General features: G+C 41.8%; 8 protein-coding genes, 1 long non-coding RNA gene, 1 other non-coding gene and 1 pseudogene across 15 annotated transcripts; 4 read left to right on the forward strand and 7 right to left on the reverse strand.

The window, feature by feature from the left end:
* Positions 1–26,650: 26,650 nt before the first annotated feature.
* On the reverse strand, positions 26,651–71,880 carry ANAPC4 (anaphase promoting complex subunit 4). The gene is made up of 29 exons (XM_068543138.1): positions 71,792–71,880; positions 71,533–71,671; positions 68,667–68,772; positions 66,836–66,968; positions 65,216–65,290; positions 65,072–65,098; positions 64,935–64,979; positions 64,200–64,284; positions 63,462–63,566; positions 62,077–62,160; positions 60,450–60,536; positions 59,966–60,030; positions 56,082–56,124; positions 55,897–55,973; positions 54,331–54,431; positions 54,195–54,246; positions 47,807–47,862; positions 45,440–45,486; positions 36,803–36,859; positions 36,413–36,469; positions 34,447–34,540; positions 31,043–31,140; positions 30,414–30,475; positions 30,293–30,331; positions 30,095–30,196; positions 29,209–29,283; positions 28,114–28,287; positions 27,351–27,474; positions 26,651–26,986 (listed from the first exon to the last, which is right to left on the reverse strand). The coding sequence occupies exons 2-29, from the start codon at positions 71,659–71,661 to the stop codon at positions 26,759–26,761; spliced, it is 2,427 nt and encodes an 808-aa protein (XP_068399239.1). The 5' UTR covers positions 71,662–71,671; positions 71,792–71,880; the 3' UTR covers positions 26,651–26,758.
* An 8,101-nt stretch (positions 71,881–79,981) lies between these two features.
* Positions 79,982–127,258, reverse strand: ZCCHC4 (zinc finger CCHC-type containing 4). 2 transcript variants are annotated; one of them, XM_068542265.1, is made up of 13 exons: positions 127,123–127,258; positions 126,222–126,340; positions 125,384–125,466; positions 109,153–109,428; positions 108,547–108,627; positions 100,493–100,565; positions 96,350–96,500; positions 94,685–94,785; positions 87,064–87,185; positions 86,744–86,819; positions 85,194–85,245; positions 84,537–84,681; positions 79,982–80,628 (listed from the first exon to the last, which is right to left on the reverse strand). In XM_068542265.1, exons 1-13 carry the CDS (start codon positions 127,247–127,249, stop codon positions 80,493–80,495), a joined length of 1,542 nt encoding a protein of 513 aa, XP_068398366.1. In that variant the 5' UTR covers positions 127,250–127,258; the 3' UTR covers positions 79,982–80,492. The 2 variants fall into 2 exon arrangements, with proteins under 2 accessions (XP_068398366.1, XP_068398367.1); XM_068542266.1 differs by lacking the exon at positions 108,547–108,627.
* Positions 127,259–145,358: 18,100 nt separating this feature from the next.
* On the reverse strand, positions 145,359–177,162 carry PI4K2B (phosphatidylinositol 4-kinase type 2 beta). Of its 2 annotated transcripts, XR_011073938.1 has the most exons (11): positions 176,712–177,162; positions 167,293–167,429; positions 165,537–165,737; positions 164,782–164,913; positions 162,811–162,964; positions 161,224–161,285; positions 159,056–159,155; positions 155,226–155,359; positions 154,590–154,649; positions 147,172–147,415; positions 145,359–145,933 (listed from the first exon to the last, which is right to left on the reverse strand). XR_011073938.1 is itself a non-coding variant. In XM_068543139.1 (10 exons), the coding sequence occupies exons 1-10, from the start codon at positions 177,022–177,024 to the stop codon at positions 147,242–147,244; spliced, it is 1,467 nt and encodes a 488-aa protein (XP_068399240.1). In that variant the 5' UTR covers positions 177,025–177,162; the 3' UTR covers positions 147,121–147,241. The 2 variants fall into 2 exon arrangements, 1 of the variants encoding a protein (XP_068399240.1); XM_068543139.1 differs by lacking the exon at positions 145,359–145,933 and having other exon boundaries at positions 147,121–147,415.
* Positions 177,163–177,828: 666 nt separating this feature from the next.
* LOC137764233 (uncharacterized) lies at positions 177,829–252,591 on the reverse strand. The gene is made up of 3 exons (XR_011073939.1): positions 252,507–252,591; positions 250,332–250,462; positions 177,829–178,064 (listed from the first exon to the last, which is right to left on the reverse strand). It is a non-coding gene; the product is annotated as an uncharacterized lncRNA (long non-coding RNA).
* On the forward strand, positions 241,864–242,200 carry LOC137763806 (tumor suppressor candidate 2 pseudogene; annotated as a pseudogene).
* SEPSECS (Sep (O-phosphoserine) tRNA:Sec (selenocysteine) tRNA synthase) lies at positions 252,185–289,931 on the forward strand. Of its 4 annotated transcripts, XM_068543142.1 has the most exons (12): positions 252,185–252,416; positions 253,244–253,398; positions 255,245–255,363; positions 255,701–255,859; positions 258,153–258,306; positions 262,159–262,261; positions 268,424–268,553; positions 268,686–268,777; positions 281,656–281,749; positions 283,197–283,287; positions 285,012–285,039; positions 285,935–289,931. In XM_068543142.1, exons 1-12 carry the CDS (start codon positions 252,303–252,305, stop codon positions 286,055–286,057), a joined length of 1,362 nt encoding a protein of 453 aa, XP_068399243.1. In that variant the 5' UTR covers positions 252,185–252,302; the 3' UTR covers positions 286,058–289,931. The 4 variants fall into 4 exon arrangements, with proteins under 4 accessions (XP_068399243.1, XP_068399241.1, XP_068399244.1 ...); XM_068543140.1 differs by having other exon boundaries at positions 285,012–289,931; XM_068543143.1 differs by lacking the exon at positions 252,185–252,416 and adding an exon at positions 252,725–252,752 and having other exon boundaries at positions 285,012–289,931.
* Positions 289,932–369,873: 79,942 nt separating this feature from the next.
* LGI2 (leucine rich repeat LGI family member 2) lies at positions 369,874–396,296 on the forward strand. The gene is made up of 8 exons (XM_068542267.1): positions 369,874–370,070; positions 371,993–372,064; positions 373,053–373,124; positions 375,081–375,152; positions 380,246–380,317; positions 381,008–381,177; positions 387,148–387,312; positions 395,158–396,296. Exons 1-8 carry the CDS (start codon positions 369,874–369,876, stop codon positions 395,973–395,975), a joined length of 1,638 nt encoding a protein of 545 aa, XP_068398368.1. The 3' UTR covers positions 395,976–396,296.
* A 62,318-nt stretch (positions 396,297–458,614) lies between these two features.
* LOC137763512 (testis-specific gene A8 protein-like) lies at positions 458,615–459,124 on the reverse strand. The gene has a single exon (XM_068541995.1). The coding sequence runs from the start codon at positions 459,122–459,124 to the stop codon at positions 458,615–458,617; it is 510 nt and encodes a 169-aa protein (XP_068398096.1).
* On the forward strand, positions 458,993–555,541 carry CCDC149 (coiled-coil domain containing 149). The gene is given in 13 exon segments (XM_068543145.1): positions 458,993–459,170; positions 492,339–492,500; positions 493,971–494,009; positions 509,586–509,693; positions 525,929–526,045; positions 526,864–527,036; positions 527,750–527,822; positions 529,233–529,317; positions 531,360–531,504; positions 540,740–540,816; positions 546,925–547,041; positions 554,905–555,293; positions 555,296–555,541. Coding segments are annotated over 13 exon segments (1,578 nt in total). The 5' UTR covers positions 458,993–459,122; the 3' UTR covers positions 555,341–555,541.
* TRNAQ-CUG (transfer RNA glutamine (anticodon CUG)) lies at positions 481,607–481,679 on the reverse strand. The gene has a single exon. It is a non-coding gene; the product is annotated as a tRNA-Gln (tRNA).
* Positions 555,542–563,972: 8,431 nt separating the features above from the next.
* SOD3 (superoxide dismutase 3) lies at positions 563,973–569,438 on the reverse strand. The gene is made up of 2 exons (XM_068543146.1): positions 569,331–569,438; positions 563,973–565,693 (listed from the first exon to the last, which is right to left on the reverse strand). The coding sequence occupies exon 2, from the start codon at positions 565,675–565,677 to the stop codon at positions 564,943–564,945; it is 735 nt and encodes a 244-aa protein (XP_068399247.1). The 5' UTR covers positions 565,678–565,693; positions 569,331–569,438; the 3' UTR covers positions 563,973–564,942.
* Positions 569,439–576,716: the final 7,278 nt, after the last annotated feature.

Below are 576,716 nucleotides of genomic sequence, written 5' to 3' on the forward strand. Positions count from 1 at the left end.
GACCGGGGCTCGAAGCCGTGTCCCCTGTATTGACAGGCGGATTCTGTGCCTTCCCTGTGCCACCATGGAAGTCCCAGGTCACATTTTGATGCCAAGTTAGTTATCAAAGTAAAAAAACAACTTTCGGTTTTCAGAGCCTTTAGGATTTCCACTAAAAGGACTGGGGGAGCAATGTTATAGCTTCTGAAAATGACAGCTCTGTGAAGACAGGAGGTGGAGAAGACAGCTGGAAAGGAGGTCACCCACGTTCCCATCTTGGCATGGCTCAGACTGCAGGAACTGTCACCAAAGTGGCCGAGCGCTCTGGATGCAAACTTCCTCCTTGGCAAAGGACCCAACAGCAGCTCAAGAGCAGCTGGCAATGTGCAGGAGAAAGCTGATGCACAAGTCCAGATCCAGGTGAAAATGGGTGACAGGAAAGCCCAGCTTTACCAATAAGGCACCAAAATGAAAGTTTTCTTTTCAGTTCTTCTTATTGTGCCCTTGCTAGACTGGCTTGGGTTTGAAAACCTAGCCAGAGGCAGAGAAGTTAAAGATGGGAGACACAGAAAAGCATCTTTCTTCAAATTTAAAAAAAAAATTGTTGCCTAAGTCTTGGTCCTCCTGCCCCTACCCCTACCAAGAAATGCAAACCAATTTTGGTCCCCCTCCCTGGGGTCCTCCCCGCCACCCTGCCTTAGAAGGGCCAGAACTGGAGTAAGGCTGAGGGCGCTGGCAGAGAAGCCAGGCTCGGAGAGGCCATTTCTTCCTTCTGCCCCTCAGCCCGGGGAAGAGGCCTTGGCCGTCATCCCCACCCAAAGTCAGGTTAAAACTCAGTCCACGTACGGCCTCCACTTCTGTCCTCATTAGCTTTAAGATTCACTGAGAAATGAATGGCAACAGAAGTAAGAAGGAAATGATACAATCCCAGGCTTTCCTTGGGAAATTGGGGAAATATACATTCATTCATTCAATTAGTCTACAAATGTTTATTGAGCACCTACTATATGCCAGGGGGTTGGGATACATCAGTGGACAAAACAGCAAAAGTCCTCGTCCTCGCAGGAGTGGGGAGTCAGACTTGGATCCAAAATATCGTGGTGGGCAAAGGTGATGGGTGTTTACGGGGGGAACATCACAGAATAGGGAGATCAGGGTTCCCGGACAAGGAATCAAAGTTTTAAATAGGGTGTCAGATTGAGCAAAGAGTCAAAGGAGAAGGAGGAAACCACCCCAATAGTCTGAGAGAGAGTGTTCCAGACAGAGGGCACAGCCAGGGCAAAGGCCTGGAGTGGGGAGTGTGCCTGTGAGTTCCAAGTACAGCAAGGAGGCTGGTGAGGCTAGAGGTGAGTGAGTAAATGGGAGGAGGAGGAGTAAGTGTCGGGAGGAGGGGGCGCAGACTCACTCAGGGGCCGACCCCTTAGGGTTTTTTCTTTTATTCTGGATGAGAAAAGGAGTCGTTGGAGAGTCTTGAGAAAAGCCCACCAGCGTGTTGGTTAGAAGAGTCACTCTGGCGTCTCCAGAGCCTGGGGATCATCATACTTGGGGAACCAAGTTGAGCTCTAAGCTTCCGAGTAAAGAGGTCCACTATGACCCCAGGATTTTAGGACTGTAAGTATGGCTTGGAGAAGAGCTGGGAGGGAGCCAGGAAGCCCCAGGAGGAGGCTGCTGGAGGTTCTGGGATGGGGAAGGCCCACTGTGGATGGGGAGCAGGGCATGAAACCCAGGAAATATTTCACAAGTACAGTTCAGACTGGATACAGTGGATCAGTAAAAGGAAAACAGAAGAGACGAGCCATAAGCATTCTGATCTGGGAATCTGGACCACAGTGCATTTTAATAAAATGCCCCAAATTAATAAATTGACACGCATACTCGTTAGATGACCCACCCTCCAACCGTGTGCAAAGTGTCAAGTCTACCTCTTACACAAACCACGGTGTGGACGAGTTCAGAACTGGGTTCATTCTGCCCGAGTTTGAATTCTGCTGTCTCACAGACAAAATGGTGTGGGGTTTTTGTTGTGTTTTTTCTTAAAATTTTGTTTTAAATTGCAATAACATATACGTAACATAAAATTTGCTATTTAGCCATATTCAAGCACACAATTCAGTGGCACTAATTACATTCACAAAGTTGTGCGTGTTGTGCTTCTTTTATAACTTCAACCAGCCTCAGTTTCCTCCTCTGTTAGGTGGGAATGATGATAAAACCTACCTTCCTTCGAGGGCAATGCAAGCATTACACAGAATAATCCAAGTGACACAGCACAGTGCCCAGCATATAATTGACACTCAATGAATATTAGCTATTTTATACCTTACTGCCTGTCTCTTACTTCTCTGCATCATCCACAGACACACTGGCCTTCATGGTACCCTCAACACCTCATGCTAATTACCAGGCCCCCCACTCCTCCCTCCATGGGGAGTTATCTTAACAGGCAAACCAGATCCAGGCCAGTTTCTGGTTCAGAACTCCACAGGACTCCTCATCCTCATCATCTCGAGCGAGCAGGCAGTGTCTCTCTCACTTGCCCCAGAAGAGAAATCAGATCATGTTCTTCCTCTGCTTAAAATCCTCCAGCAATGTCCCATCTCATTTAGGATGAAACCCACAGGCCTCGCCATGTCCCCCAAGGCCCTGTGATGCAGCCTCTCCCACTGCGGGCTGCCCTCCTCCCCTGTCCCCTGCACACACCTCAGGGCCCTGGCAGATCCTGTCCCCTCTGTCAGAATAAATCTATCCCAGATATTCTCTGGTGTCCTCTCTTACCTCCTTCAGATCGCTTCTGGAATGTTCCGCCTAACCTAAAATAGCAACTTCTTCCTTCTTCCTTCCTCTCTAACTCTTTAACCAGCTTCACATTTCTTTTTCTTTCTTTCTTTCTTTTTTTTTTTTTGGCTGCCCTGCACAGCTTGTGGGATCTTGGTTCCCTGATCAGGGATCGAACCCAGGGCCACAGAGTGAAAGCACCGAGTCCTGACCACTGGACTGCCAGGGAATTCTCTGCTTCACATTTCTTTATTAATGGTGCCATTCTCTGAAATTATCTTGCTCACTTATTTCTTTGCTTGATTATTGTCTACCCCTCCCCCACCATTGGAATGTGAGACCATAAGGGCGAGGATTAGGGTTGATGAATATGTATCATCAGCGTCCACAGTGATGAGAGCACGTTTGGTTGTTTTCGTGTTTTGATTTTTATAATTATTTCTCTATTTTTTTTCCGGTCTTATTGAGAAATAATTGGCATTCATCCTTGTGTGAGTTTAAGGTGTAGAGCATGATGGTTTGATTTACATATACCGGGAAATGATTACCACAATAGGCTCATCAGTCTTCTCATACAGGTACAAGAAAAAGAAAAGAGAATTAAATGAATGAGTGAAGAGGAAGAGCAGGAGGTGCAAGAAAACAAGGCACGTGTTGCTGTGGAAACCCTGCATCTCGGGAGCATGAGCTCAACAGTCATGGAAGAAAACAGAAATAAAGACCCAAGGCAGAAACTTGGGCCTGAATGATGAGCCACACAGACTCCGTGGGATACTCAGCTGAGGAGAGGTCACTGCCCATCTTTGTGAGCCTCTCAGGATAGTCCATGGTTGACCTCTGCTCCTCCTCGTAAGCCCTACGCTTGGCTTCCTGACACCCACTCTCAGGCTCACTCCTACCTCCCAGCTGTTCCTTCTTGGTCTCCTTTCCAGATTTGGCCCTTCTCCAGAGTTCCACATCCAGAAGGCCAGTGGCCAGGTTCTACCAAAATCCCATCGTCTTCTCACTCTCTGCTCTCTCCTTAGATGACCTCATCACACCCAGGCCAATGTATGAATTTATATTCCAATTTAGACCATTCTTCTGAATACCCCCAGATAGCCAACAACCACACTTGGATATATCAAGGGCATCTCCAATTCCATGTATCCAATATCAAGCTAAAGATAGTTCATGGAAATAAAAACTAAATGCACTAAATACACACACGCAATGTTCACATATATTTTCAGAGACATTACACAAGATATTGCAGATCTATAAGAAGGAGGAGGTGAAGGAAGAAAATAATAATAATCGAGGAAGAGGAAAGAGCTCTTGGAAATTAAAATATGCTAGAAGAAAATCAAAATTAATTAGAAGATTGGAAAACAAAGTTGAAGAAATCTTTCAGAAAATAAAGCAAAAGGCAATGAGATTTTAAAAAGTAATAAGAGAGAAAAGATAAAAAAATAAGAGAATCAGTCCACATGAATTCCAGAAAAAGAGAACTGAGAAAATGAAGAGAAGAAAAAAATTAAGAAATAATATTTTTTTTTAGAGTCCCCAAACTGGAGGACATTACGTTCCAGTGGTGAGCTGGAGCTGTCTCATTCTGGCTTGGGAGAGCCATTTTTTAAATGTTTGGGAATTTTTCAAGCTAATTGTTAAGCAAAGCCACTATTAAAAATTATATAAACTTAAAATTAAGTAAACTGTGTTAAAAGCAAATGTAATGAATACTCAAAACTTATTACGTGGGGAGGAGTTAAGATGGTGGTGTGGGAAGATGCAGAGTTAGCGTCTCCCCACAATTAGGGTGCCTGCCGGCGGCTTGTAGGCAACTCTGACCCCCAAGGAGACGGGAGGAACTCCAGAGTGAACTGATAGGATGTAGGGGGACCGAGGGGGGAGGAGAAGTGGAGGCCAGACAAGATCAGCGCCCCTGAGGCTGGGGAGATCAGGAGAGGCAGGCGAGAGGGACTCTCCGGGAAAAGCGGGAGAGGAGCGGAGGGCAAATGCCTGGCCCACTCGGGCCGGGGAGCCTGCTGAGCTCCCAAGCTAGTTCACCCCCTCCAAAGCCCCCTTCAGGCCACGTGGGCCCTGGGGGCATAGGAGGGAGGTGGGGGAGATCAGCAGTGGCAGGTGGGAGGGGCCCTCCAGCAGGAGAGGAGCAGAGGGCAACTGCCCCGCCCACTCGGACCAGCCATCCAGGAGGAGCAGGTGAGGAGTGGAGGGCAATTGCCCTGCTCACTGGGGCCCAGGGAGCCTGCTGAGCTCCCAGGCCGATCCCCTGCCCTCCAAGCCCCCTCCAGGCTGCATGGGTCCTTGTGGGCATAGGAGGGAGGCCGGGGAGATCAGGAGAGGCAGGCCGAAGGGGCCCTCCCAGACCCCAGACCAGAGGAGCAGGAGAGGAGAGGAGGGCATGTGCCCCGTCCACTTGAGCCCAGAAAGCCTGCTGGGCTTCCGGGTGAAGGACAAAATGGTGGAAATAACTGCTGAGGAGCAGAATAAAGAAAAAAGAATGAAAAGAATTGAAGGCAATCTCAGAGACCTCTGGGACAACACTAAACGCACCAACATTCGAATTATAGGGGTCTCAGAAGAAGAAGAGAAAAAGACAGGGTCTGAGAAAATATTTGAAGAGATTATAGTGGAAAACTTCCTAACATGGGAAAGGAAATAGTCACCCAAGTCCAGGAAGCACAGAGTGTCCCATACAGGATAAACCCTAGGAAAAACACACCAAAACACATATTCAACAAACTAACAAAAATTAAATTCAAAGAAAAAATATTAAAAGCAGCAAGGGAAAAACAAAAAATAACATACAAAGGAATCCCCATAAGGTTATCAGCTGATTTTTCAGTGGAAACTCTGCAGACCAGAAGTGAGTGGCAGGACATACTTAAAGTGATGAAAGAGAAAAACCTACAACCAAGATTACTCTACCCAGCAAGGATCTCATTCAGATTGGATGAAGAAGTCAAAAGCTTTTCAGACAAACAAAAGCTAAGAGAATTCAGCACCACCAAACAAGCTTTACAACAAATGCTAAAGAAACTTCTCTAAGCAGGAAACACAAGAGAAGAAGAAGACCCACAAAAAAAAAACACCCAAAACGATTAAGAAAATGGTAATAGGAACATACATATTGATAATAACCTTGAATGTAAATGGATTAAATGCCCCAACCAAAAGACACAGACTGGCTGAATGGATACAAAAACAAGACCCATATATATGCTGTCTACAAGAGGCCCACTTCAGACCTAGGGACACATACAGACTGAAAGGTAAGGGATGGAAAAAGATATTCCATGCAAATGGAAATCAAAAGAAAGCTGGAGTAGCAATACTCATATCAGATAAAATAGACTTTAAAATAGTGTTACAAGAGATAAGGAGGGACACTACATAATGATCAAAGGATCAATCCAAGAAGATATAACAATTATAAATGTTTATGCACCCAACATAGGAGCACCTCAATACATAAGGCAAATGCTAACAACCATGAAAGGAGAAATCGACAGTAACGCAATCGTAGTAGGGAACTTTAGCACCCCACTTACACCAATGGACAGATCATCAAAACAGAAAATAAATAAGGAAACACAAGCTTTAAATGACACAATAGACCAGATAGATCTAATTGATATTTATAGAACATTCTACCCAAAAGTGGCAGAATACACTTTCTTCTCAAGTGCACATGGAACATTCTCCAGGATAGATCACATCTTGGGTCACAAATCAAGCTTCGGAAAATTTAAGAAAATTGAAATCATATCAAACATCTTTTCTGACCACAATGCTATGAGATTGGAAATCAATTACAGGAAAAAAAACTGTAAAAAACACAAATACATGGAGGCTAAACAGTGCACTACTAAATAACCAAGAGATCACTGAAGAAATCAAAGAAGAAATTTTAAAAATACAGAGAAACAAATGACAACGAAAACACGATGACCCAAAACCTATGGGATGCAGCAAAAGCACTTCAAAGAGGGAAGTTTATAGCAATTCAATCTCACCTCAAGAAACAAGAAAAGTCTCAAATAAGCAATCTAACCCTACATTTAAAACAACTAGAGAAAGAAGAACAAAGAAAACCCAAAGTCAGTAGAAGGAAAGAAATCATAAAGATCAGAGCAGAAATAAATAGAAATGAAGAAAACAATAGCAAAGATCAATAAAACCAGAAGTTGGTTCTTGAGAAGATAAACAAAATTGATAAACCCTTGGCCAGACTCATCAAGAAAAAAAGGGAGAGGACACAAATCAATAAGATTAGAAATGAAAAAGAAGAAATCACAACTGACACTGCATAAATACAAAGGATTATAAGAGACTACTACAAACAACTATATGCCAATAAAATGTACAACCACGAAGAAATGGACAAATTCTTGGAAACGTACAATTTTCCAAGACTGAACCAGGAAGAATTAGAAAATATAAACAGACCTATCACAAGTAGTGAAATTGAAACCATAATTAAAATCTTCCAACCAACAAAAGTCCAGGACCAGATGGCTTCACAGGTGAATTCTATCAAACATTTAGCGAAGAGCTAACACCAATCCTTCTCAAACTCTTCCAAAAAATTGCAGAGGGAGAAACACTCCCAAATTCATTCTATGAAGCCACCATCACCCTGATACCAAAACCAGACAAAGATATCACAAAAAAAGAAAATTATAGACCAATATCACTGATGAACATAGATGCAAAAATCCTGAACAAAATACTAACAAACAGAATCCAACAGCACATTAAAAGGATCATACACCATGATCAAGTGCGATTTAGCCCACGGATGCAAGGATTCTTCAATATACACAAATCAATCAATGTGATACACCACATTAACAAATTAAGGAATAAAATCCATATGATCATCTCAATAGATGCAGAAAAAGCTTTTGACAAAATTCAACACCCATTTATGATAAAAGCTGTCCAGAAAATAGGCATAGAGGGAAACTACTTCAACATAATAAAGGCCATATATGACAAACCCACAGCAAGCATCATACTTAATGGTGAAAAACTGAAAGCATTTCCACTACGATCAGGAACAAGGCAAGGATGTCCACTCTCACCACTCTTATTCAGCATAGTTTTGGAAATCCTAGCCATGTCAATCAGAGGAGAAAAAGAAATAAAAGGAATACAAATTGGAAAAGAAGTAAAACTGTCACTATTTGCAGATGACATGATACTATACATAGAAAATCCTAAAGATGCCACCAGAAAACTACTAGAACTAATCAATGAATATGGTAAGGTTGCAGGATACAAAATTAATGTACAGAAATCTCTGGCATTCCTATACACCAACAACGAAAAATCAGAAAGAGAAATTAAGGAAACACTCCCATTTACCATTGCAACAAAAATAATAAAATACCTAGGAATAAACCTGCCTAAGGAGGCAAAGGACTTGTACTGAGAAAACTATAAAACACTGATGAAAGAAATTAAAGTTGAGGGACTTCCCTGGTGGCACAGTGGTTAAGAATCTGCCTGCCTATGCAGGGGACATGGGTTCGAACCCTGGTCTGGGAAGATCCCACATGCCACAGAGAAACTAAGCCCATGCACCACAACTACTGGGCCTGCGCTCTAGAGCCCATGCTCTAGAGCCCGCAAGCCACAACTACTGAGCCTGAGTGCCACAACTACTGAGCCCATGTGCCACAACTACTGAAGCCCGAGCACCTATAGCCTGTGCTCCACAACAAGAGAAGCCACCGCAATGAGAAGCCCACACACTGCAACGAAGAGTAGCCCCCGCTCGCCGCAACTAGAGAAAGCTCGTGTGCAGCAACAAAGACCCAACACAGTCAAGAATAAATAATAAATAAATAAATTTATTTTAAAAAAAAGAGAAATCAAGGATGACATAAACAGATGGAGAAATATACCACGTTCTTGGATTGGAAGAATCAATATTGTGAAAATGACTATACTACCCAAGCAATCTACAGATGCAACGCAATCCTTATCAAACTACCAATGGCATTCTTCACAGAATTAGAACAAAAAATCTTACAGTTCGCATGGAAACACAAAAGACCCCGAATAGCCAAAGCAATCTTGCGAAAGAAAAACGGAGTTGGAGGAATCAGGCTCCCTTACTTCAAACTATACCACAAAGCTACAGTAATCAAGGCAGTATGGTACTGGAACAAAACCAGAAATATAGATCAATGGTACAGGATAGAATGCCCAGAGATAAACCCACACACATATGGGCACCTAGTTTATGACAAAGGAGGCAAGAACATACAATGGAGAAAAGACAGCTTCTTCAATAAGTGGTGCTGGGAAAACTGGACAGCTACATGTAGAAGAATGAAATTAGAACACTATCTAACACCATACACAAAAATAAACTCTAAATGGATTAAGGACTTAAATGTAAGACCAGACACTATAAAACTTTTAGAGGAAAACACAGGAAAAACACTCTTTGACATAAACCACAGCAAGATCTTTTTTGACCCACCTCCTAGAGTGACAGTAATAAAAACAAAAATAAACAAATGGGACCTAATGAAACTTAAAAGATTTTGCACAGCAAAGGAAACCATAAATAAGATAAAAAGACAACCTTCAGAATGGGAGAAAATATTTGCAAATGAAAAAACAAAGGATTAATCTCCAAAATATACAAAGAGCTCATGGAGCTCAGTATCAAAGAAACAAATCCACTTAAAAAATGGGCGGAAGACCTAAATAGACATTTCCCCAAGGAAGACATACAGATGGCCAAGAGGCACATGAAAAGATGCTCAACACCATCAGTTATTAGAGAAATGCAAATCAAAACTACAATGAGGTATCACCTCACGCCGGTCAGATTGGCCATTATCAAAAAAGCTAGAAACAATAAATGTTGGAAAGGTTGTGGTGAAAAGGTCACCCTCCTACACTGTTGGTGGGAATGTAAAAATTGATACAACCACTATGGAAAACAGCATGGGGGTTCCTTAAAAAAGTAAAAATAGAACTACCATATGACCCAGCAATCCCACTACTGGGCATATACCCTGAGAAAACCATAATTCAAAAAGAGACATGCACCACAGTGTTCATTGCAGCACTATTGACAATAGCCAGGACATGGAACCAACCTAAATGCCCATTGATAAATGAATGGATAAAGAAGATGTAGCACATATATACAATGGAATATTACTCAGTCATAAAAGGAAACGAAACTGAGTTATTTGTAGTGAGGTGGATGGACCTAGAGTCTGTCATACAGAGTGAAGTAAGTCAGAAAGAGAAAAACAAGTACCGTATGCTAACGCATATATATGGCATCCAAAAAAAATTGGTACTGATGAACCTAGTTGCAGGGCAGGAATAAAGATGTAGACATAGAGAATGGACTTGAGGACATGGGGTGGGAGGGTGAAGCTGGGGCGAACTGAGAGTAACATCGCCATATACACACTACCGAATGTAAAATAGTTGGCTGGTGGGAAGCAGCAGCATAGCACAGGTAGATCGGCTCAGTGCTTTGCGATGACCTAGAGGGGTGGGATAGGGAGGATGGGAGGGGATACGGGGACATGTGTATGCATATGGCTGATCCACTTTTTTGTGCAACAGAAACTAACACGATATTGTGAAGCAATTATACTCCAATAAAGATCTATTAAAAAAAATACTTCCTAATTACTTTACAACATTTTACTACATTTTACAACACGTCACTATTATCCATCTTTTGAGGTTATTAATGCCTATTCTATCTGTGAGGTCCGACATCTCCGTTGCCTGACTTTTGTCTCACTCCTTAACATAAATGAAAATATCAACTAACATTTATACGGGACATACACTCATTCATCAATGCCACGAACACCTCCTCTACTGAACTGGATAGTAAACAGGTATTGATTCATCATTATTTATTCACTTATTCTGGTTTTGTCAAATCATGCCTGAATGGCAGCTAAAGGTATGTAGAGTTTAACAACAACAACAACAATAAAAGCATTCCGAGAATCAACCAGCCATATTCAATTTACAGCAGAGAGTAATGTATATTTTATTATTACTTGTAAATGATGGGCATGACTTTCCAGATGAAAGCCCATTAACAGCCCAGTAAGTGAATGAAAATCATCCCATGTGAAGACACATCATTGTAAAATCTCAGCATACTGGAGGAAAAAGGAGGGTCCTAAATGCACCCAGAGGAGAAAACAGAAACAAAACCCAAAACCAGGTCATTGCACATGACAGGCGGGTCACAGGCAACAAGGAGAGCTAAGGGATAAGGGAGGAATGCCTTCAAAATTCTGAGGGGAAATCATTTCTAACCTTGAAATTTGCACCCCACCAAACTACCAATGGATGTCAGAACAGAACAAAGACATTTTCAAAGATAAAACATCTTAGAAAGTTTACTCCTGTGTACCCATTCTCAGGAAGCTTCTGGAAAATGTGCTCCCCCCGATGGGGGTGTTGACTGAGAAAGAGGAAACAGGTGAAGAGAACACTGGGGATGGTGGTGAGGGGGTACAGAACTCCAGCTGTGACAGCTGCAGGCCGGCTGGAGCAGGTTAAAAGGCTCGTCTTGTTTTGTGTTTTCTATGCTCCTTGCTTCCCCCCTTTAATTATAAGAAGCCTGGTACTCGAATTTGAAAAACCCCTGGGACAAAGATCTTGGGTTTGGTTCAATCAAAAAACAGTGCATCTCAGTCTTGTTTTCTGGTCCATAATTCAGGTGTTCCTCAGGCCTCCCAGAGACTTTTGTGAAGACTGCCAAATACTGAAGGCCAGGTAGGTGGATCAAGGTCACCAAGAAACCAGGGCAGTGTGGCACGTGGCCAGGTAAGGCATTTAGTGAGCACTTACTGTGTGCCTCTGGCCACTCAGAACCAAAGTAAGCATCAGGCGTTGGCAAATGTATCATGATTGCATTGCCCCATGAGTCACCACGCAGGTACCAGCTAGATACAATAGTCTTCAAACCGAGAGTGTCAGGAGGCAGAGCCAGGAGGAGCCAGGAAGAGAGGGAGGCCGCAGTGGCCATGCCTGCTGGTTATGAGTCAGTGCCATTTGTTGTGTGCACGGCCAGTCCTCACCACTCTGCTTTAGACGTGTGACTGCAGAGCGATGGGACTCCTCCGAAAACAGCCCTTCAGGATCTGCATGAAACAAACCCGTCCCCTTGCAAATGGCCACCTGGGAGGCCACTCTTGTGCTTCAGCCCATGTACTGTTTTCCCAAAAGGTTAGGAAAGGCCTCCTTGGCAGCTGCCACCAGCCCTCGTGGCGCCTTCTTTTAAATGCCCTCAGTGGAGAAAAATCTTCATCCTTTGAGAGTTTGAGGCTGTTCAAAGACAGAGCTGATGTCTGACGTGACACGTATATGGGGAAATTTTCTTTTACCAGAAAGAAAAATGTAACCAGAGCAATAGGCAGTGGGTTCTGGAGCTACTTTCATAATACTGGATCATAAGCTCGGAAGCTTCCCCAGGGTGAAATCAGAAACTGGCCCCAACAAGGTAGGGGGGGCAAGGAGAGACAAGAAAGAGGCAGCTGCTCCAGATTGGTAGGTGGCAGGTTTAATAAGCAAAGGAACTTACAAATGAGGCTTGTCTGGGGTGGCCCCAGATCTCCACACTGGCCCGTCAGTCTTAAAAGTCTGTGTAGAAAGGTCATGAAGAACCTAGGGGCAAGACGGGAATAAAGACACAGACCTACTAGAGAATGGACTTGAGGATATGGGGAGGGGGAGGGGCAAGATGTGACAGGGTGAGAGAGTGGCGTGGACATATATACACTACCAAATGTAAAATTGATAGCTAGTGGAAAGCAGTCGCATAGCACAGGGACATCAGCTCGGTGCTTTGTGACCACCTAGGGGGGTGGGATAGGGAGGGTGGGAGGGAGGGAGACGCAAGAGGGAAGAGATATGGGAACATATGTATATGTATAACTGATTCACTTTGTTATAAAGCAGAAACTAACACACCATTGTAAAGCAATTATACTCCAATAAAGATGTTAAAAAAAAAAAAAAAAGTCTATGTAGAGGTCTTAAATGGGTTCAAATGGTCTCAACAACACATTATTTCAAGGTTGCAACATTGAAACAGCTCCTAGTGGGGGAACAATGGGCAGAACATAGGTTCTAGGGATGGGGAGGGGGTGAAGAGCCTCCGATTGCCCGGGTCCAGCTCAAGGGTCAATCGGCGGTCACGTCCTCTCAGTGACCTCCTCCAACACATGAACAGCAAAGAACGCATTGAAATTCGAGTTTATGCTTACAAAGGAACTCATTGGTTTTGTATAACACAGTGCTGATTATAATGGTTCTTGAAAATTTTGCTCTCGACAGATTAAATATTGCCCTCCTCCCTGCAAATTTTTTGCACAGTGCATTTGCTTAGCAAATCTTTTTTTCAAAAATAGACCAAAACTTCTCTATTTAAAATGAACAGGATCCAAATTAGTGAGCTTTGACCCAAGTTAGATGTTTGTTTCAGCCCAAGCCCACTGACTATCCACACTGTCCAGAAGACCCCGACCATAACAAGGGAGAAAAAACACAGCGGAGGATCTGCAGGCTTCACAAGGAAACAGACTCGCCAACAGGCCCCAATGACATTCCCCTGGGCGTTTGAACCTGGGTTCCACCAGGAGGCTTTCAGTACTTGGGGACAGCACAATCTCAAATTCTAAGTAAAAGTTTGAAAACTGCAGCTAGATCATGAAAGCTTCCTTGGTCGTGAGTCCAAAGAACACAGGAATGGCCACATCATTTACAGGACCCAGTGTGGGTCCCCTTGTCAAGAATTTCAAGATGGCGACAGTGGAATGAGAGACTGACTATACAAACGGTCGATGGCCAGACCATGTATAAAAATAGAACTCCAACCCACAGCCCGCAGCAACCTGCCCAGGAAACCATCTTCTCATCTGCAATAACTAGCCCAGGAAGCCACCTGCTTTACATAAGTCGTTCTTGCAGGAAGGGAGACTGCCATCTCGACAGTGGGAATCCAGGAAGCCTTGTAACAATCAGCCCCAATGGCCAGGACTCGATCCATAACTGACAGCTTCCCTAACTTCTGTCCCTGCTTCCAACTCAGGACCCACCAGAGAAAGCCAAAGAGCCACCCCCAAGCAATCACATAGGATGCCCCGCTTCTACTTAACCTCCTCCAGCTTCCCAGGGGCCCACAGCCTCCAGTCAGGGCACACGGGGAGCCATCCCTTTTCTCCACTATAAAGCGTCCCCAGCCCTTCTGCCTGCCTTCGAGTCTCTGCCAAAATGCAAGAGCGCCTCCTTTGCTCAGGGAAGCTCAAATAAGCAGCCTTTGCTTGCTCTCATTTGGTTGGTCTTTGTTTCCACAGAGCATTAAACCAAGCCTGGGCCCTTCAGAGCTCGAGGCCTGTGTCATACCCACGCGTCAGGAAGCCGACCCTGGCATGAACAGCACAAACAAGCACACTGCTGCCCTCTGCAGGGGTTTTCAGCCATCCTCCAACCCGCAAGCCAAGACGACCTCTGGAACCCCACGTCTCCTGATGGGGACCCTCTCACACATCTTCCTGTCTGGGATGTCCTTCCTGGGCCGCTGGGCCTGGCAGAGTACTGCCTGGCGACCCAGCGTCAGCCAGAAAGGCCATGAGGTACCCGAGCTTCCTGAATTGAGGCATTCCCACAGAGCAGCCTCAGAAACCTGCATGGGACGGCTGCGGGGAGCAGCCCTCTCCTACCTTGGGTGGCTCAGCTCTGCTGCCCTGGACCGAGGGCTGGGAACCTTCAGCACTGGCCGGCTTGGGGCTAAAGTTAGACTTCTCAGGCACCAGGGGGCGCTGTGGCTTCCCAAACAGGACTCAGGGGCCCAGACTCCACCAATTTTAAGGGTGGGGCTTCCTAAAGGGCACAGATATTTAGTGAGGATTTACCACCAGGCAGCAGGGCTGCCTGCCCTTGAGGAGTTCACATGCCAGAAGGGGAAGGTATGTTATTCACAAGTAAAGGGAGGAGGTGGTAGAGGCCAGGGATGTACAGTGTATGATGAAGAACTCGGGCCCGACCCCTCACTAGCTGTGTGACCTTGGGCAAATTACCTAGCCTCTCCGGGCCTCTCCTTCCTCCTCGGTACAAAGGGATTAACAATGCTTCCTTTCTCACGGGTGATGGGGTGGGGGCAGCTGGACAAGTTCATACCTGTAGTGCATTTATTAGTCTAGGTCCTCACCTGTGCTTAGTGCTCAGTAACCACAATGGTTATGACAAGAGCTTGAGGCAGAGATAACAGCCAGCCTGGGGCTGCGATGGTGGGGCCTGGAGTTGAGGTGGTGTGGCTTGGAGGAGTGAGGAGTGAACGGAAGCTTTGGAAAAGCATTTGAACTGGACTCTGGGACTGAGAGAGGGATAACAATTCACACCCTTCTCCCCCCAGAGCCACACCCCTCCTCTCTGTTCTGCTTCAACCCATAAAACATGCCTTCATTTCCTCTTCCAGGGATTTTGTGTACTGTCATTTTCTTAACCCCCTTTGGCAGCAAAGCATCATCCATCCCTCCGACTTCCGGAAATGGACCAGACCAGGTGTCACACGCCTAATGACCAGCCCAGAGCAAGGTGAGTTGTAAATTAGTCTTGCATTTAATTAAACATAAACAGGCCATTATACTAACTAATTTTGGAACTAAGGGGAGTGAAGAGTACTGGGTTAGAAATTTGAGAGGTCTAAGGCTCATATTTTCATTGAATTGCTGAGACAATTTGCAAATCTGTTCCTTCAACTTCCGTTTCTCAAAAGGAAACTACATTATTACATTTCCTGCTCCATCCCAAGACTGTCACTCCATCAAGTCCCTTTTATGTGTTAGATGAGTAAATAGGATAATTGGCATGTGATGCTCTGAGCTATTTTGTGGAAAAACACAAGACGGAACTTATTTTCTCGACACTGCATTATCATCGTCCCTAGTCCACAACGAACAGGCCAAGTGTGCTTCTAGTCTGTATTTCATGGAGTCACACAGTCCTTCTCACAGTGTTCACCACTGAACATTCCGTGTTTTGAATAGTTTCCCTGCTGCAAAATGCAAATACACCCCCTGCCTGGCCCATGTATTTATTCAGAAGATCATCTCTCTGCCTTTCACCTGCTTCCCATCTTCCGTGGGAGCCTTTACCCATGGGAAGTCTGTAGACCAACAAAATGCAAAATAATCTCGATGCATTGGGAGATGGGACAGAGAATATTCATGGCACAAATACAGTGGGCAGCTTCCCTGCTGTCACCTTTCTGGGGAGAGGACTGCTCTGTCTCTGTGAGCCCTGAACACACACACACACACACACACACACACACACACACACACACGAGAACCTGCTCAGGAGGCAAAGCAAGAGGGCACAGTAACTGGCGTGGGCTTTGCTGTCTTGGGGGAAACCACACTGATCTCAGGGGGCAGGATTTGGGCTTCTCGCACATATTTCCGTGTCTGCAGGAAAAGCAGCTCTGCTCCCTCTTCACAGCCTGTTTCCTCACAGAGCTGATGGTGATTATGAACGAAGGAGCTCTGGGAAGAATGAAGTCTTGGCATCGCTGCCAGTCATTCTACACAGACATCACGGTGGCCAAGCCACTGCAGGGAGACTGTGCCCGGGGAGCGCGGCCAGGGGCAAGGCAGCAGGGGCGAGGGAGGGAGGGCGGGGCTGCAGATCAACACAGACCCCGGAAAGGCAGCACCTGTAGAGGTTAAGAGCAAGGATGCAATATGGTCACCTTATCTTTGATAAAGGAGGCAAGAATATACAATGGAGAAAAGACAGCCTCTTCAATAAGTGGTGCTGGGAAAACTGGACAGCTACATGTAAAAGAATGAAATTAGAACACTCCCTAACACCATACACAAAAATAAACTCAAAATGGATTAAAGACCTAAATGTAAGGACAGACACTATCAAACTCTTAGAGGAAAACATAGGCAGAACACTCTAGGACATAAATCACAGCAAGATCCTTTTTGACCTACCTCCTAGAGAAATGGAAACAAAAATAAACAAATGGGACCTAATGAAACTTAAAAGCTTTTGTACAGCAAAGGAAACCATAAACAAGATGAAAAGACAACCCTCAGAATGGGAGAAAATATTTGCAAACAAAGCAACTGACAAAAGAGTAGTCTCCAAAATATACAAGCAGCTCATGCAGCTCAATATCAAAAAAACAAACAACCCAATCCAAAAATGGGCAGAAGACCTAAATAGACATTTCTCCAAAGAAGATATACAGATTGCCAACAAACACATGAAAGGATGTTCAACATCACTAATCATTAGAGAAATGCAAATCAAAGCTACAATGAGGTATCACCTCACACCAGTCAGAATGGCCATCATCAAAAACTCTACAAACAATAAATGCCGGAGAGGGTGTGGAGAAAAGGAAACCCTCCTACACTGTTGGTGGGAATGTAAATTGATACAGCCACTATGGAGAACAGTATGGAGGTTCCTTAAAAAACTAAAAATAAAACTACCATATGACCCAGCAATCCCACTACTGGGCATATACCATGAGAAAACCATAATTCAAAAAGAGTCATGTACCACAATGTTCATTGCAGCACTATTTACAATAGCCAGGACATGGAAGCAAACTAAGTGTCCATCGACAGATGAATGGATAAAGAAGATGTGGCACATATATACAATGGAATATTACTCAGCCATAAAAAGAAGTGAAATTGAGATATTTGTAGTGAGGCGGATGGACCTAGAGTCTGTCATATAGAGTGAAGTAAGTCAGAAAGAGAAAAACAAATACTGTATGCTAACACATACATATGGAATCTTAAAAAAAAAAATGGTTCTGATGACCCTAGGGGCAGGATAGGAATAAAGACACAGACGTAGAAAATGGACTTGAGGACACGGGGATGGGGAAGGGTAAGCTGGGACGAAGTGAGAGAGCGGCATTGACATATATACACTACCAAATGTAAAATAGATAGCTAATGGGAAGCAGCCTCATAGCACAGGGAGATCAGGTCGGTGCTCTGTGACCACCTAGAGGGGTGGGATAGGGAGGGTGGGAGGGAGACTCAAGAGGGAGGAGATATGGGGATATATGTATACGTATAGCTGATTCACTTTGTTATACAATAGAAACTAACACAACACTGTAAAGCAATTATACTCCAATAAAGAGATTAAAAAAAAAAAAAGCAAGGGTGCTGCACCAGACATCCCCACCTCACCCCTGCTGTCCGTGTAATTCCCATGAACAAAGTAAGAAAACTTAGCCTGTGCCTCAGTTTCTTCATCTGTGAAATGAGGATGATGCTAATAATAGCACTTACCTTGTAGGACTGGAGTGAGGCTTAAATGAATTATTCATGGGATGTGCTTGGAATGGTGCCCGGCTCTTATTAAGTACTCAGTTGTTGTAGCGATTATTACTAGCTGGGGTCAGATCATCTGTTTCGCATCCTGGCCCTGCCACCGACTAGTTGTGTGATTGGGACACATGGAACCTCTCTGAACGTTTTTCTTTTCTGTAAACTAAGGAGAGCAATGCCTTTGTTGCAGAGCTGTTCAGAGAACTATGTGGGATAATGGATACAAAGCACCGTGCAGGCTCTCCCCGCACAACTCCTCTTCCATGACAGACTTCTGCATAGGAGAACACTGAAAAGCCAAACGCAGACCAGGAGGAGGGGGATGGGTGGCGGCAGGTGCAGAGAGACACAACCTGCCTCACAACCAGCCTCTGATCACAACCAGCCTCAGGTCTGGCCTGGCCTGGCCCCAGAATGTCCACGGCCCCGAGCACGCGGGATTTTCGCGTGCAATTTGGCAGATGCCGAGGTTCCCAGGGCCAGCTGGGTCTAGGCCCTCCTGGGCCTGCTAAGCAGCCCGCTGAAGCTCAGTGCTACCTAGTAGGGTCCTGGGAACTACCTGGTTCCCCAAACAGCCAGAGCAGCTCCCCTCTGAGGGATGCTTCCGACCCAGGAGAGCGCCCAACCCCGGGGGAGGCCCTGAACCGCGCCCCACGCTGGGAGACAGACAGATGCTTCAGCTCCCGCCCCTCCTGGGCCCCGCCCCGGGCCTCCGAGCAGGCTCACTCCGGCCCGCTGTCCTGGGCCATCACACCAGGCCGCCTCCTGTCCACCCACAACTGTCTCCGAGAAAGGCCTTCACTCAAGACAGGATCAGGCAGGAGAGCAACCGTGAACAACCACGCCCCAGAGCCAGCAGGGGGAGCTGCTGAGTCCAGCTTTAAAAATCAGAACTCACCTCCACCTCCATGCCGGTCTTTAATCTTTTAATCTCCCAGATGGTGGAAGTGCCAATCTACGGCTGATACAGGACTGGAAAACACTGCAGTGCTCACAAGCCGGCGTTGTATTCTCATCCTGCACCGGGTCCTCTACAACCCTGGGTTCTGCTTCGAGCTCCTCTCGGGCAGTCGGCGTGGGGCTTAGGAGCCCGGCCCCGCCTCAGCCCGCGTGGGCTTGACTTCCTGCCTCACGACTTCCTCAGCGACCTTACGTAAGTCGCGGACCCGCCTCTGGGCCTCTCCAAGCCCGGGAGCCTTGGAAGCACAGGCAGCTTTTCCTTTCCCTCCCGTTCCACTCACAGCTGTCACCTCATCCTCCTCCTGCCCTGGTGACCTCAGCACCCAACGCACGGTAACCTTCTCCACCCGGATGCTGCCATCTCCTTTTCTCAGCTTGAACAGCCACATGGATGAGCCATCCAAAAACCCCGGACACTCAATTCTTGACCTACTGACCCCCAGTGATTTCCCCCTTCCCAATGGCAGGCACCATGGCCACAGTTCCCCTTGTCCTCATCAGCTCCACCACCTCTGTACCGCTCGCTGCAAACGGCCCCTCTGGCCGCCGCCTGTCTCCCCGGCCTTCTGGTTCCAAAACCCCATGACCCTCCACCTTCTGACCCACTGGCCCTGTCACAGCGTTACTACCTTCTCGAAGCCCCTCATCCCTCTCTGCCTTGTCGCAGCGGTCTGACAAAACCCCAACCCAGATTAAACCCAACGTGCCACCTAATCCACCCGACGCCTGAGCAGTGGGAGAAAATGATTCCATTAATTGGGCTCTTTTTGAATTTATGCCACAAATCTCCAGCAGACCCTCAATGCTAACACTTCCTCAGCAAAATTCACTTTCCCATTGGCGGTCAACGATTTCACACATCTCCTCTCCTCATCTCTGTCTGCTGAGACCTTACCTCTTGGGGGAAATTGTTGTACTACCCACAGTTCCACCACCCACCAGCAACTGTCCCCACACACTCCTGTGAGCGTGCGTGCAAGGAACACCGTGCTCCAACCCAAGACAGATACTTCTGCCGACCAATGGGCCTCAGCTCTTTGCCTTCTCGAGGGTTTCGCTCTCACATATTCCCCCCACCCCTTCTCTAGAATGGTCAGTTTCTCCCCCTTTCGTGGATTACTCCTATGGTTGTAGAAATATGCCTTCACAGCAGCCATATTTTTTAAAGAGCCCTGATGCCATGTCTCCCTCTGGCCACCACTCCATTCCTCTCCCCTCTTGCAGCAAAATTCTTCAAGACTTGCCTACTTCTGTGGTCTCCACTTGCTCACTTCACATCTATTTCACACCCACTCAAACAGGGCTTCTGCTGCCAGCACTCCTCTGAAACACTTCCTGTCAGGGTCACCACTTTTTTTTTAATACTAAAAATCATTTTTCTAAATACATCATCTCTATCCTAAATTCACAAGAATGAAAGCCTTAAAAATTATGTGAAGGCTGAAAACTGGGAATCCTGATTCGGAAATCAAGGCTGACATTTGGAGAGAGGTGAGCTTGCAGATCTATAATTGTTATTTTCAGTAGGTGCAGACTGGGACCAACAATGACAGTTTTTCTATAGAGAAATCTAATCTGAGTGTCAAACAATCGGTTTGTAAATTTTGTAATACAGCCCATTTGTGAAAAAATTCAATACACTGCAATGTTGTTAAGATTTCAGGATAATTTATCATATTTCAAACCAGTGTCCCTTTTGCTGTATATTTTGATAATTGAATCGAGTATATTTTGAGCACCTACTATGTGCCAGGCACTATACCAGATACTGAGTATAGACAGGCAAGCAAAATGGACATATACTCTGATGCTACAGGGTTTATAATTTAATTTAGACAATAAAATACTAAGCACCAAATTAATATATAACTACAAAATTGTGACAACTGATATGAAGGGAAGGGGTAAGAGAGACTCCTAAAAGCATAGTAGGCTCCTCTGAGGAAGAGACACTGAGCTAAGAAATTAAGAATAAGTGTGAATTAACTTTGTGACGGATTAGGAAACAACATCCCTAGCAAAGGGCATATCCCAAAGCTCTGGAGTAGGAAAGAATTTGGTTCATTCAAGAAAAGCAGAAAGAAAGCCCACGTGAGCTGGGGGAAGAGCCCCGAGATGACGGGAGAGTGCAGCGGCAGAGCCTGAAGAGCCTTGGAGAAGATGTTAAGGAGACTGAGGGTTATTTGAAAAGCAACCACCACCAACTTTCAGCTTTTCAGAGGTAACAGCCAATCCTCCACCACACCCTTTCTCCACTTCTTGGCAGCATTTCACACGGCTGACTGCTCTCCTGACTGGGCTTCCGTTAGCCAGTTACCTGGGTCTCCTCCTGCCACGTGGGTCACTCTTTCCAAGTCTCCCTTGATGGTTCCTCCTGCAGCAGGGAGAAAATGGCACCCAGAACAATAGCCCTGGCCCCTTGGCTATCCACATTCTGCCACCCGGCGGAGATCTTGACTTTGCACCCCAAGAGAGCAAACCAAATCTTTTAAAAAATCCTTCACATGCCTTCGTGCAAGAATTGGGCAGGACAAAATAAGTGGTGGAAAGGAAAATGGGAAGCTGTTATCAATGTTAGAAAGTTGTGCAGCGTCACTTAAAATGTTGACAATCACATCTAGCTGGGCTCCTAAATACCCAGTTTTATCGTCTGAACAGTGGGGAAATTTAAAATAAGAATGTTCCCTCTGCAACCGGAATCAGGAATCCAGTCTGGTTGAGGGAATATGACAACATCGGAAGTCAGAGGCAGGAGGCATGAACTACAGATTTATCTCCTTGCTTAAACGTTTAAAACATCTATCAAGCCGGTAAACACAGCGTCATTAAGTCATGTCATGGGACAGTTTTATCATCGGTACAGCGGTAACCACACAGCACGCTTCACGTCCAGAGGCACTGACTTCAGTCTGACTGTACACACCTCAGGAAAGGTGACATTTATGAACTGAAATGGACTATTACCAACTCACATGGCCCACAGAGACCCAACTCAGCATCTATTACTTGGCTGAACCAGACCTTCCTAGGGCTGAAATGTGGCCTTAAGGGATTCATTTATACATGCTGTAGTACGTAGAGAGTTGGGGTACAATTAGGTCCACCGCCATCTAAATAGACTTAATGGAAGTGTGAGCACCTTGCATGTGAAATTCATCACCAGTGAGGGTTATTTTTAGAGAAAAAAAATACATCAATTTTCAATGCATCGAAGGGAGCAGCTTTATTATTTATTTATTTATTTTAAACATCTTTATTGGAGTATAATTGCTTTACAATGGTGTGCTAGTTTCTGCTTTATAACAAAGTGAATCAGTTATACATATACATATGTTCCCATATCTCTTAGGGAGCAGCTTTTAACCTTACAACAACAACAACAAAATACTAAATACCTAATTACTAAAAAAAAAAAGCTTCTGTGGAGAATACTGGTTCTTACCCTCGGTGGGCATAAGATCAGGTGAGTTGGTTAAAAATGCAGACCTGGGCCCCACCTTCACATTCTGACTGAGCAGGCCTGTGGAAGCACCCATAAATTTGCATTTTAAATCACTGGCCCAGGTGATTTTTATGTGGTGGCCTGTGCTTCATGGGAAATCCTGTTCTAGTTCACTCAGAAAGTGAAAAACATTGATTATCTACCATATTAACAATTCACTTCTTAGCACTAACCCTTCAACAATTGAGAACCTCTGATCTGAATATTCCTCCTAAGAGTTCAAATACTATTTTCTGCTCTAATATTATCTAAATATTAATATCTTCCTCTCACATTATAAGGTTTTTGTGACCTTGACTTTGTGTAATCCTAGGTACCATCTCCCTCCGGCTCAGTGAGAACCAAAGATGACACGCACAGTCAAACATGGATTCTAATAAATGCAAACAGTCTATAGATAATTGTCACAACTTCAAGAGATGCCAAAGAAACTGATTTGCCCCTGGCGAAATCATGCAAACCATAATTTCAGGTATAGCATCCTCTAGAAGTTTTGAGCAGACGTCTGCTTGCTGGGCCTCCTCAAGAATGGAAACTTAGATTAATTCAGACATATACAGACTCCTCTAGTTATGGCATCATAAACTCAGGCTATACGCTAAGAGTTTTCTTCACATTTATATTCAAATGCTCTGAATAAAACATGTTCTAGCATCTTTTAGAGAGTAAAATTTTTATTTTGGAAAAAAGTCAACAATAAAACGAAAAAAAAAAGAAACCCAGAGACTTAAAAAGACTATTGTCACAGTCCAATAAGTCTGATGGAGAAAAAAAAAAAAGGCTATTTAAATTTCTAAAACACTAACACAATTTAACACAGAAAAGAGCAGCACAGAATACTATACTAAGAAGTGCTAATCTATCAGGTGTCTCCTACATGCCAACCACAATGCTCTACTGAGCCCTCATTAGTCCTCACACCTGGGACAGGTTCTCACTTATGCCCACTGTACAAAGGTCAGGGCCCAGAGTTCCGCACACAGCCAGTAACTGGTGGAGTCCCACGGGCCAGGGTGCTCACGTCCCCACACCTTACTTGTCATTCACTAAATTCAAAACTCAAATTCAGCATGTGCTGCTAAATATACTAGAAATAAAGTGATAATCTATAATGATCAGATTGCTTCTAAATATTAAAAGCAAAATTTCTAATGATGTGGAAATGACAGCACATATCTAAAAATACAATGATAGGGCTTCCCAGGTGGCGCAGTGGTTGAGAGTCTGCCTGCCAATGCAGGGGACACGGGTTCGAGCCCTGGTCTGGGAGGATCCCACATGCCTCGGAGCGACTGGGCCCGTGAGCCACAGTTACTGAGCCTGCGCGTCTGGAGCCTGTGCTCCGCAACAAGAGAGGCCACGACAGTGAGAGGCCCGCGCACCGCGATGAAGAGTGGCCCCCGCTTGCCACAACTAGAGAAAGCCCTCGCACAGAAACGAAGACCCAACACAGCCCAAAAAATAAATAAATAAATAAAAAAGAGAAATAACCTGAGGTCCATTTCAAAAAAAAAAAATACAATGATAAACAGAAAATTGTTTTATACTTATTAAAACATACAAAAGATACATGCAGGTATCAGTTTAAACTTTTTCACTTTGATATAATACAAACCCAGTTCTGAAATAGGTGATTTATCATACACATTAAAAGCATTAATGAAAAAACTATACTCCTATAATTAGGAATGATTCACATTTTTTTAAATTGAAGTATAATTGATTAACAATATTTTGTTACTGGTGTACAGCAAAGTGATTCAGTTATATATATATTTTTTCATATTCTTTTCCTTTATTACAAGATATTGAATATTACAAGATATTGAATATAGTTCCCTGTGCTATATAGTAAGTCTTTGTTTCACATTTTATATATAGTAGTATGTTATCTGTTAATCCCATACTCCTAATTTATCCCTCCCCTGCTTTCCCTTTGGTAACCATAAGTTTGTTTTCTGTGTCTGTGAGTCTGTTTTATAAATAAATTCATTTGTATTATTTTTTAGATTCCACATATAAGCGATATCATATAATGTTTGTCTTTCTCTGTCTTACTTCACTTACTATGATATTCTCTAGGTCCATCCATGTTGCTGTAAATGGCAATATTTCATTCTTTTTATGGCTGAGTAATATTCCACTGTGTGTGTGTGTGTGTGTATCATACATATTCTTTATTCATTCATCTGTTGGAAGCTTAGGTTGCTTCCATGTCTTGGCTATTGTACACACTCCTGCTATGAACACTGGGTGCATGTAGGAGTGATTCACATTATTAATTTAACTCAATGTTAAGGGACAGCTAGTACATCAATAGAACTATTTCTGATCCCTGGCTCAAGATAAGGGCAGAGTCTAGGAGTCCCAGTTTCAATCTATCCCTATGCTGGAACCATAGAAAGCAAATATTCACATATCAAAAAATCTTCATAAATTTAATGAAGTCACATGAGACAGATTAGTCTAACAAAGAACTGGCTGCTTATTTTGAGACTGTAATTCATTCTAAGAACAATCTGTAATTATTTGTCCCTAAAATCCATCAAAGTTATTTAAATGTTATGTGGTATATCTGTGCAACGCATTCACCCTAATTTGCTCCACATACCTACAACCTGTACTTTCTCTGTAATGTCATCTGACAGTTCACCTTTCTTGCTGACAGAAGTTAATTCAAGGCATTCTGCACTATGCCATCAACACTGACCAACCATTAACAAACATTTATGTAAACTGTATATTAATCGTATTTAAGGACTGTTAAGTGCAAGGCTGACGGCTAGCATGGTTGGTTTCCTGAAGAGAGTTCTTATCTCCAAGCTTATGCAAACAACAGTGGATTCTCTTCAGTTTTCCCTTCGAAGCCAACAAAGATCAGTCCAACTGAGGTACCTCGAGAATCTTAAGTGTGACATACCTAAAATCAAAGTACAACAGATCCCTATTAAAGAAACAGACAAATGACACAGCAATCTTGCAGTTACCCACTTACCTGGTTATAGTATATGTTGCTGCCTAAAGATATTTAAAGCTTTCAAAAGTGATTCTTTTACTTCCCAGTGAACTGATATTAGAATTCACATAGGACTTCCCTGGTGGCGCAGTGGTTAGGAATCCGCCTGCCAATGCGGACATGGGTTTGAGCCCTGGTCCAGGAAGAACCCACATGCCACGGAGCAACTAAGGCTGTGCGCCACAACTACTGAAGCCCGCACACCTAGAGCCCGTGCTCTGCAACAAGAGAAGCCACCACAATGAGAAGTCTGCACTCCGCAATGAAGAGTAGCCCCCGCTCGCCGCAACTAGAGAAAGCCCACACACAGCAACGAAGACCCAACACAGACAAAAAAAAAAAAAAAAGAATTCATATATGAAATGGAAACTTTGAAAGTCACATGACAGTACCATTCTACTTTAGGAATGAGCATTAGGAAATCAACAAGCGCTCATTTGCACTAATGCTAAATTATGTTTAGCTGATCCCTATTTCTCATGTTCCCAAGGAACCAACCACACAGCCAGCCACATATGTCCTTGACCAATTCTAAACAGAGGAAAAATACACTTCTAAACACTGGTGATTCAAAGAATTCAGAGCTCAAATAAAGTAACAGTGAGAAAAGATAATCATGCAGGTGTCAAGCAATGTTTTTGCTATTTAAATCATAAAGATAGTACCCATCTCTTGGCTTATTTAGGATTACAGTAAATCAGTATAAATACATAATTTTGAAAGCATTCTGGAGATCTAAAATGAACTAGAAGAGGAAGATGGAAAAACAGGAATAAATGTTGTCTGCGTTTTAAAAATACTAAATGCATCAAAACTTCCAGTGATGAATGACTAAACGTAATTTCTTCCTGACACAGGAATGATTCCTGATACCTACCTTTTGACAGAAAAGACTAAACTCTTTCCTCACATTCAATTTATATTTTCTTTAACACTAGTTCTGCACACAGTATTAAAAAGAAATCTTGGTGAAAAGAAAATCTATCACAGTGGCTACACCACTAAAAGAAGATGACGCAGAATAAAAAAAAATAAAATTTACTGTTTATTTCACAAAGAAAATTAAGTGGTCCAACACATCTTCGATCATCATCTGTGTCCTTTCTGACAAGAGAACATACAAAATAATGGCAAGCTAGATCATGAGTCTAGCTCAGGGTCAAGTTTTTCTACTTTAATGACCATCTCTGGAGCTAAAGCAGCAGTGCCAGCTTGCTGGTTCTCTGCTTCCGACTCAGACAATACTTCTTCCTTTATTTTTACAGGCTTATTACTGGCCTCCTCCTCTTCATCTGAAGACTCATCAAGCTCCCATTCATCGTCTATGTCCATTTCAAATACTCTCACATGACGGAGATTCGAGCTTAACTAAAGAAAAGGCCAAATAAAGAACTTTTAAAATGGCTTAACTAATACATTATGTATAAAAAAGTAGAAATCAGAAATCTGAAAAAAGTGGTTTTATAGGAAAGTTATTTTCCCATCAATTTACAACAAAATCCCTAAACTCAGCTTTCATTTTGTATAAAAGGATCTCCACATACAATTTCAAGATTACTAAAATCTAAAATTGTTATTAATTACTTAGTAAGCTTTCTCAGAACAAGAGAACCAAAGAGCTAAGGCCACTACATGCTCATAATCAATAAAAGCTTGACATCACTAAATGTCTGCACTGAGAGGACTGAGATCCTGTTGCTTCTGTTACTCTTTGCAACAATTTAATACTTACCACACAGGACACTTTGCGAAAACCATTCCCAGCAACATACTGTGCTTTCATACTTTCCAGTAATCTCCAGTGCTTCTCAAAGTGCATGGTACGGGTGGGAATAGCGCTACGCTGCTCATCTAGCCTAGAGAGGGAAGAAAACCAACCCAGGAGTGAAATGGGGCTGTTCCCCCTGGTTTACTAGGGGTGGTATCAGGGTTTGATTTCTACCAATATTCCCATTTCCAATATAATTCTACCAGCTACTGTATAAAAAAGCTGTGATACTATATTCTATGAAAAAACTGCATTTCCAAATAGGCAGAATACCTTTCTAAGGCAGAAACCTTAGTAAGGTTTTTGATTCACTTTCAAGGTAAGCAAATGGACTCATTTTAAAAATTAGAGATCTGCTTATTTAAATCTCAATCTAAAGCCATCTCTTGGAACTGACCTTGAACCTCTATGTGGCTACTGAGGTCCTAATTCTGAAAGGAAAATACTAAAGGCAAATCTAAAATAATTCTACTACAAACTGGGGTTCATGCTATCCTTGAAAACAGAAGTTCCATTCTCCACACCAAATAATTCCCCACCTTGTTCCAGCAAATAATTCTTGACAGAAGAGCTGTTGAAGCCAGTATTTTTTCAGTAAAAAAATAGGAGCATTTCTGCTCAGCTGACTTTATTTATCTATCATACCTAAAGAACCAGAATGTACAATATACATTAAAAAAACATTTAAATGTTCTATCAGAAAGACAATCTTACTAATGTAAGTTACCTTGTAGAGTAAGACCCAGTGAATTGATATTCTGCAGAATCTTCACTGTTATACACTAAAGACAACGGCAACTGGACCAAGAGTCTATCTCTTCCTTCACGTCCTACAGTGTCTTTAAGAACTACTGTGACAGTTTCATCATCATAAAACTGTGCATCTAAACAACTGTAGGTGCTAGAATTAAAATAAGTTTTGTTATATCAAAGATGTTATCATGACTGAGAAAATACTGTATATATAACATTATACTGGTACCAAGCAGAAAACTGACAATGAAAATATCAAGTGACATTCTATACAGTAACATTTAAAATATATCATTAGTTTACACTAAAGTCACAGTTACCTGCTGCACTGATTACTCACAAATATAACTAGGCCCTGAAAATAGATAATCATGAAAAAAAAAAAACCTGTGAACTTGGTTCACAGCTCCAGAAAACTCTTGACATCAATGGTCAGGCCTTAAGCCTGTGGAGATTCCATGAATGACACCATGTATATACATATGTGTGTGTGTGTGTGTATATATATACATATATACATATATATAATAAACAGAGTTAACTAGAATGAAAAGTAAAAATAAGATTTACATATGAAAAGACACAACTTCAAAGACATTATCATAAAGAACTTTGTTTATGTAAGGAAAAGAGTAAGAAAAAGGTTGGTTTAGGATTAGTGTCAGTTCTTTCTCTTGCAAAAGCCTCAGGATGACATCAAGTATTCTTACCCTTTGTGCCCTAAGAAAATCCCACCCCAGTGAGAAGGATACCACCTCACACCCCTGCTGGTCATAAGAAGACCTTCAGCCATCTGCCCCCTGGAACCACATTACTTTCTTAGTGGACAAAGAGCTCAGAAGTATTAATTGTAGGAAAGCACACTATAAAAATTCCTGCAGGCCAGTAAGGTTCCTTTCACTGTAAGTCAAATCATCCTCTAAGTACAAAATACATAACCAACCCAGCCCCCTAAGTTGCAAATGACGAAGGCCTTCTAAGAATATCATCACTGTAACTGAGTCTAACCATATTCCTATAATTGTATTTATTCTATATACATCTCACTCAAACAAGATTCAAGATTTACCTTCTTCTCACTTTTTCAGTTGTGGCATATGTGAAGCTCCCAAATTTAATAGCAATTAGTCCATTACTTACAGATCTTCAAGAAAGAAAGGGGGTGGGGAAGAGACTTTGTAGAACAACTTGGATAGGCAATAATCTATATATGCTTGAAAGAACATGATTGTTAGTACATTTACCTAATCACCAAACCCCAGACCAAAATACTATTACACTCACTCTAGAATACTGATAACTGATTTAAACCCCTGACAGATAAAACTAACATCAAAACTACAACTTAGTTTAAAATCTTATAGTCACCAAAGTAGCAAGATTCCTTATAAAATAAGGATGTTTGGGACAACCAAATTATTTCTCTCGGGCTACATCTTGGTTTCAAAAAATTTCCCTCAGGTTTAGATTTAAAATCATTTAAGATCCTAGTGACATTCTGAATATTATTTATTTTTCAAAACTTTTATTTGCATTCTCAAAAGAAGTCTCTATATGCAAGGCTTCTTGTTAATGAAAGGCATACTTAACCTGAGGTAAAAATCCTTTCTATAAGGATGCCAAAATATAATTTTGAACTTCCACAAGTTGATGAGATATAATCCTGACTATTCTGTTGTTATATTTTTCCTAACCCTAAAAATATCCTACACGTAACAGCTATATACCAATACAAAATTAAATAATCTAGAATTAAAAGGGATCATATAGCTTCCTAATTTGGCATTACCACCTTAAAAATGTGAAAACAAAGACCAGAACAGTTAAGTTAGCAAGCCTAAAGTCATAAGGCAGCTTAACTAAAACCTGAAATGTACGGAAGGGAAGCGGTATGTTTTATGATTAAAAATAATAAAATCTTATCTCCTTGGTTCAAACTTCAGATTAATACTTACTGGGAAATATCAGTATGTCTCCTTAAGATGCACATTTTATAAAGTGAATCTTCTAAAATAGTAAAAAGAAGATAATGCAGATTTGAGGTTTTATTATTCCACCTAAGGAAAAAAATTAATGTCAAAACATGATTATTTAGCTACCAATGCATAGAACAAAACTGTATTATTCACATGAGATAGGGGAGAGACACTTACAGAAAAGGGAATTTGAACAATCTACGTGTGGAGTCCTCACTAAAACAAAAGAAAAAAAAAAAGTAAGAAAAATTTTAATTGGCTGCTGAATTATACCACCCAAAAAGGTAAACAGAATTACCTTCTAGCATCTGTATATAATGGAATACATATTGCTTGATTCATTGATTTTCCAATCACATCCTAAATAAGATTTAAAAATATAATTAAAGCATGTACATACACAAAAATAAATACTCACAGAAAGTGACTGATCGTCACTGTTTAAGTCTAGTGCAAAATCATCTATATCACCAACCTTCATGCAAGAAACTTTAATGACAGTCATGACAGTAAGGAAGAGAGAAAGTTCTGAGCTGAAAAGGACCCTGGAGATAAGTGACGGCAGGTTAGAAACCACCTCTTCTAGTCTCATAGCATCAATCATCCATCATTCGGTAGTTAACAGACACATCAGCTCTGTAACTAAGACCTTTTATAATAAGTTTGTTCTGGGCACAAATAAAATACTAAAGGACATCAACACGTTCAATAACCATGTATTTATTTTTTAATTTATGTAAGGAAGCAACAATAAGAGGAAATATTAGAGTGAACCATATGAAACTGCCATTTTTGTTAGTCAAAAATAGTTGAATATCAGCATTTTGATATGGTTCATCTTAATAACTACGATCATTTACATAAGTGAGCCACATATTGTGGATATTCTTGCTCCTACACAAAAACAAGCGTTTCTTTCAAACTTACTGCTGGCTTTTGCAAGCACTGATCAATAACATTCTCCATCCGCCTTTTCACAAAATGCAATGATTTTCGAGGATAATAAGGAAACAGCAAAGGACTTTCTGGTTTGAAACAAAAACAAAAAATAAAAAGCTGTAACAAACTAGATAACTAGGAGAAACTAATCTACTGCTAGAGCCAGCCCACACAGCTTATCTGACGCTGGAATTCTCCCTGGCCACTTCATTACGCCTTGGCACGAGCTCACTAGAAACGACCGTGGCCTCCTGCCTTGCACCATCCCCTGCTGCCAGTCCACGGAAAGCCACCACACTCACTACAAGCTGAGTCCTTGAAGCTTGTTATTCTATATTTTATTTTTCCCACCAAAATCCAACAGTATGCTTCTGCTGGCTATAAGAAGAAAGGGGTGATTTGGGAACCATAAGACATACAATGAAATAAGTTCATTTTTCTCTCTTCTTCACCACCATGGTATAACAACAGCACTTGTTTTGGAAGAGTGTGATAGTGAAAACAAGAACAGGAGACAAGAAACTGGTGCTATGAAAATAAGCTCTTTACTTTAGAAAAGACTACTTTATCAGTAGAAAGTAATATATAATTTGTCATTTAGTGACACCAAGTATGCTAGGTTCTTTTTATACCTATTGTTTCTATTGTTTACAATAGCTGTATATATTAAGCATCATACTCTTTATTTTACTGATTAAAAAAAAAAATGAGGCTTAGGAGGTGTAGGCAATTGCCCAGTGTGAGAATGACTAGGAAGCTAGACCTCTCAATCAAGCCCAGGTCCAACTCCCAAGCCCACCCTCTTCCACTGTGCTCTGCAGGCCTCCCTCACAGCACCTCATGTCCCAGCTATGCTGGATAAAAGGAGCTTTAATCGTGTTAACATTTTAAGCTCCCAACAGGTGACAGATGCTGTGGTATCAGAGAGATATTTGGTCTTTGTCCCCAGTTCCTGGCCCAGAGCTCCTTAAAACTCTTGGAATTTCCTGAGTGATAAGGATGACAGGAGCATACTCTGTTTTAATGAGGCCCTGAGATAGCTTCAGGATGGGGGCTGGTCTCCATAAAGACCAAGCCTTGATTAGAAGCTTGGAACTTTCAGCCCCTTCCTCAACCTGCGGGTAGGGGAGAGAAGCTAGCGTGAGTCCCGTCACCAATGGCCCCTAACCCCTATATAATGAAAACTCCATAAAGCCCCTAAACGGCAGAGCAGAGGGCCTCTGGGTCGATGCATGCATTAAGGTGCTGGGAGGGCAGTGCGCCTGGAGAGGGAATGGAAGCTCCACGCGCCTCCCCATACCTTGCCCCGTGCATCTCTTCCACTTGGCTATTCCAGAGTGGTATCCTTTATAATAAACTGGTAGATGTAAGTTAAGTGTTTCTGAGTTTTGTGAGCCATTTTAGCAAATTATTAAAACTGAAGTATGGGAACCCCCAACTTTGTAGCCAAGTGGAACAGAAATGTGGGTAACCTGGGGACCCAGTACTTGTGACTGAACTCTGAAGTTGGGGCAGTCTTGTGGGACTAAGCCCTAACCCTGTGGGGTCTGGTGGTAACTCTGCAGAGTTAGTGTCAGAATCGAACTGTAGGACACCCAGTTGGTGTCAGAATTGGTCTCAGGAGGGAAAAAAGCCTCTCATTTTGGTGTCACAAGTGTCTTCAGTAAAAACAGCTCAGATGCATACTGCCTGCTTATATGCTACGTGCCAGGCACTATCCTAAGTGCTTCATCTAGATTAATTTGTTTAATCTTCCCAACAGCTTTCTGAGGGAGGCGCTCTGATCATCCTCACTTTACAGAAGAGAAAACTGGGGCACAAAGAGGTCAGGCAACGTGCCCTCAGCTACACACCAGGGAGTGGCAGAGCAGGACTTCAGCCCGGGCAGCCCAGCTTCCAGCACACCGACCTTTACCCACGTAACAACACCAACTCTCTCACATCCCCTGGGAAGCTACGTGTGCTAAGCATTTAGCACTTGATTTTTGCAAAGTGCTAGGAAGAAGTTTCATTAAAGGTTTCTTAATAGCTCCATAATGACAGTCGGTATTACTTCATACTAGACTAAGAAACTGGGAGATTAATGAGCTTGTCCAAAGTCACATACTAGCAAACTCTTAAGCGTTTAAGAGATGGAGTTAATCTGAAGTTAAACATGAGACCTGTAACTAAGATTATGCCTTTCTCTTCAGCCATAGAAGATGTGGGGAGAAAAAAGGGTAGAACCTGTTTTTAGCCCGAAGTCCCCAGGATGGATATTAGCCCAACAGTGAGAGGGTCCAGGTGCCACCCCTGCTGGTACACTGCCATCAGCCCTCCCCAGGCATCCTTCCTTACTCCTTGGACATCCTGATTAAATATGGTAAATGAGCTGAGTCAGCTGTACTTTTATTTCTCCTCCATTCAATAGCTAACTTACATCAATATATCTCCCTCAATTGATCTTAAGACTCTCAAGCAACGTAAAATACATCCTGCTCTGACAAAGAATTTGGGCTTGTAGGGTTAAATCAAGCAGTAAGCAAAGTTCTGGGCCTGAGATTTCTCTGCCTCCCCCCACTCACTCACTCATTCAGATACACAGCAACCACACAGAGCAGAGGTCACTACTGAGTCCAGTTAAAAACTCAGGCTCTCAAGTTAGCAGAATCCTAGCTCTATCGCTTACCACCTTGTATCATCTTGGGGCCTTCTCTAACCTTCAGTTTCCTCACTAGTAAAATGAAGATAACAAGTACCTACCTCATAGGTTCTTGTGAAGATTAAAGGAGGTAATACATGTATGTGGCTATTACCCCGAGGATCTAAGAAATAGCTAAACTGTGGTCAGATTATTCTTTGAGAAAGCAAAGAAACAGATGCTTTAAAAATCTTTTCATCTAAAATGGAGACGTTTCGACATATTTAATGGTTGCTATTTTGTGTTGCATTCCCAGTAATGTTGGCTAAATAAAGTTTTACCAAATCAACATCCTAGAGAATGAAAGGCATAACAAGTAAATTAAAAAAAAAAAAAAACAACCACAGAAGAATACAGTGATGCATCATTATAGGAGTTAAAAGCATTATATGCTCTTAAAAGCTACTGGCAAAATAGACTTCTCTAACTAATAGGCTCTACAGTTTTCTTCCCAATATCCTATTTTTTATACATATTTTTTATAACAGACAATACTTAAGCAATCTTACTACATCACAGTTAATATCAGAGTGTTTCTGAACATGGTAATGTCATACACTGTTATTATTTTACTGTTTCTCTAATCAAATAAAATGGACACAAAAGATAAATCTAAAGAACTTAGATTAAGAATTCAGCAAGTACACTTGCTGATGTACTGGTCTCAAATAAATATAAACGTGGCCAAAATCCATGTTGGTTCATGAAATACCTTTAAGGTGGCTGCTGTTTTGAAGAAAATCATACCACTGGTTCCCTTCTGTGTTAGGGGGTGACACAAGGTCATCATCTTCGTCTTTCAAGTACTAGAAGTACAGAATTAGAAATTTAAGTTTTGTAAACCAAAGCATTAGGCTCCGAAATTGTTTATATTTAACACTATTCTACTTATTTTGTTTTACTGCCAAGTCCTCTGAAAGTGCATTATTCTGTGAGATGACCAAAATTTGCTAAATGCCAAGCAACTGAACTGCAAACATTAGAATGCTATAGATTTAGAGACTATTGAGGTTAAATTTCATGTTCTATTTTCAGGAAGCACATTTTAAACTTATATATGTCAGTTTATAAATTAATTTGAAAAGTATCAACTGTCAGTCTAATCTATGGCAGTAGTTCTCAAAGCGTGATCCATGCAACTCTGAGAGTCTTCAAGATGCTTTCAGAGACGCATGAGGTCATTACTATTTTTATAATAGTATCAATATATTATTTGCCCTTTTCACTGTAATGACAGTGAAATGCCCTGTCAAAAATGCCAACGAGAGTCAAAAGCACAGGTGGAGAAAACTGCTGGCACTGTCACCAAGAATCAAAGTACTGGCCCCAAACCATACTAGCAGTCACTATATTCCTTTTTGCCACATACAGTTTCACTAATCTCTAATGAGGCTATTAAAATGATTAATTTCATTAAATCTCAACAAAATCTTTTTAATATTCTGACTGACTGAATTGGGAAGTATGAATAAAGCACTTTTGCTGCATACCAAAGTATGACAGCTATCATGAGGGAAAGCATTTATGAAAATGTAGTTGTGAGTCAGGCCAGGCACTTCTTTGTTATTAATGGAATTCCATTTTCACTCAAAAGAACGACTGGCAGACAAACTATGATTATTCATTCTTGGGTGTTTGGCAGATATGTTCTTGAAAATAAAGAAAGTGATCCTGTCACTTTAAGCAAAACAACTGACAGTATTTATTACCAATGATAAAATTTAAACATTCAAGCAAAACTTAAAATTTTGGAAAAACCTGTATCTGCCACTATGTGTTTGACAACCTCACAGTAGTTAAACATTGTCTGATGAGATTGGTAATGACATTAACAAAATCTGACTTTTGGATACTGTATGAAGAAAGGCGTCAGCGTATGGAAGATCGCTGTAATTCAGCGAATCAGTATTTTCCAAATGACCAACACATGATACGGCAAAATCACATGCACAGTGTAAAAGATCCATCCAAAGTGCAAGGTAGATGAATGAATTTTAATGAATCAGAATATGAAAAGTCCACTGATGCAATTTAGATTCCATACTGAAACTAACCTAAGATACTACCACTTGTCAGGATCTGGTGTAGTATCAAAGAATATTCACAGTTATCTAAAAAGCTATTAAAATACTTTACCCTTTCCAACTACACACCTGTGTGAAAGCAGGCTTTCTTAACCAAAACAACACATCACAATAGATCGAATGCAGAAGCAGATATGAGAATATAGCTGCCTTGTCTTAAGCCAGACATTAAGGAGATTTGCAAACATATAAAACAATGCCATTCTTTACTTAATTTTGTTTTGTGAAGTATAGCTACTTTTCGTTAAAAATATTTATATTAACATGTAATGGAAAGTGGGTTTGTTCTTTTTAAATGAATTAAGAGATAAATAATTCTTTATTCTGTTTAATTTCTAATACCCAATAATATCTACTATTGATAGATCCAGTGCACATAAAAGCTCTCTGGAGTCTTCAAAAATTTTAAGAATGTAAAAGGGTTCTGAGACGAAAAAGTTTAAAGCTACCCTTTGGTGATTTTACTAAAAGGAAAGGGTTACTATATAATTTGGCATTATAGTACTTTCAAAAAGTTTTGTATAATAAAGACTAACACTGCTAAAGTTTTAAAAATAAAAAAATTAGTAGCTAGATTCAATCCAGAGCCCATACCTGACCAACTTTTTCAACGTTAAAATATTTTCCTTTTCGATTATAAAGATCTGGAGCCTAGAAAGAATAAATATAGTTTAATTCTTAAGTCAACTCACTAAAGAAAAAAAAAATCTTATATATTTAAACCAAAAACTCTATTGTTTAAGAAAGCTGTTGGTGGCAGTTACTCTTTTATATATAGTAACACACACATACAAACAGAAGTTCAATTTATATGCTTTATATTTAATAAATAAGTACTGCCATTAATTAGCTCAATAGTTTAAAAAGCATACATAATTGCTTAGAACTTCAATTAAATTGGATTAAATTTGATTACTTCTTACCATTATCCCGGTTTATTGTGATTATTTTTTAAAAAGCACTATAGAAATACCAATTTCCCACCTCATTGAAATGTTCAGTAAGAAATTCAGCAACAAATGTGATGTCTTTTTGAGTCATCTATCAAAACCAAAAGGAACAAAAAGAAAACAAATTAAGATAAGAGAAAGCTTGCCAATTAAATTCTATGTAATAATAAATGTGACTTTTTTACTATCTACTAAAAGTTATGGGACAAATAAGCAAAGTTCCTTCAAAGAAAATGTCAACAGAAATTCAGGAGATTATGCAACTCTGAAAATATGAAATCCTAGGGCTCTGAGAAGCACGTAATTAAATATTTTAAACACATTTTCCAATCAGCGACGCCAATAGCTACAGAACTCTTTATGGCCTAAGGCTGTTTATTATTTTATGCCTTATGCTAAGACTACGTGTGTAGAGTCCCTCCTTTGGGAGTGGGGGGTTGTGAGTCCAGATAAATAACCTCAATGTGAGTTAAGGGCTGCAACCCAAGAGCGCTTCAGTGTTGGCCCTCTGCTTCTTTCAATGACCCTGCCTTCTCCCTAACCCGGTTCTTCAGCCCTCAAAAAATTACACATTGAGGGCTCTCCCAACAACTAACATATTATATTTCCCCAAAGAAAGCTAAGAGTGATGTCAGAGAAACAGCTAAGGTGAACGTCTCTGGTTTGCAAGGCCAGTCATCCACAGCACAAAAGATCTACTTCGTATAAAAGCTGTGATCTTTTACTCATCTGGGCCACCAAGGCTAATCTTAATGCTCTCTATTTTTTCAGACTCAAAATTTCCTAATCTATCTGAATCACACAGTTTGGGCAGGGGTGAGGATGAGCGAGCTACAGGAACCAAGCGGGAATTTTGCCTTATTCTGTAAGATTTTTCTAGAAGAAGGTTCCATTGCTACTTGTCACAATCCTTAGAGTCAGAAAGAAACTGGTGTTTGCCTGACCTCAACATAGGTACTAATACCTAAGTACTAGCTTTCCAAAGAAAATAAAAATGCATTTAGGGCGATTGGGATTGACATGTATACACTGATGTGTATAAAATTGATGCCTAATAAGAACCTGCAGTATAAAAAAAAAAAAACAAACAAAACAACTAATACTAAACTTTCATTGGGTTATTTGTATGGAAATATGTTAATATAAATGTTTCAGACATTACATGAAATTTCTAAAAATCTTATATTTGTATTTGTATGGAAATATGTATGGAAATATGTTAATATAAATGTTTCAGACATTACATGAAATTTCTAAAAATCTTATATGTTCTGGTATAATGTTATAAGTAATAATCCTAGTTATTACTTTAAAATGTATATCTCAGAAATAAAAAAAAAAAAAAAAATGCATTTAACATTTTAGGAAGTTAAAGTAAGGAATCCAAACACCCTATGTTATATAGATTACAAAATCTTATACAAACATGAAAACAATAAACTTAGCCATAATAAAGGTATTCTGTGAGATAAAAAAAATATCAAACACGCGAATTTTAAAAAAAAGGCTTACTAAGATCTGTCTTGTGTCTACAGCCTAACATCTTGTTAACTAATAACAGCATAAGACTACCAAGATGACCAGCAAAGCCGAGCTCAACCAGGGCAATATTAACATATTAGGAGGGGGGCGGAGTCAAGATGGCAGACTAGGAGGACGCAGAATTTCTGTCTCTGCACAAGTAGGGCACCTACCAGGCACAGTGGGGGACCATGGACACCTAAGGGGACGGGAGAAACCCCCAGCAACCAGGTAGGATGTGGGGTGGGGGGGGGGTGAGGGGCAGGAGAAGTGGAGGCGGGATGGCACTGGCGCCCCTGAGGGGCGGCTGGGGGAGGGGAAGGGATCCTATGCCCGAAGGGGGAAATTGTGGGACCATTGAGAGGACAGAGGATCAGAAGGGAGCGTGGCCAGTTTTCCCCTGCCCACTTGGGCACCCGGGAGCATGCTGAGATCCCAGGCCTGATCCTCTGCCCACCGAGGCCCCCTCCAGCCGCAGGTCCTGAGGGAGCAGGAGGGAGGGAAGGGGGAGCAAAAGTAAAGGCCAGACCTATGGGACCGGCACCCCTGAGGGGCGGCTGGGGGAGGGGAGGAGTTCCTACAGCCAGAGGGACCCACCCACGGTTAGGGGTCCAGTGGGGATGGGGGAGACCGTTGGTGGGGGGAGCATGGAGGAATGGAAGGGAATGTGGCCAGCGCTTTCCCTGTCCACTTAGACACCAGGGAGCCTGTTGGGCTCCCGGGCCTAATCCTCTGCCCTCGGAGCCTCCCTCCTGCAGCACAGAACACAAGCCCTGCCCCTACACCCCCACCCAGGGCCCCGCCTCCACACTCGGAGACCCTCTCTGAGACCCCCTCCAACTGCGCTGGGCCTAGACCCCACCCACACACCCCCACCCAGGGCCCCGCCTCCAAACTCTGGAGCTCCACAGTCGGAAGGCCCTCCTTTGCAGATGCTACCTCTCCCGGGCACAGATCCTAAGCAGAGGCCCCGCCCCACACTCAAACGCCACCCCCTACCCCACCTAGGCTCCACCCCACCTTAAACCCCACTCCTGCCTAAGTTCCACCCCTGCCTAAACTCTGCCCCCTCATAGCCAAAGCTTCTTTTTTTCTTCTTTTTTCCTCTTTTAGACTGGGGTTCTGTTTTACCTTGTAGATTCATTTATATTTTATTTTTTTCTAATAAATCTTTTACTTTTCTAATTTTATTTTATTCTTTATACTTTGTTATTGTTCTGCTCCTTTTGGCTTGTTCCCTCCCCCCCCTTTTTTTCTGTTGTGGTTTTATTTTACCTTGTTGCAGTTGTTTCAATTATACTTTTATTTTTCCTAATATATTTTTTAGCTTTCTAATTTTATTTTGATTTTTATTCCTTGTTATTATATTGCTCCTTGTTTTATTTTTGTTTTTTTTGTCACGCCACACGGCTTGCAGGATCTTGGTTCCCAGGCCAGAGGTCGGGCCCAAGCTCCTGTGGTGGGAGCTCCAAGTCCAAACCGCTGGACTAACAGAACCTCAGACCCCAGGGAATATGAATCGGAGTGAGGTCTCCCAGAAGTCCTCATCTCAGCACCAAGAGCTGGCTCTATCCAACTGCCTGCAAACTCTAGTACTGGAGGCCTCAGGCCAAACATCCAGTAAGACAGGAATACAGCCCCACCCATGAAAAAAAAAAAGAAACGACAAAAAAATATGTTACAGACGAAGGAGCAAGAGTTAAAACCTACAAGACCAAACAAATGAAGATGAAATAGGCAACCTACCTGAAAAAGAATTCAGAGCAATGATAGTAAAGATAATCCAAAATCTCAGAAACAGAATAGAAAAAATACAACATTCAACAAGGATCTAGAAGAACTAAACAGCAAACAAACAGTGATGAACAACACAATAACTGAAATTAAAAATAGCAGAATAACTGAGGCAGAAGAACAGACACATGAGCTGGAAGATAAAATGGTGGAAATAACTGCCAGGGAGCAGAATAAAGAAAAAAGAATGAAAAGAATTGAGGACAGTCTCAGAGACCTCTGGGACAACATTAAACACACCAACGTTTGAATTATAGGGGTCCCAGAAGAAGAAGAGAAAAGAAAGGGTCTGAGAAAATATTTGAAAAGATTATAGTCAAAAACTTCCCTAACATGGGAAAGGAAATAGTCAATCAAGTCCAGGAAGTGCAGAGAGTCCCATACAGGATAAACCCAAAGAGAAACATGCCGAGACACATGTTAATCAAACTATCAAAAATTAAATACAAAGAAAAAATATTAAAAGCAGCAAGGGAAAAGCAACAAATAACATACAAGGGAATCCCCACAAGGTTAACAGCTGAATTTTCCAGCAGAAACTCTGCAAGCCCGAAGGGAGTGGCAGGGCATATTTAAAGTGATGAAAAGGGAAAAACCTACAAACAAGATTACTCTACCCAGCAACGATCTCATTCAGATTCGATGGAGAAATCAAAAGCTTTACAAACAAGCAAAAACTACGAGAATTCATCACCACCAAACCAGCTTTACAACAAATGCTAAAGGAACTTCTCTAAGCGGGAAACACAAGAGAAAAAAAAACCAAAAAAATCCTCAAATCAATTAAGAAAATGGTAATAGGAACATACATATCAATAATCACCTTGAATCTAAATGGATTAAATGCTCCAACCAAAAGACACAGACGGACTGAATGGATACAAAGACAAGACTCTTATATATGCTGTCTACAAGAGACCCACTTCAGACCTAGGGACACATACAGACTGAAAGTGAGGGGATGGAAAATGTTATTCCATGCAAATGGAAATCATAAGAAAGGTGGAGCAGCAATACTCATATCAGATAAAATAGACTTTAAAATAAAGACTGTTACAAGAGATAAGGAATGACACTACATAATTATCAGGGGATCAATCCAAGAAGAAAACATAACAATTATAAATATTTCTGCACCCAACACAGAAGCACCTCAACACATAAGGCAAATGCTAACAGCCATAAAAGCAGAAATTGACAGTAACACAATAATAGTGGGGGACTTTAACACCCCACTTACACCAATGGACAGATCACCCAGACAGAAAATAAATAAGGAAACACAAGCTTTAAATGAAACAAGAGACCAGATAGACTTAATTGATATTTTTAGGACATTCCACCAGAAAGCAGAAGAATACACTTTCTTCTCAAGTGCACACAGAACGTTCTCCAGAATAGATCACATTTTGGGTCACCAATCAAACCCCGGAAAATTTAAGAAAACTGAAATCGTATCAAGCATCTTTTCCAACCACACGCTATGAGATTAGAAATCAATTACAGGAAAAAAACAGTAAAACACACAAATACTTGGAGGCTAAACAGTGTGCTGCTGAATAACCAAGAGATCACTGAAGAAACCAAAGAAGAAATCAAAAAATACCCAGAAACAAATGACAATGAAAACACAACGACCCAGAAACTAGGGGATGCAGCAAAAGCAGTTCTAAGAGGGAAGTTCATAGCTATTCAAGCACACCTCAAGAAACATCTCAAATAAACAATCTAACCTTACACCTAAAGCAACTAGAAAAAGAACAAAGAAAACCCAAAATTAGTAGAAGGAAAGAAATCATAAATCAGAGCAGATATAAATGAAATAGAAACAAGAAAAAACAATAGCAAAGATCAACAAAACTAAAAGAACAGTCTTTGAGAAGATAAACAAAATTGATAAACCTTTAGCCAGACTCATCAAGAAAAAAAGGGAGAGGACGCAAATCAATAAAATTAGAAATGAAAAAGGAGAGATTACAACTGACACGGCAGAAATACAAAAGATCGTAAGAGACTACTACAAGCAACTATATGCCAATAAAATAGACAACCTGAAAGAAATGGACAAATTCTTGGAAAAGTACAACCTTCCAACATTGAACCAGGAAGAATCAGAAGATATAAAGAGACCAATCACAGGTAATGAAATTGAAACTGTAACTGAAAATCTTCCAACCAACAAAAGTCCAGGACCAGATGGCTTCACAGGTGAATTCTATCAAACACTGAGAGGAGAGTTAACACCTATCCTTCTCAAACTCTTCCAAAAAATTGCGGAGGGAGGAACACTCCCAAACTCGTTCTATGAGGCCACCATCACGCTGATACCAAAACCACACAAGCACACAAGGATATCACAAAAAAAGAAAATTATAGACCAGTATCACTGATGAACATAGGTGCAAAAATCCTGAACAAAATACTAGCAAACAGAATCCAACAACATATTAAAAGGATCATACACCATGATCAAGTGGGATTTATCCCAGGGATGCAAGGATTCTTCAATATACACAAATCAATCAATGTGATACACCACATTAACAAATTAAAGAATAAAAACCATATGATCATCTCAATAGATGCAGGAAAAGCTTTTGACAAAATTCAACACCCATTTATGATAAAAACTGTCCAGAAAGTGGGCATAGAGGGAACCTACCTCAACATAATAAAGGCCATATATGACAACCCACAGCAAGCATCATACTCAATGGTGAAAAACTGAAAGCATTTCCACTAGGATCAGGAACAAGACAAGGATGTCCACTCTTGCCACTCTTATTCAACATAGTTTTGGAAGTCCTAGACACAGCAATCAGAGAAGAAAAAGAAATAAGAGGGGGACTTCCCTGGGTGGCGCAGTGGTTAAGAATCCGCTTGCCAATGCAGGGGACACGGGTTCAATCCCTGGTCTGGGAAGATCCCACATGCCGTGGAGCAGCTAAGCCTGTGTGCTGCAACTACTGAGCTTGCGCTCTGGAGCCTGTGAGCCACAATTACTGAGCCCACGTGCCACAACTACTGAAGCCCACACGCCTAGAGCCCGTGCTTGGCAGCAAGAGAAGCCGCCGCAATGAGAACCCCGCGCACCGCAACGAAGAGGAGCCCCCGCTCCCCGCAACTAAAGAAAGCCCGCATGCAGCAATGAAGACCCAACACGGCCAAAAATAAATAAATAAATAAATTTATAAAAAAAAAAAAAGAAAGAAAGAAATAAGAGGAATACAAATTGGAAAAGAAGTAAAACTGTCCTTATTTGCCAATGACATGATACTACTATACATAGAAAATCCTAAAGATGTCACCAGAAAACTACTAGAACTAATCAATGAATTTGGTAAGGTTGCAGGATACAAAATTAATGCACAGAAATCTCTGGCATTCCTATATACTAACAATGAAAAATCAGAAAGAGAAATTAAGGAAACACTCCCATTTACCATCGCAACACAAAGAATAAAATACCTAGGAATAAACCTACCTAAGAAGGCAAAAGACCTGTACTCAGAAAACTATAAAACACTGTTGAAAGAAATCAAAGATAACATAAACAGATGGAGAGATATACCATGCTCCTGGATTGGAAGAATCAATATTGTGAAAATGACTATACTACCCAAAGCAATCTACAGGTTCAGTGCAATCCCTATCAAATTACCAATGGCATTTTTCACAGAACTAGAACAAGAAATTTTACAATTTGTATGGAAACAAAAAAGACCCCGAATAGCCAAAGCAACCTTGAGAAAGAAAAACAGAGTTGGAGGAATCAGGCTCCCTGACTTCAGACTATACTACAAAGCTACAGTAAGCAAGACAGTATGGTACTGGCACGAAAACAGAAATACAGACGAACGGAACAAGATAGAAAGCCCAGAGATAAACCCATGCACATATGGTCACCTTATCTTTGATAAAGGAGGCAAGAATATACAATGGAGAAAAGACAGCCTCTTCAATAAGTGGTGCTGGGAAAAATGGACAGCTACATGTAAAAGAATGAAATTAGAACACTCCCTAACACCATACACAAAAATAAACTCAGAATGGATAAAGACCTAAATGTAAGGCCAGACACTATAGCCCTCTTAGAGGAAAACATAGGCAGAACACTCTAGGACATAAATCACAGCAAGATCCTTTTTGACCCAGCTCCTAGAGTAAGGGAAATAAAAACAAAAATAAACAAATGGGACCTAATGAACTTAAAAGCTTTTGCACAGCAAGGGAAACCATAAACAAGATGAAAAGACAACCCTCAAAATGGGAGAAAATATTTGCAAATGAAGCAACTGACAAAGGATTGATCTCCAAAATATACAAGCAGCTCATGCAGCTCGATATCAAAAAAACAAACAACCCAATCCAAAAATGGGCGGAAGACCTAAACAGACATTTCTCCAAAGAAGATATACAGATTGCCAACAAACACATGAAAGAATGCTCAACATCACCAATCATTAGAGAAATGCAAATCAAAACTACAATGAGGTATCACCTCACACCAGTCAGATGGCCATCATCAAAAACTCTACAAACAATAAATGACGGAGAGGGTGTGGAGAAAAGGGAACCCTCCTACACTGTTGGTGGGAATATATATTAACACAGCCACTATGGAGAACAGTATGGAGGTTCCTTAAAAAACTAAAAACAGAACTACCGTATGACCCAGCAATCCCACTACTGGGCATATACCCTGAGAAAAACCATAATTCAAAAAGAGTCATGTACCACAATGTTCATTGCAGCACTAGTTACAATAGCCAGGACATGGAAGCAACCTAAGTGTCCATCAACAGATGAATGGATAAAGAAGATATGGCACATATATACAATGGAATATTACTCAGCCATAGAAAGAAATAAAATTGAACTATTTCTAGTGAGGTGGATGGACCTAGAATCTGTCATACAGTGAAGTAAGTCAGAAAGAGAAAAACAAATACCGTATGCTAACACATACATATGGAATTTAAAAAAGCGGTACTGATGAACCCAGTGGCAGGACAGGAATAAAGACGCAGACATAGAGAACAGACTTGAGGTCATGGGGGGAAGGGGAAGCTGGGATGCAGTGAGAGAGTAGCACTGATGCATATACACTACCAAACGTAAAATAGATAGCTAGTGGGAAGCAGCCGCATAGCACAGGGAGATCAGCTCAGTGTTTTGTGACCACCTAGAGGGATGGGATAGGGAGGGTGGGAGGGAGGCTCAAGAGGGAGGGGATATGGGGATACATGTATACTAATAGCTGATTCACTTTGTTGTACAGTAGAAACTAACACAACAATTGTAAAGCATTTATACTCCAATAAATATGTGGAAAAAAAATACTACTATATACTACCTTATTCAGCTCAGGAAGTACGTGGTCTTCGGTCATTCTCAACATTGCTGGAAATATAAATTTTAAAACTATCTTTAAAGGAAAACTACAAACATAATTTTAATTATAGATGCATGTCAAAAACTAAATGTATTTCACTGGACTACATTTTCCATTTTCAACAGCTTCTTGTCACCAAGGAAAACTTATTTTTCTTCGAAGAACTAAAAGATGAAGAATTTAAATTTGATTTATATTTTCAGGTTCAAAGTGGTTGGTATAGCAATCCTAAACTATTATTTTTCATTTTCTCCTTCAATTCAACCCACTGCCACTCCAGACAAACAAACCTAACTGCTGCCTTGAGCTAAGACTACGTGTGCAGGTATCCCTCCTAACTCGGTGATGTTTCTTCTCTTAAAATGTGCAAGCAATTCTTTCCTCCAAAAGTATTAGAATACCAAAAAGATGTGTTTCTTTCCCTTGGGCTTTTTTGCTACATGAAGATATTTCCACTAAGACTTATGTGTGTAAACACACACTTACATGTGTGTATATATATATTTATATACTTTCTTTAATATTGTGGTTGGTTCTTTTTGTCTTTTCATAGGGGTACCTTTATCAATACCGTGTTTTCTATACATATTACATCCACCTAAGTCAAGAAGTATGCTGCATGTGCTTCTGCATAGTGTTTGAATATGCTTCTTATGTTTGGTTGGGAAAAAGCATGTTGGACATTATTCTGCAAATATGGATTATTTTAAGAAACTGTTTTTAATTAATTCAAACTTCTAAATTATCTGAAAACCCAGCCATAATCTAGGCTCCACTCATTCATTTATCCATCCAAAAATTAATTATTGAGTGTAATATAGGTACTAGGGATACAGCAGTACAAAAAAAGTCCCTGCCTTCATGGAGACTGCATTTTACACAAGAGCAAACCAAGGTTAGAGCGCTAACTAGTGGCAGCACCCAGTTACAGTTAGGTCTCCAGTTCTCCAATCCAGTGTGCTTTGCTCTAATGACAAGGACTGAGCAGTAATTCATTTATCTTCTAATGCAGCTTCTTATTACAGTTAGGACAGGCAATAAGAATATAAACTGCCTAATTACTCCAATAATTATCAGTAAAACCAAGCTACTACTTCTGTAAAAGAAAGTCACTTGTAAGGTTTCGTTTAATTTTAACATTGTAGTTTATTCTAATTAACTCTGATATTAAACAGGCTGGCCTGATAAACACTCTGGCTCCCCATTCTGGCTAGTGTTGGTATGGTTCTGAGAAAAATCTAAGAATTTTAAATGTCAACATCTACAGATCGCTTTCATTTTTTTATTGAAAGCAATTATACTAGGCTAACAAATATGAAAAGTCTGTTTTAAAAATATGAGAATTAAAGATCTGGGCATTTGTTTCAAGGATATTAGCACATTACAGGTAATTTACTTTCTATTTTACTCTTCAGAATTTTAACAAATATGGGATAAATTCTACTTACAACTGAATTTTGCATATGTTGGAGGGAAATGTATGCTAAATTATTTCAAAGATATTAGTAGAGGTCATAAAAATAGCAGTACAAATGGACCTAAATAAAATATGCATATCCTGTAGAGTGAGCATTAAAACATTTAATATCAAGTCAGTAACTATTTGTTAATTACCTACAAATGCAAAGATACTGTGGAGACAAAAAGAAAGGCCACAAGTGGTCTGCATTCTATTTAGCTAGGGCATCATTGTCCAATAGAAGAGATAATGGAAATGTTCTAGTTCTGTGCTGTCCAACATGGTAGCCACTAACCACATGGGCTCCTGAGCACTTAAAATGTGGCTAGCATGACTAAAGGACTGCGTTTATAATTCTACATAACTTCAACTAATTGAAACAGCCATATGTGACTAGTGGCTACCATAATGAATGGCACAGATCTAGAGACAGAAGACCAAAGTATAAAACAGGAGCTAAGCTATTCAAGGGCAGAGGTTTTGTCTTATTTTTTCTCCCCCTTTTCCCACAAATCTAACACCTAACAATACCTAATACAAAGCAGAGATTTAAAAAATGTTATTTTAACCTAAGGAGACATTACAAGGTAAGTAAGGGTCAATTCTCAGTGAGTGACAGAGACAATCAATGCTAGAAGGTGTATCTGCAGGGGTGGAGATGGGTGGGTGTATAGAAGAAATAAGACTGGCCATGTGTTGAAAACTGCTGAAACTGAGTGACGAGTAGAAGGCAGGTCACTTATACTATTCTCTCTACTTCAACAGGTATTTCAAATTTACTATAGTAACTGAAATATGCTAAATTGATACTCCCACAATTTTTTTAAAAAGTGTTAAAAATACAAGAATGCTTCATTCAATTCACTTACCCACATACAGCCACCGAAAAAATGCTTTGAAGTTTTTCATACTGCTGTCTATAACTCTAGAAGATAAAAATAAATCAGAAATGAAATTATTATATGGGGTTCATGTATCATTGTTCAATTATTGTAGAATATAATAATCCTTTTTGTTCTATTATATCCTATCTGGATGACATTTAAGCCTTTACAACAGATTTAACAAATAAAACACATACCCAAAAATAAAATTTCAAAAGAGCAAATCCTGATTCTTTTAAAAAATAAAGCAAATAACTCAGATTCTAACTGATTATAACAGCCTTTCCACAAACTGTGTAACAGTCTTTCCTTTCCGGGCACTCAGTAAAGTATGAAATCCTTTTCTAACTTTGGCAATAAAAGAAATCAGAAAAAATGTTTCCGGCACCATTCTCAGTTTAAAAAAAAATACTCACTGATCAGTAAGAAGAAAAAAACATCAGACACAACAGAAAATCATTATTATAAACTTGTAATATGTCACTACCACTACCTCTGATATCAACAGACATTACTTTTGGAAGTTGATTTTTTATCCTTACAGCAATGAATCTCAAAATTTGAATTTCCTTGGGCTTTACACAAATGTACCCCCAAGATTAAGGGTTATAAGTGGAAGTCATCTTCACTTTGATGAAACTGTCTCTGAATATAAAGATGGATATCATTTTTTTTAAATCTCTTTAAGCTCACATCTGTAAGATAATTACTCTAAGCAAATAATATGTGCACTTTTCACCCCTAAATCTCAAAGTCCCTTCCAAGCATTAAATGTCATAATACTACTGGAGAAGTAGGTCAGCATCATTAACCTTTCTGTACACAGTAAAACACCTGACATAAAAGACTGTAACATCTCTTGTGTTACCAAGCACTATGATCAAAATTCTCTTGCAGCAAAAATGAAAAACAGAAAAGACGTTCCTTTCTGTCCTTCCCAGTCAATACTCTCACCCCAACCCCAGGCAACCACTGATCTATTATAGGCTAATGTCAAAGTTCTCACTGCCTCAGTTTCTCCATTATAACCTAAAACAATGCTATATTCTACTTATCTCAAAGGAGGAAGAAGTTAAATCAAAAACTACCTTTCACTAAAAGGTGAAAGGTGATCACAGAAAGCTTAATATTTTATGTTTACTCTCTGCAAATACAGGGAACCAAAAAATTATTCAACATTCAGGGAAAGGAATATCATTTCTCCTCCTGCTTTGTTCTTTGAGCACACACATCTGTAATAAGCTCTACCTTCTAAAAGCCCATTAGGGGCTTCCCTGGTGGCACAGTGGTTAAGAATCCGCCTGCCAATGCAGGGGACATGGGTTTGATCCCTGGTCCGGGAAGATCCCACATGCCACGGAGCAACGAAGCCCATGTGCCACAACTACTGAGCCTGCGCTCTAGAGCCCGCGAGCCACAACTACTGAAGCCCGCGCACCTAGAGCCTGTGCTCCGCAACAAGAGAAGCCACCGCAATGAGAAGCCTGCGCACCGCAAGGAAGAGTAGCCCCCGCTCGCCACAACTAGAGAAAGCCCGTGCACAGCAACGAAGACCCAACGCAGCCAAAAATAAATTTAAAAAAATAAAAGCCCATTAAAATGATGGTGGATTGGTGGGGAGAGGTGGATGTGTTATAAACTCACACACAAAAAGAGGACAGTAGAAAAAAAATTTTTTTAAGTTTCAGAAATGTCAAAAGCCGACAGAAGACTGGTGACTGGTGAAGGTCACCAGAGGCGGCCACGTGTCGGGCACTGTGGAAAGAGAGCAGCAAGGAATCATCCGCCCGGCAGAACCCCAAGGATACTCAGTCCTTAGAAACATCAAGTTCAACAGAAGACATTAGGATGACGTCTGGGGCTGGACAAAAGAGGACACACTGAAACACAGAGTGGCCAATACACTCTTTCCCCCAAAATATGAATGCCTAGGCGTTTACTACCTTCCAGACAAAAACAGAGTTCTTCAAAGAAGCTGAATAAACTGGGAAGAGCCAAGGTGGTGCCGGCTAGGCATGGGCCGCCCACAGCACAGGTCCGCATGCTCTGGCACTCACGCTGGCTTTGGGCCGCCCTGCACCCAGCAATTCCAAGCAACTTTAAACTGCCTCGTGAATAAATATGAGTGAACAATCGGGCATCAGGTTTTTGAAGAAAGCTTGCAACAAGAGACCAAAATAAACAGCAAAGTGACACACAAAGAGGAGATAATTCAGGGAGCGGCAGAGATTTTTTAAAACTCTAATGTCCTCAGAGAGCTGTGAGGAGATGTCGCATCCACAAAGCAAGAGCACAGCTTTGAAAAATGATTAAACAAATAAGAAAACACTTAGAAATTAAAAGACAGGACTGCCATAATAAGACATTCAATAGCATGGTTCAGGTCAGTGATCTCGTCCTCCACCCCACCTGGGCTATTTATTCTAAAGTTCACACCCTAGACCTTCATTACCAACGTGAACCTTTTTTTAAAATTTATTTACTTATTTATTATTTTTGGCTGCATTGGGTCTTCGTTGCTGCACACGGGCTTTCTGTAGTTGTGGCGAGCGGGGGCTACTCTTTGTTGCGGTGCATGCGTGGGCTTCTCATTGTGGTGGCTTCTCTTGCTGTGGAGCATGGGCTCTAGGCACGTGGGCTTCAGTAGTGGCTTGTGGGCTCTCTAGAGCACAGGCTCAGCAGTTGTGGCGCACGAGCCTAGTTGATCCGTGGCATGTGGGATCTTCCCGGACCAGGGCTCGAACCTGTGTCCCCTGCATTGGCAGGCAGATTCTTAACCACGGCGCCACCAGGGAAGTCCACCAACGTGAACATTGTAAATCACAATTTAAAGCACCCTGCTCGCCAACAACCAGCAACTATCTTTCCAGTGACTTTTCTCCAGTAGCCCAACATTCATCCCACCAAGACTACCACCTACTAGTTCTACCATCTTTCACTGTCTCGCACCCCCTCTGTGTCCTCACTTCCCTCCTAAACCAGTACAGATTTGAGGTTTATCATTTTAGTCATGCTCCTGCTTCAATTTCTTGCCTCCCCTTTGCTTCCTTTTACTCACCAAGCCTAGTAAATCAAACTGCTCACCTATTCTGTGCTCCCACTCGAGCAGCTGACCCTGGCTGGGGAAAACCACACAGCCTCGCTGGCTGGTCTCATTTTAACGCTCCTGGGAATGCTAACCAAGCAGCCCTTAGCACTACTGACAATCCTCCTGCTTCATCAACCCATTCACGCTCCCACTGTACTAGACAAATGGCTCACACCTCTTCCTTTATTCTCAAAGTGCAGTACCACTTCCCCATCCTTACCTTCAGCTGATGACAGAACATCTCGTATTTCCACTAAGATAATAAAAACAATTAGCAGTGAACATCTCCAAGCCCTCATCTGCTCATATACCAGCATCTGTGACCCGTCTTGGCCTTCTTTCCTGTAACTATGGAGGAACTATTTTTCCAGCCCCTTCCCTGACACACTAAATCCCATCCGCTCTTGAATCCTCTTGCTCTAGCAATCTTCCCTCTCTTTGCCATCTCAACTGTTCCCCTTCAGAAGAACGTTCCCATCATATATAAATATGCTCTAATTTCTCCCATTGTAAAAAGAAAGAAAAACCCAACGACTATTTTTAAATGCTGGCCATTCCCTTTACAGCAAAACTCAAGAGACTACATTTGCTGTTTTCTTTGCATCTGTTCTCATTCTGCATCATACCTGCTCCCATGACTCCACAGAAGTGGCTCTCATCGAGGTCACCCATCATCTATTCTGATTATATTCTGATCTATTCCACTTCTGGTCCTCAACTTACTTGACTCAGCAGCATTAGACAACCAATCCCTCATTCCTTCTTGCAACGCGTCCTTCACTCAGCCTGCAGGACACCCACTCCTTGGTCTTTCTGCCTCTCCGGTTTCTTTCGCTAGCTCCACATCAACCCCATTTCTAACACTGGAAAGCCCATCACCCAGTCTTCAGATCTCTCCTCTAAGCGCACTCACTATCTCATCCAGGTTCGTGGCTTAAAATAATACCAATGTGCTGATGGCTCCCAAATTTACATTTCCAGCCTAGATCCCTCACTTGAACATAATCTCATACAATCAACAACATGCTGGACAGCTCCACCAGGGTATCTAACAGACATTTCAATTTAATATGTCTAATACATTGACCATGTGATCAAAATTAACATCAATAAGAAGAAGTAGACAGACACTGTTTGCCTCTGGATGTGACACCTTGAGAAGGACACTCCACCGATTATGTAATATTCTGGCCAGGGATGTATAACCTGAATCAAACCATGAAAAAATCAGATAAACCCAAACTGAGGAACATAAAATACATATATATTTCCTATATTCTCCCCCAAGTCTTCCCCATTTCAGTAAATGTTAGTCATACTCTACCAGGTGCTCAGGACCTAAACTCGTAATTATCCATGACTCCTTTATTTTTACCATCCATACAACCATTCAGCAATCTTGTTACTTCTACTTTCAAAATATATCCAGGTTCTGACCATTTCTGATTCTGACCACCATTTGTCTCATGGCTTCTGTCCTTGCCCTCATATAATCTATTCTCAATACCAAGTAAATAACAAGAGGGATCTCTTTAAACCTAAGTCATACCCTGTCGCTCCACTGCTAATAACTCCCTAAGAGCTTTTTATTATACCCAGAGTAAAAGCCACAGTCCTTACAACTGCCTACAGGCTCTACACAACCCGGCCCATCCTCTGTGACCTCTTTCAATTCATCCCCTACAGCTCACGTTGTTTTTCAAGTCACTTTAACTGTAGTGGCTCCTTGAGGTCCCTCAAATATGCCAGGCATGCTCCAAACTCAAGGCCTTTATACTTGCTGTCTCCTTTGCCCCCAAAATAACAGGGCTCACTCCCTCCTCTCTCCAACATCACCTTCTCAGTGAGGCCTTCCCTGACCAAAAAATTGCACCCCTACCCCCAGCATGCCCTAGGTCCTCCTTCCCTCATTAGCTTTTCCCACCACTACTTATCACTATCTGACTTGCTGTATGTTTTAATTATTCATTTCTTTATTCTCTGTCTCATCATGTAAGAATATAATATCTATGAAGGCAAGATTTTTTTTATCAGTTTTGTTCACTGCTATACCCTCAGCATCTAGAATAGTGTTTAAAACATAGTTAAATGCTCAATAATTGTCTATGATGAATGATAGCATTGGATAATTAAGTCAAAAAAATTTCACAGGAAACAGAAAAGATATAAAAAAAAGAGAGTAAAAATAAAAGACATAGAGGATCAATCCATGAAGTCTAATATCTGACCAACTAGATTTCTAGAACAAAAATCTAGTTAAAAAAAGGAGAGGGAGAAGAGGAAATTATCAAAATAATAATACAATATAGAATTCAGGTTAAAATGGCATTTTCTTATTATGAGTACAACAAATGAGAAGACCCACATTTAAAACTCTATTGTGAAATTTCAACATATCAAGGATAAATAAAGCTTTTTGAGATGAGAAAAAAAATAGCACACAAAGGAATGAGAATCAGAAGCACCAGACCTTCCATTGGCAACAAAAAGGCCAAAATACAATGGAGCAAAGCTTTGAAAGTTCTATGAGAAAATGAATCCCCCTTCATAATCTATACCCAGTCAGAACCATCAATTAAGTGTGGCAGAAGGAGAAAAGACACAAAAGGACACAGAAAGCTTACCCTCACACATCCGTTTTCTAAGTTACTGGGAGATATTTTCCACAAAGTGATTAAATGAACCAAGAAACAGAGGAGATCCTGGAAGTAAGGATCTAACCCATGAAAGCAAAGAAGAAACTGCCAGGGCAGTGGCTGCACAAGATGGAGCCCGCACGCAGGCTGGTGCAGGCAGGGGGAGGCTAATGGAGGAGGCAGCAGGGACAGAGGGAGTTCCAGGGGTGTGACACTGCCCCTGAGACGGCGGAGAGCCTGAGGATGTGAGCAAGGCAGACTGTGCAAGGAGAAAGCAAGCGGAGTCTAGGAAAGACAGACACACAGAGAAGAATAATTTCTCAAAACTGATAAGTAAAAGAAAGGCAGTACAGTCATATAATTTAGAAATATGGAAGTAACCTACAGACCTAAAACCAGAAATAGTTACAAGGATTCCTTCTGGAAAGAGGACCTGGGGTGAGGATGGGCGGGACAGGAAAATACCACTTTAATGTATGAACCTGCTGTGCTATTGGATTGTTTTAATCATGTAAAGGTATAATTTTGATAAAAACTTAAAAACTCATTTTTAGAAAATCACAACAATTTGCTAGGTTCTCATTTATAAGTAAAAAGTAAAACATTCTCAAGTCAATGATTCCAATATTCAAGTATCCCCAATACTTACTGAAGAAGTTCATTTGCCTTGAGTATGAAAGAACCCACTGCAGTAATAGCATCTAAAAGGAAGTAAATAAATAAATATCATTTGTCAAATAAGTAAAGTGGATTTAATGCATTCTATTGAGGAATTAAATTACCACCTTCAATTCCTGAAGCATCTAGTCCAAGAGGTTCATATTTTTGCTTCCATGAAGCCATTCCTTTCAGTTCACTCAAATGGTATAATAAAGACTCTGAGCCACTATCAAAAACAGAGCAGAAACACCATCATCAAGGTGGCAGGCAGCTACTATCTTGCTTGAATATTTCTAAGTTTTCAGAAATAAAAACTGAAAGTAACTTTTTCTTTCTATGAGAAATAATTATTTCTCAAAATTATTTTGAAAAGCTGTAGAAGAATCATTTGGTTGTCATGACTAGTGAGATGAATATATGACCACAAGATTAAACTTTGTAAGATCAAATTATGCTCCACAGTTAGTCCTGGCACTTTTAAGATAGTCATATGGTCATATTGTTCACCCAACAGCTATGTATTTAACATTCAACAAATATTTATTAAGCTCCAACTTTAGGTCCGGCACTATGCTAAATACTGGGGACTGAACGGTGAACAAAACGAAAGGGTCCTCATGACACTGACAGTCTAATGGGGGAGACAGTCATAACCATACAATCAGACAGTATATCATTCCAACTACCATAAATGCCTTAAAGGAAACACACCAGGTGCAGGTCTAACAGAAGAACCTGATCTAATCTGGGGATTAGAGAAGGCTTCTCTGAACAAGTGAGATTTGAGCTGAGAGCTAGAGAATGCAAGTGAAGAACAGGGTGGGAGTGTTCCAGAAAGCAAAAGGGCTGTACAAAAGCCCTGGGTAGGAGAAAAACTGTCAAGTTTGAGAAGGCCACCAGTGTAGGTGAAGCAGATAGGCAGCCATCCAAAGGTATTAGTCCTAAGAAATGGGAAGGCACTGGAAGTTTTTAAATAAGAGTAACATGATCAGATCCACTGTGGAGAATATATTTGAGGGGCATAGTGTGGACTGGAGGAGACCAGGCCAGAAGGTCCTAAAGTGATCAAAGCGGGAGGTGATATAGTAAGGGCCGGGGTCTCAGCACAAAGAAATTTACCAAAATTTAAGTCAAACACTGAACATCTACCTGCAAACTGCTTCACTGAGGTAGCTATAGCTAGAAACAGCATGAGACTTGAAGATCTGGGACAGTCTTGGCTCTGACACTTAATAACTTTCGGTCAGCCATATATAACCATTCTGAACTTCAGTTTCTTCTAAATGAGGATAATCATAACCAACACCTTGCCAAGGAGTTAAATGCAAAAATATATACATGCTTTTACATAACATATAAAATGATATACAAACTTACTTAATTTCACCACTCAAAAAAGGGTATATGCCCTATTCAAGACATACCTCATGGCTGTCTGGGTGAGATAAAAGCCCAGACAGGGCCTCGGGTGGTGAAAAGATGTTGGAAAGTTATTTCATAAAGCAGAATTACCATTATTGAGTCTTTAAATCTTGGGCACTCCAAGAGTCCCCTCAAATGCTAATGCAACAATTTTAGCCAGAAGAGGCTCAAACAGAGAATGCGAGATGATGAAAAGAAGGTTGCAGAAAGAAGACCAATGCCAAGTACGTGTAGATGCAATACCAAAAGATTCTACATCACCTTCATACCTCTGTAAGTGACTTATAACCAATTTTTGTATACTGGAATATGATGACTCTATAGATTGGCCAAGCTTTTTTAAGCCCTAATTAAGAGAAAAAAAAGTATTCAGCATACAAGTAAGATACTATATGCCAGTCTAAAAAAAATTAAGAATGTGTTCACAGCCATTAAAATACAAAGATAACCGCACCTTTACTGTTAACTGGTTCATTAAGAGAGTCTGAAGTTCAGCACTAGAATGAAAAAGAAAGTATTTTTAGTCTTCTCTGTTCAAAATCTGAATGCATCACTTAAAACGTTTAAATTTCAAAGAACAAACAAGATTTTTAAACAAACTAAATAAAAAGAAATAGCCCAACAAATATTAAGACTCTGTTGTACTCACAAAGAAATGGACAAAACAGGAAACAATAAAGTCTAGGAACAGACTGAAGTAGATATAAGGATGTACTATAAGCTAAAATGGTATTTCACATCAGTAAGAAGAAGATGTAATACTCAATGAATTATACTGGGCAATTACCTAAACACTGAAAAAAAAAAGAAGTTAGTCTTCCACAGCATATGACCAAATAAATCACATCTGGAACATGTAAATGGAATAAAAACATAAATCACAAAAAAAATCTCTGGAGGAAAATACAGATCTTTGAACACTTAATATGGGAAAGACCTTTTTAAAAATAATGTTAAGGCAAATACAATAAAGGAAAAGATTGATTTGGCTACATAGAATTTTAAAATTTTTATACATTTAAAAAGTACATATATAGTATATCTCTCCATCTGTTGGTATCATCTTTAATTTCTTTCATCAGTGTCTTATAGTTTTCTGCATACAGGTCTTTTGTCTCCCTAGGTAGGTTTATTCCTAGGTATTTTATTCTTTTTGTTGCAATGGTAAATGGGAGTGTTTCCATAATTTCTCTTTCAGATTTTTCATCATTAGTGTATAGGAATGCAAGAGATTTCTGGGCATTAATTTTGTATCCTGCAACTTTACCATATTTTTTTTTTTTTTCAGAAGTTTGTCCATGTTCTTGGATTGGAAGAATCAACATTGTGAAAATGACTATACTACCCAAAGCAATCTACAGATTCAATGCAATCCCTATCAAATTACCAATGGCATTTTTTACGGAACTAGAACAAATCATCTTAAAATTTGTATGGAGACACAAAAGACCCCGAATAGCCAAAGCAGTCTTGAGGGAAAAAAACGGAGCTGGAGGAATCAGACTCCCTGACTTCAGACTATACTACAAAGCTACAGTAATCAAGACAATATGGTACTGGCACAAAAACAGAAACATAGATCAATGGAACAAGATAGAAAGCCCAGAGATAAACCCACGCACCTATGGCCAACTAATCTATGACAAAGGAGGCAAAGATATACAATGGAGAAAAGACAGTCTCTTCAATAAGTGGTGCTGGGAAAACTGGACAGCTACATGTAAAAGAATGAAATTAGAATACTCCCTAACACCATACACAAAAATAAACTCAAAATGGATTCGAGACCTAAATGTAAGACTGGACACTATAAAACTCTTAGAGGGGGCTTCCCTGGTGGCGCAGTGGTTGGGGGTCCGCCTGCCAATGCAGGGGACGCAGGTTCGTGCCCTGGTCCGGGAAGATCCCGCGTGCCGCAGAGCAGCTAAGCCCGTGTGCCACAGCTGCTGAGCCTGCGCTCTGGAGCCCGCGAGCCACAACTACTGAAGCCCGCGTGCCTAGAGCCCGAGCTCCTCAGCAGGAGAGGCCACCGCAACGAGAAGCCCGTGCACCACAGCGAAGAGTAGCTCCCGCTCGATGCAACTAGAGAAAGCCACGCTCAGCAACGGAGACCCAATACAGCCAAGATAAATAATAAATAAATAAATTAAAAAAAAAAAAAAAAAAACTCTTAGAGGAAAACATAGGTAGAACACTCTTTGACATAAATCCAGCAAGATCTTTTTTGATCCACCTCCTAGAGTAATGGAAATAAAAACAAAAATAAACAAATGGGACCTAATGAAACTTCAAAGCTTTTGCACAGCAAAGGAAACCATAAACAAGACGAAAAGACAACCCTCAGAATGGGAGAAAATATTTGCCAACGAATCAACGGACAAAGGATTAATCTCCAAAATATATGAACAGCTCATTCAGCTCAATATTAAAGAAACAAACACCCCAATCCAAAAATGGGCAGAAGACCTAAATAGACATTTCTCCAAAGAAGACATACAGATGGCCACGAAGCACATGAAAAGATGCTCAACATCACTAATTATTAGAGAAATGCAAATCAAAACTACAATGAGGTATCACCTCACACCAGTTAGAATGGGCATCATCAGAAAATCTACAAACAACAAATGCTGGAGAGGGTGTGGAGAAAAGGGAAACCTCTTGCACTGTTGGTGGGAATGTAAATTGATACAGCCACTATGGAGAACAATATGGAGGTTCCTTAAAAAACTAAAAATAGAATTACCATATGACCCAGCAATCCCACTACTGGGCATATACCCAGAGAAAACCATAATTCAAAAAGACACATGCACCCGAATGTTCATTGCAGCACTATTTACAATAGCCAGGTCATGGAAGCAACCTAAATGCCCATCAACAGACGAATGGATAAAGAAGTTGTGGTACATAAATACAATGGAATATTACTCAGCCATAAAAAGGAACGAAATTGAGTCATGAGTGGATGGATCTAGAGACTGTCATACAGAGTGAAGTAAGTCAGAAAGAGAAAAACAAATATCGTATATTAATGCATGTATGTGGAACCTAGAAAAATGGTACAGATGAGCCGGTTTGCAGGGCAGAAGTTGAGACACAGATGTAGAGAACGGACATATGGACACCAAGGGGGGAAAACCGCGGTGGGGTGGGGATGGTGGTGTGCTGAATTGGGCGATTGGGATTGACATGTATACACTGATGTGTATAAAATTGATGCCTAATAAGAACCTGCTGTATAAAAAAACAAACAAACAAAACAACTAATACTAAACTTTCATTGGGTTATTTGTATGGAAATATGTTAATATAAATGTTTCAGACATTACATGAAATTTCTAAAAATCTTATATGTTCTGGTATAATGTTATAAGTCATAATCCTAGTTATTACCTTAAAATGTATATCTCAGAAATAACTAATTTTCTTGTCAACTGCATTGTTATGAACTTTCATCAAATCTTTAACTGTGGTCATTTTTAAGTCTTTTGTCATTTACAGACAGTTCTGGGTGTACTCTGATGCTTTTGCAAATATGTTCCTATAAAAGGGTTTCATCTTTAAGAAATTCATGGAAAAGACTCTGACAAGTACAGGTTTCTGGTAACTGAATGTACCGCTGAACTGAATGAATAAGCATTTTCAGAACTCTAATGAAAAACTGATGAACTCATAAAAGTGCTAACAAAAGATCAAGATGAAAAAAAAAATTAATTACATGGGACTGAGTGAACTGATGAGGATGAGTATAATTTTTGTGACTTTCTGTCTGAATTAAAAAAAAAAAATCCAACAAGGACTCAGAGGCAAAGAACATACAAATCAATTTTCACTGCAAAGTAAAGGAGCTGTTACAGTGGAGGATTACTGGACTGAATGTCAATATTATGACATAGTATGAGTGTGTTTCATGTTTGGTAATTGCAATCATCGTTGCTTTTGTTGTGGTCATCCATGTACAATGCTTGGTGTCAGTCTATTTATCTCTTGTAAAAATAAAATACAGTGTGTGTGTGTGAAAAAAAAAAAAACAAGAGAAAGTTTTTAAATTGAATTTGCAAATTGTAGTAAAATAAAGTATATATTATAATATCAAAAAAAAGTACATATATAATATATTTACATATATTATACATACACTCAGAATGATCACATTTACGTAAAAAATAAATACGTGAATAAAAAAAGCCTAGAAAAATATATACTACTTTTTTGGTCATTGTGCACCAGAATTTTCTATTTTTTTTTTTTTTTACAATGAATGTGAATTGCTTTTGAAATAAATTACTTTAAAAAGAGAAGGAAAAGCAAGAGTACCTAATATGAGCTCATTACCTTGCTTTCCCCCACAACAGCAAGTCCATGAATTCATCTTGCACTGATGTGGTTGTATTCTTTTCCTAGAGAAAGAGTAATAAAATCATAATAGGTATTTTTTAAATTATAAGCATATTTATTCAAAATTACAGGAACATGACTCCCTTTCTTACCCTTAACCTTCTCTCAAATTCATATTTAAATTGATTATCTGAATAGCAGTTACAGGAAAACAACCAGTCAGCTCTTCCAACTCCTGTCCTTAATCCCCAAGCCCTACCAGCTCCACTTCACAATCCTGTCCCCATCTAAGTGGTACCAAGGGGAAGAGCTGGTGTATCACTCTCTGAGATAATAGTATGAGGTTAGACCAAACCGTCTGAAAGAAATCATGATCTGAGCCTTTTACAAAACAGACTGATTTTTCTCATGTCCTTCATGAAGTAAATAAGGATAACGTGCATTCTTTAACACCTTCCATGGGAAACTCCAGGTATATTACCTGCACAAACTTGGTGAGACGAGAATCCATCTGCATCAGTATTTCTTCCCATGCTTCACACATACAGGTCAGTGACAAATTTATATACTATTAACAAGAAGATAAAAGTATTAAAGTAGCAAAAAATATTTAAGTCAACATGCTAACTAAATAATACATGTTTCTTACTGTCAACTGTCTCAAAGAAATCCAAAATTTACTATAAATCACTTTTAACTCAGTTAAGCCTGAGAAAGAAAAGACCATAGCTAACACTTGATAATCACTTAACTATCAAACTTTCTCAAATTCAATTTTTATCTGGTAAAACAGATATTTTCCAGCTTTTCACATATAAGATGCATTTTATGTACATAACTGTCAAAATGCTGACTGGTCAACTATTCAATTTTCAAACAGCATCCTTTTAAAAAGACACTAATCTCCAGAAATCTTCGACATGAAGTACATTAGTGACTGTGACAGACTGAAAAAAGAAGGCCACAGTTCTTTGTAGCTCCTCTATGCAGATGTAGACTCAATTTCTCCAGTCCTTCAATCCGGGCTGGCCTTGGGTCTTAGTGTGACCAAAGCAGAAGTCTAAGGCCCCAGAAGGTTTTGCATGCTTCCACTTGCACTCTTGACACCCCTGCCGTGGCCACCACTTCATGAACAAGCCTGGTCCAGCCGGCTGGGAGATGAGGAATGTGCAGTCCAGACAAAGCCATCACAGCTATGGGACACTTGGACCAGCCAGCTGACCACCAATGTACGACCAAGCCCAGCCCCGAATAGCTGAACCTGGCCCAGAACAACAGAACCTTCTAGCTGAGCCCAGCCCAAATCGTCGACTAAAACACCAATCACAAGCTAATTTGGGGTGCATTTATCATGTACAAAAGCTAACTGATATGATGTTTTCCATACTACTTTATTTGCAAAAAAACTTGTGAAATTCCAAAACATTGTTTTATTTATGAGAATGTTTAAAAAGGTTTAAACTACTTTTTTCTTTTCCTTTGTAGAAATAGAGATGGGTGAGAGTAGATTTCAATTAAATTTCTTTTTTTGCTTTAATGGACATTATAAACTTGTCTATCAGACTAGACACCTCTGCCACATAAAGTTGGCTTTAAGAAGTAAGATTTTCGGGCTTCCCTGGTGGCGCAGTGGTTGAGAATCTACCTGCCAATGCAGGGGACACGGGTTCGAGCCCTGGTCTGGGAAGATCCCACATGCTGCAGAGCAACTAGGCCCGTGAGCCACAACTACTGAGCCTGCGCTCTAGAGCCCGCGAGCCACAACTACTGAGCCTGCGTGACTGGAGCCTGTGCTCTGCAACAAGAGAGGCCACGATAGTGAGAGGCCCGTGCACCACGATGAAGAGTGGCCCCCGCTTGCCACAACTAGAGAAAGCCCTCGCACAGAAACGAAGACCCAACACAGCCAAAAAATAAATTAATTAATAAATAATAAAAGTGTTAAAAAAAAAAAAAGTCAAGCCAACATAATAGGAAGTAGAATGTTAGAGAATTGGAGTTAATTCCTTTATAAAAAAAAAAAAAAAGTAAGATTTTCAAGTTTTTTATTTACAGAACATTAGAAACTTACAGTAAACAGTCACATAAAACAAGCTATAAATAAATACCTGTAAAAGAGCTGAAATGTGAGTAAACTTTCTGGCCATTCGAGTTACTTCAGGTAAGAAAGAGTACAATAGATTGGTTTCAAGCTGTCAAATCAAAATAATAAAGTGAGTCACAAGCAGACATATTTACTTCTTTTAAAGAAGAGTCAAGCTCTAACTACATATCAGAAAGACTATGCCAGAATTCTGCTCCTTTTGAGCATAACGGTTTGGAGAGTAACAGAATATAATCTTAGGATTTTCTAATCTGCAGTGTCTAACTATGCACAGATTACCCTCTCGAGGTTAGCAACCCCTTCTACATAGTTAGAATAAATGTAATAATCTACTTTATAACACTCTTATGAGGAATTTAAAAAATGATCACAAATATCTGTAAAAATTTTTAAAGGAATTATAGTTATGGATAAATACAAGTGAAATATCTATTACAATGGTACATGAATTATCTCAATAAAGTTGTTTTAAAAATACCTATTACAAATTTCACATAAATAGTGAATCATTTTATTACAGCACCAAATGCAATCCTGGAAATCACATTTTCACAGAACCTCAAGATGAAGAGCAAATATGAACAATTGTTCCAGCAAACGTCAGGAAGTTAAGAGTTCTCTGATGTTCTGAATACAACGAATGTTGGAAGGCATCACATGCATCACATCTTGCATCTTTTCACCCTACTTTTGTTTGAGAGTTCATGCATACTTAGGCTAAGTGGCTGGGTTATCTGAGATGAAATTTTAGGGAAGATTTTCTTGAAGACAAGGCTACAATCTAAATACTCTACAGGAGCCCAGTTTCCACAATCCATGATACAAACAGCACACAATGAAAAAGGTTTTTCCCAACATTAAGTAGTCATCTTACACAAGAGGCAGTGTGTTAGTTAAGAGCACCAACTCTGGAGCCAGACTGTGCAGTATCACTTTCCAGTGCTCACCAAGCAAATTACAGTTTGTGTGCCCATTTACTCAACTATAAAATGGGGATAATAATAGTACCTACCTATAAGGTTACTGTGAGGATTCAAATGAACTATACTGAATCACTCAGTACTGGGCACATATTAAACAATTAATAAATATTAGCTTTTATTATTATTAGGGTCAGAATCCAAAGAAAACACTTGGTACAAAGATGGAACTGGTATAGCAATGAGTTAATATGGTCATTAATAGACCATATTAATTATGCTGTGTCATTGGAATAGTAAGGTATTCACCAGTAAGACTCTATATATAAGTCTTAGAAGCTCCAAGTCGATTTTTTTGCTTTGTTCTGTTTTAATGACCATTAGAAGCCAGTGAAATGGATAATAAAAAACTATAAAACCTTTACAAATATATATTTACCCTCTGCTGCTATTAGGTTCCAGTACTCACCTGAAAGTATGAAACTTCTGGGGCACCACTGGTGGAAACTTCTGTGACCACTGACAATGATTTCAAATCACTTGATAGACATAATGCAAGACAAGTACCAACAATCTGTAAAACAGTCAAGTCTCCATTATATTTAGTGTTATTGCTAGACTGCATCTGCTTACAATATAGGAGGCAAATATTCAGAGCTCTAAAAAGCAGAAACACATGCTTGGCTCCTGCCACACACGTGGCACATGAAGGCATGTGTCCTCTTAGTTGCAAGGACACACACACACACCCCCAACAAGGGGCCCAAACTAAGTGTTGGAGAACTAACATTCCCACAGAGCCTATACAATTTTCTACCCTTTTAGGGAACTGTAAGAATAAGAAGAAAAAGATACGGAGAAGACCGAGACCGAGCATAAGACTGCTTCTGATGACGTTTATCAAATTCCAATCACAAAGTGTAGCTCTTAAACACCACAAGGCTAGAAAAACATCAAATCATAATCCAGTGTATCATACCAATCTTTCTGTTAAGAAAAACAATTTTGACTAATTCCACTAAGAGCCCCTGATCTTCACAGACATCATATCACTATTCTTAGTAGGAAAATTATCCTTTTAACATTCAAGAACAAATAATTCCAATAACTGAAATTTTAAAAAAAAAGTAATGTTTTATTCTTTTTCCATAAATCAGTCAGCTGCTATATTCTAAGAGAAAAAGGAAGATTTTAAAGAAAAACTTACCCCAGTGACTCGAGCAATTTTGAACATTCCATAAGCATAAAGCTCAATAAATGCAGAGCTTCCTCCAAGGACAAGAATATTGAGCCTAATTAAAAATAATGCAACAAGCTGAGGACAACAGAGAGGAGCGAGTTCTTAAACCAAGACATGCTCCTGCCCTCACATAATCTGCATGTTCAAGCTTCCTTGTTGGGGAGCTGAATCCCCCAACAAATTCACCAAGACTCAATCACATTGGGCTTACTCCTTTCTTTCAAAGGAACAACATAAATTTCATCCAGCCTAAAAAACATCAGTTTCCAGTAAAATAAGAATATGTTATTTTAATGATGATTATATTTATATACTCTCAATAACAAAATCATCTCTTGTCCAGTTAATATAAAGCGCCAACAGTTTTATCATGGCTCTGATGCTAAATGCATTAAGTGAGCTTACAGAACTTGAACATTTAAATTTAAATTTTAGAAACTCTAGCACTTCCACCCTCCTTTACTTTTTAAAATAAAAGTACATCATAATATTAAACTTGACACAACCAAGTATCATAGAATACAAATGAGTAAATAATAGATATTGTCTGTTTATTGTTCAGAGGTATTTGTCAGCAATGAAATAACATGACAAATAAGGAAACTGTCCTTGGAACTTTAGTCTAAAAACTGCCTCAAATATCAAATATCAACTTTAAGAAAATAAGACTTGTTAAATATTTAAGATATCTGCAAGATTTACCTGACGTCTCCCAACAGCTTAATAATTTCATCAGAATTTTCTTCACTAAAATATAAAAATAAATTGGGTTATCTTTAACTGTATCTTTCAAATAATAAAGGATTATCTTACTTGAAAAGAAAAAAGGCATATCTTACCTAAATATTTTTGAGGTGTTGCTATAACTAGAAAAAAAACAGAAATGCATTTTTTAAAACACATGAGAAAATTGTCATAGTGTTAAAAGGAAAGGAAAGAAATCTGCAAGATTAATTCCAATGAAATTAAACTCTGATACTTACTTTTTTGGCAGTGTAGGAAGTTTAGGTAAGAGAAGATTTGATTCATCCTCAGAATTATAAAAAGACGTAAGAACACTAAAAAGGTGAAAACAAAACAAAAACAAGCATTATAAAAACAAAGACTCTACTTTTCTTTCCATTAAAAAATACTATTTTTTTAAATGCCCCATTTTATACAATTTTATACATAATTTTACACATTACCAAGTAAACAGATGCCACACACAGTTCACCACTGTAAAATAGTCACTATAACAATCACAAACAAGAAATAGAAAAGTTGGAATTTCTTCATTTACTTATAACTTTATTTCTGGGAAAAAAAATCAGCCTACCCACTTTACATTCAGAGGAACAAATATTTATAAACAATTTTCTCAGTATATGAAATGTATTCAAATGTATTCAGTATCAGCACCAGATACAGACTGACTTAACTCTCCTCTAAGAACCAACACTGAACATATGAGTTCCAAGAGTAACTGTAAAGAACACTGAAATTATTATATAATGTAATGATGGCTTCTATGGCTTACATCCATTTGAAGATGTAAAAACCCAGCAGGTACATAAGATGACACCACGTATTTTGAAACAGTCTTATTTATCCACTCCCCCCTTTTTTTCAATCCTACCTCTGAATATGGCTGGAAATAAATGAGTAAGAAGGTGAAAAAGCAGTGTCCTGAGAGACCCTGGAATCTCCACATAATATTTCTGAACTCTTAATAGAAAGTGTATTAGGAATACACTTAGTAGGTTACTGGACTGGGATAGAAATTACATGGTATATTCTGTTCCTCTAATCTTCTATGAATTCACATGACCATTTACAACCTTTGATTATTTGATGATGGATTAATCACTGTTTTATCTACAGTGAATTTCAAACCCCAGGCTAGACCTTGTTATCTAATGCTTTACAGTCCCTTCCTTAGGAAATATGTCAATTAATAACCAGGATTTACAAATTCATTTGATATTAACTTAAAACTTAATTAGAATGGAAAGAAAATTATTGTATTTCCTCAAAAAAGAAACTTTTATTTTCAGTATTCACTAAGCCCATTGGTCCTTTAAGCCATCTTTACTGCAAACCTGGCATAGTACTTGACTTCACAGACTAAGGCAAAATTATTTTCACAAAATAAGGAAACTATAGGGACCATGGACACAGAAAGAACCCATTCAGCATCAAAACAGAATGCTCAATTCAGCACTTTCTGTACTCTAAGAATATTTACTGAGACACAAAAACACAAAGCTCCAGGTGAAATATATGGTGAAAAGGAAAACAGAGCCTCAATTTGCTAATCAATAATTTTAATTAATATTCCTTGAATGTATAAGTCATCGATATAAACTGTTAAAAATAACAGAAAAGAAAATTCTTGGCCATTGAGGCATTACTGCTCCAATAAGAAAAGAGATTTTTTCAAGAGAAAAAAAACCCAACGGAGCATTAAAAAAATTGCATCTTGATAAGCTTAAAACAAAAAGTTAAATGCAATGTACACATACTCAACACCCAGATACTCCTAAGTTTCCACTTTTAAAAAATGAGAATTTCAAAAACATCCTACTGTGACTACTGGGGTTTTTCTTTTTTTATTACTCAACCTGCTCTCGACGGTCACTTCCATCCAATGCATACAAGAAACTGGAGCCTCCACAGAAAAAGAGTGCAAGCTTTCAGGTTTTTCTACATCACACAAAACGATTTTCTTGGTGTCAGCAAGAGCAAAGGCCAAAACTAAAGAAGATATAATCAGAATAAGTTACTGTAATATTTGAGAAAAATGGGTATTTCATTGCTTCCCCAATTTTACTATTTTAAATACATCATAATCATAGAAATGATTTAATCCCCAAATCCTTGCTTTAAATAATTAAAAAACCAAAAGATATCTTTGCATATAGTTATGCTGTTACACCTACGCTTATTTTCAAATGCTCAAACTTTCATGAGCAATCTACTACTTTCTCGTGCACTGTTCTTAACATCTTACATATCAGAGCCTCTAGACTGGAACCTTGATGCCAAGCAGAAAATACAGAACAGGCATCAACAAATAAACAATAATATCGTTATCACCAAGACATATTGGTCCCCACCTAAAAGCTGAAAAGTGATTCCATCTGCTTGGTTCTTGGAAGGTTTTTTATTCCTCTTTTTTATTTCTAACCCTTAATGAACAGGGCCATCAAATACTGATGGGTCTTCTTCCTTTCACTGTGGCTGAATTACCTAGTATAGTTTCTCTACATAAGTCATTAACATCTTCCTAACATATCAAATTGAAGAATTTCTAAATAGAGGGCTGTGAGTTTCACTGTATACCAATACATGCAGCTTTGCTAGATGTGAGGCAATCCAAGTCTCCTCTTCTTTAAAACGATGTAAAGCAATCTTGAAATAATCATTACCAAAAAAAACCCTAATTTACTGTCGAAAATCACAAGACAGTTTTTAACGATAAAAATATCATCTACTTAAATACATTTTCACACACACTGACTTTCCTGATTTTTGAGATCGTGGCATTTTTGGATGAATAGTGCAAGATCTCAAATTATTACTTACAAAAGTTCTGTAATTTTACACATACTTTGCTTTTACGTAAAAGATGAAACAAGAACGGAGCAAAATGAGTACAGACAAAAATAGTTGTTATCTGTAAAGTGATAGGCTTTCAGGGCATTTTTACATACTTATATTTATCTAGAAAAAAAGTAAGCAATGAGGAGTACATATCATTTTACAGAAACAATTCTTTTTTTTTTTTTTTAAGCACCAATGATACAGATGAACTTTAAGCTGTATGATTTGTAGCATTTTCCTGTGCTGACTGGACATGTACAACAGCTCAAACAATGACTGTCCTTGTAACAACACATGGAAGAGGAGAGTTCAGTCCTCAGAGCTGCAATGCAGCAAGCTACAACACACAGGGCACCAAGAGGAGTCAGATCACACAGAAGTTGAAGGAAGCGGGTCAGAACTGACAGTCCTTCAGGTGAGGCAAGCAAATGTGCAGAGAGAATATTTATGAGCCACACATTTAATGCTAAAACACATTCTGGGGAGAAAAGGGCCATGATGGCACTGAACTGACTAGTGAGTGACAAATGAAGCTTAGAGCAAACAATGCAGGACAACACAATAGCGGAAGAACAAAACCAAAGTACTTTGTATATTCCCATCAAATTTCTTTTCAGCCTTATCTTTGCCAAGAAGTCAGATTTCATTTTAGAGATATCTTTGCCAAGAAACAAGATGGTAGAAGTAATCTGAGTTCTATGAAAACACTTTAAAGCATTTGAAAAAACAAAGTTCCCGAATTTAGAATTCTAGTATATAATAAGAATAAATTCTTTCTGGAAATAAGTTCTCTTTACAGAATACTCCTTCTGAAAAACAAAAATGTATTTTTTACAATACTATCATTACGTTTGCCATCTGGTCTCCAAGCAAGACAGGTCACTTCCTTTCCTGTATTTTCATTTGGTGGAAAACTCCAAACTCGATGAAAACTTGCAAGTCGATGAAGTAAAACCTGAGAGAAAACAGGTATAATAGCAAATAATAAAAAATCCGTTTCCAAAAATAAAATATACCTAGATCCCCACTATAAAATTTTTTAAAAATCATATCAAGTATAATATTTAGCTATCAGAAGAAATTCGAAGACAAAAGTGTCTGAATGAACTTAAGGTATTTTCAAAGAAATGGGTGAAACAAGGTCTAATTGAACCCTGTACCCTATACATTTCCTAACTTTCATATCAATAAGAGACTTATCTTTTAGAAAGGAGTAAGGCTGTCCAAGAAGATAACAAAAAAAGCAATAAAGGACACAAACAGAACTAGAAAGGCAGCTGTATAAGATCAAGTAACACCAAACTTGGAATCAGACAATTTCAGCTGTGTCACTTACTGGCCAAGGATCTCAGACAAGTCACTTAGTCATTCTAAATTTCCATTTCCACCGGGTATATTCCCACCTTGGAGGATCAAGATGATCCCCTGGAGCTCCTTGTGCTTCAAAAGTAAAACTGTCCCTACTCTATCCTCTATACAACTGGTAGAAATGAAGAAAAGGCCTCGAACTGCATGTGCTCCTGAAGATTCCCCCCACACACACACCTTCTTAGTTCCCTGCACTCACAGCTTTACCACTCCCTGCCTTATCTCATAGCATCCTTCTTTCACTCTTGGTTACAGGGAAGCCAGGACTCCCAAGGAATCGTTCATCCCTGAGACCCAGTGCTCTTTTCTGAGCCCATCTCTGACTTTCCTTACTTCTGAAACCCTTCCTCTGTGCCCTCTGGAATTCATGGTCAGGTATCAAGATCCCCTGTATCTTCACTGTCTTCCCTGAAATGTACTTCTCACCTGAGGACACTGCTTCCCTACAGGATTCTCAGGTGGTGGCCGTTTTGCACACCATGTCCCCTGTACTACTACTGGGCTAGGAGATAAAGTAGATTTCCTCCTTGATGCCATTTCTGGATGGTTTTTCTTCTCCTCTCTAAAATCCTCTAACTTTGAATCATACGCAATCAGACCATACCGCCTGCTATCCCTCTTAACTGCAGTCACCTATAGACTCCTAGGCCATCCCCCCCACCCCTCCCATTCCTGGGAGATTTGGACTCCTGTCTGCCTCACTCATGCTTTCCAACACTACTCATCACCATTCTTGGTGATTTCAAGAGATACAATGTCCTGACTTTTTGGTGCTCAACTACCTCTTCTTCAATGATCACATCCTCTACCTCACCTCAGTCACTCCCAGGGTCATGCCTGTGACCTTGTCATTACCAACAACTACAAATGCTGCCATAATCTTCAGTTGCAAACCTCCCACTTTCCATCACCACCTGTATCTCTCCTGCTCATCCCAGATACCCAACTTCAATTCTTCAACCTCACCAAGACATACAAGCCATTGACTCTACCACTGACCAACTCCTTGTCCCTCACCCGACAGGTGACCTCACTTCCCTACTTAATCGGGTTATAATCCAAAGTTCATCATTACAATCATTCCTCTTACATATAACTTCAACCCCCTTGCATCTCTCTTGCTTTGTCACAGTTAGTCACAACAACTCTGGTTAAACCCAACCATGCCTGCACCCATACAACTGAACAGAAGAGACATACAACCATGCTCACTAGTTTCACTACAAAATCACTAACCTCATGTGGCTGTTAATACTGACGAACAATCCTACCAAGTTTCACCAGTCCACTTGTCAGCTTTTTCGTACCTCTCTTTTCTCCTCAAAATTCCAGTATTTTCTTCTCCATCCTCACTCCTAAAAAGCGCCCCTTCTTCTTCACTGAGAAAACGGAAGCAACAAATGCCCGCAATTGATTGCATCTATCCATCTGATCACAGTGATGCTCCTATTCTCTCCCTTCTCTCCTACTGTTGTGGCTGTACTACCTGCACTCCTCTCAGGGCCAGGACAGCGTTCCAAAACACCCTGGCAGTGGAGGGAGACTAGAAGATTTCATAGAGGGCCTTGAGAAAGCAGATATCAATACCCTGGCAACGAGGTCATGACAGTCAACACAGTTTTGCAGGCTGCTAAGTTTCCCTGACTGCTAAGTTCTCTTTACCACCTAGTTTCCAAGGTTGGCTGCACACCACACAACTCTCACCTGGCCAGGTAACTATCAGGAAACCTGCCAAAAGGCCAAAGGAGTAAAGAAGCCAAGGTGAAGGTTTCCTTACAAAATGGCTGCCAAGTAACTAAAAACTCTCAGCAGAAATTTACAACCCGGTTACACTTGATGAAGCCCAATACAATGTGAACTAGAAATGCTAACTGACAACACTCATGCACATTCCATCAGGAATCCAGTGATGGCTATCCAACCCATTCTGTAAAACTTGGACAACAGAATAAAGATTCTTAAACATCCTCCGTGGCAGCTATAGACACGCACATTCGCAACTCAAGTCTGACAATAACCCATCTTTCTTCTGCCTGAACTGCAAGTAAACTAACTGCAGAGTCTGTGGACCTACTACTATGTCTAGCTCATCAGTGACACATGAGCCTTTAAAAAGCCCACTTAACAAATGCCTGAAAGCCTTGGGGATGCAGGACTGTATGACTGCGTTAAGCTGCATGAAAACTGTTGTTCTGGCCATAAAATGCGGGAGGTGGGCGTATAAATGACCTTTCCCATATATGGCCCCTTAGATTCACTTAAAGTTTTCAGCAGGGCTGGAGGAAGGGGCGGGGTACACAGGTGGCCCGGGCTCGGTGTCCTCGGGGCTGCACTCCGGCTCACTCACCTCGCCCGCCGTATTGGCCAGAGCAATGAGATCCCGCTTGGGTGACCACACCAGGAAGATGATCTCCTGCGGTAGCTGCTTCTCTCCCACCACCCGGAAGGACGGGAAACAGGTCGGGAAACGCAACATTGGGGCGGCCCTGCAACAACACCCCTAATCGGAGGCCGGCAGGGGCCCCCCGGGGCCGCCCTGCCCGGGCCCGGCGCCGGCGCCGCCTCCGCCCCCGGCCCTTCGCACAGAGCCCGGATGGTGGCGGTACCTGCTAGATGCCCCACGGCAGCCAACGCGACCCAGACGGCCTCTGCCTCCTGTTCTCCCCCAGCGCGTTTGCAGCTGCCGCCGCGCGCGCGCCCGTGCGCGCGCGCTCCGGGCACTTCCGGTAGCCGGACTTCCTCGCGAGAGCACGGAGGCGCGGTCTCGAACCGCCGGAACCTCTTCGATAGTTTCTGAACCAGTGGGTCTCTGAACCAGTGGGTCTCAGCCCTGGGTGCTCAGTAGAGAGGTTTTTTTTGTTTGTTTGTTTTTAAACCCCCTGCCCAGGCAGCACCCCAGACCGATTAAAAGAGAATTAATACGGAATGGGACCAGTATTTATTAAAACGCTCTAGGTGCTGCCACTTTGCAGCCAAGGTAGGAGAGTCCTACTCTAAAACCTCTGACATAGGCAAATATCTTGATTCTTTATTCCATGCCTACAACTTAGTAGTAGTAGTAGCCCCCACCATAATAAATGAGGACTGTGGGCTCAGCCAGGATTTGTCCTGTAGCTATTGGAGCATCTACTATGTGAAGGAGCCTGAGCTACACAAATGCACGGGACAGAGGCTCTGCCCTGTAAGGTTCACAGGTCAGCCTGGCGGGTTATGTGAATCAGAACCCATCTGATGCTTCTTGTTGCACATTTAAATGTGTTAACTTGTTTAAAAGTTTCCACAAGTTATGAACCTGGTTAAGAGAATGTAACAGTATCATCCTGTGATTCTTGATCTTAAAGTCTGTGGTAGGAAGCCATCTACCTTTCACTTCTTTTACTTGTTCAAAGTAGAAAGGAGGCAGGATCTTCAACTTGCAACAAGCCCCGTCTTCCTGCCCTCTGTCTGGATCTAGCCCATGGGACGAAGGTGACAGAGGTAGACTAATTCATTCAGCAACAAATATTCGAGGCACTCTTTTGTGCCAGGCGATTTGTAACTCCTGATGTTTACCCTGCTTCCTGAGATGGGCTTTTTCCCTTGCTTTTTCTGCAAACAATTTAGCATGTCCCCCAAATTCACCCACAGGCAATATCCTAAGGTGAGAATGGACTTGCCTTTGTTATTCATGAAATGCGTTTTTGGGTATTATTTAATGTTCTGGGGTGGTGTGTGATTGTTAGCACAACTGATGCCACCTTGGGCACGTACAGTTCCTCCCGTCCTTCCACTGCCCTACCCAGGACTGTACTGTGCGGTAAATCACTTCTCTGTCAAGGGCATTGTCGTTAATAGATAATTGTTTAATAATCATTAGGACCAGGTGGTCTCTATGTTCTGTTAGTCCCCAAGCAATGATGGAGACCTTCCCTGACGTATTCCTGGCACCCACAAGACTAGTTACCCATTCATAAATCTTGACTTAACGAATGCACTTCCTGTTTCTCTAGGTGAACTATAAAATTGTCCCAGTGGTCCTTCGGCGATGCCGAGTGCAGCTGTGAATGCTTCCAGACCGTTGTCTGCTTGATCCCATCCTGTAAGTTACCGGATAAGCGGATCCATGGATTATATAATAGCTGCCTGCCTCATAGTCTGATCTCAAGATACCTTCTCCATCCTCCAACAGGTGGCAATAGATAATCTACATGGTGGGGGTCCAATATCTTTATCCGCTTAACAATCTTATGAAAACTGAATGCCCATTTTCCAGAAACTTATCCTGAATATGAACCCTTATACAACACATGGAAAGGACTGTTAATAGAACTATACACTCAGTGCTACAAGACAGGGGAGAGTAACTACCTGCATATTATGAAACCTTCACAGAAGAGTATGAATTACCCAGAAGGCATGTATAACAACACAGGAAACAGCATAGTGTGAAGTTCCAGATGTGGCCATAGCACCTCATGCGTGTCAGTGGGAGTGGGTGGCAGGGATTGTTACTGGAAATGATCCAAAGTAGCCATAGGACAAGAGCTATTAACACACGGTGTTTCCAGCCTTTTCTTTTTTCTCACTGCCCCATAAAGGAGACTTTGGCTTTACCCGCTCCATTTCTTTGCCTTCCCCATTCTCTAAGGAAAACACTGCTTTGTCCAATTGGTTTACTTGTGCTTATGTGGCACAGGATCAAAAGGAAAAGGGGGAAAGGCCCAGAGATCAGGCATTAGTGCTTTTTAAGAAGGCAAGGACAGGAGATACAAATGTGCAGAGTGGGAGGTGGGAAAGGGGTGAGGGAAATGAAGAGAAAATAGACTTTAATAATTCCCATGATGTATATATCTATATCTAATCTATCCTCTTCCTAGTGCTTGAAAAGAAAATGCAGTGGCTAGCTCTTTTGAAATAACTTTTTGGTAGCTGGGCTGTTTCTTTGATTACTACACCCCCTGGGCTAGCTCACACCGATGGCACCTTTCCACATGTTATAACGGTGTGGGGTTGGATTCTGAAAGGCAGGAAGTTGAGAACAGAGGTTGTTGGCGCAGGGGCGTGTTGTTGACGGCATCACACTGGTTCATCGGTCATGCAAGACCTTAATTCTTGTGCCAAGGCTGATGATGGGTTAGAAAGGAAGGAAGACTAGTTGGGCAGAGGCGGGGGAGGCGAGAGGCGGGATGCAGGAGGTGATTCCAGAGACATTTCTGAAGTAGGATAACAAGAACAGATTATTGATTAGATCGGGGAAATGAAAGCAAGGGAGTAGTCAAGACAGGTTGGGATATTTGGGTGCACAGACTCAGGGAGTAGAGAACTGGTTGTTGTTGGGTGGGGTGGGATATAAGGGAAGTATGAGGGGAAGGGAGGGAAAGTAGACCAGAGCAAAGGAGTTCAGTGAGGACTACGTTCGGGTGGAGGTGTGGTGTGAAAATCCATCTGTGATGGACAAAAGGCAGCTGAAAAGGCAGGTGTGAAGGGGAAAGGTCAGGGCCTGAGCAGAGATGTGGGACTCACAGTGTACAGGGATGGAAGATGGAGTTGTGTGGGATGTGACTGATCCAGGCCAGGTGGAAAGGCTGTTATTTTGAGAGGCCTATTTTGAAGTCATAAAATAAGTGAAACATACAAAATAAGCAAATTAACTAGATTTGCTGGAAAAAAATAAATGTTAGTGATAGAATCTCTCTGCCCTGCCATGGTTGCAGTGGCACAAGTAATAACTAGAAGGTGTCGGCTCATGTAAACTACAAGTCCAGTCATGGGGCCAACTTCAGGGCAGACTAGATCCAGCAACTTGGAGTCACCAGGGACCCAGCTGAAGGTGTGCACTACCATGAGGCTGGCTCCCCATGTGGTTGCTGGAAGACTGCCGACAGCACCTGGAGCTACAGGCTTCCTCATTCAGAAGGAAGAATGAGCATCTCTTCACCAGTCACAAGACTAAAGTACTGAGCTGGCGTTGTAATTAGACCAGCCCCTATCGTGAGCCTTGCTGAAATCACTCACAGGTAAAGGGGATGGAATTATGCCCAATAAAAAGTCCTCCCCAAAAGCTGGAGCGGATGTCAGTCAACCCTCCCCCAAATCCCACAGCAGGCACACAATGGAACGGGTGGGAATGATGGTGGCGAAGCGGCCCATCCATAGTGTTCAATATGACAATCAATCATTACTACTCAAAGGGTGGTTTTACGTTTGAAGTGCGTCTGGGAGATGTGGGTCTAGACTATCAGTTCGTGGTGCTTTGCTTGTCTCCCACGACCACTTCAGTTGCTGTTCGGAGACCAACTCATGTGACTCCCATCTGGAAAAAAAGTTCTAAGAGCTACAGAACCAGTATTCGTATGTATAGGAACTTACCTTAAGGATATAAGATTTGAGTATAAGTACGTTCACCATAGAGTTGTTTACACTAGTGAAAAATGCAAACAACTTAGATGTCCAACCATAAGAGACTGATTAAATACAGTACATGCATGCTGAAGAAGAAGAACTGTTGTTACAGGTATGAATTGATGTTCACAACATGTTTATGAGAAGGAGAGGATTACAAACAGTATATTTTAATAATTCCATTTTTGTGCGGGAAATTTTAGAGTGTCTATATAGCTTTTACACAAACTATCTTTGGAAGAACACACACATACGTGTGACAGTGGCTATGTCTGGGTGGTAGAATTAGAGTTACTTTTCATTTTATTTGACTCACCTGGCTCATGTATTAATTGTAAAGTTAGCAGGCAGCAACTTTTATTTCCTTTTGTCCTCTTTAAGCATGTGGAATGTTTAGGCTGTCTACCTCTAGTTTTCTCCCATTCCTCACCTCCACATTTTCAGATGAAGAAGCTGGCCCATCTAATCAGCCTTCGTTTCTTAGAGATCACCGGATGTCACACTGCTAGTCTGCAGGGGTACTAAGCAACACAGTAGTGTGAGAATCTTGTGACTGTCCAGCTAATGGGATAAAACTCACCCCTCAGATCTCTGAGATCTGCTTGCTTACTTTTGGTGCTTTTTTCCCCCAGTCTTGCTGAGTTAACATTTATACTAAGTCGCTTGAAATCAAATAGTAGAGTTCTTATCTTCACTTTTTTGCAGTGACCTTCTAGCTGACCCTCAAGTAATTTTACCCATGTCCTAATGTTCCAATTAAAACCGCATCAAGTAGGTCAAATTGGATTTTCCTTTGCATTTTTTTAAGCTTTTCTTCCTTGGGCAGCTCTAAGTGTATTAGCGTCTTACTGACAGGCGGCACAGTTGGGTTTGGGGGCGTAAGTGGCCATCTCCATTCACCCGGTCCATATTTAGAAGCAGCTTCTACTTGGAGGGTGGAGAATGGTGTTAGCCTGGGCGCCTGCTTCCCAGGCTTGTGGGAGGAGGAATGAGGCCATGCATACTGCAACTGGTTGTCTCTGATATCACCGTGTGCAAGACACAGCTCTGGGAGCCAGTGAACATTCACGATGATGTCCACAGGCCCCTACCATCAACGAGTTTCTAATCTACATGGGGGAAACAAGCACAAAGAGTTGTTCTAATGCAGGGCATGATTTAAGTACCTGAAAAGAAGTAGAAATGAAAAGACACACAAACACACACCTATTTTTATTTCACTGGTAAGAGACATACTGTTCCACTGGACACACCAACAAGGACATCACGAAGGAGGTGGTATCAGACAAGGAAGGACCTTTTATAGGCTGTGATTTTATATTTAAAAATTAAATATCTTGTTTTATTGTGCTTCGCAGATATTGTGGTTTGTTTTACAAATTGAAGGTTTGTGGCATCTCTGTGTTATGAGATGATGTTTAGCATTTTTTAGTAATAAAGTATTTTTAAATTCAGGTATGTGGATTTTTTTTTTAGACAATGCTACTGCACACTTAACAGACTACAGTGTGGTATAAATGTAACTTTTAGATGCACTGGGAAACCAAAAAATTCATGCAACTCCCTTCACTGAGATACTCAATTTATTGCGGTGGTCTGGAACCAAACCCACAATACTTCTCTGATGTCTGCCTATAGTCAAGCTTCTCCCAGATGCCTAGTATTTTACAAACTGCTTTAAAAAGGGCAGAAATCAACTTAAGTGTTTTTCTTAAAATAACCTTGAAAGCTGAATTATTCTAAGTTTAAAGACTTCCAGATAAGGCTGCCAATCTTGCTCACATAGCACATCCCAACATTTAAACCCTCAGTGTTGGGACCGTCCTCTTGTTGGCTCTGAATTCCTCCCAATATTGTTTAGGTCTGTTTTCCTTTTTTCAGTCCTTCTAAGAAAGAGAAAAAAGCAAGTCCTCTCCATATCTTAGGCATGCTTACTGTTAGGGAATGAATTGTGTCTCCCCAAATCTGCATGTTGAAGTCCTAACCCCCAGTACCTCAGAGAGCAACTGTATTTAGAGACAGGGCCTTTAAAAGGAGATGACAAGTAAAATGAGGCCATTAGGGTGGGCCCTAATCCAATCTGACTAGTATCCTTATACAAAGAGGAAATTTGGACACAGAGAGACACCAGGAATGCACACACATAGAAGAAAGACCATGTGAGGACACAGTGAGAAGGTGCCATCTGCAAGCCAGGCAGAGAGATCTCACCAGGAAATGAAGCAGCAGACACCTTGATCTTGGACTTCCAGGCTCCAGAACTGTGAGAAAGTTAATTATTGCTGTTTAAGCCACCCAGTCTGTGATTTTTTGTTATGGCAGCCCTAGCAAATGAATACACCTACCACCTGAAAACCTCTAGAAAATTCCATGTTTTCATCAACTTTTTACTGAGCACCTACAATACATAAGAAAGACATGAAAGTATAAGAAGTGGGTACTGACCTGAAGAAACTGAAACCTTTCGGGGAAACAGAATCTGTCAATATAATCACAGAATAATACATGAAAAGTGCCTCAAATGTGGCGCAGAATAGGAAGGGGTTTGGAGAGGAAGGTACTGGCTGCTATCAGGGACTCACGTGAGGCTTCCCAGGAGAGAGTGGGACTTGGGCCAGGGCCTAAAGGCTCCATAAGACTTTAACAGACGGCTGTATGGAGGGAAATATTCCAAACAGAAAGAAGAGAATAGGATGAAAAGATTGGGGCGTACTGTAGAAATAAATCAGTCTAAATATCAGACTAAATGTAGGATAAAAAACTGAAATCTGATCATCCAGGGCCTTTACAAAGTAACTCTGTATTTCATTACATTTTATAATATAAACAAGAAGTAGAATGAAATTTAGCTGTAGTTATTTAAGAAAAACGTCCTTTTAAAAAGCTTAGAAAGTTTTATCTGTCAAATTTCAGGAATTTTCTTCTATTGCTATTTTGAGTAAGTATCTTAATGTTCAGATAGGCAGATTTCTAATTAGAACAAATGACCTCATCTCCCATCACACTTTACCTCCCAGAGACATTTTTACATTCTATTAGTTTATCCTCTGAGAAAAGAAAGAGATTAAGTCCTTAAAATTAGTATTAACTGAACAAAAAAACAGAACCATCAAATTTCCTATTTTTAACTCTCTAAGGAGGTAACAAAGTTTTTAAGTACAAAATTCCTGATTATAAGTAATACCCTATTTGCTCAATACTAAGATGGACATTTTTTTCACATTTCAATATTTCTGAAAAAAGATACATCTAAAATTTAATATATACAATCAATGAGATAAAGGTGTTTTCTCCCTGAAAAGCTATGATTACATCGAAAATGCATTTTACAATCGACGGTATCTTAAAACTAAGAAAATATGGTGATGATAAAAACCATTGGCCATCAGGACCCAATTCTTCAGCAGTCATGGTCCCTCAGCTGTCTGAGTTTCTGGGGAGATTTCAATAGATTTTAACCACGGTATCGTGGACACCATGGAAGTCAGGCAATGTCCACATCTATGCCTGAATCAGAGAGGGGAACTCTCACAGTGATTGTACAAGGTTCATATCTCATCCAGTCACCTCAAAATCTGCCCCTCCTATCACCACAGGAACCCAGGTTAAAAAGGGGGCAAGAGAAGAGTTTTCTGATGCTTGTTAAGTCCAGGAGCTTAGCTCATCTTTTGATATAGCCTGATCTACCAGGACCACACTGATCAGGGCCACATGTGCGTATTCCACATCAGGCAACAAACCATCCTAACTTAAATACCAGGTGGAATTCAAATACCAGATGGAGTGCAGTTCTTCTACCTTTACTCTCAGGGCTAGCTAAGCCCAAGCAGAGATGCCTCCAAACCTGCTCTAAAGCAGTCATTTGGGAAAGAGAGAAAAGTCATTGTGCAAATGCAAGCCATTCTAAACTACTAAGTCTTAAGGAGATAATGAACTGTTTGTTCAAACTGCTCCCTTCCATGCTACAATACCAGACCACCCGGTGATTACCCTTAGTGCTCCGCAGCCATCTTCATTTGTTAACGTTTCTCACGGGTAACAGGAGAACTGAGAGCCAGGGGCATATGCCTCATTTAATTTCACCACAAACAAACCTGAGGTCTAACTATTATTGTCCCCATTATAATAATGAAGAAACAGTAGCTTCTAGAGAATGAATGACCTGGCTAAGGACATACAACCAGGAAGTGTTAGAATAGGAATGAGGATCACCAAAATATCCTGCCTTCTGCTACTACTTTTACAAAGAGAGAAACATACTGCCTAGGTTAAGAGACACGAAGATGACAGAGCAAGTCATAATTCTAAATACCTCACTCATTCAACAAACATTTAGGTGATTCTATACCATCAAAGGACAACTGCAAAAAGTATTTGAAAAATAAATATTTAATAATAATAATGTAACCATATCATAATCTTTAGACTGCCTTTGTCAAAATTCTTTCCATCATCTTCAGATTCTGTCTAAAAAAAAATTATATATTGTATTTCTCTTTACAAGTGGGGTTTAAGCCACTGTACAATACTTTAATATTTAAAATATCGAACTTATACTCTTATGTTCAATGTAAACAAAACCTCAGGTTTTCATTCTCATTTTCTTCTTTCTTCCTGCAAAAGGACGCTTTATGCCCATTTTTCAGATAAAAGAGGCTAAAATAATACGACTGGAAGAGATTTAAAGACAGAAAAAAGGCACTGAGAGCTAGCAAACCAGCTAAGGATGGAACAACTCCCCAGGTCTCCAGAGGGGCTGCTGGGGGTGAGGAGGTCTATAAACCAGCAAATACCACCTGCCTACTTTTAAGCTTAGAGAGGTGCATACCTTTGAAAGCGACAGAATTTAAGTCCAGTGAGGCACTTTCAGAAAATGGCATCAAAGGTTGGACTATAAATCTTTCTTATTCGCCAGCCACTGGACATTTAAGAGCAAAGATATTGATGAGCTCTTTCTCTTCTTTTCTTCTTCCTTGTAACAGATGTATGATTCATGGACTGTCCTTTAGTGGTCTCCATTTTCATCTTATTGCTCTTTCTTTGCTTCTGCTTTCTGACAGCTCTGAAAAACAAGGTGCTAAATTATTTTGTAGAATGAGCACAGTGAATTATGTAATTATGTTGAAGTTTAATTAACTAGCTAACCAAATAAGAAAACAGAGGGAAAGAATTTACTGTATTATAAGCATAAATCCTCAGAATCCTAACCATAATAACAAGGAGATAGAGTCCTGACCAAGCAAAATGTTTGAGAAAAGAAATTTCTTTGAAAGATGGTGACTACAGATTTAGAACAATCTATTCAGGACAAACACACCACAGAAGTAAATAGTCAGACCAATGAGTTGGGAGGGTTTTTGGTTGGTTTTTCTTTCTTTCTTTTTTTTTTTTTTTGGTACATCTGTACTGCTCAACTCAGCACTTCAATCTCCAAATCCCTGAATTACATTTTTCATTAAAAAGACCAATACACTGGCAGTTAGCAGTGGTAGAAAAATGAAATAGCACAATGGAAAAAACTGAAAAGGCTTAAAGAGGCCCATCTTATAGTCCTACAGCTAATTTTCCTTTCCTCAGTAGATCTAAAAGTCCTGACAAGTGCCATACAGGATGCCCACATTTTGTGGTCTCTTCTTGAAGACTAGCTTCAAAATGAACAAGTTGAAGCCGCTATGGAGAACAGTATGGAGGTTCCTTAAAAAACTAAAAATAGAACTACCATACGACCCAGCAATCCCACTACTGGGCATATACCCTGAGAAAACTATAATTCAAAAAGATACATGTACCACAATGTTCACTGCAACACTATTTACAATAGCCAGGACATGGAAGCAACCTAAATGTCCATCGACAGATGAATGGATAAAGAAGATGTGACACATATATACAATGGAATATTACTCAGCCATAAAAAGGAACGAAACTGAGTTATTTGTAATGAGAGGGATGGACCTAGAGTTTGTCAGAGTGAAGTAAGTCAGAAAGAGGAAAACAAATACCTTATGCTAACACACATATATAGAATCTAAAAAAAAACGGTACTAATGAAGCTAGTGGCAGGGCAGGAATAAAGATGCAGATGTAGAGAACGGACTTGAGGACACAGGGTGGGAAGGGGAAGCTGGGATGAAGTGAGAGAATAGCACTGACCTACATACACTACCAAACGTAAAATAGATAGCTAGTGGGAAGCAGCTGCATAACAGGGAGATCAGCTCGGTGCTTTGTGACCACCTGGAGGGGTGGGATGGGGCGGGTGGGAGGGAGGCTCAAGAGGGAGGGGATATGGGGATATATGTATATGTATAGCTGATTCACTTTGTTGTACAGCAGAAACTAACATAACATTGTAAAGCAATTATACTCTAATAAAGATATTTTTTAAAAAAATGAACAAGTTGAAACCCACTCTCTAAAAAACATTAAATCACACCTGAAAAAAAACAAAAACAAAAACCCAGATCCTTTGTTTCAGGTGCTCTCTGAACTACATTACAGGCAATCTATAGCTGAGGAAGATTACTGGTCTATCCATTCACTTTCTCCAAGCTAGCAGAATCATGCCATTTATCATATCATGAACAAAGGGATGGGCTGGGGCTGCCAGTAGTGGCAAACCTGGGCATTTCCATGGCTGCCCAGCAATATCAATTGTTAGATTCACTTCTCCTAAACCACCACAAGTCCTAGGGAAACGCTTCTTCTTGATCGTCCCAGGACCAAAACCTGGGAAAGGAGCTTCATAAACAGTATATAATCTCCTAGTGGACCAAACTCAGCCTCTCTTTTTGTTCATTCAGTATATATGTTAAGTGTTGGAAATACAAAAATGAATGGACACAGTCTTTGACTTCAAGGAGCTGAGAGACTGAGACAAGGCAGATGTCACCCTTCCCTTTCCTTCCCCCCAATTTTTTTTAGGGGAAGAAACAGAGGCTATGAAATCATCCATGAGGAAGTGGCAGAACTAGTTTGATTCAGGAAACTGTGTTCTGAATTACCTTGATACTACATACTCTACTATAAATTATTCAGGTATGTAAAATGCTAAGCATATAGTAATTAATAAATAAATATTAGCTATTATTAGTAGCTCCACATGACTACTACTCAGAATTTTGCTTGGCAATTTTATATTTTTCCATGTTTAGATTTTCCACCATGGACTGGGGTATCCTATAAGTTCAAAATAAAACGAATAAAACAGTCATCTTTATACCATTTTGTGCATGTTACATAAATCTCCTTTCCCTCCAGCCATTTTTTAAAAGTAGGATAATGTCCTGATAAGTCATGATTTAGCAAATTTAATGAAGTATAATCTCTTGATGGCAAAGTCAATGAAGCTATGCATGTCTGTATACAAAATTTAAACAAATTTTCTTTGGTTTGTCCACTCAGAAGAAGAACTAAACATGAACCAGATTTCACTAGAAGATACAGTAAACAAAAACAGAAAATATTCATTTGTAATATGAATAAATAAAACTTTCCAGAGATAAAGTCTCTCAACAGTGATAAACTGAGTATAATAAACTGATGGTTTTATTTTGCCTTAAAAATAAATTGACCTAGTATTTGTCCTCTAAATTATAGGTATTTATGTAACTGATAAAATGAGCTCTAACCACAAGAGGGAGCCAGCGCCATTCCAGATCACAACCAAAGGAAAATGAATACCAAGGAAAACCAAATTAACATGACAACTATAAAACATATAAGATGAAAAGATCTTTTATGCCATATATGCTAAAAAAGCTATTAAGATTATTTTTTACTATTATAAAGAAAAAATTTTGCACTGTCAATTTCATTGTAAAAGTTTTTTGAAAGCAATATCTGAAGATCACTGTTCACAGTTTAGGAGTCCTCTCTAAGAGAAGAAAGTGATACTATTTAAGAACTATCAGGTATAACACATCCTAAGGAATTTGGTCTTGAATTAAAATTGATAAAATCTAGTACTAAGAGATACTACATGATTTCCCTCAATGAAAACAACATATTACTATCAAATAGACTAGTCAGGGCTATTTAAGAACCAATAAAGAGCCTACATTGTATTACCAAAATGCAAATTCAGTTTCCACGTGTCATAAGATCACAGAATCAAAGGCTAAGCATGTTGTTTGCAAGCAGAATTACATTGTAATAGTGCAACAACCCCAGATCAATCCTTTATTAGGTTGTATTCTATTCTTATAAAAAAATATAATACTCTTCAATACACCTCTTTAATTAATTTTTAAAATTCCACTTCTACCCTAGATTACTTAGTGGAAATAATTATTTAAAGTAAATTTGATAAAAAGTAATGGAAAAGGTAGTTTAAATACTAGGCAGAGTTCAAATGGCTGGGCTTCAATGGAAAAAAATAATTTCTACTGACCAAAAAAAACAAATGGAAAAGAATTCTAATACAATCACAAGTAGCTACTAAACCATCAGATACTTCTAATAATAATAGATGTTTTTTTTCATCACAAGTCATATGATAGCTCAAAATTTTTATCCTGATCTCAACGGTCATGTAATGTTAAACTTGGTTATCTGGTTTTCACATCAGTAAAACAAGAGGACTCAATAGCTATAATCCCTTCAGTTTAAAAGGAGAAATGTGTAACATTCAAGTTAGCCCTGTTGAAATACCAATAGTTTTTCTAAATATACTATTGTCATTGGTATAACTTTGCTCTGAATTACACAGCTGTATTACACAAATATATAGGAAGTTAGTCACTTTCTACCTTATATTTTGGTTATTTTCATGCCTTACCTGTAAAATTTTAAGCTCTTTGACTCACCTTCATATCCTCCCTCTCCCCATCTATGCAAACAAGACCTAACAGTGAAAGCAACAATTAATTTAGCATTTCTGGATCCTCTGATTATTGTGTACTTCTGTGGATTGCTCCGTACAAATAAACAAGGAAAATTTTTTCTAGTAAATAAAAGAATTCAACTAACTTGTTAACTTTCTTAGACGTAGAGATGTTAGGACAAGTACTCCGTTTATGATCTAATTCACCACAAATAAAGCAGCCGTCTTTAGGGCCCGTGCAAGAATGATCTGGAAGAGCACAGTGATTGCAAATGTTACAGTGGATCCAGGCTGTAAAATAAAAATTAGGTATTAGAAGAGGTTCATTTAATATAATTTTTCATTTGATTAACCTTTATGATAAGGAAGCGTGAATAGTGTTTACTTCAAATATTGTGATTGCTTTGCATAGCTAATTATAATTGGGCTAAAGAGGCCAAGGTTAAGAGGTTGGAATCCCATGTAAACCAGCTAACTTCTTTCTGATACATGGCAACAAATTCAGCCCTTCTGCCATGAGTCATGAGCTTAGAGCCACTGACAAAACGGAGGCTGGCTGAGTGATACAAAACCCTGTTAAAACAAGCCAAAGCAAATGCAACACTGAAACAGGGTAAAGTCATGTCTCTCTTAGAAGGAGAGAAAGTACATTTTGGCAAGTGTAAAAATTAAAAAGCAAGTAAATTCATGCAAGTCTCTATATTATTTTTTTCTTTTGTAAATAGTGAAATAAAAATCCTATTTAGATGAAGAAAAAGTCAAATATTTTCAGAAGATCTCAAACACTAAGTCTAAATACTTACAAGGCTTTACACACTTTTTGCAGAGAAAGCAATGATTCCATTTCCTGCCATCCTACAAAAACAATTTTTAAATTATGTTTAACTTGTCACTAAAAATCAAATTTCCACAATTAAAAATTAAAATGTCTTATTAAAATCTGTGTAAATTATTCATTCCTTATTTCTCACTTTCCTGGGCTTTACAGTTAAATACTTTGATTTTAATTTATGCATTTCTCTACTCAACTCAAACGCCTCCTTGATGGGCCCCAATTTCCTTAACTCTAAAACTGGAGGATTTATCTAAATGATCTTGAAAGTCCACTCCAGATCGAGCAACCCAATCTGCATAAAGAAGGACTCAATGAAAATTTCAAGAGAATTAATGATTCATAGTTTTTAATGTGTCTAGCTGGTATAATCCTTAATAACATTCATATTTGAGAACTTAATGTAATTTAGAAGGACAGAGGTTACTATTTGGGTAATTTAAAAACTGTGAAATAAAACATACCTAAAAAAGTACATGAGATGCATATGTCCAGTTTAATGAGTATTATAAAGTGAACACTGATGAACCCAACAAGTCAAGAGACAATACCATCAGTACTCTAGACACTTCCCCACATGCCCCTTCCCAACCCAGCATTCCTCCTTCCCCACTGAGAAACACCTATCTTGGTTTTTGTGATGGTCACTTCCTTGTTTTTGTTTATTTTTTCCACTTACGTGTGCATCTCTAAATAATAAAATTCTGTTTTCCTCATTTTGTACTTTGTATGATCTGAGCATAATTTTTTTTAAAGAAGAATACAGATAATTTCTAAACTAATTGGAAATATATAATCAGATGTGTTACCATAGTTAAAAACCAGTATAACCAGTAATATAATTATAAAGTTATAAAAAATGTACTTTCCAATAGTTATAAAAATATAGCCTTTCCTCTGGAGAATAATATGTGCGTATCAGCCAACTAAACTTCACATGTTCTTTCTGACTGTATTTAGTTAAAATAACCGAGTAACCTAAAGGTGATCCCACCTTCCTACAAAAATAACTAGGAGGTATGTCCCCTGTAGTCCTTCCTCATCTGTAAGAAGCCCTGTCTACTAGTGCTGTGAGGAGTAAATACACAGCACATGTTATTAATTATTGCTTCATCAGAACAGTGATGGTATCTAATAGTTCAATTCCTTATTTGAAACACCTTAATTTTGCCCTCAACAAAATTTAGCCCTTATTTAGTGCCTTATTTGAAACACTAATAATTTTAGCAGTCATACAGTACCATATAAAAATAACTCAAATAGTTGTTAATGATGATGAAGGCAACTAAGTATTTTTAAAAGCCTGCTGTACTTTATAATTAGAGAAAAAATATTATATTAAAGTATAATTAATAACTGATAATACATTAATACAAATTATAATATTAAAATTAATAACTGATAATACATTAATACAACTTATTATATTAACAAAATAACATTAAACAAATGTAATGAAACTAGTGACCTAAAATAAAACTAATATGTTTGAGTAAAAACACATTCTAAAGAAAACTGTACCTTGGATGTGCAAGAATTACAGTGTTCACAGTGCTGGTTCTCTAGAGAAACATATCGCTGACACAGAGGGCAAAATCTAAGGAGAAAAGAAAGACTGGAAGAAATCAGCTGCATATACTTACTGAGATTCACAAGGTAGATAAAAGTTCACAAGGCATTTGTTACAAAAGTTCGGTGTAATTCAAATTAAATTCAATATAACATTATAGGCCAAATTTAAAAGTAATAAAAGAACTACATGAGTCAATATGAAAGGCATTTGGCGTTAGATATATGGAACTTTATTTTCAGTGACTTGTGTATTTCAAGGTCTCTCTTACCTGTACCCTTCTTCAGTAGGAAGGATTATTTTGTTGGGTGGGATATTGGTGAAAATACGCACAGGAGACTGTTTCCGTCCTGTCTTTCCATGTTTATAAAGTGCATGATTATCATAATCTACCTAGAAAGATTAAAGAGGAAAAATTTCTCAAATGAGTCAACATTCGTTAAGATTCTTTTACCAATACATGAACAAACTGATGCCAAGATACAAATTAAATCAGAGTATTTAATAAGTTCTCAAAAGCAAGAGTTTACTTATTCATCAACAGCCTCAGAGGGGCCTCTATGAGAGTAAAATTTCATTATAAAAAAGGTAAAATGTTATGACACATTCATGTTACCTAGGATTCAAAAAACAACTCTAATCTTCTTGCCAATGCAACAGAATTTGCAGGAAAGGCTTTTATATAATTAAGACTTTAGCTTTGGGCATTAAAACATTCCACCTTTGATGATCTGTGCCAGCTTGTAGAGGGCTTTTCATTTTTTGCCTGTGAAATTCACTGCGTGTCCGTTTTCAGTTCCCCAAGGCTCAGTGCAGCCTCAGTGTGGCCCTCCACCATCACTCTCTGACAGAGCCAGGTGTGGGGGCCAGGCAGTGGCTCTGCCACTCACTTTTATGTGACCTCAGGCAAGTTTGCATCATTTTCATCTGGAAAAGGAGGTTACTGATACTTACCTTGGAGTTGTTATGAAAGTTAAATGAGACAATGTATGTAAAACACTAAATTCAGGACCCGGCATATGGTAGAGACAGATAGAAGGATGGAGTGCAGAGGGACACCTGTAACTATAGTTTTCCCCACAATGACTATTTCGAACGTTTACCTCTCTCCTCAAGATCCCTAACTCAACCTTCCATTTCTGCAGATTATCTGGAAAGTACACTGAGGCCAACAAGCATGATTTCTATTAGCTTCTTGCTCCCGTCTCCTCCCCCAGCCTATCATCCGTGCACATTCTCCGTTTGGTTTTAAGCCTGCCGTGAATCCACCTGGCCACTAAGTGCATCCATCTTCAGGTCAGTCATTCTCAAGGCGTGGTGTCTGGGTCAGCAGCATCAGCGTCGCCTGGGCTCTCGTTAGAAATGCAAATTCTTGCCCACCTAGGACCTAATAACACAGAAACTCTGGAGGTGGGGCCCTGCAATCTGTTACTTTTAACAAGCCCTCCTGGCACACTAAAGTTTGAGAACCACTGCTTTACATGACCCACAAGAACACCATGAGATTTTTATAAGGTTAATACAGGTAGATCGCAACTTTCAAGTAAGTTGTAATAAATTCTTTAGATTCTAAATAAGGTTACACTTAAGAATTTACAACAGAACTGACTTGCAAAGTAGCTATTTAATGAGAGAATTACAAAAATGTAAGGAATCGATGACAATGGAAAGAGAGGCCTTTAGTGGGAGGGAGATTCCTAAGCTCTCTCCATGGCTATGCCAATGCCTGCTAGATTTACAGGTGAACAAATTTAGGAAGACTGATTAACAAGCTTCAGCAGTGGGAAAAAAATAAGTACAGGATGAGGAGACTCAGCTAAATGAGAGACAGTGGGGGGAAAAAAAAAAAAAAAAGCCCTAGGGCGTTCGGCATGTGAGCACGCACAGTCCAACGTGGGGAGTCCACAGTCTATCACGAAGGTGTAAGAGCTGGTGCAGGCTCACAGCCAGCTTACACAGAACTGTAATGTCGTAACAAGGAAAGGAGACGAAGTTAGATCACATTTGAAGCCCTCCATTCAGCTGCTACATTTTAAGAGAGACATTAATAAAGCCAGTTCATTTCTATTGAAAGAAATGGGAATAAATAGGGCTTATAGTTTAACAGATTGGGGGTGTTTATTCAGAAAAGAGATGACTGGGAGGATCTGATAGCTATGTTATAACTGAAGGTGTGTCATGTGGAATAGAAATTAGACTTATCCTTTATTGCTTCGGAAAACAGAAGTAGGACCAATGGTTAGAAGTTAATAGGGAGCATATTTTATCTCCATATGAGAAAATTTTCTAACGATTAGAGCTATTAAATAAATTGAGTTGCCTTGTAAGGCTGTAGGACTTTGCTCAGGGAAAGCATTCAAGTGAGACTAGATGACTGCTTGTCATGAATTTAGTGGAAAGGATTATTACATTGGGAAGTCAGCCTATGTTAAAGCTATGCATCTTTACAACTTTAAAATTCTATGAATATACGTTACCTACTAGAGGCTAAGATACAAAAGCAGATTTTACTTCAAAATCACCGTAAAATAGTACCGTAAGTAGTTTTCTTTTAAAATGATTTAAATTCATAATTTTTCCCTAATGCACCTTCTCTATGTATTCAGTAAATATATGGTACCATATTAAATTCAACAAAGATATTTTGAACATTTATGAGTGTTATAAGAAAAAAAATTCTTCCCAAGAGAATCTTATGAAGATTTTCAAATGCTGGAAAAGAGTATCTTAGAAAGATTTTTAGTAAATGGAATAGTCCATGCAATATAATAGATAGCAGATGGAAGAGAGGGGAAAAAAAAGAATTTCTTTATGGTTACCTAAGGAGTCAGAGAATGTGTGTGTCAGGGAGGTGGTTGATTACTTGATTTTGCATAACCTAATTGAGATTATTATTATTTTTAAATGTGGGTTTGTTGTGCTAATTAACTATAAACATATGGTATGTAAAATGCATGCTGCTAGGATAAATTAATGAACCTCTAACATACATCCATATTTCATAGCTTCATCCACACAAATAAACCTCCTATGGAAGTGCTGTAAAGCAAACACAATTTTGCAAATTGCGTATCACTAGTGGTAGAGCTGATACACCATTTCCCCATCATTATCCCTGACACTTCACTCACAATGATGATGAGAGGCATTTTCGAATAGAAAATTTCTCCCATGGAACTGATTAATGTGATGAAGTACTGTATAGAAATGAGGGAAAGCACAAAATCTCTGCAATTCCTAACTTTTAATTTTATCTATACACAAATTTCTTCTGCAACATGAGACTGAAACTAGTTATACAGAAAACAAGACATTCAAGTTGACAAACATTTATTAGTCTGCACCTACTATGCTCCAGGTATCATGCTAGGAAACAAAGCTTAAATAAAACAGAGTACATGTTTGTATTTTCATAAATCCCTAAAGTGTGTTCTGTTTAATTTCAATATATTCAAAAGATTCCAAGTGAACTCTTCAGCTCCATCAATCAACTTCTACCATAGCAATAAGGTTTTTTAGTCACACCATATTCCATGTAACCTCTTATTTTAAATATCGTATGTATAGATATATACACAGACATACACATACATATGTGTGTTATTCCTCATCACTTCAAATCCATTAAATGTTTTATGTTTATTGTATACTGAATTTTGAGAATTTCACGTGTCACCTTATAATTTACAATCATTTCTCAGAAATTCCTGTCAAAACCTCTTCATTTCTGAACATGAAACCAGACTCGAAAAACAAACAGTTTTCTAAACAGGATGATTTTTTAAAAGACAGCTTTAAAAAAAAGCAAAGATCTCTACTTTTAACAATCCAGACAAATGTCCCAGATTAAGCAGAAACAAGAGATCATAGCATGTTCAAGGTGGAAGGGAAGTGAGAAGATCTAGTTCAGATATGGTAAATACAGGACCTGAATGCCATCACTCCCTGACCCTGACCCTGTGGCAGACATCACTAATCAGTCACGCTACTCTCTGCCACTGAGCCTGGTATTCTCAACAAATTCTCCAGAAAGTCACTACCAATTTATCAGGCTTAAGTCTAAAAGTAAAACTTATCTGGCATCCCTTTTCTGGTTCAGTCATTTTATTTTATAGGTAAGGAAACAGAGACCTGGAAAGATAAAGTGACTTCCCTCAAGACTATATTTAATCTTCTGGAAGGCAGTGCTAAGACTCAAACTTCTTCTGACTCTAAATCAGAATTTTTCATTACCAAATCCTTCCTTTCTAATCTGCCCTTAATAAAGCTCTTGGTTTTCTAGGTCTTTGATAGCTATTTTATTCTGTACTCATCAAGTGCTTTATCACTGAAGAGTCTACATGATTTATATTTTATGAAGATTTGCAGCATTTCCGCCTTCCTCTTACCTAAAAAGTATTTCCAAAAAAAGAGATTTAGTGATTTTTTTTTTTTTTTACTGCATTGTGGTTTCGGGGCTTATAATCATCTCAGGCAAAGTCAGAAAGAAGGCCTAATCAAGGTCTATGGGAAAGACCTGTGAAGGAGGAGAGGAAACTTCCAAATTTTTCATTTGATGAAGGTGGCTAATATAAAGGGAAAAAAATTACCACAAAAAGAAGTTAAAGTAACAAAAGGAAAAAAAAAAGAATGCAAAAGGCTCAGAAAGGATAATAATAAGTCCAGAGAGAGTTTCAAAAGAAAAAAAAATAGTAGAAAAATCATCAAAGGGGAGGTACAACAAACAAAGTTTACATATACCCTAGGAGATCTGGCAAAATCAGTTTCTCCCACTGAGCATATAATGGGCAGTAGTGTTCTTATCTTTAGTAGGAATCATGAAAAATGAAGATTTTTTTTGTTGTATAGGTTTTATTCTAATTCTTCTTCTCAACGGTTGGCTTTCTCTTTATTGGAAAGACTGCTTTTCACCCTGATACACATGGCCTAATTAGAACCTTTTCCACCAATGCACTGAATCATATGATTATTTTCAGTAAGCTTGGACCTCGGAACTAGTCCTTAAAATTAAAACTACAGTATTTCCAAAAGTTCTTTCCTAGTAACACAGGCTGTCTAAACAAACAATAACTGGTTACTCCACATTAATAATCGCTGTCATCTGCTTTATTCTGGATCTGCCTTCTTTGCCTCCTCACCAATTGAAACTCTTGCCCACAGTGAAAACTCATCTCTAAATGTGGATGAAACAGTTTTCTGAGGAACGATGTGTTTTGCAGTTAAAATAATGTGTTTTGTGACATTAAAATTGAAGAAAAGTTTTACCCCCACTCTGGGGCCATCTGAGTGATGACTATAGTGATGGTTACGACAATGCTAATAGCAATAACCTTTTTTCTATATTTGCTGTGTGTCAGGGATGAGGCTAAATCTTTTAATGTATTATCTCAAATAATTCTTAAAACCTTATGAAGCAGATATATTATTACTATGCTCATTTAACAGGTAAGATGAGTTTCAGAGAGTTAGATAAAATGTGTAGGCCTAGCTAGTAGGTGGCAGAACCAGCATTATAACCCAGTTCCTTTTCAACTCCAGAGTTCGTGCTCTTTTTCATTCAAATATTCATTCAACATGTATAGGGCATCTACTACGTGCCAAACATTGTACTAGATGATTATTCACTGTCAAAGGCAGCAGGTGCTCCTGGAAACCAGAAATAGTTTACTTAGTTAACGTCTTCAGGATATGTCAGCTATCTCTGCATTGCAAATGTCCATATTAGAAGCATCCTTCAGATAAGAAACAGAAAACTGGATGCCCGAAAAAGGAAAGTAAACCAGCTTTGAGAAGATATATGGTATGGATTTGCCTAAAGCAGAGCTCAAGAAGTCAAGGTTACAATGACTGTGCTACACACTTTTGGAAAGGACACTGTTAATATGGTTCAAGAGCCATAAAAAAGTCCATTACATTTGATAACGTAACTTTTATAATTCTATTTTAGTTTTGGAAATTTATTTTAAGGGAGTTATGGAAAATATGGAAAAATTATATGAATAAAAGATGTTCATGGCAGTGTTATTTATAGTACCTTAAAGGTGGGAGCAACCTCTAAGTCCAAAAAGAAGAGAATGATAACATAGCCTATTAATGGAATAATTCACTTATTAAAAGCATAAGATTATGTAGCTACATTTTAAAATATACACTTATATAAGGCACCATGAAGAAAGCAGAATTCAAATTCATCTTCTATGATTACAAATATGTAAAAGTGTTTTTTAAAAAGACTGGATGTGAATACAGCTGACCCTTGAACAGCATGGTTTGAACTGTGCAGGTCCACTTATTCGTGGATTTTTTTCAATAGTAAATACTGAACCAAAGTTGGTTGGATCCACAGATGTGAAACTGCAGATATGGAGAAACCTCACATACAGAGGGCTGATTATAAGTTATACAACAATTTTCAACTGCACCCCTAATCCTCCTGTTGTTCAAGAGTCAACTGTACCTCAAAATTATAATATTTGCTATGTGAGGTAGAATCACAGGTAGCATCTGTCCCCTCATTTCTGGTAACACTGTTTCATTATTTCTAAATAATTTTCATAATAGTGTGTATCTTCAAGACTAGAAAGATTAGAACCAAGTGCTATAGGGAATTATACCCATTATCTTGTAATAACATATAATGGAATATAATCTGCAAAAATACTGAATCACTATGCTGTACACCTGAAACTAACACAATATTGTAAATCAACTATAAAAAAAAAAAAAGAAACAAGTGCTACCTTGGAACAACTAGTGAAGACGGTTACAGTTCTAGAGCTGAAAAGCCTTAATCAGAGGCTAGTCAACTGCTCAGAAAAATCAAATAGAAAAACGTCATTACAAAAGTGGAAGCAGTGCCCACTTGGTGACCACACATAGTGATGGCAACAACAGCGTTAACCTCAGAACCCAAGGAAACGAATCCAGGAGAGTGGACACTGAAACAGAAGGTGAAGGACAAGGATGCAAAGGAGGAGGTCCAGTCAGTCTGCCCTGAATCAGCACACCCACACCTCAGCATCTCTGCTTCTCTGACACACCACAACCTCGGGCACACCCCTCCTTAGAGCTCCTGGCATCCTCTGAGCAGCAAAGTGAAATGTACATGGCATTCCACCCACCAGAAAAAGCAATTTATCTCTCTACAGCCTCTGAATGGAGAAAACCCATGTTCATAATGATGATCCTGGGGTGCTGCACAATCTTCTGGTGATGATGAAAGATCAGATCATTTGGTCTAAAACCTGGCTACAGTTCAGAATCACCTGGGAAACTTGGTAAAATATTTTTTCTTAGGGCTTTACCCTCTGATTTTGATTTAGTAGGTTTATTTTGGTACCTAAGAATCTATATATATATATATATTTTTTTTTAATAGCTAACTTTTTTTTTTTTTTTAGTACATTTATTTTTATTTATTTATTTATTTTTTGACTGTGTTGGGTCTTCGTTTCTGTGCGAGGGCTTTCTCCAGTTGTGGCAAGCAGGGGCCACTCTTCATAGCGGTGCGCGGGCCTCTCACTATCGTGGCCTCTCTTGTTGCGGAGCACAGGCTCCAGACGCGCAGGCTCAGTAATTGTGGCTCACGGGCCTAGCTGCTCCGCAGCATGTGGGATCTTCCCAGACCAGGGCTCGAACCCGTGTTCCCTGCATTGGCAGGCAGATTCTCAACCACTGCGCCACCAGGGAAGCCCCTATATTTTTAATAAGCACCCTAGAGATTACAGACATTTAGGAACCACTGCACTAAGTTACATATGATATAGTTTTAGTGTTTCATACAGCTTATGGTGTTTGCATTTACTAAAATTGATGAATCATCTTATCAGAATATTTATTTAAGCAGAATATCCATTCCCCAACCATGTCAGAAAACAGAATATTTACTATACCTGGTAATCCAGCATGCAGAAGCTTGGGAAAAACTGACAAATTCGAGATTCAAAAAAATAGGGAAAAATCCAGAATATGGGTAGTTCTTTGTGACTGTTATCTAATGGATCACAAAAAAAGAGAAAAGAAAATAAGAAACTGATATTAAAGAAAAAAATAAAGTAGAAAGCTGTTACTGAAAAACATATGGTATCGGGAGAAATTGTAATCCTTCAATACATTTAAATCATACAAAAGAAAGGATGATTTACCAGAGTACCATTTACAACTTGACCTTTCCCAAAAGTCAATGGAAACATTCTTTTATATCTAAACACAGCTACACACGGTATGTAAAAGTTATCTTTACATGCATATCACTATAGTCTAGGTAAAGGCAAAGATATTACAAAAAAAGTGGGAGATAAAAAATGAGCATCACTTTGAAGCACAAAGGTGGTTGTGATATGGTAGAAGGAATCCTGGACCAAAACGCAGAAGGCCTTAGGTCTGAATCTTAGCTCTGCCATAACTCACTATGCCAGTTTGCAGGGTGAATCCATCTCTTCTGAATCATGGAAGATTCTTATGAACAATTTTATCCAAATTAATTTTTATGAGAGACAGGGGACATAGCTATTAATTACAGAGCACCTGATACAGGCTGAGTACAATGCTAGGAACTTTCTGTATGTTATCTCCTTAAATAACCCCTGGAGTTAGATGTTAATATAGTAATCTCATTTCACAGATGCGGAAACTGAAGCTGCAAAATTTAAGCAATTTGTTCAAATTCATGCAGCTAATAAGCAGCAGAATCAGTTCAAGCTCACAAAGCTTTTTATTGCTTTCCCAACAACAATGACTTTATCCACTCTGATAAGTAGACTTCACAACCAAAAATAAGTGGAATACTTAGCACTGTGAGTCATGTTTTAAATTTCATTTGCACCCCGTCCCCAAGGCACACTATTTATATAGCACAATTAATGGAGAAGCTTGATCACAAATTCCTGACACTCTTACATTTATCAACTTGCAGGTTAGAAACTGAAAAATGATTATACTGACTAATTAGATAATTACATAAAACACTTTGAAGTCCTAAGCCATTTTAAGCTGAATATCCCCCAGTCATTAACCCAGTTCTAGGGCTGGGTATCCATGTGACACTGATAACCACTGTTACGCTACTGGACAGCCAACCTTCCCACACAAATCTTGGCACAGTTTAGAGCTGTGGACCAGGGGCTGGGTGCTCTCCTAGAGTTCTGGGCAAGACTTTTGGAAGAGGAAATGTAAAGTCTATGAGGGCAGAGATAAGTGTCTGTCTTGTTCACCCTTCCATTCCCAGCACCTAAACAGTACCTGGAACATAGTGGCCATTCAGGAAATATTTACTGAAGAAATGCCAACAGTTCACTGCTATTCTTCATAATGTCCCCTTATGCCCACCAAAAACAAATACTTTACCTATGAGCCGTTTTTAAAACACATGATTAGAATAATACGAAGTGCATCATGACGATAAAGTTATTATCAAATAAGCCTATTTTTAAAAAAAGACGAGAATGCAAGACATGGGTATTTTATCAGTACTCTGATTCACTGAGCTCTGCTAATATGTGACAGGAAGTATATACCTAGATACATGTTTATTTTGCAGTAAGTAATAAATTACACACCTTGGCTTTGACCTTCTTTCCACATAGCAATTAACTTCTTGAATGTAACAGCCAGAGGTTCAACCAAGCCACCAAAAGGAGGATCTGTCACCATAATGACTCCTTCACCTTCATCTTTCTGTAAAAATGTTCTGCATACTTCAAGGGCAGCCTGGAACAAACAGAAATTCATTTCTAAATTAGGACTAAAGGGAGGTACTTCATCCTATTGGGAGGAGAATGCATTAGGCTCAGTCTCACTCTTCGTACTGAACTTCACCCATCCTGCCACCCCAGAGTCCCTCAGTGACATCCTGAAGCCTCTCTCATTCAGCCCCCGTAAGATTTTATCTTTGGGTTCCTTGATAAGTGGGTTTTTAAAATTGCAAATTCAAACACCATCACTATCAGAGGACTACACATTCAAATGGTTAAATTAAAAAACTAAATTTAGTAACCTAAAAGAGAGAAACTCATTACCCATGAGGACTATCTAAAATGCTAAATTCAATTCAGCAAACAGAAGCAAGGACTGTGCTAAACACTGGAGACACAAAGACGAATAAGACATATTTTTTCCTGTCTGGTTTGTCCACCACCATAAGTTCAGGTTAATGAGAGCCAAGTTACCAGTTAAACATGCACATGTTTTTGAGTGCCAGGTAAATGACAGGCATATTTGAACATGCAAAGTAAATAAATGAAAGCTCACAAATAAAGCTTATCCAGGCCATAAAACCATGCTATTAACACATTTTCCCAATAAGTTGACGTGTTTTTAGTGATTGCAAAGTTAACATTAAAAACTGTCTAGGATATTTATCACTTTTTTGCTTTGGGAGAAGTCAGTAAGAGACAGACCTATAATATTAGCTCTCATCTACTGACTTTGTAATTGCTTTCAAGTACTTACCTATAAAAGCAAATCAACACTTACAGTACACAAAATGGCAGAAGATTTGAAAGCTTAATGGCATTTAAACTTTAATAAACCTATATGTACTTTATAATAAAATATATATTGTTCTACTACTAAATCAACTTAGAAGACCCAACTGATGAAAGGAAAAAAATCACAACATCCTAATCCCTTTTCTCTAGTAAAGTCTTTATTAAACTTCCTCCTGAAAGTCCTACAGCAAAGGATGGTGTCAAGAAGGTTAATCATTTTTCAAGTGCTGCCTGGCACTTCCTTAACCTGCCTACACGAACAAGGACTAAAAGTACAGATGATGTGACTGAAAAACCTTCAAATTCCTTAGAGTAAATCAGTTATACTCCAATACAAATTTTAAAATAAATTAATTAAAACCCCTTAGAGTTAAAAGTAGAAAAAAGAAAATGAGTAAGTGAACGAGACCTGAACCCTTAACCAAATTAAAAAAGAAATTAAAGAATATCTTCCCAAGTAAGAATCAATGGTGGGATGTCCCATCCTAGGTTGCTGAGGGTCCTAATATTGACCACCTATGGGAAACAGACACTTGCTTATGCCACCAAGGTTGACAATAACTTAACTCTGTTCTTCATCTCAGTCATCACTAAAAAAGTGCTTGGCATTTTAAATAGCCACCCTCTGTACACACTTTAACCACCTTACCAATAAGGCATATGACATTTTTTTATTACCCAAAAGACTATATTATTTGCTATGAAAAAAATCCTGTGCAGAAAACTCCTACTTTTTAATCCCATGAACTGTGAAGAGCTTCTGTGCAGTGGCAGAGGCTTAGATCCTCAAAGGCACATGGTACCTCAAAGGCTTATATGCCTTCACAGACAGACACCTAGTAGACACTTAAATACTTTGGTGATTGATTAGTAGATGGTAATCTCTACTGAAAACCCTGACTCCGTAAGTAGGTAGAAAAAGGGGAGACAGTAAAATCATTAAACAATAGTTTTCTGTAGATCATTCTCTACAGTTGCAGTGCTATTTAGTGGCTGCTCCTAAAATATAGACAAAGGAGAGCCTGAGCTGGACAACTGTTTTCTTCTGTGAAACAGAACATGGAGCTCAGTCTTGGCAGCTTATTCCAACCGTTATTCTAGAAACTTGTAAGGTAATTCTATAAACTCTCAATAAAAGTTACATAGAATTTCCTAGAAAAGGCTACTTACCTGTTACTTTCTTAGGATATATGAAATTGCTAGCCAACTGTTTGGTATTTAAATGTAATTTTACTCTTGTCTTTATTGTTCAAATTAAAAAGCAAAATCATGGTCTGGTTGGTATTAAAAACAAATAAACAAATACCTGACCCACTACTGCAGCATCAAGCAGTAATATGAACTCAGTTCCTCCCTCAGCTGTGTCACCAGTGCTGACAACCCCCCTGAGCTCAAAGCCCCCCAGTTTCAAGAGACCACACTAGACACTTGCACGTCGATGTCGTGCCAGCCCCACAGACTCAACACTTCCAAACGTCACTTCCACACTTCCCTACTCTCTGTTTTGAAGAATGGAAGATGAATCCAGGTAACGGCCCCATGTCATCTTTGACTTCACTCCCGGTACACTTATCACCAAGTCTTCTTTTTTTTTTTTTTTTTTTTAAATTGAGGTATAATTGACTATAACATTATATTAGTTTCAGGTGTACACAGAGTAATTACACCCAGTCTTCTGGTTTCCATCTGTGAAATGCCTTCAGAATCCACTTCTTTCCTCTCTTTTCCCCACTGTCACTGTCCGAGGTGAGAAGCCCCTCTTCATCTACTGTCAAGCGATCTTTCAATTCCTCGTTCTCCTTCATGCTCATCTAATCAGTTCTCAAATTCTAGTGGTTATCAACCACACAAGCGCTTTGGGAAACAGTGAAGTCTAATTCTAACTGTTATTTACTTCAATACTTGGTTTTCATAGCTTTCGCAGCTGAAAAATATGTATCCCCATGCTAAATGGATTCTGATGGAAGGAGTACATCACTGGCTATACTTACTAAATCTCATTTTTCAATGAGTCTCATTTTTTCAATCCCAACCAACAATTTAGAATCTATTCTCATTTCCTGAATGCTTAGGTTTTTAGTCTTGCTTGGTTTTCATTCTATCATTAGCTAATATCTTAAAGCACAATATATACTTAAACATGGCTCACAATTCTTTAAAAATTGATATATACCCATCACATATATGTATGGATATGCTTCAAGTAGTCTTGATAATTTCAAACATTTTTGACCAACCTCCTGTCAGGTGTGATTACTTGGTTGGTCATAGATTTTATTTTGTAATGGGACTGACAAAGAGCTCAAATTAGGAGTAGAAATATCAGCTCTGCTATGTTGTTTATTCACAATGATGTTATTAACATCATATTGAAAGAAGATTTTTTTAAACCACTCTCCCTTTTCTATAAGGTTATTTTTTTTTAGAGTAGTTTTAGGTTTACACCAAAATTGAGAGGAAGCTACAGCGATATCCCACATACCCCCTGCCCCACACATGGATAACCACTCCCACTATCAACAGCACCCACCAGAGTGGGACATTTGTTAAAAGTGATGAACCTAAACTGACTCATTATCACCCAGAGTTCATAGATTGGAGTTAACTCTTGACACTGTCTATTTTTTAAGGATTAGTTTAATAAAACCATAAATCCCCTTAACTGGGACATGAAATTTATCAGGAAGGCAGACAGCAAACAACTAACCACAGAATTATTTAATTACAGGATCATAAATCTACAAAGGAGAACCTGACCTTGTCTGAGGGTCAGGGGAGGCTAAAGAAAGTGACTTGGAACAGGGTTCTGAAGGATGAGGTGATATTAACAAGGCAAAGAGAGAGTAGAAGGTGGAGGGAACAGCATGGGCAAAAGCCCCTGTGGTGGAAAGGCCAGTTTGAGATGAAGGTCATATGTCCTGAACACGAACAGCAAAGCAGGAACAGGGAGAGGACAGGCTGAAGAGTGGCAGGGGTCAAATCACAAAAAGCTACGTGAGTCTTGGTGAGAAAGTGGCTCTTCACTCAAGAAGCAGTGAAAAGTCATGAAAGATGAATAACATGATCACCTCTAGGTGCTCAATACACACTCAGTGAATGAACAAAAATAAATATCAATAAATGGTAGAAAAGCCACCATTTGCTCTTGAGGGACCCTAGAAAAATAATGAAGGAAATACAATAAAAGAAAGAGATAATGGTCATAATTCTTACCTTTCCATCAAAGAAGTGATGGTTAAACATGTTATAATGGCAAAAACTATCTTCCATATAAAACTGTGAATACCTGTAAGATAATTTGTTTATTACTGCAGTTACTTGTCTGGGCATAGTTATACATAAATAAATAAATAAATGTAAACTAAATTTTAAAACTATGAAATCACACCTTTAATAAAACCAATTTCATCATCCTTTAGTTTTTTGAAATAAAGAATACTTTCCCAAAATCTCAAGAAGTCAGCAACAGTGGATGAATAACAAACTTAAATTATGGCCCCAAGTTTAATAAGCCAGTGGCGAAACTACAGAACACACGTATATAAAAAACACATATAATCTTCTGGTTCCTATGGACCAGAAGATTCTACATAAATAGTCATGTTCCTGATAGATTATTATGCAACTTAAGCTTGAGATGGGCTGGCAATTAAAATACATCTCTCACAGTTAATAATTTTAAGGAAAATACTGAATCAACATTTCTTCTCAACAGCTGTTAATTATTTTCTTCCATGGTTAACAAAAAAAGGTATTTAATACAGAGTTTTTCTTGTCTATTGTGAATTAGCTTAATAAAATATGCTTCTCAATATGTAAGAGAAAAGAAGTATGTGCATTTCATATATACTGAATTAGTGCCAGGAAAGAGGATATTTATTTACTGATTGAGTCATTTTATTCTTCTAACATACTACTTTAAAATGCAGTCAGTAATGAATGAGAGTACCAGCTTTGGGTATTAACATTTTATAAATTTTCGCTAACTTACTAGGCAAAATTCATACCACATTATGGCTTAAATTTGCATTTATTTGACTTCTTACAAAACTGAGTTTTCTTTACTCCTTAATTTTATTTGTATTGCCTAGCTCTGTTTTTCCCATTTATGTCTATGGGCCTTAATGTCTTTCTTGCCGATTTCTGAGGTTTTTTTGTATAATATAGAAACCTCTTTTACCTCAATAGGATTTTGAACTTCCACAGTTTTGTCATAAACAATTCACATAAGAACCACACCATCCTTCTACAGAATTCATAACCTAGTGGAAAGACTGAGAAAAAATCAGGGACACATCCTTACTTACACAGCTTCTTTAACCAAGTCACGATAGCGGTGCTTCTTTGCTTCTACTTCTACTCGCAGTTACTCATGACCGTCTATAACTGATCACCAACCATGCTGAGTATTTAATACAATGGACAAGCCTAGTTTATCCTCTTCCTATTACACTGAGGCTAAGAGTACAGCTGTACAGTCGGGTGGTCTGGTTTCAAACTCTGGGTCTCTCACTTATTAGCTGTGTAATCTTAGTAAGTTATTTAACCTATCTGAGCCCCCGTTTCTTCATCTACAAAATAGGAAAATAGTTTCTATAATACCTCATAGAACTTGGTAAGAATAAATAAGATAATGTATGTAAAGTGCTGAATACAATGCCAGCTACAAAGCATATACTGAAATGTCAGGTACCATTATTTTAATAAATACCAACTATAAAGATGTATGTCTCAGTGACTCTAATGTTAGGAAATTATGTTTATGCCCAATCAAAATATCTCCTCCTATAATCTAAATCCGTTTCTTGTTATTCTGTGGAGATGGAAGAACAGCTGTTCGCCATTCTCAGTACAATATCCCTTAATATCACTTAAGATACTGTTAGTACATCTGCTGATTTCATAAAACAAATTTGCACTGAAGAAATAAACAGAAGGTTTGAATAACTGAAAAATATTTAAACTATATACTGTAACCCAAGGAACATTCCAAAACACTGTGGGACAATGTAAATTACCATTAATAAACAAATGTCTTCCTCTTTAACCAAATCCCAAGTAGCTGATAATACAGCTATATCAGTTACTTAATTTACACATATATATTAATACTAGTACAGCTGTGGATCAACCATCATTTGAGAGTGTTCCTCGCTCTTGCATTGCTTTGTGTGAGCAAGGGGAAATACAATCTCTTTTTAAATATATTTCTACCCTCCTCCATTTATTTTCATTGCTTCATGATGCAATAGTCATTTTCTAAAATTAAAAAAAAATTTTATTTACATAAAATTCAGCATGGCACACTCATCCAAAATGTTCTGGGCAGCAGTGGGCAGAGCCAGAGAGAGAAAAAACCAAGATTTCAGTTCTAAGTTTCCATCAAACACAAACAAGGAAGCATAATTATTCATATTTTAAATTATGAAAAATCACTCAACATCATCCTCTTAGAATGAAATTGGCCACAAAGAATTATTCTCTCCATTGAATAAGGCAAACAAAACCAATCAGAAACGCATGCACTTGAAAACTGCTCAAAAGGACATTCATTTAATTTGGCCATTCATTCTCTTTAAATCAGAGTCAGTTACCAAGTATGAAACATGTTCTACACAAAGGAAATGTAATCAAGAGCTGAATTAAACTAGTTCATGAAATGAGCCTAAGAAATACATTTTTTTGATACAACTTTATTTGGATGATAGCTTGCCAAACAGTTTCATATCTTTCATGCTAAAATTAGAGCATATAGAAATCCATCTTAGCAAATGTTAACTTCATATCTTAGACCCCAGAAAAGAACATTTACCGCACATCTACATACAGCCCTGGTGTTGAGGCAGTTCTCTGCGTCCTTGCACAGACCTTACGTAGGGCAACAACAAGCCAAAGTCAAAGTGCCAGAAGGAACTACTCAGTACCACTTTACACCACAAAGGAATGTTTCCCTGATTTAACTGTGGTCCTTGTGAGAAATCTGAACCAACCCCACACTCCATCATAGTGTAAATACAGGCAACAGGCTGAGTTCATTCTGGCTACTAACATATGTCAATAAACCAGCTCTATCTTAGCACCCAATGTTGACCTTTTACAGAACTGACTCAGAAACAGAGTAGCTATCAAAGAACCTATGCTAGGATACCATAGTACTATACCTTCAGCTTTTGTCTGCAACACACACACAGAGGTTTATAGACACAAAGAAAAAAAGCATCTGTGTATTCCATAGGTTATAAAACAACTTTATCCACATCCCCTACTCCCTATTCTGACCAGGGGATTTGAACTACAGGCTCAAGAAAGGTAAAACTACAAGGCATGGCATTTAAGGCAAAAGAGTTAAAGGGTCATATAAATCTTTCAAATTAAAAGTACATCAGGTAAGATGCAAAGAGTTCTGGAGAATGTGTACAACGATATGAATGTACTTCACTTACTTAACACTACTGAACTATACACTTAAAAAATGGTTAACATGGTAAATTTTATATTTACTATGTGTACTTTATTGCAATTTTTTTAAAAACAAGTAAACAGGGCAGTAGCAATGAACAATACATAATAAAATTTAAAAAAACAATTTATTTACAATAGCAACAAAAAGAATAAAGTGTTTAGGAACAAATTTAACAAAAGAAGTACAAGTCCTGCACACTGAAAACTACAAAATATTGTTTAAAGAACTTTAAGAATATCTAAATAAATGGAAAGACATCTCATATTCATGAACCAGAACACTTAATATTAAGATGAAAATACTCCTCAAATTGATCTATAAATTCCATGCAATCCCTATAAAAAGCCCAGTTGCCTTTTTTGTAGAAACTGACAAGGTAATTCTAAAATTCATATAGAAGTGCAAGGAACCCACAATAGCCAAAACAATTTTGAAAGAGAATTAAGTTGAAAGACTCACACTTCCCAATTTCAAAACTCACTACAAAGCAACAATAATCAAGATTGCGTGGGACTGGCATAAGACAGACATAGATCAATGGAATAGAATTTAAAGTCTACAAATAAATCCATATATTTATGGTCATTTGGTTTTCAATAAGGTTCCAAGACCATTCAATGGGAAAAGAATAATCATTTTAACAAATGGTGCCAAGGCAACTGGATATCCACATGCAAAGAATAAAGTTAGACCCCTACCTCACACCATATATAAAAATTACTCAAAAGAAATCAATGACCTAAATGTAAGAGCTAAAATTAAAAACTCTTAGAAGAAAACAAGTGTAAATATTCATGACTTTGGATTAGGCAATAGTTTCTTGGTATGACACCTAAAACACAAGCAACCAAAGAAAACAGAATGATTGGACTCCATCAAAAGTGAAAAAACACAAAGAATGGGAGAAAATATTTACGAATCATATATCTGATAGGGGTCTAGTATCCAGAATATATTAAGAACTCTTTCAATTCAACAATAAGACAAATAACCAATTTTAAAAATGGGCAAAGGACTGAATAGACATTTCTCCAAAAAGATAAACAATTGGCCATAAGCACATGAAAGGATGCTCAACAACATTAGCCACCAATAAAATGCAAAACAAACCACAATGAGACACTACTTCAAAAAGATAGACAATAACAAGTGTTGACAAAGATGTGGAGAAATTGGAACTCTCATACATTGCTGTTGGGAAAGTAAAACAGTGCAGTCACCTTGGAAAACAGTTTGGGAGTCCCTCAAGAAGTTAAACATAGAATTACCACATGACCAAGCAATTCTACTCCTAGGTATATACCTGTTATGGCCTTGGTTGTGTCCCCCAAACTAATTCATATTCTGAAGCACTGATCCCTCAGTCTCTCAAAAGGTAACTGTATTTGGGGAGAGGGCCCTTAAAGAGGTAATTAAATTAATTTTAAGCATTTATCCTTTTTAAATTTTTTTTAATTGAAATATGATTGATGTACAATGTTATGTTAGTTTCAGGTGTACTAAGATGTGACTAAGTTAAAAGGCGGTCATTAGGGTGGGCCCCAATGCGTATGACCAGTGTCTTTATAAGAAGAGGAAATCTGGACACATAAAGAGATACCAGGGATGTGCACACACACAGGAAAGACCATATGATGACACAGTTAGAAGGCAGCTATCCGCAAGCCAAGGAGAGAGATCTCAGAAGAAACCAACCTGGGACTTCCCTGGTGGTGCAGTGGTTAAGAATCCACCTGCCAATGCAGGGGACACAGGTTCGAGCCCTGGTCTGGGAAGATCCCACATGCCGCGGAGCAACTAATCCCATGCGCCACAACTACTGAGCCTGCGCTCTAGAGCTCGTGAGCCACAACTACTGAGGCCGTGTGCCACAACTACTGAAGCCCGCACGCCTAGAGCCCGTGCTCTGCAACAAGTGAAGCCACTGCAGTGAGAAGCCCGTGCACCACAACGAAGAGTAGCCCCTGCTCTCCACAACTAGAGAAAGCCCGCACACAGCAACGAAGACCCAACACAGCCAAAAATAAATAAATAAATAATAAAATAAATTAAGGGGAAAAAAAAGAAGAAACCAAACCTACTGACACCCTGATCTTCGACTTCTAGCCTCCAAAACTGTGGGAAAATAAATTTCTATTGTTTAACCCACCCAGGCTGTGGTATTTTGTTAGGGCAGCCCTAGCAAATTAATACAATACCCAAGAGAGATGAAAACGTATGTGCTGCTGACATATATTGTCTTGAATAATTCTGTTGTGGACATCTTTTTTTTTTTTTTTTTTTTTGTCTTTTTTTTGTCTTTCCAGCACCTCTACCTCCCCTCGTTTCAGTCAAACACCTATTTCCTATAGAGAACCCACTCCATAGCACCCTATCTGCCAGGCCACGGTGATGGTTCTGGAATGGCTATGTAACCCCAGGCAAGGTAGGCAGAGTACTCACTGCAGTTTTGCTGCTGGAGCTCTCGGGAAAGATTCTTTTTCTACTGGGCAGTTCAGCTGAGACTATGTAAGTTTAAAGCTGCTGCCCACCAAAGTCCTTGGCAGGATGAAGGAAGCTGTCTGCAGAATAAGGCCAGTACAGAGAGAAACACAGAATGAGAGGTAGAGAGAGAAAGACAGAGCTCTAAAAAATTATGTGAGGCCCAGGATCTCAATTGGACTGAAGCCTGTTATACCCTAGACTCCAGCAGTGTGAGCCAATACATTCACAGTGACATAAATGGATTTCTGGGACTCTAATGAAAGAAAGATTCCTGCCTAATATGAATGCCTGACTCTAAATACATGAATAACAGGGAGACCAGTTATTAACACATTTGAAAACTGTTGTGGAACAAAGCAGGGGGATAGGTGGAAAAAGGGAAAGCTAGAAGGATGACAAGGGAGAAATATAGGCTATATAAGAAAGGCTTATATACACTTCCAAAAGCAAAGTTATTTCCAGAGGATAATTTAATTTTGGGGGCCAGACTGACTGGGTTTGAATCCTGAGCTGGACATTTATAAACTGTGACTTTGGTCAAGTTATTTAATTTCTTTGTACCTCAGTTTTCTATTCTGAGGAAAAGTAGAATGTTAATAGTATCTACCCTATAGGGCTATTGTGAGGATCAAAGGATTTAGAATAGGGTTTGACACGTGACAAGTATTCACTAAATACTAGTTATTGTTAATATTGTTATTATAAGACCTCAAAAGTTAAATTTCTACCTTTAAAATAATACATTTATAATAATTTAACAATAATACTTTAGGAAAGAAACATGGTAGTTAAAGAAGAAATTGAGATGTTCATACAATGGGATATTATACAGCCATAAAAGGAAATACAGTTATATGCTATGACATGGAGGAATTTTGAAAACATTATGCTAAAGTGAAAGAGGCCAGACATAAAGGTCACACATTGTATGATTCCATTTACATAAAACATCCAGAATAGACAAATCCATGGAGACAGAAAGCAGATTAATGGTTATTAGGGGAAGTAAGGAGTTTCTTTCTAGTGTGATTAAAAGTGTTCTGGAATCATGGGTGATGGCTGCAAAACCTAGTGAATATACCAAAAACTGCTGAAATACACACTTTAAAATGGTGAATTTCAAGTGAATTATACCTCAATTTAAAAAAAGAATTTGAGTTTAAGAAGTCCATATTATCACTTACGGAATTCCATCTTCCCGAGGATTACTCACATCAAGCAGGTATTTGTAAAGTGTGTGCTAGTCCTGTTAATAAGGGATGAGTGTTACAGAAAGTGTGGGTTATTTCTGAGAAATATATGTGCTTATATTAGGTAACCTAAAGTTGACTTGGAAATCTAAAGAAAAATAAATAACGAAAGCTGTACTTTTTATTGTGACTTTCTACACTTTAAAAATCTGTCTGCCTGTTTTTAGGGAGAAAAAGCATATGTAATTTCATAGAGAACCTGAGTAATAATACTAGAGAGAATCCAGCAAATGCTGGAATATTGGCCAAATAGACTCTATCAGATTAAATAAAAAGAAACTCAAAGCCCGATTCCTTCAATACACTCAAGAACAAGTAAAATATACTAAGAACACAGTGTCTTACAGACTCACCATGAACTCCCGGAAATCAAACAATTACAGAAATTAGGAAGAGTACTTCAAGTTTACAGAATCAGAGAGTCTGAGGATGGACACATTTGCCATCCTGTGTTGTAAATCAAACGTCTGTATCTTCTCAATTACCACCAGAGGGGGGACTCAAGATGTGGTCCACTGTCTCACCTGTTTGTTCCAACACATCAGGTGCCATTTAATTCTGACCCTCTCCCACAAAGCTTATCTGTTTGTTTATCCTCTGCCTCGGGACTTTTCTATTTCCTAGTTAGCGCTCCCTTCACTTCAGGTCATGTCCAGTGAAAGACAGTATGCACATCATCCAGTAAAAATATTAAAATACATGTCTTATCACACTTAAAACTCATGATGAAACAAAATTCTGGAGGAAATTTGGAATTACCCTTGAAAAATAAGTATATTAGAAGAAGTTTCACTCAATCGAAATGTATCTCTAAATTATAAGCCTAAGACAACTAGACATATTCACAGAGAACATTTAGGAAGCACACTAGCAAAAGGAGAACTCTACCACCTCCCTGTTTGAAATATGGAAGATTACATGTTGAGTCTATATGACTAAAATGATACCTTATAACCAATCACTACTTCTAAATGTTAAGTAAAGGGTTGTAATAGGATTAATAAGACGAAAACATTAAAAAGAAACAGAACACAATGAAGGAGAATAAATATTATACTTTGTAAACCTACCGAAAATCAATATCCAATAAAAGGCTTTTAATGTTAGACTTCTTGTCACCTGATGCTTTCAACCTGATCAGCTCATGCAACCTAAAGCAATTAGTGAAAGCAAATTTAATAAGAAATTACAAATGCCATAGATAACAAGCAAACAAAAAAGCCATCAATGTTCTCCTGATATTTCTAATATTTCAGTGAAACACTGAAGAAAATTTGGCAAGTATAAGCAAGGTTTAAATTTCACAAATATTTTTAAAACACTGGATGGATCTCATCTGAAACAGAAAACTCTAAAATAATAAATAACTTAAGAATCAAATCAGAAAGAATCTCCTATCATGTATCAGAAATCTATAAAGATTTCTCTCAAATGGAATAAAGATTACAAACTCCTCAGAGAGGGACCATGCTTTACACTTCCTTTGTATACTTGAAGCTTCATGTCGTAACCTGCACATAGTATTGGGTTGGACGAAAAGTTCATTTGGGTTTTCCACATCTTACGGAAAAACCTGAACGAACTTTTTGGCCAACCCAATAAATAACTACTTAATAAATTTTCTTACAGTTTAAATAGTGGTGATGGGAGAATGTTTAAAATACCATATAACATACCTTGGTGTCCCAACACACAGTACTCTTCTGAACCCAAGGGTAGAGAGTAGGTCTACCAAGAACAGACAGCTCCTATCAGCAAACAAATACTGGGCATTTGTCTTCTTGTTTTCCAATGGATAAAGGAGTTGACTGGGCCTTTTTAACTGGGTGATAGAAATATCACCCACTATCTGATGCTTGCGATGCTTTTCCTCATCATCTGGCAACAGCAACTGCTGACATCTTTGACAAAACTTCCTCTGAGACAAGGGCAACTCAATAAACTTCAAGTACCTTCAAGACACAACAAAACACAAAGGAATACACTTTAAGTTTGTTGCTTTAAAGACAATTGATTTTCGCCAGGTTTAACATGCAAAAAGTATCATTACTTCCTAAAGAGTACTGCACGAAGAAGCAAAGGTACAAAACAATCTGTGGAACGTTGGCTAGGATTTATGTCTGGCTGCATACCTACAAAGTGGAAAAGAATCAGCGATTTCTTAAAAATTGAGATGCTCCAATTTAGTCACTGGGTGAAGATCAATATCCATTTAAAATGTGAATATAATATATTATTCAAACAACTTAGTAGTTAATGGAGACTACTGTCACCTTTAAATTTATTGACAAATCCATGTGTTCTAACTTGGAGGTGTTAAACAGTCTGGCTCAGTAAGACAGTCATTTTCAAATGAGAAATTAAGATCATTCTTCAATTTCTTATGGCATACTTAGCAAGAAAAATTACCTCCTAAAAGAAAAAATGTTCCCACAAAGTTCCTCTATTCTTAGCAGTACTGATGGAGGCAGTTCTGAGAAGCTCACCCCCAAAGCAGCAAAACAATAGTCAAAGCCTTAAAAAATACGATACCAGATAGCCTATTTGATCCCTTTCAAGTCATCTTTATATCTGATTTCAAAGTCACTGCTTTGGGGTTTTTTCCCCTCTCTTTTCATTTTATTACTGATGATTAAAGAGAGAAGACAATCACAGTACATTTTTAAAACTGCTGATTTTGTATATGCAATCCAGCTAAGAAATCACAGTAAGATGGGACTTCCCTGGTGGCGCAGGGGTTAAAAATCCGCCTGCCAATGCAGGGGACATGGGTTCGAGCCCTGGTCCAGGAAGATCCCACATGCCGCGGAGCAACTAAGCCCGTGAGCCACAACTACTGAGCCTGCGCTCTAGAGCCCACAAGCCACAACTACTGAGCCTGCGTGCCACAACTACTGAAGCCCATGTGCCTAGAGCCCGTGCTTCGCAACAAGAGAAGCTACCACAGTGAGAAGCCCACGTGCCACAATGAAGAGTAGCCCCCGCTCACCACAACTAGAGAAAGCCCACGCACAGCAATGAAGACCCAAAGCAGCCAAAAATAAATAAATAAATAAACTTTAAAAAATTTAAAAAAAGAAAGCAGAGTAAGAAAACAAAAGAAAAATAAGTAAGATTATCATGGCTCATAGAGGGTCAGAAATGTCTAGATCTAAGCATGTCAAATAGTGCACTAAAGGATTCTTAGAGTTTGAGAAGAGTCATATGATTTCAGTTGAACTAAACTCTGAACTGCATTGTAAAAACTGTGAACTTAGCATAGAATCAAAGTGGGTATTAAAACTTTCTGTATATAAGCACAGTTTCACTTCAAAGCACCCAAGGCAGTGAGAAATAGATATTCTGAATGGCTATAGCAAGAAATAAGCTCATCATGCTGGTAATTTAAATGTTTCTATTTCTATGATAACTGTTCTTTTGACAGCTTTATCTATGACTGGAAAGAAAAAGGAGCATGATATTAGAAGAAACTTTAATAGTAATTCAAAGTAAGAGTGTCAGTAGAGAAAAGGGCCCCTAAGACATGAGATGCAAGTGGAAGGAACCAGCACCCTCCCTGGCAACAGACACACTGAATTTACTACTATTACCATTCATTAGTAGCTGTTCATTGTTGAAGACTTCCACATTCAGCCACGAAAAAGCCACAGAGACCAGATTTACCATCCTGGCCCTCAAAAAATTGATAAAATATATGAAACCACAGTTTTAAGATATTGGACAAAAGAAAAAAGTAGGAAAAAAAAAGATATTGGACAACTGGCAGCCCAAACAGTGAATGACGAGAGAAGGGAAGAGGTGAGTGAGCAGTACAGCTGCTCAGCTTCCTGCCCGTGGAGAGCTGGCTGCACAGGATGGAGGCCCCAAACATAGCACAACAAGTGGATGAGGTAGAGCTGAGAAATCGTGGAGGCCGAGGCAGCTGGATCCACAAGGCAGAGCACTGGATGGTACGCATGGAGTACACGGAAGGCAGACAGCAGACACTGAGCTAGTGCTCCAAGGCCTGCTGAGATTCCCCTCCAGTCTATGCTGAGCACTGATTAGCAGGTGCGTGAAAAGACTACCTACCAAGAGAGAGAGGACTGCTGGAAATGAGCAGGTAGAACAATCACCCAGGGCCCAGAGTGAGAAACCTCTGAATCCACAAGCATCAGGTAGGGCGCTCAGGACCTACAGCCTCAGGAGTGGGAAGAAATCAGCCCTACCCCAAGGCTGCTCTGGTCCTCCAACAGGCTTAAAGATAAGCCTTCAAAAGCAAGGGATTATAAAGGAGCAGTCAGTAAATAGTCTGAGCTTGGCAGGCCATCCATTCTCTCTGTCACGACTATTCTATCGCTGCAGCACAAAAGCAACACAAACCCGAACAGAAATGAACAGGCATGGCCAGATTCGGCCTGCAGACTGTCGTTGGCCAACTCCTGCTCAAGAGTATCAAACATTAGCCAAGTAACTTAACTGTATCTTAGAACAAAGCTCAAAAATAGGTAAAGGAATAAAAAATATCCAGTATACAACAAGGTAAAAACCACACTGCCAGCACTGAATCAAATATAACCAGGTATGCAAAGAAACAAGAAAACATGACCCATGATTAGAGAAAATTTAAAAAAAATCAATCAATTCAAACCAACTCAAAAATGACAGAGATAATATAATCAGTAGGCAAAGACATTCAAGCCATTTTATTATAACTATATTCCATATGTTCAAGAAGGTAGAGGAAAGCATGAGCATAAGGAAAGCCATGGAAAATATAAAAAGACCCAAATCAAACCTATAAAGATTTTTTAATTGTCTGAAATGAAAAATACCCTTGATGTGACTAACAGCAGTTCAGACACTACAGAAAAAAAAAACAAAAAATTGGTGTACTCGAAGGCACAGCCTTAGAAACTATCCAAAATGAAACACCAAAGGGCCTAAATACATGAAAATGGACCCCCGAAAGGGGGGAGGGGGCAGAAAATTTTTTGAAAAAATAATGGTTAAAATTTTCTAAAATTACATTCAAAGATCAAAGAAGCTCAGTGAACCCCATGTACAAGAAATGAAGAAAACTATAAGATACATTATAATAAAATTATTTGAAGATCAGTTGATAAAGAGAAAAATCTTAAAAGAAACCAGAGGGAAAAAAGACATGGAAGAACAAAATAAGAATGATACCAGATTTCTCACTGGAAATTAGAAAACAGTGGAACGATACCAATTCTGTATAAATTCTTCCAAAAAACAGAAAGGAGGGTATAATTCCCTCTTCATTTCATTAGGCCAACATTACTCCAATACCAAAACCAGAAAAAAATTATAAGAAAACTAAACACCAATATACTTCATGAACACAAACTCAAAATTATTAACAAAACTTTAGTCAATCAAAAACACATATATAAAGACGGTAATACATCATGACCAGGTGTAGTTGACCCCAGATATGCAAGGTTGCTTTAATGTTTGAATTCAATCAGTGCAATGCACCATATTAAAAATCTAAAAAAAAAAAAAATGATCTCATTAGATGCAGAAAAAAGCCCTTGACAAAAATCAAACATCCATCTGTGATAAAGAATCTCAGAAAATGAGGAATAGAAGGGGCCTTCCATAACCTGATAAAGGGCATCTAAGAAAAACCTACAGCTAACACCACTGATGAAAGACTGAAAGCATTCCTCCTGAGACTGGAATAAAGCAAGGATGTCTACGCTTACCATTTCTACTCAGCACTGACCAGAGATTCTAGCCACTCTGATAAGACAAGAAATAAAAGGCACAGATTAGAAAGGAAACATTAAAACTTCTTTACTCACAGACATGATCATGTATATAGAAAGTCCTAAGAAAATCTTCAAAAAAGCTGTTAAATAAGTAAGCTTATCAAGTATAAAAGATAACATACAAAATCAACTCTATTGTTACAGACTAGCAATAAACAATCAGAAACTGAAATCTGAAATATAACAATTTAAAATAGCATTAAAAATATAAAATATTTAGGAATAAATCTGACAAGAGACATATAACCCCAGTACAGTACACTGAAAATTACAAAATGTCATAGAGAAAAATTAAAGATGACTTAGTAACTGGAGAGATATACCATGGCTATGGATTATAAAACTCAGTATTATTAAGATGTCAATTCTTTCCAATTTTATCTATAAATTCAATACAATTTCAATTAAAATTTCAGCAGGACTTTTTGCAGATACTGAAAAACTGATTTTAAAAGGTTCAAAAGCCTGACCCTATTCATATCATATTTAAAAACTAAGCAAGGACTTCCCTCCCCATCCAGTGGTTAAGACTCCATGCTTCCAATGCAGGGGGCATGGGTTCAATCCCTGGTCAGGGAACCAAGATTCCACATGCCACGCAACACAGCCAAAAAAAAAAAAAAGAAAAACTAAGCCAAAATGGATCATAGACCTAAATCTAAGAGCTAAAACTATAAAACTTCTAGGAGAAAACATAGGAGAAAATAATAATGATTGGATTTGGCAAAGATTTCTTAAATAGGACTTAAAAAGCACAAAGTATTAAAAAAAAACCCAATAAATTGGAAATCAAAATTTTAAACTTTTCTTCAAAAGACACCCTTATCGTAAGCAACAAAAGAAAAAATAAATTGGACTTAATCCAAATTAAAAACTTTTGTGTTGCAAGGGATACCACCAAGAAAGTGGAAAGACAACCCAAGAACGAGAAAATGTTTGCAAATCGTGTATCTGGTAAAGGAACTGCACCCACAATACATAAGAATACTTACAACTCAACAATAAAAAGAACTAGACCAACTAAAAAATGGCAAAGAAAGTGAATAGACATTTCTCCAAAGAAGATATACAAATAGCCAATAAGCACATGGAAAGATGTTCAACATCATTAGCAATCAAAGGAAATGCAAATCAAAACCACAATGTGATACTACATCACACTTAATATGATGACTATAATTTAAAAAGTAATAATAAGTGTTGTGTAGAATGGGGAGAAACTAGAACCTCATAAATTGCTAGTGGGAATGTAAAATGATGCCGCTACTTCGGAAAACAGTTTGGTAAGGTTAAACACATTTATCGTATGATCCAGCCATTCTACTCCTAGGTATTTACCTAAGAGAAATAAAAACATGATTCCATACAAACCCTTATACACAAATGTTTGTAGCAGCTTTATTTGTAGTAGGCAATAACTGGAGGCAACCTGAATGTCTACAAACAGGTGAAAATATATCCATACAACACAGTATTATTCAGGAATAAAAAGGAATAAACTAATGATACAAACACTTAAACATGGATGAACATCAAAAATATTTATGCTAAGTAAAAGAAACTAGACACACATCCCCTCAAAAAATACTATATACTGTATAATTCCTTTGTATAAAATTCTAGAAAATGCAAACTAATCTATAGTGACAGAAAGCAGATCAGTGGTTATCTGTGGCCTTTGGGGATGGAGGAATATAGGACAATGGTAGAGGAGGAAACTTTTGGGGGTACTGGATATGTTCATATTCTTAATTGTGGTGATGGTTTCATGAGTAGATGGTTTCACGTCAAAACTTATCAAACTGTAATTTTAAATACGTGCAACTTACTGTACATAAATTATTGTACTTCAGTAAAGCTGAAAAATTTGGGGAAAAAATGTTAATTTTCCCCTAACAACCCACATTCCTCCAGGGTGCCCATACATCCCTGTTTGCCCAGGACAGTCCCAGTTCACATCTGTTGTCCTGGAGTTCCATCTAGTTAGTGCCCCCTTTTACTCTCAGAAAGTATTCTGGTTTGGATTAAAATTATATGGGCACCCTACCTATAACTTCCATCATATTGTAAAAATTAAATCCAATTCAAAAAGTGCTATACCAAAAAGAATAATTTCAATTAACTAAAAAAAAAACTAAATTTTTAAAATACATGTTTTCACAGTGATATTAAAAATAAAAGAACAATGACCCTGATAAGTCAACTTTGTAAGTTGCTGGGGTACCAAATCATTATTCTGAAAACAGGCTGAAAACAAACAATAAGAGGGGAAGAATTAAACATTTATCTTGACTTCCCAGATGAACTGTAACACAGTTAAGTCAACAGTTGATGAAACAAAGTTCTTCTTTAAAGAATGGCAGCTAATAAATGCATGAGTGATGACAGGAATTTGTAAACCCTTATAACTCTAGGCAATGATCGTCAATTACTGCTGAAATCATTAAAAGAAACAGCGACATAGAACTTTATAATGGATGGTATAGGCTGGCCTATACCTATATGACCTGAACACACAACCAATCTTATAACACACTAAGTGAACAGCCAGACATTATCTGCCTTTTGATGTGGTATAAAAGGAAATAGACCACACAACTTACAGAAGAGTGTTGCTCCTAAAACTGAACTTGATTCTGGGGACGCCTCTACTTTCCAAGGAATACAGGGGATAGAATAAATGTTAGCTGACACTATAGGATGCAATCAACCAAATTCAGAATATGGAAATTTCTATCAGACAAACGACTCTGTTTCTTCAATGAATAAAAGATTAACGATATCAACCAATTGCCATGTGTAAAGCCTCTATGGATCCTGATTTGAACAAACCAATTATAAACTGGCATTTATGAGGTAACCAGAGAAACACTGAACACTAACTGCATGCTACGTAATATTAAAAAATTGTTTATGTTTTAGGTATTTTAATAGTATCATGATCATGTTTTTTTTAAAGGCCTTATCTCTTAAGACACATAGAGAAGTGTTTCCGGGTAGAACTATATAATGTCCAGATTGGAGGTCGGGGTAGAGGGTACAGGAGAAACAAAATTAGCCTCGTACTGATGACTGATGAAGCTGGGTGTGGGTGCAGGAGGTTCTTAGTATACTGTTCTCTCTGCTCTTGTATATGCTTGAAATTTTCCTAAATAAAAGGTATTAAGAAGTGCTTTAAAGTAAAGGGAAGAGTTAAACTCAAAGAAAACAAAGACAACTCCAGAAGATCACTAAGCAAGACCCGGGTTGTACTCAGTCCTAAAATCATGTGAGACTTGGTTTTTCATTCTTTGGCAATAGAGACATAATCTGGGAAATTTCTCAGAACCCAAGAACATGAGTTTCCAGTGTGAAAGGATTTACCTAACACCAAGCAAAATAAAATAAAACAGACTTACATCAGATAGATCATCATGACATGTCACATCCTTAGGAATAAAAAGATTCTAAAAAACTGACAGAGGGATCAAACAAGTCACAGGTCACACATAAGAGATCAAGAATGAACTTGCTGAACTTGAACTTCTCAACAGCTATAATGAAGACAGAAGAAGATGGAGCAGTGCCTTCCAAACCCTGAAGGAAAGATATTCCCAACCTAGAATTCTATCATCTGTATAGGTATCAATCAAGTAACAGCATAAAGGTATTTTCAGAAATGCAAGATCTCAAAATATTTACTTCCTTTTAAGCATTCAGGAAAAAGATCAAGTCAACTGCTGGGTGATCAAAATCAAACTGGCCCCAGACATCTACAGTACCTACTTAACTCTAGGACAGTGCTCCGCAAAGAGGGCCATGCACTGGAGCTGGCCGCCAAATGTTTCCAGTTCCTGATGAGACAAAGACAGACATCCAGAGTACGTGTTTAGAAACTTTTATACCAATTAGACAGAGTACTTTTAGGTCTGTTCAATCTCATAATAAAAAATGTGGGCTTATAATTTATATGTCTTCTCTTTTTTTCATTTTATTTTCTAGTTATTTATTTCTATTATATTTACAGAAGTATCTGATCCGAGTGGACTAGAAATAAAAATAAAAACATAAAACAAGCAAACAAGCAAAAGACTGACCCTTTAACACAGATCATTTCAGAAGCACTGCTCTGGAGGACATGAAGCAATCCTGCGAAGCCCCCAAGTAAAACATACACCCAAATAATTTTATACTTAAGTACCATGCCATTCAAGAATAAAGGAGCTACACAGACATAAAAAACAAACTTATGGTCACCACAGGGGAAAGATGGGTGGGGAGAGATAAATTAGGAGTTTGGGACTAGCAGATACACACTACTATATATAAAACAGAAACAACAAAGTCCTACTGTATAGCACAGGAAACTATATTCGATATCTTATAATAAACTATAATGGAGAAGAATCTGAAAAAGAATATATAACTGAACATATATATAGAGAGAGAGAGGGAGAGAGAGAGAGAGAACTGAATCACTTTGCTGTACACCAGAAACTAACACAACATTGTAAATTAAACAATACTTCAATTTAAAAAAATATATATGTAAAAGAAAAAATAAAGAGATCAAATTTCTAATTTTCAAAAAAAAAAATAATAAAGGAATTAAATATTTCTGGACTTGGAAGAACTCAGGTTATATAGTTATATCACCCGGATCCTTCATGAAGAACCTGCTGGACAGCTGGATGCCAAGGAGAAAGGGCAACCATTACAGATGGGAACATTTCTGAAAGCTCTAGGACAAATTTCTCCAAGAAGATGAAACCAATAGATTATGCTACATTTGAATGTTCTGAAAGGATTCAGACAACAGGCAGAGAGTTTGCAGTTGAATCATTGCTGAAGCACATAAATAATTAAGCAAATAGTCACTATAACAACAAACAAATTCAAAACTGTTATTAACTAGGAGGAAAATAAAAAGCTGTGTAGGAAAGAAGTTATTATGATTTACATATTTTATATAAATGGAATCATACAATAGCCACTCAGATATTTTGATTTAAATTTTTTTGATTAATAAAAGCCTTTTTTAAAAAAAGTAAAACTGCTAGAGGATGAATTTCAGCCAAATAGGAGATGAGTGAAGAAACTACAGCAAAGGGGCTATCAGTCAGCACTAAATCCATTTGACCACAGACTAAAAACAGAAAAAATTATGGGTATTACAGTTAGAGTACAAAATGTAAATAATATAAAACCAAAAAAAACTGGTATGGGAAGAGGAAGGGAAAGGGAAATCAAAAAGTATATTGATTTTCTCATGTTTTAGAGCCATCGGCCAAAAGATATAATTTAAAACAGAAAAACCAAGTAAAAGAGCTATAAGCAATATTCAAAGGCATAAAGGTTAACCCTAAAAAGAAATAATCAACTAAAATCAGATAGTAATTGAGCCCGAGTGCCACAACTACTGAAGCCCGCGCATCTAGAGCCTGTACTCTGCAACAAGAGAAGCCACCCAATGAGAAGCCCACAAACCGCAAGGAAGAGTAGCCCCCGCTCACCGCAACTAGAGAAAGCCCACGTGCAGCAACAAAGACCCAAGGCAGCCAAAAATAAAAATAAATAAATAAATTTTTAAAATATTATTAATTAAAAAATCAGAGAGTAATCATAGAGAAGGAAAGAGAGAGGAAGAAGAAACATATTAAGTAATCATTTCTCATTTTCAGATGGAGGAAGGCAATCTAAAAAAAAAATTAAATATGGTTTAAAAAGTTACAAAGGCAACCATTAGAACAAATATACAGAAGAAACACACATTAAAAAAAGAAAAACAAACAGACCATAGTGTGAAAGAGAATAAAAAGAAGCAATAAAAACAGGAAGTATAAAAATAATATAACAAAACTAAGACCAAGCATATCTGTCATATCCGCTATGAAAACGGGCTAAACCCACCCATTAAAAGAAAGCCTGGGGACTTCCCTGGTGGCACAGTGGTTAGGAATCCACCTGCCAATGCAGGGGACATGGGTTCGAGCCCTGGTCCGGGAAGACCCCACGTGCCGCGGAGCAACTAAGCCCATGAGCCACAACTACTGAGCCTGCGCTCTAGAGCCCGCAAGCCACAACTACTGAGCCCGTGTGCCACAACTACTGAAGCCCGCACACCTAGAGCCCACGCTCCACAACGAGAGGAGCCACCGCAATGAGAAGACTGCTCACCTCAACGAAGAGTAGCCCCTGCTCGCCGCAATTAGAGAAAAGCCCGCGTGCAGCAACAAAGACCCAACACAGCCAAAAATAAAACAAATAAATTAATTAATTAAAAAAAAAAGAGAAAAAAGAGAGCCTGTCAGATTGGATCACAAAGCAAAATCCAATCACTTCTAAGATGCAAACATTTTCACATTTTAGCATCTAGGATATTGAGACATGATTTATAACTGCCATCAGCCAGACCGTAGGTGGAGTGTCACTGCCATTATCCTATGACTCAGTCCCAAAACACAAAGTTATCGTACATACACTCAGAGACCAAAACAGAGAAACGGAGCAGAAGCACACTTTTGATATTAGAGAAGTAAACACGTGTCATTGAATGAATGATGAAAACAGTCAAGGGCTTTATAGGAAAAAGGAGAAAGGAAGCTCCCCAAACAGATGACGCTGTGCCAGCTTCTGCTACTTAAATATGGTCAAAAGGACAGCCTATCACACACCAAGTGAAGCCAACTGAAGGCAGCAGAAGCTGCAAAATCACCAGGAAGAGATGAGAGTTCAAAGCGAGGGGCTAGTGTGGCAATTCACTCACTACATGGGACTATCTTAAGGCACTAAGCTTAATTATTTTTAAATGAAGGAAAAAAAGAACAATGTTAAATGAACCTCCACTGATGTATTTTGTGCCTGGTCAAAACCGTCCTTCAGAAAGCTTTTATTGCTAGTTTATTAACCTTCTCTTGACAAAAGATCAACTGAGATCTTGTGCATATTTCTATTCAAAATTATATCATTATCATTCAACTGCATGGCTTTAAATGTAACATTCAGACACAAGGGGTTCTTTTTAAGTTTGGTAGGAAGAACTTGAGACTCCCAGGAACTCGGGATTACTCAGTGCTCCTTCCTCATTTGTACTTACTACACATACCCGGGGGGGAGAAGAAATTCATTCTGCTGCATGGCTCAGCATGACGCACAAATTGCAGGCTAGCATTTTGAAATGTCATTTTTATTGATCTCCATTTGATGTTCCATTTGACTTTCCGGGAGTAGACAAATTATGTTTATGGCATTTCCCTAATAGCAGACCTTGAAAATCTGAGTTTAAATGAGCTCTGAAAAAAACATAACCGAATGAAATATCAACTAAACAAAACTATCAGGATGCACATAAATTAATGCTGATTTTAGCATTAAAATATATCTTCCCTAAGACTTCAGCGGTCACGATAAAGATGTCAACATACTACATAATAGAATAACACATGTCAGGGCATAACAGGCAGCTAAAAACTATAAGGAAAGTCAAGTCTCAGGCACAAAATATAAATCTGTCAACTGAACACATATGGAATATAAAGCATGGTTGAAATTAGAAAAATGAATATCAAATCCTATTCTGTAGAACCTAGACGTCTGTGCAGCACTGCCAGTTCCATAATAAAAATCAAGTAAGAAAGGTCAATTTATCTCAATAGCTACCATTATTCCTTTCTAATAATTTCAAAACTAAATCAGTCAATGAAAAGCTATCGTTATGTCACAGTAACAGATAAAAAGTTTGCTTTATAGAATGGGTATAATGTTTTAATGAATTTTAACACTTTCAAATATAGTAGTTATTTAATAAGATAACATAAATGAGTTGTATAAAGTTAAATTAGAAAACAATTATAATCTCAAGTAACAGTACGTCATCCTTACGTCCATTTACACACAAGAATAATCTGCCAGTCTCAAGCTGAAGACACACTAAGAGAGTAAGTAATTAATAACATAGAATAGGTAATTTAGTAAGCCTTTGGTTTTAAAAAGGCAAAATTTTTAATTTTGAGAAATGACTGATTTCAAACCTTTCACTCTTGTCGAAAGCATGTAAGAAAGCATAAGAGCATCAATTATAAAGTGATCCAGTGAAATCAATGACATTACATTTCAAAAGCAAAAACTTTTACCCATCCTCCAAAACCTGTTCGCATACTATATCCTTAAACTGAATTGATCAGCTAAGGCACAAGTTAGCTGTAAAGTTTCTGATCTTCCAGAGTACTCAATCTTTTCTATGAATACTGTCAACACAAACCATTCTTCTTTTGCACTGTATTATGTTTAAATATATCTCAACTCCATTACTAGCATTTTAAGTTCTTTTTGAACCCTCAACAAAGAATGAATAAATGACTGGATGGATGGAATGGACGGAGGCTTGGACAACAAAATCTGAGGTTTTGGGTCACAGATGATTTAGGATGTTGAAAATGACTTTATTAAGACATGCTCTCAAGAATCAACACTAAATAACAGATGAAATTATGGCCCCCAAGAAATAACCTTTTGAAAATTCTTTAATATTCTATAGTCTAGCCAGTGTTTTTAAATTCTAATTAACATGAAATGTGAATTTCAAAAATTCTTCAGTATCAAAAACCATACTCTGGTAGTACAAAGACTTGCACAGTGGTTTAGCTCCAGACTAAAATCTTATTACACAAGGAAAGAAGATCATCTAAATTTTCTTATAGAGTGTAACTGTATCACCAATATCCTTATGTAATAATATGAAGTACATGCTTATCAGCTAAAAGTGATACGGCAGAGTACAAAACTATGTCCACATTATGACCACAATCTTGTACAACAAAACTTTGCATAGGAAAAAAGGCCAGAAGGAAGACTACAAAATGACCAAGGTGATGGGTTCAAAGGGAGAAACCATTAGTGATAATTTTTCTACTTTCTGCATCTTCGATATTCTATCTCATTATAATAATCTCATAATAATATATCTCTATATAACTCTTTGTTTTATATCCTTATATCTCCTTAAATTAAATCACTACACATCATATATTAATTACTATCTGCTTATATGCTTAAAAATACAGTTTTAGAATCTGGGAGACATAAGTTTGAGTCACTGCTCATTCATTCTAATAGTATGAAGGTGATGAAGTTACTTAGCTTCTCCAAGCCCTCAATTTTCTCATCTAAGTAAACCATCTTGGCAGGATTTAAACAATATATCATGGAAAACACCTCGCATAGTGCCTAGCTCAGTGGTGCTCAATTTACATTAATTCCTTTTTCAACATTTTTTGTTGTTGATTTAATTCCCATAAATTAAGTAGACTTAATCACTGATTAAGTACTGCAGTTAAAGGGCAATCAAGTTATCTCAAGAAAAGCCTCCCCTACCAAAGGACTTTAAAAGCTACTAAGAAGCTCAAGAAGACATTTTTAACAGATCCCAGTATTCCTTTACACTTAGCCTAGATATGACCTCAGAATCCTTCTAAACACAGCAGCCCAGGTAACCAGCAGGAGTTATCATGAGAGTGAAAAACCTATTTGTCGGGGCTTCCCCGGTGGTGCAGTGGTTGAGAATCTGCCTGCCAATGCAGGGGACACGGGTTCGAGCCCTGGTCTGGGAAGATCCCACATGCTGCGGAGCAACTAGGCCCGTGAGCCACAATTACTGAGCCTGCGCGTCTGGAGCCTGGTGCTCTGCAACAAGAGAGGCCGCGATAGTGAGAGGCCCGCGCACCGCGATGAAGAGTGGCCCCCGCTTGCCACAACTAGAGAAAGCCCTCGCACAGAAACGAAGACCCAACACAGCCATAAATTAATTAATTAATTAATTTAAAAAAAAAACAAACCTATTTGTCATCAGCAACCCAGACAGAGGCTTCTTAAGAAGTCTCTCCCAGGGCTTCTCTGGTGGCGCAGTGGTTAAGAATCCGCCTGCCAATGCAGGGGACACGGGTTCGAGCCCTGGTCCGGGAAGATCTTACATGCTGCAGAGCAACTAAGCCCATGCGCCACAACTACTGAGCCTGCGTTCTAGAGCCCGCGAGCCACAACTACTGAAGCCCGTGTGCCACAACTACTGAAGCCCGCGCGCCTAGAGCCTGTGCTCTGCAACGAGAAGCCACCGCAATGAGAAGCCTGCACCCCGCAACAAAGAGTAGTCCCCGCTCACTGCAACTAGAGAAAGCCCGCGTGCAGCAGCAAAGACCCAATGCAGCCAAAAATTAAATAAATGAATAAATAAATAAATTAAAAAAAAAAAAAAAAGAAGTCTCTCCCAGCACACAGAACACAACGCCTATAACAAAGGAGAGGGATGAATTCTTTTCACAAGTTTGCCAAAAAATTAAATCTATGACTCAATTCCAGTTCACCCAATAAAACATTTAAAAAATGCAGATTTTTAGGGACTTCCCTGGCAGTCCAGTGGTTAAGACTTTGCCTTCCAATGCAGGGGGTGCAGGTTCAATCCCTGGTCAGGGAGCTAAGATCCCACATGCCTCACAGCCAAAAAACCAAAACATAAAACAGAAGCAATATTGTAACAAATTCAATAAAGACTTTAAAAATGGTCCACATCAAAAAAAAAAAAATCTTTAAAAAAATAAAATTTTTAAAATTAAGATTTTTAAAAACAAATGTTTACAGCTTTTAAAAGTTTTTGTTTTTTTGTTTGGTTTAGTATTTCAAAAAGGAAGATTACAGTAAATCTTCATGAGATTGGATTTGGCAATGGATTCTTAGCTATGATACCAAAAGCACAAGCAACAACAACAAAAAAATTGAAAGCTGGACTTCATCAAAGTTAAAAACTCTTGTGTATCAAAGGACATCATTGAGAAAGTGAAAAGACAATCTACAGAATGAGAGAAAATATTTTCAAATCATCTGATAAGAGTGTAATATCTAGAACATATAAAGAACTCCTGCAGCTCAACTACAAAAAGACAAACGACCTTATTAAAAATGGACAAAGGACTTGAATAGACATTCCTCCAAGAAGATATACAAATGGCCAAAAAGCATATGAAAAGATGGTCAACATCATTAATAATGAGGGAAATGAAAATCAAAACTACAATGACATACCACTTCACAACTGCTAGGATGGTTATAATCAAAAAAACAGAAGATAATGTGTTGGCAAGGACATAGAAAAATTGGAACCCTCATACATTGCTGATGGGGATGTAAAATGGTGCAGACACTGAAGAAAGCAGGTTGGCAGTTCCTCCAAAAACGAAGCATAGTATTATCATATTATCCAGTAATTCCACTCCTAGGTATATATGCAAAAGAAATGAAAACAGGGGCTCAAACAGATATCTATACACCAACATGTGTTGAGTATTATTCACAATAGCCAAAAGGTGGAAACACCTGAGTGTCCACTGATGGATGAATGGATAAACAAGATGTGGTACAGGGACTTCCCTGGTGACACAGTAGTTAAGAAACCGCCTGCCAATGCAGGGGACAGAGGTTCGAGCCCTGGTCCGGGAAGATACCACATGCCGCAGAGCAACTAAGCCCATGTGCCACAACTACTGAGCCTGCACTCTAGAGCCCGCGAGCCACAACTACTGAGCCCCCATGCCTAGAGCCTGTGCGCCGCAACTAGAGAAAGCCCACGCACAGCAACGAAGACCCAATGCAGCCAAAAAATAAATGAATAAATAAATAAATTTATGAAAATAAAAAGATGTGGTACATGGATACAAAGGAATATCATTCAGCCATAAAAAGGATGAAGTTCTGATACATACTACAACATGGATGAGCCTTGAAAACACGACGCTAAGTGAAATAAGCCAGACACAAAAGGACAAATATTGATGATTCCGCTTATCTGAGGTACCCAGAATGGTCAAATCATAGAGACAAAAAGTAGATTAGAGGTTACCAGGGATGGGAGGAAGGTGGAATGGGGAGTTATTGCTTACTGGTGACAGAATTTCTGTTTTGGGTGATGAAAAAGTTTGGAAACATATAGTGGTGATAGCTGCACAACACTGTTAATGTAATTAATGCCACTGAATTGGCAAATGTTATCTTATATATATATTCTACCACAATAAAAAGAAATTAATTACTGAAAGTAAACTTAAAGGCACAGAGGGAAAAAACAACAATAGGATAATAAATTAAAATGACACGGCATCAGTACCTTTCCACACACTGCGAACGGGATAAAGGAGGCTGATATCTTCGGTTATGAGCTTCTCGGGCAGCAAGTCTGGCTCCTGACAACTGAAACAGAGTACAAAATAAACTTAATAAACCATCAACTTGCTACTATCCTAGAAAAACTGGTATCGCATTCTGCCATCAAGAGGCCAGAAATTCGAGGAACTCTAAGCTGTAAACAAGCATTCATTCCACGGGAAAACAAAACACATTAACCTGGGAAAATTCTAGAGCAGTTTGAAACAATAACCAACATATTAAAGCACTGAGGGATTAATTCACAGAGAGTGATCTTAACGAGTCTACAGAAGAGTGGCATACAGACTGTTTTCCAACAAACCTAACAAAGCTGAAAGTTTTCTAGTCAAAACTTTCAGAAACTTTAATTGGAGCTGAGTCCAAGAGAATTCCAAGCTCATAACTGTATCTCTAAGTGCTTTCATCAGTCATCCAGTAGCGCAATAAGGGATGGTCAATGCAAATGCTTCCCAAAAAGTGTTTTTCTAAAGCACTTCCTGGAATGATCATGACCTGCACTCTTTAGGGAGAAATCTATATTGGCAAGACCAATACTAACACCTCAGAAAGCCTTAAAGGGAACTCAGACTTTGAGACAGTAATTTAAGACATCAGTAATCAGAGTAAGTTCAGAGTAAATATAAACTCCAGTCTCTCAAACCAAAAAAACATGGTATCTTCATCTCTTAAGAGATTTATCTCATACATTCTCAATGAAATGTCACAGACATCAACAATTAAAAAAAAAAAAAAAAATATATATATATATATATATACACATATCCAAAAAGTTGATATACCTTTTCATCTTCCCATTGAAAAAAATTACAATCTTTTCTATCTCTACAAGCTGAGCAGGCATAAAACCTCCGTGTTTCTTCTTTCCCTTGGTTCGCCTTCACAAACAGAAGAGTGGGTCCTAGTTCCAGAATAGGAAAAAATAAGTCAAACAGTCATCTACCTCAAGTTCCTAGTTTTCATCCCCTTTAAATAAAATTTGTTTCAGTTTTATGCACAATTTGTCACAATTAAATGCACTACTCTGTTTAATAATTTTTTTTCCCCAAAGTCACAACATTCAGGCAAAGACTACTTAAGAAATAAATTTTGAAAACTGGTCTCTCCAGAAGGAAAATGCTATTGTCAGTACAGTTGCAGCCCACATGGTGAACGGCCTGGGTCCTGACACAACAACAAAGACGGAGTCCAAACAACTGAGCACTCTGCCACCTCCGCTCAGTTATCCTTTCAGTGAAAATCTGAGCTTTTAGAGTTCGACACACTCTCTCTCCCCAAGAAAAACTGGGTCTAGTTAAGCAAGAATTCATTCTATCGTGCTCCCTAACGTTTTTTAAATCTTAATGGAAAAGACAGTAAATCAACAAATGAAATCTTCAAGTACTTGGCAACGGGAATTACTCAATAACACATATCCTTTTTGCCTAGGCTCTGCCTCGTCCCTTCAAAAAACATGTAACAGCCGTAAAGCCAAAACCACAAAAGTGGGGACTTTCTATGACGGTTTCTTAAGTAAGTGGAAAACCACAACTTCCCGAGGAAGGAGCGTTTTCTAGATATCACACTCGGTGGGAGAGAGAGAGGCGGATCTGAATCCGGGAGCCCTAAAAGCCCATGGCACCTTCAGGCTCACCCACGCCCCTTGGCTCCCGACAGCCAGGCTGAGCCCAGACGCGGACCCACCGTGAGGGCACAGCGGGGCGGGCGTGGCGGGATCGGAGAAAACCACCACCTCGAATCCCGAGTTCCCCTGGCGACCCGAGCTCCCCTCTGCCTCTTCGGCTCCAAGCGGCTCCCTGGGGGCCGCCATCTTCCCGCCGCCGTCCCGAAAGCCTCAGTCCGAACCAAAGAGGCTGAGAAAGAGCGCCTCCATGACCCGTCGTGACTCAGAGCGCCCCCTCTCTCCTAGGAGGAGCTTCGGCCACTGGGGCAGAGGTCACGCCCCGAAACCCAACTTCTGCTGGAATGTCTGAGAAAGAAGCCATAAGAGTTCCATGTTGTCATCTCAGTGATTTCTCATGTATCTGAGGGGTTCAGCTCACTAATCTTACCTGAGCTAAGTCATGTGTCTAGTGACCGGCTGATCTAGGTTCACCTTGGCAAGAGTAACTCAGCTCTGCTCCATGTGTCTCTCATCCTCCTGCTGTAACCAGCCGGGCAGCCTGGGCACATTTCTTTCATGGGAGTGACTGAAGCACAACAGAGCTAGGAGAAACAGACAAGGTTCTTACGGCCTAGGCTCGGAGCTGCCACTGTCACTTCTACCTCATTCTTTTGGCTCAAGCAAGTCATGTGGTCAAACATTGCAAAGTTACATGGCAAAGGGCATAGGTCAGAAAGGGGTGAAGAACTGGAGCCAATGACACAGTCTATCACAAAAGCACTCTTCACTGGGGCAACCAAGTGTCTGGTGGTACTGTTTCCCACCACCTACAGAGCACCTGCCTTAGCAAGAAGACAATAAGGAGAAAGCAAAACTAGGAGGTAGGAATGTGTGACGATACCATGTGAGCGCCTAGATCAAACCATGCCTGAAGTTTCCAGTTACATGAGTCACAAACTCCTCTGTCTGCTTAAGACAGTTTGAGATGAGGTTGGTTCTATCTATCACAGCCAAGAATGTCAACTAATGCTCTGTGGTCACAGCACATATTGGGTGGATATATCTGTTCATGAATATGCCTGGATTCCCTTTTTCCAGTCAAGACCAACTAACCTTGCTCTCCGTTCTCCCTGCTACGATCCCTGTCAGTCTGCCTGCTCTGCTCCCCTCCATCCAATCTGGCCCTTCCGGCCCTTGTGGTGGAACCCAGTCTCCTCAGCTGCCTTTTGCCTTGCTGCCCAAAAATCAGCACACAGACCCACTTCTCTTTAAGGGGAAAACTGTCAGGGGAGACAAGAAAGGAATCCTACAAAAGACTTTACCATGTCAGTCTCTGCTCTCTTGTTCTGGATCCTGACTCCCCTGCTGACAGGGTCACTTCTATGGACTGAATTGTGTCCCCCCACAAAGTCCATATGTTGAAGCCCTGCCCCCCAATGTGATGGTGTTACAGGTGGGATCTTTGGAAGATAATTAGGTTTAAATGAAGGCGTGAAGGTAGGCCCCCAAAATGGGATTAGTGCCCTCATAAGAAGAGACACCAGAATGCGCATGCTCTCCTTCTCCCTCTCTCTCTCTCTCTCTCTCTCTCTCTGTGCCATGTGAGGGAGGACACAGTAAGAAGGGGGCCATCCACAAGCAAGGAACAGTACCCTCACCAGGAACTGAATCTTCTGGCACCTTGATCTTCGACTTCTCAGCCTCCAGCACTATGAGAAATAAATGTCTGTTATTTAAGACACCCAGTCTACGGAATCCTGTCATAGCAGCCTGCACTGACTAAGACACTCATTGTGCCCCTTGACTTCTGATCTCTGCTTTAAATTCTGAGAGCAGACCTCTCCCACCTCTGAAAAGCCTTAACTGTAACAACTTGGTTGGGGAAGGACTTGGACACAGAGGGACTTTGTGTAGCCTTCCGCACATCTTTGAAAAACAGCAACAACCCTGCTGAACCAAACACCCCGAAAGTAAGGACACCTTTCAATAAGCTACTGAGATTCACTGGTCATTTCTGATGTGCTGGGCTTGGCATGCATCCCAGGACACGACAGACAGCAGCCCTGATGGAGGAGGCCTTTTAGAAGCCAATGCAGGCCAGAGGACATGGACCCCAGCAGGCATACCGTCAGCGCGCTGAAGGGGCTGGCCCTCCACATTTCTTCCTGCCTGCATATGTCCCTCCAGTGAGAGAACCAGGAGCAAGGTGCAAAAAAGAGCATGAATTTATGTGCGTGAAACTGACTGTTCCTTGTCTACACATACAAATGAAACCTGGAGATAAATAAATCTTCTGAAAGTTAAAATCCTATGGGTAGTAGGCTGAATAGTGTCCCCCAGAGATCCATGTCCAGTCAGAACCTTGAATGTGACCTTATTTGGAATTAGGGTCTTTCCAGATGTAATTAGTTAATGATCAAGATGAGGTCATACTGGATTAGGGTGAGCCCTAAATCCAATGAGAATGTCCTTATGAGAAGGGGAGAGGACATAGAGAAGAAGGCCACGTGAGGACAGAGGTGGACAGAGATTGGGGTTATGCTGGCACAAGCCAAGGAACGCCTGGGGCCACTAGAATCTAGGAAGAGGCAAGAAAGGCTCCTTCTCCCCTAGAGACTTTGGAGGGAACATGGCCCTGCTGACCCCTTGATTTTGGACATCCAGCCTCCAGAGCTGTAGGAGAAGACATTTCTGTTGTTTGAAGTCACCTGGCTTGTGGCACTCTGTCACAGCAGCCCTAGGAAACTAATGCACCTTGTCTGAGGCTTTGTCTTGAGACCTTCTTGCTGAGAGCCCCACCGTTTACTTTCCAGGTGACACTGGAGAAGTCACTATCTAAGCTTCAGTTTCCTCGTCTGTAAAAATAACACTATTGGGCTTCCCTGGTGGCGCAGTGGTTAAGAATCCACCTGCCGGTGCAGGGGACACAGGTTTGAGCCCTGGTCCGGGAAGATCCCACATGCCGCAGAGTAACCAAGCCTGTGCGCCACAACTACTGAAGCCAGCGTGCCTAAAGCCTGTGCACCGCAATAAGAAGCCCGCGCACCACAACGAAGAGTAGCCCCCATTCACCACAACTAGAGAAAGCTGGCACGCAGCAACGAAGACCCAAAGCAGCCAAAAGTGAATTAAAAAAAAAAAAAATAGCACTATTTACCGTCAAGGAGAGGGAGTGTTCGAGTACATGAGGAAATGAACACAAGAGCTCTTTGTCAACAGCCAAATGATATATACATATTATTACATTCCTCTTTTACAGCTATGTTCCAACCTATAAAGGTGCTACTCTATGGAAGAGAATTCCATTTATTCTGAATTACTCAACACGGTAGAACCTGGGTGAAATTATAAGGAGGCAGATTTTGGCTGAAAAAGAACATACTGTGGGGTTTCTAGAAGCAGAGCCCGGGATGGAGATTCTTGTGAAAGTGATTTTTTGAAAGAGAAAGCTGTAAGGAAGTGAGAGAAGCAGGAGAAGGCAGGGGTAGAAGTGAGGCAGAGTCCAGCCTCAGCCTGATGCACAGGGAGCTATGGTGCATGACGGCACCGTGGTGTTTCCTGCTTTGGCGGGGGATGGGGGCTATTGTACCCTGCCATCTGTCAGTCCCAAGCCCAGACTAAGTAGGAGTCCTTCTTAAGGGAACCAACTCAACTGGGAGGTTTATCTCCTTATTCTTTCCCCCTACTCCTCCCTGCTGGTGGAATGCAGATACAATGATGGAAGCTCCAGCAGCCATTTTGGACCCTGAGGTCCAAGTAGGAGAAACTGGACTATCAAACTCAACTCCTTTTATGTGACAGTAAATTCTTGTCTGTTTAAGCCACTTGTTTTTTGTGCTTTCTCTGATATATACTTAAACTTAATTTTAAAATAGGGTTTTCTGTTGTTTGTAATGGCACTTCAGGTTTCAAAAATGTTATTTGTAACTAAAATCATGTACTGTATGCTCTCCAGACTATGATGCTCCTCCTTTGAAAATGGAAGGATTACAATCTGAATAGCTATTTAAAAAAGAATATTCTACCACCGTGTCTGGTGCTTAAATATATAAATGTTTCATTTATATAACAACTCGCGGGAGCTATACTATTATATACACTTTACAGATGAGGAAACAGGATCGGAGGTTGGGCTGTGTAGGGTAATCGTGAGGAAAGTTGGCTCTGGAGTCAGATGGTCTTGGTTCTAATCCCACTCCACCACTTGCTAGGTTAGGCAAGTTACTTAACCTTTCTGTGCCTCAGTTTCTCATTCTGTATACAGAGGGTCCTGTTGGGAGGATAAAAAGAGATGATTCATGTAGTGCACTTACCAAAGTGCCTGGAACATAGTGAGCAGTTATTCTAATGGCTCAGCGTTAGAGATGAGGCAGGATTTGAACCAAGATCCCTCCAACTCCAATGCTCAGGCCCCTTCAGCAACCTCTGCAGCAGATAGGCCACCCTAGTCCTTGCTTCCAGGAAAGTGCATGCTGCCTGCTCCTCATCTGTTCACCTCTTACTCCTGTTTGCTTGGTTAACACCTAGTCCGCTCTCATGATTGCTTAGACATCACCTCCTCTGGGAGAGCCTTCCCTGGGCCCCAAGATTAGGTTAGATGCTCCTCTTATGTCCTCCTGTAGCATAAGCTACTGAGATTGTGTACTGTGTGTACACTGAATGTACATCAGTGGTATTGATGATCACTTTACATTATAATTGCCTGATTGCTGGCTTGTGCTACCCTTTACCCTGGAAGCCCTTTGAGAGCAATGATCATATATTATCCTTATATCCACAGTGCTAGCACATAAGAGACATTTAATACATATTACTGATTAAATGACAACTAAAATCAGACTTTAAAAATCTGAGGATGTTTGAGTTGGAAGGAACCATTGTGTCATCTCATCTAGTGATTCCAACAAGGGCCATGCCACCTCCTAGGGGCACATTTTAGAAATGCCAGGAGGTGTTTTTGGTTGTGACAGTGATTGGGGGACACTACTGGAATGTGGAGGGCAGGGGCTGTGCGAAATGATCTGTAATGGTTAGGACAGTCCTGTGCAATGAAGAATTAACTACTCTCAATCCTGCACAACTTCTTCTAGAGTCTGGAAAGACACTTATGTAGGTGAGTAACCTGTTTATAGTTATTTGAATCTACACTCCAACTTTAATTTACACAAAGTAGTTTCTTACAGTTTTAATATATCTGAATATGCCAGGAATGCAACAGCTGTGTATATCAGGGGGCAATTATACTTTGCTTTGTCCAGAAAAAAAAAAATTCTTCACCACTGTGGAAAACTCACATGATCAACAACAACATGACTCATGTAATCCGAATTCCCAGTACACCCCATCTGTATCTGCCTTTAAAGCTGTTACCTTCATTGCTTATCTGTCAGCAATTTCTGTATAATAAGCTATTCTAAAACATAGTGGCTTAAAACAAGTCATTCTCTCGCATACATCTGTGGGCTAGCTGGGGGTTGGCTGATTTGGTTGGGCTCAGCGGGGTGGTCCTGCTTCACACTTGGTCAGCTGAGCCTGCTCCCGGCTTGGGTTGGCTCAGGTCTGCTCACTGTGTTTCATCGTGGGCCCAGGCTGGAGGGGCAGCAGACACCTGGGAGCCGTTCTTCTCATGATAATGGCAGAGGCACAAGAGGGCAAGTCCCACTGCACAGCACGTTTCACGCCTTATTTCAGTCTTGCCTGGCTCTCCCACTTGGCCAAAGCAGGCCACACTGGCAAGCCCAAAATCAAGGGGTGGAAAAGTAAAAGTACACTCCTCCCATGGAGGTGGAGGGCAAAGAGTGAATATTTTTGAGCAAAATCTAATACACCTCAGTGATTTTACACAAATGTCCTAATTTAGCTCTGATTTCAAAATGTCATATATAAAGAAAAATTCAGTTTTGTCTTACTTATCTTGAATCCAAGTGTATTCATTATAAGAAAGTACGTGCACCTGACAACTTCATTATAATGTAACAGTGTGGTCATGCTGAGCATTTACATGTGAAACGTATATTTTATTGTAAGTAACCATCCTTTTATTTTAAAATATTTTGTGGGCTTCCTTGGTGGCGCAGTGGTTAAGAATCCGCCTGCCAATGCAGGGGACATGGGTTCGAGCCCTGGTCCAGGAGGATTTCACATGCCGTGGAGTAGCTGGGCCCGTGTGTCACAACTGCTGAGCCTGCGCTCCAGAGCCCATGAGCCACAACTCCTGAAGCCTGTGTGCCTAGAGCCCATGCTCTGCAACAAGAGAAGCCACCGCAATGAGAAGCCCGTGCACCGCAACGAAGAGGAGCCCCGGCTCACCGCAACTAGAGGAAGCCTGCATGCAGCAACGAAGACCCAACACCACCAAAGATAAATAAATAAAATAAATAAATTTAAAATATTTTGTGTATTTTATTTGAAATTAGGTGTTTAGTTAGATTACATTATCTATGAATTTCATTTTAAGAGGGTCAAGAGGATCGGCAAAGTATTTTTTACGAGAAGAGGACAAGGGGAAAAGGTTGGGACCATAGAGGTGATCCAATACCGCTCAGCCTGATGCGGGGGGTAGCTGAGCCATACAGACCCCCACTTTGAATCCTGCTCCACCCTTCACAAATTAATTATGTCACTTCAGGCAAGTTGTCTAACATCTCTGAGCCTTTTTCAGGTGTACTATGTGTAATAATACACGTGGCTTCTGGGTTGCGGAAAGAATGAAATGAACACACATGTGTGACATTCAGGATCCTGGCAGGAAACAGATGGCACATTCACATGGGGTAATTGAAGGAAGCTTCATAAGGGGGCTGTTTACCAGGTTGTGGGCAGAGTTAAGTTAAACTGCCAGGGAAAGTGCATTCCCTTAGGGCTATTACTAGCAGGAAGTTATTTCCACCCCAGGTCTACAGGGCCAGGGAAGTTACTTGAAACCCAAAGAGAATAATTATATGGAAGGAACAGCCCTACAGAGCGATGGCCTTCAGCAGAGGGCCTCAGCTAACCATGACAGGCCCACAGGGAAGAAGCTGGGGGGATAAATATCCAGCCTCAGTCTCCTCCTTTGGCCCTCAGATCTTTCGTCTGTCAGTGTCTCCTACTGGAAAAAATAAAACAACAGCCAGAGATGAGATGTGGAGGTGACTTTTGATGGCGTCCATAAAGGTCAGCCTCCCAGAGCATAGAGCAGAAGGGGAAAGCGGGGAGCAGATCTGGAGGAGAAAAAAGAGGATGATTACACAGCATGAAAAACACAGAACATGGCAAAGTAAGAACTTTATAAGTGGTAGCACATTTAACTAAATAAGTAAACACACCCACACACATACATATACACATACATATACACATACATACAGGGGAAACTCAAATAACCTCCCCAAAGTATGAATGGAACCTCCACTAGAATCTAGTTGATCTTGTAGGGAAGGAAAAACAATCTCTTTCCTCTACCCATCTTGGGTTCTCTGGCTGAGGCCCTACAAATTAAACTAACAAAAAAACAGATTAATAAGAAAAAAAACAAGCAGACGTTTATAAACATGTGTGTCAAGCATACACATGGGAGCACTCAGAGGTGAGTATCTCAAAGAGGTGGTTAGAACCTAGGCTTACACAGCATCTTGACAAAAGAACAGTATATTTTTAGAGACATGACATGAGAAGGACTTTGAGCTCCTACAGGTGGCAAATTGTGGGAAGGCGAGGAGATGGGGAAACTAAAGGTAAATAAGGGTCTAGAATTGTCTATAGTGATTTATTTCTGTTCTTCTTGATCGAGAGGGGAGGTGGCGGGGAGGAGGGCATCTTTACAAATTATGTTCTGCATTTAGGCAAATAAGGGGAGGGCAGAGAGCTTTTCTTATATCTGCTGATTCTCAATTGCCTTCAGCTCCAAATCATCCTTAAACCAAAGTGGCATATTCTGCTACCTTTCCGTCCTTCATTCAGAGTCAAAGGCTTTTTCTACTGCATTCCTCTATAGATTATATCAAATTTCCACGTCAGCAATGACAACTTGCCCTCTCTGAACCACAGATTTTCGAAACTTTAAAATAAAGATAGTAATATTTGCCCTCAAAACATATTAAGGGGGATGTTGTCCCAGTAATTGAGCAGCATTTAAGCAAGAGATTGAGGGAATTAAGCATATCCAATTCCTCATCTACAGCACGGAGAGTAGGCGTAGCTGAATGTTACATTGCTTAGAAACTATGCCAGGGCAGTGGCGACCTTGGTCTAAACCGGTGCCTTGGTTGAAATACAGTTACCTGTAAGTGCTGCAGTTTAAAACAAACACTTGAAGGGTAGAATAGTTTTCTGGATTGTTCCCAAAGCCACACTGAGATTAAAGGCAGTCTTATTCACCCTGACAGACGTTTGGGCACAAGCATCGCTGAACCTGGTTAAACCAGTTCCGGCAGCCAGGGGATCAGCCCTAAATGTTTACACAACTTTCTGACTCCTGGGAAAGGCAAGGCTACCTGATTTTTCTACTGTTTCTGAAAGCTTCAATAGTTTCAGAAGCCTTAACAGTCAGGTGGGAATTGTGTAACCAGAGGTGAGGAGCAGCCAGGGTTCCTGGAGTCAAAGCAAAAATAAACACATCTCTTTGCATACAGAGATTAGCTGCTTCTTTTTGATATCACACGCTTTCCATTTTCAGGTCTTAAAAAACCCACAAGGCGACCTGCAGAGGTACCAGCCACCGGCTGCCAGATTAGCATTTCACCAGCTGGAACCAGATGTCAGGATTCTGAACAAATACCTTTTTGAAAAGTCACTTAGTTTCTCAGGGAGTCAGGTTCAGACAAATCTCTCACTATTACCCAGTGACCTCAGGTGCCTTTTCCTCTCAACCCCAGATCAACCCCGGGTGTCACACAACAGAAAACTTTAAAATAGGCTTTGATTCCAAATCTGTCACCATGCTCCAGGAAAGATGATATCCAATCTAAAAATTTATGCAATAATCCAAACCCATAAACACAGATGTATGCTTTATTTCATCATCTAAAACCAAAAATCCAAAAGTGCCACTAACACACACAGACAGCTGCTCCGATAAAAACTGAATCCATAACAGAATTTGTACCACACTTTTCACAAAATACGTGAAATGACATTATATGTCATCTTTGTTACAAAACTTTGAAGTTAGCATTAGCTCATGTATTTTACGTGTGGAGAGAAAGCTGGTCTGGGAGATTGTAAGATCTGCCCAGGGGCATAGAGCTAATGAGCAGAGCCAGGACTTAAATACAGGTCTATTCCAATCTCAGACTCAGCCAAAAGAGAATCGTGGCCTATCTTCTATTTATTGAAGATAAGCAATATTAGAACATAAGTAAGTTTGCAGTATTTCGAAAGGACAAAAGTTAAACCTATTGTATTATTTAGCTTTAGAATAAAAACTTCAAAGCTTAAGGATTTGTTTTCTCAGAGAACTCTTTACATGGAATCTGAAGCAGGTTAAAATTTACTGAATAAGATGATGCTGATTAATAATGCAATTTGTTAGATAAATGTATTTTCATTATATACTTTCACAGTTCAATCCATGGGCCCACTTAACATTTGGGGATCTTCAGATGAGAAACACTGAGTAAAAGCAAAATAGCTCACGGCAATGAATAAAAGCTCTCAGAAGTCATACATGACTTTGTTCCAAGTTATGTATTTTGTTCCTCAGATTTTATGCTTAATTACTACCATTCATGACAATATTTTTTTGATATTATGACAGATTAGTAGACTTGCTTGATGGAAACCAACTCATCATCATCATCATTATCATAAACAAAAAAGAGCTAAATAAGAAAAACTCATTGATAAAAAAAGATGGGACAAGAATTAAGTTTTCAAAGAAATGGGGGTAGGAGGAAATCTAACCACACTCCATAGACAAGAATATGTTTTGATTTGTTAAAAGAGTCCCTGCTGCCACAGCTCTCTGGCTTTTTTTGGGATTTCCTCTCCTAACATGATGAATTCGTTGATAAAAATTAAATCTCTCTTTTCTAACTCCTGATATAAATGCAATATGAAGTACACAGAATCATTTGTGAAATATTCTTGCCAAAAATGTTTAACCTGAACCTATTCAAGCTTTTAGATCTCATTTCCAATGTATAGGAACTACAGGGGATAGACAATCAAGTTGAACACTAAGAGGAAATAATGAGATAGATCCAGTGTGGGGAATATCCCAAAAGTTAACGTCATGGGGAAAGTGAAGGAACTGTTCTAGATTAAAAGCTAGAACAACAAATGCAATGTATAAAACTTGATTGGATCTCGATTCAAAGAAACCTATCTAGAAAACATATATTTGGTGAATAATTAAAGAAATATGAATACGATCTATATAACAGATAATAGGAATTTTTTAAAAATTAATTAATTTATTTATTTTAATTTATTTTTTGGCTGTGTTGGGTCTTCGTTTCTGTGCGAGGGCTTTCTCCATTTGCGGCGAGCGGGGGCCACTCTTCACCGCGGTGCGCGGGCCTCTCACCGTCGCAGCCTCTCCCGTTGCGGAGCACAGGCTCCAGACGCGCAGGCTCAGTAGTTGTGACTCACGGGCTTAGTCGCTCCGCGGCATGTGGGATCCTTCCCAAACCAGGGCTCGAACCCGTGTCTCCTGCATTGGTAGGCAGATTCTTAACCACTGCACCACCAGGGAAGCCCAATAGGAATTTTTTGTTAATTTAGGAAACATGATGTTATGGTAAGTAGAATGGCCTTATTCTCCTCTCTTTCATTGTAGTCTTTCTACATGACTAGCTTGGGCTTCCTCACAGCATGGTGGACTCTGGGTAGTTGGACTTTTTTCTTTTTTAATTGGCCGTGCCACATGGTGTGCGGGATCTTAGCTCCCTGACCAGGGATCAAACCCATGCCCCTTGCAGTGGAAGCATGGAGTCTTAACCACTGGACTGCCAAGGAAGTCCCATTTGACTTCTTACATGGCAGCTGATTTCCCAGGGTGAGTGGAGGCTGCCAGTCTTCTTAAAGACTAAGCCCAAACTGGCATAGTTGCACTTTTGTTACATTCTGATGATTAAAGCAAGTTGCAAGCCCAGCCCAGATAGAAATGGGGGAGAGGTAGACTCCGCTTCCTCATGGGTGGAAAAGTACATGCTTGCAAAGAGGGAAGGAAGTGATGACAGCCATCTTTGGAGACTATCTACTCCCTTACCTCCAAAGAATGGATTAAATATATTGAGATGTTGAATGAAAGCCACGCTCTCCACAATACAAACCTAGACATTGAAAATATGCTTTTATTAATAAATAAGAAAAATGTTGAGCGCTCAGGTCAAAGCCAGTGAAGCATTTTGTTTACAAAGCATTTCATTTCCCTCCCCTGTAGGCAAAGAATTCACAGTCTAAGAGGCAAAGGTAGAGATGTGCACACACGATCAAAGATTAAGACATTATTCCCTCGAAAATACTTCATTTTAGACCTATCACCATTTTCCGGTTTTCCTTCTGCCTTTGAGCAGTATCTGAAGAGTGACTCCAAGAGCTGAAACTGTATTTTACTGATTTCTGTCTTCCTACTGCCTTTTGGAGAATCTGGCATACAGTGAGTACCCATAAATAAATGTTTGTTGAATTCAGTGAGTGACTTTTTTGTTGTTGTTGTTATTGCTATCTTCTGATTTTATTTTTATTTATTTTATTTATTTATGTCTGTGTTGGGTTCCCGTTTCCGTGCGAGGGCTCTCCGCAGCCGCAGCAAGCGGGGGCCACTCTTCATCGCGGTGCGCGGGCCGCTCACCATCGCGGCCTCTCCCGCCGCGGAGCACAGGCTCCAGACGCGCAGGCTCAGCAATCGTGGCTCACGGGCCCAGTCGCTCCGCGGCACGCGGGATCTTCCCAGACCAGAGCTCGAACCCGTGTCCCCTGCATTGGCAGGCAGACTCCCAACCACTGTGCCACCAGGGAAGCCCTCGGTGAGTGACTTCTATCATACAAACTGTTGTCCATACAGGTGTTGGGATTTTAGCAAATGAGAAAAGGCTAAAGCAAATTCATGTATCTGCCATGATTGAGAAACGGAGCTGTTCTGGTTCACAACTATGCAGAACAGAACCAGGAGCGAGGCAGTAAGCAAGACATTTATCTCAGCTGTAAAAATAATTATTACGAATCCAGGTTGAAAAGTCCTACACATTGCTAAGAAGAAAGCCTCTCAGACTTCACTTCAGAAAATATTTACAGATGGGTGTTCTTATTATTTCAGTGTTCCACTGAGGATATGACTAAGAGGTGGCTGGGACTGCAGCAGTGGCCAAGGTCGAGGCTGAGCCTGGCCGCATTCAGAGAGCCTAATGCATGTGGAGGTGCCTAATAGGTTTTTAGTTTGGGTAGTGCTATGGACTGCATTGTGACCCCTCCCCCAAATTCATATGCTGAAGCTCTAGCCCCCATGTGACTATATTTGGAGATACAGCCTTTAAAGAGGTAATTACAGTTAAATGAGGCGGGCCCTCATTCAATAGAACCGTGTCCTCAGGATGTGAGTGCGATAAGAAAAGGCCATGTGAGGACACAATAAGGCAGCGATTTGTAAGCCAGGAGAAAGTCCTCACCAGAAAACAACCCTGCTGGCATCTTGATCTTGGACTCCCAGCCTTCAGAACTGTGAGGAAATATATTTCCATTGTTTAAAGCCACCCTGTGATATTTTTTCATGACAGCCATAGCAAATCAAGAAAGGTGGCAAACAAAGCATTCACATAAATGTGCTCCCATATAAAAGCTTATTTTTAAAAATGAAATAATTGAAGCATACGGAAAATAACAGAGAATAACATATAAAAACTCACCTACCACCCAGATTTTAACAAATGTGGCCATCTGGTCATATTTGCTTCAGATTTTTTTTAGAGATAAAATTTTATACTTAAAGTGTACTTGGTAACCTTTAGATCTGCTTCTATATCCTCCTAGCCCAGAGGTAACAACTATTCTGAAGCTGGAGAAGGACATTCCTGTCCACTTTTTAATATACTTACATGTATGCATATGTCAAAAAGCAACTATAAAAAAGTACCGTAGTACTGTTTTGTATTTACATAAATGAGATGTGTAAATACTTTTGCAACTTAGTGTTTTTTTCCTTCAACATCGTTTTCAAGTTTGTGTGTACATTTCAATACATGTGGCTATAGTTTATTTTTAGTGCTCTGTGGTCTTCTATTGTATGGGTATACCACAATTTATCCATTTCCTGTTAATATTCAGGTTGTTCTCAATTTTTCAGTATTATAAACACTACAGCATTGACCAATCTTGTATGTGTTTCCTTGAATGCATATACTACCAGGTACTTGCATCTTCAATTTTACTAGAGACTGCTCTCCAAAATGATTCTACCAACTATCAAGCTTTAACTTTTGCCCGAATCTGATAGGTTTGAAGTGGTAATTCATTGTTTATTGTTTCATGAGAATACTTTACATACAATGAGCTGTGCAATTTGATGATCTTTGATAAATGTACTCACCTGTGAAATCAGGACCACACTCAAGACACTAAGTATTTCCATCATCCCTTGAAATTTCCTCAGGCCCCCATGCAAACCATCCCCGCCGCCCCCACCCAGTAATCCACCTCAGTCCCCAAGCAATCACTGGACTGTTTTCTTTAACAATGGATTAGTTTTCATTTTAGCAAATTTTATATAAAAGGAAACATATGGTACGTTCTCTTTGTGTTTGGCTTCTTTCAGTTAGCATAATCATTTTGAGATTCATCCATGTTGTTGGGTTTATCAGTACATAGACTTTTCCTTTTCATTGTATGGATGTATTTTTTGCTTATCCATTCACCTGTTGGTGAACTTGGGTTGTGTCCAGATTAGGGTATTACAAAAAAGGTTGCTGTGAACATTTCTATGTAGCCGTTTGCTTTCATTTCTCTTGCTTGTGTGGGTAAAAGAAAAGGAATGGCTGGGTGTGCGATAGGTGTTAAGTTTAACTTTACTCATTGTGGGTTTTATTTGCATTTCCCTAGTGATAATGTTGAGCATCTTTTCATGTGCTTATTGGCCATGCATTTATCTTATTTTGTGAAGTGTCTGTGTAAAATATTTTGTTCATTTTTTTTAACATCTTTATTGGAGTATAATTGCTTTACAGTGTTGTGTTAGTTTCTGCTGTATAACAAAGTGAATCAGCTATACATATACGTACATCCCCATATCTCCTCCCTCTTGCGTCTCCCTCCCACCCTCCCTATCCCACCCCTCTAGGTGGACACAAAGCACCAAGCTGACCTCCCTGTGCTATGCGGCTGCTTCCCACTAGCTGTTTTACATTTGGTAGTGTATATATGTCCATGCCACCCTCTCACTTTGTCCCAGCTTACCCTTCCCCCTCCCCGTGTCTTCAAGTCCATTCTCTACGTATGCATCTTTATTCCTGTCCTGCCCCTATGTTCATTTCTTAAATGGGTTATTTTACTTCTTATTCCTGAGTTGTGCAATCTCTTTATATATTCTGGAATTCTTTATCAGATATATTTGTCAAATATTTTCTCCCAGTTTATGATTTGAAATTTTATTTTCTGAAGTGTCTTTTGAAGAGCAAACGTTTTTAGTTTTGATGAAGACCAATTTATCAATTTTTTCTTTAATGGTTTGTGCCATTTGTGCTCTAAGAAATCTCTGTAAAAACAAGGTCACTAAGATTTTCTCCTGTTTTCTTCTAGAAGTTTTAGCTCTCATACTTAGGTCTCTGTATGGGGTGAAAGTGAAAGTTCACTGTGTGTGTGTGTATTACGGTATCATTTGTTGAAAAGACTTCCCTTTCTATTGAAATGCCTTGGCACCTTTGTTGAAAATCAGTTTACCATGTATGTAGGGTTTATTTCTGGATTCTCTTTTCTGTGTCCTTGATCTTATGTCTATCTTTACCCCAATTATCACTGTTTTGATTGCTGTAGCTTTATAAGTTCTGAGACCAGGTAGCATATAAGTCCTCCAACTTTTGCTCTTGTCTCATAGGTTGGCCAGAACATTGCCATATACATTTTAGAATTAGCTTGTCAATTTTTAAAAAAATCCTGATGGGATTTGATTGTGTTGAAACTATAGACAAACTTGGGAGCATCAACATGCTAGTATTATTTATACATAAGCATGGTATTGCCCTCCATTTATTTAAATCTTGAATTTTTCTCAATACTCTTTTTATAGTTGGTGTAGAGAGCTTACACATCTTTGGTTGGACTTATCCCTAGAAATCTGATGTGTTTTGCTGCTGCTATAAATGGTATCTTTTAAAATTTTCTTTTTCTAACTAATGTTGCTGGTATACAAACATTGCAAAATTCACTTATCAATTCTAACAGTCATTGGTAGATTCTTTTTAATTTTCTACATGCATAATTATGTCATCTATAAATAATGACAATTTTCTTTCTTTCTTTCTGAACCTCATTCCTTTTACCTCTTCCCTGCCTTTACTGCACTGGTTATGCTCTCCAGTACAATACTGAATATGAATTGTGAAAGTAGGCACCCTTGTCACATTACTGATCTCAGAGAGAAAGTGCAGAAGGCAGAATACTGGCCCCCAAAGATGTTCATGTCCTAATCTCCAGAATTTTTGAATATATTACATGGCAAAGGGGAATTAAAGTTGAAGATGGAATTAAGGTTACATATAAGCAGGCCTTAACATAGGGAGATTATTCTAGATTACCTGGGTGGGCCCAGTGTAATAACAAGTGCCCTTAAAAGTGCAAGAGGGAGGCAGAAGGGTCAATGTCAGAATGATGTGATGAGAAAAATATTCAGCCCGCTGTTGCTGGCTTTGGAGATGGAGAGGGCTACAAGCCAAGGGATGTGTGAGGCTCCTCGATACTAGAAAGGACAAGGAAACAGATTCCCTCATAGAGCTTCCAGAAAGAAACACAGCCCTGCTGACACCCTGATTTTAGTCCAGTGACACCTGTATCAGGCTTCTAACCTGCAGAACTGTCAGACAATGAATCTGTGTTGTTTAAAACACTAACGTTTGTGGTAATTTATTACAGCAGCAACAGAAAACAAATGTAGAAAGCTTTAGATTTTCCAGCACTAAGTATGATGTTTGCTGTAGAGTGTCTGTGGATATGTTGTCTATTTGCTCTCGGGTTCCTTCTAGTTTATTTCTGAAACATACTGTTAACTCCAATATTTCCTCTGAGCTCTGTCAGCTCTCATTTTATTTCCTCCTGTTGCTTGTCCATCTAATTTTTGAGCTTTTCTGATTTTGATGTTATATTGTTCTTTCTTGGCTTCTATGATGTCTTGAATTTCTTCAGCATTTTAACAAATATTACTGTTTTCTTCTGCTTTGTAAAAGTTTCTAGGGTATCTTCATTTTCTGTGGGTATGTTATACACGCTGTTATCCTGTTTTCTTAAAGCATATTGTATGATGTGGTCATGTTTAAGTGAAATGGACTTTGTCATACTTTCCTCCTATATTTTCAGAAGATTCCTGGGTAGGTGGTGAGGTAGGCCTGGAGTTTCCTGGTTTTGTAGTTCTACGGTTCTCTCTTCTGTAGTTACTACAAAGTATTAGATAACATTTATTTTTAAGATAACTTTTATTTTTATTATTATTTTTGTAATAGCTGATATTTTATTCTTATTTATTTATTTATTTATTTACTTATTTATTTGACCGTGCCACTTGGCTTGCAGTATCTTAGTTCCCGGACCAGGGATGGAACCTGGGCCCAGCAGTGAAAGTGCTGAGTCCTAACCACTGGACCGCCAGGGAATTCCCAGATGACATAGTTTTTTATGAACCTTCTTAGTACTTTCTGAATTGTCTCATCTGGTCCCCTTTTCTATCTGTATCAGAACCTTGTCTCCTTTATCCCCAGGGTCCTTCCCTTGTCAATGTGTATTCTATATCCAGTAGCTTCTCTCAGGGCAGGCCTATGTGCTCTCACCAGCTACTTCTGGGAACCCTGAAGACCAGGTTGCCCTGGCACCCTCATACCTTCCTGCAGGCTCCCTTTACAGCTGCCAGTTGAATGCTGGACAGCCCTCTCCCAATTTTGATTGTGGTTTTGGATGCACCAGCTGAGACTGCCACGATGACTGGGGGCGCCTCCTTTTGGGGCTGACGACATGTCAGCAGATTCTGGGCTCTTTGTACCATCACAGGCCCCCCTCACTTTCCCTCCGTTCACTCCTCCAAAGCTGTTCTTCCCATGTGATCCTTTTGCTATTGATGGATTTAGCCCAAACTGCTCATTTCTGGGATCCATAGGGATATTCTATCATCTAATTTTAGTGAAGATGGTGTCACTGTGATTTTTCTTTTGCTATCCTAGTTGTTCTATGGGGATTTGAGATTAAATACTCATTGCTGCTGCCATTCAGCCTTCTATAATTGGTTTTTTATTTTTTTATTTTAAAATGATTTTTTTTCTATTTACACTGTTAACGCCCAGGATAGGACAGACTATGGTAAGTTTTAATAAATAAATGCAAAATTTTAGTGACTAAACACAAGCACTATTTCTTGCTCATGTCACAGTCCAATGCAGTCAGCACGCTCTCCTGGTAGGTTTCCAAGCAGTGACTCACATGCCCTGGCTGCTTCCACTTTGCAAATTCTTTGTTTATAGCCAAACGGGAAGACAAGAGAGTGGTCAACGGTGACCACTGGTTGTGACGCAGTGAGTTTTACTGCCAGGTCTGGAAGCCCCATATATCCCTCATCCGCACATCTTACTGACCAGAACTCGGGTTACATGGCTCCAAACTCACCATAAGAGAGGCCTGGAGACAAAGCCACACTGAGGATCTCTGCCACTACTCTGTACAGCTGCCCAGGCAACTTTGGGAAAGAAGGCAGACTATAAAACATAAGATGCTGCCTGTCTCTTCATATATCTGTAAAAGGATTTAAGATGTAATCTGATCAAAGAACTGGTCACCATTGTTTTTAATAAGGTTTTAATTCCATTAGTAAAAAAACTTTAAATTAAAAAAAAAATTTTGTGAATCAAATCGTTTTCAAGACTGCAAAAAACATGTTTCCGTAGTCTTCAACTGCTGACAAATTTGGGGGAGAGTAAGGCAGCTTATATTCAAATAAAAATGAAAATGTCTCTAATTATAAAGATTCCAGTTAATTATGTCTTTTGGAATGATAAAGTATTAAACTATACTACTAATATATGCAGTAAGAAAATGGCGGTTTGGCATCATTTATAAACATAAATGTATTTACAAACATTCTAAATATTCAATATACATACTTCAGGAGAAATCTAGTCTTAAGACAGTGATTTTTATTACCTTTCGTCTACCATGTTTGACACTATAAATATACTCACTGAAAATATTAACACAATATTTAAATAAAAATGAAGTTCATGAAAATTTATAAAATAAAACCAATGTACTGACTTGTAATCATATCTTAAATATTTCAACTCTACTTTTCTGGCCTGGTCAGACCATTTAAAAATATTTCCACACTATTTTAATTTTAGGGTATAAAACAGTAGCAACTTACTAAGTTTCCATTTTTAAAATTAATATAGAAATTCTCAAAATACTGAAAAACCTGTTTTATGAAAGCAGTACCCACATCATAACAACTTATTTCATTAAGAACACATCTTCAAAAGGCACATTTTAATTACTGGTATTTATCTAAAGATATTAGCTTGAGTTTTGAATTTCCAGTCAATTTTCCATTATCTCAACATTAAGATCATGGAGGGTCAGAGGAGGTAGGAGAACACAGGTTTCCAATGGACTTCCACTAGGACAGCAGTATCCTCACTCATCACATCCACGAAGACCAAGAGAAAGATGTGAAGGAAGGGAGAACGGCAGATCTGACTTCCATCCTAATTCAACCTTCAGGAAATACTTTTTACAAAAAAATAACTTAATTTAAAAAATTACAGGACAGAAAGCTTAACAACAAAAGGCCAAGACCACAAACTGCCCAGTTTAGTCTGAGTGGTGATGTTATTTGTTTGGAGCCTAAGAAGAGAATGAAGCTCCTGCTTCTTTGGGATCAAATCTTCATATCGGGCTCATCTCAATTTCAATCACTTGGTAAGTTAAAAGTACTACAAATTCCCAGGATGCCAGAAATACTGATATTCAAAATCAAATAAAAATGACTTAATGGTTATCTCTGTTACGTCCCCCTTTAATTGGGACTAGTATTCTAAAGTTGACTGTAATTATAATAACATCAGTAATTTCAAGTACCCTACACACTACTATTATTTTTAAGAGGTTATGTCCTAGGACCTGAAAATGCAACCCAGTATACAGTTTGAGTTATGGTTTACCTTTCAGTGAAGTTTAATACTAGTTGAAGTACTAAATTGAACGAGATCAGTACTCTGAGGTACTAACTGATTAAGTATTGATCCCATGCAAGAAACAGAAGGGAATTTTTAATGTTATTCTGGAATTTCAAAATACTGGGGATCTATCTTAATTTCATATTATTCCCCTCAAGTCTCAGTTGAGTGTTTCCATTTTTTTAAAGGGGGAGATAGCATTAGATTTTTTTTCCCCTCACTATAACAAAATAATTGGCCAAAAATATTCTGAAGTACACAAAAGAAAATAGTCATTGGTAACTTGAAATATAATTTCCTGGTCCCTAATAATGGTCACTTTAGGAGCATTTATTCAAGTTCTAAAATAGCAGCTTTTTAAATTAAGGCAACATTGCTTTATTCTTAACTATTTTCTATTAACTACTCTATTAAAGCTCATAAGAGCAGTTTCATCCTCAAAGGCCTTTTATAATGTAAGAAGAGTTAACATGACCATTCTTCTCAATATTAAAAAAGTATATAAAAAGTTATTGTATTCAAAGTCAACAAACACCTTATTTTTCTGTTTGGAATTCTAGAGTAATTATAGTCATTCCAGAATGTGTAAACTATGAAATTACCTCTGAAACTAACATCAACAACATAAAATACAATTTTTCTACAAAAATACGATATAGGAGATATATCACCTCTTCCCTGAAATAGAAATTTAATATTTGGACAAAAAACTGTAAACTTCAATTACATTCAAAAGAAAACCTTTTAGAAACTTATATTATTTGAGGTTTTGGCAACTGGAGCTCTTACCAGCAGGTTTACAGGGCGGTAATGTTGTAACAACACAATAATGCCAAACAGTTTCTTTCTCTCACATCTGCTACCAGGAGGAAAAAAAAGGCTTCCTGCAGTGGACAGTCTGGGTGAATGAATTGCTGAGGTGGACGATCCGACCCTGACCTCCACCTTGACTGCGCTCCACAATCACACAAGGCATCTGTACTAGCTGGACAGGACTCCTCCTGTCTCTCAATGCCTGAGTAAGATTTAAGATCTGTGGAAAGAAGAGAGGTTTTCATCAGTTCAAAAAAGATAAAAACCTTCCGTTCACTGACATTATTTTAACCATCTATTCATAACTACAATTTTTATTTCATCCATTTATGCCCAGCAGAGAATGTGATGAGGAGTAACTGCTCTCGATATGTATATGTGGACATAGGTATGCTTATACACACACAGACATATACACAGACAAATGCACAGGATTAAAATCAAATAATTTTTGCCAATTGGTAACTTTGAAATATTCTAGAATGCATCTATGTCCAGGAGCAATGGAGTCAGAGACTGAATGAAGTGAATGGTTCCACATACGTACCCCATTTGACACTGGACCTAAACAAATACTGGTCTAAATAGTCTGGTTTTTACTAAATACTTGCCTTACCCACTCATTCAACAAATAAATTTATTGCATGCTTATTACGTGCCAGGCCCTGTTCTAAGTGCTGGGGATGCAACAGTAAGAAAACAAACAAAATCTCTGCCTTCACAGAGCTCACATTTCAGCAGAGGAGGAGTCAAACATCACAAACAAGTAAATTATACTAAGTATTAGAAGGAAAAAGTGCTATGGGGAAGCATGACGCAGGGCAAGTGAGTTAAGAGAACTGGGGAAGGTAGCATTTAAAGTAAAGTTTTATTTAAGAGTCTATTCTTAAGTAGGAAAAGTAAAACTAGGAAAAGTAAACTATATTACATTCCATGTTTAAACATACTCTTGGAATTGCTACTTGAGCATATAAATAAGGTTATGAAACAATGCATAGCTTACAGCCTATTCTACTCTGTTCATATAAAAATTTAATAATTCATTTTCTTTTTTTCCCTGCATATCAGGTAAAAAATTCCCTTTGTTGTGTACTTTAGAAATAAGGATGTCTCCTTCAGGTATTTGAAAATATTTAATATACAGATGGTGTGCATTTTACTAGTTGTTGTAAAGACTGTTTAATAGTGAGATAAGCATAAAGGTTTCAACATAAAGCCATACTAATAAATAAACGTCATAATACTTGAACAGTATAAACTAGATGGTTTAGATCCTGGAAGATCTGAAGTATTTAATACATCAGAGAAATAAACCTTTACTAGTAATAGTAGTTACTCATTGTATTTATGGTTTAGGATTCCTTTTAAGCTCTTCCCTTAAAATCTTCTAGGCTGGTTATGTTTGGATAAAAAGACAAAAAGAATTTACAAAATTTATGTTTATAAGCATTGTCCTTACCATGAAAATAAATGTGGGTACCAGCATGGCTAAGGAATGAAATATTCAGTTAGTTTCCTCTTTTGATTTTAAAAATCCTATTCTAAACATGTTAATCTAAACACACTAATTTAAGTAACATCTAATATTTTCCTGACTCTAAAAACAATACATGATTGTTGTAGAGAATCTAGAAGCGGAATGGTACAAAGAAAATGAAAGTCATTCTACAAGACTAAAAAATTTCAAATATATAATAGCAAAAATTATTCAGTCTTAAAGCTATCCAAAATATTAGTATTTCTTTGGGAGTTGAGAAGACACTTGATGATCTTGCATTTATTTACTGAGCACGCACTGTGTTGGGGAGAAGACTAAATACGAGGGGAAAAACCCATCTGAGCCTTAAAGTGCACACATTCTAGAAACAAACAGCCGCACGAACAAATAACTGGAATGTAGTGTGACAAACACTTCAGCAACAGTGGATCTATGCCCTGACTTTACAATCTGATCCCCTCCTTTACATACCGCTCATTTTTTCATTTCCCAAAGAATAAACACATATATTACTGTATCTTTACATCAGAGAAGGTTATTTTTAGAAGTAGACTAAACATTGCAGGCAAGGAAAAACACTTTAGAATGCTCCATCTATGCCACATTTGATACCATGGTAGGGGTGTGATAGGTCAAGGGCAGATGGTGTGAACTCACAGACTTCTGCAATATAGACTTTGCTTTCCTTTGGATTAGTTCACTGGTCCTCAAATTTTAGTGGGCATGAGAATTACTGTACTATCTACATAAAACTACGTATATTCTACTTCCCGGTTGGTTTTAAGCTATTTTTCAACTGTACTATGCCCAATTTGCAGTCCTTTTTTTTCTTTTTTGGCCTGCACCGTACAGCTTGTGGGATCTGTTTCCCGACTAAGGATTGAACCCGGGCTGCAGCAGTGAAAGCCCGGAATCCTAACCACTAGGCCACCAGGAAACTCCCCCAATGTGCTGTCTTAACGTCCGATTTCTGAGTGAAATGTGACCCCAGTACTCCCATGGAGTGCTAGGGAAATCAGAACTCCTTGAGTGGCAGGAGGAGCCTAGGAGGACAGAGCTGGCGCTTTAAGGGAAAACTGTTCTCCAGAGGAAGAGGAAAAGGCACCCAAGGAGAGACGACAGCATGCAAAGGGCACCACTGGGAAATGTGAACTGGGACTGAAGAACAGTTCTGAGTGCCTAGGCTTAGGGGAAGCTGAAAATGACAAGAGATAAAGGCAGGTATGTTGGGCGGAGGCAGACTGCAAAGGTGCTCAAAGTCAGGGCTTAAGCCTATACTGACTGACAAATCAGGGGAGTTTTAAATCACAGAAGAGATGATCCCATCTGCTTTGAGAGAGATTGTTCTGGTCTAATGTGCAAGAAGGATGGGAAAAGAGGTAGGGACACCACTTAGAAGATCATTAAATCCAGAGAAGAGATGATAAGGACCCCAGGCAGAGGCAATGCCGAAATGTTGCAGATTTGCCAGACTTAGACTCCCTTATTAAACAGATGCAACATGTTAACCCCTTTGAGCCAAGTTACAAAATGCAGACAACTATGTAGAGCTGTTATGAGGAAAAATAATAACAAACATAAAAATATCTAGTAAAGAGTCAAGTACTCAGGAGGTACGAAAGCATCACTTTCATTTTCTTTAACATCAATTTTTACTGAATCTGCAAATGAGCTTCTGGTTTATGTATCACTGAATAGAATTTCACTCTGTATTAATAAAACTGTCTTATTAATCATTTCTGCCACTTTTTTCAGATCGTGTATAAAATATATTTCAAATAAATAAGTATTTCTGAGGTCCAGTGTTCCAAATAGGCACAGGTAGAATATAAAATGAATGCTCTTATTGAGCTTGATCATGACCCTACTGCTATTTAATGTAAAATTCAAAAATTTTAACTGAATAAACATTTCTAGTCAAATTTTAAAAGAAATGCCTTCATACTAGTTCCTAATTCCAGTCCACATCTTTATATGTAGAATGAGAATTGTCACTGATTATGTGTGCAAAACTAAAAACTTACTATAAACTAGGACAAAAGACTTGGTTGTATGAAGCACAAATCATGATGTTAATTGGTAAAATTAGAAGGGAGAGGGATTCAAGGGATAATTATAAATGACTGAAATAATGAAACGGAGCAGGACCCTATGTCCTCTGCCTGCCTTTTGTCTGTGGAAAAACCTTAGCCGGAGAATAAGTTTAATCAGAGAAATGAGAAAATGCGGAAACAAAGGAAAACAGCCAAAGGAGACCAAATAATAACAGGTTAGTCACTAAGCATAGTCAAAGACCTTTAGTTCCTCCTCAAGAGCTATAGATAATATTCTGGGCCATATCCTGTGAGCTGTCTTATAGATACTGAAACCCCCATCAAGTGGAAGAAGTTAACTACATGATGACCAGACTGTAGCCATGACCTAAGCTGCCACAATTCCAAGAATTGGCCTCAAGGAAATGGGAACAAACCGACCCTGGAACTGAAGATTAACTGTAATTACAACAACCAAGATGACGCTGGTCAGACCACCGCATGACCAATTTCAGGACGACTGTCAGAGCTGACTGTACTGTTTCTGCATGTAGCCCCCTCCCTCCATCTATAAAAGCTCTTGCCCACTGGTTGTAGGAGGGGGAGAGGGGAGTTGGCCATTGGACAGGCGTCCGACCTTCCCCCAACCCCAGTTGCCGGCATCTAAAATAAAGCAAACTTTCCTTTCCACCAACCTTGCCTCTTTTTGGTTTTTGAGCAGTGAGCAGCCGGATCCCACTTTCGGTTTCAATAACACAAGTATTTTGACTCAATTAAGGAACTGGCTGAATAATGAATTCTGTTGCTTGAAACACAGGTATTCGTTTTTGTTTGTTAAGCCTTGGTTTCAAAGCACTGATTTACTTTAGAATATAAAATAATACCTGATTTTTTTCAGACCAGCTTTTTTAAAAAAGGGTTAAAACCAGAGAGCTACACAATCATGTACATGGTCAGAGTACCTTACTCTTTTTGGCTATCAGAAAGGTCAAAACCAAATTAAAATAAAAAACCAAAACAAAATCAAATTAAATCATATAAGGTTTTATTTTATTTTTTCTTTCCCAGATCCTGATCCTGTCACTTTTATATTCTATTACACCCATTTGTATAATACTTTACTCCTTTGTAAACAAGACAGGATATGAATAAATAAACCTAAAACAGCAGATAGCCACTGGTATATCTTTGTAATAGACCTCAGAACTAGAATGTCCCCATATCTGTTCAGACAAGCATTTTAAAATTAAAATTAAAATTTCTCACGTACTAACTTTAATCTACAATTAAAGCTTACAAGATTATTTACAACTTTTATTTTAAAAAAACACACAAACATTTCTGAAATAAAGATACATCTTTAGGGATAAGAGAATTCCAGAAGATGGAGCATATTGTTAAGTCAAATAGATTTGTTTCAAGCAAAAATGCCAAATTAGGGCATAATTACCTATGCCTGAAAATTTAGTTCAAATATAGTTTAGGGTGGTAACACTCAGCAACATAATTACAATCATCAATCATCTAAGCCCATCATTCATACCTGAATTACTGAAAACACCTCCCCACAAGGCTCCCTGGCTCTAGACTCATCTGCTGAGTCAATCTGCACCCCACTGTCCAATCTGCAGGGGTTCTTTGTTGGGTTACGGACACCCTTTGCTGGGATATAAATTCTATCGCCCACTCCATGCCTAAGACGCACATATAAACAGAATTTAGCACATAATCTCAGGGAGTTGATAGGAGAAACCCCAGGGTAAGGTCTCCTCTCGGGAAATGTAAGTCTCATCACGACTCTCTCTTTTATTTATTTATTTATTTTTAAAATAAATTTATTTATTCATTTAATTTTTGGCTGCACTGGGTCTTCGCTGCTGCACGCGGGTTTTCTCTAGTTGATGAGAGCGGGGGCTACTCATTGTTGTGGTGCACGGGCTCCTCAGAGCGGTGGCTTCTTGTTGCAGAGCACGGGCTCTAGGCGCGCAGGCTTCAGTAGTTGTGGCGCATGGGCTTAGTTGCTCCACGGCATGTGGGATCTTCCCGGACCAGGGCTCGAACCCGTGTCCCCTGCATTAGCAGGCGGATTCCAAACCACTGCGCCACCAGGGAAGCCCATGACTCTCTCTTTTAAAAAAAATATTCTGATTCCTTTTTTATTATATACAATATATTAGCAGCTTATACATACCATTATGCACTACATTTTATAACATAATATATTGTGGAGATCTCTCCATACTAGTAAATAGACAACTTAGTCATTATCACAACCCTTTTTTAAAACTTGAAGTATAGTTGATTTACAATATATTGCATTAGTTTCAGGTGTATAGCTTAGTGATTCTTTTTTTTTTTTTTTGCAGATTATACTCCATTAAACGTTATTACAAGATACTGGGTATAATTCCCTGTGCCATACAGTAAATCCTTGTTGATTATCTATTTCAGGTACAGTAGTTTGTTAATCCCATACTCCTAATTTGTCTCTCCCCTCTCCCTCTCCCATTTGGTAATCATAAATTTGTTTTCTATGTCTGTGAATCTGTTCCTGTTTTGTATATAAATTCATTTGTATTATTTTTTAGATTTCACATATAAGTGATAATCATATAAGTTTTGTCTTTCGCTGACTTATTTCATTAAGTATAATGTTCTTTAGGTCTATCCATGTTGCTGCAAATGGCAATACTTCATTCTTTTTTGTGGCTGAGTAATATTCCACTGTATTCTAAGCCAATCATCTGTTGATGGGCACTTGGGTTATCACAACTGCTCCAACCCCTTCAATGTGGAATCTATACCTGGCACTTAAGGCCCTCCAAAAGCTGGCTCTAGCCTGCTTCTCCAGCCATTTCACTTACTATTTAAAACTTATGACTCCAGCAAAGCACTGTATAAGCGCAAGAGAACACAGAGAGATGTACATGCTAATAATCTGTCCCTTTTCCTGACCCCCAGCCTCATCAGAGCAAGAGCTCCATCACAGTAGGAACTTGGTTTTTACTCACTGCTGTATCTCAATCACTAGGACAGTTTCTGGCGCTGGTTCTGTTAATAAATATATGATGAATACATAGTTATCTAATTTAACTATATCTATTTGTTAATGTTATATAATAAATAGTGCAAAACCTAGACTTGTCTTCTTTGTCACAGGTATGCAGCAAATAGCTACCTTAAATGAAATGCATATTTTAGGAAGAAAAAGTTAATTAGTAAGTCACTAAAAGACAATGTTTACACTATAGTTTATTTTCATTTCAAGTCTTCCTTTTGGAATCTAAATACTATTAGTAGAGTAGAAGAACCAGACATCACCTGTAGGTCAGCCCAGCCTGCAGGTCCACACCAGCAGATGTAACTGATACCCTGTACTGCTAATTAAAGGAGGTGAAAAGGAGTGAGAGGACTGAGTTACAACTAGTATTTTTATGTCCCAATTAGTGCTCAACCATGGTGACATGGTTATTTACTGACTGCTCTAGCAAAGGCCAAACATATTTTATGAGGAAAATAATCAACAGGAAACAGAACGTGGTATTGAAACATTCAAGCAAGTGGATTTGAGGAGGAAAACGATACCAACACTCAGGAAAACAGTTATCAAAATGAGGACAAGAATTAGCAGTAGGAGGAGACTGGCTAACTAAACAATACACAACAAGGTAAAAAAATCTAATACAGAAGACAAAAGAGTATTGAAATCAACTTCATTTCTAATCATCTGAGCTATTTTGGTTCAGAATAAAGGACAGTGTTGAGAGCTGCATCTTTGGGTCACAATGGAAAAAAAAAAGTTGACTACTGTTTCAAAGAGAGAATTTTTCCTTAATGAACAAGATCTTAAAAAGGTGACCTACCTGACCCCTCATCACAGACATCTGCCTTTCAAAAGTGGCTTTGTCGAATCTTCTGTCAGTCTATCACAAAAAGGAAAGAAAACATTACTATAATTCCAAAAATCAGGATCTTTGAAAAAAAAAATTGAAAACAAATGAACTCTTCAACTCAGCACATAAGGTCATTAGAAAGCATTCCTAATAGAAAAAAATAGCATGAAAAGATTATTTTTACTTGATGCATTTTCGTATTCCTCCAGAATGACAATAAACAGTGTAGTTATACTCCAACTTGTTCCAGAAAGGATTTAAAATGACTTTCCAACCAATGGGTTTAGGCTTATTTAAAAAGAAAATTGAATCACAGCAGATCACCAAACATTTATTATAATTCATAGAGTAATTTTGTAAAAATTCAACTTTTGAAGAAAACAACTTCTCAAATTATAATGTAATTTCACTCCAAAGAATACTCATAGTGTAACTTCATAAATTTATGCTCCTATAAAGCAAAACTGCTAATTCCTTTCTGTTATGTCAGGTTCTACTGCAAGCAGTGATACCAGAAGCAGTAAACTGCAAATTAGCTCTATTAAGAAAATCTCTTTTAAGATTTATTTCATTTTCTGCAATAATTAAAACTAAAAACTTATTTACCTTAAAAAGTTCATAAAGATCTTCACATAAATCTTGCACAAAGTTCATGTCAGAAATATATGGTAGAACCAAGTTTCTTATTTCTTCAGAAAAAGCAACTTTTGCTTGAGGAAGCCAAGCCCAGTGAAATGGGTCTAAAAAAAAAAAAAAAAAGTATTCTTATCAGTGAGGGGAAATGGTTTATTTAGACCTAAATTTACCCTGTTTTTTCCCTACAGTTCTTAGGTTAAAAAAAAGACAGGAGACCTAGAGGGGTGGGATAGGGACGGTGGGAGGGAGACACAAGAGGGAGGAGATATAGGGATATATGTATATGTATAGCTGATTCACTTTGTTATAAAGCAGAAACTAACACACCACTGTAAAGCAATTATACTCCAATAAAGATGTTAAAAAAAAAAAAAAGGAGAACGGAGGTATCAGAGAGAACAATTAGTTTTTGCCATCTAAATTATTCATATTTCTAAGTTTGGATGGTTAATTCAGATGGTAAAGCACAGTAAGGTGTTACCTGAACTGGTTAGGTTTCTGAGCTTTAAATAGGAAACAGTAAGAGTTTTGATAATGAGTCTATCTCAAACAGCCCTATATCAAAAAATATATCTGAATCTCTGGTTCCTGTGTTTGGAAACTGAGGGGTATCTATAATTTGTTCACAGCCCCAGATACCATGGCCGAGGTCTCCCTGCGTTTTCAGCCACAAATTATCAGGAACTGACCACTCATATTTGTATATGTGTGTGTGTGTGTGTGTATGATGTTCCAAAATTTTAAATCATTAGTAGGTAAACAGGTAATTGGCTTTGAGGGATAAAAGATCCATGATTCTGGGCTAACTCTAGTTCTCTCCCAAGAAGACCATTAAATATACACAGTGCCAGGACTAGAAAGATCTGTAACGTAGTGAGATTGTCTAGATAGGGTACATATTCAGATTCTTGCAAGAAAATGTAAGGCTTATGAGAATATGATCACCCATAGAACTCCAGTGGGTACATCCAATGCGAACCTCCAGCTCCTACCACTTAGAAAGCCCTGAGGAAAAAACTCTGCCTTTAGAGTCATTCCTTTTGAATTCTCTTTTATCTATCTCTTTGAACACTGCGGGAAGTACAGTCCATTCCAAAGAAAGCCTTTCCTGTGGCCTACATCTCTGAAGCTATGTCCAATTTCCCTTTGACCTTTCCCTGACCAATTATATAAAAGAAAAGCCCTCATTCTTTGCCTGCCTCTACTTCCAATCCCTATCCCTCAACTTCTACTATCACCATTCAAACTCTCCCCCCCTAAGATCACCAGTCATCTCATAAGGGTTTCTCAAAAAGCCCATTTTCAGCCCTCATGCTACTTCATGTGTCTTTGCAGCAAGCAGGACTGTTCTCTATCATCTCCCTCTGTGAAATTCTCTTCTATGTGGTTTTGGAGATACCACTCTCTCAAACTTTACCTTCTGTCTTTTAAGCCATTCCTCTTGTTTGCTGGCTTTTCCTCTCATTTTCAATGTCACCATTCCCAGATTCTATACTTAGTCCTTCCTCTCCTTCATCTACTAAATATTCATGAAACATTTATTGAGTACCTATGTACCTCACACATTGTCCTAGTGATGACATTTGTTCACCATGATTTTCCCAGGTGATAGCAACACCACTACAGCTTCCACTTACCAAGGTGACAGTTTAAAAATGACATCCTCAATACCAATTAATCTTTCAAGTTCTAGACCCTTAATCCCCAGCTGTGTGTTTGGTAAAATTTTCCAGGTGTACTGTAGGCATCTTAAACTTGACACTTTTAAAATGCAATTTGCATATAGATTCCAAACCATCAGAGGAAAAAAAAAAAATAGAACAAAGACATCTCAAGTCAGTTCAACCAAAGATAGGAAAGGAAAAAAAGAAAAAATTGAAATTCATGGTAAATAGAAAAAAAAAAAAAGATGGCAGGAAAAGTTCAAACACATCAGTAGTTTATTGAGACAAACTACAGAGTTAAGTGTACCTATTAAAAGGATCTCAGATTGGGTAAAAAAAAAAAAAAATTCAGCTAAGAGCTGTTCATATGTCATATACTTAAAATAACGAAAGTTGAAAATAAAAGTATAGAATAATACAGGTAAATACTAATAAAAAGAAATGAGGTACAGCAATGTTACAACAGACTAAATAAGAAATGCCAAAAACACTGCGAGGGATATATTTTACACTAATGAAAAGAACAAGCCAACAGCAAGATAAAACGCTGGGCCTTTGTGTGTGAAATACAAAGCAAAAAATGTATAGAAATGCAAGAAGAAATTGACAAAATCACAATCACAGTGAACTTTGTCTCTCAAAAATTAACAGATCAAGTGGTCAAAAAATATATCAAGAATATGATTTGACTAACAAGCTTTCATTAGTAGACAGACACAGAACTTTGTGCCTAACCGCATTCTTCTCAAATACAGTCCTTCAAACTGGCCATAAAAGTTACAAAAGAATTACTAAAACATTTCAAAGAGCAGAATTCACACAGTTAACATTCACAGATCCCAAAGCAATAAAACTTGAAAATAACAATGGACAGTTTTTTTAAATCAACTGCCCTAGAAATTTAAAACCAAACAAAATACTTCTAAATTATTCCTGTCAAAATAAAATCGGGAAGTATGAATATGTAAAAGCAGAACAACAATGCAACACCTAGCCAATCTGTGCTTTAGCCAAATGATACCTAGAAAAAAAAAATATAGGAAAAAAAAATAGCATGAACACAATAGAAGAAAATAATAATGGAAAACATAAATTATGAAAAAGAAAAAGCAAATAAACAAACTGGAAACCTGATTAATAGAAGGCCAATTATCTGATAAAAGCAAAAAAATTATATATAAAATATATTTATATAATTATGTATATTTGTTTTGTATATTATATTTATATATAATCATATATATTATATATATATGGGCCAGTGCTTTATAACAGACAATCTTGGGCAAGTCTAGTGAAAAAAAATTCAATAAACAGTAGGAATTTAAAAGAGGCAGAGTCATAGATACAGAGATTATTTTTTAAATTTATTACATATATTTCAAACATACACAAAAATTTTAAAAACTAGTACAATGAATTCCCATATTCTGAATAACCTAATTCAATTATCACCAAATTTCTTATAAAATTTGTTTCATCTATCCCTGTTTTTCCTCCCCCTAAGTATTTTAAAGCAAATTCCATTTCATTTCACCCCTAAATATTTAATATGCACAGAGGGGGTTTCTTAAATCATAAGAGAATTCTACAAAACACTTATACGCATAAATTACAACTCAAGATAACATGGATAATTTTAAGCAAAATAACAACGTCTAAAACTGGCTCAAGAAGACGTAGAAAACCTGACCATTAACTGTAGAAGAGACTGGTAAGGCAGTTAAGCCACTACTCACTAGAAAAGGGGGAGGTAGGCCTAAATTGTTTTAGAAGTGAATACTACCCAAATATGAAAATAAAATTCTACCAAAATATTAAAATAGATAATTCCCATATTACATACATTTAAAAATTGGAAAGCTATCAAACTTATTTTACAAGGCTAATACAAGCCAAAAAATCAAAATCAGACACAGTCATCCAAAAATAAGCAAACAATACATGGCAAGACCCACAGAGTGTAGTACACATCTTTGCATCCCTAGTGCCTAGAACTGAGCCCTAATGAATGACTGTATTTCACCCAGTTTTTCCTCTGCTATTGTGATATCCATAAATTTCATCCCCTCTTATTCTGGAAAAGGGGTAACTACTTTTCCAGAATAGAATCTATGGAAAGTTCTAAATACTCACATGCTCTCCACTCATCAGGATGTTTGAAAGGAAATGCTAGACCATTATCAATTGCAGCTATTTTAATAAGCGTTTCTTTATCATCAGTCCATTTTGCTTCCTAAAGGGTAGAAAAATAGTCTGTTGATAAAAAAATTTATATGCATATTTCCAAAAGATAACAATTGTTGAGGTTTAAAGACATTTTATCTGAAGAGCTTATAAAAATAAAGTTGCCAGAAGGTACCAATTTACCCTTTAAGGGAAGAGACTGTCTTAAGAATCAGTAAAAACTTCATAATCACTATTTTTTTTTAAATTTGGTATTACAAATTCATGCATTAATAGTTTCATTTTTTTCCTCTTTGTGGAAGAGGGCTGGGAATTATCAAGACTTTAAAAAGTGTACTTCTGGATAATTTATTGTTAGATACATTGCTTAAATGTATGGTATTTGCAAAATATTGATATTTTTAAGATAACAACTTAAAGTTACCTTATTAAAATCAAGTCTTTCCTACAGTCTCATAGAAATAATTAGTTCAAACACAAAATGTTTCTAAATAAAACTCCCCAATGACCATAGCTAAATATAATAAGGTCCAATAGAAGGAACTTCAAGAAACTCTTGATTACAGAATGTAGGCCATTCCTAACTTCTCCATTCTTCTGTAATGGAAACGAAGACCTCAGGGACAAGAGACTTTTCATGTTAAACAGTACCTCCTATTATCAAAAAATAGACGGTTGCCATTATTAAGTGGCCTAGATAAAATAACAAGACGTGAAAAAGATAATTTTTAAATTGAAAGTATTAGAGTGAAGGTCCAAGTGATATATGCCAGGTTTGTTCCTGTTAGTTTATATCAAATATCTCGATGAAAATGCACAAAATACTTAAGAGGAGAAGAATAAGGTTTTCAGTAAAATCCAATTGCTTAAGATATACCAATAAAATATATTTAGGAACTGTTATAAATATGAATATATTTATATGTGTATTTTAAAACCCATTTCTGCTATAACTGCCATTTATTTTTATTTCTATCATTTTTTTCTATTTACAACTTTATTGAGGTATAATTTACACACAATAAACTTTACATATTAAAGTGTACAATCTGACAAGCACTGACAGATGTGAAACCACCCAGAAGTTTCCTTGTGTCTCTTAGCAGTCCCCTCCCTTCCTCTACCCCACCCCAGGCAACCATGGCCTGCTTTCTGTCCCTAGGGATTAGTTTGCACTTTCTAGATTTTTATATAAAAGGAATCAGACAGTATCTTCCCTTTTGTGTAGCTTCTTTCACTTGGCAGGATTTTGAGATTCATTCACATTATTGCATATATCAAGCTTATTCTTTTTTTATTGCTGAGTACTATGAATATGTAATTTTAAATTTCTTTGATGAACACGGAAAACTACAAACTTTTAAAGTGATGCAACAGCTTTAAGTGATGAGAATACACAGACTGTAAACATTGGAGAAATTTATTTTTAATCAGTTAAAACTCTCTTAAATGTTTAAACTGATTTAAACCAGTAAAATTATTCTGAAAATATCTCTAATGTAAATATCTAAAATTTGAACTTGGGTAGTCAAAGTTGATAGGAATGGATCTAAAATCTATCATCCTGATAGTGTTGAGGGTCTTCACAGTCTATTATGTACATGAAAACCAGCTTCTTATAAGCATTAGAAGTATATTTTTTTAAGTTCAATGGCTATAATTCACAGGTAAAGCACATAGGTTCCATTTTATTGGGTAATTCTGCATTATCTAATCCTGAGTCATAAGGCTCAGAAAGAAGTGAATTAGTAAAATATAAACATTTTGGCAAAAAATACTAGAAGCCTTTCTTTATTACATAAAAGCAAAATAAATATGGTGGTTATACAACAAATTTCCAAAGCCCTGAAAAAAGTACTGAGCTGATATCATTCTTCTATACTAATACAACATAAAAAATAAAACTGCACAGAGATTTTGAAAATAGAATAAAAAATACAATGTAAACAGGTGAAGGAAAGAAAAAAGAGGATAAAAACAGAAAAAGGAGATAAAAACCAAGGATCTAGGTGAAGGAGAGGATGTGATGAAGAATAACTTAATGTCAAGGAATTTTTTACAGAAATTGATAGTGTGTGTATGTGTATATACATATATATATATTAAAATTTCCTTACCGTAATTTCATCTTCTTGTTTCTGGTTTTCACATCTGATTAACCAATTATCATTTCCCCTATCTTTCAAAACAAACAAACAAAAAATCTGTTACTTCATTTTTTTATGGATATCATAGTTTAATCAAGGGGAAAAATTTAGTCGTCACTTTTTGAGACCTTCATTTGTTATCTGTAGCATATGGACATATTAAAGCCTCCAATTTAACACATACAGACTAAAAATACTCATAAATGTTAGCTAACATTCATTGAGATTTACTCTGTGCCAGACATTGTTGTAAGTGCTTAACATGTATTAGTTCACTGAATTCTTATAACCACTCTGTGGTAGGTACGATTACTGTCAACTCTTAAACCAAGGTTATTAAAAAGGATAATTTCTCTTCACCTTGGGAAGAAAAAGCATCCACCCCCATTTCCAGGCAAATTCCTGGATAGGCTCTTACCTAATGTCTCTATAGGAGTATTCTAGATTCTACACTAATTTTTAAAAAAACTGAACTATAGTCGATTGTGTTAGTTTGAGGGGTACAGCAGTGATTCAGTTATATATACATATTTTTTTCAGATTATTTCCCATTATAGGTTAGTACAAGATATTGAATATAATTCCCTATGCTATACAGTAAATCCTTGTTGCTTATCTGTTTTATGTGTGGTAGTTTGTACCTGTTAATCCCATACTCCTAATTTATCCCTCCTTCCTTCCCTCTCCCCTTGGGTAACCGTAAGTTTGTTTTCTATGTCTGTGAGTCTGTTTCTGTTTCGTATGTAGCTTCATTTGTGTTATTTTTTTGGATTCCACATATAAGTGATATCACATTATTTTTGTCTTTCTCTGTATGATTTACTTCACTAAGTATAATATTCTCTGGGTCCATCCATATTGCTGCAAATGGCAATATCTCATTCTTTTTCATGGCTGAGCAATATTCCATTGGACTCTACACTAATTTTAACATTAACTTAAGACCATATGATTTAATAAAGGTAAATCTAAAAAGGTACATAATGCTTTTCCAGAAACTAATATAAATGAGCAAAGATTTTGAACCAGTGGTTCTCAAGCTTCAGGGTGCATGAGAATTACCTGGAGGACTTATTAAACCACGAACTGCTGGCCTCACATTCAGCAGGTCTGGGCTGGGCTCCCAGAAGATGCATTTGTAACAAATGCCCACATAATACTGACCCTGACAGTCCAGGGAACCACATTTGGGAACCACTGTCGCAGATTATCTATTATGTTGGCCAAAAAGTTTGTTCGGGTTTTTCCATAAGATGTCACAACATTTCCAATTTCCAGCAGGCTTTGTCCTGTTGCCAAAAAACTCCCTGCTCCCGAGGGATAGGAACTGATCGCTATCACCTGGGCAGGAGCCTGCTCTGAGTCAGAATATCCAGTACGAGATTAATTCTGCCTGGGAGAGTTGGTACTACATCTCTGTTTTCTAAGGAACGTAAAGAAAAAGTGGCCTCAAGACTACTGCATCAAAATTTTACGTCTTTGATTTGGATAAACAAGAGTTGAATACAATTTGAAAGTTAACAAGATTTGAGTGAACAAATGAGAGAACTTCAGTACCTGTATTTCTGATGAGGTAATCCAAAATAACTAATCTTTCAAACTGTGACTGAAATTGTTTTCTAATATTCTCTGGCAAAGGGTCAGCTTCAAATTTCCTAAGCCAATATTCAGCCTCCTTGTAACCTTCAACAAATAACTGAAAGGAACCAATCTATAATTTTAAGAATTAAAGTTAGAAAAGAAAATATAAGAACAAAGAGACTACTTTTTAAAGTTCTCAGCAGTATTGTCATAAAATATTTTATATGAACACAATAAGAAAAATTGAAGTTAACACTAGTTTAGATAAGCCACCTTTATCAAGAAAACTATTTTTATACACTAATTTAAAATAATCACATAAAGAATACATAGCAAATTAAAAACGCTCAATCCTAGACTTTCAAGGAGCATAGCAGCTATTTTAGGATAACTAAAAAACAAAATACACACGTGCCTTTAAGGTGATATTCTCAACAAGAATGCTGTTTTCTAAAAATATTCATTAGCATGAAGTTAATTTTGAAGACCAAATTTTACACCTATCCTGGTTATTTATTTAATAATAGTATAATTTTATCTTACTGAAAAAATACTTCAGGATTCTTTTTACAACATAAGATACAGAAAATGACTTTATTTTTATAAAAGAATGAATTCTTTGACTATGTAGCTTAAAGATCCTGTCATAAATTTTAAAGAAGTAACCAATTAATCATAACCTCTATAGTGGTTTTTTAAAAAAGTCCTTTCCTTGAAGATATGTCTATTTTATAAAGTTTTCTATCGCTAAAATTACTAGTTGTTAATATTAAACAATTTTTTAAAGACGGAAATACAAATTTAAACAGCACAGGACACACAGGTAATGGGTAACCTAGCTGGCCTCATAAATATTTACAAACAAATCACTACAAAGAAAACCTATTTAGGACTCCACGCTTTCACTGCCGAGGGCCCAGTTTGGCTCCCTGGTCCAGGAACTAAGATCCCACATGCTGGGCGTTGCAGCCAAAAAAAAAAAAATCTATCACTTATCCTAACACTTTATGTTATGGTTGGCATGAAATTTTAATGATTTCCTAAATGTTTTCTCTAAAGCACTCATAATGAAGTCCTAGTAGTCATAAATACGGAAATAATATCCTTCTTTAGTCACACCTATTTCAGCATATGCAAGGAGTAACAGGCCTTGTAAATTTTTTCAAAACTTCCTGCTTAACTTGGAGTACAATATTAAAGACAAGTTAGGATAACCATGCATTTCTACTCCAATTCTTTTATATAGATAAATGCATAGCAACAACAAAACAACAAAATTGCAGGTTAAATAATAATTAAAAAAATAAATAAATAAAGCCTAGTGCTTTTTCTAGAATGTTTTTCCCATTAACCCTCCCTACCCTTGCTTAGCTAGTTGCTAATCATCCCTTAGGTTTATTTAAAAGTGATAAGAAAAAACAAAATCTAATATGTAGTGAGTAAACTCGGCTACTATCGCTTTACTATGTGCCAGGTACTGTACCAAGTACTTGACATATATTTTTTCATTTCATTCTCACAACCCTAAGAGGTAGTTTTTTATTATCCCCATTTTACAGAAACTGGGGCTTGGAGAGTAAGGGACTTGCCCAAGGTCTCAGAGCTAACTGGTGGAGAGGGCTGGAATAAAACCGAGGTCTAATTCTCAGCCTGCCCTTCCAGCCAGTACTTTATAAAGCCTTAGGTGCAGCCTCCTCTCGGAAATTCCCTAGCCCTCCAAAGTGGGTTAAATATCCCTCCTCTACCCTCTCTGGGCTCCCTGCACTTAACCATCCTCAACAGCTTTATCACATTGCGCTGAGACTGCTTGTTACTATAAGCTCTTGAAGATGAGAAAACCGTTTTTACTAACATATATCCGCAGTCCACAGCACAGTGCCTAGCGCACAGAGCTCAGGTAATATGTGATGAACTTCCCCCCAAATAAAGCTCATCGCAGTAACTTACCTTAGGAGGAAGTCCTATCCGATGAAATTTTCTACCTACTTTTGGCACTTTCTCTAAAGCATACTTTTTGCCTCTAGATTTTGCACGGTCAATTGCACTGTAGTTAAATGTCTCACTGACAAGCCAAACCACCTAGAAACGTACAGTTTAGAAAAATGGCTATTAGAATTTGCATTATAGTATTTCTGTTCACTTACACCATGGCACTCACTCTAATGCTGTAAATTAGCAAAGTTTAACACTATACTAAATGCTCCTGAAAATCTAAAATAGAAAGTCTAAGGGATTTGGCAAAGTTGGTTCAATGGCACACATGTATTTCTTTCTGAGAAAGGCAGCCTAAAATTGGCCAGTGGAAGAAAGAAGTAATAGTCTTGAAATGTAGAATTAGGAATGAACATTTCAAGTAGAACTTCAACTAAAAATGTATAAAGGTCAGAAAGAAAAATATAGCAGTCTTGTGAGCATATTAGTTATCTCTACCTTCAAAAGAACTGCTAGGTTTTTTTCTGCTTTCTAAATGCTAGTTCTTTCTCCTCTTTTTGTCAGCATCATCTCAGCTCACCTGAGCAAGAGATATTCCCTTGGATACTTTGTGGATCTACACTAGAATCAATTTACTAGTCATTTGTGACTCTGGATTACAAAAAAAGGGGCTCAACTTTAGGCTCTGTCATTACAAATATTACTAAAGTGTTCACAGAGAAGTGGGCTGTAAATTAGAAGTACATGATTAAAAACAATTTCTGCTTTACCCTTGTTTTTGGTACAATGCCCAGATGAAGCTTTTCATCCACAAGGGAGGCACCAGCTTCGGAAAGGTATCCCTGATTAGGAAGCAGGCAGCCTCTGCCAAAGCAGCAAGGGCAGCAGACCTTATGAACATATTTGGTCCATTTTGGATTCAGGTGACCATAAGGCTCTTCCGATTTGGGTTTAAACACACCAATAATGTTCTATAGGGGGAAAAAAGTAGAAATTTTATTAGACTTTTAATAGAGAGAGATAATAATCCATAAAACGCATTCTGATCATTTTCTACTTCTTCCCACCCCAAATTTGGGCATCACTCTTAACTATTAAGAGGTTTAATTCCAATAACAGTTTTATACGCATTCTCATTCAACAATCTAAAATCAATAATCCTTTGGGCTAATGGTTTTCAAACCGTGCTCTGAGAAATTCTAGGGAAGGTGAGAGAAGAGGGGAGGGCAGGGCTCTAAGACCCCATCCACTGATTTCACCCATTTTATGTACTGGACTTCCTAGTTAAGAAGGGGTCCCACTGATTTTAAAATGTTTGAAAACCACTGACCTAGGTCAAACAGTGTTATTATTCAATATCTATTAAATACCCAAATTCTATGTTTATTTATTGTCTACTTTCCCAGTAGATGTGTATTCTAAAAGGGCAGGGACTTTCTCTGTTAGGGCTATATCCTAAGTACTGTGTACCTGGTACACAGTAGACATTCAAGCATCTGTTAAATGAATAAATCCAATGACAAAAAGTCATCTCTAAGATACAAAGGAAATGATAGGATACAGTGACGTCTATGCTGCCAGATTCTCCTACCCTAAATCATTTTTCAGTTATTTCTTTATGAACCAATTTTTAAATAAATTCTCTCCTCTTAAAAAAAATTGCTCACGGATGTCTAAAAGTTTATAATCATTATTACTGGTCTGATAAAATACATTAATATTAAATTTAGAAGCTGAATTATCCTTAGACAAGAAATAAAAATCTTATTATAAGTTTATAATTGTTTTATAATGCAATAAAGTCTGAGTCACTAATAAAAAAGTCAACACGAACAAATTAAGAAATCAAGCTTGGAATAAAGATTGAGAGATTGACATTACCTACATATATATATTTAAATCTCAAAAAAGACTATGTTTTAAAATATAACTTCAGTCTTTGCAAAAAATATTTGGATGGAATTATAATCTTTTTCCTCCTGAAAAAGAGAACTGCTGGCTATGCATCATTCAGAAATCTTTTAGAAATAATACAGATTTTTGAAAAATTCTAGACTAAGTGGAACAAAGTCCCATATCAACTTCTCTTTTCTGCCTTAGAATTATACTTTGGTTCATTTCACTTTGTCACATTCCAACGCCTTCAAACTTCAGACTGCCCAGGCTCCTTCTCTGGTATAATGCTGGAAAAAATATTCTGAGGGTAAAATAAAACTCTGCTTGGTTTCTGTACGGTAAGGACTTGTGAATATAAACCCAACAAATCTACAGCTAAACGTTGAGTATTCAATAAATACTTGAAACCAAATATTAAAATAATAAAACAGAAAACTATGGCTTAAAATGAATAGCTCAATTTTTAAGTCGTAGAGTGCTTTAGTTAATAGTAAACTGACCTTTATTTCTGAAAAGAAGGTGCAATCAGATTTATTAGGAAAATATCTTCAGAAACTCACAATGACTTCACATTTAAATTAGTGTTTTCCAAAATGTCTGTTATGTATAGTAGGTCTGTGAAATTCTCACCCTCTTAGGATCCTTCACAAAGTAACTTCCACTTGAACCTTGAGAGATTCTTTCTGGATAAACTCCAAATTCTATTGCTTGCTCTGCTTTCAATATAACATCAGCAAATTCTGGATCATCCAAGAATGTATTCAACTCTGAAGAACCAACAATTATTGCATTAAGAAAAATCAACGTTAAATAGAATGCTAAGAAGAAGAAAGACCAGTTATGAGAATGCTCACAATATGGACCTGTAATACTGGATTAGATTATTAGCACTAAAACATTTAGGTACAGAAAAATGTAATTAAGTATTGTATGGGCTGGTTTGATGCTTTTTTTTTTTTTCTTTCTCTAACCCCACTTCAAGCTATGACATGTGAAAAACAAGATCTCCTATACTGAAATAATCACACTAATGCCTTGTGTTAACTTGAACTCCTCCCTCCCAGTGTTTTTGTTCTTCATCCCACCTCAGCCTCCGACTGCAGTCATACCTCAGATCTGTCATCACCAATACCTGCAATCTCTCCCTACTTTTCACTTCAAGCATCTTCTATTTTTCCTAGTTCACTCCCTCTGGCACCCTGAGTCCAAAAATTCTTCCATCCCACTAGGACGTTCAAAGCACCAATTTACCATATACTGTTCAAGGGTCTTCACCCCCTTTGTGTCCCTACTTCCCTCCTTGGCCAGCGTAAATTATGGTTAATCATCAAAAAATCACTCTCGGGCTTCACTGGTGGCGCAGTGGTTGAGAATCTGCCTGCCAATGCAGGGGACACGGGTTCGAGCCCTGGTCTGGGAAGATCCCACATGCCGCGGAGCAACTAGGCCCGTGAGCCACAACTACTGAGCCTGCGCGTATGGAGCCTGTGCTCCGCAACAAGAGAGGCCGCAATAGTGAGGCCCGCGCACCGCGATGAAGAGTGGCCCCCGCTTGCCGCAACTAGAGAAAGCCCTTGCACAGAAACGAAGACCCAACACAGCCATAAATAAATAAATATATAAATAAATAATAAAAATAAAGGAATTCCTTAAAAAAAAAAAAATCACTCTCTTCCTCCCAACCCTCATCATGGTTACATGGAAAAATCCCAATCCTGGATAAACCCAACTGTCTGCTGACTATGCCTATGCCTGGACAGCTGAACTTGACTAGATAAACACAAAGCCTGGTGTCTCCCCTTAAATTCATCACCACAATCCTCAGGTGGACCCTTCATGTTGCCCTGGGAGTATACTACATTCCTGTTAAAGACTCAGTGCTTGTGTCCCTCAAAACAAGTCGAAGTCTTAACCCCTAATGTGATCATACAGGGAGTGGGGTCTTTGGTAGGTAATTAGGTTTAGATGAGGGTGGGGACCCCATGATGGGATTAGGCCATGTGAGGACACAGTGAGAAGGCTGCCATCTGCAAGTCAAGAAGAGAGCCCTTAGCAAGAACCTGATCATGCTGGCACCCTGATCTTGGACTTCCCAGCCTCCAGAACTGTGAGAAATAAATGTGTGTTGTTTAAGCCACTCCAGCTAGGGTATGTCATTATAATGGCCTAAACTAGGACGACTCCCCTAATACACAGACTTTCCCACTCTTCTGGACAACTATCTCATACCCTCCCCTCTCCTCAAATTCCCAACACCTCTTTCCTCTCAGCAGATGATCTTCCTATTTCAAGAAGAAAAGAGAAGCAAGCAGAAAAAACTATCATCAGCCCTCAGCACCATATCTACCCATCCACAACCTCTGCCTCCTGCCTATTACTATAGATGGATGATCCAAGCTCTAAGATCAACTCCTCCACTTTGTATACTAGACCTATCTCTTTTTTTTTTTTTTTTAAACTTTGAAGTGGATAATACAGTGTTGTTATTAATTAATTAATTTATTTTTATGGCTGTGTTGGGTCTTCGTTTCTGTGCAAGGGCTTTCTCTAGTTGTGGCAAGCGGGGGCCACTCTTCGTCACGGTGCGTGGGCCTCTCACTATCGCGGCCTCTCTTGTTGCGGAGCACAGGCTCCAGACGCGCAGGCTCAGTAATTGTGGCTCACGGGCCCAGCTGCTCCGCGGCATGTGGGATCTTCCCAGACCAGGGCTCGAACCCGCGATCCCTGCATTAGCAGGCAAACTCCCAACCACTGCGCCACCAGGGAAGCCCCAAGACCTATCTCTTCCTGACTTCTCCAGGACGTTTCTTCTGTAATTCTTTCTTGTATCAATATTTCCCTCTCTATTGGATCATTTCCACCACGATACAAAGCATGGTGTAATTTTTCTCATCTCAAATCTCTGTTAGCCCCCAAGGTCCCCCTAGACACCCCCTCATTTCTTTGCTCCCTTTTATAGCAGAAGACTTCTATAATTATATTTACCATCTCCAATTTTTCTTCTCCCACTCTCTTTTGAACCCATTTCAGTCACGCTTCTGACCTGACCACTCCATTGATACAATGTTTGTCAGGGTCCATAGTGACATCCACATTGCTAAATCCAACCTCAGAACTGATCTTCCTTGACCAACACCATCGTTTCACCCTGTCGGTCACTCCCTCCTCCTGAAAACAGTTTCTTCATTTGGCTTCCAAGATGCCACTTCTCCAAGTTGTCCTTCCATTTCATTAGCTCCTCTTTTTCAGTCTTTTGTGGGCTCATTTTCATCTCCCTGACCGCTTAACTTTGGAATGCCCAGGTTCAGTTCATGGCCCTCTTTTCTCCCTCATCAGCACTGATGGCTCCCTGATTTATATCTCAAGCCTGGACTTCTGCCCTGAACCCCAGACTATTACACTCCGCTTCTCCATTTGGATGTTTAGTAGACAGTTCAAACTTTACTGCCTCAAACTCAATTCTTCATTTCCTCTCAACTGCTTCACTCCCAGTATTCCCTGTGTTAGTTACTGGCAACTCCAAATCTTCTAGGCGCTCTTGCAAAAAACCTTGGAATCATACATGGTCTCACACCCTCACCCCCCCCGCCACAGCCAACAGCAAGTTGTGTAGCTCTACCTTAAATGAATATCCAGAACCAACCACCTCTTACCACCTCCATTCCTTCCATGTGATTCAAGTCACTATCAACTCTAGCCTAGATTGTTACAAGAGTCTCCTAACTGATCTCCTCTCTACACTCAACAGTGAAGGTATGGTAATCCTTTTAAAACGTAAACCAGGGAATCCCCTGTTAGTCCAGTGGTGAGGACTCAGCACTTTCACACACAGGGCAGCCCAGTGCTTCTCCATCTCACTCGAAGAAAAACTCTAAGTTCTTATATTGGCCCCCCAGGCCCTACCCAATCTCCCCTAACCTCCACTTTATTTTTCTGGTTAGCACTTATCATCTAACATATTATATAACTTATTTTGTGAGCTCCAAGAAGACAAGGATTCTCTCACTGCTATATACCCAGAACTTTTATAGTTCCTGGAACATAAAAGGCATTCAATAAACACTTGCAGAATTAATAACTAATCATTTAAAGTGGTAGACAAGCCAAAAATTATTCACATTTTACTCTGAAAGGCATTTAAATGCTATTACACGTCAATCTTATGAAAATTCAAACTATAAACTTTCCTTAATTTAAAATTTTCCTTAATTCAGACATAAACAAAACTATTATTTACTAATTTTTAAAAGTTTATGCTGAGAAAAATACTACAAAAAGGGCCCTTGGGCATATTTAACCTACTTAAAAGAATAAATAATCCAAGTACTTTAGTCATGTCTATACAATTGATATACTATTTTCAGATCTATTCCATGAAAATTCTTAAGAATGAAGGGAGAAACTTTGTCTTTCTTGTTCACTGTGCATCCCTAGCACCTGGAAGAGGGATTGGCATTTAGTGGGTTCTTCATAAACATTTAAATGAATTAAATGAAGTATATTTGTGTGGCAGAATATGTCAATAATAATTATCATTAGTCAAATGATATTTCTTCTAGATCAGGGCTCTTAACAAGAAAGAACTTGAAAAGCTATTTATTTCAACTTTGCTCACAGTACTGATGTACTTTCCATAATACATCGCCAAGCAGGTGGTCTCTGGACCAATGTTTAAACACTTTCAAAGAGAGATCACTCCTTTTTCCATACTTTTTGTGTTTGTTTGAAAACAAATATAAACTTTCTTTTTCAGAAATAGGTTTCCTGTAGTTTCACCCAATGTCCTAGACCTGCCATCTGGAGCAAAACAAAAGTCTACTTACTCCTCTCTTCCCAGGGATAGCCCTTCAAATAGCTAAAGATCATTTCATGCTCCCCTAAGTCTCCTCTATTCTCCGCCTCCTTCCATATGGAAGTATTTTCAGGCTTTTCAGTATCCGAGTTGCCCTCCTGTTTCATGCTTCAGTTTTCAATGTGCCACTTTAAAATATGGTCTCCAGAATCAAGCAACCCATTGCAGAGAATAGAGATATCTCTCAGTCTTGACACTATACCAAAATAAGAAGCACTCTAGTATTACAATCGTTGTTTAGGAGTCCTGTCATACTAATTCATGTTGAAATGGCTAAACTCTTGGACCCCTTTTGGTCTCTCCCATCCTGTTCCAGTTCTTTTGGAAACTGTGTGCAGACTTTGACATTACTATTAGATGTTATCAAATTGCTTTATGGGTTAAGCTTTATGAGTTCACCATAGAACCTGCCTTTGTTACTCTCACGGAGCCCAGGATCATACTCTGAATACTTAATAATTCAGCTTCAACCAAAATCAGATCAGAACGATTCCTATAAAATCAGCCTGGATGTTCTCAATCCCTTTTTCTTTAACTTGTCCCTTTATTGAGCAACTCTTTTGGATAAATGAGATTATCTACCTACATGAAAACTGGCATTCTTTGAAAATGGTCTGGATTTACCATCACAATCCAGAAAGGCACTTGAGACAACTGGTCCTACCTACCGCCAGAAAAAAAAAAAAAAAAAAAAAAAAGACTATATATCAACTATTCTAAAAATCAAAGTAATTATTTTTTAGTAATTTTTCTGATTCATAACTCACAATTACATTCTACAACTTTCTTCATTTTATTTACCTAAATGTGTATTTAGCAATGAGTTTAACTTGGAGAACACACCCTAAAGTTACACCACTTCAAGATAAATGTGCCACGGAGATTTGGTTTGAAGGTCTGTTGTCATTGTTTGGTTTGATTTTTAATAGCTGAGGGCTTAATTAGCTATATCTTCTTTAAATTTTTAAAATTACTTTCTCCCTTTTAAGAAGTAAACTATGAGATTTTTATTTGTCCCTGTATCAAAAAATATTCAAGTTTTCTGAGAATGTGAGTTCTATCTCTGTATACTCTCTTTGGCACTCCTCCAAGAAGCAGTGGCCTTCTAGTCAAGTTCCAGTCCTATTCAAACTCCACACTTTTCACAAGGCATCCAGCCCACCCTCTGAACCTTTGCCCATGCTGTTCTGATGTATATGCCAAGTTTCCTTTCTATGGCTAATTCTTATCTATCCTTCGACTTCATCTGATCACCTTGCAATCCTATAACAAAATGATCTATGTTCCAGGAGGGCAGAGAGCTTTGTTTTGCCCTGTGATATATGCCAAGTGCTTAAAACTGTACCTGGCACATGGTAAACCCTCAATAAATTTGCGAATTATTTATTAACAAACCCTTAACCACACTTAAGGGTTACAGATGATCCTCTGATAAGCAGAAATGGAAAATGGATTAAGAGAACCCCTTGTATAACCTCTTATATTTAGTTTTATATAAGTGTGCATGGTAACTTATCAAGTTCTCATTTTAAATAAATAAATCAAAATGAACTCTTCCTCACCTAAGGGTTGGGAATATATCTTACCCACTGGCAAGAATATTTTCTAAAAATAAAAGTAGCTGGCTCACAAGTTTGGTGATCTGACCCAAACTGGAACCCTCAGGGGTTCCAGTGCTATTCATCCTCAAGTCTCAAATTGGATGCTACTTCCTCTGCTAAACCTTCCCTGGCCCCTAAATCCAGGGTATGGCTCAATGGAAGCCTTGGCTTTCCCCATCCAAGCACATATATCCTCTGTTAGAACTGTTTGTTTTAATTGACTCTTTCCTCCATTAGGTTATAAGGTTACATGGGGACAAGGCTCGTGACTGGACATCCATTTGATATCTGGCCACCACAGTTTCCCCAAGGTCTCAATTTCCACTGGCACCCCATAGACACTGAAACATTTGCTGAATGATGGATCTCTGCAATAAATGGAAAACAAGAATAAGTGTATTCTAATTATTGGTTGAGGAATATCTCCAACACACTGCTGCTCACTACCTTTCAAAAGTTCAGCTTTGGAGGATTGTCAAGATCCATGGGATATCCACTCTTCTAACACCTTCCTCTAAATTAAGCCAGACTATCAGCATCTTGAATCTAGACCTAGCAATACTGATACCACCACCCACTAGAATTACTTCTACTGAAATGAACTTCAGGGAAGTTGTAAGAAACACTCCTGTGAAATTCAACACTTTTATTACCAAGATATTACTCAGCATATAATCTCTTCTCCAAGAGAATACATGACAGTTTATCCTTTGCCAGTTTTGTCTTGGTTCAAATAACTAGTCTGTTTATGGACAGAGTGATTGTCTTGCAAGTGACTGTGTTTCTCTCAAGTTGGCTGCTCAGTAATCTTAATCTTAAATATCTTAAATATCTTAAATATCAAATTTGTGGGCTGCCTGTATCGAGTGTGTGATGTTAATGTTGCGTACTCTTATTCCAGCCTCCATCTTATTTATTTCATTGCTCTTATTTCCCATTCTCATATTTCTTCCTTACTTTTAAATGATTTTATTTTGTTCGTACATTTATAAGCCACCATGAACCATTAAATGGCTTATAAACACACACTCTCTTTTACTTTGGAAGCTCTTTGTGAATTCTAGTACCATTCTCTAATTGCCAGGCTCTCCAACAAAATTGATAAGTGCCTCTGGTTTATATTAACTGGGACCTTCACTTCACCTCTCTGTGCTTCCTTAAAATGAAAATAAATAAAAAATAGTGCTCACATCATAGGGTTGGTTATAAATTAATATATGTGAAGCACATAGAACTATGCCCTGCACGTACTGTTTTGTGGGTATTAACTATTATCATCTTTACTACTCTTCAACTCACTGATTAAAATGACAACTGGAACAAGGAATGCCACTAATCCTTTTGACATTGATCCAACAACACTATGTTTATGCTGGTTCTAGACTTTGTCACATGTCTTGTTCAAGTAAAGATAACAGACATATGACATTCTTCCACTGGGTAAAGTACATAAAGCTCCTGTTTGCATAAACAAAATAGTTAAGCATCATAAATGACGTTAATATTAATCTAAAGGCAAGAATATCTTGGAACTAGAGAGGTGGCTTCATGGAAATTGGATGGTAAAGGACAAAGCAAGTTAATGGACTCAAAAAATAACTAAACTTAATCATCTAGTTAAATTAATTATGAACTTTCTAGGAGAATGGTTTGAAATTTTAAAAATAGTTTTTACGGTTCAAAACTATTTTTAAATCCATTAAAAATAAGACCTCCATAATAAGTAAACAAAAGTTAACAATTATTTTATAACACTTGGGGATCTACAGCAAAATGGAAAAACTGTAGGACATGAAAAAACTAGGTTCAGTCTGGCTTTTCCACTTCCTGGACCTTGACTTTGGCTTACCTCTGAAGTTCTATCAACTACTAGTCATTACAGTTTTCATTCATTTTCAGTCTTCACACTCAGGATGGGGGTAAATAACAACTAACTTGCTGTGCTATTGTGAGAATTAATGAAATATACAAAAAAAGATCTTAGCAAACTGTAAACTGTGATATAAGTAAGTTACTGCCATTCAAAAGGTTGGAATTCTCTTTAATAATCCATTTGTATTCAAATATTATACTCTATCTCCACTTTTACTTTCCCTAGCCTAAATATCATTTGTTTACAAAACCTCACCTTCATAGAATAAATATATTTTCAAGGTTTTAGGCTCTTTTAAAATCTAGCTACACAGGTAACTTTGGGTAGAAAAAGGCAAGCTAGCCGCACAAATCTTAGTTACTTCACAGATCGGTTTCTAGGTAATATATACCCATATTATCAATGTAGCTGGGTGAATGTGGATCCATTTGTGATTTGATTGCAAATGCATGTTTGTTTGTTCTGTTAAATGTTGTACTGTCAATGCATCCAAAAGCTAACATAATGGTAGCTAGCCGACCTGTATATTAGACAGGTTTGTTAAAGCTTTATTCATTAAAGTCTGCTTCCCTTGGGCTGCTCTGATTTATTTAGTCTAGAATATTTGACCATAAATTCAACTACAACTGGAATAACCTACTCTATCCAGAATTCTTTAAATTGTAGAAGCCCCCTTAGTGTACTAATAGCAGGACATGTAAAATCTAACCACTCCAGAAAAACTTAAGCAGCATTAATGAAAACTACATTTTCTGTGCCTTTTCTTTAAGCTCACGTGTGGAATGAACTCCAGGCACAATGCACACACCTGGTCATTTAAACCATCCTTACCACCAGCAAGTAGGTGTTATCACGGCCATTTTACAAACTAGCCTGTCTCAGCTCTACCTAGGACTCTTACAAGCCTATTCTATTTCACTATCCAATTAGCCTTATTTGACTCGATCATGCCAAAAAATTCGATTTATCAATAAATATCAATGCCTGCAGTCGCATACCTTTCAACATCATTTCAATTATCCTCTTTCACGTGAGGCTGTCAGTCTGCTTAAGAGTGAAACAATTTTTTTCTTTTTCTTTTTAAAGTATAAAAATAGAAATGACTCAGGAAAGGAAACTTTGCAAGAGAGAGAGCAGGTACAGAAATTCAACTGCTTCTGCCCCCTTTGGCTAATGTTACAGTAACAATATTTAATTCAAAAAGTTTTTGAAACGTGTCCCAGTGGCAACCGGATATTCTTGCTCTCTGTCTCTCGGCTGTCATCCACCTTGCAAATTCACCAACTTTCCTGGTAGTTCAGGGTTCTTAACCCAAAACTCAAGTCCAAACTTGAGCAAACAACTTACGTCATTTTACAGTGTTAAATTTTCCTGTCTGATTCCAAAAGTTTAGGCTCACTCTTAGGGGAGGCCTCCAGGATCAGTGTTAAATGACAACCCCGGGCCTCAGGTGAAGCAGCTTATAGTCCCTGGAAAAGGTGCGAGTAAACGGGGGAGCAGGAGAGAAAGGCGCGGTGTCCAAGGTGTGACCAGCGGCTGACCCTCGGCCTGTGCGCCGGACCTGATGCCCGGCGAAGAGCCTTTCCTACTAGGCAAGGGCTAGCGGGAGACAGCGAAAGAAGCCGGGGGTAGGGACCCAAGGAGGGGCTTGAGTGGGGGGCTAAGCGGCGGCGGCGACAGGCGCTCTGGGAGGGCGCCGGGGAAGGGAAGAGCCGGATCGCACCTGAACCCACGGGGCGGTTCCGATCCAGGTCGGTGGGCGAGCTCCGCAGGCACCCCAAACTCAGGGAAGAAGAGAAAGACGCATCCCTGGGCAGGAGCAGCAGTTCCCGGTCACTGGCCTGGTTAGGGGAGGCCGCGCCCTCCTCCCCGGCAGCCTTCTCCAGCCTCACGGCGCCCCCCGGAGCGCCCTTCCGCGGCTGGGCCCAGGCGATCCGCGGCAGCAGCGGCTCCCGCTCCTCGTCCTCCTCGTCCTCCTCCTCCAGGCTCCCGCCGCCCGCGGACGCCTGCCGCCCGGGCTCGGAGGGCTCCGCCATGGCCTCCCTCTGTGCCTTCCGCGCTGAGACCGACTCACAGAGGCGACGCGTCCGGATCTGGCCTCGGCATCGCGGGGAACCGGCACCGAAAGCACCTCTCCAGGGGGTGGTCCCGCTCGGCGTCCGCCCGGCGGTTGCCCCGCCCAGCCGCCGGCCGAGCCCCACCTCGCGCCCATCCCGCGCCTGCGCGGAAGGGCCGGGGCGGCTGAGATCGCGGGGGCGCGGCGCGCGGGGCGGGGCCGCCACCTGCTTCCTAGGGGCCGCAAAGACTGCGGGAGGGGCTGACGTTACTCCTCGTGGAGCGCAGGGGTCGAAGTTAACTTACCTCTGCAGAGGTGCCCTTCTCCAACCCCAATGGGCCTCTCCCTCCCCTGCAGAATTCTCATAGAGTTTACCACCGTCTATACCTGTATATTTCTTTGTATGACAATGTACATGTTTCCCCCACCAGAAGTCCACGAGAGCCAGGACCTTGTCATTTTTTTCAAACATCCCTGATTTTGGTATTTTGCATTTTCTCTTTTTTTTTCTACTGACTAATATGGCCAGAAGTTTATAAAAATTTTAAATTTTTTCAAAAAGCCATCTATGGTTCCATTGATTATCTATTCTCTAGCTTATTGACTTTTGTTCTTTATTATTTCCTTCTTCCTACTTAACTGGGATTTGACTTCCTCTTCTTCTAGCTGATTAGATATTATTTTCTAGATATTATTTTAAAATTATTATATAGATATATTTTTAGGGAGATTGCGATTGACACATATACACTATTTATTTTTAATTTATTTATTTTTGGCTGTGTGGGGTCTTCATTGCTGCGCACGGGCTTTCTCTAGTTGCGGTGAGCAGGGGCTACTCTTCGTTGCAATGCATGGGCTTCTCATTGTGGTAGCTTGTCTTGTTGCAGAGCACGGGCTTTAGGCGCGCAGGCTTCAGTAGTTGTGGCACGTGGGCTCAGTAGTTGTGGCGCACAGGCTTAGTTGCTCCGTGGCATGTGGGATGTTCCCGGACCAGGGCTCGAACCCGCATCCCCTGCACTGGAAGGCAGATTCTTAATCACTACACCACCAGGAAAGCCCTAGATATTATTTTTTAATTACAGTGTAGTTGACATATGACATTATATTACTTTCAGGTATACAACATAATGATTCAATATTTGTATATATTGCAAAATGATTCCTGGATATTATTACTGATTTTTAATTTAATTCTGTTGTGGACAGAAAGGAGTCACTAAAATTTCAACCTTTTGGAGTTTATTGAGACTCATTTCATAACCCACCATATTATCTACCTTGGTGAACATCCCATGTGTGCTTTAAAAAAGAATGTGTATTCTGCAGTTGAGTAGTTATGTAACTGTCAATTTTTTTCTATAAATATTAATTCAGTTCGGTATTGATAGTGTTATTCTGATCAACTATATCCTTATGAATTTTTAAATTTAGTTGTTCTATCATTCTCCGAAAGGAGAATATTACAATCTAACTGTGAATGTGGATTTGTCTGTTTCTTCTTTTAGTTTGATGAGTTTTGCCTTTATGCATTTTGAAGTTGTGTTATTAGGTGCATATATATGTATGATTTTTATGTCTTCTGTTAGGCTTTCAAGTCTTCCTGATTATTTAACCCTCCCTTTCTTCCTTCCTTCCTTCCTTCCTTTCTCTCTCTCTCCCCCGCCCCTCTCTCTTTCCTTCTTTCATGAACTGCCCCTCCTTATCTCTCTTAATACTCCTGGCTTGAATTCTATATTGTCTGATAATAATACAACCTCTCCACCTAATACAACCTCTCCACCTTTCTTATGTTTACTGTTTGCCTGGTAAATCTTTTTCCTTTTCTTTTCAATCTCTTTGTATCTTTATATTAAATATGTGTCTCTTGTAGATAGAGTCTAGTTGGTTCTTTTTTTTTTTTTTTTTGGCTATGTTGGGCCTTCCTTGCTGTGAGCAGGCTTTCTCTAGTTGCGGCGAGCGGGGGCTACTCTTTGTTGTGGTGGCTTCTCTTGTTGCGGAGCACGGGCTCTAGACATGCAGGCTTCAGTAGTCTCGGCACATGGGCTCACTAGTTGTGGCTTGCGGGCTCTAGAGCACACGCTCAGTAGTTGTGGCGCACGGGGCTTAGATGCTCAGCGGCATGTGGGATCTTCCTGGACCAGGGCTCAAACCTGTGTCCCCTGCATTGGCAGGCAGATTCCTAACCACTGCGCCACCAGGGAAGTCCTATAGTTGGTTCTTGATTAAAAAAAAAAAATCCAGTCTGATAATTTCTGCCTTTTAATTGGAGTTTTTAGTCTATTTACATTTAACGTAAGATTAATATTGTTGGATGTTAAGTCTATTATTATTTGCAATTTGTATTCTATTTGTTTCATCCCTTTTTTGTTCTTTTGTTTCTCCTTTCCTGCTTTCATTTGGGTTAATCAATATTTGTTTATATTTCATCTTCATTCCTTTATTGACCTTCCACTAAACTTCTTTACATTAATTTTTAGTGCTTACTCTAGCATATGCATGCTTAAAGTGTCTCAATGCACATGACCTCATATTGTAGTAACTGATGTAAAATGTAAGAACCTTGCAAAAGTGTAGTTCTATTTATCCTCCATCCTTTACATGATTGCTTTCATATACATTAGGCCCACCTACATTCTTTTTTTTTTTTATAAATTTATTTATTTATTTATTTATTTTTGGCTGTGTTGGGTCTTCGTTTCTTTGCAAGGGCTTTCTCCAGTTGCGGCGAGCAGGGGCCACTCTTCATCGCGGTGCGCGGGCCTCTCACTGTCGCGGCCTCTCCCGTTGCGGAGCACAGGCTCCAGACGCGCAGGCTCAGTAGTTGTGGCTCACGGGCCTAGCCGCTCTGTGGCATGTGGGATCTTCCCGGACCGGGGCACGAACCCGTGTCACCTGCATTGGCAGGCGGATTCCTAACCACTGTGCCACCAGGGAAGCCCCCCACCTATGTTTAAATGCAGTGAACTATTTTTGCCTTAAACAATTACGTCTTTTAAATAAAATTTTTAAATGTATATTCTTTTCTATTTACCTACATATTTACCATTTCCAATGCCCTTTATTTCTTCCCATAGATCTGAGTTTTCATCTAATATCATTTCCCTTCCCTCTGAATAATTTTTAAAAAGCATTTCTTGTAATTCATAAATTCTAAGTTTTTGTTTCTCTGAAGTCATCTTTATTTCACTATCATTTTCAAAGAATATTTTCTCTGCATATAGAATTCTGGATTGATGTTGCCCCCTACCCCTGCTCCAAGTTTAGCTCTTAAAAATATGATTCCATTGTCCTCTAGCTTTCATTGTTTCTGAATCCTGTCCCTCTACCCACCCACTCAATTTCTACTATGTCATTTTTCCCTAGCTGCCTTTAAGATTTTCTCTTTATCTGGTTTTCAATAGTTTGACCATGATGTTTGTGGTATGAATTTCTTTTTTTATATATCCTGCTTGGGTTTTGCTGGATTTATTCATTTTTAAAGTTATGTATTCTACCAAATTTGGGGAAATCTGTCATTATTTTTTCAAAAAATTTTCTGCCCCATTCTCTCTTCCCTTTCTTTCTGTGATTCCTATTACATGTATCTTAGGCTCTTTAATATTGTCTTGAACGCCACTAGGGCTCTGTTCATTTTTTTCAACAGTTTTTATCTCTGTTTTTCAGATTGGATAATTTCTTTTAATCTGTTTCTAAGTTTGCCAACCCTTCAGCCATTTCTAAATAGCTGTTAGGACTACCCAGTGAATTTTTTATGTCAAATTTTGTACTTTTCAGTTCTAGAATTTCCATTTCTCTCTCTCTCTCTTCTTAGAATTTCTATATCTCTGCTGAGTTTTTCTGTTAATTCATTATTTTGACCATATACTTTTTCATGTCCTTGAATATATGTATAATAACTGTTTAAAACTCTTTTCTAGCCACAGTGGAGAACGGTATGGAAGTTTCTTAAAGAAGAAAAAACAGAGTTACCATATGATTCAGCGATCCAACTCCTGGGCACATATCCAGGGAAAACCATAATTGGAAAGATACATGCACCCCAATGTTCATAGCAGCTCTATTTACAATAGCCAAGACATGGAAGCAAGCTAAATGTCCATCAACAGATGAATGAATAAAGAAGATGTGGTATATATATATATATATATATATATATATATACACAATGGAGTATTACTCAGCCATAAAAAAGAATGAAATAATGCCATTTGCAGAAACATAGATGGACCTAGAATTTATCATCCTAAGTGGAGTAAGTCAGAGAAAGACCAATATCATATGATATCACTTACACATGGACTCTTAAAAAAATGATACAAAGAACTTATTTACAAAACAGAAATAGACTCACAGACATAGAAAACAAACTTATGGTTACCAAAGGGGAAAGGAAAGGGGGTGGGATAAATTGGGAGTTTGGGATTAACATATACACACTACTATATATAAAATAGATAAACAACAAAGACTTACAGTATAGCACAGGGAGTTATATTCAGTATCTTATAATAATCTATAATGGAAAAGAATCTGAAAAAGAATATATATCACTTTACTGTACACCTGAATAACACAACATTGTCAATCAACAGTACTTCAGTGAAAAAAAAAGTCTTTGCTAATTCTTACATCTGAGTCATCTTGGAGTCAGTTTCTACTAACTACCTTTTCTCTGAACTATGAGTCAGACTTTCCTGTTCCTTGGAATCCAAATTGGAAAAGAAGAAGTAAAACTGTCACTGTTTGCAGATGACATGATACTATACATAGAAAATCCTAAAGATGCCACCAGAAAACTACTAGAGCTAATCAATGAATTTGGTAAAGTTGCAGGATACAGAATTAATGCACAGAAATCTCTTGCATTCCTATACGCTAGCAACAAAAGATCAGAAAGAGAAATTAGGGAAACAATCCCATTTACCATTGCAACAAAAAGAATAAATTACCTAGGAATAAACCTACCTAAGGAGGCAAAAGACCTGTACTCAGAAAACTATAAATACTGATGAAAGAAATCAAAGATGACACAAACAGAGATGGAGAGATATACCATGTTCTTGGATTGGAAGAATCAGTATTGTGAACATGACTATACTACCCAAAGCAATCTACAGATTCAGTGCAATCCGTATCAAATTACCAATGGCATTTTTCACAGAATTAGAATACAATTTGTATGGAAACACAAAAGACCCCAAATAGCCAAAGCAATCTTGAGAAAGAAAAATGGGGCTGGAGGAATCAGGCTCCCTGATCTCAGACTATACTACAAAGCAACAGTCATCAAGACAGTATGGACTGGCACAAAAACAGAAATATAGAACAATGGAGCAGGATAGAAAGCCCAGAGATAAACCCACGTACCTATGGTCACCTAATCTACGACAAAGGAGACAAGAACAGACAAAAGAAAAGACTGTCTCTTCAATACTGGACAGCTACACGTAAAAGAATGAAATTAGAACCTCCCTAGCACCATACACAAAAATAAACCAAAATGGATTAAAAACCTAAAGTAAGGCTGGACACTATAAAACTCTTAGAGGAAAACATAGGCAGAACACTCTTTGACATAAATCACAGCAAGATCTTTTTTGACCAACCTCCTAGAGTAATGAAAATAAACAAATGGGACCTAATTAAACTTAAAAGCTTTTGCACAGCAAAGGAAACCATAAACAACACCAAAAGACAACCCTCAGAATGGGAGAAAATATTGCAAATGAAGCAACTGACAAGGGGTTAATCTTCAAGATATACAAACAGCTCATGCAGCTCAATATCAAAAAAACACACAACCCAATCAAAAAATGGGCAGAAGACCTAAATAGATATTTCTCCAAAGAAGACATACAGATGGCCAACAAACACATGAAAAGATGCTCAACATCACTAATTATCAGAGAAATGCAAATCAAAACTACAATGAGGTATCATCTCACACTGGTCAGAATGGCCATCATCAAAAAATCTGCAAACAATAAATGCTGGAGAGGGTGTGGAGAAAAGGGAACCCTCTTACACTGTTGGTGGGAATGTAAATTGATACAGCCACTATGGAGAACAGTATGGAGGTTCCTTAAAAAATTAAAAATAGAACTACCATATGACCCAGCAATCCCATTCCTGGGCATACACCTGGAAAAAACCATAATTCAAAAAGATATATGGACCCCAATGTTCACTGCAGCACTAGTTACAATAGCCAGGACATGGAAGCAACCTAAATGCCCATCAACAGAGGAATGGATAAAGAAGATGTGGTGCATATATATAATGGAATATTACTCAGCCATAAAAAGGAACGAAATTGTGCCATTTACAGAGACGTGGACCTAGAGACTGTCATACAGAGTGAAGTAAGTCAGAAAGAGAAAAACAAATATTGTATAATATTGCTTATATGTGGAATCTAAAAAATGATACAGATGAACGTATTTGCAAAGCAGAAATAAAGACACAAACATAGAGAACAGCATATGGACACCAAGGGGGGAAAGGAGGGATGGGATGAATTGGGAGATTGGGATTGACATATATACACTACTATGTATAAAATAGATAACTAGTGAGAACCTACTGTATAGCACAGGGAAATCTACTCAGTGATCTGTGGTGACCTAAATGGGAAGGAAATCCAAAAAAGAGGGGATATATGTGTATGTATAGCTGATTCACTTCGCTGTACAGCAGAAACTAACACAACATTGTAAAGCAACTATACTCCAATAAAAATTAAGTAAAAAAACCCAAAACTTTCCTGTTCCTTTATATTCTTGTTAGTTTTTTATTGTGTACTGGATATTGTAGGTGATACATTGTAGAGCCTCTAGATTCTGTTATCTTCCTCTGATAATTGTTGATGTATTCTTGCATGTACAGTAAGTCCCCTACATACGAATGAGTTCTGTTCCGAGAGCACATTCATAAGTCCAATTTGTTTGTAAGTCCAACGAACTTAGCCTAGGTACCCAACTAACACAATCGGCTATATAGTACTGTACTGTAATAGGTTTATAATACTTCTCACACAAATAATACATGAACAAACACAAAAATATAAAGAGGGCTTCCCTGGTGGCGCAGTGGTTGAGAATCTGCCTGCCAATGCAGGGGACACGGGTTCGAGCCCTGGTCTGGGAAGATCCCACATGCCGCGGAGCAACTAGGCCCGTGAGCCACAACTACCGAGCCTGCGTGTCTGGAGCCTGTGCTCCGCAACAAGAGAGGCCGCGACAGTGAGAGGCCCGCGCTCCGCGATGAAGAGTGGCCCCCGCTCGCCACAACTAGAGAAAGCCCTCGCACAGAAACGAAGACCCAACACAGCCATAAAAATAAATAAATAAATTAATTAATTAAAAAAAAATATATATATAAAGAAAACATTTTTAATCTTACAGTACAGTACCTTGAAAAGTACAGTAGTATAGAACAACAGCTGGCATTACAGGGCTGGCATCGAGTGAACAGGCAAGAAGAGTTACTGACTGGAGGAGGAAGAGGAGGTGGGGATGGTAGAGCTGAAGGATCATCAGCAATAGGAGACAGAGGGCAAGGTGCAATTTCACTCACGCCTGCGTTGATGGCACAGGTTCTGGGTCCTAGCTGGATTCAATTCTATCTACCCTCTTGAAAAAAACGATCCAGTGATGTCTGGGTAGCTATTTTTTTCTCATTGTAGATGACACGGTAGCACTGGATTGCATTCTGAACGGCTACTGCAAACTTCGTGTACTGTTCTACGTTCGGGTCCTGTGCCTCCAAAAGTAACAATGCCTCCTCACATAAAGAAAATCCCCTTGCCATTTCCTGCATTGTGAATCTCTTCGGTTCTGCAGTTACTTCTTCCTCTTGTCTCTCTTCATCCTTTCTCTGGGCCTCCAATTCCTGGAGCTTCTTAGCGGTACCAGCTACATCACCACTGCTTTTACGCTTGCTTCCGGACATCCTGGGCTTGAAATAAAGATACTGTACTACTGTACTCTATACAGTACTGTACAGTAAAATACACAAAAGCGCAACCACTTGTAGAGGATGCACGCACGTGACAATGTACAGCAGACACGTGAACTAACTTACGTGATTGGACACGAATACACGTTCACATCTTTGAAAGCTGGCAACTTGAAGATTCGTATGTAGGGAACTTACTGTAGTTAACTTTTATCCTATGCACACAGAGTTCATGCGTCAACCAAGGATTTGGGCAGAGTGTATGTGTAGATTTTGGAGCTCTCTCCCTCTATTACTCCTTCCTTTTCAGGAGTTTCATCCTCAACTTTCAGCTGCTCTGGGAGCCCCAGGCTCCATTCTCTAATTCCTTAAGCCATTAAGATTGTGGCTTTCTGAGTTCCCGCTGCTTTTCACAGTGCAGACAGAGTAGTGCCCTCAGATAAAAAGATGTATGAGCATAAATCACACTCATTATATTTCAGTTCTTTGAAGAGTAGCCATCCCTTAAAATCCTGCCTGCCAGCTTTTGGTTACTTTCCAGCGTCTTCAAATAATTGTTTTTATATTTTATCCAAAGTTTATAACTTTTATCTATAAAAGGCTTAGTCTGATATAATCTCCTATAACATATTTTTATGGAAATGTATCTTTTAGTGAGGTGAATGGTGCTATTTTTTTGTCCATAGTTCACATGTTAGTAGAGGAATATTACTTATTGCTAGATAAGACAGGATTCAGCATCAGTTCTATTCATAGTTTTAGTTTTTATAAACACTGAGAAAATATGTTCAAATAAATAGATGCTTATGGTGAATACTTTGTAATAGCAATGTCACTCAGATCTTTGATCTTCCAAGATAAATGCTAAAAGTCATATAGCACTCTATCATCAAAAATTATTTTTTATGATCTATCATAAGGCAATTCATTTAGGTCCTCCTTTGTTTGAGTTATTCACTTTGTCAATCTCTGGGAAGTATACCAAAAAGGCTTTTAAAAGACTTATCAGTAATTAATAATTGTACTGTAACTCTTTCATTTCAAGGCACTTTATTTTTTAACTCAGAATTGAGAAAATAAGAACATTAACATTTCTATAGACCTTTGGCAATACAATATTATTGTTAAAATGTTTTTATCTTATCATGAGTTTTAAGTATATTTTTGCCAAAACTTTAGAACTGCAGATTTGGCTCATTCAATGTATGTAAAAAATCTAACTTAAAAGTTGATCGGTAAAGCCAATGTTTATTACCAAATCAATCAGCCAAAGCAGACTTTTTTTCAATTCTCGTAAACATGGTAAAATATATCCCTGTGTCAGCATCTCAGTTTTGAATTCTAAGGCTCTGCTGCCTCCAGTATTTCTCACAGATATTTCTTAATTTTGTTCCCATGGAATATTCCCTTAGGAGTCCATTCTTCAATAAGAGTCAGGGTTTAGAAGATGCAAGATCTTTAAATGAAACTTGGCATCACTCGTACAACATCACTCTACAATACCTATGTATTCAGAACATCCTAACACAGGCCTAAATGCACCATGTCCGATGTCACCATCACCCGTAAAATAATGCTCCTTTAATAAGAAAAGACACAGAGCGCTGCTGCTATTTGATGGGGCTTTTGTTAATGGAGGCTGTGTCAACATCTGTATTTCAAATCCAGTCTTTGTTGAGAGCCTCAGGTTTTTTAACACCCCGGAGCAAGGAGCCATTGGAAGATTCAGGATAGGCATTCCAGCACCACCTGGCATACTACAATTCAATTCTGCCACTAACCACCCAGAGTTACCACAGATCCCACAAGTTAAGGGGTCAGTTCTCCATGAGACTGTCCTTACTACAGATGCCAGCTACACTTCAGGGGTCCCCAGGCCACCCCCTTTTATGACCAACTGGCTATAAATTTGGGGGACCCATGACCTCCTCAGGTTCTGTAATTTGCCAGAACAACTCACAGAACTCAGCAAAGATCTCAAGGTTTTTGCCGTAAGGGAGAGTATGATGAGATGGAAATTACAAACAAATAAACAGGCAGTTACAATACAGTATGCTGTAGCTATGTGGAGGAAGTACAGGCTGCTATGAGAGCATATAAGAGGGGCCAAGATCAGGAAAAAGGGTTAAGAAAGAGAATCCAGGGGCAGGGAAGAGACTTGGCTGGAGTAAAATCCCACCTGAAGTTTCTGATCTTTTTTTTTTCAGCAATCTGGTTGCTGCTTTTCGCTAGTGGTACTGGTTGGGCTCCATCAACAACCCTCCTTCCTCCAAGGTACCCCAAATGATCTTTATTTTCACCCCTAAGTAGAAAACCATCCTTACTGAGCAAACATGGACTCAAGAAAGTTTCCTAGTTCCTCCATACATTCAACAAATAAATTGCGCCAAGTGCTATTGTAGTGCTGGGAAGAGAGGAGTGAACACACCTCTGCTCTCATGAGGCTTCCATTCTCCTGGGGGAGATAAACGATAAAAAGTAGCCAAGAGAATATTAGAATGTGAAATGATGACAAATGTTATGAAAAAGAATAATGCAGGGTGAGGAGTACAGAATGATGGTAGTACAAATGGGTGGGTGCTATTTCATACAGGGTGGTTGTAGTGGGTTGAATGGTGATTTCCCCCAAAAGATAATGTCCTTGTCAAATCCCTGGAAACTGTGAATATTATCTTATTTGGAAAAAAAGGTTTTGCAGATGTAATTAAGTTAAGGATTTGGGGATGATATCATCCCAGATGGCACTAAATCCAATGACAAGTGTCCTTATAAAAGAAAGGCACAGGGAAGTTTGAGACAGAAGAGGAGAAGACACACTTCAGGCAGATGTGAAGATGAGGCGCAGATTGGAGTGATGTGGCCACAAGCCATGGAATCCAAGGAATGCCAACAACGGCAAGAAACTAATACAATAGTCAAACGCTCAAAGACAGAATTGAGGGTGAAAGTGATAGCTATTAGGCTATGGGATAAGAATGTTCCGAATACCTGGTTACTTCTAAATCCCTTCTATATGAAAATTCTGGAGCTTCTACTTCTGTATATGTTTTTGGCACTGTTTCAATTTTTGTGTTTTTTTTTTTTTTACTAAAAAGTTACATTAAAATGATTTTAGTGCATTACAAGGTTTTTTATAGCAATGGGGGAAAAAAGAAACAAAGACTACTTGACTTAGGTGAATGTCTTAATTAGATGAGGTTGATTTTTAAGGTTATGATTCAACTGATATGCCATGTGTAACCATGGAAAACAGAAGGAACACTAGCCTTTCTGATATATTATAAATACCATAATATTATAAATCTGATAATAGCCACTTGGTTGATAATCTATATTGGCTATGTTTAGCTAGCTGCAGTGGGCTTTTACTTCATGGGGAATTATCATTGTCTTGAAGAAACACAAAGATCCTCCAGAAGAGCACTTTGTATCTTTGTATTCTGCTCCACTTCAATATTTACATGTATATGTTGTGATTTGAATACAGATATATTAAAGAAAATCCTGATTCCCAGTTTTCTGTCATTTCCCAAATTTATCTTATACTAATACTGGATCTTGCTTTAAGCAGAATCTGTTCCCAAAAACTTACATGCAGATAAAATGCTTGTGAAACAAATGCTGCTTTTATGCAGTGATAATGAAAGCTACAGCTTATTGAGAACCAGATGCTGTTCCACATGCTTTGAGTTTATTAGCTTATATACCCTCACAACAGCTCACTGTGGCAGGGGTTCTTATTATCCCCTCTTTACACGTGGGGAAACTAAGGTATATACAGGTGAAGTGATTTGTCCCAGATCACCCAGCTGTAAGTGGCAGAGTTAATGTTGGAACGCCAGTAGTCTGGCTCCACCCTTTTAGCCATTCTATTATACAGCCTCTCTTCACTTAGGAAACCAATGGAAGGTTCTTTCTAAATCACAGTTCTGATCATTGTCACTAACTTCTTCTTTTTTTTTTCTATTAAAGTATAGTTTTTTTTTATTAAAGTATAGTTTTTTTTATTAAAGTATAGTTTTTTTTTATTAAAGTATAGTTTTTTTTTAATTAAAGTATAGTTCATTTAAAATGTGTTAATTTCAGGTGTACAGCAAAGTGATTCAGTTATATATATGTATATATATATATTCTTTTTCAGATTCTCTTTCATTACAGGCTATTACAAGATACTGAATATAATTCCCTGTGCTATACAATAGGTCCTTGTTGGTTATCTATTTTATATACAGTAGTGTGTATCTGTTAATTCCAAACTCCTAATTTATCCCTCCCCTCCTTTGGTAACCATAAGTTTGTTTTCTATGTCTGTGAATCTATTTCTGTTTTGTAAATAAGTTCATTTGTATCATTTTTTTTTATATTCCACATATAAGTGATATCATGTGATATTTGTCTTTCTCTGTCTGACTTACTTCACTTAAGATGATAAATTCTAGGTCCAACCATGTTGCTGCAAATGGCATTATTTCATTCTTTTTTATGGATGAGTAATATTCCATTGTATTGAGATATATATATATATATATATATATATATATATATATACACCACATTTTCTTTATCCATTCATCTGTTAATGGACAGTCACTAACTTCTAATGTTATCCCATTGCTCACCAAAAAACAAAAACAAAAACAAACCTAAAAATTTACCATTGCAGGGACTTCCCTGGTGGCGCAGTGGTTAAGAATCCGCCTGCCAATGAAGGGGACACGGGTTCGAGCCCTGCTCTGGGAAGATCCCACATGCCACGGAGCAACTCAGCCCGTGAGCCACAACTACTGAGCCCACGTGCCACAGCTGCTGAAGCCTGTGCCCCTAGAGCCCACGCTCTGCAACAAGAGAAGCCACTGCAATGAGAAGCCAGTGCACACACCGCAACGAAGAGTAGCCCCCGCTCGCTGCAACTAGAGAAAAGCCCGTGTGCAGCAGCGAAGACCCAACGCAGCCAAAAGTAAATAAATAAATAAATTTATTAAAAAAGAAATTATCACTGCATGTAATTCCCCCCAGACTGGGCTCTAACTGCTCACATCAACCCCACGGTTGACCTCGTCCCAGCTGCAGCCATCCTGAGCATCTCCCTATTCCTAGAACCAGTTATTTCATGCCTCTGTGGCTTTATTCTTGCTGACAGGATATCCCTACCCTCTTCTCCACTTGGCCAACCTCTACCTGACCTCTAAATCCCAGTTTAATGTCAATTCCTTTGGAACACTGTCCCCACTTTCCTAAGCAGAGATCACCATGTCTCTGTCCTGTATTCTCCCCAAATCCTTGCTCTGACTTCCTCCAGTGGCACCTCTCCCACTGAAGTTTAATTATTTCTCTATTCAAAGGTGCTGTGAAACTGTGAGCTCCTTGCAGGGAAGGATGTGATGTTCTCTCTGTATTTCTCTCTCACTCCCTCCAGTTCCTAGGAGAGTGAGTAGAACATAATGTGTGCTTGACAAAGCATATAAATTCATGAACAAATGAATGAATAAGTAAAATTAGATTTAAAGGAGTTATGTAAATAAACTTTGTAGTGAAAGCCATCAACCCTCCACTTCTCTTTGATAGTATTGATATTTGCTCCCCAAATATCACAGAGAAAGCCTGTGTTGGGAGGTCCCCAAGGGCATCCCCACGTTTGATGATTCACTAAGAGGACTCACAGGACTCAGCATATAGTCATATTTACATCTATGACTTATTATAGCGAAAGGATACAAAGCAGAATCAGCAAAGGGAAAAAGCACCTGAGACGAAGTTGGGAAAAACTAGGCCCTTACTTCCAAGAGCTCTCTCCCAGTGGAGGCACCACAGGACACTCTTACCTCCCTAGACTACAAGTTGGGACAACACGTGTCAAATGTTGTCTACCAGAGAAGCTCATTAGAGGCTCAGTGTCCGAGGTTTTTATTGGGGCTAGTCATGCAGGCACCCCCTGTCTAGCATCTACCAAAATTCCACATCCCTAGAAACAAAGCACGTGTTCAGCATAAACCATATTGTTTGCACAAACATTTTAGGCATAGTGAGACACTCTTATCAGGAATGGTGGGAACCGAAGTTCCCAGATGTCAGTCAAGGGCTATGACGACCTCTTCAGTGATGAACACATCTGCCAAATGAGAAGAGCTCCCAAAGGAAAGGGTACATCTCAACAAGAAAAGAGGGAAAGGGTTGGCCAGCCCCACACTCCAGAATGAACATGAAGGACAGAAGCCTAGTTCCTCAGAGGCCATCTCAGAAGAGAGTTAAGCAAAAAGTTGCCAGATTTTCTTTTCCAAAATCCTGGTTGGAGATGGGGATGGGTTCATGGCATACAAGGCTATGGTGGTGGTTAAAAATATAGGTACTTGATGAAAATGCATTGGTACTTCCGATTTGTGCAGTTTATATCAATTTTAGGAAATATTTTAAAAATTTTATAACTGTAGAGAAGTATACAATTCAATTTTTGTTTGTTTTTTGTTTTAACAGAAAGGAAAAATACCCAAGTGCCAATTTAATTGCAGACGCTAGATAACTCCAGGAACAAGATAGACCAGAAGAGCAGTGGTTTAACAAGTTTTATGAACCTTGCAATTTCCCCCACATTCTTACTTGTGTGGTTGCCTGTCTGTAGTAATTAGTAAAAAAAAAGTAATGACAGCAAAGAGAGGACTATGAGCTTATCAGCAGGAAAAGGAGGACCTGGGAAAATTGGGTACCACTCCGCTGCTGGGCTTGGGTGAGGGGAGGTGAGCGGGTGGTGACAGTTGCTGAAAGAAAAGGAAAATAGGTTATCCTTAAGCCCCTGGTGGAGAGGAAGAAATGGGGTCAGCAGGTGTGGGCCTGCAAAGAGATCTGGGGCTCAGCCTTTGAAGCCTGTATTAGTTTCCTGGAACTGCCCGAACAAACCATCACAAACTGGGTGCCTGAAAACAACAGAAATTTATTCTCTCACAGTTCTCAATGCAAGAAGTTTGAAATCAAGGTGTCAGCAGAGCCATGCTCCCTCCAAAGGCTCTTGGGGAAAATCCATCCTTGTTTCTTCCAGCTTCTGGTACCTCCCAGAAATCCCTGGCCTTGTGGACACATCATTCTAATCTCTGCTCCTACATCACATATCCTGCTCCTCTCTGTGTATCTCTGCTTGTCCTCTCCTCTTTTTATAAGGACACCAGCCATTAGATTTAGGGCCTACATTAATCCAGGATGACCTCGTCTTAACTCATTACATCTGCGAAGACCCTATCTCCAAATAAGGTCACATTTTGAGGTTTTGAATGGACATGATATTTTCTTTTTTTTTTTTTTAAACAGGGGACACTATTCAACTCACTGTAAAACCCCATCACAATAACTTGCATCTGTCATTATTAGATGGAAGGTCCCCTACCAAAACCTCAATGTGTCTATTAGCATAGCTTTCCTGGAATCTGTAACTATCAAAAAAAGGAAACCACTGAGCAAACCTAAGAAGTGGTCAAAAAAAAGATAAGGAAAATTTCTTCCTATACATGACCAGATTTAATGCTTTTCCATGGATGAAAAGACCATGATTCCAAACCTCACAATGAAAGCTCTTTGTTGATGGAAATCTGCCAGAAGATCTGCCTATGAAGCACCATATGCTGAATGTGGTTCCATTAACTCTTTGGGGTGTCTTGAATGTGCCCTGAGCTTCCTCACACAGTCCCTTCCTCACTGGGTGTGTGACAGGCCCACCTGCAAGGGTCCAGATGCAGTCAGATGACAGGATGCACATGCATGTAACCATATCCAGAACTGTCCAAGCTACCCACAAAGACGCCCCGGCTTCACTAAAATGACCTCTGGCCACTCGCTTCTGGAGACTGCTTCTCTGCTAGGCTTTCCTGTCAAGCTGGCCTCAGAATAAAGGAAATCTTTATTTGTTTAAGGAAGCTCTAGCAATTGGAATTTGTTACTCTTGGTTCTGAGAAAACACTGGAGAGTGGCTGCAAAGTCGTTTCTGCTCCCAGAATTATACTTCTGGCCTCTGGCACAGATTAAAAAACAAATGAACAAACAAACAAACTTATACGCTGATACTATTTTTAACTTCTATCACAGAGTTGGTACTGTTGGCCAATGAATGAGATGCAGAAGAACCTCAGAAGTACAACTGCAATCATTTCTGGTCCACAAGAAATTTTCTAAGGCATATTAAACTATTAAGTAATTGCCATAGATGCGTTTCCCCCAGAATTCGTATGTTAAAATCTAATCCCTAATATGATGGTGTTTGGAAGTGGGGCCTTTGGGAGGTGATTAGGTTGTGGGCGTGGAACGCTCATGAATGGATTTAATACTCTTTAAAAAGACCCTAGAGAGCTTTCTTGCCCTCTTCTACCATGTGAGGACACAGTGAAAAGATGGGCACCTATTAATCAGGAAGCAGGCTTTTACCAGACACCAAATCTGCTGGCACCACAATCTTGGACTTCCCAGCCTCCAATCAATTTCTATTGTTTATGGGCCACCAGCGTATGGTATTCCTGTTACAGCATCCCAAATAGACTAAGACAGACATTGTCAACATGGGATATGGCATGGAACTTTCCTAATGATTTAATCTAACCATGCTTCCATTCATCCACCCCTCACCCTATTGATTCCACCTCTGAAATATCTCTTGAATCATCAACTTCTCTCTCTCTTCACCACTGCCACCCTTGTTCATCATCATCTCTGTCTTGACCACTCCAACAATCTCCTAATTGGACTCTCACTTGTACTCTAGCCCCCTAAATAGTTAAGAAGTCATAAGCAGCAAAAACAGAAATCCTAACTCAAATTGGTTTAAAAGAAATTCATTATCTGACTTAGGAGAAAGGCCAACAAGAGGGCACGTTTGGGAGCTGGTTCACTCAGGGTCACCAGAGACCCAGGTTCTTTTCATCCTTTAGCTCATCCACGCTTAGTTTGTTGGCTTCACTCTCAGGCTGCCACTCTCATGGGTGAATGATGACTGCAGGTGTTGTCAGCAGCTTCATAGCCAGACACAGCCACATCCAGAAGCAGAAAGGTACTGTCTCCTAGAGCATTCCTACAAATGAAGATGCCATTCCCAGAAGTCTCCCACGATAGGCCTCCCCTCAAAGCTCATTAGTCAGAACTGGTTCACATGTCTAGTATGGAACCAATCACTAACAAGGAGAATGGGACCATCATATTGACTTGGACCAATCAGAAGTTACCCTTGGAGTTGGGAAAATGATCCCATTATCCTGAATCACCCTGAATAGATGTACACCAGACCAAATTATAATTCTGTCTGAAAGAGGTAAGGGAGGAAAAGGTATTTGACAAGCAAACCAAGGTATCAGCGAGGCATTCCACCCAAATCTCTTTTCTGTAGAGCAGCCAGAGTGATGTTCCTAACTTGCATTTCCAATTGTGTTCCCCCTCTGCTTATATATTCTGTGGCTTCCCAAGATACTTACAATATAATCCTAAATGTTATTTGGGTTTACAAGCTGCGGTCCAGCTGAACTGGAGGGAAACCTGATAAGGAACTAGCTTCTCTCCTTGCACCTCAGCAGCAAGGAGTCACCAATTCCCTGCCATTCTGCTGATTCAGCTCTGCCCCATCTCTTCTGCTCTTCTCCTGTTACTACCCACGAACAACTTCCCATCTGTCCACACCTTCCTGACCTTGTGGCAGCTGTTTACGAGTAACACGGGCTCACTCATGCCTTCTCTTTGCAAGTTTTCAGAATCTCTTCTTGAACCCAGCTGATTCTCTCTTCATACTTTCTAGATCTAATTTCTGACCAAGGCACTCTGGTTGGTGTCTTTTCTTCCTACCCTTCCTGTTTGGATAGAGCTTCCCAATTGGTCCAACTGGTTGTGATGGAGGAGGTCAGGAGACAGGCAGATCACATGGAAAAGAACATTCCAGAGGCTGTGGGGGAGGCCTTTTTTTTTTTTTTTCCCCAGGGACTGAGAGTGAGGCAGGTACCCTCACTGATCTGTCCAATACCGCAGAAAAAGGATGGCCAGAGTTTTTGGATAATAGTGTAAAGTGTTACCTCCTGGCAAGGTATAGTAGTATTTTAAAGAGGCTCAGTCTCCCTCATTTCTGGCATATGGTGGCTCTAGATTTTCTTTTTCAGGTTAAGAGGCTGGGAGTAAAACATGCTGGGGGCAGTGTGAAGGAAATGGGAAAAACAGTGTCAAATGGAAAGAAGTAAAATAACCCAAAGATTATAACATTATTTGATTTGGACAATAACAAGTGAATTTAAATGAAGCTAGATCTCTAAGTGATTTCTATGAAACAGACAACTAAGTTTTATTTTTCTTCCTTTCTTTTTTTTTTTTTTAATAAAAATTTTAATCCAATCTGGTCAAGTAGAAGAAAATAACTCAATGTTCTGAAAATAAATTTCTCAGAGGAGGCCATTAAGGCAGCCCTTTTGTTTCCTGTCATACTCGGAATCAGTTACAAGGACAAACTCTATTTGTTTGGGTACATTAATTTTGCTCAATGGCCTTTCTATAAAATGAGCATCAAATTGATGGGACTGGACCTCAGCAAAGAAGAAGTTCCAATTTTCTCTGGATGGATTGTTCTGGACGTGCGGTGGAAAATTATTATTAATAGTGAGTCATGTTTACTATCCAGTGAACACGAAAGAAAGAGTTAGAACTGCAGCTGTATCCAACTAAGCACTGAACATCATAGGACAAATTACTATGGAGTGATGACCCCAATCTTCAGCTCCTGTGTGGCTAGTCTATTTAGACCACATTTGGTGTGTTGGACCATAGGTGTTCTCTGAATGTGCTTTGGTTCAATAACTTCAGGGAAGCAAAATAGGTTTTTGACACAAGCTATTCATTTGAGTTGTCCTCCTGCATGTACCACATAGTGCTTATACCCTGAATGCATCCACATGTTTATTTCAGTCATTCAGCTGGGCACATGGAGGTGGGCTGAACAGACATGCTTGCTCCCTTCCCTCATGGAGTCGATATTCTAAGTCATAAAATCTGGTTCCTAAGGTCTTCCTGATTCAGAGCCAGCCTTCAAAGGTCAAACTAAATTAGAGTCATACGGTAGCTCTAGATTTTCCTTTTCAGGTTAAGGAGTAGGGAGTAAAGCATGCTGAAAGAGGGTGTGGAAAAGGAAATACAAAGAAGTAAAACAACTTCATCTTCCTGCAGCTTAACCAGAACCCAGCTAGTCCCTGTGATCAGTGGGGTACGGACAGTTGCTGTAATGCTCATTTCTCATAAATGAATATGCCTTTGTCATTTGCATTCTGTGCGCTAAGCTCATTCCCAAGTTCATTCCTCTTTCTCTTCTGTGGAAATAAATGAAGACCAACCAAATGAGAACGGGCAAGATGTCTTTGTTTAGAGTTTGCTATAGTAAGGGAGTCAGCCACCATTACTTGACTTTTGGCAGAGACTGAAAGGCAGGCAGAGGAGTGGGAAAGTTTTATAGTGAAACAAAGCGAAGGCTTCGGGTATGCCCTGATCGGAGCCTGTTGGCTTGGAGAACCTGGAGGTGCGCTAACTAGAAGTGGGGCATCCTGTGTGATTGGTTAGGGGTGCATATTGGGCTGTGTCTGATTGGTCCTAAGTTCAAAGTGGGGACAAATATTAGGAAAGTTCAGTTATTAATCAAGTCCTGGCTTGATTTGGGGCCAACTGTTATAGCGATTATTATTTAGCTTCCTGGCCCGGTTGATAGAGATAGCAGTCTGACTTATAGAGAGAAGACTGGCTTTCCAGTCTGGTTACTGTAAATAATAGATTGGTTTCCCAGGCTGCTTGCTACAGGTTGTGGGTCAGAGCTCTATTTTTGTATATGGTCTGACCATTGTCTGTTTGTATATTCAGTTTCTCACTTATTATTTACCTAGGTTGCTTCATCTATTTTAAGTTTTACATCCTTTATCTTATACATATCTATTAATATCCATCAATTTTTCAGCCTTCATGGTACATTTTCAAAAAACTTTTGATTATGAAAACAATGCATGTTCATTGAATAAAAAATTTTAAAGTAGAAATAAGCAAAAGGAAAAAGAATTTTATAAACTCCCACCAACCACATCTCTACTGACAATTTGCTGTATGTTCTTTCTATGCATGTACAGTAATCAATATAAACCCATAGCACTTTGTAACTCTCTTATAAACAGTAGTTGGTGCATGTTTCTCCCAGTAGAGATTTTCAGAAATGGGGAGTATTTCTTATTCAACGTTTACTCCCCAAGCCTTGCATAGTGCATTGAACATGGCAGTATGTTCAATAAGTATTAATTGAATATTTTATATTGAACCACATGAAGTTGCATTTCTTGTAAGTCAAAAATGATCAAATAATGGCAATTTCATGTTGTTAAACCTAGTGGATGGATAGATGGGTGGATGGATGATTGGATGAATGAATGGACGGACAGACGATGGATGGATGAATGACGATGGATGGATGAATTGTAATGCCTTTTGCCATTGTCAGTTCTATTCCACATAACTAATGATTTGAGCATCAAAATTCTAGATCAATGTGTTGTGACCTCTTAAAGATGATGGGGAAAATTCTGACATCTGCTCTCAACTTGGTTATTTCTTCCATTTGTTTATGACTGTTAGCCAATTAACCAAATGGCAGTGTCAATCCTTTTCATCCATATATGCATTCAACTTTTTTATTAGACTGCAATCTCCCTGTCATGAGTGGATGGATCATTTTCATTTTTCAATTATTTGAGCTTCAGTTTATGACTTTGGTTAATGATTTTGCAAGACATTGATTAGAGAGGTCTTTTTCTTTCCTGATTAAAAGCATGTATGATGTCTTCTCTCCAGCTCTCTTTTATTTGTATCTAGTAATTGTGGATCTAAATATATGACTATGGTGATCTGTCACATACTATATTATGTGAATTTTTAAGGAAGCAAAATCTTTTGTATTTAAAAAAAAAAATCATTCCAGAAGGTTGTCATTAATCAGACTAAGGATTCTGGAAGTAAGTCTTCAGTAAAATGAATTGTTTTCAATAAAACACTATAATAGCAAATCACTGCTGCCAACTCCTATTCAAAATTCCTCCTATTATAGCATCTTTGTATAATATCTAGAGAAGAGTTGTCACATAAATTATCTCTAAGGGCTTGCCCTTGGGGCTTGGTCTCTAAATACAGCTAAAGTTGGTAGTTTAGTATGGTGGGTAAAAATACAAAGTTGGCTGTCCCAAGTTCTCTTTCTTTCCAGTTCTGTCTGGCATAAGTTCTATTACCTCGGGAGTGTCACCTTCCCTCTTGGAGTTTCAGATACCTCTCTTGTAAAATGGTTCTATCTATATATCTGAATGTTTGTGGCCTTCCCCTCAAATAAATATGTTAAATCTTAACCACCGATATGACAGTATTAGGAGGTGGGGCCTTTGGGAGGTGATTAGGTCATGAGGGTAGAGCCCTCACAAATGGGAATAGTGCCCTTATACCCCTGAGATCCCCCTCATCTTGCCTGCCATGTGAGGTTACATCAAGAAGACTGCCATCGGAGCTTCCCTGGTGGCGCAGTGGTTAAGAATCCACCTGCCAAGGCAGGGGACAAGGGTTTGAGCCCTGGTCCGGGAAGATCCCGCATGCCGCGGAGCAACTAAGCCCGTGTGCCACAAGTACTGAGCCCTCGTGCCACAACTACTGCAGCCTGCGCACCTAGAGTCTGTGCTCCACCACAAGAGAAGCCACCTCAATGAGAAGCCCGCGCACCGCAATGAAGAGTAGCCCCCGCTCACTGCAACAAGAGAAAGACCATGCACAGCAACGAAGACCCAACGCAGCCAAAAAAAAAATAATAATAATAAAATAAATAAAAAAAAAAAAAAAAAAGAAGACCGCCATCTACGAATCAGGAAGTGAGACTTCACCAGATGCTGAATATACCAGTGCCTTGACCTTAGACTTCCCTGACTCTAGAACTGTGAGAAATAAATGCTTGTTGTTTATAAGCCAACCAGTCTATGGTATTTTGTTATAGCAGTCTGAAAGGACTAAGACAAATGGGGGTAATGTTATCTTGTAGGATATAGTCATTCATTCTTTCATTCAATACACACTTACTCATGTGTCCAGACCCTGCTCTCAGCAGTGCTATTGGTGGCACAGTTTCGTGTAAAATATGTTCACATAACACAGGTGACCCTTCAAATCTGTGGGCTCTGAATCCTCGGATTCAACCAACTGTGGAGTGAAAATATTTGGGGGAAAAATCCAGAAAGTTCCCCAAAACACTTGAATTCGCTGCTCACTGGCAACTATCTACATAGCACTAACATTGTATTAGGTATTATAAGTAATCTAGAAATGATTTAAAGTATTCGGGAGGATGTGCTTAGGTTAAATGCAAATACAGCAGCACTTTATATAGAAAGGACTTAAGCATCCTTGGATTTTGGTATCTGTGTGAGTCCTGAAACCAATCTCCCATGGATACCAAGGGACGACTGTACTTTCAATTTGCTCTCTAGGTCCTGAGGATGCAGTGGGAAAGGAGGAAGGCAAGGCTTTTTTTGAATCTTTTGTTCTAGTGTAATGTTATTGGCAACTTAAAGATACGAGCCAGTTCTTGAAATAAGCATGTTATAGTTGGGGAAGTTACTTGGGTTCAAGTCTGCTTGATCTTGGGAAACTTCTGAACTCTGGCCTCTCAATTCCCTCCTGGGTGAAATGTAAATAATGGTTTTTGCCTCACTTACCTCCCAGAATTGTCTAGACAGTTACACCTATTAGCACTTTACATACATTATCATAATTCAATGAGATTATCAAATAAGATTATCTCCATGATGACCTTTGTAAATTGTAAAGACAGAAGTAGCAATTAAACTTCTTACTTTAAAAAAAACAAAAAAGACAAAAACCTCAGGTTGGTTTGAAGAAAGCAATATTTTTCTAGTTTTTTGGTTAGAGAGTTAAATGTTCCCAGAGGGGTTTTAGAACTCTTCCCAGCACTTTACATGGAGAATTTATCCACAGTATTTCCCGAAGCTATCTCTCTCCGCTCTGCTTATTAGCATTAACTGGGAAACATCTTAAAAATACCCAGCTCTGCTTATTAGCATTAACTGGGAAACATCTTAAAAATACCCACACTCGGGCCTCACCCTAAACAATAGATTTCTTATCTCTGGGGGTGGGGCCCTAAAAAATTCTCTCAGGCCATTCTAATGTGCCTCCTGGGCTGAGAAGCACAGCCCCAAGAAATGATTTTCTAATCTAACACCTGCGGTTTTGCCAGATAAACTCTTAAGCATTATAATTGTTCTGGGTGGGCGGTGGTGGTTTGCCCAGCCTCCCCGCCACCTTCCAGAAGGTGGCAGCTGCACAAAACTTGAGTGCTCGGGTAGTTGGTTAGTGGATCTGTCCTCTGACTTTACAAATGGTATTGCCAGCATTTAATATGTTTTGCAGTAGTAATGAAATTACTTTTATAATTGAATTGCTTCACAGATTACGGAGTGCTTGCAAATGCATCATCTCATTGAAATAAGTTTTTTTTTTTCAGGCATAAAGAAACATATGCTCATCATAGGAATCTTTAAAAAGTTTAGAAAGGTGAAAGATGACATTAAAAAAAACTCCCAAACCCCATTATCTAAAGACAACCATTGTTAATATTTTACAAATTTCCTTCCAGTTGTTTTTAATGAATTAAAATTTTGTCATAAAATGCATCTTCATTGTAAAAAAAAAAAAAAATCAAATACAGAGCTTATAAAGTAAGAAATGAAAGTTCCTGTCCTCTCCCTAACCGTCCCCCATCCCAACTCCTACAACCACCTTGCCAAATCATATACTTCAGAGACAGACATTGTTAATGCTCTTTTCATGCAAACACTCTCAGGCTTTTTCCTTTATAGGCATAAGTTTAAATTTTTTTGTTTTTCATGGTTGTATTCTTAAAGTAAATGCAATTTCTATTCCGGTTTACCCCAATGAACATTATATCATAAGCTTTCTTGAGCATAATTTTTTTTTTTTTTAAATGAAAGCTTCTTTCTTTCTTTCTTTCTTTTTGGCTGTGTTGGGTCTTCGTTTCTGTGCGAGGGCTTTCTCTAGTTGCGGCGAGCAGGGGCCACTCTTCGTCGCGGTGCGCGGGCCTCTCACTGTCGCGGCCTCTCTCGTTGCGGAGCACAGGCTCCAGACGCGCAGGCTCAGTAGTTGTGGCTCACGGGCCTAGTTGCTTCGCAGCATGTGGGATCTTCCCAGACCAGGGCTCGAACCCATGTCCCCTGCATTAGCAGGCAGATTCTCAACCACTGCGCCACCAGGGAAGCCCTCTTGAGCATAATTTTTAATGGCTGCATAATATTTTATTGAATATATGCATTATAATTTGCTTAATTATGCTGTTGAATAATTAGGTTGTTTCTAGTTTTTCACTATTATAAATTCTGCAATGACTACCTTTGTACATAAAGCCTTTTGTGTTCTACTTAGGCAATTTCTATAGAAAAATCTACACTCCAGAAGAATATTCCTGGGTCACAGTGATCATTCTTTTCATGACCTTGGTAAGTAGGCTATGCAGGTGCCTGCCTGTTTTGTAGTAACACAGAGAAAGGATCATGGGCTTTGGAGTCTGATAAATTTGTATTCAAATCTCAGCTTTGACATTGATTAGCTGTGTGACCTTGGAAAATAACTTAATCTCTCTGAGTCTCATATCTGCAAGATAGCAATGCCTACTTGATAGTGTGATTATGAAGATTATTTTGTAAGGCACTTAATACCGTCCCTAAATAAAAACTGAGTAAAAAATGTTTCCTATACCTCCTTTAAAAAACAAAACAAAAACTTCTTTTGCCCTTTAAAAAAATTGAGGTATAACGTATACAGTAAGGTATACACGTTTTAAGTGTACACATTAATTTTTTTTTTTAAAGATAGTAGTCATCTTTTCTTTTTAAAATTTATTTATGTATTTATTTATTTTTGGCTGTGTTGGGTCTTCATTTCTGTGCGAGGGCTCTCTACAGTTGCGGCAAGCGGGGGCCACTCTTCATCGCGGTGCGCGGGCCTCTCACTATTGCGGCCTCTCTTGTTGCGGAGCACAGACTCCAGACGCGCAGGCTCAGTAGTTGTGGCTCACGGGCCCAGTTGCTCCGCGGCATGTGGGATCCTCCCAGACCAGGGCTCGAACCCGTGTCCCCTGCATTGGCAGGTGGACTCTCAACCACTGCACCACCAGGGAAGCCCCAGATTAATTTTTTATGTGTATAAACCCATATAACCACAATTCAGATCAAGATGTAGAACATTTTCATCACCTCAAGAGATTCTCTTATGTCCCTACTCCTCAATAATTATTCACCCTTCCCAGAGGTAACCACTGATAGTTCTATCACCATGGATTAGTTTTTTCTGTTCTTGAACTTTATTTAATGCAAGCAAATAGTATGTACTTGTGTGTATATTGTCTTTTGCTCAATAGTATGTCTGTGAGATTCATTCATGCCATTGTGAGTATTAACAGTTTGCTCTTTAATGTTGCTGTATAGCGTTCCAAAGCATGAATATTACAACATTTATTTGTCTGTTCTTCTGTTGATAGACATTTGAGTTGTTTCCAGTTTGGAGCTACTATGAACACTGTTTCACATGTCTATTGTGGACACATAACACTTTTTTTTTTTTTTTAATGCTTTCCTTTTTTTTTTTTCTAATTTTTATTTATTTATTTATTTTTAATTTATGGCTATGTTGGGTCTTCGTTTCTGTGCGAGGGCTTTCTCTAGTTGTGGCAAGTGGGGGCCACTCTTTATCGCTGTGCGCGGGCCTCTCACTATCGCGGCCTCTCTTGTTGCGGAGCACAGGCTCCAGACGCGCAGGCTCAGTAGTTGTGGCTCAGGGGCCCAGCTGCTCCGTGGCATGTGGGATCTTCCCAGACCAGGGCTCGAACCCGTGTCCCCTGCATTAGCAGGCAGATTCTCAACCACTGCGCCACCAGGGAAGCCCGACACATAACACTTTTATATATATATATCCAGGAGTGGAATTGCTGGGTCAGAGGTAGATGAAGATTAAGCTTTGGTAGATATTCCTTTTATCTTTTATGAAGACAAATTTTGAAAAGTTAAAATAATTCATTTATTCATTCAACAGATGTTTGTTAAGTGCCTAATATGCACCAGGCACTGTTCTAAGTCTTGAGGTGCAGGAGATGTTCAAAGATGTCATTAAGGACCACTTTTCCTTTTAACCATCTTTAGAGTGTTTTAGAGTATTCAACTTCATCCTCAGGTTTGTGTCCTCATAGTCTCAAGAAGGCTGTGACTGCTCCAGGCATCACATCACTATAAGACCTTATCCAAAAACAAAAAGTAGGGGGAAAGAGCCTCCTTCTTGTGCATGTGTATTTTATTTTTTTAATCAGGGAGAAAACTTTCCCCCAAATCCCCAGCAGACTTCCCCTCAGGCCCCATTGTCTAGGTTGCATCAAAGCTCATGCCCTAGCAGCAAAGAAGTCTGGGATAAAGTGTATTCAGCATTTTCAACTTCTTTAATGAGAAGTATGTTCAAGCAGCAAAGAGGAAGGAAATAGTTATGCGCAAGCAATCAACAGTGTCTGCCATAGATATTTTATAGCTATTTAAACTTGGGTAAATGACTTCCCCTCTTTGAGGCTTTCCCATCAGAAAAATGGGGGCAATGACACCTGATTTAAAGGTTAGGGTTAGTATTAAATGAAATAAAATATGATGAGATGGGCACATAATAGTTTCTGAATAAATGTTAAGGCCCTCCGTTTATACTATCCTTATGCCCATGCCACTCAATGTTTGTGGAGATTTCATCAAGAATTGTTAAAATGAAAAACCAGTTGAGAAAGGTGAAGAGGAAAAACAAAGAACATGTATTTCCTGTTGTGATATGTCTATGTAATTTATAAATTATATGGCTAGAGAAATTGTAGCTTATTATTTTAGGATGCAAAAGAGAATGTGGAAATCTGAATCAGTTACAAGGAGATGTATTGCAGTTAACCAAATTTCATTGCTTCACAAATACATGAAAAAATATGATCATGTGAAGGATACTGGATACCAAATGGGCTTTATTTTATTTTATTTTTTTTTAAATTAATTAATTAATTTATTTTTTTGGCTGTGTTGGGTCTTTGTTTCTGTGCGAGGGCTTTCTCCAGTTGCGGAGAGCGGGGACCACTCTTCATCGCGGTGCGCGGGCCTCTTACTGTCGCGGCCTCTCCTGTCGCGGAGCACAAGCTCCAGACGCGCAGGCTCAGTAGTTGTGGCTCACGGGCTTAGTTGCTCCGTGGCATGTGGGATCTTCCCAGACCAGGGCTCGAACCCGTGTCCCCTGCATTGGCAGGCAGATTCTTAACCACTGAGCCACCAGGGAAGCCCTGGGCTTTATTTTTAACTGTTTTAATAGCTTGTGAAAATATGGTGGTGCTTTTTATGGCTGCAATGAATTTCAGAGATATGAGACTTCACTGCAGCTTTCTAGTACTAAATCTTTTTAGTGGAGATACGATACTCAGTTTGCTGGTGTCTCTCCATGCATCCTGGTAGCCAATTCCTCCTTCTGTTGCTATTCATGCTTTCCTAGAAATTGCGGGCTATAAGTATTGGTAGAAGGGGGACAGTCTCAGCAGTTGGTGCCTAGGAAATTGGTATCATCCCCCATGAGCTTCATTTGATTTGAAACCAAGAAGGACCCTGTGGGACTCCTGGGCACAGAAGCCTTTTTGTCCCCCGTTTCTTGTAGGCAAGACTCCAACCTCCATGACCTTCCCTGAGTTCCAAAGGGCAGATTCGAACAGTTGCTAATCAAGGGAGGAGCAGCCAAGCTCCCATCTGAGGCAAGGTTAAAGGGACCAGGGATTTCCATGGTGGTCTAGTGGCTAAGACTCTGCGCTCCCAGGTTCGATCCCCGGTCAGGGAACTAGATCCCATATGAATGCTGTAACTAAGGGTTCGCATGCAGCAATGAAGATCCCACGTGCCACAACTAAGATCCAGTGCAGCCAAAATAAATAAATAATTAATTAGTTTTTAAAAAAAGATTAAAGAGGCCAGAGAAGCTGATCAAGATTAGGAGACTGACCACCTGAGATGACATTAAGCGAATGCAGGCCTTGCACACACCCTAACCTTGTCAGTAATCCCACCCTTGAACTATTGCTATAAAACTCTTCATCAAATCCTCAAGCATTGGGACACATAGTCTTCGAGGGCAGGAGTCTGCTGTGTCCCCCTTTGCCTGGCAAAGCAATAAAGCTATTCCTTTCTACTTCACCTAAAACTCTGTCTCCAAGATTCAATTTGGCACCTGTGCAGAGAGGCCAAGCTTTCCACACCAGCCTTACTTAGGTTTATTTTCTCATTTCTTAAAGACGAACTTTTCCCCTTCCTGTGAAGGGCACAAGATGGCTTCTTTGGCATTGGAACTTTAAAAAGAGGATAAATATATAGGTGTATTAAGACTCTTTGACTTCAATAGCAGACACTCAACTTCTTTGCCATAAAAAGGGAATTAATTGGCTCACATAACTGAAAAGTCTAGGCCATTTGACTTCAGGCATGGCTGGATCCAGGAGCTCAAATGCTGTCAAAGGCTTGATTCACATGTCTCGGGTCTTGCCTGCTTTCCTCTATAGTGGCTCCATTCTCAGACAGGCTGATCTCTAGTGCTGACAAGAGAGCTACCAACATTTTGTCTTCTCAGAAAACCCAACAGAAAAAAACACATTCTTTCTTCAATAGTTCCAAGAGAATGTGTCCACTCTGGAGGATGAGGGGTAAGGACAGGGTTGATGCTTACAGATGGGACAACAGTTTATCATTGCCATCAATTGGGCAGTGCCTATGCTGTACCTGTTGTTAACTAATCTGAAGTAAGGAGAAGTGGCAAAGAGTCATCCAGTTGGGTTTTTAATAGCTTTTACTTCATTTCATCCATTTTCATTTTTATTTTTCCCTTACCTCTTTCTTTGCTCCTCCAAAGTCTCAAGAAGTGGGTGGGTAAGAATTGATCTTAGTTTGGGGGAATGAGTGTGATGTAGTTGTAGTAGTGGTGATTGTGTGTTTGAGGAGTGGGGCCTGGTTATTCCAGCTCCTGTTTTCCACCACAAATCCCTTTGTCCAAGAAGAAAGTAGGAAAAACTTCAGCTTCACTAGGGCAAGTGCCTAACGTCTAATTCACCATTAATTTCCAGCACATCATAGTCCAGTGCCTGGAGTGCTTCGGAAGTATTCATCAAGCATTATTTGAATGTAGGAAAAAAGAAACTTGAAGAAGCTATAGGATTTTTTCTCCTTTAGTTGTCTTAAAAAGCATGAGCTATGGAGGTAGAGTTCCTGGGCTTGAAACCTGGCATCGCAGCTCTTCCCTTACTACCTGTGCCACTTTGGGTATGTCACTTAACCTCTCTGTGGCTCAGTTTCTTTATCTGGAAAATGAAGGTAGTAATAGGGGGTTGTCGAGAGAATTAAATGAATTAATACACATAAAAACACTTACGTGGTAGACAGGATTTCTAATCACCTATACCTAAGCAGCTATGGGAAGAAGGTACCTCACCACCCCCTTTGAAGTCAAGCTTGGCCTTGTGACTTGATTTAGCCAAAGATGTGAGAGCAAATGCCACGTGTTACTTCTGAGTAGAAGCTTTAAAAGCCAATGTGTGTTTTGACATATGCTATGTAGTAAGGAATTTGGCCTTGCCCAAAGAAAAAACTGACTTTGCCATCAGCTACTAGGAGGTAATCAATGTCATACCGGGTAGGAGTGTCTTTGGTTAGTGTAGGGGCTAGCCACACCAGAAAGACCACCCATGGGGTTCAGGGGGGTGTCTTTGAGTCATGTGTTATCTCAACTCAGGAGACTGAGTTCAACCATGTGGATAATCATTCCCTCAATCATGCCTCTGTAACCCCATAAAAAGTCTGGACACAGAAGCTCAGGTGAGCTGCCTTGGTCAGCAATATTCTGTGTGTATTGTTACATACCGATGCCGGCAGAGGAATGCATCCTGAGGACAGCATAGCTTTGTGTTTGGAACCTTCCCAGAGTCTGCCCTATATGTCTCTTCCCTTAGCTGATTTTGATCTGTACCCTTTCCTTGTAATAAACAGTAACTCTGAGCATAACAGCTTTCAGTGAGTTCTGAGTCCTTCGGTGAATTATTGAACCTGAGGGTAGTTTGGGGAACCCCTGAACTTGCAGTTGATGTCAGAAGTGAGGACAGTCTTGGGGGCTGTGCCCTCAAATTTTCTAGTTTGGCTATCTCTGGGTATTGATGCTGAAAACTTGGACTCTGTGCACCGGTGCCGAACTGAACCTCAGAGACAGAGTTTTGGGTGAAGTAGAAAAGAATAGCTTTATTGCTTTGCCAGGCAAAGGGGGACACAGCAAGCTTGTGCCCTAGAAAACTGTGTGTCCCCACCTGGGAGGATTTGGTGAGGAGTTTTATAGCAGTGGTTCAAGGGTGGAGTTGCTGATAAGGATCAGGGCGTGTGCAGGGCCTGCACTCCTTTAATCTGGCCTCAGGTGGTCTCCTAATGAGCTTCTCTGGTTCTCAGCCACCATTCTACTGTTTCTATGAATTTGACTACTCTAGATACCTCACATAAGTGGAATCAGATAGTATTTGTCTTTTTGTGACTGGCTTAATGTGACTTAGCATAATGTCCTAAGGCTCATCCATGTTGTAGCAATGTGTCATAATGATTTTCTACCTAATCACCTAACATGTTGTTTATTCATTTATCTATCAATGGACACCTGGATTGCTTCCACCTTTAGACTACCGTGTAGAATACCGCTATGAACATGGGTATACGAACACCTCTTTAAGACCCTGCTTTTGATTCTTTTGGATATGTATCCAGGAGTAGAATTGCTGGATCATATAGTAATTCCATGTTTAATTTTGTGAGGAACCATGATACTGTTTTCCGTAGCAGCTGCATCATTTCATATTCTCACCAACAGCTGGAGCAGTTTTAAAATAGATTCTGCATTGAAAGCTCACAAGGGGCACTTTAAAATTTAGCCATGGTCTATTCTTCCTATTATCTCTTCCATCATAGAAATGTGGGAACTAAGAAGGATCTTCTTGCTCGATTATATAGGGGGAGGACTATTCAGAGAGATCAACCATGATAAGGGAGTAAGCCATACCCTTATTTGACTTCCTCAAAGCCTCATCTTTTTATACCACTCACCTCCCATATAGTCTTAATCTCTCATCCAGAATCTGCAAAGAGGACAGAGCTTGAAAAGTTTCCACATTTGATTTTCAACCATTACTTTTTCTCCTCTTTTCTAAAAGGAAAAAGTTTTTTTCTTTTAAGGATTATATGCTTCTTTTTACTCCACCTGTCTTACCAGTACATGGGTGGCTATTAGCCCAGGTTAATTTCTGGTTATCTATTGCTTTGTAACAAATTACTGCCACAATTAAAACAACAACCATTTAATTCTATCTCATGATTCTTTGGGTCATGAATTCAGGCAGGCTTAGTTGGGTGATAATTCTCCATCGTGAGTATCAACTGGGGTCACTTGATGGTGTTTAGCTTGTGGATGACTGCTCTGAAAGGCTTCACTAGCTTGTACAGTTTCTTGGAAGGGATGACTGAAAGGCTGGGCTTAGCTGGGACCCTCGGCTCTGGGACGCTCCCACACAGGGCTTCTCCAGCATGGTGGTCTCAGGGCAGTCAGACTTACATGGCAGCTTAGGGCTCCCAGAGAATGTTCCAAGGACAGGAGGTGAATGCTTCCAGTCTCTTAATGCCTAAGCCCAGGCACAGAGTGAGCTTTTGCCGTATTCTGTTGATGAAAACAGTTACAGAGCCCACCTAAATTGAAGGGGAGGGGACACAAACCCTATCGCTTGATGGGAGGAGTGTCAAAGAGTTCTTGGCCATTTTCAATCTTTCATACGATTTACATAAGAAGAGACTAACAAATACTGTGACTCAGGTAGAGTAGAGTCTGAGTTTCATAGAGATCAGTGATGGGAGGATTAAATGACTGTCGTAGGTTTAGGCAGAATAAAGATTGAGTTTCCAAAAAGTTAGCTATAGCCAAATCCCCAAATTATGAATGAAAGCGTCATAGATTAATAAACTAATTAAACATTAAAACTACTAAATAGAAAAAATAAACAATTTACAAGGGAAAATAGTAATATGTTTAATAAATAAAGGGTTACTATCCTTAACATAGAAAGTACTTTTTGAATTAATAGTAGAAAAATACGTTTAGAAATGCAAGGGACCCAGAACATCCAAAACACTCATTAAAAAAAAAAACACAACTATTTTGGAGAACTTACCTTTTCTGATTTCAGAAATTATTACAAAACTATTTTAATCAAGACTATGTGGTACTGGCATGAGGATAGAATACCGATCAATAGAAAAGAATTAAGAATAAACCAATTTATGGTCAATTAATTTTTGACAAGAGTGCTAAGAACAATTCAGTGGGGGAAAGATTCATCTTTCTTTTTTTTGTTTTTTTGGCCGCACCTTGCAGCATGAGGGAGCTTAGTTCCCCGACCAGGGATCAAACCCGTGTCCCCTGCAGTGAAAGTGTGGAGTCCTAACCACTGGACCGCCAGGGAGTCCCAAGATTAGTCTTTTCTAATAGTGCTGGGCCAACTGGATATCCACATGCAAAAGAATGAAGTTGGACCCCTGCCTCATACCATATACAAAAAAGAACTAATAATGAACCAAAGCACTAAATGTAAGAGTTTAAACTATAAGACTCATAGGGGTAAATCTTCTTGACCTTGCATTAAGCAATGGTTTCTTAGACATGAAACCTAAAGCTCAGCAACCAAAGAAAAAATAGATTAATTGGATTTCATCAAAATTTACAACTTTTGGGCTTCAAAGGACGCTATTAAGAAAGTGAAAAGACAACCCATAGAATGGGAGAAAATTTCTTCAAGTCATATATCTGATAAGGAATTAGTACTATCCAGAATATGTAAGGAACACTTATAGCTCAACATTAAAAGGAAAAATCACCTATTTAAAAAATGGGCACAGGATTTGAATAGACATTTCTTAAAAGAATATAGACAAATGGCCAGTAAACATATGAGAAGATATTCACAGCATTAGTCACCAAAGAAATGCATATCAAAACCACACTGAGATACCACATCACACCTACTAGTACAGCTATAGTAAAAGACAGATAATAAGTGTTGATGAGGATATGGTGAAACTGGGACCTGCATACATTGTTGATGGGATATAAAAACGTGCAGTTGCTCTGGAAAACCATCTGACAGTTACTCTAAAAGTTAAACATAGGTTTGCAAAATGAGACTCAATTTCACTCCTAGGTATATAACCAAGGTCATTGAAATGATATAAACTGCAATAACATTTCTAGAGAGCAAATTAGAAATAGTTATCACAACTTGAAAAATACATACCCTTCAACCCATACATTCCACTCCTCAGAATATATTCTAAGGAAACATATTAAGGCAAGAGTACAAAATATATATCTAAGATGTTCATTGAAGTATTGTTTAGTAAATTTGGAAATAACCTATGATATCTATTAATAGGAAATAAGTTCTGATATGGTTTCTTTTAGGCAGTGGAATTCCTAGCACTTGTTTAAAAGGATATTATGTGGCTGGGCTGATGACTCTCTTACACTGTAATTTTTTTCTTTCCTGTGGAGATTGAATGAACAGACTAGGACAAACATCTATATTTCTTATCCACCTCCGGGCCCAATTCCCAGAAGATGGACTGTGTATTTGAAGCAAAGGAGGAGAATGTGTGATACTTGTAAATTTCTTTTCGATAGTTTCTGTTTGTTGGAGGTTGTGCTGAATTGCTTTCTAGGTTGTCTATTTGGGAACTGGGGGAAGAAAGATGCCCCTCAGTGTCCCAAATGAGAGAACAGAAGTGTGATTGGGAGTGGCTAAGGGTCACAATTTCAGCCTGGAGGAAGGTTAATAAAAGAGGTAAGGGCAGCTTCCACCTTAGAAAGGCAGTTCTCCTCAAGCCTGCAGGACATCAGAGGCTGCTTGACATCAGCTCCCAAATCACTCCCCGAGCCTCCCTGACTTGGGCCCAGCATCACTTGGCAATCTGTGCATCCCACCTTCAGGAAGAAGGTTGGAACAGTATGGGACTAAAGGCTGCACTTTGCTTAACCTTGAGTGGTCTTTGACTCTCTTGGCCCTGAAACTTCTACCTCATTCCAAAGAGTCTAAGTAAAACCTAGGCCTGGGTGGCGGCACAGCTGGCCAGGCTGAATTTTGACAGGTCTTAAGATAGCTATTTATAGAAAGGGAAATATGTCCAGAATATATTAAGTAGAAAAAACAAAGCTGAAAAATTATATATGTTATGATTTCTACTTTTTATATTAAAAAGCACACAAGTCCTTGCATAGACAAAACATTCTGATGCACATACAATGAATGTAGTTAACAGTGGCTATCTCTGGGTGTGTATTTTTGGAGGTGATCTTATTTTCTTCTATATACTTCACCAGTGTTTGATCTTTTTTTTTTTCCCCCAATGAGCATATATTGCTTTTATAAACAGAAGAAACAGAACTATTTTTTTAAAATGTGCCAGTGTGAGAGGGTCAGGTAGATATTATTGGCCTAAACAGGTGGACTTTGGAGCCTGGCAGGTCCATGCTGACACGTGGAAAGCACAGAGCACGAGGGTGACTGCAGATTACAGGGCAGAGGGTGTTTACTCTCTGGCCCATTTATACCCTTCACTAGATGCCAGCGTTCATGTTTCGTCCTGTGTTATGTGGAAGTAAAAGGGATGTCAGAACTGGTCTGCTTAATGGAAGAGTGTAGTGGGCTGAATTATATCCCCCTAAAATTCCTATGTTGAAGCCTTGACCCCTAGCGCCAAATACACCCGAGACTATATTTGGACATAGGGTCTTTAAAGAGTAGTTAAGTTGAGGTCATTAGAATGGCCCCTAATCCAATCTTATTGATGTTCTTATAAGAAAAGGAAATTAGACACAGAAAGACACCAGGGAGGTACAAGCACACACACAAAAAAGACGTGAGAACACAGCCAGAAGTCAGCCATCTGTAAGCCAAGGAGAGAAGCCTCAGAAGAAAATAAACCTGTCGACACCTTCCTCTTAGATTTCCAGCTCCCAGAACTGAGAGAAAATAAATTTCTGTTAAGCCACCCTGTCTGTAGTATTTTATTATGGCAGCATTAGCAAACTAAAACAAGGAAATTCACAATTTTAAGTTTTTGCATGTTGAAATGTGTAAATACTTCAGCCCAAATATTTTCACAGATGCTGACTTTTTTTTGCCTTCATTCAGAGTGACTTTCTTCAACAAATATTTCATAAGAAAAACCTCATCAAATAAGTTGTCTCTACTTATGATTCTGCATAATTATAGGCCTCCTAAATTTCATTTCATTCCAGTATAGAACATAAATTTACCCAATTAAAAATAGGTACTTCAGCAAATGTTTCATTCTGCAAGTTGAGATATCCCAAAATGCAATTACAGAATTTCAATATCAATATTGTATACCATTTAGGGGCTCATTGTTTAATTTGTTCAGTAGCTCCTGTGCTCGTGAAGTTATTGCTTCCAATAACTGCATTTTGGCATTTCATTTGATAGATATTTTGATTAAACATTTTCATAAGCACACGAAAAGTGTCCAACTTTATTGGTCATCAGAGAAATATCAATTAAAAATCACAGTGAGATACCACTATACACTAGAATGGAGGAAGTGAAAAGAAGACTGACGCTACCAAGTGTTGGCAAGGATGTGGTGCACCTGGAACTCTCAGACATGGCTGGTGGGAATATAGTCACTTTGGCAAACAGTATGGCATTATCTTAAAAAGTTAAAGATTCATTACCATACAACCATACCATACAAGCAGAAATTCTACTTCTGGGTATTCACCCAGGAGAAATGAAAATATATGTCCAGACAAAACATGTACATGAATGGTTGTAGCAGCATTATTTGTAATAGCCCCAAACTGAAAATAACTCAAATGTCCATCGCCTTTGAATGGACAAACAAAGTGTGTTGTATCCATACCATGGAAAACTACTCAGCAATAAAAAGGAAGGAAATACTAACATAGACAACAATATGGATACATCTCAAAAATATTACGCTAAGCGAAAGACGTCAAACACAAAGATTCCATACTGTATGAGTCAATTTATATGAAATTCTATAATATGCTAAACTATAATGATACAATGGTTGCCTGAGCCAGGGTGAGGGGAGATGCTGGGTATGAGGTGAGGAAACTTTTTAGGGTGAGAGAATCGTTCTATTTCTTGATTGTGGTGGTGGTTCAATGATTGTACAAAATTACAAAAGTTCACCAAATTGGACACTTGAAGTTAGTGTAAATATTACCTTGCTTAACAAAAAGGAGGAAAAAACTTCCAACTAACTGTGAACAACATACAACCAAAATTTAGAGGACTTACAAAAAAAATAGATACACTGGTAGAACATATATTCATTTGCAAAGTAGTTATTTCAAGGCTCAAATGTTTTTAATGTCAGCTTGATGTGTTGGTTTGCATCCTTGGGAGTTCCCTGGTAAAATTCAGAATTGGTATCCTTACGTGGAGAACAAAGAGAGACCAAAGAAAGAGGCAGATCATTGCAGATTGGTAGATGGCGGTTTTAATAAGCAAGAGACCTTACATACGAGGTTTGTCTTGGGTGGCTGCAACATGAGTAGATCTCTCCACCTACCCACCAGAATCTTAAGAGTTTGTGTAGAAGCCTTAATGGGGTTCAGTCATGTATACTGTCTAGATGTTCTCAATAATACATTGCTCTGTCAAAGCTGTGTCCTTTAAGTGGCTCCTAGTCCAGGTACAGTGGGCAGAATGTACATTCCAAGGACAGGGGAGCAGGGAGTGAGAAGCCTCTGATTGCTTGGGTCCAGCTTGAAGGTCAACTGGGGTCATGTCCTCTTAATGACCTCCTCAAACATGATGAGATTCCAACAATGCTTTGAGGAAGTATGATCTTCCTTTTGAAGTTGTTAAAGCAGGCCAAGAGACCATGAGTAACTTGCCCAGGGAAACAGCTAGTAAGTGGTGAGGCTGGGATTTAAACTAGGTCTGAGGCCAGAGCTCATATTCCATCTACTACATGCCTTTGACTTCTTAACTGAATCCGACATTAGTGTTTAACATGGTCTTTGGGGGCCATTTGGACATGTTGTGAATAGAATTTAATGATAAACCTCATTTTTAGCTTGTTTTAAAAGTTGTTTTCCTCTCGAATCCTCTACCACAGTCACAATGCTCTACCAGTGGTCTGAGAATGTCTCATGTGTCCTTCTCCACACCTTGGTCTCTTCCATTTGAATCACCCTCTCACATTCCCCTTCGCTATCCATCAGTGGTTCACACACCCAGTAAAGTTCAGCCCTCCAGGGGGTATTTGGAAACGTATATGTCGGGGAGTATTTTGGATCCCTGGTACGTAGCGGGCAGGAGTCAGGGGTGCTAAGCATTATGCCATGCATGAAGCATGAACGAGTCATCCAGCCCCAAACTGTCAACAGCACTCCCTCCAAAACTTTGGCTAAATCCTAACTGTCTTTAGAGACCCAGCTCAAGTCATCCCTGCAACCCAGCCCCAAGTCACCTCTCCCTCTTGAATGACTCCATGCCATTGCTACCCCGCCAACTCCTGAGTAGCTTTTCAGTCTTACTTTCTCTGGTTTCCTTCTCTTCTTGATGTAAAAGCCTATCTGTCGAAGCATATTGGAGGCACTCTGCCTTCAGGAAGCCAGTCTGCTATTCAGTTGTATCCAGCACTTCAGAAGCACAGTGTTTTGCTTGCTCAGTCAGGCATAAAATGATTTTAAAAGGCTTCCATAGGCAGTACTGTAGGAATTTCTTTAGAGACTGTAGCTAGGGAGACATGAACATGGGCCTTTCTACAGAATGAGTATAAATGTGTATGCTACGGATGCCATTGAGAGACCTGGGGGTGGGGTGGGTTGGGATGGGGGTTTCAACCACGGCTGGCCTTTGATTGGGGCTCTAGGAGGCATCAGAGATGGCTCTCCTGGAAACTCCTGTTAGCGCTTAATTCTGTGCGGGTTGTCGCCATGATTCATGCACCAGGCCATTAATCCAGTAAGAAGCTGCTAAATGGGCAGATGAACAAAAACAGGAGGCCCTTCTGAGAGCCATAAATTATCTCTCATAATAGCTTTATATACTTGAAAGTGAAGGGTATTCTGAGAGCACTGCGGAAAGTACCTGGAACCTCAGTTTCTAATAGAAACCTGGGAAATTTGATTCAACTACTAACAAATTGAAGACTTATTTTGTACAGGTGGCCGAGCTGGTACAGAGATGAATAAAAAGACAGTGCTTAATCCTTCTGGAGTTCAAAAACTTGAGAGAGAGAGTAATTTTCAAAAACTACATTTCCTTCGCCTACCCCGACCCTATAGCTAGCCCTAAAAACTAGCCCTTTAATACCCTCTCCAGACCTTGTGCTCCTCTCCACCCCTATTGCTACTGCCAAGTTTTCTGAAAGCCTGGATGGATAGCGGCAACAGCCTCTCTACATGGTTTCCTTGACCGCTCCTGCCCCATCCGGATCCAACATCCTCACAGCAGAACGTGAACATTTCCAGAAAGCAATCTGATCCTATCATTCAGTAACTGATGCAAAACCCTTTAACGCAAGGGTCTCCAACCCCCGGGCCGTGGACCGATACCTGTCCGCAGCCTGCTGGGAACCAGCCGCACAGCAGGAGGTGAGCGACAGGCAGGCGAGAAAAGCTTCCTCTGCCGCTCCCCATTGCTCCCCATCTCCGGCATTACTGCCTGAACCATCCCCCCCCACCCCCCATCTGTGGAAAAACTGTCTTCCATGAAACCGGTCCCTGGTGCCAAAAAGGATGCGGACTGCTGCTTTAATGGCACTCTAATGTTTTTAAGGATGAAATGTGAACCCTCGCCAAGGCCCTTCACCATCACAGGTCTGTTTGCGTCTTCAGCCTTTCTGTAATAAATTCTCTAATCCAGATATACCGACCCTCTGGCAGTTTCCCAGGCCTCCATGCTCTCACTTGCTCCTCCCTGATGCTATGTGTCCCAGCCCAGAATCCAGTCAACCACGCTTTCAAAATTCAGCCCAGGTTCCATCTCCTCCTTCTCCTCCTGTCCCCATGGGTCAGGGGCACCTCTGTTTGGCCTCCCATCGCCACTATGCTTTCTCACTTGTCACACACACCATACCTGACTCCTTATTTGTCTGTCTCAGTCAACTTTGATTTTCTCAACTAAACCACAAGAACTATATCTGACTCATCTCTGACTGCTCAGCACCTAGCAGTGAGTCCGGCATCTGCTAGGCACACAGTAAGTGCTTGCTGAATGTATTTGAATGAGTCCTATGCGAGGTCATAATAAATAAGACAAGAATGGCTTATTCAGAGATGCTGTATTGTGCCTTTATGTGGTCCCTGCCTTGTTTCTAACATTGCACTTGGAAAAGTTGTCGTGGACAATTGAATGCCTCATTGTTCCTGAATGATGTATGGGAGGGGTATGATCTTAGAAAAGAGACAAGGTTTGTTTTCCTTGGGGAAATCAAAATACAGGTTTCCAATATAATTCTATCTCACAAATGATAAGAAGATCCATGTTCAAAGTGATATATGCATAGAAGATCTATAGTTTAGTGGGCTGAATATTTTAATTAAGTAGCTGAGTTTGAAATGCCATGATTTTGTTAAACAATCTGCCTTGCTTTTGACACCATTTGATTTTTTTGGACTGTGTGTTAGTTTCCTAGGGATACCATAACAAATCCCCACTAACCTGGTGGCTTAAAACAACAGAAATTTATTCTCTCACTGTTCTGGAGGCCAGAAGTCCAAAAGCAACATGTTGGCAAGCTGCGCTCCCTCTGAAGGCTCTAGGGGAGGATCTCTCCTTGCCTCTTCCATCTTCTGGTGGCTCCAGGCTTTCCTTGGCACAGGGCTGCATCACTCTAATCTTGGCCTCCATCTTCACATGGCCATCTCTTCTCCCTGTGTCTTCTCCTCTTCTGTCTCTCCTAAGGATACTTGTCAATGGTTTTAGGTAATTCCCCAGATAATCCATGGCGATCTCATCTTGTGATACTTAATTACACCAGCAAAGACTCTTTTTCCAAATAAGGTCACATTCATAGGTTGCAGAGATTAGAGTGTGGATAAAACTTTTTTCTTGGGGGGGTGCACAATTCAATCCACCATAGACTAATTTAAATACATTTATAAATGCGATCTGGATGGAATTCTAAGAGGGTAAATGATTATTTTGTAATTACAAATTACAAATAACTATTTTGAAATGCCTGAGAGGGGTCTTATTTCCTAAAGTAAGGGGCTGAGACTAGGTGAGTATTCAGTATTAATATTAAATGGAGATGCCACCACCCACTGGTTGCTAAGATCCACAATTGGCAGAGCTCAGAGGTAACAACACAAAATGCAGAATAACATGTGATATCACGGATAATACATTTAATTATGTGGTATCTGTTAGCACTTTTGAAAATGTAAAATGGCCATTCAAATACATTGGATATGTTGAGCCCAGCAAGGACGATCAGCAACTTTATTTTTCTCTTGGGCTTTGAAGGCCTGAGTTGAATGAGTAGGGTTAGAAGCCTTTTTTTTTTTCCCCTTAGAGCTGTTGATATTTCATGTTCATTAAGGAAGAAGCAAGGAGAGGCAGATTCTCTTGGAATCACTGAGTATCAATTCAAGAGTCTGCAACAAAGGGGATAGGAAAAGTATTTCATAGATATTACTATTGTGCCACGAAATCAATCAGTTTATCCAGTCCAGGGGTTGGCAAGCTATGGTCTTAGGCCAAATCTAGTCCACTGCCTGTTTTTGTAGGCAAAATTTTATTGGAACATAGCCATGCCCATTCATTTATATGTTATTTGTGGCTACTTTTGCAGTACACTAATGGAGCTGAATAGTTGGATCAGAGACATAATGGCCCTCAAAGCCAAAAAATATTTACTATCTGGCCCTTTACAGAAAAAATTTGCCTGATTCTACTCAATAATATTTAACATTTTTGAACATAAGTACTAGATGTTGTGTCGTTCTATATGCATTGTTTCATGTAATTTTATTTTATATTCAAAGCTACGCTCTGAATTAGTTGTTATTGATTGTTATTATTGACATTTTATAGATAAGGAAACTGAGGCTTAGAGGACCAAGTACCTTGCCCCAGATCACAAAGCTGCTAAGTGACAGAGATGGGACTTGAACTGGTCTGTTTGATTACTGAACTAGAGTTTTCATTCATAAACCAAATGCAAACTTTTTGTATCTCCTAATTACCTAAATTAGCACAGAAGAGTTTTACATACCAAGGACCATAAGGAATATAGCATATATTGACATATTTGTTGTTGCCCTTTGAAAAATACAAGAATATTTTTTAAACCTTATTGGAACAATATTCTAAAATAAGCTTTAGCTTATTTTAGTTATTTAGTTAGCTAGCATTTAGTTATTTAAACTGTATTATATGCAGAGAGGCAATGAATTCGCCTGTGGAGTGCACCCTCTTCTCTTGGTTATAAACGTGATTAAAGGGAGGTCTCATTCAAAAGCTACGCCTGGGATGGAACCTTGGCCAACAGACTTCATGTAATATTGTGGTTCTACTGGCAAGACTATCTTTGCAGTGAGGAGGACTGTCTCCTCACTGCATTCTTCCCTCCCTTGTCATCGGAGGGCCACTTCTAAAGTCTCCCCACCTGACTCTCCTCACCTGGTTGCATGTTTAACAACCAACCTATTGGTTATTCGGGGCTGGTGCACTGCACAGCTGTGGGAGTGGAGGTTGCACTAGTCTCACTGCAGTCCGCATGAGTGGCAGCCCCTAGCGTTCTGCACTACGCAGCCTGGGAAGCTGTATGTAGGTGGCTCTGGAAAGAAGGGACAAGTCTTGCTGACACCTGCAGTTTTAGTGGAAGTTATGTCAGTCGTAAAATATATTGTCATCCAGTTGTATGCACTGCTATCTGTGAACCTGAGTTAAGGTGAGTGCACCTCTGAGACAGGTCCATTTTCTATATGCTCACACCATCAGGGTTTTGGAGGGCTGTAACATCGCCAGGGAATCAGATGCCATATTATGAGGTCTCTAGGTAAAGAGTCATAGATTTCCTTGGAATTACCATGATTAAACCACATGTCCTCCCATCTGTGGAAGCTGTTTTGCTGTGCCACTCAGAAGTGGATGACTAAATCCTCAGCTGTTGAGATGGCATCAGCTAAGAGGACTGCCTTGTCCCCTTGGGAAAGCTTCCAAGGGTCCATCTGTCTTCAGAACTTCTTGTAGGGTTGGCTGAAGCTCCTACTAAGACTGCATCACAGCTCAACTTCTCCCACTGCCCAATCCTGCTTTCTTCCCTTCCTCCCACTGGTGCTGATAAACAACCTGCATGCTCATCTCCATCTCAGAGTCTGCTTCCTGGGGAACCTAACCTGAGATACCACTCAAGCCTCAGAACTGGAGACCTAACTAGGGATTGGCAATCTATGGAAATGACAATGGAGAAATCTCCACTTATTCATCCAACAATTATTTATTGAGCACCTATTATGAGCCAAGTCCTTTCTAGACATTAAGAATAGAGCAGTGAAGAAGAAAAGTGTCTACATTCTGGAGAACTTTCTAGTGGGAGGCAGACAAAAACAAACAACAATTTAATATATTAGGCAGAGATATACACTTGAAGAGAAACAAAGCAGGGTGAAAGCTTAGAGTTTTGGGGTGGGAGGGGCTGCCATAGGATGCTTCAGGGAAGGCCTTTCTGAGGTGGCGACATAAAGCAGAGACCCAAGGGAAGTCAGCAGTGCAAAGATTTGGGAGAAGAGCATTCCCAGCAGAGTCACCTAAAATGTAAAGGCCCAAGGTGGGAATGAGCACTGGGTTTTTGAGAAACAGCAGGAAGGCCAGGATGGCAGAGTGGAGTGAGCAAGGTGACGGGCGGTAGGGGGTGAGATCAGAGGCCCAGAAGGGTGTCTGAGCACAATGGGAAGCATTTAAGGGTTTGAGCAGAAAAGCAACAGAATCTGATTTTTGTTTTAAAAAGATCACTCTGACTGCAGTTGGGGAAAGAGTGGAAGCAGGGGACCAGTGAAGAGGCACTACAGTGATCTAGGAGAGCGTTGATGGTGACTTGGACCAGTGTGAGGGTGGTGAGAAGTAGCTGGATCTGGGGATGTATTTTGAAGGCAGAGCTTTAGGACTTGTTGATTGTTATGGACTGAATGTTTATGTCTCCCCAAGTTCATATGTTGAAGCTCTAACGTCCAACCCCACCCCCAGTGTGATGGTATTAGGAGATGGGGCCTTTGAGAAGTAATTAAGATTAGATGAGGTTATGAGGGTACAGCCTCCATGATGGGATTGATACCCTTATAAGAGGAACTTGCTCTCACCACCGTGTAAGGAAGCTGCAAGAAGTGAACCTTCCACAAGCCAGGAAGAGGGTTATCACCCTAACCAACCAGGCTGGCACCCTGATCTTGGATTTCCAGCTCCAGACTGCAAGAAATAAATTTCTGTTTAAGCCACCCACTCTATGGTATATTGCTATGGCAGCCGGAGCTAAGACACTGATGTGTCGGATGAGGGGCTAGGGGTGGAGAGAGTCAAGGCGCGGTGCTCACTAGTTTCTTGGCCTGAGTACGTGGATGAATGGTGGTGTCGTTTACTGAGATACACATTCTCCCCATTTATAGATTTCTAGAATCTCCTGTGCACAAGTCAGAGGGCCCGTATGGTGATTTGTATTTGCAGGAGAATGCTTCACTGCATGCCTGAGATGACTTATGATGAAGGAACTAGAGGAGATAGCATTTAAATTAAAACAATATGCACTTATTGTTTTATAAGAAATATTCCTGGTGGGAAAGGGAAAGTGAGGGAGGTTGCAGTCACAAGCATTCTGCTCTTATTATCACTAGGAGAATTGTCATCTCACTTGTAGAACAGAATTAGGTATGATAAATAAGCTTCAAAACCAGAGGAGTGCTGAATGCAGTCTGGTGTCTCTGGTCAGTTCTGCTGGCATTTATTGATATAGTTATAATTTTCTTCTTTAAATTGATGTAATAAATTTTACTGATATATTATTTCATAATGTTGAGCCATTCTAGCAATGCTGAAATAAAATTGACATGGAAGTGGTATAACAATCCTTTCAATATACAACTGGATTTGATTTGCTAATAATTAATTATTTAGTTAACTTATTTATTAACATTTAATGTTCTCTCAAAAATAAGTTTAGAATACTTTCTATTGTCTTTTATTTTCTATTTTATTAATTTTAGCTTTTATCTTTAATTACCTTCTCCTACTTTCTTTATTTTATTCTCGTTCTAGTTTCTTAAAACTGACCACATATTTCATTTGTTTTCAGATTTTTAAAATAATGACAGCATTTAAGGCTATACATTTCCATTTGAGTATAACACTACCTATGCCTATAAGCTTGGATATGATATATTTTCCTTGTTGTTAATTTCCATGTAATTTTTCAGTTTTGATTTCTCTCTTTGACCAAAGTGTTTAGTTTTGTTTTGTTTTCAAAAGAGTTTAAAAGTTCCCAATTGTTTAAGGTTTTTTAGTCGTAATTTTGTTGTTGACTTATTAGCTTATAGTTAGAGAAATTAATCTATAAAAACAATATATTTCAGAGTTTATTAAGGTTGTCTTTCTGATCAATTATATGACCAATTTTTGTAAATAAGCAATGAACATAAGATTAGAAGGTATATTGGAAAGGAAATTTCAGTTACTCATGGGTTTTCCAAGAAATCTTGCCATTCCCTACAGGGCATACATGATGTGTTTGACTGTTACCTTCTACTGGTGTCTCCATCTTAAGCCAGGTCTGCATCATTTTCTTCCTTATGATATCTCACTTGGTTTCATCCCTGTCAACTCATTTTAGAATTATTAATTATTTCAATTGCTCATTCCTTCTATTCTCTTTACTTTTACTGGCTTGGTCAAGTTTCTCTACTTTCACAGCACTTCCTCCTCATTCCAGACCCTGGTTTTCTGGAAGTTCTTCTAGGCTTTTGAATTCCACTAGTATTTACTTTTCCCTCTTTATATTTCTCATTAAAAAAATTTATTAGTAAGCTGTTATGTGACAACGCCTTTGTTAGGAAACATGAAAGATATAAGGGGGGGTCATTTCACTGCTGTAGGCTTCAAATGCTTACAATTCCATTAGTTTATAGCAGTGGCTCGCAATCAACTACCACTCATCTTTCTACATTTCAGCTCACAAAATTAGGTTTCAGTCTTCTCTTTCTTATGCTCTTTGTCCTCGTGGGTTTACAATTTTTTAAAAAAGCCGTTTATTGTAGCTTTTAGTGAGGACTTGGTAGAGAACAGAGTAAAATTATGTGCTTCATTTTCCATCTTTAACCAGCAACCTTTATTTTTATACTAACATAGAAAATTTAAATAATGTTTATGCCACTCTAATAAGCTATTTTACTTGCCCACTTCCTACAAGCCTCTAGAATTTTTAAAAAGCTTCTTTAAACCTCTCTTTCCAGACTGCCCTGGTGACGCAGTGGTTAAGAATCCACCTGCCAAGGCAGGGGACACAGGTTCGAGCCCTGGTCTGGGAAGACTCCACATGCTGCGGAGCAACTAAGCCCGTGCGCCACAACTACTGAGCCTGTGCTCTAGAGCCTGCGAGCCACAACTACTGAGCCCATGTGCCACAACTACTGAAGCCCACGCACCTAGAGCCCGTGCTCCACAGCAAGAGAAGCCACTGCAATGAGAAGCCCATGCACCACAATGAAAAGTAGGCCCTGCTCGCCGCAACTAGAGAAAGCCTGTGCTCAGCAACAAAGACCCAGTGCAGCCAAAAATAAATAAATAAATTTATTAAAAAAAAAAAATCAACAACCCTCTCTTCTCCCTCAGGCTCCCTCACCCTCAGCTGCTGGGTTTTTCTGAGAGAGTTTAGAATTTCAGTTTCAGGCTATTATAAATTTTCCCCTGCAATATGTCTCATCTGTTTCAACAAACCTATGGAACACTTAGATTGTAATCCTCTGTCTCTCTATCATAGTTTTAACTATAGATAAGGTACAATGCTTGTTATTTCTTGTATTCTTGATATTTTCTTAAGATATTTGTTTTGACATCATCCTTATTACATTTAATATATTTCCTTGAGTACTTTACGCAGCTGATTTTATGGGTAGTTTACTTTATTCATGTCGGATCACATCTTTTATCCTTTTTTTAATCAATGATATCATTGCTGAGTATGGAATTCTTGGACTTCCATACCGTTATAACAACATTCGATAATTTTATAATACCATCTTTTAGTCACCAATGTTCCAGATGAAAAGATGAACACCAACGTGATTCCTTTCTTTGTGAATAATGTGTTCTTTCTACCTGAAAGTTTGTAGATTATTTTCTTTCTCTGAAGAGTTCAGATACTTCAACAGGATATAATATGTCTAAGTGTGTGCTTCTTTCTCACTTATCAAGCCGGATTCTTCTTTTTTTTTTCCAGCTTTTAGTTTTATTGATCTTTGCTATTGTTTTCTTCATTTCTATTTCATTTATCTCTGGTCTGATCTTTATGATTTCTTTCCTTCTACTAACTTTGGGTTTTGTTTGTTCTTCTTTCCCTAGTTCCTTTAGGTGTAAGGTTAGATTGTTTATTTGAGATTTTCTTGTTTCTTGAGGTAGGATTGTATCGCTATAAACCTCTCTCTTAGAACTGCTTTTGCTGCATCCCATAGGTTTTGGATCATCGTGTTGTCATTGTCATCTGTCTCTAGGTATTTTTTGATTTCCTCTTTGATTTCTTCAGTGATCTCTTGGTTATTTAGTACCGTATTGTTTAGCCTCCATGTGTTTGTGTTTTTTATGTTTTTTTCCCTGTAATTTATTTCTAATCTCATAGTGTTGTGGCCAGAGAGGATGCTTGATATGATTTCAATTTTCTTAAATTTACTGAGGCTTGATTTGTGACCCAAGATGTGATCTATCCTGGAGAATGTTCCATGTGCACTTGAGAAGAAAGTGTAATCTACTGTTTTCGGATGGAATGTCCTATAAATACTAAATCTATCTGGTCTATTGTGTCATTTAAAGCTTCTGTTTCCTTATTTATTTTCATTTTGGATGATCTGTCCATTGGTGTAAGTGAGGTGTTAAAGTCCCCCACTATTATTGTGTTACTGTCGATTTCCTCTTTTATAGATGTTAGCAGTTGCCTTATGTATTGAGGTGCTCCTATGTTGGGTGCATATATATTTATAATTGTTATATCTTCTTCTTGGATTGATCCCTGGATCATTATGTAGTGTCCTTCCTTGTCTCTTGTAACATTCTTTATTTTAAAGTCTATTTTATATGATATGAGTATTGCTACTCCAGCTTTCTTTTGATTTCCATTTGCATGGAATATCTTTTTCCATCCCCTCACTTTCAGTCTGTATGTGTCCCTAGGTCTGAAGTGGGTCTCTTGTAGACAGCATATATATGGGTCTTGTTTTTTGTATCCATTCAGCGAGCCTGTGTCTTTTGGTTGGAGCATTTAATCCATTCACGTTTAAGGTAATTATCGATATGTATGTTCCTATGACCATTTTCTTAATTGTTTTGGGTTTGTTTTTGTAGGTCCTTTTCTTCTCTTGTGTTTCCCACTTAGAGAAGTTCCTTTAGCATTTGTTGTAGAGGTGGTTTGGTGGTGCTGAATTCTCTTAGCTTTTGCTTGTCTGTAAAGCTTTTGATTTCTCCATTGAATCTAAATGAGATCCTTGCCGGGTAGAGTAATCTTGGTCGTAGGTTCTTCCCTTTCATCACTTTAAGTATATCATGTCACTCCCTTCTGGCTTGTAGAGTTTCTGCTGAGAAATCAGCTGTTAACCTTATGGGGGTTCCCTTGTGTGTTATTTGTCGTTTTTTCCTTGCTGCTTTTAATAAGTTTTCTTTGTCTTTAAGTTTTGTCAATTTGATTACTATGTGTCTTGGCGTGTTTCTCCTTGGGTTTATTCTGCCTGGGACTCTGCGCTTCCTGGACTTGGGTGGCTATTTCCTTTCCCATGTTAGGGAAATTTTCAACTATAATCTCTTCAAATATTTTCTTGGGTCCTTTCTCTCTCTCTTCTCCTTCTGGGACCCCTATAATGTGAATGTTGGTGTGTTCAATGTTGTCCCAGAGGTCTCTTAGGCTGTCTTCATTTCTTTTCATTCTTTTTTCTTTATTCTTTTCCGTGGCAGTGAATTCCACCATTCTGTCTTCCAAGTCACTTATCCATTCTTCTGCCTCAGTTATTCTGCTATTGATTCCTTCTAGTGTACTTTTCATTTCAGTTATTGTATTGTTCATCTCTGTTTGTTTGTTCTTTAATTCTTCTAGGTGTTTGTTTTTTAATTCTTCTAGGTCTTTGTTAAACATTTCTTACATCTTCTCGATCTTTGCCTCCATTCTTTTTCCAAGGTCCTGGATCATCTTCACTATCAATATTCTGAATTCTTTTTCTGGAAGGTTGCCTATCTCCACTTCATTTAATTGTTTTTCTGGGGTTTTATCTTGTTCCTTCATCTGGTACATAGTCCTCTGACTTTTCATTTTGTCTATCTTTCTGTGAATGTGGTTTTCATTCCACAGGCTGCAGGATTGTAGTTCTTGCTTCTGCTGTCTGTCCTCTGGTGGATGAGGCTATCTAAGAGGCTTGTGTGTCTGCCTGATTCTTCTTGGTGGGTCCTTTCAATCCAAAATTCAAGTCCTTTTAACTCAGTGAAGTTTTCTTTTATGACTTCTTTTACTGTTATTTCTTTGTTGTTTTTCCCATTTTGGAACTCCAATAATTCCTTGTTACTTCTACATGGCACATTCAAATCTTATAAAAAATAAGGTACCTAACTTAGGTCAGTATCTGATAGTATGGGTATATTACCTAAAAGTGGCATAGCAGGTGTATATTTCATAGTATAAATTCAGGTGTCAAAAGTGAAATTTTATTTTTCTATAATTGAACTAAAATTAACTTGGAGTCTTCTAATCTCAGAAAACTAAATCTTTTGCTTCTAAGTAAACCCAGTCACTTTAGGATTTTTATTTATTTGAACCCTCTCTCCTTTTTTCTTGATGAGTCTGGCTAAAGGATTATCAAATTTGTTTATCTTTTCAAAGAACTAGATCTTAGTTTCATCGATCTTTCCTATTTTTTTTTTTTTACATCTCTATTTTATTTATTTCTGCTCTGATCGTCATTAATTTCTTTCCTTCTACTAACTTTGGGTTTTGTTTGTTCTTCTTTTTATAGTTCCTTTAGGTGTATTAGGATTTTTAACTTGATCAATTCAGGATTTAAACTGGGGAGAGAAGAGAAGATAATACATTGCTCAGCTGTTGCCTCTTCTGTCCAGGCTGGGCTTTGTAATCTAAGCTTAGTGCTTGTATATCATTGAGGAATTGGGGGAAACATTTCTTTCTGGTCCATGTCTATGCTGGCTTCTGCTGAAATATGAAATCCCTAGTAGTCTTTGGCCATTGGTATACTTGCTCCTACATCTGCTTCTGAAATGTCTTCATCCTGCATGCTTTTCCAGATCTATGTGGGTTACTGTACATCCTCTTAATCTTGACTATGAGGCCGTTCCATGGCCACCATCTGCTCTTAGCAATTCCAGACTTTTCTCAGGGGCATGGGACACTTTCAGATACTCTGTAATAGCTCTCTGGTGCTGTGGGAGATTTAGGGTTTTTTCTTAGGCCTTTTGCCTAAATACACCTGGCTTCCATTTTGAACTTAATACTACAAAGCCATGAAGATACCAGGAGCTTCTCCATGAGAAAATCAAGTATGAACCCTTCTATTTTGAAGACTAACATGAACCTATCTGTAGCTTCTATCACTACCACACAACTGTCGGCATCAGAGGCTTGGCCTTGAGGGCAGAAATGGGTACTAGATCCATTTCAAGGATGAAACTGCAGCTAAATACTAGTTGCTTTGTTTTCTTTCCCTTGTCCCATCCACTGATTTTACTTTCATCCCTTTTCCAACTGAAAAACTGACCTTACATCTTTATGTATTCCTTCTCATTTTTGCTCTAATGTATAAATTATTTTCTGAATTGTCCAGACTCTTAGCTTCTTGAGACTTAAAAACTGTTTTTGCTCTCCAAAACTCTAGCTCTTACAAATCAAAAACACATAGGATTGTCAGGCTATACCATTTCAGGTCAGAGTTACTCAACTCTACCATTGTAGCATATAAGACAGTATATAAATAATGGGCATGGTTAGAATAATAGAATAATAATGGGTTCCAAAATTCCAAAGCTTTATTTACAAAAACAGACTGCTGAGCCAGATTTGGTCCACAAGCTGTAATTTGCCAACCCCTGGGCTAGAGAGTAATTTTAATCTGAACTCATCTATAATACCTTAGACGTTCCTGATTATCTACACAACAGAGGGTAGCATAATTTTGGAGAATGAATAGCAAATGAAGTTCTACTCTACCCATGCAGTTCTTATCGGAGAAAGCAGCTCGAATCTAGTAAGGGAAGGAGAACGTTTATGATCTTACCCAAACTGAGTTTTAAGATTGGTGGACATAAGTAACAAGGATCTCTGGAGGTGCAACTGTGGAAAGATTGGGTGTCTTTCCTGCCCATCAGTTCAGGTATTCTCCTCTTTGGGGATACCTCTTTGAGATGCAAACACGCCTGTTTATTTACTTTGAGACCTTATTTCTGAACTACAGAGATAGGGAGGTCAGGGTGATTATCATAACAATTGCTAGCAATTCCTCACCACATCTCTGGGGCATCAGTTAATGTTAGCGAAGGAGATCAGAATATGCCACCCCAAAATATGCTATTTTGGCGTAAGGGTTATTTTGAGCTGGAGGCAAATGAGAATCAACAGATGGAGAAAGAAGCCTTCTCAGAGCTTATCTTATCTGAATAAAAGCAGACACTTCTGAGAAGTGAGGTCCCCTTTCTCAGGGGAATTTTATGGTCATGAGGAAGATGGAAGGTCAGCACTGAGATAGGTCTGCAAACCAACCTTTCTGAAATAAACCTTATCTTTCATTAGTTTTCCCCATACATTTCCTAGTCACTTTCCCACAGTTTACCACCCTTAGCCCAGACTCCTTTTTCTTTTGTCTTGTCATGTCTCCACAATTTATCATTCTTTGTTAAAAAGGTATATATAAAATCTAAGGCCTATCCATGTCTTTGGGTCTTCACTTTTCTGTGAAAGCCTCCAAATGCATAAGTAATAATAAATCTTTTCTCCTGTTAATCTGTCTTTTGTCAGTCTAATTTGTAGGGCCCCAGCTACTTAACCTAAGAGGATAGAGGAAAAAGTTATTTTTTTCCTCCTTTATATTAATTATACTTTTTCAGTATAACTAGAAAATAAAAAGTTCATGAAACTAGGTAGGTGGCTTAATTTGGTCAATAAGACCCAGTCATTGGGTTTTGTTTGTTTGTTTGTTTGTTTGTTTAATTAATTAATTAATTTATTTTTGGTTGTGTTGGGTCTCCGTTTCTGTGTGAGGGCTTTCTCTAGTTGCGGCAAGCGGGGGCCACTCTTCATCGCGGTGCACGGGCCTCTCACTATCGTGGCCTCTCTTGTTGCGGAGCACAGGCTCCAGACGCGCAGGCTCAGTAGTTGTGGCTCATGGGCCTAGTTGCTCCGCAGCATGTGGGATCTTCCCAGATCAGGGCTCGAACCCGTGTCCCCTGCATTAGCAGGCAGATTCTCAACCACTGCGCCACCAGGGAAGCCCCCGGGTTTTTGTTTTTATCGTTGGTCATATCATCTCTCTGGGGGTATTCTCTAGAAGCTGTTTACTGTGAGGTAAAATATGTTAGTGATGATTTGTTTTTGAAAGTGAAGCTGCCATTGTGAATGTAGAGGCTGAATCTATAATTTCTGAGGGAATCAGCGTGCCCTTGAAGTCATGACTTGGGTGTTTGAGAAAACAAGCCTCATATGGGAGGTATAGATGATCTGGTAAACAAGCACCAGAATATGAACAAGTCATTTATGCTCCATTGTTATAAAACAAAATCATGTCCTCCCTTCAGAGCAGAAGTGAGGGACTGAGGTGATGTGAACGGTAAGCTGTGTGGGCTTCTGCAGAGGCAGACCTTCAAATTGCAGCTCTGCCACTGATTGGCTGTGCCTTTGGGGCAAGTTCCTTTCCCTCTCTGAGCCTCAGTTTCTTTACTTGCAAAGGTGGAGATTCACTCAGTTATTGCTTCATTTATTAAAACACTATTATTTGGGCAGCCTGCCTTGGAACTTACTCTTATTTGTTGAAGATCTCCAGCTTTTGGGGGGGCTGGTACTTGTTGGTTCTTACTCTCCACTGCTCCCTCTGGTTTACCGAAGTTCCACCACCATCTCATCTAGCTTGGTTAACTCTTTGGATCTGAACAAATTGTTAGGTACTATGAATTTCAAAGCAAAAGAAGGAGGGGGCCAGGAGATACCCCTTCCCTCCACTCTTTCTGCTCTGCTCTGAAGTCCCCTTGGCTAGTGCATTCTAAAAGAGATATTTCATTCTTTCACCATTATCTGATATCTTTTGTATATTGGATACTGTACAAAATGCAGAATATACAACACCAATGAACTATGGTCTTGGTCCTTGAGATGCCAGTAATATTGCAAACCCAAATTCTAAAAATGAACCAGACAGACCTCAGAGTCTCTAAGAGTGTAAGCGTGTTCTTCAGTGAATGTTCAAGACAGTGTTTGGCAAAAACAGGTCTCATAATTTTTATAAATTCAAATGCAACACAGTGTCCCATGGGCAGAGAATTTTCCTTGATGTCTTAACCATCTGCTAACCAGCATTCTGCCTCTGTTTGTATTCACTTTTACTTCAACTGGACACCTCCTAACATCCCAAAAAGGAAATGTTTCTAAGCTATAAAGAACTTGGAATGTTGCGATGGCTTCAAATAAGTTGGTGATTAGAAAGCTGATGCATGAATATAAGGCATTATTATTCTACACTGACGCTTCAGAGGAGGAAACTAGTTAAGCGAATATTTTCCTCCCTAACATTTTATCCCTGCTGAAATAAGTCAAAATACCCAATGTTCTTTGTATTCAGAGGTGACACCGGTAGCAGCACAACTGTCAGCTGCTGTCAATCCCAGGCTATTGGAAGCAATGTCATGGTGCTTTAACTTGCTTTTCAGTTTGCACAGCATGTCTTTGAAGCATTGCCTCTACTCATCTCTTCCACAGCTCACTGTTCAGCCAAATTGCACTATTTCAGCAGGAACTCAGCTAAATACTTAAAAGCTAGTGGGCCAGCCTCCTCCTTGTTGAGGTTTTAAGTCTGTGTTTTTCAAAGAGAGATCCTCAGACAGGCAGCAGACATACTGCCTGGGGTGCTTGTTACATTGCCTGTTCCTGGACCTTATCCCTCAACAGAAGGATTCAGAAACTCTGGGAATGGGAGATCAGACAACCTGCATTTTAAGCAAATAAATGCCTCTGGTGATGCCTATGCACTGATGGTTAACACCTCTGAGTTGAGGGCTTTTACAGTCACCAACTATGTTTGGTTGAGCCTCATGTATTCCTTTACACACTGGGACATCAACAGTCTGTAGAAGCCTGTTCTCAGAAATACACCTGGACATCTCCACAAAGGGTAGGTCTGTTCATATGATTCAAAGCTTCCCAGAAAACTCCCAGTCCCTTAAATATTTTATGGCTTATATTTTGAAAATGTCCCACTTGCAATCAAGTATATATCTTTCTAAATGGCTAGGTAGATCTAGAACAAAGATAGAAAACAAACCAAATCCAAAACATTAACATACTTTGAAAGAAGAAGAGATTGAATAGTGAGAGTGGAATTATAACTTTTCATGGGAACAGAAAAAGCCCTCAGCTTGGCTGATACACAGGCAAGAACTCTTTCAGGTATTTGTTAAGAAAATGAAAATAAGTGCAATATCTTGGGCTTCCTTCCCAGACAGGTATCCTCCCCGCTGCCCTGCTCAGGGCAGACTGCACTTCCTCTAGTGGCCCAGATGCAGCGGCCATTCCCCCACCTCCTCACCTCCCACCCCCCAGTTTAGAGCTTCCTTTTCCATCCATATTGTTTCTACAACCACAGACATCATTTCTGCCCAATTTTTTTAAACTTTTGATTTTGAAATAATTATAGATTTGCAGGAAACTGAAAAAAAAAATGTACAGGGAGCTTCCATATGGCCTGCACCAAGCTTCCCCAAGTGTAACATCTTGGACAACTGCGGTACGATATCAAAGCCAGGAAACTGATACTGGTGGTTGGTACAATCTAGAGCTTCTTCAGATTTGACCAGTTTTACCCGCACCGTGTGTGTGTGTGTGTGTGTGTGTGTGTGTGTGTGTGTGTGTAGATCTAAGCAAATTTATCACACGTGTAGATTAGCATAACTACTACCAAAACTAAGCTACAGAACTGTTCCATCACCCAAGGCTCCCTTGTGCTACTCCTTCACAGCCATGCCTAGCCTCTTCCACCACCATCTCTAACCCCTAGCAATAGCTAATCTGTTCTCTAGCCCTATAATTTCACACAATTATTTTTTAATAGCATTTTCATAGCCTTGGAGCAACTTCCAACCATGCTGAGCTTCCTGCCTGGACTGTCCAAGTTGTCTCCCAAGGTACCAATGACTGTTTTTGTTAGTGCTCTAGTTATAAAACTGCATAAATTGTTAGTGGTCTGACTGTAATCCTAATTCCTAAAAGCATTATTCTGAATGTATAATTTTGCTGAATGTGTGGTTTTTCAGCAATGTCTATTATGTCACAGCAGAAATATTTGTATAATGGCTCCAATATAATAAAAGTTTATTTTTTATCCAAAGAAGAGTTCAAGGAAGATCTTCTATATAGCAAGTATTTCTCCTCCAATTGGCAATCAAGTCACCCACACTCTTTTCATCTTGTGACTTTGCCACTTTGATGGTTAATTTTATGTGTCAATTGGACTGGGTCATGGGATGCCTAGTGATTTGGTTAAACATTATCTCTGGGTGTGTCTGTGAGGGTGTTTCTGGATGAGATTATATTTGAATCAGGAGACTGAGCAAAGCAGATTGCCCTCCCCAGTGTGGTCAGGCCTTATCCAATCTGTTGAAGGATTGAACAAAATAAAAGGCTGAATAAGAAAGAATTCCTTCTCTCTGCCTGACTATCTTTGAGCCGGGACATCGGTTTTCTCCTGTCTTTGGACTCAGATGTGGACTGAAATTTACACCATTGGCTCTCCTGGTTCTTAGGCCTTTGGACTTGGACTAGAACTGTACTACTGGTTCCCCTGGATCTCCAGCTTGCCATCTGCAGATCTCAGGATTTTCAGCTCCCATAATCATGTGAGCCATTTCCTGATAGTAAATCTCTTTCTCTCTATGTATCCTATTGGTTCTGTTTCTCTGGAGAGCCCTAAATAATACAGCCACTCTCTAGGGCTGTGCATAGTTGCAGTTGCACCTCTCTAGAGGATGGGTACAGAGAGAATGGGAGAAGCACAGCTACTTCATTGAGATTTGACTAGGAAACAGTCTGATCACTTTCACTTACATCCCATTGGCTAGAACTCAGTCACATGGCCACACTCAACTGCAACAGGAGTTGAGGAAAGTTGTCTAGATCAAAGGACATCTCTCTTCTAACTTCTAAAAATGGAGGTTTCCTTAGGAGGAAAAACTGGGAGAAGAAATGGCTTTGGGATAAACAAAACTAGTGACTAAAAAAAGAATGCATGCAAAGATGATGCCACGAAAATGTTCATCACAGAGTTGTTTACAATAGTGAAAATATTTTAACAATTTAAATAAGCTATAATAGGAGATTGGTTAAATATAATACATTATGATGGATTCATACAACAGAATAAAATGCGATGTTCAAAATAGTATTGTAGAAGAAAACATGACTTAGAACTACATGGAAAATGTTTATAATGCATTGTTAAGTATGAAAAGCAGGTAATGAAACCTATACAATATATTTCCTCTTTCGTAAAACATCAACAAAAATAGTAAATATGTGCACAGAAGAGAGACAGGATGGGTATATACAACAATTTTAGTAGTGGTTATCCTTCTCTGGAAAATTATAGGTGATTCTTAATTTCTTCTCTTTTTTAAAATCTGTATTTTCTAATTTGGGGGGACTATGCCACAAATGTATTACACTTGAATAGAAATAATAAAAATTTAATTTCTTTTTAATAATAAAAAGAAAATAATAGATATAGATGACCATAAAACTGGTGACCTGGGTTTGAATCCTCACTCTACCATTTACTAGTTGTATGACCTTGGGTGAGTTACTAACCTTTCTAAGTATTGATTTCCTCATCCATAAAATGAGAACACTGGTAATAAAAATACCAACCTCACTGGTTTGTTATGAGGCTTAAATAAAATATTGTTCTTACAGTTCAGTACTTGACACACAGTTAGAGCTCAAAAACCTTAACCATTGTTATCATGATCATTATTAACAGTAATAATAGTGTCTTAGGGCAACTCAAGGTCATGGGGTAACATGGAAGTCATTGATGGTTCTCTCCACTCCTGGGTCAAATATCGATCTTCATAAATAAATTCCTGTTCCCCCCAAATCTACATTGCTTTTCTTTCACCTCAGTTTTGGCACCATCAATCCATCATCATTAAAGATCATTTCTAAAGAATTCAGCTCTTAAGAAACTTCTAGGCATTTATGATGACCACATTTTATAGCGCACATCTCTCTCACCACCTCCACACACATACCTATCTCCATTCCCAATGTTTCTTTTATGTGGAGCTAACTCTCCTGGCTCTCTCCAGCCCCTCACTCACTCCTCCCCCTTCCCTCAGCCAGGACTTCCTTTCCTTCTCTTTGGGGAGCCTGCCCTGGGCCAGCGCGCAGTATGGTTAACTCTGGTTAATTCTGGATGCTGTAGGGGAAGCCCATTTGGCAGTGTCTCTAACCTGGACTTTATCAGTGATAAAGAGGATATTTTGGTCCCTATCTGCCTTATCCTTTGTCTTATTTCTTAATTGGTTCAAAACCTGGATAGGGAATGCAGTTTTATTCGTTGGGCCCTACTCAAAGTTCCCAAGAAAACACACACACACACAAACACGCACACACACACACACACAGCTTTTTGATAATACAACTTCAAAGGATAAAGGTGGGGTTTTGTGTGTGTGTATGTGTGTGTTTTGTTTTTAACTAAAGCTATGGTAGGAAGCAGGCAGCCAGGAAGGTATACTAAAGCATCTAAAGAAATAAAAATATCTTTAGATGCTTTAGTATACCTTCAGAATAGGAAAGACTTGGTGAGTGCTCAATGTGGATTCAGTTTGCATTTTTAGGATAGGCTAGTGGTTCTCAAACTTTAATAGTGACAGAGAATCACCTGGGGGTGATGTTGGAATTCATATCTGATTCAACAGGTTTGGTGGGGAGCCTAGCTCCACAGGAAGTTCTGTATTTCCAATAAGCTCCAGGTAAGGCTGCTGCCTCTGGTCCACAGACAACACCTTAAGTAGCAAGAGTGTGGAGTATCATGAATTACTATCTTCCACACTCAATAATCACTCATCAACTTTTTTATTTTGAAGCAAATTTACATTAATAATTATTTTGCTTAATCTAATATTTACGATGCGCCTACAATTTCCTAACTATATATCTATCTGGATAGCATGTCATATTTGCTCACCTGCCTCCGCCTTTGAATGGCTCCCATTATCAGCAGGCTTTTTTGCTGTTTAACAAACCACGCCAGATGCAGTGGCTTAAAACAACAACCATTACTGTGCTCACAGTCCTTTGACTTGGGCCCAGCTGGGTGATTCCCTTGCTGGTGTGGACTGGGCTCGCTCTTGGATCTATGGCCAGCGGCAGGGAGCTAGGGTGCTGTTCCCCTGCCAGTGCTGACTGTTGACTTGGGCAATGGCGAGAACTGGACCACATGTCTCTCATCACCATCCAAAGGACTAAAGCAGGCTTGTTCACGTGGCAGCAGAAAGGTTCCATGTGCAGCATGGGTCAGCCCACATGTGCAAACTCTCTTCATGACTCTACCTGAATCACATTTGCTACCATTCATCCCACTGGTCAAAGCAAGCTGCGTGATCAAGTTCAGTGTCAGTGTGGGATAGAATTACCTAAGTTGTGGATGCTGAAGGGGGAAGCATTTGTGGCTGCTTTTGCAATCTGACTATTCAAGTTCAAGTTGGCCTTTAAGGTCCACTCCCCTACCCACCGAAAGGCCTATCAGGCTTATTTTTATCTCCACACTATTACTCTTTTACTGCCCTCCTCCTGGAACACTCTTTCTACCTGTCTTTGGACAGAGACCTGTTCCACTTTCAAATGATACATCCTACTTAAGCTTGTTGTCTAAATTGGATGGGATCTTGAGTTATATGGCACATCTCATTCAGACTCTTATGTTACCTATATGCAGGTTGCATCCTCCCTTACTAGATCAGATATTTCTAAAGGGTTTTGATTGTGGCTTGCTCATCTTTGCATTCCTGTGACATCCAGCAAATAATTTCAATTTCAAGTCTATTCATGTTGCTGCAAATGGCAAATTTCATTCTTTTTTATGGCTGAGTAGTATTCCATTTTGTGTGTGTGTGTGTGTGTGTGTGTGTGTGTACATATATACACACACCACATTTTCCTTATCCATTCATCTGTTGATGGACACTTAGGTTGCTTCCATATCTTGGCAATTGTAAATAATGCTGCTATGTACACTGGGGTGCATGTACCTTTTTGAATTAGTATTTTTGGTTTTTTTCAGATATATACCCAGGAGTGGAATTGCTGGGTCATATGGTAGTTCTATTTTTAGTTTTTTTGAGAAACCTCCATACTTTTTTTCCACAGCGGCTGCACCAATTTACATTCCCACCAACAGTGTAAGAGGGTTCCCTTTTCTCCACATCCTTGCCAACATTTGTTATTTGTATTCTTTTTTTTTTTTTGTATTCTTTTTGACGACAGCCATTCTGGTAGGTGTGAGGTGATATCTCATGGTGGTTTTGATATGCATTTCCCTGATGATTAGTGATGTTGAACATCTTTTCAGGTGTCTGTTGGCCATCTGCATTAAAAGTAGGTATTCTTATTGCTTCCTTTTACAAATTAGGAAAATGAAATGCAGAGAAGTAAAGTAACTTGTCCAAGATCACAGAGCCAGGAAGCCAAAGACCAGGATTTGAACCCATATCTCTTGAACTCAAGAGCCTGGCCTTTTCAGTTAGTCTCCTAAGGGAATGAAGATAAATGGTGTTGAATATGCCACATGCAGATAATTAAGAATTGAACAAAAAGTGTATGTTTGTCCACTTGAGAATGCAAGTCGGGCTTTGGGGGTGGAAGAAGGTCTCAGGGTTAATGGGCTTCTCATAGAGATGAGCTCAGATTTTGACTCAGATCTATAGGTTCACAAACTATTCTCACTTCTCTGTAGAACAGTTTTCAGGCTCTGTAAAACTGAATCATTGATAAAATGATTACAGACTCACAAAAAGCTGAAAAAAATTCTAGAATGCTAACTCATTAGTGTTGAGGGAGATACAGAAGTTACAACCACACCAGCACAGGTGTCAGATGGGCAGCGTGATCTTTCATCAATAGGGAAACCTAGTTAAGATGAAAGGGTTGCAGAGTGTGTTTATTTCCTGCCTTCTTCTGTAAATGATTTGAGTCCATTGCAAAGGGAGTGGCTATTTTTAAGTAATACAGTCACCAGTGAGGGATGGTGAGTCATTCTTGACGAAAAAGCTAAATCTGTCAAGCTGACGGAAAGACTCATATTGAGTCATCAGTGCTCCATCTCTCTTGGGCAATACTGGAGAAATTCTCCTCTGTCAGCGTCTCCATTTTCAATATTCCATGAGCACATCAGTATGGATTGGGCTCCCCTTTCTTGGTTTGGGAATGTGAAGTCTGCTCTACTCCGATTTTCTGACTCTGATTACTCCCTCTCCAGCATCACAGTAGCAATCTGGGCAGCTGTCACCAGGGGATGACAATGCCTCAGGCTTAGTTACATAGGGATGGGGTAATTGGTCAATCTTCCTGTAGGTGCGAATAACTCAGGGAAAATAATATTACCAGGTAAAGTGGATGATGCTTTAAAGACATTTTTTTTCACTCATGAAAAATGTGATAATAATTGAGATTGTGAAAGAAAGAAATGCAAACACCTAGTGTACTAGTCAGGATTGAGTGCAGGAAGCAGACATGCCTCTAGATATTTTAACTGTGAAGGGACTTAATATAGAGAATAAGGTGTTTACAAAATCATCGGGAGTTCTAGGGGTGTGGTCCCTAGACTGGGCCTCTAGAAATGCGTTCCAGAATACTGCAGAACTGACCTGCCAGGGAAGATACCACCTCTGGGGCCATTGCTATGGCTACTGATGTCAAGAACCCAAAGCTGAGACTGTGTTCCTAGTATCAAGGTCACACTGCCTCTGGACACCCAGTAGGCTAAAGAATGGATTCTGAAAGGCCGGAAATTTCATGTGTCTACTGCCTTGCTTGCCAGTGACAAGAAACAGTCAAAAGAAGCAGGAAATGCCCTCCATCTTCTAAGTCTCACACAAGTACAGCTAATTGGCTAAACTTGGTTTGTTTCTAGAGTGCTAGTTGGGAGTCTGGAGAATGTATTTCGTAATTGTCCAGCTTCCGGTAAGGCCCATGAGAAAGAGGCTGCACAAGCCAGTCCACACTCTCCACACCCAGGGTCAAGTGACTGACTCACTACCATGGCCACTACTAGCTGCAACAGCAGAGATCAGGGTCTCCCATTTGCTGAGTGCTCCCTTGGTGCCAGCGCTGGGCTGAGCTCTTTACATCTGTCATTGCCTTCCCCTCACTATTATTAGATTCCTTTCACAGAGGAGGGAGCTGGGGTCTAGAGAGATTGGGTAATTTGCACAAATTTATGCTGGAGGAAAAGGAGGAACCAGGCTCTGAACTCCATCTGCCTGATTCCAGAGGCCACTTCCTCACCATTACTTGACCACCAGCCACTCACTTCCCTTTATCACTGCTCCCCCACCCGCCATCACTCTAAGTCAAGGGCCTCTGAAACTCTCCTCACTCTCTTTCAAGTGTCATCGAGCCCCAGGCTCTGGGCCAGTTCACAGACTCCTGACAAGTCTCCCACAGCTTTCCTCTTGGCTCCTGCTTTTGCAGGAACTGTAACCATCTCGCAGTTTTATTGCTTGGAAGAAGCTTTCTCTACCCATCCCTCCTCCCTCTGGAGAGAGAATTGCTTTACTCATCCCAGAGAAGGTCTTCAATTACCTTCTGCTACATCCACATCTACTTTTATTTCATCTTTCTCCATCTGAAATAGAGATGAAGGTGAAACCAGGATCTCTGAATTCTGAGGCTTAGCAAAATGTAATTACTACATTTTTTTCTTTTTCTAATCACAGGGGACTTTCTGAGCAACCTAGTTACTGATTCTACTACTCCCTCAGTTCCTCCTTCCAACTGCTCTTTGAAGCTTGACATTGGTGTGGAAGTTATTTTGCTTCAAATTGCTTAAGAGGCCTCATTAATGAGGTTGACAAGAGCCAGATCCTGCCATGCTTCGTGAGACTTGTCATTTCCCCCACCCTAAACATTTTTAGAACACATGTGAGTGGAATGACAAAGTGATGTGGTCATTATTTGCCTATTTGCATTTGCCTTTGGAAAGTATCTCCTTAATTTGAAATACCCTCATCACATGAGGTGTCACCTGCTCATCTCTGGTCCCTGCTCTCTCCCCTCTCTTCATATCTGGGTTCATTCAGCAACCACCAAATGATAAGCAATCTTTGGGACCCATTTTTATCATTTATTCATTCAAAAATGTTTGTGAATACTTATTATGTGTCAGACACCATGCTAAGTGCTGGAAGAGTAGGTGAATAGATAGTCATGGTTCCTGTCTTCCAGGAGCTTCCATTCCAGACATTACCCAAGCAATCAACTCATTAAAGAATTTTAAGTGAATATATAGAGGATTTACTTCAAACTAGGTTCTTACTTAGATGTGGTGATCCGGGAAGGTTTCTCAGAAGAGGTGACATTTACACTGAAGGAAAAGTAGGAGCTAGCCATACAAATGGAGGAGGGGAAGATCATTTAAGGCAGCAGGCACAGCATGTGGGTAGGTCCTGAGGTCGGAAAGGAAAAATTTGGTGTGTTCCAGGGTCTGCAAGGAGGTCAGTGGGGTGGGAGCCCACAGGCTAGAGGGGAAAGATATCACTTGATGTTAGTGGGGACTAGACTTTGTGGGGCCTTACAGGTCAAGGTAAGGAGTCTGGATTGTATTTGAAGTTGTCTAAGGTTAATGAGATGCCTGGCATAGGTGGCAGAGGGAAGATGGAGAGAAAGGGCTGGGGTGAGGCATGAAAAGATTGTTGATAGATGAAATGTGAGTGGTGGTGGAGTGGAAGAGTCTATGGTGCCGTCTGGGTCTTCAGATGCTATCAGGGCTCAGCATCAAGGACTCCTGATACCAATATGGTGGGGTCTTTTCTGCCCATAAGGTTTAATGGCTTTAAGACTTACTCATATGCTTTTGGCAACCTGTCCTCTCTCCCCTTCTGGCAATATTTTTGTTACTCCATCCACATCCCATTGGATAGATCTTTGAGGCTGCATATTTACCTATCTAAAGCATGGACCATGCAGTGCCTCTTGGCTCTGACACTGTGGGGGGATGGGGGGGCGGGTTGGTTAAGAGCACAGTCTCCAGAGCCAGACAGCACGGTCAGAATCCTGGCTATTTCCCTTGACTACTGGTGCAATCTCACCTGGTTTCTTTGAGTCTTAGCTTTTTCAGTTATAAAATGGGGTGAGGATAATACCTGCCTTATAGAGCCACTGGGAAGATTGGATGAGCTACTGCAGGTGAAGTCCTCAGAGCAGCACCTGGCACATGGGCTCAGTGTTAGCTCTTATTAGAGCTAGGGACCAGGTGCTTTTGAACTGCCTTTATTTCTCTCTGCACCCACGCGAAGAGCAGGATTTAGTGCTTCAAGACATCCCCAAAAAAGATCCAATCCCATAATGGATTAACAAGAAAAGACTATTTTACTAAGTGTTTCATAGGGAGATGGAGGATGGGGGTTTCCTCTAGAATGTACAGCACTTCACCTCAAAATCTCCATTGAAAATCTGGCCCCTTCTCTCCCTCCCTGGCCACTTGCTGTGTATCTACGTTCCCCCGCTACCCCTCACACTTCATTCTTGTAGTTTCCCTGGTCTTTGGACCTGGACCCTGCTTCCCACCTCATCCTTAGTTTTTCATAGAAACCATTATTGCTTTTGCTAATCCTCTCTTTGTTTTCTATTTCCTTAATTTCCAGTCTTACCTTTATTATTTCTTTCCTTCTATTTTCTTCAAGTTTATTTTCTATTGTTTTACTAATTCTTGAGATAAAAGCTAAGAAAAGTTTAGCTTTTTTTTTTTCCTTTCTACTATATGCTTTTTTCCTTCCATGCCCCCTCCCTTTTGCTTTAAAAAAAAAATTAATTTATTTTGGCTGTGCTGGGTCTTAGTTGTGCCCCCTGCATTGGGAGCACAGAGTCTTAACCACTGGACCACCAGGGAAGTCCCCTCTTTTGCTTTTAAAGTCATATGTTTCTCCCAAGCATGGTTTTAGCTTCTTCCCATAAGCCTTGATATGTGGTATTTTTATTATCATTCAGTTCAAAATACTTTCTAATTTCTATTATAACATTTTCTTTGATGTATGGAGTACTTACAATATTGCTTAATTTCCAAATAGTCTTGTTTTTGTTATCGATTCTTAGCTTAGTTGCACTGTGTCAGATGAGGTACTCTGCATGATTTTACTGCTTTGAAATCTGTTGTGACTTGTTTTATGACCCAGGATGTAGTCAATTCTGGAAAATGTTCCATGTGACCTTGAAAAGAATGTGTGGCTCTGCAGTTGTTGGGTACAGGACTCTATGAACATCCATTAGGTCAAGTTTACTAAACATAGTATTTCTTAATCTTTACTAATTTTCTGTGTTAATTTGACCTATTAGTTCCTAAAAGGTGTTCTGTAATATCTCAAAATGACTATAGATTTATCTATTTTTCCTTTTATCAGTTTTGACTTATGTATTTTGAAATTATGTTATTTGGTGTATACAAATTTAGAATTATTATATTTTCCTGGTGAGTTGAGTCTTTTATCATTATGAAGTATTCCTCTTTATGTTTAGTAATGCCATTTACCTTAAAGTCTACTTCATCTAATATTAAAAATCTATGTCAGCTTTCTTTTTGTTAGTATTTGCATGTTATATTTCTTCCCATTCTTTTACTTTCAATTCTCAATCTTCGTATAGCCTTTTGTTTTAGATGTGTTCTCAGTACAAAGCATATAATTGTTTGAAAAAAATCGTCTGATAATTTACTCACTTATATTTAATATGGTTTCTATGTGTCCTACCTGTTCTGTTTCTTTTCCACTCTTTTCTGCCTTATTTTGAACTGATTATTTTTTGTTATCCCACTTTTCCCCCGTGTTAGATTGGAAATTACACACTTTTAGAAACTATTCCTAGGAGCCTGTGGAAGGCGGTGCCGGCGGCACCTGCGAGCGGAGGCCTCGGCGGGGCACGGCGGCGCCGACGGGCCTGTGAGGGCAAAGCCGTCGCGGGGCCCGCCATGCGCCGGCGGCCCTGACATGGGCGCCAGCGGCTCCAAAGCTCGAAGCCTGTGGCCCTTCGCCTCGGCGGCAGGGGGCGGCGGCCCGGAGGCGGCTGTCGCTGAGCAAGCTTTGGTGCGACCGCGAGGCTGAGTCGTGCCCCCCTTCGTATTCACGCGCCGTGGCTCCATGTTCTATGACGAGGATGGGGATCTGGCTCACGAGTTCTATGAGGAGACAATCGTCACCAAGAACGGGCAGAAGCGGGCCAAGCCGAGGCCGGTGCATGAGAACCTGATTCCTCAGGGCATCGTGAAGCTGGATCCCCCCCGCATACACGTGGATTTCCCTGTGATCTTCTATGAGGTGTGAGCCTGGGGGGGTGGCAGGCATAAACACCCCCTGCCCCAGCAAGAAAGCCCCCAGGCTCAAGGTGTGGCTTCCATTGAGGAACCTAGGCTGGGGCCACAACCGTGAATAAACTCCACTGGCCCGGAACGTTCAAAAAAAAAAAAAAACACTATTCCTTTATTGGTTACCCTAGAGATTATAAAATAAATTCTAGATTTGCAAAAATCTAATATCAATTGGTAGTTTTACTCTCTTTTTGAGATAATACAAGCACCTTTGGAACAATATTTCCCAAACTTTAATGTGCACGTGAATCACAGGGGAGCTTGTTAAAATGAAAATTATGATTTAGTAAGTCTGGGGAGAGGCCCAAGATTCTGCTTTCTAGTAAGTTCATGGGCCACACTCTATGACTACAAAACCCTCAGAACACTTTAACTGTATTTACTCTATTTATCTCCTCCTTACTTAAATGCCAACTATGTACTTTAATTCTATATATAGTTAAATCCCTCAACACATTACTGTAGTTTTTTATGTAGACAATATTAACCTAGATTCACCCATATATTTACATCCATATATTTTTGTTGCTCCTTATCCCTTCTTGCATCTTTGCTATCTCATCTGGAACTTTTTCTTTTTGCCTTGAGGACACTCTTCAGCATTTCCTTGAGTGGTGCTCTGTTGTTGAAAACTCTCTGTTTTTGCCTGAAAATGTGTCCTTTTTTAAAAAAAATAAATTTTTAAATTTTGGAACAACTTTAGATGGTCAGAGATGGATAAAGTTTCCCATATATCCTTCACCTAGCTTCTCCTAATGTTAATGTCTAATATTACCATAATACATTTGTCAAAACTAAGAAACTAATACTGACACATATTGTTGACCACACTTCAGACTGTTATTTGGATTTTTCTGGTTTTCTCACAAATGTCCTCTTTCTGTTCCAGGATTCAATCCAGGAAACCACACTGCATTCAGTCACCATGCCTTCCCTAGTTTTTTTCGGTCTATGATAATTTCTCAGATTTTATTTTTTTCCATGATTATGACAGTTTTGAGGAGTACTGGTCAGGTATTTCCTAGAATGTTCCTCAGTTAGGGTTTGTCTGATATTTTCCCATGGTTATAATGGGGTTATTGGTTTTGGAGAAAAATATCGTGGAGCTGAAGTGCCCTTCTCAATTGCAATTGAGGCAGGCAGGGCAGTGGGAAAGCTTTAAAATGGAAAAAAAGAGAAGGCGTCAGGTATGCTCCGGTTGTAGGCTGTTGGCATGAGGAAGCTAGAAATGGGTTAACTAGAAATGAGGTATCTTATGTGACTGGTGTGAAGAATAGCTTTTTCGAATCGGTCCTGCTTTGGAAGTGGAGGCAAATTAAAGGGATGCTTTTGGTGCTTGACCAATCCTGACTATTCTAGGATGATTGCTGCAGAGACTGTGGTTTGCCTTCCTGGGTTGGTTGCTGCAAGGCTTTGGGTCAGAGTTCTATCACCATATATGGTCTGGCTAGTGTTCCTTTGTATAGTCAGCTCCTCAGACCCTGCCCTTTTGGGTCATTTTCTCACTTGAAAGAGGTTGGCCAATGTAGGGAAGGCTAGAGATCCAGATCTTCACCTCCTAGGGATTGCTCAGTTGCCTTCATAGTCAATTTTATTGTGAGATCTTCTTAAACTTTTTGTTGTTTTATTATTATGGTAATAATCTGATGAAAGAGTGAGTGTACAGAAGAATTTAAGACTCTACATAGAATGCAAAGACCAGCATCATGACCATTATGATAAAAACAAAAACAAGTAGAAGTTTTTTTAAGATGCTTTAGAACCAGGAACCCAATAGATCCAACTCAGGCCAAGACAGCAAATCCTACAGGCCATGAGTATCAACTTAAGACAGCTAATTAGCTTTTTCCTTAAAACAATGTATAGCCTTTTCTATCTTGGATTTTTTATTGATCTAAGGACAGCAAGAATTTTAGCAATGGCACAGATGCCACCATGACTGGACAATAAGAAACCTAGAGAAATGCATTTGTCCATTACTACTCATGCCAATGAATTGCAACTAATTTGTATTCCATCTAGGGCAGAAATGGTATCATTGAAAAATTCTGCTTTAGTTAGCAACAAGTTTCTTATAGTCTTTTCTTTTTGTATGATTCTCACCACTGGGGACCCTGCCTGAGCAATGAATCAGTAATTCTCCCAGGTAGAGAATAAGCAAGCAGATAAAAAACAGGAATAGGGCAGGGATCTTGGTTCAATATCTTGGGAGGAAGCTGTCTACTATTTGAGGTCATCTGCTTTTTCTGAAGGTCTTGAGTCAGCTGTCAACTTCCAAAGATTGGCTTCTTCTAGAAGATCCCTGAGAATCTTCACTTTGAGCTGCCTTATTGGAGTAATCTTCTAATTGCATGGAATTCTGAATTGATTCTTTAGTTGTGAAACTTGAATCCCATGATTGACTCTCTGGAGTAACACTGTTGTACTTGTTGTTAGCAGTTCCTGATAAGGTCCTTACCAATGAGGTTCAAGAACAGTTTGTCTCTTATATCTCTTCCAATAGCTGAAATCTCCTGGCCGAAGATCACAAAGAGGCTGCTTAGGAAGATGTTGTGGGAATAATGGCAAAATGATCTTGGTGATAGGATGGGGTATAGTACATGAGTCCCTGCAATATTTTCTCAAGTCTGTGTGCAGCAGGACAGAGACTATTATTAGAGGTGAAATCCCTAAATGCTTGGGCCTTCCAGTTGCCAATTCATAGAGGAATAACTGATGTGATGTGTGATGTGTCCCCGAGGGGATGGACCATATGGCCATAAAGGCTAGTGGGAGTGGGATTACCTTTGGCCAAGTGATGGCAAACATTTCTGAAAGTTTTGTTAATTTAAATTTAAGGATGCTATCGGTTCTTTCAACATTTCCAGAACATTGTAGGTAGTAAGGACAATGTAGTTTTTGAGTAAGGGGTAATGCATTACAGAATTCTTTTATAATGATTACCATAAAGTGTGTGCTTGGTCACCTGATGTACAAATTGCTATGCCCCAGGTTAGAAATAAAAATCAAGCAGATTTTTAGTAGCTGTGAAGCCTATACTTTTTGGCAAGGAAATGCTGCAGCTCATCCTGAAAGTAGACATACAATCACTAAAAAATATTTTAAAATAGACATACAATAACTAAAAAAAAATTGAAGGTGTTCAAAAGGCTATTGAGGCTTTGTTTACAGGCTACATCCCACCTTTATGGTTTTTTTCAGGTTTACGTTGTTGATTGGTGACACATGACCTGAAAATAACCTCAGCTAACCTTTTAGAGTTTCCTGATCAGTCCTGATTTAAGAGAGCAACTGATTTGTCTCTAACGTGATAAGTAGTTTCATGGAGAAATTTAGCTAATTTCCATTTGAAGTCATCTGATGCCACCAAGCAGCCATCTTGGGAGTTCCAGAGACTATCTGAGTGAAAGGTACAACCAGAGTTTTTCCATTTTTACCTTTCAAAATCAGGGGTTAAACACTGATATTTATAATGGCCTCTTTGAATACCTCCATAGATTGATGCATTGAGGTTTAGATAGGATCATAACATTGGTTAAGGCTGCTTGTTTGGCACAATGATCTGCTAGAGCATTTTCTTTACCATATTATCCCTTTTTGCATGAGCCTCCATTTTCATAACAGCCACCTCTCTAAGATGTAGGAATGCACCTAAAGTTTCCTAACTCGTCCATTTTTTGAATGAGATTTCCAGTATTGTTTTCAAAGTCATGTACTATTCCAAAAGCATACATTCTATCTTTCTATATATGCTTCCTCTCTGGTCTTTGGTTAATTGACTAGCTCCATTAAGTGCAAAAAGTTCTGGCATCTGGGCTGATTTTTACCTTGGGCAGAGGACTGCATTCCAAAGGAGAGCTGAAATTAGTGATAGTATATCCTGCTTGATAACCTCCAGTTTCAGTTTTGAGGTATGAGCCATCAACAAATAATATTAGTTTGTGGTTCTCAGTGGCATTCTCTAATACATTTGAATGCGTACACAACATTCCCTAGCAAAGGTAAGACAATTGTGAGGTTCACATTCGTCTGGCAAAGTGGCAAATTCAGTGTTGGAGTGGTGAATATTTAGCAATGCGAGACTACAAGAGTAACAATGTCATAGGAGGTTAATCAGCTGGCTGAAAAGTGTTGCATGTTCTTAGCCAGTAGTAATGTCTGTCCTGTATGAGGAACCGTGATGTCAAGCAAGGAGCCTAGAACTAGCTCAGCAGAAACCTCAACAATTATTTATTTATTTATTTTTAGCAGCAGCTATTACTATAAGACATGGGGAATAAATCTTTGCAACCAGGTCAAGGGTCTGGCAATATGTTTTTGATGGTTCCCATGAAGTTGAATTAAAATCCCAAGGGCTTTTCCAGATCATTTATGCACATATAGACAAAAGGGAATTTTGTAGTTAGGAATGCCCGTGAATGAATCTACTGAAGAACTTTCTTCATATTACAGAAGGCCTGTTCCATATCTGGGTTCCCAGAAAAGAAGGTCTCTTACTGAGAACTTAGTCAACTCATAAAGAGGCATTGCAATCTTATAAAAATTTGTCTGCAAGATCCAGTTAAACCTAGAAATCCTGTCATACTGTTATTTTGTGAGAGGTCTAAGGTAAGTTTGGATAGTCGTTAGTCTATCAAGAGAGAGCGTTTTCCCCTCCTTAGATATCCCATGACCTAAATAATGGACTGTGCTTTGGAAAAACAGCAGTTTATCTGTTGAAACTTTGTCCCTTTTCTTCTAAGACTGAGAGCAAGTAAATGGAATCCTTTTTCAAGTTTTCTTAATCTTTGAATAAAGTAAGGCATCATCTACATATTGTAACAGAACTTAATAACACGGGAAATTTAGATCTGTTAAGACTTGTTTGAGGAACTGAGAAAAATAGAAGGGGGCTTCAGTGAACCTCTGGGGCATGACTGTCTAGGAATACTGTTATCTTCTTCAGGTGGCGGCTAAAAAGTATTGACCGTCCTAGATGTGATCTAGAGGCACATCAAAAAAGAAAAAACAAAGGTCCACTACAGTAAAGCAAGTAGCTTCAGGTAGAATTGATGCCAAGATAGTATTTGCATTAGGTATCACTGGGAAGTGAGGGATAAAAGTTTTGTTGATTGTCCTGAGGTCTTGAAGAAATTGATATCCTTAACCATTTGGTGTCTTTACTGAGTGTTACAAGGGCTAGTGAAGGATATAAGAAGACCTTTGGATATAAGGCATTCAACTACAACTTTGAAACCTTCCTTCGTTTCTGGCTTCAAGGGATATTGGGGATATTTGGTAGGATCTATTTACTGCTCTAATTAGTTTTCTATGTCAGGAGACTTTTAAGGTCATAGAATGTCATGTATGATGTCAAGACCTTTATCTGGGGTATGCATCAAATATAATAGAGAAGGCAAAGGTATATCCAGAACAGACACAACTTGATTATGAATAGAAGAGTCCTCTGGAACTTTAATAGTCGTTCTGTTGTGTATTTAATATTACAATTCCATTTGCAAAGTGAGTCTCTCCCTATTAAATTTGCAGGGTGGTATCACAGAGCAGGAAGGAATGTTTTTTATTCAAGGGCTCAAGTGTTACAGCTAAGGGCTGGGAGATAGGAAATATCTGCGGGTTATTTGAAAGAATTGTCACTTGTGTGTATGGTTACTCTGAGGAAGAGGTTGAGCAAAGATGGTGTTTAATGTAGTAAGAGTAGCATCCCTGTCTACCAGGAATTGATGAGGTTGACCATCTATATTTATTCAACTTGAGTGTTTAAGGGTAAGTCAGGATATTGAAAGTGTTTTCCTTTTTCAGAGCACCCCCACTGATCAGAATTGAGGGATTTTCTTCATCTTGGTTTTTCTTTTATAGGATGGGACATTCTTTTTTTCCAGTTCCTTTTTGTTTACAATGTCTACCTTGACAAAAATAGTTGCTTGGGAAGTGGGCCACCTAGCTGTTGAGTCTGCATGATTATAGTTTATTTTGGATTCTGTCTTATTTTTATCTAAAGCTGTTCAAAATGTTCTGACAGGTGTTTTAGTTCAGGCAAAGGAGCTATTTCGCATTCTAATTTCTACTTTTGAATTAGGCTTCCAGTTTCAGGTTTAACCCCATTGACAAAATGAGATGTAAGGACTACTTTTACAACTGGCACCTTCATTAACTCCTGAATGTTGTCAGAAGGTATTTTCTACTAGAAAATCGTGGAAATCTCCTATATTTTCATCATTTTTCTGTTTGTATGGTTCAATTATGGTCCAATAAATTTTTATTGGAAATGTTTGGGGATACTACAGTACTTTTAGGAGACTTTGTCCTGCTTTTCAAGTATATATATATATATTTTAGATCCTTTTTTTTGGACAGGTTTATTGTAGAAAGAGAGATTCTGTAGATGCCTTTCTGGGTCAATCCAATCAGCTTTGCCATCCAAGATTTAGCTGAGGTTCTGAGGTTCGGACCAACATGTGTACAAGTTGATATAGGTTAGGTAACCCTGAATCATATACACCCAAACTAATTTAAAATTCTCCTATGCATAGCTGTTGGTCTTATATGGCAGCAAAGATGCTTAATTATAGCTCTTAATTCATCTTGGGGCCAAAGTTTAAATTATGCAGTTGCCCATATATCTGGCTCATAGGAGGGATGGATCTTTAGAGGCAACTGGCATTTTGTACTCTTAGGAGAGTTTCTGGGAGTAGGGAGGGGGTGTGCACAAGAGGAAGAGAAGGGAAGAGTTGATGAGGTCACGAGGACAAGGAAGAAGAGGGGCATCTGGATGTAGGGAGGCAACAAGGATGAGGAGGATTTACTAGGAAAGGAGTCTAGTTTATTGTTGCTTAAGTTTGTTAAATTGGGACTTCCCTGATGGCACAGTGGTTGAGAATCTGCCTGCCAATGCAGGGGACATGGGTTCGAGCCCTGGTCCAGGAAGATCCCACATGCCGCAGAGCAACTAAGCCCGTGAACCACAACTACTGAGCCTGCGCTCTAGAGCCTGCGAGCCACAACTACTGAGCCCATGTACCACAACTACTGAAGCCCACACGCCTAGAGCCCATGCTCTGCAACAAGAGAAGCCACCGCAATGAGAAGCCTATGCACCGCAACGAAGAGTGGCCCCTGCTCACTGCAACTAGAGAAAGCCCACACGCAGCAACAAAGACCCAACGCAGCCAAAAATAAATACATAAATAAATAAATGTTTAAAAAAAGAGAAAATCTTAAAAAAAAACAGAAGTTTGTTAAATTGCTCATTGGCTTTGGCTAAAGAATCTTTTAGTGAAATACTTTTCGAACGAGAATTTCCTTTGGAGGCTTCTGCATACTAATCAAACACAGCTGCCCATTGGGCCTGAGAAATCTTAATTCCCTTTCTTTTCTAAGGTGCCTATCAATAAAATATGTATTCAAGTCAAATGTTCCCCAGAGTGGCCACTGAAGGCCCAAATACTCACTGCTGAAGTTACACCATTTAGAGAATTAGGCACCAGTATTAGGATTGTAATAAAAATACACATAAGAAGCAGCCATTTTTTCCCAGAGGAGGAGAGGTTTTAAGCTTTGATGACCTCAGGAGAGCTGGCAATGGTTGGTTAAAAGTGATGTTTGTTCTCTTCATGTTTCAAGACCCCTCTGAACACAGACCCAACAATCTGTGCCCCTTGGCAGGTGAAAAATTAGAGTGAACTCCCTCTTGATCAAAGGCAAGCTCTCAGAACAAAAAATCAAGAGGAAAGGAGAACCTCATCCAGTTTTACTGGTGACTCGCAACGAAGTTTGTCCAAATGTATGCCGGTCTGGTAGGAACAGCAAACTCATCAGTCTGTGAGGCTGGCTCAAACAAGCCATAGGCTTATAGGGCCTATGCCTGTGTTCTACCCCATGATTCTTGTTCTTATGACCACACTTTCCGACAGCTCAATACAAAATAGAAGTACAAAAGAGAACCAAAAAGCATGAAAAGGAATGGTCTGATTCCACCAAGGATGTCAAACAAAATCGGAACCAATAACAAAAGCTGGGTACCAAACTTAGAATAAATAGCTGAGGAATTCAACACAAAAATAGTGGAGCTCAGATTCGGCACTGACTTACCATGTTGGCACAGACTTGACAGCAACAAGGAGCAAGGCGCTACGGTCTCTGTGAGAACCTCATCTGGCTGAAGGCTGGGGTCCATGGTGATGGACAGTGCAGTCCGTGTCTCAGTGGAGTCTTCAGGAAAACTGTGGAAAGTAATGAAGACCATCCAAATAACCAACAGAGACTATTTATTCAGAACTTGGTAGTGCAAGAGAGTTAGTTACTACCACTTGCATTTGGCAGACTCAAAGGCAGGCAGGGGAGTGGAAAAGCTTTACAGTGAAAAAGAGGAAGGGTTCAGGTGTGCTCTGACTGGAGGCTGTTGGCAAGGGGAAGCTGTTGAACATCTATTACACAGTGTTCTGTGCTGTGCTTTGAACACAGACGTCAAGTATAGTCCTTGTCAACCAGGAGCTCACAGTCTAGTTGAGGAAGACAAAAAATTAACAGTTGAAATGGAATTTGACAAGCATTATGGCTGATAAATGGTAGGATGCCCTGGGAACATGCAGTAGGAATAGTGGTGAGTTGGTACATGTTAAACAACTGAGTCCTAGGGGAGTGGTGTATGGGGGGAAGGTAAGAGCTGGATTTGTAGAGTTTGCTGATTTCCTCGGTGTAAATACTCCTACCACAGCCAGTTTCAAGCTACCAACATGATGCCACTAAAAAAGGGAGTTGGAAAGAGATGGGCAGTAGGATGCCAATATATCTTATTTCCACTATTCAGGTACAACAGATGTAAATAATCTCAAGAGCAGAGATAATAGTAAAATGTAGTAAAATAATTAGGAAATGATGACTTTGAGTATTTACTACTTTTGCTTTTAATACAATTGGCTTAATTGTAAAATTACAATTAAGAGAAGCTGTATTTAAAAACCAGCCCACAAAATTACTGAACTTTTTTTAGCAATCAGCTCTTGCAAGCAAGTATGAACCAGTGCAAGTGGGCCCTAGCATACCGCTAGATAAGAGTGATTTCAGGAATTACTGTAGGCTCACCTAAAGGGAAGATTAGGAGGAAATCAAAGGCAGGGAATCTGCATTTTCATTTCTGTATCTCAGGCACCTAGTGCTGGATTGTTGAATAGTGAAACTAATTCATTAATTCAGTATTAAAAAATTTTTTTAAGCCCCTTCTATATTCTGGGCACTTTTCTAGGTGTTCGTGGAGTATAGCAGCAAACACCAAGGCCCTGCCTTTCAGAGAGTTTACATTCATAGGGGTGTGTGTGTGTGTATAAACAAATGTCTGTTATATCAGGAGGTGAATGATAAGTGCTATGGCCAAAAATTCTGTAATGCAAAGGAGAAAAGGAGTGGGGCACCACTATTTCAAATGGGGTCGCCAGGGAATTGCCTGGCGGTCCAGTGGTTAGTACTCCACGCTTCCCCTGCAGGGGGCACTGGTTCAATCCCTGGTGGAGGTACTAAGATCCCCCATGCCAGGTGGTGCGGTCAAAAAAAAAAAAAAAAAGGGGTTGCCAGGTAACTGTAAATGTTGAAATGTATGAGGGTAAGGATGAACGGTTCAGGGATCTGAGAAACACGACCTGAGTAAGGCTGAAGCAGAGATTCCCAGAGCTCATCATTCAGCAGGAGTGGAGCACAGAATAACTTCGGAAATGTTTTCTTCAGAGAGGCCACGCACTCGCCCCTGACTCCTCAGCCCCTCCTCACAGAAGAAAAGTCCTTCCTTCAAGAGGCACACTAGGGTTTAACTGGACCAATCAGATTCAGGGAGGCGGGGCTCGTTTTCTGTACAGCCTGAAGCCCGCCGAACGGCCTGACACCTCTGCGCATGCTCAAATACTTCCGCTCCTGGCCCGCTATTCGGAGCGGCTTGCGCATGTGCGAGAGCGAGACGTAGATGTTTGTCCTAAGGTCTTCCCGTACCGTCCAGGCGGCGAGTCGCCTCCTGGTTTCGAAGTGTGTCCGGCGTGTGTCAGTTGTTCTCCGGCAGCAGTCGCCACTGCGGACATGAACCGCGAGAGCTTCGCGGCGGGCGAGCGGCTGGTGTCGCCGGCTTACGTGCGGCAGGGCTGTGAGGCCCGTCGCTCGCACGAGCACCTCATACGGCTGCTTCTGGAGAAGGTACAGAGCTTTCGGGTCCCTCCCCAACTGCCGCACCCCCCAGGCTCCGGCTCCGCCCAGCGCCCCTGTTAGTTTCAGGACCTGCCTCACCCGCTCGTATTTGCTGGTTGAGCCCTGTCTTCAGAGTCTTTCGCAGCTGGGCATGCCGTATGCCGGCTTGCGCCGCTCAGCTCCTTCTCAGCCTCGCCAATGCTGGCAAAAACCCAGAGAGTGTTATTAGGGGATGTGGGGAGTTCGGAACTTTGAGCCCTTTTTTTTTTTTTTTTTTCCCCTTCGGGTTGGGGAAGCGAGGGCAAGGCCGGCATGATTTACTTTTTTGTTAGCGGATAGGGCAAAGTTCGTGTCTTCCATCTTTCACTACTCCTGGGGAACACATGATATTTACAAACTACGATATACTAACTCGAAGCAGGTGTTGCTGAGGAACGTCACAGGTCTCGTTCTTGCCAGCATCCTGAATTTTAATGTCACTAAAGTTTGACAACCCTAGTTCTAACACCCTGGTGTGAAAAATCCTAGTTGAAGATAAGGTTTACTCGTTTTCAGTTACTTTTAACTGCAACTTTAAACCTGAGTAATCTCATTGTATGTATTTATCATCACTTCTCGCAGCATCGTGTGGATAATTGTAATAGTGTAACACAAACATTTTGCCTATTCAGAGTTTCTTCAGAGTGCTGAATTTATGTCTGAATTTTAGAAAACAAGGAGCATGGCAAAATGTGCATGGAAAAGTTTTAAAGTTCATTGAAGTAGGGTTCTGGGGAATGATGGTTTCTTAAATATAGTCATAAGCCTTTTTTTGTTTTCTTTTTTCTTTTCTTAAGGGCAAGTGTCCAGAGGATGGTTGGGATGAAAGTACACTTGAACTCTTTTTACATGAACTTGCAATTATGGATAGCAACAATTTCCTGGGCAATTGTGGTGTGGGAGAAAGGGAAGGGAGAGTGGCATCTGCATTAGTTGCTCGGCGACATTACAGGTATGATTTTTTTAAGTATAAAGCATTTCCTTCCCCCCCCCCTTTTTTTTTTTTTGTTAAAAACTTTGGTGGCAGTATTAATCATATTAAATTATAAAATGTCCGTTTGTAAGCTACTTCTTGTTTAAATGGGCATGTGAACTAGATGCAACAGGGAGATGGAAACAATGTACCTGAGTAGGTGCTTTTCAGGACAATAGGGTAAAAGTTCTAATATGAGGTGGTTATACCCTGTCAGCTTCTGGGTGATAAAGGATACTGGCTGTACGTTATGTTAAGAATGTTTGTACTGTCTATACATTCTGTTAAGAGTGTTTAACCTAATAAACCTATTTGGTTGTTATGAGTTTAAAATATGCTAAGGTTGTTTATAGTTTTCCATGTTTCTTTTCTAACATGGCAAGTTTTTTTAGAGAATGGTATATTTATAGAACTTTAACGTCATTCATCTGCATCTAAACTGAATCCCATTTTATAAATATCTTGCTTTGTTGCAGTAGATGTAGGAAAGGTATATTATAATTTTAGATTATTAAGTCACTTTTTTCTTTTGCATTATTCAGAAAGCTTTTCATCAATTCTGATAACCATTTAGTTGTTAGTGGTTCCGAATATGATCATTTCTCTGTTCTCCAACCTTTCTGTGAAATATAGGTAAACTCTTTCAAACTCCCGTCTTCCATGATTTTAAATCATGATGAAATTTTCCTAGGAATAGTAGAATTTTATTTCAACCGAAACTATTGCAGTCAAAACTAATGATAATGAATGTATGACCTGGATGAAAAACTAATGGTTAAAAATAAGGTGATAACATGGTTGATAATATATGTAAAAAAATGCTTTGTATGTGAGGTTGCAGTGGTAATAGAGTGTGACACGTGTTCTGTGATAATTCCAGTGTGCAGAATTTCTGATCTAGGCAACTATAAATGACAAACAGATTTTTGATTTTGAAGTGTATTCAGAGGTGTCTTTAAATAGTGTATAACATGACCAAATTTAAAATGAGTGGATTTGCACACTAATTTTCAAGGAGCCTGTACTTCTTCTAAACTTAAGGCAGTATTTGAAACATCAGCTCATCCCTGTTAGAAGTTAGCTCACTGCTCTGATTAGGGAAATGGGAAGAAAGAAGAGAATTTAATGTTGCATATGTCCTGGTTTTCTATTGCTGTATAACAAACCACCTCAAAACATAGTGGCTTAAAACAGTCATTTATTGTTATCTCTGACAGGTTACCTGGACTCAGCAGGTGATTATTGCTTCAGGTCTCTCATGTAGTACAGTCAGGTGTTGGCTGAGAGTTTAGTCATCTGAAGGTTCAACTGGGCAGTTTATCCAAGTTGAGTCACTCAGATGGCTGGGAGCTCAGATGGCCTCTCCAAGTGGCTTGGCTTGGTCTTTCCCCAGCATAGCAGCTGGCTTTGAAGAGAGGACCCCCTGCCCCCCACCTCCCCTTGAGCAAACCCTTCAAGAGGCCAGATAGAAGATACAAGGCTTCTTATGACCTAGCTCAGAAGTTCCAGACCATCACTCCTGCTAGATTCTTCCAGACCAAGCAAGTCACTAAGGCCAGCCTAGCTTCAGGTAGAGAGGAATTAGACCCCATCTCTTGGTGTGGCAGTGGCATATGGGCATAGGGAGAAAAGGAATTGATGGTGGCCATCATGAAGACTAGCTACCACAGCATACTTGATGAATTTGTTTTGATTTAACTAGATATTTTCACATTATTAATAGTCAAGTATAGTGTTTATTTGGTTATTGTATTTGTATACTTATACAGTGGATTACTTAGAACACTGAATATTTTTGTCCAGTTGTTGGCCATTTTTTGCTTAGGTTCATTCATGGAATTGGACGATCGGGTGATATTTCTGCTGTGCAACCCAAAGCTGCAGGTTCTAGCCTTTTGAACAAAATTACCAATTCTTTGGTCCTGGACATCATAAAGTTGGCTGGTATGTACTGTGTTAATCATAATACTTTTGGCTGACCAGTCACACAAACCTTTGCCTAATTTCTTTTATTAATGCTTCTCTCCAAAAAGAGTATAAATGGCTTTTGAAAAGACAAATATATATATATATATATATATAAAACTTTTAGAATAAGATAGAAAATCAGAGCCATAAGCCTGGAGGATGAATTTAGCAGTGAGCTTCCTGAGTGTGAGTACAGAAGAATAAGCACTAAGTCTGTTAACTCTTTTTATTTGATAGAAGTATATAATTTCTTTAAGAAGGATGCTGTTTTTTCAGCGGAATAACTAATTTCTGTTTTTCTTCTTATTTGTAGGTGTCCATACGGTGACCAACTGCTTTGTAGTTCCGATGGCAACTGGTATGAGTCTAACCCTGTGTTTCTTAACATTACGACACAAAAGACCAAAAGCAAAGTACATTATATGGCCACGAATAGACCAGAAGTCCTGCTTTAAATCCATGATCACTGCAGGTAAAAGAAGAGAAGTAACATATATGTTTTTCAATGTCACAGAAAATTCAAACTTTTTATATAGAGCTAGATAAATGAAAAAGAAACTAAACCTGTTCCTATTCCTTCTTTTTATTGTGGTAAAAATATACATAACAAAATTTACCCTTTTAACAAACATTTTTAAATGTATAGTTCCTTGACATTAAGTGCATTCCTCTTGTTGTGGACCATCACTGCCATCTCTCTACAGAACTTTTTCATCCTCTGAAACTGAAACTCTACTATTAAACAATAACTCTCCCCTCCCCAGCACCCTCAGTCCCTAGCAATCACTATTCTACTTTCTGTCTCTATAAATTTGTCCTTAATATAGGTGGAATTATAGAATATTTGTCCTTTTGTGACTGGTTTATTTGACTTAGCATAATGTCTTTAAGGTTCATCCATGTTATAGCATGTGCCAGAATTTCTTTCCTTTTTTAAGACTCCCATTGTATATATATCCCACATTTTGTTTATTCATTCATTCATTCACTGTTGCACACTTGGGTTGCTTCCACCTTTTGGCTGTGGTGAATAATGCTGCTATGAACATGGGGGTACAAATACCTGTTTGAGACCCTGCTTTGAATTCTTTTCAGTACACACTAAGAAATAGAAGTGCTATGTCGTATGTCCCTATTCCATAAAATGGGGATATGATTACCTGCCTCAGAAGACTGTTCAGAATTAAGTGGGATGACATGTGAAATGCCCAACAATAATCCCTGGAGCCTAAGAGGTGCTTCAGGAATGTTTGTTCTGTATACATGAGTGGAATACACATAAATAATTACCATGAATCAAAGTACAAGGATACAGGCATCATTGAGTATAGATGAGATAAAATCTTTAAGTTGGTATTTTAGTATTTGGCTTGCTTAGGTCAAGTTGAATTTGAGAATTTAAAGTTATTTTTTGAATGGCCTCAGTCTGTTGTATGAAATGAACAGTATTGGGCTGTAATTAAACTACCTAAATAATCCTAAAGAAACTCGTGTAAAGGGATTCATAATAAGGACATATAGCAGAAGTGGGTAGACTTTTAAAAGGTTTATTTTAAATGGCATAAAACTGTCAAGTCTGTTAATTTGCAAACTATTAACCAAAGAACTGATAACCAAACTTATAGAAAGATTGGCATATTGAAAAACTGGAAACTTTTTCCAAATGATGTTATGACTTGGACTATGTTATGTTCTTAGGAAGCAAGATGGTTGTATTCTTAAAAAAAAACCAAAAACTTGCATCATAGTTGTTTGAAAGCAAAAATAGGGTTCAGTGTAGAGAATTTGAGAAATAATAGAGAATTAACTGTCCTTAGGAAGTTACTTATTTAAGCAAAGTTTTCTTTGTTTTAATAGCTGTATAGATATGAAACCTAGAGTTCTGTGGACCACCGTATATGAATTGATGATTTTGTAGTGGCTGAAGTTTTATATTTCTGTAGATAGAATGTGGACAACTTGATGTGGATTCTAAAACAGAGGACTGCTTGCCTGTAACTTTGCTTTAAATTGCTGTGTGACCTTGGGGAAGGCACTTAATCTTCCTAAACTTTGGCTCCCTTATCTTTGAAGTGAGTGAGTTGAGCTAAATGGTTTCTGAATCCCTCATAGCTCTTAAATCCACAAATCTAGCCTGCTGCTAGGTCTGGTATTTGAGAAGGCTGAAGATGTGAGTACATAATAACTCGCGCGCCAAACAATTTTTATATTTAAATTATAGAAGGCTTTTGTAAGCTATGAGATGGGTCCACTAAAATGTCTTGTATTTTTCTTTAGAGATAAAACATTAAGTTGATGATTGTGATTTGTTTCAATACTTGAATTATTATTTTTGTTCATCTCTGAAATAAAGAGAAATTTAAAATAAAACTTAAATGTTGCCAGAGAATGAGTAGATTTACTTTTCTATGGACTGAAATTGAACTGGGCTAAGTGACCCTTTTTGTCATCAGTGACTCTTTTATTACTTCTGTAGGCATCTATTTAACCTTTGCTTCCTTACTTCCCAGAATTAGTCTTTCGTATCATATCAAAATGTTAAGTAGATTTGTGGTCCTAATTGGGGTCTAGATGTCCTTCACAGTATTTTGACCTGCCTTTGACTCATACTGGTATTAAGCCAGGTCTTTATTATTAGAGAAGGGTTCACTGACTAGAATAAATGTTTAAGAGTTTTTGTGTAGAATAGCACTGCTTCCTAGAGTTCACAATCTCCCCTTATTTTAGTTTATACTAACATTTTGGTTTCTGGTTGGCTTGGTTAGGTTTTGAGCCTGTGGTGATAGAGAACGTTTTAGAAGGTGACGAACTACGCACAGACCTGAAAGCAGTGGAGGCTAAAGTCCAGGAACTTGGGCCTGATTACGTTCTTTGTGTTCATTCTACTACATCCTGTTTTGCTCCAAGGGTGCCTGATAGGTAAATGATTTGTGAATATTGTCCTTCAGTGTTCATCAGTCTTTTACATAAAATGCACTTATACTAATTCTCAAAGATGCCTAAATAACATTTGGCAGTAAATACTACGTGAATGGACTGTTGAAGAAACAGCATAATGGCTTGGGAAAATAAAAATTAGATATAGAAGAAGGAAAAACAACTAGTACCAAGTGGAGATCCTTTTATCAACTGAGTACATGCAGAGCATCTCTGTTTTCTTGCTTCTTTATGTTTCTGGGCATCTTGCATCTTTTTCCTTATTGTTTAATAGAAATTTCTAAGCTAAATTTTGGATTTACATACTTGTTTTTATTGCCATCTCCACTTTGATCTTACAATTAGTTTTCATATATAGGAACTATCAGTATTAACAGATTTTAAATAGAAAATTTTAGGATTATTGTCCTCTAACTTTTTTTAATTGCAAGAGTAACCCAGATATACAGTTAGGTATGTAATTGTCTTTGCATTTTGAGAAAAATGCAGATATTTAAGAAAATTTTTTTTAAAAAGACAAACGTTTGCTTTTCTAAAGGATGGCCACAAATTTTTATTCTGAAAATGTAGTAGGCTTAGGTATAGTAATACATATTTCTAGTTTTGACAGCAACTGTTGGTTTCATTTTAACATTTTGAACAGAAGTGCTAATAATTTGTAAAAAAAACTATATTGACTTTGAACTATTTTCATAGCATCAAGTTATACTTTGATTTTAATTCATGGAGTCATATAATTTGGCAGTAATGAATGCATGTTAGCTTTTACTAAAGGCAGATTTTAAGAGACAATTGTAAAACCCTGCTCTTGAAAATTTACCTTGCTTCATTCATGAGTCTGGATTCTATTTTCAGATCATGTTGCATATGCTTTAGTTGTTTATTCATTACTTATCTATCAAATTTTAAATTTGTATTTAAATATTAAATAAGCATCTTTAGTCTTTCTTCATTGATGTTTTTGCTATCTAGAAAAATTTTAATGTGATTGAAATAAATTACATTTCCAAAAACACCATATGGATATTTGTATTAGTTAAATTATTTATCCTTGAGGATATCTTTGTTTTTGTTTCATTTTGACTAACTTTTTTTTTAATTGACGTATTTTTAATTGACGTATAGTTGGTTTGCAATGTGGTGTTAGTTTCTGGTGTACAGCAAAGTGATTCAGTTATACGTATAGATACGTATGTATATATCTATATGTATATATAACATATATATATACACACATGCATATATATGTATATTCTTTTTTGTATCTTTTTTATTATGGTTTATTATAGGGTATTGAATATAGTTACCTGTAATATACAGTATGACCTTGTGGTTTGTTTATTTTATATACAGTAGTTTGTATCTGCTAATCCCAGACTCCTAATTTATCCCTCCCCTACCCCCTTTCCCTTTTGGTAACCATAAATTTGTTTTCTGTGTCTGTGAGTCTGTTTCTGTTTTGTAAGTTCATTTGTATCATATTTTACATTCCACATATAAGTGATATCAAATGGTATTTGTTTTTCTCTGTCTGACTTCACTTAGTATGGTAATCTCTAGGTCTGTCCATGTTGCTGCAGATGTCATTATTTCATTTTTTTTTTATGGCTGAGTAGTATTCCATTATATATACAGACCACATATTTATCCATTTATCTGTAGATGCACATTTAGGTTGCTTCCATATCTCGGCTATTGTACCTATTGCTGTTATGAATATAGGGGTGCATGTATCTTTTCGAATTAGAATTTTGTCTGTGTATATGCCCAGGATTGGGATTGTTGGATCCTATGGCAACTCTATTTTCAGTTTTTTTAAGGAACCTCCATAGTCTTTTCCATAGTAGCTGTACCAGTTTACATTCCCCCCAACGGCGTAGGAGGGTTCCCTTTTCTCCACACCCTCTCCAGCATTTACTATTTGTAGACTTTTTAATGATGGCCATTCTGACTGGTGTGAGGTGATACCTCATTGTAGTTTTGATTTGCATCTCTCTAATAATTAGCGATGTTGAGCATCTCTTCATGTGCCCATTGGCCATCTGTATCATTTTGAATACCTGTTTTGGAATGTTTACAGTATGCCTGGTATAGTGCTAAGTACATTTTGCATGCATTGTCTCCTTTGGAAAAAATCAAAAAGGTTTTTTTTCAGTCAGTAGAATTCTCGTATACTGTTTTTGGTGGTGTTACATAATGAATGTTTCTGATTAGAGTGAACTTTAGGAAAATGGTGATGCTCAGTTATTAGTATTATGTTTGAATTTCTGATTTTATTAAATTTAAAAATACATTTTGATTTCTTTAAGTTTAATTCCTTTATAGTCTTAATTTGAGCGTATATATTGTCTTTATTAGTTAACTGGACAGAGAGTATTGTGGGGCAAAATCAAAGAAAATGTTAAAAAAAAGAAGAGTATCATTTCTTCAAATTGAGAAACACCTTAAATTGGCTTCTAAGTTAGAATACAATCTGATTTCACATGGAAAATATTTTTTCTCCTTCTCTTTGCCTTTCTCATACACGTTGAAAATATTAGCAAATTTGATCAATTCAGAATATTTAAAACTACTCAAGTGATTTTTTAAAAAAAAAGTACTTTATGTTATTATAGTGCCTTACTCTCAAGGAAGCTTGTTATTAAGGAATATTAGAACACAAACATGTGAAAGTGCCTTTTATGAAGAAAATATTTGTGTGTATCCCAGAAGGTCCATTTTGTTAAAAACAAAATCTGATTAGTTTTCTGCCTTGATTTGTGAGGTTTATGAAAATGAGTGATAAAATAAGTTTTTAATTCATAAAACTTTTAGGGAAGTAAATTGAGAACTTCTGACAGTTGAATAGAATAATGTTAGTTCTGTTTGTAGTTTAGAAACATATTAATGCACACATACTATAAAAGGAAAATGTTATTATGTATAAGTTGATAATTAAACCATATAATATATATTTGTAGTACATTTATCTGAGAAATAATTTTTATTCTCTCAAAATGCTTTGCTTCCAAATTTTTTATATTGTAGAGAGAACATTTTTAAAAAATTAATTTTATCAAACCATAGGATTTAGTTTTAGCTTCATAGCGTGAAGACATTTCTGTTAGAGATGACTTCAGTCACAAGTATTATTTGGTTTTGCAAAGGAACATCATTTATTATACTCTAATTGAAATTTATTACCTTACTTTGCATAAAGTTAGACTCTCAGATTGTTTTAGTATGGGGAGTGTCAAATGAAGGAGTACGAGTGAATTTAAAACCAGCAGCTATTTAAAAGATTCTTTAGTATCCAAGTTGTTGGAAAATGTTATTTTGGTACTGAAATATTTTAATGTTCTGTATTTTTTAACACATTAAAGTCTATTTGAAAATGTATTTTTTACTTTATGAGATGCTTAATGTGAGATTTCTTAAGATTTCAAGATATGCTGATTATTTTGCAGATATTATCTTAGGATGATAAGCAACCGAAAGCATTTAAAAATGAGCATATCAACCTTGTAAGAGGTCTTTATAAATAATCTGCTTCTTGCTTTTTATATAGGAAATTTTCAAGTGATTTAAAAGCTACCATCTATGTAAGATATTTCTAAATACACATTTTCTTATTTACTGGTGACATTAATTTGAAAGCTTTTTCAGGTTTATCCTTAAATGCCTGTTGTGCATTTCCAAGGTGCCAAACTATATGCTAAAATACTGCTGTAGAAATTTCAGTTTGTCTTTTTTTTTCCCTAGTATACTTTAAGGATAACTATTAAATTAAAAAACTTTTCTCGTAATTTATTAAGGCAGAGTATGAATATGTCTTTCTATTGAATATGTTTACAGATTAGAAGAACTGGCTGTGATTTGTGCTAATTATGGCATTCCACATATAGTTAACAATGCTTATGGAGTGCAGTCTTCAAAGTGCATGCACCTCATTCAGCAGGTAAGAGAGTTTCAAAAGATATGTCAGGGAAAAATGGATTTTAACATATTTGGGATTATTACTTTGTTTTTCTTATAACCTAATACAGAAAAAGTTAATCTAGCATCTTCTAATTCATGGAGCATTAGAAATTTGCATCCAGTAGTCCACTCAGTAAAAGTCATTATTCTTTGCTAGTGTCATTGGACTATAGTTTTGGTCAGAACCAACATGGAAATACTTTAGTAGCTTATTTTTTTAACTTTCTGAGACTGTTCCATTGCCAGTGTTTTCATTTTTCTAATATACTGGATTATAGTGTTTTTAAAACTATATAGATTACTTGTTCTATATTCTATATTTAGTATTTAAGGAATCACTTTACCTTTATATCCTAGACTGAAAATGACTTCATTTATAAACATTCTAGCTATGGAGTTGGCAGGTTTTTAAAAACTGTGATTTTATTTTTTTTTATTTTTATAAGCATCACCTAGATCCCAGTCATCTGTTTTAGATTCTTACTTTTAAAACATGTCTGAGCTTCCCATCCCACTAAGAGTAAGAGTCACAGCCATGGCTCTGTGTCCTCAGGCGTCTGCAGCTTCCCTGATTTCGTTTCCTGCTGCTCTCCCTCTTACCCACCCTCCTGGCACATTTGCCTCCTTTCTCTTCCTCTCTTGTGCTACCTGTGTGCACCCCACTCCTGCTCATACCTTTTGTTAGGTTGCTTTTCTGGAGAGTTGCGTGGCTTCTTACCTGACTTTCTTTAGGTTGATGAGACTTTCTCAGACGCCTTATCTAAAATAACACCTTCTTCCTTGCCAGCATTTTCTATCCCTCTTTTTCTGTTTTGCCATATTCATTGATTTTAAAGTACACATTTTTCCATGTTATATCTCTGAAATTGAGGTGTCTTATAATGTTAATTGGCAATGTTTATTCTTACCTAGTGGTATGTAAAGTAATGGTGCTTCTTGCAATTGATGGCCTCTTGCTCTTTTTTGCCATAGCACTTGTCACCATTTGATATGATGTTTGTTTACTGTCTGCTTATTGGTAGTGATTAGAATTAAGGTTCTGTTAGGGAAAGGACTTTGTTTTGTTCACTGTTATGTCCTCAGTACTTAGGACAGTACCTGGTACATAATTGACACTCAATAATTGGTTACTCAAACAACTGAATGAATAAATGATGTATTATATTTACTTACAGTGATTAATTATTCACACTATATCAGGATATGGATAGATATTATCTAGGTATGATACGAATTTTATGATTTGCGTGCATAGTGAGGTTAGTCAAATATTCAGTTTTGACACACATGTGATTTGTGTTATGTGGATAAGAGTTATTCACAGCTTATCTGTGGCCTTCTGCCATGTGGTGGTGAATGCTCCTTAGCCCTGTAGATCCTATCTCATAAATTTTTTTGTTTTCTTTTTTGTTATTTTGAGTACTAGTATTATCTCTGATATAAATATGGTTTATACAGTAGTATTAGCTGATTTGCTTAATTTCTTTACTCAAAGGTTGTACCAGTTAGAATGTAATTGACTGCAAGTAACAAAAACCCAACCCAAATTAGCTTAATCAATGAGGAAATAGATTAGTTTACATAACAAAAGAAGTCCTGAGGTGGAGTGGTTGTATGCATGGTATGCGAGGGTTTCTTAAAACCTTTGTGGAAGACCATTTACTGTTTCCTTGGTATCCTTTTGCATTGCATTATTCCTTAAGTTTTTAAGGCTTATCACAGTTTCAGACTAGATTATATCTAATTTGAATGGTAGCAGAGGAAGGTTGTACAGTTACCTATGCTGGAAATCTTGAAAAACATACTATTTCAGTGATTCATTTTTATTCCTCCTCCCCTTTTTCCTTTCTCCTCCTCTTTAATTTTTAGCAGCCTTAAGTCTTTTAAAAGTCAGATATTCTAGCACTCCTAAAAGTTTAGAAAAGTGAGGAAGGGGTAGAAGATCACTCATAACCCTGTTACCCTAACAATTACTCTTAATAATTTGTGTATCCCTTTTTTCTATTTCTTTAATACATATACGTATTGCTTTTTACATGGTTATAGCCATTGTGTACATTTAGTATTAACTTTTTAAAATGTAGGCAAAGGCATATTTAATTTTTAAACTTAAATATAAACTTAGATTATATTTCTATACTCTCCACATGCTTATACAGTCTTCATAATGATCAGTTTAATGGCTCCTTAGCATTTACCCAAATGTTATGTACTTAACTCAGCAGTGCTCATTGTTTTGGTGCTCATGACATATTTTTGAATACTAGAAAATTTGGTGGTGTAATTGAAGAGATTAAGACTCTTAAATGAAAACAAGCTCCAGGATACAATATGAAAGCTGCCCGTGGAGTTGTGCATCACGAATACCCTACTTTGTCATCACCTCTCTTCATTCGTGAGGTGGTTTTACTAAAATTTTAACCAGAAAATAACACTATAAGATGGTGAATGAATTTTTATAAGGTAGCTGTTGTATTGTTGCAGATACTGTATTACCTTCTAGAATTGACATTTCTTTAAAAAAAAAAAAAAGCAGTACATAAACATTGGCCCTCACAAAAAGAGGTGGTGTCCCTGTTGCTTTCAGCCAAATAAATACTTGGGTCTTGTTCAGTGCTAGTTGTTTCATGACATTCTAAAAAATTAAAATTAGCTTTAATTTATCTCAGTAGTTCTTATCAGTTATACATACCATTTACTGAGTGCCCATACCCACCATGTGTCAGGCATCCTGCTAGACTTTTAAAGTTTATTAACTTAATCCTAACAGTTTAAGGTGTACTTCTCATTGTTTCCGTTCTACAAGTGAGGAAACAAACTCGGAAGTATTAAGTGACTTGCCTAAGGTCCCAAGCTGCAAAATGGCCCATATAGTTCAGTGTGACTCCAAATCCCTTTATCTTCCTCTAAAAAACAGAGTACTAAAACTGGGAAGCTTTCTTGAGAAGATAGTATTGTAATAATCAAGCAAATACTGAAGAAAGAGGTATAACTAAAATGTTTCAGAATTTTTTTTTTTTTAGGGCAATGCCCCAGAATGACTCAGTGCTGAGCATATAGAGCATTCTGTTATGCATATGTAGTCCCCAGGAAATTAGCTTTGCAGAACCTATACTTCTGACATATACTAAACTGACTAATTTAGGAGACTCATGGAATATGGATGTGAGGACACATTAACAGAGAGGGTTGTAGTAGAGTCACAAAAATACATAGAATTAAAGGATTCTAAAGCTCCCCAAGTGTGGGAAGCAGCAACTTTGTTTATTGAGAATTTGAGAGAAGTAGGTGTTATACTAGTTATTCATAGACCTAATTGTCAGTTCATTCAACAGATATTTGCAGTGTTCCCACGGATGTGCCAGGCAGCAGGGTGGGCACTGGGGATGCAGTAGTAAATACAACAGAATCTTTATCCTCATGGAACAGAAGCAGACAGTAAACAATAAGGATGACAGGTCTTGATAAATGCTCTAGTATTTGTGGGGGAGGAGTATCAGATGGCGTGATCCAGGAAGTCCTCTCCGAGAGGTAACATTTGAGCAGAGCCCCGAGTGTTATGAAGGAGTGAGCTGGGCAGCTCTCTGGAGAGATTCCGGACAGAAGGTAACAGCAAGTGCCAAGACACTGAGGCGGGGGTGTGCTTGGAATGCATGAGGAATAGCAAGGAGGCCAGCGTGGCCAGACCAGGGCACATGAGGGCAGCAGTGGTTGTAAAGAGATTTGAGGTGTGTTAAAGATTTGAGATTTTATTCTTGGTATGGTCATCAGCCATTGGCGGGTTTTGAGCAGGAGAGTGACGTGTGACGGCTGCGCTGTGGGGAATGGCCTGTAGGAAGGCAAGCGGAGAACACTGTTGCAGCAGCCCATGTGAGATGCGTTGGTGGCATGGGCCAGGGTGGTTGCTGTTAAGGTGTTAGGAAATGGTTGGATTCAGATGTATTTTGAGAGTCGATCTTACATGGTATGCGGATGAACCCGATGCAAGGAATGAGGAAATGAGGATTCAGGGACACCAAGACTTTTGGCCTGAGTTGCTGGAAGGATGCAAATGCCATAGGAATAATATTTTATTTTTTAAACATGGGCGCTTCATCCTGATTACCTAGGTTTTTGCCTGGGTGACTTTTAGTAAGGTGCTTTAACTGCCTGGATTTGAATCCCAGCTGTGCTATTAACTACATTTCTGACCTTGGGCACATCACTTTAATTTCACTGTGCCTTAATATTCTCATCTGTAAAATAGCTATTACTGTGGCATCTGCCCAGATAGCTACTGCATGGGTTAACTGAGTTAAGAATGTAAAGTGCTTAGAACAGTGCCTGATGCATAGTAAGTTCTTAGTAAATTCTGGCCATAATTATTATATGAACAATGATCTGTTTTATTCACTGCTGCTATGCCCAGAACCTGGAACAATGTTTGGCAGATGATAGGTGCCCAAATATTTGTTCCCTGAATAAATGAGTAAATGGATGAACTGATAAATGGCAACCGTTCACTTCATAGGACATGCTCCTGTGTTTCCTATTCTGTTTAAGCCCTTCGAGCCTTCTGGTGTTTTTCTCTCCTCCTCATTAATGGCCCCAGACTTTAGTGTGGAGAATGAGGTCTATACACCGTTCCTGAGATTGGGTCCAGCCTGTGTTCTTGCCACAGAATTTGCTACCCTTTGAATGCTTTCTGTGTTTTAGTGATGAAGGGGTTCTAGCAAAGTCTGGTGCACTGATTGCTCTCTTAGTACTCCTCCTAATTTAGGTTCAGATTTCTCTCAGGAGACCTTGGGCACTACTTAAATGTTAATAAAAAGGCAACTCTGACTGTTCCACTTTATTTTTATGTGCTACTTTGCATGGTTTTCAGTTATTTATTCAGTTAGTCTCATATGCTTCTCTCTGTTTTCCTGTGATAAGGTGAGATTTTCTCTGATCATAGTTTATGAGGAAGTTAGAAAGGAGAATGACAGGGGAAGGTTAAGATTTAAACAATCATGCGATAGCCTCCAAAGCTGTCTGTGCCCCTTCCCTTTTCTGCTTTTGCTGCTTCTACCTATTGCCTGGATCTGACCTCTTAGATTAGGCTACTTCTGTTCTCTTCTATCTGCTCCTTCTATTCTCCCTCAGCTATGGATGTGGATATAAAGTGGGAGGATGAAGGTCAAATATGGTTACAATATTAATAGGAATGTAGATTGTGAATACAGATTGAAAATCTGTGGCTACAGATAAAGAAAAAAACTATCTTAGTTGAAATTTAGATAGTATCTCAGTTTTTAAGAGGAGGAAATTGAAGCACATTAGGCAGAAGGTTATAGACTATGTTGCATGGGACTAGAACTTAGTTTTACATTTCTAGCAAGTATTCCATTTTTCACCAGAATACGAGATTTTCACTTGAAGTTCATTTGCAGTGGAATGAGATCATCTGAGATTATAACATTAGGAAACATAAGTTATGTAGAAACTCTTATGTAGAAACTCTTATGCCAAGAGTATACCAAAAAAATTCCATTAGTTGAAGTTAAAAATAAAATTTTTCTTTTCTCTTTATTATCCAAGTGGTGGTAGGAGCAGAGCTTGTTGCTTAAAGTGGTCACGCAGGTTAGTAGATTATCCAAGCATCAAAGAGAGGCACTTAATGTATAACTTATTGATTGGCAGCATGGGTGGCTACAGTCCATTAGATTATGGTGACCACTCTTGAACTCACAGAGGGTGTTTAAAATTACTTAATAGTTGTAGGACCCACTGTTGTTATTTATTGTCAAATAGAAGATCACAGATGAGAGGCATGGGAGGAATTCACTCTCTCTTACCCAATTTTAAGGTGAAAAGTTGTTTCAATGTAGTTCCCACCTGAACTGATACTGAAACTCTGCCTTCCTCACAGGCTTGGTGTGAAGATTAAATGATTTATGTGTGAAAGCAGCTTGTAACTATAAAGTGCTCTTCCACATATAAGGAGCAGCATTTAAAAACTCAGTTTAATGCTTAAAAATATTTTACTGGCATCGGTACAAAGAAAATAAAAATCTTTCATCTGTTTTTTATTTCTGCATTGTTTTAATGGTATTTATTAATAGCAGTTGCTGTCTCTTCTTCTAGAAACTAATATGTAATACTACATCTTATTCCATTCTAGGGGGCTCGGGTTGGTAGAATAGACGCTTTCGTTCAGAGCTTGGACAAAAATTTTATGGTTCCAGTAGGTGGCGCTATAATTGCTGGCTTTAATGATTCCTTCATTCAGGAAATCAGCAAGATGTATCCAGGTAAATAAAAGAGTTGCTCTTCAGAAAAAGTAACTAACAACGAAAATCCATTTGTACATAGGCTACTGTAATAAATCTTAATTTACAAAGCTTTTTTCCCCTTCTGAATGTAACTTATCATCCTTATTTCAGGAAGAGCTTCAGCTTCACCTACTTTAGATGTCCTTATTACTTTATTATCACTTGGATCGAATGGCTACAAGAAGCTATTAAAAGAAAGAAAGGTAAGCTTTCCTGTTAGGTGTAAACAATACTGTTGACTAAAACAGTACTCCAAAGTATTGGTGTTTTTGTCTATTGGTTTATCACATTGGGATGTAGATACCTAGCAAAGTCCTAGGGGATTTACTTTGATCTGGACCCTCCCTATGTGGTTTTCAATTAATCATTGTTATCCTGTCTATTCAGATATCCTGAGGAATCTTGGAAAAGTGATTTTTGCTTTTGTGTTTGTTTTTGTCTTAAGAAACTCCTGCATCAGGGATTCTTATTATTTCGGTAAAATTTAATTCATTTATCACTTATAGGTAGAGGCTCTTAAAAGACAAATGGACAAATTTTTTCTTTTTAGTTTTGGAAGCCTGAAGATTTGTTTAGTTGTGACATGTCAGTTGCAGGAGGAAGAACCAGGTCAGATGTTGGCCAGCTTCTCGTTCTAAAATAATAAATCCATCCCTTGGCATTATTGGAATGCTGATGAACTCATTGATTATGTTGGTTATGAAAAGAAAAGTGACATTTGTGCTTAAAAATTGGACTTTGTCTCCAGCACTAAAAACTAGCTTAATTCAGGGACAACTCCAAAATTGTAGACAGAGACAGTGTTGGTAGGGCAGGTCAGACTAAGGTGTTTTATTCATCTCCCATCTGGGAGAGCTAGAGGCCCCTGGTGCAGTTTTTGTGTCTGTATAACTTTCTGACACTTAGTAGCAATTACAGTCCCTTAGATTTATAATAGTAATTTACATATTTTAAAGTATTTTCATGTATGTCATCTGATGGATCCTCTCAACAGCCTTATGAATATGTAACAGAAGTTTAACATTTTCTGTGCCCTGTTTTACCCTAGTCCCTTTCTCCCCACTAATTCAACGCATAGGAAAGTAATTATTTACTTTCCATTGTTAGGACATCTCTTAAGATTTACGTGATACAGGAAAAGATGCTCAACCTCAGTCATTAGGGGAATGCAGATTGAAACCACAGTGAGATACCACTACACACCTAGGAGAAGGGCTAATATTAAACAAACAAACAAACAATAAAAACAGACAACACTGGCAAGGATCTCAAGCAAGTAGAACTCTCAGATGTTGCTGATAGGAATGCAAAATGGTACAGCAACTTTGGAAAACACTTTGGCAGTTTCTTATAAACATTTACTTACCACATAAACTAGCTGTCCCACTCTTAGCTGTTTACTCAAGAGAAATGAAAATTTGTATCTGTACAAAAACCTTTATGTGAATGTTCATGGTGATTTTATTCATAATTGCCAAAACCTGGAAACAACTCAAATGTCCATCATCTGGGGTATAAACAAACTGTGGTACGTACATACTCAGCAATAAAAAGGAACACAAACTACTGATATATGCAATACCGTAACAACTCTCAGATGCATTATGCTAAATGAAATAAGCCAGGCTTGAAAGGCTACATATTGTATGGTTTTATTTATATGCCATCCTGGAAAAGGCAAAAAAATATCAGGACAGAGAAAAGATCACTGGATGCTAGAGGCTTGGGCTGGGGGAGGGGGCTATTAATGGTAGTGAAATGTTTTGTATCTTGATAGTGGGAGTAGTTTCATGACTGTATGTTTGTCAAAATTCATAAAAGTGGACACCTGAAATTGTACTATATGTAAATTATGCCTGAAAAGAAATTTTAAATGATTAGACTAACACTCCAGTTTGATAAACTCCAAGAAGTAATCATCTTGTTCTGGCCAGGAGAAAACCTCAGCAGAATCTTTCAAGGGCCCTTCTCCGTATGACAGATGAAGACTGTTTATAGATGCGGAAAACCGTCATCTCTCTGTATGAGAGTTGAGTTGTATCCGATGTCAGTGGATCTTAGCTCTCCTGTCACTAGTTCTTTCGCTATGGAAAAGGTTCTTGAACGCACAGATTTTATTTCATTACTTGTGAAAGAAACAATTGCTATCTCAGGCCACTTCTAGTTCTAAAAGATTATAGAATATTTCCTGAAATAAAACAGCTACCTTCTGGGCCTTGAGCATTGTAATCATGGGAATTGGCCTGTAATTTAGTAATCCAGCACAAATCATATGGGTAATTTATAAATCAAACTTTTTCAAGTTTGAAATTTTTAAGATGATGGTCTCTTCAGTTTCATGGTACCTCCTATCCATTTCCGCCCCCATTAGGCTGTCTTGACCCCTCCCACCCCCCATCTGAACAATGACAAGCCCATTTAAAATAGCATGGTCTACAGTATGGACTAGTGTTTCTTTGAAACTCAAAGTAGATAAAGTTGAGTGTAGGATAAGTTTCATTGAGTAAATACTTAATTTACTAAATATCTGTTGAGCATCTGTTATGTGTCAGGCACATAATATTGATAGAGCAATCAATAAAACAGACAAAGATACCTGCTCTTGTGGAGCTTGCATTTCATATGGAGGACACCAGCAAATCACATAACAAATCACAAAAACATAAATGTTTATTTATATTCACATAAAATATAAATGTTTAATACATAAATTATAAAGCTGAAAACGCTATGGAAGAAAAGAATAGAGTAAAACAAGGGGGGTGGGGGTTGGGGATGATGTGTGTGGGGAAGTGGTGAGAATTGATTCTTTAAATGCAGTGGTTAGTGCAGGCCTCGTTGAGAACGTGACATTTGGGTTGGCTTGAAGAAGTTTGAGGGAGTATACATGTATGATGGAGAAGAGTGTTTCAGGCAAAAAGCCAGCACCAGGAATCAGGGCTGAGTCAGTGTGTTTGAGAAGCAGAGAAGAGGCCAGTGTGGTTGGAGCAGCGTGATCAAGGAGAGTTGTGAGAGTTGAGGTCAGGATGGTAATGGGGGTGGGGCCCGTCATGTAAGGCTTTCTAGGCCATATAAGGTCCTTGCCTCATATTCTGAGTGAGATAGATAGAGAACCATTGGAGGGTTTTGAATAGAGGAGTAACGTGACCTGATTTGTATGTCGAAGGATCGCTCTGGTTGCCGTGTTGAGAATAAATTAGGGGGGCAAGGGTAGAAGTTGAGCTTTTGCAGAAATCAAGAAGTGATGTTGACTTGGATCTAGATGGTGCCAGTGGAGGTGATGGAAGTGGTCGGATTCTAGCTCTCTTTTGAAGATTGAGCCAACAGAAATTCCAGATGAATGTATTGTGAATGAAAGAGAGACATCAAGAATAATTCTGAGATTTTTGACCTGAGCAGTTGGAAGAATGGAGGAGCCATTAACTGAGATGGGGAAGCCCGTGGGTTGGAGGGGAAGGCCAAGAGTTCAGACAAAGTTGAAAGCAGGATGTCCTCTGACATCTAGGTAGAGATGTAGGTATGGAGCGCGATACGAGTCTAATGTTAAGAGAGAGAGCTGAGCTGGACATAAAAAATTGGGGGAGTTAATTGGCTAAGAGATTAGCTGAGATTTTAAGAGAATGAGTCTAAACAGAAAAGAAGTGCAAGGACTGAGCTCTGGGGCACTCCAGCATTAAGAGGTCTGGGAGAAGGAAAGAGACCAGAAAAGGAGACTGAAAAGGAGGGAAGGCAAGAGTGTGGAGTCCTAGAAGCCAAGTGAAGGAAGTGTATCAAGGAGGGAAGTGTGATTGCCCAGTGCCACGGATAGGTCAGGTAGAGTGAGCACTAAGGTTTGACTACTGGGTAGAAAAGTTTCATGTAAAATCATTCTTAACATAGTCTTTCAATTCAGGGCTTGTGTTATCTAGCAGATGCCATATATGTGTAAATACACTTACGTACATATATGAAGTTATAACCCCTAATACTGAGCACTTACCATGTGGCAGGCTCTCCTTGAAGCACTTTGTCATGTATTCATTTAATCCTCACAGCAGCCCTGTGAAGTGTTATCCTCATTTGACAGAGAAGTAATATGTATGAGTAAACTGTAGGACATGGATTTAGATCTAGGCAGCTGGGCTTCTGATCCTCTATCTTAAAACCTCTAAACTGTACTTTTTTTTTTTAATACAGGTAAATAATCTAATTTGGTAGCAATGTAGCTACTTTAAATAGCTATAAATCTGAAGACCTAGGTCTACTAATATCCAGAGGATGCAAAAACAATAATACATTTAGCTGCTTTGGCCAAAAAAGCTCAGTTGTATTTTAGATATACACTGTTTGCTTGTGCAGAACCACTGTTGCTGGGGAACTCCCTCTCTGACTCCAGGTGGTCCTGGTGAGACTGTCAATCACAGGGTCCCTTCTCCTCTTTCTTAGGGGTGGACGTGTGATCTGGCTAGCCTCGTTCGCAGGTGGACATGTGGAGATAGAGTCCTTCCAGCAGAGTTGATAGTTCATTTAGAGATGTTGTGTATGTTGCTTTGCAGATAGTAAACTGTAAGGATGTAATCTTAGGACTCTCAGCTGCCAAATTTCTGGCCATGCCAAGAAAGCCTTCTTTAGAGTAGAGAACATAAGAGGGAAAACAGAACTGAGAGTCATTTGAGTCTCTGGATCCAGCCTTACCTGCTTGTAGAACTGGCTGTTAGATGACCAATAAATTACCTCTTTCGTTTTAAACTAGATTTCTAATGCTGATACTTCTTTTTTTTTTTCATTGAAGTATAGTTGACTTACAATGTTATATTAGTTTCTGATGTACAGCAGAGTGATTCAGTTATACATATATTCTTTTTCATATTTTTTTCCATTATGGTTTATTACAGGATATTGAATATAGTTCCTTGTGCTATACAATAGGACCTTGTTGTTTATCCATTCTGTATATAATAGTTTGTCTAATGCTGATATTTTCGATTCCTCTTATACCCTTCATAATGTTTCAAACATTCATTTCTTCTTTTCCATTGTCCCTGCCACGACTCCCTAACTAAAGCCCTTACCATATCGCACCTGGATGGTTACAATAACTTACTAACTCTTCTCCTGATCCCCAGTCTTGGTCTACTCTAATTTGTCATGTTGTAGAGCAGTGCCAGATTATATTCTAAAAATGGGGAAGTCCCTTTTGGTCCAGTGGTTAAGGCTGTGCGCTTTCACTGCCGAGGGTGCGGGTTCAATCCCAGGTCAGGGAACTAAGATCCCACAAGCTGCTCAGTGTGACCAAAAAAAAAAAAAAAAAAAAAATTCTAAAAATGCACCTTTCTTCAAGTTATTCCGCTTTGGGTATTGGTTGCCTGTAAGGCAAAATCCAAACTCCTTAGCCTCCCATTATGATCCATCATGATCCTTTGTGCTCTGGTCCCACATTACCTGAGCAGCATTGGCCCCTGCTCGTTCATTCATTCAAGCAAAGAAATGTTTATGCATAGGCCCTAAGGTTAAATTTACAAACAAGACTGACATAGTCGTTACCCTTAAGGAAATTATAGTCGGGGAAGTCTACATATTAAATAAATAATTACAAGTCTGATGAGAGTTATGAAAGAACAAGCAGAGTATTTGAGAACATATATCACCTAACCCAGCTGGGGCACCTAGCCCAGCTCTCACAGGGTCAAGTGTCACCAGGAGAAGTGACATCTATTCTATGAAAATGCAACTCGTGCACTTATTAAGTGGCCCCCATGGTTTAATTGTAGGCTAGAATTGATGACTAGCATAACTGTAGCATTCTTAAAGGGTATTTTAGACTGAGTCTGGAAAGCAAAGTATTGTGCAGTTATTGGAGATTTTGTGATTTAGATCGCTTTCCTTTAGGGTAAGTTCAGACTCAGTAGGTCTGGAGCGGGGCTTAGACACTGCATTTTAACCAAACTTCCCTGATAAATCTGATGCACACCCAAGTTTAAAACCCATTATTTTGGGGCACACAGGTCACTTGTATCTATAACGGAAACTTGGAGAGGAAATATATAATATCATAGCATTTTAATACTTATACATAGATAATATTTCATGGAGTTTGAGATGAACTGCACAAATACCGCAAATATCAAAGCTTGAAAATATAACTTGTTAGTTTTCTATTTATTTCTGGTAGTTTTAGTTGTCATAGTTATAATCTTTTCTTATACCGTAGCTACTTTTTACCTTATATTGATCAGTCTGCAGATTTGGCTAAAATTTCATTTTTAAACTAAATAAATAGAATATGTTGTAGCTCAAACAATAAAACCATTACACAGAGTTTTAAGTTAGACATTTTAAAACGATACTTTATTATATAGATACAAATTTTTTAAATTTTTATATGCTGTTATTATAATATCAAATAAACATACTATTTAGTTTTTCCTGTTTTTGTTCTTCTTGAATTGAAACTGTAAATAATAATAGCTAATAATATTAAATATTTGCTGTATAAACTAATATAAGTCTTGAGTAATTTTATAGTAAACTTATTTAATTAGCAAATTAAACTGACTGTTTGAATGCACATCCCTGAAAAATTACCATCAGGTGTCTGAAGTGAAACTTGGTCCTTGATTTTGGGTAGTCAAGTAGATTACTGCCTACTTTGGAGTTTGCTGATTGATCCCTCTATTCTTAGCATCCTTTGCTTGTTATATAGTAGACGCTCATCAGATGTTTATAGAATGAACTAATGCAGGGCATTTGGGAACACATAGGTCCACTGTTGTACAGTCTTTTCTTGTTTTACACAGAGTAAGTATCTTTCTATAAAATTAGGCAGAAAGCAAATAACATTTTGATACTGACTTCCATTGTGACTTAGATGTTCTTATAGAGACATTTCTCCATATGGATATAGTTGAAAACTTGTGAAAAGGAGTAAGTTAAAATGGTGATTACCTGTTGTATGTAACAGGCACTGTATTTCTGGGAGTAGGGCTTCCTCCCTAGTGGATACTCCTGTTCCAAAAGTACTTTTCTTACCCCTAAGGATTTTGGAATTGTTGATATTAGGGGTGTTCTGTCATCTTTTTGGAATCTAAGAATTTCTTTTATGCCATGCTTCTTCTGACTATTGACATTTAGGGTTTGACTTTAAAATTTTCAGCTACTTTTAGGTGATACCAAAGGCCCATGCAGGTGTACATTTTGCTTAGCAAGAATGAAAGTCCACCTTCTTTGAGACTGGCCTGCAGCAATATGTAGCTCAGCTGGTGAATGGATCCAGTAGGCAGCCCAGCTCTGCTTTTCATTGTGACTTTGTCCTTTATGAATCATTGGGTAAATATTTTGTGGGGATATTTTATGTTTTTAGTGTTATGAATTGGATGACTCCATTTTAGATGTCAAGTGTAACTCGCTTTGTAACATCCAGAACTTTGTTCTTTTCCTTTTTCTAGATAGTGTAGAGTGGAATGAACAGGGACAGGACAAGAATGGGATTATAGCTGCAGGGTATTAGCATGTGTCTGTAGGAGTCCTGCTAGCTAATGTTAGTTATTTCAACCTGAAAACTATTTTAGGCTAAGGGAAAAGTAGGTGGGTAGGAAACTAATATTTTTATGAATGTCTGCTGTATGCCGGGAATTCTGCTAGGTTCATTATATTCATTATAATGAATTCATTATTCATTTCATGTACTACTCAGAGCAAGTTTCTGAGGTAGGTATTATCCCCATTTTACAGATGAAATTGAGGCTAGAACAAGTATACTTACCCAAGGATCACATATAAGTGCCAGAACTGCCATTGAAACCCAAGTCTAGGTGATGCTAAAGCCTCTGCACTTTCTGTCTTCCCACTCTTCCCACTGCTTCCAGTCACCCATCCACTGTTGTGGAAGTGTTTACCTGCTGTGTGCTAAGCATTTGAGCCATCAGAATGATAATCTCCTGACCTCTATTCTTATCTAGTGGAGGTGTGTAAAACCCCAAAGGCTCTAATGTATTCATTGGTTTTATTTAAAATTCTTTGTATAGAATTTACTTAGAACAGAGACTGTCTATAGTAGTGATTGTCAGAGTATAAAAATGCTCATTTGAGAATTTTGAGAACTCTATCATTGTAAGAGCATAAAGTTTGCTTTTTAACAACTTCATTCAACAGAAAAGTCTTTTTGTTGAAAAATGTGGATGTCCTCCATAAACCATAATTGCATATATGTAGCATAAATATTGTTTTTTTATTGGATTTGTTGCAGAAGTAAAGGCCTCTTTTGTTTAAATGGACTTGCTTTTGAACTGTGGAAATTTAATCGTGATAGTTTATTGGTTTAGCTGTGGAGAAGCTGAGGCAAAGCTATTTTGCTCCAGCCAGAGCTATTTATATTCCATCACTGAGAGTTCCTCTTTATATTATTGGTGTTATTGCCTACTAAAAAAGGAACGTTAAAAGACAACTTAGGATTTTTTTTTTTTTATTCCTTGCCCTTATTCACCACAATGATATTTTTAGAGTTTATTTCATCTAGGTCTGCATCTTCCAGAAAGGGTTTATCTTTTTCACAGTAGAGGCAGACAAGAACTCAGCTTGAAGCCATTCCTTCTCAAGCCTTGTTTTTTTTTTTGAAGGGTGAAAGGATCAAAGAGAGTGGAACTCTGGGTGTGAATTGAACCTCTTTGCTCTTAGCCCCTTCCTGATCAACACATCTGCTTCATTGAGGGGAGAAGTGACCAGGAAGTTTAACCGAAGAGGCCTTTAAGAAAAGGGGTGAAAATTGAAGAAACTATTTCTTTGAGTTGCTCTATGTAGAAGGAAAGATCAGTCTTAGACATTCATCCTTACTTCACATTTGGTTCTGGAGAAGATCATTATAATTCTGCTTAGCTTTACTTTTAGAAGAGTGCTTTGCTGAACAGGGCAGGCAGATAATCATTCATTGTTGCAAATATCTGCTGAATTGGACCAGCGCAGGAGAGGAATGACAGAGGACTGGCTGCTCCAGTGGCTGGACTTTGTTAGCTGCAACTTGGAGAACATAAGACATACAGCTTCAAACAATGTCCTATAATAAAGCTAAGTTGGGAACTTAGAAGATTTGCAGCCCTAAAAGTAGAGTAGTTGAATCTCAACAAAAGTGTCAGATTTCAGGCCTGGATATGGGGCTTCAACAGAAGAGTTTGAAAGCAGTGCTTTAGCCTGTGATGCAAGGAGTATGCCTGGACACTGTGGCCTGTCCACAGTCATAGATAGCAGCATCCCTCATTTAGTACTGTTGTCTTCACTTAAGGACATCTGTGTGTGTGGATACGTACCAACAGTCCGTTGTCCATCCATCCTTCATGTTATCAATGAAACACCAGACTACTTGTTATGTTTCCTTTTTTTTGTATTACCCACCTTATGAGGCATATTGTAATAATACGTGAAGTTCTCTTTTATCTTATCCTGTAATATGAAGCAGTATAAGCATAAGACCTTTTTCTTTAAAATTTAGTGAATTATGCACATCTTTGGGTTATGGGAAGGGATAAGCTAGATGCTGGGCTTCGCAACTGCAAATCAATTTGCAAAAGACTGTACGAAAGATAATGCTTAATATAATTCAACTTCTCTTCCATTAGCATCTTGAATTATGGTGTAAAGTTTTGTATTTTTATTCTAGAAATGTAGCTGACATTAGCATTCAGGTATACAGTTCAGTTTATCTCTAGTGAAGAGTCTTTTAAAATTAAGTTAAATACAGCACAAGAGACATAGAAAATCGATAATATTTCATTTCTTTTAAGTAAGATCTTTCTGTATACATTTGCTTGGGGTGCTTATAAATTTCTCCCTTTACGGAAGTATTTTATAATAAATGTCAGTTATAGATCTAACTGTAGCAAAAAATAGTGCAGGTTCTGGAATACCTTTGATATATCAGATAAAAACTGCTTAGCTAAGTATTAGTGTAGGAAATAGTGGTACAGTCTCTTAAATGATATTTTTAAAATGTAGTGATATCAATGGGAGAGCATTTAGGACCTTAATATGAGAAATACTGTAGGATTCAGTACGTTGAGCTTTAAGATATTGTAAACTGCTTTGCTTATTGGATTACCTATCATAACCCTTTATATGGAGTAGAGATACTAAAAATATTTGCAGATGGATGTGAACTTGACTCACTAATATATTCTTTTTTGTTTAATTATTCCCATACTAGTGATATGTGATTGAGTTAGTATTACGTTCATAGTCTGAAGATTTTTATCCTAATGTTAGCTACAGTTCTAGTGGCATTAGCAAGTCATTGATAGAACTGGTTAGAACTAATTTGTTAAATATTAGAAATTGAACATTGGGAAAATTTGTTTTTTAATAGCCACATATACATTAGTAAATTTAAAAGCACCCTCCAGGGGTGTTACTAAGGAAACATTTCTTTTTTTTTTTTAGAAATAGCTAAGTACAAATTAAGGACAAATTAACTACTCATCAGGTTCCTTTCACTCTACAAGTGTAACCACATTGGTGATTACTGTGAGCCATGACTAGATAGAATAATATTCTAAATTGGCCCTCACAATTGAAATAAGTTTTTTTGTTGTTAGGGGGGAGAATGTAAGAGTCTGTAAAAGGCATTTCCTGGCTATCAGATTTGTTTCTGCTTATGAGAGGTTAATGAATTTGAGAGTAAGAGAGAATTAGATGCAGATTAAGACTTTGGTGTATAATATAATGAAGAAGAATCAACAGTTAATATCTAAATTAAAATATGTGACTCCTTTTTTCTTTTTTAAACAACACTGAGCATTTATTTTATTTTCTTTTTGGCCTCGCCACGCGGCTTGTGGGATCTTAGATCTCCGACCAGAGATTGAACCCAGGCCTTCGGCAGTGAAAGTACCAAGTCCTAACCACTGGACTGCCAAGGAATTCCCAACACTGAGCATTTAAATTATGACCTAGTTACTTCATAGTAGATGAAAATATATAAATGAAACCTAGGAATTCTACTCTTCATTAACTCTGGTGTGGTACTAAAAGGTTATGAATTGTTTCAGTTGCAGGAAAAACTCTCGATTTTTAAATTTCATTTGATTTTCTTATTGTTTCACCTTCTGAAGTGAACATCGATATTACTTTAAGAAGGAGGGGCCAGGAAATCTTTATATGTCTAAGAAAAGATGCCCACTCTTTTTTCTGTTTCTGCAAATGGTGATAACATGCATCCTTAAGTATTTCTATACACTTTTTTTAATGACAAAAGAGAAAGACTTATTACATATAACAGTGTGTTTACTTATAGCTTCATTCGGCATGACAGATGTGGGCGTTAACTTTTTGAATATAAAAAGAATCAGTACATTTTAGTGATCTAAGATTTCATCATTCTGGCATGCTGAGAATTGATCTTATAAAATATCCTAAAAATTTAAGAATGACTATTAGTTAAAGTTTTTTTAGTTCAGAATATAAAATATACTGTGTTGACAAGGATAAAAATGTTTGTGGTCTTAAGGAGACTCATTAAAAATTCATAAACCTGGTAAGAATTTTCCTCTTTTTTAAATCTTTACCTAACAAAAGATGGAGTTAGTCATCTACTACGTACTTTAGACATGAAAAAGCTACTCTGGGTCTCAGTGTGGGATCAGACTATCCAGCACTCACCTTAGAGAAAACTGAAGCCGCTTATGTGGCCTTTGAAGTTGAAGTATCATTTCCTCATGTCTCCACTTGGGTACTCTGTTGGCCCTTGGCTCTTTGGTGCATCATTAGAGTTTATATGTTTTGACTGTGGCTGGAGGAGGTCAGTGCAAATGGGTTTTGTTCAGCTGCAGACTCACTTGGGCAGATTTTCATTTCAACACTTTTTAAAGTGCGTACTAGGAGAAGAAAATACAATTTTAGGTCAAACAGTTGCCAACTTAATATTTATTTGTAGCTTCATTAAATTCTCACATACATGTGCACATGAGATTTTGTACTTGTAAAATATATGTATTTTTATTTTTTACTACTGGGTATACACTATTTTTCAGAGTAGGATCAAGAAACAATTTTACAGTTTGCTGTAAACTTGTATTTACAGCAAATGCAAGTTTTTAGTTGCTGTATTCTTTTAATTGAGTTAAGGGAATTGTTAATTTTAAGTTTATAATATTTAAAGGAAATACATTTTTAAACTGCCTCTTCCTAAGTGTGGCACATACTAAAAGTCTGGCACGTTTTTCTTGGTGTTGGGAAAGCAGTGGTGAAGAAGATAGAAAGTCCCTGCTTTCAAGGAGTTTTTCCATTCTAATAGGTAGTCATAGGCAATATTTACTTAAGCAAATAAAAGAGAAATTTCAGACTGTGATAAGTATAGTGAAGGAACCAAAATAGGTAACGGTGTTGGAGGGAGATTGGGAGTTGGGGGTGGGCAGAGTCGGAGAGCTACTTTAATAGGGAAGTAATAAAGAAAGGTCTCCTTACATTGTGACGAAAGGGACCACTCATGGAATCATCTGGGAGAAGAGCTTTCCAAGTCCAGGGGAAGCAGGCACAAAGGTTCTGACATGTTCAGGGATTGGAAAGGAGGCTGATGTGGCTAGCATGTAGTGAGCGGAGGGAATGACTGTCACTGAGTTGGGTGTGTTGGCTGGGGTGGGTCACGTGGATGAAGAGTTTGGTTTTTTTAACACTTAACAGGAGGAAGTTGTTGGGAGGGACATGATCTGATTCATGTTTTTGAGAGACCACTGTGGCCTCTGTCTGGAGGGGTGGGAAAGTAGGCAGAGAAGTCATTTAGAATCTACTGCTGTAGTCCAGGGGAGAGGTTGATGGCTGCTTGGACTAGAGTGGTAGCCCTGGAGGTTCTGAAAAGAGGAAGGATTTGTGATAGATATGTGATGGCCCCAGAGCAGGAAATGTGCTGGTTCTTTACCTTTAAATCCTGTGGTTTCTGGTAATTCTGGCAGCTTTAAATCTTTCTATATTGTGGCAAAGGAAAAGAATTGCTCCTAGGGCATATGAATGACTTAATTTACAGCATAGACTGTATACCAATCAGGGTTGTTTTATTAAATCTAACAAGTTGCAAGTGAGTATTTATTTGATTTTCTTTAAATGTAACATTTTGTTGTTGCAGGAAATGTTTTCATATTTGTCCAACCAACTAAAGAAGCTGTCAGAAGCCTACAATGAAAGAGTGTTGCATACACCTCACAATCCCATATCTTTAGGTAATTTTTTTTCTTAAGAAAAAAATAGTACTTCTGAACCATCCCCAGTGGGAAGCTGGTGTTTCTAGAAAGAGTATGAATTCTTTCTGGTTACAGTGATGTTTCTAATTTCATTACAGTGCTAATTTGTAAATTTTAAAAGTTTAGTCAGCCTTTATAAATGCTGTAATGTATTTCTAAGATAAAACCTATACGCTGAAGAAAGAATTCAAATCTATGTTAAGTGTTATACTGAATATATGGAAAATAATACTTTTAACTCTTGCTTCTCACCAAAATAACTTGGTCACTGATAAGGATTCTATATAAATATTTTAAAATTTCTACCAGTTAACAAAACACCATAACATTAAAGATATTCTTAAAATTTTTAATGCTAGTATTATTTATTTTCTTGAGTATGCCTGTGTTAGAGAAATCTGTGTTTATGATCATTTCATTTTGTCATGTAGTACAAGAGCTACTAAACAGGATAAAAAGAATGTTGACTTTTATGCATTTAACTAACTTAAACTTCATGATTACCCCTTTTAATTTGTGAATATATATAGTATAATATGGTTCATATTTCATGTATATCTGAGGAAAGTAAGGAAATAATAATTTGTAACTGAAGCCTTTTTCAGGAATGGGCTTCCTTGGAAAACCATTTGGCCGCTGATAGTAATAAAATCACCCCAATCAGTCCTTTGTTGGTTTATAATCTATGTAGATGTTATAGAAGGTGATACGGTATGATTTGAATCCCAGTTCTGCCATGTACTAGCCTCTAACTTCCTTTTCCCTAAGTAGAGATAATGATCCCTCACATACAAAGTTGTTAAAAATGGTTGAGATTATATTTGTAAAGTATCTAGTATGGTAAGTCATATTATCCATGTCATTGTTCCATTTATATAATTGGAAAATTCACTTTTTGGAAGGGTGATACGGAAATTCTCTTCTGATTCTGAGCATTTTTATGTTAACCTATTTTTATCTGATATGGAAACAAATCCTTACTATAATTTATTAAATGCATTAAAGTGAAATGGTGCCATATGACAATGAATAAAGAGTGATATCTCCATGAAATAAGACAGTCACAAAAAGACAAATGCTGTATGATTCCACCTATATGAGGTACTTAGAGTACTCAAAATCATAGACAGAAAGTGTAATGCTGGTTGCCAGGGGGAGGGGAGAATGGGGAATTGTTGTTTAATAGGTATAGAGTGTCAGTTTTATAAGATAAAGTTATGGGGATGGATGGTGGTGATGGTTGTGTAACAAGATTGAATGTATTTAGTACCACTGAACCGTATACCTAAAAATTGGGTAAGATGGTAAATTTTATGTTATATGTTTATTAGCACAATAAAAAAGTGATGTCTCCGTGATTGTTTGTTTCTTAAGTGGTTTTGTGCTGGTGAACCAAGGCTTACTGGAATACTTTTTTCTTTTTCAGCTATGACACTTAAAACACTAGATAAACACTATGACAAAGCTGTCACTCAGCTTGGCTCCATGCTTTTTACCAGACAGGTTTCTGGAGCCAGGTAAGTATGTTTAAAAGAGGATTGGATTTATTTCTCTTTTCAAAATTAACACTAATAAAGCACCTTTCTTTAACAATAAGTCCCCCAAGTATGTGCTGAACTGCACCTGAGAATTCATCGTGGAGGAAAAGAATGATGAGGTAGAGAATCTGTAAGGCTGTCACACAGTCAGTCACCTGTGGAACGTGAAATAGTCACAGGAAAGATATGAATTTTGTTTGCTTTAATAGACATACAAAAACAAAGTTCATTACCCCTCTGTACAAATTTTTGTCTTTATTTTCCTTTGTTAGATAATCTTCAGTGGTGTCACATTATGGTGTTAGAAATAAGTTGTCTTCATTACTAAGTTTAAGTGAAAATGTTTTTAAGGAAAAGTCCATTTCCTAAACTGAAAACGCTATGCAGTTCTTGTCTAAGTACTGCCTTTGAAAAATCTACTTTTTGCTTTTATATGTACATAGCTTAAGATGAATTTCATTTTTCATTTTATGTTTGATGAGGTCAGAGAAAAATGACTTGAAAAGTACCTTGCTCTAAGTACTCTTCTTTACGTGCTTCTGCTAAAGAATTTCTCTCTGACTACCAGAGGTTAGAGATTTCACATCAAAGAACAACTTTTTAAAAGGAAAAAAATCTTAGATTAATTCACCTTTTACCTTGATGAGCTATATCTATATGCAGCATAGTTTTGACACTTCTAAAATGGTTTTCTTGGCCTTGCTTTTTAGTGTTGCCATTATTTGTCTTTATGTTTAGGTTGATCTTAATTAAAAAATCTTAATTAAATCTTAGATCTTAATTAAAAATTTAAAAAGTTCTTAAAAAAAGTACTGTTAGAAATCTGCTTATATCAAGTATGACAGTGAAATCAAACTTTAAAAATGCATGTACCATTGCTGAATATTACTGATTGCTGACCATCAACCCGCTGTAAGCAGTTATGTAATTTCTGCTGGATCCTGGCTTTAAAACCCTCCATTGCATAACATGATCAGATAGGTGTAATTCTAGTCCATTGATTACTTGAGACGATACACGGCAGTTAATCAAAGGGGTTTGATTTACAAATTTAATATTCCATTAAAGTGTGTATATGTGAAGTCAGATTCTGGTATTTGATACAAAAACAGAAATAACTTTCTTTTTACCTTTTTATTTATTTTTATTTTTGGCTGTGTTGGGTCTTCGTTTCTGTGCAAGGGCTTACTCTAGTTGCGGCGAGCGGGGGCCACTCTTAATCGCGGTGCGCGGGCCTCTCACTGTCGCGGCCTCTTTTGTCGCGGAGCACAAGCTCCAGACGCGCAGGCTCAGTAGTTGTGGCTCACGGGCCCAGTTGCTCCACAGCATGTGGGATCTTCCCAGACCAGGGCTCGAACCCGTGTCCCCTGCATTAGCAGGCAGATTCTCAACCACTGCGCCGCCAGGGAAGCCCTCTTTTTACCTTTTTGAAGATGTAAAGGTGTTTTTGATTCCTAGAGCTTGTAGCTCTTTAATAGAAGATAAGTAAATGGTAAGCATCAGGTAGTACTTTCCTATGTGAAGTGCATTGTATAATTTTATTTTAAGGCTGCAGTCTGTTTTCATAGGCTACGATTTATGGCTGTTATTAAAGTTCTTACTAAGTAGGTGTAAGGCTTAGTAACACAGCTTTCTTTTGTTTATGGGTGATACTCTGTTAACATCACCAGACATACTAAATTGGTAATTCTTTTCCCTTTCAGGGTTGTGCCTCTTGGGTCTTTGCAGATGGTGAGTGGCTACACTTTCAGAGGCTTTATGTCACATACAAATAATTACCCTTGTGCTTACCTCAATGCCGCATCAGCCATCGGTATGAAGACAGAGGATGTGGACTTGTTCATAAAGAGACTTGACAAGTGTTTAAAGACAGTAGGGAAAGAACAAAATAAAGAGAGTGATGTATCTGGAGTTGACAATTATGATAAAACTGAAGATGTGGATATAGAAGAAATGGCTTTAAAAATAGATAATGTACTTCTTGGCACATGCCAGGATTCTTCCTGATGACATGTGAAGGGTTTCTTTGTGATAATTTAAAAAAAGTGATGAGGCTACAGTATAAGCTAGCAGTTCAAAGAGAAGACTTGAGATTTCTGAATTGAGAATTTCATGGAGAATATTTGGTCAAGGAATAGAACATGGTCTGAGCTAGCCATTGACAGTTGTTACATTTGTTGTTCTTAGACTGCCTCAATCATTATCCTTAACAGGTTATAATGTGCAATTAGCGTTTTTCTAATTGTTAAATATTTGCCAAATATTATGATTCAGATAATTCTTACTAATATAATGATAGTAAAATTGCACATTACTCTAATTCTCTTTGAAATGTGTAGACTGCTTCCTTCTGACCATTCTCTATCATTCCCAAATTACTTATGTTTCTGACCACACAGAATTTAGAAAGACCGCTAATGCTACTAATTAGATGTTTGTTGATGTGTGTAAGTCACAGTATGCCTGTAAAATGAACATTTCCCAGGAAAGCAGAGTCAAGGTCAAGGTGTAAGCTTTAATTTTTGCTCAGCAGAAATGGATCTCAGCTGGGGATGATTGGCTTCTTATATCCAAGTAACATCTGGAGATTTTTTGGGGTTTTTTGTTTGTTTGTTTGTTTTTTCAGCCATGGCACACAGCTTGTGGGATCTTAGTTCCTCGACCAGGGATTGAACCCTCGCCCTCAGCAGTGAAAGCGTGGAGTCCTAACCATTGGACCACCAGGGAATTCTCTGGGGATCTTTTTTGATTGTCAAACCTAGTAGGATGCTATTGACATCTAGTGAGGGGAGGCCAGGGGTGCTGTTCAACATCCTACAATGGACAAGACAACTTCTCAAAACAAAGATTTATCCAGCCCAAAATGTCAGTAGTGCTGAGGTTGATAAAAACTGCTCTAAAGTAAAAGAACTCCTCAGTAAAGAGAAGTTTTCCATAGCAACTTTAATTATTCAGTAGTACTTCAAAGAAGGTATCTCTATAAATGTTACCAACTACACAGCATATAGATTCTTTTTTTTTTTTTTAACATCTTTATTGGAGTATAATTGCTTTACAGTGTTGTGTTAGTTTCTGCTGTATCACAAAGTGAATCAGCTGTACGTATACATATATCCCCATATCCCCTCCCTCTTGCGTCTCCCTCCCACCCTCCCTATCCCACCCCTCTAGGTGGTCACAAAGCACCAAGCCGATCTCCCTGTGCTATGCAGCTGCTTCCCGCTAGCTATCTATTTTACATATGGTAGTGTATATATGTCAGTGCTACTCTCTCACTTCGTCCCAGCTTACCCTTCCCCCTCCCCGTGTCCTCAAGTCCATTCTCTACATTGTGTCTTTATTCCTATCCTGACCCTAGGTTCATCAGAACCATTTTTTTTTTTAGATTCCATATATATGTGTTAGCATTACAGTATTTGTTTTTCTCTTTCTGACTTACTTCACTCTGTATGACAGACTCTAGGTCCATCCACCTCACTACAGATAGTTCTATTTCGTTTCTTTTTATGATTGAGTAATATTCCATTGTATATATGTGCCACATCTTCTTTATCCATTCATCTGTCAGTGGACACTTAGGTTGCTTCCACAGCATATAGATTCTTAAGTGAAAACTGAGGTTACCATTTCTAAATATGTAATTATAAATTGTTAATATGGCATGTGTGCATTCTTCCATTTGGGAAAGTAAAAACTTTATTCCATTGTTTTGCTTCAAGGAGTCTGTATATTTGGTTGGTTTGTTCAGGTGTTTTGCACAGCTGTCGTCAAGAGTGGTTAACATGGGGATTCTGAACATATTTTTGCTGGGGAGGTGAAAATGATGGAGTATGAAGAACAGGTGTATTCCCTTCTCATTGCCCATATGCTTACTTTCTGAGTCTGAAATTCCAGACTTACTGGCTATAATTATTACGTTTGTTGTTAATTTTAAGAAATAGACTGATGTCTTATAGCCTGAGGAGTTAGTGAAGCCTCTGAATGCATCAAAATGTCAAAGCTGTATTTCTGAAGACTTGCTCTGTGGAGCATTTGTTCCTAAGAGATGCTCATGGATATAAAAGGTTCCACGGACAAGTAAGTTGGGGACTTTGCAGACCTGCCTATTGGCATATTAAAGTCTCTAAGAATTCCTTCTATTCCAGTTTGAATGTATCCTTATCTAAAGATGGAACCCGTTTTTTTAATTAAATACTTACTGACATCCCATTGAACGTACTTTTGAAAACACTACAGTAGAGAATGCCACGTTGCTTTCTGGATGGTGTTTTTCTCTATTGTTTTGGCATTGTAAACTATGTTAAATGTGAGCTCAGACAGCTGCCACTCCCACGGGTAAGTTAGAATATTTTGGACACTGGCTTGACAACCTTGGAAGTCAGCTGTGTTGAGATAAAGTACTTAATTACAAATATTGTAAAGATTACTTTAAAATTATTGTGTCTTTGGGGTTCAGATATTTGAAGTGGCTGGGTTCTTTAAATAGCTATAATAACTTCTTTCAAAGGAGTAAATCCTGGATTAAAAAATTGTATAATTTTTTTATGTGAATTTGAGACTGAATTGTAGAACTAACAAAGCTGAAGAGTTGCTGTAGGCCCTCTCGAATCTGTGAAAGGGAATGAAGTGATGTTGCAGATGTAGATGCTGGCAGTGCAGCGTACCGTCCACGTAAGCCAAGATTGTTTTATAGAACGAGTGATCTATATTGTGTGATCATCATTTAGTTTAAGAAAGGCCAGAGCCGAGAGACCAGCAAACGTTTTCTCATCTGCAGTGTATCAGCAGTTCTTGGGCTTCAGCTGCTGAATAGATAATAATTCTAATTGAAGAAAAATTACATGAACCCACATGTGAATGATAGATATAACATTTCATTCCTGGTGCATAAAAATCAGCTGCAGTTTTTATTATTAGTCCTTTCTTTTCAGAGGTTTTGGAATTCCAGCTCTATTCCTGCTGGTTTCAATTTGACCTTGAGGTTGGAGAAGTCACAAGAATTTTTGAAGGGATGTTGTAGGTTCTGCATGTTGAGGCTTTCCTTTGCCACCACCCCAGTGTCCTTTGACTTGCTGTCTCTCATCTCCACATATGAGTATAAAAAAGCATTTACATACAGTTATTTATTTTAACCTGCTAGCAATGATTAGTAAGCCTCATAATTGGCCTCAGTTATTCTCGTACTGGGGCAGAGGGGCAAAGGATGATATCTTTTCCAGTCAGTGACTAAGATGTCCTTTTCTGTCTTTATGATCCAATTGCCCTTATTAAGACTATCAGGTAGAATTTTGGAGTTTGGTTTTTAAAGTCATTGGGCTGTGGTAGTCTGCCCAGAAAAGAAAATTGAATAACATGAAATATTCTTTAGGTCACCGAACGTATTACTAATTATACACACAGCAGGGAAAGGTATTTTAAATCCAATTCTCAATTTGGCTCTTAAGTTCTCTGCTGACAGATTCTCCCTCTATGTGACACTAGCCTTAGGAACTCTGTGTTCAACTATAAATCTTTTTATTTCGCTTTTTGCATTAGTTGACAAGTTGACCGAATATGAACTATTGAATACAGTTATGTTCAGCCAATAGGCACTTGATATGCAGAATGATAACTTTAAGTTTTTTCTAATATTTTGCCGTAGCACATACCTCTATTGTGGTTCTGTTTCTCTAACCACTATAATAAGAGCTGTAATTGAGGTCTAAGCTACGGGATGTGCTTTTATTTTTAGACTATATGGCTATGATACGTTTTGGTAAAATTAAAATTAAAACAAAGATAATTTTTTTAACCAGCAATGTTACTTTAATATTGAATTAGTAGCTCATCGTGAGTTAAATTCTTGTGTTCTTTCCTAGAGGAAAATAGCCAACAATTGACAACAATGACAAACCCTGATGAGTCTCATTGATAATACACTCAGAGAAATTTTTGTGAATACATCCACATTTGGTGCATATGAAAGTTGGGTTTTCTTTCCCACTGTCTAAGATGTGCTGATTTCTGCCAAGCCCTTAAATGGTTTTGTTATGTTTTGCATTCATGAGGCTGACCTTATTTTGTAACTGAATTTGCGTACACAGAAGTTTGATCATTTCAGAAGTTTGATACCCTCTGAATAATCTGATAAAAACAATTGAATATGCTGTTAACATATAACATAAAGAAATCCATCGAACAGTTCTTTTCCTTGTCTGTCAAATTGTGTTGGTTATTTGTCTCTTGTGGCCGCTCAGTGTACAGATCTAAGACTTACCCGCTGCTTCCTTTCGTGCCTTCCTTTTTACTTGCATGCTCTTTGTTGGCCATTATGGTAATATACACATGTAAGATGATGAGTTCAAGGCTAATGAATATATCTTTATAATTTTCCACCTAATATTCTACAGATCAATCTAAGACCTTAAGCAAAATCTGGAAATGTTTATATGGTCTTGTTTTTATCAAGTGGTATCAACTTGAACTTTTAGAGAAATGTGAGGAAAGGCTATGTTCTTCATATTTATACATATAAATGTATAATTGTGGGGGATTTTAGCTATTAGAATTGAAGTTGGTGTCAACCTGCTAACCTGTATGTCATACTAAAAGAAAAAGATGTTTCCAAAAATATTTTTGGTGTAGACTATGTATAAATAAAACTAAATTGTATAATTTATTACATGAAATAAATTTGTAATAAATCATTGATAGTGCATTATATTATTTTACCTAATCACTGCTCCAGATACAATTTGAAAGTACAGATAACTAACATTAAATTACTTGCCCATTTTTTGATTCAGTCAACAGTATCGACTTGCCCAGAAATCAGCAAGAAAAGGCATACTTTATAATGAGAATCATGAGTCACGGGGGTGGAGGCTAGATTATTTAAAAAACAAAACAAAACAAAACCCAGCAACCATTTCCCAAAGGATCTATTGACTATAGAAAGTTGGAGGCTTAGAAGTATTGAATCTTTTCTAAAGGAAACACCTTAATTAAAAATAAAATAGTGTCACTTCCTTCTTCAGCAAATTTCATTTTTAAATTATACTATCTGAATTTTACATGTAGTTCTCATTTGATTTGGAATTAGATCTCTGCGCTGGTACTTATTGACCATGTGAGTTCACATATTTAACCTCTCTGAACCTCAGTCTCATCATATGTGAAATGGGTATAATCCTATAGGATTGAGAGTTAAATGAGATAACAAGTAAAGTGATTAACTCAATGCCTAAAACATAGCACTTGCCATTAATAACTGCTATGGTGGTCTGCATAAAGCTATAATGTACCAATTTGTACTAGATTTAAATTAAATTTCAAAAATTAAAATTTCTTCATTAGTTTATTAGTAGAATGTTTTTTGAGAGGGAGTCATCAATGAATTTTGTTCATCTCCAGTGGAAATTAAAAAGTATGTACTTGATTTTAGATGACGATCTTTTTTTTTCTTTTTCCAGAATTTTTCTACTTTCCTTTTTATGAGTTTCTTTTTGTTTTGTGTTTACACCTGAATATTCTTTTTAAGAAACATATTTAAAGTGCATTAACTATTTTATGTACCTGAAATTTCAGATCACAACCCAGCAAAAATGTACAGAGAAAGTTCATTCATTGTGACTTCCACATCAATTGTATTATCTGACCAAAGTTTTTGGTATAGTCAGCAGACCCGCAAGCATAGCAGTTTATTATATTTAGCCCTATTCTTAAATGACTTTATAGTAGAATGACATCATGGCTCCCAAGTTTACATCTTTAGCAGACCTCTTTCCTGAACTCCACACCTTGGAATTCTCCTTTTTTCCGCTCTTCCTCACATCCTACATCTAATCCATCAAGAAAGAGCCACCTTAAAAAGTTATCTAGGATCAAACCGCTTCTCACCTCCTCCGCTGCTACCAGCCAAATCGCAACCACCAATGTTTCTTGTCTGGATTATTTTGGTACTTCACCTCCACCTGCCCCCCACAAGAAGTCTCCCTGCTTTCTCCTCATGCCCCATTACAGTCTATTCTCAACACAACAGCCAGGGTGATCCTTTTGAGACATGTATTGTGGTCTCTTATCTGCTCAAACTCTTGCAGTGACTCCTCGTATCATTGAGTATAAGCCAAAGTCCTTGCTATGTCTCCAGAGGCCCTACGGCATCTGGCTATCCTACTCCCACCCCCTTTATCTGACTCTTTTCTTCCTACTCTTCACCCTTGCCTCCTCCAGCCAAACTGGCCATCTTGCTGTTCCTCAAACACGCTAGCCACACTTTGCCTCGGAGCCTTGGTTCCAGCTATTCCCTCTGCCTGGCAACATCTCAACCCAGATGCTTGGTTAACTCACCTCTTTCACGGTTTTAATCAAAGTTACCCTTTCCCATGAGGTCTACCCAGACTACCCTCCCTTTTTCATACTGGTAGTTACCTCCCCCACTTTCACATTGTTTAAAAATTTTCTTAAAGTTGAAAGGGGAGCCTCAATTTTACTGTGCCTAAAAATCACATGGGGTTCTTGTTAAAATGCAGATTTGAGTTCGGTAGATCTGGGGTGAGGCTGGCATTTATAGCCAACCCACAGGTGTTACAGATACTATTGGCCCATGGACCACACCGAAGAGTGAAGATCTAGCATACTATGTAACTTACATATTTATTACGTTCAACGGTTTATGTCTCTCCCTCTGGCTAGAACATAAGCTCCCCCAGGGCAGGATCTTTGTCCTCTCACGTATTCCCAAGTACCTACGCGGCATCTGGCACATGACAGACAAGATATTTGTTGTATGAATGAATCAGTAGGCATTACTAAATATATAACTATGTATGAAATACCATCATGTCTGATTGAATCTATTCAGTGGTTTTCTGTTGCTTCTAGTACAAACTCCAAAAATCCTACAAATCAGAGATTATGATGTGGTTTCAGTCTGGCGTAGATTTTTAGCATTTCAGAATTTAAAATACTAATTACTAATTACTAAATTTTAAATACGGGGCAAGACTGATTTAGCACACCTTCGATAAGTGGTTCGTATACTGTGAGAGAAGTAAATCATCCACTGAACTTTTAGGGAGAGTTCTGTTCCAGGTACTATAGCGACCGTGACGTAAGTAAGAGGCCAGACTTCCACCTGGGCTGAGTGACAGTACACAAGTTACTTTTGACTCATCTGTAAAATGGGAATAATAATATCTAAAAAAGTTGAAATAAAGATCAAATGTAATCATGTGTGTGAAGTACCTAGCAAGGAGTCTGATAAACAGCAAGTGCTTTTGATAGTAGCTATTGCTACATGGCAGTTAGCAACAACAAAAAAAATGGAGAAGACTTTCAATAAAGTAGCTCCAGAAATAGTCTTTTAAAAATATAGCTGTGTTAAACAGAGACAACAAACTTATGGTTATTAAAGGGGAAGGGGGGGAGGGATAAATTAGGAGTTTGGTATTAACATATACATACTACTATAAAAACCAACAAGGACCTACTGTACAGCACAGGGAACTATACTCAATATTTTGAGTACAGGGAAAAGAATCTGAAAAAGAATATATATATTATATAAAACTGAATCACTTTGTTGTATACCTGAAAGTAACACAACATTGTAAGTCAACTATACTTCAATTTTAAAAAATGTAGCTGTGTTTATTGGCCTGATCGTGATTAAATCCTATTAGGTCAGATGAAAAAAAGAAAATTGAGACTGGAACTGTATTGAGTTCTTGGTTCAAGTGGCTGTTTTCCTTGTGGCCCCTTCCCTCCCTCCTCTCCCCTTTGCTCCCATCTTATTTGCCACTGTTGGATTCATTTCTTTGTCTCAAGTCTTTCTTTCTCCTGTTAAAATGTAGATACATCAGGAAATAGATAACTGCTCTTTATCCTTATCAGTTAGTGACATCTTAGTTTGTATGAGTTTATCAGATGTTTCCCTAAGAGTGGGTTATTAAAGAAAACTTATTATAGAAAATTTCAAATATATACAAAAGTAGAGCAAACCATATAATGAGGCCCAGTATTCATCACTCATCTTTGGCACTTGTCAAGTCCAATTTCATGTCACCTCTACCACCCTCTTATTTGAAAGCAAATCTCAGACATTTCAAGGTGTAGATCACATTTCAATATGGATCTCCTAAGTAAAGGACTCATTTTTTAAAAAGTCACAATACTATTATCACCCCCCCAGATTAACATAATATCTTGATATCATCAAATATGCTATCATTGTTCATTTCTCTAATTACCGTTTTTTTTTTACATTTGAGTCATGATCCAAATAAGATCCCCTAAGGGTAGATTTTAGTGGAAAAGGGAGAAGAGGTGAGAAACAGATGGCTTGAGGAACCAGAGAAAATTAGACAAGTGCAGCGAGAAGAAGGCTTGAGATGGTGTTTTTCTAACGACTTTCCCATGGATTAATAATACTGGATTTATGAAGGATATACTCCAAATGGGCTCCTAAAGATCTTCCAGGGTGCTGGAGAAATTCCCATTTGACCTGCTCCAGGTTTCACTGGTTATCATAAGAAATGGACTTCAGTCCATAGTCGTGTATAACAATTCAATTTCAATGCCAACTTCCTTAACATAAGGCTGCGAATTAGAACCCCAAATTAGATTAAGCCTATAAGGCAGTGGGGGTAATCATTCTAGATATATAGAGGGAACCCTTGTTCTAAATAGATGTGTTGAAGGCTAATTGAGTCATTGTGTTGGGCTCCAGCCAGCCAGGTTTAATGAGCAGTGAAAGGTTGAGTACCATCTCAAAACCAGTTTTCAGAGAAGGGAGGCAGACACGGCCCCCTTCCAGGATGGATCAGAGGAGCTGAGTGTGGTACTCAATGGGAAGAATGTCTGATGTATCTCATGGACCACTTTAGAGAGACAGGAACTTTTAGGAAGTACTTGGGGCTTTTGACCAGATAAAAAGCTGAGAGAGTGTTTTTTCCACACTCCCCCCTCCAAAAAATGTGTTCATAGGCAGTAAATTGGTCCTTTACACCATAAAGGCAGACAGTACTTTTAGCTAGAAAGCTGTCAAAAAACAAAAACAAAAAGAGAACAGAACAAAACAAAACAAAAGCAAAACCTCTCCTTGAAGAAGTTAACCTGGAAATGAAACTCCCCCTTTTAAGCTTTCCCCAGTAAGAACGCAAGTTCTGAGAATGGCTGACTACCCAAAGTCACACAGCTAATTTAGGTCAGAACTGAGGCAGGAGCCACCTACCGGCCTATGACAGGGCAGGGGCAGGTCTGAAGGAGGTGAAGAAACCCTTTGCAAAATAAAAAGTTGATCCAGAAAACATTGTCACAGCTTTTGGGTAAACTTTCTTTTTTTTCCCCTGTAAAATGCATCAGTTTCTCTTTGTGCCTTCCATTTCCCATGCCTGCTCTCACGGTGTTCAATTTATGCCCTATTTGTCATCACCTGGTGACTCAAGCCTTCTTGGGTGGAGGTGGTGGCAGGTGGGAGATAGGAGCCTTTTGTACAGTGACCCCTGCTAAGTTTTCTTGAAAGCCAGTAAAAATACTCATTAGTTTTAATCTACTAATTATAAGCAAATGGACCTTTTAACATTAGGAAATACAGCATTTTTGTTTGCATTTATGATCATTGTCTATTTTCCATTTATTCCCATCTATTTGCAATAAGTGCATTTTGGGGCCAACTTGGTTTATGCTGTTCCCCAGGAAACAAAAAGAAAAAAAGAAAACCCACAACCGACCAAGCTGCTTGTATAGCCATTCCCATGGAGCCCAGTGCTTCCTAGGCATGAAATTGACTGACACACAAAGGCAGCAGGTGCGGGGCCACATGCCACTTGCTGCTTTTTTTTTTAGTGTGTGTTTATAATCAGTAAATGGCTGTGGATGTTTAAATGGTTCCCTAATACTGATGGAGAGCGGATGCCATTGTAACTTGAACTTGTATTGCCACGCAGATGGTGGAAATAAACATCCAATTCTGCACACAGTTTTGTTTGCCTCTTACTTTTAAAAGATCGGCTGAGCATCAGGCATCCTTGGTGCCAGCAGGGACTCTTGGGCGGGTCGGGATATAGGCGAGCAGGGCTGCCGTCGGGTTCCAGATTAGCTTTTGTGTTGAGAGCCCTGAGGACAGCAGGTTTCCTGAAAGTGGTTGAGGGGGTTCATTGCGGCAGTGGACCCCACCCCGGAACTACCAGGCGGCAGCTCCAAATATCCCTTCCTACTCGAGACGTGCCTCACACCTTTAATCTTCTCTGTTAGACAAAACTGTTCTATACCTCAGGAACTCTCGCTGTACCTTCCTCTCCACCTTTCACTTTCTTAGACACTTTGAAAAATGGAGTTGGTTCAGTACTGTGGTGATGGCACCAGCTTTAATTTCACCTTCCTAGCTTCCCCTGCTGGTCCCTCAAATTGCCTCCTTCCTGGGGGGTCATCGATCTACGTACTATATTTTCCTCCCTTGGCACGTTGGAGGACCTTAGTAAATATCTGTTGGTCCAGTGATCAACTAACTTGTTCACACTACAGAAAAAACCGGTAGGGTTTAACGGCAGCCTATTCCAGAAACATTTAAACAAATGTTTTAAAGAATTCGGAATAAAGATAGAAATGAATCTCTGTGATCTTTTGCAAATCAGTGAGCAGAAAGAACAGGGCGGATGTGGGGATAGGGAAGTCTTCCTAGCACCCTGAGATTCCCCGGGGAGGAAGCCCGCTCCTTGGGAAGTGGGTCAAACTTGGGAAGGACCAGGAAGCCACTTCTCTGGGGCAGAGGCACTGGCCAAATAGGAATATGAATGCTTGAGGGATGATTCCTCTCTGCAGGGCCAAAGAAACTGCTAGATGAGCGAGGGGCACAGGGTTTACACCAAAGGCCATTTCTAGCAGGTTTGGTCTGTTTCATTAACGAATCATGCAAAAGCAAAGCAGAACTCCCCCTCCCCAAAACTGGCTTATTTTCCTCATGCCAAGCTCCTTTCTTTCCATCAAATAATTTAGTAATCCTTCCCATTTCTATAGAGTGCTTTCCGGATTACAAAATGCTTTCACATACACTATTTTGTTTTCATCTGCTGTCAGTCTCTGGAGCTGGGCAGGGCGTGATGATGATGTGTATTTTGCATTTAAGCCCCAGAGAGGTTTGGTGATTTAGATGGCTTGTCTGGCCTCATTCCAAGGGGTAGGAGGGTCTAGAAACCCTGGCACTCAGGGCTCTGATGCTGGCCTTGGAGCTTTCTTGGAAACTTTGGAACAAAGATTAAGATCCTGTGCTTTGGAGGAGGGATAGGCAAACTTGTCCTGTAAAGAGCCAGGTAGTAAATATTTTAGGCTTTGTGAGCCACACGGCCTCTGTTGCAACTACTCAAAATCTGCGCAGACAATATGTAAAGGAATGGGCATGGCTGTGTTCCATTAACACTTTATTTATGGACACTGAAATTTGAATTTCATATAATTTTAAGAGTTGTGAAATATTCGCCTTTTGATTTTTTTTTTCAGTCATTAAAAGTGTGAAAACTATTCTTAGCTCATGGGCCACACAAAAATAGGAGGCTGGTTTGGTTTTGCTAATGGGCCATGGTGGGCTGACCCTCTTTTAGAGCTGGTTCTGCCACTTATTAAGCATGTAATTTGGGGCAGATTACCTAGGTAAGCCTCAGAGTCCTCAATGACAAGATTGGAAAAGTCATAATGATTTCCACCTGCAAGGACTACAGGATGAAATGCAATAATTGTAAAGTGTTTAGCAAATCACTTATACGGTTAGCCCTCAGTGGATGGGAGGTGTCATGATTTGTTGATGCTACATTCTAGGGAACCATTTGTCCTCCCAAAATATACTGATAGGGGATTCTGCTCTCTCTCAAATGACCTCAGCCTTTTCCACACCTGGTCCTAATGAAAATTTGTGTATTAAAGGGAAATCCAGATATGTCCACAGGACAGAAATACTTTTTTTTTTAAGCCAAAGATAAACCTTTAAAAAATAATAACTCGTGGTGACAAGAAAGGCCCAAACGAAATGAAAACAGGCTGCATGTTCGGCCTGCTGACAAAATCAGGATAAGGAGCTTCTGCTTTCTGGCCTTAGTTTCTTCATCTGTAAAATAGGGATAATAACGATGGTCTCTACCTCATAGGATGGAGGAGAAGATGAAATAGGATAATAGGTGTCAAGGGCATAGCACGGTGCTTAGCCCGGGGTCAGCACTCCTCCAGGGCAGGTGGACTTCATGTTCTGTGCCTCACTGGCGCCCCCCTCCAAGCTCAGGTTCTGAAGAGACCCATGTTGATGCTGATGGTGGTGGTGAAGTGGGGAGGGAATTGCCTGTTAGCTGAATATGCACCTTTTATTCCTGAGCATTAAAGAAACTGAGATCTTTGGCAACCCTTTGCTCCAGGCACCTAGAAGATTCAGCCCCAGGACTAGGGTCATGGTTCTGCGGGGCCCCGGCATCACCACGGGAGGCTGGGAGGGCAGCAGGAAGACGCCTGTGAGCCCAGAAAGCAGCTGAGGAGCTGAATCCAGGAAAAAATGCCGAGTCTGTCTGCTCAGCGTGTGCCAACCTGGCCTAGATTTGCCCATATCTGGCTCCCTGCTCTCCCTCCTCAGAAGCAGAAGCTTGTGACTTGGCACCTGCTTCTGGAAGCTTCCATAGACGGACCTTCTCAGATGATGCTACATCCTTGAGGCAGGAAGGATAGGTCTGGAGGCGAGAGCAGGGCTCTCGAGACCCAAGAGACCGAGTAGGGTGTCTGCCCTCTTGGGCCTGAAGTTCCCTGCCCGTCAGTGGGAATCTCGGCCCGCAGCCAGAGGACTCCTGACATTTGCACTGACCATGCTGCAAGGTGACCTTTTGCATCCTGCGGTGACGGATGGTGAGGACCGTTGGTAACCAAGCAGATGAAGTCCTGGGAGGTACAAATGAGGAAGGTCAGCCCTGTCCTTGGCTGTCCCTTCAGAGAGCTTCATTGCCGGTCAGTCATGCCTTCTGGCTGGGGGGCTGCACTGGCAGTGATTTGGGGCCTGCATAGGGGAAGGGGGGGGTGCTGCAGACTGAAGAGGAGCTGCTTTTCCCTGGCCCATCCATCTCTCCAGAGCCAGCATCCCACCTTCCCACTCCCACTCAGTCAGTCTTATATAAGCAGGGCTGGCAAAAATGACAGGTCAACTGGCCTTTCAGTTCAGGGGGACTCCCCATGGCACAGTCAGAAAGGGCAGAAGCCCTCTCTGGACCATTTATCTGTCTGAGATTTACTGAGCCCTGCTAGTTTCTTCTCAGCATTCCCACCTCTCCTCTAGAACCCTGACTTTAACTGGGAATAATGGCACCTTTCCAATGGATTAAATTTCCCAGCTTGCCTTGGAGTTAAGTGTAGCCACTTAGTAAGGTCAGGCCAATGAAATGTAAGCTGAGTTATTGTGTGGGACTGCTGGAAAGTTTCCTTAAGGGAGGAGTAGTACACATGTCTGTGCTCTGAATGCAGAATTCAGACATGATAGCTGGAGCTCAAGCAACCATCTTCGACCATGAAGTAGACACACTAAGCCTAATGGAGTAGCTAGGTAGAAGGAGTTTGAGCCTCTGATGATGACAGTGCCACAAAGCTTTCCCTAGGTTGCACACCTGCAGACATTTTTCATGAGCGGTAGATAAACTGCTACCTTTTAAAACTCTTATTATCATGAGTTCATTTGTTACATGCAGCTAAACTGATACAAGACCCTGCTGTGTGCCAGATACTCTTTCAGGTGATGGTAGCGCAGCAGTGAGGATGGTACATGTGGTACCTGCCCTGTATACTCCCATTCTAGTGGAGAGAGAACCACAAATGATGAAACACAATAATTCCGGGAAATAATCAGTGCTATGAAGTACAGAAAACAAGGTAATATTGAGTGAAACATGACTCTAAGCCTGTCACATGTATTAGCCAAATTAATTTTCATGCCAATTCTATGAGATAGGGGCTATTAATATTCCCATTGTACAGTGGCCTGTGTAAGGACACACAGCCAGTGAGTGGACGAAGCAGCATGTGAATCCCAGCACTTAGCCTCCAGAGCCGACACCATCTAACAGTGGGCCTTGCTGCCCCCCGAGAGGCTAAAGAGAGAAACCCACTCAGCTGGCATTAGGCCCTCTTATTCCCGTCCAATGGTCTTTATATCAATACTGTTTTCGGCATGGTGGTCCTGGGGTGTGAGACTTCTTAAGAACCAGCATCCTTAGAGTACCATCTGGAAGCTGCACGACCTTTCTGACCTGAGTCACGCTGCCTCTCTTCCATTGCATATTATTGGTTACAGGTGAGTCACAAATACTGGCCCAAGGAGTGTCATAGACTCTGTGGACATATTTAAAACCACCACACATATCAATAAGGCATGCACTCAGTAATGGCCACTCTGGTTGGGGAGACCCCTGGGAAGAAAGGAGAGCACAGATGTGATGACTGGAACTCAAGCAACCATCTTGGGCCATGAGGACTCCACAGAGAGACACCAGGAGCCAAGAGCACAGCACAGACAACAGGGACTGTGTGCAGTCAGTCTTTCCAGACCTAACCTAACATGGCTAGGTTCTGGAATCTGGGATGCTGAGGAGGCCTCTGTGCTGCCCCAGGCATCAATTCCAGTGATCAGTGCTGGCGGAATTCCCCTCACTCTCCTGAGGGCCCTGTGAACTGCCAACCATTGCACCACCTGACTTGGGAATAACAGGGGCTGTGTCCAATTTAGATGTGCCCAGGTGCAGGGGAGTGTCCATACCAGGGCAGGGCCAGATAAGCAAGACTATTTATAGATGAGCTGGTGGGAGCATCAGTGGACCGATCTGAATCATTGACATCTTGGAAGTGGTGGTTTTGAAATCAACCTGTCTTTACAGGAATCAGCCTCAAATCCAGGACAACCTTCCAAGGTAAGTCCCTGGAGAGTCCCCAAAGCTGTGGAATTGCCTGAGGTTTGGGGAATATGGACCAGTGCAGGAGAAGCTTGGGGTCCTGCTCCAAAAGTCTTCCAAGTCCTCCCACCCCATCACCTCCACCTCCCTCATATCACCTCGGAGACGGTGAGCCACTGGCCCCAAGAGGTGTCACTAGATGGTTCATGGAATAGCAAACATAGGAATGAATATGTATTATCATATATTACATCATATACTACACATTATATAGGTATTATATATATCATCATGTATTATAAAAATATGTTATCATATGTTATCTGGCTTAATCTTCACTGCAACCCTGCAAGAGACCACCATTATCCCCCTTCTACAGAGGGGGATACAGATATTCAGAAAGAAGTAAGTCACATGCCTAAGGTCACAAAGCAAGCGGCAAGGACAAGACGGAAAGTCAAACCTGCCTGGTTCTGAGTCTTATTTTTCTTCCTCTGCCTTATTCTAACCCTCACACGTTGATGAGACAGAGGGAAAATTAGGTCTGGACGAGCTTGAGATCCTTAAGTGACAGTGGATATAGCTCTGCAGCTGCCTTGAGTTATTCAAGAGTGAGCTTGGCCTGGTCAAGGACACGTCCTACAGGAGGGGAGAATTCTCCTTGCTCAGCAGGTCCCAGGTGTTGCCCTGGAGGCCCCACGGATCGGGTTCCAACCAGACACTGCTCAGACCATCTGCAGCTTGGGACAGCAGGGCTCTGGGCAGCTGGGGAGATGCCTGTAGAACTATTCCCAGAAAAGGAGAACAAAGGAAAGTGTGGCTTATTAGTGGGGAAAAGGTGGAAAGGAGTCTGGAACTAAAGGAAGGATTTGAGTTTCAATGGGAAGACTTCTCTCCCTGCCTCTCATTCTCCAACTGGCTTTGACTGAGAACAAAGCATCGTCTTTTCATATGTTGAACAAATGGTTTGTCCCCAACAGTTCTTGGGAACCCGCGCCCCAAACTCACCCTGGCTGTGACCTTAGAACACAACGGCTGGGGAAAGCCTCTCTGTCTGAATACTTTCCTTCCTAGAAATGAGACGGGTGAGCAGAGATTTGCGTCTCAGCTTGGCTTTGCTCCATCACAGAGCCACACTCCGTTAACAGTACCCTCAACCCCAAAACCTTGGAAAACCTAAAGCTGAAAAAAATCTGACTTGAACTATGTGGAGCTCTTCTTAATCTTCCTTTATCCCACTTTGTGTGACTTGTCATCTATTTTTGCTGCAGAAATATCAGTGTGCTTTTGTACAGGATGCTGTCCCAATACGACTATGCCCCATCGTACCTTTCTTAAGACCCCCCCCAGAATCCCAAATATGGAGAACCTCTGGTTGCAGGAAGATCAGGTAAGAAACTGTGAGGCCGCCTGAGAAAAATGAGAACACCCTTCTCATCCTTCTCTCCTATCTCTGTCCTCCTCCCTCCTCTCTCCCCGCTCTTACCACCCTCCCTTAAAAAAGTCCTGCTTTTAAAGATACTCTGTTTCTTCTTTTCCTTGCCTTCCTACCTTTGCGTCTTCTTAGCCGTTTGGCTCTCTGTGCACACAGGTGCCCATCCATCCACCTGACAGAAGTGCATTGTGGGCCAAGCCCACAGTTGATGGTACAGATACAATGGTGACCACGTGGGCGGGGTCCTGCTTCAGTCCGGAAGTGAGGACAGGGGAAGGATAAGGAGCAACTCACCCGGACTGGGGTGGGGGCAGGATGGAGCCTGGTAAGCCGCTTTATTCCCTCCCGGCTTCACAATCCTTCCACCCAAAAGCACCACAAGTAAAGGTACTTATAGCACAATAGTCTCTCAACCCCATCCCCTGGCCATCCTCCCTTCTGTAGACCACTGTCAGGGGATCCGTGAAGGCTTCTTGAGAGAGGGACATCTAAGTGGGGAGTCGGAGGCTTTCATTAGCTGGGATGGCCATGTTTCCTCTTTATTATTTGATATCCAGTGTATTCACTGCCTAGGGCTACTGTAACAAAGTACCGCACACTGGGTGGCTTAAACAACAGAAATTTATTGTCTCCCAATTCTGGAAGCTAGAAGTCCCAGATCAAAGTGTCAGCTGGGTTGGTTCCTTCTGAGGGCTTTGAGGAAGACTGTTCCATGACCCTCCCCCAGCCTCTGGTGGTCTGCTGGCAGTGTTTTGCATCCCTTGGCTTCTGTTGCATCACCCTGATCGCTGCCTTCATCATCATGCCTCCTTACAGCATTCTTCCTGTGTGTCTGTGTCCAAATTTTCTCTTCGTATAAGCACACCAGTCACAATCTATTAGGGCCCACAGTACTCCAGTATGACTTCATTTTAACTAATTACATCTGAAATGACCCTGTTTCCAGATAAAGTCACATTCTGAGGTACTGGAGGTTAGGACTTCAACATATGAACTTGGATGACACAATTCAACACATAACAAACACCAAGTCTTTCCTTGTGGATGATGCTTCCAGGGAAGAGATTTCCGTCTCCACCATCGTCTTAGTCTGGGCTTATGACTCCTGAAAAGACTGATGGCGAATGAATCAGGAGGCAGGAAAGGAGCCTGACTGGCTTTCCTGGTGAAGGATGGAGAAGGGCAGCAGCCTTGCCTGTGATGAGCTGAGATGGGCAAAGCAGGGATGGGGCTTTGGCCAGGAGGACCTCCAAAGAGGCAGGGAAACCAGGGGGCTGGTGGGAGGAAGGCTAAGTTTCCATAAAGTCAGGACCAAACAGTGGTGCTAGAGTGACCTAAATGGGCTTTAAAAACAACCACTCGTCTGATGCAAAAAATATTAACAGAAAACTGAAAATAATCTCCCATATTCCATAATGTTATAAAGGGTCTTTAGAGTTAAGTTCAGAAAAAGTGACAGAGAATGGACAGATCAGTGTAGCACAGTGGTTCAGGACATGGGTTTGAATGCCAGCTCTGCCACTTAGCTGTGTGACCTTGGAGAAATTACTCACCCTTTCTGTGCTTCAGTTTTCTCATCTGCACAAGGTGGTTAATAGCTACTTCATCGAGTTGTTCCAAGAATCACTGTGAGTCTGTGAGTAAAGCCCTTGGAACAATGTTGAACACACAGTATGTTCTTCAGTAAACGTAGCTGTTATTATATAGAATGTTAGCATGTGTGGGAGCCCTGAACAGGCCATGACCACACTTAGTTTACTTCTAGCTTCTTCAGAAAGGCTCACCTTTAAACAACTGTTCAGGAAAGGAGTGAAAGTTTCCTTACAGGCTGGAGGACAGAGAGAGTATATTGAGCTACTTTAGATTAGTGTCATTCCCAAGGCTCAATTAAATTGCACCCCATGACACTAAACAACTTACTGACATGGCCATAAAACTGATAGGGGAGAGAGCCAGGGATGAAGAGAGTTTTTCTAGTTCTTTTTTAAGGAAAAAAGCATGAATTGTAGCAACTCCAGACTAGTGTGGCAACCATCACTTATAAAATTACTAGACAGTTTGGGCATGCTTATAGAAGAAAAGAGTGATCACCCAGTACTATTATGGGTTCCCTATGCTAAACCACTTCATATCTTTTAGATTTAGGAAATGCTAAATCCCTGGTGGACCTTGATCTTGTGCAATATTTATCAAAGGCATCCACGATAGCTTTTTGGACAAGAAGGTGAAATGTGTTCTGGCTATATAGCCCAAACAGGTTGATTCATCTTTGGTTAAAGCCAAAGAATGCTGATTAATAACCAGTTTGAGAGGAAAGGCTTAAGAGCTGAGTCCTGGGCCCGAACATCCTTCTGTTGTCTTTTAGAAATAGATAACCATTCTCCCCAGCACTATTCCTATTATTCTGATTTTTTCCGTCTGAATATAGTTTTAAGGTTTTTTGTTTGTTTGTAGAAGCACATTATGAGACTAACAACGAACTTGGGATAGTTTTGTATTTGCATTTTTTTCTTAAATTCTTCCCCCCCCCCCCAGTAATGAAATGTTTCATCCAGATTCAAAAGTTCGATAATCATTTCACGTTTCAGGTAATAACAAAGTCCCTGCAGCATCTTGCTGTTGAAGAAGGAATGAATCTAGTTGGTCAGTTAGCATTCTTTTCTGCTTTTGTTCCTTCAAAATAATTTTTTTTTTTTTTTTTTTTTGCTTAATACCAACTATGTGCCAGGCACTGTGCTAGAAATGAGAGAATCACAGGATCATAAAATCGGAAGGAATCTGGAGATTTTTTAGAGCAAGCGCAAAAGGCACTTTCCTGAAAACGTAGGAGTTGCAGAAGCATTTTAATGCAAGCCTGTGCTATACAGCCATCCTCAAAAGGTTTGCAAGCTTCCTTACCCTTTGTGCTGGGGTTTTACTTTTGAAATAAAAGCTGATCTCATGGGAGAGGCCATAAAGGCAAAATTGCAGTCCAGGCATCTTTTTTTTTTAAAGCAAGAAGAATGTTCAGAAAGGAAGTCCTAAATGATTACATTTGGCCAACCCTGGAAAAGAAGCAAACAAGCCCCTACCTCCCCCTCGCCACCCGCCCGACAACTCAAAAACCAAACAGCCCCTAGACATGGAGCACAGGCTTGTGCCCTGCCTTAGCCAGTCCCTTTCCTGGCCCTCATTGTGGTATGTGTGTGTGCTGGGCTCAGCTGTGTATACTGTTCCCTGCACATCACAAGGACATTTGTGCTTATAAGAGGAGTGGAACAGAACACGAATCATGGCTGGGACAAGCCGGGAGCGAATATCCCTGAGTTCTTCTCATTGCGGCTACTTTTTATACTTCATAGTCCTGTAAAGCGTGTTCTCTAAAAATGACAGGCCACATTTAAAAAGGAAAGGAGCATTCTCTTCTCTAGCCTCGCTCATCCCCCCCCAACCCCTTATTTGCAGCCTTTAGGTCAGATGGCAGTTCTATCACTCAGGGGTGACTGGATCGTGTAATCCAAATGGCGATGTTTAGTCAAGCTGAGGGTTGCCCTGAGTTGCTGGGAATTTGGGAGGTCACATGCTTTTGTGCAAGTGGCTGAAAGTACTTTACAGAAATAGGAACTGCGTCTCCATGATCTCATGCAATAGTTCTTCCTCCCAGCTGCCCATTAGGAGTAAGTACCACGGGAGCTTTGAAAAAATATCAATGCCCGGGACCCACTCCAGACCAAGTGATGCAAATCTTTAGGGATTGGCTTAGGTTTCTGGAATTTCTTAAAATCTTGCCAGGCGTTTCTGAACCACAAAGGTGCCAAGAGCTTGGGGTTCAACATCAGGGAGACCTGCATTTGAAACTCGATTTTACTGCTACCTTTAGAGGGGTGTCCTTGAGGACGTTTCTGAAACTCTTTGAGGCTGTTTTCTCAGCTATAAAATGGGGAATAATAGTAACTACCCTTCAGGGTTGAGAGGATAAATAAGACAAAATATGTTAGTATTTGACTCATGGTAAGTGCTCAGTAAGTGGTTGTTAATATTCTTATCAGGGTTTTCAATCATCACCAGCTGCTTATGGACCCTGGGCTCACACTCTGTCTCTCAGTAGCCTCCTCCATGTTCTGTGGGCTGTATTTGAAGGTACAAGGACCCATCTTCTCTCCTTTCTGTGCTCTGCCCACCAATCTGTGGGCTTCGGTCTCAGACTCCATGGGGATATTAGTTCTCCTTCTATCACCTCATATTCATGGTGAGAGTAAAAGAGTGAAAATCCAGTTCACAGAGTATAACTGGCCCCAGTGGTGTCACATGTTCATTCCTAACCAGTCACTCTAGCCCTGAGAGTGTGAGGCTCTGATTGGCTCAGGACTGGGTCACGTGGTCCATCTCAAAGCCAGTGGTAGAGTTCAAACTGAAGAGTATGGGCTGGAGATCCGCGAGGGAGTGAGCGGTTCCCCCGAGAGTAGCCATGGGTAGGGTTTATTGGATGCTGGGGCAAACACGGGAGATGCCTGCCTTCCACAGCCTGCCATGCTCACGGCCAACCATAACTGTGCAAAGAAATAAGTCAGACCTCAGTGAACAGGAAGGTGGAATGGGACAAGAGAGACCACTTTCAAACAGGGTGCAATGGCCTTCGTCTATTCGGTTGATTGTCATATCGCTTGTTAATTCTTTCCACAACTACAATCAATTCCTGGCTGCTTCCTGAACAGATTCTAATATCTCTCTTTGTTCGTGCTCTCCCACCTACTTAGTGTCAGGATCCTTCCTCCATATACACCCATCCAAATTCTTCAAGATCCTTCAAGATCCCATTTCCAATTCTCCTCCTCCAGGAAGGCTTACTGTGAACTCTTTGCTCTTTTCTCTCCTTCCCATGGTCAAAGGAATTAAATTTCGATTTCTAGCACTGTTATCTGTGTCTCTTTTATAGCATGTATTGCTTTCTATTTTGTACTACTATTCTAGCACGTGCTATTGCTTCTCTACTAGTCTTCGATCTTCTTGAGGGCTGGGCTTTTTCAGCTCAGTGCCTGCATTACTACGATACTTAATTTTAAGTCAACTTTCTGTGTCAACTTGCCTGGGCCGGTGCCCAGACATTTGATCAAACAGAATTTTGGATGTTTCTGTGAGGTGTTTTTTTGATGAGATTAATTAAATCGGCCGAAAGTGATTAAAGTGGTTTGTCTTCCACAATGTGGCTGAGCTTCATCCAATCAGCTGAAGGCCTGAATAGAACAAAAGACTCACCTCCCCTGAGCAAAAGGAAATTTCTCCAGCAGGTGGTCTTCGGACTTGAACTACAGCATTAGCTTTTCTGGGTCTCCAGCCTGCTGGTACACCATGCAGATTTTGTACTAGCCAGCCTCCATAATCATGAGTAGATTCCTTAAAATAAGTATCTCCCTTTATATATGAATATCCTGTAAGTTCCACTTCTTTGGAGTACCCTGGCTAATACGATTACCTAGGAGAGAGCTCAGTAAGTGTTTGTCAGTAAGTGAATGAATGAATGAATGAATGAATGGATCGATGGCCATTGGATGCTTTGCATCTAAGGGAAAAACTGTCTTTTCAATTGAAGCTAATAGGATTATATATGGAAACATGCTTTGTAAAGGGCAAAGCTCTACACAAATGTTTGTTATTATAATTGTTATTTCTCCCACCACTGTGGCTACTGCTTCTAGGACTTGTATCACTGCTGTCCTTAAGTGGTCTGCAGCTCTTGTCCTCATGGACCACCAGATACCTCATTCCAAATAATCACCCCTCCTCTCTCTCCCCAACTGCCTAGTACTGAGTTGATTAGCAGTGTTTGATTTCCAGGTTCCTCTCACATCGGCGCCATGTTGTTTGAAGTTGTGCCTCAATCGATGGAGGGAAGCTATGGGGAGGGGCCATTCACTGTCCTCTTTTCCTTCTCATGAGCGAATCATACAGCCATGGAATAACCAAACTATGTTAGACTGAGGGGCCTTTTTTGGTCAGTATATCTGATGGTAGGAGAAAGCCAGTTTTCCAAATTCATGATATGATGTTGCCAAGATGTGTTACTGTCTCCACTGAAAAGCCTTTGCTGAAACTGTGGAGACAAAATGATCGGTGGTTGCCAGGGGTGGTGGTGGGCTGGGGAGAGATGAATAGGCAGAGCACCAAGGTTGTTTAGGGCAATGAAAATACTCTGTATGATACTATAATGATGGATACATGTCATTATACATTTGTCCAAACCCACAGGATGTACAACAGCAAGAGTGAATACTTAAGTAATCTTTGGACTTTGGGTGGTTATAATGTCAGTGTGGGTTCATCCTTGGTACAAAGTGGACCATTCTGATAAATGATGTTGATCATGGGGGAGGCTATGCGTGGGTGGGGGGCAGGGGATGTATGGGAAATCTCTGCACCTTCCTCTCAATTTTATTGTAAACCTAAAACTGCTCTAAAAAATTGTGTTAAAAAGGCCTTTGCTGAATGAGAACAGTTTCTGAAACCAATGACAAGACCCCAGATGAAAAATCACCCCTATTTATTGCAGGTCCAAACAGCTTGGCTCTGATGAAGGGCTGGCACGGCATCTGAAGAACAGCTGTGAGATCAGTTTGGGTATGGGTTTATTAGCCATGATTCAGGCTTGGAAGGGTATCTTCCAAGGGGAAAAGGGGTCTTGGGCAGGGGACGCAAGCTACTGTGAATAATCCTGACAGCACATGCATTGCTGGGGAAGATTTACCGGCCTCAGCTGTGCCCCATCAGTTGGCCAGTTCAACGGAGCCTCGGCAGATAAGAAACAACAGCCCAGGGCCGGGGCCAGCGGGCCAGCTCCCAGCCCGACATCGGACCTGGATTGATTTCACTTGTGGGCTGACAGCAGCTTCAGCTTCTGAGTTGCGAGGGGCCTGGGAAGGTCACAGAGTCCAGCAGTTGTCAAATGAGAGGAGCCCCGTGAAGCTTTCCGAGGGGGAGTGTTTCACCTTGGGACACAGCAGGAGGGTAGCAGTCACGCAACTACACAGACGGTTGCTGGACACCTGCCCTGTGTCAGCCCCGGTCCCTACCCTCCAGGAGCTCAAATCCTCACCAGGAGAGTATAAGAGGGTACCAGGCCTTCTGGGAAGGCTATTTTGCCTTCCCCAGAAGTTAGTTTCTTGTTGAACTCTGATGTGATGTTGCTTTTTCCTCATTCATTCATTCACTCATTCTGTTTACAAAGATAATATTTGCATTCTGTGTACATGCTCTTGTAGAAAATGTAAATACAGAAGGGTAGAAAGAAGAACGCAAAACACTCCATCAACCAGAAACAAATCCTTTGAACACTCTGACGTTTGGCAGTGAAGTTTTTGACACTTTTTTCTATGTATGTACTTGTGTAGGCATTTATGTGTCACTCAACACAGTGAGACTTTTTCCGTTTCCCAGTTTGCTTTTTTTCACTCGATGTCACCGAGCACTTCCCCCAATGACTATAGACACACAGCAACATTTTAAAGGGCTGCTTAGAATTCAGTTATCTGGCTGTAGCACAATGTACTCTCAGCCCTCCTTGGATGGACTTGGGTTTGCTGCCGGCCTTTTGCTTTGATAAACCCTGCTGAGGTGATTCTCCGTGGACCCATTCTCACTGACATCCCCCTGCCTGTTAGATTTATGCTCTGCCTGGTCCCTAGCTCATGCCCTGTGTACGGTATGTTCTCAATACATGTTTGGGGACTAACCTAAATGAACAGTTTTGTGTCCTCGTTCTATTGTCTCCTTGGGAAAAGTTCTTAGAACTAGAATTTTAGGATGAAAGGAATAGAGATTTTGATGTTAGTCACATAGGGTTGGATTGCCCTCCAGAATGGTCCTGCCAACTTACAATCTTACATATATTGTCAGGGTTTCGTCTCATCTCTGCAAACTGGGGGTTTTCCCTTTTAGGTTTGATGCTTTATACTATTAGTCCCTGTTATCAGTTTGGGTTAAAATTATTTTCTACCTTCTTTCTTCTCATTAGCAGCTAGCCCAGGGCCTGAAGCAAGGTAAGTACTTAATACACAGGTAATGTCATTGCTCAAGGATATTTAGTAAGCCCATCGCCATGCTAGGCACCCTCGGACATGAAGAGCAATAGAGCATTGTTTCTACCGCTGCCCACGTGGAGACCCAGCACATGACCTCGTGAGGGGGGCACCTGCTTTGGGAGAGAAGCAAGCCATGCTGTAGGAGGCAGACCACAGTAACGTGTCCTGGGACAGACACGATGTCTAAGGGGTGGCAAGGAGGAAGCAAGGAACATCCCATAATTGGCATTCCTGTCGTCGCCCTCAAGGACAGATTCGATACAGGAGGAAGGGACGGCGTGTAGCGACCATATTTCTTGCACGACAGCTGAGAACCACCTACAAGAGAGCCCCGCATGGTACTTGTTCAAAATTCATTTTTCTGGGTTCACCTCAAAGCAACTTAGAACCGCCGGCGATTAGACAGGTCTTGACAAGGCCATCAGGAAATTCCTTTACACACCAAAACTCGGGAGCCATCTCTCAGGGCATGTTACACATGTCAAGGGTGTTAGAGTGAAACAGAGGAAGAGGATTTAGGGTTACAGAAAAGCAAATAACCAGTCTGTCTGGCACCCTAACTTCCCCTGTGTCTTCTCACATCAGCCTATTGTTCTGATGTCAGGTCGACAAAGGGAATGTCTCCTCCTTGCTGATTCTTGTGTAACCTCACTGTGGGCAAATATTCTTTTGTCTGAGAGACTTAGAGAACTGGCCAGCGTGCACGCTGATGTTGGCTAAGTATGGGTGCTGAGGTGTCTCTCCCACAACGACACTCACCATGACACCCTTGGGAGCCTTTGTGTGGTCAAACTGTCAACAAAATGGGAAATTCTGCCGGGCTTTCTCAGGAAACTCAGGAGAGGGCCTCCAGACACCCCCTCCAGTAGCCTCAGAGAAGAGAACACTCTTACCCCCCATCTGTTCCCAGAGCCAAGTTGCCCTTCCTGGGTGGGGTCCGCTCCCCCCAGGGCAGCTGGCCAGGGCAGAGCATGGAGGGCAGCGGCAGCTGCTGGAAACTTCCCAGGCAGCTGCCTATAGGACTGAAGAATGAGCCTCCCAAATGAGTGCACTGTGGAAAATTCAATTTCTGCTTGTTGCCTCCTGCAGCTCTCAACTGGCCGGCCACGAAGGTAAAGCTGGGAAGAGCTATGGAAACGTCAGAAAGCAATTGGCGCAGCTAAATCACGGCTGTCATCGCTGAGGCGTCCATACGTCCTGATCTTGCTTTACCGACAGTCTTGGCTTGGGACCCGCTGCTGATGGAGGGCAGGGTCGGGGGTGCAGGGGGAGCCGCGATGTCAAAGAGGCTGCCAGATGGCGGTGAGAGGCCCGGCGCACACATGTCACGCTGACTGACAGCATGGGGAATTATGCAGATGGAGAAGGAGCCCTTTAGCTACAGTGGATGGTGTTTCTGCCATTCACTGAATACCTACGCGAAAGTAATTCACCTTGATAACTGACCGTGAACTCTTACTAAAGGTCTGATATGCCGAGACGGGGGCGCCTTTTCCAACAGTGATGATACTTGGTACAGTCAGCATATCAAGATAATGTTCGGTGGAACCATCTTTCCCTGGAACCAAATAAAGCAGTTCCTCTTTCAAGTTTGCTGACTTAAGGCCTGATGAGTGAGGAACAGAAAAAAAGCAAATGGTTTTGCCCATGGACTTCCTACTCTTCCTTGTATTTCTCTGTCCATTACCACCAAGAAAACTTCTTCCTCCCCTTTAGATAACCAGGGAATCTACCCCCACCTTCAAGAAGCCTTCCTGGATTTACTGAGCCCAAATAGCCAATACTCTTTCCTTGGCATGCACTCTTAAAACCAGGCAGTCTCCAGTGCTAGAGTCCCAGCTCTTTCTGGTACTAAATGCATGGCCTGGGGCAACCCTCAAGGCAGCTGGGAGGATGGAATGAGTTAACATGCAAAGAATTTAGAACTGTCCTTGGAATGGAGGAGCGTTCATTTTAACTAGAATATATGATATATATGGCACATATACAGTAAGTTCCCTACATACAAACGACTTCTGTTCCAAGAGCACATTCATAAGTCCAATTTGTTCGTAAGTCCAATGAAGTTAGCCAAGGTACCCAACTAATACAATCGGCTATATCGTACCGTACTGTAATAGGTTTATAATACTTTTCACGCAAATAATACATACAAAACAAGCAAACACAAAAAATAAAGAAAACATTTTTAATCTTACAGTACAGTATCTTGAAAAGTACAGTAGTACAGGGCAATGACTGGCATACAGGAGCTGGCATCAAGTGAACAGGCAAGAAGAGTTACTGACTGGAGGAGGGAGAGGAGGTGGGAGATGGTAGAGCTGAAAGATGGTCAGCAATAGGAGACAGAGGGCAAGCTGCAATTTCACTCATGCCTGACGTTGATGGCACAGGTTCTGGTTCCTTGCTGGAACCAGAGGCACGTTTGCATCTTGGAAAGTTCACAACTTGAAGGTTCGTATGTAGGGGACTTACTGTATATATGATATATATAACACATCCATAATGTATATATATACATAAAATACTATATATATATTAAGTAAAATATAATATTACATATATACTTTATATATAGTATATATAATGTATATATACATATATGTAATATAATAATTATTATTATTAGTTCAACAAATATTCATTAAGCACCTATCACGTGCCAAGCGTGGTGCTGGCCACTGGAGATGGGGGTAAGAGGTAAGGGGAATAAATATAAAGCAAAATAAAATGTCTCCCATTCCCATCAACATGTAACAAACACCTAGAATGGGAGTAGAATGCATAGGCAACTCCCTCTAGCACAGAGCTGAACAAAATCCTTTCTAAACAGAGGGCCAGGGGATAGGGGAGAGACTCGAGGAAGAAAGAGGACCTCCCCAAGTTACTCTGACTGCTGGAGGGGACGGGAGGTCTTCCTGGAAAACGTGGGTGTGTGCTGGAGTCTGAAGGATAAATAGGATTTGCCAAGGAGAGCTGGGGAGGCAGGTAATGGGCCTGGCACCCCTGGGTCAGAGTCAGGGAAGGGAGCAAAGGCATTCACTCATCCAGAACGCACTTGGTGAGCACCCACTGTGTGCAAGGCACTGTGCTGGGCCCTGGGAACAGAGCAGCGACCAGCATGGATCATGAAGGCTTAGCTGGAGCTGAGAGGAGATATAAGGGAGGGGGAAATCCCTTTCCCACCTCTCTGACCCCAAGGGGTCGTGGAGGAAAATGGCACCAGAGGGAGAATGAAAAGTTCACATACCCAGGTCTTTGCTTTTCTGTTCCCTGATGGCTGCTGGTGGAGAAGGGAGCTTTAGAAATATCCAGATAGGCATGAATACGCTAGGAAACGTGGAGTTCGGACCTTTTGGACTGGGTGGTCCTGGCTCAGGAAAGGCTGCCCTCAGGAGAGGTCATGGCCCTGGGGATCCCCAACCCTCAGTGTGTACACACACTCACACACACACACACACACTCACACACGCACGACATGGCCATGGGGCGATGGTGGAGAGGTAGAGGTGTGGGGCAGCCAAGCTGCCCCAGTTTTCCTGCCAGCCGAGTAGGCTGCATAGGTGAGCCCAGGTGAGTCCAGCAGAAAAACCAGCCAACCAACCAACCAACCAACCAACCAAACAATCAAATTGTGAGAATTAAACGTTTGGGGTTTATTATGTAGCAGTCGACAAGTGGAACAAGGTATTATGAAGAGAACAATCAAGGAAGGCAGGGCGCCCAGCAGCAGGACTTGATGGTGCTGGGGCAGGTGGGAGGGGGGCCAGTGGAGGGGCAAATGGCAGGGACAGACGGTGAACAAAAAAGGTCTGAGTCTCTTTTCTGACCTCTTGCCAGTGAGTCTCAATGAGACCACAGCTGGTGGTTAGTTTCTTTGGGTTGGAAATTCACACTTACTGTAGTCTCTCCTTCGCTCTCACTTCTCTCCCAAGGCATCTCCTGGGACCCCTTCCTGCAATGCTCATTGCGGGCTCCTCATCTAGCTAATTCTACGCACCTTCATTCTCAGAATCCATTGTCACGTCCTCAGAGAGTCCTTCATCCGGAACCAGGGCTCCTGTACTCTCAAGATATGCTGAGTTTTCCTATATAGCACTCATCACAGTTTCTAAATATATCATTATTTTTGTGTTTCAAAGGTCCGGGCTCAGCAAACCCTAAAGAGCTTATGCACTGAGACTCTGTAAGACCTGATGAATTAGAGCAGAACTTCCTAGTTCCTAGCCCTCCATACTGGTTTCTCTAGACTGTTGGTTCTCAAAGTGTGGTCCCTGGATCAGATCAACATCATTTGACATTACCTGGGAACTTGTTAAGAATGTAAATTCTCAGCCCCACCCCAGTCCTATTGAATCAGAAACTGGGGGTGGGACTCAGCCCTCTGGGGTTTAGCGAGCTGTCCTGATGATTTTTTTTTTTTTTGGCTGCACTGTGAGGTTTGAGGGATTTCAGTTCCCCAACCAGGGATTGAACCCCGGCTACAGCAGTGAAAGTGCCGAATCCTGACCACTGGACTGCCAGAGAACTCCCTGTCCTGATGATTTTGAGGGTACCCTAAAGTTTGAGAACCACTGGTTTGGACAGTGAGGAGAAAGGTGAGTCGGCAGGGAAGCAAAGAATGAGGAGATGGCACCTGGAAAATAGACAGCTCAATGGCAGCTCCCCTCTGCCTCTGGTTTGCCAGATCAGGGGGTGGCATCAGAAATGCCAGATGGGTTTGGAGGGCATGGGTCTGAAAGTACAAGGACCTTTGTCCAGTGAGAGAGAGGACCACACTGCCATTTAACAGGTGAGGAAACAGTTTTAGCAGGATTAGGTAACTTCCCAGATCACATAGCTAGGCTGTGGCAGAACCCGGACGTGACCCCAAGTCCATCTGTGCCCAGGATCTGCACTGCTAGCCAGCCGGTTCCACTGCCAGCCTCATCGTTATTAAGAAACACATTTCACACTTCTCGAGACTTCAAGCAGCAAAGTGAGCATCTCAGCAGTGAAATACCCAGCACGCGGCATTGGCTCTGCAGGTGAAGAGCGTGTCAGAGGCTTGGCGGGCGGCTGGCAGGCTCTGCTGTGCACTCGCACTATATGCGTGTGTGTGTCTCTCTCCCTCTCAGTCCTTTGCTCCAAGCGCTCAGGGTGAGGCCGGCTGGGATAAAGAGCCGTCGGCAATGCATCTCCCCGAGTTTATTTACTAAAACAACATTTCTTTATTACCAGGACATGTTCACAGCGAAAATATGGCAGCCTACATTTTACGTTGCCATTGATCTTTAATCCGAGCCTGCCTCGAGGTTTCCTGTAAAATCAGGGCTTCCTGGCCCCAAATGTGATTCCAGCACTGGAATGAATGACGATCCGGGCTGCACTTTTCTCATCTGAAAAGGCTGAAATTGCTTTGTGTAAATGGGTGGAAAATGCTGATATTTGGATTCTATAAATAGCTCGCCTGCCGAGCGAGCAGCGCCGGTTTCATCTGCGCCGTCTCTTTGGAGTGTTTGGGGCCGTATCACTGTGATCCAGGCTGCGGCATACAAATGAACCCCACCGTGGTGCGCCCCGCCCGGCAGTGCGCATTTGGAACATTTGGGCCCGTCTGCGGGTCGTGAGGGAGGGATGCTGCCGAAGGAAGCAGGACATTGCCCACGAGCGCGGCGCGAGGCTGGAGGTGGGCATGAACCTCCCTTTAGGGGAGAGAGCCGCACAGCCCCTTCTCCCCACTTCCATTTGCAGCCTGTGCCTGCCTGCGTGGGAGAAGGTTCTATCTATAGCGCGCTATTTTTAGCTCCATCATCTGAGGAACCTGACAGCCAGTTAATGACTGAGACCCATCGCGGCGTGTCTGCCAGGCTGTGGAATGCGCACTCGGCGAGCAGATGTGCTCAGGCTCAAGGTTGCTGCGTTTGAAAATGTCCTTCCTTCCCTGGGAAGCGGGTTGTTTGGGGGGCTTCATCCCCCACTCTCTGAGAACACTCACTTGGCTCAGAGGGGGCATCTTGTTCATTTCTGGCGCAGTAAATGACATCTTCCTTCCAGGACCCCACTCCCAGACACGGTTAACACAGCCTGGAGAGATGGAGGGGACAGGGAAGGCTGGAGGGCAGGGCAGCTCTGGGCGCTGAGACAGGAGTCTCATTTCACCTCGGGGAGATCAGAAACCTGGGAAGAAGATGGGTGCACAGCCACCCTGGTTAGGAAGCTTCATTTTCCCCCAGGAGGGAAAACCCTGTGTTTCGGAGACTTTATGCCTCTCAGGGGCTGTACTCTGTATTGGCCCGAAACTTTAATTCTATAGATCCTGTGCCACACACTCAGGAGGCCCAGTGACCTGCAGGGACAACACAGCCCGCCCCTCCTTCCTCTATACCTAGGCAGCCGCTGCACCCAGGACCGAGTCACAAGGCAAAGGGCCTGCTTATACTCAGTTAATGAATACAGGGATGTGTTCATTCATTTTCTCACTCACCCTACATGCCAGAGACTGCAGTGGGCCAACCAGCTGAGCACCAGAAGATCAGACTCAGAGTTAGGGGTGGCATGGAAACGCCAGCATCAGGGCCCCAGTCAGGAAGCCTTGGTGCCGTCCTGAGTGGGGTTGAGGGGCAACACAGCAGATCTGTCCAGCGAGGGCCCCTCTGGGGGCTTTGGCCACCTGTCAGGCCTCCTGGATAACAGTGACGGCTGGCACTTATAGCAGGTGGCATGTGTCAGGGCACCATTCTGAGCACGGTACATGAATCAGTTCAGAGTTCTCACTGCAACCCCAGGAGGTGCTTTCCTGTTATCACTCCCATTTTACAGATGGAGAAAGAGAAGATAAGTAACTTGTCCAAGGTCACCCACCCAGTAGGTGGGGGATCTGGGATTGAGACATAAGCTGTCTGGCCTTACAGTTCATGCCCTTGACCACCCTTTTATACTGCCTCCAGGTCAGGCCCATCTGGCTTGCCTCATTTAGCCAGACCAGATTTAAGGGGCCTTGAGATTCCTAACAGGCTCTCTTACCCTCAGGTTCTTCTGGAACAGAGCCATCCAATTACAGCACCATCTATGATGATGGAAAGTGCTATATCTGTGCTCTCCAATATGGTAGCCACTAGCCCCATGTGGCTACTGACTATTTGAAATATAGACAGTATGACTAAGAAACTAAATTTTAAATTTTATTTAATTTTAATTAATTTCAATGTCAATGTCAGTATCCACATGGCTACCATATTGGACAGAGCAGCTCTAGAAGATGGGCTGCACATTTTAGTCAACTAGGGCACTTTTAAAGATAACAATGCCAGGGTGTATTCCCAGAGATTCTGATTTAAGTGGTCTGGGGTTTGGCTTGTGCATCGTTATTTTAAAAAATCGTCAGGTGATTCGAATGTGCAGCAAAGTGTTGAGACCACTGGGCTCCATGACATCCTAAGTCATTCTAGCCTCTTCTAATCTCTAGTAAATGGTCTTCTCTTCCTTTCGTGGCAGATACTGTAGGTAACTCATTCAAAACCATTCTTAAGCCTTTCCTCCCTTACCTTGCTCTACTATAGAGGTTAGAAAGCTAAATACATGATGGCCATGCAGTTGGGAGTGGCCATGTGACCCTGTTCTGGCCAAAAAACATAAGCAGAATTCTGCTGGTGTTGTTTCTTCACCCTTCTTCTTCCTGCCTAGAATGCAACTAGATGCCCGGAGCTGTGGCAGCCATATTACAACCATGAGGGAAGACCAGGAGAGTTGTAGACAATTACCTTCACTTCGCTGTGCTACTAAGTCAAACCCAGCAGCTGCCTACCTCTGGACTTCTTGTTTTGGGAAAAAAAATACAACTTATTTGCTTAAGCCACTCAAGTTATGCTTTCTGTCTCTTCCAGCCTAAAGCATTCCTAATACAGCTGTCTTTTATTTTCACCGACCTTGAGATTACTCTAAAGACTGAACATGCTGAGGTATGTGAAAGTGCTTTGCATACTGTAAAGCCCTCAACAAATGGACAGTATTTGCAATTGGTTTGGAAACATTGCCAATCTTTGCTTTAGGCAAGAAATCCAAACTTGAGGGCTTGAAATCTGTGCTATTCCAGGGCAAGTTGGGGAGAGTTCAGAATGGGGCTTTGGTGAGGGGAGGTGCAGAGTCCTGGGAATAAGGTGACCAACTTGTCCTGCTCTGTCTAGGGCTTTCCTGGTTTTAGCACTGAAAGTCCTGTGTCCCAGGAAACCCCTCAGTCCTGGGCAAACCAGGAGAATTGATCACCCTACCTGGGCCCATGGGGCGCAGAGAACGCTCTTCTACCCCCAGAGCATCTGCTCTTAGATTAGGCTGCTAACTGACCCCAGGGGCCTGGCCACTCCTTGCTGGAAAATCCATCAGCTGATACTCTCTGAGTCGGAACACCCTCCACTCAGCCTTTTAGTTGTGGCGCTGGAAATGAATTAAAAATGCTCATGCATTTCCCTCAAACCCTCCACTTCTTCTTTCTCTAAGAAAGAAGAATCTGCCACCCTAGCGGAGACGGGGCCAGTCTGTGTCCAGCGCCTTGCACGGTGCCCAGTCCAGAGGCACCCTCCCAAACACATGCTGCTTGGGTGAAGTGCTGAGGGCTGGTCTTAGCTCCCCATCCCAGCTGCTCTGTCCACAGCTTGCCGGCACCACTGCGCACCCCCTGCCTTTCATCTGAATGGCACTTTTTGGTTTGCAAAGGCAGTTCATGCATATTATCTCTTTTGATTCTTTCAGAAGTCCTGAGAGACTTCACTTCATTATCCTTCAATTCAACTCCATTATATAGATGAGAAAACTGAGGCTCAGACAATAAACTGACTTGCCAGTTTCCCTTCAGTTTCCCTCAGCTCTTGCTGAGGTGTGAGAGGTGGTCCTGGACAGGGCTTTGGAATCTGATAGATCTGCCTTTGAATTCTGCCTCTTCTTTTCTGCCGTGTGATTTTGGGCACTTAATCCTCTGAGCCCCACCTCTTGGTTGTCAGGAGAAGTAGATCAGATGTGTCTGGAAATCCCAAGACAGTGCCTGGCACCCAGGAGGGGCTCATAAGTGACCCCCCCCACCGCCTTCTCCCTCTCTCCTTCCCCACTCACCATCCCTTCCACTATGTTTAAATTGTAACAAGCTTCTAAAGGACTAAAAGTCCTTTTATAGAAATAGTTGAAAGCCATGTGCCAAGCACTGTTCCAAGCACTGGTCAATTCTCCTGGCCCTTAATGTCCATACTATTTTCATTCCCATCCACAGATGAGGAAACTGAGGCACAAGGAGGCTAAATAATCTGTTTATAGTCTCAGAGGCCTCCAACTCCAGCAGGCATGTTCCTAATCACCACACTGTCCTGCCTCTACTGATTTCCTAGCGGGGAATTCTAGGAGCTGATGGGACTGGGTGGCTGGAGAGCCCTTCTGGATCCCACATGCTTTCTGTGCTGTTTCTATCAAGTGTGAATTTACTTTAAAACAACACACTTCTTGAAAACATCATGGCGGGTGTATGCTGGGGGCTATATCAGTTTTCTGTGGCTTCTGTAACAAATTGCCACAAACTTAGTGGCTTAAAATAACACAGATTTATTATTTTACAGCTTTGGAGGTCTTAAGTCCTAAATGAGTCTATCTAGGCTAAAGTCAAGGTGTTGGCAGAGCTATGTTCCTTCTGGAGACTCCAGGGAGAATCGATTTCTTTGCATTCTCCAGCTTCTAGGGGCTGCCTGCATTCCTTGACTTGTGCCTGTCACCTTCAAAGCCAGAAGCATCGCCCAATCTGTGACTCAGACCTCTTCTTTATCAGACCCTTGTGATTGGGTCCAGCCAGATAATTCAGGGTAATCTTCTCATCAGAAGATTCTTAATCATACCTACAAAGTCCCTTTTGTCATGCAAGGAAACATAGTAATAGGTTCTTGGGATTAGGGAACCCATTATTCTGTTTACTATAGGAGTGAGGCAAGGCTTGACTCCCAGCTCTGCTATTTGTAGCTTCTCTGCCTCAGTTTCTTCCTCGGTAAAGTGGGAGGATGATGAGGCTGGTGGAAATACCTACCTCCTAGAATCGTAAAGGTTAAAGAAGATGATATACGTTCAGATGCTTTGTGAAGTTCTGTGAACATCTGATTTCATGTTATTTAATAAAATGCTACTGAAGGAGAAAGACTGGTTCAGGCCAGTCCAGACCTGGTCAGAAATACTTGCCTCTCTCAGTCCAGAAAACCCAACATTAAGATTACCCGCTCTACCTCTTGCTTCTATTGCCAGACCTGAAATATGGGGTAACCGCTCCTTATATGGCTCAACAGGCTCTTCTTTCTGACCATAATCAAAGTCATGGAACAGTCCTTTCTCGTTTGGGCCTGCATTCAGTGAACATGCCCCCCCCCCCATTTCTGTGAAAGACTCGACTTCATCTGGGAACATGCTCTTCATGCCCCCTCCCCCAGCAGTCACGTGCTCTGGGGCAGAGTGAGGAATTGCAAGGGATGCAGGAGAACTGGAAGTCTATGCTTCTGTCCTTTCAAGAGACTAGCACTTGAATGGGGGGGGGCATTCCCCAAGGGGCCTCCAGAGAATGCATGTAAAGCATCCAACAGGGGTGCCACAAATAACCGAAAGCCTTCTTCTACCTGCTCTCCATAAAGCAGTTAATTTAATCCTCAGAATAAGCTTAAGAGGGAGGTGTGGTCATTATTCCCATTTTGCAGATGGTAAAACTAAGGCACAGAGAGGTTAGACTGCTTGCTTAAGCTCATACAGCTACTAAGTAGCAATACGGAATGTCCAGAGCTTGTTACCACTAGTCTTTACTACCTTTGTGGTCTCATCTCTCTTCCTTCTTCCCACCAAGGGATATTTACATTTTAAAGAGACTCTTAATGGACTTCCCTGGTGGTAAAGTGGTTAGGAATCCGCCTGCCAATGCAGGGGACACGGGTTCGATCCCTAGTCCGGGAGGACCCCACATGCCACGGAGCAACTAGGCCCATGTGCCACAACTACTGCGCCTGCGCTCTAGAGCCTGCGAACCACAACTACTGAGCCCGTGTGCTGCAACTACTGAAGCCCACACGCCTAGAGCCTGTGCTCTGCAACAAGAGAAGCCACAGCAATGAGAAGCCCGTGCACCGCAGCAAAGGGTAGCCCCTGCTCGCAGCAACTACAGAAAGCCCACACGCAGCAACAAAGACCCAATGCAGCCCCCAAAAATTAATTAATTAAAAAAAAATAGACTCTTAAGCCTTAGCAACTAAATAATAATGATAGAGAAGATGAGAATGATGATAGCAATAATGATAATACGTGAGGCCAAAGAAGAGGGCTTTTGGGACAAAAGAGGAAGGCTTACGATGGAAAGAGGGGGACTGAGTTGGGCTTTGGGGGTGGGTGAGGCTGTGTAGTGAGAGTGGGGAGGTAAGCCTTTCTTTAAGCAGAAGCCCCTAGGCCAGGCATGCTTGTGAGCAGCTAATAATTCTGTTTGAATGGAGTGAAGAATTTGCGGTCCATGTTGGAAGTTGAGGCCAGTCCTACTGATTCATTCAATGAGCATTTACTGAGTACCTCGATGGGTCAGGCCAGGTGTTATCCTTGGTGCTGGGGAAGTAGCAATAAATGACAGACTGTGAGAACCCTGGCCTCCTGGAGCTGCCACTGCACTAGAAAAGATAGGTAAGAACAAAAACTAATTAGAAAATATCAGCAAGCTAGATGCTGAGATGAAAATAAAACAAAGCAATGGGTGTTGGAAGAGGCAATCCACTGTGGGCACTGCTCGTCACTGCTGGGTATGCCAAGAATGCAAGACCCTGATCCCTCTTTATCTCGGCCATTTCTCAGGGTTGTATTTGCAGTGAGCAATCTTGTCTCCCACCAAACAGACAAAGAGCAGGTTTGCTTACTGCTCACCGTAAAAGCGATAATTCCCCAAGTGCAATGGTCTTCTGCTGTGATGGAAATCCACTGTGTGTGTAGTATCCATGTGGGACTTGGGAGATGTGGGAACCAATGGCAACATCCATCATGTTCTGCTACAGGCTTTGCTGTGAGTAATAAACCCTTTGTCTCTGACCCAGGAGTCTCGTGTCTTCTGCCGGCACCCATGAAACTGTGGCAGGCTAACTTATTAGCTTGCAAGTAGAGTAAAACCTTAGCCGCTGACAAAATGGTGGTGATAAAGTAGGAAGGAGGTGATAGGTTGGCTGGCGGTGATCTTATTTTGATCTCAAGACACAGGGAAATACCACCTGACCTTGAAGTTACATATTGATGATTTGGCAGTAAAAAAAAGGGCTGTTAACATTATTAATTAGGTGATTTAGGAAACTTCATCTGGTGACTATAGGGAAGGTGGGGAGAATTATGTTCTTTGACATAAGAAAGGAGAGAAAGTAATGGCAATGTATTATGTTGTTTATAAGTTAATCTAAAATATTTTAATAGAGATAGTATAATATGTAAGTGTATGCGGGTCAGTTTTAATCTATACTCTAATGACAATTAACATTCCTAGTGTTTTGATCAGAACACTCCAGGGTGGTTGGTCAGCACCTGAAATCAGAAGTCCAAAATTTGAGGCAGCTTCCGCAAATTTTTAGCAGTCTTTATCTCAGATCAGAGGCTTTGTTAGTTAATATAATGGATACTAGAAATTATTTTTCAATCATGACACCAGGGCTTCCCTGGTGGCGCAGTGGATAAGACTCCTCGCTCCCAATGCAGGGGGCCTGGGTTCAATCCCTGGTCAGGGAACTAGAGCCCACATGCATGCCGCAACTAAGAGGTTGCATGCCACAACTAAGGGGCTGGCGAGCCACAGCTAAGGAGCCCGCCTGCCACAACTAAGACCCAATGCAACCAAATAAATAAATATATAAATATAAAAAAAAAAAACATGACACCAATAGTATTCAATGTGTAGATGAGCTTGAAATATTATGGAGGAACTCCTGCTTTTACATGAACAGAGTTAAAGAATCCAGGGAGCCCAACAGTACATGAGTTCTCAAACTTGGCTGTACGTTGTAATCCCGTGGCTGAAAACTTTAAAAAATACCAATACCTATGTTCTACCTGCAGAGATTGACTGAATTGGTGTACCACACATTTAGCTCTGTCACTTATGAGCTGTGTAAACTTGAACAAGTTACTAACCTCTGTGACGCTCAGTTTCCTCACCTGGAACATGGGTATAATAATGTGCCTACCTTACCTGGTGGTTGTAGGGATTTAATGAGTTAATTCATGTTGACCACTTAGAACAGTGTAGGAAGTAGCAAGTTCTCAATTCATTGTTAGCCATTATTCTATTATACTTATTCAAACTATTTTTATTTTTATTTTTGGAAAAGCTCCTAGCTGCTAGTTGGCTGAAACCTACAACTAGAATATTTGCCTTGAATGAACTTTTCAGATGAGATGCTGTTAGGTAATCCTGAAAAGACAGAGGGAGACAGAACTTGATCTCACTTCCAGAATCAGTTGTAGGTATTGCTTTAGTGCCAGCTTGCTCATAAATGTCTGTGTAGGTGGTAGGACTCAGTCTGAAAGTTGCTTTCAATGAAACCTGGTGGGAAATTTGTGGAGCAGAGAACTTTGGCCCATACATAGCTCCAGTTCAGGGGTTCTTATTCCTTTTTAGGGCCATGGACCCCTTTGGCAGTCTGGTGAAGCCTATGGATACCATTGCAGAAAAATGGTTCTAAATGCATAAAACAAAATACTAGTGTTACAGAAAAAAAGAATTATACACAAGTACAGTTATCAAAATATTAATACATTTATTATAATAATATTAATATTGTAATAATATTCTTTATTAACACCTTAAATAGCAAGGTCTAGCAATGAGTAATGATAAGCATGAAAGGTCTTTTAGGATATTTGCTAACAATTGTAATGTGATATGAAAAAAAATCTGTGATTTCTATTAGTGACAAGTCACAAATACCCTTGTACTACTGTGGTTTGTTGCCTCGTTCATAATTAAGGACAATGCTAAATTTCAGTTAAAGGTTAATGAAAATAAAGATGTCATATCTATATATCTATGTCTATCTATCTATCTATCTCTCCATCTACCTATCTATCTATCTATCTATCTATCTATCTATCTATCTATCTATCTATCATCTATCTCTCCATCTCTCTCTCCAGTTCAGGGACCTTCTTGAATTCCAGGAGCCTCAGGTTAAAAACCCTTATTGGGAGGCTGCTAAGAGCTGCCCAAATAATAATTGGGTGTGACCAAATGGGCTCAGTTAGGTCAGACTGTGATGCTATACAGTGGAAAGAAAAGGTGTCACAGGAGAGTTTTTTTCAGTTACTATTGCTATATAACAAAAGACTTCAAAACTTAATGGCTTAGAACAGCAGTTTATTAATTTCCTCATGATTCTGTAGGTTACGTATTTGGCCAGGGCTCCACTGGATGATTTTCTGCTAGTCTCAGTTGGGGTTTTTTCATGTGTCCCCATTCACTTGGGAGCTTGGCTAGACCTGGAACTTCCAAGTTGGCCTCTCATCCTATGTCTTAGTCTGCTCAGGCTGCCGTAATGAAATACCATAGACTGAGTATCTGAACAGAAATGTTCACAGTTCTGGAGGCTGGAAAGTCCGAGGAGTTTCTGGCAGAGTTTGGTTTCTCGTGAGGGTTCTCTTGCTGGCTTGTATACAACCACCTTCTTGATGTGCATTCATATGGTCTTTCCTTGGTGTATGCACGTGGAGAGAGAGCTCTGGTCTCTCTTCTTGTTATAAGGACACTAATACTATCAGACCAGGTCCCCACCTTTATGATTTCTTTTTTTTTTTTGGGTTTTTTTTTTTTTTTTTTTTTTTTTTCAGGAGATTTGAGTTTGCTTATAAAACTTTTTTTTTTTTTCACACACACACACTGTATTTTATTTTTACAAGGGATAAAAAGACTGACACCAAGTATTGTACATGGATGACCACAACAAAAGCAACAATGATTGCAATTACCAAACATGAAACACACTCATACTATGTCATAATATTGACATTCAGTCCAGTAATCCTCCACTGTAACAGCTCCTTTACTTTGCAGTGAAAATTGATTTGTATATTCTTTGCCTCTGAGTCCTTGTGGGATTTTTTTTTTTTTAAATTCAGACAGAAAGTCACAAAAATTATACTCATCCTCATCAGTTCACTCAGTCCCATGTAATTAATTTTTTTTTTCATCTTGATCTTTTGTTAGCACTTTTATGAGTTCATCAGTTTTTCATTAGAGTTCTGAAAATGCTTATTCATTCAGTTCAGCAGTACAGTCAGTTACCAGAAACCTGTACTTGTCAGAGTCTTTTCCATGAATTTCTTGAAGATGAAACCCTTTTATAGGAACATATTTGCAAAATCATCAGAGTACACCCAGAACTGTCTGTAAATGACAAAAGACTTAAAAATGACCACGGTTAAAGATTTGACGAAAGTTCATAATAATGCAGTTGACAAGAAAATTAGTTATTTCTGAGATATACATTTTAAAGTAATAACTAGGATTATTACTTATAACATTATACCAGAACATATAAGATTTTTAGAAATTTCATGTAATGTCTGAAACATTTATATTAACATATTTCCATACATATTTCCATACAAATACAAATATAAGATTTTTAGAAATTTCATGTAATGTCTGAAACATTTATATTAACATATTTCCATACATATTTCCATACAAATACAAATATAAGATTTTTAGAAATTTCATGTAATGTCTGAAACATTTATATTAACATATTTCCATACAAATAACCCAATGAAAGTTTAGTATTAGTTGTTTTGTTTGTTTTTTTATACTGCAGGTTCTTATTAGGCATCAATTTTATACACATCAGTGTATACATGTCAATCCCAATCGCCCAATTCAGCACACCACCATCCCCACCTCACCGCAGTTTTCCCCCCTTGGTGTCCATATGTCCATTCTCTACATCTGTGTCTCAACTTCTGCCCTGCAAACTGGCTCATCTGTACCATTTTTCTAGGTTCCACATACATGCATTAATATACGATATTTGTTTTTCTCTTTCTGACTTACTTCACTCTGTATGACAGTCTCTAGATCCATCCACGTCTCAACAAATGACTCAATTTCATTCCTTTTTATGGCTGAGTAATATTCCATTGTATATATGTACCACAACTTCTTTATCCATTCGTCTGCTGATGGGCATTTAGGTTGCTTCCATGACCTGGCTATTGTAAATAGTGCTGCAATGAACATTCGGGTGCATGTGTCTTTTTGAATTACGGTTTTCTCTGGGTATATGCTCAGTAGTGGGATTGCTGGGTCATATGGTAATTCTATTTTTAGTTTTTTAAGGAACCTCCATATTGTTCTCCATAGTGGCTGTATCAATTGACATTCCCACCAACAGTGCAAGAGGGTTCCCTTTTCTCCACACCCTCTCCAGCATTTGTTGTTTGTAGATTTTCTGATGATGCCCATTCTAACAGGAGTGAGGTGATACCTCATTGTAGTTTTGATTTGCATTTCTCTAATAATTAGTGATGTTGAGCATCTTTTCATGTGCTTCGTGGCCGTCTGTATGTCTTCTTTGGAGAAATGTCTATTTAGGTCTTCTGCCCATTTTTGGATTGGGGTGTTTGTTTCTTTGATATTGAGCTGAATGAGCTGTTTATATATTTTGGAGATTAATCCTTTGTCCGTTGATTCATTTGCAAATATTTTCTCCCATTCTGAGGGTTGTCTTTTCGTCTTGTTTATGGTTTCCTTTGCTGTGCAAAAGCTTTGAAGTTTCATTAGGTCCCACTTGTTTATTTTTGTTTTTATTTCCATTACTCTAGGAGGTGGATCAAAAAAGATCTTGCTGTGATTTATGTCAAAGAGTGTTCTTCCTATGTTTTCCTCTAAGAGTTTTATAGTGTCCAGTCTTATATTTAGGTCTCTAATCCATTTTGAGTTTATTTTTGTGTATGGTGTTAGGGAGTATTCTAATTTCATTCTTTTACATGTAGCTGTCCAGTTTCCCCAGCACCACTTATTGAAGAGACTGTCTTTTCTCCATTGTATATCTTTGCCTCCTTTGTCATAGATTAGTTGACCATATGTGCGTGGGTTAATCTCTGGGCTTTCTATCTTGTTCCATTGATCTATGTTTCTGTTTTTGTGCCAGTACCATATTGTCTTGATTACTGTAGCTTTGTAGTATAGTCTGAAGTCAGGGAGTCTGATTCCTCCAGCTCCATTTTTTTGCCTCAAGACTGCTTTGGCTATTCGGGGTCTTTTGTGTCTCCATACAAATTTTAAGATGGTTTGTTCTAGCTCCGTAAAAAATGCCATTGGTAATTTGATAGGGATTGCATTGAATCTGTAGATTGCTTTGGGTAGTATACTCATTTTCACAATGTTGATTCTTCCAATCCAAGAACATGGTATATCTCTCCATCTGTTGGTATCATCTTTAATTTCTTTCATCAGTGTCTTATAGTTTTCTGCATACAGGTCTTTTGTCTCCCTAGGTAGGTTCATTCCTAAGTATTTTATTCTTTTTGTTGCAATGGTAAATGGGAGTGTTTCCATAATTTCTCTTTCAGATTTTTCATCATTAGTGTATAGGAATGCAAGAGATTTCTGGGCATTAATTTTGTATCCTGCAACTTTACCATATTCATTGATTAGCTCTAGCAGTTTTCTGGTGGCAGTTTTAGGATTCTCTATGTATAGTATCATGTCATCCGCAAACAGTGACAGTTTTACTTCTTCTTTTCCAATTTGTATTCCTTTTATTTCTTTTTCTTCTCTGATTGCCGTGGCTAGGACTTCCAGAACTATGTTGAATAATAGTGGTGAGAGTGGACATCCTTGTCTCGTTCCTGATCTTAGAGGAAATGCTTTCAGTTTTTCACCATTGAGAATGATGTTTGCTGTGGGTTTGTCATATATGGCCTTTATTATGTTGAGGTAGGTTCCCTCTATGCCCACTTTCTGGAGAGTTTTTATCATAAATGGGTGTTGAATTTTGTCAAAAGCTTTTTCTGCATCTATTGAGATGATCATATGGTTTTTCTTCTTCAATTTGTTAATATGGTGTATCACATTGATTGATTTGCGTATATTGAAGAATCCTTGCATCCCTGGGATAAATCCCACTTGATCGTGGTGTATGATCCTTTTAATGTGTTGTTGGATTCTGTTTGCTAGTATTTTGTTGAGGATTTTTGCATCTATATTCATCAGTGATATTGGTCTGTAATTTTCTTTTTTTGTAGTGTCTTTGTCTGGTTTTGGTATCAGGGTGATGGTGGCCTCATAGAATGAGTTTGGGAGTGTTCCTTCCTCTGCAATTTTTTGGAAGAGTTTGAGAAGGATGGGTGTTAGCTCTTCTCTAAATGTTTGATAGAATTCACCTGTGAAGCCATCTGGTCCTGGACTTTTGTTTGTTGGAAGATTTTTAATCACAGTTTCAATTTCATTACTTGTGATTGGTCTGTTCATATTTTCTATTTCTTCCTGATTCAGTCTTGGAAGGTTATACCTTTCTAAGAATTTGTCCATTTCTTCCAGGTTGTCCATTTTATTGGCATAAAGTTGCTTGTAGTAGTCTCTTAGGATGCTTTGTATTCCTGCGGTGTCTGTTGTAACTTCTCCTTTTTCACTTCTGATTTTATTGATTTGAGTCCTCTCCCTCTTTTTCTTGATGACTCTGGCTAATGGCTTATCAATTTTGTTTATCTTCTCAAAGAACCAACTTTTAGTTTTATTGATCTTTGCTATTGTTTTCTTTGTTTCTATTTCATTTATTTCTGCTCTGATCTTTATGATTTCTTTCCTTCTACTAACTTTGGGTTTTGCTTGTTCTTCTTTCTCTAGTTTCTTTAGGTGTAAGGTTAGATTGTTTACTTGAGATTTTTCTTGTTTCTTTAGGTAGGCTTGTATAGCTATAAACTTCCCTCTTAGAACCGCTTTTGCTGCATCCCATAGGTTTTGGGTCGTCGTGTTTTCATTGTCATTTGTCTCTAGGTAGTTTTTTATTTCCTCTTTGATTTCTTCAGTGATCTCTTGGTTATTTAGTAACGTATTGTTTAGCCTCCATGTGTTTGTCCTTTTTACGTTTTTTTCCCTGTAATTCATTTCTAATCTCATAGCGTTGTGGTCAGAAAAGATGCTTGATATGATTTCAATTTTCTTAAATTTACTGAGGCTTGATTTGTGACCCAAGATGTGATCTATCCTGGAGAATGTTCCGTGCACACTTGAGAAGAACGTGTAATCTGCTGTTTTTGGATGGAATGTCCTATATATATCAATTAAATCTAACTGGTCTATTGTGTCATTTAAAGCTTCTGTTTCCTTATTTATTTTCATTTTGGATGATCTGTCCATTGGTGTAAGTGAAGTGTTAAAGTCCCCCACTATTATTGTGTTACTGTCGATTTCCTCTTTTATAGCTGTTAGCAGTTGCCTTATGTATTGAGGTGCTCCTATGTTGGGTACATATATATTTATAATTGTTATATCTTCTTCTTGGATTGATCCCTGGATCATTATGTAGTGTCCTTCCTTGCCTCTTGTAACATTCTTTATTTTAAAGTCTATTTTATCTGATATGAGTATAGCTACTCCAGCTTTCTTTTGATTTCCATTTGCATGGAATATCTTTTTCCATCCCCTCACTTTCAGTCTGTATGTGTCCCTAGGTCTAAAGTGGGTCTCTTGTAGACAGCATATAGATGGGTCTTGTTTTTGTATCCATTCAGCCAGTCTATGTCTTTTGGTTGGGGCATTTAATCCATTCACGTTTAAGGTAATTATCGATATGTATGTTCCTATGACCATTTTCTTAATTGTTTTGGGTTTGTTTTTGTAGGTCCTTTTCTTCTCTTGTGTTTCCCACTTACAGAAATTCCTTTAGCATTTGTTGTAGAGCTGGTTTGGTGGTGCTGAATTCTCTTAGCTTTTGCTTGTCTGTAAAGCTTTTGATTTCTCCATCAAATCTAAATGAGATCCTTGCCGGGTAGAGTAATCTTGGTTGTAGGTTCTTCCCTTTCATCACTTTAAGTATATCATGCCACTCCCTTCTGGCTTGTAGAGTTTCTGCTGAGAAATCAGCTGTTAACCTTATGGGAGTTCCCTTGTATGTTATTTGTCGTTTTTCCCTTTCTGCTTTCAATAATTTTTCTTTGTCTTTAATTTTTGCCACTTTGATTACTATGTGTCTCGGCGTGTTTCTCCTTGGGTTTATTCTGTATGGGACTCTCTGCGCTTCCTGGACTTGGGTGGCTATTTCCTTTCCCATGTTAGGGAAGTTTTCGACTATAATCTCTTCAAATATTTTCTCTGGTCCTTTCTCTCTCTCTTCTCCTTCTGGGACCCCTATAATGCGAATGTTGTTGCGTTTAATGTTGTCCCAGAGGTCTCTTAGGCTGTCTTCATTTCTTTTCATTCTTTTTTCTTTAGTCTGTTCTGCAGCAGTGAATTCCACCATTCTGTCTTCCAGGTCACTTATCCGTTCTTCTGCCTCAGTTATTCTGCTATTGATTCCTTCTAGTGTAGTTTTCATTTCAGTTATTATATTGGTCATCTCTGTTTGTTTGTTCTTTAATTCTTCTAGGTCTTTGTTAATCATTTCTTGCATCTTCTCAATCTTTGCCTCCATTCTTATTCCGAGGTCCTGGATCATCTTCACTATCATTATTCTGAATTCTTTTTCTGGAAGGTTGCCTATCTCCACTTCATTTAGTTGTTTTTCTGGGGTTTTTTCTTGTTGCTTCATCTGGTACATAGCCCTCTGCCTTTTCATCTTCTCTATCTTTCTGTAACTGTGGTTTTTGGTCCACAGGCTGTAGGATTGTAGTTTTTCTTGCTTCTGCTGTCTGCCCTCTGGTGGTTGAGGCTATCTAAGAGGCTTGATGGGAGGCTCTGGTGGTGGGTAGAACTGACTGTTGCTGTGGCCTATGATTTCTTTTAATCTTGGTTATTTCTGGAAAGGCCCTATCTCCAAATATAGTCACACTGGGGACTCAACATGAAATTTGGGGGAATGCAATTCAGTCCATGGCGTCCACCAAGGCCGCTCTCCATGCATAACCTCTACCATGCAGTCAGCTAGCCTGCACTTGCTTCCAGCATGGCATCTGGGCTCCAGAGGGAGAAAGTAGCACCTGCCAGTCCTCCTCAGGCCTGCGCTTGGAAGTTCAGAAAGTTACTTCCACAACCTTCTACCGGTTAAAACAAATCACAGCCCAGTCCAGATCCCAGGGGAGGGAAAATAGATCCCACCTCTTGATGTGAGGAGTGGCATGCCAGCCCAGAAGGGGAGGAATTATTGGGGCCATATCTGGCATCTATTCACCACGGAGACCTAAGAGCACTGCTGACTGCTCAGACCCAGGGATGGGGAAGAGATGAGTCAAAGCTGCCTCTGAGATTTTCTGGTCCACGAGTTGGTGTTTTGTTTTGTGGTAGTGCCACGTAGCATGCAGGATCTTACTTCCCCAATCAGGGATCGAATCCGTGCCCCCTGCCATGGAAGCCCGGAGTCTTGACCACTGGACCGCCAGGGAAGTCCTGGGACTTACTTTTTTTGCTCACACATCAGACTTCTTCTCCTAGAGTTCCTGATAGGCTCCAACTAAACCACCAAAAGATATTCCTGAGGCTTTAGAAGTGTTAATCTAAATGAAAAAAAAGTGCCAATTTATTAATACTCATTAACAGACTTAATTATTCAGTGTGTCCTACACTGTCAATAATGTAAAGGGCTGTTGCTTTAGAAATGAGAATTAAATGCACACTTTTCCCTTCATTATCTTAGCATGTCTGACTACTGCTGATATCTAAGCAGAGAGGGTAATTTCCCCCTTGGGAGCTTTCGCTAAGTCCGATGCCCACCCCTAGCTGGAATCAGGTAGCACTCCCTGGGCTCTCATAACCCCAACACTTGCTTGTTGATTGTTTTTAACATCTTTATTGCGATATAATTCATACACTGTATATCACTTGCCTGTTCTAGCAACACTGGATTGGAAATCATCTTTCACCTACTGGTCCTACCAGATCACTGGCTCTCTGCTTGGCTACACATCGGACTCCTTTGGGGAAATTTAAAAAATACTGCTGCCTGGGTCCCACACCATGAGATTCTGATTTACTGGATCTGGATGCCCTGGCACTTTCTGAAGCTCCCCAGGTAATCGTAAGTTGCAGCCAGGGTTGAGAACACTGTCCCAGGCTGCCATTCTTTGAGGGCAGGGGCACTGTCTTACTGGTATACAGTAGGCACTTAGCTTAATACAAAACAAACAAGTGAATAAATGGGGAACTGGATTCTCCTCTTCCTTGGGCTCCCAGCTGTTGGCGAAGATACTGAGGTACAGTTTTTGTTTGTCCTTGCAACTGTAGATGAGTTGGGAAAAATAAAAGGTTTTTTTTTTTTTTTTTTTTTTTTTTTTTTGGTGGGAAGCAGAGCTTGGAAACGTGCAATCTTGAAAGTATTTTGTTACCTTTGGGGCAGAAGGAAGAGGCCCTGAGGTTAGGAGGTTAAGGGCTGCAGGGAGGATGGGAAGACTGGGGTGGGGGGGTGTTGTTTGGGGTCAAGGGGCATTCTGAGGGTCAGCAGGATCACCAAAGCTACTACATATGCAGCATGTGCTTGGTGCTAGGCTCTGTGCTAGGGCTTTACATTAACTTATTTCTTCTTTACTACCACCTGGTCCCTTGAGGAAGACACGGTGGCTACTATGGTTAAGTGGGTGACCTCGAAGGGTAGGACCAGCAGGGAAGCTAACAGAGACTGGAGGGTTTGGGTTTGGGAGAGTGGCAGGAGGTGGCCTCACCTCAGTTCCTTTGGCCTGGATAGCACCTCCAAGACGATGTGCCGAGCATGGCTTTCTGGGAGGCTCCCACCTGGAACACCTGGAGGTGCCAGGTGTCTTAGATGATGGGCTGGTCAACAATATCCAGTGAGAACTGGGCACCACAGGGCCCTCCAGAGATGCTCTGGATGGCTTAGGAACTCAAGCTTCCCTCCACCTAACCCTCTAAAGGGTCTTTCATAAGAAAAGGACTCTGGTAGGTAGGGGCTTGACCTGTATTTATGGTACATTTAATAAATAAAGCAAGAATAAACCTCACCCTCTTACAATGTCTGGGAGCAGGCTGAGGGTTTTGCTTCTGGGCCTCTCCTGCTGCTGTGACCAAGTTCAAGGTCACTCTATCCCTAGGATACCTCATGGGGCATGTTCCCAGCCTCCACCCCTCTGGGCCCAGTTGCCTTGACTTTCCCATCAGTTCCAGGGCCCTGGCCCCAGCCTGCCTCGTGTCTCAGCCTGCTTGAATTGGGTTTATTTAGGGAGATTAAGAACCAAACCTGGCTTAACTCAGATCAGTCCCAACTCGTTACTGCTCTGTGCCCCTAAGCTTCAGCCCAGCCTGAACAAATTCCTGTAAGCCGCTGTTAAAGGGCCGCCCCCATAAAAACATTCCTGTCACACTTCAAGGCAGGTGCATGCTAGGAAGAAATCTGTATTTGATTGTTTATATTCGTGTTTGTTTTTGCCTAATAGGATTTAGAATGTTCTGAGGGAAGGCTGTGTTTGAAGGGAGCGGCGGGTTATTGGCAGAGGGAGGGGGACCCGTTAACGGACAAAAAGAGATGCCCCTTCGTCACCTTTGACAGAACCTGAGGGATCTTGGTGCAGCAGGCAACAAACTGCAAGTGAAAGAATTCCTGTGGGAAAACAGCAAGCCCATCCTTACCCCAGGAACTAAGAGTAACAAGAAGATTTCATAATAACACATATCATCATGCAGTAAGCCAGCGGTCCCCAACATTTTTGGCACAAGGGACCGGTTTTGTGGAAGACAATTTGTCCACAGGGTTGGGGGAGGGGGTGGTTCAGGCTGTAATGCCAGCAATGGGGAGCGATGGGGAGTGGCAGAGGAAGCTTCGCTTGCTCGCCCGCCGCTCACCTCCTGCTATGCAGCCCGGTTTCTAAAGGCTGCGGACAGGTACCGGTCATTGGCCCAGGGGCTGGGGACCCCTGTTCTAAGCGCTTAAACTGCGCTTCATGCATACCTGGCACTGCCCTGTTTCCCATACATTATCTCATTACTCTCATTGCCCCCATTGAACAGATGAGAAGACTAAAGACCAGAGAGGTTATAAGATGTGCCCAAGACCACACAGGAGGGGCTGAGATGAGACTTGAAGCCTGAGCATGTCCGAAGCACCTGCATTTAGGAGCTCTGCAGAAAGGCAGCTGGGAAGAAGCCAGACCAGACTGTAGCCAGCGGTTCTCAGCTGGGATGCACATTAATATCATCTGGGGAGATTTTATAACAGCACTGGTGCCCAGGCCCCACCCCAGAGAGTCTGACTTAATTGAATTGAGCTGCAGCCTGGGCATCGGTATGTTTTTAAAGCTCCCCAGGTGAATCTGATATGCAGCCGGGTCTGGGAACTCCGGCTGGATGGGCTGGAGCTGGGCTTAAGTCCTGAGGTGACCTAGATGGAAGGAAGACACAGAGAAAAAGCAAAGCCAGCCAGCATGTTGGAGGAGCCTGGGAAAGGGGTGACTGGGATTATTGCTTCTTTATTCTTCCTTCTTTTTAGTAATAAGTGACTTTGCCTTCATGATAGACTTTAAGAACTTTAAATACCATGTTTAAGAAAAAAGAGTGAATCATCTAAAGCTTCCTTAGTTTCCTGAGTTTAGACCCAGAATCAAGCTGACTGCCATCCAACACGAATACTGCTGACCAGCTCTCGCTGTGCCCTGGCACCAGGTTAACTCAGACCTTGGAGTTACCCAAACCTAATTTAAAAATTATTTACTTAAAACACTGTGGTAAAATATACATAATATACAATTTATCATTTTAACCACTTTTAAGTGTCAGGTCGGTGGCATTAAGTACATTCACATTGCTGTACAAACATCACCACCATCCATCTGCAGAGCTTTTTTCATCTTGTAAAACTGAAACTCTGTGCACATTAAACGAGTTCCACTTGCCCCTCCTCCCAGCCCCTGGTAACCACCATCTTTCTTTCTCTATGAATTTGACTGCAACCCAGACCTAATTTTATGAGCAATCATTTATACTTATACCTGCTCACATACAAATAGCAGTAAGTACCTTTGCATGAGCAGGTAATTACACAGCAGCCATGTCAGTAGGCTGCATTCCCCCCATTGTACAGGTGCTCAGACAACAGAGCAGAGACTGTCCTATGTGCTTGCACTGAAAGACTGTCTTTTCTAGCCTCTGTGGCAGTTAGTTGGGGCCATCCTATTGGGCCTGGCCAATGGAAAATGGGCAGAAGTGATGATATCACTTCCAGGCCTGGCCCTAAAACCCCCTGCACTGTCTACCACACTCTTCCCCTCCACAGCAACCTCAGAGGCTATGTGTCAAAAGATGAGAGGAGCCCGAATCCTTGAGTCCCTGCTTGGAGCAGAACCACCAAGAATTGGTGCCCAAGCTGGCACATGAACAAGAAGTCAGACTGAGCTATTGGGCATATTTGTTGCTACGGCAGAGCCTATCTTATCCTGACTAATGTAGAGGGGTTAAGTAGCTTCCCAAGCTCTCCTAGCTAATAGTCACTGGAGTCAGGATTCAACCCTAGCTCATTCTGGTACCAAATTTTGTGGTCTTCAGTATTATACTCTATTACCATCATGTTACAATATACAATATCCTGTATTGCTGCCAAACTATTTATTTGTGGTTAAATATATGGTCTTACATTTTAATATTTCTCCACAACATGCCACCCCTCAAAAGAAAACTAGTACAGATTTCTTTGGTTGGGCTCCATCCCTCCCATTGATAAAAATTCGAGCAGCCTCTGGTACTCAAGTCAGGCAGATATTTAAACCTACTCTTCTTTAAGAGATGCTTCACCAGCAATTTATTTTCTGTCACTGCCTGTGTTTCTGCCTATGAAGGATGATATTTTGTTCACCTTTGGTGCCTTTACCCCAGTGTATTCTGCAGTAAATGTCCCCAAACAATGCTCGTGCTATCCATTAGGTATGGCTGCCTTGACAGGTTGTCACCCAGCGAGGCTGTGTTTCCCATTCTTTGGTCTAAACATAATGTCATCTCTTCTTAGCATTTTCACCCACGACTATCTCTTACTGAGTGAGTGTATGTGCATTTAAAGAAAATGTTTCAACAGAGTGTTTTTTCTCTATTCTATATCAATACAGCACACGTCACCACACCTAGAGCAGACCCAGTGCTTGATAACCTTTTTAAAGCTTTGAAGAGGAAGGTGTAGAAAATGGGCCAAGAGATAGCACGTAAATCTGGGAACTTGGAAACAGAAAAGCAAAGCTAGATACACAGCAGCAATGGTACTAGGAAGAAAAACGCCAGAAAACTTTCCACATTATGAACCTAATAGGACAGTGAGGTAAGTACTTTTACCCAACCATTGAAATAGAGTAGGGTGGCCCGATACAGCAAATAAAATACATGCATTCATCGAGGGCCTCGGTGATGTTCGGTGCTGTGGTATGTATGCTCCATAACTTACTTGCTGTGTGATTTGGAGCAAGGTGTTAATCTCTCTGACCCTCACTTTCCTCACCTGTAAATGGAGATAAATAACATCTACCTTTTGGGATTACTGGAGGTGTTAGTGAATTGCGTGTGAAGTGCCTGGCACACAGTAGGTGCTCTTCCCTCATTCAAATCACCATTCTTGTGGGTTAAGTATTGCTCCTCAGCCAAGTCTGTCCTCATGAAAGCATGGAGCAGCCCAAGGCACCAGAGCCTTGCTGAGGAGATGAAGTAGGAGGGCTGGAAGGGCCAGAGGATGTACCCTAGGCAGAAACAGGACTCAGAAGAAAGCTTCCCTTTCCTTGCACTTTGCCTTGTGTGGGAGGAGCTGGGTTTTAGTAGGAGGTCCTCATTGAGAAGTTCCCTTTATTTTCTCCCCACCATCCCCTCTTCTCTGATTTGCCGATGTCTGAAGTTTTTCCCCAGAGAACCCAACTTCTAAAGCAATGCAATTCTTCAAATACTTATTGAGAACCTATCACATACATTCAGGCGGCAGGTGGTTGTGCGGAGGCATATATAGGATTTAAATGGGATCAAAGTCTTCGGCTAGGAGGAAAAGCTCTCATGGTAGATTTTAGGAACTGGAAGAGGCACTTCTGGGAGCAGGAGAAGTTTTCCAGGGACTCTTGTAATTATACTATGGAATGCTTTTATTCACTAGGCATCTTTTGAGCACCTGTTACGTCTTGTACTAGGGGCTGGAGAGGTAGAATGAAAAGACTCAGTTCCAGTCTTGCAGTTTTTCATGGTCCATTAAGCAAAGTGTTAAAAACAATACAATGTGGCAAGTGCTATGCTAAGTGTAAGAACAGGGTGCCATGGGAACACAGAGGAGGGTCAGACGACTCCCCCTGAGGGGGTCAGGGAAGGCTTCCTGGAGGAGGTAACATTTGACTTGGGTCTGGAGGATGAATGAGTGTTAACAAGGGGGAAGAGATAAAGGAGAAAGACATTGCAGGCACATGCAGCACATTCTCTATAAGAGCAGCACATGCTCTATAAGACACACACAATAATAATAAAACAACACCCCAAATAGTAGCAGCCAACATTTCCTGAATGCTTACTGTAAGGTAAAGCACTTTACATGAATTATCTCATTTAACCCTTGCAATAGTCCTTGGAGACAGGTGTTACTTTCCCATTCTCCAAATGAGGAAACTGAGTCATAGAGAGGTTGGGTAATTTGTCCAACTGTACACAGCCTGTTAGTATCTGAGCTTAGAACTGAACCTGGCTTTTCCAATCCCCAAATCCCAAAGCAAAGCTCTTGAAGCCCCTTCTATACTTCCTCTGAATCTTAATTTGGAGTGATGAAGCCAAGAACTAAGCATTCCTTAGTCATCTTTCTATATACTTGGGGTCTTCTCTTTAATGTGGAAATCTGGCCCGGTCTGAGACCCAGCAGCTTGGGTGTGTATCAGGGGTCCCTGGACTTCCTTTCTGCCCTCTCACTGCCTAGTATTCCAGCCATCTATCTTCACAAAGCACTGAATCAGAGAAAAGTTCTGGGAAAAACAAAATCGATGGCTGATGTCACCTCTGGGTCTTTAATGAAATTGCAGCCATGCTTGAATTGTCGCGGCCGCCCCCCCTTCCCACCCCTGGCTCCCCAAGCACTTAGCCATCCCTATCGATTGCCAGGCTGCTGGAGATGGGAGCCTATTAGGAGTCGCTGAAGTCTGTTAATTTGCCTTCCATTGTGGGTTGATTTTTCACTTGTTGACTTTCCTATCTCATTTCCCTAGTTACTCTATTTAGAAATAAATAATATGGTCAAGCTGAAAACGGAAAAAAAAAGTGTGTTGGTTTTGTTGTTCTAGAATTCACTCCCTTTCTTGGTCTGCTCTGTATCAGAGGCTGTGCTTCCCAGGCTCCGGTGCAGTTGATCCTGGCTGGGTTTGGTCAGTGGGAGGCACTGGGGTGCCCTGAGAGTGGAAAGAAGATAGAAGCCAGTTTATTTCTTACCCATCTCTGCCCCCAGTGCTCCCTGCAGCGGCTGCATCTTCTCCATGACATCGTCCTGCAGGATCCACCGTGGTCCTGTGGGGGGACATTGGTCCTGGGCTTCGGTAATACCACCTCCTCCCTTTATTTCTACAGTCTAGCAGTTGACTCACTGAAAGGATGACTGGACCCAGTTTCAACGTGTGTGTGTGAAGACTTCCCCATACCAACAAGCAATTCTCAGACACCAGCAGGGTGTCCAAGAATTCAACTCAATTCTGACACTTTACCCAGAGATGGAATCAGATTCCACAGGTACAGGGCTCAGTCCTACAAGACCACCCTCCACTTCAGATGCCAGTTGCAAGCCCAAGTTGTCACCTGTGCTTCTGAGTGACAGGCTGCAAACTGGAGGTTCTGGTGACTCCCACCTTGGTTTGGGTTAATTTTCTGGAATGGCTCACTAAACTCAGGAAAATCTGTTTACTCGCTAGATTACCAATTTATTATAAAAGGACATTAAAGGATATGAATCAACAGCCAGATGAAGAGACACAGGGTGAGGTCCTGAACAAAGGAGCTTCTGTCCTGGCAGAGCTTGGGACCCCACATGGCAGCACATGGAAGCATTCTAGTTCTCCACGTAAAAGCTCTCCAAAAAGGGCCAAAAAGCTGTCCTTTGGGGGTTTTATGGAGGCTTCATTACATAGTCATGATTGATGAACTCATTGGTCAATGACCACTGATTCAACCTCAAGCCCTTCTCCCCTCCCCAGAAATTAGGGGCTGGGACTGAAAATTCCAACCCTTGAATCACATGCTTGGTTCTCCTGGCAACCAGCCCCTACCCTGGGATGAGATCCAAAAGTCACCTTCCTTAACATAAACCCAATTGTAACGGCAGAAAATTCCAAGGGTTTTGGGAACGAGGAACTGTGGATGAAGACCACATCTATCTGAGAAATATATTTTGGTCATCCAAATGACTGACCATAAATATATTTCTTATAAATCACAATATCTCACTCATCATAGCCTGTTTGGCTTCTCAGTTCTTTCATCAACTGGGCAAACAATCCCTTGTATTAAATTCCTTCTGTTTTAAATACTTAGATTGGTTTCTATTTACCTGGCTAAAGCCTGAATGATACAGAAAGGGAAGCCATTTGCTAAGAAAAGACATCTCAATCTATAACCTATTAGCAATCCATTCCAATACGATTTTGTTCAATTCAACCCAACTCAATTTAACTCAATTCAAATCAACAAATGTTCATTGAGCACCTACTTTGAGAAAGGCATTGTACTTACTAGGTAATTGGGGTACAAAATAATGAAATAAAAAAAAAACTGCCCTCAAGGAGTTGACTGTCTAGCGGCATAAGAGCTAAGGTATTCTGCACAGTGAATTGTAATAAAGGGTATTATTACGTGAGGCCTGGGGAGGGGCACTTCATTAGACTGGGGGTTAAGAGAAGTTTCCCAAGGAAGCCGCACTCAAACAGGAAAATGTGGAATAAAGACTGCCAGCCCCATAATACAAGTCAGTAGATGGGTGATTATGAAGTTTGAGAAATCTAGTTTCTAGAAAATATAACATGACAGTAAAAACCCAGCCTCTGAAATCCATTCAGCAGAAGAGTTAGCCCAGAAATAGACTCTTCAATAAGATAATTTTTTGGATAAACATAACAAAAAAGGAAAGAAAACATGGCTAAATACATGATATTGGGACAACTTTTTAACTATTTGAGGGAAAATAGATTTTACCTTCTATTTTTTACCAAATTTACTGACTGAAGAGTTAAGCTCTCCCCTCACCCTCAGGAAACCTTAAAATCTAGAAGACTCTATAAGTTAAAGTTTATTGGATGTCAGGATGGAGATGGACTTTCTAAGGCATGGAATGTATGATGAAATGAAAAAGGAACTTTTGAATAAATTAAATCCCCATGCAATATCTAAATTAAACTGAAATAAACCAGGATTAAAAGTTTGCAAAAAGAAATATGACAAGACAGAGGATTTGTATTCTTAATATATAGAGACATTTTACAAACAAATATGGAGAATATGAGCTAATGACATAAATGTGCAACTTATACAAAATACAGGTATATCGGAAATTTTTAACCTACCAGTACTTAAAGATAGTAAATTAAAACAATAAGATTTTTTTCCCCACTAACCACATTGGCAAACTGTGTTTTATTTTCTAAATAAAACTCAATACCATTGAGTGTGGTATAAATAGGAATCCCTCATCACTGCTGGTAGAAGTGTGAGTTATTACATTTCTGGAAAATAATTTTGTGACATGTATCCAGGGCCTTAAAAATGTTTATGACTTTTGTTCACATCCCTAATATCACTTTTGGGAATCTATCCAAAGTAAATAAGCAGAGATACAACCATCTTACTATTACATATAATGAAAAATTGAAAATAACCTGTCTTAGGCAGCTTTGTTGTGTAACAAACAATCATAGCATCACATATCATGCAACAAATACGATTCAAAGTGATAAATGCCCTTTATAAAAAAGTTAAGTGTAAAGAAAAGCAAGACACCAGACAAAAAGGAGACCACTCTGCCTGGAGGTATCAGGGAAGGCCTAAAGAGAAGATGATATTTAAATTGGGTCCTAAAGGATGAATAGGAGTTTACCAGGTAGAGCAGAGAGGGGTCCAGGCAGAAAGAAGATATGTAAATGTATTGAGGCCTAAGAGTACATTTAAGGGACAGTAAACAGTTTGTTGGGGGAGGAGGGAAGATGAAAGGGGAGAAGTCAGCTGGGGTCAGAAGGTTTTGGTGCCATCCAGAGATTAGACCATGGACAGTCAGTTTGGGTTTGCAAGCAGAACTGTAGAAGGATTCGTTCTGTTTCAGGAAGTTCATGAATCATCGAGGAGGCAGAGGGACAGTTAGGAGGCTCTGGAGAGAGGCCAGCCAGGACTTGCCAAGGGTTGACCCAAGGTAAAGGTGGGGGAAGGATTAGAGAGGTTTGAAGGAGCAGGGCTGCCAAGGTGAGGATAAACAAAGGCGCAATACCTGGATTTGTGCTATTTTGAGACAAATGGGAACAAATCATAAGAATACAGTTGATACCTGCACTCAAGAATTCAAGGGGGACCAAGGAGGAAAGCAGTAAAAATAGGAATTTGGGAAGTTATTTCCTCCAGAAGAATACCTTCACACCTGGTGTCAGACTTATCTGATGAAAATAAAACCTCTGGTCCCCCCCAAGAAAGAGTCCAGGAAGCGGGGTCCACTCCCAAGACCCTGAGGTGGACAGGCAGATGTCCATGTCAGTTTCTAGTATCTACCTCTTTTCTAGCCTTTTCTCTCTCAGCTTTGCCCCATAGTGAAAGTGGGAGAAATGAAAGTTCATCAACTACTGCCTTAGAATTTGCTAAGAGAGTACAGGTGGTGGCCAAACTCAAGATATGGGTTTTCTGGTAATATCTACAGCAGCCCCTTCCCTAAATGGATGAATAACCTGGGATGCTGGAAATTGGTTGTGCTCACACACACCCTACCCTACCCACCCTGCATACATTTTTGCCTTCCTTTAATGGGTGACCATTAAAACAATTCCATATATTACTGTGACATTCTTTATATAATAAGAAAAGAGGAGAGGGTTGGGTGTTGGCTTGTTGCAAGCTGTGTCTGGTAATAAGGCCCTTGGTTTATAAGGTTAATTCTTCCATCAACTGAAGAGGCTGCCTTCTCAGGCATGTCAGGGAGAGGAGAATTTATTCCCCAGGCACTGCTGTCATGCAGGGAATGCAGGTGAATAACTGCATTGCCAGTGTGCTGTAAGGGGACACGCTTCTGGCCGGCAGAGGAGTGAAAAGGACAGCCCAGGGCCTTGGAGACAGGGCAAAGGAAGGACCACCCAGCTTATGTGTTTGGACATTTCCCATTTGGGGGCACTGTCATGGTCCTCTGGGGAGGCCAGATATTCAGCACTTGTTAAGCCTGGGAAAGAGAGCTGATTGCACTTTTTGGAGTCAATTTCCAAACAGCACTGTCATTCTTACTGAGAGCTTTAAACAAGCCATAGCCTGGTGACGAAGGGGTTTAAAATGCCAAGAGAGTGAGTGTTGAGTAAAAGTTGGCAATTAACTTCCATGACCCCTATCATCAACTGGTTTCTCAGAATTAGGTGCTAAGCCCAGATGAAGTTTTGACCTTACATTATAGGTTCATGGTCTGTGGTGACAATGAACATTCTGGGCCCAAGCCCTGAGGCTGCAAAGAGAGTGGGAAATATAGTTTCTAGCTGGGTGGCCATGTGCCCAGCTAATATTTGGGAGGGGCAGTTCTATCACTAAAAGGAAGAAGGGGAGAAAAGGTATTAGTAGGCAGCAATTTTTGCCATACCATGTAAGATTTATTTAATTGTTCAACAGAGTCTTAGCTCTGATTCTGAAATTGCACTCTGGTCTAGGGTGGTCCTGAAAGTCAATCTGTTGGGATGGGAGGAATGGGAGTTCCTAATTCAGACCTTGTCTTTCTATCCCTGACACCACCCATCCCTCTGCCATTCTTCTGTCCCTCTCCATCCCCTGCACCAATGCTCCGTGTTAGTTTCTTAGGCTCTTGTAACAAATTACCACAAACTTGATGGTTTAAACAACAGAAATTTATTCTCTCACAGTTCCAGAGTCCTAGTGGAGCACGATTCCTTGCTTCTTCTCACTTCTAACCCAGCTCTTGGCCTTCCTTGGCTTGCAGACTCATCATTCCAAACTCTGCCTGCATCTTCACGTCTTCTTCTCTGGGTTTCTTTGTTTCTTCTTGTCTTACAAAGATGCCAATCATTGGATTTAGGGCCCACCCCCAATCCAGGATGATTTCATCTCAAGACCCTTGACTAATTACACCTGCAGAGACCCTTTTTCCAAATAAGGTCACATTCTGAGGTTCCAGGTGGACATGAATTTGGGGGACACTATTTGATCCACTACAATGCCTTATTAGGACTCTGAATCATAGCCAGAAGCTTTCCAACCACCTTCTCCCCATGGCCGTAAATTTCCTCTGCTCAAAGGCCCTTGCATGTAGGAAACCCAGCACCAGAGAAGAGCTCAGAGAGTTTCTTGAGGACCTCCCATATGGCAGGAGGACTCAGAAAAGACTGGGGAATGCTGTGTAGAGAAGAAAGCCCCTCAGCACTGAAGGTGGCAGAAGGGAGTGGAGGACAGAGGGTGTAGAAGCAAAAATGATGCTTTGCACACCTCCACTAGGAATGAGTACACCCCAAACAGAGTATATTATAAAACACTTTGCATCCTGCCGTAAAATAACAACAAAAGAAAACGACAAAACAAAAGAACAAGATCACCCTGTCTAGTTCTAGTACCCAAAATAAATGAATCCTTGAGTATTTCCTGACAGTCGCTGATTACCTAGTAAAATGCCTTTATCCCTGACTCGTGCGATGCTGATTTCTGCAGATGTGGAGATGATAATCATGTCTGAAAATGACTGTTATTCCATCATGGAAAGTTGGTAACCCTGATGGTTTTGCAGGGTTTTTTTTTTTTTCTTTTAAATATCTGTTGTGTTTTTATTTTCTGGCTTCCTCGCAATTTTTTGGCAAATTGACTTCTTGCTTTTGTCTCTGAGTCTTCCTTTCCGGTGGGTTTTTTAGCTGTCAAGGGGGAAGAATGATGACACTAGGATGAGACTTTCCTTGCTCTCTCTCCAGGTCCTGTTGATTCTGTGGCCTATCTCCATTCTGTCCCTCTCTCTTCACCACCCCTCCACCATCCTTTTCCAAATTTCACCTAGACTACTGCAACAATTCTAATTGGCCAGCCCAATTAGAATTTTTGCCTCTCTACAATCCATTTTCTACACAGGAACTAGAGTAATCTTTTTGAAATTCAAACCTGATGATGTCACTCTCTTGCCACTAAGCTGCCCTGTCTTCCTGTTGTTCTTAGAATGATGACAAATATGTATGGCATCAAACATGTGCCAAGCACTGTTCTCAAGTTTTACACACACCATATTAATTAATTTAATCCTGCCATTAATATCGTCATATTTCACATGAGAAAACAGAGAGATAAAGTAACACAGCTAATAAGTGATAGAATGGAGGGACTTCCCTGGTGGTCCAGTGGGTAATACTCCATGCACCCAATGCAGGGGGCCTGGGTTCGAGCCCTGGTTGGGGAACTAGATCCCACATGCATGCTGCAACTGAGTCCACATGCCACAACTAAGAAGTCCACATGCCGCAACTAAAGATCCCGCATGCCACAACTGAGAGTGGGAGCAGCCAAGATAAATAAATAAATAGTGAAAAAAAAAAGTGATGGAGTGGAGACTTGAACCCAAGAAAATAGGCTCCAGAATCCGGACTCTTACTAGGCCACTGTTCTGGACAATGGTCTAGTGAATTTTGAAACCCTCCATGATGCCCTTGCCATCTCGCTAGCCTCCTCACTCCCTGCTCTTCAGTGACACTGGCCTGCTTCCACTCCCTTGTACCCCTCCTGCTCTCACTCACCACAGGGCCTTTGCACACACATTGCTCTGCTGAGCATGCTCTTCTTTTCTCTCTTAGAGGAAGCAACTCTTCCCAGACCATGTTTCAGGAAGGCCATCCAAGATCTCCCCCAGTAGATCCAATCCCCCTAGATGGGCTTTCAGGGCATCGTGAACTTCTCTGCACAGCACATACCCACTTCTACCTCTTGTTGGTTTGGGTGATTACTAGATAATGCCCCTGCCTCCCTTCTTCCCGCCTCCTCCAACCCATGGGTGAACTCCATGAGGACAGAATTCTGCTCTCTGCTGTCCCTTCAGGACCCAGCATGGGGTCTGGCTCACAGTATTTGCAGAAGAAGGAGATGGATGAGGAGGATGTTGATGAATCAATGATACCTGATACCAGGTTGTAAAAGAAGTCCTTATGATGCAGATTATAGAAAAGCTAACCAGAGACGGAGAGGACTAACCACGTGGTTTTGTTGTACAGTCATGGTACTAATTCTAGTTCTCAGTGTAAGCTGCAGTTGTTGGTCTTGATACACAGAGCAGTGAGCTAGTGGGCTGTCATGGTGAGAGCTTGGTCTTGGGACCAGAAAGACCTTGAAATGAAGCCCTTCCTCAGGGCTGATGTTCTGTCATATTTCTGTATATTTCAGATGTTCTTTTTTCCTTTCAAATTTTAGTGTTTTTGAAAGCACAGTTGATCTTACAACAGAGCTGTACATTTAACGAAGTGTGTTTTTTATGGGTCCCTGTAAAGCAGTTATGAAATCAATGGTGAGTCCCATGTCAATGGCATTTTGGAATTGAGGTAATTCTATTTGTAGCCTTGGGTAAAGTCTTTGCTCTTCTGAGTCCTAATTTCCTTATCTATAAAAGGGCAGGGCTGTCGTAAATATTGGAGATGTAAAGCATGGCCTCAGCACAGTGGCTGGTAGCTTTAATTCATCAACAGGAAGTTTATTAGGAGTTTCATAAAATATGTGTCAGATTAGCATTTTGCTAGACTAACCCATATCCTTGCATGATCAGTCACATATTTGGCTACTCAAAAATTTAAAAAGGAAACAAGAGAGAAGATTTTAGAAGCTCTTTCATCTTTACATTTTAATTAATGCTGTACAAAAACTCTTTCTAGTATACTATTAGTATTCTACTTCTAGTAAGGCTTCACCAGCTCCAGCCGCGGAGAGAGAGGCACAGTTTAACCAGTCACTAGGGTGTGCTCGTAAAGCTCAGTTTTTTCCTCTCCTCCACGTTCTAAAGATTCCACAAATATTCTCCATAGGACCTTGCTTCTCCCTCACATTAAAAATTATCTGAAAGTTGACTCATCGATGAAGCACATTTTTTTTTTGACTCAGAGCAATTACTCGTTCTATTTCTACAGCTAATGCTCTTCCTAGTTTATTCTTGGTGAGCATTAGTCAGTACAGCATATATTTTGTTAAAGGCTTCTATTTGCTTCAAGCCAGTAACTGGAGTATAATCTCAGCAAAATCCTCTAAAGTCTTCATTTACGTCACTGTTTGTCATTCACCAACTTGAGCCAGGACACAATGATATAAATTAAGCCTTCAGATGATTCTGTGAAAAATTATGCCTTTATGAAGGACCTCCCTTTACCCTTAAAAAGAGTCAGAGGACCAATAAATAGCTGTCTTGACCATATTTAACTTGGCAGATGAATATGTACTAAGAATAAACAAGAAAACATATATTTGGATTAAAAACAGAAAAAAACAACTGCTGAGTGAGGGCAGAGAAGAGTGTGAAGTAGACTGAGCAGATTTTTCAAGTACAGAGACCCAAATCCCTCTTCTGCTGATTGGAAGAGTCAGCCGTTGTGAAAGACTGTTCAAAGCACAACTTTTCCATTGACCAACTTTTGTGGATGTTGGCAAATCACTTTTCCCCTCTATTTATGCTGCTATGATAAGGTTTTCCATTATTTGCTGTGGAACACATTGCTTATCTTTCAGAGTTGATTTAATTTTTGGCAACAGCAAAGAACACTGAGAGCTAAGCTGAGTGAAGGAAGTTGATGATCAAGCAGGGTAATGAATGTGTGTGTGTGTAAGGGATTTTCCTAATTGACTATAAAGCAATGAAACTAGTTGTGGTGGGTTAAGTGATGCCCCTCCCAGAGAAAGTATGTATTTGAGGAAAATACATAATTCCTCTGGTAATTTGAGGAAACTGTGAATGTGACCTTATTTAGAAAAAAGTCTTTGCAGAGGTAATTAATGTTCTCAAGATGAGAGCATCCTTGAATATTTGGGTAGGCTTTGAATCCAATGATAAGTGTCTTATGAGAAAGAGGCAGAGGGAGATAGGAGACAGCAAAGAGGAGGAGACATTGTGAAAACAGAGGCAGAGATTGGAGTGATGCAGCCATGTGCCAAGGGCTGCCTGGAGCCCATAGAATCTGGAGCTAACAAAGAATTCTCTCTTAGTTCCTTCAGACACAGCACTGCCCTGTTGCCACCTTGATTTCAGATTTCTGGTCCACAGAACTAAGAAAATAAATTAATTTTCTTGTAAGCCACCATGTTTGTGGTTATTTGTTGCAACAGCTCCAGAAAATTCATACTCTGGTTTTATTTTGGGGGCTTGAAAACTTGGTTTTAAGACAATCCAAAGAGAAAGGAATTTCCGAGCTAATTTGAGCAGTGACAGTATCGTTGAAATGTGTCTCTTTTTCCCCAAAGTCTACTTAAAATAATTCCTCCCCATCTCTATCAATCAGGGCCTAACTAGGGAAAGATAAATCACTTTGGGTATTTATAGAGAGGGAATTGAATGCAGGAATTTGTTATACCACTGGGAGAGAAGTCCAAAGGAGACAGGGGGGTAACCCCGAGATTAGCAGCAACAGCAGGAAGCTATGATCGCCTGTAGGGAGGGAGTCAGGATCACCTAGAAGAAGCTGGAACCATGGTGGGGTTATGTGGGAGGAACTTGGGCCGCAGGAGACACGATCTGAGGTGGAGAGGGAGGGAAGAATTACCCACGCTTCTCCCTTCCTCCACCCTCCCATCCCACTCAGCCCCTCTCATGGGCTGAACTCAGTCAGCAGCTCCCTGGCACAGAAGCCCAGAAACTGCCTCTAGGGGACAGAGCAGGGGAAGGCGAAGGCACAGACTGAAGACAAATCTGCCCAGAACCTGGAGCCTGTCATGGAGATACACGTCAAGAAAAATGCTCTAGAGGGTGGAATGGCATTCTACTTATTTCCTAGAAGATTTGGAGTCACTCCTCTCTCTTTTTTGTTTTATTTTCCTCTCTGTGGCAGACAGGGTAACAGTCTCCCAAAGACGTGCACATCCTAATCCCTGGAACCTGTCGATATGTTACCTCTTTTGACAAATGATGTGATCAAGATGTGATCTAGGTGTGATTAAGCTGAGGATTTGGAGATGGGGAGATCATGCTGGATTACCCAGGCTGGCCCAATGTCATCACAAGGGACCTTATACGAGGAAGACAGGAGGGTCAGAGCCTAAAAAGGAGATGTGATGATGGAAGCAGAGGTTGGAGTGATGTGCTTTGAAGATGGAGGCAGAGGCCACCAGCCGCGGGATGCAGGCAGCCTCTAGAAGCTGGAGAAGGCAGGGAAAAGGATTCTCCCCGAGGTCCTCCAGAAAGGAATGGAGCCCTGCCAACACCTCACCTTAGCCCGTGAGACTGATTTCAGGCTTCTGAACTCCAGAACTGTAAGATACTAAATTTATGCTGTCTTAAGCCACTGAGTTATGGTCATTTCTTACCGAAGCAAAGAAAAATTAAGCTTTTTAACCTTTTACTTAAAATAGTAAGATGAAAACATACAACGTTATTATCTCTCCAGCTGTCACACCCTACTTTTTCCACTCACTTCTCAATGTACCTCTTCACCAGGAAAGTTCAGAGTAAAGTGAAAGAGAATGTAAAGTTAAAGGCAAGAGAATAATTGCAGTGATTTCATGCAATCCAAAGGATTACAAACCATAGTTTTTCTAGTAAATGATGTTACAATTATTTTGTGTCAAAGTTGGATTTACATCTATAGGGTGGTATTTAATCCAATACCTGTACTCAACAGGTAATTACATTGCATTCTGACAAATGCCCTTTTTCAACACTTGGGCATAATCCCTTTACTTTGGTGGTTGGTTAGCATTACTTGGTGATATTTATTAAAGCTATAAAATGTCTTCTGCTATCACTTTAGTGTCTTCATTAAATTAAACAGGCTTGATTCTGATAAATTAAGTGGGAAAGGATATTTTCTAAAATAATAGCTCATGCATTTGCAAGAATTTTTACAACCTAATTAATGGCAGAGCCCATGCCACCGACATTATTTCCTTTCTTCTTTCTCCATTCTAGGGGGAAACAGAGAAAGAAAAAGGGAATAATAAGGAGCAAGATTCTTTTCAGACCAAGTGATAGACTAATAATGATGCAGCAATAGCAATAATAATTCAATTTAATTACATAGAATCTATGAAGGAGTGATTTTGCATACTCTTTATTTATTTATTTTAATTTAGAGGTTCTTTTTTAAAAAATATATTTATTTATTTATCTTTGGCTGTGTTGCGTCTTCATTGCTGCCCAAGGGCTTTCTCCAGTTGCGGCGAGCGGGGGCTACTCTTCGCTGTGGTGCGCGGGCCTCTTATTGGGGTGGCCTCTCTTGCTGTGGAGCACAGGCTCTAGGCACGTGGGCTTCAGCAGCTGTGGCACATGGGCTTCAGCAGTTGTGGCTCACAGGCTCTGGAGCACAAGCTCAGTAGTTGTGGCGCACGGGCCTAGCCGATCCGTGGCATGTGGGATCCTCCCGGCCCAGGGATCGAACCCGTGTCCCCTGCATTGGCAGGTGGAGTCCTAACCACTGCACCACCAGGGAAGCCCTGCATACTCATTTAATTTAGCTCTCACGACCTAATGAAAGAAGTACGATTAGCCACATTTCACAGCTGAAGCAGTTGAGTCTCGGTAGATCAAGGTCATCCAGGTAGTTAAGCATCCAAACTGGAACACCTGAGTCAAACTTTTTAAGTGATATATTCAGGTTTTTAATTTTTTCCCCCCACCTTAGCTTTCTGTTATTTGGAAAGGGGAGAATGCCTCAGCTCAACAGTAATTTATACATGGTATGCAGTTGTTAAATATTTATCACATTCATATATGAATAAATGAATGAAAATTGTCCACCCAGCCACTGCACACCTCCAGGCAAGCTATATGCTAATCCTATTCCTGAGCAATGTGTTAAAAAAGAGTCAAGCCTGCTTCTGGTTGAGAAAAGAGTGAATGGCTTGAGTTTGTTCATTCATTCATTCATTCATTCATTCATTCATTCTTTGCCCCATTGAACAGACATCACTGAAGACTTACCCAAAGCCAAGTACTATGCTGGCTGGTGGGAGTTACAGGTGAAGATGACAGTTTCTTCTCTTAGGGATGTTCCGTGGCCTCTTCTTAGCGCCAGGAACCTCTGCCCACTCTGATAACTTGGACACCACTGACTCATGAAGCCTAGACCGGAAAGGAAATGTGGAAGGCATCTTCATGTGAAAGAGGAATCAGCTGACCAGCTGGACTGTAGCAGAGGGTCAGATAGGTCTGGCTTCACGTCCTGGGTCAGTTACTTACCAGCTAGACCTCATTTGCTGCACTTGCCCACTTGGGGATATTAGTACATCTGCCGGGGAATTGGTTCCAGAACTTCCTGAGAATACCAAAATCCCAGGGTGCTCAAGTCTCTAATATAAAATGACATAGTATTTGCATATAACCTATGCACATCCTCCCGTATACTTTGAATCATCTCTTGATTACTTATAATACCTAATACAATGTAAATGCTAGGTAAATATTTGCCAGTGCATGGCAAATTCAAGTTTCATTTTTTGGAACTTTCTGGAATTAAAAAAAATATATTTTCTATCTGCATTTGGTTGAAACTGCGGGTGCAGGACCCGTGGATGCAGAACACACAGATACAGAGGGCCAGCTGTACACACCCCGGAGGGTTGAGCTGAAGTTCATATGAGATGATATCCAGTGCTTAGCTCAGGATTTCCCCATAGGAAGCTCTCAATACATGTTTATATGTCACTGTCTCTGCCATGCTTTGAGTCTGTATGCACTGCCTCCTGCCATTATTGAATATTTAATGTCTGTGTGTCATATCTGCTTATCTATATTGTAAGTGCCTTCCAGATTGGTTAAACAACGTGTGAATATAAAGTGACGAGACTGAATATTTTGGTAACTATTTAAAATAGAGAGGAACTTATGTACAAAACAGAAATAGACCCACAGACGTAGAAAACAAACTTATGGTTACCAAAGGAAAAAGAGGGGGAGGGATAAATCAGGAGTTTGGAGCATATACACACTACTATATATACCCACTACTATATATAAAATAGATAACCAGCAAGGACCTACTGTATAGCACAGGGAACTCTACTCAATATTTTGTAATAACCTATAAGGGAAAAGAATCTGAAAAAGAATATATATACATATGTATAACGGCATTGCTTTTCTGTACAACTGAAACTAACATAATATTGTAAATCAACTATACTTCAACAAAAAAATAAATTAAATAAAAATAAAAAATCTAAAGTTTCAAAAAAAAAAATATAGAGATTCCAGACCTCAAACCTCCTGGTACCACAACTTGTCCAAGCCCCCGTCACATCTTGCAGGGACCCTTCTACAGCCTGCGCCCCCTCTCACTTGCTATGTCCAGTCTCTTCTTTACATGCTAGATCTGGGTGCTCCCTGCCTTCCAGTGAGTGCCCATTGCACTTAAAATGAACCCAAGCTTCCTACCGTGGGCTGCGAGGCCCCTACTGACTCCTCTGCCTTCAAGCCAGCCCGTTCCCACTTTGCTGCCTCTGTGCTGGCCACCCGACCTCCCTTCTGCTCCTGAACACATGAAGCCCTTTCCTGCCCCAAAGCCTTTTGCCTTCTGTCCCCTCTACTTAGAATGACCTTCGCAACCGTCCCTCAGCTGACCCTCCCATATTAAATGCCACCTCCTCAAAGGCAGCGCTCCGTCCCTAACTCTCCAGCCCTTGTCTGGTTGTACATCCTTCCTGGTACTCATCCCCGGGTTTTTTCTTGTTTATCGTCTGCCTTCTGCACAGGAAGGGAAGCTCCAAGAGCACAGTCTGCCTCACTCCCCGCTGCATCCCCCCGGCCTAAGACACAGGTTGGCGTGTAGCAAGTGTTCAATAAATATCTGTTGCATGAATGATTAAATCTCTCACGAGAGTGACTTTTCCAATTTGGGAAAACACACTTTTGTAATTCAATAACAAACGATTAATATCTAATTTTTCTATTGTGCATGCTTGAGTCATGACCACTTAACAACAACAACAAAAGTAATAGATACTTATAATTCTTCCCTCCCATTGCCCTTTGGGCCACACTGGACAGAGTAGCAGGAAGATACATGTTTATGGACAACATTCCCAATACACCAATGAGGAGAGCGTGTCCTTAAGGCCCATGACTGCCTGGGAAAAGTCCAGGAGGTCAGAACAAACCAGGAAGAGTGCCAGCACCAAGGAAATAAATTCCAAGCCAGAAAGGGCAGCTTCTATAACTTTTAAAAGACGTACAGGATGTGTCATATTCAACATACACAAGGACGTGGCTCAGCTGTCTTCAAATCTGCCCCCATGTTTCCTGGACCCTTGAAGAAGTGATTTGGGAGAAAAGTGGCTTGTTCAGTGGGTTCTTAGCACTGATGGTTTGTTTGCCTCTGAAACTTTGATTCAATGGATGATAGAGAAAGATGATATGGGATGGTACAGATCATGCATTCTCAATGTGAAAATTGGTTCTTGGATGATAAAAAAAATCTTATCGTTTTTATGTATAAAGCACAGATATAAATACACATTTCATGGTGAGGGGTGATTAGGAAAAAAACTGTCTAAATGTTACATGTAATTCACCTAGCAACAACCCCTGTGAGGTTAGGACTCTTTAGACCGCTTTAGAAACGAAGACACTGGTTCTCGGATAGAGTGAATGGTGAGCTCAGGTTCACCCTACTGTAAATGGGGAAGCAGAGACTGGAAGCTCCAAAGTGCCATGTTGTTCCAGAAAAAAAAAATTTCTCATAAAAGCGCTAGAAGGTGCTTAGGTTCACTCAGTGCTACTGGAATACTCTGTTAACAGAGCAGGAAACAAAACTGGGAGCTGGGTGTCCTTCCAACTTCCCATCAAGAAGCTCTCTGATGTCTCAAGGGTTCCAGAGCCTTTCATTAGGGACTAGTTTGTAAACACATCTGAGACTTAACAGATGTCATCAGTGTTCACAGGTCTTCCTATGAGAACACAAGGTGGTGAGGCCTGGAGGAGTTAGACTGACAAAACAAAGCACTCAGGGAAGCTAGAAAGGAAAGCAAGAAAGAAATGCAAAAAGAAAAACCATTAGGCTTCACAGATTTCTGAGCCTATGAAGGACAGTGAAGCCCAGCTCTGTCCCCTGTGCGCTGTGTGAGCTGGGCAAGTTACTTAACCTCTCTGAGCCTCACTTTCCCCATCCAGGAGAAGAGTGTGAGGACTCGTGAGATCTTCTATGAGGACGGCCTCCCAGTCTCTGCTGGAGAAAGAAATATATCTCCCTGCCCTGACTGCCATCCTCCAGGACACATGGTTTCCTTTCCCCAGGGTTCCTCCACTTCACTCTGAATCTTGGTATGTCCCAAATGATCCACCGGATGGTGGGACGAACCCCACTGAGCCCCAGTGTAAGTTTTCAAATGGATCCACCTTCTGTGGGTTCCACAAAGGGCCATCGGTGACCACAAAACTGCTGGTTGGGTAAAGAGCAAATCCAGGGAGAATGCTAAAGTCATGTAAAACCTTAAATTGTTTTCAATACTCTCCAATACTTTACTCTCCCCTGTTTACCTGCAATTGACATAATAATTTCTAATTATTCTTCCCCACTCATTAAAGCACATCTCTTAAGAGCCTTTACTTAGTCTCCCTTTTTTAGTTCTTTTCACCCCACGTACATGAATGTAATCAATTTCCAATTTTTGATGCACTGGAAATAAAAACCTCCCCGTTACACTTTGCACTTTGGCGTTGTCATTCCACAGCCTGATTTACCATTTTCCTGGCTTTCCTACTTTATCTGGTTCTTACGTGTCCTGTGCTTAGGAGGCAGTGTGGACTGTTGGAAATGCCACCCCCATCGGAGTCAGAAAGAAATGGGGGTGAACCTAGTGTTGCTACTTCCTGGCTGGGTGACATTGGGAACGTTACTTCTCTTCTTGTAGCCTCAGTTTCCTCATCTTTTGAATGGAAACGGAGATTCCTGACATGAGAAATAAATGAGATCTTGTTTCTTGTTAGCATTCTTAGTAGCAAGTGGCAGAAAACTCAGCTCAAATTGGCAAAAACCAAAAAAAAAGAATTTATTGGCTCATGGAACAACAACAACAAAAAATCCAGGGATATATAACGTCAGAGATTGGACTGATATGGCAGCAAGGGACACCCCTCACACATGCAGTGGGACAAAAAGGAGGGGCCATGACGGACCTGGGTTACTGAGTCTTCACCACTTTTCACATATTCCTTCAGGAGCAAAGACCTGCTGGGTGTTTGCACTCTGCAAACATCAAAGGAAAATGAGTCTTTTGGTACCCATTTCAGCTATTAGAAAACTTTAAAGTGTGTTTTGAAAAACTTGGATAGGTGAATCTGTTTTTCAACTGGAAATTTTATGAACTCTAAATACAGATAAAGTATTTTGGATGAAAATGTAATGCTATAAGTATAAACTATTATAAAATATACTACTGTATAGTATACTCTAAGTATAAAATTCAACACTAAATTTCAGTCTTAATATGAAAAGTCAAAATACCTCAATAATTTGTATATTGATTACATGATGAAATGATATTTTAAATATTTTGATGTTATAGGTTGAATTGTGTCCCCCCAAGATTCACATGTTGAAGTGCTAATCCTCAGTACCTCAGAATGTGACTTTATTTGGAAACAGATTCATTGCAGATGTAATTAGTTAAGATGAGGGCATACTGAAACAGGGGGTGTTCCTAATTAAATATGACTGGGGTTCTTATAAAAAGAACACCAGGTAAAGATAAAGAGACACATACAGTGGGAAGACCCAAGGAGAATGTCATCTACAAGCCAAGGAACACCGAAGATTTCCAGCTAACCATCAGAAGCTAGGAGAGAGGCATGGAACAGATTCTCCCCTCATGGTGCTCAGAAGGAACCCACCTGGCTGACACCTTGATTTCAGACATCTGGCCTCCAGAAATATGAGACAATACATTTCTGTTGTGCAACCCAACCAGTTTGTGTTACTTTGTTATGGCAGCCCTAGGAAACTAATACACTCGGGTTGAGTAAGATATATTGTCAAAGTTAATTTCCCCTTTTTTCGTTTTTTAGTTTTTAAAAATGTGGTTACTAGAAAGTTAAAAATTACATCAGTAGTTTGCATTATCTTTCTATTGGGCAGCTCTTCCTAGAAGAAAATTAACAGGTGTTACAAGCATATAAGACGGGGGTGGGGTGAGTCCTGACCTATCGAGGGAGCTCAGGAAAATCTTCCCTGAAGAAGCCATGTTTGGGCTACGAAATAGAGGGTCATTCGGGCTTAATTAAGTGAGGGAGAGGGCGAGTGGGAGGTGGAAGGGCAGAGAGCTCCAGGCAGAGGGGATAGTTTTTGCAGACATTCAGGCAGAAAAAAGCACAGCTCTTGCGTGAACCCTCCGCAGTCACAGTATGCCAAAAGTTGTCCAAATGAAACACTCTTCTGGTGAAAGTCATTCAACTCCTATGGGGTAAATTACTCCCTGCAATCCCATCCTTGGCTGCTGATGGGCGCTGTAGAACAAAATCATGGACATGGAATAGTAAAGAAGAATAAAAAAAAAAAACTCAACAGTTTAGGGGGAACATCGCATATCAGTGAAAGCATAAGATAAATAATTCGTCTAATAAACACGGATGTAAACAGTTCAGGCACACTGGGAAGGTGAGATGAACCTCTTACCAAATTTAATGATTTCAAGTTACTAAAACTTTCCCTAGGCACCACTCAAATGACGCAGCTCCACTGTACCCCTTGACACTCTTCACAGCAGGCAAGGGGACCAGTTTTTTGTGGGTTATCAGAGATAACAATCGCAGCAACTCCACAAGGATTTCTTTGAGTAGAAGCCAAGCAGGACCCACCAGATTCTAATCTCTGTGCCCGGAAGAGGTACCTGTCCTCCATCCAGTCCGATGATGTGAACCCAACACCCTGAGCTGAGGACACGGAAGAGGTGAGAACTTTACCCAAGAAGACGACAGAAAGAAAGGAAGGGGAGAGAGAAGCAGATTCACATATTGATTTCTAGGCCAAGCCCCCCTGCCTTTAAACATATCTATTTCTTAACTTGTGAAGAAATTTCCTTTACACTTTGAAAACTGGGAATGTAGATGGTGAGTACTCGAAGCACATCTCTGAGGCCATCTAATTTTGCACGCGATCTAATCCCCTTCCACCTCCATGCTCCACTGAAAGTTCCTACAGCATCATGTTACCATTCATTCACTCTTTCATTCAGATAACCATTTACGGAGCCCAGAGGAGCTGTTAGGCAATTAAAGTCCCAGAGCCAGTTAGTGAGAAAGCCTGTCACTTTTGGCTGAAGTATCACTGCTCTCACGAGCACAGCATTTGAGAAGCCGGCCTTCACACTGCATGACCTCCTCATCTTACACCAGACCTCCAGATGACTCCAGGGGTCTAGAGCATCTTTGGCGCCTGAATTCCCTTTGTACAGTGTTTCCTGTTCATTAGTCCCACTCCAGGCGCTCCAAATCCCAATGCCGTTCAGGACACTTCCTCAGTTACCCTACGGGGATGCTGGGATGGACATTGGTCCTTCCTTCCCTCTTTCACTTACTCATCCAACAAATATTTGAAAGTCTGTGATGTGTCAGAGACTGCGCTAGGCAATGCGACTAGAAAGGTAAACCAAACGAGATGCTGACTGCCCTTGGTCTCCCCCAGAAACGCACCGCCTCAATGCCATCCCCTCGTCCGCCCATTCTCCACTATTCATCAAGGGACTATTCACTGCCGGGGGCTCTTCTAGGCCTTCCAGAGACAGCAGAGAACAGGCCAGGCAAGGCCTCCGCCTTCATGGAGGTCACATTCTAATGAGAAAAACAGTATTAAACAAATAAACCAGCCAGTGAATATACACTCTGTCAGGCAATGGGGACTGCTTTCAAAGAAAAAGCTGCATGAACTGACGGAGGGTGATGGAGGGTCCGTTTTAGACGGGCTGGGGGCAGGGGTGGCCTTGCTGAAGACGAGACACCTGAGAGAAGATCCGAATGAAGTGAGGGGTGAGCCTTTGCCGAGTGGAGATGAGTGATGGGTTATTATTCTTCCCACCGGCAGAACCGACAATGAAGGGAGCCCACATGGGCTCTGGCTCTGTGGCCTCTGAGCGGGGGAGGGGGTTTTGGAGAAGTGGGGGGTCTTCCCAGCGTCCCTTGGTCTGCCCCACCCACACAGGGCTCATGAATTTGTGTCTGAAGTTGCCCAGTGACAGCGAAACCAGGGGACTGTGGAGAGTCAGCTGGGATAGTCAAAGTCAGAGGGGCACAAAGGAGACACACCGCGTGAAATCGCATGCCTCCTGCCTCCTGGGACTTTTTCATCCGTTCAGGAGAGGGGAAGGCATCATTTCCCAGAACTGCTTGATCAGAACCTAATTATCCCTGGAGCCATGAGTTTGAGCAGTAGGGTTTTTGTCACCTGGCTTTGGGAAATGGGTCAGCAGCCAGGACAGACTGTGCCACCCTCACCAAGTGGGCAGCCTTGCCAACATGCACATCAGGACACAGCTTTGGTACAGGGACACTTTCCCAATGGAGCACGCTTAGGCTCAGCACCTTTTACAAAAAGGAATTGTGGACACAATCTCCCAGACAGAAGAAGGGCACTCACCCTCCCCAAGGGCACTGCCCCTCACCGCACCCACAGCAACTCTAAGTCCACAACCTTCTCCGTCTCCACACCTGACAGCACAGGCGGTTGCCTCCCTGTGACTCCCCTCTTTGCACACAGGACATGCAGCTCTTTGTGGTGTTCCTACCTTCTGCCAACCTTCCTGAAAGCCCACAGGCGTCATCAGTTGGAAAGCTCTGGGGTCCTGGGGTCTGGTGCTCGCATATGGGGACAGGAGACCCAGGGGCGCTCTGCTGATTTATCCAACGCCCGACAATTGCCTCAGGGCAGAGCCAGGCCCCATGCCCTGTCTGCTCAATGTCACTCCAGCCTTTCTCTAGTCTGCCCTTTGACTTCCCCTTCACTGGATTTGGTCTCCGCTGCAGCTTCTTCAGTGGCTGAAGTTCCATCCTCAGCGTGTTTTCTCTTGGCCATGGCCCCCTTGCTCTGTGGAGAACTTGACAGATTTGACTTGAATCCCCAGCCTGAGAAAGGCCCAAGCCCCACCCATGGTTTCTACGAATTCCTGGGGCTTCGGTTGTCAGGGTCCCTCCTCCTTGGGCCTCTGCTGCAAGCAGACAGACTCTGTTGGACTCAGTGTGGGTCTGACATGAAAGGCTCCTTTGCTGGCTTACACACACACACACACACACACACACACACACACAATCACTCATTGTGAGCATGTGTGCTTTTGGCAGTTTTCCCAAAGACTGGGCAGTGGTGAGGAAGGGCTCATAGCCAGCAGAGCCCCCCTCCTGTCTCTGTGTCTGTCCTTCCTGCTCTCTCCCTGTCTCTCTAGCCCACTCTCACCCCCAACAGAGCATATGCTGCTCCTCTTCCTCTGCAAACAAGGCACTTAGCCAACCTCAGACCCACTGCTCCCCTTGGTACATAAACAGGTCTCCGCCTCCTAACACAGCAATATCCTCTCCCCATGTCTCTCCCAGACCCTTTTCCAACGCCAGTCTCTTGTCTGCATTTCAGATGCAAATTTCCACCTGGCTCTTCGGCATGTCCACCTGGATGTTCCACAGACAACCCAGGGCTGGACCCACTGTCCTTCCCTAGAATCCTCCCTCCTTCTCCTCCTCATCCTGCTCTGTGCCCTCCCTGGCCACCGGTGTCATTGGTCTCCAATTTACCCATGTTAGGGGACAGCGTAGGGTTGGGAATTGACTTGCAGGTCAGATGACCCGACTTAGACTCTTGAATCAGCTACTGCCTATGCAACCTTGGACAAATTACTTAACCTTTCTGAGACTCAGACCCTTCTCCTGTATGCTGGGGATATAAACACCTCCTTGGCAGAGATGTTTCAAGTCCTAAGTAAAATAAACTTATACAAAGTGCCTAACACAAATAGGTATTAGAAAAGTGTTAGCTACTATCCTTGCTGTCGTTCTTAATCGGTAGCTTTGCTCCTTTTATTTCCTCCATGCAGAATGTCCCTCTCTGTATCTGTCTTCTCAGATCCTACCCATCCGTCAGGGTCCAGTGAGAGCAGGCCTGGGAAGGCTTACAAGTTAGAAGAAATCACTCCCTTTTCTGTACATTTATGGCACTCTGTGTTATTAACTCCTGTTAAGCAGTGAATTTAGAAGAAGAAATCACTGCTAATAGTGTCTTGGGTCCAGAAAGACCTGAAGATCTTCTGTAACAACTTTTACCGAGTTCCTCTCAGTTTTTGTCAACTGATCAAGCCCCAAAAGCTTTTCTTTTCAATAGCGATTGTACGATCTCTTACATTTCTTTAGTTATTTATCTGCTGCTTTAAGTGCCAGCTCTTTGAGCGCAGGGCTTAAGCGTCAGGAATCTTTGTAGCCTCAGTCCTTCACTCCAGTTGCCATATTCAAGGACCTCAATAGATAAATATTGAAAGTGCTCAATAGATGCTTATTGAATCAACCAGGGAACTATGAAAACATGGAATTCAATGAGCAGCAGTTATCAGCTCCTCTTAAGCAGTACGTTTCTCAGAAGAAATCACTGCTAATATTCTCTTGGGTTCAGAAAGGCCTAGAGATCTTCTGTAACAGCTTTTACCAAGTTCCTCTCAGTTCATGTCAACTGGCAAAGCCCAAATATCTTTTTCACTATTTATAGCAGACCCAGAGAATCACAACTCAGATGTCTCTTCGTCAAAGGCCTGGTTCTCCAGCGGCCAGGAGTGGGCTTAGCTGACAGTTTCCAGCTGCCAGCTCCTTCTAGATCCTTCTCAGCTTGCAAGCCGAGCTCACTCTTCTCTCAGGGGAAGTCTGCACTATGACTGAGCAAAGTGGTGGTACAAGGGCTGGCCATTTCTGCTGGAAGTTGGACCCCTTTACCAGGCAGCAAGGTTGGCTAAGCTTGGTGGGGTCTGTATTGCAGTCTGATACTCCCCTGCCCCGACCTGCTTCTCCCTGTTTTCTTTTATAGGCATTCCTCCCTAATAGAGCTTTTGCAATTTCAACTTCAGCTCAGCCTCTGCTTCCTCCAGATCCCAAATAGCACACCACTGCAGACCAGTGTCCCAAAAGAGCCTAGAAAGAGCCAGAAGGAAGACTGACCTCATCTTCCAGGAGAGATGCACACTTATGGCAGGTGAGGAAATACAGAATATTGAGCTGATCTGACAGTACCAATATTGGCCATACTCTGACCATTGGAAGCCTTTTCCAGTGGCCTGCCCAGATACCACAGAGGACACCAAGGGATCTTTGGTTTTTATGGGGAAATCCAACTATAATTACATTGTCCAAAATATTGTAGTGAAATCGATCAGAAAGAATGCCATCCTCATGGCACATTTTCTGATTTCCCAAGCGAGTCTAAAAACAAGACATTATTGATGAATTCTATTATTCCTCTCAGAGGACAAAAGATAAAAATAAATAGCGCTGTCTGGACTGTACACTCCAGGGAACTGCCTCAGCTTGTACTGGGATGGAGAAGAGTGTGGAGGGTCGCTGGGGGCAGTTTTCTCAGCTGGCCCTTTTTTGGTCTGGAGGCTCCAGGATTATTCATGATCTACAAAAGTGACTATGCCTTTTCCTCTCTCTGCCCTTGTCACCCTTCAGCAACTCTCTCTTGGTTCCTGGGGATTTTTGCCTCAAGCCAGGCCTCATATGCATCAAGGGGAAATTTGTAGAGGGCCTTCATTCTGCCTTCATTCTTGTAGGTCACGTATGCCTAAACATCATCAAGACCCACCCTCTGAGGGCTTGAGGAACGGTTATATTTAACATTGCTTTTGGACAATAGTCCAACATAGAGATATGCCTTCATCATCGGACACTTAGATGGTTTCCATATCTTGGCTATTATGAATAATGCTGCAGTGAACCTGGGATTGCAGATATCCCTTCAAGATCCTGATTTCATTTTCCTTTGGATATATACCCAATAGTGGGACTACTGGATCATATGGAGCTCTATTTTAAGTTTTCAAGGAACCTCCACACCATTTTCCATAATGACTGCACCAATTTATATTCCCATCAACAGCACGTGGGGCGGCGGGAAGGGGGGGAGAAGATATACTTTCAAATAACGGGGGGGCAAGATGGAGAAAGGAATGCCAGGGCTTCTGTTTTCTAGAATACTGTGAAAGGCATTGATATGTATTTTTTCCCCAACTTATCCCTAACACTCTCCCCAATACCCTCCAGCAGGATTGTGATGGGATAGAACAACTCCGTCCACTGCACTCTTTGACACCCTGACGCTGGCTGCCTGATCTTGGTCAGGACACTTAACCTGTCCACGCCTCAGTTTCTTCCTCTGAAAATGCCTTCTGTTCATGAGGCTGCAATTGAGATCATGGAGTGTGAAAAGGCTTTGTAAGCTGTGAAACTGCTGTGTGAATGTCAGATCCTGCCACTGCACCCTCTTTTTTTTAACGTCTTTTATTGAATTTGTTATGATATTGCTTTCGTTTTATGCTTTGGTTTTTTGGCGGGGAGGCATGTGGGATCTTAGCTCCCCAATCAGGGATCCAACCCGCACCCCTTGCATTGGAAGGCGAAGTCTTAACCGCTGGACAGCCAGAGAAGTCCCCTATCACTGCACCCTTAAGAGGTACTTTACTTCTCCTGCCTGGGAAGGTAAATATCCCTACACAGGGATGCTTGAGTTAGAAACACTTGCAGACCTTTTTTTCAACAGAGGGCAAGCCTTTGTCTGACATGAGCTAAGATGGCCTGCTGAGGACAAACTTGGGATTTACTACTGCCCTCTTCCCGAAAAGACTGCCTCTGTGGGTCAGCATTCGTGCCAGTGGATACACCCCCTTGCCTTCCTTAAATGATGGATCCCCTGCTCTCCTACCAAATTAGCAGTCTTCAGGAGCCACATAAATTCTAAGCTTCAATGTCATCCTAACGATCGAGAACAAGGAGTCATGAGGTTTAAGGGATGCGAATTTATCTCAGCGCCGTGGCAGGTCTGGTCTTGCCCTGGTCTTGCCCTAGTGTAATGTGAGTGTGTGTGTCGGGGAGGGGAACAGTGTACTGGAGTCACCACCATCTTGCCCTTTGGCCAGGCTCCTGAGATTCTGCCCAGTTGCCTGGGGGCTGCTAACCCAGGCACGCAGGACACCCTCCCAGATTTACTGCATGTGCAGGGCCGGCCGAGGGCAGTGGGAACCCACAGCTGGACCACATCTGCCTTGTCCACCACTGTATTCCCAGGGTCTAGCACAGTTTCTGCTCAATAAATATTTATTGGCCAATTAAACTAATTTTTCCAGCTTTCAGATAAATGCACAGATTCTGTCTCTTGGGATGTGGAAAGAAAGTGGTGGGGAAGAACTAAGACCCTTCTGAGTACCAGCAGGCTTTTTTGACATAGAAAAGTCTTATTTCCTTGGGTTTGTTTTAAGCTCCCTGAGGAGAATCTATTTATATTTAAATCTATATCTATCCATATCTATATCAGTTTTTATTCATATCTAAAGCTATATCTTTATCTATTGTGATTTGTGGCTCTCAATGAACAGGTAGAGACCAACTAGCTAACCATGTAATTAACCATGTAATTAACTAACTTCCAATATGAAGAATTTTCATATTCTTCAACTGATTTCATCCTTCAAGCAATCCAGGGTGATGTGCATCGTCCTCTCCCATTTGCTGAAGAAGAAATCAAGGCCCTTTGAAGATGAGACCTGCCCAGGTTTCAATGGTGATAAATGGTGAAACTGGGATCCATATCAGGACCCCTGACAACACATTCCATGATGGTCCCTCTTCACCAGTGGGTCATAGTACTAGATTCTGAAGACCTCAGGAAGGAAGTCATGAGGGAGGACTCTGAAGATAAGTTCTGGAAACTCTTCTTCAGAGCAACTCTTCCTATAAGACATGGGTGCGTTGAAGAGGGGAGACTCATAGCCAGGTCTGCAGGTAGCAGTGGAAGACTTAGTCCGTTTTCTGATTTCAGGGAGTCTGTCTGAAATTCTTCTCTTGGTGTTGAGCTTACTCCTGAAAGCTATGTTCAAACACAAACATCCCTGGGAAGGGCAGTCCAGTGAATTAATAACCATTGGGATTAAATGTGGATGCATTTCAGATACTTCCCTCAGAACATATTTTGATGTGGGCTGGGGTGGTTTGAGCAGAGGGCGTAAGATCACAGAATAACTCAGATTCTATTGAATGAAAAAAAAAATAAGCCCCAAATATCTTTAATTTAGTCTTATTTAAAATTAAGTTGAGACCAGAGGCCACAGGCTTCAACAGCAAGAAACTTAAGAGGCTCTATGTCCTTAGAGAATGCAAAGCTTTGAATTAGCCATGGTTTATGGATTAGAGAAGAGCTTAGAGGATATTTAAAGACCCATTATTATACATTGAAGTTAAATCCGTACTCATTTTGTAACTTGTTCTCCTAAAGTAGAATTTCTAAGTCTGTTTGCTAAGAAGAGTGAAGCGATTTCCCATAAAATTATTATATTGACTTGTAAATTTGAGACTGGGAAAGTTGGTTATATAGAAAACCGTCCTTGTCTTAGGAGATTGACTTTACTCACAGACCCACTGTCTGTGACTCACAGATGTACTTCTAATCAACTCAACCCAGCTAAAAGGTCGGGGACCTTCTCCTAGAACTAGGAACATAGTTAAAGGCATTCTGATATAAATATAAATAAAGTGATGTATTCATCAAAGTTCTCCAGAAAAACAGAACCAATAAGATATAGATGAGAGGATTTATTATAGGAATTGGCTGGTTGCAGTTATGGAGGCTGAGAAGCTCCATGATCTGCTGTCTGTAGACTGGAGACCCAGAAACACTGACAGTGTACTTTAGTTTAATCCAAAAGCCTGAGAACTGGGGAGGGGTGGATGGGTAGGGCACGGACGTGATGGTGTAAGTCCTGGTTTGACTCCTCTAACCTGAGAAACAGGAGCACCAATGTCTGAGGGCAGGAGAAGACAGATGTCTTAGCTCAAGCAGCGACAGCAAATTCACCCTTGATCCACCTTTTTGTTCTATTCAGGCCCTCAATGGATTGGATGACGCCTGCTTGCACTGGTGAGGCTGGTGAGGGTGATCTTGTTTCCTCAGTCTACCAATTCAAAAGCTTACTTCTTCCTGAAACCCCCTCACAGACACACCCAGAAATCAGGTTTTACCAGCTAGCTGGGCATCCCATGGTCCAGTCAAGTTGACACATAAAATTAACCATCACAAGTGACTCTTGTAAAATAAAGTGACTTGTAAACTAACGTTATTCTGATTAACTTTTTTTAAAAAGGTGCAAAATTTCAGAATAAGTAGTAGAAAACAGATGAAAAAGATTAAAATATAGTAATGACATAGAGAACAAAGATCAAATAGAAAAAAATCAACAAAGGCATAACTTGATTCCTTGAGAAAACTAATAAAATAGACGGAATTCTGGCAGTATTGACGAGAAGAAGAAAAATGACAAAAAAAGTATAGAATTTCAAAATTTCCCTGACAAAGGGGAGGGAAAGGACATCACAAAATTGGGGAAAGAGCAAAACTGGGGAAAGAGGGAAAAGAGCTTTTAGAGGCAAAGCTGGGGACACTTACTGAGTCTTACCTGCTTCTCAGTTTCATCTTGAAGGTGCTATGTATTGTCTCTGATGTCTGCATGGACTAATGATGTCTGAATGAACTAGTGATGTCTGGATGGACGAGGCAGGATTCATCTTGTTGCAATAAACCAAAACCCATACTCCGACTAGTTAAACAAAAAAGGGAAGTTATTATCTCACAAAACTGCAGAATTTAATGGGTGACTTGATCTGAGACCCAAACGATACCATCAGGATTCCTCTCCTGGGCGGGGGGTGGGGGCACCTTCTCAGGAACCTGTGTGGGTTTCCAGGCTCACACCACCCCAACTCCTCGGCCAGTGGAAGAGTGAGACTGCTTTCCCATATGTCAAGCATAGGTCCTGTCAAGCAGTTTTGTTGGCCCTGATTGCTCCAGTTGGATGAGGTATTCACCACAAAAGCAGTCACTGTGGCTGGGAGAGTGGAATGTTCCGGAATGCTCTAGTCTAGAGCCATGTGCCATGGGAAATGGGAGTATTCATCAAGTGAGCCACATGGATTGTATGTTGGGAAGGAATGATTCCCTCCAAAGCAAAATTGTGTCCTGTTGTCACGAGAAGGGGTGGCTCACGCTGGGCAGCAAATCTCCCACAGGTGTCCGTCACGCTGGTGGTGGGGAGGAGGTGGCAGAGATCACCAGATACCACGGCCAGCGTCTTGAGGGCCTTTCAGCTGATTTAGGAAACTGCGTGAAATATCCACAGGCAGCGCTTCAAGAACATGACTGAATTCAAGAGGCCAATCTGAGGCAGATTCAGAATGAATTCCAGACTTGTGACACCCACTGAGTTTATGAAGCAAAGAAACGATGGGAAGCCAGAAACGGCATCTACATTTGACCAGCAGCCAACCACAAGAGTGGCATATTAGGGTGATGTGGTCAAAGAGGGATTGGCAAACTCTTTGATTAAAAAAAAGAGAGAGACAAGACTGTGTTTTGTGTTTTTTGGGGTTTTTTTCACCAGAGAATCCAATTTGTAGCCATTCAAACCAAGTGCCTTTGAGGTTTGGATGAATAAGTTTTCTTCGGTTGTTACAGCAAGCATCAGAGCCACTTAGATGTTAGTGAAGGCTTTCCAAAGCTTAGAGCTCTGGTGAGAATACCAGCAAGGTGGGAGAGGGGCGGGTGGCGCGGTGGGGGTTATTTGAGAAATGGGGGAAGGGGATGAGAAGCATGATGAGGTCTCTGAGATTCTTACACGATTTACAGTTTGGTTTAGAATTTGAAGATTATGCTTGGTTTAAAAATAGATCCCCAAACTGCAGTATTCTTAGATTTGCACTCTTCTGCAAGATGTCTGTGATTCCTTGCTGATTGCACCTGAGAGAGATTTTCTCTTGAATGTCTTCAGTGTTCTTATGTACAAAATATCTTTCATTCATCTTCTCATTCATTCATTCAATCAACCAACATTACATTGAGAGCTTACTGAGGGAGAATCAAGGTTTCATCCTGAAGATTTCCTACCCAGCACCCCCATCTCCTCCTTACCATTCCCACTGGTCATCTAGCTGCCAACTCAGCATTGGCATGTGGATGGCTCATGGGCATTTCAGAGTCAACACCTCCAATACCAAACCATTGATACCTCTCTCCCAGTCAAACCTTCTTCTCTTCTAGGCTTTCTCTTCTAAAGGAATGGTGCTTCCATCTACCCACTGGCTCCAGTCAAAACCTGGGAGGAGGCATTTTCGACTTTTCCTTCAACTTCATGCCTAAATCCAACCCAGCACCTAGTAGGCTCTGAATCAATACTGACCTAATGACAGGTGGTTGAATGAGAGGTGAATGAATGAACAATGCTTTGAGCTGCCTACACATGCTACTCCAGCCTGTGTCATTTCACCTCCCATAGGAATGTGTGCTCCTGCCATGGAGATACAGCATGAGTAAGTGTACATCCGAACAAGGACTTTTACATTTTGAAAAACTTGCTATTTCCTGGAAACAGATTGTGTCTCTCTGATTGTCTATTAAGTTTTTTTTTTTTTAACCACTGAAGATCTTGGAATCAAACCAAAGTAATCTGCATTTCCATTTTTATATCTTAATTTATAAACTGCACCTTATAATTTACAAGCATTCACTTAGTGTCTCTAACGGAGCCGAAACAAATACCAACCGTGCCAACTATACCACCCAAGTCTTCTCTCTGCACCCTTCCTATCAGGAACTTTCTAGTTTTTCAGGTTGGAGGGAATGGTTTGGAGCTAGACCTAGCTTGGGGAGGGTAAGGATAGAAGTAATAATGATATGTCACATTTATTTAGGGAAGAAAGAGGAAGGTCTCATTATACCCATTTTATAGATGACAAAATATAGGCTGGAGATGGGAGTGACATGACCAAGAAGGTTTGCTTATGAGTGATGGAGCCAGGCCTAGAATCTGCATCTCTGGAATTCTTCATGCCAAGGGTCTTTCTAGGATACGAGATTAGGATCTCTCCACTTTGGCACTGGTGGTATTTTGGGCTGGATCATGCTTTGTTGTGCCTTGCAGGATGTTTAACAGCATCTCTGGCCTCTACTTATTAGATGTCAGTATCACCCACCCCACTGCAACAACCAAAACTGTCCCCAGATGTTGTCAAGTGTCACCTCTGATTGAGAACCACTGTGCTATCCTGTGTCCTTGTCCTTGATTAAAATGGAGGCACAAAGGTTAGGAAAATTCATCTCCTTTCACTGCCTCTCACACCCCACCCACCACCCATTCCCTCCAATCCCAGGGTTTATCTGAGAATTGCCCTGCCCACAATATCACACAGATCTCTGAACAAATACCTAGTACCTCTTGTGTGGCATTGGGTCCTTTAAAGTTTTGCTCACATTTAGCTCCCAAAGGTGTATACAACTATCCCATTTTACAGGTGAGGAAACTGAGGCATTGAGAGGTCATAATTGCCCAGAATTACACAGTTAGTTAGTAAGTGGCAGGCTGGGTTGCAAACTCACAGCTGTCTAGCTCTGGGGACAGAGAGTTTACCTTCCCCACCCTTTTTTCCTTGCTCCACTTCAACACAGCTGAGAACCTTTTCCTGGGTGAGCAGGAAGGCACTGTGTTTGAGAATCCCTGCCCCCTCCTCTCTATAAAGCAGTAGCCCATCTCACTTAAGGCAGACATCTTTCAGGATGTGCAGGACACACACCCATGATTGTGGGTCCATGTGCCTATCACCCTCTCCAGACCGTGGTCTGCGGCCTCAGTGCCAGCACCGGGCCTTGCTGAGTAAGGCATGTGGGCAATGCATGTCCACACAGCAGTGAGGGCTACGCACAGCAGCCAGTTCTGGAGTAGGATTCTCCTGGCTGTGTCCTGTGTGACCCTGGGCAAGAGAAAAAACATCTCTGAGCTCAGTTTTCCCATCTATAAGATGGGAAGACCCATTTCTCAGGGCAGATGTGAATTGTGTGATGATAAATGTACACCGGTTCCCATGGGTGCTAGGTGCTGGCTAAATGGTGACCTGTAACGAATGTCAACTCCCTCCATGAAGTTACCTGCAACAAACTGACTTTCGATTCCTGAACCCCTTTTGGTCAATCTGTGACCCCCATGTAGCCACGTGGAGTTACTTCTTCAGGGCTATCTGCCAGCTAGACTTCAAGCTCCCTGAGGAGCTTTGTTCCCCCGCCCCCTCCAACCAGTGGCCAGCCATATGTGCTCCAAATGACTGCTGAAGGAGTCTAGTATTGGTGATTCCTACAGTAATAATAACCTTTTGCATTGGTCACTGCCTTTTCGGGGTATAGCTTAACATATGAAATGGTTTTCCTTGGTTAGTAGCCGGATGATGGGCCCTTGATTCCCCACTCTGAGCAGCCCTGGTTTTTAGCAATTTTGATTCTGCTTTGGCCATTTTCTTTGATTTCTCCAGTTCACACTACCTTGTGGTAAGATTCAATCTCATTGCACCAAAGGTGAGGAGAGAAGAGGGGCCCAGTAGGGTCTGGTTACCAATCCCCAGCCCAGGCTCTCATCCCCATCTCTCCCCAGCCATTTACTCCTTGATCACCGGCCAGTTACTGATGCTTTCGGTGCCTCAGTTTCCTAATCCGTAGATTAGGACCTGGCTCAAAGGGTTAGAAGATTACATATACAGAGCCTAGAATGTATCACACCATTGATCTCTACTAACAGTTGCCCTCTGTCCTTTAACTGGGGTGGGTGCGGTGCCTAGTGAGCCGCTGAGGGAGGGAGAACTGGTACGGGCGTTTGAGCTCTGCGGCAAGCCGGCGGCAGGCCCCAGAGCAGCCGGGCGTGCACTGCTGTAGCAGTTTTGCTTGCCTACATGCCTTCAGGAGGGAAAGGGGGCTGGCTTCAGTGAGCCCAGGGCGCTGTGGGAAGGGAGCCAGCCCCATCGCGCATCGCAAAAGACAAGCAAAGCCATGCCCGCTGAACTCAATGGCAGCATTCACGTCTTTTAAACATTAATAAAGGCTGCTCAAAATTCCGTACTCTTCAGAGACCCGGGACAAAGTCTCCCTTCCCAGTCATGAAGCCAGTTCCCCAGGCTCTACTCTTTCCGCCGCCAACCCCTCACGTTTTGGCCCGGCTAAAAGGAGCCCAGTGTCTCCCCAAAATTATTTCGAGTCGGTGGAGGGACTGAGGGCATCTGATCCCCAACCGCTCGGCCGTGTCCACAGAGGGGCTCCGTCCAGGCCGGCTCCTCCCCTAAGGTCACCCAACTTTCTCCTCTCTCCGCAGCTCCTGGGAAGGGTCCGGGAGGGGCCGGCGGGGCGCGGCGGGGGGCGGCGCGAGGCCCCCTCCCCCGCGGGCGGGCGCCCGCCCCGCATTATTCATTGGCCAGAGCGGGCTGCGGGCTCGGGTGCTGATGTCAGGCGGGCGCGGGCGAGGCCCGGGCGCCGGTGGGGGGGCGCCGAGTGGGGGTGACGGCCAGCATGCTGCTCGGCTGCGGCTCGGCCTCCCACACCCGCGGCGCCCTCGTCCTAGCCAGCAGCGGCGGCAGCGGCGGCGGCGGCGGCGGCGGCGGAGCAGCGAGCGGCGCCCGCGTCTGCAGCGGCGCGGAGTCCGAGCGCGCGGCGCGGCAGCGGGGGTCGCGGCCGGGGCGGGGACCGGGGACGCGGCATGGCGCTGCGGCGGGGCGGCGGCGGGGCGCCGGGACGGCTGCTGTTGCTGCTGGGAGCCGCGTGCCTGATCCCGCCGAGCGCGCAGGTGAGGCGGCTGGCGCGCTGCCCCGCCACTTGCAGCTGTACCAAGGAGTCCATCATCTGCGTGGGCTCCTCCTGGGTGCCCAGGATCGTGCCGGGCGACATCAGCTCCCTGTGAGTGAGTGGGACCCCGGCAGCCCCTTCCCCGTCCTGCCCCACCCGGCGCCCGCCGCCGCCGGGGAGTTGCCTCTGGTGCCGGGACAGCGCGACCCTGACCCCACTTCCCGGCCCCTTCCTTTGCGTTTGGGTTGGGGCGCGCGGTGGGACGTGGGCTGGAGTCTCGGGCCCCGGGGAGGATGAGGGGAACCCGAGATCCAGAGTCTGGGAAGCCAGACGAGTCCCTGGGGCAGTGTTTCTCAAAGTCTGGCCCGCGGGCCACCTGCATCAGATCCACCTGGGGGGGCTTGTGCCAATGCAGATTCCGGGGCCCGCACCGAATGATGCAGGGTCTGAGAGTGGAGCCTTGGAGTCTGCGTTTGACCTCCCCAGGTGATTCTGGGGCGCATTAAAGTTTGAGAGGATGTGTGTTGGGGGTGGGAAGGTTGTGTGGGGGGCATGTGTATGCAGCCGAGCATGACTGGAGCGCTTGCAGAGGGATGAGGCCTCACCGTCCCTCCTGAGGTCTGAGGCTGTGGTTTACACGGTGCCCTCCTCTGGACCTGTCCACACGGCAGGTGGGGCAGAACCTGGGAGAAGGCATGTCACCTCTAGAAGTGGAGATGCCGCCGCATGTGGCCCGGAAGAGGGAAGCACAGAGGACCTGGCGGAGCATTGGGGAATGTGGGCATCCAGCCCAGTGGGCAAGTGCTGGGAGTCAGCCGGACTCCTTGCCCTGAGTTCATAAGGGCTTCTTGCCCCCCTCCTCACCGCGCGTTGTGCTGGCTGCTTATTCAGTGCTGGAGGAACGGACAGGAAAGGGCTCCCCATCATTGGTCCACCTGCTCAGGAGCTTTCAGCCTGGCCTCACACAGCCACTCAAGCCACATGGCCAGCTCTCATAATGGCTGTGGAAGGGGCTACTGGGCAATATCTTCACTGCCGGGAAATGTTTCCTGCTGAAATGACTCCCACATCCCGGCCAAGGTGCTGGGTGATGCCCACGCAGTCGTAGAGGCAGGGATTCCCATGGGGGGCAGGGGGTTGCTCTCACTTGCTCTTGTGCTCTACTTCCGCGTCTCCACCCCAGGCAAGGCGCTGGGGCCTGGACCCAGGAGTGAAGGGCTTCCTGTTCGCATGTATCGGAAGTCAGGAGAGTCTGGCTGAGCAGGAACAGAGGGCCTGTTTGACGCCTAATATTGCTAAGTCGGGTGACCTGGAGCATTCCAGAAATGAGAATTCCCCTGGTTAAATCCCTTAGACCAGCAGCTGCTTAACGGATCTGCATATTAACTGAAATAATTCTGAAATGATGTACTGAGGTCCTACTGCGGCCAGAAAGGATAGGGGCCCTGGTGGCTAAAATAGTCAGGTTCCTTGTTCTGATTGGCCGTTAACTCTGGCAGATGGCGTGGCCTCCCACCACACGTTCAAGTTCAGGTGTCTCTGGGTTGTTTCCCAAGGCTTTCACAGTGCATTTAATCAGAAGTGCTCTGAGCGACTTTCAGAGATGTGCTCTCAAGGGGAACGCTTAATCCTACCCTTGAGTTTCGTCGGCCAACACTAATGCTGTGTCTACACGAACAGAATCATGGGCAGAGGTGAAGGAATTATCCGTCTTCAGCTGGGGCCTCCTGTAGTTAAGAAAAGGAAGTGAGGGTTTATTGATATAAACCGGCTGAGATAATGTCTATGCAAGGAGCTAGACTGATAGTAACGGTTTCTATTATTCAGTCCAGTTTTCCTATTGATCCAGTTCATTGGAAAATGGCTGGACTCATCTTGTTCTTACCCCTGAGAAGACCCTGGCCAACCATTTGAAGTCTCATTCCTGAGTGGAGGAGTTTAAAGCACAGGTAGAGGATAAGGCCTCTCGTCCATCTTGCCCGGCACTTCCTCAAAGCAAACTAGTCCTTGTTTTGTTTCTCTCTTGCCCGTAGGAGCCTGGTAAATGGAACGTTCTCGGAAATCAAGGACCGAATGTTTTCTCATCTGCCTTCCCTGCAGCTGCTGTGAGTATGGGAAGTCCTCTCTGGAAAGGGCGGGCCTGGAGGTGCGGTCCTGGGAAGAGCCATCTCTGTCTCTTGGGTATCAGTCCTTCCCAAGATACCCAAGCTCCACAAGTAACCTGTGGCTGGCTCTTGGTGTTTACTTGCCCCGTTGTGTCCCCACTGAGCTGAGTCCCCAGTGTTCAGTGTCTTTTCCTTCTTTCAGCACGTGTTTTTCTCAAGGACTTTATTTATTTATTTATTTTACCATCTTTATTGGAGTATAATTGCTTTACATTGCTGTGTTAGTTTCTGCTTTATAACAAAGTGAATCAGCTATATGTATACATATATCCCCATATCTCTTCCCTCTTGCGTCTCCCTCCCTCCCTCCCTATCTCACCCCTCTAGGTGGACACAAAACACCCAGCTGATCTCCCTGTGCTATTCGGCTGTTTCCCACTAGCTGTCTATTTTACATTTGGTAGTGTATATATGTCAGTGCTACTCTCTCACTTCTTCCCAGCTTACCCTTTCCCCTCCCCGTGTCCTCAAGTCCATTCTCTACATCTGCATCTTTATTCCTGTCAAGGACTTTATTGTAGATGCCATCTCCCATATCCAGCAACTGGGGACAAGATTACACTGAATTATGACCTGAATTTCACGTAAACGTACCATTTCCCAAACACCTCACTTTAAAAGAGAACCTCCATTTTTAACCTCTAAATGTTATTATGGAAATAGGAGCTCTCAGATCATATTTACTGAGACCCGTAGGGAAGAAAGGTGAAGTAACGGGGGTGACCAGAAAACCTGGCCAAAGGGAATCCACTTGCCATTGTCCAGCAGTGTCTGTGAGTCAGGTCGCACCCCGAATGGGCCAGTTTTACACTGAGAAGAGCCCATGTTTGCCCACAGATCAGAACGTAACAAAAGAAACAGAAATGGCTTCACCACGTGACTCAAATTTTACACTTCTGCATTGAAACCTAATGTCTCTTATTTTCAGATTGCTGAATTCTAACTCATTCACAGTCATCCGGGACGATGCTTTTGCTGGACTTTTTCATCTTGAATACCTGTAAGTTTTGTGCTTTGTCTATTTGCTGAGTGTTTGGCATGCCAGTGGAATATCTCTTAGAGAGCTTAAGGGTGGAGAAAATTCAGAAAACTCCATTCTGTTTTCAGCGCTGACCTTTTATAGTTTACTTGTGTATAAACATGCTGAGACAGGAGGAGGTTGGAGACAAAGAGGGGGAAAGGAAACAAAGAAGGAAAGATATCCATTCATTCTCTGCTGACATTTAATTTGTCATGTCATAAGCACAATTGGAAATTACATTGGATATTTTTACCTCTCAAAACTAGACGTGGATTTGCTGATCAGCCAGAAATAAAGCTGAAGGATTCTGAGGGTTACATATTTTTAAGAAAGTCTCCCTATTTGGGGATACAGCTTCATGTTTTTAGTTTACCTGTCCTATATCCCGTTTGCAGTGTCTCCTGTGAGCTGCAGCTGAGGGTCTAATTTTGTTTTTTCTCCTTTAAAATAAAGATTATTTTTCCCTTTTCAGTTGTGCATATTTCCCATCCCCCCCCCCACCCCCCAGCAATGCCTGGCTCTGATTTCTGCCTCTTCACACTTTCACGTCGTCTTTTTTCCCCTTAAGTTCTTCCACCCTTGTCTTCTGTCACTTTGTAATAATATTAATCCTGCTATCAGATGGGATTTCCTTACTTAGCATTCAGGGAGATTTTTTAAATCCATGTCTCTGCTTTCTTATCTGAGGTTAACAGGTAGATGTTTGAATTCTAAATACATCCTGGGTCTAAGAAAGCTCTCTGCTGATTTCCTGTCCTCAGGAAAGATGTCTCTGGAGAAGTTCTTTCTTCAGAGGATACATAATATAGGTACTCTCATAATACTTGATAGTCTAGGTAACCTGGGAAGAGCGGTCAGGCTGAAGTGCTAGGCCAACTAGGTTCTCTCAAAGCACATCAACAGCCGATGGAGGTGGTGAACAAAGAGCCATCCATTCTCTCTTTCAAGCAGCACATCTTCCTGTCAAGGTTACTGAGGAGGAAGTTCGCTTCTCAGCTTATACTGAAGTCTATTACTGAATAGACCCCTGATTTTAAAAGAAACCAGGCACCAGATCATTCTCAGTGTATGAATCAAGAACTGTTTCACTAACGAAAAACATCATGTTGCAAAGTCTCCCTTGGACCATCTCATCAGAGACTTTCTTACATTTGAAGAAATGTGATGCCGTAAACTAAAATTTAGTTCACTGTGGCCCTAGGGAATAGTCCTAGTGCATTCACTTCATGTATTTCCCATTTTAAAGCATGGCTGGAGTTATTACTGCAAGGTCCTGTGTGCAAGCCCTAAGACATCTTAGCACAGAGAAAGAAGTTTGGCCCATGCTCAACTTCCTTATACTTTCTATTTCCAAGTAGCCTAGAGATCTTGAGAATATCCTTGCCTTGTCACCCGCTTGTTCAGAGGTGACACTGTGTAGGACATGATGAACTCAAGCTTGCCGGAAGCCAAGCTTAATGGAATTCTCCCTGGGCAAAGACTTTAATATGAAGATGTAAAACAATGGGCTCCCCTCAAGGGGCAATGATATTAACAGAAGTATTAATAGCTAGGCACTGTGAAATGTAAGAAGGTTGGAGGGGGGAAGATGTTTGGAAGCGTTCCAGTCTTGCGGAATTTGAGAATATCTTGCCTTTGTGTAGGGCTTTCTTCTCTTTTTTCCCCCCAAGATGTTTTTACCCATGCTGCCAATTCTGACTTTGAAGACTTCCAGGCTGCTTCTGGAAGGAGTGCAAAAAGCACATTTGTGTGGAGGCACTCTTGCACACACACCCAGCTCCCACTTGGAATCTGGTATAGCTGACCTAGCCTTTGGAGATGAATTTCTGAAATTCATAAATGCTTTTAGATTTCATCCTGAAAGCATCCCAATATCGTTTTTTTGAGATATTAAGCAGAGAAAATTCAGTTTAATTATATGGCTGTTCTCCTTAGGTTCATTGAAGGGAACAAAATAGAAACCATTTCAAGAAACGCCTTCCGCGGCCTTCGTGACCTGACTCACCTGTAAGTCCTGTGAAAAGTGTTGTAAGTCCTATTTAATGTGTAGAGTGAGGGTCACTTCCCAGTGCCTCTCTCTTTCTTGACTGTTTTGTACATATTGTAATAGCTTCTGAAGGAAACTCATTGCCAGATTGCCCGAGCGGTTTCTGTATTGTTGATCAGACACCAGCCCATTGTGATCGCTCACACACTTGGCTTTCTTATCTTCTCTGTCCTCCCGCATTGCCGTTATGGTCCACATGACTGCATGTGAAGTCAGGAGCACTCTGAGCTGGGAGTGATGGACGAGGTGGGAAGGAATGAAACATGTATCATATACCTACTCTGTGCCAGGCCCTGGGCTGAGTGCTTAGTGAGCCTTCTCTTCTTTATATTTCACCGTAATCTGTGAGTCCCCATTGTACAGATTTGGGAACTGAGGCTTACCTGACTCACTGAAGAATGTTTGTTGAATGGAGGATTAACATTAGGATGAAGTAGAATAGAGACATTTTTGTGGTTCATTTAATTTGGATGCAAATAGCTTTTTTTTTTTTATGTTGGATTACTCTGTGGTTTAATCTAAGCTCTCTGGGTTCTTTAATAGCCTTCTGGAGAAAAAAATTAAACAAATTGATTTGAATTGGCATATCAAATAAAGCAAGCACACACACTTAGCAAATTTAGAAAACTGGAAAAATAGTGCCTGTGCTTATGAAAATGTGAACATCGTCATTGTCTTGGCAGGAGCAATTTATTAACCAGGAACCAGTCCCATTTGCACGCTAGAGACTTTGTGTTTGAGTAGGATAACATGTCCCATCTCCATAGTCAGCTTATCTGTGGTAAAAAGACAATTGAGGAAGTTAGAGGGCTTTGAGTAGGGGTATTAGGCAGGGTGGCAATACCTCCAGGGTGTGTAACTGTAACCGATACAGCATCTAAGGAGATAATCACTCGCATCAGACCCTGATAGAGGCAAAGGTGTCTGTCGATAGGCTCAGTAAGCACTTGATTCTGGAATCCTACCAATCAGAAGTCCTGCCTAAGTTACAGCTTGTAGAGTAAGGAGATGAGGGAGTGGAAATGGGAGTCTAAACATCTGGAGCCGCACAGCCCATCCTGGACAGCATCAGACTCTTATTGGCATTATTCCTCCATGTTTTCTTTCCTTGCTATAAAAGTCTTGATTGGTTTTTCAGATTCAATCTAGATGCCAAATCCCCACGTTCTTGTAGAGGCGAAGACAATGGGCTTTGAGTCACAATAGACTTGAGTGCAAATCTCAAGGCCACCATTTGTTAGCATTACTTAGCCTTTTTCGAGCCTCACTTTTCTCATCCTTAAAAATGGGGATGATTACACAGACCTCATAAGATTGCCGCACGTAGTGGGTTAGTGCTTGCTTGCAAAGCATCCGGCCCATTATCCACGGTAAATGTTCAAGGTCTGATTGGCGTTTTTATCATCATCGTCGTCATCGTTCACAACAATAGCATCATTCCCTCCCTCTGCTAATGAAGAAGCCTCAGTTTTTTCCAGGGGCTGCTGAGTAGCCTTAGCAGTTTGGGTGGCTAGACAGGGTCTGCTAGGAAGACAACTGTGGGTGTCTGGAGAAGAACAGCTGTGGCAAGACAAATCCAGTTCCCAGAAGTCAGGAATGAGGCCTTTGTTTTTGAGCAAAGGCTCTGGGCAGATTATGCACCTAAAGCAAAGCCTGTGTGACTGGTTGAGTTCGCCCAGATGTCAACTTTCATCTGACCAGTTGGCTGTGGGTCCTTGGTCTGAAAACAGATGTAAATATGCAGGTATTGTGCATATGTATTTGCCTATCTTTGTGCATGTGGGCCCTTGGGTACATGGACTTCTATTCATGTGTGCACATAACTGTGTGTGTGTGCTTGCACATTTGTACATACAACCACATGCTGTGTATTACCCATATGTGTGCAAGAGGCACCTCCTTGTCTGTGTGACATGCAGGGGGCACACACAGAGGGAACAAAGGAGTCCTTTGTTTGGGTCCAGAGCGCATCTGATGCATTAGAGGAGATGTAAGCCCATCCAGCGTGGGTTCCCATCCCACAGTCAAGCCTATGGGGCCCTCCTCCCCCCAGCTCTCCAGCTCATTTCCCTGAATGTACTCACAAGACTGGGCTCTCAGGGCGCCCCTGTGCACACCCAATTCACCCCGTTACTGGGCCTTTCCCTTACATCCTTTCCCTTGCCCAGGATACGGTTTCTTCTGCCCACGATCTCCTGGGATCTGCCTTTTCTTTCACAGTCCAGATTAAGTTCTGTCTTTTCCTTGGAGCCATTCCTGATCTCCCCTCCACACCTCTTGCAGCCCTCCCAGCTGACTCCACACAACCGGCACTTTGCTGTAGACACTGGCCGTATTGGTTGGTGCCGTTTCACGGATGTTAGTTTCATCTCCCCAGCTGTGTTGAAAGCTCCCTGAGGGCAGGGCCCCTGCGGATCTTCCATTAGCTCTGCTCTTCCCCCAGGGTCTAACACAGGACTAAGCCAGCAGGACATTCTTTCTGATTCACTGACTGACCAATGAGCTACTAAGCTGGGTTTTCCATATGTGCTCTACTGCAGGGCAAGTCTTATGACTTTTAAAGTTGACTCCTCTGGGCTGGAGATGTACGTAGTAATAAAAACATTTAATACACTGTTGAAAGAATGAACTGATCCTCCCAGCCTACCCCATCCCCTTTTTTTGTAAACTTCTAAGCAAGAAGAACACATCAGCTCTCTAAAGTTCACTCCTGTGCTTAAGGAAGTGACTATCTGGAAGTTGCTTGCTTAAGTATCTGCTTTTTACCTTTATGAACTTTTCCAACACCTGCAGACTCACATCCATATGTAAAGAAACATAGATCAGGTTTCAAAGCATTGAAGGAGCAGTGCCAATCTGTAACTAAAATCTAGGACATTTGTTTTCCAGCGGTCCCACAAAGCCCAAGGGACCAGTTGCTGTTAAGTAGTTTTAGAAATGAAGTGCCATGAACTTGTACACAAAATGAAGTGGAAAGTGAGATGTTATGCACGGAGTCTGGGCGGGGTAGGGGTGGACAGTCCATCTAAATATTTCAGCTTTCTGAAATCTAAATTGAACACTTGGAACAGTTACTAAACATTCTGCTTTTTTTTTTTTTTGGCCTTGACCATTCTGTATATGCTTATCACTTCAATCCAATGCATTTCAATTCACTAAAAATGTTTAGCTAAACTACTAACCTTTAATTAGCTAAAAAAATTGTACTTTACTTTCCAGAAAAAGTGACTAGCAGCCAGGAAAAAAAATCAAAACTGTCTCCTTTTTAAATTTCAAGAAGCTACTTCTAGAGAATGTTCAGTCTGATTACAGTCTGTAGTCTATAATCTACAGTCTGTAGTTACGATTTCAATCTGTTCAGCCTGTTTTCCAACATCTTTAAAATTGTACCAATAAATCATTTAGGAAAGGAAGGTAAAATAATACATGAAATTGTATTTTAATCCATTCGTGGTCAACTGGATGGGAAAAGACATAATTTAGAAACTATATAGGTCTCCCTGTATTCCGTTGCTATCGTGCAGCAAGAATGTTTGGATTTAAAATGGGCACAAAGCTTTCTACCCTAGCTGACTCTAAGGAGGAACACCCTTTCATTCCTACTTCTGGGATGGGTCATTATGATGCTACAAAAGATTAATTTCATATATATTTTTAAAGAGGTTGGTGCTGAATTACCTACATGTGGATTATCATTTATATGTTTTGCTGTTTGTATGCTCAAATGTATAAAAGAAAACAAAAGTAAGCATCAGTTTTTTGGCTGACTCCCATTAGGGCATGATGCCTGGGAGAGATCAGACTTGATGTACGTCATTTCAACACCTATCATCTTTCTATGTCAACAGCCCAGCACCATGTACATTCATCTTCAGCAGGATGACAGGGCACTGCATAATCCTGAATCATCAGAGAAAGCATTGATGGTGTTTGTTCAAGTCTGCTTCCTGGAGATGGGGGTGTAGATTAGGACACTTTAGAAGGATCTTCAACACTAAGAGCAAAAATACAAAATATGGTTTCTGGTCAACCTTAATTAATGAGAAAATGAAATTGATCACAATCAGTCATTCCGTAAACATTGTGGTTCACTGAGATTTTCTATTATCATTTGGGTTAGAGCTGAGATTCTTTATGCAAAAGAATATTTACATAAAGTAAAGACTATTTTTTAATAGTCACAAGTAATAAAATTCACTTAGATGCCCCATTAGGGAACTTCTTAGGATAAGACTGTACATCTGTCTTTTTATCATTCTCATTTTAGTGCTTAAATCATCCATTCAGAAAGACTTTACTGAGTACCCACTATGTGCCAGGCACTGTTCTAGATGCAAGGGATACAGATGTGGACAGACAAAAATCTCTGTCCTCATGTTGCTTATGTATAGGGAGAATACAGTCAGTAAACAAATGGATAGATAATTAATATATATTGTATGCTAAGTGACAGTTGTGCAGTGAAGATCAACAGAGCATGGGAAGGAGTTGTGTAGAGATCAGGGAAGGTGGTGAAAGTGGAGGACAGACCTAAAGGAGGTGATGGATGAACCACACCTAGGGGAAGAGCGTCAGGCAGATGAACACCAAGTTCAGAGAACTTGAGCTGGGAGTGTGACTAGCCTGTGTGAGGAATAGCAAAGGAACCAGTGTGGGTGATCTGAATCATCAGAGATTCAGTCCCACAGGTAAGGGGGAATGGAGGTAACTAGACAATGGAGGGCCTTGGGTGCCATCAAAGGGACTTTGACTTTTATTCTGAGAAACGTGAGATGCCATCTGAGGATTAACATGTATATCAAGAGCTTAATAAATGCTTGTTTTAAAAACAAAACAAAAAACTGACGTTGTATACTCCAGCATCTATAATGTTATCTTTGTGTAACTAAACTCATTTCTTTATCTCAGTATCAATGACCAAAGCCAGAAATTGAACTACCTTTTGCTAAAGAGGTTTAGAGCTCTGTTTTAAATCACTTGCTTTATTTAAGGGACTTCAGAGGGATAGGGCATGAAGATAATAACCACATTAAAATGTGACTTTTTGTTCTAGTTCTTTGGCCAATAATCACATAAAAGCACTCCCAAGGGATGTCTTCAGTGATTTAGACTCTCTGATTGAACTGTAAGTAATGAAAATTAAGTTTATGTGTGCTTGTCTTGAAATCCCCTCTCTCCCTGTACTGCATTTTTTTTATGTTGTAGCTAAAAATCTATGACAAAGTAGCGAATACTGAGAAACAGCCTATAGTTTGTATCGTGTTAGCTTTGCCATTTTGGAATATACTTAGTAGCATTAGGCCAATGGTAATTTGGCACGCTGGGTCGGGGGGCTTCCTTTCTCCCAGAGAGCAGTAGCGTATCCACCTGTGTTGTCTTCCAGGGCTTGTCACGCCTTGCTGGGCAAAGTTTAACAAGATCTTAAAGTTTCAATTGTGTTTGTCAAAACTATCTTCCTGTAATGTCCTGTTTTTGCTTGTGAGAACCTATGCTGGGTGGTGTTCTTCTATCACCCCTCCCCCATTTCCACCATGGCGTGGTGACAGTTTCAAGAGGATTTGGAAAAATGGTGCTGTGTCAACTCTGAGCACTCTCTGTGTGCTATACGGTTAAAATCATGGGCACTGAAGAGTGTTAAATAAAGTCAGTGGTACGTAAAAGACATCGGATGTATTAAATACAAAATTTTTAAAAAATTCCATTTTGGGGAGTTATTAAATATGTCAGGATATCAGGATTTCTGGAGTTTCATGTTAGGGCCAAAATATTTCCGACATGTCTGTTTCTCTGTGTCTGTGTTTGTTTTGTTTTTTAGAGATTTAAGGGGCAATAAGTTTGAATGTGACTGCAAAGCCAAGTGGTTGTATCTGTGGTTGAAGATGACAAATTCCACTGTTTCTGATGTCCTGTGTATCGGTCCACCAGAATATCAGGAAAAGAAGCTGAATGACGTGACCAGCTTTGACTACGAATGCACAACTACAGGTATTCAGAACCTCTATCATCAAAGTCTGATATTTAGAATAATCGTTTGTTTTTCTTTTAGACTGTCAACAGGGAGTGGGGAAACATGGGGGTAAAAGTTTTCTATCAAAATTATTTTAGGGGAAATTTAAGCATTCTCAAAGAAATGATTTGATGTGGCAAGGAAAATATCTCAACAGTTTGGAAGGATTTTTGTTAACTGCACTGGCTTTACTTTTGATTCTTTACAAAATTCAAATTTGTCTAAAGATTTTTCTTTTTAAGGTCAAAGGTGAGTTTGGCATGAGAACATTTTCAAAGCAGTCTAGGTTTCACATAAAGACAGTACAGAGAGACCTAAGTCACTGTTCTCTTGATTGAATACTATGAAATTTATAGGACATTTAACTAATAAATACCAGACTTTAAAATTTATAAATTGCTTTTGTAGTTCCATGTAAAATGAGATAACTAGGCATCCTAATCACTGGCAAAGTAGGAATATAAGTTAACAACTAGTTATCAAAAGGAAAAATTCACATTGAGGAAAAAATGTCAAGAAAGTTTGATTTTGTTTTCCAGAGTCTGCCTCAGGGTTTCAGTTTATACATTTTCAGGTTATAAGATAAAACTAAAATACTAACTGCCTCAACTGTCATATCTTGTAGAGAGCCCAAGAGTATCTCCATATGAAAGGCTTAGATGGAGTTTCTATAGCTTCTAAAAGCCAGATTTTAAAGGAGAGCGGATCAATCCACAGTATGAAACCTGCTTACCAGACTTATAAAAATAAACACTTAGGCTGAGAGTTGGTATCTACAAAGCCTCAGGTCATGTCAGTAGGAGCAGCAGGAATGAGAACTCAGAAAATAGTTATGGAAACTCAAAAGACAAAAAAACTTTAAGAACAAAATATCACATTTAGGCTAGTCCTACTGCTATCCCCCGATCAAATAAACAAAAAACTCAAAAGTAAAAATTATTTCTAGATATCTTGGTAAATAAGGGACCTGACAAGTTCTGTTCTTTTCTGAGAGGAAACCTGAAGTCTTATGGAAATGACCTTGCCTTTCATCACTGAACAGGGACTTATTCAGCTGTGTAATTGGCAGGTGCCCTTTAGCCAGCTGAGGCCACTGGGGGGTTATTTATTGTACTGTAGAGCAGTGCAACATATCAGAGGTCACGGTCAGTGACATTTGCACCAAAAGGTGGCATTCAAGGCCATGCCGTATGAAATGTGAAACCACAGCTCGCTGGGGCTCCTCTCTGCCTCTTCTCATTTTTCTAGAGAGTTCTCTAAATCCCATGCTGAAGTGAGCAACTTTTCCATTGTTCTCTTCACACCCGGCCCTAGCGTGTGACAACGTTGCCAATCTCAGAGAGAAATGGCTTGGGCTATAGAGGGCCTTGGAAACTAGGAATCTGTCCTAAACCCAGAATCTCTGGGGCAGCATGAGCCCCTTAACACATTTGGGGGCATTCTCTTATAGATATTTATCTTTGCTAACAAGCTTTTTGCTAAAATTTAGAAAGTCAGCCCCCCTGCCTGGAAACAGGGAGATGATGATTCTGTCTTTGCTCTTGTTTTATCCCTTTAAGGCTCATGAACTGATGAGCTCTCACTCACGGTGTCTTCCATCACAAAAAAATGGTGCCACCAAGTTGTGACCCCTCCCCCCCAGATATAGTCCCTGCCTTGTAAGAACTAGGTCGATAAAGTATGAGTTTTGGGGGTTCCTATCTTCTGGCTCAGATCAAGCCTCATACGCTGGTGCTCTATTTAAGGCCAGGGAGGAGATAGGTGAGGATGGATGGAAGTTGGAAAGCCAAGTCTAAGACTCATGGTACCATTACCGCATCCTCACTCGAGTTTGGGGAAGAAGCACATTTTCTGAGGGCACTGATTTCCTCTTAGCTCGGGGTTTTAGCAAAGGAGTAAATTCTTCCCGTAGATGTCTCACCTTGTTCTTCCCAGGGAGAGGAGGGTATGATTACCATCCTGTTCCGCAGCACAGGGGTGTAATTAACACCACAAAGCCACCCCTGGCCGGTTTCAGCTCTCCAGATTAATCAGTCCCTCCATAACCCTCTGCTTCAAGTCTATTTTTAACCACCTCAAAAATCCCTGTTACCTACTCATAATTCCCCATGTTAGGTGGATAATTCACTAAATTCCTTAGAGGGAGTGAATTTTGCATCCTAATTGTCCCGTTAGTTTCCCTATTTCAGGGCTGATGAAAATGCAGAGAGAAATAATGCATTAATGTGCAGTTTCTCTCCCAATAGGATCAGCGTCATGTATAATTTATTTTCTGCAAGTGCTATAAATAGGTATGTAAAAATCTGTTGATTCCAGTGGGAGCAAGGCCTAAATTGTAAGAGTCCCACTGACATCATGAACTTAATCCAATGTGAATGGAAGTGGAAGTGCTTTTTGCAGAGGAGGCCATTAATACTTTAACACTAGTAAATTGATGTCATATCAGTATGTGGATTGTTTGAGATCTTTCCACAATGAATGTGCTTTTGCCGTTTGTGAGAAATAACTTACGATGGGGATGGGGAAGATGTTTAAATTCCCCGAGTCCTCTCCCCCATTCACACATACACACATTCATCAATCATATTGTTTCACCGCTTTCTTCCCTTCTTCCTTCTTTCTCTTCTCCTCCTTTTTTTTGGACAGGAGCGGCGAAGGGGGAGAAGGAGTCTCCTCTTAAGAATTAGATTTATAATTCGAATGATTTAACAGTCTGTGCTGTGCCAGATAGCCAGTATATAGAAAATATTATGAAACCAACGTTTGGGGAAAATCAATGAAAATAGGACCATTAAAGGCTAGATTTGTAAAATGCTCTCTATTTTTTTTTTTTTAAATAAAATTAAAATTCTGGAATTTTTTTAAAAGAGAAAACTGAAACTTTTGGGTCTGCACTTTAAACGGGCTGCATTTTTAAGCTCACAAAGTGCTAGTGTTTCTGAGAATTCAGAGTGTAGTCAGGAAGCTCTGAGCGCAAGGAGACGGGGTTACAAGCGTCAGGAGTGTTGGGAACCTTGGGCAGACTTGGATGAGGCAAGGCAACCGGAGATGCTGGAGGAGGTTATAGACGTCTTGGTGGTAATTAAAAGAACGCAGCTGTATTCTCTGAGTCCTCTTCTGCCTCCAGGAAAGAAAGCAGACTGTGACTGCTCCCATTTCCCTTTTCCCATTTACCAGCCTGTGAACACGGAAGCCTTTTGCAGCGTTTTCCGACTTCTACACTGGGGCCACCAGGGCCCACAGGAATGAACCAGGGGTTTTTCAGTTTTTAGTCTTTGACCAAGCAACGCTGTTATTTTGGGGGACTTGATAGAGGAGGGGGAACTAGGATCCACGGTGACTCTTCCCTAAGTCTTCACGCAGGCAGCTTCACGCTGTCACTGTTACGCAAGTAGAACTCCGGAGGGATCACCGCAGCCGAGGCTGGGCGCTGACACTTAATCCTCCCTCTCCCATTCGGCCTCTACGGCAACCCTGTGAAATAGACGTTGCCCTCATTTTACTCCTGGGGAACCTGAGGCTCTTGCCCGAGCTCCTGGAGCTGCAAGCGCAGGCAGGCGGGGTGGAAACCAGTCTGTCTCACCTGCCCCAGCTCTTCCGAATGTTCCAGAAGGGGGGGTACCTCCCCCACTCTTGCCGCCTCTCCCCACTGTCCCTCGGCCACCTCTTGCTTTCGGGTGCAGAGGCAGCTTCCTCTTTGCTTCTCCCTCTTCTCCTTCTTCTCCCTGTACCTGCAAGCGTCCTTCATTCAGCCCCGTCCTCCCCCCGCCACGGTCAGGGGCGAGGCCAGCCCTCCCACACTTGCCAAGCCAGCAAGCATTTACTCAGCAGCTCCTGTCCACTGAGAACGAGAGGGGCCCCTCCAAAATGAAACATGTATTGAGCACGCATCTTGTGCAAAGCACTGTTCTACGTGAGTATGAATCATAACAGACGATGAAGAGACTGAGGCAGAGAGAGGTTGGGTAACTTCCCTAAGGTCACTCAGCAAAAAGGCAGAGTCAGCGCTCCGGCACTTTATCTTAGATGCCATTAAAATGAACACTCTCCCCAAGAGATGGCCCAGTGGTGACCAGGACAGTGGAGGGGGACTGTCCTTGCTTGGATCTCAATTCCATATTTATCAGTCGCTTACCGTGTGCTGAGCCTGAGGTCGGCATGTCCACCACATTCCCTAGTCTGTTCCTGCCATCGAGCTTGGATCATTGCCCCCATACTGCAGATGAGTAAACCGAGGCCTCGTAAGGGGAGGTGCACACGCAGCCCAGGGATTCAAACACAGGAATTGGTTTCAGGTCGTCTGACTCCAGGCACAGCGCTCTTTCCAGTGCCTCATGCCGCCCTTACTCCTCAGCTTTACCTTCTGCCCGCTGACTGGCACCTGCTCTTCCCGCCCCGGCTCCATGCTTCCCACCTTAACACTCGCTCAGCTGCTCTGCCCCCTTACCTGCCTCTAGTCCTTTTGCACTGGCCCTCCTTACTCACTACCTGGTACCTGCCCTTTTAATGCCTTTCTCAGTTGACATCTTTCATGAGGCTTCTGAGTCAATTATTTCTTGAGTGGCTGCTGTGGGCTTGTGTCATTGGAGCTCCGAGAAGTGTAGGACCTTCCTTAGGAAGCCCTTGGTTCAGGAGACACACCACGCTGGCTGTGTGTCCATGGCCGGGCACACACCCTCTCTGAGCTTCAGCTTCTGGCTCTAAGATCTCTCCCATTTCTTCAAATCTGACCCTGATGTCTCTGTGTTGGAGACTCAGTCCTAGTAAATAATAAGATGTAAACAACATTGCCTGATTATGAGTCCAGCAAGTTAGGAAGGGTCCCTGATTGGACCGGTCAGGGCAGCTTTGCAGAGGAGATGGGACTTCAGGGGGCATGGATAAGGATTGGGTGGGGAAGAGGTGGGCAAAGCCAGGATTTTCTCATAGGAACTACTTTCCTAAGCCAGACGTCCACCCTCATTTTACCCTGGGCACTTTTAGCCTGCTGAGAAGCAGTGCACCCTGAAAGATCTCTGGCCAAAGAAATAAACTTTATTAGTATTTTGTTTTTTTAGGAAAACTTCTTTCGTCATTGTTTCTCTAGCTACTGCACACACTAACTGTTCTTGCATCCGAGGGCATGCTAACCCTGTTTCTTGGTAAGACTGTACATTCCCTACCAAGATTTCACACAGTGAGTCATTGTAGCTCAGGGAGCGACACAGATGATGGGTATTGACTCGCCACTAAGTGTAAGAGCAGAATGCGTGCTTAAATAGGACGGCGTCTATGTTGCTGGAAAATCTAATAGATCTCCTGTAACTGCTCCCTGAGCTGCAGAGCGCTACCCAGATCCCAGGCACGGCCGTACTTAGCACTGCTACGAGTCCAGTAACCAGTAAACACACTTAGGTTAACTTCCCCGCACAGTGGGCTTTATAAACCTCCAAGACCTTGTCAAAGAGTTTGGTTTGGTTTCCAAAACTGCAGCGTGCCCTTTGGGGAATTTACTTTTAGTTTTCTTTATTACCTGGACTATTCTGAGAGAGCTAAAGATAACAGCATTCCCCAAAGGAATTTGACCACAGCAGCCCTTCTTCATAGAGTAAATTTCACGATAGTTTCAGGAATGTTGCCCTGCAGTATCCTTTCTGTCCTGTCTTTCTGAAAGCCAGGTCTCACCAAATTTGTTTAAAACTTTGAGATCCTCTAGCCAGACTTGTGAGCTATTTATCTCAAGGAAGCTGTATTAGAAGCTGTGCGTTCAGTCTGCTAATTCTGCACAAGCCAGAACCCTCTGGACTCACCCAGAGTGAAACACGCCATGATGTGTGTTGCTTCTCTCCTGCCCTCCCCCCTCCCCAGTCCTCTTTGGAACTGATGAGAGAAAGGATAGAAGGGGAATGGTGGTCCATAATGCTCACAGGAGAGCTCACGGAGACTTTTTTTTAAACACCTCTTCCCAGATTTTGTTGTTCATCAGACTCTGCCCTACCAGTCGGTTTCAGTGGATACGTTCAACTCCAAGAATGATGTGTACGTGGCCATCGCTCAGCCCAGCATGGAGAACTGCATGGTGCTGGAGTGGGACCACATCGAAATGAATTTCCGGAGCTATGACAATATTACAGGTGTGTTATGGCTTTGACTGGATGTACTGACCTCATTTCAGCGTGGCCTAAAGCCCGGGAGAGAAGAAATGTTCTCTGTCATCCTGAGAGGGAGCTTGGCTCTCTGGCTTAGTTTGATTTGGGAGCACATTCCAGCCCACCCTCTTCCCTCCAACTTTTTCTGGACGTGGTCAGTTATTGGTGAGAGCGGAAACCTTAGGTGGTGATTCTAGTTATTGTTGGTGATCCTTTTGTAGAGGGAGAGGGTGATGGGGGCCTGTGGTGGGAAGCATTTTCCTGAAATGGTGAGAAGTCACTCCCAGAATCCCTTGATTTTGAGCAGTTATGACAGCCTCAGACTGCATGAGCGTTTTAGCAGCTAAATGAATCCTTTGACTTTTGTAAGCTCTTAACTAATATGCTAATGCACACTCACATGCACACACACGCGTGCTCACACACACACATGCACACACTCATGAACACACACACACCATAGCTGTTTCTATTGCCCCCTTGCCAAGTCCTGGTGATCACTACTTCCTTTTAATAAGTACATACAAAATAAGCATAAATGGCTTCCTAATTCAAGCCTTTGGAATAAGACTTAGTTAGAGCTTCATTTGGGACCATCATTGAATCCCAGTGTCTTAGTGCTACTAAAAATGGACTGTCTACTTGCTTTTTAAATAAGTGGATAAAGTCAAAATAATCTTTCAAAGACTTCTCATTTATCAAAGTGCAATCTGATAATAATACTGACGTTACAAGCAGCACCACGTGGCCTAACTGTTGCCCCATGTGAGGGTTTCCTTCAGTGATTCCTGCTCTGGTTCGAGCAGTGTCTTGCTGGGGCAGAGAGAAGCGTATCCAGGTAGCATTTCCAGATACGGAGGTTCTGGCCTTGCAGCAGGTGCAGGGATGCAGGGAGAGCGTCGTTCACCCTTGGGGAGCAGAGCTGCTAATGAGGCTGATCTGGCAGCCCGGAGAGGTCTTTGAGACGTATATCCTGACGCCCCGACATGCCATCTGGCCTCCCAGTGCTGAGCCCACATTCCCGGGAGCAGCCCCGCTCGCTCCAAGCGCAGACTCAGCACAGAGCAGTGCAGGTGAACCTGTGGAGGGGAGCCCAGGCCTCAGGACCCTAAAGCCGGTCCATGTTAGAGGAAACGAGGCGAGAGAGGAACTCACCACCCGCATGGTTTTGTGCTTCCATCTTTTCTCTGACCTGGAAGATTGGTGAGGGCTGAATGAGCAGGCCCCTCTGCCTTCTCTCCTCCCTCTCACACGAGGAGGTGGGAGCAGAGTGAAGCCGGGCTCTCGTGCAGGGAGTTCTGATGCCAGTGCTTGCTGCCGGTGCTGGTTGTGGGCTTGCAGAGAGCCAGGTTCGGGTTAGTCTCGTTGGGGCTCATAACAGCTGTTTGAGGTGTTATTGCGGGTTCCCTGCCCGTAGGTAGTGGACAAGCGACCTCTCTTCAAGAGAGAGGAGGCATATGGGCTATAAAGAGCTCAGGTTTTGAAAACCTATGAACATGGATTCTACTCCTGACTCTGCCATGTGCTAGGAAGTAGCTGGGGCCTTTGAGCCTCTGTTTTCTCATCCGTGAAATGGGCAGGAGATGTACCTCCCATGTATGTTGTGAGAATTGGATGAGTGCCAGGCACAGAGCAGGCAGTTCTTTTTTTTTTTTTTTTTTAAGTGTTTCCTCTTTCTCTTTTTTTTTTACTTAAAAAAAATTTATTTATTTTATTTATTTTTGGCTGCGTTCAGTCTTCATTGCTGCGCGTGGGCTTTCTCTAGTTGCGGAGAGCTGGGGCTACTCTTCGTTGCTGTGCGTGGGCTTCTCATTGCGGTGGCTTCTCTTGTTGCGGAGCATGGGCTCTAGAGCACAGGCTCAGTAGTTGTGGCGCACGGGTTTAATTGCTCTGTGGCATGTGGGATCTTCCCAGACTAGGGCTCGAACCCGTGTCCCCTGCATTGGCAAGCAGATTCGTAACCACTGCGCCACCAGGGAAGTCCCAAGCAGGCAGTTCTTAATGCTGGCTTCCTCCTCACCTTTCCGAACGAAGAGATGAAGGCTCAGGCATGTTGAATCACTCCACTGTTACTTCCAAGGCAGAGCCCGGGACCTGTCACTGCTGCATCCCACCCTTTCCTTCTCCCAGGTTGACCTTGGTAGGAAGGGACAGCGTTGCCCTCCACCTGCCCTTCCTACATACAGCAGCTGGTCACACCCCTAGGTTCATCAAGTCATTCATTCATTTTTTCATTTGTTCGCAAAGATTTCTTGAGCGCTTACTCTGAGCCAGGCCCAGTCTAGGTGCTGGGGCCGTAGCAGTGAACAAGTCACAAGAAAACCTCCACCTTCAAGGAGTCTGTGTTATAATGGGAGACAGAGAGACAATAAAATAAGACAAATAATTGTAATACATACAACACATTAGATGGCAGCATGCTAAGAAGGGAAAAGGTGGCAGGGAGGAAAGATTTGAAGTGTTGGCATGAGAGGACTGAAATTTTAGATAGAGTGTCTGGTAGAGGCCTCATTAAGAAGGTGTTTGAATAAAACTTGTGGGACATGAGGGCTTGATGCGCATGGAGAGTGGGGACGGTGGGGAGAACATTCCAGACAGGGAAGAGTGAGTGCAGCAGTCCAGAGGCAGGAGGGTATTTTTCCTGTTTGATGAACAGGCAGGTGGCTGGTTTGGCTTGGGCAGAATGATCCAGGGGCAGTTGTAGGAGACAAAGTCAGAGAGGTAAGAGGGCTGATCATGGGGGCCTTGCAGGTCCTACGAAGGACTTGGGCTTTTACCTTTGTTCAGAGGTCAACCAGGCTGCATAGAAGATGCAGGTGCCTGCTACAGAATGCTGGGTTGTGTCCAGCTGCTGGGTTGAGAGTAGTCCGTGTGTGGGGAGGGGACCAAAGTGGAATCAGAGCAAGTAGTTGAGAGGCTATTGCAAGGATTCAGGCAAGTGTTAATGGCCTGGACCCAGCAGAGGCTGCAGAGCTGGGGGTAGGAAGTGGTCAGTGAGAGCAGAGTGGGTGTGGCCAGAGCCAGGGCTGGAGCTTACTGGTTTCCAGGGATTCCTTGGCCTCTCAGTGTTGAAGTCTGAATCTTCTGAGAGGTGGGCAGCTGGGCATGCAGCCCACTGGGATCCTCTTCACAGCCAAGCCCAAGAAGTGAGCTACAAAAGTGTGTTCGTTAAGTTTATGAACTCCAACGTCACACTGGTTTTTCACAAATCTGGCTCTAGATCTTTCTAGCTGGTGACCTTGGCCAAGTTTTAATTTCCATGAGTCCCTTTCATCTGTAAAGTGGGAATTCCATCTGTAAAATGGTATCATCATAGTATTGGGCCCATGGGAATTTAACAGGGTAGCTTATATAACACTTAGCATGGGGCCTGGCGTATAGTGAGTTCTCAACAAGTGTTGGGATATCAGTTGCGAATAAAAAATAGATATTTGATTATTATTCTTTGTTACCACCGCTAGGGAAATCCACCAGGTTTGGATCTTTTACTCTTCTTAATTCATGAAAGCACACAGATTTCATACATTAGGGTCCCAACACACATTTCTGAATACATATTGCCAATTTCCTGTCACTTATTGATTTCTGATCACATCTTACAATTCAACCACCCCTCTTTTGTTTCTCCCTTCACCTGGGTTTCCGGGCTCAAATGCAGCCTCCTACAGGAAGCATTTCTTGTTGACCGGACTGGAATGAAGTCTGCCTTCTCTGCTCCCTTATTACATGAATTTCCATTAAACACAAATCTCGTCACATAATTTTTCACTTAGAGGAAGGCAACTCACATTTACATACTCAGTGATTTATAAGCTGTTTCTTTCGTCAGCTACACAACCTCATAATGTGTACTTATTGTCTCTATTTTATAGTGAAAAAAAAAAAAATAGGAGCAGCCCTCCTTCTCCCATAGACCCTAACTCTTTGACTTCAATAAAATTGTCTCCACAACTTTCAAAAGCATAGAAGTGCCAGGACCAGCAGAGCATGGCCTGAGGGAGGCTGGGAAAGAGGGTGGTTACAGAAGTAGGGGCCTTGCTCGCTCTGTGGAGGAAAGAGTGTGGCTCGCTGGAATTCAGCCTGGTGTGAAGGAAAGCCCTGCAGCTCACACAAGCTGGGCAGATGACAAATGGATGAGCAAGGACACAGCCCCAGAACCACTTGCCTCGAACAAGACCAAGGTAAATGTGGACTGTTCTCTCCTCATGGGGCTGTGCATGCCTCATTTATCACCTCGTTTGATCACCGGGTGATCCCAGAGTCAACAAGAGCTGGGCAGGATTTTCTCCATCCATGGCCGGCAAGGCTGGGGCTCCGAGGAATGGGAGGGACACATGCTTCCCCCTCTGTGGCCCTGCTGGGCATTGTGCAAAAGGGACATCCATCCTTTAGTGGGAGAGGGAGACCCAGGGTCATGAGCCGCCCTCCGCCAGCCCCCCAAGTTTTGCTCCTTATGTCTTCTCCTTTTTCTCTCTACATCTCTTCTCAGCTCTCCTGTTTTTGGTTAATTTTGTTTGCCTTTTGATTTCTGCCCACTAAGTATGTTGCAGCAGCTCTCCTCCTAGATTAAAACACACACACACACACACACACACACACGAGGATTTCTGCTGCTGCTGACAACTCCATAAGCTACAACTCCACAGGCTACACCTGGAAAGAGGATGCTTTATAGAGCATCTCCAAGAAAGGAATTCTTTCTTTCTCACACGGCCCCTCGGCTGAGACCAGTAAAGCTGCAGGATGCTTCTGGGTAGAAGGGACCTCCGTAGCCAGGGACTCAGGAGGAACATGCATCTCAGTTAGTGCTGTCAGGGGAGAGTCAGTGCAGTTTCTGAGGAGCAGTTTGGTAGTTTAAACCCAGAAGCCTTAACAACGTGCACAATGTCTACCCCGCAATCTCTCCATTTAAGAACACTACCAGATGGTTTTCAAACACAGATTTCTCTACAGGGAAGCCTATAACTTACAATAATGAAAAACTGGAAATAAGTGCAATGTCCAGCAGTAGGGGATTAAATAAAATATGGTGCCTCCATGCAATGGAATACCATGCAGTGTTAAAAAATCAAGTTGTAGAAGATGCAATAACATGGGAAAATGTTCACGACATAGTGGTCAAGGGAAAAAAGCAGGTTACAAAAAATCCATGTACACTATAAGCCCAGATCTAATTTAAAAAGCACATTTGAATATGTGCAGAGATTGACAATTAAAGAAATATATCAAGATATTAAGTGTTATTTCAGCATTTGCAGTTCAAGTGATTTTGATTTTCTTCTTTGTACTTTTTGGTACATTGGTGGTGGAGTGTAGACTGGATCCAGACTACCTGGATTTGGATCCCAGGCTCCATCACACTGTAGCTGTGTGACCTTGTATAAGTTACTTAACTTCTCTGTGCCTTTATAAAACGGGGTACAATATTAAGTGTATGCTAAGTATATAATAAGCATGTATAGTGCTTAGTATAGTGCCTTTATGTGTTACCTATTATTATTTTCAAAATTTGCTTTGATGAACATTAAAAACCTTTATACTCAGAAAAAATGCAATAATTAGTTCTAGACAAAAGAAAGGGACTAGGTTCTTGCAGGAAAGCCAAAGCAGTGGAAGAGAAAAGTAAATACCACCCTAAAATCCACCCACCGTCTGCCCCCAATGTTAATACTGAGGACGGAAATTGGGTAATTATCCTTGTAATTTACAGACCAAATTCACTTTGGTCCAAACTGCCTAGAGAATTAGGGGAAAGAAATAACTTTTAATTGAATGACCCAGATGACGGGTTAATACTCTTTGAGATATGGGTGGTCTTATTGCTGTCTGGCTGGAACGGTGAGGGTGGGGGGTCTGGGTGCAGATAGGGAGAAGGTGATGGGAGGTGACCCAGACAGGGGAGTCACGACTGAAGATGTTCCCCTTTTCCTGCGAAGTTCTGGTTTGGTGCCGCCTGAGCTAGATCACTCAGATCATGGCTTGTGATCGCAGTTGCCTCAATGATCCAATAATGAGAGCGACTAGTTACTGATCACTTCCTGTGTGTGCAAGCTCTCTACTAAAAACCCTGAGCGTGAAATTTCTCAGGTAGTCTTTACAGCGGCTGTGTAAGGTCAGGGCTGGCAGCATCCTTAGTCTCGTCTGGTAGGGGAGGAGCCTGAGGAACTGCCACAGGGTCAGAAAGCTTAGGAGGTGCTGGGCCGTGTGGTCTGGAGTCACAAGGTTTAACACTGGTCTATTCTGCCTCCGCTCAGCTTCAGAAATCAGAAAAGGTCAAACGTCCTCAAGAGCTCTCATTACATTTTTTTTTTCCTGCCTCTAAGTCCTGACTCTTAGCTTTTTACCCCCCAAGAGAAGAAACCCGTTTAAATGCCTCATTCTGCCCTATGGAGTCGGGCATAGCATGCAGACAATTCGCTTGGTGTCTTAGTGAATTTCCTGAATTATACGCCTGCCTCTAAAGACGCCAGAGGCCCAGGTGACCAACACTTACCTATTTTGATGGAGGTACATTTAAAGCTATTTTTTTTAATTGTGGGGAAATACACATAACATAACATTTACCGTCTTAACTGTGTTTGTGTGTGGTTCAATAAATGCATCCATCCCCAGAACTCTTCATCTTGAAAAACTGAAACTCGGTACCCATTAAACTGTAATTCCCCATTCTCCCCTCCTCTCAGACCCTGGCAACCACCCTTCTGCTTTCTATCTCTATGAATCTGACTCCTCTAGGTACCTCATATGAGTGGAATCATACACTATTTGTCTTTTTGTGACTGCTTATATCACTTAGCATAATGTCTTCAACATTCATCCATGACACAGCATGTGTCGGAATTTCCTTCCTTTTTAAGGTGTAACAATAATCCATTGTGTGTATATACCACATTTTGTTTATCCATTCATCCATCAGTGGGCACTTGGGTTGTTTCCACCTTTTGGCTATTGTGAATAATGCTGCTATAAACATGGCATACACATATCTCTTCAAAACCCTGCTTTCAGTTCTTTGGGTACAGACCCAGAAGTGGAATTGCTGGATCATATGGTAATCCTTTGTTAAATTTTCTGATGAATCGCCATACTGTTTTCCACAGTGGCTGAACATGTTATATTTCTGGCCAGCAGTTCATAAGGGTTCCAGTTTCACTGTGGACGGGCATTTTTTTTTTATTTACCTAAAGATTTTATTATTGTTTTGTACCAATTAGATTTACATAAAGATTTATCCTTTTCATTCTCTTGATTAAACGCAAAAATATTCTGATTGTTTAATATATTATTATTCAATACAGTTAATTTACCTAAAGAAATTTTTGTTATATATAGTTTAGATTTACATAAACAAATATTTACTCTGTTCATTGTTCTTTGTTATTTCTTTTTTTTAAAAAAATGAACTATAGTTGATTTACAATATTGTGTTAGTTTCAGGTGTACAGCAAAGTGATTCCATTTTATATACATATATATGTGTGTGTGTGTATATATATATTTCAGATTATTTTCCATTATAGATTATTACAAGGTATTGGATATAGTTCCCTGTGCCATGCAGTAGGTCTTCGTTGTTTATCTGTTTTACATATAGTAGTGTGTATCTGTTAACCCCATACTCCTGATTTATCCACCCCCTTTTCCCTTTGGTAACCATAAGTTTACTTTCTATGTCTGTGAGTCTGCTTCTGTTTTATAAGTAAGTTCACTTGTTTTATTTTTAGATTCCACATATAAGTGGTATCATGTAATATTTGTCTTTCTCTGACTCTGGACGAGTGTTTCTCACAGTGGCTGCCCTAACCCCGTCTCCCCTCTTCTGGAGCGCAGGTCAGTCCATCGTGGGCTGTAAGGCCATCCTCATCGACGACCAGGTCTTTGTGGTGGTGGCCCAGCTCTTCGGCGGCTCTCACATTTACAGATACGACGAGAGCTGGACCAAGTTTGTCAAATTCCAGGACATAGAAGTCTCTCGCATTTCCAAGCCCAACGACATCGAGCTGTTTCAGATCGAGGACGAGAAGTTCTTTGTCATCGCAGACAGCTCCAAAGCCGGTCTGTCGACCGTGTACAAATGGAACAGCAAAGGATTCTACTCGTACCAGTCTCTGCACGAGTGGTTCAGGGACACGGACGCCGAGTTTGTTGAAATAGACGGCAAATCACACCTGATCCTATCCAGCCGCTCCCAGGTCCCCATCATCCTCCAGTGGAATAAAAGCTCTAAGAAGTTTGTCCCCCACAGCGACATCCCCAACATGGAAGATGTGCTGGCCGTAAAGAGCTTCAGGATGCAGAACGCCCTCTACCTTTCCCTCACCCGCTTCATCGGGGACTCTAGGGTCATGCGGTGGAATAGCAAGCAGTTTGTGGAGATCCAGGCTCTCCCATCCCGGGGGGCCATGACCCTGCAGCCCTTTTCTTTTAAAGAGAATCACTACCTGGCCCTGGGGAGTGACTATACGTTCTCCCAGATATACCAGTGGGATAAAGAGAAGCAGCTCTTCAAAAAATTCAAGGAGATTTATGTGCAGGCGCCTCGTTCCTTCACAGCCGTCTCCACTGACAGGAGAGATTTCTTTTTTGCATCCAGTTTCAAAGGGAAAACAAAGATTTTTGAACACATAATTGTTGACTTAAGTTTGTGAAGGTGTGATTGGTGAATTCAAAAGACGCGTAGCTTTAGCTGTCACAAGAGAGGACCAAGGGGGGAAAAAAAAGCCAGGTTCACAGGTCTGAAATTACAAATGCACTGGGGAAATAGTTAGAAGTTTTCAAACTTTTAGAACTCATATTTTAATCAGGGATTGCATTTATTGGCTAACTGCATGACATGTCCATTCTCCCACTTAAAAAGACATCTGAAAGCCTGTAATTACTGAGAAAGGAGTACAACGTTAACTCTTACCATCTAGGGAAATAATGCACCTTTTTTTCTTTTTAATGAGGAAGGAGAAAATCGGATAAGATGGGACAGCTCTTATAATGAAATAAAAGCAAAAAAAAAAGACCAAACACACTATGGGCCCTTCTCATTCCATTTTAGCAATCTAGTGGGTAAGAACGCTTAAAGCCAAAGTCAGCTGAAAAGATTTGCTGATGATTAGTTTAAAAATCTGATAACACTCAGCAGTGCTATTTTGAGCCTTCCCTGTTTCCTGAATCCCCCCTAATAGCAGAGCCTTGACTGTTTCATTGGCTCATATAGATGGCTGTTCATCACGGGTGTGTTAACAAAATAACGTTTAACGTTGCTTCCTCTGCTACAGAAAAAATATTCTGCTGACACACGTATTGGTCCATCACAGGCTGTGGGCCCAGGAGTGAGACAAAGAAGTTTCCCCCTCTTCTTGTGGCTCAGAGCTGACCCCCATGGTGGCCAGAGCAATTGTGCTTGTTTGATGCTCTCCATGGCTCATCTGCTCCTCTGGACCCATGCTTTGAGTTTGTGGGTAACCAGCAGACAGGCCAAAGACTGAATGGTGCTTTTTATTCTGTCCTTTAGAGCGATAGAACAGGTATGTTCATCTGTGGAGCATTTGGTAGAATTTCTGAAGTAAGGTTTTGTGGAGCCAGAGAGGGCTTTTTTATACAAGTCTTGATGTTCTTTGAAACCTAGAGATGATTCTGTGATGGATGCGTGTCTTTGTCCTCTGGGCTACTTAATATTTCAAGTAACTGCATGCCAGCCTACCTACCTGCCCACCTGCCTCCCCGCCCACTCACGTCACCGTCCTGCTTTGTCGACTTGCTGATATTGCTGCTGCCAGTCCAATCCTCCTGAAGGTGCTGAGGCACCACATTGCAGAACCCCGGGTGTCCGTGACGGCTGTGCCCCTTCCTCTCCCAGCACGCTCGCAGAGGAGACCCATGCCCTTACACAGGGTGACGTGCTGGCAGGGGCTCATCCGGTACAGGCTGGGGCTGGGGGGTAGGAAGGGTCTCAGGTTGATCCAGAGGGACCAGATTTGGAGCCAGACATACTGAATCCCCGTCCACACGCAGGGGACAAGATGGCATCTCTGGTGAGGCCCATTTAGGAAGCTCATGGGGTCTGGTTTCGTGAAAGGTTCCAGGTAGATAGTCTGCCTGGTTAGCTGGTTCTCTTCAGAGAATGTGAAATGAGTGCTTTCAAGAGCGGCTCTCAAGGAGAAATCCAACAAGTTCTCTTGTGGCTGTGAAAGTACAGTCACCTTGTATTGTATTGGTGTTTTTTTTTGTTTGTTTGTTTTGTTTTGTTTATTTTATTTATTTATCTTTGGCTGTGTTGGGTCTTCATTGCTGAGCACGGGCTTTCTCTAGTTGTGGCGAGCAGGGACTACTCTTCGTTGTGGTGCGCGGGCTTCTCATTGCGGTGGCTTCTCTTGTTCCAGAGCACAGGCTCTAGGTGCGTGGGCTTCAGTAGTTGTGGCACGTGGGCTCAGTAGTTGTGGCTCGCGGGCTCTAGAGCGCAGGCTCAGTAGTTGTGGCGCATGGGCTCAGTAGTTGTGGCTCACGGGCTCTAGAGCGCAGGCTCAGTAGTTGCGGCGCACGGGCTTAGTTGCTCCATGGCGTGTGGCATCTTCCTGGACCAGGGCTCGAACCCGTGTCCCCTGCATTGGCAGGCGGATTCTTAACCACAGTGCCACCAGGGAAGCCCTGTATTGCTGTTTTTTAATGATTGTTTGCCAAGTCATGAGTAAGTAGATGTTCTGTCTCAAATATGGGTGTGTTTGTTGTTTCCAGACTTTGAGCAGTGCAGATGGAGGCAATAAGCAGCACTCAGAGAACGATGCGGCCATGTCACAGCAGTACTCTTGGGAACATTGTGGGACCGCAGGCTCAGGGCTTGCCGCCGAACTAGTTCACCCACACATAGTAGCGCTGCTGCTTGAAACTTTCCTACTAACCGTGGAGCAAACAAGAAAAAAAGCGGTTTGTTTTCCTTTTTAAGCACAAATCACTCTTTCTTCCATGTTCTTTTGCCTTCCTGGTTTATTTGAATTGACTAGAAATACCCAGATCCTCACATCGGAGGCTGATCTGCCTTTCCTCTGACTGTCAAGACGGGCAAGCTATGCTTTCTGGCGCATGGAGCCCCTCAGGCAACAAGCCTGGGTGGAAAAACGCGCACTTGGCAAGGAGTTTAAGAGACACTTAGACCGTCCTAGCACTTGTGCCGGGTTGAAATGTAGCGGAGACAGCGGGAGCATCTTTTCCCAGTGCTGCCTCCACAGAGCAGTGGCCCCCTTCCCAGCCTTACCTCTGAGGGCGGAGTTAGGGGCCGCCCTCTGCACTCACCACGCTGGGAACCGTGGCCTGGAATCTGGAAAACCAGGGAGCAAAGGGGGCGAGACTGGGAGTGGGGGGACTTGCTAAGTCCAGATGAGACACTGGAGAGTGAAAGGAAGATCTAAAGCAACTGGGGATGGGGAGGGGTGTGGGGATGAGAGCGTGGGAAACCCACTCGGCTACAATCAGTTTTTCTTTTTAAAAAATTGCAGACAACATCGGAGGCTGCAATGTACAGTCCCCGTGCTAAGGGAGGAGGTATTCTGGCCGACTCACCCAAACAGCATAGATGTTCTTGACGGGAGGCTGTGGAAGCTTTGCTTCATTAATCTTCCTGCTCCGTCCCAAGAACCCCAAGAAACAATTTCTGCAAGAAGCTTTCTTCCAGTAATAATGGAAGACAAACAAAAAAACCCCAAACAGCAGCAACAAAAACCCAAAGCAGAGAGGCATGTGGGCCCATCCTCTGTGGAGCTGGCCTTAGGAGAGTCTGCCTTTGCATCTCCATTCCTTCCCATTACCCACATCTTCTCAGTTTGTTTCTTCTTTATAATCTCAGCGGCTAGGCTCCCAGATCGAGTCCCTCCACATGGCCATGTGGCCAAGCCACACAGCCTTAAATTGAGGACATGTCCCCAAACTCCATGGGGTCAGGAATAGCTCTCTCATGAACACTCTAAAAACAAGCCTTAGGTGTGAGTAGCACTGTGTTCTCAGGCAGTGGATAACAAGACCACCCTGCGTTTTGGCAAAACTTTATATTTTTCACTGTACGTTTGTGTTCATCTCAGTTGTTCATAAATAGTTCTTCAGTTTTTGAAGACATATTGGAGGGCAGATATTATTCTAATGTCAGAGAGAAGGAAATAGACACAGAAAACCTTAAGTCAATCGCTCAAGGTTATCCAGTTGTGAGTGGCAGAGCTAAAGCTTTCCCTCTGAACAGCAGGCTTTATATTTTCTTTCTGTGACACTGCCATGCCCTCCCAGTAAAGACTTTTTATCACAGTTTTGAATATAGCAGCACTTTGAGATAAAATTAAAAATGCAACAAAATGTGCACAGACAGAGGGAAAATCATGCTGAACAGACACCATTCAATCAACTGGTCCATTTAACAATTAAACAGTACAGAACTGCTATTACAAGCAAGACCCTCTTAAAAGTCTGCCACAGGTTACAGATAATTTTCTGTTCTAAGGAGGGTTTTTAGCTAGCATGATAGTTTCTCCCCAACACCTTCCCCAGATAGCTATGGGAGGGATGTAAGTTGAGACACATCTGGTTCTTGTCATAATGTCCACAAGATAAACAAGAAGAGTTCCATGAGGGAAAAACTAAAACCTCCAATGCACGAGTGATGATGAATTGCTCCCGGGCCGTAACCAGCCTTTGGGGAGCGTGCTGGAAATGGCAGTGTTGCATTTTTCTTCCCCATGGAGTGAGAGGCTGTGTATTTTTAGGCAAGAAATCAGCGTGGGATGCTGGAGGTTTGGCTGCCAGGAACACTCACGATGGAAATTTCTCCGACCTGGGTATAATGAAAGAGAGATGAAGGTCTGCAGGAGGGGAGTCGATTTGCATGCCATCTAAAGAAAATGTCCTTAGCCAGCTTCCTGATTCTTCTGCAGAGGTATCAGGCCTTCGCTCATGGTTTTGGAAGAGAATTCTTTAATTAGGCCGTGGTCAAAGATTCTGTTAAGCAGCATTCTGGAGTGGAATGCTATAATCTAGATGTTGATGCAGTGAGCAAGGTGTCCCAGACTTGGGGGATAATGGAATGGGCAGAAAAGCAGGGCAGATGGCTGTGGAGGAAACTCTCTTGGGAAAGTAGAAATAAAGTGGAAGAAAAGAAAAAGTAATAATGGTTTCTTTTGATTCAGCCGAGCAAGTAGAGGGTGGAAAGACCAGGCAAATTTAACAGCATCCCAATTATTAATGAAGAGAACCAAGTGTAATGCAATTTAAAATAAGAATTATATTGTAAAGCTAGCCACTGAGATCTACACTGAGGCAGTCTTATCCTGACATCATTCCATTGCTTCTATCAGAATCTGCCTTTTTTCTAGTAGGAAACTATGCATTCCCTATCAATCTCTTTGACTGTCAGGAATGTATAAGACCTGTGACAAATTGGCCAATATGCCATTTGGTACCATTTTTATGTATTTTAAATGCATAACTTAGGCCAAATAAGAATAGTTTATATGTATATGAAAGCAGATTTTGCAATCTACAATACAATGCAAGCTACCATGGATGAATTTTAAGGCTGAATATATATATATTTAGCTCTTGTTGGTAAATAGACTTAACGAATGACTTGCCTCTTACTTCAATATATTCTGTAAGCCTGTGAATAAAAAGTAACCCATGCCTAATATGGCTTTGGTTTCTGGTCTGCTTGAATCTGGATAGAGCCACTTGAGTCGTGGAGTTGAAGGGCTGCCCACAATGGGCTACTGAGGAAGGGCAGCGTGTGCCCATTTCTCTTGGTGGCTTCCTCCCCGTTTACATGGAAGATGGGCATGGCACGTGCCTCTTGCTGCTTCTACTTGCAAACTAAGAAGTCACTGAAGAACTTTTACAGTTATACCTTGGCCGGATCAGCAGAATCGTAATCTTGACAGATTGACAAAGAACTCTAGGGATCTTTGGGTATTTTCTGATTCTGCTGGTGAGAAGGAGATGAGATTATAAGATCCTGTTGGCTGGGTTGAGCCATGATCAACTTCAGGTCGGGACTTCTGATTTGTTCTCTGCATGTCTGAGGTCTAACCTGGTACCCAGTAGTCATGCAGTCAAAGTCGGCCACCTACCTTTAATCTAAGACCTATTTGGTTTAGTTGAACAAATAAAGGGTCAAAACCTCAAATCACATATGACTGTGTCCCTACTGTGTGTCAGGTACTTTGATAGGCTGTGGGGCTTTTTAAAAAGTACAAGACCAGAGTTCTTGCCCTCATTGGATTTACAATCCAGTGAAGAGGAAAAGTCATAATTGCATGAAGCTATAGTTACAATATGAGGTTTAAGGAATATTCTGCAAAGCAGTGTGTGACTATGCAATGAATGGGACAAGTAGGGGTGACAACCAAATATTTAACTATTGGTATGGCGTGTGCCCTGAATTAGTTTAATAAATGACCACACATGTGGCGGCTTAAAAAGAAACACGTTCATCAGCTCCCAGTTCCTGTGGGTCAGAAGTCCTGGCCTGTCTCACCAGGTCCTCTGCTCAGGGCATCACGAGGCTACAATCAGGTGTCGGCCAGACCACATCCTCATTTGGAGGCTCAGCTAGGAAAAGATCTGATTTCAAGCTCATTCTGATGGTTGGTAGAATTCATTTCTTTGTGATTATAGGACTGAGGGCCCATTTCTTGCTGGCTGTGGTTGGGGGGACACTTCTAGCTCCTCGAGGCCACTCACGGCTCCATGCCACTGACCTTCACCGTAGTTGTCTTCACAACATGAACTGTTGGTTTCTTCATGGTCATCAGGAATCTTGGGCCTGACATTCCATCACCTTTGCCCTGTTACTGATTTGAAGCAGGTCCCACCCTCACTCGTAGGGAGGGAATTATAAAGAGCATGACTCCTGGAGACAGATCACCTTAGAGTGTGTCCAGAACAGGCACCAGCCAAATAGAATGGATGTCCTGCTGTTCAGAGCAGATACTAGGCATGAACAACCTTGACCAGTGCATTCCAGTGGAACATGAGCTATAAATACAGATAATAAATTTGTAGGAGAAAAGGCCACTTGATGCCAGGGCAAGAACTCTTGACCAGGATAGAGGGGAGAAGGGCCTCGTTCCTTTTCATGATTGTTTTGTGTTAGTGGAGACGTGCAGGAAAGAACTGAATTTTTCCACACCGGCAAGTCAGAAGCTCACTCATCCCAGTCTCTCAGTGCATTTCATCTTGGAACTAAAATGCTCTGTGCAAATTGCCCGGTCCTGAACATGTGCCCATTAGCAAGGCAAGCACACTTATTTTCTCTGTTTCTCAGAGAGCTGATTGAGGGGAGCTAACTGTCTAAAAAGAACTGGAGGCATAAGTAATGTGTTACTTGCACTGATCACCTATTCTTGCAATTGGTTTCTCTACCTACCTCCCAGACACGACAGCCCTTTACTAACCGTGTCTAATTGGCACAAATGACTTCTTCCAACAAATTGGTAGCAGAGCTGAGACTGAAGGCCTTTGGCGAACCCCACCTCTTGGCCTCTGCTCCAGACAGCCTGTTGGTAAACCTGAGATTCTCCTTCAGTCAGACAACAAACCAAAACAACAGAGGCAGAGAGGTCCACAGTAATGGAGGAGCCACCCCAGAATCCCCAGGCCTTTCTGAAATTGTATGTGAGCCCTGGAGAACATTCTCCTTCATACATCTCCAGGTTCTGCTCCAGAAAGTCTACTAGAAACCGGCCCCGCCCTCCAGACCCCACCTCCCCCCATCCAGCATCCCCAGAAATGACCCAGAGCGCCAGTCGGCATCTCCAGCAGTAGGGCTGTGAGATTCCAGGTTGTGTCGGCAGCCCAGTTAGCTCTATTTGCTCTCAAGGGTCGTAGGCCTGAAGAGCATCTGAAAGTAAGGTTGTGGCCTCAGGAAAAAATAGCAGTCTTGACATTTTGCCTGGCCCCAAGCGCAACTCTGCTCACCCCTGGGGTGATTCGCTCCTAATCTCCTGCCTTTGTTTTTCCTGACCCATCTAAGAATTCTGGACACACTGCAACTCCAAAATATTTTCATTTCAAGTTTACCTTGTTCCTCTGTTCCTTTGGATTATAGCATCTTGGTTCATAAATTATGTGAAAATCCAAATGAACTTTTTTCACTTGATTCTTTTCGGATAATATTGAGTACCCACTATGTGAACAGTGCTGTGCTAGATACCAAGAATACAAAAGTCTTTAGTAGGAGGCAGAAGCATTTAAGAAGCTTTAAAAATAGTGTTTCCTTGCCATTTTACGTTCATGGTGAAAATTCTCAGGAAATGTGAATGTAACCCGAGTAAATAATGAGACCCATGTGATCCAGTCTCACCACAGTGTAGCACTTAATGAAGCAGCCCCAAACCAAAGAGTTAACACGAGTGATTCTGATCTCTACTTGTGTCCCTGAAAGGAGAGGAAAGCCTGTTCATAACCTCCCACTCACTGCTTCCTAAATCCAGTCTCCCTCAAGCCTTTCCCTCTCCAACAGCTTACCCCCAGCGGCAGCCCCGGTCCCGAGTCTCCACTGTTCCAAACACCTCCCCTCCATCACCTTGTCATCCGCTGCCTGGCCCTCTTTCCCATTTCTTCACCTCAGTTCTTCTGGGACAACAGTAGAGGGAAAGAAGCACTAATGCTCAAACATTAATATATTTTATTGCTGCTGTAGTAAGTTCAGAAAATTTTAAGATTCTTCTTACTTTGCTTCTCTCTTTCTGCACCATGTTACTCATGGTGGTTTTAAAATATGTGTACAAATTCTTTGATTTCCCTCCCCCTCCCAGGAGTTGGAGCCTGATTTCACTCTCTGAGTGCAAGTTGTAGTTAGTGACTCGCTTCTAAGGAACAGAATGTAGTGGAAGTGTCAGTGTGTAACTTCTGAGAATAGGTCTTAAAAGGCATTGTGGCTTCCTTCTTGTTCTCTCTTGGACTACTCGCTCTGGGAAGCCAGCTGCCACGTTGTGAGGACACTTAAGCAGCCTGCTGAGAGGCCCACGTGGGAGGAACTGCAGCTTCCTGCCAACACCAGCACCATGTGAGTGAACCACCTTGGAGGTAGATCTGCCGACCTCAGTCAAGACTTCAGGTGACTGCAGACCTGGCCACAATCTTGACTCCAGCCTCATGAGAGGCCCTGTGCCACTGAGCCACTCCTGCATTTCTGACCCATAGAAACTGAGATAATAAGTGTTATTATTTTAAGCTGCTGAGTTTTGGAGTAATTTGCTGTGCAGTAATGAATAGCTATATAATGTTTTTATTGGCTTATAGGAATGAGATTGTTGACAAGTGAATCCATTAATTTGAGGAAGTTTAGGAGCCAACATATACACATGCCACACAGCCCCACACATACATACCACATCACACACACACACACACACACACTACATGCACACACACCACACTATACCACACTCCACCACACACCATGCCACATCAGACACATTCATACAAACACACACACACACATTGTTTAAGGGACAAGTGCCATTTCCACAAATAGTTCATTCCTAGGTTGGTATATGCCTCCTGAGTAAACAGCTGTATTAAAATTAAAAAGCGAAAATATTCAGTTTAGCTAAAAATATCAGGAGAGGTTACTTGAAGACATATGAGCAGAGTCTTGACTGGGAATTGAGTGTGGAAGAGGAATGCAATTGCCTTAGCTTCCTTAACCACTCCCAAGAAGAATTCTTAGTGACAGTGAGGCTTGTGGGTTGTGGTTGACCTAGAGAAAGATAGCAATGCTCTGAAGACCATCCAGGATACCTCAGAGACATCTTTGTCAACTCTTGGGCTCTGAGGTCAGCCTGTCACTAGCTGCTATGGACTGAATGTTTGTTTCCCCCTAAAATTCATATGTTGAAGCCTAATCCCCAATGGGATAATATTTGGAGGTGGGGCTTTTGGGGGGTGATTAGGTCATGAGGGCGGAGCCCTTAAGAATGGCATTAGTGCCCTTATAAAAGAGGAGGAGACACAGGATCTCTCCCTCTGCCACATGAGGATATAACAAGAAGACAGCCGTCTGCAAGCCAGGAAGTGGGTCCTCACCAGACACAAATCTGCCAGCACCTTGATCATAGGCTTCCAGCCTCCAGACTGCAAGAAATAAATGTGGTTTAAGCCACCCAGTCTATGGTGTTCTGTCATAGCAGCCTGAACAGACTAAGACACGAGCCCCTGTTCTTTGTCTGAAAGCTGTACCCATTGAGAAATAGGAAAATGCCAGAATAGCACCTCTATAACTGATAAGGGTCACTTCAGAGACTGTGACTTATCTGCAGGCAAGTGGGCTTCTTAACACTGAACCCCAAAACAGACTGCCATAGCTGGTCACAGACTTACAGTTTGGAGGAGCAAGGGACACACTTGCTCTCTGCAGGCAGACCAGGAGGTAGAGGGTGCGACTGGGTTTAGCATGTCCAATTTCTCACCCTAAGTCACCAATTGCATTCGGACATCCCACCCCCCTTTCCAGGGTGGAGAGAGAAAGCCAACACATTGGTGCCAGGAATAAATGCTCCTGGGCTCCCTCCACGTGGAGGGCAACGTCAGGAGACGGAAAGGAGCCTTTTCTCTGCTACCATCAACAGCTCAGGATAAGGCAATGTTTCTTGATCCTTGAGTGGATCTGGGGAGCTCGGCTCCCTGTTCCTTAGCTCTGTTTGCAAGTCGTCCACAGAGACCAGGGGAACATATTCTTAACCATTTGGAAAAGATCTTTTGGTATAAAATAGACCAGAAGAAACGGGAAATTTGCCAGCACTGAGGGAGGATCCTCCCTGCAGGTGATGGGAGTAGATATGACTCAGTAAAGCTCTGTTCTCTCCACAATCCCTTTCTAATTTTTATTTGCTATTTTATCAGCTTTTCACACTGCATAGCACCAAATACAGTGAAATATAATGTCATTCCAGGGTCCTGAAAGAAGAAGCAGGTCAACTTTAATTGTCTTTCAGTAACATAGAAATTCAGGAGAATTTTCTGGCATTTCATATTTTCAGCAAAGTGGAGTATCTGCTCTACTTACTAAAAATGACACTCTCTCCCCACCGTTTCCATCTGCATTTACGTTCTGTGCGTACTGCTGAGGTAGCTTTTTGCCCTGATGTTTACTGCCAATGCATTCGCATTTTCTGTCACAATAAATAACCCCGTAAAACCCTCCAATGAGTAGGTTCTAGCCCTGGCTCTTTCTAAGCATGGAATCACAGACAATGATTTCTAGTCATGATGGCCCAGAGGAAGGGACAAGTGGACATTTGTAAAGGAAAAATAAGTGAATTCAAACAAAAGCTCAATGGCTGTTAGGAAATTAAAGGCGTGGAACTTCTATAACCATTAAAGTTGTGGGTGGAGAAGGAGGCCGTGGCAGGAGGCAGCTCTCATTCCACGGGCTGTGTCTGTGGGTCACCAGTGTTTCCCCAGCACCCAGTATGTCACGAGCCTGTGAAGCAGACACTCTCGTATCCCCACCTCACAGACAAGAGAATCGAGTCACAAAGAGTTTGAGGGCTTCTCTGGGTCACACTGTTAAAGAGTGGCAAAGTCAGGTGACTTGTTCACGTTTGTTCAGCGATTAAGACCTGGGTTAAGAACACAGTTACATAGTTCACCTCCAGACTAGGGTTAAAAATGCAGGATGCCCAGTTAGATTTGAATTTCAGATAGCAACAGTTTTTTTAAGCATAAGGATATCCCAAATATTGCATGGGATATACTTATGCTAAAAAATTATTCTTTGTTTTTCTGAAATTCAAATTTAACAGGTACAGTGTCCTGTACTTTTATTTGCTAAATCTGGCAAGCCTAATCCAGAACCCACACTTTTAACCACTGCACTGCACTGTCTTCAAGATGCTCAAAGTGCAGCTGGGGAGAAGGATCCCCCCTGTCATTTTAGTTTGTATGTCTGGATAGTTTACGTCATATGTAAATTTTTGCATCTCATCTTCATAACCAATGTGCAGGGTCAATACTAAGAGGAATCTGAGACCCAAAGAGCTCATGTCTTTTGCCTTAAAATCACACAGAAAATGCTAATTACATCTATCCTTTACATGGCACTTGCCCAGTGCTGGGTGCTCTTTTAAGAGCTGTATACCTATTTTCTCACTTAGTCCTCACAAGTCCTGCAAGACAGTTCCAATCATTATTCCCATTTCACAGACGGAGCAACAGAGGCACAGAGAGGTTAAGGAACTTGTCTGGAGTCACACAGCCAGCAGGTGGAAGAGCCTGGCTTTGAACCCAGGAAAATCTGGCATCAAAGAGTATACTCTCATCCACTGTGCTACATTCACGCTTTAATTCACAAATACAAAAACAGCCTGCAGCTTTGTAAGTGCCGACTGCTGGTCCACATGTGTTTGACTCCACTCTAAGTAAAGCCTGTGTGTGTGTAGTATTGGATCGAGGAACACAAAGAGTGCTGCGTGGGGAACATGAAAAGCTGGAGACGTCATCCTTGTCCCCAGTCCTCACCACGGCAAGGACTCCCCTGATCAGCTCTGTCTGAGTTTGTAAATAAAGTTTTATTAGAACACAGCCATGCTCACCATTTATGTATCACCTGTGGCTGCTTTTGTGCTTCAACCACAGAGCTGAATAGTTGTGACAGAGATTCCATGACCGGCAAAGCCTAAAATATTTACTCTCTGGACCTTTATAGAAAATGTTTGCTGGCCTCTGATCTAAAGAATATACACTCGTGATCATCATTTTACATGTGAAGAAACTGAAGCCCTCGAGGGTTAAATAAGTTGTTCAAAGTCAAATAGCTAGTGAGGAGTAGCTCAGCTGGAATTCCAACCCAGAACCGTCTGAATCTCAGGTTTAGACCAAATAGTGCCTTTGATAAGCCAGGCTAGCATTGATGTTAAGTCATAAGTTGACTTGCACTCCAATTAAACATGCAAAAAATTAAGCTTCTGTATTTTTCCTCTAATTGACTTAGTATTTTTTTAATGCATCCCACCCCAGAGGTAATGAGTAAACTAAGTGCAGGACAATCTAGTAAACTCAGTCTAACCCAGCAATTTAAATAGTCTCATTAGATCATTCAGGCTGTGGTGAGTCAAACACACAGCTTTTCAGATTTCCACCCTCTCGGCTTCTCCTTCAGGAGAGCTTTCCAAGGTCCTTGTGGCAGTGGGATTGGGGTAGGGAATGGTCCTCATGTACATGTAGAATTTTCTGGCCTCTGCCCTGCCCTGGTCCGGTCCCTGGCCCTGGGACCACTGAGGTCTGGCTGATCCCATCTCTTCTCTCCGAGTGACCTTGGGCAGGTTCCCTCATCTACAAAATTGTGATCATAATAAAAGATCAGTGGCCTCCCTGCCCCCCTCGCAGGCCTGCCTGCCAGCCCTCTCAGCCTCTGCAGCTCTGCTCCCCAAGGTGCATAGACGTTGAGATCCCACGGGGCCAGAAGCTTCTCCGTCAGGGTCACCATCCCTCCCCTCGCGCCATGTTGGAAGAAGCCGCTCGGTGAGCTTCTCTTAGACCCTGCAGCCGCCACTGGGACGTGTAGAGAAGTGGGTCACTGGCTCTGCTGAGTTCTTGGCCCTCACCTTGACCTTTGCAACACATCCTGCACAGCCAGGACCTTGACTGGTCCTTGGCTTCCCCTGCATCTTTCCCCTTTCCCATAATCTCCCAAAGTAGAAGAAATGGACTGCCCATCTTCTCTGCCTCATACCATGGCTTCTTTCTCCTCTGTCTTAAGGTAAAACTCTCTGTTCTAGTCAGCCAAGCTCTAACATGTAATCAAACTAGAGGAATTCAGACAGTGCCTTTTGACAGTGCCTGGCTGTGAAGACTATTGACTTGCTAAGGAGGTCAAGGAAGGGAGCTTAGAGACTCAAGCTGATGAATGGCCTCTTCCTTCCAGAGAGAACCTGCTCTTTTCCTTCCCTGGGGCAACTGGGGTTTATTATTATCCCCACTGGAGAATCACCCCAGCAGACCCACTAGATGGGGATGTTGTAGAAGGGAACGGAGCCCAGATGTCTGGTTGGCCTAGGGGTCTCCAGGGGCCTTCCCAGATGGGGGCACCTGAGCCAGGCTTTTTGTTACGCCCTCAGGTATAGTGCAAGCCCAGACTGGGGGCTTCTCACAGCAGATACCGCCCCCCAACCCCCGAGAACCTATGTCAGGGACCACTTGACAGGGTGTTGAGACACACGCTTCCCATCACTCACCACACTCATGCTTTCCCAGCCTTGACAGATGGAACCAGCCACTGGAAACAGCAAAGGTGGGACGAAGAAAAATCTATGAAGATAAATAAATGTTTCTATCAAGGCACCATGAGAAAATGTCTGACTGAAGAGTCATAAAATGTGGGTGGTATGTTTGGAAAAGCCTGTTTTACAAGCTATGCTGGTATTATGTAAGTTGGGGGGTGTCCTCAAAGGAACAGACAAACATCCTCCAGAGGGGCTCAAACAGGTCTCAGCAGAGGCCCATGTGAAGACCACTTGGAGAAAGCATGCAGCGTAAACTAAGATGATGTAGATAAAGAACAGGCTACCGTTTCAACCATGAGCCACAAATTAAAGTTTAATTATACAGGTGCCACAGGCTGTATTTTCCAAATTTGGTCCCAGCAATAACTCCCATTTCAGTGTTTGAATCTGGGTGGGCTTATGGCTCACTTGGCCCCAGTGAAGTGCAGCAGAAATGATGCTGTGACTTCCAAGGCTGGATCAGAAAAGATGGGCTCAGCGTCTATGCCGCGTAGTCAATTACCACAAATACAGCAGCTAACCGCAACGCTCATTATGACCGCACACTCCCTGTGGGTCAGAAGTCCAGGCACGGCTTAGCTGGAGTCTCTGCTCAGGGTCTCCCAAGGATGAAATCAAGGCATTGGGCTGGACTGTGTTCTTGTCTGGAAGCTCAACTAGGGAAGGAGCCACTTTCCAGCTCCCTTGGCATTCTGGCAGAATTTATTACCTTGTGACTGTCCAATTCGTGGCAGCTGACTTGTTCAAGGCAGGGTCCTAGTTTGCTGGGGCTGCCATAACGAAACACCACAGCACCACGTGGCTTAAAGAACACAAGTTTATTTCCTCACAGTTCTGGAGGCTGGAAGTCTGAGATCAAGGTGTTGGCAAGTTTGGTGTCTTCTGAGCTTTCGCCCCTCTCTTTGGCTTGCGGATAGTTGCCTTCTCGCTGGGTCCTCACATGGTCCTTTCTCTGTGTGCGTGCATGCTGGGTGTCTCTTTGTGTGTCCTAACTTCCTTTTCTTATAAAGACACCAGTTGGGTTGGATTAGGGACCACTCTCATGGTCTCATTTTAACTTAATCACCTCTTTAAAGGCCCTGTCTCCAAACAGTCAGGTTCAGAGATATGGTGGGATGGGTTAGGACTTCAACATATGAATTTAGAGAGAACACAGTTCAGCCCATAACAGCAAGCAATGGACAGAGACGGTCTCTGCTTCTTGGAGTCCCTCACTTCTGGAAAGGCCTAGGCCTTCTTTTAGAGGGTACATGTGATTAGGTCAGGCCCATTCACGATCATCTCCTTTTATATTTACTCAAAGTCAACTGATTAGTAGCCTTAATTGCATCTGAAGAATCTTTACACTTTTCTCGTATAACGTAACCTAATCATGGGGGCGACAGTCTGTTGCCTTGGCCACATTCTTAGAATCAGGGCACAGTTCCTGCTACTTCAAGGCAAGGGGATTACACAGGGTGTAGACATTAGGGCACAACAATCATGGGGGCCTCCCTAGGGAATGTCCACCGTGTCCACCCTAAAAGGTGTTACAATGTCCGTCTGGTTTGCTGGATGCTCACCTGGAGCTCTGTGCCATCATATGAGGGGTCTGATTGCACTGTGGCCTCCATGCTGTGAGAAAGCTCAAACTACCTCACGTAGACAGACCTTCTGGAGAAACTCGGAGCTTCCATGAAGAGAGACAGATGTCCAGGAGGCTCCCAGCTGCTCCATCCCCCATCTGACTGCACTGCAGGAGAGACTCCGAGCCCAGACCACCTGGCTGTGCACTTCCCAAATTCCTAGACAACAGAAACAATGTGAGATGGTGAAATAATTATTGTTTTAAGCCACTACACTTTGGGGCCTTTCTTTATGTAGCACTAGTGACTAGAACAGCAGGCATTCCAAATGAGAACCTGCCCCTCGCAGACGATTCTGGGATGAGTATTATAAGGAATTTATTTATTTGGCAAACCTCCCTTGCCTCCTAACCTCCACATTCCTTAACCCTTTACTATCTGGCACACTCTATGTTTAGTTGTTTTCTTGCTGCCTATTCACCCACCCCCCACCCCCAGCTCCTCCCAAAATGTAAATTTCATAATGGCAAACTTTGTCTCATCTGTCAGTGCCTGGCAGGTTTGGATGCTCAGTGCAAACTGTATTATTTCAACTCTCGATGGCTGATCTAACAGCTGGAGGAAGGCCAGGCAAGAAAACAAGTGTTCAGAAAAGGTCAGAAGATCAGAAAACCATATAGAAATAGAGCAGAACTGGTCCTTCACGAGCACACAGTTCAATGCCACACTTTATCCTTGAGGAAACGGATGCCCAGAGAAAAGGACTCGAATGACACAGGAGGTTAATGGCAGAGCTGACTGCTAAAGCCAGGTCCCTGACCCTCCTTCCAGGTTCTTCCCAGCAGGTCACATTCATGGTGACTCCACAAGAAGGTGCTGGTACTTAGCCTGTTCATCTGGTCTTCTAGTAGAGTTTGGTCTGAACATGTACAAATTGAAAGACATTCTTTTTTATTACTTCCTTTTATTTCTCCATCAAAATCCAGTTAGAACTCCATATTGATTTAAAAAAAAATACGTGTGGAGGTAGGTTATTATGAATGAGTTTCATTTCAGGAGAGTCATGGGGATCATCTCAGCCTGGGTCCCCAGAAAGCAGGGCCTGAGACAAAAGCTTTGGTTGCAAGGGGATTGTGACCCTTGGGAGTGAGGAGCAGGAAGAGACAGGTTGGCCTGTGCTCTGGGGGCTGCTACCCGATCCCACTAGGGACATCTAAGTGGCCGTGTGACCTGAATTTCAGAGCTGCCTGCTGAGCGGATGGAAGTATTTATCCATCAGCTGTCACTTCCCATTGGCCAAGCGTAGCCTTTCAGGCATTCACTGTTGCCCACTTCTGGGTTGGGCAGCCTCTGGGGGTGCCCCGTACGATGGCATCAAGATGTACATCCTCCCAAGGAGGATTCCACACGATGTTTCCTGTTGCCCCTGGGCCAAGCTGGTCAGGGTCTGCCTGGAACTGGTCACTGCAGAAGCAGCTGAAACAAGAGGCAAGGTCCAGAGCGTTTTAAGGAGCATTCAGGAGGGGTCTGATCCCTAAACCTCAGTTCTTTCCCGTGCAGATGGATCTCAGCGTTCAGATGAGGAAGGTGGCTCGGAGCTTCTGCTATGAGCCTGTGGCGTTTCCGGCTAATTACATGGCCTAGGTTTCTCATCGTGGAGTTCTCTAGGAAATTCCATCTGCAGCATCAAACTCATAGAAGTTCAATGTGCCCTTACATTGGGAAAGAACTGAAATAAAATCTCACCTCTGGGAATTTTGAGTTGCCTAATGTTTCCCACTTCCTTGATGCTGCAGTGGGTGTCATATTTGTCCCCAGATGGGCCCTGACTATACGGAGGTTAGCAAGCGAGTGGGGACTTATCCTACCAGGGAAGATGCCACAGGAAAATTAACCTGCACCAACATGGGACAGTTATCATTTGCTGAGATGATGCTATTTCCAGGCACCAGGCTAAGCACATAAGAGCTGTTTTCTCATTTAATTCTCATGGCAAACCTTTGAGGTAAATATTATTCCCATTTTATAAAGTAGCAGGACTACCTACATCATTTGCAAGGCCCAGTGCAAAATGAAAAGGCCGGGCTCCTTGTTCAAAAATTAAGAATTTCAAGATGGCGACAACAAAGTAGGAAACAAAGTGGGGACCCTTCTAAGCAGAGTGGGCCCTGTGTGACCACAGTTTGCACGATCCAGAAGATCGTTCTGTAGAAGAGGAAACCAAAGCTCAGAGAGGTTACATGTCCTGCCTACAGTCACACAGCGGTTTAAGTGTTGCTGCAACAATTTGAATCCATGTTGTCTAACTCTATATACATTTCCTTAGGTTGAAGGCAGAGGGCTGAGCTGAAAAGTCCACTTCATTTGGAGTCAGAAGGCTGAGGTTTGAGCAACTCCTCACTTGTTAGGTTTCCCTACAAAGGTCTGGTTTTTGCCTTAGTTTCCACATCAGTAACTTCAACTCAAAAAGCCCAGCATCGTTAGATTCCATATATATGTGTTAGCATACTGTATTTGTTTTTCTCTTTCTGACTTACTTCACTCTGTATGACAGACTCTAACTCCATCCACCTCATTACAAATACCTCCATTTCATTTCTTTTTATGGCTGAGTAATATTCCATTGTATATATGTGCCACATCTTCTTTATCCTCTGGGAATGAGATGGGTGGAGACACTAAGAACTGTCTTGCATTTTGTCTGTGTCACAGAGGTCCAGAGGAAGTGCCTGATCTCAGATCGGCCATTCCTGCTGAGGAGTCCAGGGCTCTTGTGTCCTTTCTTGGGGAACTGGAGTTTAATAGAGACTTTGGAGGAGCAGGACCTTCACCAAGTCACAGCTGCATATATTGGGCCTCTAGGTCGCAGGTCATAGGTGCTGACTTGGGATGACTAAGCCAAAAAGGAGCTTACTAAAAGGCTACTGGGGCATAACCCATAGATCCCCCTCTCCAGTTTCTCTGAAATGAAGTCTCCCTTACATCAGTTTGATCGCCAGAGTCACATGCTGGGAGGGGCCTGAGCATTTTTGTTTTCTGAGTTCTGCTGTGGGGAAGCCCAAGTCTTAATGTCAGAATTTCCCCAGACATACCGAGGATGCTCCGATGTTTGGGAAAAACTGAAAATGGGATAAATATCCACTGTATTGACTCCAAAAGGTAAAGGTGATGATTGGTTAGTCTCATGTTCAGCTCATGTAACAGAAACCCAGCTGCAGGGGCCTAACCAAAAGAGCTGTCTGTTCTGCTTACATCACGAAGAGTCCAAGGGTGGGCAGTGCTGGGCTGGTGATGCTGCTCGGTGAACCAGTCTCTTTCCTCCTCCCACCATTCTTAGATTGTGACTGTCAACCTCATGGTTCCAAGAAGGCTGCTTTACCTCTAGACATTGTGTCTGCATTCCAGGCTGGAAAAGGGGTGAAGAGCAACGGTCAAAAGTCACGTGTCAGCCAAATCCCCCTTTTCTCAGGTTAACGATAGCTTTCCCAGATGCCTCATCCAGTAGACTTCCATTTGTACCTTTTGGGCAAGAACTAGGTTACATGGGAAGCTAAGGAAAAGAGTATTTTTAACACAAGGCCATTCCAAACTCAATTAGGATATTGTTAGTACAGAGGAAACAGAATACAGATATTTGCTGGGCTGGCCCAGCAGTGTGCCCCAGCAGCTCTGGGCACCATTATGGCTCCAAAACCCTCTACAACATCCCAATCCATATTGGCAATGCCCAATAAAAATATAACACAAACCACAAATGCAAGTTATGGGCTACTTGAACATTATCTCATAGCCACATTTTTAAAAGTAAAAAAGAAACAGGTGAAATTGAATTCATCTATCTTATTGTATTTTTTGTTCATATATCTTATTTCCAAGGTATTATTATTTCATCATGTAATCAATATTACAAAATATTCATGAGATGCTTCAGGGTTTTTTCCATGCCAAGTCTTCAAAATCCAGTGTGTATTATTTTACACTCAGAGCACATCTCAATTCAAACTAGCTTCATTTCAACAGCCCCATCGTCACATGTGGCTGGGAGCTTCCATACTGGACAGTACATGCCTACACTCTAGCAGACGGGTACTCAGCTGGATATTTTAAGAAGTGCAGGGGGTTGGAATGTCACATGACTGAAAATGCACTCGCTGTGCTTGGTGGGCAGAGAAACTGAGGGTCCTACAAGAATCTTGACATTCACACAATGCCGAGGACGGTCCCAAAGAGGATGAAGAAGTGTCCTGCCCAAGTGCTGAGAGTTCTCCTACTGAGACCCACTGCATGGCTGGATTAATTAATTAATGCATGGAAAGTGCTCAGAGCAGTGCCTGACTCATAGTAAGCACTCAATGCAAGTTTATCATTATCATTATTATTATTAGGCAATCAAGTCCGGACTTCATCTCCTGGCATATAAAACCCTCTATAATCTGACCCCTATTACTGAGAAACTACACACACATGCACACACAATACTCATAATAATATATATGGGTAGTTGCTATATTTACTATATAAATTATACGTGTGTGTATCTATCTATCTCCATCTCTATCTGTCTACATCTAACTATCTCTAGGTTCTTCAAATTTCTTTCCATCGGTCCTCAAATCTGCTTTGGGAATAGGAGAGTAAGTATGGTTTATCCCATTGTACAGATGAGAAAACTAAGGCCAGAGAAGTTAAGTTGCTTTCTTAAGTACACACAGCTGATGAGGGCAAAGCCACGCCTTCAACTGTCTTTGTGAGAGATAATCCATAAATCTGGGAGCCATACCAAGACCAAGGCTACAGGCATCATGGCTGAAGTCAGTCCATCTTTCATTTCCAATGATCTGCCAAGCCCTTCCTTGGGCGACAACCAGAACAATCCTCCTCACCCTGGCCTCAGGCTCACCACACAGTTTCTCTACTGTCCTAGAAACGAGCTTGGAGCAGGCGACAGAGAAATATCCCAGTGCAATTGCAGCCCTGACAATGACAACTGATGAGGCAGAATAGCAGGATCTGGCCTGTAATCAGTCTCAAACGATACTCAGCTATTTAGGCGTCCATTCTGCTCGCCCCAGAGAGAGTGGGGGGAGAGGCACGCACCCCCCAACTGCAGCTCCTTGCTCATCATTGTGTGCACCGTTGCCGAGAAGGACCCCTTTGTGACAGCACCGCAAATTACAGCCCCAGCAGTCTGGAGTCTCAGCTAGAGCTGATTCTCCTCTTTCCTAAAAGAAAAATCTGTCTTAGGCTTAATTATAGTCTGTCATTACCAGCAATCTTATAATGATCCAAAGTCCCTGGCAAAATGATAATAATAATAAAGGGAGAGAGAGAGAGAGAGAGAGAGAAAATCAATTCAAATATGAGTTGACAAGACCCAGGCAAGTGTGGGGAAGGGAGATGATGGTGGCATTCTTCATAAACAATTGTGAAATGAGGATCAGAGCTTTAGAATGGTAAATAGTTATTCTGGCACGATTGTCAATTTACCAGGCCAAGGGCTCAGTGTTAACTTTACCCTTTCTGAATATTTAATCTTGTTGCTCCAGAATTCACCTTGTAAAATGTAGGGGCAGCTCCCAAGATAAACTGATGCCCAAAATCAAATGACCTAGATTTAATAGGACAATGCTTCTCAGATCCCAGGAGGATGCATTGAACAGACTAAAAGTGTTCAGCGATTGTTCTTGGCATGTTAGCAAGAAGATGCTGAGGTTTATCAGAAGATACCTTTTAAATCAAGTTTTCTTTGTCAGTTTCCACGGACTGGACTGTAATTTCCTTACGGGTACAGCCAATCATTGGGAGCTCCCTCTTGTGGCCATAGCAGGAATGGAACTGTATCTCTTTTCCCACCTCCCCACTCATCCCCCAAAAGCAAAACTGAGAAGAGGAATTGCCCCAAGTTGGTGGGTCCAGGATTGGATACTAGAGAGGCAGGCTTTCAGGGAGTTTCAGATGTTATGCTAAATCTTCCTAGAGCCCAGATGTCCTCCTGAATCTTTGTGAATATTTGTGAAATGATGTGAATTTCAAGAGAAATTTCTTTTTCTAACTTCTTCCTTAGTTATTTTTCATAAATTATTTGTAGAAATATGTATTTTATATTGTATATAAACAACTCCTTATTTATTTTCCATTTATTTTTCTGTAAGAATCCCTGAAGCATCAAAGAAACCTTTTAAGCCTTTGTGCTTAGAAGCAAGATTCTTGATGTGAATTCAGTTTTCTGGAAGAAACACTAATGCATTGGACATGGGATTCAGTTTGGAACATGGAGCAGACCGTGTTTAGAGAGAGTTGGGTGGGTTCCCCAGTGAGGTCCTCTTCACTGGAAGGGCTGCTGGGTCACAAGAAGAACTCAGACCCCACCTCCTGCAGCTCCTCATTCACTTACCATTGCACTCTGGTTTCAGGAAGGAAATAATGGCATGACTTACCTGTCAACCCTGATTTTCAAACCACAGGGAGTCTTCTCAGTTGTGGGAACAAAGTTAAGAAAGAAACAAGTTAGGAATCAATATGTTGCCTATAAAGGAAAACTCTGCTTTTGTCTATGCTTAGTATCATTATCATTCTCAGGCAGGCTCTCCCCACAAGATAGCAAAGAAGATCACCATCCTGCCAGTTTGGTATCCTCAATGGCAAAAAAAAAAAAAAAAAAAAAAAAAGCCTCTTTCCCAACAGTTTCAGCAAAGGCCTGCAGAGGGATCTCATTGGTCTGGCATGGGCCCGTTCCCATCCCTGACCCAATAACTATATCCCAGGACTAAGTCAAGTGTCCACCTCTGGCACCATGAAAGCAAGACAGAGTTGGGGGTGGGTCCCTAAAGGAAAAGGGAATAATGGGTGCCGGGCAAGCAGGATCCACTGATGTTTCCCCCACAGATCTTGAGTGTCTGGCCTAGGGTTTGCATCATTAAGGATGAGCCTTTTCTAGCCAGTGCTCTGGGTTGACTCAAGCTTGGAAAGGAGAAACTGGGAAGTACAGTGACTGTGCTCTGGGGTGCTCCATGGACACTGTCAGATGTCCCCCTCAGTCAGGCATCACTTCCAGATCCCCCCTTGGCTCCCAGCCGGCATGAACTGCACAGAGCGCTTGACGATGCTTCTGGTGACGTCCTTTGGACCAGGGCATGGAACCAGCATGGGCTAGAGGTTGGCTCCGTGTGGGTAACTGTCCTGGTGATACCTCTCCTCTCATGTCCACCTTCCCCTGCTGCCTATTAGATTACACTTCTACCCCCCAGCCAGTCACCTCTACCCACACAGATGCACTTCCAGGGCTAAACTGTGCCCAAGCACAGCAGACAACCTCAGGCTGCCTCAGCCAGGACCGCATTGCTCCCGCATTGCTTTTCTTGCCAAGTGGGCCCTGGGGTGACTCTGAGGGGCCCAGATATATTAGCAGGATCCCTTTGAGTACAAGGTACTCTTAAAAAGAACTAAACTGACTTAAGGAAAAAGGTAATTTATTGACTCATGCAACTGAAAAATCCAAGGTAGACACAGGTAAACAGAGAGGACTCAAGTGACTGCTGCCAGATCTCTTCCCTCCCCTCCCTCCCCACTCAGCCTCTCCCGGTTCTGCTCTCCTCTGCTTGCCTCTTATTCAGTTGCTGCAGAAAAAGCCCCAGAGTGGGCTTTGCTTGGCCGTCCTTGAACCAGTTGCTGTGGCCAGGGAGTGGAATGAGCCGAATGGCCAGTCCTGGGTCCAATGGTCACCCGGATGGAGCGGGGGAGGGGAGGAGGAAGGTTCTCGAGGCCACATAGATTGGGAGTGAGGGAGAGCTGGTTCCTCAAGGAAAAGCAGGAATCATTTGCTGGAAAGTGAGAGGATGGAGGCTGGGCAGGCAAAACCAGCCACGTCCTTCCTATGCGCACGTTGCAGACTCTTCTCTCCCCAGCTGTGGAGGCTCCGCTCCTAAGCTGTGTCCAGTCATCCGTCAGGAGCCCTGTCAGGCCCGACCCCTGCTGCTGGGCCCCACTGCCTCCACCCCAGCCCTGGAGGCCAGGGCCCTTCCAGCGGGCTGCCCACACCGGTGCCAAGTCTGAAGGGCTTCCTCCTGTCGCCTTCCTGCTGGTTCATTCATTCATTCAGCAGCTACGGATTAAGCTTGATTGGATGCCAGCACTATTCTAAGCACCGGGCATAAGATTTGAACAAAATGGACAAACATTCACATTTGGGAAAGAGAGACAAACAAGGAGCACACACAAGGGAGCAAGATAATTTCAGAGGTTGCCCTGTTGAGGCAGGTGAGACAGAGATGGAAGGAGGGTCCCCCTTGGGCAGGGAGGATGGGGAGGCGTCTCTGACGAGGCAGCAGCCGAGCTGAGCCCTGAATGAGGGAAGGAGCCAGCCTCACACAAAGCCAGGGAGGGAATATTCCAGACTGAGGAAATGGCGGGAGCAGAACAAGCTCTGTGTGTGCTTGAGGAACAGCGCTGCTGGAGCTCGGGGACCACACTGTTTGCAAGATGAGGCAAGTTCACGATGGCTCTGGCGGTCATGTGAGAAGTTTGGACTTTTTCCAAATGCCAGGGAAAGACACCAGAAGGTTCCAAGCAGGGGAGTGGTGTGATCAGAGTCACATCCATAGGCCCTGCAGACTGAGGTTCTGGATGTGTCTGTTTTGAGGCCTCAGCCTCGACCCCATGCAGGCCTCAGTGAAGCAAACACAAATGGAGATTCAGAGATGCTTCGCGCCGACTTTGAGTGGACGGTTGAAATAGAGACCCTCAGAATCAGGGTGCCTGGAGCCCCACAGAATTGCCCCAGCTGAGGCCAGGCAGTGAATACGGGAAGATGCGATTCAGTCCTACGCTTGTTCAGCAGACATTTACTGAGCACCTACTGTGTGCGGGCACCGGTGTGGAGGTGTAGAGGTGACTGGGACACGCTTGCCCACCTACCCTCACCATATGGATACTTAAGAAGCTCAGAATCCAGTGAGGAGGAAAAAGGGAAGTCCCACTGCAGGAGCACTTCTAAGAGCTGGGGAAATATATCATTAAATCCTTGGGATAAGTCAGCCCGGAAGACACAGAAATTCCAGCAGTTTCCGTTGCCACAGAGGAGCTGGGAGTAGATGTCAGGTCTGCCTGGCTCCAAGGTGATCACACGTTTGCAAATTGACAAGACCACATCTCCTGGAATTGCTGCGAGACAAAGCAGTGGGGCTTCCCTTTGTGGAATTCAGGGGATTCTCAGGCCTCTGGGTTCTGGACTGGGGTGGGGTTGCACCCTCGTGGAAGTGGGGAGCACGGAGCCAATGGCATCCCGGGTCTCTCCCAGGCCTTGGCGTCTCAAACCACAGACGGCCAATTGGTGGGAAAGGGAGCCGGCACCTGCGGGTCACCTCTGGGAGCAAACTGTCAAAAGCAGTTGTGCCCGAGGCTGACCTAGTTTCACAGTGGCCGCACACAGATGCTCTCTTTTTCAGGATTTGTTCCAGGTGTTTGTTTATTTGCAGACCATCTTATTTGCTGCTAAAAATACTCCTCCAAAGCAGATGCGCAACTGACCATGACTCTCTGTGAGACAGTCCAGAGTGCAAGCACTGAAGCCTCCCCCTCGGACCTCTGCACTCAGGGACCACTGGGGAGCAGGGCACGGCCTTCCTGCCTGAAGACAGGTAGTACTGGTCACTCCCATAATCCCAAAGTGAATCCCTCCCTAAGATAGGTGCCTAACGTGCCTTAAGAAGGGCCTCTCAGTCTGTGTCTGACTGTGGACAGTGTTATATGGAACTCTTCAGTTGCAGCAGAGAAAACTCAACTCAGACTGAGTTACACACACACACACACACACACACACACACACAGAAGTGTTGCCTCAATGAACAAAAATGTCAGGGATGGTTTCAGGCACAGCTGGATCCAGGTGCTCTATGGATCACCAGAATCTGGTCTTTTTCTGGCCTTCTTCTTTCAGGTTCTATTTTCCTCTGGGTTGGCTTCATTCTCAAACAGGTTTACTCCTCATAATGTCAGGATGGCTGCCAGTAGCCTCAGGCTTACATACTTCTCTCCAAGTTGAACCAAATGAGAGCTTCTTTTCTTTGCTAATTTTTAATGGGTCTATTGAGACACAATCGATATATACAGTAAACTGCACATATTTAAATCATACAATTTGATCAATTTTGACATACGTCGGCACCCAAGAAACAACCACCACAATCAATATAGTGAATATATCTCTGACCCAAAAGTTTCCTTGACCCCGTTGTAATCTTCCTTCTCAGTCTTTCTTCTCCCCCATCCCCAAGTAACTGCTGATCTGCTTTCTGTCACTTTAGTTTGCGTATTCTAGAGTTTTGTATAAATGGAATCACACAGTATGTACTCCTTGTGAGGAGAGGTCCTGATTTACTCTGAGATTAATTGGCTCTTGGTTTTCTAGTTTCTTAAGGTGGAAACTGGAAACATTGATCTGAGACCTTTCTTCCTGTCTAACATAGACGCTTAGTGCTATACATTTCTCTCTAAGCACTGCTTTAGGGGAGTCCCACAAACTCCGATATGTTGTGTTTTCAGTGTCATTTAGTTCAAAATACTTCCAAATTTAATTGTTAATTTCTCCTTTGATCCATGTTATTTAGAAGTATGTAATTTTGTTTCAAACATTTGGGAATTTTCCAGATATATTTTTGTTATTGATTTCAAGTTTATTTCCACTGTGGTCAGAGAATATACTCGGTATGACTTGAATCTTTTAATAGGTTTTTTTTAGTGGTTGTTCTAAGTATTACAATATACCTAGAAGTCTGAGCAAGGACAGACTTTGGCTGGTATCTACGGGCTGAGTCATTGGTCCACTTGGCTGTTTTATGTCTCTTCTGCAGGGGATGCTCTCTGGTGAACTTGAATGTACTAGTCAATGTTACAACACTTTATGTCCGCTGTCATGGGTCCCCCCCCCACTGCCATGCCTCCTCCCCAGACCTTCCTGCCCCTAGGATCCCAATCTTGCTCCTTCCTCTTCTCAACCACCTAAGTCAAGAGTCAGCAAACACTTGCTGTAAAGGGCCAGATAGTAAATATTTTAGGCTTTGCAGTGTGCCAAGAACTCAACGCTACCATTATAGTGCAAATGCAACCACAAACAACATGAAAATGAATGGGTGTGACTGTGTTCCAATAAAACTTTATTTATAAAAACAGGTATGGGGCTGGATTTGGCCTCCTTGAGCAGCCCCATGACCTGAGTCACTCACCACTGCCCGCGAGTACGTGTATTCCCTTGATTTGACCTCTTACTGCTCCATGCAAAGTGGTTGACCAGATGCAGCTCCCCGAGGGAAGATTTCTCTCCGCACTGTCTTTCAGCCCCCCGTGGGGCTGTGCTGTGGTTGATGGTCCATTTCGGACCCACACCTACATGTCACGTCAATGAGTCAGAGCACTGAGCTTGGGCTAACTACTCCTCCTTCAGAGAGCTGTAGGGAAACCCACATTGGGTGTGAGGTGTGAGCTGTGAGAGCAGAATCTGTGAAACGCTGATAGGTGACGTGAAGACCTGGACTACTTGTTTGTGAAGCTTCTTTGTACCCTCTGACCCTGCTTGAGTCTGACCCAGAGGTACCATTTCTTCTTCCACTGCATTGCCACTGGGTCTGCCTGTTCTATTGTTTGGTTGGGTTGACAGCTCCCAGCTTAAGACGGGCAATGCTGGTCACATGGTTGCTGGAGGTCCCAGGGTCAGATACTCAGTTTCTATCAGAGCCCAGTTTCGTGCCAGGAGCTGTGTTTTGAATGGTGTACAGTTTTCTTTCTTTTCCTTTTTTTTTTAACTGTTACTGGAGTACAGTTGATTTACAATTTGTCTTAGTTTCTGCTGTACAGCTAAGTGTATCAGTTATACCTATACATATATCCACTCTTTTTAAGATTCTTTTCCTATCTAGGTCATTACAGAGTACTGAGAAGTGTTCCCTGTGCTATACAGTAGGTCCTTATTAGTTATCTATTTTACATGTAGTAGTGTGTGTATGTCAATCCCAGTCTCCCAGTTTATCCCTCCCCTCTCGTAACCGTAAGTTTGTTTTCTACATCTGTGACTCTATTTCTGTTTTGTAAATAAGTTCATTTGTACCATTTTTTTAGATTCCACATATAAGTGATATCATATGATATTTGTTTTTCTCTGTCTGACTTACTTCACTCGGTGTGACAATCTCTAGGTCCATCCATGTTGCTGCAAATAGCATTCTTTTGTTCTTTTTCATGGCTGAGTAGTATTTCATTGTATACATGTACCACACCTTCTTTATCCTAAATGGTGCAAAGTTTTCTTCCGTGGACTTCATGACCTTGTTCCAGAACTCTAGGGGTGCTAGAGTGCTACGTCCCTACTATTGGGAACGGGGGGCTGTCATATCTTTCTCTTGCACAGATATCTCTAGTACCGTGGGGTTTCTTGGTTACGCAGCACAAACAAGATGCTTATATTATGGCCTAGCTCTACCACAGAGCCCTTTCATGCTCTGGGCCCCACTCAAAGCTAGAAACTTTCCAGGTTCCCTGATGACTCTGATTGTATCAGTTTTCTCAAGTAAAACACATGCTGACTCTAGAACTCAGAGGCCCACCAAGTTTGTGCTTCCCTCTTAGTGACAGGAGGTCCAAGGTACATTTTTCTTTGGATGGAATGTCCTGGCCTGCCTCAGACCACTGAACATCTATGAAGTTCACCAACTCTCTGTAGGGTTTATCTCCCATTGCAACCATGTCCTACTCTGGCATCCCCAGTACTTCTTGCTCACTGGGTCCAATTTGCATGATATCACTGGTATGATGAACCAATGCATTGTTCTTCAGGATGTCTACATAGCCCAGGTCCCTTAGACTATATTATGATAGAAATCAGGATAGCTCTGGGGCAAACCTTGTGTATAAATCCTGTAACTGCAAAACTGTAACTATATGCTGTTGCCCACCTCATGCAAATTCTGATCCTCCTTCTTGATGGGTGTGGGGAAAATCACATTCACCACCTTAATAGCCACATACCATGATCCCAAGGTTGTATTAATTTGCTCTAGTAAAGATACCATATATGGCACATTAGCTGAAATTGGGGCTATTACTTGGTTAAATTTGTGATAGTGTCTTTCCATCCACCGTGATCCATCTGATTTTTGCAGAGGCCAGACTGGTAAATTAAATGGGAATATGATGGGGACCAGGACCCCTGCATCCTTTTAAGTCTTTGAAGATGGCACTGATCTCTCTATACCCCTTCCTCAAAGGACCAGATAGATAGAGAGATAGAGTCATATTTATAAAAATCCATATAAAATATGTGTACTATCGTGTCTTGGCAGGGCTGGGGAGATGCTGAAATTTTAGGAGCTTCCACTTGGTGTTTACCGACAAGAAACCAAGGTGATGGCTCTGTCAGTTGCTGAGTGTGCCTATTCACATTATACATTTGGAAACCAGGGAAACTACCAGTGGGTACTTTCATGGACCCAGAGTCTCACTGTGAAACAGACTTGCCCCAGGACCCCATTTATCACCTGACCGCATATGTGTATACTAACAGTGTTGCTTTTTGCCTCTGAGTTTCAGTGTCAAGTTAGACCTTACCAAAAGCCCTTGGAATCTCTGGGTATCCCCCTCCCCCCGGTTACCTGAATTGATGGACACTGACCCTTGAGGAAGGATGACACTTGCTCAGCTGCTGCAGGATCCATCCTTACAAGACTTTTCCTCCAGGCAGCGGGTTCTGGGTCTGAGAAGTGGCTCAGGTCTGGAAACCGGCAGAGGGTCATGACTTTCTACAGAGGTGGCTGATCTCAGTCTTCTCACCCAACTTCAAGCTCTTGATTTTCCATTTTGAACAGTTACCCTTGTTGGCTGCCCATCCAACACCATGTTCTGTGAGCCAGAAGGAGACGGTGAAGGTCTGGAGTAGCAGGGGGAAGGTGTGAGAGTGGGGTGTGTGCTGGGGAGAATTGAGGTAACTGATCACTAAAATAATTTGCACTGAGAGCATGAAGTCGCCTAGATCTGGTTCAGTCCTCACAGGATGGTCATATAGCAAATTCACAAGTTCAGGCTGGAGCATGGAGTCAGAAGCCTGTCAGCAGCCTTTAAACAAAACAGGACAGCTTTAGAAGTCACTTTGAAAGTCTTTACATATGTTAATAGAAGGTCACCAGGAGGGTGTGTTGGGATCATCAGGCCCGGGCCAAGTTCAGAGAAATCCTTGTTATGGGGTCAGGTTGGGTTAACTAGGTTTTCCATCATCTCCCAAGAACCACTTTTGCTTCTACCTCAGCACCGGGAGAAATGACTCAGCACAGATCCAATTAATTTGGTAGAAGATACATGAAAACCTTGAGGTTTATAGTTTGGCCTCTTACTATTCTAACGATGGTGCCCATTTTTTTCAGAACCACCTCTAGAGTCTAATACATGCGTTAAGCTTCCTTCCACCTTCTCGGGTGAAGATTAAAGCAAAGGTTGTTTTCCTCTCTTTTGGGGAGGAGGGCAGGTGTCATTCAACCAAAGTCCCTAGAAGAATTTTATCTTTGTTTCTTCAAAAAGCCTCCTTCAAATGTAACCTAGGAATGACACTCTCCTTTTCTTTCCACCAGGGGAAGTTGGTCTTATTGTCTCTCAGGCTGGAAGGAGTTATCCTGGCCCACATGGGGCTTCCAGGGCAGATGAAAACCGGGGTCAGCTCCTGAGTAATCCAGGCGGTAGAAAGGAAGTTGCAGCGAGGGATGCCCGTCAGCCTCAGCTCCGATGGAGTCCCCACCAGACGTGACAGAAGTGGTCTTCATTCCTTTCCCAGCTGTCACCCACTTGCCGTCCTCTCCAGAGCAAAGAGCCAGTGGGTGACAATGGGAAGAGGAGCGAGTTTTGTCACTGGGAGGTGAGCGCTTTACTGGAGGGTCGGCTGGACCTCACGGAGCCACACAGAAGTTATCAGCTACGTCTCCAGTGACATCATGACCGTCTCCTAATAGAAATTCTCAAATCCAACCTTCTTATAAAAAGGCATTTACCAAAAGACAAATACTCTATGAATCCACCTGTATGAGTTACCTAAAGTAGTCAGATTCATAGAAACAGAAAGTAGAGTAGTGGTTACCAGGGCCTTGGGGGAGAAGAAATGAGAAGTTATTGTTTAATGGGTACAGAGTTTCAGTTTTACAAGATGAAAAAATTCTGGGGAGGTTGGGGAGGGATGAATAGGCAGAGGATTTTGTGGGTAGTGAAAATACTCTGTATGATACCCTACTGACTGACACATGTCATCATACATTCGTCCAAACCCATAGAATGTACAGCACCAAGAGTGAACAGTGATGTAAACTACAGACTCTAGGTGATCATGGTGTGTCAGTTCATTGATTGTAACAAATGTACCACTTTGGTGAGGGATGTTGACGAGGGAGGCTATGTACGTCTGGGGGCAGGGGTCTATGGAAATATCTGTATCTTCCCCTGAATTTGACTGCCAACCTATAGCTGGCTCTAGAAAACTGTCTTAATTTAAAAAAATCCTACCCCCCCCACAAAGTTCTGGAGATCAGTTTTACAACAATGTGAATACACTTAACATTACTGTATACTTAAAAATGCTTCTGATGGTAGATTTTATGTTATGTGTTTTTATCACAATAAAAAAAAATTGTTAAAGTCATTTAAACTTCACATACTTCCAAACCCAGGTGGCTCCAGTTAATATACATATGCAGAGCGATATGTATGAACAAAGCTGTATGTTCAAGGCATGCCCATCTGCACACACTCCATATGGATGTACACACATATGTCCCATAATACTTTCAGGAGAGTGGAGTTGTGAGCGCCCCAAAGCCAGATGGAGGAAAATTGTTTGGGACACTGGGAATCAGTGCTCCTGTGTTGGGAGCCATGAGAGCGCAGCGGTCTAGCTGAGCTCAGGGGCTGAAGTAGAGGGAGGTGGGACCCCCTAGAAGAGGATGGCAGAGAGAGAAAGGAAGGGCCTTGCCCTTCACGGAACCTCTTCGTCCTCTAGGATCTGAGGAGCCACATTTATTTACAGCGCTGACCCTCGGCAGAGATTCGGAGGCAGCATCTGCAGTGTGAGCTTTTGTGAAGACTTGGATTATTAAGATGCAAATTAATGATCATAATGCCTGGCCCTTAAATGGCACCTCTTCCTGAAAGGCCTCAAAGAGCTTTCCTATTTACTGATCCACACAAAATGCTGCTTTGTCTAATAACACCGTGAGGTATGAACAGCTACAAACAAATATTAAAAGAAAACATTTTAAATACAGTCACTATCACAGGTGCATTTGGGATGGGACATGTATTTGGTCGTATAAATTGTTATCGGCTAGGTTTTCCCTTCTTTTCTCCCTTTTTAAGCCACCATAAAAACCCAGAGTAAGTTACCGTGAAAATCTATGATAATGCTAATTTTGTTCCCATTTCCTGGCTTTTTCCACCAGACTTGAGGCTCTTTAATATGACTTAACATTTTTTTTTTCCTATTAATAATACCCTTTCTCTTGGGCTCTGCACTTTTGAAGTTGTATTATTATTTCCCTCTATGACTGACTGCGGCATATTTGCTGTTTAAGATCAACTCTTAATGCATGAAAGCACATTCCCAAGGGCCACGCTGTCCACCCTGAAGTTTAAAAGCTTCCCCACATGAGTGGGGATGCATCATTCTGAATGGAAACGTTGGGGGCAACTTGCCCTGAGACCTCCTTGGGGACAGGCAGATCTGGAGTAGGGGTCGTATGTAAATGACGAAGCATGAGTCTCATCTGTCACTCGCCGCCTGCCGTCCTGGTCACCGCCCAGGCACAAGCGGTACCCACACATGGGGCAATCATCCACTGTGGGCAACAATTTCCTGCACATTCCCGCCCATCTCTCCCCCTCCTCCCCAGCATGGGAACAGCTGCTTTTTCTCCAGAAGGGGTTTCTGAGGGAACACAGATGCTGCTGAGGTAGGTGTCCAGGGAATCTGAGTCCTTGAAGGCTGGATGTGAGACACACAGGGAGCATCTAACTAAGAAGTGAGAATTCTATCAACTCCTTGTGGCAACTTTCATCTGGTCCTGCTCATCAGAGGCTCTGAAGGATCATTATGTGTGCCTTAGACCCACCCCAAGTTGAGAAACAAGTTTGTTACCTTAATAAACACATTTAGTTTGGTGGGGAAAAAAATCTGTTTATTGAATAAATGAATGAGCAAATGAAAAATAAAGGAACGATTTGCATTAAGTCTCACCACAACCCTCAGAGGGGAACACTATCAGTATGCCCATTTTATAGATGAGAAAACTAAGGACCTGAGAGGGTGAGCTCTTGCCAAGATCACGGAGCTGGCTTGTGGCAGAGCTGAGATTCCAATCTTTGTCTTAGGCTGGGAAGCTCCACTTTCCCTTCCAACCTTGTGCTCAAGCTTATGGGCCAAATTTCCACCTCCAAGTCCACTTGACTCAGGGACCATCTTGAAGCATTTTTAGGACTTGGCAATCAATAAATGAAAATAGTCAACTGGCGTGGAGTAACCTTAATTAATATTTGTATAGCACTTACACGGTGTGGGCACTAAGTGCTTGTGTGTATTAATTAATTAAATCTTCACAGCCCTCTTCTGAGGGATGGCTAGAATTCACCTTTACAGATGAGGAGACTGAAGACAATAAGTGGCTTGTACGCAAGAGGCAAAGACTGGCTTGGGAGCCGGGCAGTTTGGCTCTGGACCTCGTGCTCAGCAACTGTGCCGTTGGATGTAATGGAGAGAGGCGCTCCTGCATCTTCCCTCTGCCCCGTCGTGCGGCGGAGGGAGGTGAGGACCAGTCCCGCCTCTTCCCAGCAGGATGAAGAGTCTCCCTCTTCACTTTCCCAGGTGAGGAGGAACCACAGCAGAGGAATGGCCCTGACATACACACGGTGCCTTCAGCCACGTACCACTGACATGAACCTGGCTCTCTGGTCCTCGGCACAGCCCAGGGACTCTGCAGCCCATCATTCTGTTCACAGTCACCTCTGCCACTCCCTCTGTGGTCCTGCAGGTTTCTAAAGCAACCATCCACCTAAGCCAAGAGCCCTGGGGAGTCCGAGCTTGAATCTCTGATAGCTTCTTGAGGAGAAAAACTCCTGTGTCTCATCCTTCTGCCTCTGCCCTCTTCTCTCAGAAGGATTTGGATTCTAACGGCAGGATTTACTCTTCTTGCTTGGAGGTGGGGCCTCCCTTTGACCTCGGGGGACTTTCTTGACCTCACTGCAGACAGGGATGAGAATCTGAATCTTCAATATTCGCCTCGTGTGTTTTCAGAATGTGTGTGAGCCCTTGAGACCAGGCATCACGCCCTGTTTGTCTCTTAACCTCAGAACCTAGCACAAAATCTGCCTCACTGAGGTGTCCTATTGACGATAGCTGAATACGTGAATAAATGAATATAGGAGCTCAGCATATTTTGATTACGTCGGTGTCTGGTGAGAGCCCTCCTCCTGGCTTGCAGGTGGCTACCTCTCCTTCTGTCCCCAAGGTGGTGGAGAACAGAGACAGAAATCCTGTGTCTCCCCCTCTTTTTATGAGGACACTAATCCCATTCATGAGGGTTCCTAATGACCTAATCAGCTCACAAAGACCCCACCTCCAAATACCATCACATTGGGGATTGGATCTCAACACCTGAATCTTGGGGGATCACAAATGTTCAGTCTATAGCAGCTGGAGTGTGGATCTGGAGGCGCAAACCAAACATTCAGCCCAGTAAGATGAATTCATTGATAAAAAGCCTCCTACTATTCAAAAGACAAAACAAAACTTTGAAATCCATTACTCTGATCCTTCCCCCTTATTTCACAAGTAAGGAGACTGAGGTAGAAAATCAGGTTTTGAATTGATCCACATTGCAAACCTAGAACCCTAGCCACCTGATTGCAAGTTCCTAATTTGTCTTCAAGAATACCCTTCTAGCTTTTTCTTGGGGGCATACTTCAGAGTCACATGCTCCTCTAAGCATTGGCGTTTGCAACCACTTGCTGATTTTTTGCGATAGGTCTCTTAAATCACCAGCTGTAACCCACTGCCTGGCCACTCCGATGCCTCTGAATTTACAGTTCCAGTTAAAGTCACATCCGTGAAGGGGCAGGGAACGAACAGCTCTCCCATCCCCTCAAACCCCCAAATTGATTTGGCACTCGAAGTCACTGTTATATTTTATACTGAGTCTTCTGAATCAGTTCATTGAATTTTAGCTGTAGCTATATAAAATCCTCTCCAGTGAAATTATTTGGCCATATTGCAGATGATTCTGCCATGATCTATCAATGCCACTAACTATCAGCAATAAAGAAAAAAAAAATCCATCCGCCTTCTTCTCTTTTCATTATAATGAATTTTCTAAACTCAGAATTGAACCTTGGGAGTCACTTTACTGGCTTTTTTAATTTTTAAAAGGTAGCATTTTGTATTTTTATATGAAACCTGTGAGACGGATGGTGGCAAATTTTGAAGATTTCCTATGATGTAGAAAAGTTGCTGGCGAGATTCAGGAAAGCTTGTATTTCTTGGGAGGAAAGGACAGACCTGGGGAGGGCTCATTGGAGTCCAGTTTGATTTGAACGCCTGTGATTTAGTGCAGGGCAGGAGGGAGGCGTTTGGGAAGCAAAGAGCAGATACGAAAACCCAGCTGGGATTGTTTTAACGCATTAGTGCATTGATATAGCGGGAAGTTGGCATAATGTATCCAATGCTTATGAATATATATATTATTGTCCTTCTCAGGAACCTGAATTCCAGGTCAGAGAGGAAGCTATTGACAAAGTAGCTTAGGCGGAGGAAGCAGATGGCATCACAAAGAGGAAATGATTCACAGTTCAGGGAGGAAAAGCTGTGAGTACATGTGAGTACGTAGGCACAACAAATAATTGTCTAATAAAAATCAAGTCTTAAACTCTAAGAATGTATCTGGAGTTAACATAAATGAGATTTTAAAGACAAATCTTAAGGCTGATAATGAAGTTGGAGTTAATATTAACTTGCCCAAAAAGGTGGCAGAGAGAAAACTCCCACCCTTTACCAGGATAAAGTGGCCACATGTTCACCAGGACTGCGGTCTTTTTAGACAGCCATTTGATATACATTTTCCTTCCTTAGGGGAAATCGTTTTAGTTAACTGAGATTTTATCCTCTCATTAGCTATATAATGAAATATACAATGGCATTTTAACCAATGGAAAGTCAAGCAAAAAGACTTAAAAAAAAAAAAAGAAAAAACTTCAGAAATGTTGCAACATTTGCATTACTTTTATAATTAGGGGAGAAAAAACCCAAGATTTTTTAATTGAAAAAATGTTATCAGGGCAGAAGTTGAGACACAGATGTAGAGAATGGACATATGGACACCAAGGGGGGAAAACTGCGGTGGGGTGGGGATGGTGGTAAAAAAAAAAAAAAAAAAATGTTATGTTTGAATGATAGGAAATTTGAAGTAAAAAATCAAGTCCTCATTTCTCTTCAACTCAGCTAATGTAGACCCTTCAAGGACATATATGAAGACAACAGATACTCTGTATTAGTTTAGGTTCTTTGGTTGCAAGCAACAGAAACTGACTTGATAATTTAACTAAAAGGGATTTACTGGAAGGATACTGGGGACTCTCAGAATCTCCAGGAGGCTGGAGAACTAGCCTAAAGATGGGCAGGATTCATCTGGAGAGCCAGGCAACCAAACCATGACACCATCTCATAGAGGCGCCTGGTCACTGGGCTGGGAGTAAATGCTGTATGATTGTGCCTGTATCTCTTGTTTACAATCCAAAGTCCAAGAAAAGAGTGTGATTGGCCAAGCACAGATCATGTACCAAGCTCTGACTGTATTAGGGCAGGGACAAAAAGGACCCTGCTTCAGAGTAAAGCCTCCTAGAATGACCATTTCAGTGACAATTCCCCAAAAGCAATGTAAGGTGCTTTGGGGCAACCCCAAAACAGCACAGGTCCACTACAGAACCCAGAAGAAAACAGGTTAGAACTTCCCTTTTCTCAAAAATATTTTATCATTCAAATTCTTCTATACTTTCCCTTGGAAAGGTACTTGGCCTTCCTTCGTTTTCCCTAGAACAGTAATTCTCAAATTGCGACCCCCAGACCAACAGCATCAGCACTACTTGGTGTGTCAGTTTCCCAGGGCTGCCATAACAAATTACCACAAACTGAGGGGGCTTAAAGAACAGAGGTTTATTCTCTTATGGTTCTGGAAGCTCGAGTCTGAAATCAAGGTTTTGGCAGAACTATGCCCCCTCTGAAGCCTCTAAGGAAAAATTCCTTCCTTGTCTCTTCCTGGTTTCTGGTGGTTGCTGGCCGTCCTTGGTGTTCGTTGGCTTGTAGATGCATCACTTCGATCTCTGCCTTCATCATCACATGGCTTTCTCCCTGTGTGTCTCTGTGTCCCTTCTCCATTTATAAGGACACCAGTCATATTGGATTTAGGTCCTGGCCTAATCTAGTAGGACATCATCGTAACTAATTACATTTGCAAAGACCCTACTTCCCAATAAGGTCACTTTCTGAAGTTCTGTGTGGATATGAATTGGGGGTGGGGGCGGTGACGGGACACACTCTTCAACTCTGAAGATCTGGGAAATGCAAATTCTTGGAAATGCAAATTCTCAAGCCCCACTCTAGACCTACTGAGTCATCAACTTTCTGAGTGGAGCCCAGGAATCTGTGTTTAAACAAGACCTCCAGGGGATTAGAAGAGCCCTCTAAAGTGTAAGGACCATTGTCCTGGAAGGAGCTGCACATGCATCTCCCAAATTCAGCATTCATCCACACAGAAAACATATGGAAAGTTATCATTTTAAGGAGAAAGGAGTGTCTGATGGGAAGGAGGATGAGGTGGTGGGGTAGCAGGGGAGTAGGAATGTGGGGCTTGACTTTGAAGCACGAGTGGACCTGCACTTGAGCTCTGACAACATTGCCAATGGTTGTAAGCTACTGTGTATTTATACTTACCAAAAATAACCACCTTCATAGTCATCATTATCATCCACTCAAATCACATATGGCAGAAAACAAAAGTCATCACATGAAAGCTCTCAAAATTTGTTTATTAAAGTCAAAGGATGGTCCTTTGACCTTGGCAACCGATTTCATTTGTTGAAACTATATTTTTAGTCCTTAATGTTGCTTCTTTCTTCCAAAGAAATGAAGGCTTTTCTTAATAACCAAAAGAAAAAGAAATAATATTCTCTCTTAAGATTTCTGAATTCTTATTCCTCTGATTAGGGCTCTCTGTCGTTTCTCTTTAATGCCAGTAATTGATGTGTGGTATAGACTCGTTCTCAGGGGTTGGCTGAATTGAATTTATGTGATGTGGAGGTCTTGGCTATTTCCCTGTGATTAAACTTTTATGCTACTTATCAGTCAATCTATCAGTCAAAAAGAAATTTCAAGCATATTCTCTGTGCTCCAACACTGTGTTAAGTATTTTTGGAAAGGAATAAGAAGGTACATACAAAAATGTAAAATACCCCCCTTTACACATCACGTCCCCTAACCCCACCCACACACAGACCTATAATCCTTAAGGAGGCAGTGTAGTATTTAGGAAAGAGTATGCATTTGATGTTTGAAGACCTTGGATGTAGTGCTAACCTCCTTCTTCCTGCTCCAGAACAGCCTGTTGGCAGGGACATTTACTACGCACTGAATGCCAGGTGTGCCTCCAGATGTCCCTGCCCCCTTCCAGTTAAGCAGAGTCACATGACTAATTCTGGCCAAAAGGTGTGAGCAGAAAGGATGTGTGTCATTTCCAGGCCAGAGCATTTAAAAGCCAGTGTGTGCCCCTCCAGCTTTTTCCTTCCTCTTCTGTAGCAAGCTCTGAAGCCATATATTGAGCCAGTGTGACCAGTACAACCTCTATCAGCCTGAATCTCTGAGTGACCAAATAGAGCAGAGCTTCCTGCTTACTTACAAAGACTGAAAAAGAAATAAGTCATTGTTGGTTAAGCCACTGAGATATGGGGTTTTGATGTGTTATCGTAGCATGGCCTAGTGGATCCTGGCCAGGAGAGCCTCTGATCTAAATTTGATCAATAGGTTACTCTCCCAGAACTTTGAGTTTTGAGTGCCTTTATACATGAATGATGCTGAGAGAACATTCATGACAGCCATGATGTGTCCATTAGACTGTTCCTGCTGCAAAACTGATACCACAGCACCCCATGTCCATCAATTCAGGCTTCTATTTATTCCTGCCCATCTCCCAGCCAGGCTCTCTAGATTTTTGTCAATTCTGAGGGTCTCTTGAGATCCCTCCAGTAAGTTCACCTTTGCTTTATTTAGTCAAGGTCTGTTTCTTTTGGCCTTCTAAGGCTCCCCTCCTTGGCTTTGGCATCACTGATAATAGGACTGAAAAGAGGTCCACCTGTGCCCTTGTTGAGACTCAGCACTCCTCTGCCATGAGCACTGCCCACCCCACACCAAAAATGACCTTAGAGACCACCCCAGCAAGAGCCTGAAATTAAAACTGATTATCCTTTACCCCCCAGGAGACCATCAGGACCCATCTCATTACCTCAGACACCGCAAAAGAGTTCCAGCCTCCCAGGCCATCCCTCAGTGATCTAATTCCCATACAGCTCTGGGTATTTCCTGATGTGACTCAAGCTGCCAACCTTTCCCAACCTCCAGGTTCTTCTAGCGTGCCTTTCAAACTCATGCTTGATCAGCAGCAAAACCCCACTATCCTTAGCCTCTTCCCTTATTAAAGGCTGCCTTTCCCAGAGAATGTGGTTTCCCTGAAGCCCTCTACCATCACCACTGGCTTTCTTCTGGAGGCACGGGGTATCTCCTCACTTCTCCTTCTAGACCGCTACTTCCCATCCTACCTTGCCTCCCTCTCCTGAAAAGCTTTTAACTCACTGGAAGCACATCTACCCACTACTTTCCTACTGCACTTTCTACCAGCCTCCAAGACATACCTCCTCATGCAGTGAAGAGCTCAACTAGCTTGGTTCCTTGTATTTTCTCTCTACCACTACTTGTCAGCATTCTCAGAGGCTTTGGTACTAATGTAGAAAGCCCATTCAACACTCTGGCCTCTCAGTTCTATCTTCCAGTCGTCTTTTTTCTCATCCCATCTCAGCTACCCATTCCCGGATGGGTAGATCTTGACGTGATCAATGTTGCAGATCTTGACGTGATCAATAACTCCACCTCCAAAATCTCTATTTCAAGAATCTCTATCTCTAACTCTCCAATGCCCACTCTCTGATTACCTCCTTCCATCTTTCCAGCTCACCCTCTATCATCCTCACTCCAACCAAAACCTTCATTTCCATTGGCCCTGCAAACTCTTCAGTGCCCATCACTTGCCTTGTGTCTCTACTTCCCTCCTGACCCGTCCCTATTGCCTCTGTCTTGTACAATTCCTCTAGAGAAGCATCACAGTGGTGAGCAGCACAGGCTCGGGTCAGACTGCCAAGTTCAAATCCTGGCTCTGTCACTTACTAGCTGTATGCCCTTAGTCAAGTTCCTTAATCCTCTGTGCCTCAGTTCATCATCTATAAAATGGGGAGAAATAATAGTATCTTTGTCATAAGGTTGTTATAAAGATCAAATGGGTTACAGTATAGCACTTAGAATAGTGTCTGGCACATAGGAGCCACTGTATATGTGCATGTTGAATAAATTTTTTAAACTCCTCAGTCATTTCTGGAAAAAAAAAAAAAGCATCTTATTCCCTCACTTTTACTCATGTGGCAAAAAGCAAACCCCTGAATTAACCCAATTCTCCATTTACTTCATATATGCACCTTAGCAGGTACAGGTAGCTAGAGAAAAATACACAACCATATTTTTTAAATTTATGACCACTTACCTCATATGGGTCCAGAATCCTATCCCATTCTCTAATCAATAAATTCTTTCACTCTACTTTTAAAGCATTCTCCTCTCTCCATGAATCTGTAACATCTCTACCTAACCCTTAGTTGATGGCCTTCTTTCTCCTTTCACTGAGAAACCAAAACAGCTAGAGAAGAACTGTCTTGTAATTTAACCACTATATCAGCCAAGCCATTTGCATCTGCATCTGCATCTTTCTACTCTTCTGTTTCTAGCCAAACCTTCCTCTTGGGCACTGGATCCCATACCTCTTACCTATTCAAAGATTTGGTTTCTGCAAGTATCTTCTCCTTTCCCTGCAATATAAATTTCTCCCCATCAATGATGTACATTCCCATCAGTGTAAAAACATGCTCTAATATTGCCCATCTTAAAAAAAATTAAAACCTTGCTTATCCACACCCCCTACTGACCCATTTCTCTCCTGCCCTTTTAAGCAAAAGTCTTTGAAAAAGTTGTCTATATTAGCTGCCTCTACTTTCTCATCAGTTCTTTCCCCACTACTCCACTGAACTTGCTCTTGTCAAGTTTACTCAAGACTTCTGCATTGGCCAAAGTCAATAAACGAATCTCAGTTCTCATCTTACTTGACCATCATCAGCAACTTGGGTGAGCACTGCCTTATTCTCGATACACCCTCTTTCCTTGGCCCCTGGGCATCACTCTCTTTCTTGTTCCTTCTCCTTCACTGGTCACCTCTTTTCTGTTTCTTTGGCGGCCCCCCCGTACCCCGCTTCCTGACCTCTGAAAGTTGAGAATCCCAGGTCCCATTCAATTTCATGGCTTTAAGTGCCAGGTGTACATTGATGACTCCCAGATTTATGTCTTCAGTTCCCCCTCTCCTCTGAATTCTAGACTCAGGTGTCCACTACTTAACTAAAATCTATATTTTGATTTCTAATAGTCACCTTGAACTTAAAACGCCTAAAACAGAACTCTTTATGCTTACTACCTCTTACCCCAAACCTGCTTCTCTTATGTCTTTTCTATTCCAGTAAATGGTGCCATGATTAACACAGCTATTCAGGTCAAAAATTTTGAAATCAACCTTAATTCTGCCCTTTGTCTCAGTTCTATATCCAAACTGTCACAAGCCTTGCTGGGTCTAACTTGACAATATACCCAGAATCTGACACCTCCATCACTTCTACTCTACTCTCAGCCACCATCATCTCTCCTGGATGACTGAGGAAGGCTCCCTGCAGGTCTCCCTCCTTCCACCTCTACCCCTTTCCTCTAGCCCATTTTCCACACCGCAGCCGGTGTGATCCTTCTAATACATACACCATTTCATGTTACTCTTCTATGAGAACTTCTCATTATATTTGGAATAAAATATAAAGACCTAGCCATGACCTTCAAAGCCCCTGGTAATCTGACTGCATCTCTGTCTCCTTCAACTGCCTACTTAACCTATTGCTCAGTCTTCTTTAGCTACATTCCCTGCATCTTTGACCTTTTTGACCTTTTTATTAATTCCCAAACACACTGAGTGTATCCCATCCCAAGGCCTTTGTCCTCATGGTTCCCTCTGTCTGAAGCACGCCACCCCGCCCCCGTCTTGGCCATGGCTCAGCCTCTCTCTTCATTCAGGTCTTTGTTCAAATGTCGTTTCCTAAGATCATTTTAACTAAAACAGCCTGGTCCCCCCACTCCAGTCAATTTCGGTACCAGACAGTTTCCAGCGATGGCTGCCATAGACTCTGCCCATCTACCCTTGAGTCTGGGCTGGTCTTGTGACTTGCTTTGACCAATGAAACACAGAAAAGGTGGCAGAGTGCCCGTTCCAGGACTAGCCTTTAAGAGACCTGGAAGCTTCCACTTTTGTTTTCTCTGAGGAAAAAACAAGCTGCCATGCTGTAAAGAAGATCAAACTGGCCTCCTGAATACCGTGTAGAGAGACAGCACACGTGGAGGAGCATCTAGGCAACAAATGTAGGAATACATTCTTGGACCTTTCAGCCTAGCCCACTGCCAACTGAATATGGCCAAGTGATTGACTCCAGCTGATGCTACATGGAGCAGAAAAACCAGCCACCTGAGCCCTTCCCAAATCTCTGACCCACAGAAACACGAAACATAACAAGTCATTGTTTAAAGCCAGTAAACGTTGGGATATTTTGTTACAGAGCAATAGATAACTGAAACACTTTCTAATTCCTCACTCTGTGATAGATTGAGTGTGTCCTCCCCAAATTCATATGTTGAAACCTATTCCCCAGTGTGATGGTATTAGGAGGTGGGGCTTTTGGAAGGTGATTAGGTCATGAGGGCAGAGTTCTCATGAATGGGATTAGAGCTCTTCTAAAAGAGACCCCAGAGAGTTCTTCTGTTCCCTTTCCACCATGTAAGGACACAGGGAGAAGATGGCCATCTGTGGACCAGGAAGTGGGCTCTCACCAGACACTAAATCTGCCAGCACCTTGATCTTGGACTTCTCAACCTCCAGAACTATGAGAAATAAACTGTGTTATTTATAAGCTGCACAGTCTACAGTATTTTGTTATACCATATTTTTATGTATTTTGTTATAGTAGCCTGAACAGACTAAGACACTGCTTATCTTCTTCGTAGCAATTATTTCAGTAAGAAATTACACAATTATTACTTTATCTGTCTGTTGTTTATTATCAGGCTCTCCCTCAGAATATAAACTCTATGAAGAAAAGGGCTTTGTTTTTTTTTTTTGTTCACCACAGCATTCCCAGTGCTTGGAACAATCCCTGGTCTATTTCAGGACTCAACAAATATTTGTTGAATAAATGAATATACCAAGAACCTGACTGTAGTGAAAACCCTGACAGCTGGCGGTTTTTTTTTTTTCTTTTTTGTATTGCGACTGCCTGACATAAGCTTTGATTGCCGAGGCATCCACTTCAAAGAGGCGACCACTTCTAAGATGTGACCTCCAATAACACATTGCCAGTCATGGGCTTGATAAAGAGGTAGGCCACCTCCCCCCAACTGAGGTTCCTTTGCTTTAGAGATCTTGACTGATTTTCATAACTGACCATTTGGGCCGCTTGTTTTTCTTCTCTTCCCATGCTCTAAATTCCCATGCTTATGTTTTAGATTCACCAATAAAGAGTGAGCCCTCAAAACCCTAGGCCACCACCCTTGACCCCAATAAAGAGTCAGAACCCCAGGCCAGCGCTCACTTTCTCTCTCTCTCTCTTTCTCTCTTTACCCCAGACCTCACTGTGTGGTCCCAGCTGTAATGTATACTTCCTAGGTCCTGTAAGTAATAAATCTTTAGTTTTTCAAAGTTTCCTGATGGTTATTGCTGAAGAGCATCTTGCAATTATAATAAGAACCACAAGGGCTGGTCCAGCCACAACATTGGTTATTGACAGGCTGAGATGGACACAGAACACTGACACATCAGCCTTCCTTTTCTCCAAAAATTATATCCATCTTCATAGAAACATTTTCTTTTAAATCCCTACAGCCAATGACATTTGCCTTTTAAACCAGAGATCTCTATCAAGTTACTATTAAAATATCAGGAATTTTTTTTAGTCCAGAAAAGACATTAGGTCTGCAGTGCATTTTAAGATGACTTGGGCATTAATACCATTCACTGGATAGTGCAGAACAAACCCGTGGGTGGTTTAATGACAAAGTACCACTTAGTCCCCTATTTTCTCAGGATAGACTTCTGGTGCCACCAACCCCTCCCATTTAAATACATACAAGTCCCCACTTATAGGATAAAATATCCAAGCAGGGGCTGATAGTTCCTTACTAATTCCTGAGATCCCACCAATTTTTCCATCAAAACATGAGAACAGTCCCTCTCTGTTAGTCACTGAAGATCCTTTTCTAGCGATTTTCCTCCCTGACTCACCGGCCCTCACCGTGCATGACATCGGACGCTGCCTCATTGGGGAATGCCTTCCTCTGGAATAGGTTTTACTGTGATTTCTTTCATGCCTGGTTGGAACACAGAGTCATAATTAGAATGAGGCTCTTCTCCCAGCTCATTGCTCTGATGCTTCTAAATTGGTTCGCACAATCCTATTTCTTTCTAAATGAACAAGATCTTTGCCTTTCTGATTGTAGACGTGTGAGATTGATCGAGGGTCCCTGCCACTTCCCTCTGATGAACATTTTCCCCCGTGTTTTCAGTTACTCTGCCTTATACATTTCATTTAGGGAGCCACATTGCCTGGCTGTAATTTAATTTTTCTAAATTTAGTTTGTAGAAGGTTCACGGCCAGTGGAAGGGGATTACAGTTTACGAGGAATCCATATTTAAGCAAAGGAAAGTCCCCTCTGGGGATGCAGATTTATTTATGGGGTTTGGGGGCTCAAATGAGGACCACATAGACTGAGGAGCTACCCTCCCTGCAGCAATGTAACGGTCTCTTAAGCACAAAATCAAACACAACATAAATAAAGTGGCTCGAGTCTTTCCTGAGTGTCTTACCTTAACTTCTGCGGCCTTCTGTCTTGCTGTCCCCTAGATGTCCCCAAAGACCCCCTTCTATCTTCTTGAAGACCTGTAGCTGTTTAAGGAGAAACAACTGCATCTCCTAAGATGCTTCCTGATAACCTTAGAAGAAATCCAGCAATGCAGAAGGTGGAACTACTAAAAGCAGACGTGTTGAAGTAAACTGGCTGGGCTAGAATCCTGTTAGAATACTTAGTCTTTCTGTGCTTTAGTTTCCTCACTTGTAAATCAGAGACAGTAAGAGTAGCTACCTCGTAGGGTTATTATGGGGATTTAAATGAGTTAAGAAATGTCAAGAGGAGAGTGTCTGACATGTAGTCAGTGATTTCTATTTTATATAGATATGGATGTGGATACGTGTGTCAGTATCCATACAACGAAGAAAATACTTATTACAAGAAAGGGACACGTATGGTGCTCTCAGAATTCAGAGGCAGGAGACATTGTTTGCAGATGGAGGGGACCAGGGAGGCTTCCTGGAAGAATGGCAAAGACATTAATGTTCACTCAGTATTACATTTGCTTCATCTACTTTCCCGCTCTTTTGTCAGGGTCACATGAGAAGTCGAGATATGTGTGAAAATGCTGGGCTTATTTGGTCCCACCTCTCCTGCTGCAGTGAAAGAGAAGGCCACCCATCCCAGATGCTGCAGCTATAAATGGTGGAAAGGCCATCTGCCTGGGTACCTGAGGGCTGGTGGGGAGTAGGGATGCCTCCTCCAACCAAAACACTCATACACAACTCCCATAATGGATGTAAAGCATGAGCAAAATATTAACCTTTTATATGCTAAGCCATGGGGGCTTTGTGCTTAGTTTGTCACTCTAGTGTAACCTAATCTGTCTTGACTAAGGTTTTATATATACATATATATATATCCTTATATAATAGATATAAATGTTCATTAACCTTATACACATAACATCATACATATATGACGGCGCTGAGCCCAAGAAAAAGAATGGAAACAGGGCAAAGTCCAGCTTATTGGACAAATCTTTGTTTGACTGGAAAGAAAAACTGGGCTCAGATCATGGAGGGCCTTAAATTCCAGGCTAAAGAGTTCAGACTTTAATCCATAAGGCAACAGGGAACAATGAAGTCTGTTTCCTGGGATAATTACATTGGGCAGATAGTAGCAGAGAGAGCTCTTTGAAGAGCAAGAGGCTTTCATGAAGTCCAATAGTTTCAGGTGGTGCCTGCTTGAGCCAGAGGGCTCCTCCCTTTCCCAAACACTAGACGTTTGTTCTGTAAGTCAATACTAAAAAGAATTGGGTTTTACGATCTCTAAGATGGAAATTTTTTATCATGATTCCTCACCCATCTCCATAAACTCTCCCTGTCCACAGTAGAAGGAACCCTCTCTGCGTTTGCTTTCCAAACTGGGACAACATCTCAGTATGGCAGCTTCTAGGAAGAGTGACCCCAAACTGTCATGCTTCGCTTCATTGGGTGGGAGCATTGCTGAGTGAGCACGTGTCTGGAAATGGAGTGGTCTTTAAATACCTCCCTCCACAACCGAACTTGAAAGGGGACATGTTTGTGCCCAAAGTGGGAAACCAAGTTGCTTAAGTACCACCAAGAATCATGGTTTTTGTAGTTTTTTTCTAGAAACACTAAAACCTATTATATTGGTTAAGGTAAACCTAGCTACTATAACAAATAAACCCCAAACTGCGTAATGGCTCAAATATGGTAGACATTTATTTCTTACACAAAATCCCAAAACGGTGTTCCTGACTGGTAGGGGGACTTCTCTCCACGTAATGATTCAAGAACCCAGGCTCCTTCTAAATTGTGGCTTTGTGATAAACAAGCTGGTTTCCAAGGTCACTGTGCTAATTTGTATCAAGCTGGCAGAAGGGGAAAGAGAAAGGAGGGTCATACATGGAGCTTTAGTGGGCCACGTCTTGAAGTGGTACACAGCATTTCTGCTCACATTACACTGACCAGAACTTAGTAATCAGGTTTCTTCTAACTGCAAAATAGGCAGGTAAATGTCATTGACCTGTGTGTCCAGGAAGGAGAGGAAAGATGTTTGGGGAATAATAGCAGGCTCTGCCACAGCTGGTATTGCCGCCCCCCCCCCCCCAAAGCCCTTTCCTCTTGACTTATGTCTATTAAAACAATGAGTTAGTAAACTTCTGGTTTCTCATTCTTTCAACAGGCATTTATGGAACACCTACTCTGTTCAAAGCACATGCTTGATGGCTTGGGCAAGGGGGATGCAGAGAAGAATGCAAAGAATGCCTTTCAAGGAGTTAATAATCTAGTAGAAGGAAAAAACTATATCTATATCTATATCTATCTATCTTCTATCTATCTATCTATGTGTCTATCTATATCTTTATCTATCTATATCTTTAGCTAGCTAGCTAGCTCTATCTATCTGCCTATCCATCTATGTATCCATCTATCTGTCTATCAATATCTATGGCAGACAATGACAAAAGCTCCAAGAGAGGTTCAGATAGGGCTTTTTGGGCGTTCAGAAGAGGAGACAGTTGGAGGAGTCTGTGATGGGAGTGGAATACTACAGGCAAAGCAGAAGCAGAGTCACAGAGGTAGGTGATCAGGGAGTCCTTATGGTAGGAAGTCAGAGATTCAGTTTGACTGGACTGAAGGGTGTAAGAAGACGAGAGAGCAAGTTTCAGTTGGAAAAGCTTCTTGGGGTCCAAGAATGCCCTCTAATTCTCACTAATCACATACGATCATGTGCATTTCTGAGAGAGGTTACTCAATCACCTATCTTCACAGTTTCTATTTTTTCCCCAATTATTTTTCATTAAGCAGGTACCCTGCTTCCTTTCCACTTCAAATAATTATAAAGATGATTATGGAAATGATAGTAGTGGTGGTGCTAATGATTAGGAGGGAGAAGAGATTCTGTAAAATTTCCTAATCTACCCAGAAATCTTTCCATCTCACTCTGAGAAGAATCCTTGAGATCATCATTCATGAACTGCCGTGGGCCGATTTCCGCTCCCTGGGAGCCCACATGAGAAAACGTGCAGCAGATTCTGGACTGCTTTTGAGAATCAGCAGAGCAGGGCTGCTTGGCAATCCATCTGGAGAACACAGAAGTCACAAAACGGCACACTCAGGTCAGGTCTGAAGGGGACCAAACATCTTCGTGTCTGATGGGACTGAAAACCACTGCTGTTGAGACTGGTCTCCTCCACCATCAGCCTTTCAAAAAAGCACCAAAGAGCGCTATGCTAATAAGGGTGCTTATTCATTTAAATTAGGCAGGCAGACCAGCTAAGTGCATGGCACTGTAGCTACCTGGCAGATGAAGCTTAGCAATAATTCAAAATCATTTCCGTAGACCACAAATGTCACCTAACAAAAGGGTGTTTGCTGAAATAGAGTTACAGATGTTAAAGACAAACCTATGGTTACCAGGGGGGAAGCGGGGGGAGGTAAATTGGGAGATTGGGATTGACATATATACACTACTATATGTAAAATAGATAACTAATAAGGCCCTACTGTATAGCACAGGGAACTCCACTCAATACTCTGTAATGGCCCGTATGGGAAAAGAATCTAAAAAAAGTGGATATATGTATATGTATAACTGATTCACTTTGCTGTACACCTGAAACTAACACAACATTGTAAATCAACTATATTCCAATTTAAAAAAAGGGTGTTTGCTGCCCAGGCTGCTATGTGGAGAGCAACCTATTCCTCTTGTTCTTTGCCTTCCTTGCTTTCTAGACTCAGTTCAGCTCCCAGACATGTTAGGGAATGACAGGAAAACATCTCTATTCTGTGAAGATCATGGCACATCTGTATGAGTTTTCTGGGGCTGCCACAGCAAAGTACCACTAACTGGGGGACTGAAAACCACAGCAATTTATTCTCTCACAGTTTTGGAAGAGCATTCAAAGCAGGAGGAACAAAAATGCCAAGGCGCTGAGGTGGGAGCGTGCCTGGCCAGGTGACTGGAGCAGAGAAAGAGAATAAGAGCAGTGAGAGCTGAGGCGAGAGTTCTGTGTTGCCCAGTACTGGTCAGGTTCCCACACGGGCGGTGATGAGGAGTCAGGGAGTTCATTAAGAAAGGGAGAGAAATTCAGGACGTCAAGGCCAAGCCTCCTTTCTTTACACATAGCATCCACTCTGTTGGAATTCCTAGGCATCCTTCCAAACCAGCCTGCACCCACCTCCCCTGCTTCTGCCCCCTCCCCCCCTTCTCTTCCATCACCTCCTCCTTGCTGGGCATCTGCCCCATCTACACACAGGACACCTCTTGATCTCTTTTATACCAAACCATCCAAGGCACATATGTCTAGAAAAGCACCTAGCACGTTGCTATAGACACATTAAGCACTGAATGGTGTTTCCCTTCTTACCACAAGTGTAGGGATTTTCACTGCAAATCAAATTGGAACTGAGTTTTCAGAGAAGACCTAGTTTACGTGCAAAGACATAAAGATGTAACAGCATCCTTACAAAGAGCTCTCTTGCTAATGATAAGTCGTAGGCAAGAATGCATTCCTGACATTTTCAGCTTCCCAGACCAGAGATAGAATATGATCAAGGGGGGAAAGGGGGGAAAGTGATGAGCAGTTTTATAAGGATCTTTTTGGTTCCATTCTTCTTCCAGATGAAATCTGTATTCATGGGGCAAAAGGAAGAAATTCACACAGAGTAAAATAGACTTCATGGATGTCCACAGGTGTATGTGCCCTGACTTTTGTCCAAGCCAAGTCTTAGCTACGGAAAATATACCTTTTCTATAAAGGATCTAAGGAATTCTAAAGGGCTCCAAGGGGATATAGGAGGGTTTGTGTATGCGAGTGTGTGCATGTGGAGGGAGGAGAGACTGAGTTCTTGTATGTTGGAGATCAGGGGACGGAAGAGGTTGGGGGAGGCGGGCAGGGGGGCTGGATCAAGAGAGTTTAACAGGCATTTGACTGCTTAGCCAAATATAGAAGCGGTACCTAGAGAATGATGTCATTATATGGGAAGGGGATTGTTTGTAAGTGGAACACTTCAGACTAGGAGGTTTCAGCACCTGCTTTAATCAACCTTACTACTATTTTTATGAAGATTTACACTTATAGAAGTTTGAGTAGTTTTCTCGAGTTCCTTCCCTTTGCTTATAGTTTGGAATTTTTCCATGTTTTTGGACCCAAATAAATGCAGCTGTTTGCTCTGTGAGAGCTGTGGAAAACATATATTTATGCTGCATTTGTGATATAGAGAATGTTCAATTGAGACTGAATTTGGCGTCTTGCCTTATGTTTCAACTTTTCTTTTAAATAACATAAGGACCTTCATTCATGCAAATAATGCTATTGACTCATCAGCATGGTACAGCAAAAGAACGGGGGTCTGGGCTTAAAAACCGAATTTCAGTTCTGCTGCATCAGGAATGACCTTACTGGATGGCAGATTACATTTTCAAAAGATGGCCTCAAAAATCTCACATCCCATGTACTCCTTTGCCATGTGACCTTGACACTCTCCCATCAAGAGGAAGAGTCTATGTCCTTTCCTTTAGAAACCAAATGGGCTGTGACTTCCTTATAACCAATGGAATGTGGCAGAAGTGCCCATACATGACTTCTGAAACTGTGTCATAAAAGGCAGTGCAGCTCCTGCCTGTTCACCAGAGAATTTGTACCTGGAGCCAGGCTGCCATGTAAGAAGTTGACTATCCTAAGGCTGCCATGCTGTGAGGGAGCTAAGCAGTGTGCAGTAGCCACATGTGGACCCTTCAGTTAAAAGTCCTGGTCTTTGAGTTCTCCCAGCCCAGGTGACAGACATATGATTGAAGAAGCCTGCAGATGATCCAAACTCCCAGTCATGGAGTAACTCTCAACGTTCAAGTATTTCCAGTTGGGGCTCCAGACATGCAGGAGACAAGCTATCCCTGCCATGCCCTTTCTGAATCCCTGACCCAAATTATCCGTTGGCATAGTATTTTATGCCACTAAATTTGGAAGTAATAGGAATAGAATTGGCATCAATAGAAACAGAAAATTTGGAATCTGGAAATGGGGGCTACTGTAACAAAAAACTAAAACCTGTGGCATTAGCTTCGGGACCCAGTGGCAGATGGGTCCCAGAAGTCCCTTCTGAAGGCAGTTAGGGCAAGCTGGAAGGGCCTCAAGGAGAGTGCTGATGAGGGTTTAAAGGAAACTGAGGGACATGTTATCAGAAACTGAAGGAAAGGAGATCCTTGTTATGTAGTGGAAGAATTTCAGCAAAACTGTTCCCTGTGATAATGTATAAAGTAAAAAATATATCTAGTAAATTGATTTCCAGGCAGCGTACTGAGGGTGCTGCCTGACTTCTTCTACTTGCCGATAACAAAATGAGAGAGGAGTGAGATAGGCTAAAGAATAAATTCTTAAGTTTTCAAGTGTAATTTGGAGACTATATAGAGGTCCCAGAATAGTCTCTTCAGCTAGAAAGTATCTCAAAGTAAGAAGTGGCTTCTGGGAAAATATAGATTCAAGACGTGGCTATAAGATCCTTTGTTTAAATCTCAGGAAGATCTAAGGTGCTACCTCAGAGATTCTTCCAGGAAGATAAAAGTCCTTCTAAGGATCTTACTGTGTATCTTGTAGAACTTCTTCATTAAAAAATAAGACTTCTAAGAATCTTGAGGGTATTGTCTCACAATAGCCACACAAGGGCCCGAGAGAGAAGGGCCTGACTAAAAGAGATTTGTAAATGTGGTTTTGTCTAATGCAGTAGATTACATATTGATACACACATACAAGTTATATATTTGATACCAAAAAACCCCACGAAGTTTTTTTTAAACTATGCAGCTTTGACTGAAAGGAATAGAGAGAGTATAAAATGAAAAGAGGTTTTTTTGACTCCCAATCTTTTAAGGACAAGAAGCAGGCTGAAAAGGCTATTCAAATTCATGCACAAGTCATTCCTTATGGAAAAGGAGGGATAACTCAGAGGGCAGAACCAAGAGCCACAAAGAAAAACCCAGAGAGTAGAGCTAAGTCCTGATATGAGCCCAGATTTCAGAATTGTTATGGACCAGTGACCACTGATGCCTTCTGTTTTCCCTACTTTTGAATGGGAATGTTGACAGCAGTTATACAACACCTGTCCTACTCTTGTATGCTGCTTGTATGTGGGAGAGACAACTCATCTCTTTAGTTCATAGATGTACAGTTTAAGAGGATTGGTACTTAAGGAGGTCAACTTAAAAACTGTACCTGAGGACCATCAATCCACACTTGGACTTGACTTTTAAGATGAGATTCTGGACTTATACAACTGATGCAATAATGGGATATGACTTTGTGCATCTTGGGAGAGAGGTGATCCATTTTGCATGTGCAATGGGCATTGTGGCCAGTGGGTGTGGTCACTGTATTTCCACCATGTTTGCTGGAATAGTCATCCTTGCAACTCCACAGCCCCATGTGAGAAATCCCCACCCTGAGGCTGCCGTGCTATGAGAAAGAAAATCTACACGGAGAGACCACATGTAGGCACTCTGGTCAACAGTCTTAGTCTCAGAGTCCTCTAAGACTCTAAGACTAGAGCCTTAGGGGACCCTAGTCCTCTAAGACTAGAGGACTTAGTCTTAGAGGACTAAGACTCAGGCATGCAAAAGAATGAGCCTTCAGATGATTTCTGACCCACTGTTGAGTCACTCTGCCTTTGAATCTCTCCAGCTGAGACCCCAGGCATCACGGAGGAGAACAAGCTGGCCCTGCTGTGCCCTTTCTGAATCCCTGAACACAGAATCCGTGAATATAATGACATGTTTTACATCACTAAGTTTGGGATGGTTTCTCTTGCAGCAACAGTGACTGCTGCAAGAGAGCCCCGGACCTCGTTTTGTTTTCACATTTGTAATTTGAAGAATTTGGTCTACATGACTTGCAAGATCCTTTTTCAGTTATAAGAACTTGAAAATCTGATCTTATCAGGCTTAAAAGCCTTTGGGTCAGATTGCTGGCTGTTCCCCTCACCCCAAATCTGTTTTCTTCTTTATGGTCACATGACCCCTCTGTTATTTCCCAGGCTCCTTTACAGTGGTACGTGACCATGATTCTAAGTTCTCATTGAGGGAACATGAGTAGAATGGATATCTACCACTTCCCTCTCACTTGCTTAGAAAAAAATCACAGGCCCTGGACTTTTTTCCCTTCCCACAAGCTGGAACACAGTTAGGCCAGCAACTCAGCTTCAAACCTGCACTTGAGGATGGTGTCCTAGGTGAAGGAAGAATCATAACATGTAAGGAACCCAGGGCCCTGAATGGCTTTGGGAGCAGGGCTGCCTGCCAGCCTGTCATGTGCAGGAGAAATTAAATTCTTTCTTATTCAAGCCACCATATATTTGGGTCTCTGTGACTGAAGCTTCACTTTAATCCTAATACACCCTTCAAGGACTCCCAGTGCTTGTGTGACAAATGCCAACTTCCTTAACATGGCTAAGGCTCTGGTCCTGCCTCCAGCCAGATCTCCTGTCACTCACTTCCCTGCTCTTTGGTTAAGCCAACTGTATGAAGTTCTTTTGTTCTCATGCTGTTGTCTCTGCATGGTTGGCACATCCTCTTGCCTAGCTAACTTTTACACACCCCCAAGGTCTTGCTTTAAATGACACTTAACTTAGATTCCCTATCATGTTCTCTCAAAGCATCCCTGCATTTTTCTTTCATAGCACTTACCACCTTGCTACTTAAATAATCCTTTGCATAGCTGTTTGATATTTGCTTCACTATGACATTGTAGACATCATAGGGACAAGGCTCATGTCCTTCTTGTTTCTTGCTCTATTCCCAGTTTCTAAACTGTGCCTGGCACATAGTAGGTACTCAAAGAGTATTTGTTGAATTTTATTGAATGAACTTGTAAGATAGCTGACCAAGTTTTGCAGTTTAGGCTTGTGGCCAGAGAAGTAAGCAAAAGATGAAACTGCCCATATGGGTATCAAGTTACGACCTTGGCTTCATAGTTATTACGCTCACAAATCAGCTGAGCTCACCCCTACCAGGCTATGGGCCTCCCGAGTTTGCTCTCTACAGGCCATCTTGACTGTCGTCAGGGATACTTCTGATAATAGAATCTCTCTCTTTAAAAAATTGGTTTATGGATGAAAAAGTTCCAAGTATATAGGATGCTGAGTTTAGCAGAATCTGTATGTAAATTGGTATTTTGCTGGTGATCAATCTTGTGCTAAAAATGGAAAATCAATAAAAAAAAGAAAATCTAAGGGGAAAAATAAGTTGTAGACATTTTTGGTCCAATGAGTTTCCCAGTCCGAGGACACTGCATCTGAAACCAAGGTTACTGTCTGTTTCAAAGGTATGTACGAAAGCAGACCAGACGACCATCTTACATACAGAGAGTAGAACTAAAGCTCCCAGTGAGAAAAGAGTTTCAGCTAGCACTTCCTGGGAAAGGCCTTTGCAGTAACTCCTTGAGACTAAGAAGGGGCTCATTGTACATGAACTGCAGTTCCAGGGTCTCTCGAACTGCAGAGTTCACTGAACGGCTGAAGGGACAGGGACTGACCTCATGCATCCGGCAGGGATTGCAGAAACAGCAAGGGCCCAAGGACACTGAAATAGCGTGAAAAAGAATAAAAATGAGCAAAGAACACCTCGTCTCAGAGCCTTCAACTGGACCTCAGAAGGGGTTGGCATAATGGAAAGATATGGACTGCGTGGGGAGAAGGGCAAACGTCGCTGAGTCAGTATCAATTCACACTACTTCTGATTGAAGTAAAGGGGCCTTGGCAATGGTGAAGCATGAATTGGGGAGCTAGTTGACCTATACATCATGAACTTTCTCCAGATAATTTACGTAGACACCTAATTGACTTTGTTACACAGAGTTGAGGAAGTCGCATTAAAAAAAAATTGTGTTCCTCCCCCCAAATTCCTATGTTTGAAGTCCTAACCCGCAGTACCTCAGAATGTGACCTTATTTGGAAATAGGGTCATTGCAACTGCAATTAGTTAAGATAGGGTCATACTGGAGTAGGGTGGGCTCCTAATCCAATATGACTGGTGTCCTTATGAAAAGGAAAATTTTGGACACAGAGACAGACAGGCATGGAAGGAAGACGGTGTGAAGAGACACAGGGAGGGAATGGCCTCTAAAGCCAAGGAAGGAGGTCTGGAACAGATCTTTCCCTCACAGTCCTCGGAAGGAACCAACACAGCTGATTTTGATTTCACACTTCTGGCCTCCAGTTCTGCTAGACAATAAAGCTCTGTTGTTAAAGCCACCCAGTCTGTGGTCCTTTGTTAGAGCAGCCCTAAAATACTAATATAGTAGCTTAGTACAATAGCAGAGCGCGTGGAGCTAGAAGGCAGTTTAGTCCTGGATCCACCCCTCACTAGCTATGTGACTTTGGTCAAGTCATTTAAAAACTCTTTAAAATTCTCAGCTTCTTTTTCTATCAAATGCAGGTAATCAAGAGTGATATTCAAAATACCTAACGGCCCATAAAGCACTCTGTAGAGGCTGCCAATCCCATAAGTGGCCACAGTGCCTCCAGCACGTTAGTTCTTGAAGATCCATCCATCTATCCATCCATCCATTCATTCATTCTTGAAGATTCTTGGTTAGATGGGCACCAAGCACTTACCTGCTGAGGCACCAACACAACTACCAAGCTCTGTCTACCCCTTCAGCATGCGGTCAGCTCAGAAGAGGGAGACACGTAGGGATGGGAGCCAAGGTGGGGGAAGCATACAGGGCTTCAGACATGATGGGGGTTCCGCCTTGGCTGTGCCCCCACCTGGGTCCCTCTTGGTCTGGGGTGTTCAGTGGGGAAGAGGTATAAAGGTCAGTGGTTTATTTCAGGGGCACAGAGCAGCTGTTATTTACCAACTCGTATGGAAGTATTTTACAATTTCAACAACTAATAGGGCCTTCCTGGCTTTTACCTACTGAATATCAGGCCTGGGATAATTACAGATAATTATACAGTTTTGTGAAGATCAGATGAGGTGACACATGTCAAGTATTTAGCAAAGTGCCTGGAATATGGTAATTGCTCAATAAATGCTAGCTTACATTATTACTGAGAAGAATGGTATTTAAATAGAGCTCAAAACACACTTATTAAGCACCTATTATGGTTTGTTGCATAGTAATAGATAACCAGAATTCTGCTCTTCAGGAACCTCAAGCTTTAGAGCATTGTGAAGCAGCCAGAGCATGGGAATTGGAAGTTCTGGACTCTGGCCACAGCTCTGTCCCTAACAAGCTCTGTGACCTTGGGCACAGTGTTTTATCACTCTGGGCCTCTACTTCTTCTCTTGTATAGTAAGGGGTCCAGCTATCTAAGATTCCTTGTCTTTGTAACACTTTATGGCGCTGTAATCTTTCTTCGATGATATTAACAGTACCTTCACTACCCTTTTGTACAGAGTTCCACCCAAATGTAAAAATAGGCTTAATTTCGTGGAGTCATAGACCTTCAAGGTCATCTGGCCTGATCTGCTCATTGTACAGTTAAGTCACAGAGAGATGAAGGTACCCCAGCTCCCAGGGTCACTGATCCAACCCACTGCTCCCTTTTGAAAGTTTTTTTGTCCAATTAAAACTTTCCTTAACCTTGGAAAGGGGTCACTGCTTCTTGTTTTTCAAATGTTCTGGGACTTGATGAGTAAACTCACCAACTCATGCTTTCTGTGTCTTTGTCGCCTTTGATCTTGCCCTCTCCCAGCTTTCCAAATGGACCTGGTTTTTCTTTTTTGTGTTTTTTATTTTTTCAAGTATTTTTTAAACTTTTTTTTATTATGGTAAAATATATATAATATAAAATTTGCCATTTTAACCATTATAAGCATACCAAATGGACCTGGTTTCATGGTTCATTCCAAGTTCCTGAAGTTACTGACTATATGACGTATCATAGTTGAACGGTCCAATTCTGGAATATTTCTCCATGTTCTGCAGTGTTCAGCTGCTTGGGGAACTCAGCTACTAGACTAGGAGCCTCGAGGATGGAGTGGGTCTTAGCCTCGTTGTCCTCCCCACTGACTAGCTCAGCATTTAGGACAAGCTCAAGAAATGTTTGTCGAGTGAATAAACAACCCTGCATGTTAAGGGAGACCCTCCTCAGACTCACTTGTATCACCTTAAGATTATTTTTCCTGTCTCGTGGGAACAAACAGTGTTAATAAACGGCAATCATTGTGTCACATGTGGGCGTATAAGGGGCATATATGTGCCTCTCTCCCCAAAGGTAAACTACTCAGCGGAACAGCAGGGGCACGATAAGCTCGTAAATGCCCTTGTTGACAGTCTCTCTTTAGACATCATGTTTACTTGCCATGTTGTGTTCCTGTTAGAGAACAAAGAGAAATGTGCCCTTCGGTGACTGAATGAGGTCAAAGCATTATAAACAGTGTCACCAAGGGCTGACAGTTTCTACCCCGTGGATGTAATACAAGTGAGCAGATCACTGCCATCCTTGGAAACATTTGCTCAAATACACCCACAAACCATGGCTGTGGGCTGTAGGCAAACGCCTCTGTCTGCCCCCAGACCAGCTGAGCACGGCAGCTCGGGACCTCACAACTGTTTGGATATTGAAAGGAATCGCTCCTTTGGTGGAAAGCAAGAACCAGTGCCAGTAAACTTTATCTCTAACGGGAATGAAGGGGCACTAAAACCATTTGGTCTGGCTTTGTATCTTGGTCTCTTGAATTTCCTGTCTCATTGCAACTGCAAGTTGCAGAGTAAGGCCTGGCTCAGAGAAGCTATTCCTAAGCTGTGAAAAGTTCTCTTGGCTGTCAGGGTCACGGCCAAGACAGAGGCTGCTGCCAACTGGGAGAGGCACATCATTAGACAAATGCCATGACCTGGTATGAGGGGGAAAGATAAAAATCAACATCCAGTGTTCTGAAGGACAGCCTAATGGACAATAAATGTTTGACCAGCTCCATCCATTTGTATGGAATGCCACCTTTTCACCCTCTCTAGCAAATTGTTTTCTTTCTTTCTTTCTTTCTTTTTCTTTTTGTTTTTTTAACCCCAGCCCCCTGATTCTTCCACAGTACAGGAGGAAAAACACCTGTGTCACTTCACTAGCAAGCTCCGTGCACACAGTAGGTCCTAGATAATGTTAATTCTCTTCTTTGTTTTCCTCCCTTTTCATTGAAATAAGCCTGCTCTTCTCCACTGGGTAAAAATTCTTCCCCCCACCCTAAGACAAAAATTAGATAGGAAGACAGTGTAGGTGATCCTATTTTAGACAGTCATCAGCCTTTTTTTTTTTTTTAACTAAGCCTTGCAGAGCGACAGGGTCAGTCCCTCTCTTGGCCTGTAGGAGAGGCCAGTGGCCCCCAAGTCAGACGTTTCTATTTTCAGCTCCCCAAGTCCAGAGAGTGGTAACCTCCGCCTGGGTGAGGGCCGAGCTGCAAACCCGCCAGCAGCACGGGCCTGCAGCCGCTCTCTGCATTTCCGTTTCCATAAATTTACATCAAATTTGTGCTGAGTCATAGCCCCCCATGCAGAAGAAATGAAATACATTATCAATAAGTACAACAAATTTGAATAATCTGAGAGCAGACTGACTTTCCCTGTCTCTTTTCCATTTAACTGCTTCCTTGGGCTACAGCTCACTCCACTCCCCCCATGGGCCAGGGTTGGATTTACCCCCATCTACTGCTGTGTCCAAAGTTTTCCGCTCTTCTCTTGTGGGTTTTTTTTTTTTTTAATGCATATATACATTCTTTTTTATATTCTTTTCCATTATGGCTCATCCCAGGACGTTGAATATAGTTCCCTGTGCTATACAGTAGGGCCTTGTTGTCTATCCATTCTATATGCAATAGTTTGCATCTACTAACCCCAAACTCCAGTCCATCCCTCCGCCACCCCCCTTGGCAACCACAAATCTGTTCTCTGTGTCTGTGACTCTCTTTCTGCTTGGTAGATAGGTTCATTTGTGCCATATTTTAGATTCCACATAAAAGGGATATCATATGATATTTGTCTTTCTCTTTCTGACTGACTTCACTTAGTATGATCATCTCTAATTGATTTCTCTAGTTGATTTCTTGGCCTCTTATCCGGAGCGCAAGCCTTGCGTCTCCCTCTGTCTCTCCTTTTCTTCCTTTTCTTCTCCAGCTCAGGGCCCTTTCCTCCTGAAATCTTCCTCCCCCTTATCGGGACCCTTTCACAGGTAGAGAAAAACGCTGCCCGTCTGCCTCCGCCGGTCCCCAGCCTCCTGCCCGCAACACGCCAGTCAATCACACTTCGCCCGTTCCGGGGATGGCAATTGCGGGTCCCAGGCCTGACAGGCCATCATCAGCCCCACTCAGTCATTTTGAGCACCTCAGAGGAGATTCAGCAGGGAGTGGAACTTCCTTCCCCCCGCTGCTGCCCGGCTGATTGGCAGCCAGCTGGGCTGGGGGGCAGGGTGGGGAGGAGTAGCATGCAACTGATTGTTTGCTGCTGGGCAGGGAGGGCTTGGTGGCGGCACAGAGACGGGCCAGGAGCTCAGGGGGCTAAGAGACAGAGAATGCTCTGAGTCAGGAACCCAGCCAGAATCCCCTGTCTGTCTGGTGTCTGGCTGTGGGCCCTGGTAGGGAAATGATGGATGAGGCCCTTTGCAGAGTATCCCCAGGTAGGAGAAAAGAAGGGAAGGGAAGAGGCTTATCTTTTACAGGATTGAGGCCAGTGGCCCAGGGGACCTCGGATCTCAGGGCTCTGCAGGAGGCCTGAGTGCAGTGCACACTGGGACCTGCGGTTCCCTGCCCTGGGTTAAAGTCACGAACAAAGGAAGCCATTTAGCAACAGGGTCATGGGGACTCCTGGCAGGACCTGTCAAAACAGCCCTCCCTTGACAAGAGAAAGAATTGGGGATCTTGGCTCATATAGAGCTAATTAATATATACATTACACACACACACACACACACACACACACATATATATACCATTATAAACCACAGTCATTAAGAATCATTTTCTTCCCAGGCTCATCAGACTGGGTTTCCTAATTCAGGCAGGAGAAAAGCGACTGGAGAAATGAGTGGCCACGAATATTGCCCCAATTGTACAGTTCAGAGAAAAGCTGAGCCAAAAATCTCTACTGGAGGTTTGCTCAGTTTCCTTTAATGAGAATGCTGACATTATGGCTTGGGCGGCCAGAATTTGAACTGAAAATGCTGTCTGGAGAAGTTGTATCAAAAGCTTTAGGGCTTTCCTATGTGTCTGGGGCTGCTGAAACTTGGCCAAAGTTATCTTGCAAGTCAATAGAGAACCCATAAGGGGAGGCTATGTTTCTAACAATAACTTCAAACCATCCTTTCTTTCCCAATCTCTCCAGAGATTTGTTTTGTTTTGTTTTCATCAGTATCTGCTAGTTCAATTTCTTAGATTAAGCAATTTTGGAGTTTCCATATCTAAAACCCTCCCAAACTTTTGAAAGTTTAAAGCATCGCTCAAAAGCACCTAAGCACTTTCTTCTAACTACACGTGCATATAAATAAATAAATATTGATAGAATTGGCCCTGGGGCTCTGAATATATATAGAGAAATATTGGGTCCCTAGAGATCTGTCAGAGAGTTAAGGGGATGTGAAAATAGAGGCTGAAAACAATGTTTCAACAGTTAGTGCCAGGGTAGCAAATTTAAGACCAGGGCCCCTGGTTTTAAACTGGTCCCATGCAAATGGACTGTGGGATGGAACATTTAATGTACTGCTTTTATCAGAGGTGAGGACAGTTGATGAGCAGTTTTATTTTTTCCTTTGAAAAAGGTAAACCACAATATTATTAGCTTTGTTTTTGTCAGCCTGGGCTGCTGTTGATGAGGTGTCTAGAGGCCTTCTGGTATAGGTGCCTAAAAGCTTAAACTGCGTTTAATTATTATTATTACTCAATGTCAGGCTACGTAAGTGAAAAGAGATAAAAAAGAATCACTCACAGCTACATTGCCTTGGTTTGTGATTTCATCACATCTCACAAGCTAAGCAGGTTCGAGCCGGCACTTGGGGCATGAAACCTCTAAGGGAAACCCAGGCAACTGGAGATGCCGTTTCAACTAAGCTGAAAGTTCCTCCACATACTGGGGAGGGTAGAGGCTTGCCGCTGTTTGATTTTCCTCCCCAGTTTTATTTTTAAACACCTTAATAACTGGCTGACTTACTTCAGAGAAGGAAAGCAAGTAGGCGCAATAAAGTCGCCCAGAGAGTTGTCGTAAAGGTACATGATCCCTCACGTGAAGATTCCCTGGCTCCCAACAGCTTGCTGATTGTCCCGCTGCCTGAAATACCAGTGAAGGCTCCAAAGCCACAGCAGTACTGAAAGCCTCAGCTAAACATAGTAACTGGAAGGGGCGGGCTGCTTTCCCACCTGAATGCCAGCCGAGAGCAAGGCGCAGACCTCGAGGCAGTGGAAGGCAGATGGACCAAGTTATGCCCGCTCTTCCTAAAGTCTATCTCATTGACAGGTTGGAATGAAACCAGATGGTTTGCCAGAGGGCAATATATTGGCAGACAGTACCTTTCTTCTTAGCATGAGACGTCGATCAGGCTGTTAGGAACAAGTGGTTTGTGCTGAGTTAACCCTAGATATTCAACTCAGGGATGACCTTCTTTCCACCCTCTTGGATTACAAAGAATGGATTAGGTGGCCCAGCTGGTCAGAATACCAGAAGCATTAGCTGTATTCTAGCCTCTTCTTTTTCTCTTGTTCCCTAGAGCACTTGTTTGCAAAACTTTAATGGTAAGCCTTGCAAATCCTCTAGGACAGGGACCATGGTCTGCAATGTTATTGAATGTGTTCAGGATGAGTACAGGATTTGTACACAACAGGCACTGAATAAAAGTGCTACCTACTAGACTGGCTCCTTCCTGTAGCCCCTGGTCTGCCAGAATCTGCTGTAGAATCGTCTTTAGATGAGGACCCAACAGGTCATGATGCCAGGGCTGCCAGGGAGAGTCCAGGCCATCCAGGCTCCTCATCAGTGGTGTCGCCACTTATATCAGTTATCTATTGTTATATAGTAAACCACCCCAAAACTTAGGGGCTTAAAACGACAACAGCTTATTTAGCACGTGCTCTATAGGTCAGCAAATTGGGCAAGGCTCAGCTGGGTCGTTCTTCTGCTGACCTCAGCTGGACTAATGCAGGCATCTGTGGCCGCTGGGGGTCAGTGGCCTCACTCACATGTGGCAGTTGGCTGGTTGTTGGCCATGAGTCCTTCATCATCCAGCAAGCTCTTCTGGGCTTGTTTCTATGGTGGTGATCACAGGTTCCTAAGAGCGTAAGCAAGAATAAACCCTACTGCACAGATATTTTACAAGCCTCTTTGTGTAGCACACTTGCAAACACCACGTTAGCCAGAGCAAGTCACATGGCTGAGCCTAGAGTCAAAGACAGTGGCTGCGACATGGGAATTATTGACACCATTTTGCAAACAGCCAATAAAACAAGGCCAACAATAGAATGCAATATTTCCAGCTCCCAGGGGTAATACTTCATTTTCAGGTTTCCAAAAGGCTGGGAAGTGTCTCTAGGAGCTAGGAATCCTTAGTTGAGTCTCTGTTTCTCACCTTTTCTGATAAATGGAGGTAACATCCATCCTGCAGGATTGATTCAGGATCAACAGGGACTAAAACAAATAAATGTTGGCTGCGATGCGTCCACAACTAAAATGGGTTCACAACTTCTCAACCTACGTGCTTATCTCTACAGGGAGCGCTTCTGCAAGTATGGAAAGCTCACTACTGGTAGTGGTTCAGGACAGGATTTTAGGTGACTGGGGAAAACCACCTTGAATAATATTGACTCATGTGTGAAGATTCCCCTGTCCTCTGTAATGTAATTCCCTTTTAGTCCTTCCTCTTAGGAGAAAGTCTCAGTTTGATGCTAATATGTCTTCAACACCTCTCTTGACCCATGTTAAGCATCACACTCAGAGCTTTCGGTCCTATTTAGAATTCATTACCGTTTTATTTTCAATGTTTTTATTTATGACAGCTGATAATTTAAGAAATAGAAATAAACATGAGTAGCTTAAGAAACCATGTTAAATATGTAATAACATGTGGTGCATTCATCCATAGGTTCAACAAATATTTGTAGGGCACCTACTGTGTGCCAGGCCCTGTACCCAACATTCATCCCAGAGGGAAGCAACCCCCTGCCCATGTGGGGCTTACATTCTAGTGGTGAGAGCCGCGATAGTGGTCAGGGAATGGCTGGATTTGGGGATTTACTTCTGGTGGGGGACGCCGAGCCGCCTCCCGCCTGGAGAGCAGTAATCCTGCGGTCAGGACCTCGGCCGCCACGAGCGCGGGGTCCGGGGGCTGCGCGGGGCCCGGGGTGCTATGCGGGGTCCGGGGGCTGCGCGGGGCCCGGGGTGCTATGCGGGGTCCGGGGCTGCGCGGGTCCCGGGGGCTTCGTGGCGCGGTCCTAGGCCGGCTCGGCGGCGGCTGCGGCCCGGCACCGACCGCGGCTCCTCCTCCCCTTCCTCCCGCGGAGGCTGACGTTGAGTCAACAGCGCGGGCGGCCGCAGGAGGCGGCGGCGCGGCGGCTCGGAGGCGCCGGGGCCTCTCGGGGCCGCGCGGGGCCCGGGTGGAGGAGGCGACGGCGGCGGCGCGGCGGGAGGAGGAGGCCGCAGAGGAGGAGGGCGGCGTCCATGAGGCCGGCCCGTGCCTGGAGGAGGAGGCCATGAACGGCGACCGGACCGAGAGCGACTGGCAGGGGCTGGTGAGCGAGGTGAGGCCGAGGCGCCGGCCGGGCGGGACGGGCCGGGCCAAGCGGTCGCCAGCCCCGAGACCGCGCCCCCCGGGTGGCCGAGCCGGGCGGGGACTCGCGGGGGACGAGCACCCCGCGGCCTCGGCTGGCTGCCCCCACGCGCCCCGCCAGGTGCGCCGTTCCTCCCGCCCTTTGCGGTCTGCCCGGGCGCCACTTTCTTCCACGCCAGCTGGTGCCAGCCTCTGGGGAGGGGCCTTCCCTCCGGGCAGGGCTGGGCACTGGATTGGCGAGAGGAGCGCGGGGATCCGGGAGTGGGAGCCAAGCCCCACCTGCCTTCTCAGTTGCCGCTGTTTTGGAGCCAAGCGATTGGACGCCCAGTGCTGAAGCGGAAAGGTGGTGCCAGGGGGAAATCCGGGTCCTGGGGCCACGCCCGGGCCAGGTGGAGTCACCTGCAGCGGAGGTTTGGGGGGGAGGGGAGTTCCATAGTGTCCTCTGTAGCCTTCGTTCATTCAGTTATTCAATTCAGTCAACACGTTTACCGTGGGCCTTCTGTGTGTAAGGTGGCGCGCCGTTTATCAAAGGAGTGAAACACTGGTGCAGAAGTCATTCGATTTGTGGAAGCAGAGAATACCGTGCCCTCCCCTGCCCCGGCCCAACGATTTTGTCAGAAACACCCCTGGGGTCGGCTTTTGGACTCTTATGCTATTCCCTCTTCAGCCCACCCTAAGAATGGTTTGGCCTGGGAGGGGCTGCCTGACTTCTCCAGGTGAGAGAGAGTGCTGGTGTTTCCCTCTCACAGGTAAGTTGTTTGTCCTGACTTACCACCATTTGTGATGGCGGTTAGCCACTTACCTAGCTGTGCTGACCACGCCCCGGAAATTCTCCATTCTCTCCCTCCTGAGAACCATCCCCTTCCCCTTCCCCATCCCCATCTGCATCCCCAAGGCCAGCTTCAGCCTCCGTTTTCTTACTTCTATACGCACAATACAGGGTGTAATGGTTTGCTGGCTTTCTTCCCATGTTGGGTGCTGGAAGGGAAACCTTGTACCGTCTTTCTCCTTTAACCATTTCCTGGGCCTCCAGGTCAGTCTGATAACAGTACTTAGTGTCCAGTGTATGCAAAGCATTGTATTTCTGAAGAGGAATGGACTGTCATAGCGTCTCCCCAAGTTTAGTTTGTTCCTTCTTGATCTGTATGTAATAACTGGACAGTATTATGATATGTTGTCATGCAGCCTGTCCCCATCTCCTCTGTCAGGCTTTATGTTAAGGGATAGATCCTCTGGGGATCTTTTCTCTTGGCTCGTCAAGAATCATACCCAGTGGTCAAGGAAGCTGGAGGTGGTTCTTCATGGAAGTCCAGTGCTGGGCTCTGAAATAGCAGAATGTTCACTACTCCAGCAAATACTTGTTGAATGCCTGTTAGGAGTCAGGTACATTGCTCGGTATTTGGGATACAATGGCCAAGAAGACAGATGACCCCTTCTGCCCTCAAAGAACTCCTGAAGCATATGGTATAGTGTGGAAGGAGAGTCACACCATAAACACTAAGAGAATCCTAAAGGGTGGACTGGGAAGGATGGGAAACCAAAGAAGGAAGTTCTTATTGGCATGGCTGTCCCTGGACCGAGGGTGCCTCTGTCTTGCCCTGACCACACAGTATTGCAGTCTAATGGTCTCCCCACTAGGCTGTGTATTTTACTTGGCTTTGTTCCAGGTGCCTACACGCTGAGCTCCATACACAGCAGGTGCTCAAAAAATGCTTGTAGAACAAGTCAAGATCCGGATATGGGTCTTTCCGGAGTTGTCCTGCCTATCCCAGCCCTGTATCTCCAGAGTAATGCTGTCTTGCCTTCAGACATTCATTAGAGCTTAGGACACAGAGGGCGCACAGCTCGGGGCTGTGGGATGTGAAAATGAATGCAAGGTGCTTCCCACCTTCATAATAGCTAACGGCCATTCCTCAAGTCCATCCTTCATATTTAACATTTACACAGCCTCATACTCACAATGGTATATAAGGTAGGAATTATTTCTTATTTTACAGATAAGGAAACTGTGGCCCAAACATGCTAAGGAACTGGCTCAGAGCCTCACATCTGGAGGGGGCAGAACTTGAACCCTGGTGCCTGACTCCAGAGCTTGGGATCATTAGGCCACGCTTTGTACCTTAATCACCAGTTCATCTGTGTGTATCTTCCCTAGACAGCAGATTCTCAAAGGGGGGGGGTCTATGTCTTATTCATCTTTGAATCCTCAGCAACTGGATCACTGTTGCTCAGAGTATGATTTACAGATCGTCAGAGTCATTTTGGGAGCAAAGGGTACAAAGAGTCACTTGGCATTTGGGGGAAAAAATGCAAGTTCCTGGGTCTCTCCCCAAAGCTACAGTAGCGCACTGAATTGTGTTCCTCCCCCCATGGATACATCTAAGTCCTGACGTCCCAGTAGCTATAATAAGACCTTATTTGGAAACAGGGTCTTTGCAGATATAATCAAGCTAAGGATCTCAAAATGAGATCATCCTGGATTTAGGATGGGCCCTAAATCTAATGATTAGTGTTCTTAGGAGAAAGTAAAGATAGACTTGAGACACAGAGATCCAAGGGAGAAGGCTATGGGGAAGCAGAGACACGCAGAGAGGAAGTCCACATGAAGAGGCAGAAACTGGAGATGGGCAGCGACAGCCAAGGGATGCCAAGGGCTGTCAGCAGCCACCAGAAGCTGGGAGAGGCTTGGAATAGATTCTCCCTCAGAGCCTCCAGAAGGAACCAATCCTACTGACACCTTGATTTTGGACTTCTGGCCTCCACAACTGTGAGAGAATAAATTTCTGTGTCATAAGCCACCCAGTTTGTAGTGATTTGCTGTGGCAACCACAAGAAACGAATTACCTTACTTCCTGAAAGTGCCTAGGGGTGTAGCCCCAAATCTGCTTTTGTCGCAAAGGGAGCTCACAGGAGATTCCCCTGCACAGTCCAGTTCAGCTGCCTGGGCTTCCGTGGGCGTGGAGAAATCGTGTGGGCCCTAAGCAAGTAGGATTCAAGGAAGAGAATGGTCCGTGGCTAGTGGCGTTTGAAAGTGACTTTGGAAGCCAGTGGAAGGAACTGGGGAAGGCATCACCACACATGTGACCTGGGTCAAATGGGCTCCAGTCTGTTTCTACAGAAGTCCCCGGTTCTACCTCCCACCCTGGGTCCACACTCCATTGCCCTTCCTGCCCGGAGCCCTGAGCTCTCTTTCAGTCGGTTTGCTTCCTCGGCTTGCCTCTAGGAAGCAGTTTTCATTTAAATGATCCTATAGAGATCAGTTTTATTTTCATATTTTTAGCATAACAAGCTGAAATTACAGCCTTCTCTCAGGCCCTGAAGTAAACACGGCCATGCATGGGAAAGGAGTGTGGCTTCTGTTCTGTTCTGGAAATTAAACGTCTGGGGAGGGGGAAGCATTCTTCTCATCACCACCTGAGGTGATCTTTCAAATCAGGGGGAAATCTTGAAATGCAGTCGTGCAGACAATCCATAACTTTATTTCTAAGATAAAAATCCTGGTCATCTCTCAGCCTACTGCCCTGTGATAAACCATGACTAATTCAGTTTCACTATTTGAATTTTGGTTGATTAATTAGATAGCAATCAGTCCTGTATTCCTTGAGCATGCTGTATGCAGTGACTAGGAGGCAGATATAGAAGATGGTTAAACCTGGGCCTCTGCCCAAAATAGAGCCGCTGACGTTTGGGGAGGGAAGCTGAACAGGCTCACAGTCTGAGCCTGTGGATAAGGGCGCAGCTTTGGGTCTTGTTTGTTGACTGAGAACTGAGAGTAAGTCTTGGCTCTACTTCTTTCTCGGTGCAAAACCCAACCCAAGCAGGTTCAGCTCAAAGGGAATTTATCAGCTGATATTGTGGGTTGAATTGTGTCCCCAAAAAGATATGTTCAAGTCCTAACCTCCTCCCCCCAATACCTGTGAATATGACCCTATTTGGAAACAGGATCTTGCAGATGTACTCAAGATGAGGTCATTTGAGTGGGTTCCTAATCCAATGACCAGTGTCCTTATAAGAAGAGGGAAATTTGGATGCAGAGGTGCACAAAGGGAAGACGATGTGAAGACACAGAGGAAAGAAGGCCGGGTGATGACAGAGGCAGAGACTGGAGTTATGCTACCACAAGCCAAGGAAAGCCAAAGATTGCTGGCAGCTACCAGAAGCTAGGAGGAGGCAAGGAAGGGTCTTCCCCTAGAGTCTTATTAGGGATCCTGGCCCTATCAACACTTTGATTTTGAACCTCTGACCTCCAGGACTATCAGAAATTAATTTCTATTGTTTCAAGCCACCCAGTTTATGCAGTTTGTTACAGCAGCCTCTAGCAAACTAACACAGCTGCCGTGACTAATCATTCCAAGATAGGGGTGGTGTGGGGCACAGCTGGATTCAGCGCTCAAACAGATGCTTTCTCTCCATCTTTGGCTCTGCTTGGGGCCTGACTTCAGTCTCAGCCTTCCACCCTCTCAAGCTCAAGTCCAGAGGGGAAGACAGAAACTCTTTTGCAGGAGACCCCATAGAACCCCAGGAATCACTCCCTTTGCACCCACTTAGATCCCTCACCTGCCCTGGAAGAAGTTACATGAGCATAGTGACCTGACTGTCTCAGGCCTGCCGTTGTGCACGGGGCCCTGCCCAGGCCACATGGACTGAGAGTGGGTTGGGGGGTGGGAACGATTGCCAGAAGAAGGGGAATGGGTGTTGAGAGAATCGCCGTGCCATGCGACTCCTCCGACCCTCATTTTTCTCATCTTTGAACAGGATCATAAAGCACCTACTCATAGGTGCTCTTATTGTGAGGATCCAGTGAAATCATGCTTGTTAGTGTTTTGCTGTCTGCCTGGCAAGCAGTAAATGTGCAGCAAACATTAGTACAGTGAGGGTGGAGCTCAGGGCACAAACTCAGGTGTTCACAAACTGAAAACTTTATTTTGCTATAACACCTTAGTTATGGTTACAAACTCCCACTGTAAGGCGGGGGGAACGTAATCTGGATTGGAATCACCCCTCTGCCTGAACTTGTATTTGAGTTCTAGGCGTGGTAAGTAGTACTCAGCCATTGGCAGGGGTGATGGGGTAGGGGGCACACGACTGGTCTGGGCTATTTTTGTTTAACCACACTCTCCTCATTTCAGTCTAGCATCTGGTCATTGGTCACTGTCAGTCACTGTTGTGTCTGCCCTTGTTCCCCTCTTCTGGCCCTTTGGTGTCCGTACCAGACCCATGCTACTTTGGGCGAATGAAGAACAAGGTGATATACTGCTACTTCACTACTGTGGGCATGGGGGGGCTTTGCTCCCTTGCCCAAGGTGGGGGAATTCAGTCATGTTCTGCTGTCTCTGAATCACTCCTGAGCTGAGGGAAACTTTGAGAAACCATGGTGCAATTTTCTGCATAGACACACCACACCACACCAGGCTGGGTCCAGGGAATTGGGGATTATTTTTTACTTCCTAAGAAAGAAGGGTATATTTGTTAGGGTAAAGTCTAAGCCACTTAACAAAGATACCTACTCCCAAAATATATTGGTTTCAGTGAGGTAGATATTTAGATCTCTTTCGTGTCATAGTGTGGTGGTCCAGGCTGGGAGAGCAGCCCTGCTCCAGGAGTCATTTAAGAACCCAGGTTTCTCCCATCATGTTTCTCTACTGTTTCTTAGGGGATGGTCCTCAACTGTATAGTTAAAGCTAGGTTAGTGCCATGTTTTGTCCCAGCACATGGAAAGGGGAAAGAGAGAAAGGGGAAGTCCAGGGCAAAGGGCTTTTCTTTAATTAGGGATGACTAGAGAGCTATACGTATCACTTCTCGCATCCCATTTGTCTGAGTGTAGTCACATGGCCACATGTAGCTGCAAGGGAGGCTAGGAAATGTCATCTTAAGCTGGGTATGCCCAACTTAAATTTGGGAGGGTTCTATTAAAAAGTTAGAAAGGTATACAGGACAGGAAAAACACAAACTTATAAAAGGAAAAAAAGGATAAATTGGACTTTATCAAAATAAAAAAATGTTTGCTCTTTGAAAGACTCTGTTAAAAAAAATGAAAAGACAAGCCACAGATGAGAAATTTTGTGCAGAACACATATCTTACATCCAGAATATACAAAGAACTCTCATAACACAATAGTAAGAAAACAATCTAATTTTAAAAATGGGCAAAAGAGTTAAATAGACACTGCACTAAAGAAGAGATTCAGATGGTGAATAAACACATGAACAGATACTCAGCATCATCAGCCATCAGGAAAATGTAAGTTAAAGCCACAATAAGATGCCACAACACATCTGTTAGAATGGAAAAACAGACACAAAATAAAAAATGGGAAAACCAAGTGCTGATAAGGATGCAGAGTGACTGCAAGTCTCCTACATCGCTAGAGGAATATAAAATGGTACAACCACTTCTGAAAACAGTTTTACAAGTTCTCATAAAGTCAAACCTACACTAAACCCAACAACCCAGCAATCCTGCTCATAGGTGTTGACCCAAGAGAAATGAAGACACGTGTCCACACAAAATCCTGTATGTGAATGTTTACAGCAGTTTTATTTATAATTGCTGAAAACTGGAAACACAACAGTGTCCACTAACTGGCAAGTGGATAAATTGCTACATCCACATCATAGAATCCTGCTTAGCGTTAAGATGGAACAGACTACTGATGCATGCAAAAACATGTCAAGTGAGAGAAGGCAGAGACTCAAATGCACCGACTGTAAGACTCCACTTATATGAAATTCTTGAAAAGGCACAACGAAAAGGACAGAAAAACCAATCAGTGGTTGCCAGAGCCTGGAGTGAGTGAACAGATTGACTGCAGGGGAATACGAGGGAGCTTTTTAGACTGATGGACATAGTCTATGCCTTGATAGAGTTGATGGCTACATGATTGTATAAATTTGTTAAAATCCATAGATCTGTACACCTCAAAAGGGTGATTTTTTTTCTCTATGTAAATTATACCTCAATAAACTTAAGTCTTTAAAAAGGGGGGGAATGGATATTGAAGACAGTCATCACTATAGAGAGCTTTACTCTTTACCTCTCTGATTCCCCAACTCATCAGGTTTCCGTCACAACTAGCCACGCCCCCTACATCTCAGTCTCACAGTCCTTACTCCACTCTCCTGACACCAGGCTGATTAATGTTCATTCTTAGACATTCACTGGTAACCAGGCTCTCTTTCCTTGCACTCTGCCTTTTCCTCAAATTTGGAGATCTTTTCTAGTCTTTTGGAGGGTCGTGGGGGAGGGAGTTATGGGGAGACTCTTCTTTGCTCTGGTATCTTCTGGTGAAGGACAAGGCCTTCAAAACTGAAAAGCCAGTCACTTTGCTACCAGTGTTCTGCTGAGCACTCTCTTCCTTGGAGAAGGCAAAATGTCTGGCTTTTAAAAGGGAGAGGGGGACTTCCTTGGTGGCGCAGTGGTTAAGAATCCACCTGCCAATGCAGGGGACACGGGTTCGAGCCCTGGTCCGGGAAGATCCCACATGCCATGGAGCAACTAAGCCCGTGCGCCACAACTACTGAGCCTGTGCTCTAGAGCCCGTGAGCCACAACTGCTGAGCCCACATGCCACAACTACTGAAGCCTGTGTGCCTAGAGCCTGTGCTCTGCAACAAGAGAAGCCACTGCAATGAGAAGCCTGCACACTGCAATGAAGGGTAGCCCCTGCTCACCACAACTAGAGAAAGCCCGCGCCCATCAATGAAGACCCAACGCAGCCAAAAGTAAAATAAATAAATTTAAATAAATAAATAAATAAATAAATAAAAAATAAAAGGGAGAGGGATATGTGGAGAGAAACAGGGTAGGAGTTTTAGGAATTTGAGGCAAGGTAAATAGAGTACCATTTAATATTTCAAAGCATTATTCACATTCATAATATTAAATGAAAAAACAGTGCACAATAATGAACAATATATCTTAGATACATATGTAGGCAGTTGGTGAAGCTGAAGAAGTGGGGGAAAGCTTCTTAGAAGAAGTAGAACTTGAGCTGGGTCCCTCCGCTTTGGCTGAAGAGGGCATGGTGGTGGTGACAGGAAGCGGGCCTGAGCGCTGGACTGGTGGTTGGCCTTTGAGGAAATGCTCCAGATAAAGCCTGAAACTAGTGGGTTGAGGTATAGCAGAAATGGAGGTTGGATAGCCAGGGTAGACCAGATGGTGAACAACTTCAAAAGCAAGACAGAAGGGTGTACTCTAATGTAGCTGGTAATAGCCTCTGAAAGCTTTTTTAGCTAGAGTGTAAGTTGATGAAAATACTTGGGAAAGATTCATTTCCACGGAACTCAGTAATCACTGAGCCTTTGTCGTTCACAAGGCACTGTGCCAGGCAGCGGGAATATAAAGACAAATTTGGTAGCTCTCCCAGGAATCAGGGAAAGACAAGTGAAGATGAGCTACCAGTAATCTAGTCTTTTCTGTCACCATCAATATTCCCAATTACCCCGATTGCACCTAGGTCATACCACTTATCATATGGTTCTTTGACTAACCCTTGACTTGTCTCTCTCTCCACTGGGCCCAAAAGATCTTGAACTCCTTGAGGGTAGGGACCATATGTTATTAATTTGTGACCTTAACACTTCACACTGTACCTTGCCCTTTGTAGGTACTCGATGAGTGTAGAATATGTGAATGGTTGAATATTTGAATAAATGAAGTGATAAGGAGTTATGGCATCAGTGGAGAGAGAGAAAAAGGGATGTCTATGAGACAGATTTTAAAGGAAGACCCATACAGGATTTCGTAGCCAATTGGATCGGGAAGATGCAATAGCATGAGTCCAAGATGACCCTCGACGTGTGGCTAGAGAGTGGTGGTGATGGGTCTGACAGAGGGTTGGGGGTGACTGAGGCTGGTGAGAAGAGGACAAGTTCTGCTTAGAGCTCTGCATTGTTCAGAGTTTCCTAGGAGTGCTTGAACTCTTGCGAGGCAAGCTTAGTGCTTCCTGGGAACATTTTTGATGAGCAGCTATCCTCCTAGTGGCAGGCTAATTTTAGAGTAAGTTTATTAAAATTAGTATGTGGGGGCAAGTGAGCACAACTGCTATTTTTAACTAATGGGATTCATGTTATCTCCTGTGCAGGGAAATTCGCATATGTGCTTCTAAAATTGACAATTGCTACTCTTATCATGTTAAAAAAATTAATTTAGTGACTTTCACATTGAATAAAATACATTGGCTTAAGATAGGAAGAGGACTTTGGCTAGTCCCTGAATGAAAATGACCAGAGTGAGCAACGTTTCTTACCCATTGCCTGGTTTTCCACCAATAAAACCATAGCGGGGCTTTGGGTACCTCCTGGCAGAGGACTTCGCTTAGTTGAGAGTCTGCATCTCTTTCTGGTCCTTCAGGTAAAATGGCACCAGTGGTAGGGGACACCTGGTCCCCAAGAAACACAAACCTTTGGCAGATTTTTTATTTTGAAGTCTTCTCATTTTCATTTCACTTCTTCTAGGCTACTCTGTTTCCATTATCTTATGGTATTTTTATTGTAATGAACATCTTAAGTTTGTTCAAAATATCAGATCTTCTTCAAGCCAGTATACCTTCTATATGACTAGCCTATTAAACGACTTAAAAAAGACACTTCACCAGGACCTCGTACTCAGAAGCCTTCAGTGGCTCCCCATTACTGGGTATTCAAGGCCTGCCCCAAGCTGGCCTATCTTTCTAGCCTTATGCCTCATTTTCCCTCATAAATTGGTTGTTCCAGCCAAACTGATCTGTTCCGCATTCTGGCTTCTACTTTATTATCCTGGCCTCATCTGGATGGGCCTTCCACTTCTTCCCTGACCACAGCCTTTGCCAGTCCTTCAAGATGGAATAGACACCAACATCCTTCATAAAATCATCCATGACCACCTAAGCTTGAAGTGAGCTCTTCATCCTGTTGCCTTATGTAGCGTAGGTTACAAACCACTTATGTAGAACTTACATGCTCCCTGAGAAAGGAAAGGACCTTCTCTGTGTGTGGATCTTAACTCCTACACAAATTAGTGAGCTCCTAAGAGGAGGGACCGTGACCACCTGTGTTGGGGTAGGAGACAGGAGTTCTAGAATGATGAGGCTTCATGCTATGACTCAAGAGGTGCAGGACCTGAGTGAGGATACTGAGAGAACATCCCCCAAATGACCTAGTTCTGGCCCATTTGCAGGGCCTCGACTTTGATTTCACATTCTCATTTATGGGAAGAGAATCTTGGACGTGCCAGCCCACCTATAGTTTATTAGTGACAGACACACAGGTGGGGGGTCAGTGATGTCAGGATGGATCCATCACTGTGATAGGTTGGTCGGTTGGCATGAAAGAAGAATGAAACACAGCCCGGAGGTATTTCAGTGGGACAGGTGGATAACAAAGAAGAAGGTCAACTATGTTGTGTTGTGTTGCACACAACTATGTTGTGTGCATAGCCTTGTGCTTTGCAGGGAAGTTCATTTGGATTGGGGGATTGAGGAAGGTTCTTGATGAGGGTAGCACTTGGGCCAGGAAGGTTAGGCAGGATTTCAGCAAGTGAAAATGTAAAGGAAAGGTGTTCTAGGCAGAGGGAATGGAGATAGCAAAAGTGCAGAGATGGCAAAATACAGGGCTTGTTTGGGAAATCCCAGATGTGTTTCTCTGATTGGAGACACACAGTGGGGCATCAGGTGATGATTGTTAGGCTGACCTTGAATGCCCGGTTAGCCGTCTAGAGAGTGCTGGGGTCCTGAGTGGCCTTCATTCTAGAGGCAACTCAAAGGGCATGACTGTACGCTTTGAACAGGGAGAAGTTGCCTGGGGATGAGGGCTGAGCAGGACCCAGGAGGCCCCCTGTACCTGCACCTGTCCCTCTGTGCCCTTGTCCTCATCCACTCTCAACCCACCTGAGCCTGCCTTCCACCCCATTTTTACTCCTGAAAATGCTCTTGCCAAGGCCACCCAAGACCAGCCTCCTACTTGCCACATACGGCGGTCTTTCTTCAGTCCTCTACCTACTTGACATCTGGCTGTGCAGCCTCTGACACTCCACTGTTCTCCCCCTACACACTGGGCTTTGCATCCCTCCGCAGGGCCACTGGATGTGCCCCCCAGGCACCTGGCACTCAGCGTGCCCTGAACTGAATTTACCATCCCTCTGCCTTCAGCCCTTCCCACCTCTCTTCCCTTCTTCTATCCCATATCAATGAATGATATCGCTATGGAATCTTCCTTGATTCTTCTTCCCAACTTACCCCACACCCATCTAATTATCTACAAAGACCCATATTTTCTGCTTTGGTACAAGTCCTTAATAAGGGCTCTGTGTCACCTTTCCTACTATCCCACCATGGCCCAGGTTCTCATTCACTCTTCCCAGAATATCTGCATAAAGACCCTCTAAGATCTTCTTTTTTCCCTGCAGTTACTTGAATTGTCATTCCAAGCGCTGAAATGATTTACCACTCCTTTGCCTAAAGCCCCCGATGGCTTTCCAGGGCCCGCAGAGTGAAAGCCATTCCTCAGGTGGCCTCCAAGGGCCTGCTCTCTCCTCATCTTCAGTAACTCCTCTGTACCCCTTATGCTACCACCTCCCTCACGCTCTATAGAATTCCTGTTACCAGGTCATTCCGTACCCTGAGACATCTCTAAGCCTTTGCTTATGTCCAAAGATGATCTCCTACTCACACTTTACAGCCCGGCTCAAATGTCATAGCCTCCACTTGGGTTTCCTACCTCTTGTGGGTCTCAAGAGATTGGGAAGTGGATGGTATATTTCAGTTGGGAAGACAGTGTGGGGCTTTGCGAGCAGGTATGGCAGCTGGGGTTCCTGAGGATGAGGGACCTTCAGAGGGGTGGGTGGTCTCCAATGTCTAGCACAGTGCCTGGCACATGATCCTTGGCAGGCACTTGTGGAAGAAAGGAAGGGAAGGAGGGAAGGAATGAAGAGAAGGAAACAAGGAAGGAGAAACAGTTCACCTCGCCATTTTCAACATTCTCTCTGAAGCCAGCCCTACTCACCTGCCAGTGTGCCCCACTTGCAGCGTCTCCCCGGGCTGACCATGGCTGTGAAGGAGCTGGGAGTGAGTGTCCACATGGCCTGGCAGATGCCTGGTGTCCCGGGCAGCTTCCTTTCTCAGGCAGCAGTGGGTGATGTAAGTCATCAAGCTCCACCACTACGTAGCTACACGGTCTTGGGCAAATCACCTTACTTGTCCAGACCTCAGTTTCTCTGGACTTTGTACAATGAAGATAACAATACCTGCCTTGTGTCTCTCATCTAAGATGAGGATAAAGTGAGATGATGTACGTGAAAGTGTGTTTTAAAGTCCCCGACCCTCTACAGCTGAGGGGGTGGTCCTGTCCTTGCCTGGGCTTTAGGAAGAGGCTTCTCAGGGCTTCAGGGATGGTTCAGCCGAGGGAGGTGATGTGTCAGCTGCCGCTGTCAACATGATGCCATTGAAAATTCATATTGATGAGGTGCAGATTGACGTACCTGCTTGCTCTGCCGTCTGTAGACCCCACGACCAAGGAGATATTGGAGGTGGCAGCGATGGGACTCCCTTTTATTTAAGCCAGTTCCAATTTGCTTTTTAATTTGCTCCAGACTGGTGAATGCTGTCAGGGTCAATCTGTAACCTTTTCTGCTCTCCCAACGGTCTCCAGCTTTGCCAGACCTTCTAATGTGTTTGCACACTGCTCGATCAATTCCTGGGCAACTTCCATCCCATGGCCTCTTCTGCGCTCACCTTATTCAGCTTCTGACTTTGCACCCTTCTCACTCTCCCTCAGTCCAGTCTCCTGCTGACCACTCTACCTTCCTCATTTGTTGGGGTTTTGAGTAAGCCTCGTATTCAGCTGATTTCAGTGCCCAAGACCCAGCACTTGCTCACAAAGAACCAGCAGTCAGCTCCCCGCCCTGGCTTCTTGCAGGTGCCTCCTCATCAGCCTCCCCGTCTCCTGCATCTCTTTCTGCCTTTCCTTCCAGGCTATCCCTGCCTGGTCAAGGGTCTGGAAGGTCTGACCTTCCTCGCTCAAAGCCCTCCACGGCCCTATTGGCTCTGCCTTTGGCTCGGACTCCACTGTCATTTAAGGCCTTTCTTACTTTCATCCAAACCAAACATTCCAGCCTTATTTTGCATTTCTCCTTTTCACGTGTCCTGTATTCCTGGCAAACAGAACCACTTCGGGGTCGTTGCTGGAAGCCTGTGTTTCCATGCACCTGGCCTTTGCTCAAGCTGTGCCCTCTGCCAGGAACTCTTGTTCTCTCACTTCTCCTCACTCTTCTTTCAAGGCTTTATCATGACCACCTTGACCCCCACCTGAAAAGTCTCTTGCCTTCTGCAATCCCAAGCGTCTAGACACACCTCTGTGACCAGCGTCTCCTGGGTTGCCTCACATTGGAATTATTTATGTACGTCTTGCCTCCAGCCTGGAGTTACTCAACGCAGGATGGGTAGATTCATTTTTTAATTTCCCACTGTGCCCAGAACAATGTGCTGCATGTAATGAACAAACGTAAAAGCGATGACAACCCCACTGGATTCTCAGCTAATACTTGAATTGAAAAACTGCTGAATTAAAACAAGGATATCTTTTTTTCTTTTTTGGTCAGAACAATATTCTTATCTCTTTTTCTCCCCCAAGTCCCCTTATCTCCGTTTGATCTTACAGGCCTTCTGACTCTCAAAATATAGATTGTGATCTTTTAAAGGTAGTAAGTCAAATCTCCTTTTAATAAGCTCTAAGGGATTTATGAATTTACTAGAAGTCAAGTCCCTCCCACTCTCCCTCCCACCTTCCCTTCTTTTCCTTCCTTTCTTCCAAACTGGAATTTTATTCTATCAGATATGTTGCTTGAAAAGAGTCAGGCAGAAGCTGCGGGTGGGAAATCATTTGGTTATAAAGAGCTTCTTTCTGTAATGGACTCTGACCTGTACTATAGTGTGTCTGAACAGATGCCAGCCTTTAACTCTGCTCTGGACTAGAATTTAAGTTTGTTCCAAGGTTATTTGCCACTCACGGTTGACTCTCATGCAAAGAAATTGTGCGTTGTTTTTTTTTTTTTTTTTGGTCCCTATGGCCATTTTCTCATCATGAGCAGTAACAAATAAAAATAATTCCTTACATTTGTCTTCCCTCCACTGATATTTAAGATGATTAACTACGTCCCAGGCACTTTGCTAAAAGTTGGGGTACAAAATGCAACACGATGTTGTCACCTTCCTCTGTATTCCTTAATCAATTTCTTATAACTACTTTACCAGTTAGAATGAGCAGGGGGTAGTGTCTTTATTTTATAGATGAAGAGATGGAAATTCAGTGTTTATGAAATATTCAGAAATTCAGAGTCCTTTTTTATGGTCACTCAAAACGAAGCAAGTGTGTGGAGCTAGGCTTTTAAACTTGAAGGTTAGAAGGTTTTCCCTCTGGGAGCCTTGGGTTCAGACCCTCTGTACATTCACATCAGCTGACCTAGCTCTAAGCCTAAAACCCTGAGCTTTTTGAAAAAGAGCCTTTTTGGGTCTGGTTCCAGACTCCTGCCATGACTTCAATTTCAGTTGGAAGTTGAGCAAAAGTGGTGTCAGGAGACCTGCAGTCGTAACCACATCCTGAAGGACGGGCAGGACACCACCTCTGTGCTGTGGGTGGAAGGCAGGTGTGCCAGGTGACCCAGCCCTGTCCAAGCACCGGCTCCGTGGAAGTGAGGGACTCCAGCCTTCCACCCCTGCCTGTTCACCCCCATCACAGTGTGTCCTCATCGCAGCAGCGAGTCCCTGCCCTTGATGGCCTGAATCTGTGAACGAGGAAAGGTTGGGGAAGAAAACCGAGTGGCTGAAGGTATTATTGACGCCTAGAGATGATAAAAGCTTGAGTCGTGGTGGATGTAACTTTAAATATCCAAGTAATCTGAGTTCACTGCACCCCTCCACGCCAGATTTGGAAAATATAGATACGTGATATGAGGGCTCACCATTTGTCAGGGATCCAGGCACCTTTTGTCTCTCTACTCTATCACTCCATTCCAAGAGTGAGTACTGCCTATGTTTTCTTCTAGAAATGTTGTAGTTTCAGGTCTCATACTTAAGTCTTTAATCCATTTTGAATTTATTTTGCATATGGTGAGAGGAAGTAGTCCAGTTTGATTCTTTTGCATGTAGTTGTCCAGTTTCCCCAACACCATTTATTGAGCAGGCTGTCTTTTCTCCATTGTAAATTCTTGCCTCCTTTACTATAGATTAACTGCCCATATAAGTGTGGGTTCATTTCTGGGCTGTCTATTCTGTTCCATTGACCTATGTGTCTGTTTTTGTGCCAGTACTGTATAGTTTTGATGATGTAGCTTTGTAGTATAGTTTGAAATCACCTTTGTTCTTTCTCAAGATTGTTTTGGCTATTCAGGGTCTTTTGTGTTTCCATACAAATTTTAGAATTGTCCTAGTTCTGTGAAAAATGCCATTAGTATTTTGGTAGGGCTTGCATTGAATCTGTAGATTGCTTTGGGTAGTATAGTCATTTTACGTGTTAATTCTTCCAATCCATGAACACGGTCTATCTTTCCATCCATTTGTGTTGTCTCCAATTTCTTTCATCAGTGTCTTACAGGTTTCCAAGTACAGGTTTTTTACCTCCTTATTTAGATTTATTCCCAGCTATTTTATTAGTTTTGATGAGATTGTAAATAGGATTGTTTTATTAATTTCCTTCTGAAATTTCTTCAATATCAGTTGTTTGGCATATCAGTATATTATTTAGGATTAATTTTAATGTAATAGAAATAACAGTGGTTTAAATAAGATAGAATTATCTGTATTTCTCACTCACATTGTTGAAGGTCAGAGGGAACAAAAAGTGCCCACTGAATTGAGAAGTCATCTGGAGACCAAAAAAAAAGAAAAAAAAATGAGGCAAACAGCTCCATACAGTCAATGGATCAGTTTATTATAGGGTAATTTACTCACAGGGTGGGATGGGGTAGGGGACAATGATCTGGAAGCATTCACAGCTGCACCTACACTGCCTAGGGGCCATGGGGACAATTTTATAGTTAAAGGGGTATTGGGGTAGGTGCTGGGAAACAGGACGTGCATTTCTAAGTCAAGATTCATGAATGAGTAACTAGTCTCGTGGGCACAAGGAATACGTCAATGAAGGTTTTCATCATTGTTTGGGGACTAACAGAGCATAGAGGCCACCTGGTCCTAATGATTATTAAACAATATCTATTAACTATCAATACAAAGCCCTTGATGACAGAGAAGTGACTTACTGCACAGTACAGTCCTGGGTAGGGTCAGCAAAAGGACAGGAGAAACTTTAAGGGCCCAAGATTGCCTCAGTTATGCTAACAGCCATACACACACATGTACAATAAATTTGGATGTAGACAGTTTGGGCTGATACGGTGGCTCACTGTTTTTCAGGGATCCAGGCACCTTCCATTTCTCTGCTCTACTGCTCCATTCCAAGAGTAGGGTTTTCTATTTTGTGGACCATATATCTCAGGATGAGGAAGACATGCAAGAGTGTACCTCTCCCCTTAAGGCAGCAGTCCCCAACCTTTTTGGCACCAGGGACTGGTTTCGTGGAAGACAGTTTTTCCATGGACGGGGTTGGGGGAGGTTGGGTAGCAGCAGATGAAGCTTCGCTTGCTCGCCCACCACTCACCTCCTGCTCTGCAGTCCGGTTCCTAACAGGTGCGGACTGGTACAGAGGTTGGGGACCCCTCCCTTAAGGAAACTTCCCAGAAGTCCCAAAGGACACTTCTGCTTCCATCTTACTGACCAGCACTTTATATGTATATAGGGGATCATAATAGTACCTACCTTGTAGGGTCTCATGGTGAGGACAAATGAGCTAATGTGTGTAAAGTGCCTGGTACACCGTCACTGGTAGAGGAGGGTCTGCCCTCTGTGTTTGACTGACGCTTCCATGGTCATATCTGGGTCTCAAGCCCAGGGTCTTACTCAGCATATCCACTGCCCTCCATATACTTCTAGGTCTCTCTGCCTCTGAAATGTCATCGCCTTTTGGAGCGGTCAGCCCGATCATATACTTAGCAATTAGCAATTTGTTGCTGCTGTCAGTGGTGATCCTGATGATCACTGAATTTTCTTTAGTGAAAGAGAAATGCCCAAACTTTGACATTACCTGCATCAGTGATGTCTGTTTGTCCTTCTCCAAGGAATATTTTGAGTGTCAGGTCTTAATTCTGTACTAGGAGAAGAGTAATCACTTTATTGTCATTTAAATGCTATCCTGAGGAACGGTGATGACAGAGATAGTAGTGTTGGTGGACCAACTGACTGTCAAGGAGGGCAAGTACAATTATACCCAACACTGCCTTGTGGTCCACTGGTGATTTGTAGCTAGTGAGGATTTTGCCATCTTCCCTGAAAGCCATAATTAACTTAGGTCGCCCGGGGAGCCTTTCACTAACATGATCAACTCATTTGCATAGTCATCAGCCAGAGAAACAGACCTGGACAGAGTCCCCGCCCTAAGAAGCATCTACAATTTAGTCTGGTCTCTGAAATCTCTGGTGATTCGAATCACCAGGATTGCACACCCACCCGTGTTCCAGAATGAATCTCCACCTCACTTTTTGCTGTGGGGCTGAATTCTGAGCTGACAGTTCTTGTGGAGGAAAATTTCTCACTAATCAGTACTGCCTGGAGTTGGTGGAAAGGAAGTAAGAACAACAAAGATGAAGTTACTTTGAAGGAGCAAATTAACGACTTTCAGAAAAATATGAGCAAGGTGTAGAGAGGGGAAAAAACAGCTCCGAGACACACGCTTCAGCTGGGGACACCTTCATCCTGTAGGCGGAAATTTGGGCCCAAGTGGCCCTTTAGCAATGACTCCATGGTTCTCATCCAGAAAGAACTGCTGGGGGAGCTTAATGATCACGACTGGTTGAAATCTTGGCAGATGGTGGTAAGAGCTCTATTTACTTGGATAATTAAAATGGTGATGGATTTGCATGGCTGATTTCAAGATCTCTAGTTTGCAGATGACTGCCTTCTGGGGCAGACGGGGATGGAACACCTCCTTGCTTTAGAGCATCTGCACCTGACTCAAGTATCAGAGAGAAGGGAGCCAGGGAATAGTCCCATAAAACGCACCATCTTGAGTTGACTCTTCATCTTGAGTACTCTGGCCCTCTTATGGAACTATTCATCCCAGCAGGGAGATAATATTTTTCAGAAAGGCAAGGTCTGCTGACAAACTTAGGAATGGAGATTGTTTTCTTTGAATAGGGCAGACACAGTTCTCTTGATTCTTTTGATACTGTGATAATTAATAAGATTGTTGCCTTTCGACTTTATTGAGTGCTTTCTTTTTTTTTTTTTTTTTAACATGCATTGCCTTATAAAATCCTTAGACTTGGGCTTCCCTGGTGGCGCAGTGGTTGAGAATCTACCTGCTACTGCAGGGGACACGGGTTCGAGCCCTGGTCTGGGAAGATCCCACATGCCGCGGAGCGGCTAGGCCCGTGAGCCACAACTACTGAGCCTGCGCGTCTGGAGCCTGTGCTCCACAACAAGAGAGGCCGCGATAGTGAGAGGCCCGCGCACCACCATGAAGAGTGGCCCCCGCTTGCCGCAACTAGAGAAAGCCCTCTCACAGAAACGAAGACCCAACACAGCCAAATAAATAAATTAATTAATTTTAAAAAAATGCTTAAACTCTTCTGTGAGAGAGGCAGTGCACTGCAACAGAAAGGACATGGGGCAGACCTGTGTTCACATCCCACCTTTGTCACTTAACAGGCTGCACGCCTTTTTTTTTAACCTCTTAGAGCCTCAGATTCTGTATGTGTAAAAGGGGGTAATGACATCCACCTTTTGGAGTTGTGATAAGGATTAATGCTTTATATATGTGAAATGATGAATCATCTTTGGGCACTGAGTAGCTTCCACAAATGATGGTGGTTATTCATATCATCATTTATAAAAGAGGAAACTGAAGCTCAGAGTGGGTGCGGGGCTTCCCATGGCCCAGTGGTAGGTGATGGCAGTGAAACCCACATTTCAGTCTAAATCCCACGTGCCGCGTTGCTTCTGTTAATGGCTCCTTTGTCTCTGTATCTCCCGAATTCCCTCTTGTTAAAGGATGGTCCAGGAATCAATTCTAGTTCTGCAAATGCCACCACTTAGTCCTCTCAGCACCTCATCCATAAAGTGAAGACATGGCCACAGGTCCCTCTGCTCCTGGTGTCTGGGGGCAGAGCTGAGAGGTTAAGAGCTCATAGATATACAAGGGGGTGCCGTATTGGGGAATGTTAGCGTTTTATATGATTTCTTTTTTTACAGCTTTGAAAGGCAGTTTGACCGGAATGTTGTCCATGCTTTGCTGGCTTTTTGCTGCCACCCAGCCCACAGGGGGAGCCCTCTGCAACTGAATCGAATTATTATCATATAATGACGTAACCAGCGAATCTATCATTACATTCCATATGTGACTGTTATATGTTATAATGGGTCACTGCATATGTGAGGGTTGGTGACGTGGGCTGTCACCTTCATCCAGCATATCCCAGGCTCTTGGCAACCTGGATTGGAAAAGGGAGAGCCTCAGATGCACAGGTAATTTTTGTGCTCCATCCTGAACACCCAGTCTCTGAAACAACCAGAGTTTCATGCTCCACCCTCAGCATCTCAGCCCAAGGCAAGGTCGGATCCGCCTAGCACAGGGGAGAGAGCAAATTCACTCCAGGCAAGCGATGATTTTTAAAAACATATGCTCTCTTCAGCAAATGGGAAGGGGTTTCCTAGCCCACGTATGGCCAACTATAAGGAAACCCAATCTTCTTCCCTTGCTTTTTTCTCATCTTTATCGGCCTGAAAAGAATAAGAATACACTCTTTGGAGAGTGAGAAGATGGACAGAGGGAGGAAAGGAGAAATAACAGGAGTGAAAGGATGGAAATAGATATTCAGGCAAACCTTTGTTATTCAAAACTGCAGTTAACCAAGACTGTCAGTGAATTTCACATACCCCCCAGCTACAATGGTTCACATTATAAACTCTTCCAATTACCTGAAATCTCACTTAACTTAAATTTCAGCACATCCCCTGGGGCATTCAAATAATCAAAGTTTGGCTGTCGAAAGTAATACCAGAGAGGGGAAACTGCCATGGTGACTCCGAGAAAGGTAGATCATAAAAAAAAAAAAAAAAAAAAAAAAAAGTCATCTTAGAGAAGGGCATTAGAATCATTAGGTTACAAACTTGAAATTGCTGAAATGTTATCTAAAAATCACAGAAGCGAATGCAGATTTAGAAGAAGGCTGTGGAATGATCAGGGAGCTGTACAATTGGAGACAGGAGATAGGCATGGACGGGAAAGACTCACACGAAGGCACCAGCGGGTTAGCGGTGCGTGGCTGGGATCGCGGCAGCTGGCGGACTTCAGCCAAGAGGACATCAGCATATGGTCGGCCCCAAATGGCATGTACCCTGTAGATGCCCAAACTTGGTCTGGTGGAGTAATAAGTGTACACACGTGTATCTGCAGGTCACAGTCCTGTATTCTATCTAGAGCAGTGATTCTGCAAGACTTCAAAGAATAAAGGTGGTGAATGGAGTATATGCCCAGATGATGTAGGGAAGTGCTCATTTGAAGTGATAAGAATGAGGTTACATACAAACACCATTTTGATAATTCTATAGGAGCTATCCTGTGCCCTCTCCATACACATCGAGTTTATATAAAACTGGACCTTTTTCCCCCAAACGTGGTGCTAAAATGGGATTTAGAGATTTAAGCTTAATAAAAATTGATGGCTATCTTGCTAAAAATATATATTATAAATATCTATAAATAAATTTATAGATAATATGTATATAAATATTTTTCAGCTTCATGGGAACTGAAATTCATTTATTTCTCAAACACTTTGTGGGTATTCACTCTGGGTCAGGAGCTGTGCTTGGCTCTGGAGCTGCAAAGGTGAATGAGTTGGACTCTGGCTGCAAAGAGACCTCGGTCTGTGGGGAGGCAGGTGGGCGGGCAGGTGACAGTGATGCAACGTGTGATACTCTAATCAAGGTGTACCCAGAATGCCGTGTGGCCACCAGGAGCCAGCTCTTACTCTGCCTGGGGATGGCAGAGGGCTTCCCAGTCAGGGACTTGTGATCTGGGTCCAGGAGCTGACAAGAAAAGAGAGAGGTTAGGGAGAGCGAGTTTGGGGTAGCAGTAAGTGGGCCTTGATAGAAACATAGTGGGCGGGAAAAGTCAGGGAATTGGATTTCAGCCAGACATTGAAGGGCTCTTGGTTGCCACTCTCCTTAATGGAGATATTTTTAAAGAAGAGTGGCAGGTCCCAGTTATGGTTTTCAAAGGGACTGGTACCTAGACTAGACAGGTAGGCAGACAAATGATGGTCCCAGCTAGCGATCACTGAGCAGCACAGAGTAGGGGTGCCAGGACTGGAGGGAGTAGCTTTTTGAGGTTGGAGAAGGTCTGTTGGTTGTTGAATACTGTTTACCTGGCGCTACTTAGTGGATGGGGGTATCCCTGAATGGGGGAGAGAGGGTAGGGTAGGAAGAGAAAAGTAACAGTAGAAAGCAGAGGGGGACCAGGGGAGGAAATACCTCTCAGACTAAGAGTGAGTGTGCTGTTGAGAAGTTTCTAAATTATTCCTGAACATGAACCCTTCAGCCACATGTGTTTATCATCACGCTGAGAAGCCTTTCTGGATTAGCAAGCCATGTTCTTGCAGCAGTTAATGAGAGCTAGCCTGATCCCATCAGTAAAAGCCGCCAAGGACCATGAGTCATTGTTTGACAGAGAGGGTCACTTGGCGGAGAGGTCCCCTCCCTGACGCCCAGGCTACCTTCATCTCTCTCAGCCATTATCTGGTTGTAAAGCCATCCAAATAGTAATGTAGTATGTCAGATAGTCATTTAATTATTATGATCTTCGTTGTAGCAATTATGACTTGCTTTATTGCAGATAACAGTAAATGGGTAGATAAAAGCCACTCAGTGGTGAAAACGGTGGGTTTGGGTTCTTGAGAAGCACAAGACTACCTTCAAGTGTTTGCGTGTGGGCATGAATTAACATCGACAAATGAGCTATAAGCTCTGCTTTAAAAATATAATTGAAATGCAATTCAAAAGAAATCTGTTTTTGAGAGGATAATAAAAACATTTCATGATATCTAGTATACATGCCAAAAACTGGGCATATTTTACCAAGTTTATTCCATTCATGTTTCGCTGATTACCCATTGTACTTGGTGGTGTGTTGTTTTTTTTTTTTTCCCTTTCTCCCATTGGTAGGTTTATATACCCCACTGGAGCCATATAAACTTCACCACTGTATATGTGTTTCTGTATATGATGAGTAGAGGCTCAGAGGTTAGTTGAAATAAAAGTTGCTATTAAATGCTCACCATTTTTTTTTTTTTTTTTTGGTCGCTACGAGGCTTGTAGGATCTTAGTTCCCTGACCAGGAATTGAACCCGGGCCCTCAGCAGTCAGAGTGCCAAGTCCTAACCACTGGGCCACCAGGGACTTCCCTAAATGCCCACCATTTCTTTTCCAACCTTTCTTCATGAAGCACTGGAAGGGGAACCTTAGCAAGGTTGAGAAATAAGCTCAGTAGGATGGATCTACCTAGGTGTATGGTCAGGCCACTCAAGATGGCTGTTCTCTTGCTCTCTGTGCATCCCCTGCCCAACCAGTGCCTGCTTCACCTACACCCTCCTCACAGGACTGACCTTCCTACATACTTGCCCCAGGTCCCAGCCAGTGATTGTTCTTATCGAAGGAGTGGTGAGGGATGTGCCCCTCTGCTGGTTTCCCTGGTAAGCGATGAGCCAACCTGACATCACTTCCCCCTGTAACTGGCAATCTCCCCCTTCCCCCTCGGAACGAAGCCTGCCGCCAAGTCCTGCCTGCCAGCTGCTGCACACGGGGTGTCGCTCCAGGACCTTGCTTCAGATGTGTAGGCGCCTGCATCCATTAAACCACTGAGGTCTCTGTTGCTGACTCCGGGTTCTTTCTTTGGTCTTATGGGCCTGCGGGGAGCAGCCCAACACTAGGTTACTGTGGTGAGCATTGGCTGTTTTCTCACTTCCCAGCATTCATTTGTCTTTCTCAACAGCACCCCAGTTTGGATGGTTTTAGCACTGGATATAATCTGGAGGGACAGGTTGGAGGGATACAGTCTGGGTGTCCTGTCCCCCAGGCAAAGGATGGCACGTGATCAACATTAGGCCAGTTGGAGAAACGCTTGAGGAGAGAGACAAGGAATCTGAAACATAGCGGAGTTCATCTCTACCCCATTCAGTAGCCTCTAACCCAAGCTTTCTTGCACTGAGACCTGGTGGTTCCTGGTCCTGCCTCCAGAGTCACCTCAGTGCCTAACTGTTTCTAGGTCTACTTCTCTGTCTTCCTGCCAATTCTGTGAGTTCCAGTATCCTTCCAACATGTTCCTATGAGAAAGTGTGAGTTACTGTTGCCTACAACCGAAGAATCCTAACAGATATTTGCAGAGGACAGTCTGCTCTGCTACTTATTACCTTCATGATGAAGGATAAATTGACCTCTTTGAGAGCTTCAGTGTCCTCAGCTCAAAATGGGGCTAATCAAACAACCTATTTCACAGGGTTAAATAGGATGTTTCAAATAGAGCATTTGGCACAATTTGGAAAATAGTAATGTTCACTAAGTAGTGGCTGCTCCACTTACTCTTATAATCAAATAAAGGTCTTCTTCTCATTATTATTACTCCTAACAGTGTCTAGCACATAGAAGACATTCAAAAAAATACTAATTTGTTTTCTGCCTCCCCTCTCCTGAAAACAAACCCTCCTTTTCCAGGGTAGAGAAGGGAGCAAGTATCCCTGGTCTGTACACTACACATGAACTTGACAAGCTGAATTATACCTTAACTGTAGAGCAAAAATGGAGGCCTAAGGAGAACCCAGTGTGTATCCCTTGGTCCCACCCGAGTGACCAAAAAGTGCTGCATTTGCCTGTTCAGCTCAGCCCTTTGGAGTGTGGTTGGGCACCCACTCGCCCACTGATGTGATTCTGATACCAGCTGCTGAGGCTGAGGCTGAGGCCAAACCCATGAGTGCATCTGGTTGCCTGGGTAGCAGCCTGCCTATCAGTATTGCATTAGACAAGGCGATAGCAGACCCCACATTAAGAAACAGCAAAGCCAGTGTGTTCTTTGTAGGCCTGAGAGTTTGGAGCAAAGCGCAGGATCCAGAGTTGTGTCTACACAGGGGACCCTGAACCTCAAATCCTTTCCCTTCCCCTGTGAGCTTGGCAACCAATTCTACCCAAGCTGTATAGTCCAAGATAATTTACACCACATGGTGTCAGGACGAAACTGTCTTCCTAAAAGGATTCTTAACGTCACTCCCCTATTCAGAAACCCTCGGGGCTCCTGCTTGCTGACAGAATAAAATCTGTACTCCTCAGCAACACTTCCAGGCCCTTTCTGACCCGGCCAACATCTATCTCTCCTTCTAGCTTTATCTCACACAGCTTTTATTCCCACCCCTCCACCGAAGCCAGCCCAGCAAGTTGCTTGTTGCTTGCTGTTCTGACAATATGTCTTCCTACTTCTCACCTTTGTGCTTTGCTGTGGCTCTTTCCCTGCCAGGAGTATTGTTTTCTCATCACCACTACCTGTCACAACTCCGTCTATCCCCAAACAAAACACATCCTTCTACCTATTCTTCGGAATCCATTTCAAATGTTCACATCTTGCTCCAACTCTTTGAGTACCTTCTTTGCCAAGCTATGATCAGTTGCCTCGTGATAAAAATAGTAGTAATAACAATGAATGCGGATACAGCACTTACTATTTTTAATGTTTTACATATGCAAATTCTTTTAATTCTCACATCTGCCCTGTGAAGATACTATAATTATACCCATTTAATAAATGGGGAAACTGAGGCATGGAGAGGCTAAGTAATTGATAGCTAGTGAGTGGCAAAGCCAAGATTTGAACTCAGGAGTTCCAGCTCTTTCTGCCATGCTCCCAACCATTACTCTAAACTGCTTTTCTCCATGTTCTGGGAGCTTTGTTTTCACCTCTTTATAGAATTTAACATACTATAGTTAGTAAGTATTCATGAATGATGATTTGGCTACTTACTATCATCTATTATTATCTATTTTATTGTAATAATTATTATGACTATAAAAAAGCACCAGGTACCATTGTAAGTTTATAGACATTTATGTCTCCCCAGCCAGGAATGTGTACCTCAACTTGGTAATGTGAAAATTGTGCTGAACTTGGAATGAGAAGAATCCTCAGTTTAGGTTTTAACTCTAGGGCCTACTGGCCAGCCTTGGATAAGTCAGTTCACTATTCTGAGTCCCAGTTTCCTCATCTGTAGAATGAGGGGCCTGACTTAGATCATTCCTGAGGTCTTCACTAGCTGTGTGTTTGAAAATCTGTAGAATGGGTACCATACCACGTGTGTCACAGGTATGTTGAAGGTGTAGTAAGATTGAATTTTCTCATTCACCAGCTATGCACTATGCGCTGTTCTCAGCACTGGGGATCTGGGATGAAACAGCACAATTCTTGCCGCCATGGAGCGGGAGATGTTGAAAGTAAATCAATAATTAGTTATGTAACTCAAGGTCAAGTAATAAGTGCTATGAAGGAAGGTAACACAGTATAAGGGGATTGAGAGTCTGCGTGGCGGCAGAGCTTCCTGAGAAGGAGACATTACAACAGAGATTTGAATGAATCCAGGGAGGAAGCCACACAATCTAAGCAGAGGGCAGTGCAAAGGTCCTGAGGTTGGAATTGGCTTGATGTGGTCAAAGCTAGCAAGGAGGCTAGTGAGGGTGGAGAGCAGTGAGTAAGGGAGAGTGGAAGGACTTTGGATTTTGCTTTGAAGGTGATGGGAGGCCATGGGGGATTTTGAGCTACCACATGTTGCCATCATTTGAAAAGCATCTTTCTCGTCACTACTTGGAAAATAGACTGTAGGTGGGTAGAAGCAGGAGGTAGAAATAGGAGGCTAAGGCCACAGTCCAATCAAGAGATAATGGTGGCTTGAAGGAGGGTGACAGTGGTAGAAGTGGGTGAGAAGTATTTGAATTCAATATGTCTTATGAAGGTAGTGCCCATAGGATTTGCTGATGAATTAAATGAGGGCTGGCAAAGAAAGAGAAGTGGCAAGGATGATTCCAAGGTTTTCAAGGAAAACCAAATATGGTTTGTACCATTTATTTACCAAGAGGGAAGTTTCGGGGCGGGGCAGGTCCGAGGGAATATCAAGGGTTCAGTCTAAGATGCCTCTGAGATGTTCAGATAGAGTTACACATTGGATAGCAGAGCAAGAATTACAGATGAGAGGTCTGAGCTGTGATATCAGTTTGGGTGAAATCAGCACAGAGATGAGAGTGAAAGTCATTGGACCGTATGAGATCACCTTGTTGCAGGGCTGGGCGGGGGTAGAATTAAAGTTAGCCAAGCGGGCTAGGGCCTGAGTCACAACTTAAGACAATTATGAGTTCAAGTGCTCTTTGTAAAATAGAGTGTCTCATGCCCGTGATTCAGCTGATGAAGACCCCAGTGTGGTGAACTGCCCATCAGCCGACATTCGGCTAGCCAGAGCACTTGGGACATGGAGTTGGCTGACCGCTGAGCAGGGCTGTAGGTAGCCTGTATCTCCTCAGCCACTCCCCATGGAATAGGATTGAAAAGGCCCCAGGAGGGCTGCCTGTCTTCCAAACAGGGTCTCAAAATACTATGAATTAAAATGCATTGCTTTCAGTTACACAATGATCTCCTAGAGTGTCTTGTTAAAAATATAGTTTGACCCAAGAGAGGTAATTTGTGGAATTGCTAATAATTTAATTGGTACCAATATAGAATACTAAAAACAGCCTGGAATTTGTAGTTAAGAGCCCTAGTTTGAGCTGACAGTTGTTAGCTTTGTGACTCTGGGAAAGACAATCTCAGCTATCTTGTCTGTAAAATGGGAAAAGCAGTTTTTGTCACACTTGTCATATAGTGTTGGCTATCGAACGAGAGAGTCTTCGGGAAAGTGTTTTGTAAGTTTTAACTGCTGTAAAAATAATGCCTTTAATTTTGAGAACATTTCCAAAGCCAAATTTTAGCATAGTACGTTGAATTTCAAGCTCACGGTAATCTCAGTGAGGTGGGCAGAGCAGGTATTAATTAATCAGAATTGTGCTTCAATCCCAAAGAACTGGTTAATTATTTCTATTACATAATGGCTTTTATTCGGGTGCCTTTTATACCTGCTCATCTCTCAAAACTCATTTCAAGGACCATCTCCTCTGTGTAGCTTTTCTTTCCTGCCCAATACCTAACCCCCAGCCCCACTCTTGCCTCTCTTGGTGCCTTTTACTAACTATTTGTTGAATGAATGAATAAATGTGCAAAGTGGCTTATTATAGAAGAGTCATTTCCAAACTTTTAAAATGGCAGTCCACCATAAATGTGTGAAAACATGCATATATGTATGTTTATTCGTATACACATATGCAAAAAGAAAAGTTTCATGAAGCAATGCTTACCTATACTGCATGGGATTCACGCTATTTTGTGTTCTTTTTTTTTTTTTTTAAAGAAAATGAGGGTTGCAATTGAATTGATTTCACTACCCAGACTAATGTATCGTGACCCACAATTTGGAAGACACTATTATGGAAGATGCTGGCAGCTGGGAACCTTATTCTTTGCAATTGGGCAAGTCACTTGGGTTATCTGGGAGCTTTTTTTTCCACTCGAGCATTCATGCTAATTCTCAAGAATAAAGACATTGTGAGGTGATGGGAATAGGCACGTAAGCACTGTGGCAGCTTGAACATTTACTGCATGTAACACACTTTCAGTTTTTCCTGGCCTACATGAGGAAGTCAAAATCTAATAAATTCTTAGGTTTTGGACAATTGCTCTTTGAGAAAGATTTGATTTTATTCACCAATATGTCTTTGATACTATACAGAGATTTGCAAGGGTGACTTTCAAATAATAGGCAGGTTCCATATCTGAAATCCTTGGGCCCCAGATATGTTTTAGAGACAGGAGTTTTGGCGTCTGAAAGGAAATGTAATAAGTGTACTGTATATTGTGTATCAACCCCAGTAGAGTTCTGGGCAGCAGCTGGAAATCAAACACATTGATTTGTCTTCAGCAAATGTATGAATATTCACAATCAGTGGCATAAAGACAATAAAAGCCCTCACATAGGCTGAGGTCACTAACGGGATGAGAACACATTTTCAGTTTTCAAAACGTTGGGGGTTTCAGAAAAACCCATAAGGAATTGTGGAAATTATATTTTGTTATCCAAGTATCATGTTTTTCCTTTTCAAAATCCCCAGGACCATTTATCCCTTTAGGAGACCAAATGCTTGGCTCAGTGCCTAACACATAGAAGGCACCCAGAAAATATTTGTTGAATGAATGATTGAGAGCAGCTACAGCTTATGGAAAATTGTTAGGACCAAGCCGCTTTTGAGAAAACAGCCTCTAGTTTGATCCCATGTCATTTAAGTGGATGGAAACCTTGTTGCCTCTACTTGGCTCCCTCAGGAGGAGCAGAGGGGAGAGATGCTCGTGGATTCTTTGTTTATTTTTTCCTTCTTCCTTCAGGCCTTGCATCTAGTTTTAGAAGGGGGTGGGTCAAGAGATTCTAGGTATAAAAAGTAGCCAAATTTAAAATTCCCTTTTCTTAGCTTCCCTATGCTGAAAATACCAACTAGATGTAGTAACCAATTCCATGAATATTCTGATTGTTTTTTCACTGAGTGCTTGGTTTGTCAGGAATTGGGGTTCCACAGGCTGGGCTGTACAAAAACCTGGGTTCAAATTCTAGCTCTGCCAAACCCTTGGCAGATTACATAAACTCTTTCAGTCTCACTTTCTCATTTAGAAAAGGTACATGCTAATAACACAGTAACCCCATTATGGTTTTGTGAGGATTAAAGGAGATTATACATGGAAAGCATTTGCCATACAACTTTCATTTTTGTTATTAATGGTAATAATAATAGTGATAATGTTAATCCTCTTCATCATTGTGGTAACTCAGTAGAAGCACAGAGCAGGAGCAGATATGATCTCTATCAGCCTCCCTACCCTTACACTTTGCTATGGACTGTATTAGTCAGCTTGGGCTAAGTTATGCTCTGATAACAAACACCCCCGAAATCTTTGTACCTTAACAGTACAAAAGTTTATTTCTGGATCACGCAAATTTCTCTGTGGACCCAGATGACTCTTCAGGGCAGTTGTCTGCTGTGCTGGTTCCATGATCCAGGTTCGGCTGGTGGTTCATCCCTTGGCTCTTGGGAGCTTCTACCCTGGAAGTGACTCACGTTCCTTGCAGTCCCTCTCTATTGGATACAGCAAGATACATGGCTCTGCCTTACTCCAAAGCAATGGGGAAGAATAGTCCTTCCGAGCGCCTGCAAGGAAAGGAGAACTAGAAATACTGGAGAGAGGCACTGATGTTGACCACTCAGACGTGTAGCCTTTTCTCGCTCTGTTGTAAATTGTTATTGCAAACACAGCTTCGGCCCCAGCACCCTTTCCAACCAGGTGGATGTCCTGAAGCCGCAGCTTGTCTGGAGATTCTGGAACTGCCACGGCTGCAGGTGATCTTTGGAAATCATTGAGCTGGCTCTGCCCTAGACCAGGCAGAGGAAGCCACTTCTAGGTGCTTGAAGTGAGTCATACCTCCTGGCCTGGAGCCCCTCTCCGCAGTCTTCTCCCCAGCACCCCAGTGATATTGGATGGGATGTTAAAATCATGGGTTTCTCAAGTTGGAGGGCACTCTGGGAACCCCACTCATTGTCCAAGTGTGGAAACTGAGGCCCAGGCAGTGTGACTTTGTTTTGTTCCTTGCGTTCTGTGGCTTTCCCAGGGTCCCAACGGTTCATGATTGGCCCATTGCTAGACTTACATCTGGACAGAGGCCTCCCGACTCTGCCTGGTGATTTTCTGCTGTCCACCCCCTCCATCGTCTACACTTATTCATCCTCCTTTAGAAGCGGAAACGTCCCAAGCACAGTGACTTGGCTTGTCTCGCTTTCTGTTCTACTTCTGGTCCCTTCTAAGGCTGAGGCTGGGTCCATGCATTTGCTGGTTGTCCAGAGCTGCCAACGGAGAAGGATCTTCAACACCTTTTTCTCTCTTTCCAGTTTTTTGCTTGTTTGTTTCCAGTTGGAGGGATAGAAAATGGGACAATTTAGCAGTTGCCACCACAGGGACTAAACTGTCACCATTTTAGAATAATAACGAGAAATTCCATCCCATTCTCTGGTACCACTCCCAGTGCGCCCCCCCCCCCCCCCACATACACATCCCAGAGTTTCTATTCATATTTTAATGAGACTCTGCATGTTTAGGCTCTTTGGCCAGATGGTAAAATGTAGTCTGTGCTTGTACTTGTTCAGAACCCCTCTGTGCTATAAAAGGTGGCTCCGACAACCCTGGAATGGCTCTGAGACGGAGCCTTGCCCTGAGCTTCTGAGCTGCCGCTGGCCTATCAGTCCCTCCAGACTATTTTAATTGTTTCTAACTTTTGAGACACCATGAAGCTGGAGGCCTCCAGTGCTTGGGTTTTCAAAGTATAGATGGAGTAAGAATCACCTGTGCCATGTGCTAACTGCAGATTTCTGAGCCAAGCCACCAGAGATTCATGATTCAGGCAGTATGGGGGTGAGCTGAGGGTGAGTAGCCTGAGCTGGGACCCAGGAATCTGCGTGTTCACAAGCATCCCAGGGTGATGTAGAGCGGGGCTCCCTGTTGATGCTGCCACGCGAGGGCGGCAGGACTACAGGGGAGGTGTCCCATCTTCAGCCAGAGCCCCGCCACTTTGAGCTGTTTATAAATGAGGCTTCAGCCTGACGTTTGTTGTGCTGATAAAAATAAATGACGTCGAATGACATTTTTGAAATTCACTGTTCTAGACCATACTAAGCAAAAGAGAGAAGAGTCCAGCAGTGGCTTTCTAAAGACCGCCCTTTTCTTGGTGTGGCTTCATCTTCTAGACGGAATCAGTTTCTTACCCTTGGATGGAGCTGATAGTTGTCCTGTTTTCCGTGCCCTAAGGAGACCCGAAGGGCAGTGAAGCTGCTGCTCAAATCCCAGGTCACTGGGTCTTAGCTCAGGACCCTATGCCTGTTCATCTACCAGGTGTCTTAGACCCAGAGGGAATGGAGGCCTATTGCTGCCCTTTAAACTGCTTCCAAGGCCCTGTTTGGACCATGCCTTGGGAGAGAAACGGCTTCTCTCTTGGACCGTAAGAGATTGCAGTTCAAGGTCAGGGAACTTGAGTTCTACTTTGCCAATAAGTGGTGACCCTTACCTGGTCCCCTTCGGTAGACTGGATGTGACTCTAGTCTCGCCTGCTGTACTGTACAACGTCTCCACACTATTGCGATTTTCTTCCCCAAAGTTGGAAGACACGGAATATTTTTGAGGCCTTAGATTTGGAGCTGATACATTGAAGGGACAAAGGTGACTGTTTTTGTGCCACCAACGCTAATAGCACTGCCAGCCGAGGCTGCTGATCACAGGCAAAGAACTGAAGGCACAAGGGCAGCTCTGTTAAACTGTGTGTAAATGGTACTTTTTCCTGTGAAATCTCAATACCTCCCTTAGGACATTGCAGTTCAGGTTTTTGGGCTACTCTCCTCTGATATTTACTCGTTGGGGATTTTACTCTTGAGAAATCACTGTGGCAACGGAACCGTTTGCCTCCACGAAGACGAAGTCAAAGTCTTAAAATCCAGGATTTTTTAAGGCAGGATTCCAACCTCATTACTGCCAGGAATAAGATTCATCCAAGGTGGAAGTGTCCTCTCTTGGAACTCAAATCCGTCTCAGAATGGCTTTTCTTTCCCCTTTGTTTTTGAAGCTAAGCAATTACTTTTTTTTTTTTTTTAAGGAAAAAAAATGTGCTAATGCACAAAACTCTCTTTTTCCCCTTTCATTTATTTGAAAGTGTACTTAACAAAGTCAGTTCCAAGCAAGCACTATATATGAGTAATGCTTTTTGTCCATAAAAGAGCATTGACTCAAACGGTATGGGAGTGCTGGTCCTCTCTGCTCTGTGTGAGCATCCGTAATGACAAAGTGCTCATGTCAGAGTGTATAATGAAACTATAAATTGTTTTCGTGAATGCTCTGAATTTGGTCTTTTACGGGGCAAATTCAAAAGGTATTTAGTTCCACATTTCACATATGTGAATAACGCCAGACGGTGCTATAGATCCAATAAAAGGACAGAAGCCCAGTCGGGCTCACACTGGTCCAGGTGGTGGGTGATTGTCAGGTGAGGGTCGGTCACAGTGTGGGGAGCGGGGAGATGGAAGGACGAAGATATCCCGCAACTCTGAGGACGAGTTCCAGCAAGACACACCCGACTTTGGGGGGATAATTCAGAGTGTGACTAAAATACTTAGCTCGTAAAATTGGTCTCTGGGTGGTGGGTGTCTGCATTGGAATCATAGGAGAAGGTGCACACCTCTGACCGAGTTTATTGAACAAAAATTCTCGAGTGAGAAAATGTCTGCTGGGTTGCATGGGTGGGTACAATCTATTGCAGTAATTTATGGTTCAATTAAATTATCTTTCATTACATTTTTTGTACTTTTCTTTATTATAGAAGCCATATAGGTGTGTTCTATAACATTTAGAAAACACAGAAAAGTATAAAGAATAAAAAAAAATGCAAATAATTTTGCTCCCTAGAGATAATTGTTGGTAATATATACAATTTTTATTAAAGCTTTCCGTGTTATATCATTTGGTAAAATTTTAATAGATCTTTGCATCATCTTACCTGGATATCTAAATCCTTTTTTAAATAAAATTTTGGGTACAACTATCTATTTATTTAGCTATCTGTGTAATTCTTAAAAAGGATTCTGCTTTTTAACTTATTTATCAATTATTTTTCCTGTCTCGGCTGGCCAAAGTTCATGAATGTCCAAGGTTTTGGTTCTGTCATGAGGGGACTATGTCAGGTACAGTAGCAGCCTTTAGGCTCACATGTCATTGACTGACAAATGATTCTAGGTATACAATCTCTGAAAACAAAAAAGGCACCAAACCAACTCTGCAGGGTGTGTGAACCCCAGCGCGGGTGAGAGGAGGGAGGCCTGTTGACGGTTCTGAGCAGTCGCCTGCATGTGTTTGTTCCGCAGTACCTGGTGTGTAAAAGAAAGCTGGAGAGTAAGAAGGAAGCCCTGCTGATCCTTTCCAAGGAGCTGGACACATGCCAGCAGGAAAGGGACCAGTACAAACTCATGGCCAATCAGCTTCGAGAGCGCCACCAGTCCCTAAAGAAGAAGTACCGTGAGCTGATTGTACGTATTACGTCACAAAGAGTTCCAAAGTGGAAAAATTAAGACGTGAAAGTCATCACCCTACTTCCTCCACGATCCAGTCCCACTTGCTAGTTGATAAGTACATGCTTCCGGATGCTTGCTCTGGCGCCTGTGAACTTACACACATATCTGAATGTGTCTGGGTGTGCCTATTTACTTAAAACTGTATGGAGGTGTTTTTTTTTTTTAAAGAGGATTTGTGTTATACATCTGCACTAATACAGAAGCCACTAGCTGCGTGTGGTTATTTAAATTTCATTTTGAATTAATTAGAATTAAATAAAATTGAAAACTGTCTCACTTATCACATCTCATGCCCTCAATCGCCACGGGGTGCTGGCGGCTACCGTATGGGACTGTGTTGATATAGAACATCTCCATGGTGGCTGTTATATTGGACAGTTAGCTGGAGGACATGTCCCTCATTGCGGAGAGTTCTATTGGACAGCTTTATATAAATGTTGTTCTAAAACTCGCTCTTTCCGCTCAGCACTTTATTTTGGACATCTCTCTAGGCCATATATACAGATTTAACTCATCTTTTTAAAACAGTGCATAGTAATATTTCCATAATTTTTAAACCTTTCCCTTTCCTGGGCAATTAGATTTTCTCTAGTTTTCATATGGCAAGATTTTTAAGGATGCAAATTTTACTGAAATGGAGGATACCAACTGCATAGTGCTATTTTGCATTCTCACTTATTTTTTTCTCACTGATGCCATCTCTTTTTTAAGTGCTGACACTATTGCTTGCATTTAACCGTCTGTGCTGGGGTCATTGAACTGTCCTGGAACAGAAGTACAGTAGAAAGATTCCTGAGGTTAAAATAATGTTGACTTATATGTGGACAGCATCAGATAGAGAAGTACTATTTCCTGAGCATTTAATCATTCACCTGACATATTTATGTATTCCCAGATGGCACACGAGGGAGAGGAATTGAATCCTTTTAAGACAAAAAGTCTGATAGGACTAGAAGTTCTCAGTTAGTTTTCTTTTATTTTGAGCATATCCTATCCCCACCCCCCAAATTGTTCTGCCCATAGAGAAAACTCAAGTATGTGTGTGCATCGTATGTGTCCATTACTATTCCTTTGGATCTATTTAAAAGGAGCTCAACTCAAGCCAAATGAAATATTATTTCTGTTTAGGCTCTGCTCAAAAGTAATTTTGATAAATCCAGTTTATTTATTTGGCTCGCATAGGTTTAGAAAATATATAGATTGGTCCTAATTGGAAGTGATTCCTTAGAGGTTTTCCCAAAATAACTCTGGTTCAGTTTATAGTTTAAAATTTTTTAAGTATATTTGAGTTTGGTTCAGCACATTGTTGGTTGCAGGGGGCGGGAGAGGGGAGGGTCTGAACTTAGTTCATAGTTCGGTTCAATTTCTTGAATCTACACACATCTAAGTTTTAAAAAATAAAGTGTAACGTTGGTTTCTTTGTAGGATGGAGATCCCTCACTTCCCCCTGAAAAGAGGAAACAGGTAAGACTTATTCCTGATCTTTGACAACTCTCAGAATGTTCGTATTGATGCCTTACAACAACTGGGGGATTAGGGAATCCCAAAAAAATGTATAGAGAAATCTTCTAACTTCCCAGAATCCTTTTGTATTACTGGGGAGAGTGGGTGGTAGAGAAATGCGGCCTACAGAGAGGGCCTAAGGATTGGGTGAAGGAAACGCAGTGAAGTCTAACAGGATGGAAGAAGGCACTCCAGTTGGCTGTGCTCCCTTTCTTGTTGGGAATCCTTTTAGAAAACCACGAGCTGAGAGCACACTGCTAGAGGACTTTAGCTTACTGTTCTGTGGATGGATGCCGTTCTGCTACTTAGCTTCTGCCGCTTCAGACTTTTAAAAGCCATCTCACTAACAAAACTCATAAGGCATTTATGTTCTTTTCTCCTAAATGGTGACCAACATCGTTTATTGAGTATCCATTTTCCCCACGGATTTTAGATGCCCACTTTTAGCAATGGACAAATCCGTGTGTGTGTGTGTGTGTGTCTTTCTGGACTTTCTGTTCTGTTCCACTGACCTTCCTGTATTGTCCTGTTTGTACCACATTATTCTGTTTTTGTTTATAATACTTTTAATACCTGTTTGGGCAATTCTCCTTCCCTTTGCTCTTTCTTTTCAGATGTTTCTTGTTTCTTTTTTTAGATATAAGTGACAAATATTTTATCAAGTCCTCCTCTGATTCCCACCCCCCGCCCCAAACCCGTACCTATTGGTATTTTGATTGGGGTTTTGTTAAATGTATAGATCAATATAGGGACAGTTAATACTTTTATAGCATTATGTCCAGGAATATCGTACATCAAATTTTTTAATCCAGTTGCATGCATATATATAGATATATTGCTTTTTAACACTTTCCTCAACTTTACAATTGTTCTGTACCGACATACCCTGACTTACAGCCTTTTACGGGCTTGAGGGGAGCCTGGATGATGGTGATATTAATGCTGTGTGTACCATGTTATGGGAAATGCTCTGCACCAGAACTGGACTTCAAAACTGGTGTATGAAAATAAGGACACAGGAATTGTTTGCTGTCTTCATAGCTGTAAAGGCTAAGACAACATCCTGTCTTTGTTCACTGATCATATACCTGGCACAGCATATAAACTCCTTAGATTCATTACCTTGTGATTTTCGATGCTGAGTAAACAGTAGACGCGCACGCGCACATATGCGCGCGCGCACACACACACACACACACACACGACGTTCACCCTTAAATAACAACTCAGTCCTATGGCTATGCTTTCAGTCATTCAGTTCTGCTCACTCCCACACTCCTTTCCTACTTTATTTGATTATTTTATAATGCTCCAGGTTTGATTTAAAGTCACACACACATACGACGTTCACCCTTAAATAACAACTCAGTCCTATGGCTATGCTTTCAGTCATTCAGTTCTGCTCACTCCCACACTCCTTTCCTACTTTATTTGATTATTTTGTAATGCTCCAGGTTTGATTTTCTGTGGAGCTAATTGATGTTTGTTTTTTTTTTTTTCCTAAACAAAATGACACGGAAGGTTAGCGTAAACGTTTAAAAACTGGGATCCTTAATGTGGAATTGCTAATGTTTTTGTCTCTGTGTTTTTGGTGGCTATGAGCCGTCATCTTTGCTGCGATTTTAGAGTTTGTTAGTATTCATGAAGGAGTTTTACCGTGTAAGTGGATTCACGTTCCGTGACTTTATAATAAAAAATTTACATTGACTGAAGAGAATCTGATGAATTCCAGGAAGTCTGTCAAGCTGCACTCTTACAGCTCTAAAACACAAACAAACAAACAAAACAAGTTCAATGTCCTAAGCGCTGGCTTTGTAGCTTTCAATATGGCATTTAGTTTCTGTCCCTTTAGGAGTTAGTGTGGTGGTGTGAGCTGGCTCTGCATTCTTCCTGCCTGGGATGGATGACATAGGACGGACTGGGGTGCAAGTGACAGGAATTCTAAACTGCTTAATCAATAAAGGAATCGATGCCCTTGCATAGCCACAAGTTGAGAGGTAGTGCAGGTCTCAGATGCTGTACTGTCGTCATGTGCTCATTCTCTCCTCTCTACCACACTTAGCAAAGAAAAATACAGGATACCCAGGTGAATCTGAATTTCAGATAGACAATGAATACTTTTTTAGTGTAGGAGTATGTACCGGGGCTTCCCTGGTGGCGCAGTGGTTGAGAGTCTGCCTGCCAATGCAGGGGACACGGGTTCGAGCCCTGGTCTGGGAAGATCCCACATGCCGCGGAGCAGCTGGGCCCGTGAGCCAGAACTACTGAGCCTGCGCGTCTGGAGCCTGTGCTCCGCAACAAGAGAGGCCGCGACAGTGAGAGGCCCGCGCACCACGATGAAGAGTGGCCCCCGCTTGCCACAACTAGAGAAAGCCCTTGCGCAGAGACGAGGACCTAACACAGCCAAAAATAAATAAATAACTTAATTAATTTTTTAAAAAAAGTTATTAAAAGAGTATGTACCATGCAATATTCACGACATACTTATGCTAAAACATTGATTATTTATCTGAAATTCACATTGAGCTGGGCATCCTATATTTTACCTGACCACTCTACCATTATGCCGATTTTAACATCAGCTTCCTCTTGAACTTAACATCAGCTTTCCTCGAAGCAGGAAAGGCAGAAAACCCAGCCATGGAATATGAGTCCTTCCCTCCAGTTTCACTGGGCCAGTGTAGGACGTACTCCCATTCCTGGTCTACTAACATTCACTGGGAGGGTACAATTGGCTTAGATTAATCACCTGGGATAGAAGGGCTTAGGGAGCCGGCAATGACACCCGCCAAACTAATTGTATGGCCTTGGGAAGATTCCTTTCGGTGTCTGAGACTCAGCTTTCACATCTACAAAGTGGGAGTAAATATGGTACCCACCACATAGCGTGGCTGTGAGCAATAAATGAGATAACGTACGCAAGTAGAGTCCTTAGCACGGTGCCTGGCACCGAGTGAGCGTCAATAAATATTTATCATCTTCTCTTCCTTATCATCCCTTTCTTTTTTAATCAATTATATATTAGTGTGCTGTTGTCAGGACCCTTTTGGTTACCCTTGGCAGCTTGAAATAGCGTGGGCCAAAGAAGAAGTTCCTGGCTCCTAGGACCTCAGAAGGGTTGGGTAAGCAGCAACCTTGGGAGTCAGAAATGCAGCCAGGCCTCAGGACCAGCTACCACCTGGACTCAGGTGCCCCCAGCTCTCTCCTCTGCCCTCAGCATTCTCTGTGTCAGCTGCCATTTCTTTTTCTGGACCTGCTTTCTCTGTAGAATAGGAAACGCGGCTGCTGACCTCATGAGGGCTACAGACCCCACGTCTTTGACCTGTAGGAAAAAGCTGCTCCCTGAATCCCAGGGGAGAGCGCCCCGAGGCCAGGCTCAGGCCAGGGCAGCTGGGCGTGGCCAGGCATCCTGTAGATACAAGACAGCTTCTACTGTTGTCACGTTGACGGGGTGCTGGGTAGACCGTGTGTTAACCATCTGCTGTACATGCCTTCTTGAGAGAGTCTTGGAATGACAAATAATAACGATGGCAGCCAGTGTTTCTGTGTGCTCACTCTTGCAGTCTGTCAGACCCTGTGCCCAACACTGCATTGTGGATGATCCCGTTTAATTCCCACACAACCATGGGAGCTGAGGGTTATTATTATTATTGCCATCAGACAAATGAGGAAATTTAGGCCTATGATGGTCAAGTAAATTACCCAAGGGAAATAACGTAAGTAATCGGTGGAGCCAGAGTTCAAAGTCCTGCAGTCCACTCAGAGCTCATGCTCAGAACTCGCCTTGTGGTTAGGGTGACCAGGCCTTCTGTTTACTCAGATCATTGCCATTTTCACCTCTCGTCCTGGCATAATTTGTATTAGTGCTCCTTGTCCTCTCCAAAGTGTCTTGGTTTGGATTATAAATAATATAGTCACCTTAATTCTAGTAGGGATGCTATGAGCAGACAATAAACAAAATGATTAAAATATATAGGATGTTAAATGGTAAGCAGTGCAGTGGAGAGAAAAATATAGCCCAAAGCCAGGGAGGGAATTCTGGCTTAGTAATGGAAGAAATGTCTTGATTAACAGTGGAGGAAAATAGTTCCAGTATTTGGAAAAATAATCTTACCTGTTTAAAGTATATGTTTTCAAATTTTATTTACATATAGTTAGTTTATTTATGAAAGCATGGGGTTGGTTTTTGGATGAGTGAGGGGGAGTGTTAAGACGTCCTCTTCATTAGCTCAGTGTGGGGAAGAAAATGCACCATTAAATTTGCAGGCACTGGTTACAATGAAACTTTCCATTTAGCCTGAAGCAGGCAGCTTTGGCATCCGTGTATCCGGTACTGGAAAGGAGAGGCACAACTACCTTCTTAACTCTTTCATCAGCAGGAACAGGGGTAGAAGCGTGCACCCTGACCTGGTGTCTCCTGTCTTATATCACATGTTTATCCCGAAGGCAAAACAGTAGGTGAAGTATTTACCCCTCCAGCTGCAAAGCAAATGTACCTTGTGTAAGCGGAAGGCACTGGAACGAGAACCAGCTGCTGGGGTAACAGATGGGACCTGGGGGGTCAAAAGATCCACATATTGGAAAAGGAAAAGATGCCGCATTGAGCATCTTGTTGCCCATCAGCCTTGAAACCGTGGCTTCCTATTCTTGACTTGAGGGAGGAATTTCTATGGACTCCTCCCCTGTTCATTTCTCAGCTCAGGAGAGATTACTATCATCACTCTGTTATGGACTGAATGTTTACATCCCCCCAAATTCATATGTTGAAACTCCGGTCCTCAATGCGATGGTATTAGGAGGTGGGGCCTCTGGGAGGGAGTTAGGATTAGATGAGGTCATGAGGGTGGAGTCCTCACGAGGGGGTTCAGTGCCCTTATAAGAGTCACGAGAGAACTTGCTTTCTCTGCTCTGCTCTCCGCTGTGTGAGGACAAAACAAGAAATCTGCAACCTGAAAGAGGGCCCTTCCCAGAACCTAACTGTGCCGACACCCTGATCTCAGATTTGCAGCCTCTAGAACTATGAGAAATAAATTTCTGTTGTTTATAAGCCACCCAGTCTATGGTGTTTTGTTGTAGCAGCTCAAGCTGACTATAAATGTATTGAGGGTTCTTCTCAAATATAAGTAGAAACAATACCCCATCCTCAGTCTTGGCAGCGCTTTGTGCTTTTCAGAGACCATGTATGCATGTGTGTATGCACGTATATATCTATGTATGTGTGTCATCTCCCAGCTGTCTTCTGCGGCCACACTGCAAGTTAGGTCTTTCGTAAAGTCTCAAGGCAGCGTCATGGATGGCAGTAGATAAAAGCTTGGGTTCTGGCATCCAATTTTGTGGATTCAAATATAACACTTCCACTTGCTGGCTGGGTGATCCGGGGCAAGCTGTGTTACCTTTCTGAGACTCAATTTCCTCCTCTCCAAAATGAACAGAAGCATGAGATATATTCATAACGTTTTTATAAAGAATCAGTGTGATAATGCTTATAATGCCCATTGCCTTCTGCTTAGTGAGTGCTCAATGGGTGCTGGCTATTTTTTATTTTTCCTGTGACTTGTCCAAGGTCACACAGCAGGTTAATAGAGCGGGCCTAAAAATCCAAATCTGCTCACTTGTAGTTCAGTGTTTTAGTTCAGGGTTTTGTTCCATATTTAACTCTTAGTCTGTTTGAATGGGGAAGAAGCATAGTCAACATTTAATCCACCCATTTTGGAAGTTCAAAGATGAAGTGCTTTATCCGAAGCCCTCTGCTTAGGAGGGGTTGAGAAGCAGACACTGAGCTAGGAGTCTTTACCCGTTAGGCCAGTGTTCTTTCCTGTGGCAGCCAATATCTGGCTGTAATGTCTTCCTGCTTTTTTGTCTCCTCCTTACAGGACAGCCAGAACTTTCATGGTTGTAGTTCTGGAAATATGGTTGTCGATCGAGGCTCTCTTTTAGAATTTAGAATCCTTTTTAAAACAACTCAATTTCCAATGGCAAATCATCCGTTAAAGAAGCTGTGAAGAAATCGTGACAACAGTGATTTCACTAATAGCTTCTCGTGGGATATTGAAATGAAAATTTCTTCCTGATACTCCAGGCAGAACTGTACACAGAACACCTCTCTGCACTGCAGTGAGAGATCACCAAAAGATCTCAAACAACCCTTTAAATATTTTTCTTTTGTGAAACAAGCAGTTCCTCCAAAGGAGATAAAGGGGAATTTAAATTATCCTGGGTTAATCTTCTTATAAGTTGGGATTCTTTGGGGTCACAGCAACACATTTTTCCCCATGCAAACTCCTCCTTGAATAAACAATCAAACACATCTCCGTCTTTCCCTGTTTTGATTTCAAGCCGAGGTACCACGGGAGGTATTCCTCCTGGTCCAGGAGGGAGCCTTTGCTTTCTTTCCTTAAAAAGTGATGGCTTATTTAGACGGTGACATGCACCAGGATGACAGCCCTGGAGAAATCAGAGCACAGAGTGGCCCTTTGTGGGATGGGAGGGAGCCTTTTACTTCAATAGAAAAGTCTTCTTGGTCAATCTTAGTTTAGTCCCCCGTGACCACAAATCAGAGCAACTTTGTATATGCACCTCGGTTTGATGCTCAGAACCTAAAACTTCCTTCAAAGATCTCAAGTGCTTTGGGATGTTTCTTTTTATAACACTTCGAACAGTACAACCTCACTGTTACACCAGGGAAGCTGGGAAGAAATCCAGGGTTCAGCCTGCGGGAGTCCTCCCAAATCATAATAACAGTAATTTCATTCTGAGCATTCACACCTCCTGCTCAGAAGCCCTTCGAATTCTTGCAGTGATTTTTTTGTCAGGAAGGTGAGAGCATCCCCCAACTTAAACACGGGGGAATTTAGGTTCAGTGAGTCTAAAGAACTTGGGAACTATTAAGGGAGCCACTAAGTGGCAGATGCGGAGCCATAATGGCCAAGATTAAGCAAACATTTATTTAAATAGCAACCTCCTAAACCTACTGAAGAGCATTTGCCTGTGGGCCTGGAAATGCCTGCATTGGCAAGTGTGTGCCTGGAGATAGTGGGGTGAGAGTAGGCTGCCGAGGGCTCCTTGCACAGCCAAAAACTGTGTGTGGACTGAGCTCTTGGGTGGTTGTTTCTTGTAAATAAGAAAGCTGTCGCTGTAGCAGAGGTCATCGCTTGGGCAGTTGCTATGAATAGGGGACGCTTGCTCAGCAAAGCAAGTTTCACGCTATTACTATTAGCACAGAAGTCGCCGTAGACCAAAGCAGCGGAGTAGAAATTGCAATTAAATTTGCTATCAATCACACCGCTCAAGTACACTCCACGTTTTGTCAAACATTTTTTTTTTCACATATTCTTGCTTAATCGAGTACTTTACCCTATTGAAGGTGTGAGTTTAAAGGATTCAGGGGTCAACACCATGTAGTTGAGGAGCATTTTCTAAATCTGGTCTCTTTTTCTCTCTCACACTCTTTTTTTTTAAAATAAAACAAACAAACAAAAAACTCTCCTTGAGGAAGTGCCTAGGCCAAGGTTTTACCTGTCTCTCTCTTATTTTTTTCCCCTCCCATTTTTGAATTGAGTTTTAATATGTCAGCAAGTTGAGAAGGAAGTTACAGGATTTTCTGGTATACATCATTTTTACATTATGATGGAGAATGACTTTTCCATGGCTAGGTTACTGAAGTGGTGTATATCTAATAAATTACAAAGGTTTCAGGGTGACTTGAGGCATAGTAACCGGAATGTTGCCCCTTTCCCCTCCTGGTGTCTGGGCTGAATTATTTAAGGACTTAGGAGAAAACACATGGCCTGCCCGTTTTACTGCCCTTCCCAGTGTCTGGCTAGTGCAAGGTTGGAAGGTTAATCTTAAACTTTTCATCACTTTCTTTCATTTTATTTTTGTCTGTTGGAGAGGAAAAGCTTTCCCTCTACCCGCTTAGGTTCAGTGCATGGAGGCCTGCAAATTTAACTGACAAAAGACAGATTAACAGGAGAAAAAGCAAACAATTTCATGAATATTTTACATGCACAGGAGTTCACAGAGAAGAAGTGAAACTCAAAGAAGTGTTTAGACTCGGGGGCTTATATAGCATTTTTTTTTAAAATTTATTTATTTATTTACTTTTGGCTGCATTGGGTCTTTGTTGGGTTGTGTGAGCTTCTTATTGCAGTGGCTTCTCTTGTTGCGGAGCACGGGCTCTAGGCTCGAGGGCTTTAGTAGTTGTGGCTCTCGGGCTCTAGAGCACAGGCTCAGTAGTTGCAGCACACGGGCTTAGTTGCTCCCCGGCACGTAGGATCTTCCCGGATCAGGGCTTGAACCCGTGTCCCCCGCATTGGCAGGCGGATTCTTAACCACTGCACCACCTGGGAAGCCCTTATATAGCATTTTAATAAAAGAGAGGGGGTTTGGGCCTCAAGGGGTGATAAATTGTGGGAAAGTGACTAGGAGGTATATGGGAAACTAATGGAAGATAGGGTTTTATTTTAGTTAGGTTTGTTTATGCAGACTCGTCATGGTACCAACGCTCTGTGTCCGGTGATTAAAGTTGCTATTCTCTTCCTGGTACGGAGGGGATGGGACAACTCACAAAGGGAAATGTATGCCCTTATTTTTAGGCTGAAAAGGGGAGGGAAGAATATTCTCTGTATCTTCTGATTCTCAATTGCCTTCCGATCAAAATAACCCTCATGGCAAAGGAGCATCTTTTGGGGTGGCATATTCTGATCTTATCATATCCAGCTTTGCATTTCTTACATCAGGGAGGAAAATGGTATATAGTGGATCCTTTTCTCCCCATCTAAAAGATTTAGGGCTGTTTCTTACAACTGGTATCCTGAACTCCCCCTTCCTTGTAAACCGGTCTTGGTTACTTGATCATTGAAAACAGAGTTCCTTCACAGAGACTGTCATTGCCAAATGTGATGTACCATTAAAAAAAAATCTCCTACCACTTCTTACAAGTTTCAAAAATGTATTGCATCTATAGTATAAACTTGGATGTATTTTGTGACATTCATTCATAAAGGAATTCAAATACAGTGGTAGAGGCAAGATCTAGAGTTTAGGATGCAGCAGGACCTGAAGAAAGGGAGAAGAACAGATCCCCTTGTCCCCGTTACTAATCTGCCTCAGTGAGAATTTCCACAAAAAGGCAGAGAGGTTGGGGCGAGATGCACACAGTTCTCTCAACTCCCAGACCTCTGCCTTTGCAACAGCTGTCAGGACGTGTAGTCTTCATCTCTGTGCAGAGAGAATTTCCCCGAGCCTCATGGTCCCCACACCAGGGGCTGGCCTTGGCGGCATACTTCTGCAGACATCCGTTGTAATTGGGGGTTGACTTGATCCTTGACAAAGGAACGTGTGTTGGAATGGACAGCTGTAATGTCCTTTTGGCCTTGGGCCTCCCAGCTATGTTTTCATCAAATCTGTCTTCTCTCCGTTCCCCATCACAATTTTAATAGATAAACTCCGAGCTAGAAAGAGTGACTTAAGTATACAGATTTTACAATATACTCCAGGATATTCAACATCCCACTATTATCTGAGAGAAAATGTCAACCTTTTAACATCAGCCCTGGCTATATCTGAATATTTAAAAGAGGCTTCTTTTGAAAGCGTTTCATGTTTTGCTATTTATGCTACCCACCCTGCCCCAGAGATTTAGAGGAAATAATCTCTAGGTTTTGTTTTCCTTCCCTGTGAAATCCTTTCGAGTGTTAGACGGTCTGCCACTTTTTCCCTGACATTTCCTTTACATAGTGCTGCTATTCTAAACTGATGGTCACAGAGTCCTTCTCAATAACACAGAGACAAAACGGTCTGCATAGCTGATAGATTATAAGCAGGCGCCGTGTGTTAGCTTGATGGATGGTTATAGTGAACGTGTGTGAGTCATGGGTGTTATTTTTGGTCAAAAGAATTATGTGAACTTTTCTCCTCTATTTTGAGTGCTTTGAAATGTACTACTTTTCTTTCTTTCTTTCTTTCTTTTTTTTTTTTTTTTGTTCTTTAAGGTATATGTCAAGGAACTAGGCACTGTATCAGAATAGTCATTTTCTAGTTTTCAAAGTTATTGTTTGGGAGTTGAGGAGGTGGAAGGACTGAATAGAAAAGAATTGTGTGTTGACAAGTAAGCCAGCCTGTGAAATGTGAAAGAAAATTACAGTCACCTGCTTTAAAAGGGGGGGTCTCCCTCACCCTACCCTACCCCAGGGGGTCAGTTTGAAATCTGGGGTAGATGTACAGTGAATCCCCTTGGAGGCGATGTGATTCTAATTAACCATTGCTTTGCAGCTACCGTAGAAATGCTTGACTTTATTTGGGTAGATTTCTTTTCAGCCAGGCTGCAGAGTAAATAACGTTTGACAGTCACATCACTGGGTCTCTGACTCGCTGTCTCCTAAAGCAGCGCTGTCCTTTGCTTCACGTGTCACTGGGACCTTTGATATATAACAGGTGGGTGCCTGCTTTGCTGTAACATCCAAGTACCGGGGAGTATTGCTGGGCTCAGTGCTATTCAAAGTGGGGCCTGAGGACCAGTGCCAGGCTGCAAGCTGCCCTTTCCGGTCCCTGCGACAAGATGAGTGCAGAAATTGAGAGGAAGGGCTCGGAAACTTTTATAGCAATCTGACAGTATGTATGATTTTACGTCAGGTGAATCTAACAAACACTTGGGGCCTTGATGTCTTCTTAAATTTGTTTTCCTAGGGATTGATTTTTATTGTATTTTGCACAAGTACTGATCTGTGACAGATCGGAGGTCGAGGTCTTTCACCACTGATAGTTTGAGTTGTACGGGTTTAGCTATTGTGGTTACATTGGTGAGCAAATGTCAGGGTCTTCCCACCCACCTGAGGGGCTCAAGCCATTGTTGATTCAAAAAGGGAAGGTTAGGGACGTTTCAGATTTTTTTTTTTTTTTTTTTTGGTCTTTCGTTAAATTTTTCACTGTTGCCCTTACAAACATTTCTTTCTGAACATCTCTTCCACTGTTTAAGAAAAGCAGGCTCCTGTGAAGGTGAATTTTGCTGTGTCTCCTGCAGATGGGGTGCTGAGATGCCGTGTTCAGGTGGCAGCAGGCTCGCTGAGGCCACTTTTAGCCGCATGCCAGCACCTGCCCTGGGTGGCTCCTCCCGCCCCACCTCTGGGCCAGTCCCTCCAGCCTGGGGGTTCTGTCCCTCCACCTGGGGGAGGGATTATGCTTGCTGAGCTAATGTCTGGGAAGTGTTCTGGAGTTCCCGGAAGGAAAAGGAGAGGTTGCCCACCTGTGATACCTTGTGCTAAGGCAGGAGAGCTGCAGGACAGAGGGGAGGAACCAGGAAAAGAAAATTGAGAATTGAATCATCTCTCCACTTCACTGCAGTCCCTGGGGTCCGCCTGCTCTAGTGGCCTTGAACTGCTTTCCAACGTGGACATCTTGTGATGTGAGGGGGAGAAGGAGAGAGGGAAGCCGGTTGCCTTTGCACCTACCTGGAACTTTCTCCGGGATATCCACAAGGCTCACGGTCACTCTCTCTCCTTTTTCAAGTCTTGGTTTAAGACTTGAAGTGTGGCCTTCGCTGTGACGCCTTCTGTGGCCTTTCCCCAGCACACACTGTTTCCTTTACCTGCTGTATTTGTTTCCATAGTACTTACCATCCAGCTCCTCGGTCATTATTCATTTTGTTGTAATATAATGTAATTAATATAATATCATCTATTAAAATGTAAGTTTACGAGGGCAAGAGGCTTTGTCTGTATGTCTCACTGCTGTATCTCCAGAATTGAAAACAGTGCCTGACACATAGTAGGCACTCCATAAATATTTGTTGTATAAATGAATGGATGAATAAGTGAAGGGGCAGGATGACAAGGGAGCCAGCTGTGTCCACGGAGCCATTCGGCCAGATCCATCCAACTGTCCACTGAGTGATCGAATTGGAGCCACTGGAAGGGCAGAGTCAAGGGGAGGTGACCAGCATTTAACCAGTGCCTACTGTATACCAAGCACTGTGGTAGGCGTCCTAGGTTCACTATTCAATGTAAGGATCAAATTACTACATGAAGTATGTATGGTTAGCTCCGTTTTACAGGTGGGGAAACTCAAGAGGTTAATAAACTTACCCAAGGTCACCCAGCCCAGTAAGTGGCAGACCTGGGATCCAACTTAGTCTATCTGATTCCAAAAAGAAATTTGGAAATTTACAAAAAAAGTCGGTTGATCACAGCGCCTCTTGTCTTTTTGCTTTCCTGCCTGTAAAATGGGGATGAATTTTCCTCATCCTTCACCAAATTTTCATCCGATGAGAATGGAAATCTGGGACAATTGAAACACAACTGTTACAAGAGATGAGCTTTGCAAATATGGGGCTGAGAATTAGATCACATTACTGAGTAATGTTCACAAATAAGTGAGTGGAAATCAGAGCTAGATTAAATCCAGCCAGCGGGGATGAGTGGGGTTTCTATGCAACGCTGCGTGCCAGGCACTGGTTTCAGTATTTTATTATTCCAGATATTTCCCTAGGCTGAGACCACAACCTCCAGACTCAGCATATTATCTTTCACTTAAGATATATTTGTGGGGCATCCACTAGGTGCTTGGGGTAGACCAGTAGAGAGAACAAAGTTCCTTGCCCTTCGTGGAACTTCTGTCTTAGTAGGGAGAGAGAGATAGGAAATAAACAGTAAGTAATAAACATATGTAAACATATGGCAATAAACTATAAAGTAAATTACGTGGTATATTAAGAGATGGTAAGTGCTATGGAAATAAAAAGTAGTGTAGGGGAAAGGGCTTGGGCGTTCAGTGGGGAGGTGGCCAGATTGCAGATTAGATCAAGTGGTCCAGGTGGGCCCCGCTGAAACGGTGCAGTTTGAACGAAGACCTGAAAAAGGCAAGGGAGTGAGCCAAGCGGTATCCTGGAGGGGGAGCAGTGCAGTCCGGAGAAAAGGCAGAGAGAGCAGCGCTGAGATGGGCTCCTGCCTGGTACATGTGGGGAACAGCCAGGAGGTGAGCTCTGGGGGAGCTGAATGGGGGGCTACCTTGATGGTGGAGACACTGGATATCCCGATGGATGGAATATGGGAGATGAGACAAAGTGAGGAGTCAAGGATAAGCCAAGGTTTGATCTTGACATTCTTTCACTTCATTCCCTTGTGATTACCTAACATAACTCAGTATTCCCGAAAGTATTAGCATCAAAGTCTTTGGAGATTTAGCCACTATAGTTGCACTCGTCTGCAGTGTCTCTGGATTTGGGTTTCTTCAGCTATCACATGGAGGGAATCTAAAAGATAACTTTCAAATCCCTTGTGTGACTCTTTCTGAAAGATTCCTTTTTAGGAGTCATATTCCGATTGCTGGCTTGCTTCCCTCCCTCCTTCCTTCCTCCATTTATTCATCGTGGGTCTTTAAAACATTCGCTGGAACAAGAGCACTTCCTGGAGCAATGTACGTGGAGGCTGAGGAGGGAGAAAAAAAGAATCTCTGCCTTTCGATAGCTCATTTCTTCTTGCTGAGGTTAGATAAGAGTGCAATAAGCAAGGTGAGAATTAGAGCAAAATTCAAATAGTATAGAAGCAGCAGCCATGGGAGGTAAAGTGGAATAGTAAGTTAGAGGCTTGAGTGGATAAAAGCATGTAGATAGTTTGGGAGCATATGCAAGTTCAGGTTCAGGGAACCTGAGAAGGGTGGGAGCATGGTAAAGGGTGCTTGCGTGCTCCCGGGAAAGGGGCCGAGATGTGTCGATGAAGCTGGACTGAGAGGGGGAGGGGGCCTGGTGGAGAACTGCGCACGGGGCCAGAGGGATCTGCTCTGAGCAGGAGGAAATCTGAAGGAAGGGATGACATCATGAAGATGGACTGGAAAGCGCTCACCCTGGCTGTTTGGTACTCTAGGAACTAGAACAGGGGGATAAGGAGGTGAGAAAAACAGCCCAGGAGACTGTTGAATTACCTCTGGATCCTGATGTCTGAAATCATGACACCTCACTGGTCTCTTCTGTGGCTGACACTTTTGAGCAAAATTCTGGGCATTAAGGTGGCAAAGAAAAGTTCATTGAACACGATCTATTTGAAGAAAAAAAAAAACTATCCAAACAAGGAAATGAAATTATCCAAACAAGGAAATGAAATTTTTCCTATATTGTTGACCCAAAGTTAGAATTGAACTAAGACCACTTGCAAGAGTTTTTGTGAGGCGCTCTTAAATTAAAAAAAAAAAAAGAAAAAAAAAAGACCAGTTCCTCCATCACTTGTCTGTGAGCCATTCTGGAAACAAAGAACATCCCTGAATTGAGGTTCATGGCCAACTTTATTTCTCTCCATGCAGTTGTAGTGGTGTGATTTGCACACTTGCTGCATTCGTACATGTGTTTATTCTAATGGTTCAGCTGGGCTTGGATGCTGGCTGCAATAAGTCTAAGAAAGCCCCGCATTTCTCCACTCCTCCGTTTCTGATTATATTTCATAATGTGTTAATATTTGCAGGCGAATCTTTTTTTTTGAAATCTACCTTTTATTTTTATTTATTTTTTTAACATCTTTATTGGAGTATACTTGCTTTACAATGTTGTGTTAGTTTCTGCTGTATAACAAAGTGAATCAGCATACGTATACATATATCCCCGTATCTCCTCCCTCTTGCGTCTCCCTCCCACCCTCCCTATCCCACCCCTCTAGGTGGTCACAGAGCACTGAGCTGATCTCCCTGTGCTATGCGGCTGCTTCCCACTAGCTCTCTATTTTGCATTTGGTAGTGCATATATGTCAATGCCACTCTCCCACTTTGTCCCAGCTTACCCTTCCCCCTCCCCGTGTCCTCAAGTCCATTCTCTAGTAGGTCTGCATCTTTATTCCCGTCTTGCCCCTAGGTTCTCCATGACCATTTTTTTTTTTTTTTTTTTTAGATTCCATATATATGTGTTAGCATATGGTATTTGTTTTTCTCTTTCTGACTTACTTCACTCTGTATGACAGACTCTAGGTCCATCCACCTCACTACAAATAACTCAGTTTCATTTCTTTTTATGGCTGAGTAATATTCCATTGTATATATGTGCCACATCTTCTTTATACATTCATCTGTTGATGGACACAGGTTGCTTCCATGTCCTGGCTATTGTAAATAGAGCTGCAGTGAACATTGTGGTACATGACTCTTTTTGAATTATGGTTTTCTTAGGGTATATGCCCAGTAGTGGGATTGCTGGGTCGTATGGTAGTTCTATTTTTAGTTTTTTAAGGAACATCCATACTGTTCTCCATAGTAGCTGTATCAATTTACATTCCCACCAACAGTGCAAGAGGGTTCCCTTTTCTCCACACCCTCTCCGGCATTTATCGTTTGTAGATTTTTTGATGATGGCCATTCTGACTGATGTAGTTTTGATTTGCATTTCTCTAATGATTAGTGATGTTGAGCATTCTTTCATGTGTTTGTTGGCAATCTGTATATCTTCTTTGGAGAAATGTCAATTTAGGTCTTCTGCCCACTTTTAGATTGGGTTTTTTGTTTTTTGATATTGAGCTGCATGAGCTGCTTGTAAATTTTGGAGATTAATCCTTTGTCAGTTTGCAGGCTAATCTTGCACAACTATTGAGAGATTCTCAGGACCGAAATAAACAACTGGGAGAAGAAATTAAAGAACTTCAGCAAAGGCTTGGTGAAGTCCAGGGCGACAATAAGGTACCGTGAATATTTAAAGGCAAAAACCTCTCCTGAGTAATTTTGTGCCAGAGGTTTATGTATGGTGCATCAGAAGAATGTAATGCAGCATTTGCAGAAAAATTTGTTATAGATTTTTACATTTGCAATGAAAATTCACAGTTTAGCATTTCTTATCCTTATTACCTTCCCTTCGTGTGTGTGCATGCACACGCATCTGTGTATGTTTCTGGGTTGCTCTAAAATATTGTCACAACCCATTGTAGAAGTTTCATTATGTTCAGCTTGGTGCTGAATAACATTGTGGTTGAGGGCAAAATAAAACCCAAATGCTATACTTTCTCCCTTCTATACAAATAATGGATTTGTGGCTCAGATGATTTGGAATTATTCACATTCAGTTTTGAATTTTAAGTAGTCATCCTACTAATTATGTTCACATCACCAATTTATTTTATTGCTAAATTTGGCAATTTGTATGGAACATTGCTCAAAATCCACTGCTTGGTATTAATCAAACTCCCCTGTTGGCAACGTTAATTATAAAATATGAACTCATAAACTCCAAACTAAATGTGAACACTGTCTCTCCCAGCTGAAGCTGTGAACAAAAGTACAATTGAGAAAAGGAAGAAAAACTACAGAAGTTAAATTCCGTCGCCCCCAAATAATTTCCCATTTTGCCAATAGATTCAATTTCAACTTCTTGCCAGAGCCAGCTTTCCCAACAGGGATGGCCTTTGGAGTTTCACTCAAGCAAACTACATGGCGGGGAGGAGGTGCTTTCTTGGGCAATGTCTTTTGAATGGTACCAAATTCCCTGACAAATGATGGGGATGTTTGTTGTTCCTGGGAGTCACTGGTTATTGGAAGGCGCCATTTTGAAAGATGCTTATTCTTTAAAAAAAAAAAAAAATTCATGGAAGTGTCTGGATTATCTCGAGAACTCTTCCACGACAAAGAACAGAGAGGATTGTGTGCTTACTGCTGGCTTAAGGGGCTCAATCTAAGGGTGTACTGGTGGGACTTCCCTGGTGGTCCAGCAGTTGAAACCATGCTTCCACTGCAGGGGGCACAGGTTCGATCCCTGGTCAGGAAACTAGGATCCCGCATGTCACGAGGTGTGGTCAAAAAGTAAAAAAAAAATAAAAATAAAAATAAGGACATACTGGGAAGTCTTCTTTACATAGCCTCTTGTCCACTTAGTCTGCCTTTAAAAAAATTTTTTTAAACCTCTTGGATTTAACATACTATATTTGAAAAATATTTCATGACTATTCTCCATCATGAAATAGGGAGTGGGCAAGAATGCTAAGAAGGGTGCTAATTAACCCTGGACAAGCTAATCGGGCCTCTCAAAAGGACTTAAGCTCTGTAACCTAGGTGTTTGGTCAATAATTAAAGGCCAGGCCTTCTTAGGTGTTATCAAATGATAGCATCAGGGCAAGTTTTTCTAGAGAGTAAAATCAAGTATGTGCAATCATTTCCTTTTAAACCCATAAGAATACTGCAGGAATTTTGGAGAAGTTATAAATCCAGAAAATACTGAAACATATTGAAATGTGATTTTTGGAGTCATGATTCTTCTTGACTGATTTTTTTTTTCTTCTTCTTTTCTTTTCTTTTTATTTTCTGAGGTACCCCCCCCCACACACACACCTCCAACTGTCCTAAACACACCTCTGCCTCATCTTTTGGTCACTTTTAATTGTATCGCCTTGTAGGCCTGAGATATTTTAGGAATTGACATTTGCAACTGATATTTCGAGGAAAGAAAGGGAGGGTATGTGTGCATGAGTGTGTGTGTGAGTGTAACAGTAAGCGCAGGTCTGGGGCTGCTTTTGCATTGGCACCATCTGAGCTTCATGATTTGCTTGCATTCTGGGTCTTTATTCCAGTAGCTGGACACATTTATCAAACTTGGTTTTCTCACTCAAGGTTTAGAATTTAGTGACTCATATTCATGGCCTGTGAAGTAATTTGCCTGCCAACAGATGCAGGCAAGATGTTAAAATGTTCAGTAGACCCTGTATCTCAGTATCCAGTCCTCTCCTCCTCAAAAAAGACCAACTGCAGTGAGCCCCAGAGATTCTGTTTATTCTCATTTGCATCTAAAGTTATAAGGCTGGTTTATTTTCATCCCCCTGTGAGTCACGGTCATCCTCCCCCCCCCCCACCCCACCCCCAGTCATCAACATTAAGGCCGGATGACTCATTCAGTAATGACACCAGCCATCTTGAGAAACTCAGAGGCCTCTCTTGAAGGGTGGCTGTGACTGTGTGGTGGAGAATGGGTTAACCCTTCCTTTGCTCTTTTATTCATCGTGTCACTCACAGCTCCAACCTTTCCATCGCCTTCGGAATCTAGTCCCACCTCCTTACCATGGTGTGCTTGGCCCTCCATTATCTGGCCCCTCCTGATTTTTCCAGCCACATCTGTTGCCATTAGTCGCCTCACACTTCAGCCCTGCAGGGCTAATTTCAGCCCCTTAGCTGAGCCATACTGCGTTGTGCCTCAGGGCCTTTGCACCTGCTGTCTGCTCTCTGGAACACTCTTCCCCTTTACTTCCATAAACTCCTGCTCATCTTTCAGGTCATAGGTCAAATGTAGCCTTCTCCAACTCCCAGGGGCAGGTCCTGCATACACCCACAGTGCCCTACTCTTTTCCCTCCGCTTGTACTTGTTTGGCACCCCTTCCCCAAAGGTAAACTCTTTGCAGGCAGAATTCCTGTATCCGTAGGAATTAGCATCTTAGTTCGTGATACACAGACATTATTTAATAGATCTTTATTGAAGGAATGGAATAGGATAAATGAATGAATGAGTGAATGAATAAAGGGAATGCAAAAAGGAGCAAAAACGTTCAATAAAAAGGAAGAGGAAAAGAAAAAGGAAGAACACAAGAAAATAGCAGACTGACTGCCCCTCCGGTTGTCATCACTAACTCTCCTTGTGGGGTAAGGAGTAGTTTAGAAACCTGGAGAAAGGAGTTAGAAAAGCAAACCATTCCATCCAAGAAAAAGCAGAAGAAAGCCAAACCTAAGGTGTGAGACCTTAGGAAGCCCCTGGAAAGGTCAGGGGGTCTGATGCTGAGCCTTAGTGGATGTGGGGTAAGGGTCCTGCTCCTAGGCTGGCTCAAGCCTGTTAAATTCAATAATACTTAATAATGGATGTTGTGGGGTTCCTAACTCCCCCCATTCCAAACAGAAGGGCTTGTGGCATCACTTTATGAGCAACTATTAAAGTGGAAGCTTTTTATCTCCAAGTTGCCATTTTAACTGATGACCCTTAGCCATATTTTGGGAAGCCCAGATTCTAGATGTTAAGTACATTTAAGAAACAAGGTGATAGGAAATTACTTGCCTTGGCTATTTTAAGGTAGACTAATTTTTCCATTTGTTCAGCTAGAGCCTCGTAACCCTACGACGTGCCATAAAGCATTTTCAAACAGCCTCTTGAAAGATTTGTTGCCACCCCATCTTACAAGCAGCTTAGCACTCACACAGGGTTGGAGGTGGAGGGTGGGATTCCATGATCAACAAAACTATTATCTCTCTGAGCAGCGCCCAAGAATTTCTCGAGGCTCCTGGACAGACACAAAGCCCCAGTTCAAACCAGACGAGAGGTGGGAAAAGGGAAGCCTAGTAGACACCCTTCCCTTCCTTGCTAATTATAGCTCTGAAAGGTTCACGAGGGAAGGGAGGACTCACACCTCTACAAATCACCCTGGGGAAAGCTTTTCATGAGGGTGGACTGCCCAGGGTTCTTTGTGTGGCAGTCTGTGAAGAATAAGGACCAATTACGTGGAAAACCCAGGCAATGCTAGGGCCTCAAGTGTGGAGAGCAGCCCGCCGAGAGAATTACAGCTCCCCTTCTTGCCCCAGAGGTATGCCTGCTTCCTCTTCTGGGCATTAAGAAAAGAGTGGATTCAGGGAAAGGGGACCGGGTGGGGGAAAAGGAGGCCTCTGAGAAGTTAAGGATCAGTAAGAGGCAATCCACAAAACTAGCAGAGCACACTTGAATCACAGATATCCAGAGGTGAGCTGGTGAACCAGCTCTTCTGAAGAGGAAGCCTGGCTGGTCGCACTTTACCAATTTCCGTGGTGTAAATACTGATGCCATGGCATTTAAATATCAGGCTAGCAAAGTGAAGTCACTGAACTGGGAGCTAGAAAGCTTGGCACTCCAGAAAGAGCTAGCTGCAGCCTCCCACTGCCAAGTGGTATACTCTAGAATAGTCCAAGAGGTCCATCTTTGGAAACTGCTAGACCCAGGTTTATATTCTAACTCTGCCAGTTATTATCTGTGTGGCCTTGAGCAAGTCAGTTGTCTGTCTAGACCCCAGTTTCCTCATCTGTGAAATGGGAGTAATGATACCTCACATAGAATTGCTGTCAGGTTTCATCATTATTCATCAATGCATAATTGGGGACTCACTGTGCGCTGATTAATGCTCTAGGAGCTGTGACTACGTCAAGGTATAAGAAAGACAAGGTGCCTGTTCTCACAGAGCCTATAGTCTAGTTGGGGAGACAGAGAATAAGAAAATAAAATACTTATGTAAGATCATCAGACAGTGGTTAGTGCCAGGAAGAAAAGAAAGCAGGAGATTTAATGGTTGGGAGCGTGTGTGTGCATGCAATATTATGTTTATAAAGGGTGTAGCATAGTACCTGGCATCCAGTAAGCACACCATAAAGGGTACACGTTGCTGGTATCTTTAGCACAACCTGGGCCCGGATCGGCTTAGTGTCCTCTTGTATAAGAGTTCCACCAGGAATCTCAAGGTCTTCCTTTCTGTTGATGGACTGTTTCCAGTGAACCCCGGGGGTACGTGCCTCCCCACGGAGACAGAGACTGGGGATAAGAAGCCTGGCATCTGGCAAATGGATCCCCAAAACTCAGCCCTCCTTATCACCACCCGACTTTATTATTTATCACCCCCCCCAAACATCATTGCTTTGGTGTCGCGCTCCCAGAAGCTTCCTTGCATTTTGTGTATCCTTGTGGAATAAGCACCTAATAGAACAGGCCAGAAGCAGCATCTCATGTTCCTGCTGGGTTTCCTTGTCTGCCTGCTTTTAGTTTTCCTTCATTTTACAGATGATGGCACTTTCAGTGCAGAAGAACAATAATGCAATGCGAAGTACTCAAAAGCAAGGAACTTCAGGTGGACAGTGTCAGGCTGGGCCCCCACATTTCCTGGGCCCCTGCTGCCCAGTTTAAATGTAACTGTTTGCAGTCGTGCATAAATAAACACGTGCTTTTGCCCTTAATAACGAGCTTTATGTTACACCAGCTGAAGGTCTTTAAGTACCTCTGTTCTATCTGGTGTTGGCCCCATGAAATGATAGACCCCTTCTGTGAACATACCTCTATTGATGTGGGACTTCTGGAAGGATTCAGCAAGCAAACCGATTAAGTCAAAGCCACCAGCCATTACAGGCAGACCAATGAGCATGCAGGGGACTAATTAAAGTATATTCTGTTAAAAAAAAAAAAGAAGTGTTCAGCTTGGACGTTTGTAACAGTCCAGGATGAGGGATCAGAGAGCTCTTTGTAAACATTTCCTCTTTATGCTTCAAAGGAGCGCGGAGATGTCCTAGCTTGTGGGAAACCCACATGAAGAGGGCACTCTAATGAAAAGCTCTCACCTTGGGGCATTATAGAAATTAATTACAAAGAATTAAAATGAGTGATAAGGGCCCTTCACCTGCTCCAGCCCCATCATATCGTATTCTAACTGGGATCTTGATGGTGAAACACAGGCAACGCTCAGTTCAGCAAGCAGCCAGACTAGTTCAGCATTTCCTAATGTTTTATTGTCAGATGAATTAGACAAATGAATTTGGTCTCGGACACCATATTTGAGCTTATTCTAGCATGTTGTTTGGCCCAAGTTGGGTGCTCGTTAACTGGGAAACACTGACACACATTAATGAGTGTGTGCATGATAATCTCCAGAGCCTGGGAGGAAGAATATGAAAACTGCTGGGTTTCTTTTTTAAGTGACAAATTCTTTTGTTTAAAGCTAGAACTGGATTTGTCATATAGGTTTAGGAATTTGAACTTTGGTATACACAATAGAGTTGCCTACTTGGAGCCTTTTAAAGCTCTCCTGTCTAAATTTATCAAGGGTATTTCAAAAGGTCAGGGGGCAGTTGGAGAGGATGTGGAGAAAACCAACAGGAAAAGTAAAGAAAAGATAGGCGGGACCTTGTTTATTAAGTCGCCCAGCACAACACTGGCAAATGAATGTTTGATAAATGGCTTTTGGTGTTGACCTCTCCCTAGGCGTGCTATTTGCAGCAGTACACAAGGACCGGGGGCGGGGGGGGGGGGGGGGGGGGGGGCGGGGCGGGCGGGGGTGAGGAAGGGCTAACATCCACTCCTATTAATTCTTGCATCTGATCTTCCTAGTAACTCTGACAAATAGAGAGTCACTGTATAAGAATTATAACATACCAGCTATAACTGGGGATTGTACTTTTAAAGCTCTTCAGAGAGTGATTATTGCATTGTATCTTCACATTCCAAGGATGGAAACCCCCAGAGCTGGAGTTGTGCAGTGCACAGGCCGGGCAGCCATACATAGCTGTTCTGTCTACAAGATAGCTTTAATTCTTACTGTAGACTGAATGTGCCCCCACCCCAAATTCATATGTTGAAACCTGATCCGAAATGTGATGGTATTAGGAGGTGGGGGCTTTGGGAAGTGATTAGGTCATGACAGCAGAGCTCTCATGAATGGGATTAGTGCCCTCATAAAAGAGACCCCAGTGAGCAATTTTGCCCCCTCTACCAAGTGAGGACACAGTGAGATGACAGCTGACTATGAACCGGGAAGTGGGCCCTCACTAGACCACGAACCTACCAGTGTCTTGATCTTGGACATCCTAGACTCCAACTGTGAGAAGTAAATGTTTGTTGTTTATAAGCTACTCAGTCTATGGTATTCTGTTATAGCAACCTAAACAGACTAAGACAGGAGTTGGTACTAAGAAGTGGGCTGCTGCTATAACAAATACCTAAAATGTGGAAGCAGCTTTGGAACTGGGTAGTGGGTAGAGGCTGGAAGAGTTTTGAGGTTCCTGCTTGAAAAAGCCTGTTGTCCTTCACAGCATTGCTGTGAATGGACCATTAAGGGCAATTCTGGTGAGGACTCAGAAAAAAAAAAAAAAGAGAGCTGTGGAGAAAGCGTCCATCTTCTTGGAGAATACTTAAGTCATCCTGAACAGAATGTTGGTAGAAATATGGACAGTAAAGGCCATTCTGATGAGGCCTCAGATGGAAATGAGGAACACGTTATTGGATGCTGGGGAAAAGGCCATCCTTGTTATAAAGTGGCAACAATCTGGCTGAACTGTGATTGAGTTCTATTGTTTTGTGGAAGGTAGAACTTGTGAGCAATGAAACTGGATATTTAGCTGAGGAAATTTCTAAAAAATGTATTGAAGGAGCAGGCTGGTTTCTCCTGACTGCTTATAAAATGTGAGAAGAGAGAGATGATTTGAAGATGGAATTGTTCAGCAAAAAGGAACCAGAATTTAAAGATTTGGAAAATTCTCAGCCTGTCCATATTGCAAAAAATGAGAACGCTAAGGATGTTGGCCAAACAACCATTTGGTAAGGAGATTAGTATGGATTAGAGGCCGGGCGCTATTTTACAGGGCAAGAGAAGAATGACATGGGAGGTAATTCAGAGCCCAGCAAGGCTGCCACTCCCACCACAGGCCTAGAGTGCATGGCTCTGGGGGACAGATTGCCTTCACCTGGGTTAGAATGGAGGGGGCCTCCCAGAGCCCCAGGGCTGAGACCCCAGCCCGCTAGAGCTGCAGGGCACCAGAGCAGAGCCACTGCAGGGCTGTCCTGCCAAGCCTTGGCGGTGATGTTGCCAGTGGGCCTGGAAGGCAGAGCATCGAGCCAAAGGATTAGTCCTGAGCCTTAACATTTAACGTTGTTTGATGTGTTAGGTTTTGGACTTACTTGAGACCTGTCACCCCTTCCTTCTTTCCTATTTCTGCCTTTTGGAATGGGAATGTCACTCCTGCGTGTGTCCCACCTTTGTATTTTGGAAGCACATAACTTGCTAGGTTTCACAATTTCACAGGTAGAGAGGAGTTTGCCTCAGGATGCAGCTCACCTCGAGTCTCACCCATACCTGATTTAGATGATATTTAGATGAGGTTTTGGACTTTAGACTTAAGAGTTGATGCTGGAACCAGTTAATTATTTGGGGGTTATTGGGATAGAGTAAATGTATTTCACGTGTAAGAAGAACATGAATTTGGGGATAATCAAGGGTGGAATGCTATAGACTGTGTCCCCTCCCAAAAATTCATATGTTGAAACCTCATCCCCAGTGTGACAGTATTTGGAGGTGGGAGCCTTTGGGAGGTGATTAGATCATGAAGGTGGAGGTCTCATGAATGGGATTAGTGCCCTTATAAAAGGGACCCTAGAGAGCTCTCTCACCCCTTCCTCCATGTGAGGACACAGAAAAAAGACAGCCGTCTATGAACTAGGAAGCAGGCTCTCACCAGACACCCAATCTGCTAGCACCTTGATCTTAGACTTCCCAGCATCTAGAACTATGAGAAATAAATGTTGGTTGTTTATAAGCCATGCAGTCGACGGTAGTCTGTTATAGCAGCCTGAATGGACTAAGGCAATCTCCACTTTCAAAAACACTAAAGTCACCTGGGGCTCAGTGAGGCTAGACGACAGCCAAAGACATGTGACTAGGACCAGCAGATACAGGATCTGAACACAGATAACACCTGGAGAATAATAGCTGCTCCTGCTGCCAGCTGCCTTCCTCCCACTGTCTGTTGGGGAAAATGGATTCAGGCAAATGAAAACAAGATGAGGGAGAGACTGTTGAGGGCTATGAGGGACGAAGCCCAAGAAGAGATCAAGGAAGAAGCGAGGCATTCCGACTGGGGGGCCTTGGCGGGACCAGAGTTTGAGCAGGGCTTTGGCAGAGGAGTTGGACTCCATCGGCAGGGTGGGGGAAGAGCGCCCAAGAGCCTTTTGTCGCATCGTTTTGCAGCCCTGTCCCTCAGCCACATCCCAGCTGCAGCTGCACCTCATCCATAAGTGGACGACTCACACCCATAATTCATTCATAAACGTTTATTTCCATCTAAATCAGCAAATGGATGCATCTCCTGGTGGCCGTGCGCGTGCCTCTCAGGGCACTGATCCACTTCAAGCGTTGGCACAGGGAGGCTAGGCGTGCAGTTTTGATGGCCCCATTGGAGGAAATCAAGCGCTCTGAGCAGTTGCTTCATAGAGCTTCCAAGGTGGGAAATCAGCCTCATTGCCCGCAGTCTACAGATAAGGTTGGCTCAGCAGCTCGGCCGCCTCCAGCTTAGAAGAAAGATCGGACTTCCCCAGTGGGCGTATGTGTGGAGAAACTCACGTGGAGGAGGACACCAGTGGTCACAGCAGTAATCGTAATAGCAGCTGACATTGATCAAGCACTTTTTATGTTCCAGGGGCTGTGCTAAGTATGGGAGAGAAATCTCATCTTCTCTTGCTTGGGACTAGGTTCTAAAGTCAGCGGGTAAGAGGCAAAAACTTGTGTCTAGCAGAAATTCACCTTGATGGTCTCTTAAATTGTCCATAAAGTTCTGGGCAAGTGGCCATGTGTCTCCTGAACAGGAGTCTTATGTATAAATATGAACAGTATGATTTTGTCTAAATGTATTATCAGTCCCTCTCCCACCTTGCTCTCAGTCTGGGACATTGAAAGCAGGGGTGGGTAGAGCCACCAATTTTTAAAATTTTTATTTCTCTCCCATCCCCTCTTCTCCATCTCTCTCTTCCTCCTCTTGGTTCTCCCCCTCATCTTTTTGCCAAACACATACATTTGAATTCCCCTAAGTTAAATGCTCATTTAATACAACTTCACTCTCTTACTTCGTGTTTAATGTTGGGTAGGGGAAATTGCCCCCTCTACTCCTCTTGATTTCTCTCTGTTTTTGTTTTTTTTTTTTTTGGCAGTCCCACACGACATGCAGGATCTTAGTTCCCCAACCAGGGATTGAACCCTGAAGTGGAAGAGTGGAGTCCTAACCACTGGACCAATAGGGAATTCCCCCCTTCTTGATTTCTTGTGGTTGGACATGAGACAGATTAACAGGAGAAAAAGATACACTTTTTAATTCATGCTGGTCCCATAGACATGGGACCTAAGAAATGCCCAAAGCAGATAACTTTTATACTTTTTAGACAAAGAAATAATAAATTTGGGAGGAGTTGACAGGACAAAGAAACTTAGGTTCGGGGTGCCCAATTAGTGAAGAATCTAAACCGAGTTTGGGCTTGGGGTAGTAAATTAAAGCAGTAACAGGGTTTGTTTATACTGGTTTCTCGCCCGAATCCCCATCTCTGGCGATAAGGGCATCCTTCTACCTCCAGATGCAGGAGGGCACCCTTCCCACGAGAGATTTTTTTTTCCTGCTTTCAGGGTGACAGAAAGGAGGGTCAGAGTGTCCCTTGTGTGTTGGCCATTTCTTAAGTAACTTTAATTCAAAATAATAAATATGCCATTGATGCACATTTGGGGGCAGCCTACTCTGGGCCCCAACAGTTACAGCAACCTTGCACAGTAAAAAGCTGTACTGTTACTGTCGTATTCTTACAGTGAAGGACACTAAGACTCAGAGAAGTTTAGGCATATACCTGAGATTGCACAGCTCTCGAACTTGGCCCCAGGACACCCCCCCCACCCCCCGGCAGGTGGACTCCAGAGCCCGTCAGCTGTCAGCTGAGAAGGCAAGAGAACTCTCCCTGGGGCTGCCATCCCTGTTACGATGGCCTCCTTGGGCCCCTTCAGCTGATTGAACTTGAGTGTCAGACCCAACCAGTGATCCAGCTTTTACCAACTTGGGCCTCACTTTTAAAAATAAGTGTTTCATCCAGTCCAGCCCCGAGATTTAATAGCCGATATTGTATGCACATTAAACACCAAATGATTGTTAACATGTTTATTGAAGCTTAACAGGCATCCAGTATATAAAAGATGACTCTCTTATGTGGCTGTCAGACCTCAATAAACATGTTTAATAATTAATTGGCATTAAGCAAACATAATTGTGTGATTCTAAATTAAGTGTTCGGCGAAGCGTACTGTGAATGGAAAACCTCAGTGGTGTTTTATTACTTAAAGTTCAGGCTGTCAGTCTGGCTTTTCACATACAAAGAAAAGCGCCCTGCTTTCAAAGCCCTGTCGCAGACCTCCTGTTGCCTCATGACAAAAACGGCACAGGCCTTCTTGTTCCTAGACCCTTTCATCTGAGAAATGTTTCTTACTTGGTTAGCTGTTTGTCTTTCTGTGTATTCACCTGGCGTTCTGAAAGTCCTGAGCCAAGACTGTGATGTGAAAGATGTTTTCACATATCGGCTTTCAGGTAAATTAACCAGTTCTGACATAAACTCCGTTCCCCCCCAGTACAGCCGATTCTTGACATTTGCTATAGTTACATTCTCTAACATCACTGCAAACACTGAATTAGGGAATATTGAACCATTGTTCCTAGGGGAAATAGGAGATTAGGTTCCTCTGAGCCTCTGGTCACAGTATTTTTGTCACCTGATCAATATATAACTGTTTTCTGTGTGTTTCTGTTTAAAGTCACCTTATTTAATTTATACTGTTGATTCTTTAACATTGAACTCACAGCCAATAGCACCGTAACTCGTGCCTGAAGGAAGCTCATCTAACACACGTCTATTCTCCGTAAGGCACATCATGGCCTCTCGTGCTCAGGAACATGAGACAACACTCCAGCACTGCACAGGAGGGCCATTCTAAATGGCAAAACACCAACAGAAAGCACAAAAATGTGAAAAAAAGTGGCACGAAAGAAACCATGAAAAGGACACTTGTTTACAGTATGAGCTAAATCAAGAAAGCAGAACATTGCCTTGTTCGACTTTAGCTGGGAACGTTCCTGTGGGGTGCTTCCCATTTTTTGCAACTCTGTGTTTATCTGCACATGTCCCCTCATGATGCAAAAGCACTATGAATGCTGATTTCGAGGTTACAAATAAATTTGCATTATGGCTTATTTGCAATAAATTTGCATTATGGCTGTGCTTAATGGAATCCCCATTCCAAAGCTCAAGGATTCTGTATTTGGATACTTGTATCCAAATACAGAATCCTTGAGCTTTGGAATGGGGATTCCATTAAGCACAGCCATCTGTGTACCTAAGTGCCGTGTGTCCTCTGCTAGGCCTTTGTACAAGCTGTTCCACCTGCCTGGAACACTGTGTGCTGATCCTAATGATGCATTTGCTCATAGTAGGTGCACAGTAAATATATGTCCAGTTCATCTGACTAGTTTTCAAATAAGGACCCCAAATACAAGTCATTTGAAAATGCTCTTTACTTTTCAGTAGTCATCATTTCCTGCACAGTTCATTGCTATTATTTATTATTCCTATATAGTAATATTCTACCTTGGCTTTTAACTTTCTCACCTGCCCCTAAATCCTTAGGGACTTGAAAAATAAAGCTATTCTCTCTATTGGCAACAAATCCCTTAGGATCCACACAGGAACGAGGAAGAGCATACCCCAGCAGGTATTCCTGGATGGGCTGGATCTGTGTGGCAGCAAAAAACTGTCCCCAGGATTTCATCCATATATGAAGCCCATCTGCACACACCCTACAGGGAGGTGGAGGAATCAGTCTTACAACCTCTTTTGAAGAAGCATCAGGAAGCAGTGCTGTAAAACTAAAAAAGCACTCTAATGGCCACCTGCTTGGCACTGATGGGCGTGTAGGGGATGCTCTGGGACCACTGGACCTTCCTGGAGTCTCTAACATAGTTTCCATCATGGCCCTACTGGAAGGTTTGGAGCTGCACATGGAGCTCGGCCCCAGAGACTGGGAAAGCCAAGGGTTCTGCAGGGATCCTTTGGAAAATTACCTTTTTAGGACTAGAATTTAGTTCCTAGGGACTTAAAAATATTTTAAAAGTACGTTATGAAAGTCATGTATACTTATTTTAAAAGTTAGAAAACAAAGAACGGAGAGCATACAGTCTTGCATCACCTAAACTTAAACATTTAAGGGTTTTAGTGTATTTGGTAATTTTTTTCTTTTGTGTGTGGGTTCTTAGTATAATTTCAATCATACTGCATATCTTTTTTTTCGGCTGTGCCGCACATCAGGTGGGATCTTAGTTCCCCGACCGGTGATCAAACCCGTGCCCCCTGCACCCCCTGTACTGGAAACTCGGAGTCTTAACCACTGGACTGCCAGGAAAGTGCCTTTCTTTAAACATTTTTTAAAAATTATTTATTTATTTATTTTCTGGTCACACTGTGTGGCTTGTGGGATCTTAGTTCCCCGACCGGTGATCAAACCCGTGCCCCCTGCACCCCCTGTACTGGAAACTCGGAGTCTTAACCACTGGACTGCCAGGAAAGTGCCTTTCTTTAAACATTTTTTAAAAATTATTTATTTATTTATTTTCTGGTCACACTGTGTGGCTTGTGGGATCTTAGTTCCCCGACCGGTGATCAAACCCGTGCCCCCTGCACCCCCTGTACTGGAAACTCGGAGTCTTAACCACTGGACTGCCAGGAAAGTGCCTTTCTTTAAACATTTTTTAAAAATTATTTATTTATTTATTTTCTGGTCACACTGTGTGGCTTGTGGGATCTTAGTTCCCCGACCGGTGATCAAACCCGTGCCCCCTGCACCCCCTGTACTGGAAACTCGGAGTCTTAACCACTGGACTGCCAGGAAAGTGCCTTTCTTTAAACATTTTTTAAAAATTATTTATTTATTTATTTTCTGGTCACACTGTGTGGCTTGTGGGATCTTAGTTCCCCGACCGGTGATCAAACCCGTGCCCCCTGCACCCCCTGTACTGGAAACTCGGAGTCTTAACCACTGGACTGCCAGGAAAGTGCCTTTCTTTAAACATTTTTTAAAAATTATTTATTTATTTATTTTCTGGTCACACTGTGTGGCTTGTGGGATCTTAGTTCCCCGACCGGTGATCAAACCCGTGCCCCCTGCACCCCCTGTACTGGAAACTCGGAGTCTTAACCACTGGACTGCCAGGAAAGTGCCTTTCTTTAAACATTTTTTAAAAATTATTTATTTATTTATTTTCTGGTCACACTGTGTGGCTTGTGGGATCTTAGTTCCCCGACCGGTGATCAAACCCGTGCCCCCTGCACCCCCTGTACTGGAAACTCGGAGTCTTAACCACTGGACTGCCAGGAAAGTGCCTTTCTTTAAACATTTTTTAAAAATTATTTATTTATTTATTTTCTGGTCACACTGTGTGGCTTGTGGGATCTTAGTTCCCCGACCGGTGATCAAACCCGTGCCCCCTGCACCCCCTGTACTGGAAACTCGGAGTCTTAACCACTGGACTGCCAGGAAAGTGCCTTTCTTTAAACATTTTTTAAAAATTATTTATTTATTTATTTTCTGGTCACACTGTGTGGCTTGTGGGATCTTAGTTCCCCGACCGGTGATCAAACCCGTGCCCCCTGCACCCCCTGTACTGGAAACTCGGAGTCTTAACCACTGGACTGCCAGGAAAGTGCCTTTCTTTAAACATTTTTTAAAAATTATTTATTTATTTATTTTCTGGTCACACTGTGTGGCTTGTGGGATCTTAGTTCCCCGACCAGGGATTGAACCCAGGCCCCCAGCTGTGGAAGCATGGAGTCCTAACCACTGGACTGGCAGAGAAGTCCCCAAACTGCGTATTCAAGTTCGTTTTCTGCTTTTTCTCCCGCTTAGTGTGGCAGCATCCGCGTGTCCATGGTACCACATAGCTCACATCAACCTCATTTTAAACAGCTGGAAGCTTGCTGTTTGATTGATTGATCAAACAATCAATCAGTTGATTGACTGCATCATCATTTGCTAGCCATTCCACTGTTGTTGGACATTGTTTCTATTTTTTGTCTTACTGTTCCTATAAATAACAGCACAATCTACTTTCTTCTTTTTTCCTAAAGCTAGTCCATGTCTGGGATTATTTTTAGCCCAGACTGTCAGAAGTAGAGTTAACTGGATCCTTGGATAGGGACACTTTTTTTTTTTTTTTTTTTTTGCTTGTTAAAACTTTATTTCAACATAACTATGGGTACAGAAATACGTTCATATGGGTTAATAGAATGCAGTTTAACTTATCCTACACAATTTGGACCAAAAACCTGGTACATTGTTTGCTCCAAAAAAAAAAAGGGATTTGAAATCTGGTTTATTTTTCATCTATTACAAATGTGTATATATATATATATATATATATATATAAAGATCCTCCATCAAATGCTGCTAAAGCAAACAGCAAGAACCTAGAGAAATTAACCTCTGGTTTGTCTCTGAAAATTAACAGGTATTGCACTGTAAAACTTTACAAAACCGGAGCAACAGAACATTGTAATGTTTCAGTGCCAGCTCACAGAGTTCAGTAACTAATGGATGTTGATGAGGGTGAGGAGAGCCTATGTATACATGTGAAAATATAAAAGGTATCCGATCTAGTTAATATTGCATGTAGATCCCGAATCTACTCAAACCAAGATTCAGATAATTTCTTAAATCTGAATTAACACTATCAGTCCAGTTCATCTGCTGAGGTCAGAAAGGAAACTCTGCACAGTAGCTGTTTTCCTGAGTTGTGCAAAAGAGAAAATTAACTTTCTTCCCCAGCGTTTTAGTCCAGAACTACAGCAAACTATTTCATCCATTGTCAACATTCATGGGGTGAGAGGCGATGAGGTTACTTAGGCTTAAATCTGAATTAGCAATCGGATGCAAGAGTCAGATAGGGACATTTTTAAGGCTCTTGATAACATAGCCTAATTGTTAAGAATGCGGGAGCGTGCCCATCTTAACAGATACTTTACAACACTATGTTATCATTTTTTAATCTTTGCTAAGTTTAAAAGAGACACAGAGATTTTTCCCTCACTATGGCAGGGCTAAACAGGCTATCCCCCTTCAGATGCCCAGGCCTGTGTTCCCGTTAGCCTTATAGGTGTATGTGTGCACACGTGTGTCTGTACATGCAATATGGATTTTTAATTTTTTTTTAATTAATGATATTGGCAAGAAATTTCTTTATCTTGTGCCTTTCTCCAGTATTTCTTGGAAAATCTTAACTTCCAACACTTTCTGCCTAGTATGCTTGGGGTTTTGTTTGGATCTATTCATTTTAACTCTCTCTCCCTCTCTCTCTCCTTTTTCTACCAATGGAAAATGAAGCTCTTGAGAATGACAATTGCCAAACAGAGGCTGGGGGACGAAGAAATCGGTGTGCGGCACTTTGCAGCCCATGAGCGTGAAGATTTGGTTCAGCAGCTGGAGAGAGCAAAGGAACAGGTTATCGCCAACATCTGTTATGAGTGGGGGATATGTTTGCACAGCTGGACGTGACACAGAGAAGAGTAGACTGTGCCCCAATTTCTCAGAGACTGTGGGGTGCTTGGAACGCGGTCAGAGGAGGAAGGAAGATGCAGTTTGAATGCATTTACTCCCTCTGTTCTCTGCTAAGTTCCCAAGCAGCCTTTTGCATTTCTGTCTTCCAGCAGGTCTGCTCTCTCACTTTGGGTGCCATTGTTCTGAACACAACGAGAAACCTCCGCCATAACCAGGATAGACAGGGAGAGAACAAACACGACACACTGGCCTTAATTTGCAAGTTTCTGCTGAAATGCTGAGTGGATGCTTTTTAGGCAAAATCTCCACGGGTACCGAGCCCTAGTTAGGGAACAGCTTAGAGAGCCTAGACTTCATTTTTCTTCTCTCACTAATTGGTTTTGAAGAGCAGAACATGATTTCTGGGTCTAGAGTGGTTTGAAAAAGTATGTATTTGTAAGACACTGGCTGTTGTTCCCAGTATCGGGATTTGCCCTCTCCGAGCCCCTGGCTTTAGGGCAGGCTGCAGTTGGTAAGTGATCGGTTCTGTATTTCCAAGCTGCTGCAATCCATCTCATCTTGGATATAGTAAGTGTCTGGCCGGAAGTTGTTCCTTGCTTTTAGCTTTTATCATATTCCGATGCGTGGCGCTTATGGTTTTATAGCAGGCGCTGGTATTGATAAGCTCTCTAAAAGTCAGTCAGCCAAGTGGAAGGCTCGTCTCTAACCATAAAGCTGATGTCTGCAGAACACCTTGGGTAAGGGCACTTCTTTGGTTTCAGATTGAGTCTCTGGAGCATGACCTGCAGGCCTCTATGGACGAGCTTCAGGATGTTAAAGAAGAGCGGTCTTCCTACCAGGACAAAGTCGAGAGGCTCAACCAGGAACTAAACCACATCCTGAGCGGCCACGAGAACCGAATCATTGACGTGGATGCCCTGTGTATGGAGAACAGGCAAGTGACCAGTCCCAGGCCCGCACTCGGGTAGGATGCTGGCTCTCCACTTGCCTGCAGGCTGGGAGTTATTTGCAGCCCTATTTACATTTAAGAAAATAGCCTTACAGTGAAAGGAAAGTCTCAACCCTAAAACAACGATATTAATGTCACACATTAGTTGTAGAAGTAAGAAAAGAAGAACCACATGCTTACATGCCTATATCCATGCCCTCTTTCCCCCTGCCCTCCCCGGTTGGGTGAGAAGGGTAGGGGACCAGTGAAAGCTGCTTATTACTGCTATCAAGAAGACAGAAAAGAATAAGAAAATAAATTGAGAAATTCCCTTAGCTGTTTCTTTTCCCAGAGGCAAATTTCCGTGTGTGTATGTGACTAACTTAATGCTGTGTCTGGTATTGCCTCTTGCTGCCTTGCTTCCCAGTGGAATCATCTTAATGAGAATTATGTGAAAACTGTGTTGATATCCCTTAGGGGATCTCTGCAGAGGGCTGTCCTAAAGTGAGGTTTCAGTGATTTGGGCGTATTTGACCTTGATCACATCCATTTAAGAAGAGGTCACCAAGATGCACTTTTTCTGCTTTCGGTGGTGGGAAGGCATTGTATGTAAAAGGTGGCTCTTTGGGTGTGTGGTTTTCTTTTTTTCCTCTCCTACTTGAGTGTATGTTTTTTATTTTGCCTCCAAACTCTTCCTAGTTGTATATATTCTTTTTCAGGTACCTTCAAGAGAGATTAAAGCAACTTCATGAAGAGGTCAACCTCTTGAAATCTAACATTGCCAAATACAAGGTAGAAAATCATGACGGTGACGGTGATGATTCACTATTGTACATCTAAATGTCATTCTATTTTAATTCCCTTTTATGTGCCAAAGATACTCTAGTGCTTGCCTGCCCTCCCAGATAGTTCAATAAGAGCTTTAACTGAGGAACCAGTAAGAATTAAACCCCAAACAGCAAACACAACAAAAACAGGTTTTGCAAGAGCTCCTTCCATTGTCTGGACAGGGCACACTGACACCACCAGAATCTGGATGTGACCACTATACAGCCTCGGTCTATATTAAATTAGGTTTCCTACCCAACTTTTCTATAAAGTGTTCTGTCATCAGATGTTCTTTGTCTCCTAATCATCCATAAGAAAATGATTTCCGAGCAATGAAGGAACAAAGATTGGGAAATCACAATCTAAACGATAATGTTCACGTCACACTAAAAGGACAGAATGTTTAAATTCTCCCCACTGTTATTTAGTCTAATTCCAGTGCCATTAGTTAGATAATATCTGTTCCTGCAGATGTTAGTTGTAAGTGTTATAATTAGCAAAATCTCCTGGGTTTCTCTGCTTTGAAAATAGATCGATTTCTCTTCCTGAGGGTGAAGTTTTATAGCCGTCTCTATGCTGGGGCAGCCATCTCATATTCCTGGCTTTTGACGTTCACTTTTTTCTCAGAAGTCTCCATGCTGTTCTTCCTTTTCCATTCTGGGGCGGGGGGGGCTCCACTTGAGTTTACACCCATCTATATATACACACACAGCCAAAGAAGAATACAGCTCTTAAAGTTGTATAATTAATACATAATTTAAAAAATGTGTATATGCATTCACTTAACAACATTTATTCAGTTCTTCTATGTGCCAAGCACTGGCTGTATAGCACATATCAATTTTAATGTAACGTTCTGTTCTAGGAGTGACACATATGCACTTCCTTAATCTTGAGTCTATGGCAGATTTCATTAATCAATCATGGCTTTTCTTCCAGCCCAGCCACAGAAACCTTCCAGACACCACTAATGATCTTTTGGCATTGCTCCATGAAAGTAAACCTAGTCTCCATCTCATGTCTGTTTGGAAGGGGTTTCCATAACTAGTGACTTCACACATTAGACTGAGTTCTTGCTTCAGATTTGATTTAATTTAACGAATATGCATTGAGTACCTTCTATATATAGGAGGATATAATTGCTGTAATTCTGCTGGGCACCAACTTAAAAAAAAAAAAAAAAACGTCTTTACCAGGTCCATAAAAATCATAACTCTCTGGCAGGGACTCTGAATTTTAAAAGTTGGGCTAGCATTTGGAGTTTGTAAAGAGTTCTTGTGTGCTGGATGGGAAGATGCATCTACCGGAATTAGGTATTTTTCCATTATTGGCTTTTCTGACAGAGGTTTTTGTTTTCTCCCAATGCTGCTTTAGAATGCCCTTGAGAGACGGAAAAACTCAAAAGGCCAGGGTAAATCCAGCAGCAGTGCTCTGACTGGAGTCCTGTCTGCAAAGCAAGGTAGGGGTCATTTTCTGGGAGGGACCACCTATGATCACAGAATGCTAGCACTGTGGGTCCACATCTCGTTTTCTGAACTGGGAATGGAAGTGATTCTTAGAGCAGTCACCCCCAAACTTCCACCTGCATCAGGATTGCCTGGAGGGCTTATTAACACACAGATTACTGGGTCCCACCTCAGAGTTTCTGATTTAGTAGGTCTAGGGTGAGCCCAGAGAATATGCATTTCTAAAAAGTTCCCAGATAATGCTGACGCTGGTTCGGGGACCCTGCTTTGAGAGCCGCTGCATTAGAGGTCTCTCTAATGACTGGACCCCATTTGCATCTATTCCCCTAACTATGCTCCTCTTTCCAGAATGTTTTCCCTTCTGTAATCACGAGGTTAGCATCTTCAAGTGTCCGCTCCATCCTCATTGAGTTTCTCCTTTTCCTGGCCTCTATGATCAGACTAGAAAAGTCTCACAGCTGCTGAAATCATTTTACCATGGCACATGTGCCTTTTTCAAAGAAGCTTTTATTGATTGCAATTTTGTTCCTCCTTCTTGTCGATTCCGATGAAAAATAATGATCTTCCAGGAACAGTCAGGGGGAATAAATAGCAGAGAGCTTGCTTCTGACACTTAATATTTGGGAATTCAGTCCTAAACACCATCCTCAAGTAGACCGTGCTGGGCTGGCCTGCTTTGGGCTTGTTGGCAGTGCAGACCAGCAAGGATCACGTGTCAGTCCTCATCAGAGCTACGGGGGATTAAAAAAAATTGCTGAATCTCCAGCCTACCTAATAATCAAGGCACTTTTCCAAGCAACTTCTTTTTTTTTTTTTTTTCCTTTTTCACTCAACTAGAAAAGGACACCCTAGGATTATTTTTAAAAAGAAAACTACAGTACTCTATAGAAACGTGAAGTAGCCCATCTAAGTATAGCTCTGGATACCCTTGATAGCCTTTGAATGTTGAACGTTTGAATGTTGAGACCCCGTCCTGTCACCGACCTGGGACACACTAGCCATGCTCAAACACGCTGGCAGAGCAGTCAACCAGGCACAACCTTTCTAGAGAACCATTTGGTTCTCTGTTATAAAAAGCCTTAAACTGATCCCCTTTGAGCCAACAAGAAATGATTACAGACATATGCAAGCATTTTGCTTCAAGAAAGTTCTTCCTACATTAGTTATAATCAAAAACATTGGAAACAACATAATTGTCCAGGAGTAATTAAATAAATTACTGTAGATCTATGCATGGACTACTAAGCAGCCGTTGCATTTTATATTTTAGTAGATATTCATGATGAGACATAAGGTTAAGTGAAAAAAGCAGAGCTTTTTCCCATTTTTGGAGAGAAATGTGTGAATTTGTGTGTCTACATATAGGCATATAGGAAATGGTGTTCAAAGATATATAATGAGAGATTTATATTATTTCTTCTTTTTTCTGTCTCATAGGAATACAAGTGGTTGTGGTCTTTTGGGGTTATCTCTTAGTTTCTAAAAAGCATGCATATACAAAATATATTTTGTATTCTAAATAATCTCCTACATTATATTACCACCCACCAAGGGTACTGTGGGAAGCTGTGATATAAAGCCAGGAGCTCAGGACTAAAGTCATTTTCATTTGCATTGCTGTGTGACCTTCAGCTAATGTTGTTAATCCATCAGCACCTTGCTTTTCTGTCCATGAAATGGGAATAAATAACATTTTCCAGGTTCTTTTTAAAATTTGAAGCCTCAAATGAGTTAGTCAGCGTGAGTGTTTCAAAAGCATAAAATACTGGACAAATGCAAAAAATTATTATCCTTTAAAGAAAAGGTGTTGCTAAAAGTCCATGAGTACTTCCTCCTTTCTGTTTAACCCTCACACTAAATTTTATTTTTTTTTTCACTTTTGACACTTGAAGTGGACTCTTCAATTACAACACAGTAGCGGGTGGAAGCCGGGAGCTGATCCCAGCTTCATTATCCAGGAAGAACTGACACTGGTTTGCATTCCAACGTTCCAGAAGGATTTAAGACTGAGTTGTAAATTTTATATCCCACCCAGTTCAGGATCTGTTATCTGAGGACCACGGGTGCAGTCTCCCAGCTACTCCACAGTCCATTTCTGATCTGAAATCTCTGGCAACAGCCCTGTTGGAGACAATCCATGAGAAGAACATGGTGATCCAGCACCAGAGGCAGACCAACAAGTAGGTGGCTGGACCCTGGGGTGCAGGGCGGCCGGGAGATGTGTGAGACGATGACTATCAGCAGTGGGTGGTAACCAGGGGGTGGGTCTGCCGGCCTCAAGGGAAGAAGAGAAGAGCCCTCAAATCTGGAGGGAAACTTACTAAGCTAGAACTGTGCTTCTGCATTATGACAGCATCTTGGCTCTCGGCTGGAACCAACATGGAAATAATACTGGTTCTTGCTTATTGAATGCTTACTCTGAGCCACTCACAGAGTAATGCATATTACCCAGCTGATTCTGATGGTATGCTTGCCCGGGGAACTTAATCTACTCTCCTCCACATCTTCTCTAGGGGAGGCACCTCCTCGTGCCATTTTAACCTCACAGCACAGCTTTCTCAGGCTCTGAATAGCAGGAACACCCAAGCATCAACTTACAGGCAGCTGAGCCTAGAATGGAGTCTCCTGCCACTTTTCCAGATCAGCAAAAAAGATGGTGAAAAGAAACAATAATTAAAACAGAATGTCTTATTTGGTTACTATAAATATGTTGGCTATGTTGGGCAAAATCAAGCAAGTTAAAGTAGCAGGTCAAGACGACAGAAGCAAAATTGGAAGTGTTCAGAGAATGGTGAATAAACAGTAAATTAAAGCAAAAAACATTGCAAACAGGGCCAGCTTTGAGGACCAGCGACTCATGCAGTCACACATGGCCCAGTGCTCAGAAGGTCCCTGCACTTGGTCTAATCAACGCTTTGCATCACCATCTTGAAAATCTTAATCTTTCTTGAATAAGGGGGCCCTGAATTTTCATTTTGTGCTGAGCTCTGCAAATTACGTAGCTGGTCCTGCATATAAGACCTACATGTGTAAGCAAAATTTAAGCGTGGAATACAGGAGCAAGTGCCCAAGGCTGGGCTTCCAGCAAAAACAGGGAGGGGTCAGGGAATCGGGAGCCTGGCGAGGCGGCGTGCAAGGAGAGAGGCAACTGGAAAATGATGGAGAGTATTGTAAAAACAAAATAACAAAAAGAGAGGCCGGGAGTGAAGGGAAGATTGAGCAAGAGATTAAGATATATATAAAAGAAGGCAGAGAGCAGTGGAGGGAGTCTGGGCAATCTCAGAGGGTTGACAGGGGTAATTTATTGACAGAAGAAGTTTTAAAAATTCCTTTAAAAGAAATCTTAATCAAGGACTGAAACAGCCAGTTGCTAAAATGGAGATATGCCTCGGGGGGAGGACGAAGAAACGGGAGTCTCCCCAGAAGAGGTACGAGGTCTGTTTTATTCAGGTAGAATCCCCTGCACCCGGCAGTGTCCCCAGGAGCCTTCTCTGTCCTCACCAGCTCCCTGTAAGGCACCCACTGGGGCTCTTTCAAACCTCCTCAGGTCTTCTAAACCCTAGTCTGTTCCCAGCAGGTGACCTCAGCTCCTCTTTTACTGAGAAAACAAAGCCTGCCTATCCTGAGCCACAAGGCTTACTGCTCCCGCCAAACCAATGTCTTCCATCCTATCCCTCGTCTCTGGGAAACACACCAACACGCTGTCCTCCCTCCTTTGGGGCCCAGCTCTCCTGTGACCTCCTCTTTCAGCCTCTTCAACTTCTGCCCCTCCTCCTGCTTCTGCATCTTCACCCAGAAACCTCCCAGGTCTTCCTGAACCCCCCCAAAGGGTTCCCGTGAATTCCACTCACCTCCAATCTCTGTGAACAAGAGGCCACCTCTACTTCTTCAATAGCCACCCCCTCAAAGTGCGTTCTGGGGGGCACCTGTGTTAGAATTACTTGGAGGGGGTGCTTGTTTAGAAATGCAGATTTAGGGGGCTTTCTGGAGGGAATATCAGGATTCTGGATTTTAGCAAGCCCCCAGTGATGCCATGGGCAGGAACAAAAGATCACCTCGCTTCAGTACCTCCCAAGACCTCTTCTGAATTTTCCATAGCAATCTTCCTTTGAAGGTCACCAGTACCCCCAAACCCCACTTTCTGAGTCTCTTTCATCGATAATTTCTCTTCATCCCAATTCCCATCTTGAAACCCATCTTCTTGGATTCCTCCTACTCTCTGTACTGCCTCGTTCCCTTCCCCCTCCTCCTCTTCCCCCTCCCTCCACCCCAGGCCACGTTCTCCTCCTCTTCCTCTTTTCTTTGGTCTCCCATCTTCTTCCCCCACTTGGGGGACCTCACTCCCTCTGTCTTTGCTTCTTGTTCTCTGTAGACTCTTCCTAGCACTCTTATCCCCACCTCGCCATCGAGAGCAAGACCCACATTTCCATCTGCTAGGTTAACAGTTTCCCCTGATATTTTTTCAGCTCCTCAAATTCAATGAGTCTAGAGTCTGGAGCATCCATCCCTTAGTGCGTTTTAAATACTTTAAAATGCTTGTGCCCTTTGGCCCAGAGGATCCACTTCTAGGAATTTATCCTAAAGAAAAAAATCAGAATGATGCCCTAGATTTATACATAAGGTGGTTCACTGTGGATTCATTTATAAGAGTGAAAAAAATGGAAACAACCCAAATATTTTTAAATTGGAGAATGGTTAAGATTACAGTAAATCCATAAGGCACAACATCATGCAGCCATTTAAAGTGTGATTTGAAGAATATTTAACGTGCCCTGCTCACCATCCTAATACCTAGGTTTGACCAACTTCCACATCACTCAGGTTGAAGCTGTCCCAGGGCCAGTATGTTTGTCCATTTTGGTCACTGTTCTCTCCCAGTATGTCGGATAGTGCTGGGCCCACAGTGGGTGCTCGTGATTATTTGATGAATGGATGATTGAATGTCCTCTAACCCTTTGTTCCTGTTCCCTTAATACTGGCATGCAAACAGGCATTAAGTTTTAAGGTTTTCATGCATTCATTCACTTATTCAATATATATATTTCCTGAGTGCTTGCCAAGGTCCTTCAGTGTACATCTTCTACCTGCCCCTTCTTCTTCCTTCCCACCAGACCATTACCTTGTCCTTGGGAAGATCCTCCCGTCAACCCTCCATCCTCAGACCCCAGCTCACTGCTTGCCCGGCCACACTCAGACCCACCTGCCAGCTACAGTGCCTATCACAACACAAGCCTCCACCGAAAAGCCCAGCTGAGTCCCACCGCCTGCCAAACTCAGTATCCCCAAGCTGCTGGCCTGACACTCCCGCCTCTTGTGACAGATTGATTTCCTTATACGTTTCTCCCATACTCCACTGCAACCACACACATCCCCAGGTGCCATGGGCTCTCACCCTCTGTTGAGAGAGACAGGCATATTCATTTTGCTGGCTTTATTTTTTTAATGTACCTTTCCATCTTTAACTACTATTTAATAATTTTGAACCATCTGTTGATTTACATTTTAAAAGGTTGAGCAACAATATATCTCCAAACTACTGTTATCTCTCAGCCAGCCAATTCCCCTGCCTGGAAGAAACCACCATTCCTCCTTTTTTATGTATCCTCTCCAAGGATGCATATATAAGCAAACGCATAGTACATTTATATACACACACATAAATACTCATGTATATTTATATATAGATTTTCTTTTTTTTTAGTTTTTTTTTTTTTTTTTACAAGTGGTAGCTAGTATTCATCAGAAAAAGTTTTTTTCACTGTCTTCCACCTTGCTTTTGTCTCTCATAACAATAGATCTTGAAGATTGCCTCATATCAGTACATAAAGTACCTAATGTGCCATTTTTAATACTTTGAGGGTCTGAAGTTTCACACTTTCAATAAATGTTTTATCTGGGGGTATGGAAAGAAACGAATGATACAACAGATGGAGTGGGAGCTCAGAATAAAATGTACATTTGGTCTGCTTGCTCTTGTCCCCCATGATTTAGCCTTTTGTACCTAAAATTTAAAAATAGCTTTGTTTGGGTGGAGCGTTAGAAGTAGGAATGCAGGTGCTCCGTTCTGTAAGCGTGTGCTCCCCCTACTGGCGCTTACCCTCCTACCCCCTCCCCACACGCACCCCCCCTACCCCCCACCCACCCCCCCACGCTGAGAAGGCCCAATGGGAGCCATCTTGAAGAACTGATGAATAAACCTAGGACTTTATATTTTGAGAGGAAGTTCAATTGATAAGCATTTTGCTTGAGGGACTTCTTGTGAGTTTGCAGTTGTCTAGCTATGGTTAAAGAAGGGACGGGCTTCACGTGTCTTAGAAACAGGTGGCAAAGCATTAATGAAGAGACAGACGTTAAGAGTGTGTCTCGGGCTTCCCTGGTGGCGCAGTGGTTGAGAATCTGCCTGCCAATGCAGGGGACACGGGTTCGAGCCCTGGTCCGGGAGGATCCCACATGCCGCGGAGCAACTAGGCCCGTGAGCCACAACTACTGAGCCTGCGCGTCTGGAGCCTGTGCTCCACACAAGAGAGGCCACGATAGTGAGAGGCCCGCGCACCGCGATGAAGAGTGACCCCCGCTTGCCACAACTAGAGAAAGCCCTCGCACAGAAGCGAAAACCCAACACAGCCAAAAATAAATAAATAAATAAAATTTTTAAAAAAACACACACAAAAAACAAATAACTCAATTTAAAAAAAAAAAAAAAAGAGTATGCCTCACAGCACAGCACCTCTGGTCCTCCAGCCCTGCCCAACAAGCCATCACTCTGCCAGTGCTGGGGTGGTAGCCGCGGTGGTCAGTACGTGAGGATACGCTGGCCTTTCACTACCCTCTGTGCTTTGCCTAAAACTCTTCACTGCTCTCCCCACTCCCTGGCCGGTGGTAGGTAGCTTGGAAGTTCAAGGTCTTGGAAGCAGCGGGAGCTGTCGGGGATCAGAGCAGAGATTCAAAAGAAGGTCCCCTGGGGTGGAGATAGGGGGGCACGGTTCTCTCCAGTCTGTGTGAGGCCATGGCCACCTCTTCCTCTTTGGGATCGGGCTCCCCCCCAGGACCCTCACTCAGAGATTCTTGCTTGCTGTGTTGTCCAGAGAGCAAGGACAGAGGCACAGTGGTGGCCAGCTCCTGGGTTCGTTCTGTCTTTGCAGATTTCCTGTGATGTTGCTATCATCGGAAACTACTACTGAAAATCTCTCTAGAAGCCTGGCATCTGGAGGATTTTTCTAGACTACTGGGTAGACATATGCTGAAATCTCCCCTATCCTAAAACAAGCCACCGCTAAATAAAAACTTTATTTTAAAATCTCCCCCGTCCTACAAAAAAAAAAAATCTCTCTCAAGCCTGTTTATGCCTCAGGCTACTGCCCTGGCTGTCTCCTTGGATTCCCTGCTAAACTACTTGAAGTCATCTATATTCACTGCTTCAACCTTCTCATAGGCTGCTTTTCCCACCCCTGTCACTTGGATTCTGGATTTCACACCTTCCTCTGTCTTGTAACAGCTCTCTCAAGGGTGGGGCATGTCTTCTTAGTGGACTTTTTCTTTTTCTTTTTTTTTTTTTATATTTTATTTTTTTATTTTTAATTTTTTTTTGGCTGTGTTGGGTCTTCGTTTCTGTGCGAGAGCTTTCTCTAGTTGCGGCAAGCGGGGGCCACTCTTCATCGTGGTGCGCGGGCCTCTCACTATCGCGGCCTCTCTTGTTGCGGAGTGCAAGCTCACTAGTTGTGGCTCATGGGCCTAGTTGCTCTGTGGCATGTGGGATCTCCCCAGACCAGGGCTCGAACCCGCATCCCCTGCATTAGCAGGCAGATTCTCAACCACTGCGCCACCACGGAAGCCCCTTTAGTGGCCTTTTTCATCCTGTGTGACCTCCTTCTAGAATAAGACGATACTGATCACGCTGCCCCACCGGGAGCCTTCTCTCCCCTTCCCCACGTGGCCCTGGTGCGCGTCTTCCCTCTCCACCTGCGCTTCTCTGGTCCTTTCTCACCTTCCGCAGGTGGTGCTCTGGCCCTCTGTTCTTCTGACTCCTCACGCTGTGTTGGGGAGCAGACCCACCCCCAGCGTGTACTCTCATCTTTGCTCTCCCAGCTCCTCCTGTCTCCCGGTTGTCCAGCTGTCTACCCCGATATCCCGTAGGCACCTCCAACTGCTCGTCTTTCTCCGTATTATTACTCCATTCCTTTGGCTTCCCTGCATCCCCTCTGGCTCCTTTGAGCCATCGTCATCACTGCCCAGTGCAACACTCTCCTAACTGGTCTTTCTGTTTCTACTCATCCTCCTTCCAGTTCATTCTCAACCCCACGTCAAAAACAGTTTTCCTAAACTTCCTTATGCTGCGTCTCTGCTTACAACCCTTCAATGTCTCCTTGTGGCCAATGAATAAAAGTCTCACCATTCTCAATCTGGCAGCAAGATCATTCATGATCTCGGGCCCTACAAGCCACTCTGGATTCATCTTTCATATAATCTTCACGTCTTCTCCACAGTTCTACTGAAGGACTTGTGTATTTGCAGGCTCGGGTTTTGATTCTGGACCCTCCACTTACCAGCTCTGTCACCCAGGGCAAGTTAGTTGGCCTCTAATAAACGTAATAAGAGCTACCTCATCTATTGTCACAAGGGGCTAAGGGAGATAATATTTGTGCAAGGCTTAGAGTAATACCTGGTACAGAACAAGTGATTAATAAATATCAACTGTTATTAAAGCCTTCCACTGGCACTGTACTTGTGTGTGTCTGTTTGTGTGGATCTGTCTGTCTCCCGCCAGAATTTTAGTCCCTAAATGTAGGGACAGGGTCTGCTTCTCTTCAGTGTCCCCTACAGCCTCAATAATTGTTGGATTGGTTGAACTTCATTGAACAGACCCTGTTTGTACTTCTACTGTCTCCATCTATGAATACTGCCAGCTATTGAAACTCAGATAACCCCCTTCTCTCTGTGGGCTGCATCACACCACGTTCAGTGGACCACCTGCCATATCTGTTCAGTGTGAGGCCAGTTAGGAAACTCTCTGTCATTTGAAATATCTTGGGTTATATTTTGCAAGTCCAGCTATGGCTGCATCCATATATCAGTTATGAACGGTTTTAAAGAGAACTTGCTTTAGGTGTGAGAATGCTGTTTTTCTAGTGCCATTAGGGGGTTATTGGTTAAGAGCATGCACTTGGGAGGCAAACTGAGGTATAGGTTAAAAATCCAGACTCATCACCAGCTGAGTCCTACATGTGGTTTTGGTTAAGTTAACTAACTTCCCAAATACTGCCTCTGTTTTCTAGTGGGAGGAGTCGAGTATGGTGGGTGAGAACACTGAGGGTTGGGAAGACACAGCTTTGAGATGAACTGTGTGTCCTTGGACAAGTTGCTTAACCTCTCTGTTTGTTAGAGTTCACATGTGTAAAAGGAGGATAAAAATACAGTCTACGCTGCAGAGTTTTTGTCAGGTCAGATAAAAAAAATGCATATTTAGTAGGTGTTTGGCATAGGCTCTGACTCAGACCTGGGACTCAGGAAAGATTAGTTGCTATTTGTGTTAACTGTAGTGTAGTTGTTATTGTTATTGATGTCATTATTGTTACTATTACTACTACCACAACTTCTGCTGGGTTCATTTTATCACCTCTAGCCCTGCATCAGATGCTTATGTCAGGCTAAAGAAGAAAGCAGTCAGCCCTGACAAACTTAGGCAGAGTCCCTGAGAGTAGGCTGTTAGGGACCCCAACAAATTCACCTCAGCGCATTTCTGGGAGACATGGCTGCGTTATCCAGGACCATCAGAAAAAATGCAGCCAAATGTCTCTGCACCACGCCTTTGAACGTTGCCCTGACGGCATCCTTCATTGTCCACAGAAGAGTTAAGCCTTATCTTTTGTTTCCAAGAGGCAGCCATGTACAGATGATCTGATCTCGCTAAGAAGCAGGCATCAACTTGAACACTGCTGTGATTGCATCTCAGACCCATCAGCTGGTGAAAAGGGAGCTCGGATCAGAGGGTCTGAGCAAAATATTGAAAGTGAGATTACAAAAAGAGGTGTTTGTTGAGGGGTCAGAGACATGAAAGCAGAATAGACCCAACACATAGAGTGAAAATTGAAAGTAATTGATAACGACTATGCAGAATTTAAGACTTAAGGAAAAGAAGAAAAGAAAACTCTAAGTACCTAGATGAACAAAACCACATAGAGTCACGTCAAAGAGTTTTCTGTGAACTCAAAGGGAATATTAATTAAGTAAGACGCCGCAAGTGAATTCAGGTAAAATAAGGATGAATTCAAAGCCACATATATATGTGCAGATATATACATATTCATGTCTCGGTATGTATGTGGGTGTGTGCAGCTATGTCTGGAATATAAAGAGAGGTAGAAGAACACTTCTGGCGTTCTGGTTTCTCCTGCTGAAAGGATTTGAAACTTGGCTATTAAGGTGATTTCCACATCATCTTAGCACAGCAATGCCAAGAATATCCCCCAAAGATAAAGACTGGTTTTTCAATTTCCGGGCCAATGGAAAATGATTGAAGTTTTAGATGACTATCAAATCATTTCCCAACTATATTTAATTTTGTGTAGAGTGAAGGAGGGAAAATATATGCCCACATTTATGTCTTTCCATGCATATAGACAAAGTTTGGCTTCCAAGTAAGCAGAGTAATCTGTTCAAATACACATTCTAGATCTTATACATCACAGTGAGTCAGAATGGGCACCTTGGAAGGCAATGTAATTATTCTAGTGATTCTGTAATTTCTGAAAAGTTTTTGAAATGCCTATTTTTTAATTCTCTCCGGATATCATTACAAGCCATGAAAAAAAGGAAAGCATTTATTTAATCAAATATATTTATTGAGCACCTACCATCTACCAGACATTATGCTAGATATCAAGGATATAGACATCTGTAAGCCATAGTTTAGGTCTAAGAAGGCAGATCTTATTATTTTATTACCTCTAAGTAACATTACCAAGCATGTTCTTCCATATTATTTGTTAGACTTGGTTGTTTCTGAAACTCAGATCCCCCCTCAAAGAATCAGGGTGTGATATTTGTAAGAGTATTCAAAATTAAGTGTCATCTTTAGCATTGAGCAAATAGAAATGATGTAAGATGTCTGGGCAATGGTAGAATCATTGTTTGGCTGTGCAGCTACCTTTGTGGGAGAAGATTCACTTGAATGACAACATTTCAGTAATTTTAAAATCATTTTTAATTATTCACTTTATATTTTCATATGTACTTTCAATAGAGTATGTGTGTGTGGAGCAAACACACACACACAGTTTTTAGCATATATCTTAAGTCTCAAAACATGTTCTCTCTATTAGGGCACTAGGGGGCTTCCCAAGTATCCTGCTCACAGCCCTGAGAGCTGATGAGATCGATGTTCATTGGTGTTTTTTGTCATTCTCTCCCCTTTTCCAGAATCCTAGGGAATCGGGTGGCTGAACTGGAGAAAAAATTAAGAACTCTGGAAGTTTCTGGTTTGTGGAGTCTTCCAGGTAAGTAGAACTTCATGAAAATTTTCTTTTTTTGAAAAAAAATTTCTTTTTTTGAAAATTTGCAGAGCAGACTTTACCTTTTTAATCTTCTTTTATTTGATGATCGTTGCTGAGAAATCTACAAGTGTTTTAAACTTAGAAGCCATCATTTTGGAGGAAATCAGAAAAAAATAATAAATATGCAAGGTGAACTATGAAGTTTTGCTAATCTAAATTCTGAAATTGTCATTGTATATGTCTGTATATATTTTATTTTTAACTTTTATGAGTATGGTAAATTGCTTCATTTTTTTCCCTGTAGGTGTCTTATAGAGATGTATTCAATTTAATCATCACCCCTAAAAATGAATATAGGAACTGACAAAAATTTATTCTAGTTAATCATCAGTTCTAAAAATGAATGTACAAACTTACAAAGACTTGTTCAATTTAATCATCAGTCCTAAAAATGAATATAAGAACCAACAATTGTCTATCCCAAATGCACTTTATAACCTCCTTCTCTCTCCGCGCCACCCCCCATCCCATTTGTTACAGAGATCGAAAATCAAAACTTCCTCTGGAGATTACTTTTTGCAGTGGTACAGGGTGTGAAGAAACTGATGTTTCACTTTAATTAGCTATATTTACCCATTTGTCCTGGTAAAATACCCCGTTCATGAGACCCCCGTCAGCTATTCTTCTTTCTCTTTACACTCTCCAGAAACTTATATTTATCATTTCCACCACCTCCTCTTTCCCTGGAAACAACTTTGTACGAATATTTTTAGTTACTTAACCTTTCTGCACAAACCCTTCTCTACCCTTGAATCATATTGGTTGCTTCCTTGTAATGGATGAGAAATGAACATTGCCACGGGGACACGGACAAAACCACATGTTTTCTTAACATAAATCTGAATAGCCACCTTAGGTTGCCTGGAAGTGTGTTTCATAAATTGGAATTTTTAGTAGAGATTCCTTGAACTTGATGTCAAAAGACCTAACAGACCTAATTAGTGGCAAGTGCCATGCTGGGGATTTGACTGATCCATTTTGCACAAGAACATTTTGATGCAGTTAAAACCTTATCTCCTTTGAAGGCCTTTCTTTTATTGCATTGAATTTCAACACAGTCAGGCAAATTTATCGTTTATTTGTGCAGTCAGATTGCTATTTCTGTGCATGTACTGGAGTTTGGATTTTTCTTTTTCTCTCCAAATGACTTAGTGAGATTTCACAATGTTTTATTTCTACAACTTATGTAAAAAGATGGAAGTGGAATAAATGAAAGAATGCTGAGAATTTCCTATCTCTGCTGTTGTTTGGTCTAGGTTAGAATGGCTATTATGCAATAACAATTGTTTCTTTCCTTTTTTCTTTTTTTTTTTTTTTTGCTGCCTGAAGGCCTGAGCTACAATGTTTCCGTAGGATTTGGGAGTATGTTCTGTTTGAAATATCTTTGTTTGTGGCTAATAGCAGTGCATTAATATCATCCCTGCATGTAAATAAATAGAAATGCACTCTCTATGTATCCTTGCACTTTTCTGATTAGAACAGCCAATTGAAATAGAGAATTCAATTAACACAAAGCAAATATTAAACGGTAAAATTAGTTTGGACGGCAGTAACTGAATGGATTTTACGCCCCAGCCATGTTTGTTCTAATCTCTGGCCTCCACATAGATGCAAAGTGGGAGGACAGACATAAAGAGTGGCAATTCCCCCTGATCTGACACAGTTTATGTAATGGCGATAGCATTGCCCTGGTGCAGTGATGAAGGGGGTTGCAATGAGGTGTCACCTTGTGATCATTTTCAAACCATGGTGAGATTGGGGGGTGGGGAGTGGCCTCTTTTAGTGCAAATCAGACCAGTCTCTCCTGTCTGCTCATTGTTCTGTGGTCTCCATTTAACCTTCTGAATAGAGGAGCAAGAGGAAGTATGTTCTTTTTTCCTTCTCTTCTTCCTCTTCCTCCTCCTCCTCCTCTTCCACCTCCTTTTCCTCTTCTTATTCCACTTTTCTCTTCTCTTCTTCCTCTTCCTCCTTCCCCAAGTAAGAGCCAAATCATAGGATTTCAGCCAACTGGAGTTGGGATTGAGTCCCAGTGGTTTCAGAGAATTGCTAGCTCTCTCGTATTTACCAGCATCTTGAAAGGATCAGTGTCTCCTCTAATAAATCAACCCATAATATACTGATACCTTTTTGAGCATCAGCTTTGTGAATTCAATCCTGTACCAGGCATTCTAGACATGCCCCTCGCCCCCTCCAAGAATCGACAGTCCCACTAGGGAAGTAAGATGAATATGCATCAAACAGTGAAAGGAAAGCACAAAATACTACATAATTAAGTATCAATTAAGCGATAAAGATGTTAGTGTGTGAGGGAATAATGTGACAAGTCATCGAATGCTGGACTTAGAAGGACAGATGAGAGCAAAAAGTTCAAGGATGGCAAATGCTTGGTGTATATAACCAACACCATTCTCATGCCAGTGGCAGGCATTGCTAATCATTCACATCACTCCTTGCTGATCTCACATGTGGCCCTAAAAACAGTCTTCCATTTTTGCTTTCCAAGAAGCCACCTCTTGGTCAGAGTAGATATGTGAGAGAAAACATTTTTCCCTTTCCTGATCTAGTCTGATCCCCTCATTTTAGGTAAGGAAACAGAAGCTCAGGAAGTTAGGTGATACCTAAGACCACAGAGGCTGAACTCAGGTGTTCAGATCTTCATTTCAGTGCTCCACCTGCACTGGGGAAGTACAATTCAGAGAAGAGGGGCACACACAGGGGGTGGGGGGTGTAGAGTGTAGATTAGATCAGCTGGGGATTGGTTCTCAAAGCAAGTTGAATTGGTGAAGAAAAATTCAGAAGCTGGAACCATCTATCCTGAGACTTTAAAGGACCATTGTGAAGGAGCCCATCACTCATTACTATAAGGCAGAATTACTCTTGGACTTGGAGCATGCTATGATTTTCCTTTGACTCTCTTCTCCCTCCCTCCTCACTCTCTCAGCCAACAATATATAGCTCTTGATGGTGTCTGATAAAGTTGGGGCAAATGTGTGATCTTGCTGGGAAGTAGACAAGTGTAACAGATGTCACAGCCCACATGGAAAAATCATCTGGAAAGTAGAGTGTACTCCAGACTGTTTAACGGGTCCCTGAGAAGTGGGAAAGGCACGGGGCTATTTTGAGGAAGCCAGGGGGTGGGCTGGTTGGCCATGTCCTTCAGAAAGGAATGACCCTCCACCTTCCTCAGCCCCTAGCTGTCCGCCTCATTCTCCCAGCCTTTTGCTGGAGTCTGCAGGTGAGAATGATGCCTGGGGGGGAAGGGGGGGACTGAGGAGAGATTTCCTGGATGTGCTCATGCTCTGAAAAGAAATACTGAAAGCCAGAAAAAAATCTGGCAAGAGCAGAGCCTGGCTCTTTGAGCTTTTTATTTGAATTCTCTGTTCTCCACTCTCAACATCAGCCTGAGGAGGAAAATGTGCATTTTGAAAGTAACTGGCACATTTTGGAGAAGGGGACGAGGGACGTTGTGTTACACGGAATCAGGAGGGCTTCCAGAAACTCAAACACCAGTTGAATGGAAGGGCCTGTGTGACCTACATTGGTTGTGGCTCAAATCTAGTTTGTGGACCACCCTCACCCCACTCCCCAGTCCCAAGAACCAAAGTGCAACTAGAAGACAGCAGGCCATCAGTTTAGAGCTCAATTTAGTCAACACAGATAGACTCCGGGCTTAGTTAGAAACAACAGAACTGAGAGCCTTCTAAGGAAGGTCTTTGAATTCTTCAAATATTTTGCAAAAACCAAATCTTGGCATTTTACCATCAGATAAGGAAATGATCTCTGCAGGCAGGGATTTAGGGAGGTATTTAACTTCTCCCCAGCCCCTACTTTGACTGGATATGGATGAATGGCGGCTTCTATTTCCCTTGTCTGCATGCCTGTTGCTCAGATTCTTGGAGAAATTTTATGTGCTGGTACCAGTGTTTTTGAGGAGCCATTGCGGAGTGGATAATCCCTGTGGTTGGAAACAGCCACGGATACATCCTGCCCTAGAGAATTCCTCACAATAGGAAGGGCCGAGGCTCCCCGCACCATCCACCTGGCGCCTTAGTCACTCGGCTGCAGCCAGCTCCCAACTCTGCCCATAATTCTGATTCCTTGGCCACAGGGCAGAGGGGACTTGGAAGGCTTGTTGGGACACAGAGTGCAGAGTGTGCCTCTTCCTGAGTCCCCTTAAGGTTAGAGAGCTTCCAGCCTACCTGCTAGAGAAAGATGGGTCAGGAATTGCAGTCCCATCCCTGACTTGAGGCCAGTAACTGTTGCCTTGGTGGAGAGAAACAAAAGAAGCCCACCTGAGGCATCTGCTATGGCTTCATAACAACCATTAGTTCCTCATGGTGTTTCTAGATTTTATCTTTGCAGCACGAGAGGAGACCTGACTGGGTTGACTTCATCCTGAGAGCCTCTTAAAATATCCCAAGGTATAGCTCAAATAGTTCTCCTTGGGAAACCTCTCCAGACTGTGGTCCTGAAGAGTTTGGGACTTTTTCCACTTGAGATAATAGCTGTGCTGGTGGAGAACCTCAGGGTCAGGTCCTATCAGATTTCTCTTCTGGGATGACCCTCATATAGCGGAAACCAGAGAGCAATGGCTGCTAGTAACATATTCCATCTGCCTGGGCAGCTGCAGGCACCCATGCCCACCAAGACATCAGGATTTCCAAGAACGCATCAGCCATTTATGCAGTTATCAGCTGTTTATAAAGCACCTGCCATATGCCAAACTCTCTACTACAGTCTTGGACATCAAGTTAATAAGACATGCATGGCCTACAGGGAGGGTAGTATTATAAACAAGTTGAGGGCTCCGAGGTACAGGCCAAGGTTCGCCTGGCTATCCAAGGGAGTGGACATCTTGACCCAAATACCATTCTGTGCTCTGCCGAACCTGAAACTGAGTAGAGAACTTTAGAGCCTCTGATCTGAGCCCCAGAGACGTTCAAGTGACTTGGCTTCAGATAAGGTCTCATCCAAAGTCAGACAGTTGAGGCTGGAGCACGGGCTGGGCCATGGCCCCCCAGGGTTTTCGCTGTTGGCATGGTGGTTCCCACCGAGAGAATCTTCAGGGCTCATGGGCAGGAGTTTGGGATCCAGTCCTCCCTGCAGGGCTCTCCTCATCACTGGGCAGCATCACTTTCTGTGTACGTGTCTTGTGTCTGTGCTCATCAAGCTCGTGTTTCAAAGCCACGCTTCCCTGATCCTCACCCCCATACCTTGCCATGGCCTCAAAAGTAAAGTTGTAATGGTTTTCCTTTCCTCCTTCTCTTTGCCTCAGGCTTTCTCTATCCACTTAGGGAGTCCATGTGAATCCATAAAAGGGTTTGGCTGGTGCAGGTCTCTATGTCCTAAGTAGAGTTTAGCTGTCATCATTTAGGGAACCTGATGCTACCTGCCTTATGACATACTTATGATTCGATCTAAATGACCAAAGCTAATTGAATCAGAGATATGTGTATGGCAGTTCTGTCTCCACCATAAAGTAATCATTTCAACGTGTGAAATTTATTGAGCGCTGATGAAATGCCTAAGTGCTTGACATGAATCAGTTCATTTTATCACCACCACCCCATGAGGTGGGTGCTGTTATTCTTTCTCACTTTACAGATGAGGGCTCTGAGGCTCAGAGAGGTTCAGTGACTTGCCCAAGGCCACCCAGCTAGCAAGCGATGGGGTCCAGGACACAAGCACTGCAGCATGGCTCCAGAGCCTGCGCTCAAAGCACTCTACTGCTGTCGTTATTATTGTTATTGTCTCACCCAGATCAAAGCCACTCAGTTTTTGGCAGACATAGCAGGCTACCCCTTAACGGTGGCATTTGTGGGCAGCCATGTCCTGAGCAGACTCTAGGGCTCATAGACAGCTGGCCCTGGACCTTTCTGCCGGGTCCTCACACTGCAGAGAGGGCAATGCTGGCCCTTTCCCTCCCACAGCGCTCCCTACGATTGAAGAAGGTGCCTTGTTCACCCAAACAGCCAGTCCCTTGTGTGGGATGAGTGTGACCATGACTCCAGTGGTGACATAATATGTCCATTTTCCTCTTTTCCATGACAGGAGGCAAAGACACCATACTGTTTGGTGACCCCGCTCTTCCCACCACGCAGAGGTCGAGATCCCCACTGCTCAAGTTCGTCGAGCAGCTCGCTGAGAACAAAGCGAGTCCCAAGGATGGTAAGCAGCCCTTGATTTCTTGCTCTTTGCCTGGCCTGTGCCTGGCACAGGGGCTTGGTGGACATCAGTCCTTCGCCTTCCTGCAGCTTCTGTGGCACTGTTGGGTCATCCCTCATGTTTCTTCTTGTTGCCTGTGTGGGTTTGTCTTGTTTGGAGCTTCCTGCAGAAGAACAAGCATCCCTGCACTCTCAGCATGGTGGCATAGAGGTTAAGAGTGAGGGCTCAGGATTTGAGCAACCTGGGTTCGTACTCCAGCCCCACGTCACACTGGCTGTGAGAACTTGGACTGGTAACTTCAGCCTCAGTTTCCCTACCCATAAGACGGTGAGATGTGGTACCAACATCAGGGAAATCTTGGCACATTGCCTGGCAATGTGGTAAGTGGTCTAGGAATCAGTCGGATGGAGAAAAAAACTTCTTTACCAGGCACACTTTCTGGAGGCAGTGTGTTTTGAAGGGGATCAAGGGCCCATTTAAGGTGCCAGATGAAGCAACAGGGTCGAGCACCAGATCTCTTCCCAGGTGGCAGTCTCATTTCCCTGACTAAACTATCTTTCACATCTTCCTGAGTTTTGCTCATCTTCTCCCTCCACCCCCAGTGTGGTTACCAGCTTCCAAGATGGCCTCAATTGAGCTCCACTTCCTGGCATTTGTGCCCTTCTGTAGTCCTCTCCCACACTGTATCAGCGTTGGTCTGTGTGACTGATGGATTACAGCAGAAGTGATGGTATGTGACTTCTGAGGCCAAGTTATGAAAGACATGTGGAGTCTGCCTTGCTCTCTCTACCCTGGATCATTCACTCTGGAGGAAGCTGGCTGCCATGTCCTGAGGATTCTTGAGCAGCCCTACATGATCTTCATGTGGCCTGGAACTGAGACTTCCAGCCATCAGCCATGTGAGTGTGCCATCTTGGAAGCAGATTCTCTAGCCCCAGTCAAGCCTTCAGATGACAACAGCCCTGTTTAACATTTTGATGACAACCACATTAGAGACCATTAGCAAGAACCACCCAGATAAACTGCTCCCAGGCTCCTGAGTCTTAAGCTGCTAAGTTTTGAGGTAATTTGTTGTACAGCATTAGATAACTAATATACCCAGCACACGGGTGTCACGCTTCTTTCCTGGATTTCTGCATTTCCTCTCCATCTTCTCTTGCTCAGTGTCATGCCTTCAACCACACCTCTATGAAAATATTTTTGAAATTTTTTCCCAGTGGGTCCCGTCTGCAGAATTACAGTCCCATATTTCCCAAAGCACAAATGTTCCCACCTGCATATTCTATGGACTTCTCAAGTATGACATCACAACTCTTCCTGCTTCCTCTCCTTTTTGTCACTTAGCTATCCAGCAGAGTCATCATCAACCACCGTCCACTTTCCTTCTCCATCCGTATCTAGTCTGCTGCTACTATTTCTTCCGAGTTTCTTGTATCTCCATTCCTACCACCTCTGGCTTGGTTTAGGCCCCCTTGACCTTCTTGGCAAGGCTTCCATCCTGGTTTTCCTGCCCCCCAGAATCTCCTTACTCCCTTCCCGTCTTCATCCTGCTGCTGTGGGATGAAGCTTCTGGAGCACTGCTTTCCATCATGGTTGTACTCTGCTCAGAAATCTCAAGTGGCTCCCAACTGTCTATCGTTAGCTGTTGTATAATAAAACACCCCAAAACTTAGAACTTAAAGCAACAACTATGTATTATTTATCCTGAGTCTTTGGATCAGATGGGTGGTTCTGCTAATCTGAGCTGGGTTCAGCAAGGCTCACTCCTGCTTCTGTACAGCTGTGTTTTGAAGCCTATCCAGATCACTCATATTAGTGCATGGAATGGTAAGAAGAGAAGCCTGGACAGGTCTAGGGTTTCAACAGAGAGGTTCCCCAAGCACATGCGGGAAGAATTCCTGGAGAGAGCCCCTGACTTGTGTGGTTCCCACACTGGCCAGAAGACAAGGCTGGGACTTTCTAGCCAGCAGCATGTGGCTGTTTGCAAGGCTGGCCCATAACACACCATAGCCCACTGTGCAGTCTGGAACATGTCATGGCTGGTGGTCATCCCACGCCAGCATCCAGTGTCCCCATGGAGATCCAAAGCCCTCTGTCTGCTGTGGCCTGCTGAGCCCCCGGGCAGGCCCAAGCCTGCTAACCTGACATGGAGTCTGAGCCTGGCTTGATTTTCAGAAGGGTGGCGTAAGTAATGGCCTGATTCAAAATGATAGCTTTCAGAGTTCCATCATTAGCTCTCATTGTTCCAACCCTGTCCTTCGCCAGCACGGGTGGCAACAAGGAAGCATTTATGTAACTGCTGTCAGTGTCTGGGATGCCCTCATCACCGCTGCATCTTGATTAATTCCAACTGAAAGCAGCTCACACTCAAGAGGACAAAGCCCATCAGAGACCAGTTAACAAAAGAAGATGCATGTGCCCTTCGGGCCAATGTTAGGGGGGAGGGAACCCATTTTTAGAAGACCAGCAATCCTTTCTACAAAGAGCTACTGTTTTTTTCTTTTAGAGAAAATTATTTTTTCTTTCTGCACTATTTGTGTCCTAATGCATTTGTGTCAGTTGATTGCCTCATCATTATTGATATGTATATTGTTATTAATAAGTATTAATGATACTAATTCTGTGTGCTAAAGCAGCACGGAATAATTACTATTTGGGGGGTAATAATATTTTCCAATTCTGAGCCAATTCAGAAATCTTTCTTTTATGGAAATGGCAATGCTATGTGTCTGTTCTCAAAGGAGAAATAAAACTCCCACAGCTTAAGAGTCAACATTCCAGAATCACAGAGTTAAAGGAAGATTCTGCTCCCACAGCAAATAACCAGAGGTCCTCCTAATTAGCTCAAGAGTTGTGGTATTTCAGTAACTTTTCTTTCTCTTCTGATCACTACTTGAGTATACTGTTTAGATATCTTTTGGATGAACAAAAGCGAGAAGAGGATTGGCAAATCCTGCTGTTGAACCATAAACCAGTTTCAGAGCCTGGTCCCTATATGTTTACGGTCCTGAGACTCTGAAAATCTAGGCTTTCTCGGAAGAAACAAAACAAAAAAATCCGCAATAGGACCAGACAAGAGAATTACAGCCATGTCCATCCCCTTATTGCGACTGTGCCTTGACCTATAATGATGACAGCAGTGTGGCCCCCGTTCCCCTCACCCCCCAGAAGTTGAGAAGTTCTCCCTGGTAATCTCAGAGGTTTGCCATTTTAAAAAAGATTCATACATTTGGATGTGAGCGGAATGTCATCTAAAAAAATGGCACAAGGCAAAGGACCGGCGAACCAAAAGGCCCCAGTGTAATTTAGACCACCCTCCCTTAAATGTAAATTAAGGTAGAGAAGATTAACCTGACCTACAGTAAAAACAGCGCAAATGGTTTAGGGGTTAGGTTGTTATGGATAAGGTTAATTAATTTTTCAGGGGCACCAGAATATACTATTAAGTGTCCTGGAAGAAGTAATTTCATAAGAGTAATTTCCAGAAGGAGTTTATTCATCTCACGTTGGTGAAAAATTTAGCCGCAGAAAGGACCATAATTTATTCCTTTTGAATAAAGCTTCTTGCACTATGCTGGAAACTGGCTCATTTTGACTCCGTGTTTCCCCGTGTCTCCTGTATAACCACTATAACATTTTTTCATTTGTTAGTATGAAAATTATGTGATTGGTTCCCTGAGCTACCACAGATGTAGCTAAATGATTGTGTGAGTTAGAAATCTTTTTTTCTCAAAGTGCCATTTTAAGAACTTTTAACAACCTGAACCTGGAACAAATAAATTCAAGGACTGCTTTCATTTATTTATGGATGGTATTGAAATATATGTACTAATATATTCATTTATTCATGCGTTCATGTATATGTCTATAGATTCAAACACTTATTAAGCTATTTACTGAGCCCCTGCTATAAAACACTGGCAAAGGTAAAAAATTAATCAGGTAAGATTTTATACTTCAGGTGCGTTTTATAAGCTAATTATACATAAGTAACAATTTAAGGGTTAAAAAAGTAAAAAGTATGAAGTTCCCTTGGAGGTTCAGACACAACCTTGTGGGGATTAGGACAGTGGAAGGATTTAATCAAACAGCCTTCACGGAGGAGGTGGGGGTGGGGCTCCCTCTTGAAGTCGGTCATCTTGACGCATCAAGGAATGATGGTCACGGAGGCATCAACCATGTAAGCAAAGACGCAGAGGGCAGGGCTGGGTGCCACGAAGGGTTCGGTGTGGCTGGAGTATAAGGACACGAGGAGAAGAGTTGGCATGGCAGGTGAATGGATGTTGGGTCACTGAAGGTCTTGAATGTCAGGAGAAGCTTGGGCTTTGTTCTCAGGGTGGTGGCAGCCTTTGGAGGTCTGAGAGCTGGGGAAAGGCATAGTCATATTTGTGCTTCCGCTCTAGTGTTTCTCACACTGTAATGTGCAGCCACATCGCCTGCGATCTTACTAAAATGCAGATTCTGAACCAGTAGGTCTGGAGTAGGACACTGCATGTCCAACAAACTGCCAGGTGATGCCACTGCTGCTGGTCCACGGACCCCACTTTTAGTAGCAAAGCCTTAGGGAAGGTTCCTCTCCTGATAGGTTGGATTAGAGCAGGAGGAGCACGGGAACCTATTAAGAACTAACGTACGTTATCCTGGCTGAACAGATCTGAGTAGTTACTTTTTTAAAAATCAAGGCTTGCTTTACTCACTCATTTATATATTCATGAATTTCATTTAAGCACAAGTAATGGTCTCATTTTCAGGTACAATACTTACTGAAGTCAGTGAGCTCTTAGGAGAGTAATACATAGTGGTCCATGACTAAATACAGGCTTTAGAGTATATACAAGGTTTGATCGAATGTCTGTCCCTGGGAAATTTCTATGGTCATTAAAAGGACTTAAGAGAAGGAAAATGGCTTCTTTTGAATGTGAGAAGCAAATCTGTATCAGAACTAGAGGCCTGGGGTGTGGGGACAGCAGTCAAGGTCTGCCTTGACTTCTGGGAACCACAGAGTCTAGTGTTGAACACACAAGTCTGGGTGCCAAGAGTTCACTCCCCAAGTGCTTCCCAGGCATGCAGAGCCTCTTTTGCTTGTTAGGTCCGGAAGGGACATCAGAGAGTCCTGCCCCTCATTTTGTATCTGAAAAAAAAGAAGGCCCTGCTACCAGAAAACTACTAGAGCTAATCAGTGAATTTGGTAGAGTACCAGGATACAAAATTAATGCACAGAAATCTCTTGCATTCCTATACACTAATGATGAAAAATCTGAAAGAGAAATTAAGGCAACACTCCCATTTGCCACTGCAACAAAAAGAATAAAATACCTAGGAATAAACCTACCTACAGAGACAAAAGACCTGTATGCAGAAACTTATAAGACACTGATGAAAGAAATTAAAGATGACACAAACAGATGGAGAGATATACTATGTTCTTGGATTGGAAGAATCAACATTGTGAAAATGACTATACTACCCAAAGCAATCTACAGATTCAGTGCAATCTCTATCAAACTACCAATGGCATTTTTCACAGAACTAGAACAAAAGTTTCAAAATTTGTATGGAAACACAAAAGACCCCAAATAGCCAAAGCAATCTTGAGAAAGAAAAATGGAGTGGGAGGAATCAGGCTCCCAGACTTTGGAGTATACTACAAACCTACAGTAATCAAGACAGTATGGTACTGGCACAAAAACAGAAATACAGATCAATGGAACAGGATAGAAAGCCCAAGGATAAACCCACACACGTATGGTTACCTTATCTTTGACAAAGGAGGCAAGAGAATACAATGGAGAAATGGCAGCCTCTTCAATAAGTGATGCTGGGAAAACTGGACAGCTACATATAAAAGAATGAAATTAGAACACTCCCTAATACCATACACAAAAATAAACTCAAAATGGATTAAAGACTTAAATGTAAGGCCAGACACTATAAACCTCTTAGAGGAGAACATAGGCAGAACACTCTATGACATAAATCACAGCAAGATCGTTTTTGACCCACCTCCTAGAGAAAGGAAATAAAAACAAAAATAAACAAATGGGACCTAATGAAACTTAAAAGCTTTTGCACAACAAAGGAAACCATAAACAAGACCAAAAGACAACCCTCAGAATGGGAGAAAATATTTGCAAATGAAGCAACTGTCAAAGGATTAATCTCCAATTCACAAGCAGCTCATGCAGCTCAATATCAAAAAAACAAACAACCCAATCCAAAAATGGTCAGAAGACCTAAACAGACATTTCTCCAAAGAAGATATACAGATTGCCAAAAAACACATGAAAAGATGCTCAACATCACTAATCATTAGAGAATGCAAATCAAAACCACAATGAGGTATCACCTCACACCGGTCAGAATGGCCATCATCAAAAAATCTACAAACAATAAATGCTGGAGAGGGTGTGGAGAAAAGGGAACCCTCTTGCACTGTTGGTGGGAATGTAAATTGATACAGCCACTCTGGAGAACAGTATGGAGGTTCCTTAAAAAGCTAAAAATAGAACTACCATACGACCCAGCAATCCCACTACTGGGCATATACCCTGAGAAAACCATAATTCAAAAAGAGTCCTGTACCACAATGTTGATCGCAGCTCTATTTACAACAGCCAGGACATGGAAGCAACCTAAATGTCCATCGACAGATGAATGAATAAAGAAGACGTGGCACATACATACAATGGAATATTACTCAGCCATAAAAAGAAACAAAATTGAGTTATTTGTAGTGAGGTGGATGGACCTAGAGTCTGTCATACAGAGTGAAGTAAGTCAGAAAGAGAAAAACAAATACTGTATGCTAACACATATATATGGAATCTAAAAAAAAAAAGGGTTCTGATGAACCTAAGGGCAGGACAGGAATAAAGACACAGACGTAGAGAATGGACTTGAGGACACGGGGAAGGGGAAGGGTAAGCTGGGACGAAGTGAGAGAGTGGCATGGACATATATACACTACCAAATGTAAAACAGACAGCTAGTGGGAAGCAGCTGCATAGCACAGGGAGATCAGCTCGGTGCTTTGCGACCACCTAGAGAGGTGGGATAGGGAGGGTGGGAGGGAGACGAAAGAGGGAGGGGATATGGGGATATACATATGCATATAGCTGATTCGCTTTGTTATACAGCAGAAACTAACACAACAACGTAAAGCAAGTATACTGCAATAAAGATGTTAAAAAAAAAAAAAAAAAAGAAGGCCAAACAGGTCATCCTGATCACAAAGCAAGCAAATAGGAAAATGGGGGCTGGATGCTAGCTCTCAGGGCCCCATGTTCTCTCCCATCCCCCTCCAGTTGCAGCTAGAGAATTTCTGTTGTACAGGTTTAGAAAGAACAGTTTAGTGAGGCGGGGTAGGGAGCTTGAAGTTGCTTTTGCATATAGCAGTTTATTGAAAGTGAGAAAGCACAAGCGGTCTGCATCAAAGAATGAGGTGCTGATGGAGATGGGGGTGGAGGTGCTCTATCCCTCCCTAACTCTCCTTCTGTTTCCCACACAGAGAGCAGCCAGAACCTCGTTTCATTACTAAAGGGCCCCAGATCTTCCCTGAGCTACAGAACCTACAAAACCTTTGTCCTCAGGTTAAATATGTCATGGGCACAAGGAACCACCGTCAGAGAGCGAAGCAGGCGATAACCAGGCGCCTGGAAAGGAGGGGTTACAGACGTGGCCCACGTGATCCCTTTCCCTCCATTAATGACACAGGAATCACCAGAGTGGCTGCTTTCTTTTTTGTGGGTCCTGTGTTCCCTTCAGCAGCATCTTCTATGTCGGAGGCCTCGCAGCAGTGGGCCCGAGGTTGGGAGGAGAGGGAAGTAAGGGCTGACTGTCCCTGATGCTGTCCCTGGTCTGTTTCAGGGGCGGCTCAGAAGCAAGAACGAGATGAAAGTCGTGCCGCTGCCGAGGCGTTGACAGTGCGGGAGGACGCTGGGAGGCCCGCCGTTAGCTCCCCAGCAAATCAGAGCCACAGGAGCCAACGCAAGCACTTTCATCCCTCATTACCCCAGCTACCTTCCGAGGAAGAAGAAGTAAACAGGCTTGGAAGGGAAATCGTGAAACCGACAGAGGAGCAGGCAGCTGCCAAACCAGAAGGGGTCACAAGAGAGAGTCCCGTGGAGAGTCGGAGGGACGAGATGGGGCCATCCCCGCCGGGCCTGGCCGCCAGTGGGTCGTGCCCCAAACCTTGCCCGGACTCTGCTGAGTCCAGCCAGCCTGCAGCAGAAGCTCCCACCCTGGAAGATGGCAAGGAGAGGCCCCAGAGAGTGGAGGTAGGAGGAACACCATGAAAACTTGAAGGGGAACGAGGTCAGGCATGATGACACATTGAAGGCACCCGGGATGGTAAAGAATTAAGCATCAGGACAGCTCACCGAAGTCACTTTCTCCTAAAACACCTCCGAGTCTGCAAGCGAAAAAGGACACACAGCTCCTGTTGCAAACTGTGAATATTCTGATGATGCCAGCGCAGTTCGATTTATTAAATGCGGGTCCTCAAGCTTCTCAGTGTCGTCTCTTTCTGCGGGAGCTGCACGCTGTGCACATGGCCAGGCACGGAATCGTGTCGGCCATATGGCTGGTTTTCGACCTCCATCTTTCTGTCAGCACTTGTTTTATTAGAGATAAGATGTTCTATTAGCGTTTAAAGTTGTTGATCAAAATTATGGGAAGGGCTTGAAACGGATGTGATTTTTAATCAGATCCCCGTCTTTGTAATGACGATCTTACGGATGTGATTTTTAATCAGATCCCCGTCTTTGTAATGATTAGGAGGCTGTAGAGTAAGGTGTAATTAAGCACAATGGGTCCAGAGGGCCCCCCCCCCCGCCCCCGGCTCCTCTCCATCACATCGGGGCCCGGTAGGACCTCCCAGCGTGGGTGTTCTTGGCATCCTGCCCGCAGCGCTGTCTGTAGTGGCATTGACTGGCAGGCGGAAAGGGGCTTAAGTGGGCTCAGAAGGTTAGGCTTCCGGTCTGAAATCCACAGCCCCTGTTGAGACCTGTCTGCTGACTACTAGAGCTGAATTTTCCAGCCTGTAATTCTAGAGGATTAATCGACCTGGAGTCACTGGTGGGGTGGGGTGGGGGGCTGTGGATACGCAGGGAGGATGGGGACTCCAGTGGTGTTTTGACGTTTTGTTTCTGAGATGAGATGAGAGCCAGAACCTGGGAATGCTGGTTCTCTCCCTTCATCCCGGGCTACATATAGGGTTTTGTGGTTTTATGGTCCTGTAGGGTTGGGGCAAGATATAGCGGCTTAGGGGCCAACCCAGAATCCCCACCACCTGAAACCTGTAGCATCATTCCTCCAACAGAATGCTGCGGCTGCTTCCCCCTGTGCTGCCGGCTACTGGGTTGTTTTTTTTTTGTTTTTTTTTTTTTATTTTATTTTATTTTTTTTTGACATCTTTATTGAAGTATAATTGCCTTACAATGGTGTGTTAGCTTCTGCTTTATAACAAAGTGAATCAGTTATACATATACAATATGTTCCCATTTCTCTTCCCTCTTGCATCTCCCTCCCTCCCACCCTCCCCATCCCACCCCTCTAGGTGGTCACAAAGCACCGAGCTGATCTCCCTGTGCTATGCGGCTGCTTCCCCATACTGGGGTTTTAAAGACAGAGCTCGTGGCCCTAGAGTGGAAAGAAAGGGAAAAACAAAGTAACGTCATTACAGCCTTTGTAATGATGGGGAGGGGAGGGGACTAGGGAACCAAGTTCAAGCTCCAAGAGTGGGAAAGCAGAGAGTGGTCTCCCCCACCTGCTTCTTTCCTTAGGGATAAAATTAACTTTTCTAGGCGGCATCTGGCGCTGCAGCACGTTGAAGCCTCATCAAATGACAGACCTTTCTTTGTGCTGAACGCAGTTCATTTCTCCAGGAAGACCTAAAACTAGATCCCAAAGCTCAAAACGTCCCTGAGAACCAGAAGGACTCCTTTGAGAGACTCTCCTGCAGGGAAAAGAGAAGTTCCCAAGGTGGGAGGGGTAGAAAATTCATCAATTCATCCTAGAAATCAGAGGTTTAGACCAGGCTTGGGATCCCAGGTGTGAATCCTGCAGGCACGTGGGTGGCCAGCCGCCTCCCCCCCCCCCGCCCCCAAAACTTCCCTGCCACATTTATCTCCTGACATCACTCTGCCAGCTGGGTGGGATCCATCAGACTTTGCACTGTCTTGCTCTGAAGGAGGGCAAGATGCAGACCAGAGGGTCCCATCCTCTGCCAAATGCACCCTGGGTGGACCTCCAGCTGCTTTCTTCCCACTCACCTGAGTTCACCCTCATCACCTAGCGGGATGCAGGCACGCCTGAGTCAGAGCACTGTGGCTTCCGGTGAGCAGGACACGACATCTACCCCTGCCCGTCAGGCCCCAATGCCCCATTCATCCCTCTATGCTCCAGCCTCTCCCCCTTCCCAGACTCATCCCCTCACCTTCCCCTCCAGGGAGGTCGCTTCTGCAGCTGCAAAGCTTGCCCAGGCCAGCAGCCACAGAAATCATTTTCCTGCTGCACCAGGCCTAAACTCTCTGCAAATGTTTAACACTAATGCATGGGACGCCAAAGCCACCAAAGGAAAACACAGCCAGATTTAATACAATGATAATAAAAAGAAAAATCTCTCCCCACGGAAGCCTTGGTTTTGACACACAATTGGCCAGGTGCATGTCTTTAGGGCCCATTCATAACCTTCTGGAAAGCAGGGCTTATAATAAACTCCTACACATTCCATCATGGGCAAGAAAACTGCCATGAGTCCCAGAGTATGGGGTTCAGGGCAGAGGGTCATAGGGAGCGATAACCTAAGCTCTGTGTATCCAATCAGCCTGGGGGGAGGTGTCTTGGCGTTAGATGGAATTGGAGCCAACGAGGTGATCCTGTCATATCTGTAACCTTGACATTGCCCTGTACATACATGTGACACTGTCCCACCTCTGCTATCCCAACTCAACATGGTTCTTCTGTTCCACAGACATTAAAAAGAGTTTCAGCAATTACTTATGGTTGTCTTTTGTCTTTTTTAAGAGTCATTGTGAAAATGTATTGCATTCTGTCCCCTACTCCACCAGGTAACCCTGCATCAGTTGGGGTACTCTCAGCTACAGTTCACACTTTAAGAAACTTAAACAATAAGGAAATGAATTATATTGCATAACAAGAAGTTAAGAAGTAGGGAATGCCAGGCAGGGCTAGTTCATTCAAGAAAGTTATCAAGGATCTGAGTTTCTGTCTTCCTGCTCTGCCTGCCTCGGTGTCATCTACTCCTTCATGCTAACAAGATGGCTGCAACAGCTCCAGCCATCACCTGTTCTCACATCTGTGTCCAAAGGCAGAAGGAAGTTTCTGTGTGTGTGTGTGTGTGTGTTTTAAGAGCAAGTAACCCAGTTCTTGTCACATTTCATTGGTCAGAATTGTCACATGCCTATGTGACCATGTCACATGTCTATGTCTAAAACAGTCCGTAGCAAGGAAGATGAAATTACTCTGATGGGCTTAGGCTCATCAAGATCATCCTCTGAATTGGGGAAGGAGCCTTGTCCCTGGACATGTAGACTCTAAAAGGGTGAACACTAAAACAAAATCAGGTCTTGGGAAGTGTAGCAGAGCGGGGAATAGATTTGAGTAGATTTGAGTAGGCCACCAATAGCATTGTCTCTGAACCCCACATGTCTGTTCTTGTTTTATTTTTTCTTTTAAAAGCCAGAATACTACATTACCGATGAGTGTGGAGTTGAGGGAGGGGTGGTTGTTATTTGTTTGTTTGTTAAGAAAAACGCCATCTCATCTCTCCCATTCCCTGACTTCTTTATTATCTGTCCTATTTTGCAGCTGAAACGTTCCCACCTTTGTTTACCCCTTCAAGTGTATCTGTCCTTCCATTATTTTTCCAGCTCAGTTGCCAGCAGAATGCTGAACAGTCTGGATAAATGAAACCGAGCTGACAGGTCTCTTAATGAAAGCTTGTTTGCACACTCTGCATTTCTTGTGATCGCTCTGTACCTGAGAGCCTTTAGGTGTGGATTTTTACATATGAGTGTTTGTCATTCTTTTAATTAAGGCCTGTGGAAATGGATTGGTTTTTGTAAGCCAGACATTTCTCATCCCTAACTCCTCTTTCCATGCCTCCTCTGCACCTTCCTCTCCCCCTCCCCCTTTCTCCTTCTCCTGGAACAGCCTCTGTGGTTAGGAGGCCCCCAGTGGTATTCAGCTCAATCCCTGCTGGAACCTGCTCCTAGTTGGCAGTCTTAAGGAAGCGAAATTCATTTTCCCATCATTTTTCCTCTTTCTGTGCCCTCACTCCCAGACACACACCACCGTCATGACTTGAAGCTCTACAAAAAGAGTTCTAGTATCAGTCATTCATGTGTTGGAGTGAATTTGGGGATGTGTTATTCCTTCTGGGAGCATTTGCACCCCAGTTCACCATCTGAATTGTTCCAAATGGACGTCCAATCTTCCCTCTAAAGAATTTCGAAGACCAGCTACTTGCTCATTAGGGTTACATTTTCTGTCTCTGTCAAATCACAGCATGCCTTTGCCGCTCTTGGTTTCCTCTAAAACCTGTGGCTCTCTCCTGGCTGGATTGTTTCCTGTAGCCCCGTGACTTGATACCTTATTTCTCTTTGAAGAAGTTCTCTATTTGAGTCCCTTCCCTCTCTGCCCTCTGCTTTCATTTTGGAAGCCTCCCTTTGGAACGATCTTCCTCCTCAATAATAATACTGAGGGTACCTTCATATGACTCAGTTAGGATGTCAAAAAGCCAGACGATTCCCCTCAGCTCACTACATTAATATATTCCTTGTTTTCCAGATGTCTTTCTGAACAGAGAAAAATTTGAACATTCGAGAGATGCAGTAGCGAGCTAGGCAGTGAATCTAATTAGAAATAAGCAGAAAAATAAGAAGGACCCATCTCTCGATATTACAGTTGTTCACAAAAACAAAACAAAACAAGTTGATACAGCCTGAAGGTAATTTAAAATGTTAGATATAGATGTTCCGCCTTACATTTCATAGCACCTCTTTACCAAATGAGGATTTTTTTCGGATTCGTAGGGAGAGTTTGCATAATACTGACAAGTATGATTTTCTGGAATCTATATGAGCCCAGGAATGTATTTTGGGATCTTGGCGAAGGCCAGTGATAGCCTATTAAATTTAAAACAACGGACTTAAAAAAAAAAAAAAGCCGATCAGCTGCTGTTTTGTAATTTGATTTAAACAAAGTAACCTCTATTCAGTTGCAGACCTTGATTTAGTGCGTCTATGATCATCATGTATCGTAACTGTATCTTTTTTGTTACCTGAAATTAAAATGTAATTTTCCTGATGTAGGTGGTCAATCCTCGGTATTATTTACATTATCCTTCTCCCACCCTCGCCGAAGGCCAAGGCTAGGCTGAGCATAGCTTCTAGCATATTGTAGCAACTTATCACTTGCAATCCGTCCCTAAAATTATTAGATGATATGCTAGTCGTGAAAAATATGGAGAATGTAAAGATTTTATGCATTCAGTCAAAAACGCCAGATCTAAAATCAGTTAGTTAATTTCCTGCCATCTTTCAAGTTGACCAAAGCACTCACTGATTTGCTCTATTTTCTTACGTTTTTTAGTATTTCTGTATATACGTGCACTGAAAAGCCCCACTTGGAAGAAAAATTCACTGCAATTCGGAGAAAAAGCTTATCCTAAACATCTAAAGAGAGCATTTCTAATTATTGTCGACATTGTGTTTAAACTGTGCAAACTGGAGCATTAGTCTCACTTTACCAGCTGCGTCTAGGTAGAGTCATTACGTCAAACGCTTCTAATTTTACAAAAAGAAATCAAAACAAGTGTGTGTTTAAGTCTCAGTGACAAACGCAAACCCTGTGAGTCAAATAGGAAAACTGATTAGCAAGCTGGCTGGGAAGTCAAAACAGCAAATATAAGAAGATTAACAAAATAGATCTGTAAGAGGAGAAGAGTAAAAACAGCCTCCAGGGGCCAAATGGGGTCCTGTGGGCGGGTCTGGTGGCACATATCCAGTTCTGTGCGGGAGCCAGATGCCTGCCCTTATGGGCGCCAGTCTTTCCTTCATCTTGGCCCCTCCCCCCAAGAGTTGGGATCACAGAATTCATCTCAGCTGGCCTCTTAATGGACGCGGAAATCCTTCTTCCAAACCGAAGAGGTAGCAGCCTTGCCTTTGCTTGAATCCTTCTAGTGACACGACACCCACTACCTTTCAAGGTCATCCAATCCATGACTAGGTAGCTATTTTTGACCTTAGCCATTGTTATTAGTTAGACATTCGTTAGATCCTTAGGCCTTCACACTATGCTATACACCTCTCATGAGTAACTCTTGATTTAATCGTCACAACAGTCCAATGTGATAGTCTTATTTTACGGATGAGAGAGCTCAGGCCCAGAGAGGTGAAGTGACTTGCTCAGGTCACACAGCTTGTAAGTGTGGCTGAGCTGAGGTTCCAAACAGGCCTTTCTACCTCAGCCTGAACTGTCAGCCCCTGTGCTATATACATTCCTGGCCCTTATAGTGAACTGTAATGTGCCCCTCTATTATTTCCTCTCTTTGTTTCTTGGCTCTGGAGCCCCATAGAATAGTTTATCAATCCCACTCCCATGAATGGACACGACAGAAATGAAGCGGATCTGCGAGGGTATTTCTTCAGTCTGGGGGGTCAAGGGTAGTGAAGAGAGAAACTAAAAACAGAAGGTGCTGTGGTCTGAATGTTTGTGCTCCCCCCAAAATTCATATGTTGAAATCCTAACCCCCAAATATGATGGTATTAGAAGGTGAGACCTTTGGTAGGGGGGTCCCAAAGTCATGAAGGGGGAGCCCTCATGGATGAGATTGCTGCCTTAAAAAAGGCTTGAAAGAGATCCCTCACCCCTTCTACCACATGAGAACACTGCAAAAAGGTATGGGCCATGAGTCCCAAAGAGGGCTCTCACTGACGATGCTGGCGCCCTGATCTTGGACTCCCAGTCTCCAGAACTGTGAGATAAATTTCTATTGTTTATAAGCTACCCAGTCTGCAGTGTTTTGTGATAGCAGCCCGAACAGACCAAGACAGAAGACAAGCAATGAGAAGCACCAGCCTCCTTCTGAAAAATAAGTGCAACCTTCCCTTGATGATCCTGAATTGACCCATAATCTGGGCAGCAGAGTCAAAGATGGGGTGTTGGCTTCTTATTCCTGTCCATCGTGTGTTCCTACGTAATCGCTGCCTTGTTTTCACAACTTTTAACTGCAGGGGTAGGCAAATGCCTCTATTTGAAATCAGGATATTTAAAGACTCAGTTTGCTAATTCCCTTTTCAGTGCTGACCCGTGCATTTCAAGCTACTATTTCAAACCATCACCGAACCAAAGTTGGTACCGCTCGCCTGACATACGGTAAAGCCAGTCTACTGACACTGCCTCGTGGTGAAGGAAAGTATAGTGTTTATTGCAAGGCACCCAACATGGGGCCAAGCAAGGAGAATGAGCAGCTCATGCTCAAAAGACCCAAAGGCCCTGATAGCTTTCAGGGAAGGGTTAAAGGCAAGGTGAGGGAGAGGGTCACAGGGTGCACGATCAGCTCGTGGACATCCTTCTGGTTGGTTGGTGATGAGGACAGGGTGATGTTTCAGGAATCTCAGTCATCAACCCGGTTCCAACCGGTCTGGGGTCTACGTGCTGGTGGTCAGCCTGCTGTTAACCTCTTCCACCTGGTGAGGGTTTTAGTACCTGCAAAACAGCTCAAGGATATGGCTCAGGATATTCTCTATAGCACTTGAGGAGGAGCTAGAGGTCCTTGACTTTGTTTCATAACTAGACTACTATTGTCTTGCTTGACTGTTTTCCTTTGTTTCTGCATTTTCTCACTTCTGTGATTAAATTTGCTCTCTGGAACCTGGGGAAGGCGTAGGAGGCTAGAGCTTTTATACAAACTGGTGGGGTGGCGGGGGGACACAAGGGGTCTGTCCCTGGGAAGTCCTCGCAGAGTCCTGCTCAGTTTCAAAACCAGTGAGAACCAGTTGGTGGAGCAAATTCACCAGGCGATAGCCTTTCTTCCCAGTTGTCGCTTGGGCTCAAGGAAAGGGTTTTAAATAACAAAGTAGTCCTAGTAAGCGGTAAAAACAACCACTGGGGATGGCTTTCTGGCTAAGGTTCAGTTTGACTCACTGCCTTAAGAGTCTGGGAGCAACAGAAGCTGCCTCTGGGGAACCAGGGTGGGAAAGCCACAGCTAGGAAGTGGGTCTACCCCAGGATGGATACTTCTATTCAATAAATGAAAGTGAACACACAAGACTGATCTAGTCTGTGTATAGATTATAATTTTCACAAGGAGAGGCAGAACCTCCATCAAGCCTCAAGCAAGACCAACCTGCCTTTGGACCCCACTGCTTCCAACTGCTCTTGTATCAAGAAGTCAAGAAGAGCATTGTCCTGTTTGTGGAGAAGGCTGACAACTTTAGATACCAACACCAACCTCCCTATAACTTGCCCAGGCACACTGCCTCACTGGCCCTGTCTCCGCCCTGTGGGAAATGGACCGCAGGCTTCCCACAGAGGCAGATGTGAGAGGCCACTGGGCCCAGTGAGTTGGTGTACCGCCTATGCCAGGCCAGCGGCTCCAGCATCAGAATCACCAGGAAGCTTGTTGCAGACAGATTTTCTCCTCTCTCTTTGGATTCTACAGCTCTGGCATGTGGCCCAGGAAGCTGTATTTTTTTCCCCATTTCCCTAAGTGATCCTGGTTTCCTCCCTCTTGCGAGCCACACCCCCAACGGCATGATGATCAGTGACTGAGCCTTGCAGCCAGCAGAGCTGGGCAGGGGAGAAGGAGAAGTCCTAAGAGGTTTGGGACGCATCTTTGCCATCCCCCAAAAAACAGCTGAGTGGGGAGAGAAGCCTCAAATAAACCAAAAAAGTAACCAAGGCCCCCATGCAGTACTGAATTGCTAAGTTTTTAATGTGCAACACGAAGACTGCCAGACAGCCCACAGAGGAGCAGCTCTCTGGGGTGTGGGGTTGGGGGAAGAGCTGGAGACACGGGGCAGGGGCGCCTAAGTGCAGGCTGCACTGCACATGCTGGGGAGGGGGAGGGGGAGGGGGAGAGGAAACCTCAAGAGGGGTCTCAGAGTGCCTAGGAGGAACCTAAAGGGGGTGGGGGTAGGTAGGTTCTTAGGGCATTGAGGGATCTCAGGGCTCACTGGGTGAGGGCGAGGGTGCCAGGGTGGAAAGGGGGGAGTCTGGAAGACCCTCGGGGTAAATGGGGATATTTCAGTATCTCTGCGGGTCCTCAGAGCTCCGGGTGCCCTCAGGATGAAAGGGGGTGTCTCAGTGTACATGGTTGGAGACCTCAGGGGGGAGGGGACTTTCGGCGAGATCCCAGCCACGGCAGAAGTGGTACCTCGGAGTAGGGAGTGTCTCTACAGAGAGAAAAATCAAGATAAGAGGGTGGGGACGCGGGTCACACGGAGCGGACCTTGGGCACTTGGAGAGGTGTCAGGGTGTAGAGGTGTCCCAGGGTTCTTGGAGTGGTGTCAAGGCATGGAGGGATCCTGGGATGTGTAGAAGAGGTCCTGGGTCACGTGGAGGGCATCTTGGGCGCTTGGAGGAGAGTCAGGGTGTAGAGGGGATCCTGGGGCACTTGGAGGGGTGTCAGGGTGTAGAAGGGGTCTCAGGGTGCTTGGAAGAGGTGTCACAGCACAGACAGATCCACGTAGAGGGGGGCCTGGGCCACATGGAGGGAATCTCGGGAGTTTGGAGAGGTGTCAGGCGTAGAGGGGTCTTGGGGTACTCGGAGGGGATCTCAGGCACTTGTAGGGGTGTCAGGGCGTGGAGGGGCTCCCAGGGCACATGGAATGGGTCTGGGGCGTGGAGGGAGCTCTCGGGCCGCCCGGGGTGGGGGGCTCAGCTGGCCTTGCACTCGCTCTCTCGCCGCCGCTTCTTGCGCTCCGCGTGCTCCTGCGCCTGGCGCGCCCAGGGCCCCGGCCCGCACAGGCCCACCACGCAGCAGGCGAGCCGGCGGCCCGCATTGCCATTCTCCAGGCTGGCCTGGTTGCCACCGCGGCCCAGGTCGTCCTCGCCCTCGTGGATCACCACGGCGCGGCCCGCGATCGAGTGCGGGCCGGAGAGCGAGGCGGCCAGGCCGGAGCGGTACTTCCAGACTTGGCCGTCGCGCACCACGAAGTTGCCGAAGTCGCCCGGGTGCTGCGGGTGCGGCACGGCCAGCGGGTTGTAGTGCGCGCCAGTGGAGTCGCAGCCCTGGCTCAGGTCTCCGAACTGGTGCACGTGGATGGCGCGGCTGGTGCCGTTGGGCTCGGCCGGGAACCCCTCCAGATGGAAGAAGGCCTCGAGCAAGGCGCCGGGCCGGAGCTGCCGGAAGAGCACGACGCCGCTCACCCGCGGCTGCGCCGCGTCCAGCGTGGCCGACGGCAGCACCGGGCAGGCGGCGTAGAGCGCGGCGTCCTGGCCGCCGCCCGCCGGCCACCGCTGCATCAGCTCCTGCCAGATCTCCGTCACTTTGGCGTATATGTCACGGATCTGCTCCCCCATGCGGGAGCCGGGCTGCTCCAGGTCCGGGTAGGTGGAGACGTCCGAGGCGCCGGACGTCAGGAGCAGGTAGGCACAGAGCAGCGCCAGCATGGCCGGAGTCGGGCACCTGCGGGCACCCCCAGGGGGTGGGGGCAGAGCGAGACTTAGTCACTGGAAACGTGGAATCCCAGGGACCCCGGTGCCCTTGAATCCAAACCCTTCCCGCCAAGGGGCTTCCTTGCCTAGCGTGTTTTTCGTTCTTTCGGCCCCTGTCTCTTCAGGGCCTGCTGCGTTCCAGGAACTGCGTTAGGTGCTGTGGTTGTAAAGATGGATGGCACATAATCTCCAGAAACTCAGGAGGATCTTTCTGAGCCACAAATCCGATGATGGTCCCCGCAAGTCCCATCTCCATAGCGTGGGGAGTCCAGGACAATTGGCCCAGGGGTGGGGGGTTGTCTCAGGATACATGAGGGAGGCTCTCATGGCCCTTCCAGATCTCCTCCCTCTCCTCATCTCTGCCCCTCATCTCCTGCTGCTCTCTTTCTGCATCCTCTCTTACACAGGCAGCATAAGGCTTGCCGCCGCGCTTCTTGCACTTGCTGTGCCTTCTCTCTGAAGTGCCCTATCCCCTCTTCTCTGCCATGCTTAGTAGACTAAAGCTAGAAACTCAGTTTTATTCATCAGCATCTGCAGCATCTGGGCCTGCACTTGGCAGTAGGAGATGTTTAATATGTGAATGTTGAATGAGGAGTTCACTGACAGACAGATGTGTCATCAGATCATTCCAACGTCATCCTGTAACTGAAGATGGAGCCTTGTTCTGGGGAAGGACAGAGTAAGGAGTGCCCATCTCCCTGGGAGACTCCAGGAGGGCTTCCCAGAGGAGGTGACTTTTAAGGGTCCCACAAGACAAGTAGGAGTTTTTCAGCCAAGCCAGGTCAGAAGTCCATTTCAGGCAGGAGGCACAACATGATGTGTTCACAGGCTGCGAAGGGACACAGTTCGTTTTGGGGATGGGGTAATTCAGTGTGGCTGGAACATGGCCTGTGCCACCAGAGAGGAGTCAAGGCTGAAGAGGGAACGCTGAGCCAGGGATGGAAGGGCTGGCTTTTCTGTGCTAAGGTGTGTGGTTATTAGCCAGGAGACTAGTGCTGGTGGAAGTTTTTAAGCAGAAAAGTGAGTGTTGAGGTAGTTTTTAGTTCATTAAGTCTGGCAGGAGAAAGGATGTGGGCTGGATTTGGGGGATGGAGAGGACAGGGGAGAAGGACAAGAAGAAATGGAGACACAGCGGAGAAACAGAGGTAGTCAGAGGGTGATGAGTTAGGAGGCCGTAGCAGCGATCCAGACCAGAAGTGGTGAAGGCTTTTACCAAGGTGGAGGCAGCATGGATACAGGAGACATTCTGGGTACCACTGGCAGTGGGGAAGAGGAGTTGAGGATGACTGAGTTCCCAGCAGGGGAGACTGGGTGATGGATGGTGGTACCAGGCCCCGAGAAGAAGGGAGAGAGGGCAAGTTCAACCCGAGCCTGCTGAGATGCGAGATCCCAGGTGGGATGTTCAGCAGATGGTTGTAAATGGGGCTTCTGGCCTTTGGAAGAGGCAGTGTGGCTGGGAGGGGTTCTCAGTGTTGGCTGCACATCAGATTCTGGTTCTTAAAATTCAGACGCCCAGGCACCACCCTAAGAGATTCTGATTCAGTGGGCATGAGTTGCTTTGTTTTGATTAAGCTCCATCAAAGATTCTGGGACCCAACCAGGAATTTTATGGTGAGACACATATACCATATTGCATAACCGCAGTATCATGGGGGAAGTTGCTGACTCTCTCTTAGCTGTAAAACAAGGCTGGTAAGACCACCAAGGGCCACCAGGAGGAGTAAACGAGATATGAGATGCCAGGCTATTTTCACGTTTTTCAGTCTGCCCACAGGGATCAATGCTACCTCCAAAGAGCTGGTCTGAGGGTCAACTGCACTTTCAAAGGCCTTCTCTGACCCCCAGGCAGGTGCCATTTTAAAATTAAATTCTGGGGTTGAGTGTTTATTCTTTCCATAACCATTACAGAAAGGCAGTCTAGTGTGGTGATTAAAAGAATGGATTCCGGAACTCACTGGACCTGAAGCCTGACTCTGCCACTCTACTTCCTCTTTAAGAGTTAGCATAATTGTTATTTTGGTTGCAGAGTAGCAGAGAAAATGCCGGACTGCAAACTCTAGTTGGGCTCCTCCTCCTCTCTGAACCTCAGTTTTCTTATCTGCAGATAGAGATAATAATACTTCCCTTGGAGTCTCACTGTGAGCTTAAAAGACACAATGAGAATTGCCAGCATTTACTGAACACACGTGAAGGCACTGTTAAAAGCACTTAGCATGTGTTAATTCATTTAAGCCTACAAAAACCCTCTGGGGTGGGTGCATTGTTATGCCCATTCTAAAGTGCAGGAAACTGAGGCACAGAGAGGCAAGTGTCTTGCCTGTGGTTACACATTCAATAATAGCTGAGGCAGGATTTGAAAAAGGTGTGGTCTGCTCCAAGCCCAAGGTTTAGGCACCACGCTGAACAGCTCTCATCAAGGCACTTAGCCCAGACCCTGCTACATAGAAAATTCCTAGTAAATGGCAGCTCTTAGCTATCAGAGAGAAACTGCCGATAGGGATTTCAGGACCGTCAGCTGAAAGATGCTATTGCAGCCGTGGGAGGAGGAGGTAGCCAGGAAAGGCTCTGAGAAGACGTGACAGGTAGGAGGAGAAGTCCAGAAAGTGACATCAAGGGAACCCCCCCTGACGTGGCCTGGTTACTACGCTGAAGCCCCAGGGAGTGGGGGTGGGAATGGAGGAGCATTCCCGAGGCCAGACCTTGGCTTCAAGGTCTCCATCATCACCGACCACCCCTCTCCTCCTGAACCGGTCCTGGCCCTCAGGAGGGCTCTGCCGATGGGAAGGTATTTCCTTAAAAACATACAGCAGAAACAGATTGTTTTGGATGTGTCTACAGAGCTTTCTTTTCCAAGAATGCTTGGGTCATAATGAACGCTTGAAGGAGATGTTTTTCTCTTAAAAAGAGAATTCTTCTTAAATCCCGGGTAAACCCTGACTCCTTGGGTCTTAAGCTTTTCACCTCGAGCCCTCCAGGCCCGCCCGCATAAGGCTCACCCGTCTGGCTCAGTCTCTCACTCAGTGTGAGCTGTGGATGACCAAGTGGTGTTTGGAGGGCCCGCTTGGTCCAGAGGGGAGAACGTAGTTATCAGAGACGGGGGACAAAGCAAGCCTCCGAGCCGGTGCCTCCTTCCTGGGTCCGGGTCTGGGAAGGCTGCGGCCCCCGCGAAGGCTCCGGTGTGTTCTAATGCCTGGGCGCCCTCCGAGAAGGGGTCCCGGCTGTGCGCCTGAGCCAGCCAGGCCCTCCCTTTGTGCCTCCCCTAAGCAGGTGGATTTCCTCACCACCCATGCCAGGCAACATCCAGAAACATCCGCCTTCCTCACTCCAGATTTCTTTTTTCTCTAACCCGGAGGACGCTGAGGGCCTCTTGGCCTGGCATCAGCAGATCCCAGACCAGTCAGTCTCTCCTCCCCCGTTGCCTTCCTCACCCCTCTCCCCGCCTCCCCACTCCCCTGCTTTACAGCAGCTGGGCTCTGTCAAGAAGCGTGTTTCTCTCCCACGAAAATGATCATATCCTTCTCCTAGGAGAGACTGGATGCCCCGCCCCAGTTTCAAACTCGATAAGCACACTCGGAGAAGAACGAAATGAACCTCGACTTCGCACTCACCTTTCCAGCTCTTCCAAGAGAGCTTTCCCTCCTGGGACCTGGAGAGCAGCACCCCGGCTGGCGGTCGCAGGAACACGGAGCGGCTCCCGGGCTGTTTGTGGCCGTGCAGGGCAGCCTCGGGGGAGTGGTCAGCGCGAGGAAAGAAGGTCATTGGGCCGGTTTAGGGAGGGAAGCCGGCCAGGCAGTCCTTGTTGTGGAATTGCCTCACCTCCTCCAGCTCTATCACCTCCCCCCACAGCCCCGCGTTCCCTAGCCAAGTATTCCTTTTCGTGACTTCACTGGTTTGTGCAGACGTAGCAAGTGACCTTCAGGGTGTAGCAGGGGACTAAAAAGTAGACCGAAAATAGCCTGTTTGGAGACATGTACAATGGTCTCTTTCTTGAGAGGCCCTTTGCTCTCCCCTGATTTCCTCAGCTATTGATTTATTTTTGCTGGACGCATCTAAGATGGAAATGGACGCCCGCAAATATGCGTGATGTTTCCTCCAGAACTGTGAGGCCACACCTGTGAGAGGTGAGACGCAGGTGGGGACTCAGGCTGCAGAGTCCCAGCTGTGTCACTTCCTAAAGATGTGCTCCTGGACCAACTCCCTGTGCCTCTGTTTCATCATCTGTAAAATGGGGAGGCGAGGCTAACCCGATACCCCAGACGTTATCACGCGCATCCTGTTCTCGCTTCCTTATTAAAGTTATGGAAGAGTCTTTTAAAAGAGTGTGGTCTGAGAGAACCATGAATCTTTCCCTCCCCCAAGGCCCTTTCTTCCTTTGCGGCCATGATCTTTTCTCAATCACAGCAGCTCTTTCCAGAAGGAGCTTTTTTCCCCAGAAAAGTCCACATGGGAAAAGGCAGCCTGCCTGCCTGCTTGTCTGCCTGCCAGCCTTCCTTCAATAAATGCTTAGTGGGTGCTCACTCCACTGTGTGCTGGTACCCAAACCTGGGAGAGTCCCTGCCCTTTGGGGTTCATACTCTGGGGTGGGGGGGGGGGAACAGCGGTGTCAACAGATCCATCCAGTACAGAGTGGGGACTGCAGCTGGGGAGAGATGGACGGGGTCCCTAAAGACCCAAACATTAGTCCTGGCCGCAGGACAGCTTGTTCAAAATCTAGACTTCCAGGCACCATCGCAGGCTGAGTGAATCCATTGCCAGCAAGGGCTTTCTGGAATCATCTTTTTGAAAGCTGATTATTCTGGGGGTACAACCAGGTTTGGGAACCTCTACTTGGCAGGAAGAAAAACTAAAGATCTTTGTCCTGGGGCAGACATTTCGCAAGATAAGGTGGAGACTTCTGAGAACTCAGAGCCTCCAGCCCTGTGTCCCGACATCGGTCCTTCTGGCTCACTGGGAACTCAGGCATCGTCAGCTCAATCCATGCCTCTCTGCATTCTGTTGATGGGCGTAGGTGCCTTTGACTAATGACTTTTCCGAGTTCCAGATGCTGCCCGCCACTCTGCCCCACCCTGAAACATCTGGTTTCTCTTTGTGAATCTTTCATCCAACTAAAAAAAATCTGTATTTCATTCAGTTCTTGAAGTAATAATTATATCTGTTTGTAACTACTGTATCCAGTGGCACTTTCTTCACTTAACCTAATTTTATTTCTTTTATGGGCCGAGAAAGATTTCCTCCATTATGGTATTCTAGGATTGATATTAAAGTCCATATTCACTTTCCTTTTTATGGCATTCTAGGGGAAATTTGCTTTTTCTCCCACCCGACCCCACCAACATTCATGGCCCTTTCCTCTGGCAACTGCACCTCAATTTCCTGCTTGGAAACCACTGCATTTTCAGTCCATGCAAGTGGTGTTGATGAACCCCTTGCTCCAGAGGTGGGCTCCTGACCAGTCATAACATTGCATTGGTTCTGGGATAATCCATTCAGAGCCAGTGAGATTCAATGCCATTTTTGCTGGGACTGTTGTAAGAGAGGTATCTTCTCTTTCCCAGTGGGCTTGAAACTGGAGGAGAAAGAGTGGAGTTATTTCAGCCCCTAAGGGAGAATCTGTCTGAGGATAGGGCCAATGGAGGGAAGTGGAATAAAAGTAGAGTGAAATTTGGACTTAATTGCAGTGTTTGAGCCCCTGGATCCAGCTGTACCTGGAACTCTGTTTTCATTATGTGAGTCAAATACATTCTCTTTTTGCTTAAGTTGTTTGGGTTGCATTTTCTGCACTTGGAAGTGAACACTTTATTTAATGCTTGCAATAATTTTGTGGGATGGGTGTTAATTTGCCCACTTTGTAGATAAGGAAAGGAGGTTCAGAAAGAATAATTATTCTTTCTGAATAATAGGTCAGTTATACTTCAATTAAAAAAAAAAAAAAAGAAGTAACAGGCCCAAAGTTTCAGAGCTATAAAATGGCAAAGTCAAAATTTAAACTCAAGATTCTCTGATTCCTAACCCTGGCCCCTTAATCATTACACTTTATTACCTTCCAGTCTAAAGGGGAGATGAAAGAAAAGTTAGAAACAACGAATGAGTCTACACCTCACAGTTATCTCTGTAACATCAGTGACTGCCTTGCAAACAAGACACCTACACTGACCTCTGTTCTTTCCCCAGTGTTAATGTATAAGACAACAGAAAATCAAGCAAACATTGTAAATCAGCCATTATTACGAGATGCATTCAAAAGCACTTCTATCTGTATAGAAGAGATCTCTGCTACAGAACTTGGTAGTTCTTTTATGCAGGGATATCCATTGTAAATAACTTCCTTTTCATTGTGTTCAAAAAACTGATAGGATTAAATTCTACCAGGAAATAAAGCGGTTACCATGAGGAGAAAGTTTTGAAAGCAACAATTAGGGTTGCAGGTTGCATCCCTAGAAGGCCAGGTTCTGCGTGATGACAGTTTATCCAACCAGAGTACTTCAGACATACCTGAGAAAACTTCAAGCGTGTCTTGCCTGCCTGAGGCTCTCTCAGAAGCCCCCCAGAGAATAGGAGTGGGAACAGGGACCTGTGTAGTTCAATCTTGGATCCTATCATTTTGTCCAAACACGTCAGGGTAATATGGAAAAAAGGAGATGCTATTGGCAAGGTGGGCAGGGAGAAAAGAAACATCATTCTTATTAACAGTCATAAAATCATACCGTCTCACATGTATTCCGTGCCTCTTGCATGCCGGGCACTTGTTAAGTGATTTTCATGCACCTTTTCGTTGTGTTAATAGCACTGCGCTTCAGCGAAGAAGAGAGACTGCATTCTGTGTCCATGCCACATTCTGGGAAATTTCCTTTTCACCGTGAATGTGTCACCCTTCTGTTCAAATGTGCGTGAATCACAAGGTAATGGAAACCAGTCAGAACCAGGAACTTCTCAACTAGTTGCACTTGGCTGGCCATGTGAGGAGAAGACCAATTGTAGCACACGAAAGCAATGCCTTTCTGATCATAAGGTGAGTGTGTGCAAAGTATTCTCTCAGGAAAACATCAGAGTGAAATCCCTCCAAGCTAAGTTCTTCACGAACTCTGACCCTGCCTCTAGTTCCACTTCCTGCCCATACCTGTGAGAGAACACGTAGGTCATTCCTGTTTTGCCACATAAAAACAAAATAGCAGTATGAATAATTTAAAAGCATATCCAATGAAGCACTTCTTTCCTCAAAATAATTGCATGGTACATTCCACTTGGGAAAAAGAGAAGCATTTTTCAACTTACTTTCTAGTCGTATCTATCTTAAAATATTTGTTGACCCAATGGCCCTATTGACCCCTCTTCTTGCTGCCTCCCACTATAGAAGCTGGACAGCCAGGCACGTGCTTTCCCAGCATCCCTTTCAGCTAGCGGTGGTCACGTCAGCCAGTTATAGCCAATGAGACATAACCTGATGTGGCTCTGGGGGAGGCTCTTACTTTCATTATAAAAGAGACAGAAATGGTTGGTGCTCCCTCTTTCTCCTTCCTCTTGTCTTTTTTTTTTTTTTTTAACATCTTTATTGGAGTATAATTGCTTTACAATGGTGTGTCAGTTTCTGCTTTACAACAAAGTGAATCAGTTATACATATACATTTGTTCCTATATCTCTTCCCTCTTCTGTCTCCCTCCCTCCCACCCTCCCTATCCCACCCCTCTAGGTGGTCACAAAGCACCAAGCTGATCTCCCTGCGCTATGCGGCCGCTTCCCACTAGCTATCTATTTTATGTTTGCTAGTGTATATATGTCCATGCCACTCTCTCACTTTGTCACAGCTTACCTTTCCCCCTCCCCATATCCTCAAGTCCATTCTCTTGTAGGTCTGTGTCTTTATTCCCGTCTTACACCTAGGTTCTTCATGACCTTTTTTTTTTTTTTGATTCCATATATATGCGTTAGCATATGGTATTTGTTTTTCTCTATTTAACTTACTTCACTCTGTATGACAGACTCTAGGTTCAGCCACATCTCTACAAATGACCCAATTTCGTCCCTTTTTATGGCTGAGTAATATTCCATCGTATATATGTGCCACATCTTCTTTATCCATTCATCTGTTGGTGGACACTTAGGTTGCTTCCACTTCCTCTTGTCTTGAACATGGTTTTGATGCCTAGCAATGCGGCAGCTCCCTTGGGACTGTAGTCGGTGAGAATGAGAACAAAAGCCAACATGCACGGGATGAAGGGGAAAAGAAGGAAAGAACCTCGGTCCTCAAAAACTCCACTGAAAAAATAAATTAAAAAATTAAATCTAAAGGGAAGGAAAGTGTCTCACTGAGCACCTTAACCAATACCAGTACAGTTGTAGTTTTCTTGTAACAGGAGAATATAACCTCAATGTGTTCCACTATTAGTGGGTTTCCGTTACTAGCAGCCAAATTCATGCCTAGCTGATACAATTATGTGCCAGATTCTGCACTGGGCATCATGACTGTGAAGATATAGAAATCATAGCCTTAGTTCAGGTGGCTTCTAATCCATTTGAAGAGGCCTATATATGAAGGACCATAGATCCTCCCCAATGTCACTCCCATATTTTACAAATAACGAAACTGAGACCCACGGTGGTTAATTGACTTGTCCAGTGTCACACCCGTTAGGTGCAGAGGAAGAACTTGAGCCCAGTTTACTGAGCCTTCAGATTGGTGACCTTCCACCTCACCAGTTCTGAGGCTTCATAGACCATCTCTTCACCTTTGCCCTGCTGGCCTCTTCAGACACACACCCTGAAACCTCACCAGGAGGAAGAAAAACTCTCCGCACTCAGATGGCCAGCCTGGCGCTGTTCCTTTTCTCCACACCTTCAGAACAACCAAACTAACAAAAGAAGACGGACAGAAAACCCCCAGGGAGCTTGTACAAAATGCACAAACCTGCAACATGTAGAGAATAGCATCTAGGGGCCAGAAGTGATATAACGTTCTTTACTCCTAGGATTAAAGATAATTGATGCTGGAAGAAACTGTACAGAAGAGGTCCTCTGTCTCAGCCTCTAGTTTAGAAAAGGAATTAGGAAGTCTAAATGCTGACAGAATTCAAGAAGCCTCAGATTTGAAGCCCAGGGAGGAAAATAGAGAAGCAGCCATGTGTCTCACTTAGAAAATGAATCCAGTAGGGTTCTGGCCCTTCTTAAGTGACGGTCTCAAATGGAGTGGGTAGCAACTCCCATCACAGCCTCCAAACCACCATCACCCACCAAGGCCACCCAGAGATAAATCCAGAGGGGCAGCACCATCTGGAAGATTAGATGGTCCTGCGTTAGGGCCCTAATAGTATACTTTGACTTGCATTTCACGGGATTTTGGAGCAATCTTATAAAGCAGTCAACCTCCTGACTGTTCTTCTGGGCCCAGGCCCAGCTGTGCAGGATCCATCTTGCCCTTCTTGGAGAGAACAGAAGGAGTAGGGTTGGGTCTTAAGACAGCCTCCTTATAGTGGGGATATAATAGGAGCTGTTGGCAGCCCCAGCTGGGGACCAAAGCATGGAACTGTTTGAATGTGTCTCCAGCTTTTGCCCATCTTAGCATCAGAAGCTTTTCACACTGGTCTTTCTCCACAAAACTTTTGCATCAGAAGCAGAAGTTTATCTCTCGTTGGCCAATTTCCCTCAAGGCCAAGGCAGAAGAGCTGGGATCTAACTGTTGGCTCAACTACTTTATTTTACTTATGGAGATGTGTTTTAAAAATCAGAGCATTGTTCTGGTTGGGTATTATTGATCAGAATAAAGTTATCTGCTTATTTGTGAGCATATATTTATTATATACATACTAGTATAGACTTGACATTGTTTTTAAAATGCATTACTAGGAGAGAATAGCCATTTGTAAAAGAAAATGCCTATGTCTAGGCTGAAACCATCCTCTCTTTTTTGAATTTCTAACGCTCAAAGTTATATCATCTCAAACAGAACTTGAGTATTTACTACAACAGGAATTGAAAACTCAGGCACCTACGGGAGCCAGACAGGCCGCATCATGAATAAAGTGGGCCAGGTACGTGTTATCTCCTTTTTGTCTTTAAACATACAACCTTCCTATCTACATTTTGTCTTCATATTCTAGTGGAGATATTTGCCTGAAAAAATATTTCTTTTCTATGAGAAAGACAGCAGCAGCCCATTAAAACATGGCAACTCAGCCCCAGTGTCTGGGAAACACTGGAGAAGGGTGGGGACTGGAGAGAACATTCTGAATCTATAGGGGGCAGCAGCTGCCCAACCAGACGTTGCCTATGGGAATGCTACCTATTATTGCCAGATCTCAAGAGAGGCCAGAGATTCACATTTCTATGTGATATTTCTTGTTTTTTAAATGATGGCTCAATAGTGTTGTTTACTGCCTGTAAGAGATATACATCAAATATAAAGATACAGATAAATTGGCAGTAAAAGGATGAAAAAAGATTTACCATGCAAACAGTAAGCATAAGACGAGCACGATTATATTAATATCAGACAAAGTAGATGGCAAGACAAAGATGATTGCTGTAGATAATCTCAGCAACTGGACATTTCATGACGATAAAAGGCACATTTATTAGGAAGACAATAATGCTAAATGTTTATATGCCCAATAACAAGGCATTAAAATACATTAACAAAAACTTGACTAAAGAGAAAAATAAATAAGTACATAATCATAGTTGGACATTTTTTAACATACTCTCTTATTAATTGATAGAAGAAATAGACAAAGCAGTTGGCATATAGATTATCTGAACAACACTATCAACCAACATGACTAAAGTTATATTTTCCCAACAATTGCAGAATAAATGTTCTTTTCAAGTTTACATGAAATTTTCACCAAGATAGATCATATCCTAGTCTATCCTGGTTTCATTATATTTAAAAAGGTTAAAGTTTTATAGACTATGTTATCTGATTACAATGAAAGAAAAATACAAATCAATAGCGATGAGATATCTAGAAAATCCCCAAATATATGGAAATTAAATAAGGCAC

Source organism: Eschrichtius robustus, chromosome 4 (assembly GCF_028021215.1).
Source record: "Eschrichtius robustus isolate mEscRob2 chromosome 4, mEscRob2.pri, whole genome shotgun sequence".
Classification (NCBI taxonomy): Eukaryota; Metazoa; Chordata; class Mammalia; order Artiodactyla; family Eschrichtiidae; genus Eschrichtius; species Eschrichtius robustus.

Bases quoted from the DNA above. Each gene is read 5' to 3' on its own strand.
- ANAPC4 (XM_068543138.1), bottom strand. From the start codon at position 71,661: ATGTTGCGTTTCCCGACCTGTTTCCCGTCCTTCCGGGTGGTGGGAGAG. The intron at 45,487-47,806 runs GTAAGTGAATTG...TTATATTTCCAG, and splicing joins TTTTCGGTGGCTGTATGTGG to CAATGTTGAGAATGACCGAA. The intron at 27,475-28,113 runs GTAACTTACATT...TTCCCTCTCTAG, and splicing joins ACTGGGTCTTACTCTACAAG to GCTAGATGAGCAGCGTAGCG.
- ZCCHC4 (XM_068542265.1), bottom strand. From the start codon at position 127,249: ATGGCGGCCCCCAGGGAGCCGCTTGGAGCCGAAGAGGCAGAGGGGAGC. The intron at 125,467-126,221 runs GTATATCAACTT...ACTCTGTTTCAG, and splicing joins TTCAATGGGAAGATGAAAAG to TTGTCAGGAGCCAGACTTGC. The intron at 96,501-100,492 runs GTAAGAATTATG...TGTTTGTTCCAG, and splicing joins ATCACTTCTTTGATGGAAAG to GCTGCCCTTGAAGTATGCAG.
- PI4K2B (XM_068543139.1), bottom strand. From the start codon at position 177,024: ATGGCGGAGCCCTCCGAGCCCGGGCGGCAGGCGTCCGCGGGCGGCGGG. The intron at 167,430-176,711 runs GTGCGATCCGGC...TTGGTTCTTCAG, and splicing joins GAACCGCCCCGTGGGTTCAG to AGTTGAATACATTCTTGGAT. The intron at 161,286-162,810 runs GTACTGAAGTTC...TTGTTTTGAAAG, and splicing joins TTACCTCATCAGAAATACAG to ATAGGGGAAATGATAATTGG.
- SEPSECS (XM_068543140.1), top strand. From the start codon at position 252,303: ATGAACCGCGAGAGCTTCGCGGCGGGCGAGCGGCTGGTGTCGCCGGCT. The intron at 255,860-258,152 runs GTAAAAGAAGAG...TGGCTTGGTTAG, and splicing joins TAAATCCATGATCACTGCAG to GTTTTGAGCCTGTGGTGATA. The intron at 262,262-268,423 runs GTAAGAGAGTTT...ATTCCATTCTAG, and splicing joins GCATGCACCTCATTCAGCAG to GGGGCTCGGGTTGGTAGAAT.
- LGI2 (XM_068542267.1), top strand. From the start codon at position 369,874: ATGGCGCTGCGGCGGGGCGGCGGCGGGGCGCCGGGACGGCTGCTGTTG. The intron at 375,153-380,245 runs GTAAGTCCTGTG...TTTTTGTTCTAG, and splicing joins CTTCGTGACCTGACTCACCT to TTCTTTGGCCAATAATCACA. The intron at 380,318-381,007 runs GTAAGTAATGAA...TTTGTTTTTTAG, and splicing joins TTAGACTCTCTGATTGAACT to AGATTTAAGGGGCAATAAGT.
- LOC137763512 (XM_068541995.1), bottom strand. From the start codon at position 459,124: ATGGCCTCCTCCTCCAGGCACGGGCCGGCCTCATGGACGCCGCCCTCC.
- SOD3 (XM_068543146.1), bottom strand. From the start codon at position 565,677: ATGCTGGCGCTGCTCTGTGCCTACCTGCTCCTGACGTCCGGCGCCTCG.